General features: G+C 36.4%; 8 protein-coding genes and 3 long non-coding RNA genes across 16 annotated transcripts; 4 read left to right on the forward strand and 7 right to left on the reverse strand.

Moving 5' to 3' along the window:
* The first annotated feature begins 2623 nt into the window (after nt 1-2623).
* LOC124643085 (adrenodoxin-like protein 1, mitochondrial) lies at nt 2624-4940 on the forward strand. 2 transcript variants are annotated; one of them, XM_047181932.1, is made up of 5 exons: nt 2624-2748; nt 3020-3071; nt 3263-3369; nt 3735-3875; nt 4200-4940. In XM_047181932.1, exons 1-5 carry the CDS (start codon nt 2688-2690, stop codon nt 4301-4303), a joined length of 465 nt encoding a protein of 154 aa, XP_047037888.1. In that variant the 5' UTR covers nt 2624-2687; the 3' UTR covers nt 4304-4940. The 2 variants fall into 2 exon arrangements, with proteins under 2 accessions (XP_047037888.1, XP_047037887.1); XM_047181931.1 differs by lacking the exon at nt 2624-2748 and adding an exon at nt 2755-2949.
* LOC124643084 (zinc finger protein 16-like) lies at nt 4935-6942 on the reverse strand. Its single transcript, XM_047181930.1, has 3 exons — nt 6706-6942; nt 6248-6313; nt 4935-6148 (listed from the first exon to the last, which is right to left on the reverse strand). The coding sequence occupies exons 1-3, from the start codon at nt 6865-6867 to the stop codon at nt 5444-5446; spliced, it is 933 nt and encodes a 310-aa protein (XP_047037886.1). The 5' UTR covers nt 6868-6942; the 3' UTR covers nt 4935-5443.
* A 287-nt stretch (nt 6943-7229) lies between these two features.
* Nucleotides 7230-448999, forward strand: LOC124643126 (heterogeneous nuclear ribonucleoprotein L-like). Of its 5 annotated transcripts, none has more exons than XM_047181991.1 (16): nt 7230-7393; nt 167292-167405; nt 379574-379659; nt 386984-387080; nt 402776-402827; nt 428640-428723; nt 435761-435853; nt 437859-437938; nt 438973-439068; nt 439477-439605; nt 440152-440273; nt 440749-440899; nt 441479-441597; nt 442321-442409; nt 444156-444312; nt 447158-448999. In XM_047181991.1, exons 1-16 carry the CDS (start codon nt 7331-7333, stop codon nt 447159-447161), a joined length of 1536 nt encoding a protein of 511 aa, XP_047037947.1. In that variant the 5' UTR covers nt 7230-7330; the 3' UTR covers nt 447162-448999. The 5 variants fall into 5 exon arrangements, with proteins under 5 accessions (XP_047037947.1, XP_047037948.1, XP_047037949.1 ...); XM_047181992.1 differs by having other exon boundaries at nt 439495-439605; XM_047181993.1 differs by having other exon boundaries at nt 439510-439605.
* LOC124643130 lies at nt 95782-100293 on the forward strand. The gene is made up of 2 exons (XR_006985876.1): nt 95782-95947; nt 100076-100293. It is a non-coding gene; the product is annotated as an uncharacterized LOC124643130 (long non-coding RNA).
* On the reverse strand, nt 246521-250269 carry LOC124643132. The gene is made up of 2 exons (XR_006985878.1): nt 250191-250269; nt 246521-246627 (listed from the first exon to the last, which is right to left on the reverse strand). It is a non-coding gene; the product is annotated as an uncharacterized LOC124643132 (long non-coding RNA).
* On the forward strand, nt 278599-280077 carry LOC124643129 (3-oxoacyl-[acyl-carrier-protein] reductase FabG-like). Its single transcript, XM_047182000.1, has one exon. The coding sequence runs from the start codon at nt 278725-278727 to the stop codon at nt 279475-279477; it is 753 nt and encodes a 250-aa protein (XP_047037956.1). The 5' UTR covers nt 278599-278724; the 3' UTR covers nt 279478-280077.
* LOC124643131 lies at nt 288835-292493 on the reverse strand. The gene is made up of 2 exons (XR_006985877.1): nt 292357-292493; nt 288835-289694 (listed from the first exon to the last, which is right to left on the reverse strand). It is a non-coding gene; the product is annotated as an uncharacterized LOC124643131 (long non-coding RNA).
* LOC124643127 (uncharacterized oxidoreductase SSP0419-like) lies at nt 305046-306287 on the reverse strand. Its single transcript, XM_047181998.1, has one exon. It carries the CDS (start codon nt 305887-305889, stop codon nt 305116-305118), a length of 774 nt encoding a protein of 257 aa, XP_047037954.1. The 5' UTR covers nt 305890-306287; the 3' UTR covers nt 305046-305115.
* Nucleotides 308636-309670, reverse strand: LOC124643128 (3-oxoacyl-[acyl-carrier-protein] reductase FabG-like). Its single transcript, XM_047181999.1, has one exon. The coding sequence runs from the start codon at nt 309593-309595 to the stop codon at nt 308834-308836; it is 762 nt and encodes a 253-aa protein (XP_047037955.1). The 5' UTR covers nt 309596-309670; the 3' UTR covers nt 308636-308833.
* Nucleotides 449000-451588: 2589 nt separating the features above from the next.
* On the reverse strand, nt 451589-452350 carry LOC124643136. The gene is made up of 2 exons (XM_047182004.1): nt 452098-452350; nt 451589-451993 (listed from the first exon to the last, which is right to left on the reverse strand). The coding sequence occupies exons 1-2, from the start codon at nt 452320-452322 to the stop codon at nt 451589-451591; spliced, it is 630 nt and encodes a 209-aa protein (XP_047037960.1). The 5' UTR covers nt 452323-452350.
* Nucleotides 452351-454609: 2259 nt separating this feature from the next.
* Nucleotides 454610-455694, reverse strand: LOC124643117. Its single transcript, XM_047181972.1, has 3 exons — nt 455628-455694; nt 455043-455297; nt 454610-454854 (listed from the first exon to the last, which is right to left on the reverse strand). The coding sequence occupies exons 1-3, from the start codon at nt 455679-455681 to the stop codon at nt 454723-454725; spliced, it is 441 nt and encodes a 146-aa protein (XP_047037928.1). The 5' UTR covers nt 455682-455694; the 3' UTR covers nt 454610-454722.
* Between the last annotated feature and the right edge of the window lie 33104 nt (nt 455695-488798).

Genomic DNA, 488798 nt, shown 5'->3' on the forward strand with positions numbered 1-488798 from the left:
GCCCGAGAGTTTCAACCCCAAACGGCTCAAACATGTAATTCCCGATAAGGCTACTATATTTGCGCCGTTTGAGGTCCTCTGCTTGTGAGGCGGCGGAGCCAACACAACACGCAGTTCTAGGAAGATGGGATGGCGCAAGAGTGTCGACGCAGGTCGCGTCCCACACACGCAGGTCGCGTCCCACACTAAAGTCCTACCCATCTTCCACGGAAATAGCGACATGCCGTCTGGGGCCCGATTCTCCTAAGTTAATAATGTCAAAATCTAATAGAAATCGAGTCGCAATATGATCGCAATAGCAGTTTTAACCATATCGGGTATTCTGCTACTAATAAAAGACCAATCGTATTCGATTGGTGTGCGATTGGTCTGCTATTTTGGTGATTTTGGTCTATACGGTAGTTTGCTGTACAGTCATTTTGCAATCGTAAATCATTTGCAGACAAAATGATTCATTATTGAATGACAGAAAAGGATAATAACGTTTATTTCAAAGAAAAAATAGCGGAATGCCACATACGCTTCAATTGTAATCGAGTCGGGATTGGATCTCAGTCGAATCGAGTCGAACGTGAATCGTATGTTGCTTAAGTAAAATTAAGAGAATCGGACCCCTGGTCTCTTGCCATCGTCGCGTGCCAAACCATTTGGTTCAAGTACGGCTGGCACGCCGACGGCAACAAGAGCCCGACGGATCACGTCGTTGATATTCGCATGTCGTGGTATGCGGCCCGCACTCCGACTGCACGACAGGCCGTGGTGACCGAGGCTGTTGACAGCTTCCCCGCAGTGGCAGCGGTGAGGAGTGCAGCACGAAGCACCCAGACGCAGGCAGACAGCGAGTCTGAAAGTGGTGTCGTCAAACATGGTGCCTATGTTTGCCGACGGAAATGCGTGAAGCCAAAGACCTGACTCCCATTCACCCACAGCCAGTAGGCGTGCTCGCTCCGCAGAAGTAATTGACGTATCAATGAGATTTTTCCGTATTACTCTGCAGAGCGGCTCATCCCACTGTCTCTGGGAGGATGGGTTGGCGGGTAGATCGGTATTCGGGCATGTGACTTTCCAAGCATTAATAGCCTCCGCCAGGCATGGCACCTCAAAATTGATCAGTGTAATAGGTAGTATTTTCCTAATCAATTTGTCAGTGCCATGAACGGAGGAAATAAATGCCGGTAAACTAATACTGGAAATTTTGCGGACGCCAAGCCCTCCCATACGGATGGGAAGTGTAGCTTGAGACCAAGCTTTGTCGTCCAAGGCCACATTTAAAATTGTTGAAAGTGTATGTCGAATTATTTTATCAATTTGATCCAAAAGGTTGATGTGCTTCCATAAATGAGAAGCACGCAAGATGTAGGTTAATTTGGGGCCAAAGCAGCAGTATCGTAGGATGGTGATGGCTGAATGTATATTAATTTTGAATAACCTTTCCGAAATATCATTGAAATTTTGAATTTTGTTCTCAATAAAATCCGAAAATGACTCTTCCAGTACTGGTGACCCCAGGAGGCAAAGAGAACTTTTGTCTATTATTTTTATGCCATCGGCTACTGCGTTAAAATTTTGAAGTGTCGTCTGTCTGTCGGTTGTGTCAGATATAAAGAGTTCGCATTTGGAAATGTTTAGGTCAAGGCCAATGTTATGGAGTTTGTCTCTTAGGAAAATGAAATCATTAAGTACGGTATCTCTGTTGCCTCCCAGGGTCCCATCGTCGAGATACCAGACGTTAAATTCAGAATTTAGCTGCCGAATTATTGGGTTAATTGCCAAACTAAAAATCACAGGCCCGAGAGGATCACCTTGTTGACAGCCAACAGCGGATTCTAATAGGTTGTCCCGATAAAGTAATTTGGTTGGATGTCTATAGCACGGTCTTCTCGAATATTATTAATTTTACTTATTTTCAACAATGCCTGTTTTCCGAAGTTAAACATTAAAATTGTGTTGAAACATAGTTATTTTTTACCCTTAAATTCACAGATGCAGCTTTTAGAACGTATCTGTTACCAATAAAGTTAGCTTTACTGCTATTACAGTAGTTATATTTGGATGAAAATACTGCTAAACGTACTAAACAATTTTAGCAATGTAAAGACTTTAAGAGAATAATTCAAAGAGGAAGTCAAGGGTGGAAAAGGACGGCCTTCTGTCTGTATTTTTTACTAACTTACGATCTTTACAGATTTCAGAAACTGTTCAAACCTTCTCAGTGTTAAGGCCCCAGTACACGTTGGCCCAAGTGCGGCCAATACACGCCATCGCCAATGTGTACACGGGGTATTGGTGCAGGTTGGCGGACATTTGTCAAGGTTGGCGCGCATTCGGCGAGTCGTCGGTTTTTTGGGCACACATCAAAGGAATCTTGGCCCAGCTTGGCGTGTGGTGTTTACACATTCGGCCAATGTTTAGTTCGTCACCGACCGCTGAGAATAGTACACTTTTGTGTTGCGTGTAAAAATAAACATAGTAGTAAATATATAGTGTAGTATAATATAAATATATATAGTAGTGTAGTATAGTATAAATATATATAGCAGTGTACAAATAAATAGCCGCGGCCTTAATTACTTCGACGTCCATCGCAAGTGGTTTGCCAGGTAGCAATGAGCCATGCGCCAATGTGTAAACACCATTTGATCGTGGCCTACATTTGTGCATTGCAACGCTTGGCCCAACACAGGCCAATGTGTACTGGGGGCTTTAAAATGTTTCCACAACGAAGAAAGCAACGTCAATTAGCATTATGTCAGTGTCAGATCAATTTTCCTATCGAATTGCGATAATTTTATAACCAAACAAAATATAAGAAATATTATTATTCTTGATTATGTGCTTGTAGTTACATAATGCTGCAGTCAGTTTTAAAACGATATTTAACTGTGCGAACATTGAAGGCATTTAAGGCGCCAGTTTCTTCACAAATTAGAAGAATTCACGTGACTTCAAGTATTTTTTTTACATCTATTTACTTTTGCTTGTTTTGTCAGAATATAAATGTAATTACGTATGTTTGCAGGTTTACGGCACGGAGAATACGAATGGCAAGATCCCAAGTCTGAAGATGAGGTGTAAGTTTGCAATTAAGCGTTATTATTATGCAAATGTCTTATCAAAATAATTGAAGTTTAATCGTCTATTTATAATAAACAAAAAGTTAATGTATGTCATAAAATCTTTATATATAACATCTGCTTGGTATCCTTTTATTACTGCAAGTTCTAGAAAGTATACTTACTTAAGAATCTGTTTTTTTTTTCAGTGTAAATATAGTATACATAGACAAAGATGGAAATAGAATTAATGTGAAAGGCAAAGTAGGTGACAATGTTATGTATCTCGCGCATAGACATGAAATTCCTATGGAAGGTTTGTATATTACATATAATAATTAATTTAGAAATTCAGTATGTAAGGGTGATCACGTACAATAATAAACAGCCATGTACTTACCTTTTCAACTAAATTATAACACACCTTAAGTCAAATATATGTGTCATTTCATGACAAAAGGTACCTTATGGACTTTGGCGCTTAAGTCATTTGGAGATACAAATTCTACAATCTTGCTTAGACTAAAAAAACATAATGTTGTAAGTGCCAACACCCATAAGGTACCTTTTACCGCGAACTGACACATATAGAGATGAATATAGCTTGTCTAAAACTCATCTCACCATAAACAACAGCATTAACTGTAGTATTCAAACTCTTTGATTTGTTTTTTTTTTCAGGTGCCTGTGAAGCCTCCCTAGCTTGTACTACATGTCACGTTTATGTACAATCGGAATATTTTGATAAACTACCACCTTCTGAAGAAAAAGAAGATGACCTACTAGATATGGCACCATTTTTAAAGGAAAATTCTAGATTAGGTTTGTAGCTTTATGTTTATAATAATCATCATTTCATCTGTTTGAATTCCAGGGGGACTACTTCCGAAAATAAAACTTATTTTGATACACAAAGCTACATACATCTTACCATTAATATAATGTTCCGTAGTTTGTAACTGAAACTTACTAAAAACTTCTGATGTTGTGAGGAAGGTGATGAGCATGAATGTAGATGGATAGTGTGAAAGTCGATGTGGCTAGAAAGAATATCACTTGCGAGATGACGATAGACAGAAGACGAGTATGGAAGAAGAAAACACGCTAACAACAGAAAATTAACAAACCAATTTTTTCTATTTTCAGGATGTCAAATAACACTCACCAAAGAATTGGAAGGGATTGAAGTACAGTTACCAAAAGCAACTCGGAACTTTTACGTAGACGGACATAAACCCAAACCGCATTGACTTGCAACTTTTATTTTAAGCTTAGATAGAGGAAGAGTAATGTACACTACTTCTAGAAACGTTTTCTATGATAGCTCTTGTTTTAGAAGAGTAGTTGAAATATTGGCTGCTTTAGTTTATGAACATAAATTTCTTTATTTTTTCTAAATTTTACCAAGATGTATCTTATGAGGCTGAAAGCTGACCTCAACGTACTTGCAATATGTACCTTTCAGTGTATAAATATTATTCCACTTTTTTAAAAGCACAGTGGACACCATTTACTCAAAGTTAATTTCATTTAAAATGTCTCCAGTCAAAGCTATGGACTTCCAAATTTTTCTGCCTGTAATTTTTTCTCACTTCTGTGTTTTTATTTGGATGTGACAAAAGTAACAAGAAAAGATGTACAAGTTGAGTGTTTTAATAATTGCACCAAAATATAGGTCATCTTCATTAGAGATAAATTGTAAGTAGGTATATAGTAATCTCTCAATGCACTAAATAAGTACTAAAATGCAGTACAATGAAATACAATAGTATCATAGAATATTTTCTTGCTTCAAGCATAATGTATATAATTTAGTTAAGAATTTGTTATTGTTTTTAACAACAATGTTGTACAAAAGTTGTATAAAAATAAAACATTTTATCATTACTTCCTAGTTTTATTTTTACCAAATAAATAAAGGAATCAGTCTTATAAAATATAAAATAATACTGGCTTAGATTATCGCAATCACAGCATACATGTAGAACATTGTATATTTTCTAAATACATTTTGACACAATTGGATATATTATCTATGGCAATATTCAAAAGTAAATAATATTACCCTCAAATTCGCATAAATAAGACTACGCGAAAATGTGACGGCAATAGGTATAATAACGTGAATTTACAGTCAGTGGTTAAGCAACGCTTGGCGCGGTAAGTTCGTATGTAGGTGATATCTTGTCATGAGGAGTTCTTCCGTGTATCGGGCTGCACAATATTGGTGGGTCTCAGCTGTCATTTGATTATCAGATGTATAACACTAGTACTCATCTGCATCCGGTAGGGCCAGAAGACAACCCTAACATATTTAGGAAAAGGGTAGGCAGATGACTATCTCAACTAAGAACTAGAATAAGCTTTTTGCTGTAGCACAAAAATGACCCCTAAAACTTACTCCTCACACTATTTCTTCTATGACTCTCAATATGTTTTTTTAAACTCTGTTTATAAACAGTAGAATAACTGCACTGATCACAATATACCATATTCTTTTCCTTCTCATGTTTTAGCCTATGACTGTACAACCCAGACAACGCTGCCGATCGGTAATCACAAACACTACACACATACGGTTTATGATTTTTATGTATATGTTCATGTATTTTCAAATTATGTGCGTGATATGTTGTGTATTCACAATAAGAGCATTTCTTTAGCTCTTTAAGTGAATGAGTTTTCTCGTGCTGTTTAAAATGTGACATTTTTGATGTACTGTAACCGCATTTTGTACATAAATGTTTAATTTTGTCAACCAAGTTGGTTATATGAGTGAGAATTTCTGGGTCTTTCTCCAATGTTGTATGATATACTGACCCAGAGTTCTTTATGTCATTAATACCATGACATTGTAAATGTTCTTGCAAATTAGAGGTACTTTTGAATCTTTTTTTGCATATATGACATTTTAATCTTGTTCTTCTCGGTTTGTTTGTAGCTGAGCTTTTTATACTGTTGTATTCTTCAACATGTTTAAGTTTTACATGGCGACATAAACTTTGTTTTGATAAATACGAGTGCTCACAAAATTTACACAGGTATCGTCCGAAATTGTCTATAGATTTGTGCCAAGCCTCATCTCTTTCGGATATCTGTAAAAAAATTGATATAAATGTGATGAGAAATATTTATTTAATATTTTTAGAGAAAGACACTGTTGTGAGACATCATAAAATTAATAATATACTTACATCATTAAATCTATTTTCATCATTCACTGGAGATTTATTCAAGCTCTCATTGAAATTGTTTACCATCTGAAAATACAGAAAATCAAAAACTTAAGTTATTAGAATCAAAACCATTCATTCATTTTTAACCGTTTTTCTTATTTTTTGTGCTGCACCAGTACTATACAATCAGGTTGGTTGAGTTCAAAATCTCTATGAAACAAACAAACAAGTATAGTTCTGAAGTACTAGAAGAACTGGTAAGAAATGTTATCACGATTCCAGTAATCAATGCCTACGAGATTTTTTATTCGCAGACTATTTTACAACTCGCGTACGACAAAGGCGGTGATTCGTAACTGGCCGTATGCCAGAATTCTTGATTGCATTACTGAAATAGTGACTAACAATTACAGTTTAAATTACGATTATTTATACGATATTTTTATATCTTCTTTATAGTATTTAGAGTTACTTACAGGCTGATTTATATTTTCATCAAAATGTTTAGTTGTTGCAGAATATTTTGAATCACTTTTATTTGTACATTCGTCACTCAAAGGGTCGGTTTCGTTAGTCTCGAAATACTCGATTTTTATTTCCATTTCTTCCTCAGTCTCACTCATTTCGCCTGTTATCATAAGTTGCAAATTGGAATAAATAAGAAGCAAAATATCAACAATAATAAACAACTACAATAGCTGACATAACCGCAGGTCAACAACCTTTTGAAATGTAGTTTTTGGCATTTCGTAATTAATAAAAAATCTACTATAATGATTATTTCAAGGCGAGTCTAGAAATATTTGAATCGCACATAAGAGGAAAAGCTTTTTTGTTCTTCTATTTAATCAATGAAACTATTGAATTAATTTGATAGGTAGCGAGGTTTGGACATATTTATACGAAATATACTATTTCAGTAGTGGTAATTTACCCATGGCAATTCAGCATCTGCGCGTCCCGCTCCTCATTCGTTCGCGACTCAATAGATTTCATTCGTTCAATCAGTCTGCTCGGGACCGCCGTAGTAGGAGGTATTGTCGGTTTCGTTTCCAACAAAACGCGTTTCGGTGTGATTTGTGTTTTGTTTTGTGGTGCACGATGGCTTACAACGGTAGTGGTGGCAAGAGACTGTGTACAGGGACCGACCTGGACGTCGAAAGGGTGAGTAATAATATTTATGTACACAATTGTCAAACCTATATCTACGTAGACCCGACGAAAATGGCCGTGTTTTGTACATTTCCCGTGCCATGTCCGTGTTTCAGTCACGAAACGCTTTGGTAACAGTAATTGTAATCATCCGATTAATGATAAAGATAGTTTGTTGACTGATATTACGTTTAGTTTACGCGTCTTGTCATGATCACGTTACGTTGTTGATTTCTCGTTTTGAGGTTACGTTTTGTTGACACATGATTAAATAAAAAAAAGCAGAAGGTATAATTTAAAAATTTCTTTTTCGCTCTTTCAATTTGTCGCTAGGGATTTTTTCTCGTTGCGACATACACGAAATATACGAAAATAGCTTGTTCCCCAGACACGTCAATTAATGTGATTGACATCGCTCGGTCATTAGGCCTTTTGGTGTTCTTGTTCGCGGGAAACAGAGGTATTTCCCGTTTTCTAGGTCGATAACAATACCACGGTAGCTTCAGGTTGTTTAGGCGATTTTAAAATCCCAATTATTTAAAAATAGGAAACTAATTATGAAGCCACAATATTGGTTCCTATCTTTTTCTTTTTCGCCGGTAACGCCACGCGATTTTATTGACGATTCCAATTTTAAACGTTTGATTTCAAACTCTGGGAGTGAGACACGTGAAGAGAGATTCTAGTAAACTTCGATACTATGTTGCTCAGTTTTAGCCAAAATTATGAATGAATAAGGCGACTTAAATAGGTAAATAAACTTATTAGAAAATGCTGCATTTCATAAAAGAAGTTATAAAACGTAGTATAATCACGAAACATATTAATAACTACCCTACAATTTTACGCTACGATGATTTTATGGCGGATTTGTTGATTAAATTCTCATTGAGAAGTCTGTAGCCGTGGAAATCGCACACGAAGCGGATAAACAATCAAAACCGATTCAAAATTGTTTATCGAATATTTGACTAGATCAAAAAAAATCTTAAAATATATATTAGCATCTTAAAATAGTGACACATCCATTTTTTTATGGGTGTTCTAAGAAAAATAAGTATACAGCTTGATGTGAAAAACCTGTGACGTCATAGTTCGCATTTTCGCATAGAAAGTAACTGTTTTCAGAGTTCATTGAAAGTATTGAATTTGACTGCTTTTCAAATAACGTAGATATGTTCAAGATAGAATGGTTTTTGCAAATAATTACAAGAAATCTTTGCGTTCGATTGGTCAATATCTATACTAATATTATAAAGCTGAAGAGTTTGTTTGTTTGTTTGTTTGAACGCGCTAATCTCAGGAACTACTGGTCCGATTTGAAAATTTCTTTCAGTGTTAGATAGCCCATTTATCGGGGAAGGCTATAGGCTACTTTTTATCCCGGTATGGGAAGTAGTTCCCACGGGATGCGGGTGAAACCGCTGGCAGAAGCTAGTCTTATAATAAACGCGACATCGGTAAAATGACGTATAATTACGAAAGTTACGGGAGTTTGATGACTATCTGAGATCAAAGTGTGCCTACTAAATTAATTTACGATCATAAAATGTTTATTGGTACATTTATTACGTCTGTTCCCTGTTTTGATTGAATTTGTAGTTTCTTCCTGCTGTTTGATAGTGATTTTCATATTGGAAACGCAAAAATGGTTTACATAATACGCTGTCACAATTTACAATGGAAATATGCATACTTACTTAATAAATTATTATAATGTCTTTTTATCTTGCAATAAACCTGTTAGAAATCCAATTTTGGATTTAACCTTCCAATAACGCGATATTACCAAATAGTATGGTTATCGATTTATCGAAGTCTATTTTTGTCTATGCTCGTTTTATCACGAATGCTTTCGTGTAAAATCAACCACTAGCGAATTGTTTAAATAACGTGAAATACCTAAGTCTGTTTGTTTTATTACACACTAAAGTTCACCTAAATGATCTGTGTATCGTTTCTCATATTATATTTCATTCAAACTTCAAAGTCGAAACACTTTGAAGATTTTCAACAATTTAATTGAATTGCGTTAATAATTGAACGTTTAATGTCCCTTTTTGTATAAGTCTACCTAGATATGTAGCACTTTCAGTTTCGTACCAGTAACGTAAAAAAGGCCTCTTTTCTATGCTACTCACAATAAAAAAAAAACATGAATTTTCTAACTGATCGTCATAAATTAATAGATAGAGAAGTTTTTACATCGAATCTAATAACTCAGGGCAGCAAACTAACATAAAAATTGCGTACAACAAAGATTTAGTTATTTTTAATCACGCAAAACTCACAATAGCTATTAATAACTTCACTAGCCAGAAAAGTAAATGTGGCTGATGTAGCTCTATGGTTTGATTGACACGAGCGGGTGAATAACCCTTTCAATGCTGTGACGAGTATTCGACACGTTTTTGATTCGCCCCACGATGCATATCGTGTCCCTTTTGTAGTAATTTTATGCTATTTTGTCACTTATTCCATCGATTTTATTTTCGTTCTCACCACACGAGTTTACTCAGCACTTTATGCGATGAATCGAGAATTCTATATCGATGTATCGGACCAGAATATCGAGGGTCGTTTATCCTTGTATCGAGTTTGCTGAGGGAATAATTCCATCGGCAAAAATATTTTATGGCTTTTTTATCGCGTTATGAAAGCCTTATAAATAGTGTAGGCGGTAGAAATATTTCCTTTAACGTTTAAAAGGTTTCTACCAAACGTGTGGAATCACAAACAAGATGTGTTTTACGTTGTGATTCTATTTTTGAAGTGTTTAGTCTACTCGTAAAGAATCGACTACGGTATCTTGATAGAGAATTCATAAAGGTTTCAATCGATAGATATTCGGTATCGGTTTCATTTCTATTGTAATAGTGTGAGGCGTCAAATGGAAACGGAAAGTCATTATTATTTATTGTTTTATGTATTTTTGCAACTACATTATGAGATAACTACTTTAAGCGCATTATTATCATGCTATTTCCTAGGCTACCTGATTTGCGTGCTGATAAGTCAGTTAAAATGTATGTGCACATCACATACATGCAGAAAGCAATAGCAACGTAATAGGTACCTAGGCTAATTTGTTACTGATGGACATTCGGAATAATAAATAGTTACGTAGTGTGTTTTTTATCTTCCCTGACTTTATTTTATCACAGCTATTGTAATTTAGATAATGTGATGAATTTTTATCAGAATGATCGCATCGTTCTCGGTGCATTGTTTTTGATTTTTGTTAGTTGGTAAAATCAATTTAATTGTAAGCGTAATGAATACCAAATATGTATACCATATAGGGTATATCGTCTTGTGCTTATTTTTAAGGTTCTAAATATAATTCTACTTCTCAATGTCCATAAATTAACTTTCCAAAGGGTTAACGAGCAATATTTCTTAACAAATAACGTCCAAAGAAGTATTTCAGTCCATTTCTGTCACCCTTTCTACCAAAAAGAGCAAAAAGTTTGCTATACAAACTCAAGCGGATATAATTGCCAGCGGAACATTGCTTGTGCCAGCGAAAATAAAGCAAAACTAATGTATGCAAACGTATGCACACAAAAACGATGAGCGAGAAAAGCATAAAAAAAGTTTTATTTACGATCTCAACGTCTATGACCGACCCGACGGTCAGAAGGTTAAATAATAAAAAAAAAAGTGTAGTGGAAATGAAGAGCGTATTTTTAAATACTCTGTGTCATTTTTCTAAGCTGGCAATCTCGATCAGCGATGTGTCATCCAAACAGTTTAAAAATGGAATGTTATTTGGCGGGAATAAAAATTGCATTAAAGTTTAATCGTTTGTCTTTAAACCTTATTTATTGGGGTTGGACGAATGATAATGTTAAAATGTCCATTGGATTGATTTAAACTATTGGCACATCCATTTACGTTAGTATTATTGCCAATTCAATAAATCGTTAATGCGTTTGAGTGTACATTCTCGAGATGGAATGTTTACTGAGTTGTTTTGGTTTGGTTTAGTTCACAATTCATTGAAACAACATCGTAATGAGACTAAAATGTTAATTGTGATTCGTGGTTTCCTGAAATAAATATTCGTGTTGACTTTGTAGGGATATACTGGAGAATAAATGGTTTGGCCAGATGTTGCCTATCTTATCTAAGCCATGATGAAGATTCTAGGTCCTGGTATTATAAGACCATGTAATATTATTTTAACGCTGAAGTACTCATGCTTTTATGCGATAACAAGTTTACAAAAATGCTTTAAATATGTGTTTGGATTGTAATAGTTCAGAATTTATTTTATAGGGTTGTAATGATGTCGATAATATCGATACAATTATTTTTTTATTCGATCTTCTCATTGTCACTTAATCAAGTAAAAAACTAAGTAACACACTTATACTATGTAGATTTATAAAAAAATCTGCCGCGAGTCGTGTCAAAAACTTTTCAATCTACTTATACGATTATTCAGAGAACAGTAGATATAATAAAAATATTACCATAAAACCGAAATCAATTCTAAAATTTATTACTCGTTCCATTCAATTTGGATCCTTACCCGGCACAGATGTGGTGGCATCAATTCATTGTAACAGCCGTCATCTGTTGCGATCTCTAATCATAGAACTTCCAACTTGTGCAACGACTTACAGATTTACGTAATTATCATTTGATACTCGTTTGTGGGTGATTTATCGACTCTTGATTGCATGCCTTTGTTTTTATACGATTTTTTTAGTAGAATTTTAGAATTGTGTGGACATGTTTATGTGGTATGGCAACACTGATTCGCTTTTTGAGTGATAACGGTTTTTTTCTGTCAAAATATTGAAAAATAAATGTTTTGGTTGTGATTAAAATTGTCAATTTTAACGCTCGTGTCAAATAAAGCGGTAACAAGTTATGTTAATTTGCCAATTTATTAATAAAATTCGACGCGCCGATACGCGCATGATTGGGATCTAACAGTACTTTATGCTTAGACTTTCTAGTTGTTATATTTTATTTACTGTTTTGAGTAGAAAAAACTGTGTTTTAAATAACTGGTTAGACATTATCGGCTCGTTCTACTCAAGATGGCGGGTAAATAAACTTGGACGATGACTTGTCGCGATTTCGTATGAATGAAATAAAAAGCAAACGGTCGTATTACAAATAACTCATTGCCTCGACTCGTTGCGTGTGTTTTGTTCTTTATATTTGTGGAGGAGAACGTGCGCTTGCGACGCAAGACACGTCTCTTTGCAAAAGAAACTGCATAAATCACCAAGATATATTTAACTGCTGTTGTAATTAACAAAGGAACATTAAAAGTGCAAGTTTCTATCACACACATTAATATTGAGTCGCGGACAGATGTAAATTAACTCGAATGTTTTTATTCGTAGTCTTGTGTTGCCTGCAAAAAATGTAGCGGGATTAGTCGGAAATAAATCAGTTGTACGCATTCGACACTCGCGCATGTATTTAACGTGAAGTAATAAAGATTTTATCGGAGTGTCAACTATGCATCATGCTATTTACCTGTTTATTCTGTCCCACTCACACATAGGAATAAAAAATACCGGCAATGTGAAGAATGAATGTTTTGTTTCGCTTTTCACATTCTTATGCAAGTTCTACAACATTCCCTTTCACTAGATACGATTTTCCCCTCCTTTCTCTGATAGAATAGTATTTTGTCACTCCGCCGTCGCACTATGGGAAAATCGCGTATGTTTCGTCTCAAAACTCCGTATCTCAGTTATTTCAAAACTAAATGATCTGTAATTTTGCACACATATACTTGAAAGTACAAGGTTTAATAAAAAAAAATAATAATTTAAAAAAATATGTTTATTAATTTATTTAAAAAATAAAACTTAAAAAAATACATGCATTTATAAGAAAAAAAATATTTTTTTTGTAATTTACTTACATTAAATATAATTAAATATCATTGTATAACGAGAAAACAATAATATACAAAATTCAACAAGCTCCTACAGATTTTTGTTGACAGCAAGAAGGGACTTGGCTTCATCGAAAAGTTCTTTCGATATTGTTTCTGAGGTATTTCTCAAACTTGATATATATGGATCAGAAGTGTATAATAAGGTATGGAAAACGTCTGTATTGGTAGCCGCTCTTGAACACTTTCTAGAATGATGAAGTCTAAACTTTTTGTAATCCTTGTTGCGGGATTCTTGAGCGTCTTCGGACAATTGTCCGATAGGTAAAATAGCATAGTACTCAATGATTTTTTCTCCGTGAATAAGTATTTTATGTACGGAGGAAGGCATATAATACCAATTATAAATATTTACGTACAGTTGGGCGGTACTATATGCGTATTCACCGAACTTTTTTGAATCAATAGCCATTCCAGATGACATAGTTTGTAGTATAATGTACATTCGTTTTATAAGTTCTACGTCTACACCTGTAATGTCTGCAGAGCAAGAGTAATTCTGAAAAAATCTCCGAGCTGTGTTTCCATCATTACTATTTCCAGTGCCTTGTCGAGGTTTATCGATATGCAGTCCCATTTCCTCCCTAAACCGCTTTTGTACCAGTTTTTTCTTTTCGTCTTTGTTTTTTTTATTTTCTGGTGTAGTGGCTGACCACTTTTGGAAAGACAAGTTATAGGAAATGTGTAAAATCATCTCCATGCTTCTAATCCAAGCGTGTAGTGTTGACAGTCCATATTGAAATGAACTTTCATTCACATCTCGTGTCCTAACTGCCTCTAAGTTATTCATTTGCCGAGGAGTAGCACCACAAATTGTACAAGAAGCGCTTGAAGGAGTTTCAGTTAAAACTTGTGCTACTTTACCATCAATCATGGTTAAAAATAGGTCATGAGTAATTTCAATTACTTCACCATTCTTATTTATCATGGAAGGGGACAGGATTTTAATTTGATTTTTGATATCAGCCACAACAGACGCGGTTTTTTCAGGAGTTTCTTTGGCAAATTCTATTAATATAGGTCGGCAATATCTTACGGATGAGCAAGCTTCATTTTTCCAAATAACGATATTAGTTGTCACATCTATGAGTTTAATGGGTACAAGTGAAGCAATAAAAAGGTTCGCATCTGATATGAAATCGCTTTCTTCGGGCAAAACTTGCTTGTATTCACTTTGCCCTGATGACCCGTCACAACCCCATTTGCAGAATAGTTTCAACTGTCTTAAACCGTTTTTGTAAACTGAACCAATTAGTAATATACGAGCTACAGTATGATCCAATAAGTCCTGCAGATTGACTTTTGCACTTATGTTAGTAATGGTTATGCTCGAATCTGGTGGGTAACACATCTTCTTCGCTTCGGCTAAAGTTGGATAAGAAGGAAACACTGAGCAGTTTTTGTCCGCCAAACAAATTCGAAGTTTCCCATACTGTTCTTTGTTAAGGTCTAAGTCAATAAATGTCCGTAGTGCTTCTTCCTTTGTAAAAGGTGTAACGTCTTCAGGGTTCTCAGTTATGAATTTAAGAAACTTTTTCTTATCATTTTTTGGCGCAGTTCGTATAATATTAACAATTGTGGCCTCCTCCGTCTCACCCATAGACCGCAACTCCTGAGTATATGCATTGAGCACACACTCCAATCCGTATTCTTGTATTAATTGCATGTTTTTTCGTTTCTTTGTTTTTTCTGAAGTTGCTTCGTATGGTTTCGATGGTCTGCCACCTGCACTGCTTCCAGATGTAATAGGGTCATTAACTGTGACTCGACACTCCAGTGGAACACGAAATTCACCATTTAACCAGTCGAAGTTCTTACTTTCAAAGCGTTCTCTTTTCCGGGATGCATTTCTCCAGCGTTCGTTACATTTAGACACCAAGTTTCTTTGAATGTAGGAGATCACAGTAGCCATATCGTCTGGTGACAAATTGAAATTTTCATGCAAGTAGTCTTCTATATTATTCCCATTTATCAACAAATTGCACAACTCTCGTTTACTACAAACAAATTCACCCATTATTTAAAATCAGATAACTTCTGTGAATATTTGAAAATAGGTTTGAACTGCTTTTTAAAAGCAACTGAATTTCTGACGAACAACTGTGGATGTTTCAGGGTTCGCCTTTCTTTTATAGGCCAATAAAATAGTGCTATGTGCAAAAAGATAAGAAACTAATATTTGCATTCTTCCCATAACCTGTTTTTAACTTGACCCTAATAGATAAAGTGACCATATTTTATCATATAAGGTGGTCAAAACTATATCAAAACCACAAATAACTATTAATAATACTCATCACTGTAATGACCATTTTATCAATTTGACACAATAGATAACAGATGATTATGTGAGAAGTAAAATCATATTGGAAAAAAATATTTTTTTTATCTCGCGATATGTTTTGGCACCGTGTCAGAAAAGGCGCAAGTATGCGCAACTTTTTTTTTTCTCCTTGTGTAAACTAATGTATAAAGATCGTAATACAACAAATATCTCGACATCGGCAAACAGCGGCAACCGGGTAAGTCTCATTAAAAAAAAAAGTAACCCGAAAATTATACCATCTTAAACTACATTGGTTAATTTTTATTTATTTATTTATTATACATAATATTATTTAAGAAACGTTATGAGGAGATTATAAGCATTTCAAAAATGTATAATACTTATACATTTATATCAAAAACTTTCGAGTAATGTGGCGTTGAATTGTAGTAATGTATTGTGCTAAAATCACATCATTGAACATGGGTTAGCTTTGATGCCTTTTTTTATACATTTAGGTTAGCAAAAAATAATTTAAAAAATATAGAAAAGAAAGCTCATTTATAAGACTAAATTAATTAATTAGTTTTACTCCATAACAATGACTTTCAGGTGAAACGGTTTTGAGACGGCCTTGTATGGGGCTTTCCCATAGTGCGTCGGCAGTCTGAGATTTTCTTTCGGCAAACGTCACAGGCCTGACATTTCCGAATGAATCACGCGCATACGCTTTGCCAAGGGGGCGTGTCGTACCGTCTACAAGCCAGATAGTTCGGTGACGCTATTGGGCGATGTCCGTTTACAATAGTAACGCCCTTTTCGATTGTGACCGTGTTTAAATCAAGAATTTGGGTGTTGCTATGCCAAAAAAAGATATTTTTGACAAAAATGTATAAAGGGTGACATACTTAGTTAAATAATAAGTAGATTATATGGTTTGTAAAAGTTTGGCACGCGCAAAGGACTTTAGTACCTACCAATAATAATAATTAATCAGCGAATATGTAATTACAACATGAAAAAAATGCGCCCGACATTTCGTAACTAGCCGTCTGTTGGCGCCAAAGCAAATTTTCTTTTGTCTACGGCGATGACAATTGGTAGAATTTGGTGCCAATGTTTTAAATCATAGTCTTGGAATGCATCCTAACCCTCTTATTATAAAACGCGGTATCAAATAAGTATTGGCTTTTGTACTACCTTTAATCCACCTTTAAGTACGACCTTGAAAAAACGTTATTACAAAACGCAGTTTATCGCAAGTCCTATTACTATCTGTAGTACAAAAGATAAACCATCGAGCCCCCTAGTTTAACTGCAGTACTTAGTCGACAAACGTCAAATTCCGACATTATTTACTTTTGAGGTTATTTGTTTTGTGATGAAAAAAAACGAAAGTGGATATAAATATGTGTGATTTGGAATACTTGGATGTGTTAGAATACTATTGAGAGTGTCCGGGGACCCAACAGAGTGCGTCATCGAGAAAATCTCTTCAAATTACCTGACGACAATTTTCGATATAAATATCGATTTACGTTTTTCGAAATAATAGTCAATTGAATGCATGATGATAATCCATGATGATCCAGAATGATCCTATGCTGCTCAACTGGGCTCGCCATAAAGTAAGTAACCTTTACAGTGCAAGTAGGTTGCCAAAAAATCCTAATTAATTGTATACGAGTCGAAGTTTTTATTATGGATGTTTCTTTGTGTTCCACGCATAAACTACCACACGGATTTTGATGAAACTTCGAAAATATATCAGATTATCATACAGTCTACTGTTTATTTACAGATTCAAGACTATTTTGGCGTTTTTCACGCCGTATCTCTGCCAATAATATGCAATGTTTGTAAAAGGCTGGAAGCTTGCTAAAATGTACAAAAATGCCAAGGTGAGAAAGGGAACAAGATTGTGTGATGAAGAACAGTGTCCAACATGTATCAGTGCGTTTGACTGTATAAATAGACATCGGAATAAAATATAATTTTTTACTTTTTTTGTTATTTCATTTTCTTTTGGTAATTTAATGCACACGATATTCTGTGTGTAAGTTATTGCGCACTTAATTTTGAAGAGGTTCTAATTAGATGCACAACGTCTTATTTAATCATTTAAATCGGGATGAAAATAATCCAAGTTATTTCTAACCTAAAAACAAAACATAACTCGGATAACGCGCTGACGTTCCGTTATACGCGCAAACTCAATAGTTGTTTAAAAGAGAATAATTGGATCATATATATCGTTAAAAGATACTAGAAATATAAAATTACCTTTAAATAATAAAAAGTAATATTTTCAACTGCAGAGATATTTTTTTTATTGTCATAGTTATTTATTTTTCATCAAAATAGATTTAACAAAATAATGTAAAAAGGAACGGCTCATAGAATTCGGAACGATTTAACGAATGATTTAAATATTTGTTGATTATAATCTGTGGATATTATTTGAACCACAGACAAATCGAAGTACTAAACCGTCTTCTCTTAGTCTACGTTTTGTAATAAGGATGTAAAGACTATCGTAAGTACCGTAACAAACCAAGACGACTTCAGTCTGGTTTAAACCACTACTTGCGGCAGTTTTTATAATAAGAGGGCACGAGTCTAGAGAAATAATGACTCTTTTGAACCGTTAAGTGCTGTAAGAAATGAGTCATACAGTTTTGGAGGTGTGTTTCGGTTAACGATGGCAACATTGCGAGTTTTTTTTTTGTTTTTTTCAATTTTCGTCGTTTATTGACTGTGACACTCTAGTTTTGGCACGGCCTTAATTTTTTTGGATGTTTTGTAGTTTTAAAACTTTTTTTGAGTTGATCTATTTCTGGAACTATTCTTAGTATAGAACAGTAGGTAACAGTTACACCTTTGTAGTTATATTTGGTCGATGATTGTTGATGAGATGATGATGGTTGATGAGGTAAGTATGAATGAAAATGGATACAGAAGCAGTGGAAGACTGAAGAAGAGATGGATGGACTGTCTTAGAGATGACATGAATAAGAAGAGAGTTAGTATGACGTCTGACAGACAAGAATGGAAGCGGAAAACATATTGGGTCGACCCCAAATATTATTGGGAACAGGGCAGGAGGAAACATACCAAGAAAAGACATCATATTGTGAAATTTAGCTTGCCGTAACTGCTCATTCAGATCAGTGTTAAAGGACAAAACAAAGCATAGATTAACAAACCAGAGTATGTAGGTACATTGGAATTATTTTCAATCCATTTATAAATCAATTCTAATCATGTCCTCAGCGTATCTTGTCTAAGTGCCGCCCAGAACTGATTAATTCGTCTGGCAAACTAAAAGATCTTACACAGTTAAACAAAGATGCCTTATACTTTGTATCTTTTTCCAACAAGATTTCCATTTACCCAATAACTATTTACTTACGTCATCCCACAACAAAATGGCTAATGAATAACTTCAGTTGACATAAAACTGTCCCCATTTAGGTCCCCTAAAATGTTTGATTAATAAACGTCTAGGCGTGGTCCGTCCATCAAATATTATATACCTTAATAGGTATCGCAAATCAGTCCTGCCCACGGAGAACTAAATGACTAGCGGAGGTGCCATAACGGAAAATCTAAGAAAATAGCGCGCTAAAATGCGAGTTTGCGGGGGATGAGGAACGTTACTCTCTCCACCTTTTTACGCCTTCTGTGGAACCTGCCCATTTTTGTAGTACCAAAAATCGCTGACAGATGCCCCAAAGAATCCGAACACCTCGTCAGTTCACTCGTAACTGATCGTTTTGTTCATGCCCACCGTACGAATTTGGCCTAGAAGAATTTGCCTGACCTAGCTGTATTATTACATTATGGAATTTCCGCTCATCTTTCCTTACTCCGTGGTCCTGCCCTACATTGGTTGGAACTAGAACATTTGATCAATACCCCAACCTTGGGAGCCAGCAATGTACAGAAATCAAATTTCGATTCAATAGATCGATTACGTTTTGAGGTTATAGGGATGTTCGGTGTCGATGGTCTTGTGTTACATGTAGGTATCGATTTAATATGATAGCTTATTCAGAAAGTTACGTGAGTACACTTGTTAATTATAATTTGGAAGAAGCTGTTTTCATTATTATTTGCTCCCTAGTAAATATAAAATACGGTGCAGGAATTATCCACTAGCGGTTGAATTTTTACTGCATTCTTTCTTCGAATGTTTTTGTTCTTGATTGTATTGTTATTATCTTAGCAATAAAGTATGTTTTGAAGAGCAAAACAAAAAAAAAACTTACAAAAATTGCTCTACAGATAACTATTTTGAGGTAAGGTTCATCCAAAAATGATGTAGCATCCCTACTCCTACGTGTATGAAAGCAATAAAGCATTGAATGGCAAATTATTCATGCTCTATCTAAGTGAAGCTACGGCTGGTGTTTGGGGCATAAATAATATGTATCTATGAGATAGTATAGTTCAATATACTTACTGGGATCTAGATGGAATATATTAAGCCTGAGTTTTTCCATCGATGGCTCAACGCTCAACGGAAGGGGAAGATCTTCTAGAATATTCGAATACCTGAACCTCGTTAAGATTATTAAGTACTCATGTCTCTGAAATTTTGAGCATGCGATTCCTGTTAATGTCACCAGAATTTTTCATAAATGCTTAGAAAGTCAGCTCTAGGGAATAAAGCGCTCGATTCAAGAAATATGTTGTAAAAAGAGAATAAGTATGCATCCTAAATATTACCTTCCCCTTTAAAAAGTTATGGAAATTGCCTGCGTATATGATTATATTCTTATTTGCATACCAAAACTCTGTTGTGGATTGTACATTTTACTGTATATTATATAAAACGTTCAGTTTGGCTTCATTTGAATGCGAATCTTCCGTTTGAAGCCCTCTCGACATGCCATCGGGTATAAAATATAAACAGCATTCGATTTCAAAACTTAAACCCAGCACATAAAGTCGCAATTCCCAAGACCACTGAATATTCTTCAGCGGAAGAAATATTGTCTTTGAAAATACTTATGTTCGAGCGAAAGGAATATTTTTAAATCTTGACAAAGTAGTGGAAACTGTTGGTTTATGGTATAGGCATGATATAGTAGCAAGTTTGGTTATGAATATGGAAATAAATTCTGCACATTTAATAAATAAAAGTGCAAAGTAAATCATGTATTTGAATGAATTTACAGCGAAGTCTGCAACTGGGATTTCAGTTTAAGAGTCTGAATACGTGGTAGTTAGTGAAGTTTGGTTTCTTAATGAAGAGTTGTTTCGCAGAAATACAAGACCTAGGTTTATTTTCGTAGTTGCTGCAAGATCTAATTTCAATGTTCATTGTTAGAATCTTAAGCAGCTAATGGAATTTAACCAATACGGTATTGGTTACGTGCACGTTTAATTGGTGGGTCCCGGTTACAATTTGAATATCTTTTTCAGTCGCATGGGGTGATTAGAAGTCAGATAGCCTGACAGCAAGTCTTACCAATGGGTTTCAGGCTGGCCAGGTACCTGGATTATGGAGGAAAGAATCCGGTCAGACAGAAAATCGACCCCCAACACAGTTGGGAAAAGGTTAGGCAGATGATGTATTAACAATCATTCGGAAACTGAATGCCTTTGATATTTCAGGTATTTATAGACGGCAGAAACCAATCATATGGGCCGTTGATCTAAAGAAACATTCCAATAGTCTGGTCCGTCCGTGAATCACACACTCGGAATAAAAAAATATTAATCTTTGATTTGTTTTGAATATTAGCTGCCATGAGTAAGGTCATCTCAATCATTGGAGTCAATTAGGTACATCTCGTTTCTTATTAAGTCATTTCTCATCAATTGAATTATCAATCTTCGTGAGAAAAGAGATGCGATGAGAATTTGGCATTGCAATAACATAATTTCATATTATGTAGTATGTAGTTGGAGAAATAAACAGCACTAGTTGTGCCTAGTTTAAAAACGTATACGAGTTTCTGAAGCTTATTACTGAATCACGTGATGATATATGAAGTTGACTTTTCAAATGCAATTTATCAGAAACTGCTTGGTTAGGATCAGAATTAGAGACCATTTATTATGTGCACAAAATAGCTTCATCTTTGTCAGCCGAATAACGGTGTGATGAAGATATTATACACTTCTGCATATTCGAAATATTAACTAATACACAAAGACTATCTGTATTGAATCATGTCACACAGAATTTAACTATCCATATAACATCCAGGAACAAGGTATTAATATTTTAGTGCATTTAAAACGGATCAATGAAGGAATTCATGTTCGCAAGATTGTAGCCAAAACATACAATGTTGTATATAGGGTATTACTCAGGCATTATGTCATAGTTGTTCTATACGATAATAGTACGTAAATATGTAGGGATATGATGAATTTCGAATGGTGGTTTTAGACACCTACTTGAATATACGATGATATGAATTACCTAATCTTGACCCAACTATGTCGGCTTGCAGTCTATCTGTAAGTAGTGTCAGAGTTTCCTCTACTAGATGATCCTGAGCATCAGTATTTTACATACAACATTTATTTATTTATATTTTTTGCACAATGTACGCACTGCTGATTATTTTCCAGCCTTTGGTGGTGGACTTCTGGCTTCTGACTGTTTGCAAAAATCTGGAAATAAGGGAAAAGAGAGTTACAAAACTGACGTCAGATTATGGTTTGTGACTACTCACGACACGAGAATGCCATATGGATTTTATGTCCAGCCTGGACTGTTGTAAACAAATTACCAATAGTTATAAATTGAGCATTGTTTCACAAAATGTTTGTGTATTTTCTTGTCGCTTGTTTACTTACATGTATTTTAGAGTTTTATTAGTTTTTAAGGGTCGCGGCGATGAGTTCTAGTCTTTAATGGCTGCCAAAAGTACATATCCAAGTTTAGCCTTATAAGAGAACAAGTTAAGATATTCTTAACAGTCGGACAGTTTGCCAGATTTGTACCCTGACCTACAGCAATTATCGTTAAGTAAACAAATCCATTGAGGACAAACATCGATCATTCGTTCAAATGAATCACGATACACTACCCACAAATTGTGGCAAATAAACATTATAAAATAGCAAATAAACATAAACATATACGTAATGACTCATAAAAGGTATGCGAGATAAATTTAGCGGGTACATGTCGCGCTGAGGACGGGCTGGCACGCATCGAAATACAAGCAAGCAGCTTTGATGTTTCTTGTTAAACAGGCGATTGTTACTGGTTTATCGGTTGCAAGGATAAAGGAGATTTTGGATATTGATGGTCTTGGGTCTTTTACATTGGTGAAAATTTTAGAAGTGATAAAAAGCTTCGAAAAGCTACATTATACATATTTTGATAGCCATCAACACCACTTAAACCACTTGATAGATGCAGTAATTTTGCAAAAAACTACTAGACACATCTAGAGATCCTAAAAACACCCATATTTACACTTCAAAATCTTAATCCGAATTAATCCACCAATGCGTGTTCTTACACTATCATTACCAAAGTTCTTAATTACGAAAACCTTCAAAAGTAATCAACTCATGATTGATGACTGCCATTACAATTCGATGGCCAATTTCGTGATGTGGACATTTATGGGCCTGTAAATGGGAGGTATTAACATTCGCCAATAATTTTACATTGGATTCATTACAATCAGAACTTGCTATTATAGGAAAAAATCTGACTTTCATGACTTGAAGAATACTACGTCCAAATGATAAAGCTATCTTTCCCAAATCTAAATAATTGAAATTGGATTATCCTTGAAATGAATTCAGTATTCTGTCTCTAGACGGCAACGGGACAGTTTTATTCATCAATATCAATCTAAAATTTGGGATATCTTAAAAGGCCTTGCTTCTTTGATCAAATAAGCTTTTTGAGTCTTAAGGCAGATTTGCTGTAGTTCTGTTTTCAATAATGTATATTGAAGACTTAGTTGTCTCATGTATTCTAGTAATTATTTAGCCATTTTCTTTTTTGAAAAGAGTACCTACTCGTTGAACAGGAATTTGACGGCTCTGCTGTAAGGACATATCGCCGTCATTTTTCAAGTACTCCGACTAGAAGAAGCGACTGAGAGAGACCGATGGCAACACAGCTTTCTTGATCGTGTGACTAACCTGTTAGTTTGTAATGCAACGATTTCTTAGAATGTCGATAGATTCATAACAGGCCATAAATTTAACGATCTGGACCACACATTCTCAAAGTTTGCGTTTGTAACAAGAATACTCCTTATATACAATACTTAGTATCTGGCATATTCATGGAATTATATGTATGTAAGGAATCAATGCATTTGTCACATTATGTTAATAGATGGATTTATGTTTTACTTTTAACACTTAAGCTATTGTATCTTGTTGAAACTAATATTAAAAAATAAAATTCTCTTTTATATCTAGATTTTGTATTTTTTTTATGCTTTCCCAGTTGTCTTGGTTGGTTATCAGTTTTAAGTTTGAGAAACCCTGCTTAATACATCGATGCTACATTGTCAGAAATATTAAAAGAGACATAAAGTTGGTCCGTAACTTCATCTCGTACTATAATGTCTTGTTTACGACGCATGCGTCTTGCAATTGATGCATTCGGAATTAAATGAGGTGCATATTTAGGTCAATATCTTGATTGTTAGCTAGTTATACATGCGTTATTACTAACGTTCACCATTGTCGTGCCTTTGGTAAGTGTAGGTACTTTAAAATATTTAGATGCGAAGTTATTCTTTAAAAGTTGATATGCCTAGAGGTAGAAAGAATGTTTGTGAGGTGACGGTAGATAGTATAGTCAGAAAGAAGAAAAGATGGTTGGCCCACAACACAGACAGATTAGTCAGAGAATCAAATGACAATAAATTAATATACTAAACTAGGTATTCTAGAAATAAAGACAGCAGCGTCTGATTTGAAAGTCTTCGAAGATTTGGATGAGAAAACATATGAACCAAGGAATAATATCAAGATAATTAGTTACAAATAAGATACAATGATTGCATAAAATCAAATCAACCCATTGTCCAAATAGTGTACAGTCAGGTATTGAATTGAGGCCGAATATAGACGGAAGCTGCGGTACATTGGTACTTGTTATTGTAATTACATATTCGGAAGGAAATGGTCAGAGCTTAGATTGATTGATATAATTGCAAGCGTAGTACGCACGGTTGGATATGAATGGGAATGTGGTGTAAATAGAGCTGAATTATATGAATAGGGTGTGTATTGATATGCGATTAGGAACGAAAAAAGAAAATAAATTTTGTTCATTTGTGATGGTTGTTAGGTTGTTAATTGGAGCAGGTTTTGAGACGACTGTTGGGTTTTTGTTTGATCACGGATCTTTTTAATTGTGCTTATAAATATTTTAATTTTAGAAACTTGGATAGTGATAACAATTGAAATTAAAATATTATTGGCACAACTAGACAAACTGAACATAAAATTGAAAAGTCTCAAGAATCTCAAGAACTGATCCCAAGTAATTAATGAAATAGTCCATTTCCTGAAGAAAACAACCGGGGTGCGCGAATTGTTCCCTGCGAGGCAAGTAAAACTGCAGGTAGTAACAAAATTTTCATCGAAAGTCATACAATCGGCAGCTAAGCAGGGTCATTGTACTCTCATAGCATACTTTAAACAGATACGATAAGCCACCAGCATTTCCAAACACGAGCCTAGAAATGTGCAAATAAATGCGGTTTGCTGTCCTGCATAACCCGATGTTCCGTTATGGCATACATAATGGTATTTAAAGTCTATTGTATTTGTGTTTTGGACCGAATCTCCAAAATAAGTTGATCTTTGACATTGAAGTAATGTTTTTCTTCATTTATATAAAATGGTTCATATTTTCTTGTTATGTTTACCTTGACTTCGTCATATTCCTTGGTAGACTAGTTTACTAATCTAGATGATTCTGTCTTCCAGGCTTCTACCTTTTCATCTATAGTGCTCCATACCTACTTATTATCATAGAGAGACTGTAATGTTGTAGGGATTAAACGCTGGATCTACCGAATCGATTTTGCATAATTTCTGGCCACTATAAAGCTACGTTATTTGACAGGATATGTTTTATCCTTGTACAGGAAGGAGTTTCCTGTACAAGGATTTACCAAATAAATTAAATTAAATATTATCTTCAAGATCAGTAGCACCATCTGTTATGACTTTATCAAGTGCCATCGACCTCTCACCTTTTCTTAATCAACGAGGTGAGATTTAAATCATTTGACAGCTCATTATTGATAGCTCTAATTAAATAGATAATGGATGAACTGGTTTTTGTATTTTATAATTTAGTGTTACTAGGATCTGTAGTTATCATTAATTAGTATACATTAACTCATGATTAACTTTATTATGGAACCATGTCAGTTGTCAAATCTATACTAATATTATAAAGCTGAAGATTTTGTTTCTTTGCTTGCTTGATAGCGCAAATCAGGAATTACGGGACCGAATTTAAAAAATTTGATAGGTATAGACAATATCGTTAGGTAACCTATTTACTACAGGCCTTTCTGGTGCGCGGAGTAGTTCCCATCTCTCTCTCTCTTCTGGTCGTTCCCTCAATGCTGAGGATCGTGACTGTATGTCAATCTTCTCCACTCGGTCCGGTTCAGCGCCATATGTACCGCTCCCTGTATCTGGCCTCCCGTCACCTCTTTGAGGTGGTCCACCCATCTAGCTGGTGCTCTTCCTCTAGCGCGCTTCCCCTCCATTTGTAGTTCCCATAGGATGCATAAATGAACAATTCTTTATATTTAAGTCAAATTAACACTTCCGGACCCAATCTTCAGCGTATAATTCCCAACGATCCCCATGGCATGTTCCTACCTCACAACTATGTTATAATGATCCATAACAATTTCAATCGGCCTCACCGATATAACTAGCTCGTACCCCGGTATTTGCTGGCATACACTGATGGCTATTCATCATAATATGAGCTGAGATGTTAAATCCGTTATGCTGTTTACTTTGGACTTGCATCTAGTCGGATTTAGACGCATCTTCCATAGGGCTGCCATTGGTACTCATGTGTTTATTCAAAAAAGCTCAAAAAAGTCTCCATAGCTGAGTTCCTGTTTTAAGAAGTCTACGGACATATTTTGATTTGCAGTCCATTCAAACCGTTCTTGAACTAGTTTTTAAAAAGTATTGCAGACATTATTTCCTTACTCATCGATACAATTTTAGAACTCACTTTAAGGAAGGTACCTCATAACCACATTCTGAGGTTAACAAGAACAAATGAATCCTTGAATAATCCTATTTTCTCCAAACCAATATCACCTTTAATTATCCTGAAAGTTATTATCCAGGATTTACCGATATTAAAACCGCCGTGTCATTAATATGTCAACTGGAAACTTTAATAAACCTCAATCGGGTTCCAATAATTGAGACCTGTTAAATTCGCCATGAATTTCTGTCTGGTATGTGTTATGGAATTCGTTCCGAATCATGTCCCGATTTCGGGTTGGGGTCAAGTTCAGTTGTTATTAGTTTAACTGCAAAAGCTTAATTGGTTTCTATTATTATTTGGCTTGTTACGGAATGTTGTGATTTTTTTGGAATATCTCATCTGACACATAAATATGAATTACTATCTTCCAGCGCTGGTTTAACCTCCGCGTCTGAACTTCTTCGCGCACCCGGATAAAGAGCAGTTTTAGCCTTCCTCAATAAACGAGATATCTACAACTGAAATAATATATTTTTTCAAGTCTGACCAATAGTTCCTCAGATTAGCGCGTTTTATCAAACAAACTCTTCAGCTTTGTAATGTTACTATAGATTACTCGTAAGTATTGTTATATTCTTGGCATGTTTGGCGTTGTATGGCGTTGATAGCAATATGATATGAATGCACTTGGCTACAGTAAAAATGAATTGTTTCTATCGCCAAGAAGAAGTATATTAAGAAGCAGCTGCGTCGTATAAAATGTCAGCTGCTTGAGCAAAATCGATAGCACCTTATAAGTCTCTAGTCTTACAAACCTAATTTACGATGCACACACGGAGATAGCTGCTTTACATAATACATAACCTCATTTGTTGTAGCTAAGTAAATGGAAATTCCATTTACAAGATCTAGGTACACTTCTAGATAAACTAGATCTAAATTCTATGAAGTGTTGTTGAATTTGATTATGTTTTATCGAATTACGTTACGAGTCCTTTGTTGGAGTTAATACGCTTCAGTTGTTTAGTTTCGATTATATTGGTGTAATTGATTTGATTAATAGCAATTGGATCAGTATTTGAAAAACTGGTATATCTGTAACTGGTGTTATTGTGTTTCATAGTTCATTGCTATGAAATGCAATCTAAGTCACATACTACCTAGATTACAAGTCTAGTCAGTTGAGTCGAAAGTTTTAAGAAAAAATAAACATTTGCATTTTAAATGTCAAGTTAGTCATCTAGATTTTTGGCAGCCCTATAAACTAATAGTTTTACATCACATCCGAAGATGATCTGAACATGTGTTTTTTATCCATCTCCACACACTAAAATCTCGACATTTAGAATGCAAAGTTTTTTTATCACTTGTTCATAATTATAATTTACGATCTTATGATTCTTTCAGAAAGATTTATGGCTGCGTATTTATTATTTTTGTGTAAGCTTTAGATGACAGATGTTGGATCTAGGAGTGCTTTCAGGGTTGACATGTCGTAATTTAGACAAATCGTGTATTGTCCTTTTATTGTTCGTAACATTTATTTGGTTGATCTAGTTGTTTGGGTTCTGTATGTCGTAAATATGGTCTATAACTAGCTGATACCGCGGTATCTCCTGGGGAAAAATATAGCCTTTATTGCACAGGGATAGTGTACCTACCTAACAGAAATAGTTTTTATAATATAAGTTTACATGAGAATACGATATAAATAGTAGCAAAGAAGTATATAGTCATGTCGGGCTCCTAAATTATACAATAGATTCAAATTGGATTCTCTTACATTTGTCCCCAGTCAATCCCGCTTTATTATTTTTTATTAACATCCCCAAAATTCGTATCTCGTCGTAAACTTTCTGATAGAACTCGACATAATTTACATAATAATACACCTCTGTATTAAAAAGGTGGGGACACATTGTTTTGACAGACGAATACGGTGACATTATAACTTGTCTGCTTGCTACGGAACCCCAAAAGGGTCTTTGTTTCTTCACTTCTTACTTACATTATCCTGGATTATGTGTCGAATCTACTTTCTGCGTAGTGCGTGATTTACGAATGCTATTCCTTTCTTTCTTTCTTTCATCGTGTGAATTATCATGCGAGGTGTCCTTAAAAAGGTTTTGTTTTATTTTTACAGTGAATGTCGCCTTTTTATTATGATTGACTGTGGAAATGTACTTCGATCCGTAAATTGCAGTGTTATTAATATTGTTATGACTAGGTCTCACGGCTGAAGTCTTATAAACAAGTGCTTTATTCTCTTTGAATGTTTTATGAGTTATAGCTAATATTGATGGTCAACTTTAAATAATAGTGAATTATGTTTCCATGATTGATAGTGATGAATGCTAACCTTAACCATGTCTAAGAAATTAAAGACACAAACGTGGACATTAATGTATGACTAAGGACAACACTGAGAAAAGTGCCATTAAAGATTCTATTTAACTACAGAAGCTTCGATACCTGACCAGTTCGCCAGTTAATCCCGGAACTGAATAAATAAAAGAAAATCTAAAGCCAGCCAATACCAAAGTTCAATCAAGCTTCGTACCGTCCAAATCCGATACTTTGAAACCGTTTAAATAGTTACCGATTCTTGGATCACCACGAAACCGCGTTTGCGGTGGCTAGATCTGTTACGTAGTTACAGATCTATTATTTAACTTCGATATTCTAAAGATAGTCAGGTTTCTGATAGCCTATTGAGTTTAACCTGTCGAGTAATCTTTAGACTCTGCTTTGGACGTATATGGCATAATGGCATAATGGCAGCAAGGTTGGATATTGATGTATCGACATTTTGCCACGAAAATTGTCAATAAAATACAGTTCAGATTTGTTGTACATCAAAGGCCTTATATGTGCTAATAATAATAAAAAGAACTTACGTGAAATTCCTTTACTGCCATTGTCATATGAAGAATGAAATGCACTCACAGTCTAATAGAGATATCACACCTGTATGAATTCCATCGTAAAACCGAGTGATTACTTTTTATTCGCCGCATACCAACCTAATAGTAATAAGTATGAGCGTTCATTCCCCGTGCCAATTTAGTACGTTTCTGAGTAACAATATCATCTGCCCGTCTGGCCGTCCCGTCCGTCTGTCATCGTCCATTAAAGATGATTGAACTTTCATACGTTTTGTTACATCTACTAATGACTAACAGCCATTTGTTATTTTTGTTTGGATCGATAGAAGGTCATTTGGTAAAGGTGAAGTGGGAGCGAAATATTGTCTTATTTTAGGCATGTTGGTGATAGTTTCCGTAAGCATTCCTCAGGCGTATGTGACAGCCGGAAGGAATAGATAGGTAGGCGCTATGCTGTTTACCTGTTATTAAAATAGAATCTGCTAATGAATGCGGAATATTTGCCTACAAAGTAAAAAATACCATTCCAAATTGTATAAAATGTGAAATGAGAATAATTAGTCTGCGGATTGTATCCGTAAAAAAACGATTAAGAATATACAAACAAAAACAAATTAAGTAATCACTGGATTAACAAATTGGATTAATCAAAAATTCCAAAAAGATAATGTCGTCTAGATAAACTTTTTTTAATAAATCGCGTAATAACAGGAGTTGAAAGAAGTGAATTAATATCATAGTGAGCAACCGAGTCGTTTTGTAAATACCGGAGCATTTGTCGCGGGAAGTCCGCCATTACGCTTACAATACCAGCCTAACACGATATTTTGTCACGAAAGGTATTTGGTGGAAACTACGACGTAGTTCCATGCTTTAGTACAAGTGTCTTGCTTTGAATATTTGGAACGAATGATAAAAAATGTAATGATGTAAATGTAAGTAGGCTTTTGCGTAATAGCTGTCATTTGGAGCTCCCAAAATCCGTATAATGGTTCTTTACTGTAAGCCAGACAACGCAACGTGGTTCGCAATCTGTGGTTTTAATATAACTGGAATTAAACTATCTTCTTGAACGTCAAATTGACATTCTGCCTTCCACACTTCCTGTCAAACTTTTTCCTTCTTCCGATGCCAATTTTCGAGCACGATTCCTACACAAATTGAACGGATCCTCAGGCGATGTCAGACATATGTGTCAGCAATCAGTGCTGTTCAAACCGTTGAAAGTCACATATCTCAATAACAAATCGGATTCCAGGATCACAGAAAATTGTTGTCACTCAGGCTGTCTGTTTTCCTATGTTTATTTTCACACTTCATAGATTTTCAGTTTATTCAGATCTGGAGCTGCGGATGTATCTTACATTTCACACTGCAAATCTGAATGATAGCGATAAAAACGGAAGAAGTCAGTCTATGAGAAAAATCATCAATGCATTATCAAAAATTTAATAGAATTTTCAATAATCTCCTTTATGAAAATAATTAATCACTGAAAGATAATAACGATATGCAAATATGTCACGGCTTAAATGCAGCGCCATGATTAAGTAACCAAAGATAACACATTTCTATTGAGTTTGTACGTACATTGATCCAATTAGTCATAATTTGATAGATACGAAAATTATCATCAGATTATATTATGTTGATATTGCCTCAGTCGTAAACTTAGTTTTTGCTATCAATATAAGTAAGAGCTTAAATTCTCGTACGGCCATGTCTAACTCCGTCTGTAACAACGGTATCGATTATACAATTTAGGGAACGAATGATTGAATTATTTAGCTGATTGTTTGATTAATAACTACTCTTTTACCGTTTCTACTCGTTTATGATGTTTGAATTTCTCAATTTTGTTCCCGTTACGAATTTTGGGGTAGTTTGATTAATGACCAGAAATATTTTTCGCTTTTATATTCTCTTTTGTAAGGTTTCTCATAATTATTGTTGCTGTAGGTTGTGTAGGCATATTACTTTTATTTGACAAAATTGCTATCTTTATATTTGCGAATACATATTTATAAGGTGCTATTTCTTTTAAAAGCGGTTAGTTACTAACAGAATTTTAGGTATAACGTGTTCATCATTATGTTTGGACAAAGAGCACCGTTCCATATTCATCTAAGTTTATATATCATTGCAAGAGGTCCCAGTGACCTTCACCAGACATCTAAATGAGGGTCGTCCCACGTTTCCAATTTCCGTATCCCAGAAACGAAATAGTCTATTAAAAATATTGTGTTTCAGTGTCACAAAAAGCGTAAAACAAAAGTCTATTTCAGACTGTTGATAGAAAAGCTTGGAACCATTTTGCGTCCTGTTTGCAGGCTTTTAACGATCCTTAATTAAAATTGTATTAATTAGAACGGCCGTTGACCCGGTTTCATTAAATTAAGAATTAATGATCGATAGATACCTCCGAAAATTATTACTTTTGACGTCAGAAGGTAGGCGATCTAAATTTGAACGCTGACGTCAGCCAAAAGCTTATTGTTATCATTTCAGGGTGTAACTATGGCTTTCCACATGCCCTAATGTTTTTCTGATTTTTTGATGTTTTTTGGATGAAATTGCATGTGGTACCTATTAGTAGTACCTAGATCAAGTTAGTCGTTTAAGTAATCAGAATATATGGATGAGGTGACTTCAAAGAAATTATTAGCAAATAAGAAATTCTATACTACTAGAAACGTTCAATAAGAAACTTAGCAATACAAGGAAGCCTTTTTTCGAGGAAAATTTAGTTTACTTGCAACCCTGACAAACTTAGTTTTCTAGTTACAAGCAATAAAACTACGTATTGGAAAGGTCTTTATAAGATTAGTCCCTTAAACTTTGTCAATGTATTTCCCAGTACTGGACTAAGGTCGAAAAGAGTCAAAGTCACAGGTCAATACTCTCGTTCTGAATACAAAAGTCCTAATAACTGAAAGCAAAGCTAAGCCATTGCATTCACAAACCTCGCGTGCAGAAACAACTCCAAGAAAAGATAAAACCGCTCAACAAACAGACATTCAGGAAATATCAAACAAATGGAAAGTAACCCTCAAAACACATGACATAAGATGCCCTACGGAAGGGATAATACGTTGTCCCCTTTCGGTCACCCATCCGTTCACCAAGACCATGTATCTTCGGGCTAATTGTACCGTGCCACGCGATCTCATGGCTTTAAAGGGATACAAATATAAGGGACTGTGTATTGTTAGGCTGTTTGTTTGCTAATAAATTTTGGAGGCTGTGCTTTGAAATTTTCTGCCACATAAATTGTACTTTAAAGTCGACGGGAGTCAGTAAAAGGATTTTTCTAAAATGTAAAATAATAAAGCAAGTCTTTTATTGTATGTTTTCAGTGATGAAATTATTACTTACTTTAGTTAGTCTTCGTATTTTTTAAGCCTTAATATTGTAATGTAATAAAGGGTTCGTGCAATGTGTTTTCTGCCCTATCAACCGTCACTCTATTATTCACTCACTTGACCTTTGGGTCTTTTTCTTTCTTGTCGTCCATCTTAACATTACATACATCCATCATCAACTCTTTCATATGTGTCGTGTTTTACTTAAACATGGTCGTCGTCACTGCCTAAAACGTCCACAGCTGGGCAAAGGCCTTACCCAAACTGGAGGGATTTAGCCATAGTCACCGGCCTGGGCATGCATTTTGGTGAGCGCATTGTGGCATATTTTTTTTAGCTTCCGAGATGAAATACGCCAAGATTAAACAAGTCAATCTAAACAATTACTAAAACCAGAGATCAGAGATTTCAAAACATCGGCAATAAAAACGATACGATACAGAAATGCTCTTCTAAAATCCATCCAGTCTGCCAGTTTACAAAACGTGCAAAATGTCTCAATGAAATGCAAGCACACTTTCGAACCGCAATACAAAATAAACAAGCATCAAACGACTATTTATACTAACATTAGCTGCCCACGCGCATATAGATTTGATGCGGGACGTCGTAATTACGTGTTACGACCGCTAGATGTCACTGTTCAAATGTGTTAATCTTTTGAACGTTTCATATGTGAAAGTTAGTCCTGTCTCTCTGTCTGTTCGAGATTTGGATGGTTTTGCTAATTGGTTAAAGGATTTTAGGCCACGTCGGATGTATGTTATGAAGTATGTTTGATAATATTATTTAGTTTTATCATTCTGTGTGCATCTATACTTTAAGTGATTTATTTTGTTAGATGTTTATTTACAAAGCGTTAGTCTTGTTGCGACTATTATCTTTTGGGCGTTAACTTGCTGTTTGAAGGATGCATAACAGCATTAACAATACATATGTATAAGTCTTTTCGTCTGCTGCTATTTCAGCTGTTTTGTTGGCTTCTATAAAAATGATTCCTAGTTCGATTTTAGAAGAAGCAAAGCCACCGTTTACTACTAGTTTCGTTCTTAATTGAGTAGTTCCACCGTGTTAGGGCCTGCAATTGACTATAAATGCGTTTACCGGCCGCTTTTACAACGTGGTAAGTAATTGCAATGTCGTCGTTTGTTTTGTGCCTAGTTTCATAACGGTCAATTTTCATTTGAAGATATAGACGAATGCGGGACGGCAATACTCGTGTGTGTAAGTGTACATGCATGTTGTCTTTGTATGCGTAAGCTTGGAAGCGCTCAGTTGTGGCATAGTCATACAAAGAGAATGTGAATGTGCTTACAAAATTTTGTGAAATAAAACTTCTTTACGTGTACTCGTAATTCTTTTTTGTAGGTTTTTCTCTTCAAGCTCGCTCGTCAATATTATTTGTATGTGCTTGATATATTGTAATGAAGTTTTGATTTATATCCACATCATTTTCGACAAATCTTAATTCATGATCGCGCGATTGTTGGTATTTATCAGGCTTTTTTCTTTGTTTACATAAAAGGCAACTTCAAACATTTGGCGCCTTTGAAAGTATTTATAAAATTTCGCAATGAAAGCGTTTTTGCCCGAATTTATTCATCACTTCATATTAATTTTATTTACACAAAAATACTTTATTCTCATGCCACTTTTATTTGCAAAGTTGTCATATTTATGATCAACTTGCACGTGCAATGAATTTTAATAAAATTTCAATAAAATAATCAGACGCTGAAAAATTCAGTTTCAACGCTCAACTGGAATCCTTTATGTGAAATTTCCATAAACACTTTATCCATATAATGGCTATGGTCTGTTTACATTTGAGACAGTAAGCCAGTACTGGCTTGAGCCACTGCTACTCAGAAGTCGCCTACAGTTTTAGCTAGATTGAGAAATGTAATAATCGTGCATTGTATGTACAAACTTTGTACAATTATAGCAACTTTTCAGATTGCAGTAGGTAGACAAAAATATTTTACAGTTAAAAAAGTTATTTTAAATCGATGTCTTTGTAATTGCCTCTAACGTACTCCGCTGAATCCGGTTAGACTGGAAGCCGACCCCAGCATGATTGGTAAAAGGCTCGGAGGATGATGTAAAATATATTTTTACTCCCAAACATGCATAACGTAAAAGAAATACATATTTGGCATTTGCTATCCCGCGAAAAGGCAAGTTGTCAAACCACTATCCAGTTTACTCGACCAACGTAAACGCATCTTCGCCCGTATTTTATCCGTGGGCAGATGAAAGCGAGAACATTTAGTACGGCGTATATTAGTCACCTACACGAGGTGTTAGTAATTCTGTCCTTTATATGTATTTGTTTGTATTTTGTACGGTTTTAAACGGGATGGAATTAGTGGGCAATGTCGGTTCTATATTTGTATGGCTTGTGTCAGTCATTTGATTGGAAACTCTACCTCTATTTCGATAGTGTTGTTTATTGATTTAATGCATTGCGGAGTTTCGGTACTTTAAATAACAATAGGCTTATTTAAGACTTAAAGAGTCACTAATAGCCGATACTTCTGATCCATCTGAGTATTTTTGTGCACGGTTTATATTGTTTTCCCTTTAAAAAATTATAAATAGGCAAAAAAATAATAAATAGGTAAACAAAGGCGTTCATGAATTGCCCATAGGTCATTTTAATTAAAACAAACAATGTTGTCATCAATATATGTCGATATTCTATTTCTTTCATGTATTTTTATCCCATTTTATCGTTTTTAGACAAAAGGTTTTTTATTATTTTCTAATGGAATTTGATGCGTTTATTTAAAATAGAACGAGTAAATAACGTTTCTTTATACATATATTTACTACGAATACTTCATTGTGTGTAATTTAAATTATACCAGATAAATTAAATATCAAATGATTTACCGTAAATATGTAATTGTTTAACTACAATACCACTTGTAATAGTAACAGCGACTATCTGAATCAACTGAAGTGGCACTAATCTATGTAAATAGTGAAGTGGTGTGAAATGCATTTGCAATCAAAGAGCATTGCTGAATACATTGCGATATTATGAATGATGTTTAGTGAGTGGGCAACTCGTGTAAAATAGATAGCTATTAATACTCGATAAAAGGTATTATAAAGCTGAAGAGTTTCTTTGTTTGAACGCGTTAATCTGAAGAACTACTGGTCCGATTTGAAGGTTTGAATTTCGAGGTTACATAGCCAATTTATAGAGAAAGTCTGTTTGCTATTTTTTATTCGGGTACATAGGTGACACCGCCGGTGAAGGCTAGTTATGTACTACATAATAAACTTCAGTATCTGTAGTACGTGTAGTAAAAATGAATTTAATATTTTTTATGAAAATATATTGAATCTATTTCATGTTAGTTTTTGGATAGTGTTAGCGTTGATTGCACTTTTGTATGGACTAACTAAGTTACTGGTAGTTATTTTTTATCATATGCTTTTTCAAAAATAAAATGTTATGTCCATGATGCATTTTCTCCTCTTCATTTCAAATAGAGTATTTAATTCTCTAACAAAAAGTCGCATTTATCCTTTGGACGAAATCGTGGTTTTTAGTAAAGAATGCTTTTTGTCCATTACCGTTCACGATAAACAAGGTGTAAATAAAAACTCATTGTATAAAAACTAAGTAACATTTTAATGGATTCAACGTGTCATTTGTAGGTCAAGCAGTATCTTATAACTACATCATATTAATTTAACCATGTTATACCACAAAAGTCGTGGGAAAATGCCTCCCAAAAATGTAATAAAGTCCATAAAATATTACATTGTTATCTCCATGGTGATATTCCCATGGTGGTTTACAGTTAATTGTGTTAACTGACAGTTTGGGCTGGTTTTGTGTCATGCTAACCGTCACTTTTCATTGTGGTGTTATATTTAACTGGTTGTTTTTTTTTGTTGCAGGTATGTTGGGCAGTTTAATTAGCAGAAGACTGAATGGGACCGTGGATGGTCTTTGTAAGGTTTTACTTCCAAGAGACCGTGCAATACCAAGGAATATCTCTTTTTAGGGTTCCGTAGCCAAAATGGCAAAAACGGAACCCTTATAGTTTCGTCATGTCCGTCTGTCCGTCTGTCCGTCTGTCCGTCTGTCACAGCCGATTTACTCGGAAACTATAAGTACTACAGTGATGAAATTTGATGGGAATATGTGTTGTATGAACCGCTACAAAAATATGACACTAAATAGTAAAAAAAAGAATTGGGGGTGGGGCCCCCCATACATGTAACTGAGGGATGAAATTTTTTTTTTCGATGTACATACCCGTGTGGGGTATCAATGGAAAGGTCTTTTAAAATGATATAAAGTTTTCTAAAAAACATTTTTCTTAAAGTGAACGGTTTTTGAGATATCAGCTCTCAAAGTCGTAAAAAGTATGTCCCCCCCCCTCTATTTTTATAACTACGGGGTATAAAATTCTAAAAAAAATAGAGGTGATGCATGCTAATTAACTCTTTCAACGATTTTTGGTTTGATCAAAGTATCTCTTATAGTTTTTGAGATAGGTTGATTTAACTGTAATTTACGGAACCCTTCGTGCACGAGTCCGACTCGCACTTGGCCGGTTTTTAGTTTTAGAATTGTACTTCGATGTCAAATTATTATAAACAAAGAGACGTCTTACAATGAAGACAATTTCGATAATCTGGTTGTTTGACATGTCATGCACTGCGAAGAGTTATCCGACATAATTATTATTAGTCTAACCTTTAAAATATATTGAATAGAAATACAATCAACCATTCAATTCCCAAAAAGAATCATTGTGACACAAGTTGCGTAGGCGTCAGACTCAAAAAGAAACTCATTCACGATATTTTCCCTACTTACAAAATATCTCTATAAGTGTAAATAACACTTGTAATATAAAATTGAAATCAGGATATAAATTAAACGCTTTATTTGTGGACAAATATTGCTATTCTCTGTGGGGCTGAAATGTAATAAAATGAGCTTCAGAACTGCTCCTTTGAAAAGGTATTCGCTACTAAGATTGATTGTCATTCTGAAATAAATAATGGTCCTGTATTTATTTTGACGCCGTGTCAACCTTCTTTGGGTTCGTAGATTGGTTTATTGAATACTAGCTTCCGCCCGCGTAATGTTCGGTTATACAGGGTTATAGGTAACACACTGGCAACCGTTCGGGACCGTATCACTAATATCATAAACTAAAACTTTTGTTCTACGACTTTTAATAATTCTCAGATTTTAGTTCATCAAAATTTTCACACAAAAATTAAAATATTTCAAGTGTACGCTCTAAAATTTACGAAGTCTATGGGAAGCAAAAGAAAGCGCTAGTTAGGTAAACAGTAGTACAAAAGACAGCGGAGGGGAGCGGGACTCGGGCGGCGGCGGGGGAGCGTTTGAACTTGACCTATTTACGAGCGGCCGTCAGTCGTTTTTATGCGCCCGCGTCGCGTCATACGTGTCCTTGTAGCGAAATTCGGTTGTGCGAACGTAAATTATCTTTACAGTATGGCGTATCAATATTCAAATGTCGAGTACACGGAAATAGTGCGAATGCTTGCTAGGTGTGATGACAATGTTTCGGAAGCCTGTCGCCAATACGCCATACGATTCCCAAACATCCCTACACCTCGCTGAGTAACAATGCTAGCCGCCACACAGCGGTTACGAGATTACGGGCAATTCCGGCATGCCATCAGGGATAGTGGTCGTCCACTGAGGCACACAGTACGTGAAGAAGACGATATTTTTTTTTATTTGACTTGTTACCAATTCAAAAGTAGGTACGAGAATAGTGCGCGGGAGGCGTGGGTAGTTAAAGATCTTGCATTCATTCTAAAAGTGCAAACCCTCTACGCCAAATGAATTCATTGTAATGTGTGATAATCTCGACTCGTCCACACACTCTAAGGTCGACTAATCGCTCGACTGGTTTCGATCGGGCCATTAGTTGGTGAAGAAATGGTGGGGGCGTGCAAATTTTATCACTATAGCAAAATAGAGTTGAAATGTGTTAGATAGAACAATGAAATCTTGTAGGTTTGTTTTTGGCAAATGTATTATGTTTTATAAAAAGTCATAGAACAAAAGTTGTAGTTTATGACGTTAGTAATACAGTCCTGCAAGGTTGCTAGTGTGTTACCAATAACCCTGTATAGCGTTTCCTAGAGAATTCTTCAAAAGTCCGGGATAAAAATTATCCTATGTTCTTTCTCAAGGTCAACTCTACCTCTGTACCTAATTTTATTAAATTCAGTGTGTCCCTTCGTCCAGCATACTCACCATGGAATCCTGATATTTCATGAATGTCAAAAAACTGTTCTGAAATAGTGCTAAATAGTGCCCAAAGGAAAAAAATAGTGCTCTTGTACTTGCGAAGTTATAGCCATAGTTCGATGAGTATGCTGGACGAAGGTTTCGCCCAGCATACTCACCTCCGTCCGGAGAATCTGTATACGCTTCAAACATAATTCATACTTCAAAAAATAGTTCCCAAATAGTGCCAAACGGTGCCCAAAAAGAAAAAACAGTGCTCGAATAACTTCGGAGTTATAGGCTTCGTTCAGTGAGTATGCTGGGCGTAGGTTCTACGCCCAGCATACTCACCTCAGTGCGCGAATATCGAACGAGCTATAGGTATAATTTACGTCTCAAAAAATTGTGCTTGAAATAGTGCCCAATATCAGTCCAATTTTTGCTTGACTTTTGACCTAGAAAACCATTAAATTTGATTGTAAACTTCTACATACAATACATTGAGTACAGTCGAATACAATATTATTAACTTTCTTTCTAACAATTTTTGTCTTGTGTAAATTATTAATTGTCTATGTAAGGGAGTATTTACTTTAGAATCGCAATATTATTAATTACACATTATTTTAATAATACTTTATAATAATATGGTTAAGCCTTCGCGCGTCGCATGGGACCCCGGTAGCTAGGAACAATGATTTTATATATTTTGTCTAGATCACGGCGCTTGAAGGATTAAGATATCAAATGAAGTAAATCATGCATGAAAACTAAAGTTGCTGTTATTAATGCTTACATTACAACCTTTCATTGATGAAACTATTGGAAAGAGTTTTAAAAATTTGTATAACTATGTCACAGTACTAGTTTTGACTGGTTATAAGTTTTGCCTGCAACATATATACAAAAAGAAACTGTATAATTTCCTTTTTACAATTTTTCAAGATATTAATTTTATTGGCTGCAAATGACTGTTTTTATTCAGACAAACACACAATGCAATGAAGTAATAGACTTCATTTACGCTTAAAGTTTCATTCATTTATTATTATTTATAAAATATATAATAATGCATTTAATCGAAAGTTTTTGACATGTGAGAAAATACCATAATTATTTCCAATAACATGAAGTCTACAATTAGAAAGTTTAATATTTTTGTCCAAAAACATGTGTCGACGACTGTACCCCATTTTACGTTAGTATGTAGAAGTTTACAATCAAATTTAATGGTTTTCTAGGTCAAAAGTCAAGCAAAAATTGGACTGATATTGGGCACTATTTCAAGCACAATTTTTTGAGACGTAAATTGTACCTATAGCTCGTTCGATATTCGCGCACTGAGGTGAGTATGCTGGGCGTAGAACCTACGCCCAGCATACTCACTGAACGAAGCCTATAACTCCGAAGTTATTCGAGCACTGTTTTTTCTTTTTGGGCACCGTTTGGCACTATTTGGGAACTATTTTTTGAAGTATGAATTATGTTTGAAGCGTATACAGATTCTCCGGACGGACGTGAGTATGCTGGGCGAAACCTTCGTCCAGCATACTCATCGAACTATGGCTATAACTTCGCAAGTACAAGAGCACTATTTTTTTCCTTTGGGCACTATTTAGCACTATTTCAGAACAGTTTTTTGACATTCATGAAATATCAGGATTCCATGGTGAGTATGCTGGACGAAGGGACACAATTCAGTGGTTTTGACGTGAAAGCGTAACAGACAGACAGAGTTACTTTCGCATTAATAATATTGGTAGGGATTAGTTGGGACTAGCGGTTTTATGAGGGTTTACCTGTGTGGCAACGAAGATTGCTGCTAGAATAATCTGTTCTGTTTTACCTCTTTCTTGCGATACCGATTGGTCATTTAGTCACTTTAAAAATAAAGTTCAAAGTTCATTTCTTGGAATTAATGTATGCAGAACAAAAAGAAATTTTTACTTTCCTGTAAACCTTAGCTTTTTTCCCTTACGTTAATACTTTGCAATATCAATATTCGGAGCAGATAATATTAAGTTGAAAATGCTAAGGGTTTTTTTTGGTCCGTTGGCTTAATAATTCTGATATTTCAGACGTATTGTCGTGGGTAGACGAACCGTGTACCTACTGAAGGATTTTTGTTAATGCTTATTGTGATTATGTGTCTGGCCTTTGACCTTTAGGTATATAGAATTTTATGAGTAATATTAAGTAAGTACACATGACGGTAATTTTTCTAGGTCTAACTTTGTCAACATTGACTTGCTGGTTTGTTAGTTTACAGTCAAAACCGAGAGCCTATTTGGGTATATCGAAAAACTTACCTTCCCACTCCTCGGCAAAGAAGAGAGGCCCCACTTTCCCTCCCTCCAGCCCCTTGAATGATTCCACCAGTCTCGCTGTTAGGCATCCAGATGCCACCGTCTATTCCGAGGTCTACTGAGTCCGTCTTGGGGTATATAAGCCAATTTAAATCAAATGCATCAAGTAACATTATCTGCGCCTCCCACAAGGATACAATGAGTAAGGGATAAATCACCTTCCGAAACACGAAAAGTTTAGCCATTCACAACACGACAGAAAACTGTCCATTACCCACAACCAACCTAGGTCATGTAGATACAATCAGCCTGTACTTGACTTTTAGATCTAACTAAACGATACTACTCAACTTATAAACCCATCAAATAGTGATTTAAACGCAAAAACAAGCTTTACTGAACATTGTGGAGACCGAGTTAAGTTGGAAGATAACCATCGGTTAATTTAACTTAGGCTTTGTAAACATCGACAATAATGTTTACTGAAGTCTGCGTTCATGAAATTACAGGAATTGTAGAAGTCAATATATGGTTAAGTATACATTACGTTTTATGATGGATGATCAATAGACATGTAAATAATTTATGAGATAGTTAGGTCTAAAACGTTTTATTTTTTTTGTCAAGAATAATAATATGTCAAGGATAAATACGGACAATTTATTTGTATACTGTGTCTTCACTAACGTTCCGACCCGGTTGCGCTTGGGGTGGCTACATGAATCACTCTCTATTGCTAAGAGACGCATTAAAATCAGTGTAGATTATTTGACTTTACAATGGGCAGACAGACACAGAGAAAGAATTTGGTCAATAATAAGCATTGATATTTCTTCTCTTATTATTCCTCACACAGTTATTTGTCCACTTCCAAAACATTATCTATTCAGTAACACATTGCACAAGTATCCGGCTGGTTTGATGCAAATAGCTTGACATCAGTCAGCGCTGTCAGTTTATGTCAGCCCAAGATTTATGACTGGCCACTGAAGACGTTTCTCAATGTAGAAATAGATCCTACTGGATATCCTTAGCGTTTGTTGTGAATGTGGCCCAGTGTGTATGTAGCATAGTATAGGCTATTGACGTTTGCTTGACGTTTTGAGCTATAATATCGAGTTTGAAAGCAGAACTGGAGTACGGCTCAGGTGGGCACATGGCTTATGTAATGTAAGGCCTTTCGTGTAATGAAGGTTAAATATAGGAGATATATTATCTAGATGATTAAATGCATGAAATACGGAAACATCCTGTAATATTGTCATATTGATTGCATAACTCTTGAATGAATGTTTAAGAAGTGACTAAAGTTTAACCTGAAGATATAATTTTAGAGGTCGAGGAACTCTTAGAAGGTAAAAAACAAAATCGGGCGAAGGACTTTGATCTTGAAGCATGAATTTCCTTCGGTATTTCCAAATGCGATAAAAATCAAAGAAAACTGCTCTTAATGCACGTAGATCTATTTTCGGAGTAAACAAGAATAAAAACCGAGAACATACCTCTAGTTGACTAGGTGACCTCAGTAATTGGTAAGGTGACTTTGTGTTAACATGATGCTGACGTTAATTTGCACGTCCGTTGTAATTATTACGGTTTATATCGATTACTATATGTTTCCTCACGTTTTGGAATGACATCCGAATGAATCGTGGAATGCAAGTATGTGCCAAGTTCACGTCAATTCGATATTTTTTGTTAAAATTGATGACAAAAAACGCGATGTTGGCTTAGAAAATGTGAAGCTAAGATAACGGACAACTTTAAGTGCGGGTTGACAAGTTCAAATATCTCGGACATTACGTTACTGAGGACCTTGAGGACAAAGTTGACATGGAAAGGGAACGTAGGGCATTGGCAGTTCGAAGTAACATGCTGGCCCGTAGGTTTGTGCGTTGTAGTGAACAAGTTAAAGTCACACTTTTTAAAGCCTACTGCCAGACTTTCTACACGTGCAGCCTGTGGTTCAGATATACACAGAGAACGCTCAATGCCCTACGTGTCCAATATAATAACGGATTTAGGATGTTGTTGGGGTTGCCCCGTTTCTGCAGTGCCTCCGGTATGTTTGCGGAAGCCAGGGTAGACGGCTTCCATGCTATAATACGCAAGCGGCTCGCATCATTGCTGAACAGAGTCAGGAGCAGCACCAACAGCATCCTACAGGTTATTGCGGAAAAGCAAGACTCAAACGTCCTGAAAGCATTTATACGTGCTCAAATTTTGTAAACTGGTTTCTTTATGTTTTTATGTATGGACATTGGTCTGAAATAAAGATTATATTATTATTATTTTTTTTTATGTTATTTCTTTTTCTTCTCTTTAAAGAGAGTATAAAACCTTACATGCGGGCCGGAGCCAAGCGTGTAAGGGATGCTTATATAGAAAATGTAGATGATAGTGTGGATGATGTAAGAAATTTACGTGTAATGCGGCAGGTGTTAAGTATGGTGGCTTTTTGAAGCATGTGTAGTGTATGGGCAGGCATGTGTAGTGTGTTGAGGCTTTGTAAAAGAGATTTGGGTATGATACCGGTAGATGACAGGACTATGGGGACGATGTGAACGGTTTGCGCTTTCCACTGGGTTTTTATTTCTATCGCGAGATCCTGATATTTACTCAGTTTCTCCGAAATGGTGGTTTGAATGTTGTGTGAATTAGGTATTGCAATGTCTATTAAGTACACTGTTTTAGAAGTTTTATCGTGTACTGTTATATCCGGTCTATTGTAATGAATAGTTTTATCTGTTATTATTGTGCGGTCCCAGTAGATTTTATGATTCCTGCCTTCTAAAATTGTCTCAGGTTTGTATTTATAATATGGTACTATCTTATCTATGAGTTTGTATCTGTAAGCTAGGTGTTGGTGTATGATTGCTGCAACCTGGTCATGCCGGTGTTTGTAGTCGGTCTGTGCAAGGGATTTACACGCTCCCGTAATATGTTGTATCGTTTCAGACGCAGTGTTGCAGTGTCTACATAGATCAGTCGGTTGAGTTTGGTCTTTTATAATATACTTTCTATAGTTCCTAGTAGCTATAATCTGGTCTTGTATAGCGAGCATGAACCCTTCGGTCTCCGGAAACAACTCGCCTCTCCTGAGCCATTCGTTCGACTTAAGTTTATCGACGTGTGGCTGGCACAGGAAGGCTCGGTGTCTTCCGTGTAAGGCTTTGGTGGACCATGCTGCTATTTTTTGTTGTGTGTTTGTTATTGTTTCGTTAGTTTGTGTGTTTCGGTCATGTAGGTTGAGTGGTGTTAGTTGTATGTCGGTGTTTGTGATGTGTCTGTGTAGTGGTGAGTGTTCAGATTTGTTGTGGAAATATGTTCTGAGTGTCGATATTTGTTTGTTGTGTAGGTTGTGTATGTCTATCAATCCTCTTCCTCCTTCTTGTCTTGGTAGTGTAAGGCGTTGTGTGCATGATTTGGGGTGTTGTTTTCTGTGTTTAGTGAATGAAGTGTTAATAGTGCGTTGTAGATTTTGAATGTCGGTATTAGACCACTGTATGATTCCGAAAGAGTATGTGAGGATGGGTATTGCGAATGTGTTTATAGCTTTAATTGTGTTTCTGGAGTTAAGGTTGGTTTTTAAGATGAGGTTGATTCTTTGTGCAAATTTTCTACGTAGTTCTTGTTTTGTGATCTTTTGCTGTATTTGTCTGGACTGTTTGAACCCTAAGTATTTGTATGTACTGTCTTGATCGACTGGTTGTACTGTTTCACCAGAGTCAAGTGTGTAAGTGTTATTTTGTACTTTACCTTTGACTATTGACAAGATTTTGCACTTGTCTACGCCAAATTGCATGCATATGTCATTGGAAAACTGTTGAGTAGTGTCGGCTAATTTAAATAGGTCGTTTGTGTCAGCTGCGTACAATTTAATATCGTCCATATACATGAGGTGTGTCAGTGTGTGTTGTGTGTCATTGTTAGATAGTGTGTATCCTGTATTAGTTTGATCGAGTAAGTGAGATAGTGGGTTTAGAGCCATACAAAACCACAATGGGCTTAGAGCATCTCCCTGGAAAATTCCGCGTTTTATAGATATTGGTTCGGTAGATACAGATGAAGGCCCTTGATTGATTTTAAGTGTGGTTTGCCAGTTTTGCATGGCAGATTGTAAGAAATGTTTAAGTGTCGGGTGGATTTTATAAAGGTCTAAGACATGTAGTAACCAACTGTGAGGGACGGAATCAAAGGCCTTTTGATAATCTATAAACATCGCATGAATCTCCTTTTTGCCTTTAACTGCGCTGTTTGTGGTGACCGCGTCGATTATAAGTTGCTCTTTGCAACCTTGGCTGTTCTTACGACATCCCTTCTGTTGTTCAGCCAGTATGTTGTGTGTAGTTAGGTGGGTGTATATTACTTCACTTATACAGGCGGTGAGTATTTTGTATAGGGTTTGTAGACAGGTGATTGGTCTGTATTTGGCTGGATTGACGGTGTCGTTTGTATCCTTTGGTATCATATACGTGACTCCATGTGTGATGTATGTTGGAAGTAAGTGAGGTGAATTAATGAATGTGTTCAGATGATTGTGTATGAATGGGTGTATGCGAGTGAATTTTTTATACCAATAGTTGTGTATATTGTCTGTGCCTGGTGCTTTCCAGCTGTGTGTACGTTTGAGGACATCTATGAATGTGTCTATTGGTATAAATTCATAGTTCATTTCGCTGATTTCAGATGAAACTTGGTTTAACCATTCAGCGTTGTTGTTATGCTCTACTGGGTTTTCCCATATATTTGCCCAGAATTCTCTGAGGGCTTCAGGGGAAGGTGTTTCAAGAGTGTGTTGATTAGTGTTGCTGTTAGATGTGAGGTTCCTGTAGAAGATTTTCTCATTATTGATAAATTTTGTGTTTTGTGATTTACGTTCTGTACATGTCATGTATCGCCTGAGTCTACTAGCTGCAGCATTAAGTTTTTGTTTCAGTGTGTCCAGAAAGTGTACTATTTGTGTATTTGAATCTTCGTGTTGTGCATGTAATTGGTATGTTGATTTTACTGTTTCTACTGCTGCTATTACTTTGCGGCTTCTATTGCCTCTAGCGTATTGTGTTAGCCTACCGATGTTTGCTCTTAGTTTGTCGATTTTCTTTTCTAGTCTTATCTGCCACTTTGGCTTTTTCTGTACGCTCCTTCGATTTTGGTTTTGTATCTGTTCTGAAATTTTGGCTCCATTGCATTTTGCTGCCGTCCATGCTGCGCAGTATATTATGGACTGTAGAGTGTTAAAGTTGGTGTCAGCGTTTACGTTGTTGGGTAGAATTTTGGTATCTATGTAGTCTACTATAACTGAGAATTTTTTGGATGTCTTTTGTTTCGGTATGAATGGTCTGTTGGTAGGATGTGTGTCTAGGAAGTATTGTTTTGCTTGTGTGAATGTGTCTTCTATCACGGAGTTAAATTCTGGGGCAGTGTCAGTATTATTTTGAGATGGGATAAAAGCTTCAGTATCGATATTGTTAATTAAATCGTCCTGACCTATGTCAAACGTAATATGAGGTTCGTTGTTAGTTTGTGAGTTAGGGTTTTGTATGTTTGTAAGCTCAGTGTTAAGTGTTTGGTAGTTGTCGTTGTAGTTTTCTGTGTTGTGTTGTGTTTGTGTGTTTGATTGGTCATCAATTTGGTTACTGCTGCTCCTCAACTGATCGGATACCTGTCTTTTAATTTCTGCTAATCGACTATTGTTTATATATTTGTTGTTGACAATGGCTCTTTGTTGATCGGATAATCTTTGTTCTGTAATATGAGATAACTGTGGATATTGGTTTATGAACTCTTCGTGCAAATATTTTCTATAGGATGTTTTGTTTGTTTCAAGTTCTGTTACTGTGTAGTAGATTCTCATGATTGATTCGTTTAACTCGTTACCCCATTTCATTCGTTGTCCAGTGTTGGTGTGTAGTGTAATGTTTTGTGTAGAGTGTTGTTGTGTTTGAGTGGGGAATATGTGTAATTGACCTCTTACTTCTTCATAAATACGGTTTATTGCATCTTGTGGTAACAGTTTCTTATTAACTATGGCCCTGCGTTGGTCCCCCACTCTCTGTCGGCTTACTTGCATGTATGGGAATTTTGATGAAAACTGTGTGTGTAAGGGCTGAAGATATGTTTTGGTATCGGTTTCCATGTTAGTGAGATGAAGATAAGTACGTAGGATGAATTCGTTCATTTCTTTAGTCCATTTTCTACGTATTGGTGCAGTGCTAGTGTTGGGTACAGGCTCATTGACAAAATTTGTCTCCTGTACAACATCCACCGACTGTATACTAGCTGATGATAATGATGGTGATGGTGAGATGCAAAATGATTGTGATGATGATGGGATTGATGAAAAAAGTGAAGAACATGATGACTCATCGTCATGTGAATCTGCAGCAGTTTGGGACTGAGCAGTTGGCTGCGATACGGTGCCCCCCCCAGAATACGAAGGGCAGCCCAGGCTGGAAGCCATGGGGCGGGATTCTCCATCGCGGTTAGCTCCGGTACCCGCCTGGGGTAATACTCTATTACGTAGTCGCATTGCATAGGGAAGTTAACTTAATAGGTTTAATACCTAAGAAGATAGTTAAAGAGACAGGAAGAAAGAAACAAATTATATGGGAATAGAATTTTAGGTATCTAAGTCCTGCTGATACCTGAAGGGTAAAGGTTTTAAGCTTCCGTTTTCTAGGGAGTTGGAGGGTGTAGGTAAAGATAAGGGAAGGGATAGGTTAGGAAGTTGGGACCGTTAGTTGGAAAGGGTAGTGTCAAGGTGTAAAGACAATTTAATTTAGCTTAGTACCTCCTGATTACCTGATGGCACAGGGTTGTCATGATCGTAGTGACAATTTTACTGTTCATGCCTTCCCACAAGCCCCCCCACCACGTCAAGGTGGCCCCTTGGGGGGGTATTATTATTATTATTAATACTGTCTATTGTCTGTCAATGTCATCTTCATTCTGATTTTATCCCATTTTTTGTATACGGTCGGCGCACCGTAACTTTTTTATCCATACTTATCTGCTTAACATCTTACGTAGTTATGTATTTTCCTCCAAATACATACCTTTGCAATTCTGAGGTTAGCCATTATGACGGGTACATGCGCAGGAAGGTTTTTTGACTCGCTAAAATAGAAGCCTTCTTCGGTCAAGCAAAACGTCTCGACAATATCTGTACGAACAAATGCGCAAGAATCAAATGGTTAACTATAGAATTGCAGAGTTATGTAGCGCGATACCAACAATTTATGATTCCATCAATTTTATTAACCGCCTTCCCGAAAAGGATTAGATGCTAAATTCGGATTTATATGCATATTTTTTATTCCTAACACAACCCTTTTAATCCAGAACCAAAAACAACGAAATCACCACAATAATGTTTTCACAGATCTAGATCAATCGTTTAACATCTAGGTCATATGAATTCTAGTCTAGTTGCTCCATAACCGGTTCAGATACACACCTGGTCGGCTCCGATGGTGTTTAGGTATTAAAGCCATAAACGGCAGATGTTTTTAGTTATCAGTTTTTTTTGTATGGAAGATGAAGTTAATGGTTTTCTAGAAGTGGTATTGTCTAGAACAGTGGTTCTTAACCTTTTTGACATGAGGGACCACTTTAACTAAAGTTTGTCTTGCCGGGGACCACCTCATCGGTTTACCTAAATTAGCAGTCATTTCTTTATTATTTATAAAAAAAAATCTGAATTTTTGGGTCAGTTCTACTCAAAGCTAAAGCATGTCGGTAGTTGTGTAGGTAAGCAAATGCAAATAAAGAAAAAGTAGCCTATGTATTTGCCAAATGCGCGAGCGAAGCGAGTGCGAAATTTTTATCGGACTTAAACCAAATATTATGTAAAATGTAGCCCAAACGTACTTAACATTTTGTTTGTTGACAAATGCAAAAATAAGGGCATATAGTTCCTGAATATGCGAGCGAAGCGAGCGCGAAATTTTTATCGGACTTAAACCAAATATTACGTAAAATGTAACCCAAACGTACTTAACATTTTGTTTGTTGACAAATGCAAAAATAAGGGCATATAGTTCCTGATACGCGAGCGAAGCGAGCGCGAAATTTTTATCGGACTTAAAACAAAAATTACGTAAAATTTAGCCCAAACGTACTTAACTTTTTGTTTGTTGACAAATGCCAAAATGAGGGCATATCGTTCCTGAATATGCGAGCGAAGCGAGCGCGAAATTTTTATCGGACTTCAACCAAATATTACGTAAAATGTTGCCCAAACATACATTTCCATGAATGGGGGGACTAGGTACGACACACCCGCTATACATCCATGCGAAAACCCCCGCTCGCAATTATAAGTCAATAAAAATTAAGTTAGATAACGTATAGCAACGTCGCGAAGCTAAGCTTCGCGGACCACTTGGAATGCCTCCAGGGACCACCAGTGGTCCGCGGACCACCGGTTAAGAACCACTGGTCTAGAAGATGGTATGGTGTGCTGATGTGCGTAATTTTTTGTGAATATGTAGTTCATAATGAAGTGTTTTTTTATGTGAAACAAGGCTTGCATTTTTTTATTGGCTTAGGCACTATATAACATGGTGGTTAGCAATAAGGTGGTTGCAGATAAAGCATGGTTGCTCAAACAAAAGTAACCAATTCAATCTTTCTGAAGAGGTGGCAGGATGTAGCTAATTTTGTAACAAGTATTTACTTTAGTTAACTATTCAATTTAGACATATATCTATTTGGTATCGATTACTGTCCGGTTAAGGGAATTAACTTTCCCAAAGTATACCTACATAATAATACTAAAAACCACGAAACGTTATCACAAACCTACTCGGCTTTAAAAGACCATGGCTCTATATAGTCGTGACCTCCAAAATACCCAGAACATTAACAAGAACTTTTATCCTTATATGGTAAAACCTAGACTGACGACAAAATATCAAAACAGGATGGACAAAATGTCTATGTCTACAGAAAAAAAAACGATAAAATTTAGTTAAAAGAACACGAATTTTAGTATTTACTTTTTTTGACAAATTCTTTTAGGTCAACGATAACGCTAAGTATTTGGTAAATGTTAGAAACCTTATTTAGAAATTCCTAACTTTGTCTGCAATAACCTAGACTACCTACTATGTCTAGGTACAGACCTATTGCCCTTGGAACAATTTTATTAATTACATTCCAGTATGTTCTGTATCTATAGCTATTTTCTTTGCTCAGAGTAACTGTTGAAAATTGTATCTATATTTCATTGAGTATAGCTGTAGTAAAACTCACAATTTTGAAAGTATATAAGTCAGTAGATAAGTTTTTATCTGAAATTAGTTACATATCATGTTACATAACAATGAATTGTTCTGATAATCTGATAAAACTCTTTTACGATTGAATAAAAGTACTTACTAAAGTACTCATAATATATCTTTATCTTAGGGATCAAGGAAGATTTATTTCTTCCCTTTAGCACCCCTAGGTAAGGTTTATTCTTCAGGCTCATAAATCTAGACAAGACTATTACTTAATCTAGAATCTCTACCGCGAATATGAAAATATTCTTAAAAGATAGCAGATGGATTAATAGTGAGGGGAAAAGGGAAAAATGTATTATCGATATTTTTATATAAGTAACTTTTTGTTCTAAAAATGTTTTATATTAATTAAACTTATATACCTACATGACCTTTTCGTCCAAAGTTCACGCGAAAGCCTATGGACAGTAACTTTTTATTCATGTGTATGCGAGAAAATATTGTGACGTTTCACAATAGATATTTAAACAATGCCAAGTTATGCGTTGTAAGCCGTGCCAGGTCGGAAATAATGACCATTTCTTCCGCCATTTTTTTATATTGTTGACCTACTCGTACATTTTTTATGTAACGTCTGTGCAACGGAGTAAACATTTCAAACGTTTTTTCTTTCAACAAAAACTTGATCGAACATGACAATTACCACTCAATTGTCAAAGAAAAAATAATCTATTGTTTTTGAACTTCGTTATTCCTCTGCATAATCAACTTGACCCACTGTGGAGGTAATTAATCAGCTGGTCGGACAACCGAACTGGCAGTTTTCATAATTAGTGACGCGCCGGTGTCGGATTTTTGACAAATGTCCCCGCCCTAGGGATGGGACATGTCGACTGTCGAGTTCAGTGTTTGAAGTTAGGTTTTAGATGTTTGGTTTTAGAACGAATGTGTTCGTTCGAGTTATTGCTGTGGATTTAGGTTTTGTTACGTTTGTTAATTATTTTAGCGGTGGTCTTGTAAATGTCAGTGTATTTAATATATTAATGATACAGTGAATTTTAACATTTAGCACTGATAAGTATAGATGCCAAATATTGTCAGAAAAGGCATATTATTGCCTTCTATGTTAGACGGATGATATACAAAAAATGCAACTTCTGTTTCTCCAAAAATTCTAAACACAATCTTTCACCAGCTATTTCACCAGCCAAGTAAAACTCGTATTATCACATGCAGTGTATAGAACCTCATGTTTATACCTTCTCTTTTGTCTGAACTCTCACCGTGGTATCAACACCACATTTTCTATGCACTTTACGATTGTGTACCCGCATTTTTATGTTCCTTCCGTGTGAACTGTATGGACAATTTTAAATGAATGGTAAATGATTTTTGTTTGTTATATTATTTATGTGATAGATACTTTACTAAAATTAATCATTGCTAAGACTCCTCCACTCCTTTTTGGGGCTGCATTTTATTGAATTTAAGGAATTACAAAAAATATAAAAGCAAACACTGAATCATAAATTACACACAAATTCGAAGTATAATTTCATATATATCAGACAATCTACATATATCCATTTAATAGATGGTTGGATAACTTCTCCTAAAACATTTTTTTGACTAGTTTTTATAGAGAAGAACGCGTAAGAAACTGCATTGCAATCTACTGTAAATACCATAACAAATCCTATACACCATGCTAGCCTTGTTAAGTCTTATTATCATGTTTATCCCGCATCTTGGACTCGGTTCAACTTGTAAACAATTAGCAGGCACATAAACAAATTTATCAATGGCGTCTGTTTTGAGTTTCCGCCCGTCTACATTTTAACTTCAAGGAGTAAAACAACTTTGTTGCAGTGTAATATACTTACTGATTTTACAAAGACTTACGGTATTTGGCATCTTCAGTGTCCTTAGTAATGTTTTAAATGCGATTTGTGACGGCTGAATTTATTTTGTTGAAATTACTAATATAGTTCAGACCTTGAGGAAGGATGAGTGATAGTTGCAAATAATTTAGGAATAGGTTAGTAGCTATAAGTATTTTTGTCCCGATTGTTTCGTATATCATCAGGTGAGACTAGGGCCAAAACCGTGTCTTATAGTCTGTCTAGCCTCCAACTATGTTGGGGTTGGCTTACAGTCTAACCGCATGGACCTGAGTAGTTACCTGGGTTTTGCGTGGAGCGAAGGCCTATTTGATCTCTTAAAAATGACAGTGAAAGTAGACTGGTAGCTAATAAATTGAAAAAATACACAAATCCTTACCAAAGTTAATCCCCCAGTAAATGTTATACACCGATATAGTAAATTTTATCCCCCGATTGTGTATTTTCCTCACATTTCTGCTTGTCATGACTTGGGATGTTTTCACGGCCCATCAGACATTTCAGATGTTTTTCATCGAGTTTTTGTTCAAGCTATAGTTATAATTTGCAACGGGAAATGGGCGGAATAAATGGCAACACCAGGGCAGAAAAAAGTTTGATGAATGAGGTAGTTGTGTCATATTTATTTACTTTTTCAAATGACTGATTCATTAGAGTAAGTTATCGGCAAGCTTGAAAATTTAGGCAGATGAGTGGCGAAATTTTATTACTGTCTAGCTATCGAAGGTCTGTGAGATATAGCTTGGTGACAGAAGGACAACGGAGTTTCTGTTAGATATAGTCTAGTTTCATCCTTCGAGTAAGTGCTTGTAAAAGGTAATTTTATTTGTTTAAAATCAGTCAATTGATAACTTACACCGTAACTAAAAAGCTTCAAATCATAAGCCTATCAATGAGTAAAGACAAGACAATCGACAATAGAACGTAATACAATATCATGAAAGTACAAAGTCGAAAAGCCCATTTCGCGCCAACAATACCCATTATTCCCGCCATAATCTGAAATCAGTACAATACTGAAATGCCATTAAGATTGCTCTTAGTCTGAATACCGTTACTGAATATTATAAATGTAATAATAGTATATTTGATATTTCTCAAAGTGTGGCCCTTAGGGTGGAGCGTCTATTTCAAGTTGTCTGTTCGTTTGTAAGTGGTTCTGTCGCTTTTATGAGGCTACAAATTTAATATTGGATTATATTATAGCTTTGTAATATTGCGTAAAGACGGGATAAACGCTAAGAAGAAGAAGAAGAATATTGCGTAAAGCTATATCTTAGCAGATTTAGAGATACGCTCACCCTATGTACGAAAGTTAGAATGAATAGCGAGCACAGCTTGGAGGAAGAAAAAAAAAAGCCCAAAACTTAGAAGTTAAAATCATGAATGTATGTTAACATGTACGCGTGTCCCGCGAGAACTACTTCAAGCCCCCAGATAAAAGGTCTAATAACTCTATAGCATTCCTAGGTAATCGTATAATAAAAGGCGTATCTAACACTGAAATAAAGATTCAAATCGGAACTGTCTCTTATGATATTAGCATGTTCTAGCAAAAAAAAAAAAATAACTAAGTTTTCTTATAATATGATGTCTATACTATATATATATATATGTGATATCTATACTATATCAAGTTTATTGAGTTAATTCTGACATGTGATCTTTATACAGTGCGGTAGGCCAAAATTACGTCATAAACCCTATTCACCTTTGCGCCTTATAATTTACCCCCAAAAAAGTCAATACGGCTAAAGTAATTTATTGGGATAATACGCGTGAGAGCCCCCAAATGTATCACCGAAGGATTACGAGGGTTCCGTACACTAAGGCAAGTTTTAATGAGGTTTGGGGTTCAAATTAAGGGTCAAGATGTCTCGGTTCGGTTGCTGTGGTTACGTTTTAAACGTTCGATGGGATATCAACGGTGGCTTTTACATTTCCAAAACTTAGTTTAAAGATTTTACAATAGACTACTACAAAAGTATTTTGTCCTTGAAACGAAACTACAAAGACAGGTGTATAACAACCAAAGGCTAAAACTTTATTCGCTATCAAAATGATTTTAAAATGAAGAAATTCAAACTCAAAACTAAGTTTAGCTTGAACTGATCGCGTTAAGTATGATTGGTGTTATCAGCTCTACTTATTGTCTTTGATTTTAGTCTCAAGTCCCTAAGAGTATTTTATCCAGAAGTATAAAAAGGTGATTTGTTGTAAGCCTGTTACAACTTCGCAACCAGACAGCCGTGTCTACTTATCTGTCGACCTAGTTACAATCTATGTCTTTGAATAGAATAATCTTTCAGGCGTCTTTCAGTTTCTAATCTTGCTTTCATTCTTTGGTATTAAAAACTTTAAAGGAAACATTGATAAGGCTTTAATGTTACGAAGTATTACTAGATTAGTCTTCCATAAAATACCCTATCGTCATCATCATCTGCCTAGCCTTTTCCCACTTATGATGGGATCGGCTTGTAGCAGCTGAGTACCAGTGCGTTACAAGGACCGACTGCCTATCTGACATCCTCAACCCAGTTATCCGGCAACCCAAAACCCCTAGGTAATACTTATTGTCAGACATACCGACTTCTGACTACCCGTAATGGCTGTAGAAGATGTTCAAATCACAGCAAAGATGTTCAAAGAATTAGCATTGCCATTCAACGTGGCAATGCAGCCAGTCTTCTGGGCACGTTTCCGGAAGACAGTGATGCGAAGGAATACTTCGACGCCTGATCGATGTTCTTTTATATATGTTTTATGTTTATATATATTTTGCATATAGTATTTTATTTTTAGTTTTGTATAAAGATAACTAGTTTATGTTTGTATACATATATAGTGTGTACACTGTATAAATAAAAAATCATAAATAACAGCCGAAAAAAACGTCCCTCAATACTAAAGTGACTATTTTACCCAATGACAGCAAAAAGAGCGTAATATTTATCAACAAAATGTATCAACAATAACAAACCAACAGGTTGACAATCTTTCCACGCTAACAATAAATATATCATGTCACACTTCAGTTGCACAATATCATAAAGTAATCGTCCAAAACATTCCTCAGTGATTATCTAAAAAACTAGCAAACAGTAAATATTTGCTGGCGTTAATAAACTGTATCGTTTCGCTTACACTTTCGTTAAAATGTTGATTTAATCTCATCTCGTTTAACTAGTAAGTTCTATTGCAAATGTGTTGTAGGATTTTCATTAAGTATTTAATATTTTCGCGTTTATTACTACACACGTCCAAGAAGGGTTGTTTTCCTGTGTATACTGATGTTATAAAGCTGAAGAGTTTTTTGTTTAATCTCTGAAACTATTAGAAAGCTTACATATCGAAGAAGGCTATACGAGTTATATTTTTCCCGGTACGCGGTCGAAACTGTTAGAATCTATATTTATCTATTGATCGACACAGCATTTCTTCTACTTCCATACTTCTCTGACTAAAACAAATTCTTCTACAACTAAAAGTTATATGGTTCGTGAAAGTTTCTGGGCTCGCCAAAAAAATCTTAATCCTAAACAAAAGAAGTGAATGAAAAGCCAATAAAAAGAAGCCATTTAGGACCAATCCCAAGCAAAGTTTTCTTGCCTTTCGGCCAAATTGAAAAGTTACTTTAAAATCCTATTCCACATTGAAACTTTTTGCCCCAATTCATCTTGATCCGACTAATTTTAATTTGCCAAACATTTGTTCCAATTAAATGATTATCTATTATAACATCGGCCTTTGGGGTCCAACCAGGATTAAAATCCCCCAACTGTCGAAGCTGTATTATTTTCGAGTGGCGATTTGGGGTACCTATGTACTTTAGATAAGTGGATAATTAATAAGAATCAATTTCAATTCACCGTATGGTGTAATATTTTTTGGGACTCGCATATTTTTCATTAAGATTATGTTTCAGAATTAATTAATTTGAGGTTCTGTTATTTCAGTCCAGACATGATATCCTCTGTGTTTAACCGACTTCCCCACAAAAAAAAAAACTCAATATTTGCTTGTTTTTTTACTGTAAATTACAAAAAAAGATCTAGAAACAGCTGACCAAAGTTACATTTAATACTAAAAAACAGCAAAAATAATCTTTTATTTCTCTAAAAACAGAAGCTCGGTCGATCAGATAGTGTCTATCAAAGGGATTGATTCTGTTCGCACTCAACTACCTCAGTATTGACGGGATGGCTTTTTCTTAAGGAATTGTTTTTATTTCATCCCCTCTATTATCTTTTTAGGGGATCCTGATACTCCATCAATGTGCCAAATTACTACTTCTAACATAGAAAAATAGTTAACAAAAAACTTGTATTTTCGTTTCGAGTTCTTCACAACTACTACGCACGAGCTTAAGTTAACCGTAGACAAGCTAGTCTATATGTAACTAAATCTCTTCTATAAATTCATTAATTCGGTTTTTCGTGCAAGAGTGACAAATATCCTTAATGCATTGTTACAAACTTTTGCGTTTATAATATTGATTACCCTATGGATAGTGAACAGAAAGTAGTACAATTATGTTACAAAGCATATTGATTAAATTAATCTGCCACACATCCTTAACTAGACACGTAAACATGTATAATTACAACAGTGATGCCACTGACGCGTTTGCACAGACAATGCACTGGGGTAACGTTAACTAGAACCGCCGGCTAATCAGACGCGCGATATGCTTGTTATGTAATATCTCCTGTAGTTATTGCATGCACATTATGAAGAAGTAACTTTAGTGCAGAGATCCTATAAAAGCTCGACGGATGGTTGTTTTTAGGGTTCTGTACCCAAAGGGTTTTAAACGGGACCCTATTGTTTTCGCTCTTCTGTCCGTCCGTCCGTCTGTTTGTCACCAGGCTGTATCTCATGAACCGTGATAGTTAGAGAGCTGAAATTTTCACAGATGATGTATTTTTGTTGCCGCTATAACAACAAATACTAAAAACTAGAATTAAATAAATATTTTGGGGGGGCTCCCATACAACAAACGTGATTCGTTTGTCCGTTTTATAAATAATGGTACGGAACCCTTCATGCGCGAGTCCGACTCGCACTTGCCCGGTTTTTTATTATATTGCCTGTAGTTATAGTAGGTATGGGTTGAGAAGGTTAGATAGGACAGTCGCTCCTTGTAAAAGACTGGTACTCAGCTGAATCCGGTTAGACTGGAAGCCGACCCCAACATAGTTGGGAAAAAGGCTCGGAGGATGATGAGTTATGTACATTATGAAGTGACTTTAGTGCAGAGATCCTAGAAAAGCTCGACGGATGGTTGTTTTTTGACATAAGCTTCATAGAATAAATGTAAAAGTTAGAAAATATTCCTAATAGAACGAAGAATCCATAGATCGTGGGATGGATCAGATTAGTACAATTCCTATCTAACTTGTTGATTTTCATGTCATTCGTTATCGCAAACAAAACTGTTAAGGCTTCCTGTAAGCCTATACAGACCCGTCTATCAACCCTTTCTTCAATCTATCCTAGAACCTCAAGCTATTCCTGGAATAAATACAAAATAAAACTCTACAAACCCGCGTCCAATTTGGTAAAAAGGAACATTTTCTTCGAAGCAGTTTACTAAAGTACACCGAGCAACACTTAATCATCGCGATCCGCAGTTACGCGTACATAAAACGCGAGAAACTTGTTATCACTATCGTACACCCGCGCTATGGGTGTAGTTTTCACACGGAGGCAGGGATAAATGGAGTGCTCATTCGCATAATCTTTTATCCGGAGTCGGTTTCGTAATTGCAGTACCAATGTGCAGATGAGCCAGTATTTTTAAGCAACTTCCTATTAGAATCTTATTTCAAATCAGAATTAGATTATGTCTGAATGAAATTCACTACTTATTAATTCATATTTTAAAACTATACCAAATCATTAACGGGCGGAAAAAAAGACTTTCTATCACGCTGGCTGCAGTTTTGAATGGAATGCTGATTGCTAATAGTTTCACGTGGTTACTAAGGAGTATACTCCTAAATGTTGGATGCAGGTCGCCTCCAACAGGTATCTGTGGAGATCTAAGGGGGAGTCTATGGCTGAGATGATGATGATGATGATACTCCTAAATTATTATATCCTAGATTGAGAGAGTTGTCTTACCAATATCGTTTTGCGTCATTAGACGATGTTTTTTACTCCATTAACTACCTACTCATTGCCACATCTCTAGTTTTTCTACAGCATTCTCTCCATCGAGATATCAATGACGAGGGTTTATACAGGTTGCAGTGCAGATTTCTCTTATCTCCATAGCTTTTTTCACCTATAGGGGTGAATAGTTTTTAGTAATATTGACTCTTCCGAACCTCTTATAGAAATGAGGGTGAGTTTTGTATCTGGCAACCGAGGGGTTGTAAAGTATGTGCGATTGATGCGTTTGTGATGGTAGACGTAAATTGTAGGGTGGTTTTTTACCCGACTGCTGAAGGTGAGTGATTTTTCTTCACATTTACTAGCAAAAAAATATTCTTATGCCGTATAGACCTACATATATAGCTTTTTTTACCCGAATGCTGTAGGAGGGAGTTTATTTTTGGTTGAAAGAAAACGTAATATTATTTTTCTATGCCTTACAGCTGAGCAAATGCAGAGATGAAGGGTAAGAAAAATCAATTTTTGCACCAGTTTTTAAAGTTCATAAAACTCAAAAACTACAGAAAAAAGTTTCTTCGAAAGTTCGATTCTTAACTGAAAATACACGTAACAAATCACCCGTTAGTATTACCATTCGGCCTACTAACATATACTTGACACATATTGTTTTCTACGACATCACTAATGTATCGTATCATTTTATCGTCCATTTCCGTTATTCTATGTATTTTACATTTTTATGTCTTATTTATTGAACACTTAAGAAAATGGTTTTTAAGAGAATACGGTTTTATTATTGTAATGAATCAGGTGTACATTTGAATCATAGTTGTAAAACATGAGGTTGAAAATAGGTTGTCGACTAAAATGTTCGATTCTTGTGATCTCATTAAAATGTAACTTATTAATGCTTGGTGTTTTCCCCTAGATTGAGTCATTAGTAATTTAGTGTGCTTCGTTCACTTAGGTTACTTTAATGAGCTATAATTTGCTTTTCTTTTTGAATCTGACATCTAACTAGGTTGAGGAGGTCAGATAGGCAGTCGCTCCATGTAAAACACCGCCGACCCCAACATAGTAAGGAAAAGGCTAGACAGAGGATGATGAATTTGCTCTTCTTATACATATAATTAATCAACTAAATAAAAGACGAGCGTATATGGCGTCAAAATTACCAATTTCCGCCAACATTTCATATTACGTACATAAAAAGTAAATATTAACCGTAAGAATATAATCATAACATTAAACTACATACCAGCCGCTTACCGAGCCGTAACTAAACATTTCGATACTTTAGTTTCCTCAGTAAATCAGTGCAAAAAATACTAACTACATAACGTATTTATAACTGTTTTGACGTTAATCCATATTAATGGGCCGATTGCATATAAAAGCGAATGTTTTGTTTACGTCTGTGATGGGATTTTTTTGTATATAATACATGTGTAGTTTTCCCAGGTTAATGTAATTTTGTCTAGACTTAAATAGCTAGCCGTTTTCCTGCGATTTCACTTGCACTCCGTATGAACTACTGCCTGTACCGGGATATAATACAGCCTATGTTGCTCGGAAATAGTGTAGCTTTTTAGAATTTTTCATATCAGTTCAATAGTTACTTAGGCTTTAGGGTACTTACAAACAATAAACATTTCCTCTTTATTCCATTAGTAAAGATGTGTAGTATTTCCATGTAAAAAAAAATTGGCTAGGCCCAAAGCAGACTGGAGAAGTTTTTCACACGTCAATCTTTCTGATTCTGTTTCCTACATTGAGTGAGCTAATAAACTATTGCCAACGTAATTGGTAGTTTCCTTAGGATTACTGGTTCATAGAAAGTGGCTATTTCCCACGACGTTGGGTTGCATAATTTTAGGGCTTTCAAATAGGCCTTTACTAGCTCTAAAAAAATATTTTAAGAACTACAGACGACTCTCAGATATTTCAAAAAGCTGTAAATTTTCGAAGGAAAATAGCATTTTTGTATTTATTGACCTGTCAACTGTACCAAAAAATGGTCAGACATTAAAATGATTTCTAGAGATTTTAATTTCACATTAACTCGGGAAGTTACTGTGTCAAAGTAAGACAATGTTTAATAGGGCAATAAAATTTACAGCCGCCACTTCAGAACGTACGCCGACTGAAATAACGGTGACTATGGTAATAGCTAAATGTACGTCTTGACTTCCTGAAAAAATATGAATAAAATACAATTGTTTGTTAGTAAAGCTTCTTAGTCAAACTTGATATTGGAGAGAGGGCTACCTAAAGGATTTATTTTTATACATTCATCATAACAGTCAATTGATATTTAAGATACTACTAGAAAGTACATGTAACATAGAAAAGCTATATTGGTATAGTCGGCCTTTAAAAGTAAATAAACAAGTACCTACCTCTATACGTTGTTAGGCACTTTTGAACAATTTGATTTGTTCAGCTACTTTTGACCGTACCTGAAATTGAACCTGACAAAACAGACCCCAACTTTTTTATCATTTTACAGTTAACCTGCCGAATCACAGATAGGTAGCATGCTAAAACACTATCAAAGATTCACTGCATACGATCATAAGATCTATATGGTAATGCAAAGCTAAAATTGTTACAATTTAAAGCTTTCAAACTGTTTCACCTGTCATGGCCACGCGATGTTTCTGTTAGATTCATTTTGGACTAGATTTTAGATATGGTTTTGGTAAAATAATTTAACTGCAAATTGGGTCGTCACAAAATAAACCTTGGGTGTATTTAGATGTGGAGCGTCCTTTATGCGCCCGGAATTAATCAGTTTTTTTTTCTGTAATGACATTTAGGTAAAGGTCACTTATATTTAACAGAATATCTTCTTCACTCTTCGTTTTAGCAATAGATTGATAGTAGAACCTTGAAAGCATAACCTTATAGTTCACGTGACATAACTTTACCCCTCTGTAGAGGTAGTTGACAACGAAACAGTCAAAATGTATGAAAAAAGAAAAAAACCCTTCCGCGATATGCGTTAGGCAACAAATAGCTGACTTCAAAACGTCAAAGCTATTTGACCACAGCTACACAAACCAACAGACACTTCATCCAAAAGGAATTCAATAAAAGAAACTAGTTCAAAACCCCTTATTTTTCAGCACTAAAAATATTCAGTCAGCTGAAACGATCAGTCAGATCAACTGGCTGTCAATGTTCTGAACAGTTACGTGCGCTGAATTCTGATTCAGTGCGGAATTGCTATAGTTACGGATCTCGGATCACGGATGTTCGGATGTACGGATGTGCTAGCCAACGGCGAATGTTTTGTTTTCATTTTGCTATTGTGTTTAATGTATGTATGTATGAATGTTTTTTTGCTGTCGTATTTGCATGGGTTATTTTGTATGTGTATTGTTTTTGTAATTTTGGCGGTAGGTAATGTATTGTGTATTCTGAGAAATTATTTTTGTTTCTTTTTTGTACCGACTTTTAATCATTTCTCCTAAAACTAAATATAAGGTGTTGATTTGCATTTGTGCCATACTTCAGGAGGAGGACATAAAATACGTAAATAATCGATTGGAATTACAGTAGATGGGAAATAGCTAATACCTATGCACTGCTTTTTAGGGTTCCGTAGCCAAAATGGCAAAAACGGAACCCTTATAGTTTCGTCATGTCCGTCTGTCCGTCTGTCCGTCTGTCACAGCCGATTTACTCGGAAACTATAAGTACTACAGTGATGAAATTTGATGGGAATATGTGTTGTATGAACCGCTACAAAAATATGACACTAAATAGTAAAAAAAAGAATTGGGGGTGGGGCCCCCCATACATGTAACTGAGGGATGAATTTTTTTTTTTCGATGTACATACCCGTGTGGGGTATCAATGGAAAGGTCTTTTAAAATGATATAAAGTTTTCTAAAAAAACATTTTTCTTAAAGTGAACGGTTTTTGAGATATCAGCTCTCAAAGTCGTAAAAAGTATGTCCCCCCCCTCTATTTTTATAACTACGGGGTATAAAATTCTAAAAAAAATAGAGGTGATGCATGCTAATTAACTCTTTCAACGATTTTTGGTTTGATCAAAGTATCTCTTATAGTTTTTGAGATAGGTTGATTTAACTGTAATTTACGGAACCCTTCGTGCACGAGTCCGACTCGCACTTGGCCGGTTTTTTGTCATTGTAATGTCGTAGTATTTCAGAAGTAATCCAATTTTATTAATGAAAATTATGAATAATCGTTGCGTATGCTTTGTGTTTGCGTTTGTGTGAGGGAGCAGCAGTTTTAAGGCCAGTAACACACGCGAAAAGTTTAATTAAATACGGCTAGATGACATTGACGGAATTTCGAAAAAAAAAAAAATACGTACCAATTTTTTTGTTGATTTGGGTCGAGAATAATTAGCATAATTACGTCCTTGAATATAGCACGGATGCAAATCAACAGCTTGTATAGTCGAACTCTTAAACTTCAATTTCAGTTTCTTTGCTAGCACGCACTAATACTTGTTGAAATGCCTATAATTTCATCCTTCAAATCAACACACCAATTTTCTGATACAACTCTCATCGCGATGTTTCAAAGTAGCCTTGTTACAACGCACCCCCACTTCATTATAAAAGCAGTTATGTGCCTTATCAGATAAGCTTCTTCATGTATAAACATTATTTACATATTCTAATTTTCCTGGCTTCAGCGGGATGTAATCTTTTTATCTTTAAAAGGACTCGATTATTTAACATATTGAGTGAACATGTCAGTTCTATTTTTTAGAAGGTCTATCTTCTTTCTGAAATGTTTAGTTGGCGCGTATAACTTTGCGTTTTTTCGATATTTATATTCAAACTTGGTCTGTGGATTGACCATACAATGCAACCAGTATTACCACATGCCTTAGTTAATTCTGGCGGTCATGGCAACGATTACCTCTAAGCATTATGCATCACAAATAGTCTAAGGTGATCTTCACATTGCCCCGCATCACGCTGCATCTTGCGTGTCGACGCATCTACGCGCGTTCCTGCGGGAGTGCAGATCTGCATCATCGTGCGGGTTTTTCACGCACTCACGCGCGTAGGTGCGTTTTGTAAATTGACGCACAGCGAGTTCCATTTTCAAATATACACGTCACGCCCATTCAAAATCACGCGCGGCATTGCGGGATTCAGTGTGCCATACCTTGCGTCTCGCCCCGCACTACGCGTGGGGGTGCGTGTTTCTCCGCATGTATGTGCGTGATCCGCATGAACGCGCGTGGATGCATTTTCAGTGTGTTGGACTATGCGTGTTTTCCATACAAACGGAGATATTTCCATACAACGGAAAAAAACGCATCCACGCACTACGCTGCATCATGCGGGGCAGTGTGCTAATCGCCTAATTACATCACATTTCATGTCTAACACATTTAACCCTGAAATACGCTGTCCTAATCTACCTAAATTACAACATCTCTCATAGTTATCCTAAAATGGTCAGAAACCGCGCCAAAAGATCACATGCAGCAATAAATTGTGAACTCTGCCAAATGGCTAATCTTTATTGCCTACACTTACACTTCTGCTTACCCTTGTAGCTATGGAAGATGGCGCCGGCGCCGATGTGTACGTCAGAGTCGCCAGATTCGATACGCGTTCCTTGTAACAGCTTTTAACGTGTTTTGAGAGAATAGCCAGTGCTTGTTATAGGAAGTTTGATATTTTTGAAGTTGATTTTCTATCTTATGATTGCCTAGTACCTACTAGTTCTGTTTCTGTTCAATGGGCTGTCATCATCATCATCATCATCATCATCCTCTTCTATCTACCGTCATCTCACAAACAAAATTCTTAACATTAGGGAGGCATGTCGGTACCAGTATATTAATTCGATTTTTTGGAACGAAAAATTACCTAATTGTCATGGATTATCATGGAAATAATCGTGAATGGGACAAACATTTTGTAATGACAATGATGATGCTATTTTGTTTTCAATACAATGCGTTCCGTACAGTTTTTCACTAATATCTGGGGAGAACCACTTTCCGCATCCGGGTAAACAGCCTATGGCATTTCGGGGCTCTAGATTATAAATGAATAAATGAAACTACTGATAAAAGATGAATCCTTGTATATGATTACCAATTATTTTTTTTATTTTTTATATTCAAATTACAATCCTAAATGGATACTAGATGTGATGTATTTAAATAATACTGACTTAATTATAATCGATCCTACTTAGTTTACGATCTTCTTTGTTTTTTTTTAAGAAATGTGAGTTAAATGGCTATTTTAATGTGTCGCTGATTTTATTATGTGTTTTTTGGAAAACAATGGATTAGAGATCATCGGACAAGGTCAGAAAACGAGTTTGTTTTGAATGAACTTGTTTGTGCATTTTATACGCCAAAATATAACTTTTAAATAACTAGATACTGTGGTTAATTAACCTTTTTTTAAGATTATGTAGAGTATAGTTGACACCATTTTAAACATTAATACTCAGGCGTATCCCTTTAGCCTGCAAGCAGCCTATAGTTACATAGAATTGACCAATATATTTCTTAATTTTAATCCACTTATGTCATTTTTAATGGATCCGACATTTACACAGCCTAAATAAAATAGAAATGTTACCTACCATATTAATAAAGGGTATTGTAACTTTTTGTTCCACAAAACTAATTACTTACTGACATACAATTATATTTGACAATACCATAGCGTGTGCTAGCGTGCATGTAATATGGGCACATTGTATTATATTATTGTTTCTGTTCTAATGTGTTTAACTATGTCGTGACAAATGTATTACTGGATAATAGCGTGATGGTGAAGGGTTTTAGGGTGCTCTCTATAATTGTCACCGAGTGTATTGTGATAGTAATATTTAGGCTTAAATGGCATTATTAAAGCCTTGACTCCAAAAGGTACGTTTTGATATCTAGAAGATAGCTGTAAAATACTTCTTTCTATACTAATATTCTGAAAATCTGAAAAGTTTGTCTCTAATCTTGTGCGCTAATCTTAGGGTCTTTGGGAGCGATTTAAAAAAATCTTTCATTGTTAAAAATCTCATTTATCGAGGTGTGTGGATTACTAGTCCTTGATGTAGGTTAGTTACCAATTTCATGCCATTTTTTTTTCAATTATTGTTTGCTAGCCTCGCAGTTAACATTGAGAAATTCATCAACTACATACATACAATTCCTCAAACACATTATTTGCAATACTTTTACGTTTCCTGCTTCTAGACAAACATGATCTCTCATACGAAATCTTTATCTTCCATCTGTCAAACCCGATCATACATGAAGCATTAGGTTTTATCCCGAATGTTCAATAACCCGGCTTTTTCCATTAGCGATAGATTGATATGGACCTGTGATCTATTGTCGGATTACATCTAATATACCCTTTTTATTGTGCTCGAGTAATATGTAATTCGGTCGGATTAGGTTGGTCGGTTTTTTTGCACGCAAGTGTATAGGGTCATCGGAATTGGGTCAGTTATGAATGTCTTTATGGCGAAGTGATGATTATGAATGATTTTTATATCTACCTTCCTTCAAATTCTACATATACAACATGTAATGTAATTAACGCACACCCTCAAACACCCTAATTAGAATATTATGTTATAATCATAATACATACACTGAATTTTTAATTTAACATGTATATGAATTGTTATTTACTAAATTAGTTATACCAATTCTTGGAGAACTTTTTGGTCATACTACTACGCACGCAAATATCCGCTCGACTCGACACAACATAACGAAACTACGGAAAAAGCCGACAATACACGAAGTCTTATTACTTTGAGTTACGGTCTATTTGAATTTGTTTTGACTGTACAGGGTTAATATGACAATAATTTCCGTAGTTTTAATTATTTTTGGGATAAAAAATTACCTATATTAAAAATGATATAAATCGATTCAGTAAAAAATTCTGAACAAACTAATTTCAGGATGTGCGTTAATTAAGTTACATGTTGTATAGTGTTCTTAAATAAATCCTTTGTACAGGTAGATGTGGGATGAAAAAGAAAAGAGAGACAAAGGCCGCGTTTTATCCGTTTATTGATAATAATATAATCTAACACACCGCAGATAATCATCTTTATTAATTGTACAGGAAATACTTTCCTATTTTCTAATTTTCTACATACTTTCGTTCATGAATCAAATGCTTATTTTACAGTAATACCTTTAGGAACAATACTGACATTAGTATTTTACACCCTACATACATATGTATAATTTTACCTATCTATAATTTCTAATTATTTGATTCAAGATGATGTAAAGATATTTTAGGCTGACCCGAATCCATTGATGTGTAGTACATAGACTACGTTAACAGTATGTTAGGCTCGATTGAATTGTACAGCTTATCTCTATCCGTGGTCGATCCGTAGATTATCCGAGGACTAAGGGATCTATCTGGGTTAAGCCCTTTTGTAACGTTGTACTTAATGTCCTACGCCTTTTATGATATTTGTTTGGTATATTTGCCTGGATCATCAATTAACTTGACACAAGAAATACATACTTAGGTTAGAAATAAATACTAAGTAGGTATGTATTTCTTATGTTTGGTCATAATATACAGGTAGGTACTGTTACAAATATCTACTTTACTCTTATTTAAAATTTTAATTGCAAAGATTTGCACTCTCATTCTGATCGATCATATATATTTGACGACCTCTGTGGCGCAAAGGTCACCAAGCCGGACTGCCGAATCTGAGGTCCCGGGTTCGATTCCCGGTTCGATCGACATTTGTGTGATGAGCATGCTTGTTGGTCGTGGTCTGGGTGTTACAATATGTATTTATAAATATGTATAAATGTAGCTATATGTTGTTTATCAGTTGTGTTAGCACCCATAACACAAGTTAATTAATAACTTACCATGGGGCTAACTAACCAACCGTGTGTGAAAAGGTGTCCCGACATTATATCGAATAGGACAAAAACCCATACTTATAACTTAGGTGAGAGTCTTACTGGGTCTGTGAGATTATTCCGTGCCCCTGGTACACAAAGGGCTCTAGAAGGAACATGGTGAGTTTTAGTCAGTAAGAGTCTAACACCTCATGCTGCACCCACAGCGGAATGACATCATTCGAATAACAATCTCAATGTAGGACTACCTACTTACTTTTTGATCACTTCTATATTAATTTTCCTGCTCGGTTTACCACCTATGAAATTAAAAACATAAAGCTAAAACCTCTGCAGTACTTACTTACTATGTCTCCTTGATCTCTGTTCCAATCCCCAAACTGCCATTCACTGGCAATTGAAACGTGGTGCATTCCGCGCAAATTGTGATTGCAGTCTTCATGTCAGAACATTTTAGATTGCAGGTGGTAGCTGTCCAATCAGTATATACCTCTAGACCGCTGGAAAGGTTTGATGAACTTGTATGAGTGACTGGCACTTTGACGCGAGATCTCATGAGGTTACTCTCAATGTTCCTTTAGGTTACAATACCTACACAGAAGTGGTGTTACAATTTGCATCGGTTCAATGATTTAATTTCTTTAAATCGAGTCTCAATTATTCCCTGTTATCTTCTAGGGGAGGCCACTGTCCAGCAGTCGACGTCTTTCGGCAGAAATGATTAAAGAAAGCAATATAGGTTTTTAATGCCCATCTAGATCGATAAGCTAAATAAAATCCAAAAAAGTCTTTAAATAAAATAAAAACAAAACACTGAAATATAAAGCATGGCATATAAAGTGTAAATGTTATTATTTAATAACATATTCTTAGAAGGAAAATACTTGCAGGAAAACACTATTTTAAATGTGTTTAAACATTAGTTAACTTAATCAAATGCAATGAATTAATTAATCGTTCATGATAATCGTCGACATTTTAATTAATTTGCAGGTTATTGACTCTTAAAAACTAGATATTTAGTTAGAATTTAGTCTGTCATCTGCATATCTACAAGTGTTATACATTTATTGCTACAGTTGGCTCCAAATAGTTTTACAATTTTGAAGTTATCTCTGTTTTATCTGTTATTATTTTGTATTGCTGCTAAGTTGCATTCAAATAAGTTCAGCCGTTAAAGAGTGAACTTTTACATCTATCCTTATATTATAAAGCTCAAGGATTCGTTTGTTTGAACGCGGTAATCTCCGGAACTTTTGAGCAGATTTGAGAAAATATTTGGATGCTAGATCTGCTCATTTATCCAGAAAGCTTTAGGGGCTGCCTCCACGAGCGAGAGAATCGCGACGAGTCCGCCCTTATATCGTCGGATAATCTCCACGAACGAGCGATAATTTCGCCGCGTATCGTCGCGAGTCGTTACGGTATCGCGGCGATTCCGCGGCGACTCGTAACGGTATCGCCGCGTTTCCTTGACGTCACGTTGCCAAAGAAGGGATTCAGTTACGTGCCAGACGAGAGCGAAATAAGTAAAGCGAGAGGCAATGCTGAAATGACGCTGCGTTTGACGGCGCGCCCGCCGCGCGCTCGTCGCGAGAGCGCCGCGAGCGCGCGGCGGTCGCGTTGCTAGTCGCGGCGGGCTAGCGACGATGTAATGACGTTTTGCGCTCTCGTTGCCACTCGTCGCATCGCGGCGATAATATCGCCGTGTGGAGACGGTTCCATAGAGAGTGTATAGAAAAACGTGGCACGGCGATAATATCGCCGCGATTCTCTCGCTCGTGGAGGCAGCCCCTTAGGCAACTTTTTGTCCAGGTGCGCAGGGTAGTCCCCATGTGATGTAGGTATGTGAAACCGTTGGCGGAAGCTACTTTATAACAACATAATAAGCAGGATATCAATACAATTAACCTTATCTTAATGTTACACTAATATAACATAATTTTTATAAGGCTAATAGGATTCGACCCAAATCAAATACTTTAGACAATATTCACGAACGACAAGTTTCCTTAAAAGGCAATATTTGTGGTTTTCAATGATGTCACCTACTCAAAATACATAAATACTAAAAAGGGTACCTAATAAAATGTTTGACTTATTGTAATGGGTTTGCATCCTTCCTGCATGGATTTCTTTGATATTCTTAAAAAATATTAACAAAATTTGGACCGGGAGGTCCGGGAGGTACAAGAAGCAACCTATGTATATCATCACATATTTTAGACAAATAAATTACTTTATTTTAATATCACACATTTTGTAATACCACTACCTGTTATCTACGGTTCCACATGGGTCCCGAGGGAATTCCCGTAACCAGATAAAAAGTAGCCTATATCCTTTTTTAGGGACTAGACTATCTGAGAACCAAATCTCAATTGGTTCACTACTTGTGTTATAAAAGCACGCCAGATATACAATTAAATTCCCATTTGTAATGTTAGTGAATATTACCTTATGCATATTATATAACGCTTAATTTTTAAATTAAAAGCTTGTCAGCTTAAACTGTAACCGACATGTTAAGTGCACAAGCAACAAGTTCAAGTAGAGTGCATTCGAACTGCATCCAATGCAACCGAAATCAATGCGTTTAACGTTGATTGATTGCAATAACTCTCCAACTGTAGAGTTAACGAAGTGGTATTGAGTTTTTTGATTTAATTATTTTGATTTTTATTAAGTATGAATGGACTTTTATGGCAAAATGGAGTTGTTGGTATTAAGCACGCTTTTTGTTTATTATAATAAGTTTATAGCTATTTCTGAAAGCCTGTTTTTTATTGCTAAACTGATCATCTACGCCTACATGTTTATCTGAATTAGTCCTAAAATATGTCTAAGGTGAAGATTAAATGCTATTATTAATCCTAATTAGACTACCATGTAAAACCTAGCATAAGTCTTAACTATCTTGTAAGATAAATACTCATAAATTCTATTCACCTTTAAACTCTTCACACCAAAGAACCACCCGGTCAATGACTCTAACGTACACTGACCCACACAAGTTCACCACCATTCACCACCTTCATAGAACTAAATAACTCAATACTTGCGTTCATCACTGTACGCGAAAACTTTCAAAGATAACTTCTTTCAGTATTTTCATGTCTTCGCTACAATAAACTTGATAGTAATTTGTTTTACAAATAGATAGATATTGTAGCTATTGAAAGAACAGTTTATTTTCGGTAGCTATAAAGTTTGCTGTCTGCCCGTCCGTCTGAGTTTTAAAAGATTCTGAGGTTTATTTTTATCGATTTAAAAAGTTTGTTTTGTAAGGGCAGAGCGATGTGATTGGGTTGTATTGTTTATTGAGGGCTTGAGAATATTTTTGATGCTTATGTGGTGGGCGATTTGAATGTTATGAGGCTGTGTTTTGATTGAAGTTTATTGTTGTACTTACCTGCCTTAAAAGAAAATTCCATTCAAAGGCCTGATTTAAATATGTAATTTTTGTTGGTCAGAAGTTTCTTAATTCTTTTCATACTTTTGTTGAATGTCTCTTTTTGAAAATGTGTTAACTTGATCGTGATTCATACTTGTCTAATTCGGCTTGCTTAGGATATTTTTCCAACAAAAACAGGAGCACTTTACCTGTCACAGCATTTTCTTTCAATTATCGTAATCGACACCAAGACAAGCAATACATTTAATATCCTCGCTCTAATTGCGTTTTCCGTTCGTTTTAAAACGTGTAGTGTTGCGAGGTTCCCGGAACAAAGTGAATCGAGACACACAGGAACTGTGGTGTTGACTGGTCCACTGCAAATATTGGTCGCTCTGTTTTTTATACATATAGATAGACTAGCTTTTGCCCGCAACTTCGTTCGCGTGGAATAGTGACTACCAGCAGATTTTTGATTTGACCCATAGATGGCGCTATATGTCCGGAATAATTTTATTTTATTTATTTTTTTTGTAATAAAAACTATCCTATGTCCTTTCTCAAGTTTCAAACTATGTCTGTACCAAAGGAGATTGGGCAAGAATGTATGAAGTCTGGTCCAAATGTCCACCACGAAAGAGACCTATATAATCAAATAGTCCACTTAATTTAGAGTAACTTTTACTAAGAAAGTAAAAAAAAAAACAATGCCAAAAAAAAGTTATAGCCAAAAATGTATTCTTAGTTTTCGGTAGTTTTTGTATGTTATCATTATAATTTTTTATTTTATTCCACTTCCATTTCCGCACTTTATCTAAAACTAAGATGAGTAAGACACGTTTGCATATAAACAGCCCATATTTTTGCCCGATGGATGTACGAATCACTAACCAATTGAGGCGCCAGAAGTGCTTGAATATACTCAGCGGTTCCTGGTTCCAGCGGTAACTGGTGGTGTCTTCTTTTTAATAATGAACAATTCTATTTTGTCAGAAGTTACAGAAAGTACGAAAATCGAACATCACGAAAAGTAATTGAAAAAATGAAATTGAAAAAATCTGTAAAATGTTGTATTTGATTTTGCTATAACTTTTTTCTGGCATTATATTTTTTTTTACTTTCATAACAAAAAATGTTCTACATTTAACGGGCTATCTAGCCATATAGGTCTCGTTCGTGGTGGACATTTGGACCGGAACCGCCCATTGTCCTTTCACACAAATCGGTTCAGTAGTTTAGGCGTGAAGAAAAGACAGACAGACAGACAGACAGACAGAGTTACTTTCGCATTTATAATATTAGTTTGGATAGATAGATAATTTATTCTTTATTGTACACCGAATTATCAATACAGGAAATAACAACACATAAAGAACAGTACAATTGGCGGTCTTATCGCTAAACAGTGATTTCTTCCAGACAACGTATAGTGGTAGTGAAGTTTGTAGTGTCGCTATGTGTGAAAAACTGTTGATTTTGTGAAGAAAATTATATAGCTTATAGCTATGTAATCATGTTCTGCCAAAAATAATGAAGGCAGATAACCTTGTGCCTACTGGTGAAAACACAGGTTCGTTTCAATACGTGTAGTGTTGCGAGGTTCCCGGAACGAAGTGATTCGAGACTCATAGGAACTGTGGTGTTGGCTGGTCGACTGCAAATATTGGTCGCTCTGTTTTGTATACAGTGGTAGAGAAGTTTCCAGTATCGGTGTAGGTAGGTTAGGTACAAATTGTACCTGTAGAAAAATACATGGTTGAATTGAGAACCGTGTCGTTGTTAGGAAATCGATAAAATATTATTAATTAGAATAAGTAGCTTTAAATAATGTTTTGCCAAATATAATAATACTGAAAAACAAAACCACTGTCTGAAAGGAAAGAATATTAAAGAATTAATGCCTCCGTCCGTATTAAGTTTGATAGTGATTGAAATCATTACAACAATTTGGCTTTGCTTTGGACCCAGAATCGGTCAACATTAAGTGTTAACTATGTGGTAATGCTTGATGGCACAACACAATAGGCTTAAATGATGATATTTCCGACACATTCACAAAACGAAATGGAGGTATCGATAACGATACCTTCTGACATTTTGCGTAAAACATAACTAACCAAAACTAACTTGATTTCTAATTTTTATGGATGAATCAATGAAGCAACACAATAATGTGGACAAAGATTAATGGCCTTATTAAGTATATACGCATTATCAGACAAGCTAAACGAAAAGGTAGGAAATAATTAAAATAATGTAACATGTATGAGTAGGAAATTGAATAATGCGGATATTATGTTGCAGTTTCTTAGGAGAACTTCTCACGGTGGCTTGTATACTGCTTATAATTGACGCTGGAATATTGTCTGATAGATCAGGGGTATTGATTTCACTTTCTCGGTTCGAGACACTTCCATGTTAGGAACTGTAGCTAAGTTCAATTTACTGCAGTGTTAGCTAAGTGTAAATTGTCTGATATTTATGAATTTATCTTAATTGTAGAAGGCAATTCGACCTTTACTGCAAAATGGGTCGCGATTTCGAATTTAGGCGTAAGTCTGCCGCTTATCTTGTTTATTTATACTCCATTAATTCCTTGTAAAAAACATCGTTTAATCTATTCCAATATTTAATTTGACTCAACTGTTGCTCAACTCAAAATGCCTGTCTGACCAAACCCCAATATAACTTGAACATCACAAATTCTTGAGAACAGCTCAAAAATAAATTCCATTTCACTTCAGTACTGCAATATTCAGAGTGCAACCAAGAATAGTTTAGCCTAACTTTTGGCTTGTTTTTAGACGTCTAGACTGAGCCTAAACTGAGTGGCGTTCATTCGGGGCGTGCCAGAATATGTTATCAATCTCATACCTACGGAATTTAGAACATTTATAAGGGGAGCTGGTGAATTGGGTCGGTTTTGGAAACAGGTGAAGCTGTTGTGGCCGGAATTTGGATGCAGTGGGCTATCTTTTGGACTATTAGTAAGAGGTATGAGTGTTTGATAAGGCGTGAGTGATGGTGTGACCCAGATACAAGTTTTTGTTGTTATATTGCAATTTTTGTTCCGAGGGATTTTTCTTGCGTGTTATATGTTGTGGTATGTTTTCTCGCGTATTGTTGTCTCTTGCTTAAAATCATTTTAGCAACTTTCAACTTTCCATAATTTATTACAGTTAATTTAACTAAAATACAGGGCGTAACTTTATTTAAAGCCATGCAGTTTTGTGTAACAGGTAAAATTTCAGCACTCCCACGAAGTTTAAATATGTAACCGGTATGGTTCATGGCGATATTCCGCGAACAGACAATGTCGTAGTCATAACATAGTTTTAAAACAGACTACACACCTATTATATTGTATAGTCTGAACATCGGGTACTTCACATTCCGGTACTCGTTTACATCATCAATATGGACTAAATTCTTACTGATATTATACGTTCGGAAGGTATTCGTGTCTGTCTGTGATGATTTTACTTTTAGTAAATAGATGTTGATTTAATTTGATATAAGGCTACATTTGGGAAATGTGGGAAAACATGGTAATTTTCCACAAGGGGAGAAAAAGGAAGAGGTTTTGGCTACGATTTTATTATTATTGCCATAAACTAAAATAGTAACAACGATTCTACACGTGCGCCTTTTATGATAGATTCAACTAATTTCTCATTTATTAACACAATTGACGTCATCTCACAAATTCCTGCGCAAACCCGCGAACTGAAGCAAGTTTTAATAATACATGCATTCACTGATAGATATAACACAGATCTTATGAATGGAGAGCGTTAGATGCGTCCGTCAAGGTCGGCGCTCCGAGCCAAAATAAACATTCCGCCTCATTGATGAATGATTTTTTTCTTAATTTTAGACGTTCTTTTTTCGAATTACCCACGTTTTATAAGATGAATCGATTTTGCGGTTACATTTGATTTGTGCGTAAACAAACGGTTAGTGCAAATGAAAAATGTATGTAATTTCTTAGATAACATGCTTTCAGTTTTATTTTATGATTTGTATGTTTTTGTTTTAGTGTTTTATGTTTTGAATTGAACATGGTTATATATTGCAACTGCTGTTCCTGCTAGTGAGTCAGATAAATATGATGTTATAGAGTTCAGTGACCTGTAAATGTTTAAACAGTTTTGTACGTATCATAATCGCGATGTGTGCGTTATTTTCTTATTTTATTTAACTTTTATTTGTGTTATAAAATTGCAAATTGCTTTATTGCAAGTTTACGTAAATTATTGCTAATCCTACATACTAGTATACATGCTTGATCCGGTTTTATGCAAAAACTGAAACTGAATAGATTTTGATGCAACTTGTCGATAATATACCTACCTTACACACGAAAATAACATATAGGCTTCTTTTATCCGGATGCGGGATGTAGTTTCATCAGAAAGCGGGTGAAACCATTGGAGGATGCTATTCTGATATATCTGTGTTGCCAGTGAAAGAAAACAAAAAACTACCAAATTCTGTTTTGACTTAGAAGATTAATTATAGGTTATTAAATATCTAAAATTCATTTTACACGTGTTTCTACTATCTCAACACTTAGTGCTCTGCTTACCTTAGCTGAGAATATGTAAACATAATATGTTGCTGTCGAGACAACCAGTGCTGCGTTTCAGTGTTTCAGGATATTCTATTTGTGATACAAAGGGGAATATATCGTTACCTAAGAGAGTAAAGTTTAGTCTGGACCTCCATGAATCTATATACAAGATTACATCATCATCTGTCTGTGTTTGTCCAACTTTATTGCCGTCGGCTTTTAGGTGCAGCTGAGTACTTGGACAAAACAGTGCTCGTAGATAGGACTGATTGTCAGATTTTCAGGCTTCTAACTACTGTAGATACTATAAGTGTCAAAGATGTACAAAGACATATTAATATGAAGACACAGGAGCGCTCACTATTCCTTCACTCCCATAGACCTATAGGGGCCGGCAATCTGACACGACCGGTGAGAGATCAGGCGCAGGACCGACATTAACGTGCTCTCCGATGCACGGGTGTATCAATCACCAACTTCCAGGCACTGGACTGGTTTGTGGAAGTATCTAAAAACCACAAAGAATTTCGGCAAAACCCGGGAATTGAACCTGAGACGTAGTGCAGAGCAGCCGCGCTGTGCGACAACTAGACCAACGAGGCAGTCTGACATACCTAATAATGACGTGAGTGGCCTGTATTTCATATGAAACCCCAACCTTCATTTGCTTCTAAATAACATTTAGCCTTACCAGTGTCATAACGTTATCTACCAAATCCTTTGTCTTATCCACGTGTGAGCACTAAATAGCTAATGTTACGCTTGTTTACCGTATCTGCTCGTTTTGAGATATTGTGCAGATTCTTACCTACCTTGTTTCTGTAGACTTACACGTTTGTGTATTAGGAAATGGCGCAGTTCCGCGGTTTTACCTGGTATTAACTGGCTTTAAAACAAAAGAATGAGGTTTGCTTGATCCGAACTTGGCTAAAAAATATGATACCGTCTGCTAGTTAATCTAGTAAGACCATATTTGCAAGGTATGCAAATGATAAGGTGCCTGGTATGTGCAATTTCATTGGCTTAACAATCCTCAATGTGTTGACTATTTTAATGGCTTTTGTCAGTTTGTGTGAATTTTGTATGTACTTCTGACTCATTCTTAAAGTATTTTGCCATTTATTTAAAAAGGTAGCTCGAAATGCGTCAATACATTACAGGCGCCAACGTTTCCTTACAAACAAAAATGCAACATGTTAAAGTGATTTAATATCCAATTCGTAAAATAAAATCATTTTATTGCACGCACATTAACATTAACATTTCACACCTTTGAAAATAATCTCTCAACATAATTTCAACATAAAAACAATTTTACTTTTTAAAAGTACCTATGGTTATAAACACGAACTTTTTCGGTTTATGAAATTGACAACATAAACGTCTGTTTACTATGAAGTTTCGCATTCAAATCTCAAAATAAACAGTTGTTTTAAGATGTTGTCTATTAGATATAAATGGGCCTAAGTCAGTACATGACATTTTATCAAAGAGTTCCTTGTGGGTGAAACCACAGGAAACTGCTAGTTAACTCCCATTGATGTCACTTAAAGCTAGGCGCCAGTAATGTTTACGTTATAGCCGATAAGAATAGACTAGCCTACATCAATGGAATGGGCCAAGGTTTGTTAGTAGCTCAACAGGTACAATATGATAGGTATATTGTCGTATTTACGTCTTTCATACTTACTTACAATATAAATGCGAAAGCAACTGTGTGTGTCTGTCTGTCCAACTTTCACGTGGAAACTATTGAACCGATTGTAAAGGAATTCTGAGAAGGAGTCTAGAGCTTGAGAAAGGAGGTAAGCTACTTTTTATCCTATTGCGTGAAGTAGTTCCCTCGTGACGTGAGTGGAACCGCAAGAAATTGCTAGAAGTTTAAAGTCCAACCAATATTTCCGTTGGAAATTTTCCTTAATAGTGCCAAACAAGATTTATTGCGAACTACTTTTTGATTTTATTACAACAGTAAAAGAATCATATTTAAAATCGTATGGTGATTCATATACGTTGCACAATAAAAGAACAGAAAACATATTAACTACAAATCAGAACCAGATCAAAGACTTTATTAATACTGCAGTCTACCAACGTCATAGAAATCATAATTGGAAAATGCTAATCAATCAAACTTTATTTGCAAAATTCCTATGGTAACACCGTGACGCTTAGAGCGTTAAGCTGCCGGAACCGCCATGAATACCTACAAATCTATCTGAAAAGGTCGACAAATTTATGCAGTCAGGGAAAACAAATAGTAGATAGCTCATTCATGCATTTTTGATCACAATGTTACGTAGGCACAGGGAAAAATTGTCAAACATAAGAAGTTGACTTTACGCACACATGCACATCGAAATATGAGCACCGCTCTAGTAACTTTGACAGAGAGCCTTAATTACATTTCCAGTTAGTTAAAATGTCCAAGACTACACGCTTAGTGAACCTCGTGATTCCCAAAACTATGACGTGTTTGAAAACATGGAATAGCTCCTCCTTATAAATCAACAATAGCCGTATGCAAGGTATGACTAAATTGGACGAAAGCCAACTACCATTTTTCAACGTAAGATCTGACATAGACGCGACGATTTTCCGGCGTTTTTTTCTCGTTTGATGGAATCTTGACGGGGCCTCGTGATTGCTGTCACAATTGCGGGGTCATTGAACTCGGTAATGACGGGGTTTTGGTTATGTCAGGTATTTTTGGGCGTGGAAAAATCGTTTCGCAATGACGGCCAGTTTTTAATTGTTTACGTTCGTACGTGTTGAAAAATTGCTTGCGTTATTTTTGTGCCAAAGCGTGCGTTTTAGTTACTTTTACTGTCACTCAAATTTATATAAAACCAACTACGGTTTCCAACCGAGGTCCGTGAAAACTACTTCGTTCCCCCGCATAGAAATAAAATTACAGTCTTCCTCGATAAATGGGCTATCTGACCCTAAAACAAATTTTCAAATCGTAACAAAGTCTTCAGATTTATTACTTTAGCATAGATTATAGAAATTGATCATAAAATAAACTACCAAGACAAAAAAATCGCTCATTTCACAGCGATCCTTATCCTCCATAAACTCCGGTCACTAGCGTTCAGTGAAACGGCTTTACAGTCGCCCACACACTGCGTTCAAGCGCAATGTTTATTGCGATTTAATGATTATCTCGACTTTGTTTGATGTCCCCAGTTTTCTTAAACGTACGTTGACAGTCTATTTTTTTTAATACGATGCATTTTTATTAAAATATTTTATTGACATACTAGGTTCCGAGCGCGGTTTCACTCACATGCCAAGGGAACTTCTACCCGCTCATAGAAAAAAAGTTGCCTATCTGTTTTGAAGGTTAATAAACTAGATAACTTGCAAGTTTCATGCAAATCGATTCAGTAGTTTCAACGTGAAATATGAAATATTATTCTTGCAAACTTCGAGTTCATAATACTTAGCTTCTGCCCGTGGTTTGAAAAGCCCGGGTAAAATACTTCTTCATACGGATAAAAAGTATCATATTGTTTTGATATATGTATAAGCTATATATAACCGCCAAGTTTCATAAAAATCTACTCGTAAATGTTTTATATTCAAAAGTGACAAACATACATCCATATGTCGGAGGCGTCATCAGGATGGCACTATCGTCCGACATCAGTTAGGGTAATCAAGCAAAGAGATAACTCAAAGAAACTCAAAACTCAAACAAACTAAAAACTCAAACGTTTATTCAAATTAGTCAGAACAAAAGACAGCCCCCAAAACGCCCGCCCTTCGCCACTTCCTATGTGTTTTGGCTTGGGGAGAAGAAGTGGCGGAACAAACTCCCCAGCAACACATGTCTGTCTGTTAGGTTAGAAGAACCATTACAATAACCTTTACAATATGGATCTACAACGGTACTACAACGCTAGGCAATAACACTAGGTACACTATACGTGACGAAAGGCAGTAACGCGACAACTCCACGAAGACTCGACGAAGCCTCGACCAAGACTCGATCAAGACTGAGCTCTGCGGACGCCACGCTGACCGCCACTACTCTGCCAAGCGCGCCAAAATGTTGTTTCACCGGAAACGCCACCAGAGGGCGCGCTTGCGTGACGTTTAATGTCCGTACTATTGACAGTCTCTGACACATACAAACATTCCTAAAAGGATTGATGTTATTTGTTTTTTTCTGCAGTTCATAATTTTGATTGGCCAATGAACTTTGTCTTTGACCTTTTTCTAAGGTCATTTGATGTTTTTTATAGTTCCAGTTTTTTATTATCATGTATTGGTATCATGTAATAATATCTATCCTTATGATTATGTAAGGGTCATTTGTCTTTGCCATATTCGTGATTTTCGGATTAAATTGTTTAAGTACTCTCATTTGTCTTGTTTTTTTGAGTGATCATGTTTTGTTATTACGGCTTATGTCGCTAAATAGTTTGATTTATTATACCTAGTAGAAAAAACTATAATTGTAGTGTGTCACTTTTCGTATACCAAGAGACGATGTTTTACTATGTAATAAATCAAGTTATGTTTATTAATGTTATAAAGTAGAAACTAAATTTAGGAACCACTCGGCTGATTTGCAAAACTATTTTAGTGCTAGACAGCCCATGTATCGTGGTAGTTTATATGCCACTTTTCACCCGGGTGCGTGAAGTTATTCCCTGGAGCACCCGGATAATAATAAGTACTTATTATTCTTCATACATATTTCCTTGTCCTTCTCCTTATTCTTGTCTTATTTCACTGTGAAGGGTCTTTAATAATATAATCAGATAGTTTGAATCAAGTCAAAATTCTGAAATACAATAATTTACATTGAAATCTGTATTATTCATCTTCAACACAATTCATTTGTTTTTCCACTAAAAACACCTGAAGATCGTATTCTGCATTACAATGGCATGACTTACCTCTGCGTAGGACGACAGGTGGGCATAGCAAGAATATTGCAGTAGTGTACTAAAATCTTATTTATTGCTTGAAGTTGACTCATGTATGCGACAAATGCATCATGCGTTTTCCTCTAAGCCAGATTAGAATAGAAGTGATTAAAAAATATGTGTCAAGATGAGTGCATGTATGTTTTGATAGTTTCGACGCATTTACGTTACAGTATTTCCTTCTTGTGTGTTGCTAATTATAAATCAATTGTGCCTCGTATATCTGAGCTCCGACAAACAAGGGGCTGAACTGCCTTTAACAGACATCGAAATATGTGTAGGTAGTTAATGAGACCATAAAAATTCAAACACAAACTGTCCCAATTGCATGGGCACCTTTTCTTAGAATTACCCTCCAAAAACTTTAAAAAGCAATTGTACATATAAAATTGAAATTTTCTATGATTTCATTCTGTGTAAAAACTGGCAAATATTTACTGTTTTTTGTCACACAAAGGTGAATTTTTGCAAGCGTGAAAAACAGTTTACATTTTATAGGATTCAGTTCTCGATACTCGGAAATTTTGTTGAATAACGTTGTATTTTTCATACTAATGCGTTCCGTTTCACTTTCGAAATATCTCGGCTAGTTTGAAGTTGGGTTATTTGGCTGTAAGGTAGAACTTCTTTTTGCCTTGTTACTAAGTTATTTTGGAATTGGAGCAATATGTTTTCCGCTTCCATTTCTGTCTGTAACCAGTCATACTTAACATCCACTACTTTCATATTCATTGAATGAAGTATTGAAAGAAGCGTAGATATCAGCTAAGCATACTCAAATTCCTTCGAATTGCAACAAAGAACTTCTCCAAACAAATTCTTACAAAATGTTTCACAACCACTTCATATCCAACTAAAATCCATTACGCTCTAAATACTCAAGACTGAAATCCTAGAAACCCGCATGACAGATGAACGAAATTACAGCAGAATGAGTCAAAGGTAAAATTAAAACAAAGTTCGCCTATGTAAATATAATGAAAGTGAAATCCGTTTAGAAGCTTACTGGGGCTCATTCAGTTAGGATCTTAGAACTATTTACCAACTGGAACCGCCTTGAGGACAAATCACTTTGCGAAAAATCTACCAATTTACGAGCAGGAGTGAGGCAATCCAACTAATAATTATATGTAGATCAGTATGAGCATTTTCGATCCAAACATAAACTGGTACAAATGTACGGTGTTTCTTGTACCTACTATCAACATGTACCTATGTCCCAGTTTGTCGAAAAATCATTTGAAACTGTCAAAATAATTAAAGTCCTGTGCAGTGAGTGCATGACGAATTTCGATTTGATTGTCTCCACGAAAATTTGCTCAAGGTGACAAATTGACAAATGTCATTGGTTGATAGTGCCTAGACAGCCGGGAAGGCTCTGCTATGACGTGTCCGGTTGATTTCATTATCTAAGGTTAAAATGGAGTTATTTATTCAGGACTTTGGAGCGCTTGTACCTTCATTTGTGGAGCTTATGTAATCACATTTGAAGGTGTTAGTGCCGCCAAGTGTATTGGATTTGATTTATTTTTTCTTTGTTACTTTTTTATTAATGTGTTAACTGTTTTGTGGTTAAATGATAATTGATGGTTCTCAAAAAGATTTGTTTGTTAACATACAGTATAAAGTTTACATTCTTCATGTTTTGATGATTATTCCTTTGGAGGCGACAATATTCAATATGTTATATGCCTATTTAGGCAGCTACGGATGTTTTAACGAGTAAGACCAAAGAAACATTTATAAGGAAAAAAATGGGTCAAGCATCTTCGACAATTAGTTGACAACAAATATATTTAGGTAAACGTAGTGTAGGACGTCCTCAGGCACGGTGGAGTGATGACTTGCGCAAGACGGCTGGCAGGAGCTGGATGCGAGAAGCCGAAAATCGATCTCAGTGGCGTGCACTTGTAGAGGCCTATGTCCAGCAGTGGACTGCGATAGGCTGATGATGATATTTAGGTAGATACGGATAGTCAGATAACATAATTTTACTAATACGATGACGAACCGACAAACAGACATGACATTAAGTTTGCTTAGCATCTGATTAATCTGTGTTAGAGACATAAACAAGCTTCCGATGCAGTAATTAGCCCTCCTAAATCAACGGTAATCCGGATCTAACTCAAATATGTATGAGCAACGTTAACGAGATCTCTATATTGTAGATGTATACAAGATGTTGCCCACAGATTCTATCGTGAGGGAAAATGTACCCGGTTTCTTTCGGCAGGTATCTGTCATGTCCTATTGAAATTAATATGATACATCTGACGAGTTGTTTTGTTTGAACTCAGGAACAATTTCACCAATATGAAAAATTATTACATATTTAGATAGCTCATTTATTGAGGTCCAAAACAAGCTTCTTTACCCTGGTGCGCGGAGTAATTTCAATGAGACGCATATTTAACAGCGGTTGGAAGCTAGTTTATGAGTCTAAATCGCTTGGTTCATAAGTTCGCTTACTTTTCAAAACTTTTTTATTTAATATAATCTCGGTACATAAAGGTACCAAAACACTGTTTTGAAAGTGCTAAAACTCGCATTTGTTGATATCATTCAGTTCCAATAACAGACACGCTGAAAGAATGTGTTTCACAAACAGATGAACTGCAAATTTTCTGCAATCCATCACACCAAAACTAGACCGGTGCACTCAAAGCGATGCGCACACATGTTTTAATTGCACTCATATTTATTATAACGTATTGTACGAACACGGAAACGTTCCAGCGCCCGAGATTAAAGAGATCCCATTTGAACTGGGTCACGCGTTCCAGTATTAACTGAACAATTATAATATTTTTTAACCTGAACATTGCATAAGTATTGACAGAAGTAGGTTATGGTTTCTCGGTGAATGGACTTTATTGTACTGGGTTTAAGATTTCGATAATTATACATATAGGTCAATTAAATAGGGTTACCACCTACACTAATACTATGAAGAGTTTTGTTTGTATCATTATGGCTCCGAGACTAATGAACCGACTTTCACTGTTGGTCAGCTACGCTGACCCCGGTTGACATACACTATACATATTGTATACGGAAATAGGTACTCGTATATGGAAAACAAATAATAAATGAATTAAATCACATATTTAAACAACAGCTGATGTAGTCATATATGTATGTGCGTATTTATTATCAATTCGCTTACAAGTATTAATTAATTCTGCAATCGCATAATTTGTATTTTACATAGCCAAAAACACAGCTGGTCAAAGACCTCTTCAACCAAAATGCATAAACAAAGATAAATATCAACCAAATCCTTTAACTCTTCAGTCCTCTCCAAACAAAATAATCACGAAAAGCCGTGTTCTCATTTAACGAAACAATAGTTAATCAATCACATTTATACCATGGCTCTTATCGTTTGAAAGGCCTTATCGTTTTGCTGGCTGAAATTAATTAAACGTAGTTCTGTACTGCGCTTTGTTTCCCTCCTCAACTTGGTCATTTGCGATATTCTTCATAAATTGTGAGTTAAGGAATAGGCGGTAGCGGGTTGATAGTAAGCGATTATCCTATATGATGACGATTAGCGATTTTGGTAATAACCTTGTATTGCTCTGAGATCTCTAATGTTTTTGTTTTATTAGTAATTTTTGTGTGATAGTAGTTTGTTACTGATGTTGTTAACATAATGGATTTTTATCACCGCATAGAATATAGGTGCTTTTTTTTGAACAATTGAACTGCTATTATGAATATATGTATTTGTCATGTTAATGCGACCGTATTCAATTTGATACCGACTTCATTGTGCGCAAGAAAGAGTACAGTGAGTGAATGTTCTTACTAGAGATTATGTCAAAATCCTATGTCTAGTAAGCAAAACAAGCGATAGATTATTAGAGACTTTCGCTTGCAAATAAGTTAGTGTAGTCCTAGTAAAACATGCACCCAAATTTAATTTCACAAAAATCTCTCAATTTTCATAGCTTGTACCACTCACACACAGTTGAAAACTTTCGAATCTTATTGTGCAAGGAGTTCCACCAGCTTATTGGTATTCGTCCGAGTTTCTTAGATATTACTTGTACTATTTATAGTTCGGCCATTCAGAGAATGCCTTCCTGACACGTCGCGATTGAACTGACGACGTAACTACATTCATTGATTATTGATATAATAATGTTGTTTTAATGCTCCTCAATTGTTAAAACGGTAAACAACCAGCAAAAATATTTTTATCGTAACTGCAACGCCATTGCAAAGTTACGTCGTCAGTTCAATCGCGACGTGTCAGGAACGCATTCTCTGAATGGCCGAACTATAATTATAGAGAACTATCGTATTGACTGGAAGGTTTCAAGGAAGTGAACTATACCTATTATTAGAGTTTATTCTATTGGTAATAGGCCTTATTTAACTTTCTAGCTTTGATTATGGTTTGTTGTGTACTTATATTTGAATTAAAGGCAAGAGTTATAATTTTGTTGTTTTATCTAGTTAACTGTACTCTGATATTAACTACTTATGGATTGTTTTGTTTTGACTACAAAACTCTAAATTTTGTCATCAATGTGTATGTCACTCAAAGTCACATTGCCGTTAAGTCAATTGTATCTTGAAAGGTTTAGACGTTTAGCCAAAAACTATGAAATATTTTATGAGTTTGTATTTTAGGCTTCGAAACCAAACGTATAAAGAATTTGAGCTAGGATAACAGTAACCTTCCGCAGCATTTTAGCATTTTTACCACATCATATTCTTTTAAAACACACGCACGGCTTTCGATGTCCTCTCTACAATAATTTGGATAAGCATTGAATACCCATTATGTCGTTGCTAATTATAGAACCAATCCCTAGTTCTATACCTACCAATACAGAGCAGACAATCTATGTGAACGGAATGCCACGACCTCGAGTACTCTCTATAGCGCAATACGGACGCGTTCCTCGAATCCTAGTGATCATCGCTTAGATACCTGTTTGTGTTGATTCCTGTTTACGCTTGTTTTATTATGAGGAATTTATTGATACGATTTGAGGACATCTGTTCAGTTATGGAGGCTTGCAATTGCAATGGTGAATGCTTGTTTTATAGTGTCCTCGAGTTTTCATCGCCAAGATTATTTTAGTCGAATCACAAAGTGTGATATCATCCCGTGTTCTTTGAAGTTTTTTTTGCACGGATGATTTACTCTTACGGATGCAAGAAGCCAGTAAGCAACCAATCTAGCCAAGGGATATAGGATAGACCACCTGATCTACCCAATACCCAGTTACCTAATTGGATTGAGGCGGACAGTCATTCTACGTTAACAGCTGCATCCGTTTAGGCTGGAAACCGACCCCAACATAGTTAGGAAAAGGCTAGGCAGATGATGACTTAATGTGCCGTAATTTTTGGCATGTTTCCATATTCTGCAAAATTGAAACCTGTATCCAATCATCCTTAGCTTTTAACCATATCTACATTTTGTTATACGCTTTAACCTCAAAATATGGGCGAGCTACTAAAAGCGAATGATACACGATTTGTCTATTCCATAAACTACCGTTATTTACAATCCTCGCGTGACCCGATACGGTGCAGTAATAAAAATAAAATTCAATACCATCTAGTCTTTTATGTTTAAAACTTTGTTGTACAGTAAACTAGCCGAGTGTAAACGCGTGTTTCCTTAGAGTATTTAACTTTCAGGAAACGCCGTTGCCGTGCCATGTATGACAGCGTCATTCATACTCGAATTCACATGTGTGCGTCAAGTTTAATCTTGTGTGATTGAAACGATGAGTCAAATCAAATGGCATTTATGGCCTACTGAAAAACAGCACGTATTGAACGTCAAAATACACACACAATCCTCTTAAACGCACTATGGTACGTGGTGCAAAAAACTTACCGGGAAGAGAGCTATTAGGTAGTTTGCGTTGCGCCGCACAAATTGACAGACTTTTTCACCATAAACATATGTGCTCATGACAGTTCCGGTTGGCTCACTGCTCTAAGCCTGTGTCTCAAACATAACACTATATTATAGGTCCCGAGCGCCTGTTATAAAATTGTGCCGAACTGGTTACCTCGTGCATTGTAAATCAGAGCCCCCTTGCGGATTTTACAGGCGTTATTTAGAGCAGTGTGTCGGTAGACTTCAATTTATCCGATTATTGGCTTTGATTTTTATAGTGGTGTAAGTTTTAGTTTTGTCGGCTAAAAGGAGCCAAAAATGTAGTTAGCTCAAGCCATTGATATCAATCGTTTCATCAGTTTTACTAGATGGATGGACGATGCTGGCTGAGTTACTTCATCTTTTATAATGGGACTAGCTTTCCGCCCGCGGCTTCGCCCGCGTGGAATTCGGTTCACCCCTCCCGCTGTGGGTTAGCAGCGGTGAGGGAGTGTCAGACTCTTACTGACTAAAATCGTCGTGTTCCGTCCTAGGCCTTTTATATACCAGGGCCGCGGTACCTCTTTCGAACAACCCGCAGCCGCGGCTGGCCCTGGCGCTACTGGGCCCCACTGATTTCAAAACAGACTAATTCGCGGCGAACCTTAACACCACGATACAGAAAAGCACAACGCCATCTATCGAGCTATCGGGAAGCTCGCGATTGAACAATGAGCTACAGGTTAAAGCGCGAGATATCATTGCACTTCTTACGTATCTTAAAAAAAACAACGTCACCACGTTTTAAAAAGCTATCATTCCACTTATGTATTTTAAAAACACATCGTTACCACGTTTTAAAAACACCCAGCGCCATCTATCGCATACCTCAAGAACGAAATAACTTAACTAATACTTATACCAATTAGTAATTCGTTGAATTATAGTTAATTCAGGATAAGTAGATGTAAAAAAAACAGTTAAGACGATAAAACAAATCGTACGTCATCCCTCGGGAATTCCTCATTTTCGAGGATTCATTATCGTATCATTTAGCTTCTAAATTTATATGTTCATATTCGTTTGCAATATATATGTAGATGTAAAAAAAAACAGTTTAGACGATTAAACAAATTGTACATCATCCCTCGGGAATTCCTCATTTTCGGGGATTCATTATCGTATCATTTAGCTTCTAAATTTACATGTTTATATTCGTTTGCAATATATTACCTTGTTTTAAACGACACACAGCGCCATCTACAATCCATCCATCAAGCAAACAATATTTTTGTTTTCCCTCGGGAATATCTATTTTTTTCGGGATAAAAAGTACCCTATTATTTAATCCGGACTTCTAACTTTACGTCTGCAAAATTTCAAAGCAATCGGTTCAGTAGTTACGGCGTGAAAGCGGAACAAACAAACAAACAAACAAACAAACTCACTTTCCGATTTATAATATTAGTAAGGAAGTAAGGATAAACCAAACCCATATGTTACCCATATTTAGATACTTTTGTTCATGTCCAAAACTCGTCTCTTCTCTTCTGATCTTGAGAGAATGACTATTTAGATATTTCATAAAGAATAAATACAATAAAAGGCCTTTCTAAAATAAACTTAATAAGGCTACATATTGTGTCAATTTTGACGTGCAAATATCCTTTACTAAGTTGGCGTACAATAAAGAATATCCCATATCTCAGGAAAAAAAACATTATTCAATTCATACTTGTAACGAAATAATAAACCCGTGACTTCCTTTCACCTTCCAACAAGTGAGTAGTCGAGGATCCAATCGTGACGCACCTAATCCGAATAAGATACAAAGGGAAGTGCTTTTAAAAACCTATAAAGTCGTCTTTGGCCCAAAAATCGTAACTCCTGTCGCTAAAGGGTGTTTTTTAGAGTTCCGTACTCAAAAGGAAATAAGGGACCCTATTGTATTATTATGACTTCGATGTTTGTCTGACTGTCTGTCCGCCTGGTCGTCCGATGAAATGATATGACATTAACCGTGGTAATTAGTTGAAAGATAAAACTAGACAAATACAATTTTCGCAGATAATGTATTATTTTTGTCGCTATAGATAACATAGACTGAAAACTAGAACAAAATTAAGTTTTAGAGGGCCTATACAACAACGTGATTTTATTTGGCCGTTTTATGGAAAAATGGTACAGAACCCATCGTGCGCGAGACCTATTCGTACTTGGCCCGTTTTTTACTCCCCCCAACGTCACTAAAAAGGTTCTTATTAGTCCCCTTTTGGCCAATCGGGACTATCTATCAGGCCTTGGTAATTTCCGAAGGGGTTCCGTTCGCAGAATGTTTGAATAGGCTCTTAATAGATCCGATCGATTGGTATATGTGTCGTGTTCCAAGTGAATAAACCTTGTTAGATTTATTGTTGATTTTCTTTATTGTACGTAGAAAGATGTCAAGCGTGTTTTTAAGTTCAGATGAAGTTGCTAAGTGTGATTGAATTCGAAATGATCGCGTATGAAATGTTTGTATTGTAATGTTGACCTTGACAAGTCTTTCCTTGAAAATTCAATACCAATTATTGGACGTATTGGCTTTGAGGGAACTTTGTGGCTTCACAAAGTTCCCTCCCATGGTAAAACATAATGTGTGTTGGGGTATGATATGTTTAGTTATGCAAAATGATTGCCAAATCTAGACTTAGTTTTGCTGCATCAGTTTTGCATTTTCCTCAAACAATGCAAAAGTTGAACATCTTAAATAATTCGACTGCACATAAAACTATCATAGTTACAGCCGAACCATTTTATATAGCGTGAACCGTGTCTCGTTCCTAGCGCCCTGGTACTTTCAAAACTTTGACACTAAAACGTCTGCACGAATGAGCGGTATTTTGACTGTGTTTTTTGCTTTTTATAGTGTTCGTTCGTCTTTTTAGGTATTGTAGACATGCGATGCTTTTCCTCCTACTTGGTATGATTGCCTGGTAGCTTTGGTTCGTTTTAAGTATCATGTTAACTGTGAATCGAGATAGTTTCAAATATTTTGCTAGATTTTTAAACTGATGGTGCGTTGATTGAATAGGCAACGTTTTTATTATTGAGCTTCCGCCAGCGTTTTCATCTCCATCCCGTGAGAACGTACCTACTCCGCAAATCCGGATAAAAATAGTCTACCAATGTTTGGCTTGTAATTAGGGTTTTAAAACAAACTCAGCATTATAAAATTACTTACATATGTATGTTTCTGTATTTCACTAGATTAAAACTATAGCCCACTATATTGTCTCAACAAAATACCATCACTGCAATATTTTGCAATTATAATATGACTGTCACTGTAGTATCAAAATAAAAAAATACCGACTCAATTTGCCGATGCAAAAGGATTTATTTTTATCAAGAACGGTCACGAGTTCCTATACAATGGATGTACGGAACCAATGTAGCATTCGTTTGAATAAATATTGATAAATGGCGAGCTCTCGACGGATGCCTGCGTACCTAGGTGTTTTATACAAATGTGACTAATCTGTCAACTAAGCTTAAAATGTTTTTATTTCTATTCAAATAGTAGCTTCTTTAGTTTTTTAGAAGTTTTTCAGAATTACCAATATACAGGTTGTTTTCGTATATTATGCGGTTTTAAGGGATCGTCGAATCGTATGTCGTTATGACGCTCACATTTTGTGTATATAATTTTTTACTATTTTTTTTTTTAATTTTTACTTCTCTTGTGGTAAGTTTGTTATTTAATTAAGTATGTTTTAAAGTATTATTTTAACAATACCTTTTTTGTTACAGGTAAGTCTTCAGAAACTGATTAATACGAGTACCTGGGAAATAGAAAGAGAACCCTTAACGACTACACACAGACAAGGTAAAATTTATAGGTCCCCATAAATTTTGGCGGGAAAAAAATCTTTCAACACAAAATAATGTCTTGTTTTCCGCTTTATGTTATATAAGTCGTATATTATTAAAAATGGCAATTCGTAAAGGGATTCCCTTTATAGCGACAGATAAGATTGTACTGAAGACTATGTGTTTTTATTTTTGTTCTTATTTATGCAGTGGTGTGAAAACTACGGAAAAAATCTGTCATTTTCTAGTACAAAGATTTGATTAATAGTAATTAAAAATTATTTTTAACGTAAAATATGAACTTGTGGAACCTCTATTATTGTTATTATTAAATTAAACCTAGATTCCCAAGATTGAGACGTTTAACTATGACTTAAATCTATTAATTATTTAACCCTATTACTGGAAATCCGATTAGACATTTGATGCACGATTGAGTTAATTAACATAAATGCTTCGCTTTATAACATGTTGTTGTTATATTAGTAATATAAAAGTATTCCTTAATTTTCGTACCTACTTATAAATATGTAACGATAAGTTTGTTTGTTAGCTAAACAAACAGTAAATCAGGTGCATCGACTGAGATTACTTCTTTGTGACAGGTGACAGCCTAGAGACAAGTATAATAAGTAATTTTTGAGCCATATTAGTTAACTTATTTCCTCGCTATGCGGGTGAAACCTCGGGAACAGCTAGTTACATAACAAAATACTCCTAAGAAACAGTTGTTCGGTGACTTATTTAATTATACTTTGTTAGTTAAGCAGTACGGGGGCTTTCAAGTTGTCGAACTTTAAATTGATTGCGTAGCGCTTTTGTTTAGAAGAATTTTGATTTTCATCAGTTATTTGATGAATTAAATTGTTGTTCACTAACTGTTTGCTGCGGTTTTGCGTGTTCGTGTTTAGGGATTTTATTCACGAAATGGGATAAAAACGGCTGTCAGCTGAAATATTCAATGTAACTCCTGCTCAGACATTCGTTATTTGTTGACATGCAAAAACTTGAGAACTTAGAAGTAACACATACTACGGGGAGTAACTAAAAGGGCCTCATCAAATCCGCACCTTACTTCATCCTAATCAGTACAGCAGTTTAAGTGTGTAAAAAGAACCAATAAAACGTACTTTTTCCATCGAAAGTATTAATATTATTTAAAAATTTACACTCTTTGCAATAAATACGTTTATGATTGGACATACTAAAGTTTATAGCTCATCCAGTTTAGAGTGCCATACTAAAAATAAATCTCTAAAGTTCAGATATAAAATTGTGAGCCCGATACGATTTTAAATTCGGTACACAGAACCGTCTAAACTAGAACACGCTGTATATAGAGTCGTCGGTTTTACGACACATAAAAGTTTTCGTTTTAATCGACCGTTTACTGGTTTTTTTAAGCCGTCTCATTTGTAATGGGTAATTTAGTTTGGTTAAGTTTTTCAGTTGTTATATTCAAGTGTGTTTGTTATAACATGCCGTATGTATTTAATGTTTTATTGTTTCTGTTATTTTAATCATTTAAAATGGGTGTTGAATCGTGTGTTAGAATTTTACTTGAATTTCAAACTAGATTATTTTCTACGAGTTTGATTTCACATTTCAAGCCGTTGTGTAGTGATTATTTACATGGCGCGAAAATATATAAGTTGGTATCAGTTTCGTTTTTAAAACATATAGGATGCATGGACACTAAAATGACAAGATATCTACTATTGAAGCCTTTTGCAAGTTTTATTGATATAAAATAAGCAGCTAGTTATCCAAAACCACAAACTAGATCCACAGATTATTTTCACTAAGCAGTAACATTCAAAATTTTACGATACGGCGATCGGTAGCCATGTTTATATGTTTATTTATTAGCCCTTCATTGGTTTACGAGGAAATTTTAACGATACCAAGCTATAGCGAGCGATTTAACTGTGATCGTTCAGTTCGTGTTCGTGTGTTCGTTCATCTATCTTCTTATATTGTATCTTATGTATTTGTTTTGAAGTGAGAATTGTTAACGAAATAACGAAAGGTTTTCTATTTTTGGTCGCATCATAATATAATTACCTGTACATGCATATGGCCTATATACAGTTAAATACCTCTTATCACTTAATTCAACAAACTGTTTTTTCTACCCCCTTTCTCTTTTAAAACTAAACGCAATAACTAAACTCTTTATCCCAGTTTTTTCCAAGATTAACTTCAAAAGTAAATACAAGAAGTCTGAACGCGATAAAGTAATCTCCCAGCTAGACGTTAACGTTTATTTACCGAACCTTGATACTAACGGTAGGTTAAGATAAGGGCTGTTTCTATTTTTGGAAAAGCTATTTTTTTTCTTGTACATGGTGTTTGGACAGTCTGCGTTGGCTTGATAAGGGAGTGAGAAGATTGTTTGTTTTGCTTCTTTTTGTATTGGTCCAGATATATCAAATGTGTTGATATTGAAGAAGTTATTGAGGCAGTATTTATTTATTTTAAGTTCTAATGACAAAACTGTACGAGAGTATCTTCACGAAGATACTCTACAGTTAACATCTTTGGCTCAAAGTCAAATTATTTATTTCATTTAGACCTTTTCAAGCACTTACAAACGTTAAAAGTATAAATAAGTTTGATTCTATTTGTCTAGTTGCTGTTTAGCAAAGGACACTTCTCAGAGGGTTCTTCAGTATTTTTTTTTCTAATAATACTTTGTTTTACCGTACTAACATAAACCCTTGAAGCAGACATTACTTTCATGATGTACAAGATTACAAAAGAAACTTTCTTAAATATCACATTGTACCCAACACTAAGTAACAACACAATACAACGACAGTCAACTAAGCATTTCATTCTACAAAATCCTCACAACAAAAGACTTCAATAAATATCCTCTTAAACGGACAAAGGAGAAACCAACACCTAGTTGCAACAGAACACGGCTCCCAATATGTCATGATACACGACACAAACCATCTAAATCAACGTTTGTAAACACGAAAAACATGGACCGATATTAAATTCCTAGCTGTGAAATATTGCCCGGGGCAGCGGTTTAAAATTGCCCACAGGGATGGGCAATGTAGAATGCCCACGCGATGTTTCAATTATGGAAGCCATAGCTGAAAAGTCAATCCGCACGAAATTGACCGTTCGAAGTTCGAATAACCGTTTTTTGTTTATTTATAAATGGAATTTGGTTGCAAGTTTCGGTTATGGAATCCTGCAGTGGAATGGACTATGTTTTGAATGTGGAATATTTTTTTACCTTTTTTATTATTACACTTTTTTTATTATATCCAATTATCTTGTATGTCTCTACCAGACCTCGGGACTATAGAGTCCCGGATTTTTGGGAGGCGAACGTGGGGCCGAAGCCAACACGCTGAAGCCCTTTTGAGACAACTTTAATGAAATGGTGACACAAAACCGACGATTATCCCTGTACACACTATAGAAATGTACCCAAGGACAATCCCCGGTTCTGTGCTAAACTATTGCTAACTATGGATGAAAACTACTTGGGCTATTGTGATGGGATGCTAGTGGACTAGGAATGGGGAAACTACGGGAACTATGGCACCTGCCGATAACAATGTAATAAATACACGTAAAAATGGCAGGTGGAGACTCGCCAAATCATTTACTGGGCCCCCGGGAATCAGTCGCTAAATCGCAACAAGGGGGCAACAGGTACATGAGCGGCTGAAGGGTGAGGATACCTCGGCGGACTTTAAACGCAGATCACGCGCTCCCTGTGGGTCCAGCATCACCGGCCCACTCGCCACTTACCACGAGGCACCTACCCTCCGAGCGGGCTGCTAACCCTACTCTAGCGACTCCACTCTGACCGGCCGGTGAAGGCAAGCCAAGAGGCGGGAGACCTATCCCCCGTCATGCTTCACTCCGGCAAGCCGGAGATGGGGGACAGTATACTCTCCCTGGAGCACTCGGATATATAGCCCCGCGGGGTCGCTACTCCCCGTCATCCGCCTCAGATGCCCTGCGGGGCTTATTATATTATTTTTATGGTTTTACATACAATATAGTAATTAGAAATAATGTAGGCAATCTTCTATATATGAATACTAAAATGAATCCCGATATCAACCATCACGCTTGAATGAAAACTGAAAATTAGAGGGGAGGTAGCTTAGACCCATTAGAAGGATATAGGTTTTTGTCACCATCACGGCACAGGAAGCAGTTATCTCAGGACGCGGGTGAAACCGCAGGCGGAAGCTAGTTCTTTTATATAAGTGACGTTTCGTGATAAACAACAGGATATATCGTACCTATCTATTGTTGTACATAATAATTTATATTCAATGAATATAATTATGTTGATTTCCATATCATTACGATCTCAAACATTCACGCATCACGGAAATTCCTTGAATACCACAGTCATAAGTTTAGTCCTATCATTGTAAAATATTATATGAAAAACCAAATGAAAAAGTTCTTTTAAAATTCAATTTAGCTCAACGTTTGCGATCAAATGCAAAAAGGCAGGATGTCCGGTCACGTTTATCGGACGGACATCATTTATTACCGGTTTAAAAATGGAACGTTTCCATCTTAGAGTGGCAACCCTAACGGCACGTGCTGTTGGTTGTTCAGTGAAGTATGGTTTGGTTATTTCGATGTACTTATGTAGGTTTTTTTAAATGTTGCTAGTGAGATAAATGGGTCTATGTTGTTAATTTTTACTTGCTTTCAATAATGGTATTTCATTCTACTAATCATTTGCCTACCCTTTTCCCAAGTATTTTAGGTTCGGCTAACAGTCATAATAGAATACAACTGAGAACCAGTGTTTTACATGGAGCGACTGTGTATCTGACCTCTACAATCTAGTTACCAGGGCAACCCAATACCCGATGGTAAGATTGATGGTCTACCTGATGCTAATAAATACACGAAAGAAAAGTTTTCATATGTAATTAATATGTTCTGAAACATTGTTAATTAATTAAACACAACTGTAAATGACAACCCTAAATCGAAGGTTGCACCGGCTGAACACTTGCTTGCAAAATAAAGTGCACATGTGTAGGTACGTATAACCGGGTTATGTTGTACCAGGCACGCGGTTTGATGTCATAATTTTAAGCTTAGCTGCTACACTGATATATTTTGTAGTGAAAATGTTACATTGTCATGTATAGTGGATTAATTAATAAATGATGGTTTTGTATAGTGCCTTTTTGGTTGCTGTATATTAGTTGCAGGATAAAATAATATTTTGCTTTACAGAATACATGCTATCTGTTTAAGACTTTTGGCTAGCTGTAAAAGTGGCTTGACTTTAGAATTATCAGAAAAGTCACCTGTGCATTATGTTTGTCTTTGACACTTTTTTTACATAAGGTATAAATAAATAAATACTATTTATATTATTTACACATCCTTGCGAATACAAACATAATGTAGTTTAACACAATTTTCTCTTCCACGTACCAATAAATCGCCATTTTTAAGTGCATCTAGCAGCCCTGACAGTCCTTGCAACGTGCACTTCCGTGCAGAATAAAGTGCCCTGTATTGTGATCATATGTCCCCGATATCCGGTTTAGTTTGCCCTAGATACGTGGCTTGCGAGTGTTGTGGCGTTTTATTTCCTAACCAGATTGTTTTGCACGTAAGTGTAACATAGTATTTGTAGTTCGGAAGAAGATAATGAGTTTAGTTTCTGATAGCTTTTGCAAATGCTTAATCGTGTATAGTTTGGTATTGAGTTTTTTTTAGTATGACTACTTTGACTTTAAGGTTATTTAAAAAATGTAAAATAATGTTGAGTCTTTTTCGCTCTCGCTTTCAATTAAGTTAGTATTCGTTAATTTTTTTATTCAAATATTTTCTCTAGAAAATTATTTAAATGAACTTAAAAATTATCCTAAAAAATAGCTCCTAATCCCAAACTACTACTTAAACACACTAACCAAAAATAAAATTCCCACTCAACTGTTTTTCTAAGGCTCAAGTTCACCGACAACTTAAACGTCCGTTTTTAGGGTTCCGAACCTCAAAAGGAAAAAAACGGAACCCTTATAGGATCACTTTGTTGTCCGTCTGTCTGTCTGTCTGTCTGTCTGTCTGTCTGTCTGTCTGTCTGTCTGTCTGTCTGTCAAGACCCTTTATCTCAAGAACGCGTGGACGTATCAAGCTGAAATTCACATGAAATACTCAGGTCTATTGTCCCTTTAAGCTGTGAAAATATCAAACTTCTAAGCCAAGCCAATCAAAAGATACAGCCGATTATGTCGATATTTTCAACAAATTTTCGACACTCGCAAAGGAATCAAAACCTACAGGATACTTCCCGTAAACTCAGAGTCTTGAAATTTGGCATGAAGCATTGTCATATAATGCAAATATAGGAAAAATTACGAAAATCTCATTTTTTTAGTTAAATAATGTAAAAAAAATATTTTAATAAAATGAAACTTACTACCTTATTTCTCACAAACGAATAAAGGTATCAGATTGAAATTTATACCAAATACCTAGGTCTATTGTCCCTTTAGGCAGTGAAAAAATCAAACTTCTAAGTTAACGCGATCAAAAGATACAGTAGTTATACCGACACCTTTGACGAATTTCCGTCACACGCTAGGGAATCAAAACCTACAAGGTACTTCCCGTGAACTCAGAATCTTGAAATTCGGCAAGATGCACCGTTATATAGTACAGATAAAGGAAAAATTGCGAAAATGATAAATTTGAAGTTACATAAAATATTAAAGTATTATCAAATCAAATCAAATACATATTTTCCTCATTTCAATAGGGAATTTAAACGACCAAGTTTGACGGATTTGAGAAAACATTTCTTTTTAGTAAAAGAGTATACTCGCCGTTTATTTCCATTGTCATCAGGTCAGGATCTGATGATGGAAATCCTGAGAAATCGAGGGCAACTATCAGAAATTGTAGGCATGCATAGGATTAAAACTTGATTCTCAGATGTATGTCTGGTGATACTATCAAACAGTGAAGGTTTAGAGCTTACCTGATGATGGAGACGTGAGAAAGTCGAGAGAACTCCTCAACGGTATGTTTTAGTAACGTCGTGTTTGGGCTTATATTATTCGTATTGACGAGAACTTTTCACAAAAGTTTAAAATAAAAACTTTTTACAAAAAAAAAAAACAACTTCTAAAACAACAAGAAAACTGTTTATATGCCTCGGTCTAGATCTCGGTGGTTAAATAAATATAGATGCATTCTCTAGACACCGACTTCTAGACCGATGCACCTATCATCTTTTTAATTTCTTTCTTGCTTTTGTTTTCTTGTTGCTATTTTATATGTTTGAAGTTGGATTTGTTTGTAAAATGCTACAAAATAAAATAAAGCCGATTTTATAAAACAAAGAAAAGGACAGAATTACACTTTTGTCAAGGCTCTAGAAACGTAAAGCCAGCAGCCCCGAATCCTACACTCTAGCAGTCGTTGTTACAATTCGACAGTTACAAGTCGTCAGGCAGTTTCGAAAAAAACCTGAAACTGGGGCTCGATAGGTGATTAATCCCTCAAAAATAAAAGATCCCATTAGTACTGAATTCTCATCACCTAAAATAAAATAAGCTCCAACACAAGGTTACGTTATAAATTGTAAAGGAGTTCCCATAACTATATCTGATCTTTGCAGATCGATCCCACAATGGCAGTCAAACTTATCTATGTGGAAAGTCTTCGCCAATACGAATAAAATAAGCCCAAACACGTGGTAGTTGCAACATACCGTTCAGGAGTTCCCTCGACTCTCTGTAGTCTCCATTATCAAATCAGCTAAAAACCTTCACTGTTTACCAGTACCCTCAAAAATACACTCACATGTCTGGTTTTGACTCGATGCGTGCCTACAATATTCAAGAGTTGCCCTCGATTTCTCAGGGTTTCCAGATCCTGGTCAGTTCTCATCAGATCCTGGTCATCCGAATTGACATCCTGCTTCTTTATGAAAAGTCTTTAACAATAAAAACTAGCATTGCAACCTGTACAATCCTCTGAAACTGCTTGTCTTTTATATTTTTCAAACGATCCTGGACATTCGTCTCCATGGAATTTTGATAAAATATTTATATTCAAAGAAACGTCATACCATTCTCCACGATTTAAAACTACTTTGATTCATGTCCGCCAGTTTTTACAAAATGGGTCAGATATGCTCCATGACCTTAATTAGCTATTTTCAATCAGATTTCTGAATGATGACTACAAAATGTTGTATATAAATAACTTTAATAAAATAACTTTTACAAGGTACTGGCCTACTATTTTAGTTATATTATAAAATAAAAAATATTAATAACTATGATTGTTCTAAACTGAACGGTTGGCGCGAGACTCACTTTTTATCTATACAGGATTTGTTCGGAACCCTCGGTGCGCGAGTCCGACTCGCACTTGGCCGGTTTATTCTTCAAAAAGCTAACTGAAAATTGAATGTAAAAATTCGTAATAAACAGTTGTTTTAAGAAAACTGACGTTTATATTGTCTGTGTACTTGGGCCTAAGTAAAAGTTAGTTAACTAATATAATTAGCGCGGTTCTCTTCAGGGAGTCCAGACTTTATTTCTTCATTTACAGTTAACAGTATTTAAAGTCTCTCTATATTTAAACTTGGCATATTGTTCTGGAAGTTTCCTTTAGTTTTAGAACTTTGGGAACTGTCAATGGTGTTTCTTGTTTTGAGTGGAAATGTGTAACTAGTTTTCGCTAGCGGTTTTACGTGCGTCTTGATATTACTTCGCGCACCTGAATAAGAAATAACCTGTATACTTTCTCAGTTACCAAATTCCGTTTAAATCGGTTCAGTATTTTTGGCGTACAATCTCGACCGACGAGAGTGTTTCGTTGGATTTATGTTGTTTATCAAAATGAAAATTAGGTGCTGTTGAATTGACTATGGAAGTACATTGTGCCTAGCGTGAAGTCAATATAGTAGCTGATTTCGATGCAACTAATTAATTTTTCGAGAACCGTATGGCGTCCATTTATAAACGTGTTTTTAAGGAACAAAATAAATTCAAAACTGAACCCTAAAATAAAGAAATATGTTCAGATAGTGGTCCAAATTCCCATAAATAAACTTGATGGTACATTTAACGATAGCATGGGTCACATTGTGTCCCAACACATAGATGTGCGTGTATTTACGCGACCCCCGGGGCATGGCTGACAATTTTATGATGCCCATCACTAGGAAATAAATTGGATTTCAGCCAAAACTATCGGTTTTTGCAACGTATTTTTGCAAGTATGGTAGTTTTTTAATGAACTTCTAAAAAGAGGTTCTCAATTTAGCAGCTTTTTATCCGACTGCAAGAGAAGAGTTCTTTGCACTTGCTTTTTTGTCGTCGATTTGCCTTCGTTGAATAGATAATTTATAAGAATATTTTTATGTAGGTATAATTTAGTCTTTATGTAAATGATGCAGTTTCCACAGCTGAACAAATAGATTATTTTTCATACTTATGTAGGTATGTTCATTATGGGTATTGTTCATTACGAGTAAATGTTTACCCATTGTAAATAAATACTACTGTTAAGTTTAACAGATGTCCTTGTTAAATGTCATCAGAATGCCACCAGTTACTAAGTTAAAGCAAGAACTGCTATTGAACATAATATCTGAGATTCAATTCTCAAGGCTTTTGTATGACATAAGACAACTTAGATCTAATGTAGTTGTTCCTAGTCTTATAAATTAGAACTCATATTGTTAAAACAATGACTTTCAAGTTTCCATTATTGTTCACAGGAAAGTTATAAAGCTCGTCGGCGCGCATCCTTTGCTTGCTTCAGAGACGGTCTCTGACATTCTCACACTGTGACCACTGGCCGATGGCCACGCGTGACATGTAACTTTCGCTTGCAACTGAAGGGAAGCTTTACAATATTCCTATAGGGAACTGAAATCAGAACGTCTCTCCAACAAAATGACTAACAAAACACGAAATAAATCTCTTGAAAATCCAATGTTTTGTGTTCAGAATCAACATCGCGGTTGTCCCGGCCTTGTGAAATAATTAACAGTTTTATTGCACTATTTCCAAGATAAAGAATAGCTTTTGTCACGCCTACTGTTTTTTAGTAAGCGTGATGATGAATCAGTAGGCCATTTGGTAATTGATTTATGAAAATGCTATGGCCTATTTAGTAGGAGTAGTTTTGTTTTGAATAGGGGCGCGAGTCTCGATTTTCAAGATATCGATAATTAGAAATCTTTTCGGAAAATAATCTTTATTTGATCTATTTTATTGGTTAAATTGGCTCTTTGGAACACAATGTTTTGAATAAATCTATGGAAGTCCAGGGGCCCGATTCTCCTAAAGTTAATAATGTCAAAATCGAATAGAAATCGAATCGCAATATGATCGCAGTAGCAGTTTTAACCATATCGGGCATTCTGCTACTAATAAAAGACCAACCGTATTCGATTGACATTTGATTGGTGTGCGATTGGTCTGCTATTTAGGTGATTTTGGTCTATACGGTAGTTTGCTTTACAATCATATTGCAATCGTAAATCATTTGCAGACAAAATGATTCATTATTGAATGACAGAAAAGGATAAAAACGTTTATTTTAAAGAAAAAATAGCGGAAAGCCACATACGCTTCAATCGTAATCGAGTCGGATTGGATCTCAGTCGAATCGAGTCGAACGTGAATCGTATGCCGCTTAAGTAAAATTCGGAGAATCGGGCCCCAGGTTCATTAAATAGATAAGGATGTAAAATTGAATGTTTTAACTGTCAATCTCAAAGGGCATTCAATAATAAAACTTTTTTAAGGTTCAAGTTTATTCTATAGTTTGACATACAATACGCTTTTTGATTACAAATCGCGTGATACCAGGAAATCAAACCCCATACTTTGTCTATGAAAACGAGCTTGCGAAGTCATGCATAATAAATACTAATAAATCAATAAGAAATAACAAAATCCTGGATTAACGCTGTCAGTATAATGACACAAACAATTTGTCACATTAAGAATATTATCCCTTCCTCCCACTTATTAGGAGAAATAATTTGAATCATCACTCTCAAGAGCAATTTACTTTTTGATATATCAACAGTTATTTTTATTCAGTTTTTATTTATGCTGTTTTATTTTGTATTTTGTGGATTTTAATGGTTTTTGCATTCCTTATGTGTTATTTATAGTTCCTTTATGCTGAAATCCCGGTGAAAAAATGTGTGAGATTTGTATTATGTGAAAGGGTTAATGACCTTTCTTAGGGGTGATTTCATATGGTGTAATTTAGTGATTAATGAAACTTAAAAAAATAAAATCTTACTAAACTAAAATCGTATGTGTTGTTTTCCTCAATTGTGCTCTCGTCAAATAACTTACCGAGTATGTTCTACATATAATTACTGATAAACAGTCAAAATGTATGTCTAAATAAATCAACATTGAAAAATTGATCAAATAACTGTATTTAGAGTCGCGACATTACTATTTTTTGTAAATTACTTCTGTTTGTATTTGGTAGAATAAGGTTCTGTTTATTGATTAAAATATACGATTCGATTTTCACACCAACCGACACGTGACTACGATAACACAATTCTTTGATTTCATTCACACATTCCTGGACGCGGAATTAATACCAAGAAAATTAATTATTTCTATACTATTCTTACCATAATTGAATACTTGAACAATAGTGCGAAAAATTGTAGGTATGTTCACACTTATTTTTCCACAAAAGAAAAACAAGTTTTCTTTGGAAAAAGTTGAGTGATATTCTTTGAAATCCCGACTTTCAATTAAGAACTGAATTTATTCCGTTGCTAGGCCTCATCTATAGGCCGATTTAAAATCTATTTATACTAACCTATATTCTACCGATTGTCTGTAACTCGCGTTCCTGAGTTTGTGTTTAAAAATAGACGGATAACTATTCGGGATTAATTGGTACGGATTTTATAAGCGTAAATTGCTATTGAATACATATGCTTTATGTTTTCATAGGAAAATACTTGATAAGATAAATATCAATGATAATATAGTATAAATATAGTATAGTGTAGTATATAGTATAGTGTAAATATAGTAAATATAGTATAGTAGATAAATATAGTATAAATGGGTCCGTTTTATTTTAAATGCCAACAATTTTGTGTTCTCACAGTCACAATAAAAATGAAAAGTAAATCTTTTCCTTTTTTCATTTTCCGTATTTTTTTGAATCTACTAAAAATGCATGATTTCAATTAACTCCCGAGCAAGTAGATGTAACTCTAGCTAGACCTACTTTATAATGTTAATTCCCACATTATATTTAAAAAAAAAACCTCGTAAAACCATAGACGTCTACTATACGTAGATAATTTGGCAAAACTTCGCAATAAAACGTATAGTAAATAACGCGAATATTTTTTTTCAAACATTTCTCTACGCCTTGCCAAGAGTGAGTTGTCTCTAATCTGTTTTATGATTGTATGTTTATTTGTACTAGTTTGTAATTTATCATTTTTTATACCTAGTTATTTTACATTACATTGATATGGAAGTTAAAATATTGATGGTTTTAATTCTGTTTGGTTGAAGGTTATGTTGTATAATATGTTTCGTTTGGGATATTAGGTTAGGATATTATCATTATCGTAAGTGCAAAATCACTATGCATATTTGGAATAATGCAATATTTGGATTATTTAAAACACTTTAAAGTCTTTATATTTTATCCAAAGTCAGGTCAGATAATATTATCCATTTATAATAAGTTTTCTTTGCATATCATATACTCTACACTAAATAAAATAGAAGTGTCTGTTTCTACTATCAAGTGCCCGTGTACCAAGCTGCCACAAAAGAAAAAAATAAATATCATTTGTTTTCAAAAGTAGAGTGAAGGGGTTTTCTACGATGCCCTATTTATATGTTGTCTATGTGATAAAGTTACCTTCAAATAAATAGCTGAAGGCAATAAAACCGGCATGCAATCACTCGATTTGTGGTTCACATGTTTATTTAAAATGATTTATAGTATAGATTCGTGATTAAATGTTTATATTGTGTGTAGTGATAATAACTGGCAGTGGAAATGCATTAGTTTTACAAGGTTAGTTATTTAATAACTAATATTATTGTTTGCATTTGCATGCTTTTACCAGTGGTGTGTTTAAAAGAATATAAAGATGGATAAAAAGTTGGTCTAGCTTGTATAAAGCGATTTTAGTTATATTACAAAGATTTTTTAATTGTTGATTTGTAGTCCAAGCTAGGGGTGGTGATGGTGGTGGGTGTCCAAAACTACTGAACTATTTTTTTTATTTTGTGACTAGCTAGACCATATGCGTGTCAAAGGCTACCTTTATTTTTTCGGGTACATAGAAATCTTATCTCAAAGAATCACTATAAAAAGTCAATTTCCTTCCCCATATTTATTTTCTTCACTATGTAAGTGATAATATTTCTAATATTCTTCATTCACACATATTAACAAACATCAACAGCCGTGAACACCATTAACGCTTCGTAAATAACAATTACGAACTCCAACCTCTAATTATTACAAACTGTTTTAACTTACCTTACCTTAATATTAGTAAAACTATTACAACGTACAGGTTAGTAATATTATTGGGTTCTGAACAATCGTTTGTTATGTTATGATGGTTTGTTTTGACAGGAAATCGAAGGGTTCAGAGTAGTTTCTACGGAATATTGGTAAACACATAGGTATTGGAGCTTCACGCCAATCTTAATGGCGTCTCGCTACTAACTTCCGAGCACAGGGTTCGTATGTGGTCCTTATAATCGCACACCTAAACAGACACCACAGATTGCTAGAGCGGCAGAATTGTTTGGCAAGATATGTGCCTACATGTAGATTTTGACACAGATGTGAGTTTCGCAGTGAGTTGTTAAATAACAGAAGCTTATTACTTAAAAATCTTCATCGTTCAAATAAAGCCAGAGAACCAACATTAATTTTCCCTAATTTACCTCAAGGACGGCTATTTTTAGACCAATTTAATATTAGCATAAAATGTTAATTTCCAAGTAAAGTTTGCAGACGTCGTAAAAAGTATTTCATAATAAAGACAGTGGATTTAAGAAGGCAATTAGCATTTTTGAAACACCAAATGACAGTTGGTCTTAAAGTATGGAAGATATTTAATCCAAGGGCAGCGGTAAAAAATTAAGTAGATGCGTGTTTTTTAATATTTTTTTCAACTCAAGAAATATCTTGTAATGACTAAGTTTAAGTGTCTCATGTGCGTTAAATGGAAACTTGCAATACCTTTTGAGGTCGTAACTACATCATCATCATCATCATCATCAGCCTATCGCAGTCCACTGCTGGACATAGGCCTCTCCAAGTGCACGCTACTGAGATCGATTTTCAGCTTCTCGCATCCAGCTCCACCGTGGTTACGGCGGGACAGGGGGTGCGAAGAATCTCCGGGTTACGGGAGGCCACCAAACACAACTGACTCTTGCGACGTACAACGGCCGCACGCTACGGCTTGACTCGTAACTACATATATCTAAGTAATTTACAATTTGGGTTATTTGAACAACAACTACATACTATGAACAAACGTCGTCATCATCAGCATTTTTATCGTCCCACTCCTGGGCTGCGGCCTCCTCTCAAATTGGCGTTAGGATTGAGCGTTAATCACCATCTTTGCTCAATGCGGGTTGGTATTTTATACAGAGTTAACTATATTATTTTAAACCGAAAACATTCAAAATGCTTTCATAAAGTTATACATAGCGTTTTTTATTCTATTCAAAAAAAGTATGATGCTAAATGAAATCTCATAAACTGCTAAATAAACTCGATATTGCGGAGAATATTACTTTCTCCCTATAACGTGTAAGATATCGTTTATCGTGCTGCATTTATTTCACATTTATTCAGCTTCTTTATTAAAATTCTTATATCATACTGATCTGATATATCGTCAAATAATGCTTATTTACTTTTGAAAGTTGAAAATGAAAAGAATATTGATGTTATATACCTCATATTATAAGTTTAGATCACCTTTTATTACGAGTGTTCAGGCTGGTTGGAGACCAAATTGAATATAAAAGAAAGCTTGCATTTTAGCATTATATCTTTGCCAATTTTTTTAAAACTTGAGATGCAAAAACACTTTTCTTGTACTCTCTAAAATAATTTATTAGAATACGCATTCACTCGCTTGGTTTAAAAGTGCTTAATTAAACTATATCTTAATACGTGCATAACGTTAAAACTTAAACGAAACTTTTCTACGTAATTACAACAAACTTGTTAGACAGACGAATTAATTAAAGAAACATTATAAAACTTAGTATTCATAAATTGAAATGAATGTCATATTTTGTATCTCAGCATAATATTTCTGAAATTTCAGCAGTCTAGTCACGTTTACAAGTTTTATTTAGTTGTGTTACATTGAATTTTTGTGCATGGGAGAAATATCAACGAACCTATAAATCGAAGCGATGTTACTTAGGGTTGACACACTAAACACACGTGGCCTTACTACAAAAACTTTAACAACTGTTTTACACTTGTCTAAAAAAAATGTGGCTCCAAAATGAACCTTATGTCAACGTCATAATTTGACATTTATTTAGACAAGTCTTAAACTGACGTTAAAAAGTTTTTGTGGTAAGACGGAAAGTGTCCTTTCAATCTTTGGCATTTATAACAGGTAATAGTCACTGTAATGTCTGCAAGCATCACGGAGGAGGAAAGACTAGCGGAGATGCCCTAAAGCAGGTAGGTCACGCGCCTTCAGGTAGGTCAAATACGTCACGACTACGTCACGGCAGGCGTGGCTGGACACCGCCCATATACCGTCCTTCACATCAAACTGACATCTTGTCATAGCTGTATTTTTACCACAATTTCAACAGATTTTATTTGTTACTCGATTAAAACGATGAAATGCGCTATAATTAATTGTAGAAATTATTTAGGATCCAAACTCAAACATACCGATAGGATAACATTTCACGTGTAAGTAATATTTTAGCTTTTAAACATATTTTTTGCTAGAGACATCTGTCGTCGAATAGCTGCATTTCTAGAACTTCTAAGTGAATTCGTATTATTTTCGTATCAATCTGGTATCATTGTATATTATTGGTATCAATTTTTGCCTTAAAAACAGCTTAATTTTTCATTGCATCCTACAAGCTTTTTTATAGATTATTAATAAACCAAAACATAGTCGGGATTAAATAATATTATTATAACGCGATAAAATCCGTAAAAGTAGTTTTATTTAAAAAACATATAATATCATGGAAATTTAAAATTATAAAAACACCATCTTTCGGTAAGTAGTCGATTTAATATTTGAAGTAAAATTGTGTTCATCAAGACAGAAAGACCCGTTACAAAATTAAGTGCTACCAGACACAGGAAATTCAATCACAAATTCTTTAAAAAGATCTTATTTAAAATCAGCATATTATCTTAAAAATAATCATAACTCTTACTATGTATTTTTTTTTTGTTTTATCTAAGAAAAACAAAAAGCTAAAAAAGTAATTTTGTAAGAAGATTTCTCGATATATGTGAATATGAATTTTTTTTAAGGTGGATGAACATTGAACAAGGATTTTCCTGTCTATCGCTATATAGAAGGAATATTATTCAGTTAAAATATATAGGTAGGTACTGTGTTATTTTGAATATAAGATGTGACTAAGATTTATTTATATTCATCATCAGCAATGTTTTACATGGTTAAATCTCTCTTCCCGTACATACTTTTTGAATGTACCTTTACTCAGAGCAACATCCGACACACATAAAGTCCGCCATTTAGTGGATGCGCCGTTATGATACAGTTGTGAAAACTCTAACTTGATAAACACTTTCCAATTTTAATTCCCATTTTTCTTGGCGAATTTCATAATATGGCAACATCGATATCAATAACAACAGTCATCATCAGCACGGTTCTAGAACAAATAGAACAAAGTTTCGTGCTTGTGACGCCATAGTGGCTAGTAGACGAACTAACACAATGACATAAGTTGATACTTAAATTACACCATGCGGGTATTTTAGACCCGTGGTGAATAAAAATGATTTTTAATTGAGTCTCCGTTTAATGATTCCTAGTAGAATTATACCTAAGTATTTCAATTATGGGGGTGTAAAGAAATTGTTGTGGGGCAAGTTCTCGGCACAAGATAATACTTATATGAGTATTATGGGAGTTGTGGTTGTAGAATTAAAGGCACCTTTGTAGTTATGTGGATTTATTGTATCTTCACAGTGTTTACAAAAGTTATACTTTGCACATTAATAATGTAACTACAATCCTACAGTGAGAGTTAAGAAGGACACGTGGTATCGCAACTTAGTCTCCCTAGACACACTCTTAAAGACTGCTAGGCTATCGAATAAGAGGGTGCTTACTGAATACGAGTGGACTGCGGGGCTATCGCACTCGGATCCGTCTAGTTAGCGAATGAATCTGGTAGGCCTCCGCTGGCCTTTATATAGTCGCCGCGACCGTTGTTGTCATTGCTGTCGAAGACTCGGTGACACGTTGTTTGTATGTGTGCGTGAGCGGGCGGTGATGCGTCATTGTATTGAGTTGTTTACTTGGTGTATTATTTTTAAAACTTGTTTATCTCTCTTTTTCTTCGTTCATTTCAAATGAATGCTTCTTCAAACTTTCCAATTCAATTACTATTTTTAAAGATTTATTAAGTTTGAGTATTAACTTTACTTTTTAGTATGTCACTAGTGGTCAAAGTTAATTTAGGGTTAGATTTTAATTATCCTATTCCACACTAGATGGATTTACAAAAATGGGTGGCTTCCCATAAAAGGCGTATAAGGGTGGAGCACGGTCGGAGCCAGTAACGTTCCTCGTCCCCCGCTCACCCGAATTTTGGCGCGCTGCTTTCTTAGGAGATTTTACGTTAGGGCACCTCCGCTAGTCTTTCCTCCTCCGTGGCAAGCATACACTCCTTCCTTCACAATAAGTGAATAGCCATAATATATTTATAAACTGTAGTCAGTTTTTGATCTGCACGTAGTTTTGACAGCAGTTCAAAGCTGTTTACTAAACATGTCGGGAGTCGCTGTATGTGTGACTTGCAAAGGATATGACGTATTAGTTTTGACAGATTCTCTCAGTAGTTCACGACTTGTTGAGAGATAATTATTTATTCATGTACGCTTGCAGTTCGTGATTTGAGCTTTGTAGTGTTAGGATAAATTAAGATTTTATTGAATTAAGCTTTATCCTGATTTTGTTTTGAATAAAGCATAATCATCTACGAGATTTAGTTTGTTTGTTTGTTTTCCTTGAACCCGCTAATCTCGGTAACCACTGCACCGATAAGATTTTTTCCGTGTTAGGCAGCGCATTGAGGAAAGATGGCTATAGGATACTTTTTATCCGGGTGCGTGAAGTAGGGCCCACGGTACGCAAGTGACTTTTTTACCACTCAGATTTGACTGTTATTCTTAAAAAACCAGACCAGGGAAGTTCGTGTTGTGGCAACCCTAAACCATGTGCATAAATAAAGAAACCTTTTCACTCTCTAGGGATTGATAGTAATTCGTCTGGATGTTATATATGTATGCATGGGCTGATTATATGTTTGTTTATGTTAAGCCTATGTATCGTAGTGATTGGAGCTTTGTTTTATGGCGGCGAATAATTTGTGGGGGTCTGTTGGAACGCGGGGCTAAGTAACGGGTAGATCGATCGTAAGGTTAGGCAAGCCTTTGCGGATTCGTGGACAGGTGTCATAATGAGTTCCTTCGTGTTTCTGAAGGCTCAATGAATTGGCGTGTCCCCTCTATCAGTTTACCATCTATGGCAGTCTTTACGGGTAGTTGAAAGTCTGTCAACCAGTTTGGGAGAATGGTATCGGGTTGCTCAAATGACTGAGGAGGGCATAGGCAGTCGTACATTTGTACTCAGCTTCATCCGTTTAGACTGGAAGTCGACCCCAGCACAGTAATGAAAAAGCTAGGAAGATGATATTCTGCTCTGGAATATAGAAGTTATTCTAATTATTGTCGACGTGATAAATGACTTGCAAAGTGTTTGTCCGTCTTCTTTATATACTATAATTATATAATTATGCATTAATAATTATGAAACAACTCATTATTGTTGAATAAAAAAATAATGAAAAGAAATCATAAAACACTTGAAAATAATTTACACCCTATTCTTTCCTTCCTTTATACTGCCACCAAAAATATGTTAATGGCAGGACAAATGTACTTCATTAATATTAATAAACATTACAATTAAAATCTTCCTTCAAAGAGGCACTCTGAGTCTCATTAGGGCTCTAGACTCTCGCGAAATTTTATCATAATTTCTTATTCAGAATCTTGTCTCTCCACTTCTATCGTGAAGTTGCCGAAAAAGCGGAAATTTTAGGGTACCTATTTTTGGGGTTTTTGTCCTTTTTGATGTCTATAGAGTTGCTACGTCTATTCAGGAACAGAGGTTCCTTTGTATTTACGTGTCTTGCAAATGTTTTTATTCTTGGTAAGTCCTCATTATTTATACCTACAGTACCTACTAGCTTTTGTTTTCATTCACTTTCCAAAGAGACTTCACTAAGTTCTAAACTCCTTCATTTAATAGAATCGGCTTAGCCGTTCTTGAGTTAGAAATAGTGTCACTAACACAACCTTTTTATGCGTAGTAGAAGTGGTAACATTCCAGATAGCTTTACAGGGATAGAACAATTACTACACAATTAACACTTGCAAAATTAAGCTAGATCCATTAAGAAACCAACCGAAAAAGAACAAAATATACCTCTAATTGTCAAACGTGCCTTGGACTCATTCCAGCCGACCTTTTTGCACTCAACAGCAAGCACACCACTACATATCAAAAAGTCTATAAAACTAAAAATACAAGCTACGTACAATAACATAGGGGTCGAAAAACCACCCATTTACCTCACCGAAATTGACCTCAAAAGGTGAAAAAGAGAAGAAGAAAACCAGCCAAGTGCGACTCAGATTCGCACACAGAGGGTTCCGTTCCATAAAACGGCCATTAAAATCACATTTTGTAGTGTGGGACCAGAAGAACATTTATTTTGTTTATTGACACATTTTTTTGTTAAAGCAGCAACAATAATAAATATTTACATCATCTTTGATAATTTCATCTAACTATCAAGATTCATGAGATACGGCCTAGTGACAGACGAACAGCGAACTCATAATAAAAGTGTCCCATTTTTCCCTTTGGGTGCGGAATCCTAAAAACCGTATTGTTACCCTTTGATCTATAAAGGTCGCGTCTCATTCAGTGTAGTCCTAAGTAAATATAGACATAATAGGTAAAATATTCTTAAAAGCGAACTGTAGGCTTGAAACTGTTTGTTCTTTTTTGAACAGTGAAAGGAACGTGCAGAGAGATGAAATTATTTTGTCTGTCTGTTGAAGGACGTTGAAGCGAAGAATGTGGTGCTGATTTCACTATACTACTATTAATATCATCGCGTTGGTCATGTTTCAATTTTAAAATTCACTTTTAACTTTTATGTTACGCTGTTTCACACATCATCTATATTATCTACCTTCGTACCTAAATATACATATATAACCTAGCCCCACGGTTTTATCAACGTCCCGGGAGAAGAGCTTTCCGCAACCGGTAAAAAGTAGCGTTTTCGTTTTCAAACTCTGTACCGTATACCAAAAAAAATATATATCCCTTCAAAAGTTTTGGTGTGAAAGCGCGACAGATATTATGTATCTCCATTATAGCGTGGATATGTAATAAATTAGAAAAGGCACCCAGAACGATTAATTCTGCCGGACAACACTTAAAATACACTTAAAGGTCATTATTACAAAGCGAGAAAATCGCTCTTTAGCCTCAGAAACAGTATTGGCAAAGGAGATTGAACAGACCAAGTATTTGCTAAGTCTAAGGGACATGGCACATTACAGCGGCACCGCAATAGCACGGCTCCACACCAGCATTTAAGTTGTCATTCAATTTAGAGCATTAAATCGTGTATATTATAATATATTTCGTAATGTCAATATGAAAAAGCCAACGGCGAGCAGTCAGCGCGTTTGCCGCTTCCACACAACTCGACTCGCCGCCCGCGTGCTGTAAGCGAGCGGACCTCATGCGTACAGCGCGCTGATGGCGTGCTAATTACGCGCCGACTCCGAGCCGGCAGTGAAACAACGTCATTGCGTCGTGTTCAATCATAACTGTCTTAAAATAATATTGAGTTTGCGGTGACAGCAAGCTCACACCTCGCGGCCGGCGCGCGGACGGCGCGCGGTCGGCGAGCTGGCACCTTGCGGACAACGCGTTGTTAGCGCGCTGGCAGCTAGCCGTAGTCTAAATTCGAGGCGACGCCGTGCTGCAGCCGTGCTGTTGCGGTGCTGCTATAATGTGCCATGACCCTTACTCAACATACGGGTTCCTTGAAGTTAAGAGCTCAAACGATACTTCGATTTTTTTTCTCAATATTTGTTAGCACCATGCCAGTTAGCTTTGCATTTCTGTATATGACGCGTAACCCTTTCCCGATGATGTTTTGTTCACACTTTCCGACTACAGTAAAGTCACCAGCCAACTTCGGATTAGCAAAGCTTATCAATCAGATGCAAGGAAAACGCTTACTTTAGAAAAGTAAAGTTAGATAGTGTGGATTAGGACCCATGAACACTCATCGGTAATAAATTCGTTTACAGTAATGAATGCCCGCCAAAAATATAGCAGTCAACTAAATAAACTGTCTATCTCATACACTAAATCACAAAAGAATTCAAAATATTTTACAACCGGACGGTTAAAAAACAACAACAAAATCCATTCCTTCCTAACACTTTGTTATAACAAAAAACAATAGAGTATTTAACTGGTATTTTAACTGTAAACAAGAGTGAATGATTGACACGGACGGAGCAATATGCTGAATGCAACCGCTTTACGATTTAACTAAATCACTGCAGTTTATCCGGCTGGAAAATACCGATGTTCGGTTTTTTTGTGTGTGTTACGGTTTTCAATTGTGGCTTTTGTGTAGTGTTTTTGATTTAGTACAACCGGTTTCTAAGGGGGAACTTCTAGAATAGTCTATGTTACTCGGAGGTAGTCTAGCTTCTTAACAGTGAAAGAATTGTGGAAATCGGTTCGGTAGTTTCGGAGCCTTAGCTAACTAAACAACAAATGTATCCTCTGTATTGTATTGGTATGTATTATTGTTTTGTAATGATTGACTAGGTATAATGTTCTTTCCTTTTAATTAGTACCTCATATTACGTATAATTAAAACAATTTATTGATGAACAAAAAAGTGTTTCGAGCAATGTAGGTACGTTTACTAAACTTAAGGAATTACTGAACTGTTGCCAAATTCTAACTCTTCCAAAGTGTGAGATTCCTAGCTAAACAACATGAAAATACATAGACAGACTGATCTAAAGTTTCCATTAAACCCATAGTAAAGAAAGATAAAAATCAAGGTAAATAAGGGGAAGCTTTTAAAAAAACGTTAAAATGTAACAATAAGGTAGTCAAAGCGAAATAATAAAAGGACAATGAAAGAAGAAAATGCCGCCGGAATATATTTATGGATTATCATCATTATTCAAAAGGCAAAGAATTTATCAGGATTCAAAATTTTTTGCTTTGTGTTACAATTTCAATTTAAAAGATGCTGGAGGTAAGGTTCAATGACCTATTTTTTTCACGGGTTTCTGCAATGTTATGGCATAAAATAAATGGTGAATAAGGTTTATGGTGTGAAGAAGTATAGTTGAGGAAAATGGTGATAAGATTTTGATGGCAGGTATGGAATGTGTGTGAATAAATGTCAGCAAAGCGCTTTTACACAAGTGGATGTTCCGTACATCGAAAAGTTGATCGTACGTGCGTATAAACGCCGAGTGCAATGTGTCGCACGTTTAAAAATCGACCGTTAATACGCGCGACAAATCCGCTTGTCTGAGACCGCTCTAAATGTCAATATCTTTAAGTTCTCTTCTTGACATCGTGTTAGTGTTATGGTATCTCGCATTTTGAAACATAGCCTGAAACAACGTAAAACACCTTACCTATTAACGTGTTTTTTGTTTCTGTCTACCAATCTCTGACACATCAGCAACATACATTTTATAATAGATACCTATCAGGATGCTACAGATTTCTTCGACATGTACTAGAGGTCATTCAATAATCACGCTATCACAAGATAAGCGGATTGGTGACCGAACTATAATACCATTAGTTCAGGTGAATAGTGTGTCCGTTCCTCAACTAATCCTCTAATCGCTTCTTATGACGCCTGCCTTGATTGTCTGGGCTAGATTCTGGGTAGTGTGGATTTCTAGATGTTGATTTTGAAGTTTGGTAATATGTGTTTCGTGAATTGATTATGGCGTCTTTTGTAAAATTTATTTCATAATAATCATAATCACCACCCCTTTATTGTCCCACTGCAGCATGATTTTTTTCTTCGCGGAAAAAGCTGAACGGATTTGGATGAAACCGACAGTAACGGGAAGTAGTTCTCATAGAAAGTGGGTCAAACCGTGGTAGTTAATTATAATTAGCAATTACTTCCAAATTGCGTTTTGCACTCAGTCTTACTATAAGCTTTAAGTCTTAATATTTGTATCCCCCAACACAAACATTTCATCTCACCCTTTCACCATCAATTTATTTCTACCAATTAATCCTAAAATACCAAAATACCTTCATTAAAACAGGCTATTGTCATTCGATACCCCCTAATAAGATTACGTAGTTACCAATAACATCTTAGTATGTTTTGAACGCGAATTCTCAGGATCGTTTTGTTTGACAAAACACCAATTAGTTCCCTGTAAGCAAACCTAATATGTAAAATAAGCAATTGTGTAACGACAGTAAATAGAACGGTAATTTGACCGACGAATTTGTGGAGAAAATTGTTCATTAAAGTCGCTGAAATAGATTTGCCGTCTCGTCACCAAATAGTTATTTATCTTTATGCACAAACGAAAATTATTAACTAATACTGGCGGTATTTCTAAATCGATACTTCCTTCTAACTTTCAGGAAAATTGTGTAGATACTCCTTTTATGGGCCCATGCATATCGCGTTTTTAAAGAGTGCGCTTTTACCCTGTTGTTATCCATTGTAATGTCCAAAGTTCTTCAAAGTTCTTCAAATTTTTTGTCAAAAGTATTAATTTTATGTAACTTTATGTCCAGTTACCTAATACAACAAATTAATAAAAATACTTGTCCAAAAGGTAAACCAACTATCACCACAATTTGCTACAGATTTGAATTGCAAAATAAATAGGGCGCCAAGACATAACATTTAGGTTTAATTCTTTAATAAAATATTTATTTTAGTTAGAATCCTAAACCTACGCAATGAACTAGTGTTGAATACATCGTGCGGTAAGTGCTACTATAAATAAATAATATGACAACCAGTTGAAACACATATAAAACGATTACGGAAACGCGTCCACGCCAACAGATGAGCAAAAACTTAGAGCAAGTAAACAACTGGAACCGCCAAGAACACAAATCTCAGGCCGCGGAACAGCACATCAAATAATGATTGCTCAATCATGCTTTTTCGATCACATGATTATGAACGCACAAGCATTAACTTTACGCACACATGCACAGCGAGTATGGCCGGCGACCGCGGTCTCCTAATTTTGCCAGAGTTGAATGCACTGCTATGCGTCTCCAGTTGGTGGAATGATCCAAGAGCAAAAATAATAGCGATCCGATGAAATATTGCTATATCGTTTTTATTTCACTTCAGAAAATCGTTGAGAGATGTACAACGTATTTCAAAACTAACGCATGCGTTGAAAGATACGGGGTGTTTCACCTTTATATAGCATTTATATAGAATTCTAGGTAGCTTGTGGTATCACAAAGGATTGTGTGGAAATATTATACGTAAAATAAAAAAATAAAACAAGCTACAATCGCTTGCAGGATCAGACCTATCTCACTCACTTATTTTATTTCTTTCTAAACAGTAACAATCCTCAATTATTGACCTCATTTGTCAATTAATAGTATTGTCGCATTATAAGATTATAACATGCACATGATTTGCCGTGAAATTACAGGATATCATCAAATTACATATATCAGAATAAAACCAAAAATATACCTTTAAAAATATCAATAACGTGAATAAATGTATCAAAAAAGGTGGTTTAACAAGTTTGTGTTACGAGTTCTAGAGTGGAGACCACGCCTCGGCAAACGTAGTGTAGGACGTCCTCAGGCACGGTGGAGTGATGACTTGCGCAAGACGGCTGGCAGGAGCTGGATGCGAGAAGCCGAAAATAGATCTCAGTGGCGTGCACTTGGAGAGGCCTATGTCCAGCAGTGGACTGCGATAGGCTGATGATGATGAACAAGTTTAATCGTTCATTATTCAACCATTGAAACATTAAATATTATTACAACATTTTCACAGTAAAACGCTGAAAATTCACAATAAATAAATTGGTGCACGCCAAAATGTTATTCGGACAATCATAATTGTAGGCGAAATTTTAAGGTAACAACTTACTGTGATTGCAGTTTAATTGCGTTAATTACGCTACATTAATGACGATTAATTCGTCAGATAAAACTTTTTATGCAAATATGTTAACTGTATTTTATTGGTTACAGGGTGAATTTATGTTCGTGTTGGTAACTGATAAGATTTTAGTATGGTTGTGTGGTATTTATTTGCGTTTGAATGCCCTTGATTTTAGAGTAATAGATAGTTGTGTAATTTGTAGAGATGATTATAGCCTGTAACTTTTTGTTTTCGACTTACCTACCTGCAACATGCTTAAATTGTCTTATGAACGAAAAAGGCATTATTTGAATTTCACGACCAAGAACCCTTTTCGAAACCTTAAGTCATAAGCTGGTCTTTCAAACATGAACAATACATTTCTTCTTAAAGTACCTTCAATAATTGACTAAACAAAAGGTAGCAAGTATCAATAGGTTTCCATAATGATTTTCCGGAAAATTCGGCCTTTTCCTGTGTTCTTTGAAATCCTTAGGGAATTCTTTCACGCGCCAAATACATTAAAGTTTAGAACTTAGCATGAAATAAAGTGCTTTTCAAGAGTTTTCATATGACATAAGTTTCACCGCTGTTACACATTCTAAAATATTTGGCTACTATTTTTAAATAAAAAAAAGCATGTTTCCGCTAGAATTGAATTTGACTGCCATAGAATAAAATAAAGATCTATTCAAGGGCTTTCAAAATGCCATAGGTTGCTTCTTGGTTGCCTACATAATTTGCAATGGCGGACTTAACGCCTTGGGCGTTCTCCGACAGCCTACCTTTAGGTGGTGGAGAGAAAGCGTTGATAGGCAAAGAAATATAAAAATACAATATAAAACATATACCTAGTTATATTAAAAAATACCCTGTATGTTTATCCCTGTTGAGAAATTAGTAAAATATGACGCAATTACCTTTCCAGCACATACATAACTTCATTAATTGTGTCCTTGAACTAAACGCTTCACATGTACCGTCACCAAAAACTTCAATTAAAAGTTTAGACCGAGTCTAGCTTAAACTTCACCAACCCTTACTTAATAGTCAAGTTTGAAGGCTACTTTGTAGCTCCAAGTTTAAGTTGTAACTTAAATCGACGTGCGGGTTGCGTAGTCATGTGTCGTAAATAAGTTATTATGTAAAAAGGTTTCTCAAAGAAAGTTTTTTTTGGGAAGTTTGTAAAATGTTGTTTAAATAGGTATATGTGGAATTCATATGTGGTTTCTAAGATCGATATTCATTTGTTAAAAATGGTTTTGAAACGAATTTAGTGACGTTATTTTGTCAATATGCTTTGATGTAGATAGTTGCCATGCGATTTATTTGCAAAAATGCTCAATTGTATTGACAATGGTTGCTGCCACGTCTAAAACTTATCAAAAATTATCCACTAAATGCCTGCAATACAAAAATGAAAACTAGTTCTCTTTTATTTAGTCCGTAAGTTATATTAGTTTCGCAAGGAAGCGAGTAGCCACCGTATAAAGCTGTAAACAAAGTAGAACCCTTCACAGTTTATCAATATACAAGTCTAAACTTCTTAGAATCGAGGCCAATGCTAACTCCAACTTTCAACTAGGGCATACATTCTTCAAGGCTCCATAATATGAAACCCTTTGTCATACGGATACGTTATACGTTCTACGCACGGAGTAAGGAAAGATAAGCGGAGATGCCATAGTGCAGGTAGGTCATGCGCCTTCATCTAGGTCAAATACGTATAGTGGGCAAGACCAAAAGGAGCAGTTACGAGTGAAATAACTGTGTTCGGTTTCTTTGAGAAATATGTCAACGATTTTTGGCATTGCAAAAAATGGTCGAGTAAAAAGAAGGCCCATAATGGCAAAGACTGTAACGTTCCTCGTCCCTAGCATTTTGGCGCGCTACTTTCTTAGTCGATTTTCCGTTATGGCACCTCCGCTAGTCATATTGTTCTCCATGTTTCTACGTAATACCACATGCACTCATATCGTCGGATAATGTCCAAGAATTTAATAACATGCGTGCATTCATCTTAAGCTCTCTGTCTCCTTGTTTGTAAGGATTTATGGTGTGACTCCTATGTTATATTTGAAGCCATTAAATGTGGGTATTAGTGTGGAAATGTGGGCTTAGTTGTGTGAAGGAATGGTGGGATATTGAAGTAGGAATTAGTGTAAAGTTTAGTGTTGTCATCGTTTTTTATTAGTTTACTGATAATCATTCGCTGATTTGGAGTGTTTTGTGCTCATGTAAAATGCTAGTTGTTCCACGCAGTTTCCACCTAGCTAGTTTTCCACCGCTAGTAGCCTGTATTTTTTGTCAGGTTCTAAACTATTTGTGTAGCTCAGTAGTTTCAGCTGAAAGCTAGGCATACAGACAGTTGTAGTTTAATTTGCTTTATAAATGCACTTGTTATGTTCTTCTCTGTTCTTCTTTGAGAAATGAGATGTAGGTATTGACAGGCGTTACGTATACCATCCTAAATCATGCAAATAATTAGTACTTGACTAACCAAAGTTTTATCCTCAGTAGTGTAAGCACAAATTGTCAATGTGTTTTCGGAAAATGTCCCAACAAACGTGCGCTCGAGTGTTTCACAAACCGCTGGTCGGCAATTTGGTGGATAACGAAACGTAAATCTACGCAGCGTTTGGTAATTGCTGCTGACCGTAATAGCAAAACGTTTTGTTTCGATAAAAAAAATCCGAGTTTATTGGTGATTTTTTTTCGGGGAATTAAATCGAGAATGTGTGTGTCCAGATTACTATTATACTGCATACACAATTTAGAGACACTTAGATTTTCTTTCACACCGTCATCTTACTTTTCTAACTCCAGAATTATCTGGAGTTAGAAAAGTACATTAGTACATTTGTTTAAATGCTTTGCTATGAGTATTTAAAAGAAGAAATAAAGAAGTTTGGTACAAGCTTATATTAAATGAACTTTTGATTGTCTTAATAGGTCTAACCTAATGGACCAATAAATATAGGACCACTAACCCAAATAGAAGTTTTTTGAAAACAAAATTTAAACGACATGGTTAACTCATCCCAAATTAGGACCAGCAATTCCAAATTCTCTAACAAAGACTCCAAAAAATGTAAAAAACATAGATATTTAATTAAAGTATCAAATTAGAAACGACGCCCACAGCATTTGAAATTGTCACTATTCCCTTTCGAGCGGGGCTTGTGACGTCATACAGGGCTATTTGTTTAACCTCCAGCGAATTTACGGGGCTGCCGTAACTGTATAGTTAATTAAATTAAGTTTTTAAGGCTCGAGGAATAATTGAAATTGGTCATTATTATTTTTTACGTGAGCTGTGAGCTAGTGAATTGGGTCAGTCCCAATAATTGTTTTAACAACGATGAATGAGAAATTTTTAAGAACTTAACATTTTTGGGCTTTCAGACGGACTGATTTCAATGCTTGTTTTATGTTAATTTAAATATGGAATGAAAATATGGATTCATAAGATATTGAGCTGCTTGATTCCCGTGCATCGGAGAGCACGGAAATGTCGGTCCTGCGCCTGATCTCTCTCCGATCGTACCGGATTGCCGTCCCATCGGGTTATGAGAGTGAAGGAATAGTGAGTGCACTTGTGTGCGCAAATGCTTGTGCACTATAATATGTCCTGCACAGTTGGCTAATCTCCTTACATGAGAACAGCCGCCGCAGCCGATAATCGGCTAGGAGGACATCATCATCTTCATGTGTTTCAACCATCCTTATGAGAAATTCTAAAGTGATTCTCTTCACACTTTCACTCTAAAACAGCTACCAATTGACATAAAATTGGGATTTGGCATTAGTGGTATCTCTATAGACAGCGAAAGGCTACTTTTTATCCGGGTGCTGGTTAAGATAGATAAGTACCTACCTCCAAAACGCGAAAAAAACTCTTAAAAATAAATAAGAAGTAAAAATCATCATCCTCCGAGCCTTTTCCCAAACTATGTTGGGGTCGGCTTCCAGTCTAACCGGATTCAGCTGAGTACCAGTGCTTTACAAGAAGCGACTGCCTATCTGACCTCCTCAACCCAGTTACCCGGGCAACCCGATACCCCTTGGTTAGACTGGTGTCAGACTTACTGGCTTCTGACTACCCGTAACGACTGCCAAGGATGTTCAATGACAGCCGGGACCTACAGTTTAAGACGCCACCGTGATTTTGATAGCCGTTTGCCATGCCAAATTATAGGACTACCCGCTTACCAATGGATCTGAAATTTTGATATAGGTAAATTGATATCTTTATCTAGATTCTGCCAGAACGAAAACACGATACTGATAATTTTACTCGATCATAATTAATTCCGAAAACTCGTCTAAAAAAGTACTATTTTTGAAATTACAAGGAAGTTACACTATCTTTATGTTTCAAAATTACTCTAATATATTCTTAACATCAATATTAACGTTCTGTCAAAGTCATTTTTCCATAACTATTACCAAACATTTTTAATTAAAGTTTTAAGATATTGGACTTTTTGAGCGGCAGCGATCATGATAGACGCTACGCAATTCTGAACCTTATGTCCGTGCTCTAGCGATTGATACACAATGTGTACGGAGACGAGCCAGTCCGGCGATAGCCCTCGTCGAGGTCGGACCTGTGCATGTTGTCGCTCCGGCCGTAGGTATAATAATTTGTGACGATAACTCAGATTTGCGCGCGGCCCTATGTGTGCGTCGGCTTGTAAATATACAACTTTCGCTCGTGTGACAGTGACGTCGTCCGAGCATGACGTGTTCTTAGATTATCGCTTTTTGTTATGGGTACAGTCGTTTACAAAAATGTCTAGTTGTTCACGAAGAAAATGTTTAAGGAGTCAGGTAGCGTTTCAAAAAATGAAACAACATCCAAAGCTTTTTATTATTACATCTTACAGTTTTTCATTATTTTCTCGTTTTTTCAAATTGACATTGACAGTATCTAAGAAATAAATGAGGTGAAATATCTAAGATGAATTAAATACTCCTTACATATTTTCTAGCTCGGAGTACGAGGACAATAAATAAAAGTGTGGACTTGATTTTTCAAGTAGCGATTCAGAATCATTATAAATAAATAAATATTTTTATTGGGTATTAAACAAATCAAAAACTAACTTAATAATTTCAATAGATATTTACACAGATAAATAAACATTAAATTACGTAATAACTGTTTTTCCTTAAACAGCCGTAACCCCTAAATAACTGTATTTGTACCCGACTGTACCTCTTGTCACGCACACAAAATCACTGTATATGTACAAGGGTTACCCACACATGACCGCACGCAAGACTGAGTTGTTAGTAACTATTATATAATCTGTGGTTGAACTTACTGTAAGCACTCTGAGAACAAAAAATCTATGGAGACCGTGTTATACTATAAATTCTTTTTTTTTACATTATATTATTATTTATATTTCAGTTTTAATAAATATGTTTAAAAATGAATTACTTAGCTTCATTACTTCTTTGATACCTTACAGCTTCACTACATACATTTATAGCATACATAACACACAAGATCTGCGACGCTTTTATTCCTTAACCACTTAATTTTTACTAGCTGTTTAACGCGATTTTAGCCGCATTCCCGGGGAACTTCTTCCTGTGCCCGGATAAAATATGGCCTACATTCACTGGGGATAGTGTAAATCTCTAATTGTGAAAGCAAATCAAATCAGTTAAGCAGTTTCAGAGCTTATACAATCCACAGAAACAAACAATCAAATCTTCCCTCTTTATAACATTAGTATAAATTATTTAACACTGGTCAAACGCTTTCATTTGATACCCATATTGAGAGAGCTATAAAAAAACAATGCAATTCAGCATTTTCTGGCGGTGGCTATCTTGGACTTTAAATAATATTATACATGATTCTACATACTAATCAAGCCCTTTCATTTGACATCCATACTGAAGGAATTGTAAAAAAAATATGTTATTCGCCATTTTGTGGCGGCGGCCACCTTGGGCCGATATTCACCAAATAAAGCTAGGAACACTCCCGATTAATTTCATTTCAAACAAAAAAACCTAAATACATATCGATTCATCCGTTCTGGATATACAAACACACATACACGACACACCACACATACATACACACAACCATACGCGTCCAAATTATCATATTACTCTTCATAAAAAGTTTTCATTACAAATAATTTTTGTAAGTACAACAAAAAAAAAATCCGATCAAAAAATAAAAAACTTAGGTAAGTTGCGGCTCCCTATCTTCCCTGTTCGGTTCTCCTGACCCCGCGCTGACCTCGGCGTGTGCGATTGGCGCGAAATTCAAATTTTACACATTGAGTGAAGAGTATAGCTTGCGCGACGCGATAGACGCGGAAGTGTGGTGGGCGGAGCTATCTAAAATCAAAAAATCCGCGGTGCGGTCTTAACGTGCCATCCGAAACACAGTCATTGGTGTCTAAGATATACTTAGAAAGTACGTACAAACTTAAAAAAGTTGCATTGGTACTTGCCTGAACTGGAATCGAACCCGCGACCTCATACTCGAGAGGTTGGTTCTTTGCCCAATAGGCCACCACAAGTAAAAATATAATGATTTTATCTTTTATCACCCCCCTGCTCAACAGTAAAGAATACTCTTTATTCGAGTGCATCACCTCTCTCGATGCTAATTGCTTCGCTATCAAGCGGGTCGCTAATTAGGCCAGGCTTTCATCAACACCCTTGATTGAGGTCTCGCCAAGATGCGCGTATGGCTTTTGTTTTTACGTGAAAAGGGATTGTGAGTAAGGTTCTTTTTTTAGTTATTTTGCAAAAGTGTGCAAAAGGCAGGGACCGTACAACCCCGAATATAAGTTAATTCTTTCGAAAGTGTTACAGGTTATATGGCTGCAGTCAATAAAAGTGTTATCTCTTGGTAGTGTTAACCTTTTCAAAACCCTAACGTTAGGGTAACCCTTTCAATAAGTTAACTAGTACAAGATGTTACCGGCTCATGTATGATATCCAATTGAAGTAGATAACCCTTTGAAAGGGTTTTTCAGGGTTTTCAAAGGGTTTTAAATCAAATTATTTTAAACGACATAGGAGAAGGGGAATAGATTTTGACCTTGAAAGCTTGGAATCATTTAAAATTTTTCATAACTGTTTCTTACTCGTCTATAATATGGTCTTGAGGGGCGCAGTCGGTTACAAAAGTTTTCGTTGTTACTGTTGTTGAGTTTTATTAGTATTGTTTAGTTTTTTATTTAGTGCTTATGATTGTTTTGTGTATAAATACATGGGTTAATTGAAAAATGAAAATAACAGTTTTTTTCACGATTGTAAATGCGCTAAAGTTTTTTATTTTTTTATTAATAAAACCTTACCGCAGACTTGGGGGTCCGCGCTTTTATTTACATTTTTTACTTAATTATAATTTTCGCTGTCTTGGCCTCACAAAAACTTATGTCTACTGACTTCTAGTCTTAAGACTATGTGAGTCCACCACGTATTTATGTATTTATTTTAAATATTTATATATATATATATATATATTATTATTACACAATACTTAACACTATACGCATGGACTTAGTTTCACAAGATTATGGGACAGGAACGGATTGGGGATTGGTCTCATTTCCCGCTAGCGACTAGGGACTACCGCGTGAGAGACGCGGTCATGAATTTGGAGCCTCCTGGACTTAGTGTTTATGATGACGACGTTGTCGTATGTCAGTCCCTGAGCCTCGTAAATGGTTAAGGTACGCGACCCTTCACCGGACCCGTATCCCTGGCTAATAAAAGAAGATTTCTCTTCTTGCGTATGAGCCAGGAATAGGGTGTTTTGGGCAGTGATCGATACTTGCGCTCCTGTTAAACCCTTCAAGCTCAGGGAATGAACATGAGACAGCGACGTTTTGGAGTGGACGACGCTGAGTGCGAAGGCCACATCCACTGGGTTACGGTGGGTGCAGAGCAGCTCCTGTGTGATGCCAGCCACCAGATATGGACGGGTATACTTTAATGGGAAAAAATTTTCCCTGTCCAAATATGGTAGCTGATTCACGTCTCCGATGAGGACCACCTCGCTTGCACCAGACAACTTTACTGCCATGACTATGGCCCCAAAGTGGTTCATGAGAGCTTCGTCTACCGTCAAACGGTGACATTTCTCATTTGGATTGAACCCGATGGCTAAAATTGAGGCCATAGTGCGCACCTTTGTCTTCGCTCTATCGCCCAATTGGTGCGCAAGCTTTCCTCTTAGATCTTTGGCCGCTTCAGTTGTCGTGGTGGCTACGACATCCCTCCTCTCGTCGAAGTGTTTCACTACCCAGGTAGTTTTGCCGCACCCCGGCACCCCATTTACCCATCTGATATTGGGTACCGCCCAAGCTTCCATCGATGCTGAGGTGTCTGAGGTCCCAGAAACGGTCTGTGCCATTTCAAGGATACTATCCTCCAGCATGATTTTGGTACATTTGGCGGTAACCACTATCGGGTCATCGTGTGGCGTCAGGAATTTTATTTTGCCGGTTCGCTCCGTTGCCTCTTCGTCCAGGGCCACGAAACCGCTCTTTGCGCTGTAGGCGGCCATGTACGACCCCGTCATTTCCCCTGCAATGACTTGGGAGTTGGCGTTGTCGTCTACCGCCGCCTCTGCGTCCTTCAGTAATACCCGGAGCAGACCCTCATTTTCTCGACGGAAGGTCAGCATGATCTTGTTGCAATTTCTAAGGTTTACCTCCTTTGTGGCCCTTACAAGTGCAACGTATTCCAGGAAAGCGTTTTTGACATGGTCCGTGATGCCAAACACATCGCGAGAGTCGGTGGGCGACCTGCCCCTTGTCCGCTCTTGTAGGCTTAGGCTTCGGCGACTCGGGCTCTTTGGGCTTTTTTCGGAAAAACCACTCCACTGCTGATTCCTGTTTCGCTGTTGGTGATTTGCGACTGACCGATGAGAATGGTGCTCAGGAAAGAACCGATAGCTTTAAGGCGATTCCGCGCACGAGCGTGCTCCTCTTTGCTGGTGGTATTCCTTTGCTCCTTTGCGGTTTTTGCTGGGCTCTCTCCAGCCCCGGATCTTCAATTTTTTTTAGGCGGGGCAAATACTGAAAAATGCCGCCCCGCCTGCCTACCTAATTATGTTTATTTTCACCAAAGAAAGTCACTTTTTTGGTAGGTAAAGGACTTAAAAAAAATGTCCAAATCATTGTAGGCTCAAACAGTAGGCCAGATTAATTTATGAAAGTCGAGACAGATTAATGTAGGTACACAAAAAGTTAATAAGTTTTAAAAAGCGCTATAATAAAGTAACAAGCAATCGGAACCGCAAACTTTTTTGTTTTTGAGGACTCCATAAATATCTTTTTGCTACATTTGACTTATAAAAGGTAATACAGCGTGGATTTGATTTATGGAGTCAACAAGGTAAACCGGTAATGATTATGTAATTTTTTGAGTTTACGACACAAAAGTACCTACATTGTCAAGGAACAAGTAGCCACGTGCGTAGCGAGCGCGAACTTTTTAACCCCCGACGCAAAAACGACGGGGTGTTATAAGTTTGACGTGTCTGTGTGTGTGTGTGTGTGTGTGTGTATGTGGCATTGTAGCTCCCAAACGGATGATCCGATTGTAATGCGGTTTTTTTTGTTTAAAAGGAGTGTCATTCGGGAGTGTTCTTAGCTATGTTTGGTGGAAATCGGTTCAGGTCTTCAAGGTCATCAGCTCGTTTGTTAGGTGTGAGAAGAATGTTACACGCTCAGTTTACTTGCAAGCATGTGTGGGATCTGAAATTTGAAACACTAATGTCTTCTGGAACCACCGAGCTGGTCTGCTGTTAGGGCACGAAGGTAGGAGACGTAACCCTGAACTGCCTTTTAGTAAACCCATCGAGTTTGGGCTCGTTGAATTTGTCTTGACTAGTTCTCTTCAATTGACGAGAACCTGATACTGGAAATGGGATGTGGCGGATGAAACCCTGGAATGCCGGAATGAAACGGATAAACCGATTTATATCTTCGCTGAAAATCTAGAATGACCAAAGGTTTATGTTTCCTCAATCTGTGCAATTCTCCCAGAGCCAGTATGTTATGAGGATTGTTAAACAGCATCTTTTGTCCGAGATCGCATAGAGCGACCCCATCTTAAAATAAAAGAAATTAACTGAAAGAAGAAAAAATTAAGGAGCTCCTTCAAAAAGCATGAAATAAAATTAAATTATAAATTTAAAAAAACCCCCGACCCAAAAAAAGTACGCAATTAGTATGACAAAAGGTTAAAAATGCTAAACCCTATAAAAAGCAAAAAATAACTTTTAACACTACGTAAGTACCAACTAAAGCATGTCAGACTAAACTAAATTTTGACGTGTCGGGGGACCGCTTTTTACCTTCAAAAATACTTACATAAATCAAATGATACCTACCTAATTACAACATTCGTATAAAACAAAATTATATACACAGTTATAAGTAGTATGTACTTAATTACTTCTAACGTTAGGCTAATAAATTAGAGCGGTCCCCCGACACGACAAAATTTAGTTTAGTCTGACATGCTTTAGTTGGTACTTACGTAGTGTTAAAAGTTATTTTTTGCTTTTTATAGGGTTTAGCATTTTTAACCTTTTGTCATAGTAATTGCGTACTTTTTTTGGGTCGGGGGTTTTTTTTTAAGTTATTTGTTTGAAGACTCACAAAATGAAACAAGGAATTATGTACAAATAAAAAGAAACCGTGATTAGAGCGAGTGCCATTTGCGTTCGTTGATTCGGTGCGTCAATAAAAAAAAAAAACCATCTGTAAAACAGTACATAAATAGCCATTTAGCCGCGAGCGTAGCGAGCGTGAATTTTTTCACTTACTTGGAGGATGTTAAAAGTGAAAAATAATCAAAATGATCAATTAAACAAAGCGAAGGCGACTTTTTTTGAAACTACGGGTGTAATTTCATCGAAATTTCCTGGTGGTGGGGTGGGGCGTCCCGCGGCGCCCCTGAGACCGAGGCGCCCGGGTTATTCGCACACGCTGCACCATAGGTTAAGACAGCCCTGTAGGTAACTATTATGGTTAAAATCAGGCAGCCGCCTGATTTTGCCGCCCCCTGAATTTGCCGCCCGGGGCATGGGCCCCGGCTTGCCCCCCCCCCCCCCTAGATCCGGGGCTGGCTCTCTCAGACCTGCTTTGCGCAGTTGGACGCCGGCTGTTTTTTTTTTTAACGACGTCAAAAATCATCAAATGCTGTGGGTTAGCAGCGGCGAGAGAGTGTCAGACTTACTGACTAAAAACCGTCGTGTTCCGTCGTAGGCCTTTCATGTGCCAGGGCCGCGGTATCTCTTTCGAACAACCCGCAGCGCTGTAGGGTTTCCGCGGACTTAAAGGAAATTCAAGGTTTCCCCTCTGTCCTCGTATACTACCACCTCATGGTGTTCCGAGGCTTTTAAACAGCCGAAGCGGTCTGCGACGTCACCCCTTTTCTATTCAACTGCCATCGCGTCGACGCTTATGGTGCGAGCCGTGGCTGGCGCTTCTTCTTCTTCTGCCTCTGCGATCTTTTGCAGAAGTGAGCACACCTGAATGAATGGAGTCTCCTCTCTCCACTCGAGTATTGCGATAGTCTTGCATTTGAATCGCAATAGTCGGCATCGGTGAGAGGCTACTTTCAATTGAGGCAGTGCATGGTACTTGCTGCCTTTTTTGGTTGTCTTGGTGGTGCAACTGTTGAACAGGGCGGCGAGGCCTGGTGCAATGGTTATTCGAGCTCCAGCTCGACTCGAGCCCATGCAGAAGCTTATGCCTATTTTTTCCGCTTCCCTGTTCATAAACAAGGCGACTCCACGCAGTCTTATGCCTGGCACTCCGTCTCCTCCGAATGCCAGAAGCTGTGCGATGGGCATGGTACTTGGACTTGACTGTTGACTGGTGGGTGATTTCTGTGTTTGCGCTGGTTGCGAATTGGTGTTAGTAGGTCCTTTGTGTGGTTGTTAATTCTGTGTGTGTTGATTGTATGATAGTCGTTTGTCTGGTTGTCAGTTCTGTAGGTGTCTGTTCTGTAGATGTTTCGTGTATGGTTGTAGTTTGTGTGGTTATCGGTTGAGTGGTTGTTGTTAGTGTTGTTGTCGATTGTGTTGTGGTTGTCGGTTGAGTGGTTCTTGTCTGTGTTGTTGTTGACGTTAAATGTGGTTGTATGGTGGTGGTGTGTATGGTTGTAGGTGTGGTGGTCGTAGCGAGTGTAGTGACTGCGCTGGTTTCAGATGGCGATCTGTTCTGATTTCGCGGAGTACGGTCCGTTTTGTTGGCCGCAGCTGCGACTATGGCTAGTTTGCTCGCGAAAGCAAGAAATGGTTTCCTAGTAGCCGGTTTCCCCATGATCGTGTGGACTGTGGACTGACTCGGTTTCGATCGTGTATTCCAGTTCCATTCTGTCGTGGCAGAACCTTGGACACTCGAAAAGCAGGTGCCAGACTGTTTCATCGCAGCTGGGGTCACAGACGCACGAGGGACTGTTTTTGAGTTGGAATCTGTGGAGATACGCTGAGAAGCCTCCATGCCCGCTTAGGATCTGGATGTGTGTCGGTGTAAGGACAGCTTCTTTAAGTCTTCTTTTTGCCGCAAGGACATTTGGAAAGAACACTTTTGTGACCGCTCCTGTGCTGCAGGATTCATATCGCGTTTGCCACTTTCTGATACGATACGAGAACTTTGAAAATACAGCGGAGTACATTGTAATCCGCTGTATTTTCTGTCCTCCTTGGCCAGCTGGTCCGCTCTTTCATTCCCTGGAGATCCCACGTGGGCCCTCAGCCAGAAGAATTTCACGTCTCTGCCCTCCTCTCTGATGTCTCGGACGCATCTCTTTATCTTTAGTGCCAGGTGATGTGTGACAGACGGACTCCTCAGCAGCTCAAGCGACGATCTGATGCGCTAAAGTTCGCAGAGCCTATGTTCAGATTCGCCAAGACACAACGGCCGTATTGTAGTTTAGAACTTTAAAGTAAAGACACGAGATATAAAATTACAATATTTGTAGTCCCAATGGGTTACTGTGTTACAGTCGTTGAAGGGGTAACCCGTTCAAAACGTCTTACGACAAAAAAGTGTAACCCATTAAGAATGGGTTTTTGAATACACAGGTATCAAATCGAAAGGGTTTGAAAGAGGTTATCCATTGATAAGGGTTTTCGTAAAAAAGTGTAACAAATATGAAATTGGTTCTAAAACAACACTTTGTCAAAACCCTATCAAAAACCCTTTCAATGGGTAACCAAAATGGTCCCTGGCAAAAGGATAAAAGCGTCATTTTTTTTAAAACAACTGTCAAAAAAAAAATTCTCGTTCAATTTTCAGATTGAACTGTTTTTTTTTAAAGCGCACGTTTATGTTGACTGTGAAAATAGATCTGGTTATCCTACTATTAAAGCGAAAGTTATATGTAGTTTACACAATATTGTATGCATGGATATTTTTTCCTCTTCCTAAAAATTATTGATAGATTTCAATAAAACTTGTCAGTCATAGTTTAAATACGAATGAAGAATGACATATAGGCTACTTTTTACCTGGATAGAGCAACTAGTTACCTCGGGAAACAGTGATACCGCTGACGGAAGCCCCTTAAAATAAAAATCACAACTAACTTTAATTTGAAAGGAATCCTGATATTCAATTTAGTGCTTTCCAGCGATTTTACCCGCGTCTTGGGGAACCTCTGCCCGTACCTGGATAAAATATATTCTATATCACAAACAAACAAAAAATGGTTCCTTTTTATTATATTAAGTGTAGTATAGATATACGCGAAGTATTAAAAGGCCAGTACCCCAACACAACAGACAGACAAACATATATTTAGCCACAACGGATGGCCGGCGCGTATTTTTCTGATATGTTTATTAACAGTACTCGGTTACTGTAGTTATACAAATGGAATTGAATGGAGTTATTTTTGTACGCGTTTGTGGTATTAATTGAGATGATTCGCTTGTATTTAGTGGTTATATTTATTGTTGTATTCAATTACAGATAGTATTTTCCTAACTGTTATGAACCGATTTTAAGGTCTAACTAGGAAAGAAGATGATGCTGATAATTTAACGTACATACGTAGGTTTCATAAGAAAAGAGTGATTAGTAAGAACGGAGTAAGATCTTACCATAAACACACTAACCGAGAGATGCACCACTACTAACTAGCCGTGAAATTACTGCCCATTGGTCAAATTAGCGATATGACATCTGAAAATGATTCGGTCATCGTTATAAAGAAATAGTGCAACCCACACTAAATAGTTTAAACCTGTTTATTTCTAGCATCTATAACTTTTATGAAGACACTCTTCCATATTTCTAAAATTACAACTACCAAAGATATTAGTATACTTATCTGTATCACATTACCAGTCAGCACTGTCGAGTGTAAATTCATTAAGCCCTAAAGCGGTGTTCATACAAATTTACCGTGATAGACCTTCTGTAACGTCGATGCAAATTGCAATCCTTGCTCTAACTGTTTACCAAGATGTAGTGTTTATTGATGTGACGTTTTAGGTTGTATGTATGTATGTGTGTGCGTGTGTCAAGTGAGTTTAGATTCCCCACTTTTTTCTATTTTTAACTACACCAATAGCTCTAAATCCTAATAGCTTTACTAGTCAACAGTGTCAAGTGTAAATTCATTAAGCCCTAAAGCGGTGTTCATACAAATTTACCGTACACGTCACGGCAGACAGTCCTTCTGTAACGTCGATGCAAATTGCAATCCTTGCTCTAAATGTTTACAGAGATATAGTGTTAATAGATGTGATTGTGGTTTTAGGTTTTGTGTGTATGTATGTGTGAAGAGATGCAAGTGTATTTATTTTTCTCAGTTTGAGAAATTAATTAGTATACATATTCACAACTAATGTAACAATATGTGTATAGGTATTTTTTATTCTACGAAGCAAATAGTATAGAAGATATCAAAAAATCGAAAAAATATAATCGTACTCATCGCTTTAAATAAGGGATTGAGTTAATCTTTCCATCTATTCAAGTTAAAAACGATGAACATAAAACATAAATAATATGTTACTAACAAATGATTATAATTGAATTATTTACTTAGTAGAACAACATTTATTTACTTAGTACGTTAATGTCATAAGTTTATGATCAATAAAAACATCTTAATTATACCACAAGACAATATAAATATGTTTGTAAAACGAACTGTTTGAAATATTTAGTAAAAATATTAAATAAAGTTATTAAGGATTTATTTAAATGATTCATAACTTTGAATTAGTGAAGAATATAATGTATAAATATTTAAACGTAGATATAAGTCATCTATTAAAAAGTCCTCTCATAATCCACCGTACTTACTACGCACAACCTAGCATAGATAAAATATTATTACGCATAGTCACATCCAGCACAACTCTACATCTACGCACAAGAGATGGGTTTAATTAAGCTCGGACCCCAAAACCTCGGTGTCGTTATGTTTGAACTATGTTACTGTTTTGTTGCTTATTAACTTTACTCTGTTATGTAGCTACAAAGGACAGATTTGGCCTTTTATCTAAACTATAATATTATAAAGCTGAAGAGTTTGTTTGTTTGAACACGCTAATCTCTGGAACTACTGGTCCGATTTGAAAATTTATTTCAGTGTTAGATAGCCCATTTATCGAGGAAGGCTATAGGCTACTTTTTATCCCGGTACGGGAAGTAGTTCCCACGGGATGCGGGTGAAACCGCTGGCAGAAGCTAGTGTTCTATATTCTGTGATTGTCATAATCGTAGTACACGTAAAACTATGGTAAAATAACATGAATAAACTTATTTGGGAAATATTTATATAAAGAAAAATATAAAAGTAAAAAATCGTTTTCATAGTAAGCATTGTTTTGAGTTATCTTGCAGAAGTTTATTGTTCTTCAATGAAAATGAACAGAAGAAAATAATTTGAAATAACAGTTGTTTCTATATCTATTGACTGAAACCCGAGCGATTTTATTAAATCTTAGGTATTTATGATAGCCCTAAATTCTTAAATGACAGTTAATTTTATTATATTAGTGTCATTATTGGCATTAAATCTTATGCTTCAAATAAACAAACGAACACATTCTACTTTCATAAATATTGTGATTATAAGATAGAAAAGTCTGTACAAAAAATTGTATCATCATCATCATCAGCCTATCGCAGTCCACTGCTGGACATAGGCCTCTCCAAGTGCACGCCACTGAGATCGATTTTCAGCTTGTAATAAAAAATTGTATAGCTCATTCTAAAGCCTCTTACACAAAAACATTTACAAAGTTATAATTTACATTCAAACCTAAAAATACATTTCACTAAAATATTTAGACTTTTCCCACACAAAAAGCTATCGAGATAAATGTACTAGAATGTTCTAATTTCTGTTTTTTTTCTTTTGCAGGTACGTTTTGACTTCATTACTGAAATATGGCTGGAGTTCTTTTTTTTTAAGAAAAAAGTAATTGTGGTTCTGTCGGATCGGAGTACTGGTGAGAAAAGGTTTTTCTTTTTTGTTGTAATAACGAAATGCTTTTAGTTCGATGTTATGCAGACTATTTTTTTATGCTAGGCTGCCTGGTTTTAAATGTTTTATCTCACGAGAGCGGGTGAGCCGTACGTGTGTTTGTAAGTGTAGGTATACAAAAAATTCTAGTTGTAGGTTTTTTTTTGGATAACGTATGTGCTGTATTTGTACGTATTCTAATAGATAGAAATATAACCTCACAATATCAGCCAAATTTTTGTGAAGTTTCTAGTGTTTATTGGAATGAATGATAGTGGCTGAAACTTTTGCAAAAAAATCAAGGCAAAAACCGTACAGTGTAAATAAAATAGAAACGCAAATAAGCCGTTTGTGTAAAAGAACGTAAGGTTTGATTTTCCAGCAAAATATACATACCTAGGATGTGTGGAAAAGCTGGCCTCTTTTTTCGCGTCTGCTCTTGCATAAGTGCTGGTTTCCAACTTATTTAGAATAAATGTATTTCGATTTTGACTTCTTTTATAACAGTTGCATTAAACCACCATTTCAAAACATTCATATGACAAATCTAATTCTAAAGAGTATCAATAGACCGCTCTCGTACATAACCCACTTCTAAAACTCTAAAGTCCTAAATACACAAAACTGAAACTACCCTCCAGATAAATTACCGGTAGCAGGTGATAAATAAATATTATCTTAACTAAACTTTACTTAAACGTATATCTATGACAATGGGAATTAAACCCGAAACAGTGTACCTTTAAATAATCCCTGTTATCTGCCGAAGATTTTCGTTAAGGCATGTTTACATTCACTGCGGGATTATTCGGAAGAGTTACTTGGAATACAAAGGATCCTAGAAGGAATATCCTTGGCTTTTTATTCAGTAATAGTTTGGCTCTGCATTCCATTATAAACACAGGAGAGGGATCATTTTAATAATTTCTCTCTTCCCAAAATAAGGCATGATCACATTTTGACGGTCTCGACCATGCATTAATAATAATAATAATTATTATGCCCCGCAGGGCATCTGAGGCGGATGACGGGGAGTAGCGACCCCGCGGGGCTATATATCCGAGTGCTCCAGGGAGAGTATACTGTCCCCCATCTCCGGCTTGCCGGAGTGAAGCATGACGGGGGATAGGTCTCCCGCCTCTTGGCTTGCCTTCATCGGCCGGTCAGAGTGGAGTCGCTAGAGCAGGGTTAACAGCCCACTCGGAGGGTAGGTGCCTCGTGGTAAGTGGCGAGTGGGCCGGTGATGCTGGACCCACAGGGAACGCGTGATCTGCGTTTAAAGTCCGCCGAGGTATCCTCACCCTTCAGCCGCTCATGTACCTGTTGCCCCCTTGTTGCGATTTAGCGACTGATTCCCGGGGGCCCAGTAAGTGAGTTGGCGAGTCTCCACCTGCCATTTTTACGTGTATTTATTACATTGTTATCGGCAGGTGCCATAGTTCCCGTAGTTTCCCCATTCCTAGTCCACTAGCATCCCATCACAATAGCCCAAGTAGTTTTCATCCATAGTTAGCAATAGTTTAGCACAGAACCGGGGATTGTCCTTGGGTACATTTCTATAGTGTATACAGGGATAATCGTCGGTTTTGTGTCACCATTTCATTAAAGTTGTCTCAAAAGGGCTTCAGCGTGTTGGCTTCGGCCCCACGTTCGCCTCCCAAAAATCCGGGACTCTATAGTCCCGAGGTCTGGTAGAGACATATAATAATAATTAAAATTGATGATTATAGATTTTATTATTCCCGTATCATTTCACCGTCCCAATTTCATAGCAACGTTATTTATTCAATAAGCTCAAAGCTCCCAAATACTATAAAACTCGCATCTATAAATTAAACAATATTCAATCATTTAAATACTTTAAATTCACTTCAAACTCCCAAGTGATTTCCCCAATATTTCATGTGCAAGCGACTCTACAGAAACAGGGGTCCAAAATATTGTTCCCTGCCATGGAGAACAAAATGACTAGCAGAGATGTCATGAAGCAAAATGGCCTAAGAAAGTAGCATCCCAAAATGCTGGATTTCGGGGGACTACAAACGTACCTAGCTCTGCCCTTACACGCCTTCTATGGAACCTGCCCATTATTTTCAAAATAAAATCACGAATCAATTAAGATTTATCTTTGACACATCATTGACGTCTCGTTAGTTCTAATAACTGACCACGCCTACGTTGCTTGACCTACAAGAAGGCGCCTGACCTACCTTCCTTATGGCATCTCCGCTATCTTTCCTTCTCTGTGTTCCCTATCTATGGGTTCGTTCAATTTGTCATTTAATATTTTTATCACGTTTTCCTGTAGACGTTATTCCGGTGGGATATCAATTTTGAAGTGAAACTCTCTAATATTGAATCCGTATTTTGTGGTCGAAAATGTAAATTCCATTAATGGTGAATGTACAATTTTGTAATGGGATTTTGACGGTTTTGAATCATGGAAAATGTACAGGTTTGGTATTGTAGTTTTGTGAATAAATAAAACAAAATTATATGTGATGTGATAAGTGATTGATTGAAAATGTAGTGTTCGTTGATCGACACATATTTGTGAAAGTATCATAAATAAGTAATTAACATCGACAAGAAATTGAAATTGCTTTAGCTTGAAATGCATTTTAATGAGAAGACGTACTTACGCACCAAAATCGGAGACCCAGAATCCAAGACAAGTGTGAAGTGTAAACCAGCCTTAACCAGCCCCTTAAGGGGAGACCATTAAGGTGATATAACATTACAACTGTCGCGAAATAAACCGTTATCTCAGTAGTAACATTATTATCTTATTATATTATTTATAACGTCGTTACATTAGTTATTTTGATAAATTTAACTGCCTCGGTAATCGTCGAGTTTCTGGGAAGATGGGAACGTGTGTTTTTGAGTGAATTACTGTTATTTGTGCTGTTAAAGTTAGACCTCTTAATTTATTGGAAGTGGGCGTTTAGAATGGGTTGGGAAACTTGTTAATTTTCACGGGATTAACGGGAAAAACAAAATTGTTCTTAAGAGTCGCTGAATATTATCATGTCATTTAATCACACAAGAGCTCTAAAGGAAGAAAATTGTGTATTATCGTTTGTGCTGAAACGGAAACTATTTCTATCTTCTTAACAAATATTCGCCAAAACATATCTATATAAAGGTAGGTAATCACTTGATATTATCTAATTCAATCACACTTTTTTAACCTATAGGTATCGTTCATTAACCTGGTAACTTAAAAACCCACAGGCCTAACAGAAATAGTCTGAAAACTCGAAAGCCTTCATCAGTAGATCAGCCCAGAGATGGCGTGTACAAAGGCGCCCAAAACGGACTATCGGATAATCTTATTTTTTTTGTTCGCTCAATGAAATCCGGCACAAGCTGTATCAGCTATCTGGTCGTAATAAAATTGAGAAAGAAGTACGAATTTCAGTAACTTTGGGTGTTTTTATCATTATCATCTGCTTTGCTTATTGAACCACCAGAGTATGTTGAAGTCGGCTTCCAGTCTAATCAGATGCAGCTGAGTACCAGTGTTTTACATGGAGCGACCGCCCATGACCTCCACAAGTCAATTACGCGGGCAACTCGATACCCCTTGATAAGGCTGTCAGTCTTTCTGACTTCTGATTGCCCGTACCGACTAACAAATCTGTTGAAACGACAACCGAGACTCATCAATTTAACTTACCTTCCGAAACATGTATGAACTCGTTCAAAATGGTCAGCATCCACGGACTGTCAGCGCCAAGCGTTGCTTAATATTATCAACTCCTGCTCCTATTACTTAGCATGACCTTTAGGCAAATAAAATTGTAATGTAAAAACATTTCTTTACAATGTAACTTCTGACTTACTTTCTCAGTAACACGATTGAGTTACGCCTCTCAGTCGAAACGGATCCGTTTTGTCCAATCTGTACTGTTTAACTGGAAGAATTCTTCGGACATCGATAAAACTATTGTCAGTTGCGCCCCTTATGTGTTTTGTTCCGAGTGAGAATTGCAACTCGACAAAGTCGCGGTGAAAACTTGTCGAGGGAACTGGAGGTTAGCTTTTCGTGGAATTGAAAAGAAGAGTATATTTTTGAAAGTATTTTTCCCAGTAAAACAAGTTAGAGGTTTTGTAATAATATTAACGGTGATGGTTTTCGGGTATAAACAACTGATAACGTCTGATAATTTTTGAATTTCAGAACTTTTTATGGGCTTTCACGGACAATGAGCTGGTTTTATAAGGAGCGTCAATTAAAATGATAATTACAGGTTCCCTATGGTCCCACCCACTTTATAAGGTCCATAGAAAGGTTTTTATCCAGATGCGGGAATTAGTCTGGAAACATACGAAACTGCTGGTGGAAGCCAGTTCATAAGAATTGTGAGCCACTCCAATCATTAACAAACGAAGACGATGATTTTATAATCTTCCATTATAACTAAGTTGTGCAAACTATCCCATACAAACATGATACCTCATAATAATATCTCCTGAAAACCGTAAGCGTCAAGCCCAAACATCGTAACCATTTAAAAACCGTTTAATCACAATCTTGAGAGGCCAGATAACCGTAATGCGGTCGTAATCGAAAACCGTATTAACAAGAAAACGGTATGTAGTCTAGAAGTCACGGTTATTCTTGCTTGATGCCGTTTTATAGTTTGTTTTCAGCTTATGTGTGTGTGTGTATTTATTTCTTTATTTGACCATTTATGTACACAGTAAACACACACGAAAGAAGCAGAAGTAACGTAAAATAGTACAAAGATTTTTTCTATAATTTGAAGTTTAGTATCTATGATTTTATGTATTTACTAAATGGGGGCTACCGCGTATGAAATCGCCGCTAGAGGCGCTTGTGTAGCGAGAGGTCTTCGAAACGTCAAATATCACTATTTACGCGCGCGGGTTTATATTTCTAATTAAATTAATATTGCGAATATTTAACAATACTTTAGTTTAATTATGGCAAATACAGATTAGGGATCTATAAATGTCACTGCTTTGACACACTTTTATCTTTCGGAAACTTATGTCCGCCTTTCTTTTTCGAGCAAAACGGCACTGCTCAACACTGTGGCCTCGCCAATACGTTCACACTATAGTTCTATTGTATTAAATATGATTTAATATAATCATCTAATGTAGATATAAATTTTGGTGCTCATAATACGAACTTAGATTGCCGTAGTTTAGGACCTCACGCTACAGTTGCGCCATCTGGTGAAACAAAAAACGGTAGCCCCCATTATAGCGGTTTCACCCGCGTCCCGTGGAATAACTTCATGCACTCGGATAAAAAGAAACCTGTAGCTTTTCGATAAATGGGCTATATTAAACACTGGAAGAAACTCGATCTTCCTGAGATAAGTGTGTTAAAACAAGACAACTATTCAACTTTATAATGTTAGTATAAGATACGCTGAGAATAACAACTTTCATATGGATTATTGGTAGTACATACATATATCGGGTGTGTCGTTCATAATCACATTAAATGAAATGCGTTAATATACTGGTTATTATATGTCGATTAGCGCAAAGGAAAAAGAAAAATACGTAAAAATAAAAAAATGCATTTTTCAAACAAAGTAAATAGAATAAAAATGTGCGAAAATTAGAACACCATATAAAAGTCAGTCATTACAAACAATAGAAACTCTCCCTTGAAAACTGACAGTTGTCAACTGATCAAAACATTCGATACTCCTAACTTTATATCTGCTTTACACATGATGTTGTAAATTAGAAAAACGAAAAATGACTTCTGTGGCTAAACCACTGAATGGATTAGCTTATTTTTTTTACAATTCGCCATAGAATATCATAAAGTATATGTGATTAGATTTAATGTGATTGTGAACGACACACCCTGTATAGGTAGGTATATGGTTTCTACATAAGAGAGAAACCTAGACTATCTTTAAAAGATAATGCTCAATAAAAACTGACAGTAAAGTTAGAAGATGAAAATCTTCACTAAACGTTTTATTGGTGGTGCGGTCTACAACCTCCATATACCTCTATAAAGGATAACGTGAACGTGATGATCTTTTGACGTCACGTGACGAGTACGATACGGTGACGGATCGTGATCTAAATACGCAAAGAGGAATTTGTTTTATGCGGTTCTATATATATGAATTGAATACCTATTAAAATAAGTATAATAAGTGGAAATAATAATAAGTAATAAGTGGAAAGTGGTGGTGGCCTAGTGGAAAGTGGTGGTGACCTAGTGGGTAAAGGACCAACCTCTCAAGTAAGAGGGCGCGGGTTCGATCCCAGGTCAGGCAAGTACCAATGCAACTTTTCTAAATTTGTATGTACTTTCTAAGTATATCTTAGACACCACTGACTGTGTTTCGGATGGCACGTTAAACTGTAGGTCCCGGCTGTCATTGAACATCCTTGGCAGTCGTTACGCGTAGTCAGAAGCCAGTAAGTCTGACACCAGTCTAACGAAGGGGTATCGGGTTGCCCGGGTAACTGGGTTGAGGAGGTCAGATAGGCAGTCGCTTCTTGTAAAGCACTGGTACTCAGCTGAATCCGGTTAGACTGGAAGCCGACCCCAACATGATTGGGAATAGGCTCGGAGGATGAGGAGGATGATGACCTATTCAAATAAGTCTATTTTTAAAGGGCAAGTTATCTTAAATCGTGTGAGCAGTTCTAATCACCTGACAAGCACTATCAGTTTTTTCAGATCCGCCTAATATGGAATTTTGACAGCGACTGCTACATGCTCTCCTCATAAAGAGTTTTCGATTCAACCCGGGATCGAACAGTCGGTATGTGCTGTTGTGACAGTACTAGAGTATAGTCCTATCATTTACAATAATAGTAGAAATCGTTAGTTATAAAAAAAGGCCCAAAACTTAACCCGAAACATCTTGTTATCTACCAAGCCTGATACACGCGATCGTTGCAGTAGGGTTGTCATGAATATATTATTAAATTACTATTTTTTCCTACATTCAACTTTTTTTTTTGTCTTCACGCCGTGTCCCTGGAGGCCAGGACAGAAAGTAGGTTTGTGTTTATCTTAGCGAAAAGGGAAAGTTTTCCCCTGTTTCGGGGTAGTTTTGTTAGGCTTGAGTTATTTTTATGGAGTTTCTGGTTTGCATTTTTAAGTGGTTAGTTTTTCAATTTTCTTTTTTGATTGTTTTTAGATTTTTTTTAGAGGCCTAAATTTTTAAAGAATCTGTTTTCTAAGGTGCTATGATCATTTCACTCCATACTACAGAATGCAGTCATGCTAACCATGGGCATGGTCAAAGGCTGTACTTAAAAATATAACTCGAGTGTGTAACTCGTAGAATAAGTGATAATCAGTAGTCATAAAGTAAATCAGCCGATTCCAAGCCATTTAAAAGCTGTATTCCCACAAAATTAATACCGACACCCCCAATTAACCTAACAAAAGCACATAGCACAATTTAAATTAATACACTACTTAATAACACTATCAAATTACTGAGAAAATCGGACACAATTAAGCCAAATAGTTATTATCACCGGTATAACCGCACGTAATTGAAGCCTAGCCTTTTGGTTATACGCAAATTTTAAATCAAATTAAACAAAATTAAGTCGCGGTTTCCTATAACCACAATATGGCGGTTATGACGTTTTGGGAACGGAACTATTCAGGGTCGTAATCGCTTTAAACCCAGTTCACTTTTTGGTTTAAAATATGTAGCTATAAAGCTAGTGCGAAAATGCGGTTCTAGGAAAACTATTTTGATGTGTACAAAAATTTTTATTCATACGAAAATGTGTGCGGAATTTTCAGTTTTCTCTCTGACCTTTATATTTATTGCAACGAGTTTTTTTTGTATTGTTCATGGAAATTATTTTGAACTTGAACCTTTGCTGAAACGAGTAGTGGGTTGAAGTCATGCGTAGCGAGACTGCTACGTCGTAGCAATAATGAGATCTACTACGCAATTCTTTTCTGAATACGGTTAGACTTTATTATCCTGAATTTAATATAACATACTTATTCAGATGCTCGCAATAAAAAGAAATAAGTTCCAACCAAAAATTGGTACAGAATTTGCCAAAAGCAAAAATGTGGTAACCACAAGAAAATTTTCACCATCAAAACGTACAGTTCTTGAAAAGTTTTTGATAATAAAACGAGTAAAAAGCAAATGAGTACAGTAACGTTATCAAAGTGTGACGTCATCCCGTATTGCCACACTCGCATGTTAATTAAAACCATATAATAAAGTTGGGCCGCCATTTTGACGATGGCGATAATGGGTGGCAGGGTTGCCAGTTTATCTTTGCTCGTGTTAGGTGAAATGTGGATATTGAAAATGCATGCAGAATTTAATTTTGATTATGTAATCGTGCATGGTGTGATAGTTTAATATTCGATTAAAGGGCCATGATTCAATTAAAATATTCGACCGCCTAATCTATCAAATTGATTTTCTAAATACAATCATGTTGCACTAAGCAGTACAGATTGGTTCTAATAATAAATGATTTTTAAAACAGTAAGAAATTCATATTTATACTCTATAACAAAATGCACGTTTTATATAGGACACCATCAAATGACTTCTCCCGATGTGGCTGCATTGGGAGTCTCAAAGTTACTAAAACTTACCACGTTCTTTCTGGAGCCCTTTATGTACCGGAACCGCGGTAACATTCAAATAATCCCACAGCCCCGAAAAGCTGTACTTCATACACAAAACAAAAAAAGGATTCCAAAAACAAACGATAAATATAACAAGAGCGTGACAGCCCTAATGGCGGCAATTTTTACAAAGCGACGCACAGGTGTGGACTGTGCGCTGATTGGTCGCCTTTTATTTTGTACTATTGTTTTAAAATGTATACAAATGTATGGGTATTTTGTTTTTCATATGATGTAGTAGCATGGTGTTATGAATGCTGATTCTATCTCCTGCGTGTCAAATTGATTTAGAGAGAACAGCATAAAGGCAAAATAGAGGTGTTAAATGCCGTAAAGGAACGCTTGTGTTGCTCTGGTTCTAGTATTTTTTTTATTTATTTTAAATGCACCCTGAGGTTGCAAACAATCACACGATTTTTACATATCACACGATTCTTTCCACTAAAGTTAAAAACAAAGGGACTATTTCTTTTAGACTTTTACGAATCAAAACATAATAAATAAAGCACAACAGTTTTCAATGTTGATAAAACTCATGAGCGGGAGTAAATATCAGTTGTATCAAATGGAAGTAAAATATAGCCACTTATTTGCCACTTGCAAATATAAAGTGTGATACCAATTTAGAATAATTTAATGTGCTGTGTATTTTGAAACACGTCTGTATATTACGATTGAAATTGCAATGTATGTTAAGTAAATATTAAATTATAGATATATAAGGTTACATTTATTTGGTTACTATGTTTTTGGGGCATGCAACTCGAGACTTAAAAAAAGAAACATTCTTAACTATTCACGTAAAAATTGAAAACCATCTGCTAGTAAAATGCCTGGCAGCAACAAACTTTACTTGGGAAAAACCGCGTAAAAGCAAGATGAAGATAATGCTCGCAACAAGAGCAATAAATTGCCTCTAGCTGTAAATAGGGGGTAAATCGGTGACAACCCTTCATGTGGTGATATGTCCCATAGATATACGAACTACATTATATGTAGCAGTGGTAAGATGTAAGGGGGATAGGCAAGATTTTATAGGCAAGATTTTGGGTTATTTTTGTCTCAAAAAGCGGGTTCTTAACCTTTACTAATATTATAAATCTGTCTGTCGCATAGTGTGTGTGGAAAACAGCTAGTGGTTTTATATCTAGAAACTTCTACAGAGCGGATGATAATACGCGTGTTAACCCATGGCAAACTTTTGTTTATAAACATAGTTGCCTCAACAAGTTGCTGGCAGCATTGCGCTGATAATAAAAAGCAAATTACTGGTATCTAGCAACATTCTTGTTACTCATCAACAATGTTGATCAATTGTCTTGCAATCGGTCAAAGCAAAAACATCTGTTCATCAAATGCTATAGTCATGATTTTACTACCCTATATACAAAAATACCCTTAGCCTCTAACATAGAGCAAACCCCATGTATTCACCTATCTTGCTTCCACCATAAAGATATCAGCACAAAATAAAAGTGTAACCCTCTTCTTATCCACAATCAGTAGGGGTTACAATGCAGGGTATTATAGGGTTAATGCAGATTGCAAGCACATGGGATGTATCTCGTTTGTGTTAAGGCGTATACTTCCACTTTAGCACGGGACTTTTTATTTTTAAATATAATAGTATTCAGTATATCGGATTACATTCGGATTGTAAGAACTTGAGGTGTTAAACAAGGCAAAAATTACTTTAAGGTATAATATAACCGTAAACGATAAGATCAGGCTTCATGTCGAATGTTAACTTAAGTAAAACATCAGTTCTACGAGGGCCAAAGCCAGTTGGGGCTGCGAGATTGTCCCACAGAGTAACCGCTGCCTTGGTACAAAAAAAAGGGCTTTAGAAGGGACATGGTGGGTTTTAGTCAGTAAGAGTCTGACACTCTCACACTGCACCCACGGCGAGAGGGGTCATTTGACGATTTTATATTAAAAAAAATTGTATATGTTGAATTTCCCGCTGCTGGTTTGAGTATTCACCTTAAGACTTCTCTGGGTATACCGCTTGTAGGTAATGGGGTGGTTATAAGAAATGTTGCGTGATAGAAGGGTGGGAGTAGTGTGGGGTGTGAGTAGGCACTTTTAGTCATGGTGCTTATCTGTGGTCTGCTATGAACGTCATAGATAATAAGGAGGTTGCATATTGTTCTTTAACTGATCAAAGGCAGTTTTGTTTGACATAAAACTTTTTTTTTACAGTTAAGTCGATGTTCATTATTTTTATAAAAACTTACAACTCAATTTGCTCAAAATGACCACACAAAACGATTTAATTTCTAAAGAGGCAATAACGAAATCAACAAGATAATTCGATCGAACTTTAATCAAAATATTACAAACCTCCAAAGTCAACACTTTGTGCTAAGTATTTCAATAAAACCCATTATAATATTAACGAAGTTCAAGTAAATTTACTTCGTAAAGTGCTTTTTGTTAAATTTTAATCACCCACGCGCTGAAAAAATGTTTTTCTCAGAAATTGTTAAGAAAATTTCATTCTACTTCAATTTGTAAGGAAATTGCTTACTGAGTGAGAGACTTCTTAATTATAAGAATTTGATTATTAATTTTGAACTTGTGGATGTGTGATATATTTACTTTTTGGTTAATGGTGACCAAATTAATCTATACATACTAATATCCTATATGGTATGGTGACCTATATCGTTTGAACGATTACGAATCGATGACGAAAATTTCTGAATTACTAACCTGGTTAGATTCGAAAACAATATTCAGTTACAGATAGTTCATTAATCGAGGACAACTCAAACCACAGTATTTTATACAACTTACTTCAGAAGAGCAAAGACCTTTGATAGTACAAAAACATTCGATTCGATACCCAATTAGATACTGCAGGAATGCACAAAAAAAAAAAACAAATTTCTTCATTTCCATTCAACCCTAAAGCGGCTGAGCAGGAATAATGGTTGCTTGTTTTCTTTCGAGTTTTTTGTTATTTTCGACCCTCCTTTCAGTGGTTGAGTCTCATTGCTTGCCCCGTATTATGGGCATCATTAAATTTTTGCCCAAATTATTACGCAATGATGGACCTCTTTTGTAATCTTTTTGTAATCTTGATGAGATAGTTAATGGTTATTTTTTTGTTATTGTTTTTCTTTTAGGGATTGTAGTGAGGTTATTATGTGCTAGACGTAGGTCAGACTTAGTATGAAGATGCAGATAGTCTTTCAAGTCCCAAGATTGTTTCTTTCAAATGTGTTAGGTAAAGTCTGCTTAACAGTAAGCAGATGTGAATAGGGAACTTCTAAAGAAAACATTTTGTATAGCACTATTCATATCAAGGCCTTTTACGTGTGTAATTTCTAGTTTGCTCTCCTATATCTCGTGAATAACACCATGATAGTATTTACCTTACATAGGGAATGCGAAAATCTAACTATTATTGTTTCAATGGCGCCGGTCATCTGCATCATTCTCAAACCCATAACTCAGAAACCTGGATGAAATTCAACTAACCAACAATAAATCCTAGAGCACACAGCCTAAATAACAAATAAAACACAAATTAAGGGTAACAAGAAAACAATAAATTGCAACCCAAATAACTATTGCAGTCACGCGCAAATTTACACATCTGTCAGTATAAATGAATCATTTGTGAAACTATATTTCTCTGCAGCCACTATATCTTTCAGGGGAACATTATTGTATGTTTTATACGGCTGTATATTGGCTGGCGACAATTTGCCGTCTTTTGACATCAGTGTTGCTGTAATGAACGCATTCAGTGTGTATACCGCCTTAGATAGGGTTGGTTAGTGTGTCTTAGTGAATTTTGGATTTATTTGTTTTGGTTTTTGAGTTTTGTTTGGTAATGTATATAACTAAAAAAAATAAGTTACATTTTTGAAAGGTCCAAAGAAATGGATCGTTTATTCCCTATTGAATAAACGAAGACAATTACGGAGCTTGTATATTGCTTTATAGAGCGAAAGAAGAAATGCATATAGGTATAATACTATGTCGTAAAGGCAACTTCAAGGTATAAGTACATACCTATGCTTTTCGCGCTGATTAGATATACTGCTATAAGTATTCAAATGTTGTTCCAATGAAACATAATGTATAGTCAAATATTGTGAGCAGCTGTGTTTGACATTGGGTCAATGTAAGCCCCATGGCTAAAACATAGGTGTCCTCTTTTAGTGAAGCTATTAAAGTCATTTACAATCACCATCAATTTATTTTATACTTTCAAAAATACTTTCCAGCGAATTGACAAAAATAAAATGTTGGCAACCCTATGTCACACTCGGGAGCAAGTTGTAAAATCATGTTTTATATTTTTATGGACTATAAAACGTAGAAAAAAATCGAAATTGTATGTCTTATTTCTGGGAGCGATCGTGTGGTATAGTTTAACTATAACAAAAATTGACTAATTTTCCTCGTCAATGATCTATTTATACTAATCTATATATTCTGGTGAAAAATATTTATTTCTCATAAAAAGAATACAATTCACTTAAATACTATGAGAAAACAAGTTAACGATTATATTTATATAAGTAATAGGAAACATATTTTTTGTTTGTTTGTTTGTACCCTAAAGGATCCGGAACCGATTTGAAAAACTCTTTTCTTGGGAGGGGGAAATCCTCATGGACTTCCTCCGCCTGGGGAGAGGCGGAGGGGTATGCCGGACTCTTACCGGCTCGTAGGAACTGTTGGGAAGCTAGTCTATCCCTGAGTAACATAGGCAGTAGTTTCCAAGGTACGCGCGCGAGTGAAACCGCAGGAAACAGCTATAGTGGATTATAATAATTTAAAAGTCGGTAAAAAAATTCTTCCGTCAACCACATGAGTAAATAGAGTTATATTTCAATTATCACAATAAAAGTATTTGCGTTTAATTAAGAAGTTATTTAAACAGCCGGAATTTAACTATGTGTGAAATCGATTTAATATTTGACTATTATGAATTAACGCTTGCGTGAAATTACGGTGTGTTGAGAAATCTATAAATAAGTTAATCATAATCATGTGCCTGATTATTTAATTAATTAATTATACATAGAAGCAATCTATACATATAATAAAACTGTAAAAAAACTGTGTCTGTACATTGAATATATTAAAAAAATAATAATTGGGTGGGGTTTAGAAACAGTAATGGAGCACAAATCCAAAAAAAAAAATCTGTCTGTATGTCTGTATGTCTGCATGTCTGTATGTCTGTTTGTTTGTACACGCTAATCTTCCGAACTACTGAACGGATTTCAATGATTTTTTCTTTGTTGTATCAGTATTAAGCCTGGTCAACATATAGGCTATAATTTATCTTCGAAACTTGAAGACCTGATGCAGAACTCCAACAGACCAATAAAACTATAAGAGATACAAATATGGTGCCGTGGCAAAATTTGTTTTATTTGATGAGCATTTTCAGCTGAGATAATAAATTTTAAGATCTGGAGCACCTGATGTGGAACCCCAAGAGCCCAGCTTCTCTGTACCATATACAGGTATGACGTTTTAGCAAAAGTTGTTCAATTTGATAAGCACTTTCTATTGACTTATACAAATTGAAGATCTAAAGCATCTGATGTGGAACTCCAGGGGCCCAGCTAGACTATAGCATATAGAGGTATGACGTTTTAGCAAAAGTTGTTCAATCTGATAAGCACTCTCTGTTGACTTATAAAAATTGAAGATGTAAAACACCTGATGTGGAACTCCAGGAGCCCTGCTAGACTATATGAAGCATATGAAGATAAGACGTTTTAGCAAAAGTGGTTCAATCTGATAAGCACTCTCAATTGACGCATTTTTCTTTTCTCTCACACACAAACAAATAATAGCGAAGATACAACAACGCTTGAATTTCGTGTTAAGTCACTGCTTAGTACAAATTTTACATACCTAGACGTGGCGTAACGAGCCCCCACTTTCTAACTTTGTTGCGATATATCTCATTATTATTTTGTATATCTCTTCCAGACCTCGGGACTACAGAGTTCCGAATTTTTGGGAGGCAAACGTGGGGCCGAAGCCAACACGCTGAAGTCCTTTTGAGACAACTTTAATGAAATGGTGACACAAAACCGACGATTATCCCTTTATACACTATAGAAATGAATCCAAGAACAATCCCCGGTGGACGTTGTTAAAAAAAAGACAATCCCCGGTTCTGTGCTAAACTATTGCTAACTATGGAGGAAAACTACTTGGGCTATTGTGATGGGATGTTAGTGGATGACAATGTATTAGGCATGTAAAAACGACAGGTGGAGACTCGCCACCTCATTTACTGGGCCCCCGGGAACCAGTCACGGATAGCAACAAGAGGGCAACAGGGACATGAGCGGCTGAAGGGTGAGGATACCTCGGCGGACTTTAAACGCAGATTACGCGCTCCCTGTGCTTACCATGAGGCACCTACCCTCCGAGCAGGGCTACTAATCCTGCTCTAGCGACTCCACTCTGGACGGCCAAGCCAAGCCAGAGGCGTGAGACCTACCCCCGTCATGGTTCACTCCGACCGGCCGGAGATGGGGGACAGTATACACTCCCTGGAGAACTCAGTATATATAGCCCCGCGGGGTCGCTACTCCCCGTCACCAGCCTCAGATGTCCTGCGGTGCCTATATCTCATTATTATTGTCGTTATTATCTCAAGAGCCTTTGTCCCAATTATGTTAGGGTCGACTTCCAGTCACGATGCAACTGAGTACCAGTGTTTTACAAGGAGCGACTGCCTATCTGACCTCCACAACCCGGTTACCCGCTCAACCCAACTCCCCTTGGTAAGACTTACTGGCTTCTGACTACCCATAACGACTGCCAAGAATGGAATGTTCAATGACAGTCGGAACCTATAGTTTAACATCCCCTCCAAATAACGGTCATTGGTATCCAAAATATACGTAGATATATACACGTACGACTGCCAAGAATGGAATGTTCAATGACAGTCGGAACCTACAGTTTAACATCCCCTCCAAATAACGGTCATTGGTATCCAAAATATACGTAGGTACATACGAACTTAGAAAAGTTGCATTGGCAGGCACTTGCCAGACCTGGAATCAAAGACGCACGCTCATAATTAAGAGATTGGTTCTCTACCCACTAAACCACCACGAATTCCACTAAGTCACCACGACTTTGTCATCTATTTAATGTTTTTTTTTCGTAATATTTTTGCCACACACAACATAAATGCGGACTAATTAGAATCACTACTTTTATCCCTATGTTCACGTCTATTGCGACCATTCAGATCTTTGATTTTGCTGACCCCGTAGTCGCTGGCATAAGGGACTGGATCCGCGTACGAAGTCGCGGGCAGAAGCTAGTTATTAAATATATTGTTGGTTTTATTTTACTTTGGAAACAAATTGTATACAGTATTATAGTATGTGAGTTTCAACACGTTACCGCACATTGTTATTTATGAATATGGATCCTAAATAGTTCTGTTTTTTAGACAATGCATCCTTTTCCTAATCTAGTAATTTTCATATCTGGATTTGAACACTCTTGACCTCTTTACCGTAGGACTACCACATTATCTGACTACTTTATTTATTCTTACACCTTAAAAAATCTCTATCCCCATCTAAATAAGGTCTCTTACAACTCAAGCTTATTACCAAACCTCACTTCCCATTGTTTTCGTACCAAGCAGCCCTACAGCATTAGGCTGTCAACACACGGCATGACTGACGTGCAGCTTCCATTGTTTCAGCCGCCGATTATGTTAGCGGTAATATTAGTACGCTATGAACAGACTTGTAGTGTGTCAAAATGTAGGCTTTCGAAATGTTTGGACCTGAATATTGGGTATTGTGTTTCGGAGTTAGGTTTGGCAAGTATTTTAAAATCGATTTAGGTCAAGTATCTAACCGTCTTACCACAAAAACTTTTAAACGTCAGTTTAAGACTTGTCTAAAAAAATGTCAAATTATGACGTTGACATATGGTTCATTTTGCAGCCAAAATTTTTTTAGACAAATGTAAAACAGGGGTTAAAGTTTTTGTAGTAAGGCCATAAGTGTTTAAACACTTTGTCGCACTCATTGTTTGTCGCGAACTTTGTCTTCAACCTTATTAAAAAAAAATGGTCTTAAAAAGCACCTTGCTTAGTATTAGGTTTAGAACAATAACATTGTTCGAGACTATGGTTTAATACTTAATAGCAAAGTCGATCTACGTTTACTAAGTTTTAAAATAACGTGGTTTTATTTTTTACAATTTTGACCAGCAATTTCGCCTACCGACTTACATAAATCATTGAATTTATTCAATAATAATGCAATATGTATAATTATAGTAACCAAAATTAAGCGTTTATTGGCTAATTAAATGAAGACCGTGTTTAATTACCGCGGTAATCAAATGCATGATTGAATTATGTTTACTTTGATTCATGCATAATTTTTTTCATAAATTAGCATTTATAATTAGCCTTACGTATTAGAAGAATAAGAATTAATGTTAAGGATGTAAAAATACGAAAAGGTAGAGTCCCTCCTTTTTTGAAGTTGGTCAAAGAAGAAAATGTATGTAGTCTTAACCTTTTCTTATAATACAAATAAGGAAACTACAAAACATTAACATAAAAAGGGATTTAATAAAACTTGCCCTCAGGAAATAAGTCTAAGCCAAATTGACCCAATGAAAGGGTCAAAAATACAATAAGGGTAGCAAAGAGCTAAGGGTCAACTCGACACGAGTTTCCAAGTGACCAAGCCCTTGGGGATACATACAAAATACTAAATATATAATAGATTGCTGTGGCAACATTATGAGCAGGTCGTGAAAAAACGGCTCTGCAGATAATTTTTATTCTAAAAATATAAATCTAGTGCTAATTTAAGTTAATTGTGCAATTAAAATAGATAAAACTATCAAATTATTGTTAAACTTAGTTTTGTTCTCGTGTTCGTGACGACGTTTGCAATTTCAAACAAGTTTATAATCAGCTGTTCAATGTGCCGGCTGTCAAAAGGATAAAGTTTGAATATTACTTCAAACCCGGGGAGTATAGTGTTTTTATTTTAATAACATTGTCGTGTACACAACATTACACCAACAATACACTACACCCAAAGCAATACACGGCTCATTGTTATGAGCTACTGTCATTGCAGTGCACACCGGCACAGTTAGTGTCTCATTCTGCCTTCAACTTGTGAAAACAGAATTGACGACGATAACGTTCGCCTACACACAATAACATTACAAATTACTCTGCCACCAATAAATTTTGCTGTAAAACCTTGACATTGCTGACCTACAAGATTGTACTATTTGATTGACCTTTATTACAAAAATCCCAACTTTGTATAATGTTGTTTACCACACTTATGCTTTAGCCTAGTATTTTGCATAACTGTGTAATCAATATCTAATTGTTGCGAACCTTCCATATCATATACTTTCCCCTTTCTTTATTTAAAAATTAATAAAAAGCTTACCCTCCATTTTGATATAAAAAATATAATCTTATAGTCCACTTCTATATTTTCCAAATTTCACAAATCCCTATACCTTTACAGTCTATTTCCTTTGTTCACTAACACATTAATCAACATCTTTAAAGCTATTCTTTAACTTTTTAGGTACTAACAATACAACAATTAGAGATGATGACCCGTAGAGCCACAGTCAAAGACATGGAAGAAAAACTCAGAGCTGCGCTGAGGGAACTCGAGTCAACTAAAACCTTGTGCAAGCAGCTACTCCAAGAGAGGGATGACAGTGAAGTCGAAGTGAAGAACATAATCGACAAAAACACTTCCCTCAAGAGTGAGTTGGCCGAGCTGCACATACAGTACATGGATGTGCTCGACCAGTACACTCAGCTTCAACAAGAGATGTCCTCGTTCCATCAGTGCAGTGACACCCATGAATTGGCTTTACAGCGCATCACAGAATTAGAACAGGAGTTATGTAATGCCCATAAGGCTTTATCTATATTAGAATGTAGTAAGATTAATGAACAGGTTACTAATACTTGCAACCTTTTTGATGAGTTAGTTGCCTGTAGGTCAGATAAGGTACCATGTAGGTTAGCTGAAACTATTGACTTGACTGGTGATGATACCATTCCAATATGTCCTGTAGTTATGATGAGTCATAATAAATTAAAGAAATATATTAAAATCAATAAATTCATTAAACGGTCAAAGAGATATTTAAAAAAACAACATCTCTTAAAATTAAACATTGCTCTTAGGAAGGACCGTATTAGCTTAACTAAGACACTGAATTCCTGTACTGCTGAATTAGAATATTATAAATCTATTTATGAGATGGAAACCCAGCAGCTCCAAAACGATTTAAAATACAAGGAGTCTTTGTTTAAGGATATTTTTAGTAAATATGAGTCTTCTCAAGAACAACTAAGCAAGCGGTTATTTGAGGCAGTGGAGCTGATGGACCTGGTGAAGTCCAACACAGAGAGGTATGAGTCTCTGACAAACAGCCTTTCATGTGATAGTGCAAGCCAACCATCACCTTCAATACCATTGCCTGATATATCTGTACCTACAACTGCTACAGAGAATATTCATATGCAAAAATGTAATACTTTGCTCTTCACAGATGCATTGGGTGCTGGCTTTGGAAAAATTTTACACAATTACCTTAGCCATCACTTTACTAATCACAGTTACCATGACATAACTTTTAACCAAATTGTTGAGAAAATTAGCAGTACAACATTAGATAGTAATTCTATAATAGTTCTATTGTTAGGCAGTAGTTATGGTACAACAAAAGAGGACATTGTGAAAGGTATTGACACCTTACTTAGTTTGAATATGGGAAAATTAATGTTATGTGCTTTTCCTTATTCTGATAGTTTTTCAGAATATCACAATAAATGTATATTTAATTTAAACTGCACATTACACATGTTGACATGTTGTCATAGCGACAAACTTTTATATTTTGACACTAATAAGTTTATTAGTGATTTCACATTGATCAAGGGAGCAGTATCTGTTCCTGGTAGTTGCAGACACACTATTGCTATGTTGATAGCCTATAATATTGACAATATTATATCTAATATAATAAACTATAGGGTAAGGGACGAGGGTATGCTGTATAGTTACACTAACAGCACACTGATAGATTGTTGTATGATGACGTCGTGTACGAAGGGGGGTCCACAAATACTATCTACCACCACTACCACCACCACCAATATGTTAGAACATTCTAACCATATTGAACACACCGGTAACATAGATTCTTCTATGCAAGTTTTATCATTTGTGGAGAACACTCCTGATATAAATAATTTAAACTAATTATTAAGACAACAGAAGATATTCCAGTATTTAATAATTTTAAAGATAGTAGCAAGTTATCTTCTGGCGACTTAGTTAGTTGTAAAAAACATAAGAGTGAGCAACATATTTTAAAACTTTTCAACCAAAATATTCAGAGTTGCTCTTCTAAACTTCTTGAAATAGAATTAGTTTTAGAACAAACCAAGTTTGATGTAATTTGTATTACAGAACATTGGCTGAAAGATTATCAAGTAGAATCTATTAATTTTGAGAATTATTCTGTAGCTAGTTACTTTAGCCGGAAATCCATGATACATGGTGGCTCCTTAATATTAGTAAAAAATCCTATTAAATATAAAGTAAGAAAAGATATAGTTGATATGTCAGTGGAACATAATATTGAATTGTCCTGTGTTATAATCAACCTAGGATGGTGTTGTTTGCCGATGATACCTCTCTTATTTTTAATATTGATCGACGTAGACGTAACCTAGACGACGTAAACAATTCCATTATCCAGGTTCAAAATTGGTTCAACGCAAATAACTTGGCTCTTAATGAAAAAAAAACAAAATGCATTCGATTTTCATTGCCAAATGTAAAAAGTAGTGAATGTGACATAATACTCAATAGTCAAAAACTAGAATTTATAAATCAGACAGTTTTCCTGGGAATCACTCTTGACAAAAAACTACAATGGGGACCCCACATAACATCTCTTGCGGGTCGTCTTAGCTCGGCCGCCTATGCTATTAGAAAGATGAGGCAGCTAGCGGACGTAGAAACAGCTAGACTGGTATATTTTAGTTACTTCCACAGCATCATGTCGTACGGCATTCTGCTGTGGGGACGAGCTGCTGACATTGAATGCATATTTATCTTACAAAAGCGAGCGGTCAGAGCTATGTACAACTTACGTGGTCGTGAATCTCTTAGGGAACTGTTTAAAAAAATTAATATCATGACCGTACCTTGCCAATTTATTTATGAAAATATCATGTATGTTAGGAAAAACTTACATTTGTTTGATAAAATATGTGATAGACATAATTATAACACTAGAAATAAAAATAAGTTAGCTATCCCGCAGTTTAGATTATCTAAAGTACATACATCTTTCATGGGATATTGTGTCAAATGTTATAATAAAATACCAGACAACATTCTGGAATTGAATGACTTGCGGTTTAAAACTCATATAAAAGCCACACTTTGTAAGCAAGCATATTATAAATTAGAAGATTACATTCAAGATAAAAATGCTTGGAAACATGCTGGTCCTGCTCCATAGGACATACTGACAATATCTAATTAATTAACAAATTAAAACTACACCAGCAAATAAAATTGTATTCATCTTTTGATTATTAAAATTTGTTTGTAACTTTGTACCAAAATATAAACCAATTTGTAAATGTGAACACCATGTAGCATTTTAATTGTCACTTTATCCTCATTTGTCTTTGCGATTCTACATGATCTTCGCATGCTTTTACTGTATGTATCAATACATACAAACTGTAATACTATATTATTTTTTAAAAGAGTAACCATGGAGTTTCTTGCCCGTTCTTCTCCATAGGAAGCTACTTTTGGAATGGGCAACTAGAATCAAACTTAGTTATAATTTTGACGTTCATAAGTGCTTGTAAAGGCCTAAATGAAATAAATGATTTGACTTTGACTTTGACTTGACTTTGACTTAAATGAACTACTGTAGGTTGACCATGTGCAAGACATTTGTAGGAATCGTCCTGAAAAAAAAAAAGGAAAAAAATGTATGTTGATGTCCGTGACTGCTATGTAAATAGTTGCTGCGGGATTGTTTGCGCGAGTTACCGCTGCCCTGGTACATAAAAGGTTTAAGAAGGGACATGATAGGTTTTAGTCAGTAAGAGTCTGACACTCCCTCATGCTGCACCCTCAGCGGGAGGGGTCATATGACGATTTCTAAATAGTTGTACAACAACAAAGTATACATATACCAACATAATAAAAACCTATGAAAATTTGTGATTATTGCATAGACACACTTATTAAGAGATTTCCTAGTTTTGTAGTCATAAAAAATCTTGAGCAACATTGTTTTAACTCGTTTACTTAGTGCGACTTAAATGTACTTCCTTTATCTTCATTGTTTTTCGCATAAAACTATGTAAATCATATCTTTATTCTTCGTTTGCGAACTATGAATAAAGTTGACGTAAAACTTTATAGCAGTAGTTTCACGGTGATATTTTCCGAAGTATATGTTTACAATCTGGGTTTTTGTATGTCTTTGTCATATTTCCCTCGAGCTATCAAAATTTTAGGTGTACAACATAGTATCATATATCTATCATAAGGAAAGGATATGAGCGTGGATAAATAGGGAACAGGAAGCACATATTACTGCTTCGAGCTGAGTTTTTACGTTTGATTTCTCACTTCGAGCCGTGCAAACTGTTAAGTTCAAGATTAGATATTGATTTCTTGTTATGATAGGTAATAAATAGGTAATAAAAAATATGTATCATAGGTTCGACAAGAAAATTGGATAAATAATTGTTACGAGCATCGAGTATTATGTAGATGATATATGCCTCATCCACGTTCGCGACATGTCTCCTTAACGCTTATCCGCAAAAAGTTTATATGCTAAAAATATAAAACGTTGTTGACTCAGTAACGAGCTCCTACCACAACATACCTCTAAGCGATTATTTCAGGACAATATACTAACTAAACCAGGCTGCAATCAAGTTAATCCGGCTTTCCCAAGCATAACGCGATTACACCGCAAATGTCAACAGCGTACACCGAGTAAATTACACGAAAGAATGCTCGAATATTAACCCACTTTAAAATGAAAAACACAAAGGGAAGAAATGCTAAAACCTCCGGGGATTTTCCTATACCCAGGTGTGTCAACCGGACATAATACCCGGATACAAAAGAATATACCGAAGCATTCCAAACGCAAATCCCCGGAAAATTTTAAGACGCCTTTAAAAATAACACTGTCCGGTCTCATGTGGTATCGTGGTGACCCTACTCGCAGCCAGGGACTTTGTAATCCGTCTTGAGTGTAACATTTTTATGTTATTATGGACACACTAACTCGATTTCGCATACTGTGGAGAATACGTGTTTTTCGTGTCGAAATGTCATTGTTAGTATTTGGTATTAAAAATACTTGCGACATTTTAGGGTTCATTTTGTGTGAACTCACGTTTCATTCTCGGAGGGTTGTTAGAAGTTAACTCTTGGTATAGTTATTTGGTTTTGTTTGGGCTTGTTGCTTTTGTTAAGTTTTGAAGAAAATTCTCTTATGTTTTCACGAGTCGTCGGTTATTTCGGATTAAACAAAAACAAGAAGAAACCTGGAAAATACCACAAATGCTGGTTTCAGGATGGGAGATCTCATTTGTGCATATTCAACTGTTATGTTTTAAAAAATACACAATCAGTTGACTATAAAGATTAGGAAGACCAAATTAGAAAACAATATCAATTAATTCAAAACCAACTTAATCATAGTAAAATAAACCCTATTTATTAACATTAAAACATTTTTTTATTCACACTGAAACTAATATGCGTCTTTATTAATTTCAATTTAGCTCGTTTCTAGGGTTGTCACAGCTTAATTGTTTGTTTTCTATAATCTGTATACTGCATTTGGACGAAACTTAATAAATATGTCATGTTAAATGTGCAACGTGTGAAGTTGATTTATTTTATTTCGCCATTAATTTAAACTTTGCACAGTTTAATTGCTAGAATAAGTTATTCGTTACATCTTAGCCAAAAAATACAACACTGCGTCAGAAGATATACTATAGATATCAAGAAGATAATACTTTGTTTATTCAAGATAGAAGATAATACTTATATTCTTGATATCCAACTAGGTGAACTTTAATACTTACGGCCGTTTCAGATATTTTGTCTAGAGGTATGTGTTGATTTGCTTGTTGAAGAGAGAATTTTGTCATTAGCCCCATACAACTAATGTCAAATTCCCGTCGTACGCAAACCAATAGATGGACATAATATTAGGAGTTTCTAATATGGTTTTCAGTACATACATACTTCAGATTCAAATATATCTAGACATTTAAATACCCCTTCAACTGTTTGTTGGGAATCTCAGTAGCCCGCGGCTTCACCAGGATATCGGAATAATATATAGCATATAATATGACACTCATTTAAATGTTATATTGGTAAATTATTTTTTTATCGCTTTTGCAGTTCTAGAGATTACCTACCTACTATAATGTCACAACCTTTGTTTCTTTCTTTGAATGGCGCTCTTGTAGAGCTATTTTCTTTAAAGTATTTATAGTATGATTTGGTATTGGTAACCCCAATTTATTATATCTGTTTTGGCCTCTTTGCCATTAGTCGTTAATTTGTCGATAGAAGCATCCCTGACTCAGATACAAGCTTAATTAATAATTAGTTCTAAATTATATTTGGGATCATTGCAGAAATATTTACAGTGTACAGGTGCAAAGATTTAGATAACATTCAATTTATATCATCAACAACAAATACTATTAAATTATATTTTAATACCATAAATAATCCCGCCATTATTTGACAGCGGTATTCCCGCAGAAATTTTGACGTCTGTCAAACTACAAGTTTTATTGCTGGCCGAGAATAAAATGTGGATGTAAATGACAGTTATCGGAGCGTTTACAAATAGTTGTCGACATTTGAAAGGTTTATTGCGCCGTTCGATTGCTGAGACGACACAATTATTGCATTAGCTCGTATTAATCGACAATTGATATATAGGTGGCTTTACAAATGCGACGGTTTTCCTTGAGATTATATTATTATCACAGCGACATTATAAAGGTGAAAGTTTGTGAATATGTGTATGTTTATTACTTCTTCCTGCCCAAACGGCTTAATGGATTTTGTAAGTAGGTAACTGTCATTTACTGTCAATATCTCCCGACTTCACCCACACCAATATAAAAAGTATCCCTCCTAAGATTGTATTTTCTTTATCAAAAGACAGATATTTTAAGACTCGTGGGTGGTACAATAGACTTAGTACTTATAAAGTCTTTCACGTCTTGTATCTTTGTTAGAATCTAGACACACGGCAGTGTGTCCGCCAAGTTTGAGCAAAAAAAGCGACACACCGGCCGTGGGTTATATTACACGAACCATTTCGGGCCAAATTCGACCCCCCTATAACTCAAAATCTATTTTATTTACGCATATCAAATTTCTAGTATCTGTTAAGACCCCCTCACTTATCTAAAATACAAAATTTCGTTAAGATACCTATTGTAGGTCTTGAGATATTGACGTCAGAAAATCGCTATTTTTACTATACACTCACTGACTGACTGACTGACTCACTCATCAAAAACCTAGACCACTTCCAATGGTCGCATTGACTTGAAATTTGGCATGGAGGTAGGTCTTTATGTCAAGGTAAAGGGAAAAATCTGAAAATGGCCAAGTGTGAGTCAGTTTCAAAATAATTCAGATTATACCCCTAAGGAACTAAAACGAACTAAATTTATCTATATTTATATTATATATCTTCGAATGGTCGTACCGATCTGAAATTCGTTACAAAGGTTTGTATTTAGTCAAAGTAAAGTAAAAATCTGAAAACGGCCAAGTGTGAGTCACTTTCGAAAATAACGAATGTGTAACTTTGATCCACGAACATAATATATGATAACATGTCATGTCAGTCAGTTGGTAAATCTAGTCCATTTAGTTAATCTAGTTCATTTCTTTGTAAGAAGCATAGTGCATATTAAAAAATCTGAAAGATAGTATAAATGAGACATTTCCTTAACTAACTTAATCATAAGAAAAAAATAAAATAAACAACCTTACAAAAATAAATGAAATCCCACCCAAAACAAAAATGTGAAAGGCTGCCAAGTTCGATAATATGGGAATGCTTCGCCTATAAAAGAAGTGAGATCTGAATAAGTACCAAGTTTCATACACATACCTCAGTTAAAAATAGTTACTTTTTAATAATGTTGCTTGGCAAGTTTTCACACACCTTGTTATAAACCTACTAAACGCAATGAATCAAGTATATAATTTTCTATTAAAACTTGCCAAGTAACATCATTAAAAAGTAACTATTTTTAACTGAGGTATGTGTATGAAACTTGGTACTTATTCAGATCTCACTTCTTTTATAGGCGAAGCATTCTCATATTATCGAACTTGGCAGCCTTTCACATTTTTGTTTTGGGTGGGATATACAGGGTTACTGGTAAGTAGACCGCATCCTTTCAGGAGGTGATAGTATAGGTCAATACGGACAAATTTGACCCTGGGATACACTGGGCAAAAGTTAACCCATTTCAAGATAATCGAATTTTAAGATCTTTTCTTTACAAGTCGTCTAGGTACATGTATACATTTTTATTACTAGTTAAAAGTCTTGTTTTTGCAGATTTTTGTGTGTTTTGTGGCTGTTTGGATAGCTAGATAAATGTAGATGTTTTTTAAGTATTCTGCACAAAAAAATGAAGAGTAATATTTTTGAGAAAATATCTACTAAAAAAGTAATTGCTGTTCGCTATAATTTCCTCTGTGATTTGTGCAGTTTTATGGTTTGTTATTATGTAATGATTCATCTTCTATCCAAAAACACACAAAAATCCACAAAAACGAGACTTTTGACTAATAATGAAAATTTATACGTGTACCTAGACGACTGATCTTGAAACTTGATTATCTTGAAACGGGTTAACTTTTGCCCAGTGTATCCCAGGGTCAAATTTGTCCGTATTGACCTATACTATCACCTCCTGAAAGGATGCGGTCTACTTACCAGTAACCCTGTATATTTCTATCCTAAAGTATTCTAAATACAAGAAAAGTTAAGCAGTCTTTTAACCCGTGTTTAAAATTTTCTTTTTCACACTATATTTATTTTTGCTAGAACTTAGGTACATATGTGTTTCACTGCTGACATTTTCACATTTAATCTTACCAACGTGTTTTCATGTAGGTAATTATTAATTTTAGTTCAAATTACCTCGTTGAGGAGCGATAGAATGGATTATCGAATTAATTACGGTTATTAATTATATAAATAGCTTCTTAGGCACTGATTAATTAACGGGCTTCTATTAATTGGCGAATTGTTTTGTTCTACGAATATTCATTATGTAAATATATGATTATTACGACTTGTATGATTATTTTGATTAAGCGGTAAGATATTTCAGCCAAAACTCGAGTCATTGAGAATTTTTTTAAAACGTTTTCATATTTTAATCTACTAAAACGAAGTCCGGTGCTAATCTAAACTATACACTATTTTTGTTTGTATCATGAAGGCTCCAAAAGTACAAAATCGATTTGAAAAATTATTTCACTGTTGTGAAGCTACTCTATTCCCGAGTGACATGGGCTCATGGAGAACAAATCCCTACTTAATATTATAAATGCGAAAGTAACTCTGTCTGTCTGACTGTTACACTTTCACGTCTAAACCACTGAACTGATTTTAATAACATTTGGTACAGAGATAGACTTGACGTTAAGAAAGAACATGGGATCGTTTTTATCCCGGACTTTTGAAGAATTCTCTTGGAAACGCGATATAAGCGAACTGGACGTGGGCGAAGCCGCGGGCGGAAGCTAGTAGGCTATGTTTTGTTCTCCCTAAGGCCCGGTAAACGGGTGAAACTGCGGGAAACAGCTAGTAAAAAAAAAACAAGTAGTCTTAATTTAAAGTTAAAATTAAACTTCAATGTAAATATTTAAATGTTTCATTCAAATATGAACATTCATTTTCTTTAGAATTTAACTCGTATTCACAGTTAATAGTCTTTTGTATTCACTATGAAAATATTATATGAATTATTATATTCATTTTAAACCGAATTGTAATTATTACGTCTTACCTCTTGTTTATATTGCGTAATTAATTTAAAATATTTCGATCTTTATACCTTTATCTGTGTAATAGTTTAATTATGTAGGATTTTCACCTTATACGCTTTAATAGATATTACCTATGTTTTTTAATTAACTAGTAATCGATGGAAATATTTATAGTAGATAATTGTAGTGTAAGATAATTTAAAAATACATTTGGAACTTACGATGAACGTAATGCGTTTTTAAATTATTTTAAAATTGCCCCAAAATATAGCTTCAGAATTTGGTTCGGATTAAGGGATCATAATCATGAAAATTTCGCTCTTTTAAAATCTCCCAAGATTAAGTGATGAAATTGGGTTTCCTTAAAGTAGGTCAAGTGTAAGTCGAGATTAATGTAATATTGATTAATGTTGTTTTTGTTTTGTCTCTTTTTTTCGTACAGAAGCGTTTTTTAGGGGTCTAAAGAAGCAAGTTGTGAATTTTATGAGCTAAATAGGTTCTAAGATATTTAATTTTTTGTAACTAGTTTACCTTTAAGTTCTATTTATTAGTGCATCAGATCCTTTCATCATGATTTAAAAATATACTTAAAAATCCTAATTCGTTAACATTATTATTAAAACTCATGTTCAACAGTCATACTCCCAACCACTAAACAAACAAAGCACTCAATATTAACAAGTACAAACAAGAAAAACTTTGCCAACACTCAACCCTAAAAAGCGAGTGTAAAACAAAATACAAAAATTACCTCGACTTGTTACATTTGAAACATTTTTGCCACAAGGCCGCGGGGCTAAGCCGCTTGAAACTCATCCGACCAATTAGTTGACGTGTATGTCTGAGCGTACACGGATTTTAATTATTTGCATTTCGCCATGATGGGGGTTAAGTTCGTTTTTTAAACTTTTTCGTGTAAACGCGGGAACATGTCAAAAACTGGACGGACGAACGACCTACAAAGGATTGTTTGAAATTAGCACGGACGGAGCTTGGCACAAAAGGGGCCCATAATTCCATTTGAACAATGGAGGGTTTCTAATGAAATAAGTCGACGAAGAATCTGGTGGACTGATGTCAAATAGTTTGTATTGAATTGAACCCCTTTTATGCGAAGTTGCTTTGCGGTTACCCAATAGATACGCAGATGTAATAGTAAATCTAGATCTAGTAATTGGAGGATGGTATCTGAATATAACTTTAGCTTGAGTTATATGTACCGACAAATAAAATCGTAGACTGTTGGGTGTATTAAAGTACATTAGAAAGTAGTTACACCCTGGTAATATCGATAAACCAGTAGGTACACCTACTTCAGTTTCTTCAAATGAGAGTCAAGCCTAACACATATTGCTCCAACGGATACAAAATTCACCCCTTTTTATAATTAAAAAGTCTTAACAACAACAAATGAAGCCGACAACCCATTTTCCTATGCCATTCTACCCTAACGAGTCTGCGGGTACTTCTAAAGTAATTTCTCGTGTACTTGTAGGTAGTATGTACTTGAAAATTTCATATTTGTCCTTAGCAACTCTTTGTGACTTTACGACTAAGTGTTGCTTGAGAGGTGTATAAAAGAGTTTTAATTTCTTGTACAAGGGTGAAATGAGGATTTTTCATGTATGCTTGAATGTCTTTTATTTTTGTTTAAAATCTTTTGCGTGTTTTGGTGAACTTTATTTTATCAGAGATAGCGGTTTTCCCGCGGTTCCCTCCGCGTCCCGTCGGAACTATTGTCCATTCCGGGATAGAATATAGCCTATGTTACTCGGAAAGAGTTTAGTCTTCCAACTGTGAAGGAATTTTGCAAATTGTTCAGTAGTTAGAAGCTTTTATGGTACAAGCAAACAAACAATTATATTATGTAGTATAGATAGACTATGCGTATCATGCTTTTGTCTGTGTTCGAATTATTTAATACAATTATTGTAATTTAAACAAAACTTTGCAATATCTTTACACAACAAACAATGCGTGTAATTCATCTTAATTAAGATTCGGCAGTAGACACAAGTGCGACACACCCGTGCCATACAATTTAATTTATTTACCTTCATAAACACGAGAGTTTCATCATATACAAACTAAGTCATACTTCGTCCCTGTTATGTAAACAAAGCATTATTTATTTACGACAACAACTGTATTTTAACGCGGGTCGGCCATTTTTATATAAAACAAAATTCGGACACAATTTATCATGCTATGTACGCAGCTAGGGGTATGTTGATACAGGGGTAAGTTGTCATACGATTTCAACCCTTCACGTTAAATTAACGCTTCGTTTGCGATAATTTGTACGAGTGTATGAAATGACAACGGGGTTTTTTCCGTACCTTTTTTTTCTGTTTTTATTCAGGTTATTTTTTTTTTCGTAAAATTGCCTGTCACAATTGTAATTAATGAGTGTGTGTGTTTGCGGGTTGGAATTTCTTTTGTTTTTATTTTTTGAAAGCGATCGAGTTTCGGGTTAATATTGTGTGTTGAACAAATTATATTCGGTTGATGGTCCTTTTGTTTCCTTGTAGCAGTTAAAAGGTTAATCAATCCTACGTTGACGGAAAAGCCATTTGGAGGATATAAGTCAAAAACTGTACATACACATGTTTAGATAACCAAAATATAATATCTCGAAATGAACAAGCTATATTTATTTAACAAATGTAGCCAATTCCATTAGTTTATATTTATTTTGGCTACATTTCAATATTTAAATGTATTTGTAAATCCTTGCAGCAAAGTTTTCACATATGAAGCTTAAACCGCACTCATAAATTCAGATACTAAATATTAATGCTAAAATTAAATTCAAATAAAACTGAAAACGCACTTAATATTCCTTCATGTAATCCAACAGACGGCATTATTCAATACACGAAACATCAAAATTTAACCTTATATCAAGCTTAGTAAAGTTGAAAATTCACTTTGTCTAAGTAGTTGTTAAAGAGCAAACATTTATTCGAAATTAAACCTTATTGCCCACGCGATACAGCGGACTATTAAGTACAGTAATGTGGATGTAAACACTGCGGTGCAATGTAGATGAATTCATAAAGCTAAAGACATAAGGTCGAAATTTCTTTGACACAGTCAACGTATTGTAAAATTGGCGGCGAACGCCACCCAAGCGGCAAATTGAAATAAGGAACTAAGGAGTTCTCGTTAAGGTAAAGTTTCGTGGGACTTCTGATAGTTTCGGACCAATTTATGTGTTGTATAGCGGGCGCGATTTAAATTCAAATGACTTATGTTTATGCCTTTCTATTTATGACTTGTGTTGACTTTGATAACGATCGGGAAACGTAAACTATATTAGTTTGAGTATTTCGTACTTAACGATCAGCTTTTAATGTTTTCTTTACAAAACCTGATATAAGGAGGTTTAAATAGAAAGCTCGAACGAGGTTTTGTTTGTATTGACTCTGTTCGGGCAAACATTAATAAATCCGAAGCGAATTTTAAGCTATATCAATATTACTGTTGGAAATGATGCGATGTTTTCTAAAATATACATCAAAGAAAGGTGGTTGGATTACTTTTTGATATGTTCATTACAGCTTTCATATTTGTTCAGTTTCATTGATATTAGCAAAAGCAAAACGCAATTTCTTTGCAGTCATTTGTGTATCAGTACTATCAATTTTTAACATGTAAAGCTACAGAGGTTTCAGAGGTTTTTTTTAACCAAATATAGACAAAATGCCACATGTCTTTCGTAGCACACATACCCCCCTAATTGAAAGATAGTATTGTCATGAATAAGTAATAAATAAGTATGGTAGAACCTGTGGAGTTCTTGTTGCCTTCATCATCATCATCAGCCTATCGCAGTCCACTGCTGGACATAGGCATCTCCAAGTGCACGCCACTGAGATTGATTTTCGGCTTCTCGCATCCAGCTCCTGCCAGCCGTCTTGCGCAAGTCATCACTCCACCGTGCCTGAGGACGTCCTACACTATGTTTGCCGAGGCGTGGTCTCCACTCTAGAACTCGTTGCCTCGAACTTGTTACCTTAATAAGGAAAAGAGTAACAGTCAAAATATAAATAAATCCTCAAAAGATTGATAGACGAAAGCTCAATAAATCACTCCAAAACAGCAAGAAATCCCAAATCTTGACTGCGCCAATGAATAAGTAGCGTCTTGAATCAGGAATTTAATATTCTGACCTTAAGTAGGTATCGTTCATCATAAACAGCAAGTGATCCGTTTTAATGTCGTTTACCGAAACTGTTCATAATATTGTGCTGCGTAAAATAATCGCATGCATTATTCATGGCAGACGAAACAGTACTGGTATTTTGTTGCTTATTGTAGGAGATTGATGGCCGTTTAGCTTTTTGCTTGTTTCGCTAATTTTACGCATATTTGGTTCAAGTTTAAGAATTTTAGGTCGATTTTTTTGGTCTGTTTACACTGTGTATAACTTTAGATCGGCTGAACCGGTTCGTTTCTGATTTAGTGGTAGCTTAGAACATGGAGATAGGCACAGGACATTATTACCTCTATCGGGGAATTCCCGCGGACGCGAGTGAAAGCGCCAGCAGATGCTAGTACATAATAAAATACATAGGTGATATTATAGCTCACGTTGATTGGTCATACAAATCTTAGTGCGACACGTGATATTCAACAAGTATGACGTCATTTCTCTCTTGCAGTTCAAGTCTTGCAATGGAAGAACATTTTGCATACTTCTTGCCCAGTTGTCATCAAAATGTACGAACAAAACACTACTAAACACTACTGCGTGCAAGGTGTCCAATATCTGATTCAGAGCGGCAAAATTATTTGACGAGAAGTATTGTACACTCTATTATCTAATCCATTCTCGATTTAAACTTAATACGGGGGGCTTCTGATTTAGATTCCGCGAGGGTAGCTGTAGAATTAGGGCTTTAACTATATTACATCGGCGTCTGGCGTTACCTTTAGATCGTATCTTGTTTTAAGTGTTAAGAGATAAGATGTAGCGGCTATATAATAATACTTTCTAGAACATTCCGATTGCGGCGGCTGGTCTCGAAGGGCTCTGCCAGCTGAGTAAAACATATTGTAGATCAGAAAGAGGACGACCAAAGAAACATTGGATGGATTATATGTGTGAATGTCTATTTGGCTCGTAAGCACGTGATATGGCAGGTAGTATGGTAGAAGAAAACAAGATGAGCCGAAACTAAATAAAATTGGGAAAAGGGCATGTGGGTGTACGGTGTACTCCCACCATTTTGTCTTGGACCACCATTCGACACGACCTCCTCATTGTTCTTATATTTATAAACTCTTTCAAATGATTTCGTTATTCAGCTAATCTGACATGACCAAAAGCCGATTCCAATATAGTTAGGGAAAAGCAATTCAATAACAATCGCCGTATTAATCATTAATCAAACCAACCAATTTGTCAACTACCCGCTAGAGTTTATATTTCAACCCCCACTTAACCCTGCGTGGAGTCGCGATGATGAATATTCATACAGAGCATTATTACGCTTGTTTAGCGAAACACTAAGTTGTTTGTAGCAATTAATATCGCGAACAACTAGCGCCATTTTGTTTTCCTTGAAGTGGGGCGAAAGGGTTGGGAGATAAAATGGATTTATTGGAAAGTAAATATTTTGAAATCATCTTGCAAATCTACAAATGAAAGTGACTATTTTGTAGTCGAGTTCTGTAACTAGGAAAGGTATACTGTACCTTTTGTTATTGCACAAAAAGCTTTAAAGACTTTGGTAGATTCCGAGCTTTTCGCGAATGTTTTTATCAAACATATACTTAGTGCATAAAAACCGTAATCGAGAGAGATAATTTTTGATCACATTCATTCACAAAAAGTAGTCTGTTTATAGCTGGTTTTCCTAGACCAAGAACCAATTTTAGACTTGTTTTATGAAACAACCGTTTCATCATTATGAAAACGATCAATGGCTTACCCGTTCCATTAATTCACACAGCCACATCTAATCTCAATCTTAGCTACTCTATCTACTATCTCAGCATCACCCGTCACCTCCTTACTAAGCGCATCTAATGATTTACACCAGACTGACGGTTGCATGCGTCCGCTATTTAATTGCACAACGTGTCTCTTCTATGATCTATGGCCCGACGATAGTGTAACGTGAACTCATTACACGATACAAATAGAACGAGTTATGTCAGTTATCCGTGGTTTGCTGAACTGTCATGGGTGATTGTCATATGTTTCGGTAATTTGAATATGGAACTTGAAATTGCCATTGTCTTCAATTTTAGGGTCTTCATAAGCGTCCTTTACTTCTAAACTTCCCATCTCACTATGAGCTTCTTTTCTGACAAATTCTTTATAAAGAACATCGAAAGAGTGTTCTGCTGAGAAGAAGAATGCTCCTGTCCAAGCTCCATAGTTTCATTTGGTAAAAGAATTTTCAAAATCTGTTGAGTAGATCTGGATATTACCACCTACAAGGTCAGAAATTTATACCTCTTTAAATTGTCAGTGCATATAGAATTACTAGACACTGAAATAAAGGTACTTCATTTTGAAAGATCTCTCACTTTTCTTGAAAGTGTAATTTACGATGACTATAAGCCAGACATCCAATTCCTAAGAACATCACAGGAGCATGACGGATGACCACTAAACTCAAGTGAGGGTAACAGGTCGTAACAGCTAATTTATGTTGAGAGCTCAAATGATTCATGGACAAACACCTCCATTTTAACTTGAACTAATTTACGGAATATGTACAGGTAGACATTTTGTTATTTTATGGAAATACCTTTCATATCCATCGTTTGTAGATTTTGGAATATAAAGTTGGGTTCTCATCTAGTGTTGCCAACTAGAAAAAGATCTAAGTATTTGAAATAACAAAAATGTCGTTCTGTTTGAAATGTATTATTAACCTTCGACCTTATCCATAAACTACCTCAAAGTTAAGCCACATTCCTCTTCATATGGTCTTGCTAACTGGGCCATCTGTCTCCTAGGGGATAAACTTCCCGCACCTGGATAAAAAATTGCCCTTGGCCTTCCTTAAGCTAGACTATGTACCCCTAAAGATTCAGTAGACGACATGAAAGACCAACATAGTTGCATACAGATTTATAATATTAGTACTCCTGTAAAATGGTGTCTAACCAATATATTTTCTTTATTTACAGAGTAATGGAAACAGCTATATGGCTGGTGAGCCGCGGCGCAAACGCGAGCCGCCCGCTCGACCCAACCACATTTTGCTGTACACCATCATCAATCCCGCCTATCCTATCACTGTGGTAAGTTTTAGACATTATATTTTTTTTTTTTTTAACGACGTCAAAAATCATCAAATGACCCCTCCCGCTGTGGGTTAGCAGCGGAGAGGGAGTGTCAGACTCTTACTGACTAAAAACCGTCGTGTTCCGTCATAGGCCTTTTGTGTACCAGGGCCGCGGTGTCTCTTTCGAACAACCCGCAGCCCCGGCAGGCCTTGGCCCTGCTGGGCCCCGCTGGGGTTGCTGACATCTCTTTGAGGAGCGCGTGGAACAACGCGCGCCGTCGACACGGGTCTGTCGTCTAAGTAGACAGAGGGACGATGAGCCACCCGAACTCACCGCCCACAGACCCACGCCTACGGTGGCCTAGATTTTATATCTTCATAACCATCATCAGTAGGAAATGGTATTTCTCATTCTCCGAATGCTGAGAAGCCTAGAGCATTGGTCACTGTGCGCTCTTGACTGTGTCATCATTAAAGAAACCGTATTTTTTAGTAACTCAGCTGAATCCGGTTAGATTGTAAGCCGACCCCAACATAGTTGGGAAAAAGGCTCGGAGGATGATGAAAAGATATGATATTTTAAAAAGTCTTCGTCGTTAATAAGGTCTTCAGCATATCGTAAGAAGTCATTAAAAGGTTTTCTAATACCTATTTAGATTAAAAGCCTAATGGCAGTAGACTAAGATTAAGAAATACTTTGAACCTTTTACACAGCGCTCTTAGGAGGATTAATTTTACCTTAAATCAAAACATTCTAAAAGCATTATGTTAAAGTCTCTCTAATGACTGTCAAATATTTCAAATTCAATATACAAATAAACCACAGATTGAAATCTCGATCAATACTCAATTTGAGCTCAATCGGAAACCAATTATAAGCCAACATCTTTTATTTACTAGAAAATCGGTAACTTGGGGGAACTTCTGAAGAAAAGTAAACATGGTATTTGGAATTAATCGGTTGTAATCGTACGTGATCGGGTAAGTTCGGAGGTACGTAAGTCACCGTGTCGTGAGTTGTTCAACTGTTATTGCTTTTGAACTTTTTTAAGGTTTTTTTATTCTTTGGGGTTAAAATTGTGTTTATGAAATGTACTGTAAGTAATGAAATACTTGTATCACCATCATCATCATCGTAATCCTTCAGCACTTATCCCAATTATTATATATGAAATACAGTCAATAAAAATTCCGTGCACATTTAATTTTGCCGTCCACATATAAGTTTAATCGCCTAAGTAATGGCAAATTTCATATGTAATTGTTAAGTTGACAATTTGATGATGATGAAAAGCTCGAAGTTAAAAATTTTAACACACATATTCCCTTATCTATCTATAAATCATCCCTTCTCCCCATCAAAAATCGATCACACACAAAAATCTCACAGCTGAGCATCGAACCCATGATCGATTACATAAACACAACAACACACAACACCATGTCTGTACCTATAAATTCGGCAACTTTTCGCCATGACAAATGGTCATGTATGGGGGTTGTTTATCCATCTTTGTAGTTCAAGAGCCAACGACTGCCAAACCTGCCTATATTGAGTAAAGGCTGAAACTTTGTGTGCATTCATCTATCAGTTTGAATGATTGACTAATATAAAGTTTTGACTGCCGGTGGCTTTGGAAGGTATAACTAATATTATAAATGCGAAAGTTAGTAACGATGTATGTTTGTTACTCTTTCACGCAAAATACTTAATCAGTATTTTGCGTGAAAGAGTAGAAGAGAGAACTTGCCGGTAAATATGTTTATTTATTTATTTATTAAAGGTTTTACCAACAGCTTCTGTGTAGATAAAGCTTAGAGTACAATATACAATTGTATGTATGTCATAGTTTATACGTTTTTTATCCAAGTAGTCTTATCAGCACGCGATAATGATGAAGACCAAACCAAACATTTTTTTTTTAACAATACCATTGTCATTTTTTTTCAAAATAATACGGACCATTGCTTTTACGGCAATAATTTCTCTCGTCAATAAAAAAATATAAAGTATAGCACATCTTTGCACAAACGTTAGCCCATATCTTTAACAATACGGGAAGGTCCGACAGTCACCGGCTCGCGCTCTATAGTAATTAAGCAGCGAGTGGGGTACGTTAGACTGATTGAGATTTTATTGTTGATGATAATGATGATGTTTCTGATATATGAAGAGTGTAATGGGAAGGTTTCCGTCATAATGACCGCCTTTAGCGTAGATTGGACGTTGTCCCATAGTTCATGTAGACATTTTTTGTGGTTTTATGTATGATCTCCTTTGACATATACTTATGTTACCCGGCACTCTTAGACTCAATGAGCTGTTTCCCATGGTTGCACCCGTGTCCCTTGGAAACTATTTCCCGTAGCCAGTTAAAAATAAAGCCAATGGCACTCTAAAGACAGGCTAGCGTAACGTCCTAACGGTAAAATATTTTTTCTATTTGGTCTAGTAGTTTCTTAGATTAGCGCGTTCAAGCAAGCAAACTAAAAATTATGCTCTGCTTATAAAAAGACGAAAAAGATGCTTTTACATAGACAACACAGATTATTTCAGAACAATGATTTACCTAGCTATTTACTCAGTCCTAATGAAATAGCCTTTACAGTGACATCCCATCTCGCCAATTCGCAACTCGGCAACTCCATTTTTCACCTGCCCCAAAACTTTGCTGTTACACAAAGTTGTACAAATAGGATTTAGCCGACACAATGTAGGTACCTAATGTACACTGTGTGTCTAGAATTATTTACTACGGATTTTTGTACAGCGTTATTTTACTACATAAGTCTAAAACTATGTACTTAGTCTTAAAAACTGAGAACCTCCTATTTTGTCTGCTAAAAAGCTAGTTACTAAAAACGGGATACAAATTGACCAACTTACTGATTTGTGATGAATCTGATTTTATTTTAAAATACGAATATTAACCCTTTTAAGTGAGCCAATCTGTTTTGTGTTTTTATGCGGCACAAACGCGAATAAATGTTTGATTTTGACTTTTTAGTACGTAGAATATAATAGCATTTCTCAGTAACTTAATTTGACAGGTAGAACCCTAACTACAAATGATGATGTTCTCATCAAAATAAAAATAGAACAATAATTATATTATTACCTTGCAACTTTCAGAAGTCACATAGCACAAGCATATCTTAGATCAAAACAAATTGCCATCCTGACCTCGCGAGGTCAATACAACCCTTACAGCATACACAAAACAAACAACGAAAATCACAACATTCACAACCCTCCGCTTAGCATATGTGGGGTCAAAAGTGGCAGAGTTCAAAAACTATCCCATTCCGTTGCTAACACGGAGTAAGGAAAGATGAGTGGAGATGCCATGATGCAGGTAGGTCACGCTCCTTTTTTATAGTTTAAATACGTGCAGTGGGCATGATCAAAACGATCAGATACGTGTGCAGTAACGAGTCGTTCGGGTTCATTGAGACTTTTTTTACGATGGTAAAATCATCAAATGACCCGCTGTGGGTTAGCAGCGGTAAGGGACTGATTTTTACATGGTGTCAGACTTTTACTGACTAAAACCCACCGAGTTCCTTCGTAGGCCTTTTATATTCCAGGGCCGCGGTAACTCTTTCGAACAATGCCGCAGCCCCGGCGCTCTTTGATAAATCTGTCAACGTTTTTTTGTAATACAAAAATGATCGGGTCCAAAGAAGGCGTATAAGGGCGAAGCTTATAACGTTCCTCGTCCCGCGCACATCCGCATTTTGGCGCGCTGCTCTCTTAGGAGATTTTCCGTTATGGCACCTCCGCTAGTCATTTGGTTCTCCATGGTTGCTACCAAGTGTAATGGCTTGTACAATGGCGTGGCTTCAAAACGCAACAGGTTCGCTCGTTGCGTTCCATTGGGGGTTAAATTAGTGTACAGTATTGTTTTGTTTTGTATGCCAATAGGCTTTTGTTGCCAGCGGTGGAGGGTTAGAATTGAAATTGTTTAGAGGAAAGTTATCTTATAATAACGTTTAATGTGATAAGTTAGCAATTTTCTTTTCCAAAGAATTTTAATTAATATGCAAAACTAACTAACTTCTACACATGGTTTTTCGCTTCGTTTCATGGTAACTACTTCGAGAATTTAAATCATAATAATAGGCGATGAGATAAACGTGTTCAAATAAACAAACTCGTCAGCTTTATAATATTAGTTTAGATACGTTCTAGCTTAAAATAATGATTTCTTATCCATTTTCGTCAAAGTCAGACAATCTACTTATAACTTCACAAAAGTTTCTAGCATCTAGATAAATACATAACGTAACAATTCTACTAACAATAGTATGTAACGGCTGAAACTTGTAAAGTGTCCATAAAAACTGTAACTACTTCGACTTTCACAACTCTATGGAATGAAGGCATGGACGATAGAATTCTGAGGGGCTTTATATAAAGGAGAATGGCTTCAAATGTTTGTTAAGTGAGGATAAAATCTTAGGACTTTTTAAAACTTACAGTTAAGTATTAAGTGGCAGATGTATGATCTTTTATATTAGCGATAAAAAAGTTACTTAGTATAGCGTGATGCTATACTAAGTAACTTTTTTATCGCACTCATTGTACACTCATTCTTTTCCTGATTTACCTATACTGAGAAATTAAGGTCGATTACTACCTACTACTTGAGAATTGAAATTAGGACCTCAAGCGAGATTTATACTTCCTACCTTGCTTCTCAGAAATAGGCCAGTACTAGTTTATTTGTCTTAGAACTTAATATGTCACTGGCCGGTAAATCACCGGGGTCGGTGAAAACTTCTTCCCTTACTAAGATAAAATTGTCATATTTACAAATGCTAATAGCTTCAATATGTAAAAGCATTTTCAAAATAATTTTGTGAGGTCTACTTATGTAAATATGTTTTTCCTCTCTATAACATCGCATATTACGCCTCTTTATAATATTACTACAGATTTTTGCTTCTCTTCATAAAATAAACATCCCTATCTACAACCCCCTTTAGATTTCACCCTGACATATGACTACAGACGGTTCCTCAGTTTTATAGTCCCGCGACTCAAAATTGAGGATTTAGATAAGGGAGTATATGGCGCAAACTTTGCTGGTTCAAGAGTGATAAATAGCATCGTGTATGTATGTGTGTGTTGGGTGATGTACGCCGTAAGTAGAAAGTTTTTGAAGTGATTTCATGTTGTGAGTGGGGCTTTATAAATACTTCAGTTTAAAAATATACAGGAACATGGAACATGTGATTTTGTGATCCAAAATGGTTACTAACGAGATCCAAATAAGACTGAAATGGATTGCTTTTCAGCGCTACTTTACAATACACATTACTATATACATTCTACAATATACTATATACGTATCGGGTAGATACTATTAGCTATCATATTCAATTGGTATAGGTAAATATCGTAAACAAGAGTAAATTATTTACCATGGCAATATTACTTACATCTGAATAAAATAAGGGTTACCTACTTTTAATCCGGGTGCATTAATGGGAAACCAATATTTTGCCACTCACATACACCATAAGTTTCCTCCAAAAACGTGCTTTTCACACAAATCAAGTCAAAGTTTAAGTTAAACCGCATTTAAAGTTTCATAGAGCGTGTAATAACATAGAGGGTTAACTTAAAATAGTTCCGGTTGCACACTTATGTCTGCCCAAACTACTTACTTGATAGCGTGAAGTTGCAATAAGTTATAATGTCGTCTTTAGAATTTTTGCCTAATTTAAAGAGTTAGGAAATTATCATGCTCAGCGCTAAAACAACTCTCACAACTCTCTGTATTTAAGTGCTTTAAAAAAGTGTTGTTGTGAGTCAAATATTTTTTTGATATTATAAATAAATAATTTTACTCGAAAAACAAACCATCCTTTCATAACTTAATCTAAAAATAAAACGCAAAACAATAAAAAACTTAGCAAACAAAACGTATTTAACTTTTCTTCTTTATGAGAACTATAACATCAAGTGGCTAGCCGTATTGTTAGCACAAACATAATCTACTTTTAATAGCAACAATATGAAAACTTGTGAACATTCAAACTTGAAAATTGCTGTTAGATTGCTAAGGGAACGGGATTAAAAATGTAAATCTGGAACTTAGGGATTTACTTGGTTTTATATATAGTTTTTATAGAAAATCAGCCGCAAGGTGGGTCAGATCCGTGCATGGGTGACCAGTCCGTTGACTGTCCATTGTCTAAACTACTAGACTAAAAGTCTGACAAGACAACCAACCCTAGAATGGGTATCTAGTTGCCCTGGTAACTTGGCCGAGTAGGTAAGATATTCAGTTGCTTCGTGTAGGCAGACGACATATGAATTAATATAAATAAACATGGGATACAACCATAATATATCTCATGAAGTTTTCTTTCATATATCCAAGAACACATACTGAAACATTTTTCACATAGAAACATACTTATTGTTTGGCATTCCTTGTTATAAATACTTACTATTATTTCTAGATATTTTATTCGTTCCTTAGGAATGCTTTTCTCGGAACAATATCATAGCTTGTTCAAGTTAACCATTAAAGAAACGGCAGGTTTATATTCCCTAACTAGAATATTGCCATTACAATAATTATACTCTAGAGTGAATCGTTATTTTTTATTGTTCTATCTTCCAAATGTTGCTGAAATAATGCAAATATTAATTTCTTCAGGTATTGTTTTGTATCTTACATTTTCTGGTTATCTGGCTATGCTCATAGTTACTTCATTATCTAGGTACCAACGTAACATTGAATAGAGAAATTCTATCGTGAAAGTCATTATTATCATTGAAAGAGAAAAAGATTTTGGTAAATGAATGAAATGTCTGAATTTGGCTTACTATGTAGTTTTAGAGACATAACCTTTCTCTCTTCACAGATAAACAGACACAACAACAACAACAGAAATGAAAAATATTTCGTTGCTACACCAGTCGAGTTCGCTATATCGCATTTTGCGCTGTCTCGATTCAAAGCGATTTAGATCCCACAAAAATCTTTATAATTTTAAAACTCATTCAATTTGCGTGCAAAAAAAGACAATGTTAAATCTACCAAATTTATTTTTATACCTATCAAATTATTTAGACAGAACAAGGAGATAAATGTAATGCTCTTAGTCTATTAACATGAAAATAATTTTATAGAGACAGAAGCTAAGATGCTGCGAATGAAAGCTTCTTATCTAGCTTCACTTTTGTTCGTTTGGTCTAAACATACCCTTACAAGAAGCACCTAACAATACATTTGTTACGTACAATAATGTACGAAAATACCTACTGTACACAAGACGAAGTTTTCTCAATATAATTCCGAGTTGTTTCACATTAAATCACGCTCGAAGGAACTTGTACCTTCTCCCTGTTTTATATCTAAACAGGGCTTTTGTCCTGAATATTGTATGAGATTATTTTTGTGACATATTGTTTTTTCTTATTGCAATTGTTTTAAGGGTAAATTGTTTTCCACTGGCTGTATTACCGCGGTTTCACCCGCTCGCCGGGGTAACTTCGTCTCGTACCAGGATAAAATGTAGACTGTGCTACTTTGGGATAATGTAGGTTTCCAACACTGTTACAAATTTTTCAAATCGGTGCTGTAGGTTTGGAGCCTTTGGGGTACAAACAAAAAAAAGACTTAAAATATAATTCTAAAGTATTACGCATGTAAGAAAAAGTTAACAAAAAATCATGAAGTAAATGTTTGCTTAAATTAGTTTTTCCTATTTAGTAAATTTCTTTTCAGAAAACTTAAAATGTTGTCTGTTAATTAAATGAATAGAAAATTAATAATACACTTTTGTAATCAAATCGAGAATGCCTCAATAGACATTATGAGCCCTCAACTCATTCATACATAAATAGACATACACATTCTTATCACTTTCATTTTTGCCCTTCCACCTAAGGTAAGGCTCTCTTGTTCCATGTAGCATTAGAATTGTCCTTTTTATACGTTTTCTAATCTTTATTTTTATGTAACGACTCACCTTGACGATATTTTTAGGGGTTACAACAACCCCTGGGGGGTATTTGAAGAGGTCTGCTTACTATCTTAGTGGGGGATATAAAAGGTAATGGCATTATAAATCTAGTGTTATATTTTTATCTGCTGCTTTGTCTTATTGATATTAATTATTATTTGTTTTTGGGGTTATTTTTAATGGGTTTTATTTCGATGTTTTTTTGTCATAATGTGGTAATTGTTGTCTTTTTTCTGTCATTGTTGGGTATTCATGTAATAGACAACCGGCTAATGCATTTAGCGGCAACGAAAATACATCATCTGGGATCAATTTAACTGTCTATCACGGGTTCTGTGGTGTAGCCTGGTGACAGACGGACGGACAGACGGCGTCGATATCTTAGTAATGGGGTATCATTTTTCATTTGGGCATGGAACTTCAAAAACAATTTCGTTCAAGCAAAAAATTACAAAAGGATATTGTGTAACTGACCCAATACCCGTGCAACCAACTGCAAAACTACAAAGTCCATCGAAATCTGTCAGTCCATTCGCAGCCCATCAAAGTTGTGAACAGTCATCAAACAATCTTACACAATAGGCGTTTCAATAAAACTTGCCGGCAAACTTATATGAATATTGTATGAATGTTGTACGGGCCCATACATTTTATTAGCTTGTACAATATGGTGCGAGTAAGTTTTGTTTGTGATGTTACTGGCTGTTGCTCTATGAATTGGCTTGTGGGTGAGTGCGTTGGTATTTGATTTAGTTGGTCGTTTTGAGTGCAGTAATTCTGTCTTTCAGTACAGTTCACGACAAATAACTATGCAATTTTCAAGTTAGCCATATATCTTGTTGGAGAAGCTTTGCCTACTATTGACTTCGCTATAAGCAAAAAAGTTACGCACAAAATACTAGAGCACATGAAAATGGCTAATAAATAATAAAAATAAAAATAAAAATGTTTTTATTCAGACAAAGTCCATTGGGTTAGTACATACAACACACAACTTAGAAACTAGTGTTAGTACTTATAACTACCAAATTCATATTCATATTTTTAATGACTACGCCACAGTGGCGTGTAGGCGTATCCAATGCGCCAGTATGGGACTGTCCCACCTATCCGCAATAGTACTCAGGATGCTGTTGAGGCTGCCGCGCACCCTGCGCATGATGGAAGCGCATCGTCTGCGCATGATGGCATGAAACCCGTCTATGCCTGTTTGTGCGAACATCTCGGATGCACTGCAGTAGCGCGGCAACCCCATCAACACCCTGAGTGCATTGTTATACTGAACACGCAGAGCATTGTATGCCCTCTGCGTATAGTTGACCCACAGACTACATGTATAGAAGGACTGACAGTACGCTGTGAAAATAATTGGCGCTAACTATCAATGTGAGAGATCATTTGCAATATACTGAAACGTTGAAGTGCTTAAATTATTTGTGACGACAAATTGGAGACAAAACTCAACCTATGGAAGGATATATCGATGGGTGAATTTGTCTCTGCTGGTATGAGTCAATTACACTGTTTTGTCTTATGCAGTAGATATCTCTTTTATTAGAATTAGGGTTTAAGTATGAATGATAATGTCTACCTTCCATGCTCAGTAAACCCGGGTCGATAAAATTGGTTACGAAGTAGGCACTTCTTTCAAGTATGCTGAGACGATTATTACCAAAATAGTTTTCCATTATTTAACTGTACCTTCGCCACTTAGAAACTCTGAATTATTAATTTGTTTCGTTACATCAATGCCAAGTTTGCCGACTAACCCGAGCTTAATATAGAAATGCTTAAGACAAAATGTATTGGAATTATTTACCACTGCGTAACTTGAGATACTTATTCTATTTTAGAGAAAGACGGTGTAAAATACTAACTTCCCCACGTGGTCGTCCATGGGAACTGCTTCCCGCATCCGAATAAAAACCTACCCTAGATGCTATTCGATCATAACATTGTAAGAAAAGGTTTATGTATATTTACATTATAAAAATGGTTTATATATATTTACATAAGAAAATTAAGGACTGGACATTTTTATGAAGCTGGCCTATATATTAAAACTAGCTTCCACCAGCGGTTCCAACCACATCCTCTGGGAAATATTTCGGGCAATCAGACGAAGAGAAGCCTTGTAGCCTAAGTCAATACACAGGCTATTAGTAACTGAAATAATTTTTGAAATCGGCCTAGAAATTCCTGAGCTAGAGCGTTCAAAGAAACAAACTCTCCAGCTTTATACATATTATTAAGTATACATAGGAAGAAACGCCCCCCTTCATTACATGTTAATTACAGGCACTCTCATTGGTCTCATAAAAACCTGATTACACGCAAATACCAGCCTCTAGCCCTCCACTGCTATCTAGCACATTATCATTATATTAACACGTAAACGGTCATTGATAGTATCTCCCGATGTCCGAACTAATAGGCGGCCATTATGAGAATAATGAATATTGTAAGACTCATCACACTTGGTTAAGTAATACGATTTAATACTTAGGCCCAAGTTCACTGATAACATAAATGATAGTTTTTCTTAAAATAACTGTTTACTATGTCGTTCAACGTACAAGTTTCAAAGTAGACAGTTTATTTTTAAGAAAAATTTACATTAGTGCTGTCGGTGAACTTTTGCCTTATGCTCTTGTAAACGTAAAGGGCATGTTATATGCGTGATTTCTTTGAAAACGCATGGGCTTTTGTATTTTGTAAAAAGTTAGGCCGCCGTTGGAGGTATAAGCTGCTTGTAACGTGTGCCATATAGACCGGATTTCAGCTTCATGCATTACTACGCAGTAACTTTGAAGTAATCTGTGCTTTGAATTTAATTTAAAAGTTATTGAATTTTAACTTAGAATTGACTCTGATGAACCGAATAATATGAATTTTCGTATGAATTTCAATTTTTGTCTGTGCGCAAAATAGTGCTCGCGGTATATGGAATAAACCTACCACAGGAAAAGTAATCTGTGCTTTGAATTTAATTTAAAAGTTATTGAATTTTAACTTAGAATTGTCTCTGATGAACCGAATAATATGAATTTTCGTATGAATTTCAATTTTTGTCTGTGCGCAAAATAGTGCTCGCGGTATATGGAATTAACCTACCACAGGAAATACCCAGCTAATTCATCATAAGTATAAGTTTGAATAAATCTATGAATTCAACTCAGAATTTTCAGCAACTACGATCACTAACAAAACGTTTTTCGATATACAGCAGATATGAAAGTTGGAGATACACTGGTACTGGGACGAAAGAGTTTGTTAACATGATTGCGTTATTTTTATGAGATTTCCTCTCAATGCCGGGCGCCACAAGTTGTGCGAAAGTTTCATACATTTTTATGTCGAATTGTCATTGGTGTAATAATGTAGAGGGAAAAGATGTTTTGTGCAATAAATGTGTTTTAAGTTGGTTGAAGTTTGGATATTATAAAGTCGAAGAGTTTGTTTGTTTGCTTTCTTAATGGCGCTAATGTCTATAACGGTCATATAAGATAAAATATTTTATGTAGGTGCGCCAAGTAGTTCCCGCGATTGGTGAATCCGCTGGCGGAAGGTAGAAAATTATTTAAAAAAAACCGGCCAAGTGCGAGTCGGACTCGTGCACGAAGGGTTCCGTAAATTACAGTTAAATCAACCTATCTCAAAAACTATAAGAGATACTTTGATCAAACCAAAAATCGTTGAAAGAGTTAATTAGCATGCATCACCTCTATTTTTTTTAGAATTTTATACCCCGTAGTTATAAAAATAGAGGGGGGGGGGACATACTTTTTACGACTTTGAGAGCTGATATCTCAAAAACCGTTCACTTTAAGAAAAATGTTTTTTAGAAAACTTTATATCATTTTAAAAGACCTTTCCATTGATACCCCACACGGGTATGTACATCGAAAAAAAAAATTTCATCCCTCAGTTACATGTATGGGGGGCCCCACCCCCAATTCTTTTTTTTACTATTTAGTGTCATATTTTTGTAGCGGTTCATACAACACATATTCCCATCAAATTTCATCACTGTAGTACTTATAGTTTCCGAGTAAATCGGCTGTGACAGACGGACAGACGGACAGACGGACAGACGGACATGACGAAACTATAAGGGTTCCGTTTTTGCCATTTTGGCTACGGAACCCTAAAAACGAATGAAACTTAAGAAGCTTTTACTGTACTGTCATTTTCTAGTTCTACAAGATGCGCAAAAAATGTTCCTAATTATGGTTAAATAACTTTCGTAGATAACATAAACGTTTGTATCTACTTCAAACCCATTGCCGAGAAACTATGTATAGTGTTCAAGATAATAAATAATAAAAACTGTGGAAATCAGTCTACGAGCTAAATCTCTTTCAGTTATAATCTGAAAGAAAACCAAACCATATAACTCAGTGTACAACACAGCACATTGGCTTTCACATGTAACACAATATTGCAGGTGACACGAGCGCAGCCGCGGACAAAGGCTAGTGGCGGCGACAAAACGCTCGCATTCGACATTGATTACTGAATAGCCCGCTCACTGAATTACTGGCGGCTTTGTTAACTGCTGTGTATGGGTTTATTGCGCGTACATCTTGTTATTGAGTATTATTGTTTTCTATTTATTTGTACATATGTGTTTACTAGCAGTATCACGCAGTTTTAAAGGCATCCCGATTGAAATACTTTACGATAGCCTGTAATTGTCTGCAAAGTGGCGTCTGTCTTAATCCAAGGTGGTTCAAATATTTTAGAGCAAAAAGCAAACGCACACTTTTGTTTCTTCAATATTGTTTACGATATCTAAGCCATGTTTAATTTTAAATGTAGTATATTAGTTGCGTAATTCAGGAAACATTTTTTGTTTAGGCTTAGACAACTTCTATCATCCAACGAAATATTGGCTTCTCAGTCGTCTTATGACTACAAAATATTCTGATTCTAGACTATGCCAGATTTACTCCAAGATGCGAATTGGTCATGTTCACAATAGCTACGTGTAATACGTGTAACCATTTTTCCCTCCCGTAACAGAACACAAAATATTCATCATCTCAGTACAAACTTAATCAAAAGAAAATCCAAACTCCGAAGAAGTACAATAACAAAAAGTATTAAATATGAAACATACGAGAATTCCCCACAAAGTAATAAAGTCTCCTGCAAACAGTAACTGGTATATTTCTCTTAAAAAAAAAACACTTTATTTCACAAAGGTAAACTTGTGAAATAAGGGTGTGTCTACACGGTGCATGTAGCTGGAGCAAGTTTAGTGACCCGCGCGCACGCAACAGAGCACGCGGGTCTTGCTTTCGTACATGCTCGAATCACCAGATCCGCACGTTTTTAACATGCTTATAAATATTAATTAGCTTAACTTGTAACTATGTATGTAAGAAAATCTTGGAATCTTAATTTGACCCACTTCCCGGCATCCTAATCGATTGACAATCTTCGATTAGGATGAAATTTTGCACACGCTTTGAGTTCTGATAACAATACATGACTAGCGTGGATTTTAGTTTTAATTTGCATATAACTTGCGCATGTGCCTCAATATGCGCAAGCTACTTGCACCGTGTAGACGCACCCTAACGTAGGTAACCCAGTAATGAAGGATCTTGAGTTGTACCGCCGAGTTTGTTTTGATCTTTAACTTTTATGCCTCTCTGCATTCGGGGGTTAAATAAAGCGTAGCGGTTTTTCATGAAAAAATGTGAAATCGTATTGATTTTTATGATTGGGCTTCTGTAGGGTGAATCTTATTGGAAATATATGTGTGTGTAATGAAATAAAATGTTTTTTTTTTTTTTTGGTTACTTGAAACTGGCTTCTGCCATAGGTTTTTCGCGTCCCATATCCCGCTTAACGGATAAATGTATTCTAAGTGTTAAGATTAAAGATTTCAACCTATATTTATGCCTAATTTACTAATATACAAACTAAGTTTTAAGCAAGTTTGTATGTACTTTCTAAGTATATCTTAGACACCACTGACTGTGTTTCGGATGGCACTTTAAACTGTAGGTCCCGGCTGTCATTGAACATCCTTGGCAGTCGTTACGGGTAGTCAGAAGCCAGTAAGTCTGACACCAGTCTAACCAAGGGGTATCGGGTTGCCCGGGTAACTGGGTTGAGGAGGTCAGATAGGCAGTCGCTTCTTGTAAAGCACTGGTACTCAGCTGAATCCGGTTAGACTGGAAGCCGACCCCAACATGATTGGGAAAAACGCTCGGAGGATGATTACTAATATCCAAACCCACAAACTTTCACATGTATAACATTAGTGAGACTCGATATCAATAACTTGGTTAGGATATATTATTCTTTTTACTGAAAACTTTTTCAATAGGTCCGAGTTTTTATTACAAAATTAATAACGATCCTTACCTACGGAACTCTCAAAAGGAGAAAAAAAATGTTTATTGTACAAACGAGTTTTTGAAAACAGATTTTTTCCATGGAAAGCCGGGTTCCTATAAAGTTTATCGGCTTTTTCAGCGTGGCGCCGTGTTTTCTATCAATTTGCTTGGTTTGCGAGATTTTTTAACGGCCCATAGTCATTTTGGGTATTGTTTTTCGACGAAGTCTGGTAGTGATGTGATTTTGAACACGAAATATCGGGAAGTTTAGAAGTTTTCAGTACATTTAAGTTTGTTTTGTTTTTATTCTGATAGTATGTTAGCAGTAGTAAGTTATTATATGTATACTGAAAGATTTCTTATGTAGAAAAAAAAGTAGGCAGGTAAAGGTATTTATTTGCTTTTGATATTTATACATGTTTTATATGCCTTTATTTTGATTTAATGCTGTGCGAAGATAATCATTCCATGAGAACTTGGGTGAAACCATCTAGAACGGGTAGTTTAGGTAGTTACCTACTACTAAACAGTCCTAAACAATAACTGTTACAACTATGATTAAGTTACAGTGTCAAACTGTCGAACTAGTTAATACGTTGCGTTCTATTATGACTCGATGCAGTTCCCAAGTTAATCTACGTTCTAAACTATCTATATCTAGACTAGTTTATACAGTACTACTACTAATATATTAAAATACTTATCAGTCTATTAGGTATACGTTAAAATCAAACAGATAATTCGATATTCTCACCCTATTTATACTGATTAAAGTTACGCCCAGGAACAAGGAATAACCATATATTTTCATCAGTTTAAACTTGGATTAACTTTCTTCGTATTTATTAACAAGGGGTCAAGGGCTAAACAGTTCGCTAAAGAATGTTAATTGCAATTTAAGTTTCACGTTTTTTTTCCAAAATGTTTTTATACCCGCTTAAATTATGCTAGAAAAAAACTATGTATCAATAAGTTTTGATAGTTAAATACTACCTGTAACTGTTAAAACAAGCCGTTAAAGGATTACCGTGGTAGCGGTAGTGTTAAGTAATCAAACGTTTCGCTGTTATCGTCTTTTGTTGCGATCTGTTTCAGAACGTTGGCTTCCCTGCATTGTTCTAAGTTCACGGAATAAGGAGTGAAATGGATGAAGCATGTAACTGTAGTTTTATTTTTTTATACAAATTTGTTTAGTTTTTAATCTTTCAATCATCGACTATTACCCAGTTGGTTCAGTTACCTGCTTTTTTTGTGTTGAGAGTAATAAACAAACTAATCTACTACACAAAAATAGCAAAAACACTATGAATTAGAGGCACAAAATCCGAAAAAAGGGTCAGTTATACAAAAAATCTTAATTTTATTTAAAAAATAATCAAAATCCAATATCTCAGTATGGGTTAGGTTTGGGGTGGGGTGTTTCATGGTCAAATCAGCTAGGAATGATGAAAACTAAAACCCCTTAAAGGATCTAGGTCGACTTAACCTGTAACCCTGTATAAAGAGGTCGTAGTTGATAAGTGATTCAAAATAGAAGCTTAGAAATTAAACAAGAACATTAAAAAATGCTGATTTAAAAACTGTATTTTTGTCCCTTATAATAACGCTTAGTTTAACGCATTTTAAAACGTGCGTGACAAATCTTTATTTTGAGTATGCAGACAATTTAACAAAATATCAATTAAAATTGTGGTAGTAAAAGGAATTATTTTTCATAGTGCACAATTAGACGACGTGTATTTATCTTGAAAAATGCAAAACAATTCAAAGTAAATACTTACACAAAGTGACCATGTTTACCCATTGATCCATTCACACCACACTCAGTGACACATAGTTTCCGGTCGAGCACACTGCTCGTCTACCCTCCTCGCGCACAATCGAAAGCGTTTAGTATCCCCAACGCATTTGACTGATGAGTTCCCTTTTGTTTTACTATCAATTGTTGCATGTTTTATGGTAATTGTTTTTATGTGATCTTATATGTGAAAAATTTACGATGACTTGGACCACGTAGCTATAACGATCCAATTGCAGTTGTCATCATCATCTCCCGAGCCTTTTCCCAACTATGTTGGGGTCGGCTTCCAGTCTCTACCTGACTCTATCGACTGCCTATCTGATCTCCTCAACCCAGTTACCCGGGCAACCCATTTAACATTGCTGAGTCTCCAATGGGTGTCAAAGTACGGCTGGTTATGGTTTGGTTATCGTTACAGTTAAATGGTGCAACGCAGTCTTACTTGATTGGGATGAAAGGTAAAACGGTTACTGTGAATTACATGGACGGCTTTGAAGTCAATTTTTGAAACCAAAACACGCTTTCTTATAAAAATGGACCCAAGATCGCCTCCAAAGTCACATAATGCTTAAATTGGCTCAATGACAATCGGTTTGCTTACGGACGATAGTTTGATTTCATTTCATGAGGCTTTGTCAAGCACTCGCGTCCGTAAAACGAGTGGTTTTTCAAGATTTTATAGAATCGGTCTTTAGAAATCATTTGTAAGCGTGATAAAGACTCATGCCCGTTTTCACCAACAATCTCTTAACGTTTCCCTAACTAAGTGTCACTTATAATAAGGGCTCACCCAAAAATAAAGGTGATAAGGGACACTTAAACGTTGGTGAAAACGAAATTCGTATTAAGTGTTACCTAAATGCTCTTAGGGAATCCCTAAATTTAAGTATTTGTTGGTGAAAACGGGCATTAGCTCCCCACTCAGAGACATTTAATGGTTACTTAAGCAATTCCTTAGTGAAGGATTTGTATGACATTCCGTCACTAAGGAGTGACTTAAGTAATCATTAAATGTCTCTGAGTGGGGACGTAAGAATCTTCATTTATAGTACATAGCTTTGATTTTCGAAACTTAAGATACCCATTCCAAGTCTAGGCACTTCGGATTTCATATTCACCTGAATTCACCAAAATCTTACCTCCAAAATATCCTAAAGTACTAAGATAGCATAACCGAACCACATTTAGGAAAATAACCATTTTATAGCGAAAGGAGTTACCGATAACAAAGCGGTTAAGATAAGCAGACATCTTAAATATTAAGCACGCTTGTACTTAGACGTTCGATGCTAGTAGTGAGGGGATAAGCCCCGGGATTTCGTGTGCCCCGGGATTATTCCGTGGTTGCGTCTCATTTGTTTGTTTATGTCATCATGTAAGGGATTTAGGGGGGAAATGTTTGATGATTATTATTTGAGAATGATGTATCACGGCTGTAGGTATTTTACTTATCTATTAATGTGTATAAAGTTCTTTGATGTTTAATTATTTAATGAGTACATATTTTGTAATTACATAATAATATACGAAACACGTTTTAATTAAAATAGAGAATTAATGTCATTGAAGAATGTATCTTTTATAACTTACCGTAGCTTGGTTTTTTAATTTCGTCAAACATTATTCTTTTGCGGTCCTTCTAAGTGTGATATATGATGTTATGTATAATCAAAATCTTTATCAACTTTACCTTTAGTATACTTTTGGTTTAAATAGCGATACATACTGTCTTCCAGTTATTTATAGCTACATCTCACGAACTTTCTCATCGCTTACAAATGGTAACAAACAACAGTAACTTGGACATTCAGTTTGAATTTCCGACTACCTACTTAAGAGTTGTGTGACTTAGAATAAAAGTTCCCGGGATGAAGTCGTTTCGTTACACTATCTGTGTGCTTATCCCGGACAACGGATGTCCGTCTGCGACGTATCTGTGAGAGCTTAAGCGAAGTACAATTATTGTGTTTATGTTTATTTGTTGGGCTAGTTATAGTCACTTCTTTAGGATTGAGTATGTAAAGGGAGCTAGACCTTACCAATTTATTTTACGTTTCGTAGGAAATGGAAAAATATTGGGATTGACTGTTGGACACTAAATAATTTACTAATCGTCCGTTTATTCAATATTTTTTTTACTTTAAAATGCTAATACTGAAAAATAAAGGGTTCCAGAAAAAAAAACAATAGTGATACAATTTTAGATAAAAAAAGAAAGAGAAGCTCAACCCTCTTAGCCCAGTTAAAAGAAAAATTCTAGCCACGTTGTGCTCTAATTTTCGCCCTCTCAACGCCTTGAAACGGTAATGCTCACTACAATTGAATATGCCAAGTTTTAAACGTAAAAATAAAAGTTCCCGGGGTAAGGTCGTTTCGCAGCACTACTACGCTTATCCCGGAGCCCGGACATCCGGGTTGCCTATCTGGGAGGTGTATTAGGGAGTGCTAAATTATAATGTTGATGCTTTGATGTGCCCCTTATCAATAATGATGTTGTGATGGCCTACAGTTTGTTGGGGCGCCCCATTTTGTACTAGGTCCAGATAGCAAATAGGGTTTGAAAGATGTAGATCGTTTTAGTATGATTAAGGGTGTAGTTTTCGCCAAGTCTTCGACAAGTTTCTGTCGACACGGAACATTGCTAGAGTCACTGCGCAGTAACCAATTTATTATTTTTTTAAGATATAAGCATTCTAGTAAGTTTGGGAGGGTTACGGGCGCGTACTGTGTGAACTCAGCTGAGGATCGCCACTGAGTTTTGCGAGAACTGAAAGTTTGAATGCAGCATAGAGTAACAACTTCTTGTAAAAATTCGACATAAGTTGTCGACTTTTTATAATCGATTTAAGTACTGACAAGTAACGTTAAGTGTAAGTTAATCCAATATTTTATATCTACACCATTCCACTGAAAATAAACAACACTTAAAAAGCTAGAAAAATAAAATGGAGTAGCTTTGCGAAAAACTTAATTCAATTGAAGTATTCAGACGTAGCGTTGACAAATTGAGACGAGAAAATATTATATTTTCACAGTAAGAGATAGTTGGGTCGACAAACCTTTTAATATCTCTTTATTCTTATTTTTTATGAAAATGGGATAACTTTGTCGCAATTTTGATTGTTGTTTTTAAATTCAAATATTTCAATATTCGCCAAATCGTTTTACATGTTTAAGAGCTACGATTGCACAAATGGACACACATTACTGTCAAACATGTAATTGCCCTGTTTTTGCGTTACGTGTTACATAATGTAACATTCCTAGTAATACACACTAAGAAATAACCTGGAACTGAAATAAAACTGTATAAAAGCAAGTTCTAAACTTCAGTAGCTCACATTTATAAGGCTTCGTTGAAACCTGTAAGACTTCCATATTTATATTTACTTGTTACCTACTCAATTCCGTAGAGTTTCCTATATCTAGATTTTTTCTAAAGAAAAGACTTCAGAGAAAATGGGAAACGGTTTTGTTAAATCATCGAGTTAAGTTTAATAAATAAAAGAATATAGGACGGTTTCTCGAATATCTGAAAATCTTGCATTATAGAGCAAAACCAAAACTATTGTTTACTGGTGAAGAATGATGCGTTAGCACTTTTCAATATTTTGTACATAGTGCTCGAAAGACAATACTGGGAGAAGAAACAACCTGGTTCATATTTTGTTCTGCCAGGTTGTTGTGGTAATGTTTCGTTTGCATTGTCGTTTGCATTGACTAGAAGTCGACCCCAACATAATGTAGTTGGAAAAAGGCTACTGAGATATGTTCCGAATATAGACCAAGGTTAAGTCCATGAAAAACTTCTCCCTTGAACACAAAAATATGATTGAAACATTCCCGATAACGAGATAAGTTCTCAACTATGTATGATAAGATAACTAAGTGAATTAGCTGAGGGGGTTGAACTTCGGCCGGGGGTGAGAACGACCCCAAGTTATGCTATCAGAGTATCGCGGTAATATACTCGAGATTATGGTAATAGTTTCCATACTGACGAATTTGATTTGCTGCTAAGTGATGGTGAGTTGAAAGTTAAACGTGCCAGTGGCCTGACTATTTCCTTTTCCTCACCGCTGCTAACCTACAGCAGGAGAGGTCATTTGATGATTTTTGACGTCGTTAAAAAAGTGTACATATGTATCGTTAATGTATGTATCGTTGCTCATTTGACACGATTTAGCTGGTGTACTATAAAATATAAATTATCAATTTTTCATCAATAATATGTAAGAGGATTGAGATTTTCTGAGTCGTGTCCTATTAAATAAAATTGCTCTGAGTATAATAGGCACTACATATAAAACCTCTTAATATAACTAGAAGCACCTACATTTCCCAAATACAGCATCATTTTCCCAAACAACAAGCATTATCCTCTAATAATCGATAAGGGAAAACTATTTACTCAAGTAATATCTACTTTCACAGCAAATTGTATAGGTTCTTTGCAATTTCGTTTAGGCCGTCCAACGAAAATGGGTAATGGATGAAATTTCAAGATTTCTCAGCGATATTTCAATAAAAAACATAAGTAGGCTTTTGGATTTACCTGTCACTTATCTCAGACCTTTTCGGGGGCCTTATATTTTTCGAAAAAATTCAATAAGCTGATGGATGGTAGTACTTGGTACTCCGTTTCAGGTGATCTCGATAAAGGAGCACTATTGCTATTGAAATCAACGAGAAGCGATGGGTATTCAAGTATCCGTGTAATAATATTTTTTTCATTGTGTCTAGGAAATAAAAATACTTTCGGAAATTGGTACTTTGAGTGATTTTAATGGATTTATCTGACACGTAGAATTATAACAACCATCGCTATATATGTAGGTGGTTGCGCGGTAATTGTCATACTCATAATTTGTTATATTGGTAATTTCACTGGTGTTTGCAATCCTATTCCCTTCCTTTTCCCGCACATACCTCAACGCATTCGTTGGAGCGAGAGGCGACACTAGCGCCCTTGAGTCGTGTGTGCAACATAACAAACAAATCAATGGCTGACAACGCGCGCGAGAGCTCACGTCTCTCTCCGATACAAAAATCGATATTGAGTGGAAAACTGGTGTGATTTGTGTTGAACTTTATTTGTGGCAGTGCTCCTCGTACAAGAAATCGCCGTAGAAGACAACAGGTACTGTGCTCCTTTCCTTTAGGCATACTTTCTTGTTTTGTGTCGCCCGCAGTATGCCGATTTTCCCGTCGCATTTGCAATCACCAGTTTTTCAAATGTTTCGCATCTTTACGAACCATATTGCGTTTCCCGCGTAACCATTTGGTCCTGCATAGCCGGATTAGTATTTAGAATCAGTGTTAGCCATTCATTAGGTCGTTTTCGTCAAACCCGCATTGTTTCGTAGGTACCTACCTTACGCGTCGAAAAGTAAGATAGATATTTCACGTACCTACTTATTTCGTTGAATTTCGCTAAACCCGCAAATATAGTACACGTACACACGTACTCCGGTGCCTAGGTACCTACTTAGTTGATAGATATCCACGTTCTAGTCGCTTTCAATACGTATTTCATTTAGTTTTCGTAATTCGTAGGCCGCTAAAATGGCACTGGTAGATAAATCGTTGAAGCTGCTGATAGCTAAACGTGATAGAATATTCGCTCGCATGCAAACTATCACCGATAAAATTAAAAACATTGATTCGCAAGATTCCACTAGGGAATCCTTCCTGTGTGACCTTGAAACAGTAGATTCTTTGCGTACAGATTTCGAAAGTGTGTTGGACGACATTGCCGCCCTCGAGCTTAAACTAAATCCTGATTATGTTGTCAATTATCAAGCACTTTCTTCTTTCGAAGACCTTTTAGGCCGTATAAAGCGAGCAGAGAAATCACTGCAAGTTCAGTCGCATTCCGAGGTCAAAAGGTCACCCCGCTTGCCTCCCATCGAAATACCCGAATTTAACGGAGATATTAAAAATTGGCCTTTATTCATAGCTAGTTATCGTAATGCCGTACATAATAATATTTCTCTGACTGATTGTGAGAAGTTATATTATTTATTAGGAAAGTTGACAGGCAAGGCTCGTTCAATATGCGCGGGTATTACCCCCTCCGCGGATAATTACTCTATTATTTTCGATTCACTTTGCAAAAGGTATGAGGACAAGCGTCAACAAGCAACTTCATACTTAGATCAGTTATTTGAATTTAAACTTATTCCTTCAGGAACCCCTAATAATTTAGAATTATTTTTAGATAAATTCGCTTCGTCTGTAGCTGCGTTGAAAAACCTACAAATTGATGACCTCGCTGATTTTATTTTGTTGTATGTCGCTCTTAAAAAACTCGATTTAGACACGGGTCGTACTTTTGAGTGCACTCGTAAATTAAAACCTAATAGTTCTGAATTTCCGTCTTTTTCCGAATTGGATAGTTTTGTTCGTGACCACATAAAAGTATTGGAACGTACGTCATCATCGGTTGCTCGGGTCACCAACAATAAAAAACCTGCAGATCGTAAACCTACTACTACACATGCCTATACGTCTAGTTCGGCTGAGTCATCCGCGTGTAGTCTATGCGGCGAGCAGCATGATTACATTTATAAATGTAGGGTTTTTAATAGTTACAAACCAGATCAACGTTTTAAATTCGTAAAATCTAATAACTTATGTATAAATTGTTTAAGTAGTGGTCATCGTGTTTCCGCATGTGGGTCGACATCTACTTGCAAAAAATGTAATTCCAAACATCACACTTTATTGTGCTTTGATAGTAAACACGCGGCAAGTAACTCGCCCCATTCAAACGCGGCTCGCGGGCTGCCACCGGCCGCCGTTGCCGCGGCCGGGCAGCCAGCCGCTGCGCCCGCCATTTTTACAGCAGCGCCGCTGCCATCGAGTGTAGCGACCACTACCCCCGCGCCCGCGCCCCCGCGCGCGGACATCGCGCTGTGTTCGTTATCCGAAAATCATACCGAGAGTAAACATCGGGGCCCTACTACGGTGCTCATTGCTACTGCTCGTATTATTATCGTAGATTCGCATGGAAATGAACATAGTGTTCGTGCATTGTTAGACAGTGGTTCTCAAAGTAACTTTATAACTAGTGATTGTTGTCGACGCTTAGGTTTGAACATAAATAATCGGCCTTCTTGTTCTACCGTAAAGGGAATAGGGGGTTCGAGTAAAATGATTCAGGGTTCCGTAAATATTAAATTTTATTCTCGTTTCAATCGTAACATAAATTATTGTTTAGAGTCGTTGGTAGTAGATAAAATTACCGAACGTTTGCCGACAGCCACGGTTGATGCTTCTCTTTTATATAATTTCAAAAACTTACCGTTGGCTGACGATACATATTTTTCATCAGGCCCGATTCAGGTTTTAATCGGCGCTTCGATTTTCCCGCATTTGCTCTTGTCGAACAAAGTTCAAGGACAGCCCCCGCATGCTTCGCCTCTCGCTTTAGAAACTGTCCTTGGCTATGTAATTGTAGGTGACGCTCCAGTACGCGTTGATAGTAAGTCGACTGTATCGTATTGTTGTACCACGGACCCGTTGGACTCCGCTGTCCGTAAATTCTGGGAAATAGAGGAGGTGGATGTTCCCTCCATACTAAGCCCGGACGACACATTGTGTGAGGAGTTTTATACCCGCACTACCACTCGGGATAGTGACGGACGTTACGTAGTTGCTTTACCTTTCAAGGGTGAAGTCGAATCCCTTGGGAACTCGCGTCAAGTAAGTGAACGTCGGTTTTACTGCTTGGAAAGAAAAATGCAGGCTTCTCCACAATTGAAGGTCGCGTATGACAGTGTCATCTTCGAATATTTAGAAAAGGGTTACATTTCACCTACAGATTCTGTCTCTTCGGAAGCTTCGTACTTCATTCCGCATCATGGTGTGATCCGCGATGACAAGATCACTACCAAGCTTCGTGTCGTTCTCGATGGTAGTTGCAAGACTTCTACCCGCGTTTCGCTTAATGATCTCTTGTATGGTGGTCAAAACCTACAAGGGAACTTGTTTAACATTATCGTTAATTTTCGTTTGTTTTTGATCGCTCTTTCCGCAGATATTCGTCAAATGTTTCTCAGTATCGGAATCCGAGAATCGGATCGTCGTTTCCAACGCATTTTGTATCGTTTTTCGCCGCAAGAACCTTTAAAGGTTTATGAGTTCAATCGTGTCGTTTTTGGACTTAAGTCTAGTCCTTTTCATGCTCTGCGCACTATAAAGCAGTTGGCGGAGGATGAGGGTGATTCTTACCCTCAAGCTAAGGAAATTGTAGCTACAGGTCTGTATATGGACGATTTTGTCTATTCCGTTTCCTCGGAAGACCAAGGCATTTCCACCGCCTCAGAAATGATAGGTCTCATGAAAGCTGGTCAATTTGAGTTAGTCAAATGGACCAGTAATTCTCAAGTTGTACTAGACTCGATTCCTCCTTCTCATCACTTGCCGGCTGTCAAAGAATTTGATGAGTCTGACCAACATAAAGTACTCGGCTTGTGTTGGTCACCTACTTCAGACCATTTCAGCATGAAGGTGAATACTCCAGCTAACCATTGTACCAAGCGCACAATACTGTCGTGTGTCGCTAAAATATGGGATGTCATGGGATTCGTCGCGCCTGTCGTCCTGTATGCTAAACTTCTCATCAAACAGCTCTGGCTGTGCGATTGTGATTGGGATGATACTCCACCTGAAGATATCGTCAGGCTGTGGACTCGCTTTAAAGAAGAGCTACCAGTGCTCAGTCGTATAAAAATCCCACGTCACCTAGGTATTGTCGCCGATAGTGTCGTCACTATCTTAGCTTTCGCGGACGCTAGTGAAAAGGCATATGGTGGAGTTATTTACTTCCATGTTCAAAACAGCGATGGTAATACTGTCAACTTGTTAACTGCTAAATCGAAAGTCTCTCCTAAGAAGGTAGTTTCTCTCGCTCGTCTTGAGCTATGTGCTATACTTGTGCTAGCTCAACTCATAAAAAATGTCGTTGTCGCTTGTCAAAACCGCGTTGTTATTCGTAATATATTCGCATTTTCGGACTCTACGGTCGCACTCTGTTGGGTACATTCGTCGCCCCATCGGTGGAACACCTTTGTGGCTAACAGAGTGTCTAAAATACATAATGACTTATCTCCACAAAATTTGTATCACGTGTCCGGTACAGACAATCCCGCTGATTGTCTCTCACGCGGACTCACACCTTCTCAAATTATTGATCATCCGCTTTGGTTTACTGGTCCTCGTTGGGCTCACTTGGATGTCTCACAGTGGCCTGTCATTCCCTTCAATCCCTCTTCCGTGTCCGAAGCACCTGAAGAGAAGAAACATTCGTTGCTAGCTACACCAAATGAAAGATCTCTCATTCTTTCTTTGGCCGATCGTATTTCGTCTTGGAGTAAATTACTTCGTGTGGTAATTTACATTTGTCGTTTTACTAAACTGTTACCTCTTAGATATCGCATGTCAGCGTCGGATTACGACTTCGCTGAATTACTCGTTCTTCGCCAACTTCAAACTCATTATTTCTCCGCTGAGATCGTCAGACTCGGGGAAGGCAAGGATTGTAGTCCTTTTATTCGACACTTGAAACCGTTCCTCAAAGACGGACTCATTAGAGTCGGAGGCCGTCTAAGTAACTCTGATTTGAATTATGATAGGAAGTATCCCATCTTGCTTCCAAGTAAGGATCCAATTTTAAATTTGCTTGTCGAATACCATCATAAGGTTAATTGCCACGCAGGTCCTGATTTGCTGATGTCACTCTTACGTCAAAGGTATTGGATACTTTCTGCTAGAAACTTAATTAGAAGTAGAGTACACAAGTGTCTTCCTTGCTTTCGGCTCAGACCAAAGCCAAACTTTCCTGAGATGGCAGATCATCGTTCTTGCCGTGTTGTTCAATCTGCTAAACCGTTCGTCCACACGGGCACGGATTATGCTGGTCCGTTTAAAGTTACCATGTCTCGTGGTCGAGGTGTTCGTTCCACCAAGGCTTACGTGTGTCTGTTCGTCTGCATGACTACACGCGCGGTGCACATAGAACTGGCTGGTGATCTCAGCACAGCTAGTTTTATGGACGCTTTTAAACGGTTTCTTTCCAGGCGTGGCCCGGTTAGTAGAATTTATTCAGACAACGGGACTAACTACATAGGCGCTAAACGCAAACTGTCGGAACTTCATAGATTTCTTTGCTCGAAACATCATAATACTGAATTTGGTCATATGTTAGCTGAAAATCGTATAGATTGGTCGCTCAATGTCCCCACTGCCAGTCATTTCGGCGGCAACTGGGAGGCTAATATCAAAAGTTTAAAGTCGCATTTATATCGTACTGTAGGAGATACTGTTCTTTCGTTTGAAGAATTAAGTACCGTGCTTACCCAAGTCGAGTCTGTAATGAATACGAGACCTTTGTGCAGGACACTCTCTAGTGATCCTTCGGAACCACTTGCTTTAACTCCAGCACACTTTTTGAATCTTACGCCTTTAAAATACTTACCGGCGCAAGAAGTAGAGACAAAATCTATCGTGACTAGACACCAGTTGTTAGACAAATTAGTACAATCGTTTTGGAAGCGCTGGAGAAATGGATACCTTCACACATTGCAATCGCGTCGTAAATGGAACACGCCGGTGGATCCAGTCGTTGTCGGCACGGTCGTCGTTCTTAAAACTGATAATTCCCCTCCACTACACTGGCCTTTGGGTGTCGTTGAGGAGGTTTTCCCTGACTCCACCGGAGTGACTCGTGTCGCTCGGGTAAAGACAGCGACTGGATCCTACTTGCGTCCCGTCGTGCGTCTATGCCCGTTGCCCAATCAATAAATTTCAAGCTCGTTATTCAAAACTTTATTAGTAGTTAGGTAGATTAGGCAAAATAGGTACTTAGTTTTCATTTTGTTATTTCGTTTCGTATACTTACGTAGTACAACTATCGTATAAATAATTTAGTTTCGTAAATTGCTTCAACTTTTGAAGGCATCCCTTCAAGCCCGGGGGGAATGGTTGCGCGGTAATTGTCATACTCATAATTTGTTATATTGGTAATTTCACTGGTGTTTGCAATCCTATTCCCTTCCTTTTCCCGCACATACCTCAACGCATTCGTTGGAGCGAGAGGCGACACTAGCGCCCTTGAGTCGTGTGTGCAACATAACAAACAAATCAATGGCTGACAACGCGCGCGAGAGCTCACGTCTCTCTCCGATACAAAAATCGATATTGAGTGGAAAACTGGTGTGATTTGTGTTGAACTTTATTTGTGGCAGTGCTCCTCGTACAAGAAATCGCCGTAGAAGACAACAGGTACTGTGCTCCTTTCCTTTAGGCATACTTTCTTGTTTTGTGTCGCCCGCAGTATGCCGATTTTCCCGTCGCATTTGCAATCACCAGTTTTTCAAATGTTTCGCATCTTTACGAACCATATTGCGTTTCCCGCGTAACCAGTAGGTATGTCTAATAATGGGATACCTTTCAAAAAACTATTCTTAAGCTTGTGTTGCGGGTGAAAACTCAACTGATAAACTGCATATACTTGCATATGTATTAAGTTATATCTTACATAAAAATATTATAGCACCACAACAAACATGCTCATCATCATGACCGTATCGGGAATCGAACCCAGGACCCTTCAGTTTGCCAGTCCTGATCATTGCACCATTTAAGTAATAATTAAAACTCAAGTCTTCTTCCGCGTCTGGTAAGTATTTTCGCCAGCAAAATATCAACGCACATTATTAGTTAATTAGACAAACTCATAACATGAATCCCGTCCCTTCGTTAATGAGTCCGAGCTTATAACACCGCAATATTGTGTGACCCTAGTTATAAGAACCCGAGCCATACAACTCTGGGTGTATTATACAATGTAGGTTAATGTAAGGGTATGCGTCATACAGTGGGTTCAAAAGGGTGTTCGCTCAAACGGTATATTAGGAGACGAAGTGTCTTTCGCTTCATAGATAAACCTGCCGGTATTTCCGGATAAGGCTTTTAATGAGGTGTTAAGATGTAAGAACAGGTTGATATACGTAATACGGTAACGAGTTTTACTTGCGCTATTCTAGACTGATATACCATATTTATGACGTAGTTGCTTTTGTCAGCGGAAATCAAATAAAAAGCCAGCCATCCTCGATAAATGGGCCATCTAACACATTTGCTTTCAAATTGGTTTAGCAGTTTCTCTTAGCACGTTCAAGTAAACGAATGAACAAATTGCTTTATAATATTTGTATAGATTAGAAAATGTTCCTGGAATAATTTGTTTTCCCTACTAGTGAAAAGTCAAAATTTGTTTTTTGAGTATAATCAACTCACTCTGAAACCCGAAAAACACATTTCGATATCCTTCTCCAAGTTAAAATATGTTAGGACACTGTCTGATCAGCCGTCTGACGGAAGCGACATAGATATACCTATAATGTCTTTCGCATTTATATTCATGCTAGCCCAATAACATTATCGTCAACGCGATGCCATGCAAGCAATGATCACCAACAGGTGCATTAAGCGACACCTAGCTATCATCATTAATGTCTTTTACTAATTAGTGCACCATCATCTGTATTGAGTGATACCATTATGTTGCTCTGTGTCAAAATATATTCCATCTTGGTCTGATCATCCATTTAACTACGAAAGCTACATAGATATAATGTCTTTCGCATTAATATTCATACCAATAAATATTATCATCAACGCGATGCCATGCAAGCAATGATCACCAACAGGAGCATTAAGCGATACCTAGCTCTCAGCTATCATCATTAATGTCTTCTACTAGTTAGTGAATCAGTATCTGTATTGAGTGATACTAATATGTTTGCAATTCAGATATTTAATATTTGTGCTATGTTGGTCTTCTGGTGTCCGTAGAACATACTGTGTTTACTTACTTTTGGACTTTTTTTCGTACAGTCAGACTTCCCTGTCCGTCTCATAACCTTTGATAGCTAGACAGATGATTTTTTATTGGTGATGTATTTCTATAAAACTGAACTCCCATATACGTGTTTTTTGCCATTATTAATAATGGTGCCTAAAAAAAGGTTGCCTAGGTAACTGGGTTGAGGAGGTCAGATAGGCAGTCGCTCCATGTAAAACACTGGTACTCAGCTGCATCCTGTGAGATTGAAAGCTGATCCTGACATAGTTGGGAAAAGGATAGGCAGAATAACGGTTCCAAAAGTTTGAACTGCCTTTAGTAGGTTTTTTTTAATTTCACTAAAATGGTCGTTATCTAACTTCTAAGTCGCGAGTGAAACCACGGGATACAGCTAGTTCCTGTTAATAATGTCCTGTTGTCATAATTACTGTGGCGTGCTGTATGTACAGACTGATACCGTTATGTGAGCACTATTGTACACTGTGTTCCAGATAGTGGACGAATGTGGCTTTCAAAGTTTTGTGTAGGTTTTAACACTTGTGAATGGAAATGGAACTCCCTCATAATTATCCCAGAATTCGACTCCATAGAGCATGTATATGGCGTATTCGTTACCCTTAAGGATCTGATATTTACTCAGAAAACGCGCTTTTCAAATCAAATCTGGATGCAGGAGTACTTTCTAGTGAGGGCAAAGTTTTTTTAAAGAAATGACTAAAGACAGAACAATGCCATTCTTTCGCAACAGTTTAGCATTCTTTGGCTATCAAATTGTTTTTTTTTTTTAAACAGACGCATCGTCCCAAAAATAATTTGATATATGGGCATAGAACGAGCATTTGCTCTTTTGGTTTAAACGCATTATTAAAGTAAATCATATCTTAAAGACCTACTGAACTCCTAAGCCTAACGAAGCCATGAAACTATACCCAATAACGTTAATATTATAAATTAGTGTGGCCATGTTCCCTGTATCTAGCAGGACAGTCGCCCATTATGTATATTGAGACGATCGCACAATACTGGATTATACGGACCAGATAGTAAGACAGTGGTACTCAAGGTTTTCTTGCAATCCCGTTACAGAAATGGTAGGATAAGCCTTATGTTCCTCTTTTTCTTATTTAAGGGTGTCGGATTAGTCGCTTTTTTAATGCATTGTTCCTTCTTCTTTGAATTAAAATAATAAGCACCTTATTTTTAATTTCTCGTTTATTTAGAAGTCAAGACTTTTGGAAACCAGCCTTAAATTATTTTCTGATGTATTACACCTAATGATTGATTTATTGAATTTGGATTCATCATTTTTATGAGCAAACTTTGAACTAGCGACAATGCTTGGATTCAATATAAGCCTAAGCAACACTTCAGTTAAATCACAACTGATAAATTATTACTTCCACTGTAACTATTCAAACCTTACACTTTGAAAACCACTGTCCCCAACACAATGGCGGCACTAAGCGTCAAAGCATACGACATCTCGCTCGGCGATCGGGGATAATCGAGAGATCAGTTGCACCTTGTACCGTGCACTGTATGTGTGCATATACCGTGCGATATCTGAGCATATACGGTAGTATGTGCAAGCAACGTCAGGCAGATACTTACTTGTACATGTGGGGAATTGGGGGAGTTATTTGTGCGAATGCAATGAATAAGTTACTTTTCTTAATTAGTTTCTTGAGGTCCTTCTTCAGTCATTTCGAGTAGTCAGAAGCCAAAAAGTCTGACAACCAGTCATAATTACCGAGGGGTAGCAGGTTACCCGGGTAAATGGGCTGTGAAGGTCAGATAGGCAGTCGCTCCTTGTAAAACACCGGTTTTTAGCTGCATCCATTTAGACTCCGTTAGCCCACGCCAGCATAGTTGGGAAAAATCTAGGCAGATGATGAACCAACTTAGGTCCCTTTCGTAGACATCTGTACCACGGCATTAAGTATTTGGCACCCTTTAACTGAAAAAAAAAAACAAAAAAAAAACGTAAACTTAAAAGTATGCTTTTGAAGACTTTGTTATTAAAAGTGTTTTCTTTAAATGTGACTAAATCTCCCTAAAGTTCTCAGTTTCTTTACAAAATTTACTCTAAAACCACCCTTATACTTTTTAAGTGAACTCTAAAAAGGCTATAAACTTACATAAGTAGGTATATTTCTTTGCCCAACTTTTCTTTTTACCCAAAATTTTTCCGGCTAATAGATTTTAACAACGTCGTCTTTTCTGTAGATAAACGTTAATATTAAGGGGACGTTTTGTCCGTTTGTTTGTTCTATGTATTTATTAGGAATTGTGGCACGTTTCTCGAACGTTATTCACTGTCTGATAAAGTTTGTAGCATTGAATTAGACGGGGCTTTTATGGAGGGTACGTGATAATTTTTCGAGTGTATTTAAAGCCTTTTTACTCACGACCGGAACGGACCAGGTATATGCGTTTAGGGTGAGAGATGTGCGTTTGTGTGTTTGTTAACGTCAGAGTTCACTAGTGTTTTAGGGTTGACTAGAATAGTGAATGCGAAGTAAATTATACATAAGTAATAAGTTGATTATGAGCCTTTGTATCATAATCACTGTTTACCTTAATCTAAATCCTTTCTCATGTATTGTAATAAATAGATTACGGAAAGAGGGAATTACATAATCTTTTTTTATTGACATAAATAAAAAGTGAAGTTTTGCCTAAGTATAATGTTTCTCATTAATTAACAAATATCGTGACAAATAAACACACTAACCTATTAACAGAATTCTACCATAAATAAAAAGATATCATGCCATACGCATAATTAAATAATTACTTCCAACATGCAACTATAAGTAGGTACCAGAGAACATAAACGAATGGAGTTGTTCGTATGCGGAGAACGTAAAATTTTATAGCGCGTTGCCGCTCTTCTAATTATCGTTTGTAGTGATGCTCGATACGGTTAAGGTATACGTTTTTAGAGATAATTGTGATGTAAGGAAAATATGGACATGTAGATCTGGTAAATATTTGAGTCATGTTTTATTACCTGGTTTGGATAAACATTAATGTTATATGGTTACCAGTCTTACCTAGGAGTCCTCCAGGTTAATGAGATGGGGAGGTCAGATAGGCAGACGCTCCGTGGAAAACGCTGCTACTCTACTGCGTCTAATTACATAGGAAGCCGACCCTAAAGTAGTAGGGAAAAGGCTAGACAGACGACAAATTTTACATGGTTTCGTATGCTTGTAAGAAAAAAAACAGATAGTTAGTTAACATAAAATATTTTATTTTATTCACCACCTTTTGCAGACACTTAATTTAATAGTAAAAATAAATGCAAACACTAAATAAAATAGTATCAACTTTATTATTTTTTCTGTTATCGCAAAATATTTTTTTTATGTACTCATAAACAAAAAAAAATATTTTCACAAATATCTCAATGAATCCTTCATTTATGACCACTTTTAAAAACTCGTAAAAAATAAGATTTTTATTTATTTTTTATAGTAAGTGGTTAAAATAATTATCGGATGTCATAAAAAATATGCTGCTATTTACTAAAGCTGTTTTATTTTATGCATCTTTAATTACACTTTACGTTTTCTACGCAGTCTCTTACTGTATTTTTTATTTCTTGAATTTTATCGCTTTTTTACATTTTACACATCGATTTTCTTTGTAATCAATCCTATTTTCGGGTACAATGCTGAAACTTGTCTTTGGCGTTATTAAATTTATTATAATTCTTATAATGAGTATTATAAGTATTATTTTTAAGTGATTTCCTGTTAATAGTTTCTTTGGGGAGCGGATTGAGCCGTGGGGAACAGCTACTAAAGCATAAGTACATAAAGGATTAACTTACAAAAAAATAAGAACAGTACACACACATACACACCAAAATCCGGATTTTATTTCATATCATTGATAAATCAATAGTAATCCTATTAAATTTATCGCACCCAATGGCTTAATAAAGTGCATTACCGGGTTTAAATACAGCGTGTTCACAATTCCCGCATAACTCACGGATAAGCTGCGTTTATTCACAGATATAGTTAATTGCTCTAAATGGGAGCACCCTTTGTAATTGGGGTGTGTGATTAAGCCGTTAATGTATTAAAATTTAGAATTATCTGAAGTAGTTTGTGTAGTTTATTTAATGTGTTATTGTAGTAGTTTCAGTCTATTATTAATAGGTATGTGAAAACGGAATGAATCTCTGATAATATACGAAGATGTACATACATATGCCTTATTGCGGAAATATTTAATGATCTTATAGGAGCTCATAATATACATGTTGACTTTTGACTTTTTTGACTTTTGTAATAGGGGGCACTTTAAAATACACTGAAGTCTATGTGCATGTACACTTACTAAAACAAGTATGGCTCACTCGCTTTCGTATGATAAAATATCTATAACGGACCGCAAATAACATTATTCCCCCGGGAACAAAACAGCTAGGTATTATTCTTCTTATAAAGCAATTTAAAAATCTCCTATCTAACAACCTAACCCGTTTTAAAAACGTTAATCTTCACCACCTAATTTGTTTATCAGTAAATTGTAAAAACAAAGATACAGCGGAAACGTGACAACAAAGAAATGTGTTTAATTAAACCCCTGGTATTAATGGCGAGATCGCTGTGGCTACCAGACTTGTTGTAATGATAAGGTTTAAGTTATAAGAGGTGGCGGGAGCGGGGATTTGTATGGAGTTCTGAGTGGTCAAATTATGAGCGGTAGCTAGTAGATAGTAGGGCAGTCGCTCCTTGTAAAGCACTGGTACTCGGCTGCATCCGGTCAGACTGGAAGCCGACCCCAACATAGTTGGGAAAAAGTCTCGGAGGATGATGAAATTATGAGCGGTAGCGGTTATGGAGGTGTTGTAGTTACAGGAATGAAGAGGGTGTATATATTATGTTATACAACATGTAACTTAATTAACGCACATCTTGAAATTAGTTTGTTCAGAATCGTTTACTGAATCGTATTATATCATTTTTAATATAGGTAATTTTTTATTCCAAAAATAATAAAAACTACGGAAATTATTGTCATATTAACCCTGTACAGTCAAAACAAATTCAAATAGACCGTAACTCAAAGTAATAAGACTTCGTGTATTGTCGGCTTTTTCCGTAGTTTCGTTATGTTGTGTCGAGTCGAACGGCGCGCGGCGCGATATTTGCATGCGTAGTAGTATGACCAAAATGTTCTCCAAGAATTGGTATAACTAATTTAGTAAATAACAATGCATATACATGTTAAATTAAAAATTCAGTGTATGTATTATGATTATAACATAATATTCTAATTGGGGTGTTTGAGGGTGTGCGTTAATTATGTTACATGTTGTATATGGTATGACGTTTGTATTGCAAGAGAGGAATGGAAGAAAACATTGCCCCGTCCCCAAATAAATTGTTAGGTAATGTGAAAAAGATGTATTTCTATTTATTTATTGATTTTTAAATGTATTAAAGTAAAAAACAGCGGAAACGTGACAACAAAGAAATGTGTTTAATTAAACCCCTCGTATTAAGGCGAGATCGCTGTGGCTACCAGACTTGTTGTAATGATAGAGTTTAAGTCATAAGAGGTAGCAGGAGCGGGTGATTTGTATGGTGTTGTGTGGTTAAGTTGTGGGTGGTAGCGGTTTTGAGAAGTGTTATAGGAATGTGTTTATTACATGGAGTGTTTGAAAGGAGGACATAAATGAAAAGGGATTGAATGCCATGACAGAAGAATGGATGTGGAAAACATATTGCACCGACCTCAAATAAATTGGAAAGAGGACAGGAAGATGTATTTATTACTTGGTTTAAAATTGTGAAGTGCCATCACATATCTCATGCTAAATAATTTTATATTGTTTTACGTTGTTTATAAGTTATTAATGTGTTTGATAATCAATAGAAATACATATGTATATCATATTATTCCACGATTACACATAAAATTAAACCTTTAAAACGTTTTCGACATGAACCGTTAATTTGCAATCCAGTACACCTATTACAATAAATGTACAATTTAAACAATACCTATGTAGTATTTTGTTAATAAACCTGAATGGTTATGTGGTACCAAATTGGATTTGTAGCCATACGTAAAGGTGATTAACGTCCACATTTTATTTACCAAATTAAAACAGTATTCCTAATTGGAGATTTAATTTTTACGAGCTTTTATTGTTGGATTCATTATTTTGTTTATATTGACAAATTAATAACCTTGTTACCGTTCATATTGTAAGTTACACCGTGCGGTTTAAAGTAACCAATTTGATCAGGTTATGAAAACCAATTATGCAATTTTGTCAATTCACATATTGTAGCTATGATTGACTAAAAAATGTTTTTAAATAAATTAATACACAATTAAATAAGTCTTGTTAAGATCTCACTTCAATTTTAACACTTGTACCACAACAAAACCATTATCAAGGAAATAGTAAGAAAGCAATTAGTTAGCGACAAACGCTGCGAATAACTGAGACTTTTGGACTAATAACATTGTAGCGAGCGCTCACGTAAATACCGACAAAGTAAACTAGACGGAGTATTCGGTTTTATTTGCACTCGCTATTGACAAATACCGACTACGGTTATATTAACAGTAAGGGCGTGTTCCCACTTTGTTTTATGTCTAATGGCCGCAATTAACAGTATTGCGTTTATAGCCGACTTCGTATGTTTATTTACTAACATGTTATAGGATTTTTTCTAAAGTTTCCTTCTCAATGCAATCCAATGCCATTTATAAATGTTTCTGGATCCGGTGGTACAGCTAGGCTATGATTTGCGCATCCTGATAAAAAGTAGCAAAATGTCTTTTTACATAAATTGATTATTGAACACTAAAAGGATTTATCAAATCGGACTAGTAATTCCTGAAATTATTATTGTTAAACTCTTTCCGTCGTACCACAAAAACTTTTAAACGTCAGTTAAACGCTTGTCTAAAAAATGTCCGATTATGACGTTAAAATAAGGTCCATTTTGCAGCCACACTTTTTTTAGACGAGTGTTTGACACATGTTTAAGTTTTTGTAGTAGGACCATTTGTCTTTATAAACTTAGTACAGATACATAAATATAGATACACACTGTAATGAGAAAGTCCACGATACAAAAATAAAAGGTCGTGTCAATAAGTCGCCCGACGAACTAGTCATAGTGGAAAGACACCCTAAGATTATTTACAGTCTTCTGTTAGCCTTTAGTTCAAGTGCAAACTTTAACTGTAACGTAGTACGGCTAGTTCGTTTTCCAAGAAGATGGTTTTAAACGAATTTATTGCTCAAGTTGCAAATAGATTTTATTTGCTTCGGATTGTGGGAGTTCATGTATCTGTCTATATGATGGTCACAGTTTCATGAAATTCCATTTGCATAAGAAATGATAAACAGTTCTACAACCAATAGAACCACTGTCTTTTCTCCATCTAGCAATTTACTGTTACAGCCTTTTTATCGTCCCACTGCTGGGCACAGGCCTCCTCTCACATGGAGAAGGCATGGAATCTAGCATTTTCCCAATTTTTTTTTTGTGGACGCCTAGTCAGATAGGATGCAACGGAGTACCAGTGTTTTACATGGAGACCCAGTTACCCGCATCATCCAAAACCCAAAGAGACATATTGTCTTACTCTCTGACTTCTGAATACCCATAAGCACTCTACACACAGCAATTACTCCACAATAATAATTAATTCCAAAACAAACGACCCTATCAAGCTAGCTCGTAAATATCGCGTAATACAGTGAAATAATATAATAATGTAGTGTAAAGTCGATCGTTAATAACATCAGTAATGCTACTATGAAGCATCATTACCATTAGCGGAGCGTCTTCCTACACAGGATTTTTGATTTAGGGCCATGAGACCAGCGGAAGGGAAAATAACCTTGTTTCAATATCCATGTAACAATGTTTCATCAAAATACGTCAGTAAGTTTTGCTTACGGGGGAATGTGATTCACATCCACTCATCCAAACTTTTACGTTATGATGTTTTTGATGTGTTTGTGCTGTTTTATTGCCTTTCCACTTGTTGCAGTGAAATTATTACTAAAGGAAGAATCTGTTAATCTTCTTACCGTATTTTTGGGAAGTTGTTAAAGAATAGTCGTTTGACTATTCTTTTTGATTCTGAGAAACACTGTTCTGATATGAATTAATTTAAATTTTCGTATGCACAAACCTGAAATTTAAAGCAGAATTTTAATCTTCCAATATCAATACCACCACCCATTTCCATATCATTAACGTCTAAAATCCAAACTGCATTCAAAAATTTTATATTTACTCAAAAGGAAAATCGCAATTTCCGTGGCCCCACACCGTCACAAGTAGGAATACCTAACAACGTTCGTCGTTATCACATGCCTGAAGGCGAAAGAGGGGGTGTATGGAGGGGGAGGGGGGTCCACCTGGCGATACCTAGCTGTTTAATGACGAGGTTCTTTACAAATACATTTTAATAGCATTAAAAGAAAAAGGAATGCAGAATCTGGGAGAAGTTTGAATAGGTATTGGCTGTTGAAGGGTGAAAGATGCAATGAAGAACTTCGGGCTACTCATGATTTGAAACTTTTTTTTAGATGGGCAAAAACATTGTTAAGAGACCTTGATTTGAGGCTTCTTTAAGGACTTTCGGTGCAGTTAGACCAAACAAAAACAAGAGTATTCTTCCTTAGCATTTTAGAATTGTTTGCTTATCTCATCTTATATCTCATATTATCAGGCGTATACTATTAATTTTACAAGTATTTAGTGAAACACCCTCCGAATGCTACATCATGCCTGATTTGTTTAGGCAGATTATGTTCACAAATCAGTGCTGACTGACTCGCCAAAAACATAATTTACGCGGTGTCCTGCGTGAGCGACGAACGTGATGCGACACGACGTAATGCGACGCGATGCTATACGCGACAAATGTCCTACGTGATTTTGGTCATTACTTCTCGAATCATTTAGAAGTACAGTAAAATTTTGCTTGGAATTTCATATTTAAAGTACAGACTTTAAAAAAAATATCGTAAAAAGCACAGAAAGAAAACAAATATAATATTTTACAAAGAAACACATTTGGTGAGTTCCATAATTTATATAAAAAATTAAGACCATAACGTAGTTCGTGGTGTCGCGTCTGGTCGCCCTTAAAACAAGTGCGCGTTACGCCGCGTCTCGCCGCAGATTGTCATATAGGCCGCATGTAGGGTATGCCGTTGAGTTGATCGCGTTCGTCGCGTTTGCAGCGTCGCGTCGATTCGCGTTCGTCGCTCACGCGGTGTCCTGCGTGAGCGACGAACGCGACGCGACGCGACGCTGCGAACGCGACGAACGCGATCAACTCAACCGCATGCCCTACATGTGGCCTATGTGAGTGTCTGCGGTGAGACGCGACGTAACGCGCTCTTGATTTGAGGGCGACCAGATGCGACACCACGAACTATTCAGAAGCGTTGTGGGACAAAAAACATAAACATTATAGAAATCGTTTATTAGTACAAAGAACTGAAAGAATGTTGCTGTGTGTACTTTAAATATGAACTTTCAAGCAAAATTGTACTGTACTTCTCCATGATTTGAGAAGTAATGACCAAAATCACGTAGGACATTTGTCGCGCATAGCATCGCGTCGCATTACGTCGCGTCGTGTTGCATCGCGTCGCGTCTTGTTCGTCGCTCACGCAGGACACCCCGTCACACAGGACACCGCTTTAATAAAAACTGATGACTTCATACAATAAAACAATATTTTTAACACATAAAAAGCTTCTCAAATACGCCAATTAGATCGTAACACGATGATAGTACGTATAAATAGTGGTATAATAGAGATTTATCGCTAGCAAGCCATTATTGGGACCCATTAACGTAGCGTAAGTATGATATATAATGCTTGTCGATAGAGACTGAGTAGTATTTGAGTTTAAGGACCTATATTCTTATATCTTATACCTACTGTTATAGAGGACTTTAATAGCCGTTATCATCAGAATATAGGAATAATTTGGATTAACTTTTACGGGTAGTCAAAAGCCAGAAAGTCTGACATTGAGAGAACATATTTTGATATGTTTTAAAGCTGATTACTTCTAAATTATTTTTTTAATTTAATTGTCTTATTTTTTGTTACAGGTAAGTTACAGCTTCATAATTTTGTGACTTCAAGTAACATTCTGCCTCTTGACTTATATATAGGTAAGTACAGCTTATTACTTCTTATTTATTCGAATACATATTGTAAAGCAGAAGTGATTGTTTTGTTGCATTGGATGAGTCCATCTCAGGTTTAATTTTAAAGTGACCATTCATTGCAACACTTTTGACAGCTTTATATCCGGGTTGATAAAACCGCAAGCGGCAAGATTAGGTATATTTACAGAAATAAGTAGAAATTCGGTCATATTAAGTGCATTCAATAGATAACTACACAAAATAATGTACGTATCGCTGGCTTGTTTTAATTATACATAGTAGAGACCACTCTATACCTAACAACCCTCCAACTTGTATACCAAAAGACACTTTTAATATGAAAACTGGCAACACAACAAACTGCCGTGGAGTTTTAATATGAAATACGCTAAGCTTATAAATCAAGGAGCCTCGCGAAGTATGTTAAGGGCGGACTAATAAAACGCAAAGTTCTCGCTCGCATCGTGCGAGTTGCGTGCGAAGTGTGTGCGAGTTTGAGTGTGTACGGGCAACTCTTGGTTTATACGTACGGTTTGTTAAAAGTTATTTTTTTGCATTTTTTTTCGAGTAAGTTTTTTTCTACAGTAATGGTTTTTTTATGCTCTTAGTAATATGTATGTTTGTATGAATTAAATGCCGTTTTTTAGCTCGCTATGTTATTATACTGAACTGTTGATTTTCTCGTAGAACATAGTTTGACAAGCCAACGCCCGGGTAGCCGGGATAATATGCCAGTCTATCACAACATGATCTAAACATGATGAAACTGTTTTTGTAGTCCTACTGTATTAATCTAGTGTTTTTTTAATTGTTCTTCATTTCCGCGTTTGTAATGTTCTTCTTTCCATACTACTATTCTTACCGGCCATGTGCAAGAACATAAATGTCCCACAATATACAGTTAGCTATCCTTATCCCCAGTGTGTCCCATCCACAAGTTTCTACAGGGTGTTTAATTTTAAACACCCGCCGCGCCGCGCCTCGCGATCTTTTAATTACAAGTATCCGATAAATTATATGGGCGTGCCTTCCCGAAGATAGTAGATCCCCTTAATTTTGTTAGCATAGCTTTTTCGCTTATTTACACGTTGCTTAGAACTTTTCCAAGTAGGTTAATTGTTGTATACTGATAATTGCAAGAGGTTTCTGTTTTTTATTTTGGAAGTTGATGAAGTCGTTTTTTGAACTTTTCGAGCTATTTTTGGTCTTATTGGATGTCTTACTGGGGTGTGTTAAGTGAGGATTTTTAACGACTAACTACAGCTTTGAGCATAAGGATGTCATCAACTTCCGAGCCTTTTCCTAACTACGTTGTTCAAGTAATCGCTACAAGTTAGAGTACGTTGAGTATTAAGTTGGTTATTCAATAATCCGACTAAATGGCATACGTACAACCTGCAAGGGCTTGTTTGACATTATGACATGAAATATGTTGAGTTGTATTATATTTTTGTTCACAAGGTGACTTCGTTATACCAAACAAACCTTGAAGTTTACGATAAAATATCTTTTTTTCAAGTCTATGGCTCTTAAAGCTCATTAGCGTCGCATCGAGTACACGGCATCCATATTTTTCCCCTCACAACATCTTCCAGTGATCGCGATAAGGAGAGCTTGTTAAAACTTGCTTGTTCAAACTTTGCGTCTGATTGCAGATATCAAGTTGAGAATAATTTACCTTTTCATAGACCTATTGGTTCGGTAAAAGTGTAGCCAAGCGTTTGTAAAATACTGGACACTGACCGGCTTTCTGGTCGTGTGTAGACCTAATTGGATTTTTCAAATGATCATTTGTCGGTTTGCTATATACATCTGCATTGTAAACAAGCTAAAACTTGGTACCGTTATTCCTGGTTAAATCTAACTAAGATATCAATTTACCGCTCTGAACGTAGGTGAGTCCGTGGGCACGGAAGCCTATTAAAAATAAATCACCTTGTTAATGTTTTTGCTTCCCAAAGCCAACTTTAGACATGTCCACATTTTAGCTAAAAATCCTAGCTACCCCAAACCAAGTGTATCTTTATAGGTAAATTGGAAGAATACGTTTGAAATCGCGCTTTGAATTTGTAATTGGTTCGCGGACTTTCGAATTGGTTTGGTTTACTTGAAATGAGTTTGTTGTCTAAACTTGCTCCAGTGGGCGGTGAAAAAGGTCAGCGTGAAATCTAGTTTTCTTTAAATCGGAAATTTTATGTGTCATGTCCAAAGATAGTTGTTAAATCCTGCACTTTTAGAAACTGCAGATTGTAGATACATAGCTAAGCTATTAAATCAAGCAGATATCCGCCAAATATCTGATAGCTTGTTTAATGTTAGGGTTCCAATATCGGATTTACATTAAGTCGTCCATCCTAAAACTACAAATTCAAATATACTACGAATATGGAAAACAGGGCAAATATAAACATGGAAATAGCCAAAGTTATTTATACATTCACGTGTCAAGTCTAAAGATAACTTTCAGCAACATTTTCTGAAACTATTTTCCAAACTTTTCCAAGAATCAAAGAGGATGTTGCTATTTCTACTTGTTGAATTTTTAAAAGCGTTTTAAAACAATTGCTTCTATAAATATAGACGGGGTCCGGTGCGGCTTGTCAATTTTGACAGCTGTCAAGTGTCAGATTTGACATGTGTCATGCGAGGGCGTCGGATGTCGGTATGCGAAACTATACGGTTAATTATAACTCTAGTCGCTTTTGTTGTTTGGTTATTTTACTTTTTAGATATTTTTGGTTTACTACAATTAATCTTGAGCTTTTCGACTCACACATAAAGGGTAACAATTTCTGGAAATATTGTGATGAACATTTACAAAAAAAAATACTCTGTGTAGATATTATTTTTGAAGAAACCGATAACCGAGAACCGATAACCGTTGGGGTAAACGAGTTCTAGAGTGGAGACCACGCCTCGGCAAACGTAGTGTAGGACGTCCTCAGGCACGGTGGAGTGATGACTTGCGCAAGACGGCTGGCAGGAGCTGGATGCGAGCAGCCGAAAATCGATCTCAGTGGCGTGCACTTGGAGAGGCCTATGTCCAGCAGTGGACTGCGATAGGCTGATGATGATGTAGATATTATTTTTGAAGAAACACGTGGAATTCTTTGGCAACGAATATTTATTTATTTTCATAAACTTATATTTTTTTTCTTCCTCAAATATACTCATCCAAGTATAAAAATAACAATTTCCCTCAGTAATTTAAGAAAGAAAAACAATTTATTCCGTTTTAGGCTCCTTAAAACAGAATCTTATTTTCCGGTTGACAAATCATAAAGCTGAATGAAATACATTATTATATCAAACGGGAGTTTATGGAACACTAGGTTTTGGCCTCGACTTTGCTCATGTTTTTATGTAGGTAGTATTATTAATTATGTAGTTTTAGTTAATAAAAAGTATATATTCAAATCTTCGTAATGAATAAAAAGTAAATAATCTCTATCAAAAATCAGTTTCGGTACATACAGTGTAAAAGTCTAAATAACCGATTCGTTAAAGCTTACAATACGCAATTACAAAACAGGGATCCATCTATGTATACTTATATTAAAAATTTAATAGTTTGTTTGAACGCGCTAATCTTAGGTACTACAGCTTTAATTTGAAAAACATTTTAGTGTTAGATAATTTATCGAGGAATATTATAAGCTTTTTAACCATGTTCGCGAACTAGTTCTCACGAGACGCGAGTGAAGCCGCTGGTGGAAGCTAGTTTTTCATATTGTGACTATTTTTAAAGGGCTCGACGCGAACGTGTGTGGTTTGGGTCTAATAACTGTGAAATTGATAGTCTTTGATGTCATAATGTTGTATATTTACGCCACTGAAGTTTGAAATGGATTTTGGACTTAATATTATGGAGATAGAGACATAAAAGTCAGTCAAAAATGATAAATTGGTGGTTATTTTGGATATTGCGATTTGTGTGTCTGTTCGAACTTATTTTGTAATTAGTCGCTGTCGAGTAATATTACAGCATTTTAGTACCTATGACATTTGTAGTGTATGCAGGTACATGTGCATCATTGTATAGGTTATGTCATTATTATGACGCCTCGTGCGCATACGTCACTCGGTTATAAATACCGGATCGAGCGGTGGGGAGTCAGTCGTTGTCAGACTGTCGACCTGTGTGGTGGTGCGTTGGCGAGTCGATTAACATAATAAAATGAGCGTACAATACATTGGCGACGAGGATAAAACCGTGAGTGTTTGGACCAACAGTTACCTATTATCTAATTTTTATAATTTTGAACTACCTATTAGTTCTGTGATCCAGAAAAATATTTGATATACAAGGTTATACTAAATAATTTGTCCTATTCATGCCTATACCAAATTAATGTATGCTAAATAAGCTTTGACAACAAGTAACCTCTGACCGATGTTAATATTCAATCATATTAAAAAGAGCAAAAGGAAAGAAGGAAGGGAAGAGAGTAGAATGACAAAGTATACATAACTTTTATGTTCATGTATGTATCACCCGAATTGCAAACAAATTTTAATCTTTTTACGTAATTCTTTGTTTAAGTTTACCTTGTTACAATTCTAATGGAAGTAGCAATATTTATTGCAGGTGTTAATATTTATCAAATGAGTAATTTATAATACAAAATCATTACTTGGTGATCAGTTTACTCATTCTTAAACCTGCATCAAAGTTTATTCAATAATAGGCATTTATTGGAAGCAATATAAAGTTGCTGGTTGTTGAATTGTCGTCAAGACGACTTTAGCAGTGGTGGGATTTCCTAGAGGATATAATACAATAACCTATTTGCCTTATAATCAATTGTGTTTAATAATTGTTGTGCTTGCATGCCAACAAGGCGGAATGTACACGGATCTTATTATGTTGTTTACAATCCTATTTTGTAAGTGCCTGCATTCTAAGCAAATAAAGACCTATTCTATTCCAAAAATCTGCTGGTCATTAAATTGACAGCTTGACGGTTAGCAGTAGTGTATATCTACTGGTCATTAGATTGACAGCTTGGCAGTTGGCAGTAGCGTGTATCTACTGGTCATTAGATTGACAGCTTGGCATTTGGCAGTAGTGTGTTTCTACTGGTCATTAAATTGACAGCCTGATTGTTGGCAGTAGTCTATATCTACTGGTCATTGAATTGACAGCTTTATGGTTGGCAGTAGTGTGTATCTACTGGTCATTAAATTGACAGCCTGATTGTTGGCAGTAGTCTATATCTACTGGGCATTGAATTGACAGCTTGATGGTTGGCAGTAGTGTATATCTACTGGTCATTAAATTGACAGCTTGGCAGTTGGCAGTAGTCTATATCTACTGGTCATTAAATTGACAGCTTGACAGTTGGCAGTAGTCTATATCTACTGGTCATTAAATTGACAGCTTGACAGTTGGCAGTAGTCTATATCTACTGGTCATTAAATTGACAGCTTGACAGGTGGCAGTAGTCTATATCTACTGGTCATTAAATTGACAGCTTGACAGTTGGCAGTAGTCTATATCTACTGGTCATTAAAGTGACAGCTTGACAGTTAACGGTAGTGAACGTCTACTGGTCATTCAATTGACTGTACACGCATAAATTATCTGGCGATAGTTGTCAACTACTGCAACAACTAAATAGTAAATCTTGATAATTTTTATATTTTCTGTGCCCGGTGATTTGGATCATAAAAAGCTTCCAAACTTAACTTCTCAGAGTCTAGTCAACAACTTATACCTGCTATATTGTCCTGGTACTTAACTAACTTAATTCAAGTGCTTGCAATATAGAGGATATTACAAGAACAAACTGGTGGGTTATATACTCAACGGTTCTACAAATGACAAACATGTGCTAGGTATCTAGTTAAACAAACAGCACATTGAGGGACCGTAGTGGGTTGGCCATGGATGTTGAAGAACTCGCCCAGCTATACTGGTATGTATTCACCTATGCACAACATCCAAGTCCATCAACACCTCTAGTGGGTTGCCTACCCATAATAGTGTTAATTATAACAGTTGCTCAGTCACCCTAGGTATAATTTCAATACTTTTACTTTATTTTGCTGTATTAAAGAGGTTGTTATACAACAGAGATATTCCAGAAGATACAGAACAGTAGAACAGCATACAAGCAGCAATACTAGCTGGAAAATGTGGATCAAGATTTTGGTATTCAATAGATAGAATCTTTGGTAAACATGCTAGCTCACAATTGTAATTTCAGTACTTTAGGTTGATATAAAACTCTTAGATCAAAAGAATATGGAACTATATAAGTATACTATTTGACAATGCTACTTTATCTACCCAACTGCCTCGTTGGTCTAGCTGTCGCAAGCGCGGCTGCTGAGCACGAGGTCTCGGGTTCGATTCCCGGGTCGGGCCTGGAAGTTGGTGATTGATACACCCGTGCATCGGAAAGCACGTAAATGTCGGTCCTGCGCCTGATCTCTTTCCGGTCGTGTCGGATTGCCGTCCCATCGGGTTATGAGAGTGAAGGAACAGTGAGTGCACCTGTGTCTGCGCAAATGCTTGTGCACTATAATATGTCCTGCGCAGTTGGCTAATCCCCTTACGTGAGTACAGCCGCCGTAGCCGATAATCGGCTAGGAGGACATCATCATCATTTACCCAACTGGGCCTTCTCATCTGTGACAAAAAATCTTTTAAGGATGATACCTGGAAGGAGTTCCAATGTAGATACTTACTCTGGGAACTGTCTAATGATGATTAGCTCATGGATGATTGTTGCAATCAAGTTCTCAAAAGTTGATGATTGCGTGTGCTTTTAAAACCTTCAAGATTCAGGCTTGAATGAATTTTAATTGGTATCTTAGCCTCTTTTTTATTGATTTACATTGGTGTTTACAAATAGTTTAACAAAGTGGCCCTCATTATAATATTGTTATTTGCAAATTATGTTTTACAGTATTGCAGTACCAATAAGCAGTATAAGTACATTGAGAGTTGTGGAAGAATATGCTTCCATAGGGGCGAATAACATAACCATATATGAACGTATATGAAATAGAATCCATTTATTGATCTCAAGTTAATAAATCATCACATTAATATATTCTTGAAGTGCACACCTACTTGTAATATAAAGTTGTGTAATTTCCTCAACCCATCCCATAAGATAAGATCCATATGGGTGGTGGGATGGATATCTATTAACAAAATAATGTCTTGTGTCCATAGCGTTAGGGTTAATAATAATTGATCTTAGAACACCAATCTTAGGTTACCGTAAGACAATTGGACTCGCACGAGAGGTAAAGAACTTTATCACTATTTACATTTATTACTCTTTTGTGCTAATTAAACTACACAGTTGCGTCGACATTTGGTTAATAATAACTAAAATATTATTAAGTTCCTAAGTCCTACTGCAATATATAATCTGAGTAAGTGTTCCTTAAAGTATAGGAAGTAAAATTGCCCTTAGTCACCAAATCGTTTAAAAATTTACTTGGGTGCTGTCCCTATAAAAGATAATAATATTTTTATATTCTGGTTGTCTAACTAAAACAACGTAGATAAAGTCAGCTGCAATAAAGGGTAAGCGCTTTTGAACGAAACTATAAACATACTTATGCAGCCAACTATACTTACATAAAAAAAAAAAAAAAAAATATTACGTTACCTATACGCGGTCATGAAATTGGAAAAGCGTAAAATATTAAAAATGGAAGCAGCACAAAGCTGATCATCAAATTGATGAGGTCAAGTATGACATGAGAGCAGCATAGCTGCTCATGAAATTGAGATATAGAATTAGAATCCCACATTTATCTATGTGTAGACAAATGTTTTAGAAAGGTTAGCGGTTGTTTTGCAAAAGGAAAATTGCATCGACTAGAAAACTGTTTGTGAGCTGCTGTCACCTTGTTGAAAGGAAGAAGAGCATGAGTTGAGGGTCAGGGACTCTTCTATTTTATGGTGATGCAGAATGTCACAGCTTCAAAATATATAGTGCAAAGTTAGTGACACCTGTTAAAGTGCGTTCGTTGCATAATATGGTTCTAATTAGTTAAAATCTGATTCGTAATGTTACTTTACACCTTCGTTATAATCAATATGTAACCATGACACTAAAAAGCTTACCATCAAAGCATAATAATTCTTTGACTACTTAAATTTTTGAAAACCACATTAGGAAAAGCAAACAAACATTACAGAACGCAATGTCCGGTGATAATAGTGTTCTTGGATGCCTAACCGAAATATAAGTATTCCTATCGCACTATTATATGCAGTATGGTATTCATATGTTGGGTGTTGAATGCTAAGAAGCTTACAGTTTCTTGACTAGATATTGGACATACATTGATGTAGGGTATTTAAAGCCTATATCAGAATTTCAGCGAGTGTACTAGCAGAAACGTGCAAAGTACCAGCGCTGATCAATAGGGTTGAAGACCAGATTGTTTGTTACATTGCTGAGATAATGATAGGCTTTGATATTCCACTCTCAAATTAAAAACTACATATTACCAAAATTAGTTGAGTTAGCATTCTCTTGCTTACAAGGCACACAAAGTACTTAACTCGTACATAGAACTACAATTTAAACCATTAAATTGGAGACAAAGTATGTGGTCACCATTAAATGGGTGACAAAGTATGGAGTCACCATTAAATTGGAGACAAAGTATGTGGTCACCATTAAATGGGTGACAAAGTATATGGTCATCATCAAATTGGAAACAGTCCATCTAGGTCACCATTCAATTGGGACGATCTTATGTGATTACTTTCCTCGTACGGCTTGTACGGTTTTGAATGAGTGAAAAGCATTGATGAGGTACCCTAATGCCGATCTTTTACCTTGGAACAATGCATTCTGTATCAGTTTTAAGTGAAGTCGAACCAAGCAAGATGAGTGCTCATTATCTGAAGGTACAGCAATATTTGAGATTTGCTTGATTTCACATGGACTGATTGGCGGGATGTCTGCCAAATGGACGGATCATCTCTAGTGTAGATATAATACAGGGCCGGAACAGCGGCTACAAAACCTGAAGTTAAACTTGCCGGCCTGATATCACTGCTACGAATTTGTCTTGTTGAGCCTGAAGCAGATGCTGGTATGTTACCGTCTGCAAAGGGACGGATTTTTATTTATGTTTATTTCACAAGGGAAGGGATGTAGTGTCCCGCAGTATCACCGATATCTGTCGTCTCCTTAAATGGAAAGGGAAATGAAATGGAAACGGAACAAAGTAAATCAGTTTGATGGCAGTGTGATCGGTGGACTGATCTGATAGCGTGGTTTTGTTGTGCTGCAGGTGTTTGATAGATCTTTAAGAAATTACCAAAATATTTATGAGTTTGATTGTTGAACTTTTTGAAACAAGGTTAAAATCAAAACAACAAGGGAGAGATGTAGTGTATGCAGGTACATGTGCATCATTGTATAGGTTATGTCATTATTATGACGCCTCGTGCGCATACGTCACTCGGTTATAAATACCGGATCGAGCGGTGGGGAGTCAGTCGTTGTCAGACTGTCGACCTGTGTGGTGGTGCGTTGGCGAGTCGATTAACATAATAAAATGAGCGTACAATACAACATTAGTTGTTTCCTTTGACTTATCCGTGTCTCAAGGGTAACCGGATAAAACTAGCCCATCTCATTTCTCAGGCTCTTGACTACCTATCGGTCTTTTATTTAAGGTTGAATAGTTTTGGTGTGAAAGCACAACATACAGACAGAGTTTCTTTCGCATTTGTAATATTATTAAGGATTCAATATACTACAGAATGTAAAACCAATGACCTTTCTCAGAGATTCAACGAATTAAACTACTGCATATGTTCAAACGCAGCGCTCGGTACAGCATCACTACAAGACGGTTGATCAATGTCGTTATACCATTCAATGTATTCTAGTCTGCAGGATCTTTGTACACTCGCTCGCTAAAGTTTTACAAAGTCTTGTACAAATAGAAATGAAGTTGAAATTCTTGCAGTGACGACTATTTGTAGTGATTTTTCAGTAAATAAATAGGGATAGATATTGACTCTATTGGTAGGAATGCTGTTGAAAGTATCAGTATTTACTATTTTATTATTACCTTTTTAGAGATCAGAGAGACTGTAAAGTAAGTTCAAGTTTTTGTAGGTAGACTCAGGTTGTTAATGCTATTTAATACATGTAAATCGCGATGAATTAATTTAACTACGTTTAAATACATAAGACTTGTCTACGGAACTGTACGTAGTAGGTACACTCGTGTGTATTCGGGCCCGCTATCCTAGCTGTTTATTTTGTGGGACATCTGTCCGTTTGCCGTGGTCCAGACAAGCGGAATATTTTACTAGTCACTAGAGCTGTCATTGTGGCAGTGGGAGTTTTTTTTTATAATAGGTAGTATTTGCAATTCTGATAAGGCTATGCATTTTGTTGAACCCACTTCATGCCCCATTTTTTTTTTTTTTTTTTTTTTTTTTTTATCGACGTAAAATCATCAAATGACCCCTCCCGCTGTGGGTTAGCAGCGGTGAGGGAGTGTCAGACTCTTACTGACTAAAATCGTCGTGTTCCGTCATAGGCCTTTTATGTACCAGGGCCGCGGTATCTCTTTCGAACAACCCGCAGCCCCGGCAGGCCTTGGCCCTGCTGGGCCCCGCTGGGGTTGCTGACATCTCTTTGAGGAGCGCGTGGAACAACGCGCGCCGTCGACACGGGTCTGTCGTCTAGAAAGACAGAGGGACGATGAGCCACCCGAACTCACCGCCCACAGACCCACGCCTACGGTGGCCGGGAGTCATCTCGCGACACCCGGCGCCCATGGTGTCTACCTGGTCCAGCGCGGCGGCCGGGATGAGAGGTGCGAACTCTCTGGCGTTCCGCCTCCTCCTTCTCGAGCATGACCGCTTCGCAGAAGGAGGCGACGGCATCCCATTCCCTCTCGCCCCGGACCATGGCCTGAACCAGGGCCGGACGCGAGAGGTCGCCGCCGCCCAAAGCCTCAACGAGGACCCGGCGGTGCCCCTCCCATGCGTTCATGTCCCATCAGTTCTACTTATGATGTTAAAAACGAATATTTTTCATTTATTTCTTCACGCTTTTTTATTGATATATTAAAATTTGTAATGCGCTATACTGGAAATCAAATCAAAGCTCATTGCTATCTCTGTTAGTTGGTAAAAGTATTAGAAAGTACAGCGTTTATTTTGCAGTTTAATTAATGTAGATAATTGGTTCCAAGGCTTCCCGTTAAAACTTCAAAAGTTAATTATAAACTTAGAAAAAAATGCCCACAAGCTTACCTAATAACCAGTCATTTTTCTCCTATAACAGACAGTTAATACAGATTTTCATTAACAAAATGAAATAAATTCCATTACGGAGTAATAATATGCCGCCGTACGTCGCAACGTTCGTCTTGGGGCCGCTAAAATCACGCTTAATCATTCCACAGAGTATAATAAGGCGATGACAGATTATTCTGTTACAATGTTATAAGCAGGAGTTTTTGTTTTATCTGTTTTAGGGTCGTTTGGTGTGACGATTTATCTAAGCAGGTGACGTAGAAAGTACGTTAAATAAGGGAAAGTTTATTTTAATAAAAAAAACAGGTAAGTACAACAGTATAAATCGTACATTCACAATTAACTCAAACACCTGTACTTGGGTAGACAGAAAATGAGTTGAAAGTCACAAAAAAAAAACCGTATAAGAAGTCATTAAAGTCGATAGCCGATTCATATTTTGCATTATTACATTCGAGTTATTTTATTTACTCTTACAAAAGTTAATGTTTACAAGAATGGCGATTTTAATTTTACTCTCTTTGTGTATAATACTTATTACTTGATTACTTGGTACGCATTATTAAATTAATTAAATTGTAACATGCATACTGCAATGCTTAAACCGTAGCTCCGAATTACGCTCGTGTGTGCATCACCACGATTTGCCTAAACCTTGCAAAACAACGCCACATCCTTCAAAGCCATTTGTACAATTTTAATTTAAATATTCATACAAAACTCGCACGAAAAAATGGCAAAGATTATTCTTTATAATTTGTCAAGCTCAGCATATGTATTGCTACCTTAAAAATGTAATAAAGTGCGACATTTTGGAGCGCTTTGGAGCGTCTTGGAGCGAAATCACGCCGTATAGCATAATAAAAGTGTTGAAGTTTTGACAGATAACCAAGCGATGTTGCACAATCTTGTTTTATCTGTGGTGGGAATATTATAAAGTGCTCTGGCTTTTTTGCTGAGAAAATATTCTTTAAAGGTGAGGTTTCTGTTTACTTTTAACCGCAGGATGAAGTTAACTAATTAACCTCTTCAAACGAATGTACGCAGTTTTCTTTTTGCGTTCTCTTTGAACGGCTTGGTCAGGGTGACGTCGCTTTTTAATCAGTTCAGTTAAAACATCAGTATTTTTTTCGTTTTACATTCAATTTCCCTGCAGTAAATTGGCATACTATTGGTTCATGAAATTGTGAAGAAAACAAATCAAATTTTGAGAGAAATAACCTAATACCCTCTACTCGAAGCGGTCGAAAACAAAACGAAAAAAAAAAAATAACCAGTGTTGTTTTGTCATCGCTGTATTCATTCCACAAAATAGACAGACAAACAGACCTACAAGCCGTAGTGTTACAATAAAACATATTTACAACAGCCTATCAGACATTCAGAGTCGACCCAGTTTTAAAATAAACTGCATAATGCACTCGCTGACTTATTATGGAAATAAATGGTAGTGCGTACTAACGGTATGTATTTAAACCTATCTTATATTTTAGAATCGAATAATTTGTTTGTTTGAACGTACTGTACCGCGTGGCGCGCTAGGGACCGGGGATCTTCAGGATATTTCAATTAAAAGATTGGAAAAAACTTTAACTTAGCGTTTATTTTCTGATTCGGGGGTGAAGTGACATCATACTTCAGTATAAAAACTTATTCTATTCTATTTATATCATTGTCCGGCCAGTATCAATTATAATGAATAAAACCTACTTCTAATCTACTTCAGTACTACATCTCTACAGTACTGATCTCAGAAGAAACTAGACCAATTTGGAAAATTACTACAATGATTTTGTTAGATAGCCCATTTCGCGAGGAAAGCTGTTTTATCTGGGTGCGCCGGGTAGTTCCCGGACGCGGTCGAAGCCGCTGGCGGAAGCTAGTTCTTATACATTTGTCGAGTTCCCCAATGGATTTAAGCCATGACAAGATTATCTTGTGCAGGTGCCATTTCGGAGACTAGTTCCTCTGTGAATCTCCTCATTCCTGATTCGATCACGCAGACAAACTCCTAGCCCACTCCATTTCCCTAATTCATACAGTATTAACAAAATTAGCAATTTATAATGGCACCCGCTATTTTGTGGCTTTTCCAATTACTGTAGCGGTTACCGATAATGATGTACGGTTAAAATTAAATTAATATTTTGATTAGTATACCTGCCGTGAAATATTAATTACTCGCTTCGTTATTTACATTTATTTGTTTTGATTGAAAACCGTTAGTTTTAATTGGGTTTTATAGTTTCTTGGCCTTGAAGAATTTAAGATAATAAGAACAAATTTTCATTAATTGACACATACACGGACTATATATTGTATGACAGAATCTTGTTTAACATTTCAGTATCAAGGGATTTTTCATTATCCCTAAAAAGATAGCATGAAACTGAAGGTAAACCGCTAATAAAGGTGCTCATGAAACATGCAAAACTAGTCCACAATTAACAATTCTTACGAAATAAGTCAAGCCCAAAACGCTGCTTAGACATTAATTTCCTTTACTTCCGACTACACATGCAATCCTTTCCGATTCCAAGTGACGTGCGATTGTTTTGTTAATCAGGAAATCGCGTGCGTGAATGATGCAACGCGCCGACGCGTCCTCACGCTTCAGCGGTCGCGGCGAAAGTGAGCCGATTCTATAATATATCGATGTGTCGTGAGCTAACGGAGGGTACTTCCGGTGTTTTATGTCGGTAATTCGATAATTATTTGAAGATGTTCTGTTGGATTTGTTGTTTAAGCGTTGCGTTTTGAGTTTGGTGTTCCATTTTATGCTCGTTTATTTTTGTGAAATAAGGACTATCTTTGGTGATCATATAGCTCTTTTTGGATTGGCAACCATTATCATCATATTGTCTGCAAACTTTCGAGTGAAATCTAATAAGTAAGTTAACAATTTTCTCTGCCGCCTGAACTATTCTAACAGATGGTAAGAGTTTCTCAATTTCAGAAAAGTTCAGGACTGATGTTATTCCTATTTAGTCAATCAACAATTTTGTAAAGGAATTTTGGGAAGAATTATTCTCTCAATATCATAATTTACAGCAAACACCTACTCTTATCTATTTTCTCCCATCAAATCAATACGCGAACTGGCGTTATTTTTATATAAAGTTCAGTTGAGAAATTATTTCCACGTTCGAGTTCTAGCGACCCACTGTGACCTTTGCACAGTGGTGCACGTGGCACTGTAATTAATCTCCAGCAAGGCTTTAAGTTTCCAAGTGAAATGGAACTTCACAAACTATTCATGTTCTTTGGCTTTGATTTTCTTTACTTTTTAAGAACTTATTGGTGCAAAAGTCCTGTTATTATCGGAATTAAAGTCGATTTTTTTATATAGGGTAACATTAAATTGCTCAGTATGTGTTAGCAGCGTGAGGGAGTGTCAGACTCTTACTGACTAAAACCCATCATGTTCCTTCTGAAGCCCTTTATGTACCAGTGCCGCGGTAACTCTTTGTGAAGGACTTATATCAAGGGCTCAACCTTCAGCAATGAAGACTACAGCTTCTTGGAAACTTTGGATCTAATTCCCTTAGTTGAAATCGCGTCTATAGGGAACTATTTCCTTTAATCGGATAAAAAATAGCCTGTATCCTTTTTCAGGCTACACATTATCTGTACCAAATATTTAAAATCTGTTCATTAGTTACAGCGTGAAAGTGTGATGGACAGACAGACATACTTATTTCTGCATTAGAACGGATGAAAATCTTTGAAAACATACAAAAGGAATCATATCGTTACAAGTAGATATTACTGCAATTCCAATAATATTACCAGATGAAGCTTACTTCTATTCACACCAGAACAGCTCGCAAATAATCCTTCTATTAAGTCAATCTCATTACTGATAAAAAAGTGTTCCTGGCGAGACGATCGATGGCAACAAGTCAACATATAACAGATAAATGGAGAAGGTCCACTTCGTACAAAGAACGAAAGGCGTTCACACAAGTCCGTAGACTCAAGCTTGAAAGAGGCACGTGACCGAATTGATATCAGAGGAAGTATTAGCCTTGGACAGCAAATTCTTCAATGGTGAATCTATCAGCTTTAGTAAGTCCAAGAAGAGTTTTGCAAGAGTTATTATTTAGTTTTCAGTCATGTCGCAGTGCCTTAGAATCAGACCATTTGAAGAAATAAACTGCGTTCCTGTGTTACCACAGGTTCTATGCTATCCTCATCATCATCATCATTGCCATATCATTATGTTTTCACTGCTAAATGTAGGCACCCATTGAGCGCCAAACATCCGCTCTTGAGCAGGGTGCTTGAGGTGTACTTTAATTGACCCCTTGGCCAAACAGTAACAACTATTCCTTCCTTAAAAGCGATAGTTAAAAAGCTGATCTTCTGTATCCACCTATCCAGTGACGTCACATTTGAGAACCGTGCGAGCGAGACAGCGTATTTGACTTACATGAACGGATCCGTTCCACAGCTTATTAAACGGAGGGTAGATTTCAATCGACGGTCGCCAAACATTGCGATCGTGACAGGCTCAGGACGGCAACGATATTTGATTTGGTTTTAAAAGATGCGGCTAAGATTTTTGCATGAAGTAGTACTTGAAGAGATTTGGGTGTTTCCAAGGGGACATAGATGAATGTAACTGGTAGATTTTCGATATCTGTGAATTTGGAAGTTGTGGAATTCGTGTTTTCGGGTCTGAAAAGAATAGAAAGGTATTGATACTAAAACAACGAATAAACAATAATAAATTTCTTTTGTACACTGGACACCTAGACTAAATCAAAAACCCCTATTCATGCACAATATTTTTTTAACTTATGCTTGATTCGAACCCGCAACCTCCGGTGTGGCAGACATAATCACTAAGTACTACGCCATTTCATCGTCGGCTTGTTTGGCGCGTCCCGCTTTATTTTGTGTCGGTAAATATTTTTATCGAATCAGTTTCGTGCCCGGATATGTAACGGGCAGATATTTCGGAGATTTTGGTCGTTTTATCCCAAATCCGATGATTTTGTTTTTGTTATTGGTGATCTTCTGCGAGTATTGTAGCGCATCTACTTTAAGGACAATTTACGTGTTATAATTATCCCAATAAGTTATTATTTTAATGGCATCTAAACCGATTGGTGGCTACGGTAAAGGTAGATCTATTCCTTCACTCTCTGCGCCCGATGGGACGGCAATCCGACACCACCGGAGAGAGATCAGACATATTATATCTAAGCATACTTTGTACTAGGTACTCAAGAAAAGATCAGACGCACCGCACACCCTTCATAAGTCAGCCAGTATATAAAAAAGTACCTTCACTTCCCCACGTGCGGGTCATAAAAATATTTTACTACGTTCAATGTGAACTACGTCATATGTGGGTAGGTACTACCTATTGTTCAGGACTTTGGGTTCTGTGGTTCTTTAGTAGCCACGTGTAAATCGTTCGCTGTGAACTCTTATGTATTATCGAGGGCTTTGGTGGTTTGCAAAGCAATTTTGTAATGTACATTGACGAATCTCAACGTTACTTGTGAGATGACGCCACATAGGAAAGTATGGAAGAAGAACATATGCTAAGACGACTCCAAATGAATGGTGATGGCATTGTCAAAGTTAAACAGTTAACACGGGATGCTCGTATTCTGCAGAATTTGTTGTAAATCATAAATCCGTACGTTTATTCAATATTTTTAAGCCCGATTGCATTACAAATGTAAACTAGAATAGTGGCTAAATAACTTTTGTTCGCGACTGTACACCTACTATTTTTCTATCGTTTGGGTTCCGTGGTACAGCAATGGTAGCGCCACGTGTAAACTGTTAATACATTGTTGTAAGGGGTTCGGTATGTAGGATTTTTATGGCAATTTTTGGTATTTATTGATGTGATTACCAATGGTTTATGGTGTTTTGGTTTGTTTATATTGATAGACGTTTGGACTGTTTTTTATTTATCTCTTTTATTGCTTCTTTGCTGTATTAACTTGTAGTATCAACTTCAAGCCTCGAAAAAGTCGTGGTGGCCTAGTGGGTAAAGGACCAATCTCTCAAGTATGAGGGCGCGGGTTCGATCCCAGGTCAGGCAAGTACCAATGCAACTTTTCTAAGTCTGTATGTACTTTCTAAGTATATCTTAGACACCATTGGCTGTGTTTCGGATGGCACGTTAAACTGTAGGTCCCGGCTGTCATTGAACATCCTTGGCAGTCGTTACGGGTAGTCAGAAGCCAGTAAGTCTGACACCAGTCTAACCAAGGGGTATCGGGTTGCCCGGGTAACTGGGTTGAGGAGGTCAGATAGGCAGTCGCTTCTTGTAAAGCACTGGTACTCAGCTGAATCCGGTTAGACTGGAAGCCGACCCCAACATGATTGGGAAAAAGGCTCGGAGGATGATGATCAACTTCAAGCCTCCTAAAATTTCCATTAACCCTAGTTCATTAAAAAACACCAGTGTAAAAGCTTCCAGACTTTTCTAAAACAAGAATACACAATCATTTTACATTTACCTGTTTTTTTTTTTCAAATTATGACATCACGAGCCGCCCTGGTAAATATGGGTGCGCTTTTGTTGAATTTTTTATTACACTCCCAAACCTTCCTTTGTGGTCGTGGTTTTTTATCAACTTTTTGGAGGGAAAATGGACTAAAAAAAGATGAAAATAAATATGAAAGTTTGCCGGCTTGCTTTTGATGTTCGCAAATGTTGGTAATTATGTCAAGAGACTGCAGTTTTTCGGGTGATATTGACCGTGACTTTAAAAGGTTTTTGTTTGAAAAAACTCTTACGAACTCTCTGTTTACTTGGTCCAAAACTTTTTTGTAGTCTTTGCTAGGCTTATTATGATTTCACGGTAGTTGGGTATGTCCAACTACTTACTAAGAAGTTTTGAAAAGAGTTTGCAAAGTCCTGTTTCGAAGAAAAAGGTTGTTCTTTTTGTTAGTAGGTACTCAAGTTAATTAATTTGAGTTACATAACCTATTTATGTTATGTCAAAGACGGTTAATTTGTCCTTTTCAAATTAAGGTCGTTATTGAATTTTGAATGATGTCCCAATTAAATTCGAACCGCCAAATGGTTTTAGTCCTTTTCTTAAGTTGAGGCGTGTCTAAAAACCCCCACATCACGCCTGCTTCATTATATCAAAACTCTTTCACATAAAACATATAATATTGATATAATAAATATTTCCAATAAACTTCACGCCACTTCGTTAGAAGGTCACGCGCGTCTGTTTGTACTAGCGATTGAAATCTCTAATAATATTGGTTAAAGTGTTGAGGTTTATACTCTGTAGTAAAGTCTTGTTTGTTTTGTTATGTTGGTGGTAAATAGTGGGGTCGTTTTTAATTTTGTTTCTTGATCTTATACGTTAAGCTAAGGACTTTCGTTTTTAAGAGAGCTATCATGATCTTGGAATGTGTAGATATATGAATGAGTATGAGGGTGAATTTAGGATTAGTAAAGGTCTCAATCTTCCTTCAATTTATCTTATAGATAATGTATTTATTCAACAATACCGTAAGAGTTTAGTCAAAGTTATTGCAAAATTCGATGCAACGGGTATACCCAATGCTAAATTACCCTAAACTGTTATATTTCTTTCCAACAAACTAACTATAAATATAATGATGACCAAAGCACCGTTCAAATTCAATTTTCCTCTAAAGAATAAGGGGTAAACAATCACAATGGATAAATGTCAAGTCTCAAATACTGATGTTGTCAAACAAGATTATTTAGAAGGTACCGTCGTTACGCTCTCATAACATCTTGTTACACTCACGAACAATGAAAATGCGGTGCACCTGGACAACAGTGGCAATATACAAAATACTTACAGAATAACAACTTTTAACAACACAACAGTTATTCATATGGAGTTGTAGGATTATTTTTTTGGACCATATGATGAATGACGCTGTCGTTACCGGTAATCAGAAACCTGAAAGGCTTACAACTAATATTTCTTGAGGGTCTCAGGTTGCTAACTGGGTTGAAGAGGTCAAACAGCAGTCGTTCTATGTACCAGTTGACAGACTTTCTTCCGTCTGATCTGTCTGCCTAAGATGTTCGAAGGACAGCGAGGACCCACATGACGTGTCTAAAAATGGCACACAAAGTGTTAAGACAGTTTAAATAATATATGTTGTCTTATCCATCCATTCTATCATGTTTCATGCATCTTTCGTAGTTGCCTTTCTGCGTTTTGTTTGTATACTGTTGGCGTCAAGTCGCCCCTCATTAAAATGGCCACATTGAAACTTTTGGCAGTGAACACTGTCTCTGTGCTTATGCTCAGTCCTTTACATAAGTTTATAGCCGTTCTGTCTTCTGTTATGTCTGTTCCTGAATGAAGAAGTTTCTGTGAAAGATTTATTTGTAAAAATATACTTACAACTTGGCGGAATGCAAACTACAAAAGACCGTTGGGCCCATTTTCACCGACAAAATAAACGCCTGTTTTAACACGACTGTCTGCTTTGAAAATCAACCGTGAGTTGTTTTAAAAAAATACGTTTGTGCCGCTTTACTTGGCCCTTAATACTCCCAAGATACTCTTACCAAAAACGTCTTCACCTTCATATATTAAAAGAAAAATACGAAGAAATCACCCCTCACCTCGTGTCGTCGCCACGTACGACCCTTATCACGGATCACGGAGTCACGGACTCGCGCTTACACGTGTCGTGCCCGTCACGTTGCCGTCACGCTGTTAATGCCCCTGTTGTGACGTCATCACATACAGAGTAGATCATAGCTGACGTGTGACGTCACTGTGGATGTAGGCTGTGTTAACTGCTTTTAATAGTTGATGTTGGTTAAGTTTTTTATGCTTTCGTAAACGAATTGAACTAGGAGACACTTATTTCTTTTCTTTAATAACTGTTTAGTTTTCCCTTTTTAAAGAATATAATAACTGTCATTATATAATCAAATTATTATTTTTTATCACCCCTTTCCTCATATAGTCGATGTATTGTCGTGACCCATGTCAGAGAGTCACGGACCCACGCTTACACGTGTCGTAGCCGTCACGTTCCCGTCACCCTCACTGTGGGTGTAGAGTTGTGAAGTAAAACGTGGTAACCGGCTTTAATGACTGAGGTTTCTAGGTCTTGTTGGTAAGCTAAAAATACTAACCCATAAACAAATATACTCGTTTCTGTAAATAATATTGAAAAAGATTTTCCTAAGATTTTTTTTATAGTTGACGTATAGAAAACTCACATTCAAATAAATATGCCTTTTCGGCTTTCAACCGACGTAAAACTACTTAAACTCGCCATCTCGACACATACATATGTTTCCGTAGAATTCTCTGAACTCTTAAATAATGACCTAAATAATAAATAGGCTACAGACGGCTTCTAGATCTCGGTTCGTCACTACAGATTAGCGGCTGAACTTTAATTAGTTGAAGATTTGCGTTCAAGTGAGCGCGGTTATGTCACCTTGTTGCACGTGTCGGTAAGTAGCTCTCGATAACTTGTGATTGGATTTTGATAAGAAATATGTAGGCTTTTCCAATATTTTTAATGTTTTTTACTATCTATTGAAAGTTGGTTTCCAAGTTTTTAAACACATAAAACAGTTTTTATGTGAGTCGATGTATTAAAGAAAATTGAAAACTTAATATGCCATATATTATAGCATAGTATTAACATTATCTGCCACACTCAGAGTCGTTTAATGATTACTTAAGTCACTCCTTAGTGACGGAATGTCATATAAATCCATCACTAAGGAATGGCTTAAGTAACAATTAAATGACTCTGAGTGGGGAGTTATGACTTGTTTCTTAACGGCCGAATACTGAAACGCCACTTAATTTTAAATTCTGCTCAAATATCATTTTTTTTTATCTTTGCCACATTTACGTAAACTGCGACTTAAACACTTTTATGTAAACTTAAAATAAGTTACGTTCGAATGATTCGAGGTATGGCCATCATAAACTAATAGACTTATTTTTTGTTACAGGTATGTACCAACCAAAATTTTCACCACATCACGTCTTCAGTAAGTCAAAATCTCAATTCCACAATAAAACAGCCTTCATACAATACCAGTCCAAGTATCCACCCCACAGTCAAGAGCAGGCCAGTCTAAGTTCTAAATCTTTAAACTTGGACAAGTTTGAGATGCTCCTAACAAGTTCAGAACTGCAAGGGGCGGAGTGCAACGGGTTTTATATAATCGTTTATTTGATGGCGTGCTTGTGTTTTGAGGGCGTTTTGATGCAGATGCTTCTGTAGTTTGGTGCTTTTGGTTTGATAGAGATCTCTCTAGTAGTAATTTGATGTTTCGGAGAATTTCATTTTTGACATAGTGTCAATATCTGCCTAGCCTATTTCCAATTATATGTACTGGGGTCGGTTTCCAGTCTACCCGGATGCAGCTAAGTAATTTCCCACTAGTGTTCTATGTAAATACATGGAGTGACTGCCTATCTGACCTCCTTAATACTGGGAAACTCGACACCCCCTAGTAAGACTGGCAATACGACTTTCTGGCTTCTGACTAGCCGTAGCAACTGCCAAAGATGTTCAAAAGCAGCCGGGACCAACCAATTTAACGTGCCTTCCGGAACTCGTCATGATAATATGGTCACCCTACGAGCTAACCGCGCGTTGCTTATAAACCTTTTGATATAAGGATAGAGGAATATTATTCTAGAACTAGGGTGTTAAGAAGCAGCTGCAACCAAGTGTAATCACTATTTTGATATAAGGATAGAGGAATATTATTCTAGAACTAGGGTGTTAAGAAGCAGCTGCAACCAAGTGTAATCACTATTTTGATATAAGGATAGAGGAATATTATTCTAGAACTAGGGTGTTAAGAAGCAGCTGCAACCAAGTGTAATCACTATTTTGATATAAGGATAGAGGAATATTATTCTAGAACTAGGGTGTTAAGAAGCAGCTGCAACCAAGTGTAATCACTATTTAACACAGTTAAGTATAAAGTTTACTATGATAAAGGAAACTGAAAATCACTTCAGTTTTCAGTTCATTAAGCTCACAGGTGTTCCAGAAGTTTCCACTTTACTTACGATCTGTTATAGTGGCGACCCAGTTCTCATAGTTTTCTCAGACTTTCTAAGTGATGAATTGATTACTTTTATAAAGAAGGGATTTCTTTAATGGTAATAGGTGTTAGTCTAGTCGCGGAATAGTAGAAGAAGCTGTAGTGACCCTGTAATATAAATTGATTGATTCATTGAACAATTGATACAGGATTGACCCTGTTCATAATTCATCTCATAGCAGATTCAAGTTTGAAATTAGTGAATTTGTATAATAATTAAATGGTTTGATATGGCGTTGTGGGCAGAAACCCTAAATAATAATGGCTCAATGATCTCGCCGACCTGCATTGCATACGTGGTTATACGCTCATTCCTTCTTAATTTGAGAAGAAGCCTGTGACAATAAAAAAAGGCCGATGATGAATATTTCTAACAATTATACCTATTATATTGATACTTAAGTATACTTTTCCTAGATACCTAATAAGGATTCAAGGTCAATTGTATTATTATTATCTCGAACAAGATATCATCCTGTTAGGTTTTGTTTTGATCTTTTAATGTTAATTCAGAAGTTCCAGAAACTTCAGTGACAAAAAAGTTTTAACGTCGATATCTCATACATATTTTTTTATTGGTACTTGTGAAAAAACATGGCGAATAATAAATCCGACATATGTTATGTATTCTTAAGTTATGATGATGTGATTCGTATTGTGTTCTAGTGACTGTGGATAGTCGATATGTAGGGATGTGGTGCATGTATCGATAAGTCTTTAATCCAGTGTTAAGGTAAGGGATGTGATGAGTCGACTTTTTTATGAATCGATAAGTTTAATTTAGGTGTTTTCGTATCGGCTCTGACCAGGAGCGGAGGGCCAATTTCGCCAAGACGGTGGCGGCCGCGTTCAAGGGCGTGTCCCAAAAGCGTCTCGGGACCAGCAAGCGGAAGGCGATTGATTCGGCCTCGGCCACAATAATTGCGGCAGCCGAAGCAAGCTTCGGCCAGGCTCCAAAGAGCGATCTGGCCAAGCTGCAAGAGGAAGTGGCTCGCCTCACGGCCGCCCTGAACTCGCTCCTGGAGGAGAACAGGAGTCTACGGGCGGACCTGAGGAAGATAAGAGAGCAGGAGGCCGAACGCAGCGGGACTACTTCGCAGCGGCCGCAGCCCTCCCCGGTGGAGAGCCAGGTACTGGCCCTGGTCCGGCAGGAGATGGCGGCCTTCCAGGCCCGCTTCTCCGTCCTGGAGGGCAGGGTCCTACGGCCTCCCCTCGCGGCGCCGAAGCCCCCAGCGGCCCAAAGGGCCTCTTATGCGGCTGCGGCTGCAGCGGCACCCCCGCCCAGAAGGGGACCGCCGAACAAGCCACCTGTGGCGGCGCCGAGCGGGCCGCCCAGGAAGGCGGCTGCACAGCCAAAGCCCAAGGCCGCAACAACGGTCCAGGCGCAGAGGACCCCGGTGCCAACACCAGCACCGGTTCCGTCGTCGGCACCAGTGGCGAAACGCCCTCCGAAGCCGAATCCATCTGCGGCCCCTACCTCCCCTGCCACTCAGTCCGAGTGGCAGGTGGTGGGGGAAAACAAAAAGAGACGGAGGGCGGCCAAAGCGGCCAAAAAGAAGGCCCAAAAACAGCGGCGCAGACAGCGAGCCGCCGCGGCGCAGCTCCGCGCCCCCAAGACCGCGGCTGTAGTAGTCACACTACAGCCGGACGCGGTCAAAAGGGGCGTGTCGTACCGTGACGTGCTCGCCCAAGCAAAGGAGGCGGTGAACCTGCAGGAGCTAGGTATCACCTCCGGCCTCCGGCTCAGGGTGACCGCAACGGGCGCCCGAATGCTGGAGGTCCCAGGAGCGGCCAGTGGGCCCGCCGCAGACGCTCTAGCCGAGAGGCTCAGGGCGTCCATAAGTGCGGACGATGCCCGAGTCTCCAGGCCCCACAAGTGCGCGGATCTGCGCATCATGGGCCTGGACGACTCAGTTACTGCGGAGGAGGTGGTGGCCGCCGTCGCTAGGACGGGTGGGTGCTCTGCCGACGAAGTGAAGGCGGGCACCATACGTCCCGACTTCAGGGGCACGTGCACCATCACGGTGAGCTGCCCCGTGACGGCGGCCAAGAGCATCGTCGACGGCCGAAGATTGCTGGTTGGCTGGGTGTCGGCGCAGGTCAAGCTGCTTGACCCCCGACCGCTGAGGTGCTTCCGATGCCACGTCGGGCATCATGTGGGTGTCCGTTGCACCTCGGAGGTCGACCGCAGCGCCCTCTGCTTCCGCTGCGGTCAGCCCGGTCACAAGGCCGTGGCTTGTAGTGCCGCGCCGCACTGCACTGCATGCGCGGCTGCTGGCAAGCCGGCCGAACACCGGGCGGGGAGCAAGTCCTGTGCCCCACCCGCCAAGACCAAGAGTAGGGGCAAGGGCCGGCCGTCCGTCGCCGCCACCACCACCACCTCCGCAGTGGCCACCACCGCAGCTCCTGGGGCCGCCGCCGCCTCCAACGCTGCCGCCGCTGCCAACGTCGCCACTGCTGCTGTCGCAGCGCCCGTCTCGGCGTCTCAAGAGGAGGAAGACGTGATGGAGTGCTAGTCTGGCTCCATTACGCTTCCTCCAGGCGAACATCAACCACTGCGCCCGTGCCCAGGATCTGTTGCTCCAAAGCATGGCGCAGTGGTCGATCAACATCGCCGTGGTCGCTGAGCCGTACTTTGTCCTTCCCAGGGATGACTGGGTTAAGGACCTTAGCGGCTCAGTGACCATCATATCGTCGGCCGCCGCTGGTACTCCTTCCCTCGAAGGGGTGAAGAGTGGAAGGGGTTGCGTCGCAGCACGGTTCGGGGAGATAGTCGTCGTGGGGGTGTACTTCTCCCCGAGCCGAACTCTCGCTGAGTTCCACAACTCCCTCCTGGAGTTGTCCGTCGTCGTCGGAAGTTATTCCCTCCCCGTGATAGTGTTAGGGGACTTCAACGCCAAGAACTTGGCCTGGGGTTCCCGACGCACAGATGCACGGGGTAGGATGGTGGAGGACTGGGCGCTGGAAGCAGGCCTGGTCGTCCTCAATCGGGGTTCTGTCCCCACGTGTGTACGGATGCGGGGCGAGTCAGTGGTGGACATCTCGTTCGCCAGCCCTGCTCTGCTGCCGCGTGTCTTTGACTGGCGCGTGGAGGAGAGGGTGGAGACCTACTCCGATCACCGGTACATCCGGTTTGACGTCTCCGCCCAGAACCCTAGCGCGCCGGTCCTGCAGACCCCGAGTGGTCCACGTTGGGCGCTGAGGCACCTGGACCGGGAGCTTCTCCTGGAAGCCTCAGTCGTGCAGGCCTGGGTGTCATCACCGGACAGGCCCGCCGACATCAACGACGAGGCGGAGTGGTTCCGGGAGACCATGTCCGAGATTTGTGACGTGGCCATGCCCCGAGCCCCGCCAGGACGCGCCCGACGCCAGGTGTACTGGTGGTCTCGCGAGATCGCCGCCCTTCGAGAGGCGTGCGTCGCTGCGAGGCACCTGTACACCAGACACCGCAGGCTGCGCATCCGCCCTCCGGATGCAGAAGCCAGGGAAGCAGAGCTGTACGAGGGATACAGAGCTGCGAAGACCGCCCTCCAATTGGCCATCATCCAGGCCAAGGAGGTGGCCAATGCGGAGCTGCTGGGGTCTCTGGACAGGGACCCGTGGGGGCGCCCGTACAAAATGGTGCGGGGCAAGCTCCGCCCATGGGCCCCCCCGCTGACCCAGAGTCTTCGGCCTCAGCTGGTGGAGGAGGTGGTGAGCGCTCTGTTCCCTTCGCGCGGGGAACACTCTCCCCCGCCCATGTCTCTGCAACCCGCGGTGTCAACGACGGACCACACTTCCGACGACGACGATGTCCCCGAGGTGACTGGGGTGGACCTGAGAGTGGCGGTGGCTAGGCTGAAAGCCAAAAACACCGCCCCAGGGCCTGACGGCCTGCCTGGCAAGGCCTGGGTCCTGGCCCTTGAGGCTCTCGGGCCTCGACTTAGAGGGCTTCTCAGCGCATGCTTGGAGAGGGGCCAGTTCCCACTTCGTTGGAAGACAGGGAAACTGGTCCTCATACGGAAGCCGGGGCGCCCTGCGGACTCTCCGTCCGCATACCGGCCTATCGTGTTGCTCGACGAGGTGGGCAAGCTCTTTGAGCGAGTTGTCGCACACCGCCTCGTCGCGCACCTTGGGGGGATAGGGCCGGACCTTGCGGACCACCAGTTTGGTTTCCGCAAGGGGCGCTCAACGGTGGACGCCATCATGCGCGTGAGAGCTCTCACGACGGGGGATGCTGTGTCCCGGGGGGGGGTCGTCTTGGCGGTGTCTCTTGACATCGCCAACGCCTTCAACACCCTTCCCTGGAGTTGCATTAGGGAGGCACTCCGGTATCACCGGGTGCCGACCTACCTTCGTCGCGTGGTCGAGGCCTATCTGTCGGATAGGTCCATCATCTACCCTGGTCACAACGGGGAATGGAACCGGCGAGAAATGTCGTGCGGTGTTCCGCAGGGGTCGGTACTGGGGCCTCTCTTGTGGAACATCGGCTACGACTGGGTGCTGCGCGCCGACCTCCCTAGCGGCGTCAGCGTGGTCTGCTACGCTGACGACACGCTGGTTCTGGCACAAGGGAGGTCGCACCAGGAGGCGGCCGACATAATGACGCGCGGGGTTGCGACAGTCATCGAGAGGATCCAGCTGCTGGGCCTGGAGGTGGCCTTGCACAAATCCGAGGCCATGTGCTTTCATGGGCTTCGGAACGCGCCACCTTCAGGCTCCCAGGTCACGGTGGGGGGGGTTACCATCGGCGTCGAGAGGGCGATGAAGTACCTAGGACTCGTCCTCGACGGCCGGTGGAACTTCGTCGAACATTTCCGACGTTTGGGCCCCAAACTGGAGAAGACAGGTGCTGCCTTCAAGCGGCTCCTGCCCAACCTGGGAGGCCCAAACGCCCCCTGCCGTAAACTCTACGCGGGAGTCTTGCGGTCCATGGCCCTTTACGGGGCCCCGGTATGGGCACGTTCGGTACGGCCGCGGGCTGTACACTACCTGAACGTGCCCCAAAGGGTGATAGCCATTAGGCTAATCCGGGGGTACCGCACGATTTCCCGCGAAGCAGCTGGCCTACTTGCTGGACTGCCACCGTGGGATCTGGAGGCGAGGGTCTTCTTGCGCCTGTACGACTGGCGCGAGGAGGCTCAGCGCCGGGGAGAAACCCCGTTGCCGCGGCAAGTTGTCGCGCAGCGGGCGGAGCTCCGGCGCGATCTCATGGTGGCCTGGAGGGAGCGACTGTCGCAACCCAGTGCAGGGCACGCCACCATCGTGGCGGTAAGTCCCCTCTTTGAGGAGTGGCTCGGGAGGAGTCACGGCGCCCTCACGTACCGCATGACGCAGGTCCTCACCGGACACGGTTGTTTCGGGAGGTACCTGCACCGCATCGGTCGTGAGGAGGCGCCCGGGTGTCACCATTGTGCGGACAGCCCCGAGGACACGGTGGACCACACAGTCCAGGTGTGCCCCGCATGGGAAGGGCACCGCCGGGTCCTCGTCGAGGCTTTGGGCGGCGGCGACCTCTCGCGTCCGGCCCTGGTTCAGGCCATGGTCCGGGGCGAGAGGGAATGGGATGCCGTCGCCTCCTTCTGCGAAGCGGTCATGCTCGAGAAGGAGGAGGCGGAACGCCAGAGAGTTCGCACCTCTCATCCCGGCCGCCGCGCTGGACCAGGTAGACACCATGGGCGCCGGGTGTCGCGAGATGACTCCCGGCCACCGTAGGCGTGGGTCTGTGGGCGGTGAGTTCGGGTGGCTCATCGTCCCTCTGTCTTTCTAGACGACAGACCCGTGTCGACGGCGCGCGTTGTTCCACGCGCTCCTCAAAGAGATGTCAGCAACCCCAGCGGGGCCCAGCAGGGCCAAGGCCTGCCGGGGCTGCGGGTTGTTCGAAAGAGATACCGCGGCCCTGGTACATAAAAGGCCTATGACGGAACACGACGATTTTAGTCAGTAAGAGTCTGACACTCCCTCACCGCTGCTAACCCACAGCGGGAGGGGTCATTTGATGATTTTACGTCGCTAAAAAAAAAAAAAAAAAAAAAAAAAAAAAGGTGTTTTCGTATCTTTTATTGTTTATACAATCAAAAGAGAATGCTGTATTTGAGTATATTTAAAAAATAATTTGTACAGTATTGAAACTGAGAAAGGAAAAAAGGCAAAGGCTTTCATCTGGCTGCTCTGCGAGAAACAGCTAAATATTAACTTTAGATGTTTTAAATACTCCTTAACTGAAGAAATGACGAGTAAACTCTGACAGACTGGAAAACAGAAATAATGAAATTAAAAAGTTTTATACGGAAGTCTTCTCCTAGTTACAGCTAAGTGCTGTTACAAAAGCTTTTATAATAATTATGTGAAAGTACTGATATCAAGTTCTTTTATGTTTGCTCTGGCTAGAGTGCTACTGGTTTATTTTTCTAGTGTTGTGAACTATCTGTGTTTTGCTCGACGTTTTAAATGTTTCTTGTCGTATGAGAGTCTCTTTTTCACACAAAACAACAAAAGTCCTGTTTATTATTTTAGTTTAAGTAAAGCTGAAGAATTTGTTTGTTTGCCTGAATTCACTGATCTCAGGTCCGATTTGAATCCAATAATTTTGAGGAAAGCTAAAGACTACCTTTTATCCAGGTATTTAATCTCAATCTATTCTGACGTTTTTTCATTAACGCGCAAACAGAGATAATTTCATATTATTAAAAATTAATACTACCAAGAAACATGAGTTGCTCCTTTATATGACAGAAACTATCGTTTTCATGAAACATTGAACACCAAGTAATATGAAATTGAATAAATTAATACCAAACAGAACCCGATTATCTTAATCGATTGTTTTGGAATTTCATGAGAAAATCTATTATATAGTCGAATATATAAAATATTATCTCGATACATCCGTTCGAATAAGTATTTGCTGTATATCGCATAGAATATACTCGATAGAATTACATTTAAATAGTAAATATTTATGATGTTTCAAGGTCATTTTTGTGGCAGTTTTTGTATATAAAACTAAGACAACATTTTCGATCTTGAAGACCTGATTAAAAGAAAATATCGATACTCAAATTTCCATTCACTATTATTTGCGTTCCTATAATAACCGACAACCAACTCTATGATAATAAATCAAAGTCGTCATTCATTCCACCATTTGACAAACTCAACTAAAAACCGATTAAACTTTCCCAATCGATATCGAATCGATTTCAAACATCGATAAAATCGGCAGCCAACATAACCCTTATCCCGATACTTGTTGAACTTATATTCGATTTGAATTATTCAGCTCTTCCCCCAGAAAGGGATAAACTTCAGTTAACGCCATTTGTCTATGGCTGGTTTTTACTTTTTTATTGCGTCGTGTTGGCGCGTTTTGATTGATGACCTACTTTGTTTATTGTGCTTCAGTTTTTGGGGTGGGGCAGTATTTTTGGTTTGGCCACCTGTTTTATTCACTGAAGTTATTGTCGTTTTTTGGTCTTTATTTAACAGAAAATGTGAAAAGTGTTAGGCTTTAACTACAAGTAGTATACATATACCTACAGGAATGTAAAAATAATATTTGTATAGTTAATTTCTCATGTATTATCTTTTCTTAAACTAACAAACACAATACCTTAGGCACAATATATAACTTCAACTAAGAAATAAAATAAAAACCTCAGAACGAACACTAACTTCCCAACCGGAACAGATAACGTCTGCAATGGGAATTGACAATTCCCACTGAACGTGTGTTAAGATTTGTTCAGAATAAGCACCGTTCGTTTTTGAGGGTTGAGCAACGTTCATACTTTCATCTACTTGGAATATAAACCTGTTGAAAAATTTGTTAGGCTGTTATACAAAAGTGAATGTTTTGTTTTGACTTGTTAAAGGCGAGAATTCAACGGTGTGTGGCACGGTGATGCATACAAAGTCTTCTCTAGTCTGGTTTCTAGCAAACAGTAACAAACTGTGTGCGAACATTTCTAAAATATTTGCAGAATTGTAACCTTTGTGCACAAATACACCCTGGTTTGAGGAAGTCAAATAGACAATCGCTTCATGAGAAACACCGTTACCCATTCAGTTGCATCTGGTTAGACTGGACGCCGATCACAACACAATTGGGAAAAGGCTAGACAGATTTTGTGCGCGAACACATGCTAGCAGTGGATTGTTTACAGACAAACATAGGCATTTTTTAATTAAAATATTTCTATAAATAGACTCACTAATCCCGTATTCATTTCATGGTGCCGTTAAAGTGTCTCCTCACGTAGAAAATGAGAAAAAATGGCCGCCACCGCTGTTGTCACAATTTTCTACGCTCCAGGGAAGAATGTCAGAATTTTCACTAAATTATGACGCCAAGATTAGAATTTGGATTCCCTTGTAAAAGCTTGCTTTTCGTTGTTTGAATAAATAATGGATTTATGTTGCGGTAGCTTCTTAAATCATGTTTTTTATGGGTATATGTTGACAAGTAAACAGAATAAAAATACACAGCTATTTTTAGTGATGAACTTTCTTAGATCGAGAATTGTACCTTTACAAAGTACCTTTAATTGAGTTGTAACTTGAAATGTTTTTAATTATAGAATAGACATTTATGAAACACTTTGGAAAGAAAATATAATGAAAACGAAAATTAAAAGCTAAATATAAACTTATATTAAAACGTCTAAGTTAATGAACCATTCCATTTAATTATAACTATGTAAAACACTTACAACAAACTTAGGTAAGCTACAGTTAAGTTGAACCATACTATTAACGGCAAGTTTAAAGTTAATACGACTTCAAACAAAGTTGTTTGAGCTAACGGTTATGATTGGTTTCCTCTACACTTGCCTTGAACTAAAATTGACCAAGTTTTGAGACAAATTCAATTACTTCTTGACGTTTGAGGTAAAGCTTCTATAGAACATCTTGATATTCAATATTCATCATCTTCCTAGCGCTTTCCCAACTGTGTTAAAGTCGTCTCCCAGATTTACCGAATACTGCTGAATACCAATGTTTCACAATCAACATCACACATCGAATCTTGTTGTCCGGGCAACCCGATACCCTTTGATAACAGTGTACGCCAGAATTTCTGGCTTCGGACCCGTTACGATTTCCAAAGATGTTCAAATAACTGCCGGGAAACACCAATTTAACGAGCCTTCTGAAACACTCGTCATGGTATGTTGGGCCTCTCATTAAAGGAGCGACCACGCAAATTGATGCTAACCACGAATCTTCGAAATTAAACTTTCAAAAACTCAGTTTATTAAACTAAGTGTAAAATGGGAGAAAACCTAGGAATCCTATGTTAAAAATCTCCTTAAATAACAAACTATATAATCTAAAATACAAGCTGACTTGACAAAAAGACACAAAATAGAACGAAAGGAAATTCCTTTTTACGTTTAAGAAAAATACCAATTTCAAGTCGTCGAGAAACGCATTATGTCGCTAACTTGTTGAATACAGGGTGTGAAATATTAACTCGCGTCCCACTTGCGTGAGACTGGTTTTAATACACCCTGTATTTGATAGAGGTTGCTGAAACGGTTGCCCGGTTGGTTTGGTTGAAACAAAGTGTTTTATGTAATATTAAGTGGTCATAATGAAGTGGCATAATTATGATTGATTGAGATATGGTTGTTTTAATGTTATCACCCTTTTTGTTAAGGGTCAGAGGTCCTGTTATTACCATTAAAGTGGTTTTGTTTAATTGAGAGGTGAATAAGGTTTCTATGTTTTAAATGAATACGCAAAAACGTAGTAGTAGCATCTTGTGATTTTAGCGTTAAGCTTCTGCAAGCGTTTTCAGAATACCTACTTAAAGAATTTTCCACATGCATATAAAAAGTATCTTTCCTGATACCCCGATAATGTACTTCAAATCGGTCAAATTATTTCTAATAATAGCGTGACAAACAAAACAATAAAATTTTCAGTTTTATGGTACTGGTACAAATCTTATAAATTGCATTATTTATTTTATTATAAGGCGGAATCAAAACCCACTCCTACTTTTTCTCGTTTCTAGATTACCTACTGCACACTTCCGTCGAATATAAATCCCTACGAGGGGTAGTCTGCAAAAGACGTGGAGTTTTAAATTTTCGCATACATATACACACTCATACACGTTATGATAAATCGTTTCCCTTATAATTTAATGGGCCCTTTCACGCGGGATGGAGTGTAAACGTTATAAGTGCCACTTATGTTAACGTAGGTACGGATCGTGAATGGGCGACATACATTTAGTCTTTTAGTTTGGTTATGGGAGGCTTTTTTCGTGTAAGATTATGTGTATGTTCAGTTATTTGTCATAGTAGCAACCACCAGCGGTTTTGCCCGTGTCCTGTAGGAACTACTGCAGGAGCTTAGTAGTAGGAGCTAGCAGAAGGTTAGTAAAGCGATAAAAAATGTCTAAACTGTTGACGCTGTCATTTAATATTTATCGAAATCCTTGATCTTTAAAGGTTTTGCGTCTCACGAGCGTTTATGATCTCTACTTGTTGATAGAACGGATATCAACATGTTATATAACTAAAGATATCCTTTGTATTCACAAAAAGGTGAAATAAAACACTCTTTAAATAATAAAAATAGCCCTCATTATTAACTGCTAAGCGGTCCACACATTATTCCTTTAGCGGCCAATTAATTTTCAAAAGATAAACAGGCACGCGTAAACTCATACAAAATTCCAGCCAACTTGAGCTCCACACTGTATCTAATTAATTTTCCAACATTTAAAACTTCCATGTTTGTTAAAGAGACGTGTTTACACTGTCAAAGTTAAGCGTCGAATGAGAACTGCCGAGCGTTTCGCGCTTTTTGAATTTAGAACGTTCACGGTAACCGACGACGTTTATGAATGCGTTCCGAAATTAGCCTTTTAATAGTCCTCCTTTGTGTTGGGATCACGGATTCTATTTAGAAATAAATTATGTTTATTTCGTTCGGGATTAAAGGGAATAACGTGTTTTTGTAGCAATATGTGGGGAAGGTTACGGTCCTTTCTATAAAACTAACTTTGATGATGAATATAGAAATTTAAAGTTTATTTTGCTGTGAAATTTAGTATTGTTTTGTTGAGTGAATAGTTATTTGGTTAGATTTATTATGACAAGTGTAATTTTGGAATGGTAGTGTAATGGAAATGGAATAATAAATGTTGCATTGGAGTGGAATGGCGTAATTTTATGACGGGTTAGCATTTGGATTTCGAATAATGCGGTTTTGACTATGTTTATTTTGTGAACAAATACTATTACACGAATGTTTAATTCAGTTTTATTTGTATTGTTATTGCAGGAAAATGTTGTGCCCTGGGAAATTACCTACTATTTATTTTGGCGCATGTTAATTTATTTAGTGGTTCTCTTTTATTATAAAAGTAGGTTAGTCATGTACAAATAGGTGTCTAAAACATTTGACAGTGATGCCTCAGAAAATACTTCTGATGTTTTACAAACATATACATAAACAAAAACCCTATTTCTTCAATACAAAACAATCTTATCCGTCTCAGGAAGTGCTGAAGTTATGGATATAACCACTTTTTGAACCAACCTATCAAAACAAAAACCAATCGCTCTTTAAAAAAAAATCTATAAACAAATACGCGGACAATATATCCCTCGCTGTAACTAGGCAACAGTCAGTGAAGTAAACTGGGTTAATGCGCTCATAAACCAGTTACTGCGAACTCGCCTTGAACTTGCAGTAACACGAATAAAATTACCTCTCAACGGCCAGTGGGCGCGGATCCTTGTGTCATAGAAATATTGCGAATGAGAAAAGAAGTATCTTTGTTTAGTGCGGTTGCGGTTAAACGGTCACCGTTTATATTATACTAGCTTCTGCCAGCGGTTTCACCCGCAAACCGTGGAAACCTCTGCACGAACCCGGATAAAAAGTAGCCTATAGCCTTCCTCGATAAATGGACTATCTGACACTGAAAGAATTTTTCAAATCGGACCAGTAGTTCCTGAGATTAGCGCGTTCAAACAAACAAACAAACAAACTCTTCAGCTTTATAATATTAGTATAGATTTTGAAGTAAAATTTTGTCTAGCTAAACTATCATCATCATCAGCCTTTTTCTTATTCCAGTTCAAGCCATTTTCATTATCCTTAAGATTAAGAATGACCGTTAATCACCACGCTTGCTCAAGGCGGATTGGTAATTTCAGACTTTAAGTCTAGCTTTATTTGAGATGTTTTCCTACACCTTTTAATCAGTCATTGATAACCAAGATATACTCAGGGAGTACATATAATTTCGGAAAGTCGCTCACTCATACTTGGGAGGTTCTTGTTTTACCTATTAGGCCACCACGACGAAGATAGTACATACTTACCTGCCTACTTTTAAATACGGTGTGATGTGGGAACTAAAAACCTTGGGACAAGGTGAAGTCGTGAGAACAGCTATTAGTAGATAGAAGGAAGTAGGGATATTATCATAATTTCCTTTTAACAAAAACGAAGATCTCGTAATTAATAATGAAATGCTCTTATCTCGTCTTGTAGAAATTGTTTTAATTACTGAACGTAATTTGTGTTTATTAATTTTGAGTTTGTGATGTTTTAATTATGAGATTATAAAGAGTACCTAGATGAAAATAAATTGTTGAATCTTGTTTTTTTTATTACACCTATAAACATTACTGAACTAATGTCTTCTTCTTTAATTTAAGAGCCCAGCTCTTGTCGGTGCAGCTCCTTCCACTTACGCCTATCTAGCGCCAACTCCTGAACTTCATATACGTCACAACATTCACCTTCTCTTTAATTTGCTACTGAACTAATGTGAAAAAATAAATTGATAAAACAAGATAATGAGAAACCAAAATCAATATCGCTACGGTAAAAGAAAAGCTATCATAACCCAAGAAATAAACCACCAAACAAATAAAATTACAACCAATTAAAAACCAATTATACCCCAAAACCAATAAAGATGTAATCATTTAACTAAAATCCAACTTAACCCATCAAACCACCAATTTAACTGCCACAAAACAGTTCGAAACTCTCGCCAACGTTGCACAAAAGTTTGTCTCAACGTTGGCAAGTTGGTTATGTGACCAAACGTTTGGTCAAACGTTCATTTGGATTCATGACTGTAGGCAGTGTCTTGGAGGCTCAATCTTGGCTCGGAACGTCCGCTTTTGAAACCGCGTAAATGCTTCAGGTGGGGTGCTGGCTTCAGCGATTTGGTAAGGGGAAATAAATATATTTTTGGTGCATTTTATTTCTAAGAGTAGATTGAACACTGTGTAAGAAGTTCGTGGCTTAGTTAAGATAGCAAGAGTTGATCGATCATATGGTTAAGCAACGCTTGCCGCGGTGGGTCCATGGATGGGTGACCAGTTTGGTCTAACAAGTTTGTGCGTGTTTCAGAAGACACGGTAAATTGGTAGCGATCATTTGAACATCTTTGGCAGTCGTTACGGGTTGTCATAAGAAGAAGAGGATCTGACCATAGTCGTAACAAGAAATACCGGGATAGACGTATAACTGGGTTCGTCTTCTCTGTCGATTCGCTCTTGGCAGAGCGTCACATTGCGGTGTCCACATTAGAGGCGGGCACAGCTTTTTTCACGATCTCCGGCCACCTCTCTCTGTTAGCAGACTGGGTTGGAGAGGTAGAATAAGTGAGACGCTCTTTTCTTGTTGTTTTTCTTTAGTATATTTACGAATTGAAAATCTGACTTTGTGAGTGATTTCTTGCATAAAATTCGTACATTCAGGTTAACAGTGAGACCCTACCCACTTTCTCAACTCGCTCGCGGTCATGTGTGTACAGTGAAGACGCTTTGACTTTGCTGTTTGTATGACCGAGTATATCGTGGCCTCCTTATGTCAAATATTATATCGCGGAAACTGCTGAAAGAAAAGTCTATTTTTTTCAGTAGAATGTATTTTGTAACCGTCTGTTTTTTTTCTTATCTAGGCCAAATTATGAGCAGATTTTCAAAGATACAGTAATACTGCAACTTTATAAAACAGTCATACTGCAATTACATAAAAAACGCTTATTTCATAGAGTTTACGTTTAAAACGAAGTATCGTAGTTTCGCTACGATAAGCGTAGTTGGATTGGCTACGGATCGACCGTGAGCGTAGCGTATGGTTATCGGTTTGCTACGCCGTAGCAAGTTTACCTTGCTGGGTGGATCGTTTGGTTATTAATAGAATATGTTTATGAAAACTATGTAGGTTTGTACATAAGGTCTTGAAGGGGTTGTGATTGATGTATGAAAAGATTTAAATTGACGGTAAATAGCCCCAAAATGTTTAAATATTGAAGTGTAGGTGCAAGTTTATTCAGCAATTTTAATTAAATTATTAAGCACTAAATCCCATTCCCAGTCGTCCGGGGAAACGTTTTCCATCACTAGGAAAAAAACAAGTTGTAACCTATGTGAAGATTTCATCTTAATCGGTTCACCCGTTTTAGCGTGATTACTTATACATGTTATGGACCATGTGATTAATTCGGGCATTATTTGTAATGCCCGAGCATTATGAATAATGTCTAGCTTTATCGGGCCAAGTGATTAATAACTATCTTAACTTCATTATTTATCACATTGCACGGGCATTATTATATTGCTACATGACAGTTGGGCAATTTGATAATAAAGCTATATTTTATGCGGTGCGAGGGTGGCAGTTGTTCTAATAAATAAATCCTGTTACTTGCTACATATTTTATGATTATTGTTTTAAATTATATGTTCTATTTTAATGGGAAATTATAAGTCTAGCCACAAAACTATTAATTGGACAATTGTCATCTAATTTACTAACTCGGCCGGGCCTCGTTTTTCTTGATCGCATTTTTCTTGGCTCGTTTTTTTATGGTAGAATTTAATTTGGATTCAAAACATTGTATTAAAAACTGAACTTAGTGACGAAAACGAATCGCTGCAAAACCGACTCCACGTAGTCTTGTCTGCCCTACCCCTAGAGTGCAATTCAAAACCGCGTAGGCACGGAGGGGCGAGGCGGCCTGCGAGCTGAGGCGCAGGTAGTTGAAGCGCTCGCCGCCGCGGCTGAGGCTGGCCGGGAGCCGGCCAGCAAGCCGAAGCTGCGGTGGTGAGCGTGAAAACCATCTGCGACGATAAGCTCGCATGGGACCGCCGGAGCCCCGCAGCGCCGGAGCCGTGACAGAAACCATGCTTGCTGCATGTTGCATGCTTACTTCTATACTCTATCAATTGATATGGGATGTGTTATATTTAGTTTATTTTAAGTTAAATGTCAATAACAATAAAAAAATGAAATTAAATATGTTTGTATTACTTTGCCCAAAAGGTCACGGGCAATATGTATAGTGCCCGGTCAATTTGATTGTTTGAATAATTATTATCAAATTGCACTCTCATATTGGGCATTATTCATAATGACCGGGCATTATGTATACTGCCCAATTTATCACTTGGTCCATAACATACACACTTACCTCCATGTTAAATAATAGTAAGGTTAAAATACACCTTCTAAGAACAATCACAGTTTATTATTCTACCTTATCTAGATTCATAAACTTTCCCGACTTAACGAAAATGTAATCTCCAACACAATACCCGTTAAAACCTAAATAAAGAAAAACAGATTATCTTAACTCCTATGTTTGTTCAGGGTGAGTCTGAGGCGGCCATTTTCAATAAATTGTAGGCTTTATTTAGCCGTAAGTAGACCACAGGGGTCAAAAGTTAACTTTCATTATGAAAATCTAGTTAATACCTTCTTCGATTAGTTTGTGTGGCTAATAGATTTTCTTGGAAGCCTTAAAAGGTTTTTGTAAATCTTCTTCGTGATTTGTTGATGATTTTGAGAGGAATTTTCGTTGGAAATGTGGGTGATTATAATTATTATACTAGACGCCAACAGTGGTTTCATCATTTCCTGGATACGCATAATGTTATTATGCGTATATGTTATTTTAAGCTATACTGCTGACAAGTTCATCAAAATACATCTATTTGTTTCTGTGCGAAAGGAGAACAAACGTCCCTACATTTATTAAATTATTTATACTTTTTGTACAATACGCATATGTACAACATGTTATTTATATTGTTTATCATTTTTGTTACAAGTATGTACCAGCTTTGCTAACTATGTGATTCAAGTAAAATAATAGTTGTGGTATGTAAGTTAAATTACTTATAACTTAAACCCATTATATGATAATTTATGACCACTTAAATACGTCATCAACAAGTTCATAAAACAATTTAGATCAAAATCATTAATGAACAACTAAATTACGACAAAAAACTTTGTCCACTTGCCGGCCGAAAAAACGTAGCGTCAAATGATCGCATTAGGGTTATCGTAACATCTCGACAATTAACACGACAAGACATTGGGTGACAGACAAAAAAACAGAGGGGAGAGGAAGGAAAGTATTCGTTTAGATAACCATCGGGAATTTAATGAGCCGGCTACTGGGGTTGTTTTGTTTTAATTTTAATTTTTCGTAGGTCGTTTTTTTGGCTTGCGGTTTATGGTTTTTAATTAAATGTATTGGCATTGTTTATTTAATAGTCAAATATTATGCGTTTTGAATGATATTTAAAATAAAATGTATGTGGTTGATTAAGTCATAATTAATTGTATAACGCCTTGTTGAAGTTAGGTAAAAACTATAACATACATTTTTCATGAGGAGTTTTAGTAGTTAAACTATGATATGTTATAGTTTTTTTTATCTAAGTTAAGGTAGATAAAATATCCAACTTAGGTATTTCTTGTACCGTTCAAACATCTGCCAGATTGCCATGCCACTAAGACAGAGCAACTTATCCCAACACACTTAACTTCAACTTGATATAATCTCAGCAACTGAAACTAACAAGTGTTACACTTTCATTAACTTAGTGTAGGCACTAATTTACATGCAAATGGCTGCGTGACGTCACCATATCACGTGTGACGTCATAGTTGGCGGTAGGCGAAGTTGTCAACGTTGAACCGATTAAGGGTTAATCTAAACTGTTAGACGGATTATCGACTAGAAACTGGGTTAAGTAAGTTTTGGGGATTGGTGAAAGATGTCTATTAAGATTTTTGTCTGAGTCTGAGTGAGTATTCTAATTTTAAAGCTGGCGTAGGTCTCAGATTTCACTTAGTAGTAGTCGGATAGTCCATATATCGAGGACGCTATAATAAGCTACTTTTTAGGGTCAATTCCCACTGAAAGAGCAGCGGCCGGCAGCGGCCGTAAGAGCGCGGCCCGCCGCGCTCGCGCTCAATCACTTGCATTTACGGCTGCTGCCGGCCGCTGCCGGCCGCTGCTCTTTCAGTGGGAATTGACCCTTATAAGAGTGCTTTAGATAGCTAGATACCTATGTAGTAACAGATGCGTAAAAAAGTATGTGCGAAAGTTTTGAATAATATATTAGTAAAATATTGAGCGTGGTAATTAAATATCTATAGATATTACTAGAGCTATATTCAGTAAGTATCCTACAGAGAGGAAGATCGTTAAAGTTTTACTAAGAAATATCACATGGAAATATCGCGTGAATGAATAAGAAGTTACAGAAATACCTCTTACGATACGGTGTGAATCACTTCAAAATCAAAATCCCCTTAAAAATACAGCCTTCATTTCCGAAACGGCTGAACCCATTGTTATTCAGCTCTCGTCAATCGGCCGGCTATAATCTCCGCTACGTTACACTGCACGGCTGGATTATTGACCACCTTCCTACCTAACGAGATTAACCAATTCCGACTCGATTATTTTGCTAGATTATTTTACTTTGAAACTGTTAGGAAGGGCCTTTGTGGAGTTCTGTGCGTTTTAATTGGTGTAAAGTTGTTAAACATTTAAGGTGAAGTATATCTTACCCTGATACCTGATAATTTTGCCTTAAAAAAGACTAAAAAAAACAACATTATTTTTTTCACTTTCATTTTTTCAGAACAATTTTCTCGTAATCCTCTGAAGACTATATTTATTAAGCACATTAAAACTTATAAAACTAAATACAAAAACGAAAAAGTAACTTTTTAATATAACCTACTTTCAGCAAATAACAGAAAATTATCCCCAAAAATGAAATTAACCTACCTAATTCAACTTTCATATTAAAAACAATTCTACAGGGATATCATACCTCGTAGCTTGGTCTATATTCTGGACATGACGAGTGACGTCATGGGCCGGGGCTAGTACCCCAAGGACTGTAATTTGAATAGTAATAATATTATAACTAGTGAAATTAAAATGTAATGGAACGTGACGGAGGCGTTTTGGTGGAAAGGAACGTTCATTTTGTAATGTGTTTATTCGGTTTTATTTTGTTTGGTGAAAGCTCTTTGTATTTAAGTAGAAGACTTTTGTGAAATGAATAACGTTTCTTAAATTACAACTTTTAAAAAGGCAGACCATTTGAAGCAGGTATGTAGTTTCAAGATGAGGTTTAATTAGCAGGACACAGGTATTTTCAAACCTATTCGATTATTTACTTACATTTTATGAATTTGCAAATTTTATAATACTGACCCAATTTTTTTTTTCTCATTAGTGTAATACGAATTTTAGTCATCTAATAATGCATGATGTCAGAATTTATTGTATTAACGAAACAGACATAATTTCGAGGTCACAACACACCCACATAACACGGGTATCGTTTTAACCCATTAGTTATCGGCGCCCGGCGCCTGAAACTGCTAGTTGAAGCTCTAACGTAGCCTAATTAATTAGTTGCTCAAATTATCTATTAGTAGGGTGACCATGTCGCTAAGTTATAAAAGACTTCTTTTCACACATATTATATTGTAAAAAAAATATTAATTAAAACTATAATTCGAACCTTTTTTATACAAAATCAATGGAGAGAAACTCTAGTAAGTATAACTCCATCCATCTCGTCATAGAAAATGAGTTGAGTAGATAATAAATCCAGCCCAGCATTAAACTTCGAAAAATCTCATTAACCGTTCAAAAGTTCCCAGCGTACGTTTAGTGGTTGCATCGATAGTGAGGCCGCGGGGACTCATAATTGAGATGTATCCCGCCATCCCGGACCCCGGGACCCGAACCGTTCCCCAGCCGGACCGTCCGGGAACGTGCTCGGACGCTCATGTATTTATCATTTAATAAATAGTTGTAGCCAAGTTTTAATTAGTGACTGACCAAACAGGTCGTTTAGTCTCGGGATAGTTACTGGCGCTAGTTTGTCGGCTAGTGATATTGATTACGTATTTTTTTATTATGGTCATGTAAAACGATGCTTAGTAACTTTATACTGTTAGTATGGCTTCTCTAGTTAATACTATGGATGAGTGAGTGATTACGTGAAGTCGGGTATAGGATGTTTTCTTTTGGATTATTTGACGGATATAGGAAGGTATTTTTGCTGTTGGATTATTTGATACTGAAAGACAGATTAGACAGTTTTCTTGTAATCCCCATAGATAGACAGTGTTTTTTCTACAATATTTATGTTGTACTAGAGAAAACATGAAAATGAATAATACAGTACCAAATAGACTGTTATCATGAATCTCAATCAAAAACGAAAAACTGTATTCATGTATTTTCAGCGAACGGAAGCGTCGCACAAATTCATATCAACATACATTTTACACAACCTGCTACACAAATCCAAACAACATTTATATTTGCCAACACATCGCTTTCATTTCACTCTCAAAACTCTAGCGGCGATATAAAAATCATAGAAAACCCTATGAATATAAACTACGTTTATTGTCAAGTGACTCGCCCCAGTTGGAGGCCCGTTGACACGTGCGTAGCTGTTGTATTATTCAGTTTGAACGGGGCTTCTCGTGCGTGATGCTTTAGACTCGCACACTACAAACTTTTAGTAGGCCGATAGTTGGTTTGGGCTCATAAATCAGTATGAAGATGAATGGAAGTACACACCTAACAACGGTCAGGTGAGCATCGGAGAGCACGTAAATGTCGATCTTGCGCCTAATCTCCCTCCGGTCGTGTCGGGTTGCCGTCCCATCGGGCTATGAGAGTGAAGATAAGTGCACTTGTGTCTGCGCAAACACTTGTGCACTATAATATGTCCTGCGCAGTTGGCTGATCTCCTACATGAGAACAGCCGCCGTAGCCGATGATCAGCTAGGAGGACATCATTTGTCCGGCATCAGACCAACGAAAAGCTTTGATTGAATTCGCGATTTTTAAAAAAAGGGCCAAGATTCGGCCGATTATTTATTCTGCAGTGTGCACGTAGGCTCAGTTTTTACTCTCGTATCGGAGGAGAGGGTCAGACGTGAGGATGACGCACATTGATGTACTGGATATTGATATACGGGCCCTCTTTGTTGGGAACGAAAGGAAAGGTAAATATTTTGTCAAGGTTAGCTCTTTTTTGTAGTGTTTGAAAGATGTTCGGTTTTTCGTGACTAGTTTTTTAAAGAAACTTTTCACTTTGGAAATATACACATAATATACATGATAGTAAACAGTTATGTTGTTCAACGACATCTTTAACATGCAGTTAGACAACAGATTGGAATATCAGTTATTATAATAATAAAAAAGACAGCCATTAAAAACTCGTGCGACTATCCAATTATACCAGATATCAAGCCCAACCCATCCTTACTAATATTATAAATCGGAAAGTGAGTTTGTTTGTTTGTTTGTTTGTTTGTTCCGCTTTCACGCCGTAACTACTGAACCGATTGCTTTGAAATTTTGCAGACGTAAAGTTAGAAGTCCGGATTAAATAATAGGGTACTTTTTATCCCGAAAAAAATAGATATTCCCGAGGGAAAACAAAAATATTGTTTGCTTGATGGATGGATTGTAGATGGCGCTGTGTGTCGTTTAAAACAAGGTAATATATTGCAAACGAATATAAACATGTAAATTTAGAAGCTAAATGATACGATAATGAATCCTCGAAAATGAGGAATTCCCGAGGGATGACGTACAATTTGTTTTATCGTCTTAACTGTTTTTTTTACATCTACTTATCCTGAAATAACTATAATTCAACGAATTACTAATTGGTATAAGTATTAGTTAAGTTAATTAGTTCTTGAGGTATGCGATAGATGGCGCTGGGTGTTTTTAAAACGTGGTAACGATGTGTTTTTAAAATACGTAAGAAGTGGAATGATAGCTTTTTAAAACGTGGTGACGTTGTTTTTTTTAAGATACGTAAGAAGTGCAATGATATCTCGCGCTTTAACCTGTAGCTCATCGTATCGTGTCGTAATCGGCCGGCTATAATCTCCGCTACGTTACACTGCACGGCTGGATTATTGACCACCTTCCTACCTAACGAGATTAACCAATTCCGACTCGATTATTTTGCTAGATTATTTTACTTTGAAACTGTTAGGAAGGGCCTTTGTGGAGTTCTGTGCGTTTTAATTGGTGTAAAGTTGTTAAACATTTAAGGTGAAGTATATCTTACCCTGATACCTGATAATTTTGCCTTAAAAAAGACTAAAAAAAACAACATTATTTTTTTCACTTTCATTTTTTCAGAACAATTTTCTCGTAATCCTCTGAAGACTATATTTATTAAGCACATTAAAACTTATAAAACTAAATACAAAAACGAAAAAGTAACTTTTTAATATAACCTACTTTCAGCAAATAACAGAAAATTATCCCCAAAAATGAAATTAACCTACCTAATTCAACTTTCATATTAAAAACAATTCTACAGGGATATCATACCTCGTAGCTTGGTCTATATTCTGGACATGACGAGTGACGTCATGGGCCGGGGCTAGTACCCCAAGGACTGTAATTTGAATAGTAATAATATTATAACTAGTGAAATTAAAATGTAATGGAACGTGACGGAGGCGTTTTGGTGGAAAGGAACGTTCATTTTGTAATGTGTTTATTCGGTTTTATTTTGTTTGGTGAAAGCTCTTTGTATTTAAGTAGAAGACTTTTGTGAAATGAATAACGTTTCTTAAATTACAACTTTTAAAAAGGCAGACCATTTGAAGCAGGTATGTAGTTTCAAGATGAGGTTTAATTAGCAGGACACAGGTATTTTCAAACCTATTCGATTATTTACTTACATTTTATGAATTTGCAAATTTTATAATACTGACCCAATTTTTTTTTTCTCATTAGTGTAATACGAATTTTAGTCATCTAATAATGCATGATGTCAGAATTTATTGTATTAACGAAACAGACATAATTTCGAGGTCACAACACACCCACATAACACGGGTATCGTTTTAACCCATTAGTTATCGGCGCCCGGCGCCTGAAACTGCTAGTTGAAGCTCTAACGTAGCCTAATTAATTAGTTGCTCAAATTATCTATTAGTAGGGTGACCATGTCGCTAAGTTATAAAAGACTTCTTTTCACACATATTATATTGTAAAAAAAATATTAATTAAAACTATAATTCGAACCTTTTTTATACAAAATCAATGGAGAGAAACTCTAGTAAGTATAACTCCATCCATCTCGTCATAGAAAATGAGTTGAGTAGATAATAAATCCAGCCCAGCATTAAACTTCGAAAAATCTCATTAACCGTTCAAAAGTTCCCAGCGTACGTTTAGTGGTTGCATCGATAGTGAGGCCGCGGGGACTCATAATTGAGATGTATCCCGCCATCCCGGACCCCGGGACCCGAACCGTTCCCCAGCCGGACCGTCCGGGAACGTGCTCGGACGCTCATGTATTTATCATTTAATAAATAGTTGTAGCCAAGTTTTAATTAGTGACTGACCAAACAGGTCGTTTAGTCTCGGGATAGTTACTGGCGCTAGTTTGTCGGCTAGTGATATTGATTACGTATTTTTTTATTATGGTCATGTAAAACGATGCTTAGTAACTTTATACTGTTAGTATGGCTTCTCTAGTTAATACTATGGATGAGTGAGTGATTACGTGAAGTCGGGTATAGGATGTTTTCTTTTGGATTATTTGACGGATATAGGAAGGTATTTTTGCTGTTGGATTATTTGATACTGAAAGACAGATTAGACAGTTTTCTTGTAATCCCCATAGATAGACAGTGTTTTTTCTACAATATTTATGTTGTACTAGAGAAAACATGAAAATGAATAATACAGTACCAAATAGACTGTTATCATGAATCTCAATCAAAAACGAAAAACTGTATTCATGTATTTTCAGCGAACGGAAGCGTCGCACAAATTCATATCAACATACATTTTACACAACCTGCTACACAAATCCAAACAACATTTATATTTGCCAACACATCGCTTTCATTTCACTCTCAAAACTCTAGCGGCGATATAAAAATCATAGAAAACCCTATGAATATAAACTACGTTTATTGTCAAGTGACTCGCCCCAGTTGGAGGCCCGTTGACACGTGCGTAGCTGTTGTATTATTCAGTTTGAACGGGGCTTCTCGTGCGTGATGCTTTAGACTCGCACACTACAAACTTTTAGTAGGCCGATAGTTGGTTTGGGCTCATAAATCAGTATGAAGATGAATGGAAGTACACACCTAACAACGGTCAGGTGAGCATCGGAGAGCACGTAAATGTCGATCTTGCGCCTAATCTCCCTCCGGTCGTGTCGGGTTGCCGTCCCATCGGGCTATGAGAGTGAAGATAAGTGCACTTGTGTCTGCGCAAACACTTGTGCACTATAATATGTCCTGCGCAGTTGGCTGATCTCCTACATGAGAACAGCCGCCGTAGCCGATGATCAGCTAGGAGGACATCATTTGTCCGGCATCAGACCAACGAAAAGCTTTGATTGAATTCGCGATTTTTAAAAAAAGGGCCAAGATTCGGCCGATTATTTATTCTGCAGTGTGCACGTAGGCTCAGTTTTTACTCTCGTATCGGAGGAGAGGGTCAGACGTGAGGATGACGCACATTGATGTACTGGATATTGATATACGGGCCCTCTTTGTTGGGAACGAAAGGAAAGGTAAATATTTTGTCAAGGTTAGCTCTTTTTTGTAGTGTTTGAAAGATGTTCGGTTTTTCGTGACTAGTTTTTTAAAGAAACTTTTCACTTTGGAAATATACACATAATATACATGATAGTAAACAGTTATGTTGTTCAACGACATCTTTAACATGCAGTTAGACAACAGATTGGAATATCAGTTATTATAATAATAAAAAAGACAGCCATTAAAAACTCGTGCGACTATCCAATTATACCAGATATCAAGCCCAACCCATCCTTACTAATATTATAAATCGGAAAGTGAGTTTGTTTGTTTGTTTGTTTGTTTGTTCCGCTTTCACGCCGTAACTACTGAACCGATTGCTTTGAAATTTTGCAGACGTAAAGTTAGAAGTCCGGATTAAATAATAGGGTACTTTTTATCCCGAAAAAAATAGATATTCCCGAGGGAAAACAAAAATATTGTTTGCTTGATGGATGGATTGTAGATGGCGCTGTGTGTCGTTTAAAACAAGGTAATATATTGCAAACGAATATAAACATGTAAATTTAGAAGCTAAATGATACGATAATGAATCCTCGAAAATGAGGAATTCCCGAGGGATGACGTACAATTTGTTTTATCGTCTTAACTGTTTTTTTTACATCTACTTATCCTGAAATAACTATAATTCAACGAATTACTAATTGGTATAAGTATTAGTTAAGTTATTTAGTTCTTGAGGTATGCGATAGATGGCGCTGGGTGTTTTTAAAACGTGGTAACGATGTGTTTTTAAAATACGTAAGAAGTGGAATGATAGCTTTTTAAAACGTGGTGACGTTGTTTTTTTTAAGATACGTAAGAAGTGCAATGATATCTCGCGCTTTAACCTGTAGCTCATCGTATCCAGCGTTACATCGCGCTTCTTAGATTTTTCCGTGGGAATGAGAAGTTTTCTTATAGTTGTGATTTATACCGCAATATAACCGAATTCCACGCGGGCGAAGCCGCGGGCGGAAAGCTAGTTTCACTATAAAAGTAATTTAATTTGTTTGAATCCTCTCAAACTTTTGCCGTATCCCCGGGTCTATTGATACAGCGGCTATATTGCCACAAAACAAATACCTATAGTTATATATCGGCCCCAATAAAGCCTGGCCGTCACGTGTTTGTCTTTGTGCCAAACTTCCTGGATGGATAACGAACTGAATTTGATGCTCCAAAGCCGTATTGACAATCTGACAGCAGTTGCCACCAGGATTTGTCGAACAAATCTCAGATCTGTCTACTATACTGTACGGTAGTGACTGTCTAGTATACGGTACGGTACTGAGTGTCTAGTATAGTATACATCTGTGGTGTGCTAGTACGTCAAGCCAGTTTGTGCAATAAAGCTGTCATTGTCAACAGGTACGATTTGAATTCGTAGGTTCTGGAATATAGAGTATGGACATGATTTGATTTGAAAGCTGTGAGAATTCATGCATCATAATGTGCACGATAATGTGACGTAGATATATTGTTTTAGAAAATTTGTGTATATTGTATTGAATACAAATGACATTGTCTCATTTTTTATATTTTGGTATTTGAAGATAAGAAGTACGTACCACCGGTCGGATACATTTAAAACGATGCAAATGATAATTCAAAAATTGGGACTAGTCTCAGCTCAAGTAAGCAAGTATTGTCACCCCATGTATAGCGTCGGATAAAATTGATAAATTTGATACCTGTCCCGATATTTCGCGAGATATTTCTTTGTAGATTTGTAAATAAAATATATGTATTGTATCAGACGTCAGAAATATTGAAAATAGCAAACGGTTCTCTCAAAATGAAATAAAGGAACACAATTTCTTATTGGAAAAATGCGAATTGTAGAAATCATAGTTCTTTACATTTTAGAATTTATTGGTTTTGTTACATGGTTATATTTTTGTTGTGTGTATTCGATGTTGCCAAAGTGAAAAGAAATATGTTCTTTCGTTTTTCCTTTTGTTAAATATTTTTTTGTATAAAAAGTGAATTGAATCGAATTGTGGATTGTTTTCTCTGATAGTTTTTAAAGATATCGAGCGGTATAGGCTTTTGTTCTCTGCTGAATGATAGTTCATTAATAACTGACAAGTCTGCTGAGACCGAAATTGAATAAAATTAATTGCCAAAAGCAAAAAATAACAACTTCCTGATTAAATTAACAAATTATACAAATCCACACGCAACAACGAACCAACAGAAACAATAAAACATCCAAAGATATTTGACATCGAACAAACGGCTGTAGATAATAAACAATTATGCAAACGAGACGTCCGCGCCGCGTGGCTGACGGGATGCAACTGATCATATCTCGACACGCGACCGTGCTGCCGTGTGTCTGTCACCTGTTTTGTGGGAGCCATTTTTTTATTTTCGTGAGGTCGTTGAACTTGTGATTGATAGATGAGTTATGGAAGAATTTTTTTGGGTGGAAATGGTAACAAATCTAATTTTAAGTATTAAATCGTTGTTTTTGCTATTTTGAAACCCTTGAGAGTAGGTTTAGCCATCGCAGGCATACAGGTCTTGATTAAATGAGCAAACAAACTAAAAGTAATGTTATAGGTAGCTACTATACAGCAGAAAAAAAATATGGAAAATATAAACCTGCAAAAATATTTAAATATATAAACGAAGTTCCATTTTTATTTCAATACAGTGTCTGTCCACACATCCCCCGCACCTGTTGTGACGTCATAAACAAACTACCGTCACCTGTAGTGGACACTATTGTAGCGTTCACGTGGAAAACTGAATAAAATACCTATATTTATAGCTGTTATCAAAATTGTTCCGTGTTGATAGTGGGCCTAGTGAATAAAGCACATGACTCTTATATAAGAGTGCTGGGTGTATACGACTGCAGGTCAGGCAAGGACTAAGGACTTCCTGAGTGGACCTCCCTATTGTACATAAATGACTGAGAACAGGGCTCGTTCTTTCTCGTTATGAGAAGACGCTAGTGCCCAGCAGTGGCCTTTAAAGGTTCTCAGACAACAAACCAGTCATGCTCCGTGTAGTGTATGCAGGTACATGTGCATCATTGTATAGGTTATGTCATTATTATGACGCCTCGTGCGCATACGTCACTCGGTTATAAATACCGGATCAAGCGGTGGGGAGTCGGTCGTTGTCAGACTGTCGACCTGTGTGGTGGTGCGTTGGCGAGTCGATTAACATAATAAAATGAGCGTACAATACATTGGCGACGAGGATAAAACCGTGAGTGTTTGGACCAACAGTTACCTATTATCTAATTTTTATAATTTTGAACTACCTATTAGTTCTGTGATCCAGAAAAATATTTGATATACAAGGTTATACTAAATAATTTGTCCTATTCATGCCTATACCAAATTAATGTATGCTAAATAAGCTTTGACAACAAGTAACCTCTGACCGATGTTAATATTCAATCATATTAAAAAGAGCAAAAGGAAAGAAGGAAGGGAAGAGAGTAGAATGACAAAGTATACATAACTTTTATGTTCATGTATGTATCACCCGAATTGCAAACAAATTTTAACCTTTTTACGTAATTCTTTGTTTAAGTTTACCTTGTTACAATTCTAATGGAAGTAGCAATATTTATTGCAGGTGTTAATATTTATCAAATGAGTAATTTATAATACAAAATCATTACTTGGTGATCAGTTTACTCATTCTTAAACCTGCATCAAAGTTTATTCAATAATAGGCATTTATTGGAAGCAATATAAAGTTGCTGGTTGTTGAATTGTCGTCAAGACGACTTTAGCAGTGGTGGGATTTCCTAGAGGATATAATACAATAACCTATTTGCCTTATAATCAATTGTGTTTAATAATTGTTGTGCTTGCATGCCAACAAGGCGGAATGTACACGGATCTTATTATGTTGTTTACAATCCTATTTTGTAAGTGCCTGCATTCTAAGCAAATAAAGACCTATTCTATTCCAAAAATCTGCTGATCATTAAATTGACAGCTTGACGGTTAGCAGTAGTGTATATCTACTGGTCATTAGATTGACAGCTTGGCAGTTGGCAGTAGCGTGTATCTACTGGTCATTAGATTGACAGCTTGGCAGTTGGCAGTAGTGTGTTTCTACTGGTCATTAAATTGACAGCCTGATTGTTGGCAGTAGTCTATATCTACTGTTCATTGAATTGACAGCTTGATGGTTGGCAGTAGTGTGTATCTACTGGTCATTAAATTGACAGCCTGATTGTTGGCAGTAGTCTATATCTACTGGGCATTGAATTGACAGCTTGATGGTTGGCAGTAGTGTATATCTACTGGTCATTAAATTGACAGCTTGGCAGTTGGCAGTAGTCTATATCTACTGGTCATTAGATTGACAGCTTGGCAGTTGGCAGTAGTGTGTTTCTACTGGTCATTAAATTGACAGCCTGATTGTTGGCAGTAGTCTATATCTACTGGTCATTGAATTGACAGCTTGATGGTTGGCAGTAGTGTGTATCTACTGGTCATTAAATTGACAGCCTGATTGTTGGCAGTAGTCTATATCTACTGGGCATTAAATTGACAGCTTGGCAGTTGGCAGTAGTCTATATCTACTGGTCATTAAATTGACAGCTTGACAGTTGGCAGTAGTCTATATCTACTGGTCATTAAATTGACAGCTTGACAGTTGGCAGTAGTCTATATCTACTGGTCATTAAATTGACAGCTTGACAGGTGGCAGTAGTCTATATCTACTGGTCATTAAATTGACAGCTTGACAGTTGGCAGTAGTCTATATCTACTGGTCATTAAAGTGACAGCTTGACAGTTAACGGTAGTGAACGTCTACTGGTCATTCAATTGACTGTACACGCATAAATTATCTGGCGATAGTTGTCAACTACTGCAACAACTAAATAGTAAATCTTGATAATTTTTATATTTTCTGTGCCCGGTGATTTGGATCATAAAAAGCTTCCAAACTTAACTTCTCAGAGTCTAGTCAACAACTTATACCTGCTATATTGTTCTGGTACTTAACTAACTTAATTCAAGTGCTTGCAATATAGAGGATATTACAAGAACAAACTGGTGGGTTATATACTCAACGGTTCTACAAATGACAAACATGTGCTGGGTATCTAGTTAAACAAACAGCACATTGAGGGACCGTAGTGGGTTGGCCATGGATGTTGAAGAACTCGCCCAGCTATACTGGTATGTATTCACCTATGCACAACATCCAAGTCCATCAACACCTCTAGTGGGTTGCCTACCCATAATAGTGTTAATTATAACAGTTGCTCAGTCACCCTAGGTATAATTTCAATACTTTTACTTTATTTTGCTGTATTAAAGAGGTTGTTATACAACAGAGATATTCCAGAAGATACAGAACAGTAGAACAGCATACAAGCAGCAATACTAGCTGGAAAATGTGGATCAAAATTTTGGTATTCAATAGATAGAATCTTTGGTAAACATGCTAGCTCACAATTGTAATTTCAGTACTTTAGGTTGATATAAAACTCTTAGATCAAAAGAATATGGAACTAAGCATTGGAGCAATCTGTGATTTATTTGACAATGCTACTTTATCTACCCAACTGCCTCGTTGGTCTAGCTGTCGCAAGCGCGGCTGCTGAGCACGAGGTCTCGGGTTCGATTCCCGGGTCGGGCCTGGAAGTTGGTGATTGATACACCCGTGCATCGGAAAGCACGTAAATGTCGGTCCTGCGCCTGATCTCTTTCCGGTCGTGTCGGATTGCCGTCCCATCGGGTTATGAGAGTGAAGGAACAGTGAGTGCACCTGTGTCTGCGCAAATGCTTGTGCACTATAATATGTCCTGCGCAGTTGACTAATCCCCTTACGTGAGTACAGCCGCCGTAGCCGATAATCGGCTAGGAGGACATCGTCATCATTTACCCAACTGGGCCTTCTCATCTGTGACAAAAAATCTTTTAAGGATGATACCTGGAAGGAGTTCCAATGTAGATACTTACTCTGGGAACTGTCTAATGATGATTAGCTCATGGATGATTGTTGCAATCAAGTTCTCAAAAGTTGATGATTGCGTGTGCTTTTAAAACCTTCAAGATTCAGGCTTGAATGAATTTTAATTGGTATCTTAGCCTCTTTTTATTGATTTACATTGGTGTTTACAAATAGTTTAACAAAGTGGCCCTCATTATAATATTGTTATTTGCAAATTATGTTTTACAGTATTGCAGTACCAATAAGCAGTATAAGTACATTGAGAGTTGTGGAAGAATATGCTTCCATAGGGGCGAATAACATAACCATATATGAACGTATATGAAATAGAATCCATTTATTGATCTCAAGTTAATAAATCATCACATTAATATATTCTTGAAGTGCACACCTACTTGTAATATAAAGTTGTGTAATTTCCTCAACCCATCCCATAAGATAAGATCCATATGGGTGGTGGGATGGATATCTATTAACAAAATAATGTCTTGTGTCCATAGCGTTAGGGTTAATAATAATTGATCTTAGAACACCAATCTTAGGTTACCGTAAGACAATTGGACTCGCACGAGAGGTAAAGAACTTTATCACTATTCACATTTATCGACATTTATTACTCTTTTGTGCTAATTAAACTACACAGTTGCGTCGACATTTGGTTAATAATAACTAAAATATTATTAAGTTCCTAAGTCCTACTGCAATATATAATCTGAGTAAGTGTTCCTTAAAGTATAGGAAGTAAAATTGCCCTTAGTCACCAAATCGTTTAAAAATTTACTTGGGTGCTGTCCCTATAAAAGATAATAATATTTTTATATTCTGGTTGTCTAACTAAAACAACGTAGATAAAGTCAGCTGCAATAAAGGGTAAGCGCTTTTGAACGAAACTATAAACATACTTATGCAGCCAACTATACTTACATAAAAAAAAAAAAAAAAAAATATTACGTTACCTATACGCGGTCATGAAATTGGAAAAGCGTAAAATATTAAAAATGGAAGCAGCACAAAGCTGATCATCAAATTGATGAGGTCAAGTATGACATGAGAGCAGCATAGCTGCTCATGAAATTGAGATATAGAATTAGAATCCCACATTTATCTATGTGTAGACAAATGTTTTAGAAAGGTTAGCGGTTGTTTTGCAAAAGGAAAAATTGCATCGACTAGAAAACTGTTTGTGAGCTGCTGTCACCTTGTTGAAAGGAAGAAGAGCATGAGTTGAGGGTCAGGGACTCTTCTATTTTATGGTGATGCAGAATGTCACAGCTTCAAAATATATAGTGCAAAGTTAGTGACACCTGTTAAAGTGCGTTCGTTGCATAATATGGTTCTAATTAGTTAAAATCTGATTCGTAATGTTACTTTACACCTTCGTTATAATCAATATGTAACCATGACACTAAAAAGCTTACCATCAAAGCATAATAATTCTTTGACTACTTAAATTTTTGAAAACCACATTAGGAAAAGCAAACAAACATTACAGAACGCAATGTCCGGTGATAATAGTGTTCTTGGATGCCTAACCGAAATATAAGTATTCCTATCGCACTATTATATGCAGTAAGGTATTCATATGTTGGGTGTTGAATGCTAAGAAGCTTACAGTTTCTTGACTAGATATTGGACATACATTGATGTAGGGTATTTAAAGCCTATATCAGAATTTCAGCGAGTGTACTAGCAGAAACGTGCAAAGTACCAGCGCTGATCAATAGGGTTGAAGACCAGATTGTTTGTTACATTGCTGAGATAATGATAGGCTTTGATATTCCACTCTCAAATTAAAAACTACATATTACCAAAATTAGTTGAGTTAGCATTCTCTTGCTTACAAGGCACACAAAGTACTTAACTCGTACATAGAACTACAATTTAAACCATTAAATTGGAGACAAAGTATGTGGTCACCATTAAATGGGTGACAAAGTATGGAGTCACCATTAAATTGGAGACAAAGTATGTGGTCACCATTAAATGGGTGACAAAGTATGGAGTCACCATTAAATTGGAGACAAAGTATGTGGTCACCATTAAATGGGTGACAAAGTATATGGTCATCATCAAATTGGAAACAGTCCATCTAGGTCACCATTCAATTGGGACGATCTTATGTGATTACTTTCCTCGTACGGCTCGTACGGTTTTGAATGAGTGAAAAGCATTGATGAGGTACCCTAATGCCGATCTTTTACCTTGGAACAATGCATTCTGTATCAGTTTTAAGTGAAGTCGAACCAAGCAAGATGAGTGCTCATTATCTGAAGGTACAGCAATATTTGAGACTTGCTTGATTTCACATGGACTGATTGGCGGGATGTCTGCCAAATGGACGGATCATCTCTAGTGTAGATATAATACAGGGCCGGAACAGCGGCTACAAAACCTGAAGTTAAACTTGCCGGCCTGATATCACTGCTACGAATTTGTCTTGTTGACCCTGAAGCAGATGCTGGTATGTTACCGTCTGCAAAGGGACGGATTTTTATTTATGTTTATTTCACAAGGGAAGGGATGTAGTGTCCTGCAGTATCACCGATATCTGTCGTCTCCTTAAATGGAAAGGGAAATGAAATGGAAACGGAACAAAGTAAATCAGTTTGATGGCAGTGTGATCGGTGGACTGATCTGATAGCGTGGTTTTGTTGTGCTGCAGGTGTTTGATAGATCTTTAAGAAATTACCAAAATATTTATGAGTTTGATTGTTGGACTTTTTGAAACAAGGTTAAAATCAAAACAACAAGGGAGAGATGTAGTGTATGCAGGTACATGTGCATCATTGTATAGGTTATGTCATTATTATGACGCCTCGTGCGCATACGTCACTCGGTTATAAATACCGGATCAAGCGGTGGGGAGTCGGTCGTTGTCAGACTGTCGACCTGTGTGGTGGTGCGTTGGCGAGTCGATTAACATAATAAAATGAGCGTACAATACACTCCGTATTAGAAACTTTTCCTTTTTATAAATTTCGATAAACAGTAAAAGTTACGTCAAATATTCCGTACCTTCATAATGTCATAAATAACGTAAACGTTTCAACAAATTTTTTCAATTATTCCGAATCACCATAAAAATATGTAAAGCAAGTAACAAAAAAAGAAAATCTCTAGCCCTAAGGGAAGTTCGAATGGCCCATAGAATATTATAGGCCCTTAAAACCAAGGGCCCGTCAAAATGTAAAACGATAAACAAGCGTATGTGGCAGTCACTAAAACAGTACTGGACATTTCATGTAATGTCTATTTCCGTCGTTACCTTTTTCTGCTGAGTTTGTGAATTCAAGATAATGGGAAGCTAGATCTTTTTTGTTACTAGGCCGTTATGCAAGAAGGGTATTCTCTTTTTTATTTGCTGGCAATGAAAATAATTTTCAGTTATTAAAAAAAAAAATACTCTTGACATTTCTACCTATGACGACTTGAGAAATATCGCTTCTATGTTTGTGTGTTTATATTACGTATGTATATGCATGGTAAATATTAGTTTTAATATAAACATAGTTTAAATTAACATATTCATGCATTATGCTACGTCACGTTTGTATCAAATGGCAGCAGTACCGACCGAGATTGTAACACGAACAAACCCAGGTATGCAGTAGCTAGAATAAATAAAGTGGAAATGGAGAAATTGAATCACATGATGACGGAAACTATTAAAAGATTAAGTCATCATCCTCCGAGCCTTTTTCCCAATCATGTTGGGGTCGGCTTCCAGTCTAACCGGATTCGGCTGAGTACCAGTGCTTTACAAGAAGCGACTGCCTATCTGACCTCCTCAACCCAGTTACCCGGGCAACCCGATACCCCTTGGTTAGACTGGTGTCAGACTTACTGGCTTCTGACTACCCGTAACGACTGCCAAGGATGTTCAATGACAGCCGGGACCTACAGTTTAACGTGCCATCCGAAACACAGCCAATGGTGTCTAAGATATACTTAGAAAGTACATACAGACTTAGAAAAGTTGCATTGGTACTTGCCTGACCTGGGATCGAACCCGCGCCCTCATACTTGAGAGATTGGTCCTTTACCCACTAGGCCACCACGACTTTTATTAAAAGATTAAGTAAGTAGGTATTTTCCTGCGAATGTAGCAACTGAAGATTGTACAGATTTTTTATTTAAAATATGTCTAATGATCTTCATACTGCGCCAACCTGAAATAAAATTGGGATAAGGGTAAGCATATGATGATAATAACGTCTTTTATACTAAGACCCAAGTTCGCTGAGAACATACATGTCATTTTTCTCTTCAATTTTCAAAGCGAACAGTTGTTTTAAGAAACACGGACGTTTAAGTTGTCAATTTGCAATTGTAGTAGGCAGAAGTTGTTAGTTAATACGAATGTCTACATGTCTTTCGCTAAATCCTGAATAACTTCAAGCAGAGGTGGTAGAACAGTAAATCTAACGTGCATTTCACTTAACTGATCCTGTTATCAAGTTAAATCCCTCATTCCCTGAGGCGTTTGCGTTTAACGGAACTTTGAGAGTAACTAAGATTACTTCGCGTTATGCATAGTTACGTACATATTAGTTAAATAATTGACTGCCTGATAGATGTAATTGATTTATTGACACGTTAAATACGTATTTTAATTAATAAGCAAATAGGTATTTCCGTTTTTTTGGAAACGAGGAGGTTTTATGTTCAACAGTGGAACAGTGGAAGTTGAAATTATTTTAATTTTGGTTAACAATATGTAAAAGGCACCAGTTTTGACCTTTGGTTTTAATTATTTGATATTTTATAGCATTTACTAACAATGTTGAACTTTTAGGTCTGTGTAGGCATATACCTATATAAATGTCAAAACACTAAACATACGCATTAAAAACTTCATGAATAATAAGTTTTATTGGTCCCACAATAAAATAAAATAGTCAAGTCTACTTCAAACAAAAGAAATACACTTTAAAGTTATTTTAACCAAACAGTTACATTGTAAGTTTAAAAGACATAATACTTAGTTTACTTATTGCGAATAACGTTTATTGCTTGAAGTAAAATATCAATGAAGTTAATTCACGTTCCCTCGTTACGAGAAATACAAAGTTGGGTAAGTTTAAATTAAGTAGCACGATGATGTAACAATGTTTGTTTGTAATTTTGTTAAGTGCAAAAGATAGTACGTATTTGTGATTAAGTTGTATATGGTTTAAAGTTACCTTTCAGTGAAATTGGATACCTACCTTTGTCATAGAAGAAGGTTTAAGTGTAATTTGTTGCGTCTCTTCCAAATAATTTTATTGCTATACATAAATATGTATTAATATTAGTTCGAAAACGATTATTCAGATCTTAGAAACCATCATAATCATTCATTATAAGTTACGTAAAACTTTTATTCATTTGAAAACTTATTGCATATTTTAAAACTTTTTTACCGATACGAATATGTATCTAGAGTCAGAAATGCAAAACTTAACACCACGCTTTCAAAACGGTAACACTTCAAAATTTTCCAACACAACTAAAAGGATATACAGACATACAAATTCCAATACAAATAGTCGGGACGAGTTGCAGGTGCCGTGAAACACAATATAAACGAATACGCAAGTTGCAGACAATAAATCAACATCGGACATTTCGCTTAACGTCTAGTCCCCCGGGGTTGCGGACTGTAGTTACCCCGTCAGCGAATGTGTGTAATTCAGAATGTTAGTTTGTTGGAAATCTTTTTTATTGGGCCTCTTTTTTTAGGAAAATGTAGGTATAGAAAGTTTTGTGAATTTTGGATTAATTTTAGACTGTAAAAAAAGTTGTTGTTTGCTGTAATTTTAGTTTGTAATATTGATTTAGTCTGACCTGTAAGTCCAGGTAGCCGTTAATATGATAGTTTTCTGAGAATATTAATTAAGGTGAGAACTAGCTAAGTTTAGAAAGCAATCACGTTTCTCATACTTAACCGAGTTATAAAAGTTTTGTTAATGATGCCTTTAACAAAGTTTTTTTAGGTCTTACGTGATGAAAGTGTACTGAAGAAAAGAAACCTATTTTATTACTTTATTTAGAGTACCTAGAAGTAGAAGTCATCAAATTACTAGTTTAAGCAGGTAATTATAATTAGGATCAAGCTGTTTTATCGTGGCTGTAATAAAAAGTAAACAAATTATTAAAAGTAAAAGTAAATAAAACACACGCTACAGGAAAAGCCTAACAAAATTCGGAAGTAACAGACAATATATCAATATTGGACATTTCGGTTAACGTCTAGCCTCGCTGGCGACGCGTGCCCCCGGGGAGCGATAAAACACGGGCCCGTTGTAACAAAAACTACCCGCCTTTCTGAAATAATTCTTATTCAGACTTGTGTGTTTCAATTAATCGTTTGATATACGGTTGAATTTTGTTTTTTTTCTTTGAGCTGCAGGTATAATCACTTGATAAGCCCGGCCGTCAGATGTTTTTTCAATCCGCCTGACTCCCTCTGACGCTCTGTTTAGTAGTATGTTGCTTTTCATATAATTGATTCCCATTTGTTTTTTTTCTGCGTGTTTGTTGAAGACTCTTCTCCTTTTATTATGATTGTTAGAAATAACAAGCAAATAATAATATACTGTTTCCGCCATAAAATGTAAACTGATGGCGACAGAAACACGATTTCATTGCAATAACATTGTCAACCACTTGATATTCCCATTTTAATATTGCCTTATAACAGTAAAATATAACGTTATTGTCATACCAACCCCATTCTCCCCCCGCTCTTGTGCTGAAACCAGAAATATCCGGTTTTTTTCGGTTTCCCTGGAAGCCTGCGGGGGTAAGTTGTAAGATAATGATTGGGGGTAGCCTTTCTTCCCCTTTGACATCGCAAAATAGATTTTTCCTCTCCGCAACTCAGTGGGAGATATTAGTTTTATTTTTTATTATATTTATGATGACTGGTTCTTTTATACTGAAGGTTCGAGACTGATTGACAGATTCTGTTTTGGACATTTATTCCATGTTATTATTATTAACCTTGGTGTAGGGTTTCTTTTTTCTTTTGATATTTGAAGAATCTACTTATTTATATTAAGGATTTTGTTTAGCAATTCATCTTTATTTTTACAAAATTGTTGTAATTAGTTTTAAAGACATCATCGATATATTGATCCCAAAGTCTAACCTAATTCCTGTTGCCGATAATCTTTCGAAAGTTAAATCCAAAAGTTGCTGAAAGTTTGTAATTTGAGAGTTTCCAGCGTTAGTTTTAGTTTGGAGGAAAAAGTTCATAATAAGATATATAGGAAAGTGGGTTACTAGAAGATGGAGTGCCTTCGCCTAATCAATCATTTCCGAAATAGACGTGTACTTGCAAAAGGTGGAGCTCAAAATCTAGTATGAATTTTTATATTTTTTGTGAATGAAGTTTGTGTTTAAATTAATTTTGAGAGTGTGACTGTTTCTTCTTGATACAGTTTTTGCGAGTTTTAGGCGGTTTAAGAGGATATTTATTTCACTTAAAGATAGATAGATATCTTGAGAAGTAGGTACTCTGGCATATTAGAATATCTTGTAAAGAGAATAACCTCTAGGTTATTATTGATTACAGGTAACGAGATCAAATTGCCATAACTGTGTTCTACATAATACAAGTGTATAGGTGGTGCTTTAATACAATATTCATTGATAAGGCGCAAAATTTCTTGTATGGGAAAATAATGAAAAGAAAAGGGAAAAAGTCGGAGTATTACATCGGTAACCCACATCTTACGCAAAGTATTAATCTACCACTTACATGGGTCACAGATTTCAATACCATCGTCGAGACCCTTAAAGACTCGATGACCTTGTAAATGCTTATAGGTACCAAAAATACCGTGTTTACCCATATCAATATTCAGAACGTTTAGGCGTTTCGTTACAAGGACGAAGCTCTTAGCTTGTTTCGTAGGAATTTTCGTTATTGCTCTACCTACTGGATGTTTAACATTCTTAAACAATTGTCTAAGGCTATTGTTTTAATTTGAAATGTTTGCCTGTTTTTACCTTTGCTTATTAGACGATAGTAGACACTATTCTTGAAAATGTTTAAAAGAAAATTAGAGATCGAATTGTAATATCATTTTCTTCAGGTGAGAACTTGAAAAGTACCTAATCTAAAATTAAAGTAAAAATAATATTACATCGACTATTAGAATTCACACACTAACAGACTTTCTCGTAAGTATCAACATGAAAGTTATTCACAAAAGTAGCTATTTTGTAAATTTAATATCATTAACCTCATTATCCGACCCGAACAAAACATCACAAGCACAACTTATCAATAGAAACTCAACGACAATCGTCCAATACGAATTCCATCTCTCTACTTATTTCCGTTCCGTAGTACTTAATAACGCCTCATTAATGTCTGGGAGGGGCATTTTTACCTCGTTTCCTCTCGGAGGGAACGAGCCTCTGTTTGCCTCCCTCCCGTTGAACCTCACAAACAATTGTTGGTGCAGGGAGTAATTAAAAAAAATGCTCTTTCCCTCTTTGTGGTGATGCGCGAGGCTCCAGGCGTTTTCTGAAGTCCGTTCTACTGGAAACCGTTTTTTAACTTTTTGTAGTTCTTTTTCGCTGACAACGCCAGGAATTTGTTGGCGAGTCCCTAGAGGTTGGTGTGCTCTTGTTACACGTGGCTTGGTCGTGACGTCACGAGCATTCTTTTGGTTTTGGTGGGTTAAGCATCCTTGCTTAAAAGTCGTTCTTTGGTCGCTTAGTGCATTAAAACTGTTATGTCAAAATGCAAAGAAGTCACTTTTATTATACCTAATTAACTTATACTAGGGAATAAATCGATTTGCTTTTGACAAAAAATTACTCCAGAGCCGACTCTATACCTATATGTGTATCATATAGGTATTTTTTTAACGAAGTCAAAAATCATCAAATTACCCCTCCCGCTGTGGGTTAGGTTACGGACGGACAGCGGTGACGGAGTGTCAGACTCTTATGGCCTTACTACAAAAACTTTAACCCCTGTTTTAAACTTGTCTAAAAAAAATTTGGCTCCAAAATGAACCATATGTCAACGTCATAATTTGTCATTTTTTTAGACAAGGCTTAAACTGACGTTTAAAAGTTTTTGTGGTAAGACGGTTACTGTCTAAAAACCGTCGTGTTTCGTCGTAGGCCTTTTATGTACCAGGGCCGCGGTAACTCAACAACCCGCAGCCATATAGGTATGCAGTCTTATTTCCTTTAATAAGTCACAAAAGTACAACAAAGAGTGATCAGGTTGGATTTTTGTCAATAAGTCAAAATTCCCAAAATAACTGCGACATTCAATGAATGAAACATAGAAAATCCCGTATAAAGAAGTAAACATTCACAAACCATTATTACTAATAATTTATTACAAACTTTTGTATATTTTTCTTCACTCGTGTTTTCTCTCATTACTGCAATAAATAATAATAGTAAATTGATGGTAACTTTTATCGTTTTCGCTACAATAGGATCGCGTAATATTTTATGAAAAAATTTCAATGAATATAAATTAATAATAGTGTGAATACAAAAAAAATATTTAAAAAAGCGTGGGGTGCTTTTTAAGGTCATATCGAAATGAAAATCACTCTACTCATATCTGTCAATAAAATATTTATAACTATTGACACCATGCACCCCACGCTTTTTTAAATATTTTTTTTGTATTCACACTATTATTAATTTATATTCATTGAAATTTTGAACACTATTTTCTTAATTTAAATTCATTAAAATTTATTTGCTATTTTTTAGTTCGGTTTTCTATAAAAAGCGTGTTTTTTAGTTTTTTTAAAACTATTATTTATTTTCTACTTTTTAGTTTGGATTATTTATAATAGCTTTTTAATTTCAAACTATTGCACGACTCGTGATGCAAAGCATCAGAGAGTGCTTTACGATCTAAAAAAATTTTTCGCCTTATTTTGGCAACTATTTTTAGTATTATAGCCTTGTTAGTTAAAGGAATCAAGATATTTTGCATTTTCTGTTTTTTAGTTTGTTTTTTTTTTAAAGTAGATTTAGTTTTTTTTTAAACTATTATTTGTTTTGTAGAATTAAAATTCTCTTTAGTATACAAAAATTTTACAATATTAGAGAAAACGGCTAAAGATAATTATTGGAAATAAAAATTAACAACGAGTCCTGCCTTATCGACTGTTGTTTCCTAGCTAAGCTACTAGGTGATCTGCTGACCTACTAGTACACAAGATGGGGTGATGATAAATAAAACCTCCTCTGTGCACTGTTCTAAGCTGGTATATTAAAGTCTTACAAAAAAAACATTTTGTCTTAGAGTATCGCTTGTAACGAAACCATAGCGCGCATTGAAACGCGACAACGCCATCTATCGAGCGAGTAGGAAGCATTCAAATGTTAGTCGCAAACATACCGCCCACCAAGGACGTTACTGAAGGAACGTCCTTGGTGGGCGAAAATGAACTAAGGATGAACTATACTTAAAAACATTTGAACTACATAATTTGCACATGTACTGTATAGGTACATTAAATTCGAACAAAATTTACACATTATGACTCTTAGACAATGAATATATACATAATAAATATAACAATTTGACCTTATACTAACAAAGTTTAAATATGAATAACAATATTATCTTAAAATAATTAACATAGATATGGAAAGACAATTTAACAATATTGTGATTTTGTACATTTGATCTAAAAGTAAAGTAGTAAATATTTGTTGTATACTTACTTGATTTTAAACATATGTAAAGTGTAAATTTCTTCTAAAATAACATGCGTAAAACATAAAGCTTATTTAACTACGGGTAAAATACATATTTTGGATGTTGGTCTCTTGATGGTTGAGGATTTGGTGCGTAACGTGACGACACGGGTGATATTACGAATAGTTGTCACTATCCATACAAGTGGGAAGTTCTCATCAATACAAAGAATATAAGTCCAAACGAGGTATTTTACATATTCAGTTTATTTGTTTATTTACTCAGTTGTCGAGTTCCCTCGACTTTCTCTGGTCTCCATCATCAGGTCAGCTCCCAACCTTCACTGTTGCATAGGTTTTGTCAATACAAATGATTTAAGCCCAAACACGAGGTTTACATATTCAGTTGTCGAGTTCCCTCGACTTTCTCTGGTCTCCATCATCAGGTCAGCTCCAAACCTTCACTGTTGCAAAGGTCTTGTCAATACAAATAATTTAAGCCCAAACACGAGGTAGTTTACATATTCAGTTGTCGAGTTCCCTGGACCCTCTCTGGTCTCCATCATCAGGTCAGCTCCAAATCTTCACAGTTGAATAGTGCTTTTAGGCGTACACCTGAGTGTCAAGTTTTTACCCTATGTATGCCTACAACTTTCGAAGGTTGCCCTCGATTTCTCAGGGTTTCCATCATCAGATCCTGACCTGATGACTATGGGACCAACTGGCAGCTATTCCGAGTCGAACAAAAAAAGAATCACGTAGATCGGTCTATAAACCTCGGAGTAATCGATGTGTATGTGTAACCTCCTCCTTTTTGGGAAGTCGGTTAAAATGGAATAATTTTATCAAATTAGTGTATTGTCATCGGTCCTCAATAAATCTACAAAGTTTGAACGAAATCTGGCCGTTTAAAGTGGGTCAAAATCGCGCCCAAAGAAGTCGGTTACAAACATACAAACATACAGGTGAAGCTAATAAAAAGCGTGTAAAAAACTGGATTCACACGCGTTCGAACGTTAAGTAAGAGTGATTGGCGCAAGTTAGAGGCTGAAGCGGTTTATATTCAATTTTGTTTATAGTGTTTTTAATTTTAATTTTGTTATATAATTTATTTTTTATTATTTCTGAAATGGTTGTCTTTACTCCGGTATGCCCATGAGGAGTGTTTATTATTAAATAGGTGGTCGATTAAAATCTTGCTAATGTTATAAATGTGAAAGTAGCTGTGTAAAGTAGCTCTGTATTGCTGTTCTTGCTGTGTGTTTTTTGTTGATATAATACGAACAGTTAGTCCAGAACTAATTTAGAATCTCACATTTGTATTTATTAGAGGTATATAAGCTAGTGTTACTGATTTATGAGAACTGAAAAGAATATGTTTTCCTGATTAAAATGCGCATACTTATTTATATTGGGAACAAATAAAACCCTACCTTATGGTTTAAATAACCACATTAATTATGGTGGCATTTTACAAAAATTATTCTATCAAAAACGTAAGAAACTTTTATCAAAATAACTTGTGCCACACGTCAAACACACGGTTTTTCCGACAGTCAGCGCGAAAACTTTCACTGCACGTCTTCCCGAGTTTCATTGCACCTAGCAAACTTACTCCAATCACCAGCTGCGCTAATATCACCCTTACCACCTTCAGAATAAAGTCTATCACTACTGCACAATTTTCTTTGCACAAATCTCGTATCTACTTAAAATTGACGCAAGGAAATATAGGTCTTATTTTTATTGCCTTAAGGTCGAAATGGGTTTCCCAAGGTGTTAGATTACACGGAAACGAATTGCGCATGATTATGTTGATTAGGTATTCATTTCTTTTCTATTAGGTTTCAAAGAAATTCTTCTTATGTTGTAATGGAAGTAATTTTGTTTGATGCTTGTTGGAGTGTGCAGTTTGCGGTTTTTTTGGTAGGGTTTTATAATAGGTATTTTGTGTTTTTGATGATGAGATGTTAATTTAGTTGGGAAAATCATACAAAAATCTCAACTTATTTGAAAACAATAATTTGTCATTAAGTAGCCTGGTTGCCTACAACACTCACGTGATGCATTTTCGAACATGTTTATTTATGGAAAACGAGATTCTGAAAGTATCGTTTAGATATGCATAAGATATTACTATTAAACGTATCTCTATTAAAGTCGCATTAAAGTTGTAATGCACGTCACCGCCTATCATTAGGTGAGCTGCAAAAGAAAGTATTAACATTAAACGTGATATCAAATAACGAATATAAACCTATCATATACCACTGTATATAACTGTAATATTCTACCAACAAAAGTATATCAACCGCCATATCTAAACACTACCCGAAAACTGGCCGGTTCTGTCGCACCACGTCATCAATATTCATCCGGGTATCCGTTCGAACCGTCTAGAAGGGTGTAGTTAATCAGCCGTGCCGAACTACTGGCGGTAAATTAAGCCGTTCAATTCCGGACAGAACCGGTACGAAGCGGTTCGGAGCGGTTACAACCGGATAAATAGGGTTGGCGCGCACTGGCTCTTGAGATAATTGAGTGCGGTTTGTTTTAGGGTTGTCACATGGCTGTTAAGTTATGGGGTTTGATATAGTATCTGTCTGTATCTTTGTGTTAATTGGAAAGTTGAAAACTGGAATTAGTATGAGTGAAATAGGTAATAGGCTAATTTTAAAAGAAAAGTTAACATATCAAGAAAAAAACACAATACCTACATAGTGATTATAAAACTCTAATGTATCACCTGTATAACATATGGATTGCTAATAAAGAATTGAGTATAGTAGTAAAAACTCCTATGTCCTTCTCCTGGCTCTAAACTAACCCCCTGCCAGTTTTCAGCTAAAGCGGTTCAGGCGTTCTTGAGTTATAAGTGGAGTAACTAACACGACTTTCTTTTATCTATATAGATTATGGTGACCACATATGACAAATGCGATTTTTTGGCTGTTGTTTTATCCGCCATCCAAAGATACAGATCCATGTAACAAACAGTAATAAAATACACCTACACTTTTAAATTCCATTCCATTCATTTACTGATTCCTTTGAAAAAAAACCCTACAGCAATTACGTTCAACCGTTCAATGTGCACTAACCCTTGGTCAGCGGTCCTTTCGATGCAATCGCTAAATGTACGGGACGTACGGTACCAGGACTCGTGTGTATCCGTTAAACATATGGATCGTTTAACTCGTTCATGGTTTTGGTACGGGGATTTGGTACTGTTATAATTATTTGACTTCTGTTTGCCTTAATGCGAAAAGAAGAAGCTGTTTCGATTAGATTTTAGTTTATTTTAGTTCCATAATGACGCGGGTGAAAACAGCGGGGAACAGCTAGTATATTATTGAATTCAAAAGTGCTGTATGCATCACGGTTTTTAAAGCCCATTTAAATGAAGCCCATTCTAAACTGAAAAAACTAGCCAAATCCCCATCTGGATTCTATTGTTTTCAGGAGTCACGCTAGCAAACATAAGACGTGATCATTACAAGGTAACCAAGCTTATGTACCTAAACAAACCTTCCTCTTTAACCATAAAAAAAGCAAAAGGTAACCTTCTCACATCTTACTCAAAATATCTTAAACAGATAACCGCAAAACATCCCCGCGAGTCAAAATGACTCGACAATATTAACGTGATCCCGTTGACATAGCCTGTGCTAACAAGACTACCTCAGCTCGAAGATATTAATATCCTCAAGACTTACAGCTTATCGGTCGCTGCACAGACAAGGAAAAAATCTGGTTAAGTGCGAGCAGGATTTGTGCACGAAGGGCTCAGTAGCTTATCTAAAAAAAAAAACGTTTGGTGTATGAGAGACGCATCCAATACTTATTTTATCTAGTAGGTAGTTTTCAGTATCTTAATAAATGAATGAAAAATCGTTTATTTGATAAACATACTGTACAATTAAGCTTGACTGGACTTTGGAGATTTGGTGTCTAAACTAGGCTTAAACAAAGTTGTTTTAGCGGCAACAGTGATACATCATCTGCGAAAATTTCAACTGTGCAACTATCACGGTTCATAAGATAAAATCTAGTGACAGACTGACTGTAGGGCAGGTGGAAAGCAATTACATAGTAATAGGGTCCTATTAGTCCTTTGGGTACGGAACCCTGTAAATAGCACGTATTTATAGGAGTCTTAAAAACAGTTTTTCAATGAAGTTAAGACTTTAGATAAGGTACAAGGGCGAGGTGGCTGTCATTTGTTAGGACTTTAAGTTGTTTGATTCTAAGATGGACAAGTGACTATGCAGCTTTTTAAAGTTATAAGCAATATATACTATTGGTTGGTACCTAATATGCAAAAAACTATCTCTGAAATAAGTTTAACATCTTAAAAGCTATAAAAAACCTAATCTCGGGGACTATTAACCGCTCAGTTAAACTCCCAGTCAAGCGTTAGTTAAGATCAGATGAATCAATAACGCTATTAGTAGACGTATAGTTAAGTGCTATAACGAGTGTTAAGAGAGCTCTTTGCTATTCAAATAGAGCTCTTAAAGTTTATTTTATGTGTAGAATAATTATATGTTAATAGCTAAGTTTTACGCTTGAAAAGTGAGGAAAAACGTTTATTCGAAAGTAATGAGAAAGATTTTTATATTGATTTCTTAAACATATACAACATGTAACTTAATTAACGCACATCCTGAAATTAGTTTGTTCAGAATCGTTTACTGAATCGATTTATATCATTTTTAATATAGGTAATTTTTTATCCCAAAAATAATTAAAACTACGGAAATTATTGTCATATTAACCCTGTACAGTCAAAACAAATTCAAATAGACCGTAACTCAAAGTAATAAGACTTCGTGTATTGTCGGCTTTTTCCGTAGTTTCGTTATGTTGTGTCGAGTCGAGCGGCGCGCGGCGCGATATTTGCGTGCGTAGTAGTATGACCAAAAGTTCTCCAAGAATTGGTATAACTAATTTAGTAAATAACAATGCATATACATGTTAAATTAAAAATTCAGTGTATGTATTATGATTATAACATTACCTATATTCTAATTGGGGTGTTTGAGGGTGTGCGTTAATTACGTTACATGTTGTATATCTAATAATATGTCTTCTTTTAATAGTGCTCGAAAATAATTCATAAAAAGCATTGCACTTCTTGTCAGTCGGGTAAAAACTATCAGGACTCTTTTTTTTCTGCTGACCTTTGTCGAATTGGTCACGATTTGGACTGACTTATTTACTTATTCATGCTATGAATTTTTTAAATACTTTTGTAACACCATATACATATATGTATCTTTGTACAAAAAATATATAAGCATCTTCATGTAGGACCTTCTCTTTTTTGAAAGTCGATTAAAAATATAATGTGCAATTATAGAGTTACATGTATATTGGAAAAAAACTGCTGTCTTCGCTCTCAAACAGATTGTGACTAAGTGAAGTTCAACTGTGCGTATCATTGCCCCTTAGGGGTTAAGTTTTACTTATATCGGCTCGGAAACGTGGTATTCTAGAGTAACCCGGTTAACTGTGTTTAGTTATAAAATTAGCACTATATCAACGACGATGTATTCTCTTGCAAGGTAGATCTGTATATTAATTTTTAAAATATTAAATCGGTGAACTAATAATGAGACCCCAACAAATATCTTTGATAATTTCATTTTGAAATGTGTAATAATTTGTGTTGGCTACAGATATACAAAAAATAATTAAAAATCATAGTTTTAAATAAAATTCATTCTATACATTTTACTAATAATATTTCTCTGTTTGTTTCAGGTAAGTTCTCATTCAAAAGCTACAAAAATACTGGTGGAAGGAGTACGCAATAAATAGGCACCTTGTATATAAAGACATCATCGGAGGATGATGTATATAAAGACTTTAATTACATAAATAAATAAATTAATTAATGGTATGTTGTGAAACTAGCCACTAATTGTTAATCAAAAAACTACTTTATTTGGTTTTTTGTTGAGTTCTATAAGTTACAAAAAAAACGATGTCGCCATTCGGTTTTCATATAAAGGCAACTTTTAATAACCCAAAAGTCTATCGTGGGGCGTTGGCCGTAGATAGCTCACTGCAGAAACGAGGGTTGGAAATCCACCTTTACATTAAAGGCAAGAAGAAGACAAACAAGCGTTTTCAATATGATTGTTCCTGGAAGAACTTTTTCAAAGACGTTTTCTTTTCATCAATCCTCGTGTATCGAGATTCATTTCATTCGAGCTGTGAACTTGAGATTTTTTTTCATACATTTTCCTGTTTTTCTTTCATTAATTCCCCCTTCTGTGTTCCAAACAGATTCTCGAATTAAGCAACACTCTTGACGGGGTTCATCTCTTTTGAATGTCGTTTGGTTGTGCTCATATTGTTAGCGGAAAGCGTTTTGCGGAGGTTTCTAAAGGAGGCGTTTGAAATTCGCAGATTTTTTTACGATTTCAATTAGCTAATTCTGTTAGTCATGACTTTATTGACATTGGAAGCTGGTTCTCAAAATACATACTCTTTTTTATTGGTCTTTTAGCGTTGAGGTTTTAGGTAATAATAAGTTCAACACCGGCATACTAAAACATGGGTTGCAAACACCAACTTAATCTATCACAGGTCCCGAAGTATGTATTTACTCACCTATAAATGAAATGTCAAGAATAAGAATCGCTCAAACGTAGTACGTCAATGGGAATAAGATAATATTTTCCCTATTTCATTGGAGTGTCCCACCCCCTAGTCTTCGAGTATTCAGTCACCCCTCTATTGTTATATAAATTCCGTTGCCTTATTTCTTTTTTATTATTGCTATGTGTAGTAAGTATTGCTTTTTGTATCGAAAAAGAGGCAAACGGAATTGGGTGTTACAATTATTATAAATCATTTTCAGTTTTAAGATTTAAATGTAGTAAAAGAGCTAAAGAAAGTCCATTTAAAGTTATAGAAAGACAAGATATTAGTCAATATGATATTAGTGTTTATATTACAAAAATGTTGAACAAACGTTTGACATGTATTTAATAAGAAATTAACACAATATTTTCTTAAACAAACGTGCCAAACGTCGGTTTTTTTTTTGTAAACATTTAGTTGTATTTTCTGGCTAGACCATTTTCTCTTGTGGTGTTTTACTGAAAAATATTTTCCTAAAGTTATGTAAAGGTTCAACTCTTATTATATTGGTTTTAAAGGGTAGCCTGATTTACTTTATAACACACCATTCGTAAAATTAACAAATTGAACTGCGCTGACATTTTCTGTTGCAATAAAATTACCATTCAGAGAAAGAGACAAAAAATAATAAATGCACAAAAAGTCACCTTCATTATACAAGTGTTGCACATACAACATTATTATTTAAAACATATGCACTTAATCATGTATTATTATAACAGTACTCATCAACGCATTATTATAATAGTACTCATCAGCTCGCTGTTATTAATCAGATTGCATTGTGTTGTCTATTTCTAGACACGGGGCGCTGTGGCTTAAGGCATAAGCGGTAGCGTTTTTATTACATCGCTCAACATCAGATTCAATCAAATTAAGGACATCTTAACAATAGTTTTTTTATTCACAAGTAACGTATTTTAATTATATTTTTCATGCTTTTATGTCATTATGATTTTTATGTCAAAGTCAAAATAAAGTATGCTGGGGTAACTATCGAGAACGGCTTATAGTTTCATTAAATATTCATTAGACTTATCAATATCAGACCTACGCAATACACAATCTCTTGTTTTACATATTAAAGGAAAATATTAAGATAACTGTTTTACGCACCGGACGTATAATGATAAAATTGCGATAAAAAACACGCGATTCTAAAGTATGTAATAGTTTATTAATAGGATTCTGTGAATAATAAGTACTATTTTAGTGCATATTTTTTCCTTGTCTTTATTAGAACGTAGCTTCCGCCTGCGGTTTCACTCGAGACCCTAAATAAAGGATTTCCATAGCCGGATGGTGACAACAACTCCTATGTCCTTCTCCTGGGTTTGAGCTACCTCCCCTCTAATTTTCAGCTTAATTTGTTCAGCATTTCACGGGCGAAAGCGTGACCAAGGAATATATATATACCACATTATTGTGGACACCACAATAATGTGATTCTTATAATTATCAATTGCTGTCTGCTATTGACCACAAACCGCTGTCTCTTATGATTTGTACTAGACCCAACCCGCGATGCATCGCAACAATCCGCCCAGTACACTGCATTGCAAACAAAAGTGCCCAGTTCAATTCGACTAATGGAGGGAGATAAGCTCCCTCGCATTACCGCTCCGCTCTGCCGTACACTTCAGGCCAAAGTGTGCTCAAGGCATGATAATGCATGCAAGTGTACGGGATTGTGTGATGGTGACGGTGAATACGCGTCTGCATTTGACGGGATTTGGTAAAGTATCTTTTGTTGGGTTGGGATATAAATATTGTGAGGTACAGTGTATTGGACACATTTTTATTGTAGCAGTTTTGATGTAGATATAATTCGTTCTTCAATATTAGCGTGAGTTCAAAATATTTAGATTTTTATGCCTGCTTTCGTTATTCGTAAAATCTTGGTTTACTTTATTTGGTTCTACATAATTTCTATCTTGGTAGAAAATACCCAAAAACTCTTAACCATCTCATCCAACAACACTGATGATTCAACTAGCGCTAATCTCCCGGCAAATACATTCCGCATAAATGCAGAGCACATACGCACACTTCGAGTGCCGGCGCTCGACTGACGTGATTTGTGAATGTCGCGTCATATGCGGGTAGTTGCAGATATTAGTCTCCTTTGTGCGGCTACTAAACCCATTAGTACGGAATTTGCTAAACATGCCAGGATAAGCGGCCGGTTATTGAAGTTTGAATTGAACTAGGTACTTTAAAATCAACGGTTTGATACATTGTCTTGATAAAAGAATAGGAATAGAAGTAGGCAGTGCCAATAATGAAAATTCTACAACATTCCATGTTAGCAACAAACGCACAATAAGTAACACAGGTTAGCGAATTCCTAACCTTACAATAATTACAAAGATAAGAGCATATCACTAAATATAGCCACCACTCTTATCTCCAATAAATGTTTACATATTACTCGAATATAACTGAGACCCTGATAACGCTATCTGGTCCTATCACAAACGGAAAAATATTTTAGTCACAGTATCAGACCGGCCTCGGTGAGAAATACACGAGATTGTGACAACTATACTCAAATTAAATAATAACGAAGAAAACAAAAGTGATACAACAAAAGAATTTGATCCTTCTGCTAACGACAGAAGCTTCAAAATGGATTTCACAAGCAAAGTAGTCATTGTAACAGGAGCCAGTTCAGGAATTGGTGCAGCATCAGCGATTCTCTTCGCGAAACATGGAGCGAAACTCACTCTAATTGGGAGAGATGAACAGAGACTTAATAACGTTGCAGAAAAGTGTCAAGAAGCCAATGGATTAACTCCCTTATGTCTTAGATTAGATCTTACTGCCAATGGAAGTTGTGCTGAAGTGATTTCCAAAACAGTGGCTACATATGAAAGGATAGATGTCCTAGTGAATTGTGCAGCTAAAATGCTTATAGGATCACTATTTGATGACAGTATGGAGACGTTTGATGAAATGCTAGACATAAATCTTCGTGTACCATACAAACTGACACATCTAGCGTTACCATACCTAGTAAAAACTAAAGGTAATATAGTCAATTTGCACGCTACAAAATATACAAAAGTTGTGCATGGATTTTTGCCATATACTATCACGAAAGCTGGGTTAGAAAGGTTTACGAGATCAGCTGCAGTTGAATTGTCATCTGAAGGTGTAAGGATGAATGCAGTCCAACCAGGATTGACGAAGACGAACATTTTGGCGAATCTTGCAATGGAAAAGGATGAAATTGAGTATGCTTATGGAGTGCTGGCTAATAAAATGAAGGTCCTGGATCCTGAGGAGGTGGCTAAAATGGTTTTGTTTGTTGCCAGTGATGTGTGCCCTAATTTAAATGGTGCTGATATTGGACTTACGGGAGGCACGTCGTTTTTGTGAATATACATATGAGACTGTTATTTAGATTGTGCTAAAAAACTAAGTGTGGAGTGCGTGAAGAATAATACAGTTTGGATGCAAATAATGAGTCTGTAAAATGTTGTGTTGTTCTTAGTTTAAGTGCGAGAGGGCAATGTGGTTTAAGCTGTACTACATAATCGATTAGTTCATGCTATAATACTACATCATACGATTAAGGATCCTATTTAGTTTAGTAAAAGTAGAAATTAAGGTGAATATCTAGAGATAAGTAAGTGATTTTAATACCTGTACCTACACTATTCTATTATGTTTTCCGTGATAGAAACTAAGTAATTAGTTATTATCAGATAATGAAGTTAACAGTCGCGACATTGTTTTATCGATCTGGCTTTGTTCTTATTTCAAGAATCGTTGACCCTTTTTTGTTATTTAAAAGTTGTTAATGAAAAACAAAATGAAATAATGGTCTTCAGTAAAGTTTTATCGAAGTTTTTTTGTTGTTGTTTGCTGTTGTATCTATCGTTTATCTTATTTACTATCTAAAATCCCGCCGAGTACATGTCTGTATCACATCCGCTTGACTTTTACTTTATCAAATAAAGTGTAAGTAAACATTAATAAGTTTTTAATTAAATAAAACCTCGACTATATTGTCATGATGACTCGTTTATTTCTTATCATCGCTTATCGTGGTATGGGGTAGATTTGTGTGTGCAGCTGATAAAAAGTATATATCTATCACAGTCAATGTTTAATTAAAGAAATTGCGAGTCAAGTAATAGCTTTTTTCCGAAATTATGTTAATATATTTAAAAATTACGAAGCGCAATATTAAACAATGTTTTTATTCTACTTCTTCTGTGGTATCGTTATAACTCACTTTGATACTCTATTTTCTGTCGTCCCATCTTTTTCATAAAACTGACTTTAAATAAGATCAGGAAAGATAAAGCATTTTCTGATATTACATACTTCAAGTAATGAATGTATGGATAGTTTCAAATAGAATCAACTATTCTGTCATAAATTCTATCATACCAAAAACAACCGCAAAATCCGCTCCAATATCCTGAAAGCTACCTCCACCGACCATCATTGATATGCAGCGCTCGTCCGACATTGACGGACTGACGGACATTGACAGCGCTGCGATTATAGACGCAGATTACATTTACCGTAGCGAGAGCCACCGCGCCTGGTAATATTGGTCTGGTTAGTGTCTGTGGTCAGACTGTGTCTGAATTAGGTGGATCATTTTGATGGCCGATTTGAAGTTTATATTTTGAAATTCATATACTTTTTTAATTTATTCCAATTTGTGGCAGTAAAAAGTCTGATCATTGCTTTTGAAATGGTACAACGCATTTTAAGATTCATTTCTTAATAAATTAATTACATAATAATTGCAAACGCTGTGAAATCAACATACTCATTGATTTCTTGATTAAAATAACAAACATATAATTAGAATTAATCTCTAAGTGTTAGGTCAATTCATTATCTATACTAATATTATAAAGAGATAAACTTTGTTTGTTTGTTTGTTTGGTTGTAATGAATAGGCTTAAAAACTACTGGACAGTTTTTAAAAATTCTTTCACCATTCGAAAGCTACATTATCCACGAGTACCATAGGCTATATTTTATCCCGGTACGGGCAGTAGTTACCACGGGACGCGGGTGAAACCGCGGGAAAACGGCTAGTCATTAATATTAGTTATTGATGATATTTATCAATTGAAGACAAGTGAAGACACTACATTGAATTACTTATTTACTCGTAATTAGTTAAAGTCACTTTATCATTATCACATTCTTAAAACGTCCACTGCTGGACAAAGGCCTTCCCCAAGTAAGGTGGATTTGCCCGGGGCTGCGGGATTGTTCGAAAGAGTTACCGCGGCCCTGGTACATAAAAGACTTATGACAGAATACGACGGTTTTTTAGTCAGTAAGAGCCTGACACTCTCTCACCGCCGCTAACCCACAGCGGGAGGGGTCATTTGATGAGTTTTGGCGTCGTTAAAAAAAAGGTGGATTTGACATACTCACCGCGCTGGGCATGCGTGTTGGTGAGCGCAGTGTGAAATATTTCTAGCTTCGGCAATGCTGCTGCACATTGGTCATTTGCAAACTTTTGCTAAGTCATCTATCAAAATGACTTCATATATATATCTGAATCAGAATTGAAGGCTGATAATTATTTATCCTATCTTTCATTTATCTGGGCCAATTCTTATGAAATATCCGGGTAGAATTAGTTAATGTAGTGGTACCTGTTATAAAGTTCTATTATTATCAAATGCTGGTCATGTTGATTGATAAAGAAGCTTAGAAAAATGTAATACTTCAAACTACATCGTATAATTGGAAACTCATGCGTTTACAAGTGGTAGCAAAAAACATATTTTCTGTTTTAAAGTCAAAATAATACGCATGCACAACTATAAAATACAGACCACTAAGTGACATTTCCTTATAACGATCGCAAATAGCTCAAAATTATCTTTCAAAATTCATTGCGTTAGTCTACAAAGGCTAATAACAGCCTATTAAACAGATCACCCACAGATTTCCAGTCAGCCATTTTACCATTAATGAAAATGAGAAAAACTCTAGAACAAGTTCATCAATCTTCTCACGCCCGCTGTTATTAACAAAATAGGTTTTCGCAATCAAATAAGTGAAACTTTGAATGAGGTTCTATCTTAAGTTGGAACTTTTGATTAACTTGAGAACGTTAGACTGGCTGTATAAGAAGAATTGGATGTGATTTAATTTTCTATTATTTCTACATCAGGTTAAATTCTTGATAGGATCCGTCAATATCTGGTGAACATATCTATCTCTTAAACTTATTTTCTGAAAGTTTTTTTTGCCTATATTATAAGCAAACTGTTCTCGCATCAGATGCTTATTTTTGTCTGTCTAAAAAGTAATTAAAAACTGAAGTCTGCTTGAATGCGTTAATCTAAGGAGGAACCGAAAAAAAAAAAATTGAAAAAAAATCTTCGGTGTTAGATAGCCCATGTATCGGAGGAAGGCTGCACGGTATTTTATGCAAAGCTGAAACAGAAACTGTGCTGCCGTAGTTTTCGCTCCGTGTTAAAACATTTCAAAAAAGGTTTATTTCCTGATATGAAAACCATGTAAACTACACCACTGAATCTACTATCAAGGTCAGATATGAAATAAAAATGTATAAGCATGAAAAGAAATATGCCCATAAAAGTTTTTTCTACCATCTGTTGCTCAGAAAAGTGGGAAAATATTCGAAATAAATCATTCGTATATTTATCGCCGAATCATATGTGGAGAAACTCCCCGAGTAAGTACCCGTGTAGGTACAATTTAAATGTAGTGTCTATGCTGGCTGACGAGCATTTAACGATATTATCGAATTTTATCGGCCTTTTATTCTTATGATTTTTTGTTAAGCGTATTTATTGTATAAAATAAATTATTTAACAGTATTATCTTTTCTTGAATAAAAAAAAATTATAACAGTGTTTTCTACTAATTTTATCGTTTTTATGCGTGCAGAGTTTTTAAAATTGAATTAACAGAGATAGGATTAGACAAGGCTTATGAAAGTACCGCCAGTACGAGTTTCCATTCCCGTGATAATTTTTTTCAGCTACGTCGTACGATTTTCCTTACATTACTAATTGACATTTTAGTATGGACAAAATACACCGTAAATTTAAAATGGTATATCTTGAGAAAGAAAACTCGTAATGATGTAAAGTAACTGGATTTGAATTGAGAAGAGCAGTACTAAATGATTTTTTAGTTAGAAAATACGAAAAAAAATAGTGTCTGTAGAAAAATGGCTTTAAATATCGTTAAAAAAGCGTTTTTAGGCATTTTCAGATTGGTTTTTCTCCAAAACTAGACGTGCTAGAGCAGTCCGGTGTTCTAGACTTCGATTCTGTGATAGATAATCTGCAAAAAATTATATGTTTCACCTTGGATACGAAAATGCTGTTGACTAGTGTTATTAATGATGATGACTAATGATGTCTGGGTCGAAACAGCTCGAAATTTGGAATAATCATTTCAGAAAATGTAATTATATAAATAATATTATTATTGGCGATATCAAAAAGCGATTTCATAGAGGCCGTCTGCTTTTTTATAATAATCCTATTGATATACTGAATCAACAGGAAACCACAGTTTTGTAATGAAATCTCGTAACCCTAGAAATGATTTTTCTGAAATACTTTATAACCAACTAGCCGTTTTCCCGCGGTTTCACCCGCGTCCCGTGGGAGCTGCTGCCCGCATCGGGATAAAATATAGCCAATGTTACTCGCAGATAATATAGCTTTCTAATGGTGAAAGAATATTTAAAATCGGACCAGTAGTTTTAGAGTTTATCCATTACAGCCAAACAAACAAACAAAGTTTTCCTCTTTATAATATTAGTATAGATAAGCAACACTGTTGTTTTAGTTTTTATGCACGTTTCGTCTCTTAGTGGTTGCAATAATCGTTAATTTTAGTTCACCAAACTCACAATATCTGGAAGCTATAAAATTTATTGTAAGTTAATCTTACAATAAATTTTGTAGCTTCCTACTAATAATCCTACGAGTTTGTTTATTTATTAAAAAGCTGAGAGCCGAGATATTCAATTTTCTTTCAAAATAGTGACAAGATAAATTAGACATTCATCTGTTTTTAATTTCAGTTATTCAACGTTGATGAAGCCTATTAAGAGATGGAATATTAATTAATACTGAATATAAATTCACTATCATTGCCACACATCCAAATCTCATATGTCAAAACGCTTGATTCATTTGATCCAACGTCTCATGTAACATCTTCAAAACGTTTTAACATCGTTTTGGTATCGTATACCAACATACTTGTTCCACCAAACCTATCAAAAGCCAATAACTTCGGCGGTATGTCAGACACGGATCGATTTACAACCATATTGTATCAATCATACGGTGTATTATTGAATGGCATGCGCCTACAATGGCTGTAGCTGGCCCACGGAATTGGACCGGTGCCAGAATGGAGGTACCACTTTTGTTAGACATCTGGCCAAGTGTACTTTTCGTTGTAAGCTGTACTCCAGTCTTTGAACTATTCAAGATTCAGGAGTTCACCTTTGACTGGTTATTCGGCTAGTTAAAAATGTTCTGTTACTAATAGTCTTTGTTATTTATTAGTAATAGTTGTATCGCTTTGTAAAATCTTAACATTCTCTGCTTTTTTTTGTCTGATTAATTGTGTAGTTCTGTTTTTATTAATGAGTCTGTAATGTATTTGGCGATTGGACGGGAAATTCGGTTGTTCCGGCTAATAGGGGTTAGAATCATGATTTAGTAACTCCTGAATATTCTGATAATAGCCTCGTTACCATAATTGAAATTAGTTCCCAAACTAACGATGACTTAGTTTGTGATATATCTTCAGAATCAATAAAGTAGTATTCAGGGATAGTTTGGGATATCTGTTTATGCATATGAAATGTTCCAAAACGCAAACCAAATAGTGAGGAACTTGTAGTTGCAGTGTGAAGTTCAGTCCGTTTGACTGGTGATGTAAGCTAATATAATATGTGTATAGTATGTATGTATTAGTATTCACCAATACGTTAGAGAAGATTTGCCCTTCATTATCAGTCCTTTATACTGTCCCACTGCAAGGTACAGGCCTCTTCTCATATAGAGAAGGAATAAGCGTCCATCTTGCTTGGTCATGGTGGGTTGTGTAAGTCCAAGTTTGGTAAAGTAGCTTTTCCTCGCCTCACAACCAATTTTGCAGGTATATATACCTAAAGACCCTCCGAAAAAATTTCCGATCATAACTTTTCAATACTTACAACCTATCTATTAGTCGAAATTGTACCTAGTTAATATCATTAATCTACGTTTATCTCTAATTGGTCCTTACTTACTACGCATTGCTTTACTGAACAACTCTGCTACTGTTTTATTATTCGTGCGGTAATTTCAGTTGTAAAATACGTCTATAGACTTTCGATCCGCACAATCATAACTTCCCCATATTGATTATTCCACGACATTGACATTAAATACCGATTTGCCCTTTCAAACCATCCTTTGTCTGTATTTCCAATACTCAATTTTTCATTTAACCTTTTCCATCTCATAACTGAATTCATACGTTCTGAATAAAATAAAAAGTAAACAATGGAACTCTATATTGAATCAAATAGATTGAACACATCGATATGAAAATAAAAAGTTAAATCGGGCGGGTAGTCGGCGAAAAGTTTAAATTTCCGGACGCTCGGGCTCGCGGCCGTCATTCTGTGATCGACACGCGAGCGAGTAGGACGTGTCGCGGAAATTAACTTTAACGTTCACGCGTATCAGATTGGCGAGATAGTGGACCAAAAAAAAAATGCTTTTTCAATACACTATCGTGCCAATTGGATCGCGATTCTACAGTGCTTTTAACTATTGTTTTTTCTTGTTATTAATCTAAAACTCGCCGTATTTTAATTGGAGTTTGCTTGAACTGTACCTAAACTTGAAAAAAAAATGGTGTTTCTTTCCAAGTAGGCAGATATGTCTTGTATGATCAAATCGAACCAGTAAGTTCCTGAGTATAACAACAGTACAGATAAGGGAAAATATGTTTTCAAGGTGTTTGAAGCTTTATGTATGCTGATGATGCCATTTATATTTCAAGGTATTTGTATGTCAGGTACGGTCGTTAGATGCTTTTACTTGCGCTATATACAGCACAAATACAATTTACTGGTTGTGACCTTAACCTGAGGTAGAAAGTGTGTTTTCTCTCAGCTGCAATGTACAGTCAGGAAAATAAACCTTTAATGTAACTACTTCAATTTTAATACTTACCTTTACCTTTTCACCCAGTAAAAAAATTAAGACCAAATTAGTGTGTGAACTGATTATGGGATGTGCGGTGTTTGTGATATCTTTCATTCTTCGAATATTTAATACAGTTCATTTTTAGGGTTCCGTACCTCAAAAGGAAAAAACGGAACCCTTATAGGATCACTTTGTTGTCCGTCTGTCTGTCTGTCTGTCTGTCAAGACCCTTTATCTCAAGAACGCGTGGACGTATCAAGCTGAAATTCACATGAAATACTCAGGTCTATTGCCCCTTTAAGCTGTGAAAATATCAAACTTCTACGCCAAGCCAATCAAAAGATACAGCCGATTTTGTCGATATTTTCAACTTTTCGACACTCGCAAAGGAATCAAAACCTACAGGATACTTCCCGTAAACTCAGAGTCTTGAAATTTGGCACGAAGCATTGTCATATAATGCAAATATAGGAAAAATTTCGAAAATCTCATTTTTTTAGTTAAATAATATAAAAAAAATATTTTAATAAAATGAAACTTACTACCTTATTTCTCACGAACGAATAAAGGTATTTATTTGAAATTTATACCAAATACCTAGGTCTATTGTCCCTTTAGGCAGTGAAAAAATGAAACTTCTAAGTTAACGCGATCAAAAGATACAGCAGTTATACCGACACCTTAGACGAATTTCCGTCACACGCTAGGGAATCAAAACCTACGAGGTACTTCCCGTGAACTCAGAATCTTGAAATTCGGCAAGAAGCAACGTTATATAGTACAGATAAAGGAAAAATTGCGAAAATGATAAATTTGAAGGTACATAAAATATTAAAATATTATTTTTGCTTACATGACATAAAATATTTTTTTAATAATTATAAACTTACTACCTAGCCTTTTTCACATGAACGCGTAGAGATATTAAAGTTGAAATTCATACCAAACACTTCTTAAATATAATTGCCTCTAAACTGTGAACAATTTTAAATCATTCAAAGGTCATTGGGCACCTTAGTATGGAAGCCATACCCACGGCGGATACGAACGAAATATAGCACAGTATAATGATAAAGGCTCTGATTTACTATGGCATTAGTCGCATCAATGTGAACCATGGGAATCTAGAGAAAATCAGGTGTAAACATCAAATATTTTCCTCATTTCAATGGGGAATTTAAACGACCAAGTTTGACGGATTTGAGAAATCATTTCTTTGTAGTGAAAGAGTATACTCGCCGTTTATTTCCATTGTCATCAGGTCAGCATCTGATGATGAAAATCCTGAGAAATCGAGGGCAACTATCAGAAATTGTAGGCATGCATAGGATTAAAATTTGATTCTCAGATGTATGTCTGGTGATATTATCAAACAGTGAAGGTTTAGAGCTTACCTGATGATGGAGACGTGAGAAAGTCGAGAGAACTAATCAACGGTATGTTTTAGTTACGTCGTGTTTGGGCTTATATTATTCGTATTGACGAGAACTTTTCACAAAATTTAAAAATAAAGACTTTTTACAAAAAAAAAAAAAAAAACAACTTCTAAAAACAACAAGAAAACTGTTTATATGCATCGGTCTAGATCTCGGTGGTTAAATAACTATAGATGCATCCTCTAGACACCGACTTCTAGACCGATGCATCTAACATATTTTTTAATTTCTTTCTTGCTTTTGTTTTCTTGTTGCTTTTTTATATGTTTGAAGTTGGATTTGTTTGTAAAATGCTACAAAATAAAATAAAGCCGAATTTATAAAACAAAGAAAGGGACAGAATTACACTTTTGTCAAGGCGCTAGAAACGTAAGGCCAGCAGCCCCGAATCCTACTCTCTAGCAGTCGTTGTTACAATTCGACAGTTATAAGTCTACAGGCAGTTTCGAAAAAAACCTGAAACTGGGGCTCGTTAGGTTAGGTTAGGTGATTAATCCCTTAAAAATAAAAGATCCCATTAGTAGTAAATTCTCATCACCTAAAATAAAATAAGCTCCAACACAAGGTTAGGTAAGTTACGTTATAAATTGTTAAGGAGTTCCCATAACTATATCTGATCTTAGCTATCGATCCCACAATGGCAGTCAAACCTATCTATGTGGAAAGTCTTAGTCTCGCCAATACGAATAAAATAAGCCCAAACACGTGGTAGTTGCAACATACCGTTCAGGAGTTCCCTCGACTCTCTGTAGTCTCCATAATCAAATCAGCTCCAAACCTTCACTGTTTACCAGTACCCTCAAAAATACACTCACATGTCTGGTTTTGACTCGATGCGTGCCTACAATATTCAAGATAGCCCTCGATTTCTCAGAGTTTCCAGATCCTTATCAGATCCTGGTCATCCGAATTGGCATCTTCCTTCTTTATGAAAAGTCTTTAACCCTAGATAGATAACCATATTTCACTGTACACTAAAGATAACCATACGTCGATTCGACGTGCGAATGTTTGAGTGAGCATATTTTGGATTATGTATATACTATGTTTATAAATGTGATACTATGTTTTAATATCTTTAATTATATGTTGATAAAATGAAAAACATTAGACTTTATTTATATTTTTATTAGAAAAAAGAAATTAATTACAAAACAAGATAATTCTTACTTTTCGAAACATAAACGTTTAGCAATCTTTCCATCAGTCTTATAATTTATTGTGTAAACTTTTAAAAATCATTTTTTTTTAATCTCTAGAATATAACAAATTAAAGTAAATCACAATTTTTATTCATTTTAGCATGCAAGGCACTTAGGGCAGGCGCTAGACTTGTGCTCTCCACAAATGAGATTTGTCTTTGTCTTTGTCATCCTTCTAATTTTTGAAGAACAAAAGGCAGAATATTTCCTTTTTTTCAGCTCAGGTACACCTTCATGTTGTGTGGGAGGTTTGGCTGGTCTTTTTGGCAGTATACTACTATTTATTTCTTTGATATTTATCGGCAAAATATACCATTTTACGCCTTGTCTACATCCATGGGGTAATCAGGCTACCGCTGAGTTTCTTCATAAAATCTCTGCGTCCCAGGGGTTTTTCTTTCTTACAAATCATATTATCAGCAGCAGATACTCTGCCACGTGTTCTGCCTTACTCGCCGTCCAACGATGATCGCTTTTGCCACTGAGAATTTGACGCTATGGCATGACAATACAACTCGTCATAGTTAGCGAAGCACTTTCAGAAATTTCAGGGTCATTTTCAGACATGTCTTCAGCATCAGTGTTTCCCTTCACTGGTGCACTGTTTTCAAAGTCTTCTGCATCACTCTGTACTTCATCTTCTAATAAACAGTCATCAGTTTCACTGTCCGACACCTCAATCTCTTCATCGCTTGTTTCAAGCAACAACCGACAGGTTGCTGCATCGTCTGCACGGTTTCGTGACGTCATAATGTAATTTTTATCGTGGCCTATAACAAATAAAAAAAAAACGAATAAAAAACATGTAAAGGACAATGCTATTCTTTGTATGGAAGTTGGGCTCAAGTGTTGCCCACAGTAACTGCATAGTGTATTATGTTCCATAGGCTTATATTAGGTCCCAGACCAAAGCATTTTGAAATCTATCCCGGGAGTCTTGAGAAAAAATGGTTTGACTCTTATTCAATATTACATAAAATAAGCTTACGAACTCTTAACTATTCCACTTTTATTACCTTAATTGAAATGAATTATATTCATTGACAAATACGAGGGATTGTACACGACAACTTTTTTTTAACCGACTTCCAAAAATGGAGGAGGTTCTTAATTCATTTGTATTCTTTTTACGTTTGTACGTGCATAACTCCCTCGCTTACCAACCGATTTCAACAATTATTTTATTGTTTGAAAGGGCTTACTTCCTTTGTCATCCGGCCCAGGGTCTGGTGATGGAATCTCTAAAAAAATCGGGAGCGACTCTCGAAAATTGTAGACATATATCGAGTAAAACCTTGTCATTCGGGTATATGTCTCAGACACCACAAAACAGTGGAGGTTAAGATCTGACCTGACAATGGAGACGACAGAGAGACGAGGGAACTCCTCAACGTATCTACTAACTACCTCATGTTTGAGCTTATTTTATTCGTCTTGATAAGATTTTTCTAGAAGATAGCTCTTAGCGCAGGCGCCTTGTAGATTTAAACCGTAAATTCAAAAATATTGCGGTAATTGCCTTTTTTTCAGAAAATCATTGTCAGTTCTTATTAGAATCCAACGCTTTTAGAATTTATCTGAAAATTACAGTAAAAAAAAATAACCCATTCCAACATTTTCCAGTACTGGATCCTGACAGCGAGATCCTGAGCATTCAGATTGACTATATACATATGAGTAAGACTTATTTTTCAGAAAAGTCTTATCAGATTAATTTCTCGGGACCCCTGGGACCGATTTCAAAAATATTTTGATTTCTTGTTAAGAGTGAAGTAAAGAACCTATTTTGACCACTCCCACTACTGGCCAAATGCCATAGGCTTTGTAAACAGACTGTTCATGTGGAACATTTAAACCGGTTTTCCTCGGGACCCCTGGGTTCGATTTCAAAAATATTTTGATTTCTTGTTAAGAGTGAAGTAAAAAACCTATTTCAATCACTCCCACTACTGGGCAAATGGCACAGGCTTTGTAAAACGACTGTTCATGTGGAATATTAGAAACGGTTTTTCACCCGGACCCCAGGGACCGATTTCAAAAATATTTTAATTTCATGTTAAGAGTGAAGTAAAGAACGTACTTTGACCACTCCTACTACTGGGCAAATGCCAAAGACTTTGTTAAGTGACTATCTAAGGAGAACATTTCAACCGGTTTTTCTCGGGACCCCTGGGACCGATTTTAAAAATATTTTAATTTCATGTTAAAAGTGAAGTAAGGAACCTATTTCAATCACTCCCACTACTGGGCAAATGACACAGGCTTTGTAAAGCGACTGTTCATGTGGAATATTAGAACCGGTTTTTCTCACGACCCCAGGGACCGATTTCAAAAATATTTGGATTTCATGTTAAGACTGAAGTAAAGAACCTATTTTGACCACTCCCACTACTGGGCAAATGCCAAAGACTTTGTTAAGTGACTATCTAAGGAGAACATTTCAACCGGTTTTTCTCGGGACCCCTGGGACCAATTTTAAAAATATTTTAATTTCATGTTAAAAGTGAAGTAAGGAACCTATTTCAATCACTCCCACTACTGGGCAAATGACACAGGCTTTGTAAAGCGACTGTTCATGTGGAATATTAGAACCGGTTTTTCTCACGACCCCAGGGACCGATTTCAAAAATATTTGGATTTCATGTTAAGAGTGAAGTAAAGAACCTATTTTGACCACTCCCACTACTGGGCAAATGCCAAAGACTTTGTTAAGTGACTATCTAAGGAGAACATTTGAACCGGTTTTTCTCGGGACCCTTGAGACCGATTTCAAAAATATTTTAATTTCGTGTTAAGAGTGAAGTAAAGAATCTATTCCAACCACTCCTACTACTGGGCAAATGGCTCAGGCCTCGTAAAGTGACTCTTCATGGAGAATATTTGAACCGGTTTTCCTCGGGACCCCAGGGAGCGATTTCAAAAATATTTGCATTACGTGTTCAGAGTGCACTAAGGAACACCCTGGAACTACTCCCATTGCTGGGCAAACTATGAGCCCAGACCCTGGCATTGTCCTTTATTCTCAAAAAAAGACAATAACACATTTTCCCAGAAACAAAAAACGAACACTAAAGATAACCATACGTCACTTCGACGTAACGGCTCTTTCACACGGCAGTCCAGTTTTTTGCAGGATACCGTTTTTTGCAGGATCCCGTTTGATCGCAAAAGATATTATATGCTAGTGTTCACATGAGCAAACCGCATGCAGGATCCTGCAAAATGCTGTTCCCGTCGATTTGTGCGATTCGGTTTTGTCACTTGAAACTTGATCGTTCGTCCAGTAAAAAGCGGGAATCCTGCAAAAACGGACGCTGTGTTCACACGTAGTTCAGTTTTGCAGGATACAGTAAAATGCCGGTCCCGCAAAACTGGACTGCCGTGTGAAAGGGCTGTAAGGTAGGTAAATATTGACAAAAGTATTGCACTTACCGGGGCGTTATGGGTATGTCCTACAAGCTCCGACGGCCGACTGAGTTGACAGGAACGGGCAGGATAATAACGCGAAAAACAAATGAGTTATAACGATTTTTCAATATCGATTACGTCGTTTCGACGTAGGTTATCTATCTAGGGTTAACAATAAAAACTAGCATTGCAACCTGTACAATCCTCTGAAACTGCTTGTCTTTTATATTTTTCAAACGATCCTGGACATTCATCTCCATGGAATTTTAATAAAATATTTATATTCAAAGAAACGTCATACCATTCTCCACGATTTAAAACTACTTTGATTCGTGTCCGCCACTTTTTACAAAGCGGGTCAGATATGCCCAATGACCTTTAAGACATAATTAGTTATTTTCAATCGGATTTCTGAATGATAACTATAAAATGTTGTATATAAATAACTTTAATAAAATAACTTTTACAAGGTACTGGCCTACTATTTTAGTTATATTATAAAATAAAAAATATTAACTATTTTGACTCTCACGAAATTACCATAACTATGATTGTTCTAAACTGAACGGTTGGCGCGAGACTCACTTTTTATCTATACAGGATTTGTACGGAACCCTCGGTGCGCGAGTCCGACTCGCACTTGGCCGGTTTTTTTTGAAGATTGCAAAGAAAACTAAATTTTAGGAATTCCAATTAATAACTTTATAAGATCTTCATTAATTTATTGGTCCATCAACAATTTGCCACAACAAATGTGATATATCATTTCAAAAAAATCCATTAAAGTGTAGGTGTAACCTTTTTGCTACCGATAGTACCTAATAACATTTAGAAAGCTATTTTAGTATGTTATCGACTTCTCTCGGAGACTGTACACAGGTGTTATGGCGTACCTTAAACTATCTTGTTTTTGATAGTACTCTATGTAATGACTACATTAAAAGTGCATATGTAGACCGAAGTGGCTTCAAAATAGCTCCGCATTTCGGAACTAACCCTTTGGGCGTCATACTCGTGTGTGTTTTTTTTTATGGCATCCAAGGCCGATTTCGCAAACGGCAGTTGTTGTCATATAAGGACATCGGCCAGTTTACATAGGATATCACATATTACAATGCACGAGCATTTGCGCAGACACGAGAACACTCACCGTTCCGTCACTCTCATATCCCGATGGGACGGCAATCCGACACCACCGGAAAGAGATCAGGCGAAGGATCTTCATTTACGTGTTCATATTCTTAAAAATTTAAGGCTTTGTAAACTGTAGCTATACATATGAGTTGAATGCAAATGTGTTAAAAACAATATTCATTAGATAGAAAAATAACAGTGAAGTTCATAAAAAAGATGCAAGTGTTTAACACAAAACTAATTTACAAAAACAACCAACCCACTTTGAAATAATTCAACATGAAAATTTTGCAAAACGAAACGCTGTACTCTTATTTATCTATAATGATAATAAATTAGAGTTGTTAATACCTCTCTAATACCAGAATTATCATCTGACAGCTCTGTAATCTATGTAATTAGGGTGAACAAGACAGATAACTGTGTTTAAAGTATTATTTCATTTTAAAACGTTATGTTTTCGAACGAATGTCTGTTTTTCCTGACGTCTGAGGCGTGAAATGGAACGTGTTTGCGGTGAACATGCTTTTTCGATTAGTAATAAGTTTGTAGTATATTTTTTTGTTTTTTTTTTTTTTTTTGACGTTGAGTGTTTACAAGTAAAACAAAACATTTGTGTTTACACGGCCCATTAATTTTGTCAGTTTAGTTATGTTACAGAAATTATTTTTTAACTATATATTTTTCCGCCAGCGGTTTCACCCGAATTCCTTGGGGCTTACTCCGTGCCATCAGACAAAAAGTAGCATATACGACTATAGCCTTCCTTCATAAATGGGAGAAGGTTCTGAGATAAGTGCGTTTAAACAACTAAAAGAATCCTATCAGTTTCATTACAAAAAAAACTAAACTTTTCTAACATGATCGTTTAAGAGTAGGTTACTCATAAGTTCAGCAGACCACATGATCTGAGTGAGCACTTTCCAAAACAATGTGGTTCCGGGTACACATTAAAAGTTTACTCTATTTGTTTATTTATCTCTCGTTTCCAAGAATGAGAAGCCACAAGATTGACTGATTCGCTCAATCAAACACCGATTTTGTTTGGATTACTTACGCGGTTACTTTCTGGCTGCCAGCCAAAACTAGTAGCGTCAGAATTTACGTCAACACTGAAAGAAAAAGTTTCGTCAAATCAAATAAACTCCACTTCATTGCAACACTTCTTACTATCAAAAATTCATTCACTATTACCAAGCTGTAAACGTCGCGTCAGTGCATAAACATTTACCCACTATATTTTATGAATTCCGAGCAATTATTTCTGCAACTAAACATTAATTGAAGAAGCTATATACAATTCAGTGCAGAATTATTGGGCTACTATAATGTCACATAATTTGTTAAATAATTGATGTCAGAAATTGCAACGAGTATATCGTTTCTTAGTTGCGAATTTATAGCAGATATAATGATTTGTAGTAAACTGAGCATTGTAATAATTTAGTTATGTTCCGGCATTCTGCCAGGATTCACTCTCGATTAAGTCTGCGCCATTTCACTCGGTCTGTGCTATCAATGGCTGGTTTTTTGGCTCTAAAACAAGTTTTCGTAACATTTTCGCCGTGTAAAAATGTCCGTTGAATTTTAGGTAAGTCTATAAAATGGATTTATTGTTGCAATAGTGTTATCCTACTAACTTTAAATGTCAGGTATTTGATGTTACCTACAATATATAAATATTTTTACTAATATTAAAAAAGCAAAACTAACTTTGTTTTTCGCGCTGTTAGGCCAAAATTACAAACCAATTAAAAAAAATTTGGACCACGCATAAATAATCTAGAGCCAGATAAAAAACATGAGCTAATTTTTATCCAGTTCCGGAAAGTACATACTTCCCTCAGGACGCAGGTGGAACCGCGGAAAACAGCTAGTACGTAAATAATAATGAACATCAAAATCCAGACCTACAGTACAAATAAGAATTCAGCACGAATTTCTTTCTTTCATTCGTAAAAAAATAACCTTGACATCTTTAAAGCAGTTTTTTAAGAAAAAAGCCCCCGACTCAGCGACTGTGAAATAAAGGGGAAGCTCCATTAAACCCTGCCAAAGGTTTTCATTTTTGTGTCTTTCATGAAGAAAACTTAAAAATTCGCTTTATCATTTTAATGATGTACCGTGGTATACTTCTGGGTATTGATTTTGGGTGAATGCTTTTATTTGGGAAAAAAGATTTTGTCTTTAATTGTTGCTTGAGATATTTCATCTTAATTTGAAGAAAAAAGATAGCGTGAACGACTAATGATACTTGTTTCATTTAAATATAGTATTAGGATGCGCTAGTTGACAATCAGTTAAATTAAATACCTTTATTGAACTGTCAAAACCGGTTATTTATTGACATCATGGATTTTTCGCATAAAACTGTATACTTATTTCTAACATGATAAACAAAACTGAAATTGTTTTAAAATGTTGTATCATTAAATATGACAAAAGATTTATTTTTATACCCAATAGATAATAGAATTTTGCACAATTTTAAAATAAATTACTTTTTATAAGATAACGTACCAAAAAAAGCCATCTCATTCAGCAAAATAGTGGAAAATTACTGCAAAATACGTGTGATAAATAGTTTCATCATCCACAGCCCAGATTGCAATAATGATAAAGTAATCAAGAAGAGTGTACATTAATTATCTGATAAGCTAATCATTATGCAGCCGTTTGATTCAAACTGTAAATACAATTAATCAATGTTTGTTTGTTGCTAAATTCGCTTTAATCTCATATCTTAATGCTGAACATGTGGTAAGTGAAACCTATTAAAGTAATTACTGTTAGGAAATGTATTTTGTGTATTTTGGATGTGTATTAGTTGTTTTCGCGTCTCGGGGGAACTTCTTCCCGTTCTAGCCTTCCTCGATGAATTGGCTATATAAAACTGAAATATATTTTTTAAATTGCTCCATAGTTTCTGAGATTAGCGCGTTCGAGCGAATAAACATTTCAGATTCATAATATTAGAATAGGTAGATACTTAAATGATCAGATATAAGGAAAGCATGTCATGTAGATTATCACACTCTATTTAGGAGCATTTAATATGCTTTAGAAATAATTAGAAACAGACCACAACATAAATACATTCCAAATATTGATCTGTCAGCATTTTTCTACGTATATGTATGTCACCCACGTTTTTAGAGCGATAATAATCTAACATTCTACATACGAACACAACAAAACTTAATTATGATGTTAATTAAAACAGTTCCATTACTTTGATTAGTATGAAACGTAACGTAAATAAAAGTCATTGCGGAGTCAACGCACGACCGATAAAATTCTTCCAGCCACGAATACTAATTTTCGTAAGCCATAATTCATTCTAACTATATGTCACAGTTGTTCATTTTAATATTATGAGAATAGGAACAGTTTTTAGACAATTTTTTAATGATTTTTCAGATGACTAAGTACGTTTATTTAAAAACACACACACACACAGTGCCTAAAAACGAAAGTCTTCAATCAGTGCGTCCTACCTGTCATGACTTACGGAGCCGAAACGTGGACGGTACGGCTGGTCCACAAGTTTAAAGTCGCTCAGCGGGCTATGGAAAGAGCTATGCTCGGCATTTCTCTGAGGGATCGCATCAGAAATGAGGTAATCCGTCAGAGAACCAAGGACATCGACATAGCCCACCGAATCAGCAAGCTGAAGTGGCAGTGGGCTGGCCATATTAGCCGAAGAACCGATAACCGTTGGGGTAAACGAGTTCTAGAGTGGAGACCACGCCTCGGCAAACGTAGTGTAGAACGTCCTCAGACACAGTGGAGTGATGACTTGCGCAAGACGGCTGGCAGGAGCTGGATGCGAGAAGCCGAAAATCGATCTCAGTGGCGTGCACTTGGAGAGGCCTATGTCCAGCAGTGGACTGCGATAGGCTGATGATGATTTAATAAAAGGTTTTATCGCTAGATATGACCGCACATTTTTTTAGTATTGAGATGCGGAGAAGAGTTTCAAAATATTTTATATCTCCTCTCTCATCCTAGTTTTCTATTGTGTTTTCTTCTTCAATACCTTCCTATCTGTCGTCATCTCACAAGTAACGCTCATTGCAGTATGTTACGTTCCATGTTACGATTGAAATTAATCTGTTTTATGGACCATAATTTGCGTGGTAAATATTTATGACTGCCAGTGTACACTTGTATTGTGCTTATTTCCTAACCATCGGAGTTCGGTTATTAATAACTAGATGTCGCTAGCTCAGCTCCAATTTCATAATTTATGTTCGCAGTCAAACAATTAAAATAATTAGCACTATTAGAATAGTGTGATAGATTATTGTCTTATAATTTAGTTAATTAGACCACGCATCTGATTGGATCGAGGAAGCTGTGTAAATCATTTTGTAATGGCCAGTTAAAATGACTGCGATTATAACTCAGCGGAAGCGTTAATTTTATATTTTATAGCCTTTAAAAATTTGATCCAAGTTAATCTTCGAAGTTGCTCAAATTAATTTGGTTGGTTGATTTTAATGGTTTATGGTTTAAGTCGTTTGAAAGTACAGAGTTTTCATAAGAAGTTTATTAAGAAAAAGTGTTTTACAGAATCGTAAAAGGTAATCGTTATCCATAATGAGAGGTTAGTACCCGACCTTCAAAAAGGCATTTGCAGCCTGCAATATGCCTTTAAATACTATATTGTAGGTATTGATTGGTGTATAATTTGATTAATCCCTACATGTTAAGATCGGCTATTTTTTACAAAATATTTCTAGAGATAGGATTTTCACAAGAGCACAAGTTACGTTCATTCATATCTTTAGGATAGGTTATTGAAATCAACCGTGAATCAACCAAGAGAGCTATCCCGGAATAAAATCCCCATTAATCAGAGTACAGGATATGAAAGTGTGGTGATCAGTTGGCATGTGACGAGACAATGGCTGTTTTATTTAGGGGACGATATTTAGACTGTGCCAAACTAAGTGGGCCAGAATGTTGGGCTTCGAATGGCGTGTGGTCTGGGTGGTAAGCGGTAGCGTGGTTTGAGTTTAGGATTTTTTTTATTGTGTGGATAGGTTCTTATGATTCGGTGTTTGATTGTATTTGTTAAGTCCTTTTATAACTGGAATGAAAATTCGCAAACAACTTATTTATCATTAGCACATTATTGGACGAAAGTGTCGCCCGCTGTATTTCAAGAAAAGATCGTATTATTTTAAAAAATGTCAGAAACGCACTTTCCATTCCTCTGGTGTTGCGTGGGTGCTAGTAACAGCTTATCATCGGATGTTACATGTCTTGGTTTGCCTCCTTATCATATGAAAAAATTACAACGTGTTTCTTAATTCATGCAGTAGAACTTAACCACCCAAAACAAAAATGTGAAAGACTGCCAAGTTCGATAATATGGGAATGCTTCGCCTATAAAAGAAGTGAGATCTGAATAAGTACCAAGTTCCATACACATACCTCAGTTAAAAATAGTTACTTTTTAATGATGTTACTTGGAAAGTTTTCATACACCTTGTTATAAACCTACTAAACGCAATGAATCAAGTATTTAATTTTCTATTAAAACTTGCCAAGTAACATCATTAAAAAGTAACTATTTTTAACTGAGGTATGTGTATGGAACTTGGTACTTATTCAGATCTCACTTCTTTTATAGGCGAAGCATTCCCATATTATCGAACTTGGCTGTCTTTCACATTTTTGTTTTGGGTGGGATTTCATTTATTTTTGTAAGGTTGTTTATTTTATTTTTTTCTTATGATGAAGTTAGTTAAAGGAATGTCTCATTTATACTATCTTTTAGATTTTTTAATATGCACTATGTTTCTTACAAAGAAATGAACTAGGTTAACTAAATGGACTAGATTTACCAACTGACTGACATGACATGTTATCATATATTATGTTCGTGGATCAAAGTTACACATTCGTTATTTTCGAAAGTGATTCACTCTTGGCCGTTTTCAGATTTTTACTTTACTTTGACTAAATACAAACCTTTGTAACGAATTTCAGATCGGTACGACCATTCGAAGATATATCATATAAATATAGATAAATTTAGTTCGTTTTAGTTCCTTAGGGGTATACATTTACACCGGGTATAAAACACCTTCATTATTTTGAAACCGACTCACACTTGGCCATTTTCAGATTTTTCCCTTTACCTTGACATAAAGACCTACCTCCATGCCAAATTTCAAGTCAATACGACCATTGGAAGTGGTCTAGGTTTTTGATGAGTGAGTCAGTGAATCAGTCAGTCAGTGAGTGTATAGTAAAAATAGCGATTTTCTGACATCAATATCTCAAGACCTACAATAGGTATATTAATGAAATTTTGTATTTTAGATAAGTGAGGGGGTCTCAATAGATACTAGAAATTTGATATGCGTAAATAAAATAGATTTTGAGTTACAGGGGGGTCGAATTTGGCCCGAAATGATTCGTGTAATATAACCCACGGCCGGTGTGTCGCTTTTTTTGCTCGAACTTGGCGGACACACTGCCGTGTGTCTAGATGTTAATTGCAACCAACACAGCTTAACATTACGATTTTCCATATTCTCGCACATAAAAGGAGTATTTCATTATCGAACTACGGAACTTAAAAAACAGCCACAGAATTTCGTCAAACGGAAACAAACTTAAAACCGCTGTCACCCTTCTCAACCTTTACATTCTCATCATCACAACACAGAGGGCATTGTTATGTTTCATTACAATGTATGTGTCACATTATTTTGATTATAATGTTCCGTCACTGATATAATGCGCGCACGCACTGCCAAACCGGTATGTGGAGCGAGGAAGTGAAAGATATAGGGGTTGAATAGTTGGGTAATTGAATGCTAATTGTTTTGTAATGTCATTCATTTTGTAGGTGTAAATAGATTTTTGAGATTTATTCAAGTGTTGTGTTGTGTACTTTGTGTTACGAAAGAAAGTTAGCAGTATATTATAGAACTGAAAGACGGCATTGGCGCGTTTATTTTAAATTCTTCATATCTTCAAATTTTGATGTACATAGATGAATTCGTAAATAGTAGGTAGGTACCTACATGATTTTTTTTAATTATTGATTTTTTGTAACTTTCTTAACATAATGATGTTTACAATTCATACTTACCAACTGTCGAAACCCTCCATAATTTATACCAACCTCAAAAAAATTTACTAACAAATCGCCATCGCTTACGTTTCACACCGCAGCCAATCAAAACATTAAGCTTTATTTAATTGCATTGTCTTCGTCGCTCATGACAAATAAGACGTTAGACAATTCATTGTGTACTGTTCTCGACAAGTTTTCTAATCCGAAGTAAACCAAAAGAAAGTAGTGTTTTATTCATACATTCACATAATGTACAATTTAAATCACTAGCGGCCAACTGAGAAATGTAGTATTTTTAATTCCGAATTGAATGTCGCGTCTCGATATGTACAACGTTAAATCGCTACCGCTGATGACTTGAAATATGTCTATTTGTCAAATGTCTATCTGTCTATTTGTCAAAAAACATATTCATTTATTTTCCTTAAAGAAAGACCATTACTCATAACCTCGTAACCTAAGAAATAAAAATTCACTTGCTCTACCGACATCAAAGCTATTATTATATTTCATTCTGGGCCCTATGTAATGTATCATCATCATCATCAGCCTATCGCAGTCCACTGCTGGACATAGGCCTCTCCAAGTGCACGCCACTGAGATCGATTTTCGGCTGCTCGCATCCAGCTCCTGACAGCCGTCTTGCGCAAGTCATCACTCTACCGTGCCTGAGGACGTCCTGCACTACGTTTGCCGAGGCGTGGTCTCCACTCTAGAACTCGTTTATCCCAACGGTTATCGGTTCTTCGGCTAATATGGCCAGCCCACTGCCACTTCAGCTTGCTGATTCGGTGGGCTATGTCGATGACCTTGGTTCTCTGACGGATTACCTCATTTCTGATGCGATCCCTCAGAGAAATGCCGAGCATAGCTCTTTCCATAGCTCGCTGAGCGACTTTAAACTTGTGGACCAGCCGTACCGTCAGTGTCCACGTTTCGGCTCCGTAAGTCATGACAGGTAGGACGCACTGATTGAAGACTTTTGTCTTTATGTAATGTGTATTAAGATTTATAACAAAATAACAAAATAATTAAAAGAAACCTCCAGTTTCAATATATTTAAAAATAATTTAAAAAATACTTAATCCGAAAATGTTATTACAGTATAAAAGAGTTTTTCGAGGACAACTAAACAGTAAGATAGTGTGCAATATAAGACAATTTAAATATAATATGTTAGAGTAAACAGAGGTAGTATAAATATAATGATAGTATAATAATAAAGGTATATATGAATATAATAATATATATAAGTAAATATATAATTTGTACCTAAATATATACGATATAAGATTAACTAAATAGTTTGTAAGTAATTGTACATTAAAATTGCTGCGCCCTAACAGGGTATCATGTATGTACCTCTTCATTTTATAACACCTTGTAACACTCATGATTGCAATAAATATTTGAAGTTTGAAGTATGTTTACGGAGTCAGTATTTTACTCAAAAACTATTGAACGGATGTTGATGAACCTTAGTAGTTTTCTACTTGACGCGGTTGAAACGGCGGCGACCTCTCGCGTCCAGCCCTGGTTCAGGCCATGGTCCGGGGCGAGAGGGAATGGGATGCCGTCGCCTCCTTCTGGGAAGCGGTCATGCACGAGAAGGAGGAGGCGGAACGCCAGAGAGTACGCACCTCTCATCCCGGCCGCCGCGCTGGACCAAGTAGACACCATGGGCGCCGGGTGTCACGTGATGACTCCCGGCCACCGTGGGTCTGTGGGCGGTGAGTTCGGGTGGCTCATCGTCCCTCTGTCTGCTTAGACGACAGACCCGTGTTGACGGCGCGCGTTGTTCCACGCGCTTCTCAAAAAGATGTCAGCAACCCCAGCAGGGCCAAGGCCTGCCGGGGCTGCGGGTTGTTCGAAAGAGATACCGCGGCCCTGGTACATAAAAGGCCTATGACGGAACACGACGGTTTTTAGTCAGTAAGAGTCTGACACTCTCTCACCGCTGCTAACCCACAGCGGGAGAAAAAAAAAACGCGGTTGAAAGCTGGTATTATAATGTACGTGCGTAAAATAATCTTCTCCAGTTGTTCTTGCCACTAAACTTGATAATGTCATCGATATACATAGTAGAAGGAACCATTATAAAATTGTCTAAATAATTTGACAAACACTGTTGAAAACTTCAGTTGTTATCAAATGAGAGCGTATGTCCATGAGCGCTTTTCTCTCCTGAAGATTTATGGATTTTTTATGAAAATAACTTTGTATCTCTTTGTTGCAGGTAAGGAAATGTGCCAGTCGCGTGTTCTAAGCTTCGCCCAACTGAAGTAGGAGGCAGAAGGTTTAATTTATTATAACATATGTATGTATGTACTCGCCAATTTCGCGAACTAGTGGCCGTTCAGCGATAAAATATGGCCTATGTTACTCGGGAAGAGTGTTTGTTGCTTTCCCAAAGTGAAAGAATTTTTGAAATCGGTTAAGTCGTTTCAAGGGTCTACCTTTACTTATGGTCAAATTATCTTCAATGAAGTTTTCAAGATATGTACATAAATGATCTACTATTTCCTGTGATAACATATCTCTGTTACGTGGTGATAAGCATAGAAATATTTTATGAATGAGGACAAGTATTATTATATTATATTATTTAATAAAGATAAGTCATTAAATTAGTCAGATAGAAGAAAAACAGATTAAGTAGCTTCCAAAAAGTAGAGGATTAGATGTCATTGTAATTAGATTTTTTGACCAGTTACATCACAAATATCATGATAAGTATAAATGAATGTTTATAATAAAACTACTGGATAGATTTTGATGAAACTAGGTAATAATATCCTACTGATATTATTATAAAATAATAATTGTGAAAGTTTGTGAGAATGTTTGGATGTATGTTTGTTATTCTTTCACGCAAAAACGGCTGGACCGATTTGGTTTAAATTTGGTATGTAGATAGGTGATACCCTGGATTAACACATAGGCTACTTTTTATAAACACACCACGCGGGCGAAGCCGCTGGCGGAAGCTAGTAGCTCATAAATTTTAATTTATTGAATTTCTAAGACATTCGTATTTTTATTTTACATTTGTTTTGTTTTTATCCGAATGCGGGAAGTAATTCTCACAGTCCACGAGTAAACCGCGATTGGAACCTTAGTATTGTAATTTCAAGAACGATACTTACCTTACCTACCGTTATTTCTTCTACGTCACACGTTCCCACGGCATCATCGTAATACATCATTATGTCTCATTCTAACACAGCATTCATGTGTATCATTCCGTCCCACTCTGACGCAGTATTCACAGCCCAGTAATGACATGTTTGACAAACTGCTACATTATCTTCAGTAATATTATAAATGAGTATGTGACTTTGTGTTTCTGTCACGTTGATACTGAAGATAGATTGAAACCTGTATAGAAAATCCTGGACTCTCATAGGGGTTTATAAGGTAATTCTTCACAGATGAAAGTAGGTACGACAATGCTATGCTTTTCACGATCAGCACATACATGTGGCTAAGTTATGTCATTACGAGTATTTCTAAAGGCATCTTGTATATCTTTGATAGTCGTTACGGGTAGTCGAGAAGCCAGAAAGTCTGACAGCCAGTGTTAGTAATATTGCATTGCCCAAGTTACGGACTTGAATTTGATGTAGTTGACAGATGAAAGTAGGGTAAGTAAAATGTTACTTACATGATAACTGCAGGGTTCAGGTCATCACATTAAATGTTATCTGAATTAAATGACCCGTTTTCTCGTGAAAGCGCAAGTGACAAACGCTTTTATTATATTATATTAGTCAGACATAAAGAAAGATAACATCCAAACAGACAGAGTTACATAATGACTTGTTCCTTATTTTACATACAACAAAATAATACCGGTTTTGAATAAGTACAATACTTGTTTATTTATTTCAAGGTCTCCAAAAAACGCTACCAGCTAAATCAAACGAAAATTCTGAGAAACCATTTTAATGAATTATCTAATATAGTCCGGTGCGTAACTGACCTTGCGTAACAAGTGTGTGCAAACATTGGATATTTTGCGAGAATTCGCAATTTTCGACTCTATTGCCTTGGGAATAAGGATTTATGAACAGCAATGAGTAATTTGGCTTCATTTTATATTTGCTTTTAATGTCTGATGTTACTATGTTGTAAAGATAGATTCGATATTTTCAAATCCAATATATTGTAATGAAAGATAAATATTTGATGTAGACAGCTATCAGACTAATGCTAATATTGTAAGAGCAGATTACGTGTACAGAATTAAAAATTAAAACTCATGTAAGACTTCTAGTTAATAAGAATCAATACCATGATTTGCTGATTTTTTATCAACGAATGATGAAACTTTTCTACAAGATTTAGATGACTAAACACTTTTAATTATGTCACTAAAAGAGATTTATTTGCATTACTTACATGATTATTTAGAGAAGAATATAGGATTCTCCCACGTAGAGAAAAGTAGAAGGATAAATAACAAGAAAACATACCAACATTAACGTAAAAACATCCTTTATTTTCACAACCAATTCACTTATAGCACATACAAATAAAAACAACGAAAATCACGCCATAGAGGCTGCACCATCAAACAGTATGTCCGAACCGTTTAAACTGGGGAACACATCACTTGCCGTCAAACATATCAACAGAGCTATCTCCTTAGGATCCAAATATTTCCCGTATGATGAAGATTCTTTTACAACACTATTTATCTCATCCATTAACTGTGGATTGTGAACGATAAGGTTAGCCACAATATTCGTATTTGTTGGCCCTGGGCTTATTGAGTTTATCCTCACTCCTAATGGAGCGAGCTCAAAAGCAGCTTGTCTTGAGAACATTTGCAAAGCAGCTTTCGCTACCGTGTATCCCAACATCCCTTTCTGAGTCCGCTTCGACATCGAAGATCCTATGTTTATTATGTTCCCTTTCGTCTTTATCAAGTGCGGCAACGATAGCTGGGACAAGTGATATGGTACTCGGAAATTCACGTTCATCAGATCGTCGAATACTTTCATTGATTGGTCGCTGAGGTATGATATTGCCACTTTTCCTGCACAGTTGACTAGTACGTCTAATCTTCCATACGTCTCTATTGTTCTTTGTACCACTGTTTCACAGACTCCTTCATGGGCTAGGTCTAGTGGTATCCACAATGGTACGACGTCGTTTATCGCTAAGCATTTGGTGACTGTCTCCAAGAGTCTGACTTCATCTCGTCCAACTAGAGCTAGTTTAGCTCCGAACCTTGCAAATACAAATGCCGTTTCTGCTCCTATCCCAGAACTTGCGCCAGTTATTATCGCCACTTTGCCACTTAAGTCTATTTGATCCATTTTTCCTTTTGATATTGTGTTTATCGCGAATTTCTCACTATCGAATATACGTCCGTGTATGACTGTGTTCAGTTTAATACTGATAACTTTATCGTCCGTTATCAGTAGCCGCCTTATTTTGTTTACATGTTTGAGTTATAACATTTTGTGTACAACCTTGGATAGTTTATGTAATTCTGTGTGTGTTATCTCTATGTTATGACTGTGTCCGTCGCAATATTGTTGCTGTATTGAAAACTTAATTCTTAGTTATCAAGATATTATATGAGCTCAAAAGTCGTGGTGGCCTAGTGGGTAAAGGACCAATCTCTCAAGTATGAGGGCGCGGGATCGATCCCAGGTCAGGCAAGTACCAATGCAACTTTTCTAAGTCTGTATGTACTTTCTAAGTATATCTTAGACACCATTGGCTGTGTTTCGGATGGCACGTTAAACTGTAGGTCCCGGCTGTCATTGAACATCCTTGGCAGTCGTTACGGGTAGTCAGAAGCCAGTAAGTCTGACACCAGTCTAACCAAGGGGAATCGGGTTGCCCGGGTAACTGGGTTGAGGAGGTCAGATAGGCAGTCGCTTCTTGTAAAGCACTGGTACTCAGCTGAATCCGGTTAGACTGGAAGCCGACCCCAACATGATTGGGAAAAAGGCTCGGAGGATGAAGATATTATATGAGCATAGTAACTGTGAATAATTTAAATCTTGCCTTCTTATAAGGCAATTTTACTCGAATATTTTTTTATCAAGTAACGCAGCAATTACTCCATGTAACAAGTTACATCAAACCACAAATCATTATCCCAAAACGAAATATAGACTCAAAAGTATGACCCTTCACATTCAAGAAAATTGAAAGCTCCATTTTTATGACACAGAATGAGCTGTGATTCTCACTCCCACATTTGCGAAGGCCAAGATTTTTTGCGAAAATAACCTGAAACTACACGACCGCGAACACTGGGGCTTACAAACAATGCTTGGGTTTTCATCAGTGTGCCACATGAAGATTTTTGTTGCTTTCACAAGTGAATATAGGCTTCGCATTGTTTTGGGATTATGTGCCTTCGTATGTGAGATGTATGCCTTATTAGACGTTTTAACTGCCTCGTTGGTCTAGCTGTCGCAAGTGCGGCTGCTAAGCACGAGGTCTCGGGTTCGATTCCCGAGTCGGGCCGTAATCGCCTTGTGGGTTTTAGAAGACTTTCACAAAGCAGCCCGGAGCCTGGAAGCTGGTGATTGATACACCCGTGCATCGGAGAGCACGTAAATGTCGGTCCTGCGCCTGATCTCTCTCCGGTCGTGTCGGATTACCGTCCCATCGGGCTGTGAGAGTTAAGGAATAGTGAGTGCACCTGTGTCTGCGCAAATGCTCGTGCACTATAATATGTCCTGCGTAGTTGGCTAATCTCCTTACATGAGAACAGCCGCCGTAGCCGATAATCGGCTAGGAGGACATCATCATCATCATTAGATTTTTTCTATTTGCTTCGTTTATTGGTATGTGCATGAGTCAATAAATTATTTAAACTTGCTTGGGTGTCTATATTGCTTAATCATGCCTACAGAGCTACGTTTACCTGCAAAAACCTGTTCGCTAATCGATTTAGTTAAGTCTAGTCCACGTAAGCGCAATGAGTCTGCATTATTATGTACTAAGTCATCATCAGCATCATCATTCACAACTTGGTTGATCATGAGAACTTAGAATGAACTCTCTTCAGGTCCATGACTTTTGTTATCAATGCCAATGTCAAGTGCAGATAAATTGAAAATGTACATGAGACTCTTTTGCCTGACCTTTAGCAAATTTTTGTCTACGATATTTATAAAACTAAGATTTCTCCTGTCGGGAAAACTTAGTGTCGTCTAGGTAATAAAGTAAATGAGTTATATAGGTAGGTAAATGAGACACTCCATGTCGTTATTTTACGCGCTCCTCAAAGAGAGTCATCAAAACCCAGTGGGATTCACCAGGGACAAAGTCTGATATGTGAAGGGGTTAAGAAGGAACATGATGGGTTGTAGTCAGTAAGAGTCTGACACTCCCTTATGCTGCACCCACAGCAGGAGAGCTCATTTGATGATTTCCCATTAAAGATAAATGAGGCACAGCAAGAGAGAGCACTTATTACCGAAAAAGAAGCCAGAAAATTATTTGTTTATCAGACGGTGTCATCGAAAAAGTCCTTTAACCAAAGTCATGTGTTTATAAATCAATAACAATTTCCTCAATAACATATAAAAACAGTTACTATGCAGCAGATCTGTGGCCACAAAAACACGTGCTTATTAACAACAACAGTCTAAGATACTTGTTACCTCAACATTAACGCGACAGTCATAATTACGTCATAATTGCTTACCGTCATCACAATATTATTGTACAGGTTTTCCTCATCCGACTTAAGTTTGAGTCGTATTTTTACAACTGTTTGTAAATATGTACTCATTCCGTTCATATGCTCACGCTCTTACATAATGGCCACTTCGAGAATTTTGTTAATTAAAATTTTAATGGCCTCCAAAATTATAATCCACGGATTGGGTATGTTTATTTTTATTGTAGCTATTTAAGTGTGTCGAGTGTAGTTGATTTAATTGTACATAGTTTTGAATAATTGTAGTTCAATTTGAATGGATGGATTCCAAACAATTGAATGTGTAAAGTCAGCTGTTTTAGTGTCAATGTCATGAAATAATAACATGTGTGGTAATGGACGTATGCAGTGGATTCCAATTAAAACGAAATCAGTTACAAAATATGAGATTTTACTCCAGTGAATTTTATTGTGATAACATATGGCTTACCATAATATTATTGTTATATTTCCCAATGAAATCCAGTGGTATTTACGTTATCAGCGACAAAATTTAAATTGTTTTCAACATAAATCACACTATAGGTCACGGTAATTTTGTCATGTTTGATGTTATTTTTATCACACGCTCACTAAATGTTGCCTGATGCAGCTCCATCGACTACTAAATTAGCACCGGTCATGTTTGGGGCAATATCACTTGCAGCAAACAGAATCATTCTAGCTACCTCTTCAGGCTCAATGATCACATTGCTAGGCACAGTCTTGGCTAGTTTCTCATAAGCTCGATCCATATCAGTTTCCTGGACGTTTAAGTTGCCCAAAATATTCGTTCTTGTCAACCCTGGGCGCACTGCATTCATTCTTATGCCTTCGACGACTAACTCCAATGCACCTGCTTTCGTGAACCTCTGCATGGCATCTTTACACATGCCGAAGTGCATGAATCCAGGTTTAACTGCAGTAGGAGCTCCGAAAACATTGACTATATTCCCTTTAGTCTTCCTTAAATGTGGCGTACACAGTTGAGTCATTTTGTAAGGTGCCCGAAGATTTATAGCAATCAGATCATCAAAATTCTCCATTGTGGTATCAAACAGTGAAGTAACGCTTATTTTCCCAGCACAGTTGACAAGTACATCGATCTGTTTGAACGTCTGAAGGGTCTTTTCGACGAGTTCTTCACAATTCTGGTCAACAGTCAGGTCGTAGAGGAGACATAGGGGCGGTATTCCTTTGGCAGCTTCACACTGGTTTCCTACGCTGTGTAATCTCGCCTCGTTTCTGCCTACGATCGCGAGTGTAGCTCCATGTTGTGCAAACAGCTTGGCGGTGGCCGCGCCAATGCCGGAACTCGCACCGGTGACGATAACGACTTTACCGGTAAAATCCATTCCGCGGTACCGTGTGTGATGGTGGCTGCCGGCCGACTGTCGATCTCAGTCTCGTGATTCGAATATTAGTGGACTGGTTTCCGCCGTTGATATATATTCGAGTTCTCAAACTTTTTATTATTATTCTCTACGGTTGTTTTTTTTTCTTCATTTCTTGTTTCTGTGATTAGTGTACGCATAGTGTTATAGTCATCGTGATTCAGATTTTCTCACTCATTTTTATTTTTGCGTGAAGAAATGTGACGCACCTTGTTTACATTTTACACTGATTTTATTTACAGATAAACTTGATTCGCGAACACCGTAAATTGAAATGCAAAATGCTTCAATCCAGAGGAATTAACATTTAAATAAAGGATTCTGGAAATCTGCATACTTAATTTCATTAAAAAGTACTTTTACGCAGCGGTTCGTACATTTACTTAATGCGCGATTAAATATAAAATTTACATTGCTAAGTGTTTAATGAAGAAATTGACTTAAATATTATTATTTTCATTCTTTCACGGATGATTGTTTAAAGACCTGTTTACAATATGCGTTTAAAAAACAGTTCTAAATACCATTGCAAAGTTGGAAACTTCTAGACCATATTTAGTTTTGGACATTGTTAGTGTTCCAAAACTTTTTGGAATGGACTCGAGTTCCCGAAACGACGGGGAATGTATAAAGTTAAATACACTGAAACGCGTAAAACTGCATGTAAACTCGTCTGTGAGTATGTCCGGAGCAGAATTTTGAACCTTTGTTTAATGGTAGCTTTTTTCCTGGGTTAAATACCTTAAAACATCGCTCTCTAATGTTGAATATTGTTATATTTTTTTATCTGTTTCAAAGTTTGTAAATAAGCAGATGTGCGTGTAATTTTGATAATTTTTAGTGATTGTTTCCCATATGAAATAAATGAAATCTTTGTAATTGGAACACCTATATTCTCTTAGCTAACTACGCTCAATTTGCAAATATTTTACTTTTATTATTAAATAAAAAACCTTTTTTTTTTGTCTAATATTTGACGTCGATAGAGTCAAAGAAAGACACTTTGTAACTAGCATTACAGAGTATGACTGAGTAAAATATTTAAAAATATTGGCAAACCAAAAAAGAAAATAAAAACTTGAGAACCACTTCCACCTCGAACTTTATTCACATCAATAACTTTGAGAATATCTGCCTTAATAGACACCTGAGTTCAGAAACACTGCCTAATCGGCCTTCACCTCACCGAGTTAAAAAATAAACATTACGGCTTTGCCAGTCATCGTGATTTTGTCCAAACTCCAAATTTCACACTTTGGACCTCTGACGAGTCATAACTGATCTTTGGACCTCTGATTTCGTAGGCCGAAACGGGTACATTGCCCTCAGCCAACATCGAAAGTTTTTTACATACGATAATTACGCTACGCTTTGATACATTGATGATTTTACGTTTTGGACTTTATATTACTTAAAACAAGTTCTTTAGTATAACCGTGTCATGATACAAAGTTCAAGTTTTGTTGTGGTATTTCCCATGGTTAAAATGTTTATAGAGTTTTTTGGAGGAAATAGTCAGAACTGGTTTTGGAAGTAGTTTTCTAAACCATAATAATGACAGGCCTATTTTTGGCTACTACTGATCGAAGTTCATATAAAATGCTTACTCATGACGTATTTGCGATTCTGAAGTCCAGGTTTTCCACATGGTGTGTTTGTGACGTTAATGGTAAAACATGACTTTTGGACCTTGTTGTTTTGAGCTTTTAACACGCATTTTATGGCACGTGTAAGTTTAAGTTGTGTGTCCACTATGTTTGAGAAATAACTGTGGTTTGCACTTAAATAACCTCTCCAATAGTGGATAAGCTAGAGCGTTCTTAGTGGTTACGAGACTATCTTATGAGCGAGGCAACGAGATGGTTCTAGATAGAAAAGCACCTAACGTCTTCTTCTGAGATCCAGGTCTGGTCTTTTAGCATTGTTCTCTCTGCAACTGGTGCTAAATAAATCAGTAAGTTAAGATTGCCAATAATTGTCTTCCATTTCCAGTGTTTTTTTGTTAGACCATTTCTCCGCAGGCTGCCTCTGGTTCTAAAATTGTACCCAATATCTTTTCTTTTGACCTGTTTGAGGCATAACAAACAATTACTCCGATTTTCTTCTGATGTGTCCACAGTCTCTTTATCTTCGACTAGTTTAGCTCTGATCGGACCTGAACTTCGGAATACGCTCGGAGGATGACTCATGGAATTAAAACCACAGCAAAAGGCCTATATTTAGATCGGTATAAAACCTGTTTCTACATGATTATTTAAGAAACGTGACTTATAGACCACTGGTTAAAATAAACTTTATGGAGCAAAGAATAAAGTTCAATGTACGAAACTATGTTTCGTAATAGTTCTAAAAGTAAATCTGGTTTGGTAACACTGGGGTTTCCCCGGTATCATTTTTTTATGACTTCTAATTTTAGAATGTTTCGCACTGTTATTGTTTTGAACTAGCTGTTTCCTCCAATCACGTGTGTTTCGTAAGAATTACATTTATGTATAGCTAGAGCTAAAATGATTTAGATTTAATTTAGTAAAGACAAGGATTTTTAATAACCCTAAAATCACCCGAATTTCTCTCGTTCTCTATCTTCTTCAAAGTGGTGAGTCCTAGTTGCCATTTATTTAACTCTCTCATCAAAGTAAGTTCAACTGGTCTCATAAAAGGGTTTTCACCCATACCGCCTTAGCTTTAAAGTCATTTAACTTACTTTCATAATAATTTCATAATCTACTCTACTAAAACAAAAGTTAAATTTAAAAAAACTTTTTTACGAAAAAAAATATAGCCGACTTCCCAAAACACTAAAAAGCAAAAAAAAATATATCGAGCTCCCTCGACCTTCTCTGGTCTCCATCATCAGGTCAGCTCCAAATCTTCGCTGTTGCAAAGGTCTTGTCAATACGAATAATATAAGCCCAAACACGCGGTAGTTTACAGACTCAGTTGTCGAGTTCCCTCGACCTTCTCTGGTCTCCATCATCAGGTCAGCTCCAAACCTTCACTGTTGAATAGTGCTATCAGGCATACATATGAGTGTCGAGGTTGAATCCTGTGTATGCTTACAACTTTCGAAAGTTGCCCTCGATTTCTCAGGGTTTCCATCATCAGATCCTGACCTGATGACTATGGGACCAACTAGCAGCTATTCCGCGTCTAACAAAAAAAGGATCACGTAAATCGGTCTATAAACCTCGGAGTAATCGATGTACATACATAGAAAAAAAAAAACATACCGGCCGAATTGAGAACCTCCTTTTTGGGAAGGCGGTTAAAAATTCCCTTTAAACAGAAACAAAGCTCAATTTCGCGTAGTATTTTATCTAGCAATGGCAGTTGGACCATAAATCAGGCGGTATTGCTGAGCCAACCAATTGTGACGTCATACAGTCCCTAAACCGATCGTGAATTTATGGCCTTCAGTATTGACGGGTAGTTTAGTTTTTGCTCCGTTGAAATTAATTTGAAAATGGAATGGAGAATGCGAATGCATTGGGTATGATTGGATTGTAAATCTTCCTTGTGGATGGTGCATATTTTCCGATTCTTGCTTGAAATCGTATGAGAGAAGTTTTCAAGTTTTTCATATTCAAACACTTCAGTGTATTTTTGATGAACCATCTTATGGTCGTTCTTTATATTCTATCTATCTCTTGTTTTCTTTATTAGAGATAGGGATTTCGAATTACTTGTAAGGGACTAATGTGAAAATTGTATTTCTAGTTTGCAAATCAACAAATAGAAAGAATGTTATTGAGAATGGCCTTACAATATTGGAAACTTGAAGTCTTTTGGAGACTACAAGAATTGAGCCTCTTTACATTTCTGTTTGTCTATTTACTAGTTTTGATGTATTCAGCCAATAAGACTATAAGAATCCCTTTGCAAATATTCCAAAATCGTTCCACCAATGTTCCATACACGGAACATTAACAAAAGCTTTGAGCAGCAACATCAGCAAACTGCAAGCGACATTCCAGGAACACATCCGTTTCCACTTGTGGCCAGAAACCGCGACGTTTACACTACGCCATTGTCGACCGAGGCCGAAACTACAAGAGGCCGAAACCGGCGAGAGGCCGAAACCGGTATAAAGCCGAATTCTCGGAGGCGAGAGGAAACCAAGCTTTCTCGGTTGTGTTTAGACTTTAGACGCTATTTTTGTACTAATTTAAGCGTTGCGGTTTAAGACTTTGAAATTCTTGTTGTTATTTTCAGTTGTTGAAAACTGTGGTTGCTCTAAGAAGAGTGTTTAGTTATGCTGTTTTGGAATTTACTTGAAGGTTGATTACGCTAAGTTTGTTCTAGAAATATCTTGGATAATATTTTGAGTTATCACGTGTTTTTTTTTCAAAATTTTGAGATGACATCAGTTGCCACTAGAAGATCTGTCTGTAAATAAAAGCTTACTTAAGATTCAAGGCAAATTTAAAATACTTAGTGACAAACCAATGATCACAAATTGTTCAACAATAATAAAAGTAAAATTAAATAACAAATGGCATTTTTCAACTTTTGAGTGACAGCATAAAATTCACCTTGTGCCAGTTTTGTCAAAATAATTACAGAAAGTACATTCAATGAATAACCAGTACCTACATTTTTAGTGACATTTCACTGGCTATGGATAAAGTGTCCGTTAGCTATCTGATAGTTAATGCAATCTGCCAGATAAAGGCTGTTTATAACACGCTTATATTAGCTTCACTTGTAACTATGTATGCAAGTAAATCTTGGAATCTTAATTTGACCCACTTCCCGGTTTTCGATTAGGATGAAATTTTGCACACGCTCTGAGTTCTGATAACAATACATGACTAGCTAAGAAAATGTTACAACAAGCGTGTCTTTTTAGTTTTTTAAACTATGTATGTTTATTAAGACCTGTTAAACCAAAGGTTATAGTTTATCTGTCAGATAAGTTCCTGATAGGCTATCAGCAATTGGCGAAAAATAAATTCGTGTGGACGTTTTAAAATGTCTGCCGCTTAAATGTCACAGCTGATGCAGTTATGATAATTAGTTTCATTAATATTTCGGCTCGAAATTAAATTACGCTTGCACAAAACCGGTAAAAGCTATTATGTATTTGGTTATGATTTTGCTTGATAAATGTTCCATTTTAAGCTGAGGTTTTTGGCTTCAATTTAATTCAGGAAAATTTTCATAAAAAAGTGAAAATAAATAGGAAATAGAAATAGAAGACAAATAGAAGGACGGCTGGCAGGAGCTGGATGCGAGAAGCCGAAAATCGATCTCAGTGGCGTGCACTTGGAGAGGCCTATGTCCAGCAGTGGACTGCGATAGGCTGATGATGTGATGTGAAATAGAAAAACACTTTATTTCTAATATAATAATAATTTTCATAGTAATTTCTTACTATTCAACTATTATAACGACAAAACTAAGAACTTTATACCTTCTATCCTAGAATCCAAAAAACTTTGCAACCTTCTCAGTATTTCCCCCACGAATGGTAACTACGTGCTCATAATCAGAATTCATCAGGCGAACAACAGAATTACCGTGCCGGCCGCCATTTTGTGCGACTCGCTAATTTTCCCACCAATACTTGACAACAAAGGGTTGACAATGGAAAGTTAAAACCTTTTTTCTTCAAACCTGGAGACTGGTGAAAGGAGTTTACGGTTTATGGGGAAAAGAGAATGGGGATGTGTTTTATAGGAATACGTGGTGTTCCTGGAGGTTCCGATTACCTCCTGAGGGAACTTCTTCCCGCAGCCGGATAAAAAGAAGCCTATCTGTGTACAAAATTTCTATTTTTTTTCTAAACTCTAAAGTTTGTAAACTGTGTTAGCCGTAAAATGCGAAGTAGGCTGGAGTAGATTTGAGATTAATAATAATTAATATGGGGTTTGCATACTCGTATATTCTTATATATCGTTATCTCATACAAAAATAATTTATTTAATAGGTATTATAAACCCCTTTTACTTTTACCCCTTTTGAAAAACTGACACTGATAAACCACAACACCTAATCGATTATGAATCGCCGAACCCGAATAATAAATTAACCCGCTTCGAATTCTTCCCAAAATATCCGTTTTCTACATATTTTAGTCGGAACAAACGATCCGATTATTTAATATTACCCCCATTACGTAATAATTGTTTTGAGTTGTTACCCCTGGGGCACTTAATTTTCTCCCCGCTAGGGATGGGAAAAAGTTGAATAGTCGACTAAAGTGACTAATTGTTTTTTGGTTGGAGTTTTAATGGAATATTTTGAGGGGGTTAGTCTTTTCGTTTTGAAGTGATTTTGTAATACTTTTTTGTTTGAATTTTGCCGTTTAGTTACTCTTATGTAGTACCTACTTGCGAGAGTGAGGCAGTGAGAAAGTATGCTATATCGAGAAAACTAACACCTCCTTCTAAAATTATAACTACCATTCTAACCTTAATTTAAATATTGATAAAAAGAAACACAATTATGTACCAATGTCTAACTTTTCTTATCAACTAGTACCCCATTTTAATTCCTTTAAAAACATTATTATTTATGAGGAAGTTCGAAAATAAATTTAACTTCGCGATTTGTATGCAAAACTGGGGGCGAGTAACTTCTTAATTTTGTTATGTATGTTTATTAACTTTTCGTCGAAGCAAATGTTTGTAAACACCGTTATCTCTTAAGAGTCGGTGGGCAAAATGGCCACGAAACTGATTTCGTACATCATCATCATTCTGCCCTTATCCCAATTTTATTTGGGGTCGGCGCAGTATGTTCTCTTCTTCCATACTCTTCTATCTGCAGTCATCTCACAAGTAACATTATTTCTAGCCATATCGATATTCACACAATTCATTCATAGTTTCTTTGGTCGTCCTCTTCTATATCCATCCATCCACGTTTTAGGAAGATTATTTTTATAAACTTACCTTTTTAGAAAGCAGCAGTATAATAGAGGTTTAAGCAATTATGAATCTGGCATTAAAGTAGCAAAAATCTTACTACAACTACACATACGTTTTTTTCCTGTTCCACTTTCACACAACACCGGTGAGAAATCCAAATGTTTGATACACATTGACCCCTTGAGATACTTCCTTATTTATGTAATTACTACATATTATTATAAAACAAAGGCAATTCAACCAAATATGTCTGGTTGCAATAAACTCATAAACTAATGTATCGACATTCATGCAATTTTTATTTTTTACTAGTTTCCACCCGTGGTTTCACCCTCGTTCCGAAATAACTGCTCCCCGTAGCCGGATGGTAACAAAAATTAAGTTCTTCTCCCGGTACTAAGCTACGTCCTTTCAAATTTTCGGCTTAATCGGTCCAGCCGTTTACGCATGATGGCATGACGATGAGATGCGGTGGCAAATCGTTAGATCTCTGTTTTTTATTTAAAAGCTTACTAAACATAAAACGGTTTACAATCTAGAAAGAAATGTTCAGCTGACGTTTAGTTCGAAACTATTCTAAAACGAGGTAATTTAGTACAGGAAGAGAAAAAGTTTGCCGTCTCTTCTCTTTGAAAGGCCGTGTAGTGTAATTATCTTGCTCGGATCTTATGAGGGAGTTGTGAAGTCGACCGAGATATGAAGCCACTTTACTCTTTGACTGTACTTTGTATTTATATGTAGGTATATGTAGTTTTTTTTATAAACGAACAGAAAAGGTATAAAAGTGTGTTACTTTATTGATATGTAATAGATTCTTCAGGATGACGAGTACTACGATTTTTTTTTGGTTATCGCTAAGTCCTTGTCTGTTTGAGAATACGACTGTTCCCTATAATAAAAATTCTGATGCTGAAACAGCGTATCTTACAATCCATTATAACTTCTAACAAGCTAGATTGCGCTTAACAATCTTTCCATAAGACAAAAATTAGGAGAGACAACAAAATGTGAAGATTTTAGCCGACACTAATTACTAGACTACACAACAATAACAAAGCCACAACCACAGATATAACTAGAACCTCAACAATAACGATGTGTTTTTCTAACTAAACGTCAATTGTTATTCAGTCAAGACATGACATGAAGTACACCCGCTTATCTTCAAGCTCGTAATCTGGTGTTGCCACAGAATTTCAAGTGGAATCCCACTAAAAATCGCCATTACAGCTAGTAGAAGCCACTTGTGGACGTGTGATGGTTAAAGATGAGCATTTTGCAAGTTTCATACATAGTTCTTGTGTAAATAGGTCAGGTTTTAGAAGAATCTTGTTGCATACTTTGATGAGATCAAATATGGCATTTCCTCAGTCTTTTTAATGAATGTGAGTCTTGTTTTGTAGAATTTGCGAATAATTTCTGCCAAAAAAAAATTACTTTGCCGATTATGCTTGTACCTAATATCTATTTATCTCATTTACCAACTCCAAAAAAATATTTACACTTTTCGTACCTGCGGAAAAAGAAGGTCGTAGTTTTGTAGTTTTTCTACTGTGAAAATCATCTGGTTAGCCTTTCTTTCGAACTTAGCTTTTTCTTTTTCTTTAAAATCTATAAATAAACTACAAAAGAAAAAACTATTTGAAGTTCAAATTAGTCGAATACCCAATTAGTCGTCGTGTCCCACCACTAGACGCGACGAGTGATTTATTCGGACCCCGCAATAGAAGGAATTTGAGTACGTTTTACAACTAATTACCACCGAGTTTCTGATTTATATTTGTTTAATATTTATTGGGGGTAGTCCACAACATTGTACAGCTTAATATATTTGTATAGTTGTTTTGTTGACTTCGGAAATTTTATGGGAATATTTCCGAAGCGATTTAGATTCTTAGCCTTAGGTTATTCGGAGGTTTTCGAATAAATTAGTGATTTATGTGTTTTGGTTTGGTATGTGTCGGGATTTAGGTGAAAGGTTATATATTTCTTTTGTGTTTGTATGGGTCAATTGAAATATCTAAAATTCTATGAAAACTTAACAATGCAGTATGTTACATGATATTATTATAAACCTGATGAAATGTTTGTTTTCTTGAGCTCGCCAAATCTCGGGAAATACTGATTTCAAAAAACATTTCCGTGTTAGATAGCCTATTTATCGAGGAAGGCTATAGGCTACTTTCTATCCGGGTTCGTGCAGAGGTACCCACAGCATGCGGGTGTAACTGTTAGCAGAATATAGTTGAACTAACTTAACTCTAAAAACGCGCGAGTTTACACAAGCATGCATTCCGGCATCCAGCGGCTTGAATGCTTTAAAATCACCGCTTCATCCGGCTGTTGACTAAACAAACTAAAATCTTCCACATTCAGCTGTTTCGTTGAGGCTCCTCGCAAACATGGAGAGCGGCCGCGATTTAGCGCTTTTGAGATCAAAAGAGTTTCGGGTGACAATTAAAAAATTGTTGGTGGGACAGTCTTATTTACATTTTTGTTGGTTAGGTACTAGTTTAATTTGTTACACCAAAACATTTATTGGCCCATTTATCAAGTAAGGCCACTTTTTATACAGGTGCACGGAGTAGTCTCTATTGGACTGGGGTAGAACTGCTGGTCGTAGCGAGTATATCTATTTAGGGTTCAATTCTATGCCTAAGTATAGGGTTCATAGTCTGTCATATCGGAGACTTATTTCGTTCATTGTCGTCGATCGTTGTAACGACGATAGCTCAGCAGGTGGAGTAAATAATACTAGTGGACTGTATAACATGTAAATACGTATAATGACTTTAAATATAACAATATAGTACAATTAAGCAAATAAGAATTAAAGTAGTAAGAACGCGTGGGCGCGGCCGGTGCGCATAAGCAAGATTTGACCTCTGGTCTCGGCGCATACGCGGCGAGCTGTTGTGCCACGACGTCACAGTCGCCCCCACTTGTCGTGGACGCGGTTGAAGCGAGTGGGACGACTCAACAATCGTCGAAATACATAAGTCAATGAAAAAACTTGGTATACCTAAATTGAATACAGTGCTTTTCGTCTTTTTTACGACATAATTGCGTGATTTTGTGTAATAATAAATTCCAATAGAATACAAATATATCACCGAACTGGTCTTCTGTTTACGAGATGACGAAATATCTACGAAAATAATAATACTAGAATAACTAGGTGACTCACTCAGTTATATTTATAACATAGTAACTACATTGTATATGTATATTACTTAATAATATATATAAGTAGTTTAACTGTGCAAAAACTTTACCATTGGCCATGCAAAAGAACTTATCTAATCATGATTTAGCAAATATTTATTTTGATATTTTCCTTAAAGCTAACTTTGGTAGTTTAAAATATGCGTGATCTTTCTGTGACTATTTTACCAACCTATGTATTTATGGGGTATGGCCTAATAGAAAGTAACATCGTTGAAAATGTGGTTTGAGAGAAAACAACAAAGTTTAAAATGATCAATTGGTTAAAATTGTGATTTTACAATAGATGAAGGAAATAAAAAACTTTATTTAAATGAACTGTCTTTACGCTCCAGCCATCTTCTCTATTGGAACTTACTATTGGAGCTTGAAACCCCATCATATAAACTGTCTTTGATTGACAGAATTATCTCTTAATATATTATTATCTTATTTCATCGTACCTATGCTATGTTTTGTGCTCAACTGCACCAAAAATGGTTGGCGTATACCTTTATTACATACTAGCTTTCGCCCGCGGTTTCACCCCCGTCCCGTAGCCATATGGTGACAAAAACCTTCTCCCGGGTCTAAGTTACCTCCCCTCTAATTTTCAGCCAAATCGGTCAAGCCGTTTTCATGTTATGTCGTGACAACGGAAAGCGGGTTTCATTTTTATATATATAGATATAGGGTCGGTGCCCATTAAATAAAACAGTCCTGAATTTTTCCCAAACCATGGTGACTGTAAGCCCCTGCTTGCAAAACATTTGGGCCTCGTTTCGCCCCGAGCACGTTTTTGCAGACTCTTTGATACCTCACGCAATACCACTTTCCGTACTCTTTGAGCACTTTGGGGCACTTTGAGCCACCAAGGACTCTTTCTGGATAGTTAGCGCAATCTACCGAATAATATAGGTCTAAGAAAAAGGGAGTTGAATGAGGTCAGTGGTTCAAAAGTTTTTATTATAAATATGTAGATTAGGTAGGATATTTAGATAGATAGACATATACCGTCTTACCACAAAAACTTTTAAACGTCAGTTTATGCCTTGTCTAAAAAAATGTCAAATTATGACGTTGACATATGGTTCATTTTGCAGCCAAAATTTTATTAGACAAGCGTAAAACAGGGTTTAAAGTTTTTGTAGTAAGGCCAATATTCTTTATTATGCACACCAATTAATAATCAACAAGAACAAAACAGAAAATTTTGAAGTCGGTGACACAATGGGCGGTCTTATCGCTAAAAGCTATAAGCTAGATATTTAAGTTTTTCGCTAGAATAGTTTTTTATTTTAATTGTAAAAAAAAAATTATAGGTCAGTAAATAAACGGACCGGAACAGTTTGTTCTTGAGACGAGAGCGTTCGACAAAACTTACTATACAGCTTAGCCTCAAGCTATATAATATTAAAATAAAATAACTAGGTTGAGGTGGTCAGATAGACAGTCGCTGTCGATGTAAAACTGGTGCTCAGCTGCGTTTCGTTAAGAGCAGAAGCGGACGCCAATGTACTTTGGGAAAAGGCTAATATTATAAGGAAGGAGGAAAACTTTGTTTGTTTGTTTGGTTGTAATGAATAGGCTCAAAAACTACTGGACCGCTTTTAAAAATTAATTTACCATTCGAAAGCTACATTATCCACGAGTAACATTGGCTATATTTTATCCCGATACGGGCAGTAGTTACCACGGGACGCGGGTAAAACCGCGGGAAAACGGCTAGTATTATTATAATTAAGTACATACATAGGGTCCTATGTATTTTAATGAGGCCTTCCAAGCACTTCGTTCACTGAACCAAAATTCTTCAAAGCTTTTGTTAATTTCTATACGTCGTATGTTTGAAGTTATTTCTTAGCCATTGTAGGGTAGGTATTATTTTCAGTAAAGAAATACCTATTGTAAAGAATATTTGCAGGCCAATTAGTTAAGTATTGTAGAATATGTAAGGGGCAATTAAGTAACTATTCACAACCTGAAAAAAGGATTTTATTCCAAAAACTTAAGGTATTAGAGAATGGTAATTTGCGTAAGAATCATTTGAATATTTGTTCGTGTTTTGTTGTTGAGGCTGTTCTTGCAGTTATTTTCTGATTATGTTGATGTTTATCAATTTACTAGCTTTTGGCGATGGTTTTACACGCATTCCATGCGTTCTATTGGAGCTATTTAACTTATCTGGATATAAATAACGGATTCATATAGCCATCCTTATTCGATGGGCTATTTAACACTGAGTTTTTTTTAATGAGTCTAGTAATTCCTCAGATTAGCGCGTTCAAACAAACAAACTCTTCAGCTTTATAATGGCGGTTCGAATTTGAACCATATGGTAAACACATAGGATAATTTTTGCCCGGGTTTAACTAATAACGTATACGTGAGTAAAACAAGTACTAATAAACATAGATATAGAATATTTCCATCTACCATTGTAATAGATTACCCAGCAATAAATCTCGCTAAGCATGTGCGCGTAAGGGTGGTTTCCGACTAGAATTTATTATATTATCTCCAGCGCTCGGATTAAAAATGTACGCCGCGCCGTGAAGAATTAATGGCTAATCGTGTGAGAATGGCCTTAATGTAGCGCTCATCTCATCTGGTATATTTACAGATTATTTGGTGGTGATATCTTTTTGTTATCTTTTAGTTGAGATGAGAGGGATTTTAGTAGATTCGTAGCGGAACTATAGCAATCATTTTTGTGTCTTCATCTATACTATTAATACTTATAAAGCTGAAGAGCTTGTTTGTTTGTTTGAACGGGAGAATTTCAGTAATAACTTGACCGATTTGAAAAATGATTTCGTTGTTACATAGCCCTGTTTATCGAGAGAGGCTATAGGCTACATTTTATGCGGTTGCGTGAAATAGTTTCTTTTGGACGCTTGTGAAACCGCCAGAGGACTACATAGGGAGTCACTACTATCTATAATAGCTAGTATATAAATAAAAAGAAGTATGACAAAAAGGTTTTATATACCCTAAAACGACTTCCTAAACTATTTTCTAACATCTACACAGAAATAAATAAACATTATAACATACCAGTCCCAAAACTCACTGGTCAGTATTGTGGCATGTCAAATTACTGAGTACCACGGTCCGCTGTGTTTTAATGGAAATGGCTGATTGTGTTTGATTCGCCTCAATGCTGTTGTGATCACTAACATGACTGGCGATGCAGGGATGTTTTTAAAATAAACTATGTGTGTATTGGTAGACATTAGTTAAAGTGGTTAGGTGTGTTTTTGTCGATTTTTGTGTCTGTTGTGGGAAAAGTTTGATATCTCTCTTCAAATCGCTACAAAGAAATGATCGCGGTTTTCATATTCCGTATACCGTGGTTCGACATATGCCTAACCTTTTGCCAACTATGGGGTCGGCTTCCAGTTTAACCGAATGCAGCTGAGTACCGGTATTTTGTGTTGAGCGACTGTCTATCTATCCTCCTCAATCCAGTTACTTAGCAAACAAAGTTTTGTTAATATATTTCAATGTTTAATTGCCTATTTGCCGAAGAAGCTACTTTTGATTCTGGTGCGCGTAGTCGTTCCTGTGAAAAGCGGTGGAGGCTTAAGTATTAATATAACAACAAAGAAACTCCATTATAAAGAAGCCCAAAATCCTCAAAAGCATTTAACATTAATCTAAGATATGTAAATAATCTCGACACACCATGACGTCATTATGCACGGAACCTAAGTGCGTGTTCAGACGGGCGAATATTTATGCGTTTGTCGCGCGGGGACGCGTTTCCGCCGACGGACGGCCGGGTAATGCGAGTGCCGCGGATAATTTACGCGACACGCGCGATTTAAGCGTTTAATTATATGTTGTGGCCTTTAATTAGTCTGGTAAGTGCTTTATAAAGTGATTAGGTTTTTTTTGCATTTTTAGTAGGTGAAGTGGTCAGTGTTGCAACGTGTTTGCTCTGTAAAATGGATATTGTAATACATATAATATATGTTGGTAATTGGTAATTGCTACACACAGAAAAAATCCTACAAAAATACGTAAGTATTATGCATACATATGATTTTCTATTCAAAATATCTAAACACAATAGTTTATTTTTTTAATCAACAAAATAGCCTTTCAAATAACAATACTATAAAAACTTCATAAAATTAAATATCTTTGATATCCTTTTGAAAGTAATATTATCTTGAGTGATATATTCAGATGAAATCAGACAAAATGTACGAATATTTCATCGCGTATGTTACTCAGATGTTTGGGCGAACAAAGATTCCTTTAAAATGTTGTTCTCATCTAGTTAATGGAGTCTTAGGGTACGTTTACACGAAAATAGAAACAACATATTGAAATATGTTAACAATAATAATGAAGCTTTATTTATTTTGCACATAACAGTTACTTAATATGCAGTCGAAAATAATCTATACACAGGTACTTTTTTTACCTATTGTAAAACCGATGGGGTTGTTTATTTGAAGGCACCAATCTCAGGAATTTCTAGTCGTATTTAAAAAAATATTTCAGTGAGATAAAATTTGGTCGATGGCGGCTATGGGTAACTTTTGATGAAACCGTTGGCAGGAACCCAGTTGGCAGAACCCTAAAAAGTAGTAAATATTTCATGACCTTTATGCCCTTACATCTTTTGAGTACTGGAATTCGACCTCCCTTTTAGCCGGTTTCTTTAGCTCGCATGATCCGAAAACTCCTTTACAGAATAGATAATGTGATTGTACCGTTTGAGTAACTTTGTACTGTGAGTTGGAATTCAGTAAATGCACTAAAGCTTTGAGAGCCATCTACCTATACCTACTGTACTTGATTTGTTTGTACGGCATTTTTTCTGTCTCAGCACTCTAAACTTACATATGTACTTGATTACATGTTTGGATAATTGATTAACTCTGAATATTTTTAATAGCAGCATCGCCAACATTTAAACATTGACTGCTTTGTCAAACTTAAGCAGCCAGCAGCGTCAGACTGTTGTAGGATAGATAATCGGCCGATTTTTTGTAGGACTATCTGACTAGGATTTTCTGACCGATTTTCTGGGACGTTGTACTATTACGGTCAGTGTGTTCTATTTGTTCCTACAAAAAATCTGTCACTGATTTGTCGGACCTGGGGGGACAGGCTTAAATAGCCGTCTAATAAAGTTATTTCGAGATGACAGCATCAAAGCATAGTATTCCCTAGTATCAATACTTCAATATATCGTTCAAACCATCTTTCGAACAATAGCACCAGTTCTGCCAACCTCACAAGGCGCTAACATTTCCTGAATGACGTCACACCAATTCATCACATACCCATTGAGTGTCGGTGACGGATCGATGTTGCAATTTCCTGCCGCTAGGTGGCGGTGGCACCTTTTTGTTTTGAATTTGGAACGCGTATCAATTGATCGATGACCAATGGCCAGTGAATGGAGTTTTGTGAAGGTGCGGGTGATTTGTCATTCGGTGTCGGTAGTTTTGGCATTTTCGAAGTGTGAGCAGTGACGGTAGTGAATGGACCGGTGACCCATTTCTTGGATGAATGTAGTGTACCTTATGAAAGGTTTCACAGGTTTCTGAACTTACAATAACTATTGGTTGATTTAAATGGACAAAATGCTCATTAAACAGTTATGTGTGCAAGGACGCCAAACTTATTTAATTTTCCTTTGGTTTTGTTACAAGTAAGTGCTGAAAGCTATTCGTTGAATCTATTATGATCCAGGAACGGTAAGTTTTAAAAAAATATTGTTACCAAGGTGATTGAAGAAATATAAACTCTTATCAGTCAGATAGATTACTCATGTCATACATAGCTTTCTGCAATTTTGCGATGAGCCATAAAGTTTACTGAAAATTATACTAAGCTTCATCTAGTAAGACTATAAGCCGATATAACATACATAGTTTGTAAAGAAGCTAGACGGACTATGATATTAGACTTCGTACATCCATATTAAAATCTATTTCTCTGGCACTTAACTGAGTATTATAAACATGATATCTGTATAATTAAAACAGCAACAATGTATGTAATGTAACAGGTTGTTATCCTCTACGTAATGAATAGACATACTGTATTTATGTGCTCGTAAATATATAATAACACAATGTACAATGATGACCTGAATTATGGGGAATTGGAGAATGATGCAGTCTTGTTTTTAGTTTTTATATGGTGATTTTGAAAAATTAAGATTTTTATATTTTTTGGTCATCTCTTCCGATTGGTGCACTAATAGGTATGTTTACAGATGGTTTCAGGTGAAAATTTTATAAAATGTGAAATAGTAGAACTTAGAAGTAGGAATTGAAGTTTAAATATTTTTTTTTGCGTGAAAGCGTAACTTTTCGATTAGGAAGTTAAGTATTTCATAAACTTTTCTTGGATCTGAAGCTTAGTCCCGCCAGACCTTCTTCGACTTCATCTTAATCATTTCAACTGTTATGGCAGTAAAAACGGTTCAAACAAACTCATATCCTCCCTTATAATGTTGAGATAACCTTAAATTACGTTCACTGATTCCCAAATCAAAGCAAATTGAAACTATCACCACAGAAAGTTCGTGAAGTGTGACTAAAAGTTTTGATCTACCCACAAGTTCATTTCATGCCTCACGATTGAAATGAATGGCCCGGGACCCGAATCCCGGACCGCGGGATCGGATGAAAGGGTTTTAGGACAAAGTTGTTCGTTTGGACGTGACTTCGAAATATTCTGAACACGCTATGTGGTGAAAGAAGGAGAGAAAAGTTCCTTTGTTCAGTAACTAGGTGTTTCTTGCGGTTTCGCCCGCGTTCCGAACTATTCCTTGCAGGGGTGTGTGAAGGTATCTTTGTCTTTTATTTAAACTGGATTTGTTATTTCACTATGTCAGTAAAAAAGAGGATTACCATATTATCACCAGTATGGCTTTAACTAATACATATCCTCTACAGTATCTAACTATGTAACATTAAAATGCATACCAATACATATTTACAATAAAATATTACAACTTTCATATATATTTACAATAAAATATTAAATTTTCAGTAGTACGCTAACTTTCAGGTTACAACTACAAAACGTTATTACAGTTTTTTGGAAAAAGGGTCTAAAAGTTACTAAAATTATATTAAAACTTTGGCAGAACTGTTTCAATAAAAATTCAGATAGAGTTATAGTTAAATGCTTATTCTAGCTGTCGCTAAAAAGGTTATACATTATAAATTCCACTTGTCAATTCCACTTGCTTCCTTTAGAAACTACTATAATAAGTATACTACACGTTTCACCGATAAATGGGCTATATAACACTGAAATGTTTTTTTCGATTCGGACTGGTAGTCCCAACGATAAGCGCGTTCAAGCAAAAACCAACTCTTTAGCTGTACCTCTATAATATTATTTAGAGTTTTTTTTTTATAAATTGTGAATCGTAAAACGAATCATTTTACCTCATATAAGTAACCAATAACACCCAGTATTACCACCAATCCCTTGGCAAGGGATATCCCTTACCCCCTGCAATTCACTTGTCAAGTCCAACAGGTAAAGTGTCGTGCCAAGAGGAGTTATCGTCAGTCTACTGCATCGACCAATGTACTGACTTGCTGCCAAATGTATGGAAGTAACTAGTCGTTATATTGAAAACTGCTGTTTTGTCTACGTGACTGTCTTTACTGATCAGGGTTTGATGCCCCGCATGTGGGTTCAAAATAATATCTTTGATATCTATGTGTAATATAAAAAGTTATGCTAGTTACACTATTTATAACCTGAGAATGGCTAGACTGTTAACTATTGGGGAGGTAGCTCTATGGATTCGTGTGTAACCGCGGGCGGAAGCTAGTTATCAATAAATCTCTTACTACTCAAGATCTCAAGAAGAATAATAACATATAGGCTACTTTATATCAGGGTTAGAAAAAAATGTCATCAGCGAAGTCAAGCGAGTGAACTCGCTGGCGAAGTTAGTGAATCATAAATTTCTTGCTATCATCTATTTACCTCATTCAATCAAATTGCAAACAAAAAACATCGTACTCTTTGAAAAACTGAACAATGATCGACAAAACCAACATGTACATGAAATGTATAAGTACCAAAAACAAAAGACTTAACTTATAGTTTAATTCCGAAGTATCGGTTAACTGCAACCGGGAAGCACCAGTTAAATAAACAGGATTATACGGATCCGCTAAGTGGCGGGGATTTGAACTACTTAAAGTTGAATACGGTGAAATCCTTTGTGGTGTGGCCGGAGTAACCCTATTGTTCGGTAATTTATAAGTTTTTTGCTTGAAAGTTAAACTGTTGGTTTTATGTGTTAATGAACTAGTGAATTGAGTCGAAAAGGTGGTATATTTATTGGCTTTTGATTGAAGATTTTATCTTTTTACTAAGTTATATTGAGTTGTGATGTGAGGAGAACTTAAAATTACCAGTTTTATTACTATCTATGTAGTTGATTTATGAATTGGATAAAGTGAGTTTAAAATTTAAATAAAAAGTACGTGCTAAATACGATACACTTCAATTGATATTCTGATGGAAGAATATGTAGCCCTTTTGCGAGATCAGAGAACTTTGCGGTCACGAAAGAAAAAAAAAAAAATTACTGGTAATTTTTACAAAATCCAAAAGAAAACATGTAACAACCTAATTCACCGAACTCATTAACTCAATTTAAAAAGTTAATTCCTACTCCAAAAAGTTTGGCAAACCAGTTTTTGACTGAAGTTGAGAGCCGCGGTCAACGTTAACTTTTAAGTCTCCCTTGAGTTGTTTTAAGCCGAGTAATGCCGACTTTCAGTTACTGAATGTGTCTAAATAACTGCAGAGTTTTTGCTTATATTTTTTGTTGGTTTAAGTTGGTAACTATGTCTTAGTTTTGATGGGATTTTGTTGCAGTTGATGCTGGTTTTGCCTTGATCCATTTTAAAATGCAACTTTGCACTAAGAATTGTTGTCTGATATCCGATAAATGTGTGGAGGACTGAAATTAATTAAGTATTTTACCGACGACACGTTAATTGGTAGTACAACATATGGGTCTCTACCAATGTTTTGGAAAATAACCTATTAAAAATTATATCAAATACCACGACCATGTGTCATATTGAGATTATTTTCATGGAAATATAAATCGGAAATCACATCCACAATGGTAATTAATATACAAACAACATTGATCCTATATATGTACATACATTTGTTACTAAAGTCTCTATCTACCCTCAAGAAAATCAAACATACCAACAAGTACCCACAAAGTTACACCATAAGGTCCGCTGCGCCCTCACGTTTCGTACGTGATCCAAACAAGATTCAAATTTAGAACACGAATCCGATCGAAATTCAAATCGGGACATCCTATTGGATTATGGACGACCAATCGTGTAGCGTACTTGCATGTGTGTGTTACAAAAGCCTTTGGTTTAACGGTGTTTTTCGAATTTAGATCCTTACAATAGGTAGGAATAGCTTTTATTCTCGTGGCAGGAAAAATCTAAATAATGTCTTGTATTGTTTCTCTCTAAACTTAACAAGAACTATATGTTTTATTTATTTATAAATGTGTTATTAAAAATATACAAATGTATTAGATAAAAGCCGGGTTATTTTAGTTATATAAAATATTTTAACTCGACATTTAAAAGAAGACAGTGCCAAAATATCTTCATTTTAATACCTCAATCAATCAGTACCGTGCCAAAAATATTTCGGCGCGGTCCAATCATCGCAATCGTTCTATAAGTTCACCAACCTAGGAGGCCTACTAGAAGTCTCCAAATCGAAAACTTCGCAAATTATAGAAAACTAATCGGAGGCATTTTTAACTCAAAGTTATTTTTTACTGAAGTCAAGAACAGCTATTTGTATGGTCATTACACGGTTACCTCTTTCCCGCTGGTTTCGCCGCCGTGTGGAAACTACCTTTTTCCCGTACGTGGATGATAGTGAAAGCTTCAAATCGTGTCGTTGTTTCAGAGCCTGATCTTGGTACAAACATACAAAAGTATGGATTGCACGAATATCTAGCCTTTTCTGGATTTATTACTTGTTTCAAATGATCTTTAATGGTCCCATCTTAATTTTAGTGTCAATAATTGTTTTTTCCCAGGACTAAATAAAATTGAACCCAATGTTGTTACCAATGTAGTGGTAGTCAATTTTGCGAAAATGCAATCGAGTTATTACTCATCGTTGAGCTAGAGTAGGTCCCCAGTTCCCAGTAACTGTAGCTATTGTTTTATTTAGAATTACTTCAGTGAACGTTTGATGTTCCCTTCAGTTTTGACTGACAGAAACCGTTTTATGATCCTTTGATATTTTATACTCATTTCATGAAATGTATTAGCTATGAAATGGACTGGCGTTTTGTTGTTTGGGAGTATTGATGTTTTAATATAAGTCAAATAATAGTTTACAAATGTATTAGTAAATGTTCTTAGTAAAAGTTAAGGAAAACATCTTGAAGAATCCAAGTCTTTCACCAATCCATCGTGATAATGAATATTCGAAATCTTATACTTTTGTCATCTCAACAAACAGAAATGGCGCCGAAAATAGATCAATTTAACAATTTCGAAAGCAATAAAATTATATTTGCATAACCCAAGTAAACAGACCAACCCAACAATTTATTCTAAAGATATCCAAAATGATCTATACCCGGATATCCCTCGTGAGCATAATGCATCGCCATCCGATAGTGCATGCATTAACCCTAATGCATTCTAAATAGCGTCGCGTTCTCTTGTAAACTTTGAGGAAGCATTGCAGGGTTAGGCAGACGTTTTGACATGTGCCGATAATGAATGGACCGTTTGAGGGTTTAAATTTGTCGCTAAATAATGTCATCGATGTAATGTTGGACTGTTGGTTTGCTCAAAGCTATCGTTTTACATGTGTCAGGAATTATGTTTGACAGCTTTGTATAATATAACTTACGTCAGCAGTTTTACCCGTTTCTTGAAGGAATAAGTTCTTGCAGCCTGATAAAAAGTAGCCTATATGATATTATGCATGCACTACATATGAGCTATAGTACTGCCAAGTTATATCAAAATACGTTCTGACGTTTACTTGTAAAGAAATAACAAAGAAAGACACAATACTCACAAACTTTTGTCTTTACAATATCTGTGATTATTTGTGCAAAACTGCTGTACCTAAGTCTAACGATCAGTATTTTTATAAGCGCATGAGCGATTTTACAAAACCGTAAATACCTTCTTAGAAAAATTCTTGCAAGGTTTTTTTAATCAATGAAACCACGCAGGTAGATTTGCAAATAACGTGCTCACAAGAACAGCAAATAAGTTGCCTATAAATATGATAGTTAGTTTAGTTCCTATTAATATAGTAGCTTTATAATTTCATCGATCACCGCCCACGTGTTACAAAAATAGAATACTTTGATGATAAATACATTATCTCCTTTATCGTACATGATGTGAAATCTGATAACGATCTTAGTATGTATGTATTAATAATACCAATGTACATATGTATAGTAAGTCTTACGCTTGAGAAGGAACAAAAACACTAAGTTGATTGTATGAAAAATTGTTTGATTTAATTATTCTTTACTAACTTAGAAGTAGTGCCGAAATTTTGTTGTGTTTTCAATCAACTTTTATGAACACAGTTAAGGTTGTCTAAGTTAACTTTTTTATTAGAAAATAATAAAAAAAGTTGTACGAAAAAAGCAATATTTTCCAAAAAAATATGCGCACACGTCACAAAACTTAAGCACATTTGTCTTAGTTTTCCCTAGACAGCAAACTCCAAGTTTTCTAGGATATATTGCTAACTTGATTGACGGCAGCATATTACTACAATATTTCATGCTGCATTTTATGGCCAAAGCGATTAAAAACTTCGAAACAGCACTTTATAAGGGCGATGACGCAGGAAATAATAAATTAAAAGTTAATTAAGGTGGAAACTCGTAAAAGAGCATAGTTTTCACATTCAATAATAATGTGGCAGGTAATTAATATAGGAAAAACGTTGTCAGAAGCCACCGTGCACTTGTTAAGGCGAAACAATTTGCCAGTCGATGCGTGCCCGTTTGACGTTTAATTATTGCAACGGGTAAGATGAATTGGCGCCCAACGTGGGACTGGCAAAATGGCTCGTTACTTTTTTTATTATTTGAAGCAATGTAGTTCTGTTTTATCTGAAATATAAGCCTTTCATGTATCCTAAATGCTTTTTTTATATTTAGAAATATAAACATAATAAATGCCGGTAAAAGTTATATTTCAGTCCTATGTCGTGATGAATGGCCCACCCGCTAGTAAATTGCGAATGGATGAATCAATCAAATGTGTGATCCCTTTTGTTGTACGCCTTTTATTTGATAAATTACTGCGAGTATTTCGGATATATACTAGTTTCTATTTATACCCTGACTAATCACAAAAGCCGACCAAGCCTAGTATTTCACGGAGTCCGCGTTCTGTTAAATCAACCGTTTATAATAGAATATCGGAAAAGCCATCAAATAGAGAATCTATTTTATGTCGATGCGTAGTTTGACGTTTAATTATTGCAACACGCAAGATGAATTGGCGCCCAACGCGGGACCGACGCAATGTTTTGTCGGAAATGGAAGTGTAATTGTGTTTTGTTTTTTTTTTTGCAGTTTTATAAACAGGGGCGTAGTTTTTCAATTATCCGTTTACCCTCTGATTTTCTATTGATTTATTTAGTTTTTCTGGTTTCATTAAAGAAATCATCATCCTCCGAGCCTTTTTCCCAATCATGTTGGGGTCGGCTTCCAGTCTAACCGGATTCAGCTGAGTACCAGTGCTTTACAAGAAGCGACTGCCTATCTGACCTCCTCAACCCAGTTACCCGGGCAACCCGATACCCCTAGGTTAGACTGGTGTCAGACTTACTGGCTTCTGACTAGTTCTGGTTTCATTAAAGAAAGATCCTAGTCAAAGTCTAGAAAGCTTTTAACAAGAAACTAAAACATCTCGAGTCGAACAGTATTTGAGAGTAGTCTCCGGAAACAATACCAGAACGTAAACGGAGCACAGAAAGCTCGAAATCCGATTAAAACAAAGCTTTCTGCTATCGATACAGATGTTCTTGTGTTGTAACATATATCCCTTAAATGGTACTGTTCTTGTTTTATAGAAATCGGTCTCTCTGATACTTGTGAAGTAAACAGAGATGATGAGGTTTGATTGTGATACTACTTCCCGTAGCTGGATAAAAAGTACTCTACCTATGTACTTTCGCAGGTTCTAGTCAACTTTCAACAGAATTATGTTCATATTTTGTTTTGAGAGGATGCAAAAGTTTGCAACGCTCAAAACTGTTTTCTATAAAGAATCAAGTTTTTAAATGTCACATACAGAAATAAAGTAAAAAAAAAAAAAACTGAACACACGTAATGCAAAATTAGTACACGCGAATTTCTGCTTCTAAAATCCTCCAGAACAACAACTAGCACATTTGAATAAAACAGTTTTCTCATAAAACAATAATGTTACTGAAAATCCTTTACTTAAACCAGAGATTCCCAGTTAAAACAATGCAAACGGATATACATAAAACATACGAGATAGCGTGAGGATTTAAATTCAATTTACTGCAAGTTCGACTACCCACTTTCTGTGCCAGTTACGTTATATTTAGGTTAGGAATTTGCTGTCGGATCTTGACGATAAATCTGTCTTAGCACCAGTAATCTACTCTAGACCACCTTCTGCAAAATTCTTGAAGTTTGAAAGTTGCTTAGTTCAAACTTCTTTTGTGTACTTTGGTGGTTTCATTCTCGAGGGTATTAATCATATTCTTTGGGAAGAAAGTAGTCTATGTCAAAGGAATTTATATGAGCTATTCGGATATATTTTATTTTTTTATTGTGAGAACTTAAATTTCAGCAAAAACAGCTGACACCATGCTAATTGAACGATTTACCTCTCCTTCTTGTTTTCCTCCTAACGAAATAGCTGTCAATTTTTTACACAAGTTCAAGCATAAAACTTGCACTCTGCATCTCATAAGCAAAACAAGATTTTCAAAGCTGAAATCTTAGCATTTTTGTTCTAACTGTCGAAAAGCAAAAGAAGACAATACAGTTAGGCAAAGTTAAAAGTTATATCAACTTTACAACCTTCAAAAGTTGCATTATCCAAATCCAGGTCGCATGTAAATTACTCTAAAAATAAAAGAGTAGCTACTCAAACAAGGATAGCATGCATAAAATATGTAAGAGTCGGACGCTCTCTAGACTTTAGATCCGATTAGCGACTACCCACGTTCTGTGGTGCTTCTGTCTGAGCAAGTGGCATTGATTGTTTATTTCCTATTCCTTTTGCTGGATATTGGTCGGTTGGTACTGATCCTCTTGGAGCACTTAAGTTTTAAGATTAGGTTTTGTCTCATTGGGTGTACATAATCTGTTATTTGTATAAAGATAGTTCTGGCTTGAGTGGTCAAGTCTAGCTTAGGTTACGAATTACAAAAGTCAGTCCAAATCAAATATACTTTCGATTAATTAGAGGTAGACGATATGAAATTGAAAGGTGCAAATAAGACGCTTTCCTCAAAATTGACTTGTTTTGATATACATAGTTTAGATGAAACCAATCTCTTAATTCAATCTCTAAACGCAAGAAAAGGATAGATCAGTTTTTGAAATAAGAGTTAGCAACCATACATTCTGCATAACATCGAAATGCAACATGTTAGCTACTACAAAGTTCTGCGTACATAAAGATTTATTAAAAATAAAGCCTTAAGTAAAATATGGAACGTGCGATGCCTCCCATCCGGCTGTTCTCTGCTAAATCGGATTAGCCGGGTTTTCCGACTACCCACATGTAATATACATTGTATGTATCTGGGATACCGATGTAATTAGCATTGATTTTTGCTTTGTCTTGTTATCTTTTTTCTTTTTCAAGACTGCGTGACTAATTTTGTTTTTTATCTTTTCAGGTATGTAGATTGTTGGCTGTTGAGATTTCGTCGATAGTAATTAAAATTGGAGTTGTTCACCTACACTACTATTATTCAGCAAAGTAATAGGAGTGGTAATGAGGCGTAAATCAGGGCCAGTTGTATTATCATTGATTTTTACGGATTTTAAACCATTTTAATGTAACTATTGTTGGTCAAAAGTACATAATCTCAAATCGTCTACCCACGAGATAGAAATCTTACAAATTGCTCTTTTCAATCCTCTTAAAAGACATAACAGCACTCATTTCTGCATTTCTTTTCAACATTGCCAAATTCCCGCCACCCAATCCGAGTGCCAACACAAGGAGAACGTATGAAATTTTCATGAATGCAATTTCTCCTAACGAACAACCCATTCCAAGTGAAAACTGAAGCGGATAAGACACTCTATCTGTTGTGTCTTAAGTTTCTAATTAAATTTACATCAGCCCGTTATCTTCATCCACATCAGATGCACCCATTTTAAACCTTATGTCAATAGGATTAGGGTCCCTTTTTCTTTGTTTTGTCCCGTTAGGATGGTGTCGAGTTGTGGTAAGGGCGTGGTCGTTATGTGGGGTCGCGAAATTAATTTATTAATATTTTAGTGGATGTTATTTTAAGATATGAGGGTAATATTTGTAGTGCGTTTTGCGGTTCTGGAGTTGGGAGATAGCTGGTTAATAAAAGTTTATTTTTGCTAGAATTTTCTTTTAGTACATTTTCTTCCTAAATGAGTATTCAAGGTAATGGAGGAAATCTCGCTTATGTATTCAGTAAAAGACGAGAAGCCATCAGTTTGAAAACTCGTAAAAGATAACGAGGAAATTAAGAAAAATTAGAAACTTGCTACATATGTATGCGTCTACAAAAAACTCTCGCATTTGTTCAGTTCAGAATCAATTACTTTTACTTTTAAACCTCTCTTATCTGAGAAATTAGTAACTATTATTATTAACTCGCTCTTCTAATAAAATCCGCTCCCGCTCACACTACGACCCTGCCTCATAAAAGATTGCGGATCTAAGTTTAAGTAGTTTATTTTACTTGATTTAAGTTTCTGAATCGTCAGTAAAGCGATAACGGGGGACTGTGCACTTGTAGGTTGCACATTTGACAACTATTTTAAGTGTGGGTAGTCTGAAAATTATTCAACACTACACTCCTGTGAATTTCCGACGAGATGAGATGAAAATTAATGTTACATTAGTCATGTTTGTGTTTGTAATTAATTTTGTTTGTGTGTGTGTGTGTGTGTCTTGATTGAAGATTGTGTTGGTTCCTTTGTTCTAGTATACAGCTTGTATTAGTATTTGGGACCCAATTATCTTTGAGGAAGAATTCGTGTTTATTCTGTATAGCTCCATAATTTTCTGGTTCAGAAATCTAGATAAAAAAAATACACTACAGACACCTAAAGTTAATCAATTGAATCATTCGTTTAAGCAGTTTTTTACCTTAAGTTAAGTGCCTCCCTAAATGGAGTAAAAATACAAACAGGATTGCTGGAAGCTTTAGAAGTAACTCCCTCAAGATGCAAGTGAAACTTGAAGAGACAGCTAGTTCAGAATACATCCCCTTTTCACTACTAAATTGGCAACTTCATTCAGATACGAACGTAAGACCCTCTCGGCCACAATTTCCAATGCTACCAAATTGAAACGTACAGTGTATTCTCATTGTATTTCATGGCTCCTAGCTTCTGCTAGTGGTCTCCCTAATTTGGACGGGTTGCGGTCTCTCCGAGTTTTGAGCTTATTTATAGTTTGGGGAAGTAGAAAACCTTACATTTTGATCTTCAGGACCTAGTGTGTGCATAATGCCTTGTATTCAAGTAAAATATTGTTTATTGATCCTCTTTGGTTGAGAAGTCACTTTCACTGAAAGTATCTATTTTAGCCGACTGCCAAAAGCCTTATGTTTTTCGCGCTATCTATGTCATATTCTTTATGATTCACCCCATATTCCCAATTAAAGTTCCTACAGAGTCAAACATATCGTGGTCTAGATATTTTTTAAAAAATCCAAAAAAAAAAAATCTGAAACCTTTTTAGAAATCGGCTAAATCATAGCACGCTATTTAAATTAATTTATAACTTGGTCACCCTATCGCTGTAGTCATATAACTAGCGTCTAGAGAGCTTACTTTATTGGTTCAATTAATGGACGGACATACCTAGGAATTTTAGCGAGGCTTTCAGTTTTCACACAACAATTAAATAAATATGTACTATAATTTTGTTCCCCCAAGTGGTCTAAATTTACGTATTGTAGTGGTTTCAAAGGCTACTGTGAGCTTAGTTTGTTAGTTTGGGTAGTGGACAAAGTCTGGAGTGGGTTTACATATCTATATTCTAGAGGTATAGAGAAAAAATATATATTTTTAAGAAATAGTTCTGAAGTTTTGATAAGTATACATATACATGTACATTTAGTATGTATAATTATATTACTACGTTACTGAATATTTGTAAATGTATTTTCCTAATATAGATTTTAATATGAAACCAATTATTTACATCACAATACTTTTAGTCACATCTGAAATCTTGTTTCAAAATTACTAGTCGAAATGAAACTAAAATGCAATTAATGTACGGAGCAGGAAGTCTTGGTACTTGAAGCCTTTGAAATGACCTTTATTTCTAACAGCATAAGGCTTCGTAACTTATGTTTTCACATTACAGTAAGACCACACATTTTCTATCTTCCACTACATAGGTTTTCCGAGACGCCACCAGTTTCACCCGGTTTCTGATGGAACTGTTTCTCGACCACGAAAAGTAGCCTATATGTTATTCTGATGTATCTAGGGGCATGGCACTGTTATTGCAATGTGGATAAACCTATTGATGAACAAAATATGGATTTATTATTACAAATTAAGTGGAACAAGACTTGGATTCTATGCGATGTCAAAACTTTTTACGATGGAAAAATTGCGTAGAGCCTCGGTTTTTTACACTAATGTTTTTAGTGGGATACGCTATATTACTGTTAAATGTCATAAAAACCCGTTCAGTCGTTTACGCATGACAAACATACACACTCCCAAATTTTCGCTTTTGTAATACGTAAAAATGTCACTAATGAGAAATACAAAGTACTTGAATCAAATGACAATTTCTAACAATATAAGGCTTCACAACTTATATGTTGCCACATTACAGTAAGACCAGACATTTTCTATGTCCAACATCGTCTTGGTTGTTTATTGTATGTATTATTGCGAGCGATGTCGAATGACCACGCTAGTCTTCCCTTAGCATTCTTCTAGTCATATGCTGTTCTTGAAGAAAAGCTTTCAATTTGTAATTTTAATTGTTGTTGGTTTTTATTTAGAATTGTTTTGTGTAGGTTCTGTCTGTATGTAATGTGCACTTTTTGTTAAATCGGTTAATGGCAGACAGACAGAGCTCCTTCCGCATTTATTATTTATTATATTTGCGTGTTAAATTCCTGTTTGTATCTTTTGGGTTTATTTCCTTTAACTGGGATACTTGTCACCAAAATGGAGACGAGGCCAGAACATACTGATAGTACTGATTTTTACTAATTTACCTTAATAAAGTTTACCCCAAACTGCCTGTAGGTAAACGGCCTATTCATTAAAAAAGCAAAAGTTTTTAATAAAAATCGTATATTTTCCCAACCGTTGAAGACAGATGTGATTAATTATCTGTTTTCGATGTAAAACGGGACGATTTACCTCGAGTGAGATATTTAAAAGAGTCTTAAAAAGATATTTGTTTTCACGTTACCTGGCAACCCTGATGTTTTAATAAAGAGTTCTATTTTTATGTTTATTTGCCGTTGTTTATGTTAAGGGTCAAAGTTTGGAGATCCAATTAGGAAAACCCACGGGTTTTTCGATAAATTATGTAATTCAATTATGTTTTGTCTTCTTAGGTTAGAAGATGGCGTGAATAAGGAAGCGTGAAGTTTTGCATTCGATTCCCTGAACTGCCAGTTTTATTATTGGACTAGTTTCCGTCCGTGGTTTTACTTGTATCCTTTGGAAACGACTTCGAGCACCTGGAAAGAGCTTCAACATTGAATGATTTTTTCAAATTCACACCGGGGTTACTGAGATTAGCGCTTTCAAGCAAACCAACAAACTCTACAGCTTTGCTTATTAGTAAACAGTTTTGTTGATTTTCAGAGTTTTATTTAATTTCTTTCGAAACATTGATTGGGAAAAACCTTTGAACTTAAAGCTGTCTGAACAAAATGACGTGCAAAAATGATTATTTTTAACCGCCAATAAAAATACTCGCTTCACGGTTTAATATCCGGCCGCCATTCGATCATACGGATTATCCGTCTATCTATCGACAGCTTTATATTTTTGACGAACCTTATTAAAATATGCCAATCATTAAAATTGTTTGCTAAAGGTTCTGGTTGTGGGTGTGGACCTTTATTTTTTTAATTAATAAAAATAGATGAATAACGTTCAAAGGTTATATCGGTGAGCCCACGGAATATGTATTTTGGGGATTGGCCTATTTATCTACCAGTTTTTAAATATTATTTTTTTATTAGCTGTTTAAAGTTAAGTTTTCTGATCAATAAGAATTGATGTTCACTTATTTTCAGAACCTACTATAAATATTGTAAAGTTTCTTTGCTTATTTGAACTCGCTAATATTAGGAACTACTGAACCTTATTTTTTATTTATTTATTTACAATTTATGTACACACACATAACAAAAAATAAGAAAGGAAAAAAAAAGAAAGAATTTACAAAGGTAGTGTTTTTTTCTAAAGAAGTTTTTATCTAGGTGCGGACAGTAATTCACTGTGGACGCTGCCATATACCACAAAGTTACAGATTTGTTTCTATAAAAAAATAACAACAAAAATTATAACTTTTGCTGTTTTTCTATTTCCCACCATAATAATGATTACTCAGTAGCATTATATTTACGACTGTTACACAATAAAATCAACTTTATTGCCGTAGTTATAATGCTCATTACAGCGTACAGTTATAGGCAGATAACATGATATTCATTTCATATCGATTAGGTTTATGGCTGGATTTATAGGTTAGATTATGGTTTAGTACACCATGGGTGGGGGATGTTTCTATCAATGTATTAAGCTCTAATATTTGATATTTGTTACATTGTTTGTTTGATGATTACGAACATTGTAACGCTTTACGGACTAGCAAGCGTAGTAGCGCGTACGTAGGACGTCCACCAACAAGGTGGACAGACGACCTTAAAAAGGTTGCCAGAAGACGCTGGATGCAGGTCGCCTCCAACAGGTATCTGTGGAGATCTAAGGGGAGGCCTATGTTCAGCAGTGGACACCCTTTGGCTGAGATGATGATGATGAACGCTTTTCAGAGTAGTGATCATGATATGCTTTACGTAACTACTAGCTGATCCTAGCGGCTCCATTTTTTTGTGTACGAGAAAACTTTAATAGGGTTTTGTAGTGTTGGCCCGACAGACATTTATAAGAAGTTCTTTAGAGACGCTAACTTCTGGAAAAGGTGCACAAAACTTCACACGAAGATTAATTTTCCGACCTTAAGCTTCCTTAACACGTTTAAAAATAGCAAGCTTTGCTTTAACACGTAAAGCAATGACGGTGCAAAACAAGAAATATGAAATCTGAGCTTCTATAATAACCGCTATGTTCCGATGAGAGGTCAAACGAATTCCCTCGCATGACTTGCAAGTATTATAACCTCTTGCCATGACGGGACTCTTTGCAAGGAAGAAAAGAATAAAATGATAGGAGATTTTTTTTAAAGAAGGAAATTCATTGAAAGTTTATCTGTGATTTTCAAACATTTTTTTTATATTTCAGTTGTAACATTATAAAGCTAAGCTAATACTTAGGTAGGTACTAATGATATAAATACGAAAGTAACTCTGTCTGTCTGTATTTTTGTCACGCTTTCACGCCAAAATGATTTAAATGAGTACATAGTATAATCCACCACAGCCTGGTGTCCAAGATACGCTAAGGAAATACATATACCTAACTAAGAAAGTTGACATTGGTACTTGCTTAGCTTAGAATGGAATCCGCCTCATACTTGAGAAGTTGGTGCCTGGTCAAAAACATCCACCAGTTTTCGGACCAATAGCCTGATAACATGGTTTAAGTATTTCTGCTGATTTCTATTTGGCTCACACAAACACAGTTTTGCATTCAAATGGTCGGAAATGCTAAAGCTATTGTCTGAAATTAGACATCGTTCTAGATCAGACATGCAATCGAAATGCTTTTAAATGTTCCTGTCTGATAATGCACAATGCAGATGCATCGTTTATTAATGCAGTTCTGTTAGAAAAGCTATGCTAAACGTCAGGTCGACTACATGTTATTTAAAGAAAAATGAGAGAAGAGAAGAGAAGAGTGTGCATTCATTGTTCTTTATTCCCTCGATTTGTTCCCTTAGAATTACTGAATTGAAAATCAATTATTAGAATTTTCAACTCAGGAAAACGGATGGCAAATATGTGCCATTGATATTAAAAATAAATAATTAATCCCATTAGTCTATATTAATTGCATAAAAATATAGCAATTATTCCGCTCCACACCTGTTCTAATTCTAACTTTAATCAAAAACAATGTATTCAGTCACAGTTATTTTCAAAGTTTGCAACATACGCACTCGATGACGTTATTAGTGCCCCATGAAATGTCACAACATGGATAACACCACCATATTCATTGTCAATAATGGTAAATTGTCCGTGACCACAATTACTAAAGGCACTACTGGTCATTACTAGGCCTCGCAGCCTGTGTCTGACGTTTTGCCGTTTTCACACCTTGTGAACTCTTGAAAACCAAATTGGCGACTTTCAAAGCATATCTATGTTAATTGCAACAGTAAGGAGTCTCTTGAATGCTTAAGCGTGTGTCAAATTTTAATTTAAATATCGCCAGAGCTTTACTTAAATCTTAAAATTAGCATACGTATAGAATCCTCGAATGAACATAAAGTTCTTCAAAATGAGTTCCATATCTTTATCGCTCGTTCAAATAGGTTCTTTCACAAATTAATTGCTCACTTTGAGAACCAGAGTCACATACATTAAGAATAAAAAATTCTCCGCGATCTAATATTCTCGGGGATGGTGCTAATTTGTTCTGAATATTAAATCGTATTTATCACAAATGCTTCATTTCTAATAAATCCCTCTTTTATTAGATTTCCTTTGCGGAATATTTTACCTGAAATAACCTTATTAGGAATGATAATGAGTGTCGACTGCGCATTGATTAGCTAATTTATTGAAAGATTATTTTAAATATTTCGACGGTTCTGTCATGTCTTTTCGATATCGAAAATTATTGAAATAATTTAATTTATAAAGCGAATATTAATCTGTGGTTGCCTGAAGGTACTATTAATGTTCTCATTACAATGCCTACCAAACTTTTTAATAATGAAAATACAATACAATGTTTTCTTCTTTATTTTTAAGTTTAATTTTTTACTTTTACTTGTGACTTTCATGGTAACAATCATAGACTATCATAAAGCTTTAAATCATAGACGAAAAACTCAGGAAAATATAATTTACTGCTTATTTCAATAACCGGCTAGAGATAGGAACTTGACATAAGTCCCATACAAGTTATATTAAATTCCTATCTCTAGTAATCAAATATACAGATAGATTATAGAAGTCAGTCAATCCTGATCTCCTGACTTCGTCACTATATGTCTATTCTTGTCGAATCATCTCTAACAAGTGAGTGACACAACTTTTTACAGTAGTTCTCCTGAAAACGGCTCTTTCAGCTCAATTGTGATTGATTAAGCCCTATCAATCAGTGCGATTGATCGGCGTTAATGTTTAGAGGGATTGCTCTTTCAATCATTATCCTTGTGTAGACTTGAAACGGATATTTTTGTTAAAGGAAGTCTGAGTGGTTATTGGTATTTTGAAAGATATAATTAAATGTATAAAACATTTTCGGAGAGTTCAAGTAATTAATGCCCATGCAAATTTTCATGCAAATCGGATCAGCCATGCAGATCAAGGAGTAGGTAATACACGAAATACTCAATTCATTATGGGCACTCCATATAATAATATTGTACATTTTATAAAAAAATAATAGTAACAATATGGACCCGAGACGGGACATTGTAAAATTTTTGAGAATATGCAGTAGTCTATTACTAAAGTAATAATAAATTTCACATTGCTTTTATAAATCAAATCAAATAGCAAGGATAGAAAAAAGAAATCAAAATAAACAAAACACTCACGTAGTTTTCACTACTAAAATAGCTCTGAAGCTAGCTTGTATATATTTACTAGTCCGCAGTAGTACAATCAAAAACATTAGTGGAATGTAATTTATATGGAACAAACGACAAATTATCACTGCCGCCGCGTATTCGGAAAGTTGCCAATACGACTCAATTGCTTTTACGGTACGTGTGTACCAATGATTCTGTAGTCAATGGATTGTGAATATTCTGGCTGCAGTAATCTAGTTTTTGTTTACGTGTGTAAGTTGTAAGTCCATCTGTGTGGAAAGTCATGTAAGGGTCAAATCTACTAAGGTCATCTTCTTATCGAGTGAACTGCAGGTTCAAATGCGCCTAACGGGCACTGACGTGTAACTAAAAAAAACAACATTGGTAGCGATATTAAAGTAAGTTTGCCGTTGGTTATATTCTGTCTGAAACGCCTTTTAAGACGTGGGCAAAGAACGTTGACGTGTTGAATGCAATAAGGGGCTCTATCTATAATGCATCGTCAGACAGATACTTACATATTGAATGATTACAAACATTAATGGAAATGTATAAACACTCCATTTGCTCACTTCTCAGTGGTAGCAACGCTCGATTTAATCCGACCGTAATGATATCCCGTATTTTACGTGGAACATACGTTACGATCATTGTTATTCGTTTTATACAGATCTGAGGTTTGTTCACATTTTATTGTATCGCCGTTTATTGTTTATTTTGAGGATTTTTAAACAATGCAGAGTAAAAAGTGTATTTAAAGACTGCATGAGTAAGAAATAGTTTGGAATTGCGTTTGTGCATGTCTGTTTGTAAACACACCCACGTTGCATGAGAATAATAAAATCAATATTGTGTTGCGACTTACGGAGTAAATAACACGCAGTAGGAACACGTCTTCTGCGATTTCACTCACATCCCAGAGCATTTTTCCTTAGCCGGGTAAGAAATAGGCAGTGTCCTTTCTCAGACTACAGATTTTATTTATCCACCAAAATCGGTTCGGTAGTTTTGGCAGTATTACTTTCGCATTTATTATTTGAGTCAGGATTATCTGTGTTTTAGGGTTTCACCTGTTTCCCAAAGGAACTTCTACGTGCGGTCCTACTTATCCTAAATGGTAGATAGAACAGCAGCGTATAGTATTCTTCAATAATTCTAACACTGATTAGATCGAACCAGCAGTTAATGAGATAAGTGCATTCAATAAAGGCATAAAAAAAAGAACGGCCAAGTGCGAGTCGGACTCGCGCACGAAGGGTTCCGTACCAGAGCAAAAATTAGCAAAAAAAAATCCAAAATATTTATTTTATTCTAGTTTTCAGTATTTGTTGTTATAGCGGCAACAGAAATACATCATCTGTGAAAATTTCAGCTCTCTAACTATCACGGTTAATGAGATACAGCCTGGTGACAGACAGACGGACGGACGGACGGACAGAGGACAGGGTCCCGTTTTACCCTTTGGGTACGGAACCCTAAAAATATTAAGGATATTTTAGAAAAAACCTAAAATTGTACTTGATATTCGTAAACTGCAGCGAATATGCTATTTAGGAGCCAAATGCGATGCATCGTGACTCTGCATTCTATAGCTCTGTGTATATGTTTTTATAAAAGCAGGCGATGCGGCGTGAATCTTGAAATCCCATCCGTACCCTGTCTTGAAGCACAATAAACGTGCAGCTTATGGGTGAGCTGGTGAAAGTCATAAGAGGTGGCGATTTAATTAAACTTCAGAAGTAAAATGAACTCATGTATTTATGCATTCAGCTAGCGTTGAAAGTCTTCTTCATCCAACGAAATAAAAATTTTTAGGGAATTACAGTGTAAGTTGGCTTGTCTGAAGACAATCATTTGATACCTAGCTTATGTGCAGCAATGGTTTATTCATACATTCTGATTGTTTAGCTGTTGTCTGTAGTTGCTTCAGAGCGGGTTAGATACTTGACGAGAGCTATAATAAAGTAAATATCGTCATTCGAGATAAAAACTTAATAAGACCCATTTATTTGACAAGCTTATGACTTACAGCGCCAATTGCTATCTATTTACCTGCTCCCGCTACCGCTTATGCCTTGCACGTACATTTCACAAGAGCAGCTAATGTCACGGGGCCACGCCTGGCTTCTGACAACTACTCGTATTGTGATACGCGTGTGTAGCTACAGACCAACACAGGATTTACTATAATTTAACACTTGCCACAATTTTCCTGAAGTTTTGATTTTGGAGCTTTATTTTTTAAGAAAGAGGAAACTTTTTTTTGGTTGCGAAACTAACGAAAAACTTTTACTTGGATAGTTAGACTATCCCCTAATAATGTAAGCTGTATTAAGTCGAGGTGCGTTAAGAAGTTCCCACGGGTTCCTGGTGAAAAGACGGGGAAACGGCTATTGTATTAAAAAGCTAAACCACTTGAACGCGGTAATCTCAGAAAAATAATTTAGTGTTGATAGCCTATTTATCTAGGAAAGCTACAAGCTACTTTTAATCCGAGTATGCGAAACAGTGCCCACATAATATAGATGAAACCGCAGGTTGAAGTTAATTCAAATATAAAAACCAACTCATAACTCCAGACTAACGTAAACTAACATTCCGGTCCTGACCTTACTCACTAAAACTAAATAAAACAATTAAGGGCACGGCGTCACACCTAATCTTAGAAAAACAAAAAACTAATCCATGACTATCCGAGTTCGTACTAAATCAACTGGCAGTGTTAGAAACACATTAATATTTGTCGTCAAGTCGGTTGTAGAAAGAATAATATTGTAGCAACATTTGTTTTGGAGAAAACGACAAATGATGTGGTTTCGTTGTTATGTAAACAATGTTTTTGTAAAGCTATGTGTCATTGTAAGGTGAAGTTCGGGTTGTTCTATTAAGTTTGGTAATCTCGAGAATCGGTTAGCACTAAGTGTTTTCACTAATAGGTATTTCTAATTTTAAGTCGAGACTTACATCTCTACATATTGTGTAAATGGGTGAATCTACCGCATTTTCGTGTTGCGCTGCAAAGTTTTAAAGAAGGAGAGTAAAACGGTTGTTGCAAAAAATAAAATTTAAGAAATCGTTATCTGTTCTAAAAGAATCATGAAGCATCAGCAGTTAAACCATTGATTTATCAGTTCATTCAACCCGACTGAGTACATAAAATCTTTCGTGCAAACGAAATCAAAGTGTTCCAAAACGTTTACACAATATTCCATTGATGTTACAATTGCAAACATCATAAATACGTGTTCACAAAAACGAGAATAAACGCTGTAATAAAATCGAAAGTTCAAATCGATAAAAGTAAGAGTGATCGATACACACGCAGGGATCGAGTGCGTATCAAACGCTCGGACTAGAATAGTTCAAAATTAAACTAGCGCCTATTTTTGAAACGACGAGAAACAGCCCGAAGGTATGTGTAGTATAAGTTATAGGCGATTGCCTTTGTAAATATTTTAATGGTATTTTCTTCTTAATTGGTGTAAACTAAGCCGTTGTGAGTCATATGTGCAAATATGTATAGTGTCGCTCTTTTTACTGTGTGGATTGATTTTGTTTTTCAACAAGGTAGCTATGAGGTTAAGCTTGTTGAAGTGTTATATTCCGTAATAATTGGTCACTTGCCGCGTGTCGGGAGAACCACTTCCCGCGCACCTAACATATCATTATCTGCCTAGCCTTAAGCCCAATTATGTTGGGATTGTGTTCAAGCCTGATGGCATGCAGCTGGGCACCAGTATTTTACATATTCATTATAAATATCGAGATGGACTATCTGTGTAAAGTAACATAACGTGTGATATCGACAAAAAAATATTGTAGTTTCTCAATTATTTTTAATTAATACATTTTTTCACCAATATGAACACACGCTCTCACATTTTAAACAACATAGCATCCGCTACCTATTGTCTTCACATCTTAAACTCGCTGATCGCCCATAACTTGTACCACACGCAAACCGATTGCGTTCACTAGATTCCCGAGACAAACAGCAAGTGCGCGCCAGCTATCAATCAGTAACAAGCAACTCGTTTCCTGGTGTCGATCGCGTTACAATAATGCTTTTTATTTCTTAAGACTTTGGGTTTAAAACATTTTTAACTTTCAGAAGCCCTCGTGACGCGGTCGAAAAGTCAGTTTCACTTAAATCACGCGAGAACTACCTATACGGAGGATAAGGACTAGTCTATATGATATTCTGATGTATTCTTACTTCATCATCCTCCGAGCCTTTTCCCAATCATGTTGGGTCGGCTTCCAGTCTAGCCGGATTCAGCTGAGTACCAGTGCTTTACAAGAAGCGACTGCCTATCTGACCTCCTCAACCCAGTTACCCGGGCAACCCGATACCCCTTGGTTAGACTGGTGTCAGACTTACTGGCTTCTGACTACCCGTAACGACTACCAAGGATGTTCAATGACAGCCGGGACCTACAGTTTAACGTGCCATCCGAAACACAGTCAGTGGTGTCTAAGATATACTTAGAAAGTACATACAAACTTAGAAAAGTTGCATTGGTACTTGTCTGGCCTGGGATCGAACCCGCGCCCTCATTCTTGAGAGTTTGTCCTTTACCCACTAGGCCACCACGACTTTTTCACGTGTTCTTACTTAATATGTAGGTATAATAAATGCGAATGTAACTCTGTCTGTCCGTCGGTCGGTCGAGTTACATGGCAAAACTACTGAACCGTTTTAAAAAGGTACTTAAGTAGGCCAGAGACTGAAAAAGGACGTGGGCTACTTTTTATCCCAGTGCGGGAAGTAGTTCCCTTCAGGATGCGGTTGGAACCACCGGGATGAGCATATCAGCTATATTACTGAATAAGTTTAATCAAAATCCCGAGAGTTTGCGTGAAACTCTCGAACTATAATTTTTACAATAGTCTGTCAGTCTGTCTGCATATATTTATAGTGATAGGTGTCGTCATCTCTACAATATACCTAACAATCATGAATTCAATCAAATAGCTACATCAATTGACGATTGATACTTCAAGTCCTATTAAGGCTATATCCTTTATGTTATACCATTAATATGTCTCTCGCTAATTACCACACAGTTCAATGGTGTGGATGGATCATACAATATAGTATGTCCTTATATGTATGCCCTCAGATGGTGGATCATACAATGTATGATACGTATGTATGGTGCCCTTACATCGTGGATATGACAGGTTCCGATGTAATACGCAAATAATGGCTCCAATACCAATAATAGCCCGGTCAAAATAGACATAAAAGTAGTGGTCAAAAAGTGGATGTATTTTTTTGATAAAACTTACCGTTTTCGAAAAAAAAATTTGACATTTGACCTCGAATAACTTTTGACGCACACATGGGATCGATGGGGACTTTGAGTATTTTATTTATAATGATCAAATCTAGCTCTCCACCAAAAATCAGCTTTCTGGGAATTTTTGTTATTTCAAATGTCTATTTTGACCGGGATAACCTATAATATCTATTTGTTGATTTGAGTACCTACTGGAGGTAGGAATTTGATATTGCCTACGTGTATTAGGTTAACGTTAAAATTATAGGTATCTCTAGTAAGCAAAACAACACATAGGTTATAGAAATTCACAGTTTGTACAGCTAAGTAACATCACCATATTTTTGGAGCTGTTTTCCACGGCTTCGCCCGCGTCCCGTGGAAACTGCTAACTAACCGGATAAAAAATTGTCTATGTCCTTTCTAAGGTTCTAGACTAACTGATTATCTATCAAACATTTAAATTGGTTCAGTAGTTTCGTCGTGAAAGCCGGACAGAATTACAGACAGAGTTACTTGGCATTTACAATATTAGTAAGGATGTGAGTTCTTAAACAGTTTTCCACCCATTTTGCATCGTTTATTTTCCCGTTTCTACTTTAACATAGCCGAGTAGAATTCCTTCCGCGTTGTAACATGTACCGCTGAAATATTCAGGCGCACCGCGGTACCTACAGGGTGGTGCAGCTAATTTATTTAACAACCGACCGCAGAGAAAAGTGTGTATTGTGTGTTTAATAATCATTTGTTGAGGCTGCGGCTTGGGGATGTTTAGGTGTTACGTTTACTCCTACGATTAGTTGTATATTTGCTTCGTTCGTAACAATGGCTGCTTTCAAATAAAAGTAAGTTTAAAAGATATTTTTATTAGTATAGGTATGCTTCTGTTAATAAATATGCTTTATTTATAAAAAAAAAATAGAATTAGTAGTTCTTTAGAATTCATGTGGATACGTAAATAGCTGTTATCTTGATACTGCGCAGATTAGGTGAATTCATGAATAAAAAAAAAACTTTGTGATTTTTTTTTAATCATGTAGCTGGATTGAAATATACCTACCTTAACATTTTTTAAACGTAGTGATATTTTTGGAATAGTAAACCATTTATTTATGAAAATCGTATCGTAATCGTGACGTACCCCCTAAGAAGCCTCAAGTCGTCAGCTCGCGGATTACCCTTAAATAATAGAAAAGGATGCTTTATTCCGATTCGTTAGCTACCGCGGCTAGTCCTGGTCGGAACGGACTGTTCGTAACACCCCTACAGTATTCATGGCTACGCCTTTGTTGTGAAATATATCTAGTAAACATGTGGCCTGTGATTTGTTTGGACTTAGTATAATGGCTGTTGTAAAGGAAAAAGTAATAACTCCTAAAGAGTTAAGACGTATTGTACATTGGGCACCCTAGTAAATGCTACTTGAGCTATTTCACATAAGTTTGTGTACTATCAATGTTTTTCGCAGATGCCATAAGTGGAAATTAACAGATGCACGGGTCGGTCGATAGTAAGAAGTTAAGTGGTTGATCCGTGGATGAGAGACCTTCTGATCACCCTTATACTGATGCATCTATGGACACACGGAGAAACTCATTAAGATAATCTTAGAATTTTAAAAGGCACGTTAGATTGTTGGGTTCTGGCTGTCAACAACATTCTAACCAGTTCTTACGGGTAGCCAGAAATTCTTACAAGGAAGAAAGTATGACAACCAGTCTTACCAAGGAGATGGAGATCAGGTTGCCAGAATAACAATCACAATTCTAATAATTTAAGTCTGTATAACGATTTTTCAGAAAAACAAAACACTCTTTGCTTACAACCCAATTTAAGATCTACAAACAATATGCCCCTCAGGAAAGAAAGATAGATGTCTATCATTGCTCTTTCTTTCTCATAGATCTCTCTATATTTATGACTGTATCAATATTTAGTGGGCTCGCTCCCACGATAAATATATTGCGTGAGGAAATATATCTGAATTTCGCTATGTTTACTTTGCTATTGTGTCTTGCGAAGGCATAACTTAGTATTGTAGATAGAAAATGCTTTCTTTAATAAAAGCTGGAATAATTTTTCGTGGGATGTATTACAATTAACTGTTCCCTTGTTTTCTGCTGCTAAGGAACTGCTTCCCGCACCCGGGCAAAAAGGCTCCGAAATACTGAAGCGACTTAAAAAATTCATTAACTGTTGAGAAGCTACACTGGCCCCGGGCGATTTAGGCTATATTTTATTCGAGTATGCGTAGAACATACCGTATATAACATACCGTATAAAAAGTCGTGGTGGCCTAGTGGGCAAAGAACCAACCTCTCGAGTATGAGGGCGCGGGTTCGATTCCAGGTCAGGCAAGTACCAATGCAACTTTTCTAAGTTTGTATGTCCTTTCTAAGTATATCTTAGACACCAATGACTGTGTTTCGGATGGCACGTTAAACTGTAGGTCCCGGCTGTTATTGAACATCGTTGGCAGTCGTTACGGGTAGTCAGAAGCCAGTAAGTCTGACACCAGTCTAACCAAGGGGTATCGGGTTGCCCGGGTAACTGGGTTGAGGAGGTCAGATAGGCAGTCGCTTCTTGTAAAGCACTGGTACTCAGCTGAATCCGGTTAGACTGGAAGCCGACCCCAACATAGTTTGGGAAAAAGGCTCGGAGGATGATGATGCGTAGAACATACCGTTTTTCTTTTGGTGGGAAATCATTAAATGATTTTTCCCGCTGTGGGTTAGCAGCGGTGAGGGAGTGTCAAACTCTTACTGACTAAAGCCCATCATGTTCGCCTTTTATGTAGAAAATACCTCAGGAAGCGAGAAACCGTGGGCTAGTATTAGATGATTATCTAGTCAAATATCAAAACCGCGAGTAAAACCATTATTCTCTTCCTTTAAATATTAATAAAGCACAAGAGCAAACTACAAAATGTATAAACTAGGGAAAGTGCGGTTATTTTCGCGAGGCTCTGCGATTAATTATTTGACTTAAAGATCTGGCGTTCTCGTCAAACATTTATACTGAACCCTATGGGGTTTGTTGTGGTCGGTAAAGACGGGTCCTTCTGTCAGCGGGAGTAGGAATTTAACATTTAACAAATATATGTAATGTCTCTATAATTAATGTTGTAAAACTGAAAAGTTTGTTTAACGGCACTAAACTCAGGAACAGGAAGATTTGAAAATATATTTTATTGGTCACGTAGTTCAAGTTATTCGAATGCGCAGAGAGCTACTTGATTTTGGCTAATGTAATGTAAAAAGTAATGAAGGAAGAACACATCGGTAGATAGAGTTAAGAATAGGTTCTGAACTATATCGACGACTTCACTTAAAAAATAATATTTTTAAAATACATAATAGTCTTTAACTGATTTTGATTACTTATTATAGGCATACTCAAAAAAATCACCGGAAAATTCTAAAACGTTTAATAGCGTTTAACGCATTATGATAACAAAAACCCACCATTTTCGCCTCTTTACAATTTTGATGATCGCGGTTCTAGCTTGCTCCGGAACCTCGGTTTGACTACACTCTGTACCCTGAGGGCCCGTAGCCACAAGCCTGATATCTAATGTCTTATGTACGGCGAATAAATCTGAGGGTAGGTTATAAATAAATCAATCGAATTGAGCGATGATTGTCTACTTGCTGTTTCCCGTGGTTTCACCTGCGTCCCATGCGATTGACTTTCCGCACGTGGACAACAAGTGACTTATATGCTACTTTCATATAATATGAGCTACGTTATTGTCAAGTTTCATCAACATCGATCTAGTAGGTTTTGCGTGAAAGAGGAACAAACATCCTACAAACTTTCGCGTTTTTAATATAGGATAGGATGCCTGATAGCTAATGCCATATGTACAACGAATAAATGTAAGGGTAGGTAATAAATAAATCAATCAAATTGAGCGTTTGTTGTCTACCTCTTGACGTTATGAGGTATAACATATAAGCTTTGAAATTGATTATGGATTATTTTGATTTTGTTGAAATACTATCAAGGTTTCAATTTATTGAAATAGAGCTGCATATGTATAATAGGTATGTATTTGGAAGGCATTATTACGATCACAGGTTGTGCTTCTAATTAAGGTAGGATTTAGTGGTTATCTGAAAAAGTGGTTCGTTAATACGAACCACTTTTTTTTTTTAAATAAGGTTTACCTATTTTTGCAAATTCTTTCTTTCCTGTTGTGTCAGAAAATCATAAGTAACAAAAATATTCTTATTTTACCACCTTTTCCAGCTGCTAGTTTGGTTTTATCTTTCTCTTTCTTTACATTATTATCTCAGCTTCTCGCTAACACTAAGACCCAACCTTCACGCCCTAGGGACAGCTCTTAATACCAGAGCGAGTGTGTACCACGAGATTGCGTGTGCGTTTTATTATGTTCCCAATTTTCCCAAAGTTCCCAGTTAACGGCTGACAGTGAACTACTTACTAGTGTTTGTTTTGGTAGTTTTTACTAGTTTTCTAAGTGGTCGGTTTGATGTCACCAGATTTATGGGTCTGAATTTGGATTTTGGATGGCTAATTTAGGAACCTTTTATGTTATTAATATTTTTATTTTTTAATCTTTGGGTTATCAAAAATGGAACCTGAATTCTGTTTGTTATTGAAACATTTGTAATCATTTCAGAAATCCGTCATAATAATTGTCACCGAAATAATTCCTAATTCGTTACGTTTCCTTCCTACAGAATGTAATTATGCTGAAATGTTCTCAAAACGACTTGTAAGAGAATTCTAATTAATTAGTACCTACATCAAATAAGTCAGGATATCTAGACATAGGCTCTGTCTGAAGAAGACGCTGAATCTAGGTCAGATGGAAGACCACTAATTTGAAGTTATCAACTGTTTTTATTAAATAGTAGCTGTTTCTCGTGAAAAAAGTCGTGGTGGCCTAGTGGGTAAAGGACCAACCTCTCAAGTGTGAGGGCGCGGGTTCGATCCCAGGTCAGGCAAGTACCAATGCAACTTTTCTAAGTTTGTATGTACTTTCTAATTATATCTTAGTCACCATTGGCTGTGTTTCGGATGGCACGTTAAACTGTAGGTCCCGGCTGTCATTGAACATCCTTGGCAGTCGTTACGGATAGTCAGAAGCCAGTAAGTCTGACACCAGTCTAACCAAGGGGTATCGGGTTGCCCGGGTAACTGGGTGAGGAGGTCAGATAGGCAGTCGCTTCTTGTAAAGCACTGGTACTCAGCTGAATCCGGTTAGACATTACAAAAGGCTTGGAGGATGAGCTGTTTCTCGTGGTTTTTACCCGCGTCTAGTAGAAACTACTCCGTGCAGCCGGATAAAAAGTAGTAGGTATTTTGCCTTAATAAGTAGCCTGTCTAACTCTGAAAGATTTTTTCAGAAAAATACAAAAGTGATAGATAAATATTTTACTGTCACATAACACAATACGGACTCGTTTTGAATATTTGTACAAGTCATAGGACGTTTTTTTTTCGAGGAAGTTCCAAGGGAAGCGTATAAAACCGTCGGCAGAAATAGTCTTTTACAACTTACCTGTAACTAACAACCTTTGCAAACACTACTTTTCTCCAAACGTCAATCCGAATAGAAATAAATCTGTTTACAGTTACTAACCCCTTGTTATCTCCTTGTATAGTACTTAGGTACCAACCACCCTTAAACCCTAGTCTGAGGGTGGCATAAAGGATTCAACGCCCAACGTTGAGGGCAGTCGGGGTTTTCTTGAAAATTTAAAGCTTTCTTCCTAGTATAGTTGCCTTTTTTGAGTCTGGGTTTTCAGGCAGACATTGTTGGTTTTGCATTTTTTTTTGGCATGAAAAATATATTGGTTTATTCTTTGAGAATGTCGGGGAAGAACCGTTTTTCAAATGTTTGGGGAAACGTCCAAATATTTTACTATAAGTGGGGGTTTTATATTATTCAAGAGTAACCAGTTAGAGAGAGAAGCTTTTACTACAGGTTTTATTCCGAAAATATTCACCACACCTTTTATTCAAGTAATACTCCATGTAATATAATTATGAAAATATTAATTTTCACATAAAACGTCGGCATCGTAAACCTAAGTAAATAAACAAAACGAAATACCCGACGTAACAGGTGACGGTACTTATTTTTACATCGTAAATCTTTTACTTCACACACGTCCGTGGCGTACGAGTTAAATCCTCAAAACCAGCCAAGTGCGAGTCGGCCTCCCAAGGACAGTTCCGTACCATTTATTCACAAAACGGGCAAAAAATCGTTTGTTGTATGGAATCCACCTAAGATAACCAAGTTTCAGCCACTTCTAAAACAATGAAGTTTTGACTAAGATAGTTAACGATATAGCCCTACTAATTTCGGATTAGCTAGAGTGTTCGTTATTAAGCAAGATGATGATTTAGCTGAATAATTTTATTCGGTTATTATTTCAGTATTTGTTGTTAAAGCAGCAACAGTTGTGAAAATTACAACTGTCTCACTATCACAGTTCATAAAAACAGCTTGGTGACAGCGAAGTCTTAGTAACATGGTCCCGTTTTCCCCTTTCAATACGAAACACTAAAAATAAAATAAAGGCGCTTGCATTTCCCACTCCAGTTCACTAGCATAATAGCCTTAGCGTCTTTTTTTTCGTATCGCAGCTAAATGCCAGGTTAATCCTTAGTCAGACTGAAATAAATCACCTAGATCACGTAGCTTAGACACTTTCAGTCTGTCTAGTTTTTTGCCTAGAACGATGCGATGTAAATGTGATCGAGATTTAGACAAATTGAGCGGAAGATAGAGGGTTTTGGGTAAGCAGTTTTTGAATAAGTGGTCCTTTTATGTACTTTGGGTTGAAGTTGCTTTTAGGGCTTAGGGGGTTTTGTAGCTGTATGGGGTAAAACAACATTTCGAGGGAGCTACTTTCCGCACTCGGATAAGAGTAGCTTATGTCATATCTCAGGTTCTAGGCGATCTGCGTACCAATCAGTCGAACTAGTTGCACTTTTGGTGTGTTTCTTGTTCAGTTTTATTAATACCTAAACAATTCGTTTTTTTTTTAATGGATTTAACAATTTGTTTTTGTCTATTTTTCCAGGTATGTATCCGGTAAAAAACGTGGAAAGAAGTTTGTCGTACGTAAAAATTAAACAGTGAGTTGTTAAAAACTCAAAAGATAATTAACACATACTTTATCATATTATCTTTCAACTCTAAAAAAAATCCGTTGCAAATATGCGACGAAATATAAATAAAACACAAATGACAAATTGCAACCATCTGACCTGCCAAAATACACCGCGCTCGTATTTATTGCAATAGGAACGGTGCTAAAATAGATGCGTCTACGCATCCCTGTCCGTCAACGGTCGGCGAGTGACGGAAATAGCCGAATGATGACGCGACAGAAATAGCTTAACACGTGTCATTTGTCGCGCGCCGTTGTGACTTGTCGCACGCGTCGGCAGTGTGACTCATTTTATGTTGCTAGATTAGAAATGTGATTGTTTTTTACTTTTTTTGTTATATTTGCAACTAATTTTTACTGTATACTTTAAGCGTGAAGTATGTAGCTATCATTTAAGGGATTTAAGTGGAGGTGAACTCAAAAGAACGAGTGCCAATGACGTTATCAATAAATGGAGAATGATTGAATTTTTCTTCCAATGTGAAATTTTTACGACCTAGACTCAGCAGTTACAAAAGGCGAAAATTCACCTCAAGAAGTTAGACGCAGTCATGGTTGTCTCATGAAAATTTAATACAGATGAGTCTATCTTTATGCATTTAGGCCCTTCTATTATAATAAATACTTATACTACACGTTACTTAATGTATTGTACGCTCATTTTATTATGTTAATCGACTCACCAACGCACCACCACACAGGTCGACAGTCTGACAACGACTGACTCCCCACCGCTCGATCCGGTATTTATAACCGAGTGACGTATGCGCACGAGGCGTCATAATAATGACATAACCTATACAATGATGCACATGTACCTGCATACACTACATCTCTCCCTTGTTGTTTTGATTTTAACCTTGTTTCAAAAAGTCCAACAATCAAACTCATAAATATTTTGGTAATTTCTTAAAGATCTATCAAACACCTGCAGCACAACAAAACCACGCTATCAGATCAGTCCACCGATCACACTGCCATCAAACTGATTTACTTTGTTCCATTTCCATTTCATTTCCCTTTCCATTTAAGGAGACGACAGATATCGGTGATACTGCAGGACACTACATCCCTTCCCTTGTGAAATAAACATAAATAAAAATCCGTCCCTTTGCAGACGGTAACATACCAGCATCTGCTTCAGGCTCAACAAGACAAATTCGTAGCAGTGATATCAGGCCGGCAAGTTTAACTTCAGGTTTTGTAGCCGCTGTTCCGGCCCTGTATTATATCTACACTAGAGATGATCCGTCCATTTGGCAGACATCCCGCCAATCAGTCCATGTGAAATCAAGCAAGTCTCAAATATTGCTGTACCTTCAGATAATGAGCACTCATCTTGCTTGGTTCGACTTCACTTAAACCTGATACAGAATGCATTGTTCCAAGGTAAAAGATCGGCATTAGGGTACCTCATCAATGCTTTTCACTCATTCAAAACCGTACGAGCCGTACGAGGAAAGTAATCACATAAGATCGTCCCAATTGAATGGTGACCTAGATGGACTGTTTCCAATTTGATGATGACCATATACTTTGTCACCCATTTAATGGTGACCACATACTTTGTCTCCAATTTAATGGTGACTCCATACTTTGTCACCCATTTAATGGTGACCACATACTTTGTCTCCAATTTAATGGTGACTCCATACTTTGTCACCCATTTAATGGTGACCACATACTTTGTCTCCAATTTAATGGTTTAAATTGTAGTTCTATGTACGAGTTAAGTACTTTGTGTGCCTTGTAAGCAAGAGAATGCTAACTCAACTAATTTTGGTAATATGTAGTTTTTAATTTGATGGTACGTTCACACGCGCGCGTTCAAATCGACATTCAACGGGCACAGTCACGTTTACGAGCGTGTAAACGGTACGCCCGAGCCCGTGAACGCGCCCGTGCCCGTGAATGCCGCGAATCGGTCGAGTGTCGGTTTTTTGGCAAAGTTCAAAGGATGAATGTGCGGGCGCCCGGCGACTGTTTACACGCGCGCGGGCAGTCAGTCTCTCTTGCGCTTTCGTGACGATTAAACGTTCCAAGAAAGTCGCTACGATCGGAGATTACAACATGGCGGAATGGTTAACGTCGTTCATCATTTTGATTCTTTTTCCAATAAAAATAAGTTAAGCCAAAGGCTATGACAGCAACAACACCGAGATCCTCGCTGCTCGCCATTCTTGCACTGACTGACACGACGGAGCGCGTGTGAACAGCTTGAATGTCCGCCTGCCCGCGACGGGCTGCACGCCGCGCAGCACGCCAGGCAGCCCGCCGGGCTGCGCGGCGCGCGTGTGAACGTAGCATGAGAGTGGAATATCAAAGCCTATCATTATCTCAGCAATGTAACAAACAATCTGGTCTTCAACCCTATTGATCAGCGCTGGTACTTTGCACGTTTCTGCTAGTACACTCGCTGAAATTCTGATATAGGCTTTAAATACCCTACATCAATGTATGTCCAATATCTAGTCAAGAAACTGTAAGCTTCTTAGCATTCAACACCCAACATGAATACCTTACTGCATATAATAGTGCGATAGGAATACTTATATTTCGGTTAGGCATCCAAGAACACTATTATCACCGGACATTGCGTTCTGTAATGTTTGTTTGCTTTTCCTAATGTGGTTTTCAAAAATTTAAGTAGTCAAAGAATTATTATGCTTTGATGGTAAGCTTTTTAGTGTCATGGTTACATATTGATTATAACGAAGGTGTAAAGTAACATTACGAATCAGATTTTAACTAATTAGAACCATATTATGCAACGAACGCACTTTAACAGGTGTCACTAACTTTGCACTATATATTTTGAAGCTGTGACATTCTGCATCACCATAAAATAGAAGAGTCCCTGACCCTCAACTCATGCTCTTCTTCCTTTCAACAAGGTGACAGCAGCTCACAAACAGTTTTCTAGTCGATGCAATTTTCCTTTTGCAAAACAACCGCTAACCTTTCTAAAACATTTGTCTACACATAGATAAATGTGGGATTCTAATTCTATATCTCAATTTCATGAGCAGCTATGCTGCTCTCATGTCATACTTGACCTCATCAATTTGATGATCAGCTTTGTGCTGTTTCCATTTTTAATATTTTACGCTTTTCCAATTTCATGACCGCGTATAGGTAACGTAATATTTTTTTTTTATATAGTTGGCTGCATAAGTATGTTTATAGTTTCGTTCAAAAGCGCTTACCCTTTATTGCAGCTGACTTTATCTACGTTGTTTTAGTTAGACAACCAGAATATAAAAATAATATTATCTTTTATAGGGACAGCACCCCAGTAAATTTTTAAACGATTTGGTGACTAAGGGCAATTTTACTTCCTATACTTTAAGGAACACTTACTCAGATTATATTTTGCAGTAGGACTTAGGAACTTAATAATATTTTAGTTATTATTAACCAAATGTCGACGCAACTGTGTAGTTTAATTAGCACAAAAGAGTAATAAATGTCGATAAATGTAAATAGTGATAAAGTTCTTTACCTCTCGTGCGAGTCCAATTGTCTTACGGTAACCTAAGATTGGTGTTCTAAGATCAATTATTATTAACCCTAACGCTATGGACACAAGACATTATTTTGTTAATAGATATCCATCCCACCACCCACATGGATCTTATCTTATGGGATGGGTTGAGGAAATTACACAACTTTATATTACAAGTAGGTGTGCACTTCAAGAATATATTAATGTGATGATTTATTAACTTGAGATCAATAAATGGATTCTATTTCATATATGTTCATATATGGTTATGTTATTCGCCCCTATGGAAGCATATTCTTCCACAACTCTCAATGTACTTATACTGCTTATTGGTACTGCAATACTGTAAAACATAATTTGCAAATAACAATATTATAATGAGGGCCACTTTGTTAAACTATTTGTAAACACCAATGTAAATCAATAAAAAAGAGGCCAATTAAAATTCATTCAAGCCTGAATCTTGAAGGTTTTAAAAGCACACGCAATCATCAACTTTTGAGAACTTGATTGCAACAATCATCCATGAGCTAATCATCATTAGACAGTTCCCAGAGTAAGTATCTACATTGGAACTCCTTCCAGGTATCATCCTTAAAAGATTTTTTGTCACAGATGAGAAGGCCCAGTTGGGTAAATGATGATGATGTCCTCCTAGCCGATTATCGGCTACGGCGGCTGTACTCACGTAAGGGGATTAGCCAACTGCGCAGGACATATTATAGTGCACAAGCATTTGCGCAGACACAGGTGCACTCACTGTTCCTTCACTCTCATAACCCGATGGGACGGCAATCCGACACGACCGGAAAGAGATCAGGCGCAGGACCGACATTTACGTGCTTTCCGATGCACGGGTGTATCAATCACCAACTTCCAGGCCCGACCCGGGAATCGAACCCGAGACCTCGTGCTCAGCAGCCGCGTTTGCGACAGCTAGACCAACGAGGCAGTTGGGTAGATAAAGTAGCATTGTCAAATAAATCACAGATTGCTCCAATGCTTAGTTCCATATTCTTTTGATCTAAGAGTTTTATATCAACCTAAAGTACTGAAATTACAATTGTGAGCTAGCATGTTTACCAAAGATTCTATCTATTGAATACCAAAATTTTGATCCACATTTTCCAGCTAGTATTGCTGCTTGTATGCTGTTCTACTGTTCTGTATCTTCTGGAATATCTCTGTTGTATAACAACCTCTTTAATACAGCAAAATAAAGTAAAAGTATTGAAATTATACCTAGGGTGACTGAGCAACTGTTATAATTAACACTATTATGGGTAGGCAACCCACTAGAGGTGTTGATGGACTTGGATGTTGTGCATAGGTGAATACATACCAGTATAGCTGGGCGAGTTCTTCAACATACATGGACAACCTACTACGGTCCCTCAATGTGCTGTTTGTTTAACTAGATACCTAGCACATGTTTGTCATTTGTGGAACCGTTGAGTATATAACCCACCAGTTTGTTCTTGTAATATCCTCTATATTGCAAGCACTTGAATTAAGTTAGTTAAGTACCAGAACAATATAGCAGGTATAAGTTGTTGACTAGACTCTGAGAAGTTAAGTTTGGAAGCTTTTTATGATCCAAATCACCGGGCACAGAAAATATAAAAATTATCAAGATTTACTATTTAGTTGTTGCAGTAGTTGACAACTATCGCCAGATAATTTATGCGTGTACAGTCAATTGAATGACCAGTAGACGTTCACTACCGTTAACTGTCAAGCTGTCAATTTAATGACCAGTAGATATAGACTACTGCCAACTGTCAAGCTGTCAATTTAATGACCAGTAGATATAGACTACTGCCAACTGCCAAGCTGTCAATTTAATGACCAGTAGATATACACTACTGCCAACCATCAAGCTGTCAATTCAATGACCAGTAGATATAGACTACTGCCAACAATCAGGCTGTCAATTTAATGACCAGTAGATACACACTACTGCCAACCATCAAGCTGTCAATTCAATGACCAGTAGATATAGACTACTGCCAACAATCAGGCTGTCAATTTAATGACCAGTAGATATAGACTACTGCCAACTGCCAAGCTGTCAATTTAATGACCAGTAGATATACACTACTGCCAACCATCAAGCTGTCAATTCAATGACCAGTAGATATAGACTACTGCCAACAATCAGGCTGTCAATTTAATGACCAGTAGATACACACTACTGCCAACCATCAAGCTGTCAATTCAATGACCAGTAGATATAGACTACTGCCAACAATCAGGCTGTCAATTTAATGACCAGTAGATACACACTACTGCCAACTGTCAAGCTGTCAATCTAATGACCAGTAGATACACGCTACTGCCAACTGCCAAGCTGTCAATCTAATGACCAGTAGATATACACTACTGCTAACCGTCAAGCTGTCAATTTAATGACCAGCAGATTTTTGGAATAGAATAGGTCTTTATTTGCTTAGAATGCAGGCACTTACAAAATAGGATTGTAAACAACATAATAAGATCCGTGTACATTCCGCCTTGTTGGCATGCAAGCACAACAATTATTAAACACAATTGATTATAAGGCAAATAGGTTATTGTATTATATCCTCTAGGAAATCCCACCACTGCTAAAGTCGTCTTGACGACAATTCAACAACCAGCAACTTTATATTGCTTCCAATAAATGCCTATTATTGAATAAACTTTGATGCAGGTTTAAGAATGAGTAAACTGATCACCAAGTAATGATTTTGTATTATAAATTACTCATTTGATAAATATTAACACCTGCAATAAATATTGCTACTTCCATTAGAATTGTAACAAGGTAAACTTAAACAAAGAATTTCGTAAAAAGGTTAAAATTTGTTTGCAATTCGGGTGATACATACATGAACATAAAAGTTATGTATACTTTGTCATTCTACTCTCTTCCCTTCCTTCTTTCCTTTTGCTCTTTTTAATATGATTGAATATTAACATCGGTCAGAGGTTACTTGTTGTCAAAGCTTATTTAGCATACATTAATTTGGTATAGGCATGAATAGGACAAATTATTTAGTATAACCTTGTATATCAAATATTTTTCTGGATCACAGAACTAATAGGTAGTTCAAAATTATAAAAATTAGATAATAGGTAACTGTTGGTCCAAACACTCACGGTTTTATCCTCGTCGCCAATGTATTGTACGCTCATTTTATTATGTTAATCGACTCACCAACGCACCACCACACAGGTCGACAGTCTGACAACGACTGACTCCCCACCGCTCGATCCGGTATTTATAACCGAGTGACGTATGCGCACGAGGCGTCATAATAATGACATAACCTATACAATGATGCACGTGTACCTGCATACACTACACTTAAGTTACTAGACTTTATTTCAGTTACGTGGGTTTGAACATCCATGCCGCTACATTTTAACTTGAATAACTTTTCTGGCAAAACTGGTAGTAAATAAAGAGGATATATAGCAAAAAAAATCATTCTTCCTATAATATATCTTGCTGGCAACTCCATAGCTCACGCACACACTCTCATTCACGTACACAACGTCAACACGAAACGTTAGGACACGCAGTCTCGCCCGGAATTCAACGTATTCCGTTTATTTTTAATTTCTTACGTTTCTTCGCCATAAAATTATAACTTTTACGGTGACATTTCGTATATTTTACGCAGTTTTAGTATTGTGTGCCTTGATCGCAGTTGACAGTTTTGGGTCTTGTGTATTATAAATAGGTTTACGACTTTGTATGTTGATTTCTGGTATTCTGATGTAGGGTTAGGTTTTTCTGTTAGTTAGGGCTAGTTGTATCCGCGGTTTCATCTAGGTCCCGGGAGTATAATTTCGGGCAGCCGGGAAAAAATAGCTTATGTCCAATCCAAGTACTGCATAATGTTCTCTTCTATTTTGTTTTTGAGATCATCATCATCAGCCTATCGCAGTCCACTGCACGCCGCCACTGCATGTCCTGCACCTGTTTTTGAGATGCCTAACGCTATTGACACAATAGATTATCAGTTCAAAACGGCTAAGGAAACATTTATAAGGACGACCGCTGGAAAACCTGCTGTTAACTCAAAAAAAACAACACCCAAATTGTTTCATCCGTTTAAGAGCTACAGTGCCACAGATACACTTATACAAATAGACAGACATACCAGTTATAACACCCCCCCCCCCCTTTTTTACGATATGGTTTATAAACCCAACATGAGTAGTGCACTCGTGACCTACAGAGCGACTGCGGCGTGCAGTCTAGACAGTACTGTTTTAGCTGCAATCAATACCACTAGACGAAACCTCTATATTTGGCTTTATAAAAGCTTTTTAGCTCATACTGATTATTTGACCGAATCTGGTCTGGCTAAAAAACTAGACTTGTTTTGATATTTTTACTGTTTGAGCTAGAATGATCCTTGAAATTCGCGGATAAAATACCACCTTTTTATTTAAATGTCTACTACATTTTTGTATTAAATAGCGGCGGCGGGCGGTAACTAACAGCCAAATATAATTTCATTTACAGAATAAAAATGTATCTCAAGCAAGTAGGCATCAAACTGCCATTAGATATTCTAAACACAAAAAAAAATACAGTTCTCGTGCTAGCGTAAGACCAGTTCCTGTGCAATATCATCATAACCTGGTAATTCACACCTCAGCAGTACATACTCAGATTTAGGTATAACTAGTCCAAAGAAAAGAGAATCTAATACAGGTCTTACAACATTACAAAGCTACCAGAATTTCAAAAGCAAAATCTTCAAACATTTACGAGCACACCGCCCAGGTGGCGTTCCCTATAACAATTTCAAGACAATTACATCTTAAAACTGAATTGTTTTTACCCTAAAAAGTAGGTTAATAATAAATTTTATACCGCCCGCTTTTAAATGGACATCCGCACAGAAGTTTAGAAGGACCATTCAACGTTAATACGTTTGCAAACATCTTGGAATTGTTTAGTCTGTGGGTAGGTGAGAGTGACAGAAGAATAAGTTTATAAAATCGATGCTATATTGGTCTAAATATGTACCCTTTTTGTACCTAATATATAGATCTGAAGATTTTGTTATTTGTTTTGCGTGAATATGCTAATCTTAGGAAATACTCGTCTGATTTAAAAACATCAAACATGTTAAATACCAGAAGCCAGAAAGTTTGACAACCAAAGTCTCTCCTAGGAGTTGGGTTGCCCAGGTAACTGGGTTGAAAAGCTCAGATAGGCAGTCGGTTCTTGTAGAGCACTGGTACTTAGCTGCATCTGGTTAGACTGGAAGCCGACCCCAACATATGTAGTTGAAAAGGCTAGAAAGATAATGATATGACCGCTATAGAATTTTATGTTAACTTTACCAGTGTAATTCACAATTGGAACTTCTGTTCTTTCTTCACTCTATAGTACAGAATAACAAAGTAAAGCTGGGTTTAGACAAAGCGGTTTTCTTAACTTTACCAACAAAAGGTAAGAGTATAAAAGGTGAGTGCTGGCGTTTGTAGTGTCTTCTTAGTTTGTTTATATCTTTACTTTCGGCGACTTTGTTAAGATGGCGCAACTGTGAAATCTAGGTTCCTTTTAGGAAGCTAAATTGTATTACAGTTTGTAACTTTATGGATAAGAAGTGTTGAATTTTAGTTCAATGTTGTAAATATGTAAATAATATTTACTTCATTGGCTGATCTCCTTAAAATGGGAACAGCCGCCGTGGCCGCCGTTGGCCGTGGACGCCATTATTCTTATGAGCCGGTCCGAATAGTGTTCATCTTTAATTGAAGTGTATGAAGACAGAATGCCACCCATCCAAAACAGACCGAAGATTTAGTTGCTTTACCCTTAGTGGTAGTGACAGACTGCTTAAATATGACATAAACCCATAGCGATATTAACAAATTGGTATTTAAAAATAAACCCTAAAATATTGGACTGCACCTAACTTAGTTCAAAATAGCAGGTAGCTTAATAAAGCTAAGTTTAAACTTGAAGCTGCCTTACGTTATTCTAGACTAAAGTTAGTTAACAGATTAATATTTAGCCGCGGACGATACATCATTCCTGACACTTAACTAAGAAGTTTGAGTAACGGTTAGTAATTTTGCTTGAAGATTGAAAACTGGGTTAAGTTTTAAGTTGTAAGAGGTTTAAATTGTCTTAAAGGTAAGGAGTGTAGTTAAAGATTGCTTAAATGAACTGGTAGCGATTTGTTTTTGGATGCGTGTTATATTGATAATGATAGAAAGTATCACGTCCAAAGACTATGTTATTATGCTATGAAAATTTAATACAATTCTAAAACAAAATAATATAGTTTCAAAAAATTGCATTAGCAATAGTTGCTACTTTTAATCACCTCGCATATCAGAAAATACTCTGCACATATATTGTAAACTTGATCCCACCCAAAACAAAAATGTGAAAAGCTGCCAAGTTCGATAATATGGGAATGCTTCGCCTATAAAAGTGTGTGAATACTTGGCAAGTTTTCACACACCTTGTTATAAACCTACTAAACGCAATGAATCAAGTATTTAATTTTCTATTAAAACTTGCCAAGTAACATCATTATAAAGTAACTATTTTTAACTGAGGTATGTGTATGGAACTTGGTACTTATTCAGATCTCACTTCTTTTATAGGCGAAGCATTCCCATATTATCGAACTTGGCAGCTTTTCACATTTTTGTTTTGGGTGGGATTTCATTTATTTTTGTAAGGTTGTTTATTTTATTTTTTTCTTATGATTAAGTTAGTTAAGGAAATGTCTCATTTATAGTATCTTTCAGATTTTTGAATATGCACTATGCTTCTTACAAAGAAATGAACTAGATTAACTAAATGGACTAGATTTACCAACTGACTGACATGACATGTTATCATATATTATGTTCGTGGATCAAAGTTACACATTCGTTATTTTTGAAAGTGACTCACACTTGGCCGTTTTCAGATTTTTACTTTACTTTGACTAAATATAAACCTTTGTAACGAATTTCAGATCGGTACGACCATTCGAAGATATGTAAATATAGATAAATTTAGTTCGTTTTAGTTCCTTAGGGGTATAATCTGAATTATTTTGAAACTGACTCACACTTGGCCATTTTCAGATTTTTCCCTTTACCTTGACATAAAGACCTACCTCCATGCCAAATTTCAAGTCAATACGACCATTAGAAGTGGTCTAGGTTTTTGATGAGTGAGTCAGTCAGTGAGTGTATAGTAAAAATAGCGATTTTCTGACGTCAATGTCTCAAGACCTACAATAGGTATATTAATGAAATTTTGTATTTTAGATAAGTGAGGGGGTCTCAACAGATACTAGAAATTTGATATGCGTAAATAAAATAGATTTTGAGTTATAGGGGGTCGAATTTGGCCCGAAATGGTTCGTGTAATATAACCCACGGCCGGTGTGTTGCTTTTTTTGCTCGAACTTGGCGGACACACTGCCGTGTGTCTAGATAAAACACCTGGATTAATATCACTTTGCAAGCCAATATATTCCGGCAACTTCAACACAAACTATCATTTTCCACTAAGCAAGTTTGCCGGGAAACGAGTCCGGAGTCCGGAGTCCGGACTCCGAAGTCCGGACGTGGCATCCGCAACACTAGTTCCCTCACTAGTTTGTGTTGTGTAACCACGGAATAAGCATGGGTTTTATGCTATTCTAGAGTTCTTGTTTGTTCATGGTCGTGGCAGTCACTGTGTTGTTTTATGTAAGGTCTTGATGTTTCATGTGGTTTTACTCGCATTATGAAAGTAAAAGTTAGTAGTCGTAAAAGGGTCAAATATTGTCAAGTAATGTGGCTTTCTGTTGGTAAAAGAATTTCCAAAATTACTTCAATAGATTTGAAGATAACCCTCTCATAAACTGACTATGTAGGTATTACCTATTAAAGTTAGGTAGCTTATCTAAAAATTGTATCCAACTGGGAATTTAAAAATTTCATACACATTTCTATACCCGTTCGGCCATCAAATACTAAATGGCTGGCCGATTTCGGGAGCCACGGGATTTTTATTACTATACGGGTTTTATCGTTTATCGTCGGACCGATCCGGGCGAATCCGGACGTACGAGTATTCAATATGTTGGAACCGCATGGGAATAGAGAAATTCGTCTTTAGATTGGTCGTACTGCGACTTGCTTTGGAGATAGTATTTTAGGGGTATTTTTCATTTTTATATTTATTTGATTCGTGTATGTTTTAGATATTTATAGTTAGTTATATTTGAGACATAAGATAGTAACTGGTATATTTTGTGGAAGTCACTTAAATAACAACAATGACTTTCTTAGTCTCAGAAAAAACCGTCGCATTTGCCATTTCAAGTCAAAATTATAGAACTGAAAAAATCTTGAACCATTGATTTTTCTGTTCCGCAAGTTTAGTTCAAATATTTTCAGAAAAAAACAATTTTAATACAACAAAAGTACACTCGCAAACAAAAACACAATAGCAACGCGTTATCCAATTCCTTCGCAATCAGAGAACAATTTTTAGGACCGGCCGTTGCGTATGAATTTTTCACACGTTTTCGGGGGTCGGCTCGAATAGCGCTTTTCGTTCTCACTGTACCTAACATTGTTTCATTTCAGCGCGATTAAAAAATTCACACACTACGCCCAACTGGTGCCCGATAAAGTGTGATTAATAAATAAATGTTGCGTTCAAATGTTTTGTGCGTGATTGTACTTACTTTTTTTATAGGGGAATTGGCGATTGGATTAGGTGCTTAAAATTTTATATTTTTTGGATATTACTAGGTCTTTTCTACACGAAAAAAAGCTTTTTTCTATTGCAAAAAAATTGGTTCTCTCAAACATTGTTTTTAGTTTTGAAAGAAATAGTCTTTGAAACTTTGGATGTTATTTGGAAAAATGGCATTTCGAATACTTTATTTTAAACAAGGTCCATTAAATATTCTTCTCCATTCCAAGCCCTAAAAGGATAACTTTCACATTTCATACCACAACTAAAAAGAACTTTTTCAATTTTATTCCTACTGCATTTCTAGCTCTCCTACCCTAGGGGCTGGATTTATGCATATTTCTGAACGTTACCTAATGTACCAACAAATTGTGTTTATATGATACGACGTGGAAGTAGCTCTACTTATCATCATTTGCCTAGCCTTTTCCCAACTATGTCGGCTTCCAGTCTCGGTCCAAGTTCCAGTGTTAGATACATGGAGTGTCTGCCTATCCGACCTCCTCAACTCAGCGGTAAGACTGGTTACGCCGATACTAATTTGGGTTAAAAGAGTAAAATAATTAAACCAAAATTCAATTCAATAATGACACCTACGGCTTTTAAACAAAGCTTCGCCTAGTATTTAAATTAAAGCCTTTAACTAAACCAACCACAAATTATAATTAGAAACACCCGAAATGGAAAAACTAGAACGAGCAATTTTAACGTCGTGCTTAAAGTAATCGCAGAACGTGACAAATTACAACCGCTCCAGGCTAATAATAAATTACTCATAATTTTCGCAAGAAATAATAACAATCTTGAAGATTTTCATAAAATATTTTCTTCTAACAGTTAGTCTTTCGACACGCCGAAAAATCTTGTTAAGCCATATTTCAAGCAGAAGATTAGAGAATCCAGGATCATTGCTTCCATTAGGGCTTATGACTTCTTAACATTTGGCAAAGGACCCATTTATCTTACTTATTACAAAAATCCTTTAACAAGAAAAAAAAATACCAAAAATAAAATTTCATGCCACCTCTGTGAGTTCTAAAGTCTGCACGGTAAAGTAGGAATTCGCTTGGCATCGTGTATCGTAAATTTGTACCCGTAAATCACAATCGGCTGACGCATAGCTAGCTTCGTGAACGTCAAAACATAGGGCACAGATGTGTAAATCAAAGATTCCATGGAACGCGACAATTTTATTTTGACAGTTCCAACCTTATTTCTATGGAAATAAGAACCATTTTTGCCTAATTTTTCGTTAGCAAATGATATATTGAAGTTGGTCGCTAGAACATCTGTTGACGGGGTAATTATTAAATGCGTTTACGAAGCAAGTGTTGCGTGGATTAGCGGTGACATAATGTTACATGTGTACTTGTCGCCTGCCCTGTTTGTCTGTGTGTTTGTGACCCCGTTTCCTCCTGATTGGGGAGCGCGGGTGTGGTTTTACATTGACGGAACTATTTTAATGATGAGGTGTTTTTTTGTGCATTCTTGAATGTTGACAAAAAGTTAAGATGCACTTGCAGCTGTCACTTCATTGATGGGAGGACGTCTCTCTTTGACCTACTGAAGTCTGTACGTATTGTTCTTCTGACTATATTTTTCACTCGAGTGATTTATCTATGTATGTACTAATTTCAATGTAAGGTCCGCAAAGGGATGAAATTAATCGCCTTGCCAACTCAAAGGCCTTAACAATCAAAACCCAAAATCCATTTAGAAAATTAATCACCATAATCGTTTGGAAGCTCAATAAACAAAACTTTTGGCAGTTCTCAAAAACGACTTAACAATATCTACTTTTAACGGGATAGAAATTTGGACACACCAGACAAAGCTACCATTGAAAATCTTACCGTATTTTGAAGAGTGTAAGGTTCAAAATCGTCTTGTGTTAGTGTAAGGGTTGATCCGCAAACAATATCAAATTGTAATCCGCACCCTTAGCTCTGTCGAAGCCAAGTGCTGGTAACGATGGACCTTAAAGCATCAGAACCGTTTTGGCCAAGTTTCCAAGTTACAGATAAGTTTATAGACATAATCCATCGTTTTTAGTCTGATTTGGATATAATTTGTGGTCGGTACTGTTGGATGAAAATGTGGTCGGTCTACCACTCTAAGTGCCAGGTTTGTTTTAGTGTGATAAAATCGGCAATGAGAATACTTTTCGAAATTCAGTTGAGATTCTCGGACATTTTAAGTAGGTATAGATAAACTTTAGCTAAGTTGATTTTTGTACACTATTTCGTAAGTAAGTGTTAAAATAAATGAAAAAAAAAAAGCAATAAAAATCCAAGCTCTTTTTCGAAGCCATTGATAAATTACAACAAAAGCGCAATAAACCAAAATATTTGAGTGAATGTAACAGGAAAAAAATACAAATGACCCTCATATATCATCTGCGCCCTAATATCTATTATGGGGGAAAAAAAGACAAAGACATGGGAATTATTAGCACATCAATTGTATATTTTACCCCATTGATATAGCCGTAGTTTGGTAGGGTTGCCGTAAGGTAAAATTACATACAGCTGAGTTGAGGAAGAAACCACCGGCGGTAAGGTACCAAATATGTAGCTAAACCCAAGAATAAATATGATATTACATTACATCCCTACTAATATTATAAATACGAAAGTAGCGGTGTCTGTCGAGCTGTCACACCAAAGCCACTTATAAACACTCTATGTACTTAATTAGATATCATTCAACAATTTAACACTCACTCTATGTACATTTCACTCTAGAGAGCTTGAGAAAGGACATAAGCTACTTTTTACCTAGTTACTGAAATTAGTCCTCCCGGGACGTATGATAAACAGCGCAGAACAATTAATGAAAAGGTGACGATGAATTAACATATCATATCTAAAGCCCTACTTAGTTGGTGATAGACAAAACAATCATTTTCGCATTAATACAGGCTTTAAATAAAGGCCGGTTTAGAAACATAAAAGCTCGTTAAAAAGACCAAAAACACATGTTTATTAACACATGAATGATTTAGTATTCCTGTGTGGCAGCCCTGAGGGTTTTGCGCTGTTAGAAAATTTCCACATTTTAATTAATGGATGCTGGATTGTTTTCTCTTTGTAATTGTAGCTTTTTTATTTTAATTAGGGCCACAAGTGGCCACAAGTGGACCCTGATATCAAATCATCATGATATTATTCATGATGATTTGATATCAGGGTCATGGTTATTTTTAAGGGAGTAGATTTTTTACCTATTTATGTAGTTTATTTGCTATTGATTGCAACAAGTTTGGTTTTATTTTTATTCTAATTTTAATAAGAAGCGGTTTTTTGTTTGTAAATCTAGTTTTATATCCTATTATTAATTTGTGTATGTTGGTTAACCTGTAATTGGCGACTGTGTAAGTCCTAGAAATAACAGAAATTGTACTCTAAGGTTTATCTACACAGAAGCTGTTGGTAAACCTTTTAATAAATAAATAAATATTCTCTCTATGTTTTTATTTATTCTTTCTACATTTCTGGTTTTCCCATACAACAGGAAATTCGCTTAAATTGTCAGTGCACAACTTGTTCTACACTAACTAACTGAAAAGCAAAGTTAATAAACACTACACGACCAACGCATATTGAGCAAAATAACCGAAAAAAATAACCCTCTTTTGTGCTTTGCCAAAAACGTATAACAACAGAATATTGTGTTTTTATTAACAAACTAAAATAACAAAGAACAATTAAGGAACTCCAATGAAAACGTACTCCCCAAAATCATATTGCGGTAACAAACAAAAATATAAAAAAAAAACTTACTTTTGTACAAGTGAATCAATTTGGCACGAACCCCGCTAACCTGTGGAGCCAGTGTACCGACACCAAATTAACTTAAGTGCTAGGCCAATTGAATTTTATTTGTTGATTGTACCACTCGCGGTTTCAAAATAGAGGAAGCTGATAGGCTAAAAAGGGGATAGTGGATAAAAATGGCCGCCGAAATATAATTTTGTGGTTTGTTTTTGGTAGAATTGTGGCAACTGTACTTTTTTTGGGGCACAAAAGCAGAAAAAAAATAGTTTATGTTCTTCGTATTTCAGATTTCTTTTAATTAAATAAGCTGAAAATCGCATTGCATTTAAACAATTCATTTGTCAAATACTGTAACTGAAGAAAAAGTAACTGGACTATCTTGCTATCGGTACATTAACTTGTAGGTCCATACGTTTTTCTGTAGGTAAATTTCTCTATTTACATTTTGGCAACATTAATAATATTTCAAAAAAACATTCAATCGCGTGTTTAGTTAAAAAAATATCTATCGTACCTACTACCAAAGTCTTTCTAAACTACCCTTACACTTAGCGTCATCTATATACTTGAGTACTAGTTTCATCCCCCGCATGAAGCTACCTACCTGACTATCATCCATCGCCGCCTATCTGCCACGCTCCACGTAAATATTACTTGAGATGTGTACGGTGTCCATGACGTATGGAAATGTTGTACGGATAAGTTTACTTTTCAAATAAATACCTTACTAATAAATATTTCATGTAAATGCGACATTTCCTTCGTTTTTGTATGTATATACTGTGCTTTTACGTAATACATAGTCAACCGACTGAAATTAAATGAGGTACAGATAAATTTAAACTATGAGAAAGGACATGAAAGGCTACTTTTAATCGAGGTGCGAGATGTAGTTCCCAATTTAGACATGTCTTAACCAAAAGAGCAAATGCTCATTTAATCCCCACCTTTCTAATACTTTTAAAGACGACAACTAAACAATGCTTTGAGTCATGATATTATGTTCCATTTTTATTTTAAAGGTCTTTCACACGAAGTTCTTTTCCAAAATCGTAGTCACCGTACCATCAGATCCTGTTAAAAAAGACTGCAGAGTTAGGCAAGCGTCGACATGAGCTCGTTTTTCATGCACCCACTACGTTGCAGAAGAAAATGTGCATTATACATATTGATTTTGTAAAAGAAACTTGGCGTGCTAGGTAAAAGACTATTTTGAAAATATTATGAAGTCCGAGTAATCTTTACTTAATAACTCTGTAACTCTCAGTAACTTCTTTTTTCTATCCGGCTTTCACGCCAAAACTATTGAAGTTATTTAAATATTAAGTACATAAGCAGATAGTTAAGAGCCTGAGAAAGAACATAGGCTGCTGTTTATCTAGATGCGGGAAGCAGTTCCCTAGAGACGGAGGAGACAATTAGCCAACAGTCACCGACTTCAACTGGCCATATCCACAAAGGCAGCTTCATTGCCGATGCATTGTTTAAAGGACATAGGCTACTGTTTATCCCGATGCGGGAAGCAGTTTCCTTGGGGACGCAGATAGAGCCTCTGGTGACCTATATTTTAGAAACTTTGGACCTACACGAATGTTACTTCGGACAACCTATCACCCTACCGTTTATTACAAACCTAACTATCCTAGTTAAAGACTGACGAACCGCAAGAGCTTAAGTTCGACTCCCGGGCGCATGTCAGTTAGTGAGACAATTAGCCAACAGTCACCGACTTCAACTTGCCATATCCTCAAAGGCAGCTTCATTGCCGATGCATTGTTTAATTGTGCGAGAGTTTAACGTGCAGTTAAGTGCTGCTGTCTTGTGGTTAGTTTAAACTGTTGGTAATTGATAGTTTGTGGGTTTGTGATGGCAAGGATACTTGATACCGTCGCTTTTTGAAATTGATGGTAGGTATGGCCCGCAGCTGGTACACCTTTTTGATTATATTTCAGGCAATCTGATACCTTGGTCTGTCTCTACTAATTTAGCGAAAGGTGAGGTTCACTTAAGCAGAGGAATATTTTTTTTTTGTACCTAAGTGATATATTAAAAAAAATATTTCAGTGTCGGAAAGCTACACTGTTATTTAATAAAATAGGCTATATTTTATCTGCTAAGCATATTAATGGGAATTTATTCCTAACGAAGTTCTTTATAAACTATCGCTTAGTTTAATTAAATACTTAACATTTCTTTATACTCAAATAACATTTTGGTGGAATGGATTGATTGTTATTAAACCAAGAAGAGCATTTAAATCACGCCCAAAAACCTCGTTTAAAAGTCTTCACGAGTCTCTAATTAAATTAAAATGTACCACATTAACAAACCTTTACACGCCAAAGAATGCGAGAAAACTCGGAATTCACCAAAACCGTTTTGTACGTTTTTACGGAATTCCCATAAATTCGTATGTAAGATAGGGAATGAAAAATTTATACCTGTTAGCAAAAAACGTAGCAAATGGCCTCTAGGGATTTTAATAAATTATTTAATTGGAGTGTTCGAATTCATTAGTACAATTATTTTTGTTATTTTATTGCTGTATTTGACATTTTTGTGTCCCCAAATATAGTTCGAGATTTGCCAATATAGAGGTTTAATAGCCACGCGGACTATACACCGTGACTTTTTAGTCGTCTTACAACGGCAGCCCACTTCATGTATCCAATGACTAGTAAACGTTCATATAAAAAAAAATAAAAAATATTCGATTTGAATAATTTTAAAATAAAAATTAATTCATTATTATGATGCATGACGTAGATTATAAGAACACCCTGTTGTGAGCGCTGCCCGAATCTTGTATCAATGGAGCGCGGCGCGTTAGGAAGGTACCTACTTTCTACCGTTTGATACGTAAACATTTTTTTTTTCAGTATTTTTCTTTGCACCTATTATCTTAATTAAGTAAGGCTATAAAATTAATGATCGTGTCTAGTGGTATTTTATGTCGGATAGATTGAGTGGACCACCTTTGTAAGACGACTAAAAAGTCACGGTGTATATCTATATCTATATTATCTATACATATAATAAATCTGTAAAAAAACTGTGTCTGTACATTGAATATATTAAAAAAATAATAATTGGGCGGGGTTTAGAAACAGTAATGGAGCACAAATCCAAAAAAAAAATTCTGTCTGTTTGTCTGTATGTCTGTATGTCTGTATGTCTGTATGTCTGTTTGTTTGTACACGCTAATCTTCCGAACTACTGAACGGATTTCAATGATTTTTTCTTTGTTGTATCAGTATTAAACCTGGTCAACATATAGGCTATAATTTATCTTCGAAACTTGAAGACCTGATGCAGAACTCCAACAGACCAACAAAACTATAAGAGATACAAAAATGGTGCCATAGCAAAAATTGTTTCATGTGATGAGCATTTTCAGCTGAGATAATAAATTTTAAGATCTGGAACACCTGACGTGGAACCCCAAGAGCCCAGCTTCTCTGTACCATATACAGGTATGACGTTTTAGCAAAAGTTGTTCAATTTGATAAGCACTTTCTATTGACTTATACAAATTGAAGATCTAAAACACCTGATGTGGAACTCCAGGGGCCCAGCTAGACTATAGCATATGAAGATATGAAGTTTTAGCAAAAGTGGTTCTATCTGATAAGGACTCTCTATTGACATATAAACATTGAAGATCTGGAACACCTGATGTGGAACTTCAAGAGCAATACTACACTTGGAATGTATAGAAATGAATGTTATGAAATAGGTATGGTGAATCAAAAAAAGTAATTAGTCCGTCTTTTAGATAACCCTAAAATAATGGACACGTATTTTTCTTTTCTCTCTCACACAAACAAATAATAACGAAGATACAACAAAGCTTGAATTTCGTGTTAAGTCACTACTTAGTACAAATTTTACATACCTAGACGTGGCGTCACGAGCCCCCACTCTCCGACTTTGTTGCATTATATCTCATTATTATTTTGTATGTCTCTTCAGACCTCGGGACTACAGAGTTCCGAATTTTTGGGAGGCAAACGTGGGGCCGAAGCCAACACGCTGAAGCCCTTTTGAGACAACTTTAATGAAATGGTGACACAACACCGACGATTATCCCTTTATACACTATAGAAATGAACCCAAGGACAATCCCCGGTGGACGTCGTTAAAAAAAAAGACAATCCCCGGTTCTGTGCCAAACTATTGCTAACTATGGAGGAAAACTACTTGGGCTATTGTGATGGGATGTTAGTGGATGACAATGTATTAGGTACATGTAAAAATGGCAGGTGGAGACTCGCCACCTCACTTACTGGGCCCCCGGGAACCAGTCACTGAATAGCAACAAGAGGGCAACAGGGACATGAGCGGCTGAAGGGTGAGGATACCTCGTCGGACTTTAAACGCAGATTACGCACCTACCCTCCGAGCAGGGCTACTAATCCTGCTCTAGCGACTCCACTCTAGACGGCCAAGCCAAGCCAGAGGCGTGAGACCTACCCCCGTCATGGTTCACTCCGACCGGCCGGAGATGGGGGACATTATACTCTCCCTGGAGAACTCAGTATATATAGCCCCGCGGGGTCGCTACTCCCCGTCATCAGCCTCAGATGTCCTGCGGTGCCTATATCTCATTATTATTGTCGTTATTATCTCAAGAGCCTTTGTCCCAATTATGTTAGGGTCGACTTCCAGTCACGATGCAACTGAGTACCAGTGTTTTACAAGGAGCGACTGCCTATCTGACCTCCACAACCCGGTTACCCGCTCAAACCAACACCCCTTGGTAAGACTTACTGGCTTCTGACTACCCATAACGACTGCCAAGAATGTTCAATGACAGCCGGAACCTACAGTTTAACATCCCCTCCAAATAACGGTCATTGGTATCCAAAATATACGTAGAAAGTATATACGAACTTAGAAAAGTTGCATTGGCAGGCACTTGCCAGACCTGGAATCAAAGACGCACGCTCATACTTGAGAGATTGGTTTTCTACCCACAAAACCACCACGACTTCCACTAAATAACCACGACTTTGTCATCTATTTAATGTTTTTTTACGTAATAATACGTGTAATATTTTTGCCACACACAACTTAAATGCGGACTAATTAGAATCACTACTTTTATCCCTATGGTCACGTCTATTGCGGTTCAGTTCTCAGCGTTTTTAACCCCCGACGCAAAAACGACGGGGTGTTATGTTTAGTCTGCTGTGCTTTTGCCGTTAAAGTACAAAAATTAAATATATGGAACGTTTCTAATGGTTATGCGTATTCCGTTGTTTTCAAGTCAACGGGCCCTTAAAATTCAATATCAGACTATTCAGATCTTTGATTTTGCTGACCCCGTAGTCGCTGGCATAAGGGACAGGATCCGCGTACGAAGTCGCGGGCAGAAGCTAGTTTTTAAATAAATAAATAAATAATGTCAGGACACCTTTTCACACACGGTCAGTTAGCCCCATGCTAAGTTATTAATTAACTTGTATTATGGGTGCTAACACAACTGATAAACTACATGTAGCTACATATATACATATTTATAAATACATATCATAACACCCAGACCACGACCAACAAGCATGCTCATCACACAAATGTCGACCGAGCCGGGAATCGAACCCGAGACCTCAGGTTCGACGGTCCGGCATGGTGACCATTGCGCCATCGAGGTCGTCCTTCTTATTTTTATTTTCCATACTAATATTATAAAGGCTCCAAAACTACTGAACTCTTTCTGAGTAACATAGATTATATCCTGCCCCGGTACGGGCAGTAGTCCCCAAGGTACGAGGGTGAAACCACGGGAAATGGCTAATTTTACATAAAAAAGACCCATAACCCTCGCTTTTCCATCAACTTCTAGGATATTCTTAAAACAGAATGAAATAAAGAAACTCTCCAACACTCGAAGAATAATTCCATCTCGCACTCGTAAACTGACAGACGCCATTTTAAAATCAAGATTTCATTTTCAGGGACTCACAGCTCTCCCTATAAACTATGAAAACGTCTAGCTCGTTTCAACAATATTGTATTCAAACAATTTTGTTTAGACCAACGAGCAGTCTTACCGAGCTTCCTCGAAATTGTTTCAACCACTTTGGTCTTAAAACTTGGGAATATTCAAACGAATTTATATTTTAAAGTTGTAGTGTTAGAGTGCATTTTGTTTTGTTGCTTGATTGGAGTTATTTCATTTTTTATTTGGACTGCAGAGTGTTGCAAACTTGTGTGATCACTTAGAGAAATTGGGGTGGAATGGTTTTTGATTATTTGCTTGTGCTTTACCATTTAAATATATATTACAGTTCCATTTTTTCATATAAACTTATTGGAAAATAGTTGAATATTTTTTTTGTCATTTGTGTACTCGCCCTATGATCAGTCAAAGTTAAAGTGGTATTTGTGCCGACAATTTGAAAGTTTTCATTTATATTTTCCTAAGACAAGTACCCGTTTTTTTACATGTCTATATCAAATGTATGTGTACTGAATACCCTTTTCACTTAATTAAGTTTGACAATTCGCGTACAACAAACATATCTCATGATATGCCTTTATGAATTTCTCTATACCGATTCCTTTTTGTTATTTTGTACTGATATGTCCTCAATATATACACTCGAGTGCCCACAAAAGGGAACAGAGTAACCCAAGCAATATCAACAAGAAAACACTCAGTATGCGAGAGGAATATTTTTTTTATTAAAACTACCCGCCGTCTAATGTCAAATGCAAAATGTTATTACGCAGGCCGTGTACGACGATTTCAATTTCAACAAGTGGGTAGCGATATTGCGCCTCTAGTGTACAGTGTACACTGCCGTGCATTGTAAAGTGGTGATAGATTTTATATTGGTTTTGCCAGATAGTTTATCTCGTCTTCCTCTTTTTTTTTGTCGTGGAGTGTAAAGTGACTTGATTTTATTACGTTTTTTTAGAATAAATGTGACTTGCCTTTATATTTATTCTTAAGTAAATTTTATTATACAGATGCAGCCTTTTAGTTTGAATTTAACTACTATCTGTAGTAAAAAGTTTTTGCAACACACAAAAATTAAGTACTCATTTGAACATCTTTGGCGGTCGTTAAGTCATAAGCAGGGGCCAGTAAGTCTGACAGCCAGTCTTACCTAGGGCTATTGGGTTGCCCGGGTAACTGGATTGAGGAGGCAGTCACTCCTTGTAAAATACATATTCTGCTGCATCTATTTGTACTGGAAGCCGACTCCAGCGTAGTTGAGAAAAGGGCATGCAGATAATGATGATATATCAATGCACATTAAAACCAACAATGCGACATATCTCATGCTATTGTTGGCAACATAATCCAATTTTCACTACTGACACTCGATCTAAGACAATATATTGTCACGCCCAATATCCTAACGAAACGAAAGTCAGAATAGATTGACATTATATTTTATTAACTTTTATTACCTATCAAGATGTTGTAAATTATATTTAGTGCGACGGCAATAGTAAACGTTAAATCTTTGTCTATTTCTGTGGTACTAGCTGTTTCAGGCGGTTGCACCTAGTTTTCTATTGGCAAAAGTATGTTCAATGTCGATTATGTAGATCCGTAGAATCCCCTCAACCTGACACTGTTGTAATTAATAGGAACAGACTGAAAAGTTGGCGGGTTTGTTTGAACGTACTATAGAACTGCCATTCGTTTTTGGAAAATTCATTTCGTACCCGAAACCCTGGGAAAGGTTTTTTCCTGAATATTATTACGCTACAATAAATATCAAGGAGCAAGCTCAAAAGGTCTATGTGCTTTCTCAGGCTTTAGACTATCGGTGTACTAACATTTTATTGAAATCGGTTTTCTAGTTTTGGCATGAAAGCTAGACGTACAGACATATAATATTAGTAAGGATAGTAATTTTATTACTCCGTTTATCGACAAGAATTTATAGATGAATAGAGTTGTGATGTCTTCATAATAAACCTAGATTTAAATGTCTCTATTTGTTGCCTATTAAATATTTGATGGTAGTTAAATAGCTCAGTTGAAGGCATGATTTTAAAAAGCATATATTTTCCCTACTTTGTTTAAGTCGGGTACTGAAATTGCTAAGCATATTTTTTCCAACAGCAAAAATAACTTATAGTGTAATTTTCAGTGTTACACTTGAGGACAAAAAAATAAATATCATTTACAGCGCTACACTTGCGGACAAAAAAAAATACCTACTTTTTTCGATTGTTTTGTTATGTAATATTAATAATATTTTTGTATATTTGTTTCAGGATGTCATACACACAATCAGTGCGCCCCACGGACAAGTACAGAGAATCGTCGTGTTTAAGAAAAACGGGGTACAGGCCATGGTTGAATATCCTTTTCAATAGTACAAAACATACATAATAATGTTTTTAGTGCATAGTAAAACATAACATATAAGTATTGTCAACAATTACAGACAATTGTAGCTATTCCCGGTATTTGGCACGCAAGTTTAGGGACCTATAATTGATGTCGAAAGTTATTTATTCAAATAAGGTTGAGAATTTGCAATATTTGGGTATTTAGTTGCATTCTAGTGCGTGAACATGATAATATATTATGAAGGATTATGAAGGAACATGGTGCTATTTAAAGTAAACTTTTCAAATAATATGTAACTTAACGACTCCTAAAAGTCCTTTTGTCCTCCCTGTCCAGAAATAGCCTTATGGCCCATGAACACATTAGATAACTTAAAAACACGTTTCAAAGTCAAAGTCAAAGTCAAATCATTTATTTCATTTAGGCCTTTACAAGCACTTATGAACGTCAAAATTATAACTAAGATTGATTCTAGTTGCCCATTCCAAAAGTAGCTTCCTATGGAGAAGAACGGGCAAGAAACTCCATGGTTACTCTTTTTTAAATATAATATGGTATTACAGTTTGTATTTATTGATACATACAGTAACAGCATGCGAAGATCATGTAGAATCGCAAAGACAAATGAGGATAAAATGACAATTAAAATGCTACATGGTGTTCACATTTACAAATTGGTTTATATTTTGGTACAAAGTTACAAACAAATAATCAAAAGATGAATACAATTTTACTTGCTGGTGTAATTTTAATTTGTTAATTAATTAGATATTGTCAGTATGTCCTATGGAGCAGGACCAGCATGTTTCCAAGCATTTTTATCTTGAATGTAATCTTCTAATTTATAATATGCTTGCTTACAAAGTGTGGCTTTTATATGAGTTTTAAACCGCATGTCATTAAGTTCCAGAATGTTGTCTGGTATTTTATTATAACATTTGACACAATATCCCATGAAAGATGTATGTACTTTAGATAATCTAAACTGCGGGATAGCTATTTTATTTTTATTTCTAGTGTTATAATTATGTCTATCACATATTTTATCAAAGAAATGTAGGTTTTTCCTAACATACATGATATTTTCATAAATAAATTGGCAAGGTACGGTCATGATATTAATTTTTTTAAACAGTTCCCTAAGAGATTCACGACCACGTAAGTTGTACATAGCTCTGACAGCTCGCTTTTGTAAGATAAATATGCATTCAATGTCAGCAGCTCGTCCCCACAGCAGAATGCCGTACGACATGATGCTGTGGAAGTAACTAAAATATACTAGTCTAGCTGTTTCTACGTCCGCTAGCTGCCTTACCTTTCTAATAGCATAAGCGGCCGAGCTAAGACGACCCGCAAGAGATGTAATGTGGGGTCCCCACTGTAGTTTTTTGTCAAGAGTGATTCCCAGGAAAACTGTTTGATTTATAAATTCTAGTTTTTCACTATTAAGTATAATGTCACATTCACTACTTTTTACATTTGGCAATGAAAAACGAATGCATTTTGTTTTTTTTTTCATTAAGAGCCAAGTTATTTGCGTTGAACCAATTTTGAACCTGGAGAATGGAATTGTTTACGTCGTCTAAGGTACGTCTACGTCGATCAATATTAAAAATAAGAGAAGTGTCATCGGCAAACAACACCATTTTAGGTTGATTATCAAATAAATAGGGCAAAATATACGATCCAGCGTTTACACACGTTAACACGTTTTCTTTTTAGCAAATTGTTAATCGGTCCAAAATAAAACAAAATTCAAGATCTGTATACGTTTAACAAAACTTAAAGCTATTAACATTCCAGTACCTATATTATTGACTAGCTTCTGCCAGCGGTTTCACCCGCATCCCGTGGGAACTACTTCCCGTACCGGGATAAAAAGTAGCCTATAGCCTTCCTCGATAAATGGGCTATCTAACACTGAAATAAATTTTCAAATCGGACCAGTAGTTCCTGAGATTAGCGCGTTCAAACAAACAAACAAACTCTTCAGCTTTATAATATTAGTATAGATGTAATTAATTTTATTTAATTGCTACAAACTCAATACATAAATAAAGAAGCAGTAAAGCATGCGGTCAGTTCAATAATATTCAATATAGCATAATGTGTTTATATTCAATCTCTCTGTCTAAACCAATGCATTAAAAGTGGATCGTATATTTTTCTTTACCTTGGTCGAGGTGCAACTTAGAGCGAGTTCATAAGCGGAGCGAGTATTTTAAACTGAATTTGATTCATGGGACCAATAAGATCTACTTATTTTTTGGCTGGTTTTTTAATGTAATTTATTTTAATTAGAATACCAACTTTCTGCTTTTATTTGTGCAAGTGGCCACCATAATTTTATAACGAAATTGAGAATGAATAAGTTTTCCGTTTTATAAAATATTTTTCTTAACAGCTGTTTTTTTTTTTAATATATAAGGTCCAACTAGCTTCAACTTCCTAAGTAGCTATACCTGCATATAAGCTAAAGAACGGTACCAGCAAGAAAAAATATACATGGTCACCTAATCATATGTACAATATTTTCAAAATCGCTCCGCTTATCGCTCTCACTGACACCTCTTCTGCAATCTCGAGATGCGCTCCCGTTCTGTACCCCGTAAAACTTCACATAAATAAACACATTGTGATATATTCCGCCTCATACTCCTTCAGTAGTCTTCAGTAGACTTCAGTTTATGGCGTTTTCAAATACTAGTTTGGCGTCGAGAGCTGCTTGAGAAAATGTATGATAAAACTGAATGAACTTGTAGTCTTATATTTGTGAATAGTTTCCAACTGCGGTTTCACTCGCTTGCTGAGCGAACTACTTCGCGCACCCGGATTAGAAGTATAAAATATATATAGAAGTGGTATTTGTTTTATCTTAAAACAATATTTTTCCACTCTTAATGGATGCGTGTAGGGAATTAGTGAAAGCTATAGCATTCCTGGATATAGGTATAGGTTTTCTAACACCGTCAGAATTTTTCGAATTGGTCGAGTAGTTCCTGAGATAAGCACGATCGCATTTTCGATCGAAGCTTAACCAATCTCTTTTAACAGAAAAGTCATTAACTTCTTAAAGCTTGGTTTAAAAATCAGTGTAATATTTTACGATGTTTGTAATTACATGTTTTATGAACGAACATTGAATTTTATGGGACATTCCGTGGTAAAAATAATTATGGTTTTAATTAGTAATTAACTTCTTGAGTTAAATTATTATTTAGACTTAATAAAAAGAGATTTTTGAACGCTTTTACGCTGAAATAGCAGAACCAATTGTGGTGTAAAAAACCATTGCGATACCCTAAGACAAATCCGAGTTTTTAAAGCAGTTCTTTTTTAATAAGTATTGGTGAATTCGTGGGAAATAGCTAGCCGGTCATAAATAGCAACAAAACACCTCAACCGATCGGCGAAAAGCTATAAAAATATCATCAGTTGCAAAGATCTATTATAACTATGACTAATGTTGGCATTTCATATTATTTTTACGTGAGAAATAATTTCAGCGATGCGCCCGAGTTGATTTGTAGACATATCTTTGATATTGGATCGAGTTTCAAAGAGCTTTTAGACCATGAAATGGAGTCATACATTTAGTGATTTCATGGGTCATTAATGTTATTACATAATTAGTTTCTGCTAGCGTCGTATGGAATCTACTTTGTACAGACGGTCAAATAGGAGCCAATAGTATTCTTTGATAGTCATGGGATATCCTACGCTGAAAGAATTTACAAATCGGTCTAGAAGTTCTTGAGATTAGCGCGTTCAAGTAAACAAACTAAAAAACTTCAGCTTTATAATACATATTGGTCTACTTTTATCCAGGCGTTTTAGGTAGAGTTGATCCCCGAGACGAGCTAATATGCCATAAAAATATCAATCAACAAATATTTTGTAGTAAATAACTAGATTTGCAAACGCCAATATTAAATGAACTCTATTCGAAAAACTCCATGTAGTTTATATTAAAACGATATCCGAATATTTGAATGCTATTAATAATATAAATAAATGCCACTGAAATCTATTTGATTTACAACCAAAATTGTTACGACTCGTCTGAAAAAAATATTTCAAAAGAGTTATTGGTAACACGTGGGTTTATGACAGGGAGCTTATAACACCGAAGTGTATCAAAATATGTCCTAAATTTTGTATTGTTATGTAACGAATCTTCTTATAGAAATATAAAAATGAATTGCTGTTCTTTTCTCTTCTCTTCTTAGTCTGACCAAAACTAGAGACCGATAGCTGGACCGATTTGACTTTTTTTGGATTTAAAATGTTTAAATTATATTATAATGTAAAACGAAGTTCGTGGGATCATCTAGTTTTACATAAATATTATCAACGTGAAGAGTTTTGATTGTAAAGCGCTGATGTCAGGAATTCTTCTAGGCCAATTTATGGTAAAATACCATATGGATATTTGTGCCATTATAGCATTTTGCCTAAATACATACAGCGGTTTTAAATAAATAAAATAAAAGCAAGCTGAAGAAAAATACCATCACGCGACATTTTCTTATTCAAATACTATTTTACATTCCCACATTTTTTCTCTGACATTGTTAACCACTTATATAATATCCATCATTCCCCAGTTGAAAAACGTTTGACACATAACACGTGTTAATACTTAGTTGCTTGTTCGTTTAGTTAATGTGTTACAATGTTACGCGTCGGTGTGATAGAAGGAATGTTATTGTTAATACAGTGACTGTATAACATCGACCCACGTATTGTAATAAAATTGTATTTCTAATAGGTTTTTGCTTATAATAATAAATAATAATAGCGGTTGGTTGTATAGCTTCTTTTTTGTGACAAACTTTTTTTAAGTATAACTTTGAGTCCGGAATGGTTTTTGTCAAAAACTATGTAAATATACAGCCGGTATATGTGTATCTCCCCAGCGAGGCCCAGTGGGGCCAAGGCCTGCCGGGGCTGCGGGTTCTTCGAAAGAGTTACCGCGGCCCTGGTACATAAAAACCTACGACGGAAGGCGACGGTTTTTAGTCAGTACGAGTCTGACACTCCCTCACCGCTGGTAACCCCCAGCGGGAGGGGTCATTTGATGATTTTTTAAGTCGTTAAAAAAAAAGGAAAAGGTATATGTGTACCTTGGCAGCTTTGATATGGTTGTAAGCTAACCTGTATATTTGTTTACCCAATCATTGAGCATCATTGCTTGGGTGCGTGGAGTAGTTTCCACAAGACGCGAGTTGAAACACTGGCAGTAGTTAGTAATCAGTAAAAGTTCACATCTTTGCATTAAACAGCAATAACCGTTAAAAGTGAACGACGGAATAATTTTAAGCTTAGTAATAATTTCGTTCTAATCTCGTATTCCAACAGCAATTCTGTATAATAGTATTTAGTATAAAGCAATAAAATCTTTGTTTAATTACAATTTCTCCATTTTTCCAAAGGGACTTTTATTCAAATCAGTGGAAGTTTTCACCAAAATTGGTATGTCTATAAGTATCTATGTCTGTGAGTTTAGGGTGCGGCAACAAGGATGACATAATAGCGATTTCATCTCCCACCAAAGAAAAAATAAACTGCGTATTTTAAAGGACTTCTCAGAGTCGAATGTACCTAAAACAGCTGTGCAAAAATTAGACCTATTTCCTTTTTATTTATTTAATCGATAATGAGCCTTACATTATTTAGTCGACGCGCGATGCTTTGATTTGTTAATTACTTTTTAATACAAAATCAATTTATCATAATGCTTGTTTTCCCAAAATTCTAGCTACCTACACTATTTACAGTTTTCAAATATGACATTTAACCCACAATATTAACGTTAACTCCACACGGCTAGCCCATGGTTCCATATTTAGATATAACTTGGTCCCAGTAATTAAGTTAGCCTCACAAACAAGGTTAATCAGGCAACGCTGCGGCTAACCGATTAATTTATTGGTTTAGTTAAAGCTTCAGTCCAGGTTAACACTAATGGAATATGCGTAAACTGATTTATTGTACCTACTGATTTATGCGTATAGAAGTGAATAAGAAGATGATAAGATGTAAGTTTTCACATTTTTAAAGTAGAGTTCTTATCTAATAACGTTGTACCTCTGAATTAGACTAGTACCCAACTTCACGATGGTCAAAATGTATGAAAATAACACTACTGCAAAGTTATTTGTTAAAAACTATGCAGCGTACTGCAAGAGTGCATTGTCAGATAAGTTTTGTGAACGTAATGTCAAATATCAAAAAGGCTACTTTCTTCCGAAATGTTTGATAGTTATGTTGAATAATAGATGTCTAAAAAAATATCCATAAACATAGCCCACCGAATCAGCAAGCTGAAGTGGCTGGCCATATTAGCCGAAGAACCGAAAACCGTTGGGGTAAACGAGTTCTAGAGTGGAGACCACGCCTCGGTAAACGTAGGGTAGGACGTCCTCAGGCACGGTGGAGTGATGACTTGCACAAGACGGCTGGCAGGAGCTGGATGCGAGAAGCCGAAAATCGATCTCAGTGGCGTGCACTTGGAGAGGCCTATGTCCAGCAGTGGACTGCGATAGGCTGATGATGATGATGATGATGATGATGATGAAAAAAAATATGGAATAACATATCTAGTATAATTCCTATAGTATTTCCATTATTAATTATCTTCAGTCTACTACATTATTTAACCTAATTTACATTTAACTAATTATTGCAGACTAATTTAAATTACCGCTATCGCTTATCACTGTATCCTAAGCCTTATCTTTTATTGTATAAAATGGCTTTCGTCCTAAAGATATTTGAATAATACCAATGTCTTCTAGACTTAGTCGTTCAATAACATTATGGGTAACGCAGTCAGATTTTGTTTTAAAAGTTCTGTTTTAAATAAACGAGTTTTTAATGATAATGGTAGGGTAAACGAACATAAAACTAATAACAAAGGCCCAGTTTCACCTACGGCATAAAAGTGCGTTTTTTTTTTCAAAATGTTGCATGTGAAAATTTACAATACACAGCGGTTTTAAGAAAACTGACGTTTATGTTGTCGATGAACTTGCGCATAAGAATTCTACCGCTGGCGAAATACCAGCTTTCGCCAAAGAAGAAATTTGAAGTTTGCGTCCCAATTTGTTTTATGAATTCTAAGCCAATTCTCAGCCTTATTTGAGGCCTAATCAGCCTTTTACTAAACTGGATAAAATAGTGACCCATGTTTTTTAAAAGCGCAAACTGTGTTTTGGTTCGTACCTTTGGTATTTTTTCTGTTTACAAAACGGAGTTTATTTATTTGTATTATTCGACAATATTTCTATGTATGTTCGAACACAATTCTCCTTAACCACCAGTCACACGTTTGAAAGCGTAGAATCAGCAACGAGAGCCAAAGAGGCGCTACACGGCTGCGACATATACTCTGGATGCTGCACACTGAAAATCGAGTTCGCAAAGGTATGCATTACTTGTTTATTATGTAGTTTTAGTTTTAATCGACTTCAAAAAAGGAGGCGATAATTAAAAAAAAATGTTTTTTAGACGTTTGGTGATGTATGGTCCAACTTTTAGAGTTATATCTATAGTATTTTTGCCGTTTCTATGTTTTTTGAAGTCGGTTTTAATATTTTTATTTTTTTTAATATTAAAGAGATTTTTAGTTTTTCATCATAGAGATTCAAAATTAAATTATAAATAATAAAAAAATATATACTTTTTTAATATTAAGGAGTATGAAATGTATCATGCAAGACAATATAACAATTTGGATCGCCATATAATAATTTGTCACTTAACAATCTTACCATTTTTCAAAAAACTTATCAACGAAACTCCCCATCTCAATAAACTACGCACGTCTAGACACAATATAAGGTATCTACGCAATCCCCACCGAGGGGGTCCCCACGTTGTCGTCGTGGTGGGGCTTGCGTGCCTCAATGATCCTGAAGCTCTGCCGGTAGAGATACTCATGCCGGAAAGGTTCAGGGGAGAGGCCAGACAAAGAGGGACCCAGGGAGGGGCCGCTCCTGACCAGTCGACGCTAGTGGACATGGCAAGGATGCGGCCATACCCGCGGAGGTGCAGGCGCACTAAAGCGGTGGTCGTTTGCTCTTCGTACAACGAAGAGCAAACCTTTCGGCGGGTTTGCTGAGCCGGGTTGGCCGGACAGCAGACGGAGGCATGCATAATGCCGCCGCCGAGGGCTTGGCTTAATCGCCCGGCCCAGAGGAAGGACACCTCTTGATAAAAAACCACCCAATCCCAAGTTTCGGGAGCGCGGCGAGGGGATGAATGGCCGTGGGGGACACGGTCGTTAGCGCTCCCCCCTGTTGGGGCCAGCCGCCCCCAACAGTATGTAGGCTTGCCCCGGTATGAGGCCACTGCCGGGGTGGACGAACAGTTGCTCTCATGATCGTGGGAACAATATGGATACTAACACAAATAAAAACCAAAACAACAACGACGAACTAAGGGAGTGGGATGAGGACTCGGACTCCGAGTCCGTGTCCAGCGAGGGGGATGCGGGGGGTTTTAAGCCCCCCCGCAACAAGAAGGACCACCGGGCCGACGCCTTCCTCAAGAGGAGGAGGGAAGACCCCGGGTCCTCCTCTGGTGGTCGCGGGGCCTCGGCCAAAAAGGTCGCCAGGAGGCCCGTCAGCGAAGGGTCCGCTAGGGCTTCTGGGGGTGGCGGAGGAGCGGCTCATCGGAGCTCCTCCTCCGAGGAGGAGTCGGCCATCGGCTCCGACCGGGAGCGCAGGGCGGACTTCGAGAAGACGGTGGAGTCCGCCATCAGGCAGGTGGCCTTAAAGAGAAAAAAGGCCAGCAAAGACGGCGCCATTGAGGCCGCCACCGCCTCCATCACCGCCGCAGCGGTGAGCAACTTTGGCCGGGCTCCCGTGAGCGAGCTGGCCAAACTGCAGCAGGAGGTGGCCCGTCTGACGGCCGCCCTGCAGTCTCTCGTGGAGGAGAACAGGAGTCTCCGGGCGGACCTCGCCAAGATGCGCGAGCAGGAGGCGGAGCGCGGCGGGGCCAGGCAACAGGCGCAGACTGCGCCGGCTGAGAGCCAGATCCTGGCCCTAGTCCGTCAGGAGATGGCGGCCTTCCAGGCTCGCTTCTCAGTCCTGGAGGGCAGGGTTCTGCGCCCCCCCCTCGCGGCGTCGAAGCCCCCAGCGGCCCAAAGGGCCTCCTATGCGGCTGCGGTTGCAGCGGCACCCCCACCCAGAAGGGGACCGCCGAGCAAGCCCCCTGTCGCGGCGCCGAACGGACCGACCAGGAGGGCGCCCGCTCAGCCAAAGCCCAAGACCGCAAGGGCGGTCCAGGCGCAGAGGCCCCCGGTGCCAACGTCAGCACCGGCTCCGTCGTCGGCACCAGTGGCGAAACGCCCTTCAAAGCCGACACCGTCTGCGGCCCCTACCTCTTCTGCCACTGAGTCTGAGTGGCAGGTAGTGGGGGAAAAGAAAAAGAGGCGGAGGGCGGCCAAAGCGGCCAAAAAGAAGGCCCAGAAACAGCGGCGCAGGGAGCGAGCCGCCGCGGCGAAACTCCGCGCCCCCAAAACCGCGGCTGTAGTAGTCACACTACAGCCGGACGCGGTCAAAAGGGGCGTGTCGTACCGCGACGTGCTCGCCCAAGCAAAGGAGGCGGTGAACCTGCAGGAGCTGGGTATCGCCTCCGGCCTCCGGCTCAGGGTGACCGCAACGGGCGCCCGAATGCTGGAGGTCCCAGGAGCGGCCAGTGGGCCCGCCGCAGACGCTCTAGCCGAGAGGCTTAGGGCGTCCATAAGTGCGGACGACGCCCGAGTCTCCAGGCCCCACAAGTGCGCGGATCTGCGCATCATGGGCCTGGACGACTCAGTTACTGCGGAGGAGGTGGTGGCCGCCGTCGCTAGGACGGGTGGGTGCTCCGCCGACGAAGTCAAGGCGGGCACCATACGTCCCGACTTCAGGGGCACGTGCACCATCACGGTGAGCTGCCCCGTGACGGCGGCCAAGCGCATCGTAGACGGCCGAAGATTGCTGGTTGGCTGGGTGTCGGCGCAGGTCAAGCTGCTTGACCCCCGACCGCTGAGGTGCTTCCGATGCCACGTCGGGCATCATGTGGGTGTCCGTTGCACCTCGGAGGTCGACCGCAGCGCCCTCTGCTTCCGCTGCGGTCAGCCCGGTCACAAGGCCGTGGCTTGTAGTGCCGCGCCGCACTGCACTGCATGCGCGGCTGCTGGCAAGCCGGCCGAACACCGGGCAGGGAGCAAGTCCTGTGCCCCACCCGCCAAGTCCAAGGGTAGGGGCAAGGGCGGGCCGTCCGTCGCCGCCACCGCTTCCACCTCCGCAGTGGCCACCACCGCAGCTCCTGCGGCCGCCGCCGCCTCCAACGCTGCCGCCGCTGTCGACGCCGTCGTCGCCACTGCTGCTGTCGCAGAGCCCGTCTCTGCGTCTCAAGAGGAGGAAGACGTGATGGAGTGCTAATCTGGCTCCACTACGCTTCCTCCAGGCGAACATCAACCACTGCGCCCGTGCCCAGGATCTGTTGCTCCAAAGCATGGCGCAGTGGTCGATCAACATCGCCGTGGTCGCTGAGCCGTACTTTGTCCTTCCCAGGGATGACTGGGTTAAGGACCTTAGCGGCTCAGTGACCATCATATCGTCGGCCGCCGCTGGTACTCCTTCCCTCGAAGGGGTGAAGAGTGGAAGGGGTTGCGTCGCAGCACGGTTCGGGGAGATAGTCGTCGTGGGGGTGTACTTCTCCCCGAGCCGAACTCTCGCCGAGTTCCACAACTCCCTCCTGGAGTTGTCCGTCGTCGTCGGAAGTTATTCCCTCCCTGTGCTAGTGTTAGGGGACTTCAACGCCAAGAATTTGGCCTGGGGTTCCCGACGCACAGATGCACGGGGTAGGATGGTGGAGGACTGGGCGCTGGAAGCAGGCCTGGTCGTCCTCAATCGGGGTTCTGTCCCCACGTGTGTACGGATGCGGGGCGAGTCAGTGGTGGATATCTCGTTCGCCAGCCCCGCTCTGCTACCGCGTGTCTTTGACTGGCGCGTGGAGGAGGGGGTGGAGACCTACTCCGATCACCGGTACATCCGGTTTGATGTCTCCGCCCAGAACCCTAGCGCGCCGGTCCTGCAGACCCCGAGTGGTCCACGTTGGGCGCTGAGGCACCTTGACCGGGAGCTTCTCCTGGAAGCCTCAGTCGTGCAGGCCTGGGTGTCATCACCGGACAGGCCCGCCGACATCAACGACGAGGCGGAGTGGTTCCGGGAGACCATGTCCGAGATCTGTGACGTGGCCATGCCCCGAGTCCCGCCAGGACGCGCCCGACGCCAGGTGTACTGGTGGTCTTGCGAGATCGCGGCCCTTCGAGAGGCGTGCGTCGCTGCGAGGCACCTGTACACCAGACACCGCAGGCTGCGCATCCGCCCTCCGGATGCAGAAGCCAGGGAAGCAGAGCTATACGAGGGATACAGAGCTGCGAAGACCTCTTGTTTCTTGTTGAGAAACGAGAGTACGCACCTCTCATCCCGGCCGCCGCGCTGGACCAGGTAGACACCATGGGCGCCGGGTGTCACGTGATGACTCCCGGCCACCGTAGGCGTGGGTCTGTGGGCGGTGAGTTCGGGTGGCTCATCGTCCCTCTGTCTGCTTAGACGACAGACCCGTGTTGACGGCGCGCGTTGTTCAACGCGCTTCTCAAAAAGATGTCAGCAACCCCAGCAGGGCCAAGGCCTGCCGGGGCTGCGGGTTGTTCGAAAGAGATACCGCGGCCCTGGTACATAAAAGGCCTATGACGGAACACGACGATTTTAGTCAGTAAGAGTCTGACACTCCCTCACCGCTGCTAACCCACAGCGGGAGGGGTCATTTGATGATTTTACGTCGATAAAAAAAAAAAAAAAAAAAAAGGTATCTACGCAATTACCGTCCATCGGTCAGTAACTCTATCCGCGAGGGGCCCTAAGTGAGCTCTTACCAACAAAACGTTTGCTCTAGAGTCGAGTTACCGCGCCTTGTAAGTGGTGACGAGTTTTGGTGCTCTCACCCTATCATCGATTTTTTTTAAGTGACTTTTCGGGTTTTTCGTCATCATCATCTTCCTGTTCTAAGCAAAATTTTATTTGGGGTCGGCGTGTTTCCGGGTTATTAGTTTCGCTCTTTCGTGTTAGTTTTGCAGTTAAAAATGGTGAGGTTTAATTTGTTTTGTAATAAAAGCAGAATAATAAAGGGATCCTTTTCCATTCCTTAATAATTAAATTGACTAATTGCTGCATTTAGCATTTGTTTTGTCATTTATCGCTTTGTATGAGCGATTAAAAGTACTAAATTCATGCCATACAAAAATTTCATTTTTTTAAATTTTCTTTTAAAATTCAACTTAAAAAAATCCAATATCAATTTTAAAATCGAATCCTTTTTAGTATCAAAACCAATCGCGACTGGTCGAAGCAGAAACGACGCACAAAAGTAACGGTGTTACTGCAAATTTTGCTTACTCGCCCCTTTTCTCGTTGCGAGAGGAAAATTTTGCGAGAAATAAAAAAAATGGCCGCTGCAACGCCCGGTGTCCGGGAGCGGTAGAAAGTATGATAGGGTTGTGGTGACCATGGGTTTATGTCCATGTTTAAATGAATTAATGAAATTCAAAGGTATGTGTGTCGTTTTTGACTGAAATCTTTTTAATTGCGGAAGTAAACGTTAATAAAACATGTAAAAATAGAGCTTATACATATGATACAATAGTAAATTGGGGTCGGTCGCTACGTTTTTAATATCCACAAAATAAATGCTTCTTGCTTACCTACTTTTCTCTGATTCCATTCACCTAACCATATTAATATATTGTTTGGTTGATTTCTAAGTAAGCTATTATTTTCATAATCCACTGTTTAGCTTCCTCTTAAGATATGTGTTCTTTCTGGTTGCAGATTTATTTATCTAACTTATTAAACTCTGTAATCCCTACATACCTAGTCAATAAAAGACCCAGGACAGTCTCTCTCATCTCCAAAACCCTGGTCACCCCTACCAAACCGTTAGCACAGGAGCTTCATTTGACAGCATTGTTCGCAATGGCCCATCCTTTTATTCAGTTCCCCATTCTCCATGGGAAACTGACTACACCATGATATTCTCTTATTCCTTGTAATCACATTACTTTGCGTTTTGGCCAAGGGGTATAGTGCTAGCAATTATTTTAGGGACGAAAGTTGGGGAAGGGTTAAATTGAGGGTTGAATCAAGTGTGACGTGGGGTGTTGAATTGTGATTGTTAAGTTTGGGGTGCAGTTTAAAAGGAACACTGTATATATTTCAATATGGAAATTGTATTTTAAAACATAAATTCGTATAAAAAAGTCAAGTCTAGTGGATTGTTATATATTTTTCTCCTTTCTGCTAACGATATGGAGCCAAACTTCAATAAAATATTTCAACTTGCGAATATTAAACTCTGAAATCCAATATTCGGGATTTCAATAAAAAATACACTGAAATATAAAAGTAGCATTTTATATGAAAGAGTATCGATAACGCACCGCACCACAGTCCTATTTAACGATTCTGAAAAATGAAGATTTCGCCAGTTTACCGACAAGCGTCATGGCCGGCGATCCAATAAAAAAGAATCGTTCCATTTCGAATTTCGAACGGCAGCAGCTATTTGCTTGACAACCGTCGCGCTGTTTGGACGTGTGTCCCGATCGCAAGGATCGGAAAATTTTCCGTTTAATTTTGTACTTTCAGTTAAAATTGGATTCGTATACGTTACAGAGTAAAGAGGTTTTACAGTTAAATTAAGCTCTGAAATGTGTTATTTTTTCATGGGCTTTTGGTTTTCATTCCAGTATATTATCAATTCCAGTATTTGCGCATACCATTTTTCAGATTTATTAATATTTGCTGAAAAAAATCATGGCATTAATCTATCACCTGTCATTTTAACACTGAAGTATCAGATTATATTCAGTTTAATAACGCTTTTAAATAAAATCTCTTTGTATTCATGGCTTTTCATGAGTCACAATGAAAAACCGGCGTTATATAGTACTGTGATGTCATGATACATTAATCACAGCGGTTTTATTAGCGTGTTTAGGTATTTTGTTGACAAAATACTGTTAGGTTGTGAGGAGTCGGGATTAATAGAGGTGTTAAACCTTTTTTTGTTTTGGGTATTGATTTAGAAATTCATTTGGTAGCAAAGTTTTTTGTCATCTTTTATGTTGTCACAGTTGTTAAACGTCTACTAGGTCTCTCCCAATTAGGAGGGATTTGCCCAACTCTAGCTCCTGTCAGTAAGTCAACTTGCTATTTCTACCATATCATTACATCAATATCAGTCTACATATTACAAAATTGAAGTGGTCCAAAAGGAAAAATAATCTTAAAGAAGCAGCTTAAAAGCTCCGTACGGACAGTTAATGTGTTTTATTCAGCAATGGTACTGTACAATAAAATACCCAAGTAAATACAATATTTGTTGACAATCGAACTCGTTACCTTCTTAATCCCAATGTTGGGCAAGTCAGGAGTTTTCGCGTCGGCTAACCTGTTGTAACGCGTCGCTAAAAGCTCTTGCTTCAAGAGTTCCCTGTGAGAAGCTCGCAACTTTGGCTTTAGGGTTGTCAGGCACTGAATAAATATGGCATTTTGAAATAAGTATGAATATGCGAAAAACGTAGTGTCATTATAAAAAAAAATAAACAAACGTTAGCAAATGGTATTAGAACGAAAGTTATATTTTTTTCCTATGCACCTGTAAAATCTCGTTAAACTCTTTTATAATAACACCAATTATAGTTCGGCCGTTCAGAGAATGCGTTCCTGACACCTATCAGTTAGTCAGGACTAGTGATGGGCACAACATAACACTGAGTTCGTTACCGTTCCCCCAAAATAAACCGCCGCATTATTTTAAGATTATTTTCGTTTTAAATTGGCGGAATCATTTAAAATTTATATTTTAGTTATTTAAGTGGAAACCAAAAAAAGGTAATATTCATATAATAAAATCGTTTTATTTATTCTTTGTTACAAAGTTACAATCTGTATTTCTATGCAATAAAGTAAGTACATTGAATTGAATGTGCGTACAGAATATTAATCAGACTCCGATTCGCTTGAGGAGGTGGTGTCTTCATCATCATCTTCGCCTACGTGTATAATTATATTAGGTATTATAAATAACAGAATCAATCCTGATATCTCGGTCAAAACCTTCCAAAATCAGGTTTTTAGAGCTCTACCTCACTGGGACGCCATGGCGACGTCGCAAGCGGCACAGGTCTGGCTACTTCTGGCATCCAAATGTCGCCAAGTCGAGTGGCCATGGCGTCTCGACAGTCAATTGTTTACGTCGTCGCTCAAGAAATTGCAAGCTAATTGGCGACCACATTGGCGACTGTGTGAGGGAGGTGCGCTTTACCGTGTACATTATAGTGGCTACTGTGGCCACGTCGCGTCGCCAAGTTGCCACGGTAGCCAGAAGCCACATAGGGAACTGTAGCTCGTGGCCACGCCTCCAATTTGGCGACGTTGCGACGTTCCATACATTTCAATACTAACTGCTTGGATACGTAGCCGGCGACGTCGTCATTGGCGTCCTAATGAGGCAGGGCACTTAGTCTTAGCGCACGAAACGACAACAAACGACTATTTAGCGTCACAAAATGACGGCCCATGATGCCATTTGGGGTTACCAATTTCAACCTAAATATAAAAATGCTACTTTCTTTCGCGCGTTCAGTTTGATCATACTTTTATTTTTATATTTCATAAAAGTTATCCTATAGTCCATTATTGTCAAATTCTTAAAAAGAAAAACAAAAAGTATTATTTTATATTATAAGTATAACTGTATAAGAACCATCAACCAGAACAGATTACGATACTTGCCTGTTATTTTTAGCACAGCACTACAAATATAAAGCGCTGACATAACCTTGTAATAGCGCAGTATAGATTTAGAAAAATATTGTTTACCAAGTTATTTGACACTCAATTTGGCACAAAATTACAACATTCATTGATTATTATTGATATAATAATGTTGTTTTAATGCTCAACAATTGTTAAAACGATAAACAACCAGCAAAAATATTTTTATGGTACTGCAACGCCATTACAAAGTTACGTCGTCAGTTCAATCGCGATGTGTCAGAAACGCATTCTCTGAGCGGCCGAACTATAGGTACGTTTAAACATACGAACAAAAATCGTTGAAAAAATCTTCCTCACAAAGTGATTCTCATTCCTCCGCGTCACAGGTCCGGTGCCTATATCATGACAGCAGATTTCTATGTAACTTTTCTGTCACCACTTCCAAACTTCTTTTTTTTCTAAGTCTATTAGTAAACTATATTGCCATAGAACTGTCATATTACTACGCAACTTCTGCAAATACGTCAACATCCCCCGATTATTTAAAATTTATGACATTCCAAAAAAAAATACACAAAAACTCGTGTCACGCGACACCGTTTAAAGGTCTTTCAAAGAAGAAAGAAAAAAATCCCGTGTTTTTTTCTTTGTACCTTTCTGGCACGTGTCAGCCCTTAGGATTTGACCCTTGTATTATCGATCCCTTCCGTAACAATATAATAGGGCTGACACTCGCTAAACGTTTTACTGTGACACCCCTTGTCGTGGCTAATGGCTTATGGCTAGTGAAGTTATGGTGCTTTGTACTGATTTGCATTTTAATACAGGTGAGGGTTTAAATGTCACTTTATTGTGTTAAGTGACCATAAGTCCAAAAGTTGGCTTGATAGTTTCAATACTGTATTGAATGAAACTTGAAAAGTGAAATGTGACATTATCATTTTCATAATATGGATTAGTTCTTTGTAAATAAATGAATTTAACGTTATAATAAGATGAAGAAAAAATCACAAGCGAACCTGGTTGAAAAACTATGTAATAGGCGTAATGATCAATGATCATACCTTTTCTTCTCCATTCCATAAAAGGTTTTGGTTAAGTTTCAATAAACGAAATAAAAGTTTGGATTCTTGAATAGTCCCTCATTAAACATTTGACAGATGTCTTCAACCTTTTCAAAATTGTAATCTAGACAAAATAATATCTAAAAGAACTAGTTCAGTCCACTTATGGCGTTAACCCCTTAAAATTCAACCGGCGTATAAAGTAGAAACGATAAACGGATAACATTTAAAACATGAAAAGCGGGTAGAAGGAAAAACTCGACTATTTAACATCCGATTAAGTTAAAATAAAAAAAAGTCGGCCGCTTCGGTCCGCGGGCACGTAAGCTAGGCGGGAGTTTTTTTTAGGGTTCCACAGTGAAACTGTGCATTGTTTGTTTCATAAATAAGTACTAAATAATTTCCATTGTTTTTAAAGCGAAAACTTTGTTTGAATTCACCATCCTGTTGGCATACATTAGGTATTAAAAATACGTAGGTATAAAACAAGGCATGTTATATTAAAATCCAATTAATAACGCGTTTACGCGAACATTGATGATGAAGAATACAAGTTTAAATCATCATATCTGTTAAATTCTATATCATGTTATTACATTGGTTGCCCGGGTGACTGAGTTGAGGAGGTCAGATAGGCAGTCTCTCCTTGCCAAACACTGGTACTCAGCTGCATCCGTTTAGACTGGAAGCCGACCCCAACACAGTTGGGATAAGTCTAGGCAGATGACTCTTTAAATTTTAAAATACCTTAAAAGTTTCAAGTGAATAATGATTAATTTGTCCTACGGAACCATCCCAATTTGTATCGTCATTTTTCTTTCGCGTAACAAATGGGGCATGCAAGAGTAACAAGTTAAAATTCTAAATGAACTCGAAATGTTGCCGACCTCTGCATACGAATAACTTATTTTTAGCATTTAGCCGTTTTTACGTGAATGTGACTGCTGTTCAGGATTTGTACTACTTTTTATTATTTTTCATTTTTGATGCAAATGACGCGTTTAAGAAATACATTTTTTTTTTTCGTGTAAAATATTGATAAGAATCACTTTGTAATTCATTTATTTAATGTAAGTTACTGTTCTGACGAACTAATAGTTGACCTCACCAACTTTGCTGAGCTGGCATATTCGGGATTGGCTAGACCGAAGTTTCTAATCTGTCAGCTTTTCTTAAAAGGGAAAGTCTGAAACAAAAAACCAGGCCTTCTCGTGATATCTCTTGCCGGACAAAGGACAATGCCAGGGTCTGGGCTCAAAGTTTGCCCAGCAGTGGGAGTAGTTCCAGCTGGTTCCATAGTGCACTCTGAACACGAAATCCAAATATTTTTGAAATCGGTCCCAGAGGTCCCGAAAAAAACCGGTTCAAATGTTCTCCATAGATAGTCACTTAACAAAGCCTGAGCCATTTGCCCAGTAGTGAAAGTGGTCGAAATAGGTTCTTTACTGCACTGTTAACACGAAATCCAAATATTTTGGAAATCGGTACTAGAGGTCCCGAGAAAAACCGGTTCTAATGTTAAACTTGAACAGTCACTTTATGAAGCCCCAGCCATGTGCCCAGAAGTGGGAATGCTTAGGATAGGTTTTTTACTTCACTGTTAACACGAAATCTAAATATTTTGGAAATCGGTCCCAGAGGTCCCGAGAAAAACCGGTTCTTATGTTAAACTTGAACAGTCACTTTATAAAGCCCAAGCCATTTGCCCAGTAGTGAAAATTATTAAAATTGGTTCCTTACTTTACTCTTAACACGGAATTCAAATATTTTTGAAATCGGTCCCAGAGGTCCCGAGAAAAACTGGTTCTAATGTCAAACTTGAACAGTCACTTTATAAAACCCAAGCCATTTGCCCAGTAGTGGGAATGGTTAGAATAGGTTCTTTTCTTCACTGTTAATACGAAATCCAAATATTTTTGAAATCGGTCCCAGAGGTCCCGAGAAAAACTGGTTCTAATGTCAAACTTGAACAGTCACTTTATAAAGCCCAAGCCATTTGCCCAGTAGTGGGAATGGTTAGAATAGGTTCTTTTCTTCACTGTTAATACGAAATCCAAATATTTTGGAAATCGGTCCCAGAGGTCCCGAGAAAAACCGGTTCTAATGTTAAACTTGAACAGTCACTTTATAAAGCCCAAGCCATTTGCCCAGAAGTGGGAATGGTTAAAATAGGTTCTTTACTTCACTTTTAAGACGGAATCCAAATATTTTTGAAATTGGTCCCAGAGGTCCCGAGAAAAACCGGTTCTAATGTTAGGCAGCCATTGTTAGCAAGCCATTGTAAGCAGCCACAAACCTAACAACCTCTTTTCTTGAAAAAACATTCAGATAGTGGTTTCACTGTTAACAGGAAAAAAAATCAGAAATAGACGTTTAAAGGTAATTGTTGTTTCTCTTGCTTTTCAGTCTCTATCTACCACAATCAGTTCTAAGTTCGTGTAGCGTCATGCAATTAATATCCGTAATGGCAATGGAAAAATCTTATCAAGACGAATAAAATAAGCTCGAACACGAGGTAGTAAATAGATACCGTTGAGGAGTTCCCCTGTCTCACTGTCATCTCCATCGTCGGGTCAAGTCTTAACCTCCACTGTTTTGTGGTGTCGGAGACATATTCCCGAATGACAAGTTTTTATTCGATATGTGCTTACAATTTCCGAGAGTTCCCTATTGTTTTAAGGTTTCTATCACCAGACCCTGGACCGAATAACAAAGGAACCATTTGGAAAGTAAATTCTTTCAAACAATAAAATGATTGTTTGAATCGGTTGGTAAACGACGGAGTTATGCACGTACTTACGTAAAAAGAATACAAACAAACTGAGAAACTCCTCCATTTTTTGAAGTCGGTAAAAAAAAATTCTCGTTCAATACCTCGTATTTGTCGATTAATATTATAATGCATTTCAATTAAGGTAATAAAAGTGGAATCGTTAAGAGTTCGTATGCATATTTTTCGTAATATTGAATAAGAGTCAAACCAGTTTTTCTCAGGACTCCTGGGATAGATTTCGAAATATTTCGGTCTGGTACCTATTATACGCCTATGGAACATAATACACTATGCAGTTACTGTGGGCAACTCTTGAGCCCAACTTCCATACAAAGAATAGCATTGTCCTTTGCTAGAAAAAATCTTTGAAGTCAAATATGCTTATATGTCTCGATATCTAGGATACTATTTAACCCACGCAACTTCAGACATCACTTCCCACCCATTACTCGCACCGTAAAGCGTAAACAGCGCAAAGTTCTCCCCCCACAAAATAGCGATACATATACCTCTGAAGCGGGCCATTTCCTTGCAGCGCTGCAGTGCTAAGCACCTCTCGCTCTAAGCGCTAGATTGTCTGCTTCTTTGTCAGGCAATCGGATGCACGCGGGAAGGGGGGAGGGGAAAGCGTTTTGTTTTTGTTTTTTTCGTCACAACGATGGATGGGCCTTCTTTTTTTTAATTGGGTGGAAAATTATTGACCTATTAACTTTTGCGGGTAATATCGATGTGCATTTTTTATGGTTCACACTGATAATATTGATAGTGCTAACAGTATATTCAGAACACGGTAAAGAATTCATCAAAGATTACCGTAAACGTAAATTTAAATCCTACTCGTATTTCGGGCCAGGTTAACCGGCAACTGTTTACTTTGAAAATTCATGGTAAGTTGTTTTAAGAAAACTAACGTTTATGTTGTCGGTGAACTTGGGCCTCCCTATCTTACCTACAACACCAGCAAAATCACCAATCAGAGTGCATCAAGTGATCAACAATCAAACCTTAAATAATTCTCAAAACCTATATTACCCATGTACACGCATTGCGTATATTAGTCACTCTAGTCCACGAAACAATAGGAAGCTCGTTCGATTCCGTGCGTAGCCAGCCAACCTACCATTTCTATAGTTTTTGCCAAGTTATCATTGTTAGGCCACAGAATGAGCGTCTGGAGCGATAAATGAATCAAGTCCCGTTCACCCGTCCCGTTAGTGGTACTCGTATCTAATTATTTGATTTATTGTTGAGAGTAAAACAGGAAAAATGAAATACAAACCAATAATAATAAAATATTTAATGTGGCACACAAGAGATTAATAAACACTTTCAACGGAAATTCGTTTGAACGAGATACCGAACTTTTTCAGAAACCGCAATTTATAATTTTGTTATTTATACATATATACCATAAAACACAATGTAAAACAAAGTACCTCTTTAGTTGCGAAAAAAAAATTGTAATGGGTTGGTACAGTCCCTGATCTAAGCTTGCTTCTATCTACAGAAACCTTGATGTGCGAGTTTTATTTCGTCTACCTTACAACATACTCTCGCCATGATCACAAAAATTATCAACTCCTACTAGTAATAATCTTTGAGGGTAGGTTGGGAGGTTCGCCTGGGTGGACACTAGCAAAACTTATTACGGCATTGGGCCAGAGGCCGCCGGGGCGCTTACCTAACTGTACCTACCTACTGCGTTTATTAAACGAACCTTCGAAATATGAGAAAATAAGTAGGTACATACTATAGGTAATACGGCAGGCTAAAAAACGACAGTTCACTGTTTATTGTTGTATTAAAACAACCGTCCACTGAACAATTATAATACGACTTTTTTTGTTGCTCCATTATTACTTTTTCTTTTGTTATAGTAGCCGGCATATAACTTGGCAAGGATTTGGGACCTTTAATAAGTTTGAGCTCGCACATAGTGCACTAAATTATACAAAAAACTGGTCCCTGTTATGGCTTGTGCATTATTCTATGGTTATTGACATCCTTTAGTGGCGATTATGTTTGCTTGAAAAAAATAGGACTTGTTTTCATCTCACGATTCTTGCCAAGTTACGTGCCGGGAACTATATTAAAATTAAAAATATTACAGTCAAATTACAGTTAGGTAGGTATCACAACGCGTGCACATTTATCTACCTTGTGTGTGACGCGCGTATCTCAAGAAAGCGGCAGCCGCGCTCGCACTGTTTTGAGTTGTTTTGAGACAGCGCGTCTGTGAACACGCACACATAGAGACCTATGTCTGCGTGACTCGAACGCGCTTTGTATGTAGATTGACTTCTGTTGTATTTTGTGACTGGAATGAGTAGGTAATGAATAAAAATATATAGGTATATACTCCTTGGGGGAAAATCGGTTAGAAACAAGTGCATTTCGATTTTTCATATTTAAGTGTCAGTAATACTGTTTGTTTACCACTACTTATTTTTCTAAAACTTTTTTTTGCTCACCTATTTCTTTGTAGTAATTAGAACTATGAATTACTGCAAAATGTTAATACTCCAAATTAAACCAGGAATCACACGCAAACTCATTCAAAACACTCTTTACCATTTTCTATGAGTTTTTCCTGAGAAGAAGAGAGGAAATATAGTTCACAGCCACAAATCCTCTATGGTTTTACCCAGCCCTTTTAATTTATGAATTCCGCCTCAGCTTATGCCAACCCGCTGGTTTCCCAGCCCCATACAAAAAGGGTGGGCCAGTAAATGCCACAAGACGCAACATATTGGAATAGCTTGCATATCGCGATACAGAACTACCCTCAATTTCATTCGCCTTTGTATGAATGCTACGATTTAAGGTTACGTGTGAAAAGGGGTTAAAACGTTTGCTGACATGCTTGTAGTTTTGTGTTTAAAGGCTATTGTGGTCTTGATTATTTATGGATTTACTACTCATTTGTCGTTTGCGATAGTGGTATTTTTTTTAGCGAATTTGCTATATTTGGTGGAATATATTGCTTCTTATCTGACTATTTTCAACGTAGCAATATTTATTATATTAGTTTCAAAGTGGTAATTTTTTAGCGAATTTGCTATATTTGGTGGAATATATTTCTTCTTATCTTATTGTTTTCAACGTAGCAATATTTATTATGTTAGTTTATTAGCGGATGAATATTTTGATACTTAGTTTTAATATTTCCCTATCATAAGATCATTTGTAAAACTATTGAATAAAACGATATTTTATGTAAATATTATATAATAAATGATTTTATTAGTTTCAAAATGAAATAATATGGTGATCCAAATTGTCAAATATGTATTAATAACTCTATTACTTAGATTTCTGAAAAGTACTCGTACATAATCATAAATACCATTATTCATTTATCAGCCATATAACGACCATAAGTTAATATTGTTTATTTTTATATCATTACTTCACGATTATAATAATTGATGTTTGTTCCTTTTGTTGCAGCCTGAAAGATTGAACGTATTCAAAAATGACCAAGACAGTTGGGATTACACACGTAAGTAGTTTTCACTTTCTATTGATTTATGTACTCCTGGTAGTTATGTCCAGCGCCTTAATTACAAAACACTGCAAAAAAATTAATAAAGATTCCCAAAAATATAAGTAGGTATCCATTTTTGCGATTAATTTATAATAAATATTTTTTTTATATTGAGCAGAAAAGTGTCTTTTAATTAAGGTGATTATTATTTTATATGAGTTTTCGAAACACCTGCTTTATAAACCATTCAACCGAGGGATTTGTCTTCGCCATAACAATCACTAAATTGGATAGAAATGGCACTGATAATAATGTATGTTTTTTTTTTCATTTTACTCGTCCCTCGATCGAATGGTTTACTTTAAATCGTATGTTACACAGTGCTGCGAAGTAGGGAACATTTAAACTATAAAAATCACAAAAGTAAGCACGTACGAAAAACTATTAAATAAAACACTCCGCTTATGTCAGAATTTGCCAAAGCAAGCAAGCTTTGTATGCAAGAGCTTGACTAAATTCTGACTTTACAAGTTATTTATTAACACATTTTAAACGCCCCAAAACATGCACACATTTTCTAACTAAAATGTTCTGCGAAAAGTCCAACTCTGACGGTAATTTAGGAATTTACAATATAGCTTAAAATAACGCACAGTATTTAAAATTTTCACTTCAGTATATTTATTAGCTTACTTTCCTAAATAATTTTACAATAAAGGTTAATGTTGAAAATTACTATTTGGTATTTTATATGTTTTTTATGTATTTATTAGTAAATAAGACGTTTTAAGGCATGTCTACTTTTATTGCATGTACCTACATTTTGTATACTTTCTTAAAACATTACACACATGAAAATCTCTACAGGATTATTTTTAGCATATTAACCAAAAGCATACATTTGTGCCTTATATGCATATTGTCAGTATTAGATGTAATTTCAGTTTTAAAAAAACTAGATCTATTTTAGCTGATTGATATACACAATTTACGTAACCAAAACGTTAGAATTGCTTCAGTTTTTTCACAATTTTTCTAGGTAAAGTTTTGCTTTCAACATTTAAATTTTGTAATAAAATATTTAAATCCTCATCATTTTAGGTTACTCAAAATTAAGGAGAAGCGTCTAAAAGACGGCCATTATTAAGATTTGAGAACCATTAATTTTTAATTTGCGTCGTTATTTTTTTTTTTTAATATATTTCCCTATCAGAATGAGCGCCTGTTTCATTTTAATATTAAAGGAAATCAACTTAAAACTCTCACAAAAGGCGGTTAGTACGTCTAAAAGACTCCTTTTCATATGCAAAAGAACCGGATTTATCCGGTTACCGCTGGTTCTGAGCAACAACAAGCAACGGACCGAACGGCAAGGCGCCATCTTAGAATTGTAAAAGTTTGAATTTAAAGTTATTTTTTTTATTACAAAAGACGGGAGCTCGTTTCATTGTTGCGTTCTTAATTTAAATTTGACGTTTCGCCGGAGGTTTTTTTTAAATTTCTTATGCTGATTTTGGTCGTCAGATGTTTTGAGATTGACGAGGGCGCTTTGACTGTAACAGATATTCTACAAACAATGTAGAAAAATGCTTTCTTGATTATTTTTGAATACCAAAGTAAGAACCTGCAGAAAGAGGTGAATCAGTGCTTAGCAGTTTGGGACATTGAGACAAACTTCTAATGCATTATCGTAATTTATAACTCCAACTAACACAGATATGAAATTAATACAATGTCCTCGTATGAAGGATAGATAATAATCAAAATGTCATATCTCCATGAACTAATGGTTCTGTAGCTCGTTAGCGAAAGACCATCAATATACCAACTATTGGAAATCAGTGGAGAAAACACGTTGGAACTAGTTATAGTCAATTTAAATTCAGTCGTTAGAAGATATGCATATTGCATATCGAATGGCTTGACATTGAGATGGTTTTTTCAAATAAGTTATCACGTTATTGTGGTCAGTAGTAGGTATTTACCAAGAGTTTTGGTTTACCCGGGTTGAGGAGGCCAGATAGGCGGTCGCTCTCTGTAAAACACTGCATTTGATAAGACTGGAAGCCGACCTCAACATAGTTGGGGATGATTAGAATACCTAAATTTCTGTCATACAAGTGTATATTAATAGCCTATTTATCGAGGAATGTTATATGCTACTTTCTATACGGGTCCACAAAAATACTGAACAGATTCGAAAAACGCCTGTCACTGTTGGGAAGCTACGCTCTTTCTGAGTTACATATGCTATATTTTGTCCGGGTACGGGAAAATGTTTCTCCGGGATGCGGGTGAAAATGCCGAAAATTTATAGCATCAAAGAAAAAACGGTTGCAAAAATATCTAACTACCTCTTTAACACTCTACTCAAACAATATACTTAAACTACTTATAAGGTTAGGCGCACACAATAAATTTCCCCACTAACGAAGAGGAGCGTGTTCTAAGGAAATTGCGATCGCCGTCGCTCAGTGAAAGTCGCCCGCAGCGACCTCTGGCGCACGACCTGACTCAATAGACAAGTTAGTGCAGAAGGACCATAAATATAATGTTGATAAATAATAATCTAAAATATAAAAGATCATAAATATAAAAGATATACCACCGCATATCTTTTAGCAGTGACTCGTGGCAAAAAAACAGCCGCACGGATTGATCGATCATAAGGGTGTGCAATGTTTGGCGCGGTCGGTCGGTGGACGGGTGACCATAACCAGTGTATTCGTGTTTCGGAAGGTGTATTAGATTGGTGGATTTTCATTTGAACATCTTTGGTAGTGACTATTATAGTCAGAAGCCTGAAAGTGTCATAACCAGTCTTACCCAGTTTCCCCAGATAACTGGTTTGTGGAGGTTAGGTATGCAGTCGCTCCATGTAAAACACTGGTGCTTAGCTACACCCGATGAAGAATGGAAGCCGTCCCCTACATTGTTTATGTATGAAATACCTACATGAACTGCATATATTTGAATAGAAAACAGTACAATAACTAATGAAAATATGCCTCTTACATATAGAGTTAGTCTTCTGCTCATTCCTTGCATCATGCATGCATTATCTTTAGAAACGTGAGGATTGGATGCTTAGAGGCAGCGCTCAAGTAGAATGGCTGGCGGCACCGCACAGATTATCCAGATAACTAGTCTGGCTAAATATTTAGACTTTGTACTTTTTGTGTGTGGAAACATAAATGGTAGATAACTAACTTTTCCACGCGTTTTCACCTACGTCTCAGTAGAATCACTGCTTGTGCCTTGTAAAAAGAAGCTACGTCCTTTCTCAGGCTTTTAGACCAGACTATCTGTGTACCAGTTGAAACTTTACTGTAAAATACATTTAATTCGGATCAGAAGTATTGGCGGGAAAGAACAATGGACAGACAAAGTTGATAATTATCAAGTTCTTATTTCGACAAATTCGATAAAACAACTTTACGGTCAAAAATGAAGGTGAAATAATTTTGTATTTGTGACAAGTTAATATAGAAGACGCATCTACATAAGTGCATAATATGAATCTGTGTGTGTGTGTTTGTTGTAAGTGTGGTTCTGACAAGCGACGTCGAAAAATATCCCTTCCAAAATAAGAATCCAACAAACCTTTAGAAAAACAAGTTAATTAATCATGTCTTTTGTAATGCAGAAAATCGTTCAGAAATACTCCTTCTCGGCCATTAATCATCGACTGGGTTCAAAACTTAATAGTCTGAGATCTTCTAATGGATAGAATACTTTAACTGCAAAAGGAATTGAGATCGCAAGAACGATGTAATTAAGAAATGAATTCTTTGGCAAAAAGCATGGATGGTCTATTAAATTGGGGTTTTGATAATGATAGTTTTTTGAGAGGAATGACTAGTAAAATATACGTTTTTTCTTAGTTGATTAGGTTAAACATATAGGTATACGAGATTGAAAATATTTTGGGTTGGTAATAAGATTTTCGTAACTTGATTTCTATTCTAATTTCCATCTTGCTATGTGAAATATTTGAGTGATGATTTATTGATCAATAATATATGAAATCTGTAAAGAGTTGTAATTTGTGAGAGTTTCAACAGCGGCCTGTGCTATGTATTCATACCACTAGCTTTTTATCCGAATGTCTAGAACTTCTCCATGTACCCGTGTATATAAAGTATTCGATAGCCTTCTCCGATAAATGGGCTATCTTATATGAAAATATTTTTTCTTATCAGACCATTTTCTGAAAATAGCACGTAAAAAAAAACTTTCCATCTTTCTAATATTAGTGCAGATTACAGTTACCTTTAACTCTTCCCTATCCCAATGAAAAATCTCCTCATTCCCAATCAAACGATCGAAAACTTTTCTAATAAATAAAACAAAAGGGTTTAACTCATTCCCGTGACTGAAACCCTTAAAAATCTGAATGAACGGAGAGTGCCAAATGTTGATGCATTTTGCATAAATTTTCAGTCGTGAATTTTAAATCAGTTATCGGCGTTCTGGTTCCCTTCGGACTATGGTAATCGCGTTTCCCATCGATAAATGGAATTTTTGAATGAATGCAACTTGGAACGGATTGCCTGTGTAATGGTTGATTTGTGTTTACTTGAGTGAGAATTGAAGTGTGAAGTTGGGTGGGTGTTTTGGTAGTGTATTTGGTCCATGCATGGCCCCTTTTTGGACATTTTTAGGATGTATTTATGTTATATTATGGCAAATGTTCTGTGTAGATTTACTGCCTCGTATTTTCTTAACTTTTTAAATGAAAAGTTTTTTATAGCACTGTAGAAGCATTGTTATTTTTAACCATTGGTATTCCGGCTATTTGCACAAAACTTATCAATTAGTCCATTATGCCCATTGCAGACCACAGGCCTTCCTCATTGATATCCAAAAGGCCCGGTATCTAGGAAGGCTATAGACCAATTTTTATGCAGCTCCACTAGTTAAGAAACTATTTATTTGTTAAGAATGTAGAGTGAATTAGAATTTAGGTAACATGCAATATTCTTTCTTTACAAAAAGAAAACTTAAGACACTGGAACTTTACAACGTGATTACAAGACTATCTACTCCGACACACCTACAACTGCTTCATCTAATTCCCTCAGCTCGTACCCTACAAAAGGAACAGTTTTCCTTGCAAAAGGAACATTCTGCCTTTTCCAGGGAACATTGTTCCTTGCGGGAATTGCATCAGGGAAGCTATGTGCATTGATTTTATTATCAGCTACTGTCTCGATAGGTTTCTTGTGTAACTGCTGTAAGTTCATTCATTTTGTCTGTATCGACTATAGTGTTGTTTGTATGTAAATTATTTTGTTTGCGTGTTGATTTAGTGCTAATAATTTTTTTGAATACGTAGTGAATAACCCCCTAATTGCACTAAGTATCCAAAATTGATTGATGAAATACATATACATAAAAATTACCATCTCCTTTGTCGATGTCGCCAATATCGAGAGACGAAGAAAAATATGGTTAAAATTAGCGTTATCAAACTTTAAGGGCACTTATTTCTGAATTGCTACCGTAAACTTTCCGAATATTATGAACACCAAATTAATTACGTTACCTACCGACAAAATAATTTCATAAAGTTTTTCATTACTACCCAAAACGCCGATTTCCTCTCAATGAAAACCCCAACACGATAAATTCATCAATACGGAATAGCTTTTTTAAAAAAACTCTCAAGTTTTAATGTTCTCCTATTAAATCGACAACTTTGGCAATTTCGGAATCAAACGGAAAGTTTATCAAAAGAAATGTTGAAGAAACTTGCAGAGGAAGATTTTATATTATGGCAAAGAAAAGTTATTTTCGATGCAGTAGAATCCACTTGAAGTTTACAATGTACCTGGTTTTGTGAAGAATTGTGAATGAAATGGATTTGTGGAATGGATACTTGAATAGTCGGTGGAATATGTCCTAGAAAATTATTTTAACTTGTGATATAGTATTCAATTAAAGATTCATCCTTCATAGATCTAAGAGGTAGTTATTATTTTTTTTAGAAGTAGACTATGCCCTTCATAAAAAGAAATTGTTTCTAAAAGTTCTAATTTGGTAGTCTAAAATTGCACTTAGCAGTTTTTAGGGTTCCGTACCCAAAGGGTAAAACGGGACCCTATTGTTTTCGCTCCTCTGTAAGTCCGTCCGTCTGTTGCCAGGCTGTATCTCATGAATTGTGATAGTTAGAGAGTTGAAATTTTCACTGTTGCTGCTATAACAACAAATACTGAAAACTAGAATAAAATAAAAATTTGTGAGGGCTCCCATACAACAAACGTGAGTTTTGCTAATGTTGCTCTGGTACGGAGCCCTTTATGTGCGAGTCCAAGTCGCACTTGGCCGGTTTTTTGTTTGTTTTTTCTTAGCAGTAGCTTCAAGACTAATTGATAAATACCCTACGTTATCAAAACACAGCAAAAAACAAATCTATTTACAAAACCAGTTTACTTGTTAAACCCTAATGCACACTCACATTAGAAACACCAGATAAGCAAAAATAAAACAGCATCGCTTAATCTCAGTGTGCTCATCTCCTAAGACTTGGCTCAGGAAGCCCTCGGGTCGTTAGACTAGTCATCTCAGTAATACATTGTTATACGTATCGTTTGCGCGGAACCTCGCCCCAGCAGATCTAATGCAAGGAAATTTTTTCTCGAACAAAAATCTTGGCGCCCAACGTGGGACTAGATATGGTGGGTTTTTATTGCCGATGCGAATGAGAATTTTTAAGTTTGTTTGTTTTGTTTAGATGTTTTTGAGGCTAATCTTGAATCGGTAGTTTCTAAAACTTTATCTAAAGCTCGATGTAGCTTCACTCAGAAATTACATTTTCTCTTCTAGCTCCCAACAAAAATGCATTGTGCTATTTTAATTTTTTTATGTAGATACGAGTATTTCTATATTTATCAAATGAATTAGCGACAAAACTACGAACAATCATCGTTTATCGCACGTCTAATTATATAGCAGATATTAATTAATAGATTAATAAGACAAAATGAGTATAGGGGAAGACACTAATATTCGTAATTGGCTATTCAGAAACGTTATGGGCCTTTTAGGATAATGCGAAAGAATTGCTTTTGTCCATCTAACTAAATCCGAAACAGATACCAGACTGAAGGTTTTCGAAGATTTTTTCTTACTTTTTTAAAGAAATTCAAATTAATATTCACCAAGTTTCAAGGCAAGATAACTATACTCTTTTATAATGTGAGCTGAAAGCTGCATTGTAATTCAAATTCAAATGAAATATACTTCCAGACTTCTTTCGTTTTTCTTCTTCAAGGAATTTGTAATTAGACGAGAATGATCTTTATGCAAGTTATTGTAAGTCTTTAGTGAGTCAAAGAGGATTTAAATCTTAGTTAAGGCTACTCATATTTCTTTTAGCATATTTATTCACTGGTATATTGCCAAAGATTAATATCACAATACAAAAATATGATAATAAAAAAAAAGTCGTGGTGGCCTAGTGGGTAAAGGACCAACCTCTCAAGTATGAGGGCGCGGGTTCGATCCCAGGTCAGGCAAGTACCAATGCAACTTTTCTAAGTTTGTATGTACTTTCTAAGTATATCTTAGACACCATTGGCTGTGTTTCGGATGGCACGTTAAACTGTAGGTCTCGGCTGTCATTGAACATCCTTGGCAGTCGTTACGGGTAGTCAGAAGCCAGTAAGTCTGACACCAGTCTAACGGGGTATCGGGGTATCGGGTTGCCCGGGTAACTGGGTTGAGGAGGTCAGATAGGCAGTCGCTTCTTGTAAAGCACTGGTACTCAGCTGAATCCGGTTAGACTGGAAGCCGACCCCAACATGATTGGGAAAAAGGCTCGGAGGATGATGACAAAAATATGATAATACGAAACATCATAATTATTTCAGCATAACACCCGATGCAAAACTAAATTCAGATCAAGGAATCAAGGTGATCAATGCACCTAGAAGTGCTGACCAGTCCACGCGAAACCCTTTATTAATACCTGTGCGCATTCCAGACGCAAATAATTCCAGTACACGTATGTAATGTTTACGAAACAAATATATAATAGCATGATAAATCCAGGCAGTGCTGAGTTCCGAACAAATATTTTGATCATGCAACCTATGCTGCGTTGGGTAAACAGGTCCCGTTGCCAAGTGTGCTAGTTATGAGTCTTCCTATGTTCTGGCCTAGGCAATATGTTTGGACTGAAGATTTAGTTGGGGCATTGTTTCTGACTGACTGTATTTTGTCCTGGATTACGAGGTTTGAAATCTTGGTTGGATCTTGGTTTTATGAAAATTGTCGCTTGTGTCCAGAATGCGGTTTGGCAAAATTTGGAGTGTTTTTGATGCCTTAACATTAATCAGCTTTACCCCGCGTTAAGATGTGTCAAATATTTTTTACATAAAGGAGCAAAAAACATATGGAGATACGTGCATCCTTAGAAACTTTCGCATTAATGATATGAGTAAGATAATCATGTACACAAGGATTTGAAAAAGTTGCAATTTCCTAGTAAAAATGTAGTGTACATTTCATAATTCTGCGACTGGTTTTGTTGAAAGCCCCACATATAAAGCCCGGATTGTGTGTCGTGTCAAGAGGACACTTCGTCCCACTCTGAAAGAAAGTAATTCAAAAGATAAGGACCATGCGCTCATTAATTAAACTTAATTAAAATTCCTTCTCTTCTTTAAGACGGTAGTAATACTGTGTACTGAAATGATTAATTGCGAGTGGGTAGTTAGCAGAATTTATCGCTGCGTTGAATATTTAAATTGTTTCAACCACTTGGCGTAATTTAAGTCCTTTTAAGACCACGATGGCAAAACAACTTAGTAGTCTCTTAACTCAGGTTTTTAGTGAAAATCTTCACTGTTAAATAAGTTTCCTGGATCTGTTACAGTTTCATTTTTATTTAGCAGCTTTGTTATTCAAATGGCGCCCAACGTCTCCTTGAACAACTGAATTTCATAGACCTCTTAGGTTAAAAATAAAAGCCTTTGAACTTGACAATTCTTCAAGTAAACACCAAATATCACTCCCCAAACTTCAGAACACAAAACGTGTCAAAAATACACACCTAACAATTCCAGAAACCAAGATCTGCAACTACAAATTCACCTGATCGCCTCAAAGAGAATCTTCAATGAATAGCGTGCGATTCTATTCAGGGGACGTAGGAAGGGAGGTCAGTAGGGGAAATTGCCTGACCATCCTGACCTCATTGTGTGGGTCCCGGCAACGGCTTAATGACGGCCGTGACGTCACGTGTCATGGGGTGTCCGCTTCCGAAGTGGCGTGCGTTTGTATTTTTCTTTATGTAACGGTCGCCATTGTTTTTTGAAGTGGTAATGAGTGTACCAGGGATACAGAAAGTATTAGGAGTTTTGGCAACTAAAATTTTGTGCTATGTAACCTCACACAGATTAGGCAAAGATTGAAATGAAGGATTGAAATAGTTTTTATCAAAGATATCGCTTTGCAGAATTATTTGTGTTTAGATAAAAAAAAAGAAGTAGAGGCTCAAAAAAAAAATACTGAATCAAATGCGTGCTTTTGTTTTCCTTAATAATTTTCCTTCTTACAAACAGACAAATAAAGCTAAATATAACTGCGTAATTTAATTAGATTACACCCTTAAACACCTAAATGTGAGGTAAAAATATAAAATAAAATAAAATAAAATAAATAAAATAATGTTTATTGTCAAAAAAGCAACTTTACATTGTGGTAGTTACCGTTGAGCCACAAACTAAGCACAGCTTGTATCTTGTGGCTCTGAGTGCTTTAATATTGCTTATATTATAAAGTTACATAGGTACCAAATCTTTGGAGATGAAATAGTAAAGGAAATTATGAGCTAAGGATGTTGGAACTTAAATTGAGGTACATAATATAAAGAAAATGAATTTAAAACAAGGTGATTTAATCGGGCTTTTATGCTAGTTTGGTGTGTATGTGAGGGCATGTGTGAATGAGTGTATGTGTGAGGTGAGAGAGTGTGTGGTGTGTAGTGTCAGTGTGAGAGTGATAGTGTTGATGGTGGGGGTGACTCTGTAGGTATGTTGATGGTGTTGGTGGCTTTGTAGGTACTACAGCAGAGCTTCGGTTTCGATGTAAGACAGTTTTAGTAGGGCTGCAGTTATCTTCTTTTTACATATCGCTGCTTCAATTCAAAACTACCATATATAAAAATTACACTTTTTTACAGAGGAGCTCATTTACAGACTTACGATTGCATTTTTGCGATAAAAATACTTTTGAGTTTTTTTTTATTTGTGGTACTTTTGAATTGAAGCAGCGATATATTGTGAGTACAGTCTCTAAGGTCACAAATTCTGTTGATCTTGTTGTACGTGCTAGGATTTGAGTATTGGGTACAACGTCTGGCTAATTCAGAGTTGGCATTTGGTAAAGGTATTCTATATGTTTCAGCGTTATTTATAATCAAGGAAATGGTCCTAGATTACAAAATTTAAATTAACATTTAATCATTATATTCAGCGAGAGATTTTTCACAACCCCTTTTTATAACAACATATATTATTAATAAAAAACAAGCTGAAATTGGTCTAATACACAAAATCTCTTCCTTTGTAACCGACATGTAAGTTCTCTGTACAAATATGTAATTCGTAGGCAGTACATACACTTTAGGAAAAATACTGATACTCATTTACTCTAAGTTGGTTTTCGTCCCTATTTAAAAGAAAGGGATTAAATTACTTAGATTCTGGCAAGACTAACAACCAATATTACCAAAGGGTATCGTGTTACTCTGGTAGCTGGGTTGAGAAGGTAGTCGCTCCATGTTAAATGGTACTCAGCTGTATCTGGTTAGATGGGATGACAACCCTAACATAGTTGAGAAAAAATCTAGGCAGATGATGGTAATGGCTCAACGACACTGAATGAATAGTTGTGATTGTTAAGAATAACTCACTAATATTTGACGTATAAATAATAATTGTATTTAGAATTAAGACCAATTTGTATCTTTTCTTGAATTATTTTAAATTTACAATTTGCACGCCGTAAGGTAGATTGTAGTTGATCTGACTAATTTATAGGTAACATCTTATGCTTGTACCTATGTAAATTCTTAGCAAATAAAGATCTTGATTCTTGTATCTATATAGTCTATCTAAGATAACAAAGATGTAGTTATTGTCAATATGTGACCTTATAAGACTGATTGGCATTCAGTTCGTCCTTACAACGCGAAGGATAAATATAGCGAAGTTTGCTGAAAACGCTTGTAGTGGGAAACTAAATGGACGAAGATAAAACATTTCTCCATATACGCGATGCGGACGCTAATATTGCGATACACACGGATAGCTCGTTCAGACAACTGCGAAAAAAACATAGTTTTTTTTTACCGATTAGCTATGTTTTTAACCTAGTTATTAATTTTTTAATGCTACTAAAAACCTACATATTTTGCTTGTATTATTTCAGGCTGAAAAAGCTTTATCATGATACAAGCTTCCGCCAGTGGTTTTACCGGACTACTCCACACATTCGGATAAAAAGATTTCTTTGATAAATGGGCTATCCAACAATGAAAGGTTTTTCAAATCGGTCCAGTAGTTCTTGAGATTAGAGCGTTCAAGCAAACAATAAAACTTTTCATCCTTATAATATTCGTATAGCTTACTGTTATCATGAAATAATGAAATAAGTTTGCTCACAACTATGGTTTCAACTTCTACCACAAACGCCATTATGAATTGAATTCCCATTATAATATCATCATCCTCCGAGCCTTTTCCCAATCATGTTGGGGTTGGCTTCCAGTCTAACCGGATTCAGCTGAGAACCAGTGCTTTACAAGAAGCGACTGGCTATCTGACCTCCCTGATTTCCCATTATAATAAATCTATATTATTCTTCTCAAATTTTTGACTTCTGCTAAGCTAGTGCAACGCTGTTTGTGTTAAGTTTCTTCAATTTATGGGACAATCTTTAATTAGTTATGGGAAAAATCCATTTTCTTAAATCCAGATGCCAAATTCAGGGATCATAAATAAAAGAAATATCTGTAAGTATTGGCATGTTTTCAAGATATTACAGCGCAATCTGTTCTCAGTTAACTTACGATTTTGATTTTCAACGAGTATTTTCGACTGGATTTTCAATGGCATTCACGATAATTTAAATATTTTACTTCAATCATGCTCACATATCTGGATTACAATCATGCTTTTCTCCAATATTTTCATGAAAAGACTAACACGTCAATATTTTAAGTTGATTAATAAATACAACGTAATTCTTGGAAGCATACAGACGAAGTTGCCTATTTCATATTTTATTAAAGCTGTGTACGGATATGTAATGATTCTAGATACTTACACATAAAAGCTAGTGTGAAAAAAAATGTGTTAAAAAAATCTTGCTACCCATTCTTCCCTCCCGTATGTCAGCCACATTAGTATTCATGGCACAACCTTCCTAGGTCGATATTGACTCCCACTATCCTCAATATTTTATTCAATTATATTGCGAAACCCTTCTCTGTGTTGTTGGTACAACACTTGAAGATTTCCCTTCAGTAAATACAATTTAATTAATGAATATTCTTGTATTCTCTGAGGTGGGGTGAATCGGGACTTGTAGGGTAGTTGTACAATTGATTTGGTTTAAGGTTATTGTGTAGAATTGCTGGTTTGTTTTGTTTTGTAAGATTTCTTTTGTTTATTTCTGCTCTTGATTTTATTCACATACAGTCCTTGGTACAAAGGGAACGTATTCATATTTAATATTACCGCTGACACAATGACCTACATACAGCCAAAACAAAATCCAATTAAGCCCTCATTAGCGCATCAAAAATTCCTCATGTACCCTCATTTTGCAAACGTAACGAAATCACAATAAAGTACGTACCGTGTGGAATTGTTTCCTGAGAAGCATGGCAATTAACACATACACGTGATGAACAAACAGACGGGTGGTGGCGGGTTCCCTTTTAATTAAAATAAAATATTTCTGCACACAGAAATTGACGAAGCGAATTGGCGCCCAGCGTGGGACCTCGCGTTTGGCAAATGTTGGTGAATCCGTATTTGTGTAAATGTAAAGTTTATTTTAGAAATAATGGTCGAGTTTCCAATTTTATTTAATATTCGTGTGTCCATAATACATTTCAATATGCGTCATCGCGTTATGACCAGCTCTTATCTCGAAACAAAGGGGATAAGTCTCAAAATAGCTTTGCTTTTCTCAATAAAGAATAGCCCTAACACTGAAATATTTTTATGGCTGTTTTATGGCCACTATATTTTCAACACTACGGCCGATAAAACCGTTATAACTTAAACCATGCAGATTTCTCTTGACTTATAGATGTTTACGAAAAAAGGTTGAACTACGATTAAAGTTCTTACACAACTCTCGTAATTTTAATAAAGGTCATCAGCAGTCTTTTTAGAAAAAAAACACACTTCAATAATGAACCGAGGTGGTCTTATTAAAAGTTATAATGAAACAATGTCTTACAACGAATCTACGGCGTTTTTTTCTTGAAGAAAAGTTTGAATGAAAAGTTAAAAATAAATCAACACAGCTTCCCCGTGAGGTAAACAGATAAAAAGTTAAAGGCTTTTCTGCTAACGGTATTTGCACACTCCAACGTTAAGAGGATAAACCTAAGATGGATCTACCTTATCTCAAAATATAGTGGTATAGATCTGTATATTTTTGTGTAATCAGTCTACTTTCTAAGTACATCTTAGACGCCAATGACTGGAGGCAACCTGAATTATATAGGTAAGTCTGAAATCACCAACTAAGCATTAAGCAAGGTGATTAACGCTTAATCCTTCTCTGTGTGAGAGGAGGCCGCAGCCCAGCAGTGGGCCGATAAAAGGCTGATGACGATGCTATACTTTGTCCAGATACGGGAATGAGTTCCTCTGGGACGAGGATGACACCATGAACAGTTTTCTCCGGTTGAACTACTAGTAATTCATTTTTTAATATGTATAATGTCTCTACAGGCTTCTGAGTTTCATCAATATCCCATTCCGAATACAGAACTAGGATTGCGGACACAATTGACCAGAATTCGATTCCCATCCCTCGGGAAATCAAGATTCTCCACTATATTAGAGGCACACATATTTGAATATTTTAAGCCCTTGTTAAGTTTCTCTTTTCATTGTTTACAAAGTGTGAGAATAAAATATAGAGTACCATCATATGCCTAGCCTTTTTGTCAAATATGTAAATATACAATATGTAACTTCATTAACGTACATCCTGAAATTAGTTTGTTCAGAATCGTTTACTGAATCGATTTATATCATTTTTAATATAGGTAATTTTTTATCTCAAAAATAATGAAAACTACGGAATTTATTGTCATATTAACCTTGTACAGTCAAAACAAATTCAAATAGACCGTAACTCAAAGTAATAAGACTTCGTGTATTGTCGGCTTTTTCCGTAGTTTCGTTATGTTGCGTCGAGTCGAGCGGCGTGCGGCGCGATATTTGCGTGCGTAGTAGTATGACCAAAAAGTTCTCCAAGAATTGGTATAACTAATTTAGTAAATAACAATGCATATGTTACCGTAAGATTACAAACATCGTTAGATTACAATCTATCTCGAGAGATTGTAAACTGTCGAATTATTGTGAACCGTAACATCTGATTGCAATTTAACGCATTATTTTTCGCTATATTATAATCTATCGATGAGAAATTGTCAAATTGTCAACTGTCCGAAAGCTCTCTCTGATTGGTCAGTCTTTTTGTAAGATCGACCAATCACGACCAGCCGTTCTGTTCCCATGGAGTTCCCGTAGAGTTAGGAATGAAATAGAGGTGTCAGTTAAATAAAATAAATGCTCTTCAAAAATTCTTCAAGTATTAAATTTATATAAAAATAACTCTTATAAAAATACAGTTAGGTATTTTGTCTTCAAATACAAACTAATATTTAAAAATAAAATAAAAGGGGTGCTAATTAAACAGGCTTCTTTTTAATATCATTATTCGCCCCCAAAAATGTATGTTGCCTTCTAAATTACTAAGTCAGCCACAATTAATAAAGCGTCGAGCATCTAAATAATACTATCTTAGCCACGAGTTATCTTCCACTCTAAATACAACTCAGCATGATGGTTATTTTTTTGCATCTAAATTTGTAGCATGCATTCTAACAGTAAACTTCTTAAGTACTATTAAATGACATCATAGAAATATTTATTTACCTTCTAATTTTTTAACTCGTACCTACTGAGTTTTTTGTTTAAAATATAACTCATTCCATATTAATTGACCCAGCATGGAAGTAAGCATGCAACATGCAGCAAGCATAACTTCTGTCACGGCTCCGGCGCTGCGGGGCTCCGGCGGTCCCATGCGAGCTTATCGTCGCAGATGGTTTTCACGCTCACCACCGCAGCTTCGGCTTACTGGCCGGCTCTGCCGGCCAGCCTCAGCCGCGGCGGCGAGCGCTGAAACTACCTGCGCCTCAGCTCGCAGGCCGCCTCGCCCCTCCGCGCCTACGCGGTTTTGAATTGCACTCTAGGGGTAGGGCAGACAAGACTACGTGGAGTCGGTTTTGCAGCGATTCGTTTTCGTCACTAACTTCAATTTTTAATACAAATTTTAATTGTGTGTAATTTGAGTCTTAAAAATTAAGTACAATTTTTGATTTTATAAAAAATTAAACCGTCACTTATTTTTGCACGTCAAAGAGCTGTGACACCGGGAGTTGCAAAGAACATTGTCTTTTTTGACGTTCTACCAATCAGCGCGCAAGATGCATTCCGTTCTACGCCAGTTGACAATTTGACCGCTCTACATCGCTCTCGATCTTACAAAAAGACTGACCAATCAGGGAGAGCTTTCGGACAGTTGACAATTTGACAATTTCTCATCGATAGATTATAATATAGCGAAAAATAATGCGTTAAATTGCAATCAGGTGTTACGGTTTACAATAATTCGACAGTTTACAATCTCTCGAGATAGATTGTAATCTAACGATGTTTGTAATCTTACGGTGACACATATACATGTTAAATTAAAAATTCAGTGTGTTTATTATGATTATAGCATAATATTCTAATTAGGGTGTTTGAGGGTGTGCGTTAATTACGTTACATGTTGTATATTGAGTTTGCCTACAGAGATGCAACTAAGTACGAGTATATTACATTTAGCTTCTACATATCTGACTGTCTTAACCTAGTTGTAAAGAACGACTGGTGGTCGGACTTCCTGCCTTTTGATTGCCAAGTAATGACTGATTTTTGAATACGGGGTCCCATAGTTTAAACTACCTTCCGAAACTCGTCATGACAAGATAGCTTCATTGTTTTTTAGATTTCCAAAATTCAAAAATCTGCCCTTAAAATGTCCTACTGGCCAACCAATAGATTATTCTGTGGTCTATATTGGCCACAACAGTTTAATTCAATAAGCTTACAATTGTATTAACCCTCAATTAGACGTGTGATTGCCTCAGCTAATCGGAAATGACATACTGGGGATCGAAATTAGATCTTGTGAGGTATACCAGGTTGTGCTTAAACTAGATCAAATGAAAGACAATTTTTGTACGAAGAATCTTGAAAATGTTATTTTATTTATCATCTAGGTAAACATCTCCTTATATTAGCTGACCCTTTAAAAAACTTCTCGTACATATTTAAACCACAGGTATTAAATTCATGTATGTATTATTCACAGTTATTATATTGGTAAGATCTACAAACCTGTTTCAAAATCGTTATACTGTTTCAAATTGCAGCTTACAAAGAACAATCAAGGAAAAAAATCGTTCTGGTTAAAAAAAAGAGTTGCGCAATATATTTTTCCTTACAAACCCCCATGGCCAGGTTTTCTCACCTCAGTAGAACCAGAGATAAGTCAGCCAATTTATATTCATTATGAAACCGTCCCCAAAGGGCGTTACCTCATTTCCTAATGGTATTATTTATTTGAGGTCAGCCCCACGCGGCTTGTAGCGACTCGACCCTTCGTCACTTTTCAAGGGTTGACTGCAAATATTGTTTTCTTAGGACCTCTCACCTGGAAATAGGTTTTGTCATGTGGGTTTTCGCAGAAGCGGTCTGAATTTTTTTCATCATCATAATAAATTTTCTAATATTTAGTTTTAATAGAAAATGAAGACACAATAATTATAAAAAAAAAAAAAAAACTGTACTGCACCTATTGCATTTTTTTTAGCTTTAGTTAAAGCTATAGTATGAGTAGCCTAGTACTGAATTCGTTGGCTTACGATCAGCAAATTACTTCATTCGTCTAGCAACCACTTCAACACTAAAACTTCAATGACATTACCCACCATCCTTTAAAGCTGATTCACTTTATCTCAAACTTAACTTAGTCACGTATACCCATTCCTCCGGGAACGTACTCGAACGAGTACACGAGGTGTCCTCGTATAAGGACATAGGTACATAGACTGTACTCATACGGGCACACGAAATGTACCTCCGATGTCGTATCGCGAGTCAATCTGAAACACTCGTTACCGTCACGTATTATATAAGGGGCGAAGGAAAATGCTTGTCCTTTGGGAATGACAAGTGTTAAGTGCAGGGCTGTCGGCGTTTGAGGGTTGATTTTTGTAATATTTTTTTTTTGATGTGGGGTAAGATTGATTGGTTTTTAATAAGTATTTAACTTAGATTATTTGTGCCTTATATTTTTTTTTCGTTTAAAGAGAGAAGCCAATGAAATCATATCTAGGTATCTGTAGTTTTAATTCCTAGAGATAGAATTTTAACATTAGTTTGTAAGGGGAAGCTGTGTTGAATTTCTATTTCTAGGGAGTAAATCGACAGACAGATAGGTTGTTATATTTTAATAAGCCTGTTTAGTTTCATTACCTGTCAATCAATTTAGTAGTAAAACATTCCATACAATAACATACAATTTGATCAGTGAAGGAAAATAAAGTAAAAATAATTCAATTTCTTGTGAGACAGCCCTAGGTTTGAGGATGTCTAAAGTAATCAGAGCGTCTCTCCTTATCGTGTGACATGACAAAAAACTGTCGATTGATTTCTGTACCTACCGTCTGTTGAAGTCTAGGTTTCCAATTTTTTATCGTTAAAATTATATCAGCTTTATTAACACTGGTACAAGTAGTATTGAAGTTATAATTTTTGTGTCGTTTCGTCTTAATGATTTATGAGTATTATTGAATTTAACGTAGGTATATTTGGGTAACTGGGTTGAGATGGTTAGATAGGCAGTCGCTCCCTGTAAAATATTCAGCTGCAGCCGGTTAGGCAGTGGAAGCTGACCCCTTACATAATTAGGAAAGGAAAAAGGCTAGACAGATGACTAAAACTTCTATTTTTTTTTACTTCCAGTCTATTTTATACAGTAAGAAGTCTTAACAAAACAGCAAATAAATAATGATTTGGATATGTGTCACTACTCAGTTGTCACAAACATACGTCTTTGTAGATTTCTATAGATATTTATTTGTATATAAATATGAGTACCGTCTGCAAATATAACTGGTTTCCACGAGTTTATAAGGAGATTGTGTGTTCGTATTGGTTATCTTTGTACCTAATGGATTGATTTCGGAAATATTTAGTAGAAAGTTGTATATAGTAGATTTTTTTTCTTAAGCTTTATTGTTCCACTGCTGGACAAAGGCCTCCTCATCTCGTCTCCACACCTCTCGATCCTTAGAGTGGTCCCACCAGTCAGGGTTGCAGGCGTCCAGATCGTCACGCCATCTATTCCGGGGCCTTTCCCGTCTGCGGTGGCCAACCTGTGGGAAATATAAAAAAATATAACTTTTAATTACAAGTAATACAAAATCTGAAAAACTATGTTCGCGTGGACATATCTTATCTATGTTATGTAATATTTTATTATATTTTTTTAATTATATTATCCTTTATTGCACGCACAATTTTTTAATACATAAACATTTGGATGAAGATATAGTACTTTATTATAGTAACGAACATAATTAATACTCAAAGACTAGATTTTGGGAATTTTTTAACTGTTTTTTGCTAACAATACATATTCGTCAGTATCACTGTAAGTACATACGTAGCATCGCGTTACACTTACGGTATCGATAAAATAAAATGGGGTCAGTATTGACAGCAAAAAATTGCGTGTCGTATTCCTAGGTATCGGTTTTTTGTAACTATTGAGTCTTAGTGATATTTGATATTTTTTTTGTCGTACTATTGTTACACTTTCAAAACCAAAGTTTTTATAAAGAAGACGGATCAAAATTGCCCCACGTCCTATAACAATGTGACGTATCTCAAAAAAAAGATAAAAATGTTTAAAAAAATATGGCATACTCTCCAATTCATTTTTTTTACACCTTCATACGAAAAAAATGCTTTAAAAATTGTTCAGGCGCTGTTATGAAAACATCGTTCATAGGACTATTTATGGACTATTTTATTACATTATTTTTTGTTTTGATAGGGTATACCTCACAGGTGGTCCCATAATCATCAGGTCAGGATCTGATGATGGAAACCCTGAGAAATCCAGGGCAACTTTTGAAAGTTGTAGGCATGCGCAGGATAAAAACTTGACTATAAGGTGTGCGTCTTATAACAATATGCAACAGTGAAGGTTTGAAGCTGACTTGATGATGGAGACCAGAGAAGGGCGAGGGAACTGGACAACTGAATATGTGAACTGCCTCGTGTTTGGTTTTATATTATTCGTATTGATAAGAACTTTACACTTATGCGGATAGTGACAACTGTGCTTGTCACTGAAAAGCCAAAAATAAAAAAAAAACTTTTTACGATAAAAAAACTTCCAAAAACATTGAAAAGCAAAAAAAAACTAGTCTTAGGAGCATCGGCCTAGAAGTCGTTGGGGAAATAAACTTAGGTACATCCATTAGACACCGACTTCTGAGGTAGTTTAAATATTTTGCTGTCGATTTCCCTCGACCTTCTCTGGTCTCCATCGTCGGGTCAGCTCCAAACCTTCACTGTTGCAAAGGTCTATTCAATACAAATAATATGAGCCCAAACACGAGGTAGTTTACATATTCAGTTGTCGAGTTCCCTCGACCTTCTTTCGTCTCCATCATCAGGTCAGCTCCAAACCTTTACTGTTGCATATTGTTATAAGACATACACCTTATAGTCAAGTTTTTATCCTGCGCATGCCTACAACTTTCAAAAGTTGCCCTGGATTTCTCAGGGTTTCCATCATCAGATCCGGACCTGATGAATATGGGACCACCTGTGAGGTATACCCTATCAAACAAAAAAATAATTTAATAAAATAGTCCATAAATAGTCCTATGAACGATGTTTTCATAATAGCGCCTGAACAATTTTTAAAGCATTTTTTTCGTATGAAGGTGTAAAAAAAATGAATTGGAGAGTATGCCATATTTTTTTAAACATTTTTATCTTTTTTTTGAGATACGTCACATTGTTATAGGACGTGGGGCAATTTTGTATGGATTGTGATCCGTCTTCTTTTCTTAAACAGTTTTATTTTTGTACCCATTTGTACATTCATACACAGATTTTATATATCTAAGGACTATTCCAAAATGTTAAATACAAACATTTTATTTTGCGGTCATAATTTTATGGTGTTGTTTTTAGATTATTCTTAAAAACATTTCATTGACGGATAGCAACACTTCTTTCACTACTTTGTCTAAAAAGTATTTTTTTTTGGCTGAGTTTTTACCATATTACACAGTAATATAATTTCTCCATCTAAATCCCGTCTAACCCTCACCATTGAACTTGAATATAAATTAACCCTTACCTAACAGACCAGTCCTACAATGTTATCTCGGCCGAAACCGATTGATAGCACATGAAGGGTTAGGTTACAAATAGAACCACGTTAACTCAAGTGCGGGTAGGAAATACCGCGGCATTGGACGGGTTGAAGAGCCCTCGTAAGCTCTTAAGGGTTAAAACTAACACTTGAGAGTTAAGTGATGGGTATTTGTCGCGTTTTTTTCCTTGAATGAAAATATTTTTAGTTGTAGAAATGTTTTCTTTGATACCTAAGTTTTTTTAAGGTACACTTGGTAAGCTACTCTTGGTCAGGCAGACCATGGATGGTGAACATTATTTAGGAAATTATATTATTTCACTTTTACATAGAATCAATTTTAGTAATATTTTGCATTTTGTCAGAAAATATATTTAGTGGTCGCTTTTTAGCGTTGCATGTATTAGTAGTTTAGATGACGTGTTTCTTTATACATCTATTTTTGTACATGTACAAGTGTAGGGATAGTACACTTCTGACTCAATAAAAAGGTTATGTGGAGTTTCATCTGTATTTCTTAATTATTCTTTAATCATTGAAGCTTTGGTCAACATAGCTACCAAATAATCATATTTTGAAATACGCAGTAGAGTTAATAATGGCCTACATGGCTAATTTTTGATAAAACTCCACATACTTCATAGTACACGATACACGTTGTATAAAATTCAACAGGATCACAACATTTGAGCGTCATCAACTATGGTACGTACTGCTTATCACTAATACCTACCTGAAACACTACTGAAAAAAAAAACACTACCTGTGTTAGTATGAATCATTGGCATAATTTATTTATTTTAGATTGGGTCATTTTTTATGTCCTCCAGTGCAATAAATCTTGTAAGACGAGATGGCGACTAAAATTCATTTTAAAAAGCGAAGCCAGATTTCCTGTAAAGAAAATAATTTCCAAAGTAAATCAATTCTTATGTAACTTTGCCACTTTATAGAAATAATATCAGGAAAAGCTAAGGAAACATTTATCTATAGGAAAAAGCAAGAAAAACTCGTAAAATTTATACCTTTCAAATAAGCCCAAACAATTGGTTCACTCAAACAATATGCTTTAGCACTTAAGGCTGGGCACATACCGGGAGATTATTTGTATCATAACTTATTCCATATTATTAATGCTATTGAGTGATAGGCTGCAGAATTGTTGCCAATTAATTGCATGGTGTGTACCCGGCTTTAGTTGAGATTTAAACTTTTGTCCTACATAATATTTCTTATGCATCCACTATACGTTTTATATACTTTTAACATACATAAGTACACTCTCTGATAAGACAAGTTGACCGCTACATCGTCGCGGAAAAGCATACAAAAATCAGCATGATGTTGTTTTAACCGCGATTTTTCTAATCATTTTCAAGGTTTAATTGCAGATTAGATATCATCACACTTTTAATCTTTTCAGCTACTTCTTTCAGCTTTCAGACATTTAGATACATTTTAAGTTTGAATCTGCTATTAAACTTTAATGATAGTCTAACATGAACGACTGTAAACCTGTTTGACAGAGCCGCGCGTCGCAGTTTCGCGACTGCGTCGGACGATTAAAAGTCGCGCCACTAAAAGTTGCCGGCGATTAGCGGTCAGCTTCAAACTTCGACTGTACTACCTCAGTTTATAATATTAATGTTATTATATTAATAATATCTTTCATGCACATATAAGACTAATGACAAACACACTCTGAAAAAAAATAATGTTTTATTAAAATTTTACATTTTGTATATCGTTCTGATCACCGAACAGACAGACAGAGAAAAATCAAAAAACACAGACACAAATTGTCTCAATCACGATATACAAAGCGTTTCTATCGAACTTTCGAGAAAAGAATCTTTTTTTTTGTTATGTTTATTTTTTTGTAGCTTTTTCTGTAATAAAATTGGCATGCACCGTTAACGCTACGCGTGGTGACCATAGATAACGTTTGTTGAGTTTTTTTTGAGAAAGAAATAAAGAGTGTGTTCGTCTTTATATGTGCAGGGAAGGCCGGGTGTGGGATGAGGGGTGTCTTCAAACTCGTCACTTGACCACGGTGAGTCTTAGATTTACAACTTTATTTTTTAGTGCTTAAGGTTTAAATTGCAAAAACTCAGTCGTGAATGTCGATTGGAACTAAAGGCCGGAAAAGTTTCAATTTCGAACTTGTGTAACAATATGAAGTGTGAAGAAGTTTTTGCCTTTCCTCTCAAAAAAAAGGAGACTTTGAAAGTGACAGGCCTGGAAGTTGTAATCGCTATTCATGTCTGAGTTTACTAGAATACGAAATATATGTTTAGTCCTACTTCGGCGATTATATTTTCTTTGCTTTACTCTTCCGAGATTTATAATCTTTAACTATCTGTAATATTGGCATCTCAGCCGCAACAAAAAAGTGGCACGTCTGTTCTCCAAAAAACGAACTATTGCTTTGGTTGTTTCTGTAAAAGTATTTTAATTTATTTGAGAATATGTTTCCTATTTATTTATACATTATTATATTAAAGTATTTTAAATGTTGTATAGCCTCAAGTCTCCTAAATCACGAACAAAAACACTAAAGCAAAAAGTACCTATCTACCTTCAATCACGTCAAAATCAATAATACAGTAAGTTCATTTATAGCCTGACATACGGACAGCCGGTAGTTAACTACGTACTCTAATATGCATGAGTACAATGCATGGTACACTGTTTAAATGTCACTATACATATAAGCTGAGCAGTAGTTCAAGTTTTCTTTTAAATTCATTCCATAGTAATTAAGTCACAAATTGCTGTTAAAATGTGTTTGTAACTTGGTCCTTCCATATCAACAATTTGACTAATGTATTTTTCGGAAACTTTACACAGCTTTTTTATTGCTTGCTCGATATCAATCAGTCACTTGTTATGTCTAAATTCCGTGTTAAGAAAAAACCTTAATACCTACTTATTCGTTTGCTGGTCGAACGGAGCAAGTGAATCTTTAAGGCGCTTTGCTCACCTAGCAATATTAATTGAGGCAACTATCTACTTTTTGTGTGTCAGTGTGTGGTTTCTATATGACAAAGTTGATATGTGTGCGCAATCCATTTAATAATAATGTATAGACAGTAAATTGCCAGTGGCTGCCAAGACCAGTACAGCAACAGAGATTCCTACCACTCAAAAATAAAATTCTTCAAAAAGTTCTACTGAACTTCTTAGCTTTTCTGCCACATAAAATCGAAGGCCACGTCCAAACATAGACTAGTATCGATTCCAAGACGGTTGAATTAATTATAACCATTCGACGGTTACTGCAAGAATGGACCGCCGTCGCATCGCTAGGGTCCAATCGGCCCAAACCCTGGTCCCTGTGGTCAAGAAGGCGCATTTTGCCCCAATCTGGAAGTTCAAACATGTGGTCTGGACGTCGCCGTGTGGCGTGACTGTTGATATCGAAGTGGCGTATGAGGAGCACCGTGAGTTGTGCGGTTATTGCATTCTAAAAATCACTTAAGAAATATTATTGGTCAATTTTTTAAGAAATATATTTGAAATGAGTGGTTTGTAAAAAGTTTTGTGCGGTTACTGCGAATTTTCTTTTGCTTGTTTTTGTTTTCCAATGTGTCTTGAATGTTTCGGGTTAATTATTTTTTTAAATTCATGTTTTTTTTTATAACTGCGTCGGAGTGTAAAATTTTAATTCTTTTGAACATAGCGGTTAACAGAAAACCAAAGAACTCGTTTTAACAAATTTCAGCAATATCAAAACATAGTGTATAATGCATACAAATCTTTTGTGAGTAAAACATTCCGATACATAATTCAAAAGTTTTAGTATTCATTATTGCAATATTGAAAGCCTTTTACGTCAACATCGGTTTGCTTTTAAATATGTAAAAGAGTTTGAAAAGTTTCCACCGTCCATACTAATAGGAAATGAATTTTAGTAGTTGCTAAGGTATTACTTTATATTTTTATCCGATACTAGCCGTTTTCTCGCGGTTTCACCCGCGTCCCGTGGGAGCCACTGCCCGCACCGGGATAAAATATACCTAGCCTATGTTACTCGCAGATAATATAGCTTTCTAATGGTGAAAGAATATTTAAAATCGGTCCAGTAGTTTTTGAGTTTATCCATTACAACCAAACAAACAAACAAACAAAATTTTCCTCTTTATAATATTAGTATAGATAGGTCCTGGGCCTACCTAACCGGATCGGAGATGTCTTAAAACAACCATTTGAATTTCGCTATTCAAGCCTCCTGTCTTCGCCTGTTTAGATATAGTATCTTTGAGCGGAGAAATTCTATTGGTTGTTTAAAAACTTATTTGCTCCGCTTTTGTGGCTTCTGAGCCTGAGGTTGATACATATTGGTTCAATAACCAAGAATTTGGTACCCCAAGGGCTCCAGAAGGGACTTGACGCGACACCCTCAGTGTGGGATTTTAAAAAAGTAGGTGCATAATTGCCCTTCAGAGTAGATTTAGTATAACTTAGGTATGATACTGGCTGTATTTTGCAGCCTCTGAACAAGGTATACCGTATCAAAATATTCTTTAGTTAGCAAATAGCCAGAAAACAGCGTAGTCTCCCAAAAAGTATGCCGAGTCCAGTAACAAGATGCTTCTAAAATCAGTATGTCCATCATTATTTTTATTTTTTCGTTGTCAAACCAAAAGTTTTTATTTTGGCTGTATATTTAGATATAGACTGTTGTCGAAATCGGTATTTTTATTTGTGTGGTTCCTGAAATGAGTTACTTCATAATCTGAATCGGGTACTACCCTGGATATACAAAATCAGTTCATTGCATGTGATTCAAATATAGCTAGAATAAGGAAAAGTTGTTCTTCGTAGAGAACTCTTATGCTCCATTTATAATTTCAAGTTTCACCTATTTTATTAATGGAAAATAACTGTCAATACACCAGACTCTCGACGGCAATTCACACAAGATTACTTTTAGTCTGACAACGAAAAACCCATTCAACTCAGAAACCTTCTGCTCGCGTCCTGACCCAGCTTCAATAGAATTAATGGTAATTAACAGTTAATTTATCGATTATTCTCCATTGTCCACAGTATCGGAAGATGTGCCACCTGTACAGAGAAGCGCGCCCCTCCTACAGTCTCCCCAGTATACCGGTGGAAGACCACAGCCTTATAGTAAGTAGACCAGAAAAGACCAGTAGACTAAGAAGACCAGTAGACCAATAAGATTAGTAGAACAAAAAGATCAGTTGAGCTAAAAATCTAGTAGACCAAACAGACCAGTATACCAAAAAGGTTAGTAGACCAAAAATATGAAATAATCCAATTTTTGGGACTTCTCGGTGGTGAGACTAAATAGACTATGACATGTTTTGATAAGACTGGTCAATCGTTTACAAATTAAGTTTTTATTTGGTTTTGTCTCTCAATGTGTGTGCTTTTGTCTTGTAAAAGGTAAGTGCAGTGTTGTGAATTCGTCAAATTACTTTGTAAGTTATTTTAAGAACATGACGGAGCGTGGTTTGACTTCAAACTTCATATTATACAATTCAGTCATTATCACCCAGACATTAACATTAAAGAGACATATCTTCACCCTCATTCCCCCACTCCATATGACGATGTCCCAAAAACCGTATGCAGCTGAAACTTCACAAACTATTTACTAGGACTCGAAGCGGCAGAGCTCTGAAACTTTCGCAAATCGCCTAACTTTTGACTAGATTGTCACAGTTGCCAGAATGTTCTACGAAATGAACGGAGGGTAGTCCGAAAACACGGGAACTTTAAAATGTATGCTATGCTGTGACATTAGATTGAAATTCATGAAAATGCTCACGTTTTTTGTGAACTTTGATATGAGCTATGTTGAATGCAAAATTGAAAGTGAAAATTTTGATGCATTTCAAACAACATTCATTTCCACGTTTTAATCTAAATGCCAATTAAAGTAACCAAACTTTGGGCTGCATAACTCATGATCAGGGGGCATGGCAGTGCCTCAGCCAAGTCTCAAAACAATTAGTCATACACGGATAAATTCACGATACTCACCAATCGCACTTACTTAGCATATTACAACGTACAAACTTACGAGTTCTTTTAACATTTTAGATTTAAATAAATATCCAGTATACATAAAATACGGTATACCCTTGACTGTGATGTAAAATCCATTCCTAGTTCGCCATTTTGTTCGTCAAATATCCCGCAGTGAATCCTGAACATTGAGCAATCAAACTTAGATCTATTTCACCGCGTTACGACTTGCTATACTGACAGCGGGTAGCGATAAGCGGTAGCGGTGAGATTTAGCAACTCTCAAATTGTTGCTATATCTCAAACAGTAAATTAAGAATAAAGAGTAAATTATATAATTACATGTAACAGAGTAAATAAAGAATAAAGGCCTATTCAAACCTGAGCGATATTCGCTGCCGCTGTGGGTAGAAGTACATACCGCGCGGGTTTCGCTCAGGTATTTAGTATCAAGTACCGCGGCTAGAGCGACCTGAGCGATATTCACTGCCGCTGTGGGTAGAAGTACATATCGCGCGGGAGCAGTGGCATGCATCCCGCCCCTCACTCCTCCAAAATTTCTTACCTCTCTTAGTGAAACTCTCGCGACTACCGCGCGTTATTCTACCCACAAGGATAGCGAAATCCGTTTTGGTGTGAACAGTTATATTATCGCATACCCACTGGGTTTTCTCTGCCGCCGATGGTAGCGAATACCGATTAGGTCTGAATAGGCCTTAAATAGAAAATTCATATTTATTTCTATTAATTGTTCAGAAAACAGGTGTAGCGACTTCATAATTCTGTATTTTGAAAGTCCAATACTGTAAACTTTTCACTGTTATATGCTGGAAATTATTTTATCTAATTAGGTACTTAAACTTGGAGTTATCTCCGACAAAGACACATTACTCGCACAATCGACTATGCATAGTTCAGTCAGGTCTAACAAATATTGTTAGTTAACGGACACAGTAGAGATAATTAAATGCTTATTTTTTAAGGTTAATAAAATACCAAGTTATCTAAAAAATCGCTGCCGCTACCTCTCCGCCTAAACCATAGCCAGTACTTTACCCCAAAATATTCGCATCGAGTAATCGTTGGTAGAAAGTGTCCGAAGCCGTCGATGCTGGCGGCTTACTCTGAGTTTAAGGCTTCTAATGCCGCGGCTTTATCCAAATGCTGAACTTTGTACGGGATGAGTCGAGCCCATTTTCATACGATGAGTTTTGAATGAAGATAGTTGCTCTTTTAGTTTCGGGGGTTTTTGGGTCTTTTGTGAAGGAATTGCAGTGGTTTTGATTGATTAATTTATTGATAGTGAAGATGTTAGTACTTTTAATCTACTGTGTAAAGATATCGTTCCGACATTTAACTGAAATAAATAAATGTATGTAAAAGCTTAAAAAAATAATTATTATAGAACTTCATATTTATTGATAAGATATTGTGTAGGTCAGTTAAACAGTCGGATATTGCTTCTTAAGAAGATGCATATTTATTAATGTTAAATGATGCATTAATCAATAAAACAGACAAAAAATACTCCACATTTCCATTATTTTCATATCTGCTTTTCCACAATTTCAACAACAACAGTGCAATCCGTAATATTTAGCGAAAACAAAACAAATGGTCACAAAAAATGCACGAAAATATGTACACAGAATATCAGCGAAGGTTTTCATGCCAGCGATGTAGTGGAATCGTGTGAAATTCGCGCGGTTTGCATGCATATCTTAATTTATTCATCTTTTTCGCCTCGAAATTTGTAGCCAAACATATGCCTGAAGTGTGCTTGATGATAGGTAGAGTGGATTCCTAAAATGGTTTTGGAAAGGCTGTGTGGTTAGTTTTAAAATATCGTTATGGTAAGACTTCTTCTAAAATATTTCTAAGGATAATATGGCCATATTGCAGTTCCTCAAATCTAGATCTCAAAGTACTTCTGAGAAACTTCACGTAGCAAAACCCCCATAACATTTTAAACTTGAAGAAGTTTTGAGAAAAGCAAAACATAAAACGGCAGACGGTTATTCATGCATAATTTAATCCCAAATAAAAACGAAGAAAATTTTCAAAAAATACTCCTCGGAGCACCAAACGGTATAATCTTCGTGTAACACTATAAAAATACCGTAAAACCTTTGGCCGTGGAAACGTAAAAATTCGTACGGAATTGAAAAATTTCATGCATAAAAGATGGCGGATCACACGTTAGCAAATGAGCCATTCGTTTTGAATAAAAGCGAAATTTGTTTTAAATGGTTCACAAATGGTGCTCAATCCGGCCTCAGTGAGGAAATTGAATTGAAAACCGCACTTTTTTGTGATTAAATGGGTATTGGTTCTATCTGAGTTGGTGATTTCATTCGGAAAGTTCATGCATGTGTTCTAATTTATATGAGGTAGGAAGGTCTGGTGGCCTATTGGTTAACGCACCAGCTTACCATGAACGAGTGTAAATGCTCATTTATAGGGAAGTCACTGTGTAATGTTGAAGGAAAGCATCTTGCGGAAACCTGTAAGTATGAAATCACCAATCTGTCATCAGCAATCGTGGGGATTGCCGCTAATTCATTTCTCGAATGAGAGGCCTATGCCCTGCAGTAGCAATTTATTAATAAAACTATCGTAGGTATATTTAGTGTCCATATTTTTATCATAATGAAAAAATAGAATCAAGTATGTTAAATAATATATCGCGCATATAAAATATGTACATAAATTTTACCAGTATTCACTTTTACCCACCAACCATTCTCATCGTTACCTAAAAGAAACTATACAAACTAGAGGACTTGAAAACGAGCGCAGATAAAAAGAAGCTAGTCATTTAAAAGCGAGAGAGTGAAAGGCGTCCGTCGCCGTTGAAATCTGGCGGCAGAATGGGTACTCTACGTACCGTTGGGAATTGCAATAACGCCCAGGGTTGCAAGGCGATAAAATTTAAATGCCGCAACGCTGGCAATACTAGTGAATGTAACTGTTAAACATAATATTGCACCGTGTGTTTTGTTGGAAATTAGATTCCTGCTAACTGGGCTGTGTTGCGCTTGTACTAATTATTTTATTATGAGAGATTTATTTGACAAGCGATTATGACACTTACATCATGTTATTTAAAAATATCAACTAAGTTACTAATATTGTACTGTAGGTTTTCAGGCACTTTAACATATTTTCTTGGTAGTGTCAGTAAGGCTTTATGATTTTGCAGTCAAAAATTTTATAACTGAATATATGTATGTATAATGAAGTGTGTAATGTATAGGGTCCTCATTTATATCAGTAGTTCGGCAAGAACATAATACTATGAAGCCGTTTAAATTTTTAATTAAATCTATAGTCCCATTTTAATTTTCAGTTGAAAAACCCCAATCGTATACGTTAAATACCTCAAAATATCCAAGTCCCTTGTAACAGCCACGTAACAACGAAATGCACACAAAATCGATACGTGGCACCCCTGGCCTGACGTACACCGGTGTTGCTAGTTCTAAATAATTCATAAACTCGCTGGTAGCGCGCCCTCAATGATTTCCTTGCGTATGTATACCGTGGCTTCAAATGGGAACGAATATGCTGTAATGTTGTGTCTTGAAGAAGGTAGTGTTGACTTTGGTCTGTACTTATTATTGTGAATAGTGCATTTGTGTTTTTAATCAGATCAGGTCCGGTTTGAAAACCTCTTTCAATTTATCTAAGAAGGCCAATTTTTAGGATACTTTTTAGCTGGGTGCGCGAAGTAATTGTCACAAGACCAGTTGAAAATAATACAGCGTAAAGCTTTTGGGAGTTGTTTTAACCAACTCCCAAAAGCTTTACGCTGTATTATTACTGTATTATAGTAACCTGATTAATTCGTATTTTTTTTTTTTTTAATAGAGCATAATCGAATGCAGTAATGGACTAAAATGATAGTTGTCATCTTAGTCCATTACTGCATTCGATTCATCGAAACATTTGCAAAAACTTGATTGTAGATTAGACCCCATGTTTGCTACACACATTAATTCCCTAGAAACGTGACCTACAAAATAAATAAATCTCAAACAAAAGATACGATATACGATCCACATTATTTGAGTATACGACCCCTAAGAGAGCAAGATTTCAGCAGCAACGCATTCGTATAACGAAACGTGAAGAAATCACTGAGCTAATCTAATATTCTATTGTTTATCTCGTCTTGTTTTTATCAAGAATTGGCTTTACCCCATGGTTTTGCTGGCATCGGCAATTCTGAGAACCTATAACAGTTTAGGAATCTGCGACCCATGAAACATTTGTTTAAGAAACTAACTAATAGAAAATTTGAACTTTGGCAAGTCTACATAAATAGACTCCAAAAACCGTTTGTACTGGAAAAAGAAGCGGTGGACTTATGTTTAGAATCTTATTATTGTATTTTGCTTCTTTTTACATTTTAAGGACCATAGCGTGGTTTTAAACATCCTCTAATCTTTGATATTATACAAAAATAACAGACAGACAAGTGGGGTTACAGAAGACATACTGCGCCTCACCAAAAAAAGAAATTGAGATAATGACAGGAAGGATGATGTTGTGCAAAAATAAAATATTACATAAATAAAGAAATCATAGTAATTTTTTTCAAGAAGTGTCGCATACAAACAAACAAAATACAAATCGACCCCAATTTATTACTACAGATTGACAGACAAACGATGTTGTATAAATCCTGATCCCTATTTAACAGTACCCTCCTAAAATACACGATGGATGGAGAGGTTTTTACTCACACCTGCTTCTATGGCGTTTAAATATGAATGATACAATGCTTATTCCCCTTTTTTTCATCCACCGGTGTTGGTTGACATGCATAGGGTACGGTTTGTTCAGATGGGGTCTTAATTTGTACTTGATTTTGAATGCGAGAAATGGAATTTATTATATTGAGTACTTTAGGTTTTCACTTCGAGTTAACTAGCCCTGTCAGCCGGATAGTACTCTATCCTTGTCTCTATAAGTCTTGTCAAATTTAATTTCAATTGGTTCAGCCGTTTTAGCGCAGGGGGACACAGACTAAGTTAACATCGTAATTATAAAATTGGTAAGGTGCTAGTTAAAACGTAACTCTTCTGTTTTTTTTTTTAACTTGCCGCTACACATTACCTTTACTCCTTAACAAAATTCTAAATTGGATTTAGAATACTTTCTGGACTTGCGACACAATTGTAGGTTGTCACTTAGAATTTTCGTCCGAACGCAGCTTTATTTAAACTGAAATAAAAATTGTCTCGGCACACAGCGAATGTGGACACAGTGGAATTGGAAAATATTATACCTGGCAAAGCATTCCATATTTACTGAAATATTTTGTTTTATTTTATTGTGTCTAACGGCACCATTTTTGGGCATTGTTTTTGGGTAAAACACGATAGATATAGCTTAAATAGTTCCTTTATTCCTTGAGAATAAGGTAATGTGAAATAAACGGCTTCTTGGGAATGAATATGTTTTATGACCCAAGTAAGGTGTTTCTTTGTTTGCCACTTTGCCAAATATAGATTACACGGTTCTAAACACTCGAGTATTATATGCTTAAAGCATTATATGTTTGCACCCAAAGATTCACTTTGCATTGCTCTTAAGTACTTAATCTTTCCCATTTTGATATTCCTGACCCAACAAAACATAAAGGTATTCATAATATCGCCATAAACAGCAAACACAAATTTGACATTAGCAAGAACATTAAAATACGTATTATTATATTACGATACGGTTGTATGCGTCGACCACGAGTAAAACGGAACGCTTTTAAACAATTACGCGCGTAATGGCGCCCCATAAAATGTTTATTGATATCCGGTAATGGGGTTAATGTCGAATTTAAAGTGCATTAATGTTGAATTTGAACATTTTTGGTGCTGCGAATATTGGCCGTGAAATTTTTAAAAACTTTTACGCTCGTAATTGGCGCTCCGCAACTTTAAAAAGGTTTGAAAAAGATACAGAATTGGTTAAAAGCGCAGCTTTTATTTCGTTTCCATTTTTAAATTGAGACCACTACGAAAATTTTAACACAGAAAACAATGAAAGCATTTCAACCTCTCTTCGAATACACAAATAACAAATTAACATCACAAATTCAAGAACGACATACATGAAACCGACACATGGGATACCAAAAGATTGGGATTGATAACCCGGCTCATCAACAGATGCGTCGACCAACGCCCAGGCTTCCACCAGATCCTGCTGCGAAGACACCAGCAGCCAGCACAGTCAACATTCCTGCGAGCATTCGCAGAACGGTGTGTATAGACCCCGATTGGACCTTAAAACCCGTTTGGATGTGTAAAACAAGCTAACTTTCCCGTTGAACTTACACGAATGTGATTTAGACGTGATTTATATGGACGATAGCATGATTTTTAAGCCACGTATTCTTGGTAATTTTTTGTTTATCAACAAAGTTGTGTCAACGTGTTGCTGAGTTGTTGGCAACATTGCGTGTTGTAGAGTTAATAGTGGCAGTTGCGATTTCTCGGCCGGAGCAACACTCTCATAGCTCGCCAACAATGTTGATCAACTGTTGCCATACAAATGTTTACCATCAATACGAGGCTTTAGTTACAACTTCTGTATGTGAGAATTGAGTTACATAATATATTATGTTAATTACAGTTAATTTTAAAGGCAATTCTGTATGTACAGGAGTTACCCTATTTAATAACAAACTTATTTGAAGATGATCATCAAATTCATTAAATTGAATTTAGACTGTCTTGATTCGTTAACAAAATTCAAACATATCTTCAATAAGCTTGTTTGTATGTTAGCTACTAAAATGTCGTGGACTAATATTGTTATCCCAGTAACTTCTATGTCTATTTAATCACAAATTGTCAGCAATACACTAAACATTCAACTGTATTCTTTCATTTACTTCATCGACGCATAAGAAAACTAAATATTTTTTAATATTCATTCTTTTACACAACCCAGACTAGTACTTTCACATTACCGATTATATTTTACAAAGCATGTATCACTAAGTTTTTGAAATGGCTTTGTCAATGAAATTCACAAAAATATCCGTTTTGTGTTTCCCTGATTATTTACTCGTAATTAAGATAAGTCGTATATTCATTTCAGCAAATCTACATCACTGTACACATTTAAAATTGATAAGACATTATTTATTAATAGTTTATTATATCTTACTTATTACATACATAAGTTATATTGACGAAGCTGAGCCTTGATATCGGCAATTTCTTTACTACGTCATGAAAGTTTAGGCCTGTAAGTTTCAGTCTATTTATAGAGTTGAGACAATCGATATTGATTTATAGTCTAGCACTATCTTTCCAATGGTAATTAAGGAATCGATTATTACATTATTTCACTTGGTAACATCAGAAATAACGATATTACTGACTATTTTTTCATCATTGTCGGTTCATGTCTTGGCTTCGTCATTCATATAGTCATACTTACCATACATTACTTTGATATTATTGTAAAACACATAAATACAATAAAATACATTGTTGACAACACTGACTTTCATTTGTTACCTACCCTGCATGTAGCACTTGTGTTTATAGAGAATGGCACAGCATCTTGAAAGCACTGTTGTGGAGAAGAATTGGTGTTCCTTCTTAGATTTAAGATGATATCAGGAGTAAGAAATAATGTATCCCACGATCCTGCCCGTGTCCTCTGGAAACTACTTCCCGCACCTGGATAAAAAGTGGCCTATGACCTTTCTCAGGCACTAGACCATCCGTGTACCAAATGTCATAAAAATTGTTCGCTTCAATTGTTTTGGTGTGAAAGCCGGATACATAGTTACTTTCGCATTTATAACAGTAATCATAAGTCTTTAAGATTTATGTACCTACCACTCCTTGCTGGATACTTATTTAGTGGTGAAGATTAGTGTGAAAATATATCGGGCTCTGTAAAATGACTGACCATTAAGAATACATAGATAGAGGTACGGGACTTTAACTTCCATGAATTTGTAGCAATGTATCTGGCATATCTCTAAACATCAGGTATAATATTTAAATGTCCCTGTATCTTTATATTTAGGATGGGTTTCTTGTTTAAATAGACTTTCCACCTACCTTACTCTACTGGAAATAATGTCTTAATCATTAATCGTAAAGATGTGTCCTTTTTTGTCTAATTTCTCCCTCAAATATGCCTTGAAAACTATGAATACTTTCATTATACAATCAGTTCTTCCTTTTCATGTCATTACCTTATTACCTACAACTACTAATAAGAAACTGCATTGATTTCCAGATATGGACTACGGCAGCGGCGGGCCGCCTCCTCCAGGGATGATGAAAGACAGACATGGGCCTCCACCACCACATCATCCGGTAATTATATTACTTCTTTTATTATTGCCTATTCCCAGGGCAACTGCCCGTGTCTGAATAAAATAGAACTTGTGTTATCCGAGAAAAGTCTAGCTTCCCGACAGTATTTTTCCAGTAGTTTCGAAGCCTTTGGAAACAATCAAATCCTTTTATAATAATAGTTTAGCTGTTTCTCGCTTGCGTCTTGAATTACTTCATAGACATGGTTGTCACCTATTACAGCTTTCCTCAGTAAATGGGCTAGACTACATTGAAATATTTTTTAAATCGAACCAGATGAGATTTGTGTAAAAAACTAATATTTTATAGAAAACGCGATATTTTATTTGCGAGTCTTGACTTCAGCAAAACCATATGAGACAACTGGTCTTTAAATGTAATAATTTTAATTACACCCTAAAGCAAGATCAAAATTTTCTATTTCCCTGTACCAAAGATAAAAGCTGAATCGAATAATTTGCTCATATTTTATACGGAATCAAATTGAAAGTAATGAATAACGAAATGGAATCGGTTCGTATTAATTGATATTGTTATCGAACGCGAATCGTATTTATGGCGTCAACAGGACCGTTTCCATTTACTTAATTGATGATGGAAGCAATAAGATTTATTCGTATTAATGATTATTTTGATGCTGAGGACAGTTAAGTACTGTCTATTGTTTACACTAACGGTGGATTTGTGTGGTGAACCTATATGTCTGTTGATTAACTAGAGATATAATTTTGATACTGGATCCATACAAGTAATGTAAAATTGAAATCTGTAGTACCTAAGCAAATTAAAAGATAAATAGGTTATTGAAATCCACCGGAAATGAGACTGACTCTTTGATCATATAATTTGCAAATTATAATTGTGAGCATAATTGATTCTGTATATTTTGGCTTTTTATAAATGATTTCATCAAAGAAGAATGCTGCAAAATTCTTTCTGCAATAAAAATTCAAGAACCAGAACTTCTTCAAGAGTTAATCAAACCTTAGTAAACCTATACCAAATTGTAAAAAAATGTACTTATAATGTTCCAGCGTGATGGTCGTGGCTACGGTCCAGAAGGCTACGGCGGCGAGGGGTTCGTCCCTCCCCCACCCATGCATCACCCCTCCATGCCGCCACAGAATCAGGTAATTATATCCCGGTTGGGGTCTCTGCAACCCCTGCAATGGAATATTTACGAGCTTTGTACGGTTGTCTGTAATCTACTCTGTGATGTGGAGTAAAGTTAAATATTTAAATTATTTTTCTGAACCACAATTTTGCTAATAAACTAATGTAAATTCATTTGATTCAAAACATTCAAAAATTAGAGGGAAAGAGTTTCTTCTAATTGCAAAAAAAAACATTGTCTTAATTTCTTCTTAATTGAAATACAAAGCCATTTGAATACGATTTCATCTGAATCTAAACTTATCTTCCAAATTCAAACTCATTCCTTCAAATTCAAACTCACTTCTTCCAACTTCAAACTCACTCCTTCCGACCTCAAACTCACAATGTAAAGCAACCACATGTATTGTCTGGTATGACTAAAGTGTCCCCTGCTGGCGCAGGGCGGCCCCCCGCAGCAGGGCGCCGTCATGATGGTGTACGGGCTCGACCCTCAGACGGTGAATGCTGACCGCCTCTTCAACCTGTGCTGTCTCTACGGAAACGTTGTTAGAGTAAGTAAAACTTTCTTTACTATCTGACTTTAAACTATAGAAGTCCTTAAAAATCAAAATCAAAATACCTGGCCTTACCGGGATAAAACGAAGCCTGTGTTACTCTGGAAAAGTATTCTAACAATGAAAGAATTTACAAATCTGTTCAATAGTTTCGGAGCATTCAGGGTTCAAACAGACAAAAAAATATATTTCTTCTTCATTATATTAGTACAGATTGCGTGATAAGAACTTTCACTGTTCACTAGGTGATTTTTCAGAACTCCCCAGAAATGTGTTTTGTTACATAGGTGTAACTATGGAACTTTTATATATTATTTATTTTTTATTTTACTGGTAATTTAAATTTTTCAGTTCGATATTAAGAAATACTATTAAAATGTCATTAGAATCATGAAGATGATCGTGAAGATGTCAAAGCGATTTAACATACTACACAATATTATAATAAATAGCCAAACAAAAGTATTATAGTAGTAAAGTATTAAAAGTATAATATTCCCACCAACTGTAACCAAAAACTAATTTTTACGATGTCAATTTCAGATAAAATTCCTGAAGACGAAAGAAGGCACGGCTATGGTACAAATGGGCGACGGCGTCTCAGTCGAGAGATGCGTTCAGAACCTCAACAACGTGACCGTCGGAGACTACACACTCACATTGGCGTGAGTATTCAATATTCACACTTATTTAACAACTAGTTCCTTGTGGTTTCAGCCACGACCCGGAAGAACTACTTCGCATCCCGGAAAAAAGACCTACCTACCTCAATAAATAGGCTATCCAACACAGTTTTTCTTTTGAAATCGGACTCAGATAAGTTGCTGAATATAAAGCTAATTTACCTGTCTGAGCAAACAAATTCGAAAGTTTTGTAATATTAGGTACTATATGTTCTGTGTACTATATTTCCTTATTCCCATACATCGGTCTTACGGCAATATGGGATGCAGCTGCATACCAGTGTTATACAGCGGTTGCCTATCTGACATCTTCTACCTAGTCACTTGGGCACCTGATATCTCTTAATAAATCTTGTCGTCAGATTTTCTGGCTTCTGACTACCCCTAACTACTGCCAAAGATGTTCAAATGTCATTTTTTGAGTGTTCGCTACTTAACCATACTTCTCTGATTCCAGTTTCTCAAAACAAGCGTACCTATCAGAGGTGATGAACCCGTACCCTCTGCCCGACAAGAGTCCCTCGTTCAAGGACTACGTCGGCAACAAGAACAACCGCTTCCTCACGCCCGCCTCCATACACAAGAACAGAATACAGCCGCCTTCTAAGGTAAGGGTCTGAGGAATTTTTATTAAGAGGTCTAGTAGACCAAGTAGACCAAAAAGACTTAGGCCCAAGTTCACTGACAACATAAACGTCCACTTTTCTGAAAACAACTATTTATTTTAACCTGAAAATTCATATTAAACAGTTTTTTTAAGAAAACTGACATTTATGCTGTCGGTAAACTTAGCCTTAGTAGACTAGGAAGAAGAGTTTTCATTTCTCGACCTTGAATAAATATATAGTTTTCGTCCAGGTAAACTTGTTCACCAAACAACACCAATTTATGAATACACTAGTTTCCGGCGGTCACTAATTCCCGCACCCGGATATAATCTACAAGTTATATTACTGCCAAGTAGTGCCAAATATCATCAAAACCAAAAAAATTAAGACATACATACACTGAACTTGCCAAATTAACCTACGCGTTTAGTACAAGTAGTAGGGTTATTTCCTAACTCACAAAGATCATATTTATTTCTCATCATTGAACAGCTTTTCATTTTACTATCACCATTCCTCATAACCTAATGGCATTTCCCTTAAACTACTGGTATTTCAATATATTGCCTACTGTTCCAGGTGCTGCACTTCTTCAACACCCCGCCGGACGTGTCGGACGAGCAGCTGCTGCAGGTGTTCAAGGACTACGGCGTCACGCCGCCGCACACCATCTCCAAGTTCCCGCTCAAGAGCGAGAGGTCAGTACTTCATCATCATCATCATTTTATACTGCTGCTGGGCCGTGGCCTCCTCTTACACGGAGAAGGAATGACCTTTAATCACGACTCTTGCACAAGGTGGACTGGTAATGTTCAGGTTCATGTTTTCCTTCATTCACTTTTAACAAGTCTAACCAAAACTGCTGCACAGCGTAGAGTCAATAAAATATTTGACAACATAAACGTCAATCTTCCCTTCCCATTCTAAAACTTCAAAAGTAGCTTAACACTCAAGTTGCAAAAGTAACTTAGCAATCAGAAATCCAAAGGTCGCTAAACAACATTGTAATTCTTATATAACTGGTAGTGGGATTGCCTATGTGACCTCCATGACGTGGTTATTTTAGGACCCACATATCCCTTAGCAAGACTGGTTTTCAGATTTTCTGGCTTCTGATTACCCGTAATGTCTGACAAAGATGTTCACACAGAAAATGACAGCCAAAGCCGGCACCAACCAATATAACGTGTTTCCGAAACATGGATGAACTTGCCGAGAGAAGATGGTCACCCATCCATGGACCGACTGTGCCAGCCGTTGGATAATCTTTTCTTTGACTTAGCTACGAGATTCTAAACCCGGACATACAAAATACACAAGCAACTACTTTACCCAAATCTAATCATTTTGCTGGTTTTAGTTTTACCTAAAAATTTTCCCTATTTTTTTTTATTAACGTTATGCTTGCCAAAATGTTCCAGATCGTCATCAGGGCTCATGGAGTTCCAGAACATATCGCAGTCCGTCATGGCAATCATGGCCTGCAACCACGCGACCATACAACACCCAGGTAAATTTACTAACTATTGATATACTTTTATAAAGTCTCCTATATTCGGGGGCTTCTGAGCAGTACTTGGGACCTAAAAGAGGTATTGCAATACCATAAGGTGGGTCTACGCTAGACAAACCGAGCACGAGCGAAGCACAAGCGGAGCCGTTCTCGGCTCGTCGTTCGCGGCGTCAAGTGCGGACGTACAACGAACCTACAACGATCACTGTTAGCAAATCCCTTTGTGTTCGTCAAAAACCGACAACAGGCGGAACGCAGCCGAGCACGAACGAAATGCTCTTGCGCGCTCGTTAGAGGCTTGTAAGTTGGTCCACACTAGACGAATTGTGTTCGGCTCGTGCTCCGCTCGTGCTCGGCTCTCCTAGTGTAGACGCAGCTATAGAAATTAGAAAAGTGGGACTTATTATTCATAGGGCCCTAAAAAGAATATAGTTATCCTTATTGATCGGAGATAAAGTGGCCTGCCCACAGTTGGATATACATATGTGAGGTATGGTATTGAAATAACATAAAAATAATAAAAAGGAAGCCAGCCTTTCTTGACAAATGTGCTAGATAACTGAAATAATTTTCCAGATCGGACCAATAACTCTTGAAATAAGCGCGTTCAAGCAAACTTTTCAGTTTTTCTTTTTTATATTAATAGAAATACATAGATTTTGTCATCTTTATAAAGTCTTCCGTATTCAGGGGATTATTACAATATTTCTAAATATTGGACCTACCAAAAAACGCCTCAAAAAATACCATAGTATTAAAATACCTCCGGAGGTATTACGAAGGTACTATGGTATTTTTCTTCTTCTTCTTGGCGAGTCGATGGCAACTTAAATTTTGGGGGCCCAATATTTCGCTACGCATACGGCATTGTCAGTAGCGTTGTAAAGGTCCTCCACTATGCAGCTGTCGGGGCATAGTGGGCAGCATAGAAGGTGCCGCATGGTTTGTGGTATGGCACCACACCCGCAGCTATGGTATTATAGTACTACTATATTGTATATGGTATTATTATGTATTATAGTTCGGCCATTCAGAGAATGCGTTCCTGACACGTCGCGATTGAACTGACGACGTAACTACATTCATTGATTATTGATATAATAATGTTGTTTTAATGCTCCTCAATTGTTAAAACGGTAAACAACCAGCAAAAATATTTTTATCGTAACTGCAACGCCATTGCAAAGTTACGTCGTCAGTTCAATCGCGACGTGTCAGGAACGCATTCTCTGAATGGCCGAACTATAGTATGGTATGGTATGGTTATGTATTAGTATGGTATTAGTACATATACAATAAAGTATTATAATACTATGGTATTATAGTAGTATTAGTCCCACTGGTGAAACCATTATGAAGACATGGCCCAAGCAATCGAGGATAAAACAGAGTGGCCTACCCGCACTTGGAGATAGGACTGTTTTTTTTTTTTTTTTATAGAAATCATCTACCCTTCTTATCATATACGCGAGACACGATGGATTTTCTATTGTTGTATTATAATTACCGACATACAAGAGGTTGATGCGAGAGAAGAGGAGCCGTTTTATTAGATCTGTGCTTTACATGGACCCTTTACGTATTCCCCTATATCCTTTCTCCGTTTGTTGTCAGACTTCCTAGTTTCAATCAACCAAGATAACTTCAAATAACGGAGAACAAAAATGTATTCATCACCATTCTTTTATCATAGCAAAACATATATTACTGTTTGTACTAATTTAATGAATTAAACAATTTCAGGTGCAAAATTCCCGTTCGTAATGAAGCTTTGTTTCTCATCGTCACGACAAATCGGCCAGGGTAAAGGCCAGAATCCAAATAAGAGTCAAAATCAGAACCAGGATCAAAATAACCAGAGACAAGGCCAAAACAATGGAATGGCAGAACACGAATACTAGTAAGAAATAAATTCTATAATGTATAGGAAAGAAAGATTATTATAAATATCAAGTGTTTAAAAAGACATGTACATTTTTTTTAGAGGTGACGGACCAATTGTATCGGAATGATATTTTAAATGGCAACCCTGGGGTTGTATTGTGTATTTTCGTTGTTGGCAAGCCAAAGATTAAGTGTTACCAGCGTGGATAAAAAAATTATGTTAAGTTTATCTGTTATTTGTAGTTTATGCGAGTATTTGTCTGCACAAAGTAGTTAGGGGCAAATATTTAGTCAATATTAATGATTCTCAATATCACGATTTCCTGCCATTGTTTTTTTTTTATTTTTTTGAAAAATTATATATTTTTTTTATATGTCGGCCTAGTGAAAGTTGATGTAAGCTTTCAAATATTTTTAAATAGGCTTGTATTTATTTCTCTTTCTAGTCAAAATTCTATTGCATAATATTTCAGACTGACCCGGTTTTAAGGTTTTTTGGAAATGATTTCCTATCGGAATATCGATGTTTTTTCTATCTTCTATCTTCGATAGTAGGGACCATAGATTTTAATATTGATCATCTCTATATTTGCTTGTTTTTTTTAATAAAAGTGAGTTTCGACAGGTTGGGGATTTTCAAAATTTATGTACTATTTTCTGCTTTTAAAATAGAAACACGTTCAGGTTTTCGATTTTGCTGTACAGAAATGATGAATTTTTATTTGAAATGTGGTGAAAAAATTGGAAAAATTATACTTTTGTATGTATGCTTCTGATTCCAACTTGTCTAAACACAGTATCACTTTTAAAATGAATTATGTTTACCTTAAAAGTCTTTTCATGACATTATTTTTGGAGTATAAATATAGAGATGTCAGCTTTTACAGTCTTAAAATAGATCAAAATATAGCAATAAATGAATCAATAAAAATATAAATTCATACGTTGTATAAAAATCTGTTTACTCACCAATAATTTGACTTTTAATAAAACAGTGATACCCCACTTTATGTTATTGTGCCTTGTAAATGGTAAAATGAATTCAATTTTAAAAAAATACCTCGACAAAGTTTGTAGACCTATTAAATACCTTCCAATTCCATTATATTACAGTTTTTTTAATTCTTTGCATTGCTATATTTTGATCAGTAAATTATTTTGATGAAAAAATATTCTCTATTCTTATAGTAAAAGATTGTACACATAATTTCCTAAAAGTTTTAAATTCGATAATTTTAAAAGATTTTCTAAAGAAACCAAAAACTTTCTTAAAAAACTTCTTCTTATATGACAACAAATTTGACGTAACTAACAAAAAAAAAGTTTATTTATTTTTTAATCAAATCCTGCTTTTCGTTACTTGACTTATCTAAGCCAAAAATCAAGCCAAAGTCTATTGAGAACGTAAGAACTTTAAATATATAAACATATATATAAAGAGAATACTGTTGTATATACATAATGCAAAAGTGCTGTTAAAAATATTTTGCATCGGTCCACTGCTGGGCTTAATATTGGAGCAAAGTTATCTTTTTTGTCCAAAAGACGGCACTAATTTACTAAATAATTATAAAAGTATTTAGTAATTGTTGATTATATTCGAAAATATATTTCATGTTTTCTCACAGAAAAAAACTCCAAAATTAATCCAGCAGCTATTTGTTATAAAAGTACAATCGAGTACTCAAGTGTCATGTTCAATAAAAAAAATTTATAATATTAAATGAGTGGATATAAAAAGGCAGTGTTAAATGTTTAAGAAGATTTATTATTAGTTTATTTCCATTTTATTGTTGGCGCGAGATTTAATTTTCACATGCGGTGTATTATTTTCGCATTTTCGGTATGTTTTTGCCCCCCCAAACATTTGCTATAAATATTTCAAATACGTCTTGAAGGGTAAAAACTGCGCGTAAAATATTTGGCAAATGAAATATTATTGTCATTATGATTTTTTCTATCATATTTTAACCATAGAATTACATGTTTATTTTACTTAAAGTATGAAGTACCCGTATAATAAAGAAGTACAATAATTTGCTTCAGAAGTAGTTTAATCATATTGTGGTATTTTTGATCCATGTAATTAAATATCGCGCCAGCAAGTAGTGAAAATAGTTATTAAATGTATCTACTGAGAGGAATGACATATCTTTGTGGATAATAAAAGCGTATTATGTGCTATGTCAATTTATAAACAGCTATATATACATGTAGATATGTATAATTGTATATCTCTTGTACACTCGTGCACAACATCTGATGTATTTTGTGTGATGACACAATGCTTTTAAGCTTAATAAAGATAGATTTGTACTTAAAATACGCTGACTTAGATTTGTAGAGTAAAATAATATATTGTTGTAAGATTTTAAGCCTGTTGTGCCCGATTGTACAGTCGCTTGTCCGATCGGAAATGTCAATTTCTTTTTAAGTTACGTCTAGCGTACGTCCGTATGTGTATTATATGCTTCGAAACTACATATCACAGTGACAAATAATAATATTAGAGAGTTGTATAAAAAAACACTTAATACTACATGTCTTTTTCACTTAGTCACAGTTTTTGCTCAATTTTTAGTTTTTTTTTTTTAATTAGTGTTCTTTTACTTTTCTATTTTATTTTTTACACCTTTTTTCTACTCGTTGGTTGACAAAACATTCGGTTAGGTACTGAACATCTCACAGGTTTTCCTATTACGTATAGTTGACATACATTTTTTTGTTTTTTTTTCTGAGTAATTTTACTTGACACTTTTCAAATCTTTAATCTCCCTTAAAGTAGAACCTTCCCCTATATTTCGGACAGAACGTTGAAACTGGCAAACATTCATTACTCACTTGAAACTATTTGCTTCTAGCTAACGGCGATGAGGTGGCGCACACACACACACATATCAAGACGGACGGCACACACACACACAGCCACACCACTACGAGTGCGGGGGTGGGGTTGCCGTAACAAAAAAAAAAAAACAACGAAAAATTCACCCGCATTCATATTAACCTATATTTGGAAAGTTACCACTCAAATTGGGACGCGGGCGAATTTTTCGTAACGGCAACATTTTGAAATAATTCCTTATTTTTACAATTTGTGATCTAGATCACTCTTATAAAGACATTAACAGTTAGTTTTCTTAATATAATTTTAGACACAGTAACATGTTTTTTTCATATTATTACACATTATTACATTTCCATGTTTTTTTTTCTTTGTTTTTCTGTTTATTTTGTTTAGTGGGGAGCGATGCTCCGTTGAATGCGTCTGCATTTCGTTTATGGACTTAGCGGTTTAGGTATCGATTAAGTAATATTCCCATTTAATTTGATTAATTAGCTTTTAGTTACTTATTATTTTACCAGTGCTGTTTTCTTCCTCAAAAAATCGACTTGGCGAAATTGTGACGAGCGTTGAAAATGGCACGGTTTCCCGATTTAGTGAGGAGTTTTAGTGAAAAATAAATGATATTAGTTTGTGAGTATTGTTGAAACAGTACTTAGTTTCCTTTCTTGTTCCCTTTTCTTGACGCGCGAACGGACAAAGAAAATAATGTCCGCGCGTATTTGTAATTTATCTAAAACTTGGTTGTTTTGTATAACGTGACAGTTGTGAAATGTACAAGAAATAAAAAAACTGAGGTATATTATAGAAAATTTGTTTTATTTTTGGTTTTTAATAGACCACGCTTATGTGCTTGTTTCTTAAGTTTGCACCAATTTTGTTCGTAGTGGCGATCTATCGACCATTTGAAAATTTTTTAAGAACCAAAAGTATCTAAATGTAAGAAATAGTTTAGCACTCTTTAGGTTTAGTAGTAAGTGTCATTGCAATGTCAATTATATTCGATTAGTGGGAAAAAATGAAACAGTAAAGTTTTCTAAAAATTTTCTTAAAAATATAGCGATGATTCGACTTAAAATTTGAGTAATAAGCCTTGCACAAGGATTTAGACATAAGGACAGATGATATTGGAGACACCATAATCGCGCTGTTTGGAAAAAAAAAAACACTTTTTTTGTTTTTGTGTCTAGGAATAGATGTTTGTATGGTGTGACCTTGTGGTAGCTCGTCTATATAACTGTTTATGATAGAAAAACTTAGTATCCTTTACTTTAAATTCCTTTGCGAACCTTCTAGTGTACAATTACTAATGTCAAATTACATAAACAGTGTTATAGCAAGCATTCGACTAGTCCTAATATAGTTGAATTAATGTTATCAGGTAAATAGATGCATATCTTTTTCTCTAGAAATATTTTGAAATGGAAAAATACTAAATGTTCTAGTATTAGGACCTCTATGTCGTGATAGCTTATCTCTTTTGTGTTGAATGTACAGAGAAAATAATATAATAAAAAAAATATTGTTTTTTTTTTAATTCTCAATGTTTTATATTTAGGTTGTTGTACTGACGGAATGACACTATTCTACTCAAATGAACGCAGTTATCATTATTACACATGGTATAGACAATAAAATTGACAGAAAAATGAATTCTAATAATATATTATGTACAATTTGACAGCTGTCACTTTTACTGTCTATTCGCGTAATATCGCTAAAAGATGCTTTACGAGACACGAGAATCAGCACAGTGGCACAGTGAATATATTGTATTTTATTTTCATTTTTAGCCTACATTTTATTGGAATTAGGTCTTGTAGTTACATGATAAACATTAAAATACATGTCAACACAACAAACTCTTTCATTTCTGAACACTACCATTCTATTCACGTGAAGAAGGGCGTAAATCTCTCACAAATAGAGAGTACTTACGTCCTTTTTTCATATAAAAACACGGTGACACAGATTTGCAAACCAATTTCTAATTGTTTTGTAAAACTTGTGAAGGCGACTGTACATCTTACTTACCCACATAAAACTATAAACCTTTTTTTGTCTGAATATTTTTTTATTCAATTTATAACTAAACGAGCTATTGCTATATAAACTCTTGTCAATTAAACTACTAAATTACATCTTAATAAAATTAAATTCATATCATATTTCTCCCTGAAATCGGGGAGTTTTTTTTGCATTTGCAACCCTACTTTCAATATGGTAAACAAAACTTCTGCTTGGAAATATAAGAAATTGCTCAATTTAACTTCAATAAATTCTTTGAAATTAAATACTGAATCCGAAAACACACTTTCAAGACGCTATTAACTAACTTAGCTTATTTTATGACACGCAGAAAGTAACTACTGGATACTGCATTTATTTTGATTGGTTATAACTATGATAAAGTATAACTTCACTTATTTACTGGCTATGAAACTAAAATATTTTGAGGTATATGAGTATTAGATTAGATTAGACTAAGAATCCGCATGAGTTTAGAAAAAACTTCCCGTTTAGAACTCCCATGAAGAAAACATATTTTTTAAAGATGAAAGTCATTTGAATAACCTCTGTCAAGTATACAGGAATGAATTTTATCGAGTGCGCAAACTTTGTCATCTTGTAGTTAAATAGGTTTTATAGATACGTATATTTTTATTTTGTAGTGTTTTAGTACAAAAAAGAAAAGTTATTGATATCGAAAGATGTTTATTTTGTAACCGATAGTACGGTCACAGTCGTCATAGTATGCACGGCGGCAACGCGAAACCGGTTTACCGACGGAGCTCCGCTCGGCGCGCGTAAGAATAGTTGGTATCCATATTTTGCTGATTTTAGGGCGGACAAAAGAATGAAAAATTTTTTTTTACTGATTTTGCAGATATGTTCTGTTAACGATTCTGGACCACCAGTTTTTTTTGCGCACTGCTTAAAATTCATTCCTGTATTTTGTAATCTTATAAATACAGGAAAAAAACCAAAGGATGAAATGAACTAAGAATATTATAAACCTATTAAAATTGATGCAGTATTTATTTAGAGACACAACCAAAGCATAAATTCACAGAATTGCATTTCAAAATTTGCACTTCACAAAATATTTTTAAAATAAATTAATGTAAAATATTTTAAATTATGGCGAGAAAAATATGTTGATATGTAAATAGTAAGTATGTTGTTTTAAATTCTCAAAAAATATTAGTTTTATTGTAAATTTTTAGATTTATCAGAAAATTAATTATTATTAATATTATAGAGAGCTGCACTCGAGACGCAAGATTGTAAAATTGTATAGAAAAAATAAATAATGTTTTTGATTAAAACATGGTGTTATTTACTGGAAATTTTAATGTTACCACGCTGAGTATGAATTAAAAGTAAGGTCCAAAATCCTTTGGAAAATAAACCACTAAAGGAAGTTAGACTATCCATGATCAACATAGGCTACATTTTGCCGACTACGGGAAGTAGTTCATATAGGATCCCGGTGAAACCTCGGTAAATAGCTAGTGAACAGGCTTTGTGATATTTTTCTTATTCTCAACCTTCCCCTATTCCTATCCTCAACTATTATAAATCATCACACAAATACCGAGCGCCATCTGTCGGCCTCAAGCAACAACATCAGTTCAAACTTACCTAAGCAATGGCCGACCGGCATCAATGGGTGTAAAATATAAAATGTACAGTGAAATACGACGGTAGCTGTAATCTGAATGAATAAGGTTTGACTAACAATGGTATTATTTGTACATCTTCCGCTGCCGCTGCGGGTAGGCAGTAAACTTGTCAAACCGTTTGAAAAGCAAATGTGTAGATTTAGAGGGTCGAGCGATACTGAAGTACGAGTACTAGCCAGATATTTTACAAATCTTAAGATTTTTTTCATAGGTTGCTTTACCGAACCCAACCTACCTGAAACTCCTGATTTCTTTTTTTGACGTTCTACGTGAGCTAAAAGGACGGGGAATCGGACAAGGGGAAGAGACTAACAAAGATGATGGAGCCATCTGTCACTGTCGATAGGCACCATGGTGTGGATGCGGTGGTACCCATGATGACGCAGTAATACTGAGTAGCAAATACCGTGTGAGCTAAAGTAAAAACCGGCCAAGTGCGAGTCGGACTCGCGCACGTAGGGTTCCGTACCATTATTTAAAATGAGCAAAAAATCACGTTTGTTGTATGGGAGCCCCCCACAATATTTCATTCGAGTTTTCACTATTTGTTGTTAAAGCGGCAACAGAAATACATCATCTGTGAAAATTTCAACTCTCTAACTATCACGGTTCATGAGATACAGCCTGGTGACAGACGGAGAGACGGACGGACGGACGGACAGAGGAGCGAAAACAATAGGGTCCCGTTTTACCCTTTGGATACGGAACCCTAAAAAATAAATAATCTAATGATACATTCCATTAATTTAATTTAGCTTCTTTTAATCGCATTCATCTTCAGAACCAGTCTTCCAATTTGGCGGCATAGTCTTTCCCGTAGCGGGGCCACAACCCTTTTTCTTCTTATTTTCTTTCTTCTTCTTCTGATTGCCTGGTGGAGGACAATTTATTAGATGATCAAAGACAGCCTTGCAGCTTTTTGGACAGTACTTTTCTTGTTTCGGTTTAGGCGTTTCACAACTCTCTGAACATTTTTCTGTAGTAGCATCACATTCATCGTTAGATTCAGAACACGAATTCTTCTTCTTTTTTGGTTTCTTTTTCGGTTCATCATCAGGACACTTTTCTTCACATTCAACAATAGCTTGGCATCGGGAACGAAGTGCCTCTGCTATCATTATTTCCTTTTCTATTTGTTCCTCTGAATTTTCGTCTACTTGACCATCCTAAAACAGCACTTTATCAATAAAACTATTTCAATAAATTGAATCAAAATTCACCTTCAGTTTGTAAAAGTAAGTGAATCAAAAATAACAACTTGAGTACTTACTCTCAACATATTATTATCATCGTTTGTTTTACCCCCCAATAAAGTATCATAAATATTGTTTGCAGTCTTCACTTTATCGAATCTGTAGTTTCTAGTAGAATCTTCATATTCTATTGATGATGAGTAGACTTGTATTACTTCATCTGAACTTCTTGATTGATAATTAGGTCCTATTACAACAATTAGTGGTTTTCTTGGGCCTTGTCCTTTTAGCCCGGAAGGCATCTCTGAGGAATCATATCCAAATGTATCGATCGAGTGTAGATCGTGCTGAAAATGTTCAAAAAATACTTTCAGTTATGTTTTTTGCAACTGAGTTAAATGGAGAGGTATAGCTTAAATATTAACAACAGCCTGTTCGTCTCCGTTCAATAGTTAAGGACCTTTTTCGAAGCCAACATCATCATGTTTGTCAGCCATTTTATAATTCCACTGTTGGGTTGCGGCCTCGTCGCACCCAGAAAGATTCGTCGTAAATCACCACGCTAGCTCACTGCAGACTTCATAGTCAAAAACAAATAAGTTTTTTTTCTCTCTTTACAATATTACTTTAGAAAGCTGTCATTGAACATCTTTGGCAGTCGTTACCTACTCAAAAGCTGGTAAGTCTGACAATGTACCAAAGGGAAAAGGCTCGGGAGATGAGGATGACAATGTAAGTTTAGATAAGAGCATAAAAACCTTACTATTGCAGTTATTATTGTAAAAATATATAAAACTGAACGTGGTCCCAGCACCATGTCGATATCACAAATGAACAGTTTGTTTACGTTACACTGTCGCTTTTAATTACTGATTATATGTGTTTTCATCCATTTTTGGGCCGTGACTGGCATCCACTTTTGGTTTAATATTAATTTATGTACATGCATTTTCTTGATAAAACTTTAAACTCCTCTCATGTTGAAAAATCCTGTTTGAAGTATCATAAAACCTATGAATAAGTCCATAGGTTGAACATTTATATATATATCTACTAACTAGCGATCCGCCCCGGCTTCGCACGAGAATAATGTTAATATAAACCTTCCTCTTCAATCACTGTATCTATTAAAAAAATCGCATAAAAATCCGTTGGGTAGTTTTAAAGATTTACATGTTCATAGGGATATAAGGACAGAGAAAGCGACTCTTGTTTTATACTGTGTAGTGATATTTTATATGTAGAGCTAAAGAATGTGTTTGCTTTCTTTGAATCGGTTATCCCAGGAACGCAGGGACCATATGGAAAATTCCAGTATTCTGTAGGAATTTCTATTTTGTGTGTCTGTGTATAGACAAAAAGTGGTCTATAACCTCAATAAATGAACTATGTTTATCTTAACCTCATAGATTTTTCAAAGCGGTCCAGCAATTCCTCCAAATAGCGAGTTCATGCAAAGAAACTAATGAACTCTTCAGCTTAATGATATCAAATACTAGGGGATAGTTGAGTTTCATAACAATGAAAGAATTATTTACATCGATTCAGTTATTCCCGAGTGATTCAGTGCGCAAAGAACAATGTCAGGTTTCGGCCCACCCAATCAACTTTTAAAACTAAATTCTCACGGACACAAAGTTCTTTACTACAACAATTTACATATAAAATACTAACTTCTTATAAAATATTTAATTGTTACCTAGAACTTTTCAAAAAAAAAATATCATGTTAATAAGTAATTATTTTGTTTATCGAGTTCAGGTTTTTCGTTTGAATAATTTGGTTTTGAGAAGTTCAATGCAAAAGTGGAAAACATAGAAAAGCTTCTGACATTAAACTACACAAAAACTGTAAGAATTTTCACTGTACATGAAATATTTTTATAGAGCCTAAGTTACTATGGACGTCTGACATTGTTCTTTGTCAACTTATAGTAAAATAAGTTTTATAGATAGATACCTATTTTTATTGTGTTGTGTTTTATTGAAAAGCAATCCTGTATTTCTTGTTTATATATTAAAATATTTATAAATTAAACCATCAACCGGTTAACAAAGAGCCCGATCTCCGTTTAAATATAATCTGGCCTGCCTTTGTCGTTCACAAAGCAGCTTAGGTATTTAGCTTTAGGCGTAGTTGTTACTGTAAACCATTTTATAAGGCTAAAGTAAATTAAACTTTGAGCTATGCTTCGTTGGTTTTTGCGGTAGAAATTCAGGACATTCAAAACTAGGACAAAATAAATAGCCTCTTATATAGCTTTAGCACTTCCCGTTTATGGACAAAAGTAGCTTTTTAACACGCTTATATTAGCTTCAATTGTAACTCACTATGTATGTAAGAAAATCTTGTAATCCTAATTTGACCCACTTCCCGGTCTTCGATTAGGATAAAATTTTGCAAACGCTCTGAGTTCTACATGACTAGCTAAATAACGTTACAAAAAGTTTTCTAATTGATATGATAGCATATGTTAGGTAGCCCATTTATCAAGAAAGTTTATAGGTTATTTTTCATACAGCTAGAGAAACTAGAAACTAATGATTATAATAACTGAAATGTGAAAACAAAAAAAAACAAACAATTCTGTACTGATTCACTGAAATTTATTCAACAATTTACAGTATGTTTTTCAAATTCAGTTTATTGATGATTCCTACGACAAAAGTAGACAATGTTTATGTTATTATTTTAAGTACATATTAACATTTTCCGCCGTCGCCGTCGCCATCCTTGGAGCAACTGTTTTCTTGGGAGTTGGAGCACTGCTCAGCTACCCCAATTTGCCGATCAGATCCTCTGTTTATCTGGTTTTCTAGCAAAGCTTGATTGGACTGCAAAAGTAAGTTGGTTAAATAGTTTTAAGCATCACTTACAACTATTTTATAACAAAAACCTGAATTGGTCAAAAATATGGTTACCCTCGTTGTTTTAGGTAGACTATATACATAGATAGCGCCTACGTCGAAAATACTGTTTTGTATTTAAATGACAACCTGCTAATTTATTTTTTGATTCTTACCCTTAAAATATCATAGACAGCATCAATAGCATCTTTAGCCATATCTCTATCATTGTCATGTCCATGGTCACCATGCCAGGGGTGGTTGTGATTGCTATGATCAGACTTCGATTGACTTTGAGAATCCAAGTCTAAAGCCTTGATATTGTTAGCAGCATCCACTACCACGATCAGAGGACTGTTGGCGTCTTTTGATATGAATTCTGAGAGAATGCCTAATGATTGACTGTTGTATGGTGCGGCTGAAAGACCAGTCTGAAAGAATGAAATTAAACTGAGCGTTAGTTCTTAAAATTAAATTTAAATTTGTCAAAATTTAAGAATTATAGAATGTAAAAATTTTTGGTTTGGTCTAGTGATTGGAAACTCGACTGGCGTGCATTCGTGCGGGGTTTTTAGTTCAATTCCCGGGTTGGGATTAAATCGCTTTGTGAGTTTTAAGAAAAAGACACGATTTATTAAACTTTATAAAGATGCAAGTGGACACAGTTGTGACAGATATTTTGCTATAAACAATAAAAAAGAGATATTAGGCAAGAAAATGCTTAGAAATAACCAATAAAAAAAGTAAGTATAAATTCTTACGATTGTACATATAAGTAGGAAAAATCGCAAAACCAGACTCCCGTTCAGCACCATTTTGTCGGCAGTGAATGATTTTATATTTTGTTTTGAGTAAACGTTACACTTTATTGGTTTTAATCAATTGTTATGTTTTAAGAATCAGTGAAGCATTTTGTTGCTGTTTTCAATTATATTTTTCTACGAATTTCCGGTATTAGCAAGGAAATTGAAGGTAAAACATATATGTAATTTTTTGCCCTTTACAATATCATAATCAGCCTTTTTATCGTCCCACTGCTGGGCTGCGGCCTCCTCTCACACGAAGAAGGATTGATCACCACGCTTGTTCAATGCGGGTTGATGATTTCAGACTTTATAGTCCAGGTCTCCTTAAGAGGGTTTCCTTCACGTTTAATCAGTCATTGGCGCCCAGCATATACATAGTACATACAAACCTAAAAAAAAAAATATTGTTGCTTGCCTGACCTGGAATCAAACCCACGCACTCATGCTTAACAGGCTGGTGGTTTAACTATTAGGCGATTATCTTAGGAAGCTTTATAGAAATTTAAAAAGTAAATATATCATTTTTAAATAATTCAATAAACAAGAACAAAGAGATAAAGAATAATTACATACTCATATCCTTTATTGGTTTCATGAAATGAACTGAATTAACAAGTAAATAATTTTACAGAATATATGTATTCGTCAAACAAAACGAAATTGTTTTATTTATATTTCAATGAAAGTACAAATAAACGAATAGCCTGAATTTCCATATTTTCATGTCAATAAGGTTTTGATTATTCTGTAAATAACTGTCGGATATTTCTCAGTTTTCATTCCTGAGCTGAAACCGACCTGTCAGGTCATCATATGAAAATTATTTTGACCTTCAGCTACAGAAAGAGTACCCAAGCTTAGGAAATAAAAAAATAAAGGAATAAATAAATAAATAAAAAATTAGATGGTGAAGTTTGTATGTACTTCCTAAGTATATCTTAGACACCAATGACTGTGTTTCGGATGGCACGTTAAACTGTACGTCCCGGCTGTTATTGAACATCCTTGGCAGTCGTTACGGGTAGTCAGAAGCCAGTAAGTCTGACACCAGTCTAACCAAGGGGTATTGGGTAGCCCGGGTAACTGGGTTGAGGAGGTCAGATAGGGCAGTCGCTTCTTGCAAATCACTGGTACTCAGCTACATCTGATTAGACTGGAAGCCGACCCCTACCTAGTTGGGAAAAAGGCTCGGAGTATGAGTACTTCTAGATTCCTATTAAGTAGAAAAGAGTACCTATACTTACTAGGTAATATGAATTTGCTTTGAAATCATGCCCCAAAACAGAAATGCACAAAAAATTTATAAATCAAAAACCCGCTTCAATTTTCATAGAAATCTATTTTCAATCTCATGTTATTTCTACGTATTTCCATTGACTCTTTTTTAATTTTTCGGTTTCATTATTTACGTAACCCTAACATTGCGTCAGCTGGTAGGTACACGCGATATTAGAAATGAAACCAAAAAAGCGAACTTTGCTAATTTACTTCAGTTATTCCTTGTTAGAAGTTTGTTTGCGATGTGATAACGGTTTTAGGTCTAAAGGGTAGGCAGTTGTGTAAGTAACTAGGTATTTGTTTGAAAATTCTATAATCCTATATTTATAACTAGCTGACCCGGCAAACTTCGTACCGCCTTTTCCTTATTTGCTACCGTTTAGACCTACCCTGGACTACGACAAACATTTTAAAACCAAAATCAGCTCAATCGGCCCAGCCGTTCTCGAGTTTTAATCAGACTAACGAACAACAATTCATTTTTATTTATATAGAAGATAAGAGGATTTTTTTGTTTGTTTGTATGGTTGCCACCTATGTGCGACTTTTTGTAGAACGTGTGCATTGCTTTTTTGCTCCGAAACTACTGCACCTATTTAAAAAATTGTTTCCATGTTATAAAGCTACACTTTTCCCGAGTGACGTTCATACACTATATTTTCTGCAAGTACCTAGGGGCAGGTTCCCACGAGACACGAGTGAAATTGCTAGTTACTTATATCTCCGCCATGCATACAATACCAACTACAAAAATATTTCGCGAAAACTGTATCTATCTTACTAATATTACGAAAATAATTATCGACAATACCAAATTTTCGTTTCGCATTTAACGTTAATAGTGACCATACAATCCGTTTCGGAAATCGTACGCGAATCGGAATTAACATCACCACAGTTATGCGGATGCGTTTAAAACCGTCCATCCGAATCGGATCAGTTCATGTGGCTGCGAACCTTGCTTTGCTCTGAAATCATGCTGAACGAATGTTCAGGAGTAAGTAGGTTTGTTTTTAAACTACTTCAAAAAAAGGAGGAGGTGGTTCTTTAAAATGTGGCTTTATTATATTCCTATTGGTTTGAAATGAAATGAGTTTTATTTACAAAGGTACCGTACAAAATGTTCCTTCGGTCATCTTGGCCAAACATATTTTTCCTTTTGAGGATTCCAGTCTTTCTGTACAAAATTTGGTAATTTTTTGAACTAACTAATAAGCGTGCTTTTGTCTTGATTTGGATATTAATCTAGAACTAAATTAAAAATAATAAAAACATCTAAAAAAATGCTTACGTATAAAATATACCTATGTAATTTTCTCTGCAAAATCACTTACGATTCACGGTATCTGTAAACTTATTTTTACAATAAAGGCAAGTTAATATCTCATACCTATTTCCCAAAATAAAGTGCGCTACAAAATAAAATACTTTACATAAATATAATATATCCAGGAGTCCTTTAATAAATAAAGCGATAAAATCTACAAGGGCCGCAAAGAATTGATAGCTGTACCCAAAGAAAATCTCTCCAATTTATTATAGGATCCGAACATCTTTATGGGGCCTTATCGATCTTAAGATTTACATCATCCGTTTGATAGTCGTATTTTGATATAATTTTTTTTTGAAAATAATTTCCTGGAAATAATTATTCTGTATATTTCTTGCTTATAATATTTGGCATTTAATAATGTACTTAACCTTGGAATTAAACACGTGGAATTATTTTAACAGTCAAACTATCGAGGTTGATATATTATAAGAAATACTGGTTGGCTTAAAATGATTGTTTTTAAGTTTTAGGCTTAACTGGTAATCGTGAGGTTAATTTTAGTTTTCCTCGTTCTTAGATGAATAAACTGTAACAAATAGATCTTACGAAAACAATGAAGGCCTTAAAGCTAAAGCAAGGGTTACATTAACTCAAAAGACGTCAATCGCCAATAATATTTGTTCGAATAAAATTGTCCTGTATTGTTTCGTCCCAAAACAGTAGAAGATGAAGGCGACTTCAGCTAACACGCTGCATTCTTTTGCAGCGTGTCTTCTTTTAATACTGCTTTTTAATGCTATTTCATAACCAAACTATTCCAAAGACATACCACAGTCCCGCAGTACGGTCTAAAAAAGTCCCTAAAAAGTCTGTCTGCATGAAATAAAGTCATCAAAACTAAAAATGTAGTCTGGCACAGCTGGTAAGGCCATCAGAACGACGAGCGATAGTTGCTGTACTTGTGTAATTACTTAGTGTAATTATTGTTGACAAACTGTGCGGGATAATGGGGTGCGGTGACAGTGAGAGATAGTAGACGACATGTATTTTTTCTGTTAAGGACAGGAATAGCTTTGTGCGGCAAACGGGTTGTGTGTAGTTATGTGGATAGGTAGACGTCATGGTTTTCGTGTGGATAAGGGAAGAACTTGAAAAGAACTGCTAAAAAAGGTGTGGCTGGAGGCGCCAATTGTCCGATGTACAGAATAATTTAAAAATATTACTTGAAGAGCAGTGACACCTACCTCTGTTATTACCAATTGTTTGCACACTTCAGTGAAAACCGAGAGAAAAACCCATTAGTGTGAAAGCGTTGTTACTCTCACAAATTATGAATTACTTTAGCTCTTCAATGAAACTAAGTATATGCTATTACCTGAAATCTGAAAGAGAATTTTTGAGCCAAACTGCACATTTAATTTCGTTATATCACATTTAAACTTTACATAAAATTATTTTAACAACCGGCACCCTAATTCGAAAAAACGCTACATCTTGTAAAAAACCCGGAAAGTGACAATTTGAAAATCTTCACCGCTGTCACTGGCTACCCATCCCTAATAAGAGATGACAAGAAGTTAGCGTCGAGCGAGACAATGTATTATGCGGACAAGTCCATAGCATCGGGGTTACGATGACGCGTGTTTTAATTGTTCAATACTTACTGCTCTGTCAGGCTTTGGAGAAAGAAAAGAAGATTTTTTAGATTTTGCATTTTTCATCTTTGATAAGCGCAAAATATGACAACGGCTTAACCAATTAAGATGGCATAAAGCAGGCGGGTGAGTGGCCCTGGAGAGAGTTATTGGCTACTTTTACTATTCATTTGGATGTATGAAGGATTTCCCCAAAATTAGGTGAAATTTAGAATGTGGCTAGTTTGTTTCTGGATAGTTTTTGTGTAGTTGTATTTCACAGTGCAGTGTTTAACTCAATAACCACTTGCCCTTCCATGGCTAATAAAATACATATGTGTACCTATTAAGAATTTTCATGGTGTCATTATTAAATAGTAGATTTATTTGTTGCAATTTTTAGCGATGTATCTTGGCTAGTTTTTACCGTGTTTGAAAGTAATTTAAGTATTATAACAGTATTTTTTCCGTTGTTACCCACCCCTAATAAGAGATGACAAGAAGTTAGCGTCGAGCGAGACAATGTATTATGCGGACAAGTCCATAGCATCGGGGTTACAATGACGCGTGTTTTAATTGTTCACTACTTACTGCTCTGTCAGGCTTCCTTGGCTATTTAGGGATGATCTTTTTTCAGTTTGTGGTGATAGAAAGGTTTTTTATTTTCTTGAATAAGTGAATATTGCAATGGAATCTAGCAGGCTGTTATTGGCTTTATATTCACCTAGGTATAATGAATGAGATCGCCAAACGATAAAGACGTGGTATAAAGCTAATTGGTTATGAAGTTTTTAAAGTACTAAGTAGTTGTGCCTTGTGGTGAACTTGAGTTACAATGGAAAACCGACAGTCTGCATATGATATAAAATGTGGTATCATTATTAATTATTGTTAATTCTTTGTAAAATTTATTGTTTATTGAGAGTTAAGTTATGGCATTTTCGCTGGATTTTACCATATTTTATTGCTAGTAAAGTTTATTAGATTGTCTAAACTTTTTTTTATGAATACATTAATTTAAATAAGTTGTAAAGATGAACAGATATAGAAAAAGCTCCTAACGAGGTATGGTAGCGCACAGAGAAATTCTACTCATGTTCCGCAATACCAATACATCTCAATACTGTAGGGTTGCCAGATAGAGCAGAAATGTACCAATTTGTTTCTTTTTCCTGTTTATACGGAAGATATTTTGTGAGCTTCCACTTGGACGAAAATGATTGATTCCACGGTATTTATAAGTAGGTATCTTCGTACCAAATGATTTCTAAATTAGACCAGACGTTCATCTGTCGATATTAATATTTTAAAGTCACACATACACATACACACACATAAGTACATAGAATGAGAGAAAATCGACACTTGTGCTTTGTAAATAATTAAAAAAAAAACATTTTAAATCATTTTTTCATGAAACTAAATATCAAATAGCCACACTGAATTTCGCTCCAAAAAACACGAATGTCTTCAAACAACCCTATTCTCTCAAAATCACATATATCGTATTACATAACACTCACCTACTTACAGCAATAGTCAGACATATTCTCATGTTTCTTCAAAGATATCAAACTCTCGGGAGACCGCTAATCCTTCGCACAACTTATGTCTTATGATAAACAATTGAATTCGAAACTTCATTCCGACATTCTACTAATATTTTCGCGCTCATTTGTTCGCGAACAATTTTGTACAACAGTCAACTGTTACCATCGGAGAGCACGTTAATGTCGGTCCTGCGACTGATCTCTCTACGGTCGTGTCGGATTGCCGTCCCATCGGGCTATGAGGGTGAAGGAATAGTGAGTGCACCTCTGTCTGCGCAAATGCTTGTGCACTATAATATGACCTACGCAGTTGGCTAATCTCCTTATATGAGACCAGCCGCAGTGGCCGGTAATTGAATAGGAGGACATCATTATCATGGTTCAAAGGTCGACATTTAAGAAATATTCGTACGCAATTTGTCACTGTTTGCTAAAGAGAGTACCTACATCTGAACAAACATTCGTGTGTTTGTTACCGTGCCACACACTGGTGGAATCTCGCCTTTATATCAACCACTAAAGGATCAAATACTTTACTAACAACAATCACTTATGTTGTATGTCTGTAGCTGTCAAGATTTATATTTAAAGTTTTAAAGTATGAATCATATGTAAAAGAGTAAAGCAAACTAAGACATTTCATGATAGCCAATCATTGTTTGTTTTTTTCGACCAGGAACAGAAAAATAGAGATCGACTTTTATTGTTTTATAGTCCAATTTTTTATTTTTTATTTCCAATTACATATTTATTTTAGCATCAGATATTAGTAGATTTTTTCCTCACTGCACTGGCAACTCCGATTTCTGGCCATAGATACTGACCGGCTTCGCTATCGCAAACAAACTCGTAATAAAACAAATATAGCACGAACTGCAAATAAAAACTGTTATCCGCTTAGATCCAGAGTTCTGTCCCTTTATAAAATAATCACTTTTTCGTTACTTAATGGACATTTTGTGAATTATAGGCAAAAAATACAAACATAAGTACGCATAGGTTTCCTTACAGTTTTCGGTACCTAATGTACGACAAACAAAAAAAGTAAACAAAGCCTGTAATTAGCATCACTAAGTACATGCCGAATTGAAGTCCTTATGCTTGGTAAAATCGCAATTCAATTAAACAAACATTATGATAAAGGTGAATATTACACGAGACTAAATAATTTTATTTTTAGATCCACATTTTCATACAATAAATTATGTTTACATAAAATGTGGGTTTATATGTCACCTGTATGCCCGCGGCAAACATTTTAATACAACCTATATTAATTTGGTGTGTATTTAAAACTTGTATCGTACTAAGTTGTTGTAATAACATCAAAATAAATAATTTTCGATCTTCGTTCAAAACGTGGGATCCAGTGAATTACTTTTCTATTTTTGGAAAACCACCGAGAACGCAAACATATTTTCGATTCCAACGTAGCGGTATTTATAAATCTACATTTTTGGTTTATTTTTAGAATCCATCAAAAAGCCGTTATTTAAATGGGAATCAAAATATCACTGACTACCAGTTTTTCCATGGTTTCACTCGTGTCCCGTGTGAATTCCTACTGCCCGTACCGGTATAAAATATAGCCTAAATATGGTACTTGAGAAGAGTGTAGCTTTGCTACTGTGAATGAATTTTTCAAACCGGTTTTGGGAGTTTCGGAGCCTTTAACAAACCTACCTAAAATAAACAAAAAATGTTTCTTCTTTTATTATTATATGAGTATAGATTGCTACAATACAATAGCTTTTATCCGCAATGGACGATACGAAAAACCGGCCAACTGCGAATCGGACTCGCGCACGAAGGGTACCATTATTTAAAACACGGTCAAAAAAATCACGTTTGTTGTATGAGAGTCTCCAAAAGATTTATTTAATTCTAGTTTTAAGTATTTGCTGTTAAAGCGGCAAAAAAATAGATCATCTGTGAAAATTTCAGCTCTCTAACTATCACGATTTATGAGATGCAGCCTGGTGACAGACGGACGGATGGACGGACGGACAGAGGAGCGAAAACAATAGGGTCTCGTTTTACCCTTTGGGTACGGAACCCTAAAAACGGTTTTTATATTACTATTTGACTGAACGCTTTTACTTCCGTGTTTCGGAAGGCACGTTAAATTGTTATTTGAACATCTTTGGCAGTAGTTACGGGTAGGTAGTCAGTCTGGCAACCAGTCTTACCAGGGGGTATCGGGTTGCCCGGGTAACTGGGTTGAGGAGGTGAGATAGGTAGTCGCTCCTTGTAAAATACTGACACTCAAAGAAAAGGCTAGGCAGATGATTTGACTATTCGCCGACACTTTTTACGAAGCTTGAAGCTATCTATTCAGGGTTGATATACCGTGTTTGTTTATAACAATTATTTCTACTTTATACCGATATTGGGAAACCACATCCTATAACTTTCTATGACTAATTAATATCAGAAATTAATTACAAAAGTTCTAAAAACATTTTGTGGCTAACAGAGGTTATGATTGAACAGTGGTTCGATATTTATATTCAGTGAGTAATAGCGAGCTGAAAATACGTATGGTTTTCTTTGTAATTGGTTTCCTCATTAACCGACTTGCCAAAAAGGAGGAGGGTATGAAAACGGATGTCTGTTTTGTTTTTTACTTTTGATGATAAAATTTTATTTCTTAGTCAAAAAATAAAAGGAAGGGAGAGTGTGGCATAGTTGGCGTTTTAATTACCTATGTATTTTTTCAAAATATATAGAATACGTTTGTAGGACAGAAAACTGCAGGGAATACTTATAATATATAAGCCATGTCAAATGTGTGGTCGTAAGCGGAAAGCATCGATCAACATTTATCAGAAAATATCGCAGGTGCCTGAAAGTAGGTCAGCTCTTAAATTGGTGTATTTTCAAGTATATAACGGAAAACTAGTAGAGACATGTTGATTCACTGAAGTGTTCTATACTTATCAACTAGCTGGTTTCGCTTGGTTTCACTCGTAGTAATGAAATTGCCTCATATTACTATGAGATCGTTGTTATAAGAAATCTATAAGGATTGATTTATATGCAAAAGTCATCATCTGCCGAGCCTTTTCCCAACTATGTTGGGGTCGGTTTCCAGTCTAATCGAATGCAGCTAAGTACCAGTGTTTTACATGGAGCGACTGCCTATCTGGATCTCCTCAACCCAGTTTCCGGGGTAATACTTTTGTTGAACCGGCAAAATTGTTTTGTGTTTAACCGACTTCCCAAATAGGACGAGGTTTCTATTTGGATATTTTTGGACAGCAATTCACTATCAACACCGTCGTACCTTGGCTGGTCGTCGATACGGGTAGTCAGAAGCCAGTAAGTCTGACACCAGTCTAACCAAGGGGTATCGGGTTGCCCGAGTAACTGGGTTGAGGAGGTCAGATAGGCAGTCGCTCCTTGTAAAGCACTGGTACTCAGCTAGGTACATCCGGTTAGACTGGAAGCCGCCCCAACATGGTTGGGAAAAAGTGTACATCTCCCGCTTGCACTACACCACTAAGGCGGAGGACATCGCGGAGTACGTGCGCCAGAAGCTGAGGTACGCCCCGAGAGTGCAGTTGCTAGAGTCGCGCCATAACGCCAACTTCAAGGCGTTCGTGGTGCGAGTGCCGACGTGTTTCCTGCACCTCGTGTTGGGCGAGAACTTCTGGCCACAGGGCGTGGTGTTCCGTCGCTTCCGCGGACAAGTGCCACAGAACCGCACGGAGCGACATAGTGCGTAGTGAAGTGTTACTAACATAGATTTAAGTTTTTTATATACTAACAATGTTTGTATAATATAATATGTATGTTAGTCTTTAAGGTATATATCTATGGGCCTAAGCAGCCTGAAAATAAAGAGATTTGATTTGATTTGAAAAATGCTCTTCGGATGATGAGGATGATGAATTCACTATCAACACATTTTGGTATTTATAAGTATTAAAAAGTTCATCTTGCACTAAGTTTTTGGACATTACATTAGCAACAAGAAGTCGCCGCTAAGTTTGCCATCTGGCTAGTAAGACGCTTAAAAGCATCCCTCAAGGACCCAGTTGGACACTTTAAACTTATGTTTTCACTACTTTGGTCAGTTTTTAAACTTATCTAAGAGTGATGCGCTAAGTAGTTAAGGCGTGTAATATTTCTGGCTTTAGCTTGGTAATTAGAACGTTACGGCGTATTTTGAAAATGGACATTCCAATATTTTTTGGAGCAGCATTTTGAGGATTTTCAGCTGAAAAAGTGGGTTTTAAGAATACATATAAAAGCTAGCTGCGTAGTGAATCCCTATGTAAGGAAAAATTTATAAGATTTGTCTACAAGTATTGAAATACTTAATTACTTAATATAAATTTTTAAAAACAATAAACCCATAAAAATATTAAGGTTTCCATAATATTTTCGTTTATCGTTATTTGATCTGACCATGGTTCACAACGGTAAACAGAAGTTACCGTTCAGACAGACGTATTTACTAATAACTTAAATACCCAGTCAAATTCACAACCTCCTTCTTTTAGTAAAAGTTGGTTAAAAAAAATCCAGTTTAAACTGAATTTTGTAGGTTTGAGTACATTGAAAGCGGACACTCAATATGTCCGTATGAAGAGCCAGTCAAACATCAGAGTTTCGTACAAAACGCTGTGTTTACTAGCTAGCGATTACGCGTGGTTGCGCTCGGGGGAAATCCGAATTTTGACTACCGTTGCTGGGATATGGCTTTTCGTATTTAGCGTTTTTTTATGTAATTTCTATCCATATATACTAATATTATAAAGAGGTTCTATTTTGTTTGTTTGTAAACAACGGATAAACTCAAAACCATTAAACGGATTTTTTCGATTTTTTTTTCCAACGTTGTTTTTGTCCCAAGTAACATGGACTGTATTTTTCCCGGTATAAAAAAAAAATATATATATGTATAAACATGTCAATCTGTCTATGAGTTGCAAAATATACAAAGCAGTATAATATAGTGCAAATATACAAAGCAGTCATCATCATCCTCCGAGCCTTTTTCCCAATCATGTTGGGGTCGGCTTCCAGTCTAACCAGATTCAGCTGAGTACCAGTGCTTTACAAGAAGCGACTGCCTATCTGACCTCCTCAACCCAGTTACCCGGGCAACCCGATACCCCTTGGTTAGACTGGTGTCAGACTTACTGGCTTCTGACTACCCGTAACGACTGCCAAGGATGTTCAATGACAGCCGGGACCTACAGTTTAACGTGCCATCCGAAACACAGTCAATGGTGTCTAAGATATACTTAGAAAGTACATACAGACTTAGAAAAGTTGCATTGGTACTTGCCTGACCTGGGATCGAACCCGCGCCCTCATACTTGAGAGATTGGTCCTTTACCCACTAGGCCACCACGACTATATACAAAGCAGTATAATACTATAATATAGAGTATAATATAGTGGAGGTCAGTTAACACTTTTATTTTGAAGAGTGTATCTATGGAGTTTCTTGCCGGTTCTCTTCCATAAGGCCCACTCTTTGGACCTAGCTGTTAACGTTTTATAAGAACCTGTACTAAGGCTAAATAAAACAAAAACCCTTGACTTTTACAACTGAGTTTAGCCGCATAGAGAGTACATAAGATTGTACATAAGAAAGTATATAAGAGAAGTACATAAGAGAAGTATATAAAAGAAGTACATAAGAGGAGTACATAAGGGATGTATTATGTACTCATGTTTATAAGAGGAGTACATAAGAGACTATATAAGTTGAGTTCATAAGACAGTACATAAGAGGAGTACATAAGAGAGTACATAAGAGGAGTACATAAGAGAGCACATAAGATGAGTACATAAGAGAGTACATAAGAGAGTACATAAGATGAGTACATAAAAGAGTACACAAGAGAATACATAAGAGAGTACATAAGAGAGTACATTAGATGAGTACATAATAGGAGTACATAAGATGAGTACATAAGAGAGTACATAAGAGACATACAGTACATAAGAGTACATGAGAGTACATAAGAGGAGAACATAAGAGAGTTTGTAAGAGGAGAACATAAGAGAGTACATAGCTCCCTTAATACAGGAATACAGAAAAATACTCAACTTAAAATTAATTCTATTGATGTATCACTTAATGCTGGAGGAGAGGTAGCCCAAAACGCTCATTCTCCATTTCTTGGAAAATTATTAACTTTCGTAGGAGTACAAGTTCTAAACGAGAGATAAAATAAACATATTATATAGTAAAATACAGGCAGTCACGTCAGGAGTACATAAGAGGAGAACATAAGAGAGTACATAAGAGAGTACATAAGATGAGTACATAAGAGGAGTACACAAGAGAGTACATAAGATGAGTACATAAGAGGAGTACACAAGAGAGTACATAAGAGAGTATAAGAGAGGAGAAAATACGACGAGTAAATAAGAGGAGTACATAACAGATGTACATAAGAGGGTTCATAAGAAGAGAACGTAGGAGAAGCATATAAGAGAAGTAGATAAGGGAGTACATAAGTACACAGCACAGTACATAAGAGAGTGCATAAGAGGAGTACATAAGAGGAGTATATAAGAGCAGTACATAATAGAAGTACATAAGAGGTAAACATAAGAGAGTACATAATAGGAGTACATAAGAGAGCACATAAGAGGAGTACATAAGAGAGCACATAAGAGGAGTACATAAGAGGAGTACATAAGAGAATACATAAGAGAGTACATAAGAGAGTACATAAGAGAATACATAAGAGGAGTACATAAGAGGAGAAAATAAGAGGAGTATATAGCAGAAGTACATAAGAGAGTATATAAGAGAGTACATAAGAGAAGTACATAAGAGAGTACATAAGAGGAGTACATAAGAGGAGTACATAAGAGGAGAATATAGCAGAAGTACATAAGAGAGTATATAAGAGAGTACATAAGAGGAGTACATAAGAGAGCACATAAGAGGAGTACATAAGAGGAGTACATAAGAGAATACATAAGAGAGTACATAAGATAATACATAAGAGGAGTACATAAGAGGAGAAAATAAGAGGAGTTTATAGCAGAAGTACATAAAAGAGTATATAAGAGAGTACATAAGAGGAGTACATAAGAGAGCACATAAGAGAGAACATAAGAGGAGTACATAAGAGGAGAAAATAAGAGCAGTATATAGCAGAAGTACATAAGAGGAGTACATAAGAGAGCACATAAGAGGAGTACATAAGAGGAGTACATAAGAGAATACATAAGAGAGCACATAAGAGGAGTACATAAGAGGAGTACATAAGAGAATACATAAGAGAGTACATAAGAGAATACATAAGAGGAGTACATAAGAGGAGAAAATAAGAGGAGTATATAGCAGAAGTACATAAGAGGAGTACATAAGAGAGCACATAAGAGAGTGCATAAGAGGTGTACATAAGAGAGTACATAAGAGAATACATAAGAGGAGTACATAAGAGAATACATAAGAGGAGTACATAAGAGAGCACATAAGAGAGTGCATAAGAGGTGTACATAAGAGGAGAAAATAAGAGGAGTATATAGCAGAAGTACATAAGAGAGTATATAAGAGGAGTACATAAGAGAAGTATATAAGAGGTGTATATAAGAGGGTTCATAAGAGAAGTACATAGGAGAGAACATAAGAGGAGTACATAAGAGAATACATAAGAGGAGTATATAGCAGAAGTACATAAGAGAGTATATAAGAGGAGTACATAAGAGAAGTATATAAGAGGTGTATATAAGAGGGTTCATAAGAGAAGTACATAGGAGAGAACATAAGAGGAGTACATAAGAGAATACATAAGAGGAGTATATAGCAGAAGTACATAAGAGAGTATATAAGAGGAGTATATAAGAGAGTACATAAGAGAGTATATAAGAGAGTACATAAGAGAGCACATAAAAGGAGTACATGAGAGGAGTACATAAGAGAATACATAAGAGAGTACATAAGAGGAGTACATAAGAGGTGTACATAAGAGAGTACATAAGAGAATACATAAGAGGAGTACATAAGAGAGTACATAAGAGGAGTACATATGAGGAGTATATAAGAGAGTACATAAGAGGAGTACATAAGAGGAGTACATAAGAGAGTGCATAAGAGAGTACATAAGAGGAGTACACAAGAGGAGTACATAAGAGAGTACATAAGAGGAGTACATAAGAGAGTACATAAGAGGAGTACATAAGAGGAGTATATAAGAGAGTACATAAGAGGAGTACATAAGAGAGTTCACAAGAGAGTACATAAGAGGAGTACATAAGAGGTGTACATAAGAGATTACATAAGAGAGTACATAAGAGGAGTACATAAGAGAGCACATAAGAGGAGTACATAAGAGAATACATAAGAGAGTACATAAGAGGAGTACATAAGAGGAGAAAATAAGAGGAGTATATAGCAGAAGTACATAAGAGAATACATAAGAGGAGTACATAAGAGAGCACATAAGAGAGTGCATAAGAGGTGTACATAAGAGGAGAAAATAAGAGCAGTATATAGCAGAAGTACATAAGAGAATACATAAGAGGAGTACATAAGAGAGCACATAAGAGAGTGCATAAGAGGTGTACATAAGAGGAGAAAATAAGAGCAGTATATAGCAGAAGTACATAAGAGAGTATATAAGAGGAGTACATAAGAGAAGTATATAAGAGGTGTATATAAGAGGTTCATAAGAGAAGTACATAGGAGAGAACATAAGAGGAGTACATAAGAGAATACATAAGAGGAGTATATAGCAGAAGTACATAAGAGAGTATATAAGAGGAGTATATAAGAGAGTACATAAGAGAGTATATAAGAGAGTGCATAAGAGGAGTACATAAGAGAATACATAAGAGAGTACATAAGAGGAGTACATAAGAGGAGAAAATAAGAGGAGTATATAGCAGAAGTAAATAAGAGAGTATATAAGAGAGTACATAAGAGGAGTACATAAGAGAATACATAAGAGAGTACATAAGAGGAGTACATAAGAGGAGAAAATAAGAGGAGTATATAGCAGAAGTACATAAGAGAGTATATAAGAGAGTACACAAGAGAGCACATAACAGGAGTACATAAGAGGAGTACATAAGAGAATACATAAGAGAGTACATAAGAGGAGTACATAAGAGGAGAAAATAAGAGGAGTATATAGCAGAAGTACATAAGAGAGTTTATAAGAGAGTACATAAGAGGAGTACATAAGAGGTGTACATAAGAGAGTACATAAGAGAATACATAAGAGGAGTACATAAGAGGAGTATATAAGAGAGTACATAAGAGGAGTATATAAGAGAGTACATAAGAGGAGTACATAAGAAAGCACATAAGAGGAGTACATAAGAGGAGTACATAAGAGAATACATAAGAGAGTACATAAGAGAGTACATAAGAGGAGTACATAAGAGGAGAAAATAAGAGGAGTATATAGAAGAAGTACATAAGAGAGTATATAAGAGAGTACATAAGAGGAGTACATAAGAGAATACATAAGAGAGTACATAAGAGAAGTACATAAGAGGAGAAAATAAGAGGAGTATATAGCAGAAGTACATAAGAGAGTACATAAGAGAGTACATAAGAGGAGTACATAAGAGGAGAAAATAAGAGGAGTATATAGCAGAAGTACATAAGAGAGTATATAAGAGAGTACATAAGAGAATACATAAGAGGAGTACATAAGAGAGCACATAAGAGAGTGCATAAGAGGTGTACATAAGAGGAGAAAATAAGAGGAGTATATAGCAGAAGTACATAAGAGAGTATATAAGAGGAGTACATAAGAGAAGTATATAAGAGGTGTATATAAGAGGGTTCATAAGAGAAGTACATAGGAGAGAACATAAGAGGAGTACATAAGAGAGTACATAAGAGAAGTATATAAGAGGTGTACATAAGAGGGTTCATAAAAGGAGTACATAAGAGAGTATACAGTATGTATATTTGAACAAGGGACTTATTCAGACCCCCAATAGTGTCACCAATATATAAACCCCGATGAATGACGAACAAAACCGTTCCAAAAAGTCGTAAAAATTTCGCAACGTTTCGACACCCTTGCGCTTATCGCAGAACATATGCGCAAAACATGAGAGGCACGTGTTTGGCGCGTGATTGTGTAGGCATTTTACTATTTCCGAGTTCGCTTTGCGCTCTGTGTTCATCAATACTGTATTTTATCGGACAATTAGATGAAAAATTAAGGTAATATTTTTTACATATTTGGGACGAGAATCGAACACTGACCAGACCACCCTCCTTCAATATGTCCGTCTTTCAAATTTACATACTGTATAAGTACATAAAAGGAGTACATAAGGGAGTACATAAGAGGAGTACATAAGAGAGTATATAAGAGAGTACATAAGAGAAGTATATAAGAGGTGTATATAAGAGGGTTCATAAGAGAAGTACATAAGAGAGTACATAAGAGGAATACATAAGAGAGTACATAAGAGGAGTACATAAGAGGAGTACATAAGAGGAGTACATAAGAGAAGTATATAAGAGGAGTACATAAGAGAGCACATAAGAGGAGTACATAAGAGAGTGCATAAGAGGAACACATAAGAGAGTTAAGTCGTGATGGCCGTCGTGATAGTGGGCTGTGAATGTATATAATTTTCCTAGGAAATATATAAACTTACTGATCTTGTTATTTTCCGGTAACATATACATACTGAAATAGTCGTGTATGTTCGTGAAACATGGCATTTGAAGCCTTTGCTATGCAGATACTCGAGTGGGATTGTACACGTGCTGTAAAAATTGCTGAATTTTTTCAGCCTGAAAAATATACTGAAATTCTAAAACTCTGTGTTAGTGTAGATTGTTTTGAGTGGTCGTCTTTGGTGATTTTTGGCTGGTGTTGGGAAAATATGTGGCGGAATAGACTTTGAAATTTTATTTTCGTTTTGATGTTTATTGTTGAAGCTATAACTTACAGACAGCAAATTTCAGCAATTATTACATGGTATTCTGCAAATCAATTCAAAAGGACCGTGTTTTATTTACTATTTATAAATCTCTTTTTTTTCAAAACCATCTTCCGTTATAGAAACTGGATACATTTTAAGGTCGAATAGCATTGTCTCTTTTCAACTGACTTCCCAAAAAGACGGGTTCTCAAATCGGATGATTTTAACATTGTTAAAGGGAACCCAGAATTTCTAGGCAGCTCTATGACGTCTTCATAATTAAACCAGTACTCTGAGCTGACGCGAACTTAACTGGTGGGATAATGATCCATTTCTCTTAATTGACACTTGTGTTTAGCAGAAAATCAAGAAATAACGATGTAAATACAGATTTTAGAATTATTATATTATTGATGATATTTATCCATCGTCTTCTTGTCACCAATGGACTGCCTCTTTTGTCTAGTTGTCGCATGCGGCTGCCGTGCACAAGGTCTCGGGTTCGATTCCCAGGATGGGCTGAAATCGCTTTGTGGGTTTAGAAACATTCACAAAGCAGCCCAGAGTCTGGAAGTCAACCCCGTGCCTGAAAACCGGAATGCTACTCAGTAGCTGTAGTCGTTGTTACAATTCCACGTCAGAGGCCGTCAGGCGGATTTGAGAAAACTCTGACACTAGGGCTTGTTAGGTGATTAAACCTACAGCTCATTCGATATGTAGAAGACCGACCGTTTTAGAATGGCGATGGAAAGAGATATCCATAATGCCTAGGACGATGCTCACCTTCCAAGTATGATATCTGCCAAAGCCATGGAAAACCTAAAACTAGCTCAACTATGTAACCTCTATCGCAAATATGTAAACCTTCTGCGATCGGCAATTGTAAACGTAACCGTCATGAAATTCATATCAAAATAGCTAATAAACATAAACCTTTTTCAAAAGCTCATTCATCCACAAAATAAATTCTTTACAATATAATAAAACAAAAGAAACACTAAATCTTATTAGACACATTTATCTGCTATTCATTGTTCAACTTCAAAACTTAGTATTGACTCAAAATCCGAGCTTTTCGCTAAGAAAACAAAGTTAGTGATAATTTGACTAATACAGTTAGTGGTACCAACTTCGTCTTAACTGTCGAATAAGTCGAAGTATCGAGTATTTATTTGTCTTTGTTCAGAGAAGTAATATTTATTGTAGAAGGAAGTTTCAGTTCCATTTTGTTTTGACGTGAAACAACAACTATATTTTTGTGATTTTCGTTTCTCAGGAGATTATAATATTAAAGCGCATCTTTAAAAGATATCTGTATGTGCCTGATATTGTATAATTAGTATAAGTGCACCCCCTTTTCATTCACTCTCATAGGTTAGTAGGACGGCAATCCGACCAAACAGCAAAAAGACTTACATATTTAGACAAAATGATAAAATGCTAAATATTTGTTTATTTATTTATAGCATTGCCAACAGAAGCCACACAATTACATAAGTAATGCCATTTTACAATGTAGGTCAAGTGTGTGTAAGTAGTATGGTATTTGGTGTATTTAAGACCAAATATCATAATTCCCTGTTCCCTATCCAATCCCTATGATTGGACATCTCACACTGCAATTTAGTATTCCGATAGGTACCATATTTTGAATTTTGAATATCACCAATACAGTATTACTACTGACCAAGACCGTAGCAGGTTTTACCTTCACTAAAGATACTGAAATTCAATTCAAAGGCTTTGGCTGCCTTTCAGGCGTTCAGTATACCTTTTATTTATTTCCGAATCAATAAATTTAGGTTTAATAATTCAGGGAACTTGGGTTCGGTGCCTATAAAGTTTTCCTGAGTGGGGTTAGTTCGGGGTTCCGATTGTGTTGGTGTATTTGGGTCAGTGACCTTTCTTTGTTACTAGCTTTTGTGTATTATTTAGTTTTACTTTTCTTTAAGTCGAAACTTTTTAAAACGTTTTGCTTTATTGTGTATAACTTGATTTATAAGTAAATAACGAAAACTATATTCAATATCATCTTATCGCCATTATTATGTTGCGTTTTACTTAATGAAAAAAAAGAATTACATACATTTTACTCCAACTTATCAAAAGAATGTCAAAACACAAAACATAATTAGATCACTACCTCCACCCAAAAATGTTCTAAACTAATTTTTGTACGCCAAAGACCTATGACAACCAATTGACCCAAGATCAGAGAATTCTCCAGTAATCATTCTTATTTAAACCACGTGACGTTAAGAATAGCCGACAAATTGGAATATCTACATTACATGGGCTACAGGATCTAACAAAACTTGAAAAGTAAAATGTACGCCGCTCACTGAATTCTTTATGACGGCTGTAAATCTAGGCAAATCGTAAATTTTGCAAGCGCCCTGTAACCCGACGAAAAGGGCAGACCCTTTCCGAGCAGAAATGGATATTAACGTGTTAGCCTCTTAATATTGGAAGTCGAAGATATTTTAATTTTAGTTTCGAGTCGAGCATTAAGTGATTTTTTGGAATTACTTGCATCCCAAAATTTTGCATCAAAACATTTTGCATCCTTAGAATACCTTGGTGAGAATTATTTAGAACTAGCTTCCGCCCGCGGCTTCATCCACGTGGTGTGTTGATAGAAAGCCTATGTTAATCCAGGGTATCATCTATCTACATACCAAATTTCAACCGATTTGGTCCAGCTGTTTTTGATTGAAATAATAACAAACATCATACATTCACATTTATAATATTAGTAGGAAGTAGTATAAGATTAAGTTTCATCCTCACAAATAACACACCATTTACTTGTCATCTACATCTCTATTAAAATATATATTTAAGCCAGCCATGCACTTATTGTAACACTTAATTTTGTCACAAATAACTCACACCACATTTCTGAAAACCCTTAGTAACCCAGTTGTGAACATACCAAAGGAAGGGATGTGGTTTTCGCCCATTTAAAATTCCAATTCTGGACCTTTGATGAGTTACCTGTCAGGTTTCTGTGCCATTTCCAGCATAACATTTATTTGGATAACCTTGGATATTAAACGATTTATTTGTATTGCTTCATTTTAAAATACTTACATATTTATAAAGGGTTTGATAAACAAAGAAAACAAATTAAATATAGTAATTTTACCTGGCCGTGATAATGTTTTCCCGCTGCATACACGATGTTATAGAATATAATATATAGAACACATAAGAAAATCCCTCTTGCGGCTAAACGGGCATTTTTGCAACACCCTGTTTTGAGAAGTCAAGTTTTGTGAAGGAGTTATAATTTTTATTTCCAGCTGCCAAACTATTATTGCATTCATTAAATACTAACCTCACGAAACTGCCATGTTCCTCTACATAATAATATGATTTTAATAAATACTAGCTTCTGCCAGCGGTTTCAACCGCATCCCGTGGAATCTTCTGCACGAACCCGCATAAAAAGTTTATAGCCTTCCTGAGAAATGGGCGATCTAACACTGAAATATTTTTTCAAATCGGCCCCTGTTCCTGAGATTAGCGCGTTCAAACAAACTCTTCAGCTTTATAATATTTGTACCTATAGATTAAACTCGCAAAATAAAGCACAATGAACTCCAAAAAGACGTAACTCTAATATCAAACACTTATCACGTTACGGATATTAAGAAACACTCAAATTCATGACGGAATTTCACATCTAGCTGTGCCAGACATGACAGACGAAGGATTTGTGCTGGTTATCCACTTGGCTTGTTGGAACAAATATTGGCCGATTTATTGTACTAGCTGTATACAGCAGCTACGTATATACATGGAATAGTACATGCAAACAAAGATATGTCATGTGCGAATATAACGATTGTTGGAAGTCAGGTAAAAGTAGTTTATAGACTTTATCGAAAAGTGTTACTATGGAATCTTTTGACAGTCCCTCGTACGATCCACTTTTGGAATGTTGCATCTATAACATTCGAGTCTGGGAAGGCCTTTCGGAAAAGTTTCTTTTACTTCGAAATTGGAGATAGCACTGAAATAATGCAGGTACCAAAATGGTCCAGTTATTCTTTAACTGACATACTTGATGAGAGACGAATGTGAATATGATAAGGGAAACAAACTTTTTAGATTGAAATAAACGGGTTTAGAAATATATCAAAAATACATATCGATAAGGATAATAAAGACTAGGTCTTAGCACAAACATTGGTCCTCTCACCAAACCTTTGGACCAATTCAACAGCTAGCATTAAGCTAGAAACAGAGATAACCTGTGCACGTTGATTGACGTGTACATCAGACATGTCCTGAGTTCCAGAGTCGTTTGACTTTGAGCCATAACTTCTAGTACACGGCAAACTTTTAGTCGGCCGATAGTTTGTTTGGGCTCATAAATCAGTATGAAGGTGAATGGTAGTACGCACATTACAAAGATTAGACTGAAAACTTTGTTTGGAATCAATTAAAAATAATTGGAAAGGAAAGATGAGTGGAGATGTCATAATGCAAATAGGCTAGGCGCGTTCTTCTAAGTCAAATTCATACGGTGGGAATGACCAAAACGATCAGTTACGAGTGAAATAACGAGGCTTTCAGGATCTTTGAGACATCTGTCAACGATTTTTGGTATTATAAAAAAATGATTGGGTCCAAAGAAGGCGTGTGAGGACGAAAACAGTAACGTTCCTCGTCCCCCACTCACCTGCATCCGTCCGTCCGATCGTATGGCGCCTCCCCTAGTCATTTCGTTTTCCATGATGTCAACCGTTGAGTCAACTGTTGGCCGACTATTTCGTCTGCAGTATGCTGGTACTGGGTACTAAAGCTCTGACGTACAAATGTCTCTGTTTGGCAGTTGCAGTTAACGACACGTAAACTAAGGGGGTGTCCAATTTCACTAATTTTAGAGGGGAGGTGAAAGATCGTTTGATGTTCGGTTTCTGTTTATGTTTTTTGTCTAATTTATTAGACAGCAAACTTATATTCATAATATTTCTTACAAAATTTGGGTAGTATATTATCTCTAAGTAGCATAGTATTTATCCGATATACTGTTTATCCGAGTGCGGAAAATCGTTTCCTCAAGACGCGGGGGAATTACGGGAACAGATAGTTTTAATAGGTCTTGTTGGCACATCAAATTGAAAATATTGAGTTGATTTCTTATGCGTTTTGTGTTCAGTCCCTTTTATTTTCCGGTGTCAATATTTTTTTCTTTATTTATATATTTCTGTCCTCCAAATCTAAGCACTTTGATCACAGTACCAAGTTAATGCAACCAAGACAGCATACAGCTTAAACGTGAATTTGATCCCACAATGCCTCATTTGTAGCCCACAGTGCAATACTCATTGTACATAATTACCCAGTAAAATGTAATATATACATACACACATACATAGGTGAACTCAAGTACATAGTCCAATCCACTCGGAAACTAACACAAATCTAACTTAACCTGCGTTAAGTTACGTCGGGCGTAAGTTTTGCCAACTTAATTCTAACTTTAACTTGGGTACGAATAATGAAATTTTAGTGTGCCCTGTCCTTGTTAGAGAATTAGTTCTTTTTGAGGTAGATTTCATTAAAGTCATTATGATTTTAAAATGTTTAATGATAATGGCTTTGATTGGTTAGAAAAAAGATAAACGAGAAATCATTTTTTGTTCCTGTTCCCGTAAAGATGAGATCAGTGTAAGCAATAAAGTGATGAATACAAAAGTTTCTTCTAGTCTACTTGATCTAGCAAACAGTAGCAAATTGCGTGCGAATATTTCTAAAATGTCCGTGAAAGTGCCACTTTTGTACGCGGACATATATGTAGATATGATAGCTAGTGACATTCCACCAAACCCTACTTGGTAACTTAATAATGAAAATGAAATGTATTTTAAATTTTTAAATCAACTATTAAAATAATTAAAATGTCACTCTAATATCTCATTTAAGCATGACAAAACTGTTAAAGCAGATTCTCACTAAAACCGGAGTGAAACGCTTAAAAAAACATTTATCTCTCTATTTAACTCTCAAAGGCGTATGAAAAGTTCACGTGTTAAAAATTAACAGACTTTGTTATAGGGGAGCGCCTTGCATGAGGTTGGATCTACAAAAGCATTAGTGATGCGTAGCAAAGGTATCGATATGCTACTGTCTGATGGTTATAATAATAGTAGCTGCAATGGGCAGCCTTTTTAATGCTGAGACTGACTCATGAAAAAGCGTGTAGTCACAAGTCAGTAAGTCTGATAAATAGTCTTGCCAAGGGGAATTAGATTACCCGGGTAACTGGGTTGAGGAGGTCAGATAGGCAGTGGATCCTTGCAAAACACTCGTACCTACTCAGCTGCATACGGATTGCCAGGACCCCAACATAGTTGGGAAAAGGCTCGGGAGACGATGATAGACAATACATTATAATTTAAATACAGCTTCAAAACTATCGATAAAATTAATAGTACAATCGCTCAACACTACTAGTGAGCTAGTTCATCGCACTTAATTACATTAGTCCCTCCGGCCTGCCCTGAAAATGAAATGCTCAGAATTTAAAATTAAATTATTGCAATTTTATGTATAAAAGCTACAATTGTATCTTTTAGGCTATAAAGTAGAACCTAAATTAGCCTCGGGTAATTTTTTTACGACTACATTTTACAATTCTATGTTTTGTTATAATACCCAAGGGTTTAATTTGGTTCTCTTTTTACGGCTAGAAATATCTTTGATTAGATTTTGTAAATGACTGTTTCGAGTACAAAAAAGATTTACAAACCTTTTTTTTATTGTAGAAATTTAAAAGTTTAATTAATAAATCACGTACTTATCTTATGACATAGTCTGTTTATTAATATAGGTATTGGTCTTTACTACCGAATATCTTTATCACACTAAGGTTTGGCTTGTGTTTAAACACCACCCAAAAAAGTACCTATTTTACTACCAAAAAAATTCTAAACGGTTACCAAAATGGATAAATGGTCACCAAATAACGTTTCCTAAAATATTATTAAATAAAACCATTTTTTCGTATTATTGACTACTAAAAAAATATATGGACGCCTTTAAAATACACTTTAGACCAAATATTATATATTGTCACTACTTAGATGTTACCAATTATGTAATACCATGACTTCTAATTTGGTCATTTTTGTTAGACTAAAAAAGCTAACGATCGCTAAAATATTTCCCAAATACCAATTAATATACTGGGGTTCCCAAACGTACGTCGTTTATTTGTTGTTATATGAATTTGGGTGTAACTCAGTACGTTTAAAATGTAAGCACGCAACATGCAGCAAGCATGGCTTCTGTCACGGCTCCGGCGCTGCGGGGCTCCGGCGGTCCCATGCGAGCTTATCGTCGCAGATGGTTTTCAGCGTTAAAACTACCTGCGCCTCAGCTCGCAGGCCGCCTCGCCCCTCCGCGCCTACGCGGTTTTGAATTGCACTCTAGGGGTAGGGCAGACAAGATTACGTGGAGTTGGTTTTGCAGCGATTCGTTTTCGTCACTAACTTTGATTTTTGGTATTAATATTAATCTTTGAGTTGGATAGAATTTGGTGACCATTAATCCATTTTGGGAACCAAAAATAATATTTGTGCGAGATTTGCGATTTTTCTGATGTTATTATTTTTTTTTTTTTGGATCATAATATTATATACTTTAGTGCCCTTTTAATAAAGTCAATTTTTTTTTTTGGAGTTGTTTATTTTATTTGGTGCCTCAGCTTAGAGTCTTAAAAATATTTTTGATGACCGCCTAAATTATACCCCTAAGGTTTGCCGTTAGAAAACTCTGGTTTAAGCTCGCCTTTGTACATAACCTCTATGTATTTTATATGTAATAAAACATATTTGTGTCTACAGTAAAGAATAAGATCTTAACATAATATTCAAATACACCTTAGAAACTTAATTCAACTAGACTCGAACTTACAAAGCGCCTGCCAAAAACTGAACAGCAAAATTGCACTCCTATGTCATTGCTCTTCACCTTCGGTTTACGACGGCCCAAAATGGTCCGGTCCGCGCTTTACACCCGTGACAGTACATCGAACGGGTCGTTTACGGTTAGACCCGTATATCTTGTAGTAATAAAACCTGCATACTATTCCCACCGACATTGTTAGGACTGTAATCCTGTGAAGTGGCGTAGCTAGGCTCGGCAGAAGTCTGTCGGCCGCAAGTTTAAAGCAACTAATAATTCAAAGTCAAATCATTTATTTTATTTAGGCCTTTACAAGCACTTATGAACGTCAAAAAATATAAATAGGTTTGATTCTAGTTGCCCATCCAAAAGTAGTTTCCTTAAAACAATTGAAAGACGACATATGAAAAGACACGTTGCCTTTTAGTAAAGTGACCCTTTAATACTAACATTACCTCCGTACTTTGTCAGATATCAGTAAAATTGGGTACCTATTCGAAATTTATCACGGTTATATTGTTCAAGGCCTCGCGAAAAGGCCCATGACGGCGTTGATTATGCTACAAAACTAATCTATTGATTTGTGGAGTTATGCAGCTAAATAGTTTAGTTAGATGTGGTAGCATTATTAATTTTGTTAATAGAAATTTAAGTAATTTGCAGCGGCTGAAGATGGATTCAAGTTTAGATACTAATTTTATACATCTTTTAAATTGTCCTTTTCATACCTATGTATGTACTTTGATGTAATACCAAATAGCTAAACGGTTTTGCGAGTTCTTTGAAAACCTCTTTCAAAAATTACTGATTTGATAAAAGAAACAAAGAAGCACTTGATAGTTTCCATTAAAATTTTTTGAATTAACTGGCAGCAGGTAAATCTGGAATAAAATTAAAACAGTCAATATTAGACTCACAGTAAAATGGCCCAGTTTTCTTTCGAAGAATTTTTGCTGTCTAAATTCCTAGAAACTTTATTTTGTCTACTTTAATTGTTATAGAAAAACGTTTGTAATATATACATATATCATCTTTTCCATCTTTTATAAAACAGTGGACGACTGGCATATCTAGGTAAAACGTGTCTCACGGCTTCAACCACTTTATTAAGAATTTCATGTCATTGTAATGTATACTTTAGCTTCATAGCAATAAGGTTTAATTGGCCTTTGTAGGCTGTTATAAGTAATATAGTTTTAATAGGCTGATTCAAAAGACCTCGTGTGGTCAATGAGATATCTTTATTTTATTTTTAATACTCATTTGTATGTATTTTGCACAAAACTTTTATTTTTACCTACATATAGTGAAAGTTATCCAGGTTTCGCTACTTTCTGGAATCCTAAATTGAGAAAAAGGAGATTCCTTTAGACTGCTTCAAAAAAGGCATAAAAACTGATGTCGAACAACTCAATTGCCTTGACTCCTAATGTCAATACATAATTTAATTACTCCGGCCCTTACGAAATATTACTTTTTTATTAAATACTTTTTGCACATTTTTTACCACTGCGGACCTAACTTGTATTATGCCATAGTTAATCAAAATATGATCCAAGTCTCGGGTGAACAAAGTTCCATCGGCATTTCAAACAAATGCCTCATTTCTTAGGGTCCAAAACCCAGATGCATTTCCAACATCTGTTCGTAATTGCGTCCACGTTAGTTTTTCAGTTTTCAGTACTTGCTTGAGATAGAATTGCATCTTCAGAACGCGTTCAATAGCCGTTAAAACTAAGTGCTCCACAAAAGGTCAGAGGTTAACAGTTTAACATAACGAGTGTTAGTAATGAGTGGTTTCACATAGCTTTGTGAACATCTCTTGTCTTAAAAGTATGTACCTACGTGTTCGTAACTAGATAGTGCGTGACGTAACTAGCTGTTACGTCAGTAGTTAGTAGATGATTTTCTTTTTCTTCCTGCCATGTGTCCAATTTATTTGTTGGTTCTATGAGTGCCCAACGTATTTGGTGTACTGGTTTGTGCTTCTACTCATCTCTGTCAGCAACCATACGGTTTCTTTATGTCATTTTTTCAAGTTATATCATCCAATCGATTCATATTTTCCGTGGTTTATCTTTTATGGTGATATACATTCACCTCTAGGAATATACATTTTTTCCGAATGTGATCTATTTTTGTCTTAACATAAATTAAGCATGAATCTTGACTAAACGACACATTTATTGGTAGTCACTTGTTATTCTTGAAAACGTATGTAGGTACATACATCGACTTAGAATCTCAAGACGCTAATTTATTAATCAAAGCGAAACATCTACGAATTTCCTTGCTTGTAAACAAACCGAGATAACCGACATACATTATTAAAATGAAATTTTCGCCGCATCGTGCAAAGGAGTAAATGAACTGTCACTCATTTGCACCAACTTTAATGTTATAATCGCTTTTCGTACGTAATTTTAATTTGGTGAAATTCGCGAGCGGAATTCAACGAACCGCGGATGGAAGCCTCTTTAGGGCTGTCTGATTTTGGGACAATAATTTATTTAAGAGAAAGTAGATAGAGTAAATTAGTGAAGGTTGATTGAAGGATCTAACTAATGTATGTTAAGACATTGATGGGTTTAAAGGTTATTGTTAAATGTTTATCTTTAGAATGGCATTTTGGTCCACATGTAGCGTAAGATGTTGAGGTTGGAGCTTTTTAGGGTAAACAAACATTTAGCATCAGCAGATGCAGCCTATTACCTGAACGTACATCATAATATGCCGATAGAAATAATGTATGTATCCTTCTGATATTATGAAGGTGAAAGTTTGTGAGAATGGATGTGTGTTTGTTAATCTTTCACGCAAAAACGAGTGGATCGATTTGGTTGAAATTTGGTATGTAGATAGGTGGTAGGATAGACATATAGGCTACTTTTCATCAACATACCACGCGGGTGAAGCCGCCAGCGGAAGCTGGTACTTAATAAAGTCCGGAAGTTAAACTTCGAGTCAGTTCTATTTTCCAAGTGTCAAGCAAACATCGCTTATGTAACTCATTATAAATATTGAAAAAGTTACCTACTAATTCTAGAAATAGTTACATATAAACCATTACTATCACTATCTATTTGACTTCGAGAATAAAACAATAAAATGAAACTCACTAGTTTTAAAGATACGACTCCATCTATAAAATAACATAGAATAGGATTTTCAGAGGACAGGAGTTCATCGAAAAACCGAGTAAAACGCGGAAAAGAATGATAAAAAATTAATCAATTAGCACTATCATACCCAGACAAAACACAGTTATGATAGTACAATGGAATTCTTCGAAGTTTACCTTCGGAAGTAGCAGCCCTATTCGAGCGAAAATTAATTAATTATTATTGAATTATGAAAACAAATGAATTAATGAAAGCCGACGCATCCCCGACGTGAGCCGTGTGTAGCCTATATTATGGTATTAAAAGCGATTTAAATTATTGGAAATTGTTAGTTTATATTGTGAATGGAGTAGTGGGGTTTTATTGTGAACTTAGTGTGGACTCCTTACTGTCGCAGATTGATTGATATTAGATGAAGTATATTAAAGTATATAACTGAGGTATCTAACGTATATATTTCAGATAGTTTTATGATCTGTATTTTCAAAGATTGTGAGGTTGATTCCAGGTTATCACGGTGTCGCTGTAAATTGTGTTATAGATATTGATTTCTGACACTTACGCGAATATTAGACATTTAAATAAAACTCCTTTTAGCCGTCTGCCCGTGGCCATGGATGCTGTAAAGGATCCGAAATGTCGGGATTAAATGATAATAATATAACCGCGATAAAATCCGTAAAAGTGCTGATTTAATTATTTAATTGTGTTATAGTCCTTCACTATTCAGTTACTTACGGGTACTATTTTGTAGGTTATCATAATTCATTTCATGTAGAGGTAAAGGGTGACAAGCAGGTACCTATTCTGAGTCCACCAGAAAACTACTTTTGTTGCAAAAGTACAGCAGTGTTATAAGTAGTTTTCTGGTAGACTCAGACATTCAACAAAGGTTTTATTTATTTAGTTAATTCTTTCTTGCAGACCAGTTACACACTGCTGGGGCTGCGGGATCGTTCGAAAGAGTTACCGCGGTCCTGGTACATGAAAGGCCTACGACGGAACACGACGGTTTTTAGTCAGTAAGAGTCTGACACTCCCTCACCGCTGCTAACCCACAGCGGGAGAGGTCATTTGATGATTTTTGACGTCGTTAAAAAAAAAGACCAGGTACACAATTACTTTGACCAATGAAAATATGTAAACTATGATTGTACTTTCAAACCAAAAAACTATACAATAACAAACTACCGCCCTTTAGCTGAACTAGTTAACAAATATAGTGTCTGGGTGTTGCCCGCCCAATTTTGCTTTGACTACCGTACCGTGCGCGTTATGGCATGGAACTCCGAATAAATTAGGTACATCCAATTACTATGTATTTGAGTGCTGTTGCGAAAATTGGATCATATTTGTGTTAGCCACTTCGATACCTATTTTTGGTTATAAAAGGTTCGTGAATAGTGTTTATGTACTACCTGTTAGGTTTTAGTTAATTGGGTTGATTAGTATTGTTGGTGTCAGTATAGTGGGGAAAATTATTTTGAGTTCTGGTAATCTGGGTATAGGGTTTTCCCGACTTTAGTGGGGTTGGCTTAGGACTAATCGGATACAACTGAATTAGGTGTTTTATATGGAGTGACTGCCTGTCTGACATCGATGATCATTTGTTGTGACTGACTGATTTTGTTAATCTTTCCCGTATTGTTTTCAAGTGATATCAATCTAAGAGAAAGGGAATAGTATCCATCTTTCTTTATCATGTTGATGGCGTATATCTAAACCCACAAGATAAATTCCACAGCTTTTTGACTCCTTCTAAATTAAGCTGACAATTTCAAGTCAAAGCTCTACTACTGCTATGTACTACCATGCTTCAGAGAGCACATTAAGATGTCCTACTTCTTGTCATGCGCAGATGACTGATCTTCTTCAAGATCTGTCACCAAGTAAACATCAAGTAATAGTCTTAAAGACACATAGTGTTACTGGTGTTACTGTTAAAGCCTTTTTATCGTCCCACTGCTGGGCACAGGCCTCCTCTCACACGGAGAAAGACACAATAGACTTTGTAAAAATAGCACAAATATAATCAAAGACAAACTGATATATCTAAAAGCCTGTAATGTTAATGTAATTTCTACTAATGTTTTCCTCTATTAGGATCCTCTTTATTCCTTTATTAACGGTTAATCGATTTACCTTCTTATAGTTTCAAGGTTCTTCCGTAACATATTTTAACTTGTCCGATTGCTTACCGGGTTCTAATCGATAGCAATTGAATCAGACATTCTGTATGGGTCATGCATTTTGTATGGGATTGTGGGTAGGGGTGTTTCACTGTGAGGGTAGGTACCTACTACAGTTTGGTTCGGGCTTTTAGTTAATGCCTTAGATTGGTTGTGTTTGTAGTATTGTATGTGTGGTAATAACATGAGTAACAAAGTATGTCAATTTTTGCTCGAATATTAGCGCAGTTTTTTTTTTCGTAAAGTAGAGGTAGTATGTAGTTTATAAATCTTTGCATTGTATTGTATGTAATGATGATGATATTTTCACTATATATAGCTGGGTAGATTTTGTAGAAGTTGGCGGTACTAAATAGGTACTTACTAGTTCGTTTTAACATTTTCACTATGTTTTGATAATTTCTTTCATTGTCTGTTTGTGTGTTTTGAAGTTTTCTAGGATACTCAATTTACACTACATCAATACAGAATCGATCTTCAATCAATATATGTAGTTACATATGAACACCCTGTTATGGGAACTAATATAGTAATTATAACTTGTCTTACTCAGAATGGTAATTACAAAATAATCAACAAGACTATAATTTGTCTTGTCAATTACTGACTGATTAGTATGCTGAACATACTGTTAATAAAATACACTTATGCATTGTTTTAAGCCCCTATAACAAGTTTTTTTTTTTCATAACGTTCTTAGAAACCATGGTGGGAGAGAAGAATATAAGTAATATTGTTGAAGAGCAATTAATTTTTCTATCACCTATCAAGGGAAATAGTCTGTGTATGAATTATAGTCGAGTGATTTAATTGAAGTTATGTTTCTACATATTGGCTTAAATGAAATAGATAGGTATTGGGATCTTCTGTGTTTCGGAAGGAACAATGAACTGGTGGGTCCCGACTGTCATTTGAACATCTTTGGCAGTCTTTACGGGTAGTCAGAAGCCAGAAAGTCTGACTGCCCTAGTAAACTGCGGTGAGGAGGTCAGATTAGTGGTCGCTCCTTATACAACACTGGTATCCGTACGTTGAGAAAAGGTTAATATGATGAAGTAAAGTATAGCTAGAGCATACCAATTAAGTTTAAGGTAGGTACCATGTAGGCGAGGTGAGTCTTAAATGTAGGCAGTTACTTTCCCATGGAAACAATACCATTTTCCTCAACGCAAAACTAGAGCTAGATGTCAAATAAAGCAGTAAAAAATACTAGACCAAAGAGACAGCATAAAGAAATATCCTTCATCACCAAAATGACGGTAACCATCACCATTTAAGGCATACCCTAACAACATACTCAACACGGCTCTAAAACAAACATTAGACATTAAACCTAAGCATTATGGAAACAAAAGAAATCATATATTCGGGTTTGGGCCATGGAGAACAAAATGACTAGCGGAGATGTCATAACGCAAAATCTATTAAGAAAGTAGCGTTCGGCAGACGCGGAACGTTACAAGCTCCGCTCTCATACGCCTTCTTTGGAACGCGCCCATTTTTTAGGGTTCCACACCCAAAGGGTAAAACGGGACCCTATTACGGACCCTATACGGGTTTTCGCTCCTCGGTCCGTCCGTCCGTCTGTCACCATGCTGTATCTCATGAACCGTCATAGATAGCGAGTGAAAATATCTTTCACAAAAAATACTGAAAACTGTAACGGAATAAAAATTTTGGGGGGCTCCCATTCATGAAACGTGTTTTTTTTTCTCATTTTCTAAATAACCATTATTTAACGGAGCCCGTTCGTGCACGATTCCGACTCGCACTTGGCCGGTTTTTTAAAACTATATCATCAACCAATATTTGACAGATGTCTCAAGGAACCCAAACCCTACTTTAATTTAATAGGTAACTGATCATTTTAGTGACGCCTACATACGTTACTTGACCTACAAGAAGGTCCACCTTTCTTATGGTATCTCCGCTCATCTTTCCTTCCTCAGTGGTTTGGGACGACAAAAAGCTACTATTGTCTACGTCAGAGGGTCCCGGGCTGAATATTTTAACGTTAGGTCGCCCTTTACACCTCATAAACGTCGCTTGGGCATCGCAAAAACTATCATAATTCATAGAGGGACCGGCTGTGATTTGACGACTTGCTGCCATAGACTTAAATGGCTATAGATAGTACCTACGGGTATTTTTATGACTCGAATCTAAGCGGCTTTTGATAGATTGGGAAAATGAAAAGCTGAGTTTCATTATTGATTGAATGTAGTGTTAGAATTCGGAGAAATACTAATTTTGAATTTACGTTTCTGAAAGGTCAACAAGTTTTAAAATTTCAGAGTTCTTGTTGAGTTCGATTAATGATTGAATGTTGTACTAGAATTCGTGGAAATATTAATTCTGACTTTACGTTTCTGAAAATTCAAATAGTAGGCTAATACAGCATCATTTTGAGATTCTTCTGTGAAATCAAATCACATCACAGCGTTCAGACGTAACATTTATGAGCCATTTTTACATACTTAAGCTGTGATTTTCATACGACATACATTATTTACTTTTCGAAGAAACTGTTAAAACTTTCAGTTGTATTATGAAGTAGCTTTGTAGTGAATACTTTAAGAACTAGTCAATAAGACATTAGTTAACCTTAAGCCGCTTCTACACATACAAAAGTCTATTTTATCAAAACTGTTACATTCACAGTTGTTGAACGGAGAGTGGAAAAACTTTAGCGGGAGGTTCAGATGATTTGCTACTTTGACCTTTAAGTGACCTTGAAGGGACATAAAATATGATCTTCATAACAATGGGAGAATTTTAAATGTGCAACGTTAAAAAACAAAAGAGGAATTATTGCCACTCGTAACATTGTATGTGGTAATACAACTTGACTTTCACAAGATGTGTTTTTGTTTTTTAAAAGTTCTTTGAAGTAAGTTTTTATGGGCTGGCCAGTTTTGAAAACATGATGTTACACGTTTGACAAAACATAATACATAATGTGTGTGGTTTTTTTTGATAACTAGTAAGATTAAACAGTAATGGATGGCTGTCATTTGAACATCTTTGGCAGTCGTTACAGTTAGTGAAAAGCCAGTACGTTTGAACACCAGTCTTATCTAGAGGTATTGGGTTGCCCTGGCAACTGGGTTAAGGAAGTCGGGCAGTCGCTTCTTGTGAAACACTGGTAGTCAGCTTGCATCCTTTTAGACTGGAAGCCGACCTCGACATAGTTGAGAAACGTCTAGGCACATGATGATTTAAATAATAACGTATACAAAAACACTCATACAAACTACATAGTTGTGTTGAACATTTTCCTAA

This window comes from Helicoverpa zea, chromosome 26, assembly GCF_022581195.2.
Source record: "Helicoverpa zea isolate HzStark_Cry1AcR chromosome 26, ilHelZeax1.1, whole genome shotgun sequence".
Lineage (NCBI taxonomy): Eukaryota > Metazoa > Arthropoda > Insecta > Lepidoptera > Noctuidae > Helicoverpa > Helicoverpa zea.

Bases quoted from the DNA above. Each gene is read 5' to 3' on its own strand.
- LOC124643126 (XM_047181991.1), top strand. From the start codon at position 7,331: ATGGCTTACAACGGTAGTGGTGGCAAGAGACTGTGTACAGGGACCGAC. The intron at 428,724-435,760 runs GTAAGTAGACCA...GCTCATCAACAG, and splicing joins TGGAAGACCACAGCCTTATA to ATGCGTCGACCAACGCCCAG. The intron at 440,900-441,478 runs GTAAGGGTCTGA...CTACTGTTCCAG, and splicing joins GAATACAGCCGCCTTCTAAG to GTGCTGCACTTCTTCAACAC.
- LOC124643136 (XM_047182004.1), bottom strand. From the start codon at position 452,322: ATGCCTTCCGGGCTAAAAGGACAAGGCCCAAGAAAACCACTAATTGTT. The intron at 451,994-452,097 runs GTAAGTACTCAA...GTGCTGTTTTAG, and splicing joins ATGATAATAATATGTTGAGA to GATGGTCAAGTAGACGAAAA.
- LOC124643084 (XM_047181930.1), bottom strand. From the start codon at position 6,867: ATGATAACAGGCGAAATGAGTGAGACTGAGGAAGAAATGGAAATAAAA. The intron at 6,314-6,705 runs GTAAGTAACTCT...CTGTATTTTCAG, and splicing joins ATGAAAATATAAATCAGCCT to ATGGTAAACAATTTCAATGA. The intron at 6,149-6,247 runs GTAAGTATATTA...ATTTTTTTACAG, and splicing joins ATGAAAATAGATTTAATGAT to ATATCCGAAAGAGATGAGGC.
- LOC124643085 (XM_047181931.1), top strand. From the start codon at position 2,850: ATGCTGCAGTCAGTTTTAAAACGATATTTAACTGTGCGAACATTGAAG. The intron at 2,950-3,019 runs GTATTTTTTTTA...GTATGTTTGCAG, and splicing joins AAGAATTCACGTGACTTCAA to GTTTACGGCACGGAGAATAC. The intron at 3,370-3,734 runs GTTTGTATATTA...TTTTTTTTTCAG, and splicing joins ACATGAAATTCCTATGGAAG to GTGCCTGTGAAGCCTCCCTA.
- LOC124643117 (XM_047181972.1), bottom strand. From the start codon at position 455,681: ATGGTGCTGAACGGGAGTCTGGTTTTGCGATTTTTCCTACTTATATGT. The intron at 455,298-455,627 runs GTAAGAATTTAT...TCATTCTTTCAG, and splicing joins TCCTACTTATATGTACAATC to ACTGGTCTTTCAGCCGCACC. The intron at 454,855-455,042 runs GTAAGAATCAAA...TTACTTTTGCAG, and splicing joins CTGTCTATGATATTTTAAGG to TCCAATCAAGCTTTGCTAGA.
- LOC124643129 (XM_047182000.1), top strand. From the start codon at position 278,725: ATGGATTTCACAAGCAAAGTAGTCATTGTAACAGGAGCCAGTTCAGGA.
- LOC124643127 (XM_047181998.1), bottom strand. From the start codon at position 305,889: ATGGATCAAATAGACTTAAGTGGCAAAGTGGCGATAATAACTGGCGCA.
- LOC124643128 (XM_047181999.1), bottom strand. From the start codon at position 309,595: ATGGATTTTACCGGTAAAGTCGTTATCGTCACCGGTGCGAGTTCCGGC.